Here is a 549898-nt window from a genome sequence, read left to right as displayed (position 1 = left end):
GTATTTGAGCTAATGGGGTAGCACGGTTGTCCCGGCAGGACGGGGGTAACTCCGAAGTGATCCGCGAAGGGAGAGGTGGTCGGTTGCAGTCGCTGAGGGTGGTTAGCGCAGGTCTGGCGGGTGTGTGCCAAAGGTGCTCACACCTGCAAATGCAGGGAATCATGAACGGCCTTAGGGACTGAAAGGTACTGACTGGAGCCTGGGGCTTGGATGCCACTGGGTGAAGTGCGGAAAGAACTTGCTGCTGTGTAAGAACTAGTGTTTCTGCTGTAGAATATGAACACTGTAGTAAAATGAAATACGGAGGCGCTTGGAAATCCTGGCTTTCTCTTTTCCTTCACGCTTGTTTCTCTTTCAAATCAAATGCTGACCGTGCTGTACAAAGATCAGGAGTACTTGTGGCACCTGACTGTGCTGTGTTCTACTCCTAACTTGCATGGCGAGTAATCCTGAGAGAGGAAGGTGCTTTTCGATATGTCTGTGGCAGCCTGATGGTAATAAACGGCTGGAAAGTGTGATAAACTGAGATGGTCTGGAGAGGGTCATTCTCCAAGTGTGGGCTGCACTACTTCAAAATGACTTTTTTTGGAGTCTTGCACTTTATCGAAAGGAGACATGCACTAACACAGTACAACTGAGTGCACTGGTGTACGTGTTTTGCAATACCATAAAGCTTCTCCTTTTTAGGACTCCTACATTCCTAATGAGTTGAGTTCCCCATATGTCGAGGCTATTTTTCATACAGTATCAAATCATATTTTTGTAATCTTTTTGAACTTGGTTTTTAAATTTAAAACAAAATAATTGAAATATAATTGAAGTCTTTCTTTTCCCACCCGAAGTATGAAGAAATTAGATGTTCACAGATGCATTTTATTTATAAAGAAAAATTATACTATAGTAAACATCTGTTTTTTGAACATAGACATTTTTTGTTATAATATACACACAACAGTTGGGAGTAGAATCCAATAGCCCTTATTCCCATTCCAGTTTTAAACTACTAGACTTCACTTCTTCCAAAAATGATCGATATATATATATATATTTTTTTCCCCTCCTCATTTTGGAAAAAATTTTGCTGCATATATTGGCAATGCACCTTAGATGTTTAGATATCTTATTTATAATGTGTTCAGGTACATAAGATTAAATTTTAAATTATATTCCTGAATATATTGGTGCAAATTATGCTTGAAAGAATGGAGTCCAAAGATGATTGATCATGCTTGTACCCCTTTTCTAATGATAAGAGTAGAATACAGTCATTTTTGAAAATATCAGTTACAGCAGTCATGTTATTTACAGTATTAAGTGTACAAACTACATTTCAGTAAACTAACTCTTTATCAACATGTGCTTTTTTGTTTTTAAACAAATATTTAGTTTCTTTTGTTGTTGCCTTTATTTATTTATTTTATTTATTTTTTAAACAGTAAAGACAACATGGTTACAGGATGTAAACATTAACCGTCTGTCTGAATCTACAATAGAGATACTTTCCATCTGTTGTTAACACCACTGCCGCTCCCCACTGGTAGTGAAGTGGGCTGTAGTCCACGAAAGCTTATGCTCTAATAAATTTGTTCGTCTCTAAGGTGCCACAAGTACTCCTGTTCATCCTCCATCATGTTATCTAAACTGTACTGACCGGGTCACTGTTTCTCAAATGCAGCCGCCAGGGCCTTTTCTTGCCACCACAGCCATCTGGGCTGTGATGGGGGGGCGGCGCAAAGCAGTGGCCTTTCTCCTAGGGCTGCCAGCAGCGGTTGGGCCCTGCCCGCCTCCGGAGACACAAATGCTGGAGGTGCAGGCAACTGGTGAATTCCCCACTTTCCCAGGGGTAGGGGAGGCAGGCTTTGGCCACAGGGCTTCAGGCTTCATCCACACAGTGGTAGGCTCTGATTCCAGGCTCCAACCCTATGCTCACCGCCCCCACCATCATCCCTGGACCCCACTGCCTCCCTGTCCACCTCCCCATCCAGGGCTTAATTTGTCCCAGGGCTTGCTGGGGTTGAATAAGTCTTCTGTGAAAAGTGATATTAATATACAAATATCACTTTTCATAGCAGAAGACTTACCAGCTAGCAAGTCTTGGGGGGGCAGGGGGGGAAGCACAACCAAAAAAGCAAAAGCAACAACAACCACAAAAAAGACAAGAACATGCAAAGAACCTTAATTGTGTTTCTATTCTGTTTAGGTCCAGTAAAGAATAGAGACAACTATAAATTATTTTTATTACAGAGTCTGAAAAAACCCTACATAAGTAAATTACTATGATTTGGACATGTAGATGTGCATATTTATTGTTTTTTCCTAAAGTTAATTAAGTATTTTAGGAAAAATTGTTAGTGCGGCCACAGCAAGAGTTGGTGGCCACACTCTGAGGCCACCAAACAGTTTGTTCTGAGAACCCCTGAGCTAGATAGCATGATAGTTAAAACACAGACAGCTAATCCATACTATTGCTTTCACTGTTGCTACCACTGGTGGAGCTGCCACAGTGGGAAATTTTGAAGAAAAATGCTAGTGCAGTCACAGCCTAAAAGTGCACAAGTACATTAGTGACAGTTCTACTTCTCCCTGGAACTCCTTTCTACTCAGCGACTTTATTTCCTTGACTGGATGTGCACAGATCTAATTCCTTACACCAAATCTTACTGCTGCATTACTATAATTTTTATATGGCTTGCATATTTTTTCAGAAACATGATGAACTTTTCTTATTGTTCTAACAAATATAGGCGAGTCTCATCTTACACGCATTTAACATGCGCGAATTCAGCTTTGCGCGGTTGGCAAAAACCAAAAAAAAAAAAGAGAAAAATAACAATTTAAATACTGTACCTGTAGTGCGGGCGATTCCGCCCGCCATTACACTCAATGTAATTTTGACTTTATGTGATTTTCGCTTTACGTGCTGACAGCGGAACGTAACTGCAGCATAAGATGAGACTCGCCTGTACTGCATCATGTCAGCTGAAACTTATCCTTTTGGTCTGATATTTCTTTTAACTGGTACAAATAGCATATTACTTGTTAACTGTTTCTCTCCTACCCTTAGGAGAGACACTTTCATTTTCAGTACTGGATATTTTATGTATTATACACTGACTAGCTGAACAAAACTTTTCTATTGGGAGGGGATGGGGATAAGGAGATGTAAAATTTTGGCAACATGCCCAGAACTTCTGAAGCCTCTTTCCACTAAAACTGAAACTGTAAGATTATCCACCTTGGATTAATTAGAACTTTAGACTTTATCCTCTGTGTGTTGTTTGTTTGTTTGCGTTTTTTTTTTTTTTTTTTTTGCGCAAAAAGGAATAATCTTCCTAATCATTGTCATCCAGGTCTTTAACAACATTTTGCTAATACTTAAAATAGTTAATTGCAATCTGAAGACCTGATGCTAACTATTTCCTTTTAGGATATAGTGTGGAGTCTCATATTTTTCATGATATTTTTTCTTTTTTTAAAATGTTGCATGTTAAATAAATATGAAATGATCATTTTTATCCTGTGAAGACCAATGAGCTAAGACTAAGGCTCCAATCCTACAATCAGATTCAATAGGCCCCAATTCAGTAAGGTGTTTATGCGTGTGCTGAACTTTAAGCATGGGGACTACTTGAATGCTTAATCCTAGGCATGTACTTTGTTGAATCAGAGTCCCAGTGCACTAAACCCTTTCAAGACAGTGGATCTAATTGCATCTTCAGTGTCTAAGGTAGTAATACTTAGAGTTCCAAATGTCTGCCTGAAGGATATATGGACACAATTAATGTTTCAGGTAATTCTCAAGTGGGCAGCTTCAAAACTTTATAATGAAATGGTTGTGGCTCAAGCTACCTTTGAGGAAAATGTTTGTTTATTTTTTGGGCACTACTGAGCACTGGGGCTTCAAAGGACCTAGGTGTCTGAGGCCAATCTATGCTAAAGCTGGCATAGGTTACCATCACTCAGAACTGCTCTAAGCGGGGTAATCTGGCTTTGATTCCCCACCCACAAGTTCTTATAAAGCCTCTGTATTTAGGGATTGATCCAAAGTCCACTGACATCATTGAGGGTATGTATCCTCTGCAATAAAACACCTGCAGCTGGCCTGTGTCAGCTGATTCGGGCTCCAGGACCCTCTCCCTTTGCAGAGACCCAGAGCCCGGGATCCAGCCTGAGCCTGGACCTCTACACTGCAATTTTAAAGCCTTGCAATCCGCACCCCACGAGTCTGAGTCAGTTGACATGGGCCAGCTGCAGGTATTTTATTGTAGTGTGGACATACCCTGAGAGTCTTTCCACTAACTTCAGTGGGCTTTGAATCAGGCCCTTAACTGTAAATATTCTGCTTTCTTTCAAGAAGTTGGGGGTCCCCAGATCTGAATGTCTTTCATACTTACGATGGCTGATGTCAGAAAAGAGGCATGTTTTGAACAAGAGTTGGTCTTTTTAGTGGACTACTGAAAGATTTTTTTTTTTTTTGACACAAACTACAGTCCAGCCTCCTAAATTCACTCTCTCTATGTAGAGAGAGTGCTCGACTCGTACCCTCTTGATTTCAGAACAACCTTGCATCACCCACACACCATTGCTGTGCTGATCTATGCAAGAAGAGTCTCTAGGCACAGTTTAATGGGCACAGACCATGTTATTTACATCTTTTATCTCCAAAGAATATCTTTCAAATACTAATTTATTAGGTATAAGTTTTTATGAAGACAGTGTTATCCCTTTTGCTTAGTCCAACAATTTGCAGTTCCAAGTAAATATCCTTTGGTATCAATATTTGTTTCTTTATTTGCAAATACCTCTCCAAGTTTATTCTAAGAAATGTACTTATCCTTTGAACCCCGTAGGCTGCTGAACCAAAAAAATGGATTCTTTTCTTAGTGGTTATTACACAGTATGAGAGAGAATATAACACAGTTATATTAGCTCACCAATAAATACAATTAATCATGTATGGCTGGGCTATATGTGTATTTGAGGTTTTAAGAGTCACAATTAGAACAGCTTTGGTTGCTACCTATCATATTCTAATACCAAGTATTGTATTCTGAAAAGATAATTTTTTTGTTTCCAAAAGTGCATCTCTTTCAAAATAAAGTGGAGGAATAAAATATTTTTGTTTCTTTTGTGGCACTCATGTTTGAAGGTATTGTTTCGAGTGAGTGTTCTTTTTGCGGATACAGACTAACACGGCTGCTACTCTGAAACCTTAAAAGGAATGAATTATGATAGGTCAGGACCAATAGTGCATTTTGTCCTATATACTGGTCTCTGGACATTGTGCAGTCCTCAGCCAATTTGTAGATTGCCTGAAATCTGTAAAAGGTCCATAGTGAATGTTAGGTGTAACTAAAAACTTCTGTACTTTTGTTTGCAATTTGATTTAAAAAAATATCTCTGGGTGGGGAAAGAGAGGAGTCTGTAATTTTGTAATATAAAAATTGTCATAAATTCAAGCTCTATTTTGGGTGTTATATAAGATAAGTTATTGATTTAACAGTAGTAGCTTATATACAATCTTTGTATATTTTTGTGAAATATAGCAAGTTTTTATTTTTGATATATTGAATGAACAGGCCAATGTGAACTAAAGGACTATAGTTCCATCAAGGAATTCTGGTGATATGAAGAACAGTAAAGTGTAATTTATGTACTCATCAGAACACTCAGAAGAAATGACAATTCCTCTATTAAAAGTATCTATACATGTATTTTACAGATGGGAATGTATGGCCCACAATTTAAATAAATAAATGGAGATATCCCATCTCCTAGAACTGGAAGGGACCCTAAAGGTCATTGAGTCCAGCCCCCTGCCTTCACTAGCAGGACCAAGTACTGATTTTGCCCCAGATCCCTAAGTGGCCTCCTCAAGGATTGGACTCACAACCCTGGGTTTAGCAGGCCAATGCTCAAACCACTGAGCTATCCCCGGGGGGGGGAGGAGGGATGTATGATCTATACAGGTTTCCACAAGAACTGTCCTTTCTCTTTCTTCCTTGTCTCTTCACTAACTTTGCCTCAATCTTTCTCCCACCGAAAGTTCCATAGGGACTGTTCTAGGTGATATCTTCTCCACCTGTTTTTTCTCACCTTTGGGAAGTCCCTTTTGTCTCCTGTTCTCTGGCGATCTCTCTTTTTCCCCCTCCCTCCCCCGCGGCCCTTCAAATTATTCTCTGAACTTTGTAATCCACTAGTGTAACATTACTGTTTATCTCGCTTGTGACCATCCATTATATTATTTTGATCTAGATTACTGTTTGTGTACCATTGTATGTTATCTAAAGTGTGGTCATTCATGATGTACAGTATATTTCACATAAAACTCTTTACAAATGGTGCTTTCAGTTTTTGAAATTAATTTGTGAAGGAAAAAGTGCAGTATTTTTGGCTTTTTTTTTTTTTTTTTTTTTTTTTTTATTACAGAAAAAGGCCCAATCCTGCAGACCTTAATCTAGGGTTACCATACGTCTGGATTTTCCCGGACATGTCCGGCTTTTTGGGCTCCAAATCCCTGTCCGGGGGGAAAGCCCAAAAAGCTGGACATGTCTGGGAAAATCGGGGGGGGGGGGGAGGGGGGACGGGCCGGGGCTTGGGGGCCGGGACGGGCCGGCGGAGCGGGGCCAGACCGGGCCGGGGGCTCTGGGGCCGGCCGGCGGTGCGGTGCCTGGCTCGGGGGCTCCGGCGGGGCCGGGCCAGGGGCTCGGGAACTCTGGTGGGGGCTCGGGGGCTCCGGCGGGGCCGGGCCCGGGGCTCGGGGGCTCCGGCGGGGCCGGGCCCGGGGACTCCGGCGGGGGCTCGGGGGCTCCGGGAACTCCGGCGGGGGCCCGGGGGCTCTGCCGGGGGCTCCGGCGGGGCCGGGCCGGGGGCTCGGGGGCCAGCGGGGCCGGGGGCCGGGCTGGGGACCTGCAGTGCGGTGCTGGGGGCCGGGCCGGGGCCCGCAGTGCTGGGCAGGCCGGGGGTGGTCGGCTGGGGGCTGGGCCCGGGGCCAGCACCCCAGGGCCGGGGCCAGCCTGGGCCGCGCCTCCTCCCCCCACACTCCCCGTTACCTGCTTCAGGCTTCCCGAGACTCAAATGTTCGCGGGAAGCAGGGGAGGGGGCGGAGACTTTGGGGAGGGGGCGGGGGCGGGCCCGTGGAGTGTCCTCCTTTGGGAGGCACAAAATATGGTAACCCTACTTAATCAGGTGAAATACATGTAGCAATGTTATAGTCCAGAAGTTCCCCAACTGTGTCCTGGCTCCTCTGTTAGTCATAGACTCATAGACTCATAGACTTTAAGGTCAGAAGGGACCATTATGATCATCTGGTCTGACCCCCTGCATGCTGCAGGCCGCAAGACCCTTCCCTGGACTCTGCCACTGAAGTCCCCAATCCTGTGTTTTAGTGACTTCAATCGGCTGAGACCCTCCTGCTAGTAATCCCTGCCCCATGCTGCGGAGGAAGGCGAAAAACCTCCAGAGGCTCAGCCAATCTACCCTGGAGGAAAATTCCTTCCCGACCCCAAATATGGCGATCAGTAATACCCCGAGCATATAGGCAAGAGTCTCTAGCCTGACCCTTGTTGGCCATTATGCTATTCACGTATCATTGCTTGGTTTCCTTGGCTACTATGTTTTACCATTAAACCATTCCCTCCATAAACTTATCCAACTTAATCTTAAAACCAGACAGGTCCGTCGCCCCCACCGTTTCCCTCGGAAGGCCGTTCCAATATTTCACCCCATTGACGGTCAGAAACCTTCGTCTAATTTCAAGCCTGAACTTCCCCCCGGCCAGTTTATATCCATTCGTTCTCGTGTCCACATTAGTACTAAGCTGGAATAATTCCTCTCCCTCCCTTGTATTAACCCCTCTGATATATTTGAAGATAGCAATCATATCCCCCCTCAGCCTTCGCTTTGTCAGACTAAACAACCCAAGCTCCTCTAATCTCTTTTCATACGACAGGTTTTCCATTCCTCTGATCATCCTAGTCGCCCTTCTCTGCACCCGTTCCAGTTTGAGTTCATCTTTTTTAAACATGGGAGACCAGAACTGCACACAGTACTCCAAATGAGGTCTCACCAGCGCCTTATACAACGGAAGCAGGACCTCCCTATCCCTACTAGATATACCTCGCCTAATACATCCCAAGACTGCATTGGCTTTTTTCACCGCCACGTCACATTGTCGACTCAGTCATCCTGCGGTCTACAAGGACCCCTAGGTCCTTCTCCTCTTCCGTTACTTCTAACCAATGCGTCCCCATCTTGTAACTAAAATTGTTATTCATCCCTAAGTGCATCACCTTACACTTTTCACTATTAAATTTCATCCTATTTCTGATACTCCAATTCACAAGCTCATTCAAGTCTCCCTGCAGAATATCCCTATCCTCCTCCGAGTTTGCAACTCCTCCCACCTTCGTATCATCCGCAAACTTTATCAGCCCACTCTTGCAATCGGTCCCGAGGTCAGTTATAAATAGATTTAAAAAAATGGGTCCCAAAACCGAACCTTGAGGCACTCCACTAGTAACCTCCCTCCAACCCGACAATTCACCCTTTAATACGACCCGCTGCATTCTCCCCATTAACCAATTCCTTATCCACCTCTGGATTTTCATATTGATCCCCATGTTTTTCATTTTAACCAATAGTTCCTCATGGGGTACTGTATCAAACGCTTTACTGAAATCCAGGTATATTAGGTCCACCGCATTTCCCTTATCTAATAAGTCCGTTACTTTCTCAAAGAAGGAGATCAGATTCGTTTGGCACGATCTGCCCTTCGTAAAACCATGCTGTAATTTATCGCATTTGCCATTAACCTCAAGGTCCTCAACTAGTTTCTCTTTCAGAATCTTCTCCAGCACCTTGCACACTACTGATGTTAAACTAACAGGCCTATAGTTACCCGGGTCACTTTTTTTCCCTTTCTTGAAAATAGGAACCACATTGGCTATTCTCCAGTCTAACGGGACTACCCCCGAGTTTACAGATTCATTAAATATAGTCGCTAATGGGCCTGCTATTTCCCGCGCCAATTCCTTCAATATTCTCGGATGAAGATCGTCCGGTCCACCCGACTTAGTCCCATTAAGGCGTTCTAGTTTTATTTCTACCTCGGATGCGCTAATCCCCCATCCTGTATGCCCCTCTGTAACGGTGCTAGTATCCCTAATACCTTCATTGGCCTCATTAAACACCGATGCAAAATATTCATTGAGATATTGCGCCATGCCTAGATTATCTTTAATCTCCTCTCCGGCTATAGTCTTCAGCGGTCCCACTTCTTCTTTCTTTGCTTTCTTCCTATTTATATGGTCCTTGGAGCACTTCCTGTTGTTGTCCAGTGACTTGGTGCAGTTGGTTCAGGATTCCAGGTGTTAAATTTCATTAAAATACGTTGAATATTTTTCTAATATTACTATTCTATGTAAGCAGCTGCTATAGCTACCATAGAGCTGTATTATGATTATGAATGGAGAGGAATTGTTGAGTGATAACTCCTCTCCCATAGGCTATCCCATAAAAATCTTTTTGTATTAAGATGTTTTCCATGCAGTGGAAAAAGTTTCAGGAGCCATGCTCTGGTCACTTCAATCTCCTCCAGTTTGCTTCTCTGCCCAAATGCTGCCAACTCTGATCTTGCAAATTTTTGTTAATTTCCAGAACAAAAACACCTAATCTAGACTCAGACTGTAGGGCTGCAGTTCCTTCTGATCCCCCATGACATTGAACTAAAATTAAATACAATTACGTATGCATAGTTCTTCCTATAATCTCCGTTTAGATTTCGGTAGTTGCTGACAAATGCAGACAATTATTTCTTGCCAGGTACTCCCTAAGGGTATACTTAGGACTGTGCCCGTTGAGAGATGCTACTCAGAATTTCCATACAACATCTGATGTATGCATCATAATTTTATCTACACATGGTACTGATTTTATCTAATTCTGATTTATAACATTGTATGAACTTGCAAGAAAAGTTTCTACCGAACAACATTTAGTAGTATTAAATGACCTAAGATTTTTCATACACCTTATTTATGTCAACGCTGAAACAAAAATTGAATGTTTTGCATTATTCTTCTGTTTTAGAACTTCTGAACAACTTTTAGTGGCAACTTCTTTTAGTGGAAGGTACTAATGAATACGAAATTGAAGTGACAGTGTGGACAATCTCTTGTGCATTTCTTATTGGGGAGGCTAGATGACTTTCTGAAATAATTGGTAGGGAGGAGACTGGTTTTCAAATTAAGATATATTCAGGATGAGTAAACTGTGCAGGCAGTTGACTTTTTATTTTCTTCTATCTTTGAAAGTAATGTACATTTAAGCTACAAACAAATGTTAGCGGGAACAAAATGCAGCTAATAAACCTGGAAAAGGAAAGATTATTTTATTATTGTATAAGCATGTGGGATAATTTTGGTGATCCTTCTAAAGCAGTGGTTCCCAAAGTGGGGCTTGCGAACCCCTGGGGGTTTGCAGAACATTTCAGGGGGTTCGCAAGAAAAATGTCATTAATGGCGGCCAGAGGACTCTGCTGGGACCCTGTTGCAGGGCAGACAGCCCGAGCCCCAGGGAGAGTGGGGCCGGGCAGTTTGAGCGGGCAGCCCCAGCCCTCCCCTGTCAGCAGGGGAGCCAGCAGCCCTGAACCCCAGCACTCCATGCGGGGTACAGGTGGCAGCTCAGATCCCTGTCCTTGTCAGGCAGGGGAAGTCTGCATCCAGGGTAGTCAGCAGGGGGCTATGCTGAACGAGGGGGGGTGGTCCAAGCTAATTTGTCCCTCCCAGGGCACCTTCCGCGACGGAAGAAAAGCTGTTTGCGAGCCAAACCAGCCAGAAGCACGTTGTAGCCAGTGTAGGAGTGTTAAGGTGTCTCAGTAATTGTCCTTCTCTCTGGAGTGCTGATCCACTTCAGTGAGTGGATCTTCTCAGTTTCTAGTTTGTTGGATGTTAGCAGTCTCTCTCTGGTATTTTTATTAGAACTTTTGTACACCAGTTCAATGGATAAGTGGCTGAAAAAGGAAAGTGTAAAGACGCTGGAATCAGCTAGTGTTTCCTCAAGTCCACACTGTGGAAAATATAAGTCTATTGATCATGATGGTCCTGGAAAGTCACTTACAAAGAAAAGAAAATATGACAATGATTATATAAAATATGGCTTTACATGCATTGGTGATCAAGAACATCCAAAACCACTGTGTGTGATTTGTGGTGATGTTCTAGCAAACAGCAGCCTCAAACCTTCTCTACTTCGGCACCATTTAGAAACTAGGCATCCTGCACAACTCGGCAAGCCTGTTGATTTTTTTCAAGTGAAAATTAGCTGAGAAGAAAAGTGACATTATCAGTATTTTGCTTTCGATATAAAACTGGTAATGAAAATACACTTAAAGCATCATACCACGTGAGCTACCGAGTAGCAAAAGCATCAGAAGCCCATACCATAGCAGAGAGCTTGATTGGTCCATGTATAAAAGATGTAGTTCATTGCATGCTCGGAGAAAAGGCTGCAAAAAAGATTGATATGGTACCTTTGTCCAATAATACGTTGTCACGAAAGAATTAATGACATGTCAAATAATGTAGAGACCACAATTGTACATAGAGTGAAAAATAGTCCATATTATGCTATACAGCTGGCTGAATCAACTGATGTAGCTAATCTAGCTATTTTGCTACTGTTTGTACATTATGTGAATGAAGGTATGGTTGAAGAAGACATGTTGTTTTGCAGACCATTGGAAGAATGTACAACTGGAGAAGATATCTTCAATCTGACTAATGCATATTTTCAAGAAAAGGAAATAGATTGGTCTCGTTGCCTAGGCATTTGCACTGATGGGGCCACATCAATGACGGCGAAGTATACTGGATTTGTAGCTTGAACAAAAAAGGTTGCATCAAAAGTCTCTTGGACTCATTGCAGCATCCATAGACAAGCCCTTGCAACAAAACGCATGCCAGAGGGACTGAAGGAAGTGCTGGACAATGCAGTGAAAATGGTGAATTTCATAAAATCATGGCCAACAAATTCCAGAATATTTCACGTACTTTGTGAAGAAATGGGTAGTATACACGACTGTGTGTTGACTCATACTGAAGTTAGATGGCTCTCAAGGGGTAAAATCCTTGTGTGCTTGTTTGAGGTTAGAACGGAAATCCTAGTTTTTTTTTTTCAACAGCCACTCTTTCCACCTTGCCAGCTGTATGGAAAATAATTTCTGGCTCCAGAGCCTAGCTTATTTAGCAGATATTTTCTCAAGAATTAATGACCTAAATTTGTCTCTTCAAGGCCTCAATATAACAGTTTCAATGTGCAAGAGCGAGTTGAATCCCTGATAAAGAAGTTGCAGTTCTGGGGAAGTTGTTTGGAAAACAATCAAACTGAGTGTTTCAGTAATCTTCATGACTTCCTGGCAGAATATAAACTTCAGTTGAATCAGTGCACTAAAACCAATATAATTGCACACCTAAAAGGACTTTGCATAACTTTCAGGGAATACTTTCCAGCTATGTCAGGTGATAATGACTGAATTCGCAGCTCTTTTGATGATACCACTTTCTCAACACAGATATTAAACACCAAGGAAAAAGAGAAATTGATTGAGATCTCCTGTGATTACGAACTGAAAAGGAGTTTCAGAAATCTATCATTGATCAACTTTTGGCTGAGTTTAAGAAACGAGTACCCCTGGCAGAAAAAGCTTCTGCAGTTTCGTTACCATTTTCAACAATATACTTATGCGAGAAAGCATTTTCCTCGTATGCACATCTGAAAACCAAATACAGAACCAGACTTGATGCAGAACCAGACCTGAGACTTTATCTTTCTCCAGTGGTTCCAGACTTCCAAGAGCTATGCAGAGCAAAGCAAGCGAATCCATCACACTGAGGAAATTTAAACTTAAATCCCTGGAAATATTCATTTTTAGGAGGGAGTTCACGAGATGTCACAATTTAGTGAAAGGGGTTCGCGGGCTGTTAAAGTTTGGGAACCACTGTTCTAAAGGAATCTCTGACTTTGCATGTTTTTTGGCTTAATTAATTTTCCATATTTTCGCCTCTCATTCTATTCCCCCTACTCTTATTAAAGTTCTCAGCTTCTCTTTCTCCTGTCCTTCACCTCTCTGCATCTGTGTTTAATCTAGCTACTACCACCCCTTTGTCCCTCCCTCTCCCCCCCCCCCCCCCCGTCCCCCGCATCCTTTCCTTATCTTGTTCTCATTTCTTTCTGATAACTGAATGCTGCTCTGGGCACTTCAAGGATCACACTCTCTGTTGGTGCAGTTTCCTCAAAACACCTGCTTAGTTTTAAGGTTGAAAATCTGACCTAACACTGTTTTGCTTTAGGGTTGAGGGACAACCTTCCATGCTAAAGAATGGACATAACAAAATTGGAAAATTATAGGTTAGTTTTGGCCTGTCATTTGTTTGCTGAGATGAGTCTGGCCTTCAAACAGAAACAGAAGACTGATATGTTCTTCAGATGTTCAAAACAGTTTGAGATGAAAGTACAATATTTGTTTTTTCTCTTTTTCTCCATCCCATGGAATATTTTTGCGTGGGGGAACAGCTACTCAATTTTTACACTCCTTTACTTGCATCATAAGACACCTTAGGTTTTGAAGACATGATCAATAGCACATGTTGGCTTTTACCACTCCCCAAAATATCATTGATGCCAGTCAGGCCCAGACTGTATAAGAGCCATCCTCATATGAGTGTGCTGAGCTTGTTGGTCTGAGGAGCACAAAAGTCAATCTTTCTCCTTTATGTAATGACCTGGGCTGGCCTAGTAGCAAAATGGCAGATATTTATCTAACAGTAGTTTAAGGCAGGGTTGGTCTGAGTAATCCAAAACTTAATTCCTCCCTCCCCCATCTCCTCCTATATTCTGGAACATCACGTTTGGGCTGCGGTTAAGTTCAAGGAGCAGAGTACATAGTTTGCTTACAGAAGCACTGCCCATCCTGTGCAGAGGATGTTGGCACTACTGCAATTTAATTTTATTTTGGATGATGGGGAAGAGAGAAAAAAATATTCTGACTTTGTAAACTGGTAGTATGAAAAAAGGTGTAGGTTAACTTTTGGACATAATAGCCTTAGTGTCCTCTTTTAAATTATAGCCTCAGAGTACAATAAAACAGTAAATACCTAAATCAAAAGTGAGTCAATTGCTATTTCGCTCTAAGAATCAAAGAAGCAGATAGACTTCTGGAGGAGACTCATTGAATTACAACATATATTAAGAAATCATGGTACTATGGGGAAATGTTAATTAACTTGACAAAACCAGAAACAATAGCAGTGATTTATCATTAACTTTATATATCTCTAGAGCTTCTTCCTGAGTAAATTTGAGAATTTGTTCAGAACTTAAAATTACTTTTTATCTGCCAAACAAGCAAGTGGTTTCATATTTTTCTATATAGGAGAGCTTACTGAGGCTCTTTAGAAACAGGAAAAGTTGGGCATGGCTCTAATTTTTTTTTCTTTTTTCTTTCTTTTTTTTTTTTTTTTTTAATTTAATCATATGCTTTGTGCAAGAGAGATCTCCTGGCTCCTCTCTCCATATGACTATTTCTCTCATGAGGGTATAAGTCTAAATTAAGACAGCATAGTATGGTGGTCCTTTGTTTGTCTACTCATCTGGCCCCTGCAGGTGTAATATCTGAGCACTTCACAAACAGTGAGGTAGGGATATGGCTGCCCTTCTCACAACAAAAGTAATTGAATAAAGGAGGTCAGAGATAGAAGTGTGCCTTAATAACTAGGGTGTTCAGTATATCTGCCACCAACATCATACAGCTACCAATTCCTCAAAAGTACTCAGGGATTTAATCCTTCACCGTTTATTGAAAAAACTGTATAGTTTTAAATAGGAGAGCCTCTCCAAGGTTAATCCTCATTGTCCTTTCTAGTGCAGCAGACAGAAAGTCCTTCTGTATTGGCTATAGGGAAGAGGAAATGGTGTAGCATGTAGGCACAAACCCTGAGAAGTGGGTATGGGTTGCCCCAGTTTCTTCAATAAACCAAGGTAGTCCAGCCTTGCAAGTCTCTGAAAGGAGAGCAAGAAGGCCAGGTAAGCCCCTATGAGCTACTTTCATAACTGAGTGAGAAATTGGAGGCCTGGCGGTCAGTCTCCCAGAGCAAGGCATTCTCAGGGTTCCAACTTTGAGGCCTAATAAACATGACAGGAAAAAGTCCAGTATATTTCTAAAACTGGACCTGCCCTCCCTGTGACTCTTTCCTTGTTTGCCAGTGATGTCATAATACTTCTGTGATGCAACAAATTCCCCATTTTACAGATGGGGAATTGAGGCAAAGGGAGATTGAAACCTCAGTTCTTTGTTCATGTGTATAAAGTTAAACATGTGTATGTTTGCAGGATCAGAGCCTATGTGGCTTGCCCAACATATCTGTGGCAGGGCTGGGAATTGAACATTTCTGAGTCCCAGTCCAGTGCCTCAACCACAAGACCATCTGTTCTCTTATGCATTAGGTCACTTGAGTCTTTCGCCATCCTTATGTTGACTAATTTTGTCATTAATAAACTTTTCCACCTTGCTGTCCACTGTCTTCCAGACAGTTAATAAATGTTGAACTGTACTGTTCTTTGGGACACCCCACTGTGCCTTCTTTCTTAGCTGAGAATTATCCATTTACTCTTCCTTTTCTCCGCCGCCCCATTTGCTAACTAGCATTTAATTCAGTAATTTATCTCTTATTCTTGAGGTTACCAATTTTCTTTAATAGCCTCTTGCTAAGGGCTTGATTGAAAAAGTGTAAATTATAGCCATTGATTCATTCTTCTGTTCAAGGAATGTGATTTTCTTCTGGCAGCCCCTTCTGCTTATCCAGCTAGCAGCCTGTAATCAGGGGAACATCAATTATCCAACCCCTCAATTTCCTTGAAAGTTTTGTGTGTTTCCTGCCATCTTCATAAAATTGTTTGGATTCTGCTGGCTGTTGTCGTCATGACTGCTCCATTTGGGGTTGGTTCTTCAAGCACTTACACACATAACTTTACTCAGGTGAATAAAGTTATGCAAACGTGTCTAACAAATTCCATAGGTTTTAAAGTCAGAAGACATCATTGTGATCATCTAGTCTGATCTCCTTTTGCAGGATGAGGCAGGTTTGGGAGCTTTGTTTCCACTGTGATCAGTGTTTTTGTTTGTTACTCTTACAGCTTCCTGCAGTAGTTAAAAATCCAGGTGTTAGAGCTTACAAGATAAACATTTGAAAGTAGAAGGGTAAATATTGTGCTCTTTGAAGACTAATGTAGTTTTCAGATCTTCATTAACTTTCTGTTTGAAGACTCCAGAGGAAGTGATTTTTGAGAAACAGTTAAATAATGACTGGTAAATTGATTTTTGGTGGTGGTTTTTTAATTTTATTTTTTTAATAGAATGTTTACCGAAAAGAGCAAAATGTGGTTTACAAAGTTTGATTTTTATTATATGGAAAAGTCTGATTAAACATTTGAGTGTCTTTTTAATGTTAAGAGTGTCCATAAGTTTCTAGGAAAGTGCCTTCTTCAATTTTTAACTTTGTCAAATACCATTATAATGACATGGTTATACTATGAAGAACAGATAATATATGTAGTCTACTACTCTAACTAGTTGAATTGTGGCTCAAACTAGTTAAAAAGAAAAAGTCCATACAAGCTATCCATTCAGAATACTTTCCTTGTATGGCCTGTTTTGTTTTTAATGGACTTCTTCATTGCAAAGCTTCATTGTGATCTTATTATTGGTGTAGGTCAAAAGGGGAAGGTTGTTAACATTCCTTCTGCCCCTCTACATCATCATCAGTAGAATATTTCTCCCTCCGCCCCCGTGGATATTATTCCTTTGGTGTTTTGGTTTTGGTGCTGGTGGTGAAACTTTTTCTTGTTTGAAGATGCCTCTGTCCAATAATTTATAAATAAATAATAGAAGAAGAATAAATATCTTTAGCTTTTGATTACCTTGATTTGTAGTTAATAATTTAATTGCCATTGCTGCTTGTTGCAACATGTTCATGTTCTGTTAGACAATGCATTTTAAAATTTTACTCACTCATCTAGGGATTACCACAAGAAGTCATGATAGAGGAGCCACCCAGCCAAATTTCAGGGAATAGCGTTCTGACCTGGTGCACCAGGTTGCAACACTACTCAAATCGGGGATCCAGGGCAAATTGACACTTTCCCTCACCCTCTGCCAATGGTATACACGCTGAGGGTGGGGTGTAGCATGCATATGGCTGAGGGCGCCACTTAGGGTAACCAGATCACTGACAGGAAATATCGGAACGGGGGGGCAAAAAAAAAAGCCGTTTTGCAGGTGCCGGGGGAATTAGCAGGCCCTGGCCGTGCTGCGGCCCCGCCCGCCCTCAGGGCCCTGGGCACATGCGGCATGTCCCACCACCCCGCGGGGAAGGAGCCGCTGGAGCTAGAGGTGCGGGGCTCCGAACCCCGGCAGCGGCGTGGGAGAGCGGCTCAGGGCCGCGCGAGTGGGCACATAAAGTTTATCAGCGGGGGGGGTAAGGGGGCTGCTCCCCCAGGAGGGCGATGGGGGGCTCAGCTGAGGAGCCAGGACAAGGGGGGAGGGGTGGACGCTACCCCCTTACAGGGGCGAGGAGCCGGCCAGGGTCCACCCCGAGCCAATAAACTTTACATGGCCACTCGTGCGGGCCCCGAGCCGCTCTCCCCTGCCGGGGTCCAGAGCCCCCCCCGTCACCCTCCTGGGGGAGCAGCCCCCCTGCCCGCCCGGTGCCCCTACTCACCAGCTCCAGGAACTGGAAGCCAGCCACCACCCCCTCCCTCCAGGCTTGCCGCTATTACAGCAACAAGCCTGAGAGGGAGGAGGAATGCCACGTGCTTAGGTAAGAGGCGGGGCCAGGGCGGGGATTTGGGGAGGGAGCCAATGGGGGAAGGACGGGGTGGAGTCGGGGGCGGGGGGGCGAGAGCCCTCCAGGGAGGGCAAAATTGCTTGTTTGTCCAGTGTCCCGACCGCACGTCGGTCGGGATGTGGGACAGTCCTGATAAAATCGGGACGTCTGGTCACCTAGCGCCACTGCACATGGGCACAGGAATCCATCTGTGCAGATCCTGTTGCAGAATCTGGCTCTTAGGGACTTGAGGAGGGCCTCAGCCTAGCAGCTAGCTCTGTGCGGTCATAGGGGGTCTATCCATTAGCAGGCCAGGGGTCTAGGTGGCCTAATTTTGAGGTGTGCCAGGCACCTAGCAGCTCACATTGAAGTGACTTAATTCCTAAATAGAGGAAATAATTATACTCCAAATAATTAAAAATAGTACTACTACTTTGGATATGATTTTGAAGTTTGTGAGTCAGCATGCAGTCATTAACTGAGAAGTAATAATGACAAATAGAAGAAAAATGAAAATAACCTAATGTTGATAGCGAAGCAGAGAGCCACAAACAGTGACAGGCTTAAAAAATCAATCAATCTGAGACTGACCTAAAAAACTCTTGCATTTAAAAAAAAGAATGACTTTTTATATTGTGAGAGGGTCAGTTACAATAAAATTAATTAGAAGCTTACTGGTGTATATAATCATTTTATACCGGCACATCTCAGAAAGTTCAAAGCACTCATCTTTCCTCCCCACAAAACCCAAAGGCATGCAGTTATCCAGTAAAATTGCACACTTTGTCATGTTTGTTTCATTACATGAATTATCAAGGGCTTTTTGTGCTAATTATGCAAGGTTTTTCAGACTGTATTTTTGGTGGCAGCACTCTTTAGTCTATAACTGCTTCCACCAGGACACCACGCACACAAAATCTGAATTCAAAATGTTTCACATAACACAAGGGGACAGTCTTTGCCAAATATAAGAGGGCAAATCCTATTGAAGTTAGTGGCAAAACTCCCAGTGACATTAGTAGGAGGATTTCACCCAAAGTCTTTAGAATGTTGGAGAATCCAGGTTGCTACCAAGACAGGAAGGATTAATGATATTTACTTTTCCTGTATAGTTAGTGAATTTATATGCTGACAAATTGAATAAATATCTAATTAAGAGGGGTACATATCCCCACGTCAGACTTCTGTGTGCTCTTGCCATTTCCAACTTTGTCCATTCTGTCTCAAGTCTGTTCCCTTATTGCTGCTGCTTCTAAGGGCTTGTCTATGTAGGAGATTTTTCCAGGTGTACTGGCTTAATTATATTGTTATAATTTTTTTATGCAGACACTCTTACTCTGGAATAAGAGTAGCTTCCCCTCCCCCCCCCAAATTAATTTAAATTGCTTCTTAAGTGATATAAGTTACACTGGAAAAGGCCTTGTCTATACTATATAGTTTTGTTGACAAAGTAGTGGAAGTGTACACACTACAATGCTCCTTCCACCAACAAAACTCTCCTGCTATGCCAACAAAATAAAACCACCTTGATGAGTCATAGAGCTTTTTGCAGCAAAGTTACATCAACAAACTCAGTGTAGTCACTGCGCTTGGTTATGCGGTTGTAAATGGCCTTCAGGAGGTGTCCCACAATGCCCATGCTGACTGCTCTGGTCAGCAGTTTGAATTGCCCTGCACCCAGGTATACAGGCATCTGCCCTTCCACTTTTAAAGGCCCAAGAATTTTTGAAATTCCATTTCCTGTTTGCTCGGCGTGGAGAGCTCACATCACATCTTCCCAGCTGACCGTGGGGGATGCATGCAGCAAACATTCTCCAGTTGGAGCACACCTAAGTTGTTGGATCTGCTGGCTCTCTGGCGAGAGGAGGCCGTGCAATCCCCACTCTGCTCCAGCCATAGGAACTTTGATACCTACGGTCTGATTTCTCGTGGCATGTTGGATAAGGGTTACGAACGTTACACGCGTCAGTGCTGTGTGAAGATAAAGGAGTTGAGGCAGGCGTACCAGAAGGCAAGGGAATCAAGCTGTCACTCTGGTGCTGCGCCAAAGACCTGCCACTTCTATAAGGAGCTGGAGGCCATACTCAGCGGCGATCCCACCTCCACCGCCAAGAGCTCTGTAGAAACCTTGGGGGGCTAGAGATAGCAGACTAAGCTCCAAGGATGAGGAGGTCAAGTTGGAGTCTGAGATGCGACAGGTTGTCCAGTACCGCAGCAAGCTAGGATCTCTTCTCAACCTAGGAGGGTTCAAGCCAGTTCCAGCACTCCATCTTTAGAGTGCATGATGCAGGAGAAGGGAGCTCTGGTAAACCATCTTTTTGAGTTGATGCTGCTCGGTTATATGAGGTAGAGTTGTCTTTTGCTTTGTTATATGCTAGAAGTAGGTTAAGGGATAGAAATGTACAAGAGAAGCTGAATCTGCGTATGCTTCACATTGCCCTGTACGGCTATGGAGTGGGACAGAATAGTGTGTTAATGCACACGGGAATCCTCCAGGGAGATCTCTAGGAGACTTTCCTGGAGGTACTCGCCAATCCTCTGCCAAAGGTTCGTTGGCAGAATTGCTTTGCTCCTTTCCCCATTGTAAGATGTTTCCCGCGCCAATCAGCAATCACTTGTGCAGGGGCCAAAGCAGCACACAGCCGAGCAGCATCGGGACCCAGTCTGAAGCTGCATGCATGCAGGAGATGCATCCTTGCTTACCTTCAGGAGTGAGATATCCGCTTCAATGACCCTCGCCTGGGGAGAATGGTGGCAGAATTTACAATTTTGTCCTCAGTTGCTTGCAGCGATTCCCTTTAAAGAAGTGCCTAGACTCTATCCCATTTTGAGCCCCCTCCCTCCCCCCAACTCCACCCTTGGGGAAAGTTTTCACCCTTAGCCTCACAAATATTATGCAGCATACAACAGGCTGCTATGACTATGGGACTATTTTCCTCATTTATGTCTAACCTGCCATAAAGGCAATGCCAGCAAGCTTTTAATCTGCCATACGCACATTAAACGGTCATTCTGCACCTGCTCAGTCAGTTGTTGAAGCGCTGTCCAGGTTTCCTATGTAAGGCTTCATGAGCCATGGGAGTAATGGTACGCTGTGTCTCCTGGGATCAATGTGGGCATTTCAACATCTCCCATGGGACTTTTTGGTCTGGGGAAAAAAAGTCACTGCTTGCAGTTTTCTGTACAGGCCAGTGTTCCTGAGGATGCATGCATCATGCACCGTCCCTGACCACCCCGCATTGATGTCAGTGAAAAGACCAGGATGATCCTCAAGTGCTTGCACTACCATAGAGAAGTACCCCTTTCTATTAATGTACTCTGTCACAAGATGGTCTGGTGCCAAAATTGGGATGTGTGCTATCTTTCGCCCCACCGCAGTTAGGGAATCCTATTGCCACAAAGCCATCCACTATTTCATGTACATTTCCAAGAGTGTCAGTCCTTCCTAGCAGAATGCGATTAGTGGCCCTGCACGTTTGCATTACCACAGCCCTAATGGTGGTTTTCCCAACTCCAAACTTATTTGCAACTGACAGTAGCAGTCTGGAGTGGCCAGCTTCCACACTGCGATTGCCATGCGCTTCTCCACCATGAGGACAGCTCTCATTTTGGTGTCTTTGTACTGCTTCAAGCTCGGCACAGAGTTCCAGAAGGGTGGTGTGATGGGTTGGATCACAGAAACCCCCTTGGGAGCTGCCATCCAATCTGCCAAGACTACCCCTGTTTCTATTTTCCCTGCCAGCTCAGGACTCCAGCACCCTGTCTTGCTGAGCCAGACACTCCTGTCTGCTCCAACACAGACCCAGGGTCTGAATTACTTGCCCCAAAGCTGCAGTTTTACCTGAAAACAGCTCACAGAAGTGTGCTTGTCTTTAGCACTCCGCTGCCCAACTCCCAGTGGGGTCTAAACCCAAGTAAATCTGTTTTACCCTGTATAAAGCTTACACCCGGTAAACTCATAAATTGTTCGTCCTCTATAACACTGATAGAGAGATATGCACAGTTGTTTGCTCCCCCAGGTATTAATACATACTCTTAGTTAATTACTAAGTAGAAAGTGATTTTATTAAATAAAGAAAGTAGGATTTTAAATGGTTCCAAGTAGTAACAGACAGAACAAAGTAAGTCACCAAGCAAAATAAAATAAAATGTGCAAATCTATGTCTAATCAAACTAAATACAGATAAGATCCTCACCAGTTCCAGAATGCTCCCTTTTACAGGCTAATCTCCTTTTAGCCGGGTCCAGCAATCACTCACACCCCCTGTAGTTACTGTCCTTTGTTCCAGTTTCCTTCCAGTATTCTGGGGGTGGAGAGGCTCCTTTAGCCAGCTGAAGACAAAATGGAGGGGTCTCCCACGAGTTTAAATAGACTTTCTCTTGTGGGTGGAGACCCCCCTCCTCACTCCTATACCAAGTCCAACTCCAAGATGGAGTTCTGGAGTCACCTGGGCAAGTCACATGTCCCTGCATGACTCAGTCTTTACAGGCCGAAGCCATTGTTCACATGGTATCTTGTATGTCTCCAGGAAGACTTCTTATGTGGATTGGAGCATTCCAAGATGCATTGTTTCCCCAAGTGCTTCCTGATCAGGTCCTTAACCTTGCAAATTCCTTCCTATAGAAACTGACCAAATGCCTCACAAAGTTTACTTAGAAACCAAGCAAGTATACAGCCCATATTCTTAACCATCAAGAAAATGATATATGTGTACACCCCCCGCCCTGCCATAAAGCCTTATGGGGTACACTGTCACAGGTGGCTTCCCACATCTGAAAGTTCTGCAGCCTCTGCTTGTCATCCCAGACCTGCGTAATGATTTGATCCCACCACTCAGTGCTTGTTTCCCAAGCCCAAAAGCGATGGTCCACCGTGTGCAGCTGCTCCATGAATGCCCAAAGTAATCTGGTATTGTTTCTTTCCATGGCACACAGGAGGTCAGGCACCTCAGATTCCTGTTCAGATTGGGAGCTCATGATATGCTGCAGGACCAGCTATGATATATTCATAACAGTAACAACAACAGTAGAGAGCTGTGCGGGATCCATCCTTTCTGATAGAGATGGCAGGTGAATTGTAAACACGGGCCATTGAAAAATCGTGCAAAATGCAATCAGAAGCCCATGGAATGATGGGACAGGAAAAAACTAAATCGTGGAATGTTGAGCCCACACCCCTGATGCACTGCGATCCAGTCCACCTTCCCACAACTCCTAGCTGCAGAAGGCGTCGAGTAGCACAGTGGGTTTGCTACACACAGTGCACTGCTCTCGCTGTTGATGCTAGAGCACCAGCTGGGGATGCGCTCCACTGACAGAAGGAGCATTGTGTGGACATGCAAAAGTTATGTAATCATACTGTTTTTGGATCATCGCCATAACTTGCGTCGACAAAACTCTGTAGTATAGACAAAGCCTTATACTGGAATTATACAAGTATAACAATAACACTTTAAGGTCACACTCTACTTTATACCACCATAACTCCCCAGGTAGGCAAGCCCTAAGAGTGTATATGACATAAAACGAATGAGAAACTCTTAATTGAATTAGATATTTTTATTATAAACATAGTAATATGTCCCAACAAGTCTGCCACGATTAGCTGGACACCCACATCCCTACCTTCCTAATTAATTCAAAGTAAAGTAAAATATCCTTTTGGCAAAATATGTAGCTGTAACAACTAAGTCAAAATTGTTCAATGATCAAGAGAGGAATCTGTAATCAAAATGAAAGGAAATATTACATGTCATAGCTTGTAGGATGAAAAATAAGCGTGTAAAGATAATTAACTAGAATTGAATAATTTTCCACAGAAAGAGAACTTACTCAATATTGTTCTTGTTTAAATTTAAGCATTATGGAAGAAAAAACGTGGACAATTTGAGTCTGTTCTGTACATCTTCTAGAGATAGAGATTACATTGGCCTGTCAGATTTTTTTAATAGAGCACCTCTTACAAGGACTAACTTTACTCATAACCTTCAAAAGGTTTTATTTTCATATTTATGTAGTTCTGTCACTAATGATTTTTGTGTGTTTTTTGCCGATACCACAGTTCAGGTAACAAACCAGTACATCATAATGGAGACTTCACTCATCTACTGCAGAACAGCAATTTATTTACTTAGCTTTTGTGGTGATTTTTAGGAGCATATTCACAGTTAACTGAACTAAGACTTTCAAGCTATGAGTCAAAACCTAATACAAGTCAGGTGGCTTCCTGGACAGAGAACTAACAGCCCTGGACACCTATAATTTTGTCATCTACTAATTTTTTTTTGTCTCAGTTCAGTAATGCACACTATAGATTAGTTTGGCAATTTAGCAAAATAAGCAGATTGTTTTCTGCATGAGGGACATTAGTGTCTGGGTGGAAAAAAAAATTCCTAACTTATCGCTAGTGTAAATGAATCACTTGAATGTTTTATTTATTTGTTTTGCTATTATGTATGATTATAAAACTCCTTTGTTCATGTTTTTATGGCAGCTGTTGCTGATGTAAGTATAGCAAGTGCAGCTGCACTATTCACTCAAAGCATTGATCAGTTTTTTTTTGTCATAGTAAAATCATGTTCAGTACTTAATCTTTTTGGAATCCACATTTCCTGATTACCAAACTTTAAGAACTTGAGAAACACTGCTAAATTTATATTTGTATGTGCAGATTTAGCTTTCACTTGAATAAATGTCCCTGCATTAGAAGTAGCTTTATACAGAAATCCTGTGTAGCATAATGGGATGGAACAGCTCAGATATAGTGAAAAAAATTATTTATAAGAGCTTGCAATGTCTAAAAAATAACTTAATTACTGTCACTTCAAGCTACTGTATGCTATATTGTCTTTTGCAATGGTTGAATTAAAATGAGAGTTTTTTTTTTTGAATTGATGCCTGTTTCACAGTCTTTATTCAGTGTCATATTTACTGACCTTAGTTGCTACTTTTTTCTTCATGTTAGTGTAGCAGATTTAATGCAGTTAAGATGATAAACTGGTTCCTGTCATGCATCAAAAGCATTGGAAATTGTCTCTCTTTTGTTTAGAGGTGCTGAGCACTCACAGCCCCCTCTTATCAGAGGGGTAGCCGTGTTAGTCTGAATCTGTAAAAAGCAACAGAGGGTCCTGTGGCACCTTTGAGACTAACAGAAGTATTGGGAGCATAAGCTTTCGTGGGTAAGAACCTCACTTCTTCAGATGCAAGTAATGGAAATCTCTAGAGGCAGGTATATATCAGTGTGGAGATAACGAGGTTAGTTCAATCAGGGAGGGTGAGGTGCTCTGCTAGCAGTTGAGGTGTGAACACCAAGGGAGGAGAAACTGTTTCTGTAGTTGGATAGCCATTCACAGTCTTTGTTTAATCCTGATCTGATGGTGTCAAATTTGCAAATGAACTGGAGCTCAGCAGTTTCTCTTTGGAGTCTGGTCCTGAAGTTTTTTTGCTGTAAGATGGCAACCTTTACATCTGCTATTGTGTGGCCAGGGAGGTTGAAGTGTTCTCCTACAGGTTTTTGTATATTGCCATTCCTGATACCTGATATCTAAGCCCCCTCTTAGTACGGTTGGAGTTGGAAGATACTTGGCTTGTTTTGAAAATCGGACAATAAATTTCTATTGCAGAATTTTAGTTTTGGTGATGTATTGATCAGAAATAACCCAGTTTTTCCAGATTCCAGGTGGAGTTTGCAGGGCTGGCATTTAGTGTAAAAACAAAGAGTGAGTCATTGGGACACAAATATGAACCTCCCACCGTGCCATTTTTAAAATAATTTTTTAAGAGTAGAACCTTAAAGCATAGTAAATAATAATAACCCCATAAATTACTAGGCCTGAACTACCATGGAAATACTTTCTGCATATTGGTGCACATGGGTGTCTGATACGGGCTGGCGGGCCCCTTTAACTACCTGTGACTGGCTTCTTTCAGGAGAATGAGTCCATCTGTAAGTAATTAACTGCCTAGGTGACTGGCAGCTAACTGGCTAATGAGCCTCTGCACCTGATAAAAAGACTACCAGAACTCAGTTAAGGAAGGTTTCTCCTAGAGAGAGGATGCTCCTAAGAAGAGGAGCTCCCAGGGAATAAAGCAAGAGAACTCCCAGATAGCTGCAGGATATCCAGCCTCTGAGAAGTGGTGTGGTACCTGAAGAGCTGCCATCCACAGGAAGGAAGGCCCTGGAGGGGCTCTGGATCCAGGGAAGGAATCTAGGTTGAGAGTGCCTCAAGGTAAAAGGGCGTGGATGTGGGACTGCTGGATTTGGGTGGGACTGATTAAACTCAGAGTCTGCCTCCCTCCTAGGAAACCTGGGTGGGTCTTTCTTGTGTGTGTCAGACTTTCCATTAATAACAGAGACTGTCAAAAGAGAAGGGGCATTGTTCAAGACATAAAAGCCTTGCTGAATGTAACAACCCAATTAAATGAAGGCAGGGGGTGCTAGCAATACTGTACAGGGGGGAGCATGGGAATGGCATGTGTCTTTGACAGGTCTCTCAAGGCAGGTAATAAAATGGACAAAAGAGTGCAGAATCTAGTAAGGCCCTTATAAGAGTGGACTGACTCAACCATGTATCCATATGGTCTGAAAATATACGGTAGTGAGGACAAAACCTCTGCCTCTCGTGAGTGGTAGAAATACCTTTCCTGTGATGGAAAGGTATTTGAATTAAAATACAGCTTGTAAGGACAGGCGTGTGGAGGGAAGGTGGAATGAAAGGGAATGTGGGAGAGGGTTGGAGCAGACAGCCAGTCAGCATGGGAGAGAATGGCCAGAGTAAAAGCTCCAGAAAGAAGTCAGTCACTGATAACATTATCAGTGTCCACTGCTGCAACTGCTTGTCTCGGCTCCTGCTGGCATGACCATGGCTGACTTCTCCCAAGAGCTGGAAGAGGTCACGTGGAGCTTGGTGTCTAGTAAATGGCTTTCTCCTGCATAGTTCTGGATGTGAGAAGTTCTGGGGAGGAGAGGGGTAATCCCTCCGACTGGCTCTTCTCTCCTCCGTGCCCCTCCCTATTCCACATGTATCAGCTGTATCTGGGGCAGCTGCATGTTTCTACTGCTGCTGGCTCTTAGTTTCTGTCTGGCTCCATGTGTTCAGTAGTGTTTTTGCAGGTTCAAATCATACATACTATTTCCTTCATGGAAGATTTAATGTTAAGAGTTCACACTCTTATGAAGTGGCCTAATGTTAGTGCTCTTTGCTAAGTATAAACATGTGATGTCCTTTTCTTAAATCAGTTAGAGATTTGCTTTGTAAAGGAAACCTAGAATGTTTTTTAATTTGGACTTTTTACCATGCAATTTTAAAATGCTTCTGGCTCAGGTAATTTATAATCTTGGCTTCTGTGATTATCTGGATTTGAATTATTCTGGGCCAATGAGTAGTGAAACAACGACCATGAGTTTTGAAAGCTCAACATTGCTTTTTAAAAGTAACTTATATTTACTTTATATTATCTGTACTAAACAAGGGCCTGCTCTTAAGCCCACTGAAGTTAATGGAAGTCTTACATTCTAGGTAAGTGACACTACCAGGTGTTGGCTGTGATTTTTGGAGTGACAAGCTATGATGATGACTATTACCTTCAATTGGCTTTGATCAGGCCCATTTCTTTCATGTAGGAGTCATAAGAACAGCCATACTGGGTCAGACCAAAGATTAATCTAGCCCAGTATCCTATCTTCTGACAGTGGCCAATGCCAGATGCCCCAGAGGGAATGAACAGACCAGGTAATCATCAAGTGATCCATCCCCTGTCACTCATTCCCAGCTTCTGGCAAACAGGCTAGGGACACCATCTCTGCCTATCTTGGCTAATAGCCATTGATGGACCTATCCTCCATGAACTTACCTAGTTCTTTTTTTGAACGCTGTTATAGTCTTGGCCTTTACAACATCCTCTGACAAAGAGTTCCACTGAGTGACTGACCTGCGTTGTGTGAAAAAATACTTCCTTTTGTTTTAAATCTGCTGTCTATTAATTTCATTTAATGAACCCTAGTTCTTTTGTTATGAGGAGTAAATAACACTTCCTTATTTACTTTCTCCGCACCAGTCATGATTTTATAGACCTCTATCATATCCCCCCTTAGTCGTCTCCTTTCCAAGCTGAATAGTCCCAGTCTTACTAATTTCTCATCATATGACAGCCATTCCATACCTCTAGTCATTTTTGTTGCCCTTTTCTGAACCTTTTCCAATCCCAATACATCTTTTTTGAGATGGGACAATCACATCTGCACGCAGTATTCAAGATGTGGGTGTACCATGGATTTATATAGAGGCAATATATTTTCTGTCTGATTATCTAGCCCTTTTCTGAATAATTCCCAACGTTCTGTTAGCTTTTTTTGACTGCCACTGCACATTGAGTGGATGTTCAGAGAACTATCCACAATGACTCCAAGATCTCATTCTTGAGTGGTAACAGCTAATTTAGACCCCATCACTAGTCTGTGGGGTTGGGAGTAGAACTTATGTCTCCGAGGTGCAGGATAGCCAACGCCTCCATGCCACTACCCAGCAGCCAAATACGTTGACCCTGTGGAGAGAAGTACCACAGGATGTCCCACTTTGGAATGCTGGACAAACAGCTGCCCTGGCCCCTGCTTGGTCCAGGAGCCTGTTTAAGTGCAGAAGGAGTTCCAGGAAATTTCTATGCAATGAGGTGGACTCCCCCGCCAGCCATAGTGACGGACCTGCCTGCAACTTGCCTCACTATTGGATTCCTGACTCTGGCTTGGAACCTTGGCTTATGCCCTTGGACTTCAACTCTGATCCTAACACCTGGCTCAGCTTTTGACCCTGGCTTCAGTACTTGGGACTCCAACTCCACCTTTTTACCCCGGACTCTGTTCCTGCCTTCTGGCATCAGTAGTAGGGCCCTGGCCCTGGCCCTGGTCCTGGTCCTGCTCTCAGGCTACTACCGTTAGTCTCTGATCTCCGTTCTGACCCTGACCTAGGCCCCTGAACGCTGATGCCAGGCCTGACCAGCAAAGCCCTGGTTGTGACACTTGGTAAGTAGCATTACCATTAATTGCTTGAACGGCTAATGTTTCTCAGTCTTGGCTTGAGTTACTGTAACTCCTGTGGTGATGATGATGATTGATGATGAAGGAAGTAGTTCATAATACTTGTATTACTTGACAATCTTCTGGTCTCTATCTCAGAGCAAAAAATCCACGTTGAAGGGTTTTACATCCAGTAGTAATCAATTCAGTTTGATGTTAATATATAATATATATATAATAAAGCCTGCGGGAGAGGGGCAATCTGTGTTCAGTTATTTTGCTGGAGTTCCTCTTGAAGGAGAGCAAGGTTTATCCCTCCATGAAGTGTGCCACAAGACTGGCCTCTGAACCCAGCAGATTCTCCCTGGAATTGCAGAAGACCAGAGCTGGCAGCATGGAGTTCTCGATTCTTTCTCCGTTAGCACTGTAGAGATTTTCTTGAGTATGAGAGATTTTGGGTTTTTTAAATCTTCTTTGTATTCTAGGATATTGCTACCAGGAAAAAGCCAGAGAGAGTCTGCAGCAGCATCACTACTGCACCTGAAACAGCAATTGTGATCTGAATAGCTGAGATGAAAATATTCTTTCTGTTGTTTGAGATTTGTAATGCTATTGGCTACATTTTTTTTTGAAGTTCATTTATCATTTTCTGCTGTTTTACTAGGTACTTAGTAATCAATTTTTGGTAACTGTAGTCACTTTGAAAAGAACACTGTCATATAATGTCATATTCTGATCTCTTTCTACATTTAGCATCATTCTATACTATATATAAAGGGACAGTGAGAGAGTTTGTGAGTGTTTTGTTTTTCAGTTTGCAGAATCTGGTAGGGGGCAGTGTATTGTGAGAGAAGCTGAGTCTTGATGCTGAGGGGGTGGGGTGGGGGGAATGGGGCTTCCCTAATCAGCAGGCCTATAAAGGCAGCCAAAGGAGCCAGCAAAGAGAGGAGTCTGAGTGGGAGTTTGTGTCTGATGTTCTCTCTTTGTGTGTATGTGTCTGTATGTTTTGGCAGGCATTTAGGAAGGAAGGCTATGGGAACTACAGAGGCAGCAGTGATAGTGACCTGAGGAATGGAAGAGACCGTGAAGATGACTGGATGTGGAAGCTGTGGGATGTACATTATTCTGGAAAGGGTACCTGAAAGGTGCTTCTTTTATATGAAGTGCCGCTTGATATTTTTGAGGGAAGAGAAGGTCCAAGCTTTGGAGATGCATCTAGAAACTATGGCTGAGTTTCTAAGGGAAATTGAGTGAATGATGGAGGGAAGGAGGGCGGAGGCTAAAGGGAAAACTCAACACTTGCAGATGTAAGCTGGACCAGAGAACTGTGGGGGTAGACTGCTGGATGAGGAAAGTGGCCAGTGAAAGTATGTGACTATGAGAAAAAGGAAGTGGAACAGATCAGTTAGTGAAGGAGAAACAGAGAAGAGGAACAGGTTTGCTGAGTTGGAAAATGAAGGGGAAGAGATGGGTAGTAACACATGATGGGACAGCAAGGAAGAGAAGAATGACTAGTCCTATAAGAAGTGTGGAGGTGTCAATGGAGATAGAATTTAGAGCCCCAGGACGACAGAGGATGACTCTCAGAAGACTGTTAAGTGAGAACAGAAGGTAAGATTTGCAGCCAGGAAGAGGAAGGCCAGAGAATTGCGCCAACACCAGGAAGAGGCAGGTCTACATGATTGGGGACTCCTACTAAGGAGAACAGACATGCCTGTCACCAGTGATGTGGAGAACAGAAAGGTGAGTTGTCTTCTAGGAACTAAGATATGGGATGTGGACCTGAGGCTGAAGAGGATCCTAATGGAAGCAGGAAAGAATCCACTGATTGTTCACGCATGAAGGACAAATGATACTGCTAGATTCTCATCGGAACTCATCAAGGAAGACTACACTGGGTTAGTCTTCCTTGATGAAATGGAGGCTCAGGTGATCTTCAGTGGGATTTGAACTATCCCTAGAAGAAGATAGCAAAGACAAGACCGGATTAGATGATCAACAGAGATGGCATGTCAAACAGGTCATTAAGAGAAAGCGGAAAGCCAAGAAGGAACAGATCACCAAAGAAAGTTACCTCTTGGAGGTCAGGAAGTATAGGGAAAAAGTGAGAACTGCCAAAACCCAAGAAGAGTTGAACCTTACAAAAGAAACTTAAAACCAATTAAAAAAAAGATTCTTTAACCATATAAATAAAGAGAAAACAAGGAAAGAAGAAATGGTGTGTATTGAGGATGGGGTGGAGATTAAAGGTAATTGAGGCATGGCCCAATACCAAAATGAATACTTTTGCCTCAGGCTTTAATAAGAGTAATGAGGAGCTTGGGGACAGTGGCAAGATTGTTAATGGGAATGAGAATACAGAAGTAGAAATTATCACTTCTAAAGTGTAAGTCAAACTCAAACAGCTTAATGGGACCAAATCAGGGGGCCCAGGTAATCCCTATTCAAGAATATTAAAGGAAGTGGCACATGAAATTGCAAGACAAATAGCAAATTTTTAATGAACTTGTAATCTTGAAGGTTGGACCCTATAACTGGAGAATTGCAAATACAGAAACTATATTTCAGAAAGGCAAAAAAGTGAGCTGGGAAACTACAGACCCATTTGAACTCAACTGTGTGCAAGATCTTGGAACAAATTTTGAAAGAGAAAGAAGTTAAGGACATAGAGGTAAACAGGTCAGGTTGCCAGATACCCTGGGGAGTTTTCACCTTCTCTTGCAGCATGGGGCAGGAGTCTTGCTGGTTTGAACTAGTGTAAATGGTGGATTCTCTGTAACTAGAAGTCTTTTTAAATCAATATTTGAGGATTTCAGTAACTCAGCCAGAGGTTATGGGCCTATTACAGGGGAGGGAGGATGGGTGAAGTTCTGTGGCCTGCGATGTCCAGGAGGTCATATTAGATGATCATGATGGTCTTGTCTGGCCTTAAAGTCTTTGATCATGCCCTTTCCTCAGCTATTGAATGATTAAGACACTTAGTCTAGACATGGTTGGCGTGATTGTCTGTGTAGATGCAATCGCAATATATATATGTTGCTTAATTATAATTAAATGTGTATATATAGGCTATTTTGTAATAGAAGTGTGACACATGTACGAGTGCTGATAAGCAACTTGTCTCTATTTCCTGGCCCCAGGATACAAATGGTAATACCTATATCACATGGCAAGGGTCATTGTGCATTGACTCCAGCTGAATACTGTTACAGCTTTGTTTTATATTAGTATAAATTCAAATGCGTATAAAACATAAAGACCAAAAGCTGCACTGTATTGATAATCAATTGTATTAAATAGAGCCACTTAGAATGGATCTCGGTGCAGACAATCTGCACTTCCTGACATAAGATTATTTTCCCTCTTCTTGACTATAACTAATACAGCCTTGTGTTCACATGGCTAGTACTTGTCTTCAAAACAATTACTTTTGCTGTGGCCTGTCCACCTGATGAAGTAAACACAGGTGAACAGGCCACAGCGGAAGGAATCATTGTCAGTTTCTGGGTATATGAGCATTATCTGAAGAATTCTGTATGTTTGCAAGAAACCATGTTCTGCATGGTCTTATTTCGATATCTTTTATTCCCCCTGTAGGACTGATCTTCAGAAGAAGCTATGGTGTAAACATTGGTGGAAGTAGAGTTATTACTCTTGGCAGGTTGCCTGCTACTTCTGACTTTCCCACTCACCAATTTGATTGTGCATAGTAAGGGGTAACGGCTGGTATGCTCAAAGTGATATAGCAAGGAGAATTGCTCGAATGAGCTACTGTGAATTGTGGAGCATTATCTGTTAACACATTTGGAATATTCCATGCTGAACAAATAAGGCCTTTTTAATTGTTTAAAGATTTAAAGGTGAATTGACCATGCAACTGTTAATGTTTACATATGTATCCCAATTTGAGACCAGATACAGGCATCTACATTGTATTTAATGACACTTAATTTCACTGCCAGCTACACTTGTTAGAACAAAGAAATTAGGTAGCATTCTAATAAATTCCTTAACCAGCCTTTTTACACACATCTCAACACAGTGGAAGTTTTGTAACTATATGTGAGTTGGGTGACTGGTGTTCCTAATTATTGTTTAATTATTATAGCTTGTGTTTGAATAACTACTGTTAAAACAAAAGAAAGTGTAACTGCTCATAAGAGTCTGATCCTGCTCGAATTGTAGTAAAACTCCATTCGTCCAACTTAGTATCTTTGCACAATTAACTTAAAGTAAGTGTACACCATGCACTTGAATAAAGAATAATCTGCCCAAACTAAGTGATGTAGTTTTTTGTAGTTATGTGATCATGCTTAAATTATTAGCCAAATAGAAAATTGCATGCTTAGCAAAATATAAACTGGAAGAGAGTAAAACTTTAATATGTAGAAGTAGAATGCCTTGGAATGGATAAGTGTGTATTTCATGTCCTATTATTTTTAAACAAAAAGTTTGAATTGGCATTTATATACAGCACAAATAAACATGTGAAGTTAAGAGATTAAGTGTAGGCACAGAGATCTGCACCTCATTCTTGATTCCAGAAACTGATAGCAGTAACTGACTTTAAATTTCTGGACTTCAAACAGCCTGGATCATCTTCTCTTTTTCTCCCACTGCCCTTGATAACAGTGCCATATCTGAACATGAGATTCTCGTGTGGTGGGAGCTTCCCTTCTAGGTTGTTCCAGACTCTTACAACATTTGAGGAGGCAGGAATCTCCTCCCAAGAATCTCTCCAACTGTACAGATGTATCCTAGCACCCTTATTAGCATGTGCAGAACTCCAGTATCATTCCAGAGTAGTCTTTCAGGACTACTACATAAATATCCCAGAAGCCTAAAAGTAACTTTATCTCCATGAGTCACAGCCTTGATGGCCCTTCCCACCTCAGCTCCGTCACAGTTACAGGGATGCTGCACCTTTCTGGTCTCTGAGTGCATTTCCTTTACCTATCTCAGAGTGCAGTTTTGCAGTCCTCCAACTCTTAAAATGGACTCTGGGCTGCAGTATGCCGTGTATCCACTGTTCTTACCCAGTAGGTCAACTGAGTATAGCACCTTTAGTTCTTCCCATTGGAAGCTTGTCACCAGTGGTATCCAGTAATTAGACATCCTTCTTAAAGTGTTTATTTTAGTAATAGTAACAAAGCACTTAGAAAATAATTTTAGAGCAATCTGTATGCATGTCTGTCTCTCCTAAACGTTTATTCTTCCCTGAGCCTAACCTAGGAGGCCTAACTTCTTCAGACATACCCAGCAGGTGCCTTTGTTTCTGCCTGGTTTTTGTGAACAACTACTGCCCTCTTGAATGTTTCTTTTTAAACTTGCCAGGGCTCTTCAGATTTTCTGTGTTCCTGTGCCTTGTCTTGTCCTGTCTTGGTCTCTTAATAACTTTTAATTGTTTGTGGAGAGGTAGCTTATTGTGAGCCATTTTTTTTCTTCCTTGCTTCTTTTTCCTGACAGCTCCATATTAAACTAAATCAATATATTCATCCAGTAAATACCCCAATAACCAGGCTAACATGGAATATTCATAAATTATTACAGAGCAGCTCCTTAGTCCTGTGATGGTATTTGGAGTCCTGGCATCTCCTTCCCTCTGGGCTGTGGCTAATTCTTACATGCATGGGGCGGGATAGATCAGTGGTTTGAGCATTGGCCTGCTAGTGAAGGCAGTGGGCTGGACTCAATGACCTTTCAGGATCCTTTCCAGTTCTATGAAATAGGTATATCTCCATATATTATTATAGAAGGGAGAGTATGCATATAAAATTTGTGGATAACATCAAGCTCTGAGAGGTTGCACACACTTTGGAGGATAGGATTAAAATTCAAACTGACCTTGAAAAAATGGAGAATAGTCTAAAATCAACCAGACAAAACTGAATAAAGTACTACAGTTGGAAAGGAAAAATCAAATGCACAGGTACAAAATGGGGAATAACTGGGAATCAGTAGTACTGCTGAAAAGGATCTCAGGCTTTATGGTGTGTAAAATTTGAATATGAGCCAATAACGTGATGCAGTAGCAAAAAGGCTAATAGTCTGGGGGGTATTAGCAGCGTTATATGTAAGACACAGAAGGTAATTGTCCCACTCTGCTCGGCACTGGAGAGGACTTAGCTGGAGTTCTGTGCCCGCTTCTGGGTGCCATATATCAGGAAAGATGTGGATAAATTGGAGAGAGTCCAGAGGAGAGCAACAAAAACTGTAAAAGGTTTAGAAAACCTGACCTATGATAAAAAGTTTAAAAACAACAACAACAACAAAAAAAGGTGGGCATGTTTAGTCTTGAGACAAGATGACTTGGGGAAGGGGGTGTGACCTGATAAGTCTTCCTCTTTATGAAAGCCCATAACACATTTGTTGCTCAATTGTTCTCCATGTCCACTGAAGGTAGGACAAGAAATAATGGGCTTAATGTGCAGCAAGGGAGAGGTAGGTTAGGGTTGTCCTCTTGCAACCTGTGCAGTCCCTTTTTGATGGGCAATCCTATTCTCCAGTTAGAGGAGAGTTGTCAGCAAGGAGCAGGATTCCTGCCAGATCTCTAGCCAAGAGCTTGGGGGCTGGGGAGGGGGAGAGAGCAATGTCTCTTCTTGCTCATCCCAGTTAGGCCCCTGTGGGGAAGGCTGGTCTTCATAGGATTGCTGTCAATCATGGAGATGGGGTTCCACATTTATCTCTATGAGGAGGAAAGGGGAAATTCAGGAGCGTTTTGCTAGCTGAGATGGGAATTGGTTTGAGTTGTCAGCTCCACGGTGAGGTGTCACCAAAATATGTGCATCTCTGGAGAGCCATGCTTGATTCCACATTGACAATGGCAGCATGTTAATCTTTGTCAATACGCTATTTTCAAATCCCATGATTCCCCCCAGCACCTCAGAAGACCTAATATCTCCAAATATGTAAAAGGAATTTATTTTCCCTAAAGACTGCAACCTGTTATGCACTTATTCATCCCATGTGAGCTGGGAAACAAAGAAAAGTCACTTGAACAATATTAAAATGTTTTTTTCCCCCATTCTTGTATAATTTAAGTTGTCTGGGCAGAATTTAAGTTGTCAGCCTTAAGTGGTACATACTGTAATGCTATAATAGTAGCAAAAGCTTCAAATATGGGTGACTAAAGTTGGGCTCCTGGATTCATATTAAAACACCTAAACCTAGGTGCTTAGAGATGAAAATGTTGTCCATAATCTGTAGTCATTAACAGCATTTCACTCCTGTTGGTCTGTGAGAGTGGTTGTGAGTGTGGGTCTCTCTCTCTCCCTCGAATCCTTGCTTAGGTCTCTGAAGAGGTAATATTGTTTTAATATGTGGCTTGCTCTTTGACCTAAGTTATCTATTGCAATTTAATCCTTCTTTCATGATATATTTAAAATAATAGAGACAAACTAAATTGCACTCAATTATATGAATGTAAATAGAGCCATAGTGTTCAACGCCCAAAAGGGATCACCTGATCATATAGTCTGACCTCTTGTATATCACAGGCCACCAACACCCACACAGTGAACCCAGCAACCAAAATGAGACTAAGGTATTACAGCCCACAGGAGACTAGACTATTAAGTGCCACAGGCAGTGTATAGGAAGGACTGAAGTACACCAAGGCCTAAGGCCCCCGCAATGGCACGGAAGTGAAAAGTGAGATCTACTCACCTATAGGTTGCAAAGGAATGCAAACTCTTTTCCTCCCTGCCTCTCTCCCACCCCCCAACTCACTGCCAGTCTGACCTGAGGGAAAATTCCTTCCCAACCCCATGTATGGCGATCAGCTAGACCCTGAGCGTGTGAGCAAGAATCAGCCAGCCAAGCACCTGAGAGAATGCTTTGTGACACCTCAGAGCCCTGGTCCTCCCTGTACAATGTCTCCTCTCCAGCTGTGGTCATCTCTGGTGCTTCAGAGGAAGGAGGAGACCATAATAAACAAGCACAGAATCCCCAGAATACAGTGGGGGGAATCCCTTCCTGATCCCTGCAGGTGGCCGGCTGAAGCTGTGAGGCATGAACTTTTAGGAACATAAGACATGAACCGCAGGACACCTGAGCCCTGCACCCCACCATTACAAGCAAGTCTGTCATGCAATCCCACTAATAAATTTTGTCTAGCTATCTCAAAACTAATTTTGTTTGCCCCCACAATTCTTATTGGGAGGCTGGTCCAGATCCTTACCTTTCTGATGGTTAGAAAGCTTATTTACAGCCTGAATTTGTTCATGGCCAGTTTTATATCCATTTGTTCCTGTGCCAACATTGCCTTTTAGCTTAAATAGCTCTTCACCCTCCCTGCTGTTTACCCCATGATGTGTTTCCCCTCTCAGACTTCATTATGCTAGACTAGTTAAGCCAAGCTCTTCTATTCTTCTCTCATAAGATAGGCTTCCATTTCCTTGATCATTCTAGTAGCCCTTCTCTGCACCTGTTTCAGATCGAAATCATCTTTCTTGACTAAGTCTTTAGAACACAGAGGAGTTATTTGGATTTATAATGGTGTAACTGAGTAGAACTTGGATAATTCTGTTATCTCTTTGCCTTCCCTCTGCCTCCTGGCAACCCCCGGCAAAGGATACTGATCTGCACTTTTTCCATTGCCTAGCAAGAGCCAAGTGACACTATTGCCACATAGTAATATTGTCATGCTCCTTTTTTTGCCTCTAACCCCGATTCAGGAAGGCACTTAAGAACATTCTTGCCTTCAGTAGGAAAGAAGCACATGCTTAAATGCTCTCCTGAATAAGGATGTTTTCCTGAATCAGGGCCAGTAGGTGGCAACAGCATCACAATTTGTAGTGCTGAATCCCGCAACAGGAGTAAAAAACCTGGCTGTAGAGAATTGGATGGGATTTCCAGGCTGAATATAAGCACCAGAGTCATATGCCAAAAGCACTGACCTAACAAATAAGGGCGTAGTTAGTCCCCCATCACGTGACTATTTGATTTTCCATGTCATTCAATTTGAGGTTTGCATGAATTCAACTCTTTGTGTTCTATTTATTTAGCTATAACATGCCCAAAGCAGAGGATAGAAGCAAGAATCTTGCTGGTTTCAAGGCATTACATGTTCAAGAGGCATTGAGCTGAACAGCTCCAGAGCAAGGACATCGAAAGTTCCTGTGATGCTCTTTTAAGATGAAATTAAGGATGCATAAGGAATACTGCTTCAGGCATATTATGTGTATATTACTGACTCACAGTATTAAAACCTAGCCAGGCAGCTAAATTGTTGTTGAGTTTTTGTCAAGGTTCCTTCCCCACTCTGAACTCTGGGGTACAGATGTGGGGACCTGCATGAAAGACCCCCTGAGCTTATTTTTCCAGCTTAGGTTAAAAACTTTCCCAAGGCACAAATTCCACCTTGCCTGGAACAGTATGCTGCCACCACCAAGTGATTTAGACAAAGAATCAGGGAGAGGACCACTTGGAGTCCTATTCCCCCAAGCCCTGCACCCCCTTTCTTGGGGAAGGCTTGAGAATAATATCCTCATCAATTGGTACAGGTGAACACAGACCCAAACCCTGGGATCTTAAGAAGAATGAAAAATCAATCAGGTTCTTAAAAGAAGAATTTTAATTAAAGAAAAGGTAAAAGAATCACCTCTGTAAAATCAGGATGGTAAGTACCTTACAGAATAACAAAAGATTCAAAAACACAGAGGATTTCCCCTCTAGGCAAAACTTTAAAGTTACAAAAACAGGGATAAACCTCCCTTTTAGCACAGGGAAAATTCACAAGCTAAAACAAAAGATAACCTAATGCATTTCTTTGCTATTATTTACTATTTCTGCAATATTAGATGCTTAGTTTAGATATGGCTTAGGGAGATGTATTTTCCTTGTTGACTCCGGGAGACACAGACAAAAAACCTTCCCTCATGGATTTGAAAGTATCTTCTCCCCTTATTGGTCCTTTTGGTCAGGTGCCACCCAGGTTATCTGAGTTTCTTAACCCTTTACAGGTAAAAGAGGAATTAACCCTTTACAGGGTAAAGAGGGATGTTATGCTACCCTTAACTGTATGTTTATGACAGCTTTGCAGTAGATTCTCTCAGGGAGGTATTGTGGCTGGGAGTTGCATACTTTCATAGTAATTAAATGTTTTTCCTCACCACTTTGAAAACCAGCCCACTGTATCTGTGGTATGCACTTGTCTCTTTAAAATAAATATATTAATAGGAGGATTTAGTTGAGGGAAGTGAGAGAGACTTGTGGCTTATCAGTCCTGAAACAATATATCTGCTTCAATTGAAAATGTAAGAATTCAGTTTCTGTTCAGTTCCCAAATTAAATTCCAGCACAATGTGCTGTGTCAAATCAATGGCATCACTCTTTAAAATTTATTTTATTTTAAAGGGGGGAGGGATAGCTCAGTGGTTTGAGCATTGGCCTGCTAAACCCAGGGTTGTGAGTTCAATCCTTGAGGGGGCCACTTGGGGATCTGGGGCAAAATCAGTACTTGGTCCTGCTAAGGAAGGCAGGGGGCTGGACTCGATGACCTTTCAAGGTCCCTTCCAGTTCTAGGAGATGGGATATCTCCATTATTATTATTTATTATATTGCACCCAAAAGCGTGCTAGTAGACTCTGTCACCAAAAGCATGATGGTAGACTCTAGTGACAGATAAGATAGATATGGTTCTTGCTCCAAAGAGCTTAAAAATCTAACATTTTGAACGGGAAGCAGTAAGTGATAACATGATTGGGTTGGTAGTAGGTGGAGGGGAAGGAAGAGGTCCCAAAATAATATATTTATTTGTTTTATATGTATTGAGAGCTTGTTGTGTGGTGCACTAAATGCTGAACTCTGCAAGGGACTGAATTACACCTCGACCCCTATATAACGCTATCTTCGGGAGCCAAAAAATCTTACCATGTTACAGGTAAAACTGCGTTATATCAAACTTGCTTTGATCCGCCAGAGTGCGTAGCCCCGCCCCTCCGGAGCACTGCTTTACCATGTTATATCCAAATTCGTGTTATATTGGGTTGCGTTATATCAGGGTAGAGGTGTAGTTTGATTTTTGTGAGAGTAGTTTTTTTTTTTTAATTAATAGTGTTGTAATTGCTAAGTGAGTGCATGACACAAACCTTGGCTTAATTTTATCATAGTGATACAGTCAGTCCAGAAAATCTTGATTAAAAGGCTCAAGAACAAGTTTCAGAAACTTGAGTTTCTATGAATCGTAGGTTCACCATCTGCACAAAAGTGCAGGGAGGGGTACAAATTAATGCCAGAGCTGCAACTAAAATACAAACATTTTCTCTTGCTCCCACCAGTCCCCAGTGGCAGGAGTGCAGAGTGGTCAGGGCCCTTCGAAAAGGCACTAGTTGATGGGAAATCTGCAAGGATCCTATACCCAACCTCTCTCCCTTGCAGCTTCTGTCTGCCATCATAGAGCTTGTAGCCATGCCATTCGTTGTCATTGACCCCCAACTCTGCTCTGACTTCAGAGGGGAGAGTCAGAGTGCACAGTGGGAATTAATGGTGTTTTGCAACAATTTTCAGCTTTTGATTTTGGCAGAAACATGCTGCTTCATGCTCTCTACCTCCTGCCTCTTCTTTTAGCTCCAACTGAAGTGAATGAAAAACATGAGCACTCTTTCATTATTTTGGAGATTCAAGGGGGTATTGTATTCTCTTTGGGAAAAATGCTAAAAAGGATCTTGTTTACCACACGCAAGCAGGCAGATGGTTCATAGTGTGGTGACAGGACAAAGAGAAATTGAGAATCAGCAGACATGGACAAGTTTAGTCTTTTAAATGTACTGTGGCCTAAAAAGCCTTCGTAAATCAGTATGAATCATTGACTTCTGGATACTTAGCAGGAACAGGCTGAGAAACTGGCATTGTAATGTCACTCCTGAGAATACCTTGTTCCAGAGGTGATACATCTTACTATGACATCATGACACATAATGACTACTTGGTGTGCCCATGAGAAGGACAGGCATTTTTTAGTGTATTCCTGGGTGACAGGCCAGTGGTTAATCTTCCACAGTCCATTCAAAGTAGAGGGATTGGATTTTTCAGAGAGAAATTATAGAGAAAGCCTTGAGACTTTGCATATTTATGGTTTAGTTTATTGACCATTGTTTAATCATTATTGACCTGGCATGTGAGTCAAGTATTGGAGTTCCTCTAAGTCTGCTGCATATTGTGTGAATACACACAGCAGGCTTATACAGTTTCTCACGTAATCTTTGTTTTCTACCAATAAATGGGCTACTGTGTTCTGAGAATGATGATATGAAGTCTGAGTAGTGTATTCAATGTCTACAGGAATCTAATCACTTAACATTCTATGACTTGCCATTCCCTTAAAAAAAGAAAAATGTAAAGATTGATTTTTCTGTTCTGAAAGCTTAGAGACTAAAATAAGTGACCTATGAATTGAGTTAAATATTTAATATAAATGTGTAATTCATTAGTGCAGGAATGGGAGTTATCCACTGAGCCTCATATTTATTGCCTTGAATTCCCCCCCCCCCCGTTATATAGTATGTGTATTAACAATGAGGTGCACTATTGTAGCATCACAAATGTGTTTATTTTGGATAGGTGGACTTGCTTTGATCTGGTTCTCCCAATATGAACCATGTATGTAAGCCGTAAGTTAAAAAAAAATCAAAACAAAGTACGTATTTATTACATATGTGGAGAGCACTGAACAGAAAGAAAGTGTTCCTCTTGTTAAATGTTTACAGTAGCTTAGCCCTAATAATACTGTGTGTAAAATATTTAAAGTTCTTAATTAAGGCATTGGAAGAGCTAGAAAATGTTAGATCTTTTCTTTATAGCTAATAAAAGAATGATAACAGTGGTGGTTTGGCTAGAGGGGTACATGTTATACATTGTATTTGATTGCTAGGATGAAGAAAGAGTTAGACTTCAAAAAGTGGTCAATAACCAAAGATGTTTTCTTAAAATCAGAAAATTAGTTGGACTATGAAATACACATTTTCAAAAGGAAAGTGAGTTTGGCTTGATTCTTGCCTCTAAAGTTTATAGTCTTGCTGTAATTCAAGAGTAATTTATGGTAGCAATTTCTGCCTGTGGCAGTTTTGATTAAACTAATTTATTCTGCCTTCTCTCTTTATGTGCTTTTAAATTTTAAATGGCTAATTTTGCATGAAACAAGTTTATACTGGATCTCATCTGGTAGATCAAGGTGATACTAAAACTTAGTTACTGCTAAAGTTGCATTGTTAGCCTTAATTTTATATTGAATGTACACAAGTTTAAAACCTATTGGCCAAAATTCTTAAACCTGGTTACCTGAAGTAAGGCTTCTGAATCCATATTTAAACACTTTATTAGAAGAGACCTAACTTTTCAGTGTGAATTGGTTTTGCTCAGCATCTTCTGCTGTTTTTTAGGTCTCTAAATATAGATATAGAAATCTAAATTCTGGCATCCAGGTTTAAATATTTTGTTCCCTGTCTTCAAAATATGCAGTTTCATCCATACATAGCGTGTACTGCACATTAATAATATTTAATTTTATATGTGGTTTGCAGTGTTGTAGCTGTGTTGATCTGAGGATATGAAAGAGACAAGGCGGGTGAGGTAGTCGTTTATTGGACCAATTTCTGCTGGTGAGAGAGAGAGAGAAGCTTTGAACCACCATACAGGTGAAGAAGAGCTCTGTGGAGCTTGAAAGATTCTCTTTCTAGGGTTGCCAGGCATCTGGTTTTGGACCAGAATGCTGGGTCGAAAAGGGACCCTGGTGGCTCTGATTGGCACCGCTGACTGGTCCATTAAAAGTCCAGTTGGCGGCACAGCAGGGCCCCGGGCTAAAGCAGGGTCCCTACCTGCTCTAGCTCCTTGTGGCTCCCAGAAGCGGTTGCCAGGTCCTTTCGGCCCCTAGGCGGTTCCCAACCAATGGGAGCTGCAGGGGTGGTGCCTGCAGGCCCGAGGGCCGTGCGTGGAGCCTCCCTGGCCACCCATGAGCCTAGGGGTCGCAAGGACCTGGTGGATGCTTCTTGGGAGCCACAGTAAACGCCTCTGGGACCCCGCACCCAAGGGCAATCCCCTGCCCCAGACCAGAGTCCCCTCATGCATCCAAACTCCCTCCCAGAGCCCGCATCACGCACTCCCCCAACTCTCCAACCCCCAGCCCTGAGCCCCTTCCTGCACCGCAAACCCTTCATCCCCAACCCCATCCCAGAGCCCACACCCCCAGCTGGAGCCTGCACCCCCTCCCGCATTCCAAATCCCTTGGCCCCAGCCTGGAGTCCTCTCCTGCACCCAAGCCCATCATCTCTGGCCCCACCCCAGAGCCTGCACTCCCAGTCGGAGCCCTCTCCTCTCCTGCACCCCAAACCTCTGCCCCAGCCCGGTGAAAGTTAGCGAATGTGGGGGAGAGCGAGCGACAGAAGGAGGAGGGATGGAGCGAGAAGGGGCCGGGTAGGGGTGTTCAATTTTGTGCCATTAGAAAGTTGGCAACCCTTTCTTTTTCACCAACAGAAGTTGGTCAAGTAAACGACATTACCTCACCTCCCTTGCCTCTTTTTTCATTTTACAAACATTTTATATCTGCTAGCTACTGACAGCATTAAAGTTACTTTTGCCATATGTGCAATCATCATTTGAAAAGCTAAGCAATCATGAACAAAGGAGGGTCATATCTTATTGATACTACTTTTTGCATCAGCTTTTTATTTGAAATAGAAGCTAGATACTGAAATAATATCTGAATAATATGCTGTTTTGGTATAGGTTGTCTAGTGGCACATTCATTTCTGCCGTAATGTGGGCTCATGGGAGGTGAGGGGGAAAGGAATGTTGTATTATCTCAGATAAAATCATAAACCCAAGATCCATTTATTATTCATTTGAAGTTGGTAAAGATCTCATGACATTTTCTGAAAAGAGTAGGGGGAATAGTGGTACTTGGCTAATGTGCCTTCTTTCAGTAAAATAGATATTTTATTAGTTTACTATTTATAAAGTGCTGTGGGTGTGCATGGTGTTTATAAAAAAGTACTTTGATGAGTTCACAGTCTAACACACAATGCATGGCTTCCAACTCAAAGCAACTGGAGTTGTGGGTGATCTGCACTTTTGAAGATTAGGTCCTTAATGATGTCTATAAAACAGGCCAGAAATGTGACATTTGATTTATTTTAATCTCTATGGTTTACACCAAAATTAAATAACTGCAATGAAAAACAAAATTCTGTAATTACATAAAAATCTAAAAATAATCATAAGTGATCCCTCCCACTTGATTTATGTGGTGAAAAATATCTGTAGCATGTCTGTAACATGGCTTCCACACCTGGGGACTGATGATTGTTCTTGTATGTACATGTGTTTTAATTAATTTGTTTTGCTGTTTTTTTTCACCAGAGGTTCCTTTTGTTTCCAGAACATTACTGAGGCAAAACCATTTCCACAACCATTGTAAAACAAAGGGTGTAAAAAAAGCTTATCACTTGTGCCACTGCCAAAGTAGTCTCAGATATATGCCTTTGTCTTAATGCTTTGGAAGAAATTCTTGAGGATTATAGCAAAAGAATAATTTTTCATGTTGTACAGTACATCTTAACCAGATCATTTGAATCATCTTGGATAGAACTGGTAAAAAAACAAACCTGAACATTTTCATCAAAAATCAAATTTTTGTTTTAATTGAAAAAATCAAAATAAGTAAAATTTTGCCCAGCTCTATTCCTAAACTTTTTTTTTTAAATTAGACATTAATTACATGTAGATTTTGTGGGCCCCACAAACACAATATTCTCAAAACATATTGTATTTCTAGTGGAATAGCTCCAAGTTTACAATTTAGTCATTAATTTAGATCGTGAAATAGAGAATGTTAAAATAGTATTGTCTGCACAGTATCTTTTAAAAACTGACACATTCATCTGGTTGACCTTTAAAGCACTAATCTTTATCACTCCATGTTCAAGGAGAATTGTAGGTTAGAATGAAAATTGAAAGAGGTGTGCTGTTGCAGGCCTCTAAGAGACTTGTTTTGTGTAATTTTAGAAAGCATACATGTGAACAGGCTCTGAGACCTTTACTGCACAGGAACACCTTAGCTGAAATATTGGTAGCTGGTTCTAGGAATCATCTGGCATTCTTAGAACCTCTGCCTCTAGCTGTCTCCCAGAGTGCAGGGCACCCCTGCAATAAGAAGCTCTAAGGACATAGAATGACTCTCCCTACACACTTCAAATCTCTGAAGCTCTGGGGCTTTCCCATTAGAAATGTTGCCCTGTTCTCTGGGACTCAACTAACAGAAAGCACAAGAATGACTGGAAAATTTTTAAGTGAATAGCAGCTCAAAATTTAGTAGATTTATCATCTGCCTTGTTGATTTTCAAAGGCAGAGGGAAGGGAACCATGTTGGGAAAGGGTTGGATTTGTGTGAACAAAATAGGTCTAACTAAATGGGTTTATATATTGACACAAGCATAAATACTTTTTTCAGGCAGTCAGCTTTAGTCAGCTGTCTGTTATAGCATGCTCTGACATAGCAATAAACATTATTACACTATAACTGTAAGTGTTATATTTTTAACCTTCACCAAAAGCAGTAATTTAATTCATACTAAGTCAATATTCACTTTATTTTACCTTTTGCACAATAATTTAGGGACACTTTTTTTTTTAAAGTGCTTAAATTAATTTATTTTTAAAAATAATAGATTATACTCTTATTTGTCCTGTACAGTTAAAACCTGTTCATTTTCAGCTGCTTTATGGCCTTTGTGTGCTAAGGGTGTGCTTGAGAGCTCCCTGCCTGCTGTGGAAGGCCTACAAAAAACATATCAAGCTGAACTTTTTAATTCTTATTCTCATTCTTTACTATTGGTGTCGTAAAACACTGGGAGCATAAAAGTACCCGGGACCTGATTGTTTGGCCTGCTAAGGCAGGTTATAGTGGATGGAGAATTTTCTTGAATAGGGGATCTCTCCTCTGATGGAAACTCTGCACAGATGACTGCAATGGCTTTTTGTGCTAGCTGCTCGTCCCATCCCAGCCGTAAGGGCAAGGAAGGGAATGTCAGGGATGTTCTGTGGGCATGGGCAGGATGGAGAAGAGCTCCACTGTACCTGCTTTTCCACTGAGATAAGATCCATTGAAGTCCAGACCTTACACCAGCCATGAAAGTTAGAACAAACCCCTTGTTGCTCTAACTTCCCCCAGAGCTGGCTAGCTGAGGATCAGAGAGCTGCAACTGGCTTTGTGCAGCGGTCACTCTCTCCAGCACATCCAGACTGCACTCTGATGGAGTGGACAATCAGGGACTTCAGGTGTAATTCTGCCCTGAAAAAGTGACTATAAGTGGAATCGTAGGATTCATTGTTAGTGACTTGGTTATTTATTATTGTTTAACATGTTCATTTAAAAAGTTGAGGGCTTTTTTGCTTTTTCTATTATTTTTTTTTTAGTGCTTCCAGAAGTTTTTTTTCAATTACTTTTGAAAGTGGTCAGTATTCAGGTCAGCTTGTGACAGTAGGAAGTAAAAGATTGTTAGGCTTAAATATCTTGAGGGTGGGAAGAGTGGGTGTCATAATTTGAAAATGTAAAGGTATGTTTGGTCACTATGCTACCATGGTATTAGCAGCCAAGATGTTATGTAATGTAACTGTTTCCAAAATGATTTTTCTTACCCTGACATTAATTTCTTGTAAAGATTCAATTTCCCTGTTGTGATTGTTCCATGCACATTTTTCTAAAATGCCGTATAGCAACATGCTCATCCTTTTTGTAATTTTTCTATTCCTTTTTGCCAAACTACTGGGTCTGTTTCTGTAGTACTGCTTCAGATTTTTCTCTGGGGCATGGTCTTGCAGTGATTTTCAGGGATAAAAGGGAAGAAGCAGTTAGTAATAGCTTCTTGCTTTCCTGCACTTTTGCAAGGGGCATCTGCCCCTTCTATCATCCTCCTTTCCTCATGACTGTAAGTGTCTGGTTTTCAGACTTCAGTGGCTCAGGTCAGACATAATGATTGCATAAGGATCACAGAGAACTACAAAATATGCTTGATTAATTTTTATACCATGGGAATGCCCAAGTCTGTATATTTGGTGGGTCACTGACATGAGCAAGTGAAGCAGAAAAATGTTTGGCAGAAGAAAATGAATCTAATGGACTTGATCTCTTCTGTTTATCCAGCCTCACTTAGTAAAATATAGTCAGAGGAAGATGTGGCTTTTTGTTTGGTATCAGAAGTGTAAAATGTTTTAACCGTATTCCATCTTTGTTTCCATAAAAAAAACTTGTATGCTTCCCTACCAGGCTTCAGAACCATATTGTCCCATCCACACTACCAAACAGTAGCATTAGAACACACATGCCCCAAACTGTGTCACACAGTTTTTAGACTAGAATGGTTGCAGATTTGCTATGTGTCATTCATGTCATTCAAGTTTTGTATTTAGAAGTCAGTGAGTACATGCATAGACCTAAAACAAACAAACAAAAAACCCCTGTGTGAGACAGGACATACTACCCAATAAGTAGTATGCCCCATCATACTGTGATTAATTGGAAAATAAGATCCGATATTCAAACATTTTAGGCAAGCCTGGGTAGTCAGCACATCTTCACTAGTGATGAGATAGCAGAGAAATATGAGACTTGCCAGTAGATGGCACTCTAGTCTTATACTTGCAGAGAACTATGTAATGTACTTCATATACTGCAGCAGTTGTCTGTTAAAATGTACGCTGCTCATATTTTTCCACGTTGCTAGACACTTGTATGTTTAGGAGGATTTCTTTGCAACAAGTCTTAGCTGTTTCCTACAATTGGTTACTTTATAAAAAATCAATGTAGTACAATTGTGTTCTGTGGCTTAAACTGTTCTTGTGCTTAAAAACGTAAGTTTATAAATTAAAAAAATTAGACACTTTAATGAATACAAAGAGCTGTCTTTAAATTTCACTCCAATGAGTTAAAAATAGGAAATGCTAGGCATAACTTTTTTTTTTTCCAAAAAATGCTTGTCAAATCACTATAGGGGACATATTTTTGTTTCAGTATGCTATTGGAAAACAGAAATGCACTGCATATCTGGAAATTCCTATTCAGTATGTCTCCAGAGTCACAAAGATTTTGCTGATGTTTGGCCCCAGTTATTCAATGCACTTAAGCATGTGCATAATTTTAAGCATGGGAGTAGACCCAAGACAATGTGGCTACTCCCATGCTTAAAACTATGCACTTCAATGGGACTCCTCGTATGCCACTGCACAATGCAGAATTAATGTTCTGCGCAGAATTTAATTTTATCCCACAAAATTGGCCCTGCAGAGTTGCTGGCTGCCATTAGGGGCTGCTAAACCCAGCAGAGCCCAGCCCGGCATCCCAGCTTTCAGTGTGCCTGCACAGGAGGCAGGGCAGGGTGCAGTTCCTGGCATGCCCTGAATGAAGGAGGTGGGGTGTTGGCTGCCACCACCCCGCAGTGAGTGGAACATCTGGCCAGCTTGTCTTTGTGTCCCCATCCTGTGTGGCAGCTGCTGGAGCTGGCAAGCTGTGAGCTCCGTCCTGTGGGGAGAGGCAGGAGCAACAGCTGGGAGCTACAGGGAGGGGCTGCTGCTTTCTGGGAGGGGAAACTGAGGGGGGGGCATGACTCGAACTGTTCTGGGGGCAGCCAAACCTGTAAATTGTGCTACCCTTCTGTCCTTGGGTATGGGTCATCTCTCCCTGCAGCTCTGTGTGCTCCGGCTTCCGGGCCTGGTCCTCATCGCCCAGGGATGAGAGCAGGCCCAGGAGATCTGGCTGCACCGGCTCTCAGAAACGGTGAGGAAGGATGGGGCCGCACTGTGCCCCCAGTGGGACAGTAATGAAGCGCAGAGTGGAAGATGTTGGGGAGGAAAGAGGGGCGTGGGTGTCTGGGCTGGGGAGCACCCTATGAAGCCCCCTCCCCTCCCAGGACACTTACACCCCTCCAGCAGCCCCTCCCCCTCTCTCCAGCAGTTTCCTCTATTTGGGAACTTGGTAACCCTATTGGGGCAGGGTGAAAAAATGGGAATCGACTGAAAGACTGGAGGGGCAGAGTTTTCCCCCTAGACATGCCCAGCCGGCACATGTGATGCACCCAGACTGGGCGACTGACAAAAGCATAACAGAGAAATAGGAACAGGTTTTGTAGGGGTTTCTTTAACTCTCTAATCCTAGGGGAATCTTTTTTGTTGTCTTTATTGTTACAGACATGCTTGCTGACAGGTATTTTGAAATAAAGTGCCAAAAAAATTGAAACTGGTGTGATTATATTATGTTATTTTGACCAATAAAATATGCAGAATTTTGCAGAATTTTTTGGGACAGACTTCTCTCAGGAGTAGCTTATACACACATACCTTTCTGAATTAGGCCTAGTTAGAGAACTTACCTATCTGTTGCATGATACCTTGCACTACAGTGAACAGCACAATTAACCAATTTTTAAATATATTAACTATAACTGCATATTTAAACATGTTTCCAAAAGTGCATTCTTTAAAACTTTATTCTAAACCTTATCTATTCCTAACTCAAAAAGTGTTGCAGCCAACATGGGGGAATTCTCTATTAGACCTTGTCTTAACAGATAAAGAGGAACTGATCTCAGATTCACAGAGCTGAAAACAATTAGCTAATCATCAGCCAAATAATGTAATCAGAAAAATATGAATAACTGGGAATCATTTAAGACTGTCTTACAAGATGCCCCAAAAGCCACAATCGTACAATTGAGAAAGAAGGCCATACTGGTTTTTAAAAAAGACCTGTTATAGAGGGGAAGTGAAGGCAGCTATAAAAAAAAACAAAAACATAACTAGTGGAAGAAAGGGGCAGTTGATATTAATGAATATAAATCAGAAATTTGGAATTTTAGAAGATTGATAAGGGAAGCAAAGGACACAAGGAGAAATCTGTGACCAGCAAAGTTCTAGATGATGATAATGAGTTTTTTAAATATTTAGAAACAAAAAGAATCCTCACAATGGTATTGGTCCATTACTTGAAGGAAATGGTAAAATTATCAAGAATAGTGCCAAAAATGCTGAAGTGTTCAATAAATATTTCTGTTCTGTATTTGGAGTTGGGGGAAGAGGAAGATGATATAGTCTCTACATATGGTCATAAGATTTTTTCCATTCCACTAGTATCTCTGAAGGGTATTAAACAGAAACAACTAAAGTTAGACACTCTTAGATCAGTAGATCCAGATAACTTGCATCCAAGATCTGACTGAGGAGCTTGCTGAATCATTAATGTTGATTTTTCAGTAAGTTTTGGAACACTGGGGAAGTTCCAGAAGCCTGGAAGAAAGCTAATGTTGTACCAGTTTTTAAAAAGAGTAAATGGGATGACTCTGGTAACTATAAGCCTCTTTGCTTGATCTGGATCATGGGCAAGATAATGGAGAGACTAATACGTGACCAAATTAATAAAGAATTAAAGGAAGGTAATGTAATTAATGCAATCAACATGGGTTTATAGAAAATAGCTCCTGTCAAACTACCTTGATATCTGTGTTTTTATGAGATTACAGGTTTGGTTGATAAAGTGACAGAATATACTTAGACTTCTGTAAGGTTTTTGACTTGGTACCACATGACATTTTGATTAAAAAACCTAGAACCATATAAAATTAACATGGCACACATTAAATGGATTAAAATCTGGATAACCTAATCTGTCTAACCTATAGGTCTCAAAATATAATTCTAAACAGGGAATGGTCATTGAGCGGGTGTGTTTCCTACCATGATCAGTTCTTGGCCCTGTACTATTTACCATTTTTATCAGTGACCTGGAAGAAAACATAAAATCATCACTGATAAAGTTGGCAAATGATACAAAAATTAGGGGAATGGTGATAATGAACTGGTCAGTGATTCAGAGTGATCTGGATCGTGTAGTAAATTGGGCTCAAGTAAGCAATATGCATTTTAATATAGCTAAATGTAAATGTTTACATCTAGGAACAAAAAATGAAGACCATGCTTACAGGATGGGAGACTATATCCTGGGAAGCAGTGACTGAAAAAAAATTGAGGTCATGGTGGATAATCAGCTGAACATGCTCTCCATTTTGACATTGGTCAAAAGACCTAATGTGTTCCTGGGATGAATACTCAGGGGAATCTTGAGTAGAGGCAGAGGGAAATTTTACTCCTATATTTGCAATGGATGTGACCCCTTTGGAATACTGTGTCTGGTTCTGGTGCCTATAATTCAAGAAGGAAGTTGATAAATTGGAGAGAGTTCAAAGAAGAGCCGTAAGAATGATTAAAGGATTAGAAAACCTGCCTTATAGTAATAGACTCCAAGAGCTCAATCTATTTAGCTGAACAAAGAGAAGGTTAAGGGATAACTTGATTACAGTCTCCAAGTACCTACATGGGGAACAAATATTTGATAATGGGCTCTTCAATCTAGCAGAGAAAGGTATACTCTGATCCAATGGCTGGAAGTTGAAGCTAGACAAGTTCAGACTTGGAAATAAGGTGTACATTTTTTAAAGAGTAATTAACAATTGGAACAATTTACTAAGGATTGTGGTGGATTCTCATCACTGAGAGTTTTAAAATCAAGATTGGATATTTTTCTAAAAAATATGCTCTAGGAATTATTGTGGGGAAGTACTAAGGCCTGTGTTATGCAGGAGTTCAGAGTAGATGAACACAATGGTCCCTTTTGGCCTTGGAATCTATGCATCTGTGAAAAACGGCCTTTTTTCCTTAATCTTGTTATTCACTGGAGCAGCATTTGTTGGGGGGCAAATTGTAGACACTGAAGTTTAGTAATTCTGGGAAGTAAATTGTGCAGCCAGGAAGGATTAGAGCTTTGGAATGTTCACAGTGCACTCATGATGTTTTCTACATTTGTTCTAATCTGTATGGAAGGAGGGGAAAAATGCTGAGGAAGGTAGCTCTTTTCTAAAATGCCATCTTTGCTAGTGTGTGTTTTCACACGAGCGAGTTAGCAGCAAGATTTTAGAAGTACATTTGGCAGAGCTGAAGATAATGCCATGCAATGTCCTATAGTTCCTGTGTTCTCTGTACTCCCAAGGTAGAAGCAGCATTGCTAGAAATCGCATCACTCCATGTCTACAGTGTATCAATTTGATGTGAGTACACTTTACAATAATGAACAAGATTTCTATATACTATTGATCACGCTTGGTTCTATCAGAGTGAGCAAGGTGAGCAGGATTTGGCCCTTCTTCTTTCTTTTTGAACTATAACTGTTAAAGATGGATTTCTTCGTTGCTATTTGCACTTTATTGATGTTCCCCCCCCAGCATTTAATAAGTTCTGCAGGCCTCATGCTATATCAGTCACATTTATGATTGATCCCTGAAGTACGCTACTTCGTCAGTGTTTGTAGTGCAGGAGAGGAGAGACCCAGTAAGAACTCATCAAAAATAAAGCACCTCTATTGACCAAGTACAAAACAAGATAAGTAAAAATTTTGAGATCCCCAACAGAAGAATCAAAAGAAGTAGAGGGCTTGTGAGGATTTGAGTCACTTAAATGTTAATGATTTTTAAGAAAACTGAATTAGGCACATGCTAGTGCATATTTTGCCATGGGTCTGAAATTCCTATATCTTCCTCCCTAGGGACTGATCCTTTCAATCACTGCAGTCAGTAGACTTGGGCCAGGTCTACACAACAAACATAACTATGTCGCTCAGGGGTGTGAAAAATCCACTACAGATTTCAGTCCAAAATTGGGTATGATTCCTGTTTCTGCATTTGGCTACTGAAAATTGGAGACTATTCATATCAAATATAAGAGAACTTCTACTTGGGATCAGAATGATGTCCATGTTTTAACACACACAAACACACAAAAATAAATTGGTTATTAGAGCTTATTGTCCTGGAAAAATGGGAAACTTAAGACAGATCCAGAGATCCACCCTTAAGCTTACAGCTTTTGCCAGAACAGCTGTAATTCTTGATTAAAGTATTTTGAGTTAATTATTTGATGGTCCTTGCTTTGGAGAACAGCATTATCAACAAAGAATTTCTTAATTTCAGATTAAAGAAATAAGATGAAGGTGAGATTTGCTGCATATAGAGCATTACAGGAGATTTAGGAGTCCCTCTTTGTATTTGGTAAAGGATGTCAAAAAGCTGTCTATCCTGATTAGTCTTCCCAGTCTAAGGAGTCATATCCAGGTTGGTAGTCAACTGTTTTTTCTCCTAGAATAAGTAAAGGCATCTGTTCTAGTTGCAGATTTCCCTAGGTTCTTCAAGCATCAGTTTTGGCTATGTCACTGGAGGGCTTATTTACTTCCCATGGCTCACCTGCTAAAATTTCCCTTTCATGGTAAAAAGCTTTTCAGTTAATCTCTAGCAAAGGAAATAAAACGTTTGTCTGCCTTGTGAATGAAGGAAGATCCTATTTCCAGCCCCAGATCTGCTAAATTCATTTCCCTACATGGTAGATAATGCACATCTACTAGTAATGACCCTAGTGAAAGCTAAGCATTCAGGCATCAGAATTCAGGAGAGAGGAATAGAACGGCTGAAACATGTCAGCCTGAAAAGGCAAAGTAGTTTGTGGCTGAAAATAGGGGTTAGAATGTAAGCTCAGTCTCTGCCTGAAGCGTGATAGAAACATAACTGCTTGATAGTCATATTAATTACTACAGGTATCTCATCTCTCTTCTGATATTCAGTTCTTATTAGCATGAATGGACATGTACCGACAGGAGAATGGGACACTACATCATCTTTCTTTTTATGATTGTACATCTGCGGAAGTTAAAATAATTAAAGCAAGCATAATTTAAACTCAGTCCTATATGACCAGTTTAAATAAATATGGCAAAATTCTGCACTGAATAATGGTCTGTGCAATTCCAATGAAACTGAGGAGGCCCCATGCACTGAGATTACATGGGATGTGACTGCAGAATTTTTCCTATAAAATGAAGGTTTGTCATGTTGTGTGTTATGATGTTGTGCAAACAAATTTGTAATCCTTTCTGTCATTTTCTCTTCTAATTAAATCTGTATTTATAAATTTAACAACATGTTTTATGTATAAATTATTTGTCAATAAGCTAATGGATTCTAAAATTAAATAGTTTGTGCCCTGGTTCTTGTCTTGTTTTCACTGTGTGCCCAATGTTTATACCAGATCACTCTTATCCATGCCACTTAATCTGTGTATGCAATTCATTAAAAGCTGTACGTTACAGATTCTGAATGTGTACATTACATTGGTCTAATCATATGCATTTACAAACATACAAATTAATTAGAGAAAGGACAAGTCAGCAAGGCTTGGAACCAGGTTAGGTTTAAGGTTAGATTTGCCACAGAGGCTGAATAAAGGCTGCATTTCAGGTTCTATGACTCTGAAATATTGTGAGCTCTTCTGGTGAGATTTCAGCCCTAAACCCTGGAAGTCTTTCAAAATGAGCTGCTCTTATGAGATTCCTGTAGTGTCCAAACTGGAGAATAGCCCCTTTATGGCAAGTTTGTATTCAGGATGTCAAACCTGAACACTCCTCCCCCTCCCCATCATGTACAATTAAAAAATGTTGATACTCGAGCTTCCGTTTGGGCCAGGAAAACTACATTTGGGGAGATTAGATTGGTGAACACAGCTGATACCTCGTCTCTAGACAAAAAAGTGTAACCTCTGTATAACCGCCTCTGCCCACAGGCTTAGTGCTGCCTTGAGTTCAGAGTCAGAGTTGCACTGATCTGCACCTCTAACACTCCTTTTGGCAGCTTCTGCTATGCTTCACCAGCTTGTCTTTGTGTTCACTTAGCCCTCTGGCCAGGATGCTTCTCCAGTCTCATCCCTTTTCAGGGTATCAAAAATGCAAAGTAATAAGCTTCAGTCAGTGGTAAACAAGAAGATCCTTAGCCCCTTCACAGGGCTACATCAAAACTGCCAACTTTACTCTCAGTTCTCCCTGAGGACTCATCTCACAAGAGCCTGTCTACATCTCTATGACTCTCTTCTTACAGCAGAGTCCTGCTTTCTCCTCAGTCTCCACCTACTGAGCTCCCCCAGGCTTCTGATAATGCCCAGGTGTTTAATGGTCCTTACCTAGCTCTGCCCTCTCTGGCTGGAAGGCAATCAGTCAATCACCCAACAGGTGATTGGGCGTGACTCCACTTGGCGTTCTTTCCCTTCTCTAACAGGTGATGGGAGAACCCCACCACACTCAGCTCTAGAGGGCTGTGTCTGGTGTCTGAAGCTACTTGTTTGGGGCTTTACTATTGCATAGCATCAGCTGTCACAGTGACTCTGAGTAATAGGAGACTGATGTCCGAGCAGCTGTAAAACTGTTGTGACATACCCATAACACGAGGCAGATTTTTTTTACCTCCAGTTACCAATTTCATTGTTCTGTTATATGTGAGATATAGTAACTGACTTGTATACATCCAGAGACACTGCAGTGCAAATACATGAATGTCATGGGTCAGATTCTGGATGATCTTGCACTAGTGTGCAAAGGAGAGGAGGAAAAACAAGTATATTTTTTCCCCCCAGGCTGGGGCTATTTAATTTCATGTTTGTGCAACTCCCCATGCAATGAGGTCCCAATCCTGATGTGGATCTCTGGGCCTTACCGTTATACAAATAATAAATAAAAAGCAAACTTCTTCTCTCCCACTGCCATGTGCACCTGCATGGTGGGAGCTGAAATCTTGGTGCTTACACTCCCCAAATGCCTTAAGTAGCCTAAGGCCTTCCTGCCACAGGCCTTTTTTCTTCTTGTGTGATATCGCTGCTGATACAAACAAGGGAGGCTCTCAAGCTTCTGCCTCATTTTAAAAGGGAGGGAGCATTTAACAAAGTCCTTCACTTTGAAACTCTGTGTGAAATAACCTTCAGGGCATTCTGCAAGACTCAAATATTGTCTAGACTAGCATTTGTGGAGGGCTGGCTATCTGGGTTCTGAAGAGGGTGAGGAACTGTTGAGTTGAATGCCTTGGCTGGTTGCTTGTTTGTGTTATGTGTTTTGAGTTGGTTGGCTGGACTGTGGTGGTGGTCATTTCTTATTTTGTTTGGTGTTATTTCATATACTCTTGCAAATTGTGGTCATCACCTTTTATAAATCAAAACAAACCTAAAATAAGCACTAAGGTAATGAGAGTTCAGCCAACAATGCTAGATCTCTCCTCACCCATGCACTGCAAGGAGAAAGGTGAATGCATTGATGACACCCTCTTTCTGCACCAGCTGGCTGCAGCATCTCCAGAATGGGCCTGTAGTTTGATCCACTCTAGCTCCTGTTGAATCGTTCCCCCATTTCTTTCTTTACAGGCAAAATGCCTCTGGGACTGCAGCTGGTGCTGCATTCCTGCTCTCCACCCATAGGAACATGTCAATGTCATAATAATGTGGCTGTAGAAGATAGAACCACAATAGAGCTCTGAAAAACAGGACATCAAATATATCATAGCTAAAAACAATAATAGAAGCATAGTAAACCATAGATCATGGTCAGATGAAAGTTACAATAAATGCAGAAGAATAAATTCCAGGTCTGAAATTAAAATTTCCCCTAAATATTGGCATTTCCTAATCTATGTGAATGCCCTCAGTTATTTATTTTTTTTAAAGTCATAAAGCTTCTCTAAGCTCCTTTTCTTCTCACAACCACATGTGTGGAATGCTTGTTGAACCCTGAGCATATTTATGGTTGATCTAACAGTGTTGAGGGAGAGTTGTGTAGATATGTTTTGTCTTCTTACTCATTAATTTTTTTTTTACACTTTGAATTCAGTTGGATAAAAATGCTAATTCTGGAACCATTGAGAAGAATTTTCCTTTTGGATCTTGCAGACCTCAGTACTGAGTTTCTGTTCAGGAGGTGTTACGTGGAGATTTATTTTAGAGCATCAAAGAAACTAGATGGGTAAAAATTGCAATGGTGATGCAACCAATGAAAACATGTTTATGAAGAAGGAAAAGTCTTGACCTACAATTTTGTTACCGCAAATGCCAGTTAGTATAGAAACTCTCACCTGTAATTACAAAATTTGCTCTTGTATAGAGTAAAGCATTCAATCAAGGATCTAACACCCCCTTACTTCCTTCCCCTCCCACCCCCCCCACAAAAACCCAAGCTTTACAAGGATGAACTAATGAAACATTCTTTTAATGTAAGTAGGTCCCTTGACACCCAAGTCCCATCTTCTCACCACTGGTCAACACTATCTGTCCCTATCAGAATAGTCACACAATGGCAATCTGATACTTGTCAATTGCAATATAGTGGGAAAGAATTGTACCCTTTTCTGTTCCTAGAATTTTGTGTCCCTGCATATTTCATTAGGATTTGATAATAGTCATTTGTAATGCTTTCCATATGTGGAAGACATGAAGAGTTTGGGAACCCTGACTCTAAAATTTCTGACATTTGTGAAATTCAAACACAGCCTTAATATTGCAATAACATAGCTCTCTGCATTTATACAAGTAATGTAGCATTTTACATTTCACAGCAGTGCCGTGGATTATTTTTATTCTATTTTGATGGTTTCAAAAGCCATTGAGATTTTTCTATAGTAAATGTACAAATATATTTATAGCTTTTGTTATAAATGATACATGAAATATTTGATCTCCAGACATCCTCTCTTTAACTTCCCGTTGCCATGGGCACTCATTAGTATTCCATGGAGGTCTGGTTGCCATGGAAAAATATGTAGTTGTTCAGTGTTTCCATGGTGACTTTCCACCATTATGTACCTTCAGTATATCAGCTAGCAAATCTGTTTGAGTAAATCTGAAATATTACAATAACCTCAATGCTATTAGCAATAATGTGCTACTATTCCATGTACAGTAGGTAGATATGCATATTGTAAATATCTTTATCTTGGACCATTTAAGGTCAAAATAGTTCAGTGCAATTTCAGGCTTTCAAGAAAATCTGCTACCCAGCACCAGTATAACTTGACCCCCCGCAAAGGTTAAAATGAAATTGCATTGTTTTGGATGTCTACATATTTCACATGATAACATAAGCATCATATTTTGAAGCATAAATGTTTTTGTGCTTGTACCTGTATTTGGGATGACCTTCAGCAATAACAACTTATCTGTATGTACCGTGTTTGTAAGATGGTTTTGGTCTTTGGGATTCATGTCAGAGAGAGGAAATCACCTGATGAGTCACCATGGCTTTCACAAGGGGAGGGGGGGAAGCAGCGCTGTAAACAGACAGCATTGAATCAGTAAATCCTGCAGCTGAACAAGACCCTCCTATTCATTGTCTGAAAATGTGTTTTGATGTTGCAGACCTTTAGAACTGTGGTAGATAAATTATATCTGTCAGCTCTTTGGTATTGAGCTGCTGTTTACATATCTTCTTAATTTTTGCCAGGATTTTCCATTTTCTCTGTGTAGTAAAACCTATGCAAAATACCCATTTGATGGACTGATGAATATCAGTCGCTTACGAAGGTTTTAAACAAGGTGGAACCAAATAGCATGCAATACATACAAAGTGGGAAATGACTGCCTAGGAAAGGGACTCCCTTTCTGCAGTACTCCCAGAGTACTGCGGAAAGGGATCATAGTGGACCACAAGCTAAATATGAGTCAACAGTGTAATGCTGTTGCAAAAAAAGCAATCATTCTGGGATGTATTAACAGGAGTATTGTAAGCAAGACACGAGAAGTAATTCTTCCGCTGTACTCTGCACTGATTAGGCCTCAACTGGAGTATTGTGTCCTGAAACGTGCAAAGATGTGGACAAATTGGAGGAAGTCCAGAGAAGAGCAACAAAAATGATTAAAGGGCTAGAAAACATGACCTGTGAGGGAAGATTGAAAAAATTGGGTTTGTTTAGTCTGGAGAAGAGAAGACTGAGAGGGGACATAACAGTTTTCAAGTACATAAAAGGTTATTACAAGGAGGAGGGAGAAAAATTGTTCTTCTTAACCTCTGAGCATAGGACAAGAAGCAATGGGCTTAAATTGCAGCAAGGGTGGTTTAGGTTGGACATTAGGAAAACCTTCCTAACTGTCAGGGTGGCTAAGCAATGGAATAAATTGCCTGGGGAGGTTGTGGAATCTCCATCATTGGAGATTTTTAAGAGTAGGTTAGACAAACACTTGTCAGGGATGGTCTAGATTATACTTAGTCCTGCCGTGAGTGCAGGGGACTGGACTAGATGACCTCTCGAGGTCCCTTCCAGTCCTATGATTCTATTATTCTAAATTTTTTACATCAGTATAATTCTTAAAGAAAAAATAATTGTAATTTGAAATTTATTGGCCGTGTCCTAGTCCCACTGAAGACAAAATTTCCTCTGGTTACAGTTGGTATAGTATTTGACAGTACACTTTTGTCTGTTTTGTGATGCCAGTTCCATAATGAGATGGAATCATCATGTTCCCTCCCCTCTCTCCCCCCTCCCCTCCAATCCATGTGAACAGGGGACTCTGTGTTCAGATTCCCCTGCCTTCATGTAAATTTCATAGCACTGGCCTTTCCTGCCTCTCCAGACCCCAGAGATGGAGCTCCAAAGGCCCAGAGTCTGTGCTGGGGTAGAGGGTCAAGTTTGGGAAGACTGGAGACAGAAGTGGACATTGGGAGGTCTGGGGCTGAAACAGACAGACACACTTGTTCCAGTTCCACAGAGATTTCTAGGGAGAGTTATTACAGTCTGGAGTAATATTTTTCTGTCATCCCAGATAGCATGAGCCACTCCAGACAGCATGACATCTGGTATATACAATTTTTGTATATAGAAAGGAGAGGGGAATCGGTTTTTAAAATGTAGCAATGGAAAGGTTAAATGCAGAAAGTTCAACATTTTTCACAATGAACAGCTGAACTAACATGAATAGATCTTGCAGGAGCTCATCTGCATGAGCTTAGAACTGAATACTGAAGAATGATTAGAGACTTTCTGTATAAATTAGCTTCTGTGCATCTCAGTGATTTTCAAACTGGTTCAGATAAACTAAGAATTGTGAATTGAATGTTTTGAGGTTTGATACATTTTTTTTTTTTTTTTTAAATATATGGGACTGAGCCCTCCACTGGTATGTACTGCCATAGCTGTATTGACCTCAGTGGTGACTCTGACCAGCTGAGAAGCTGGCACGTGGTTTGTGGTTTTGTTTTTCTTTTTGAAGACCTCTGCATTCCTTGGTTCCGGGTGGGACCAGAAAAGGTAAAATACTGCATGATAAGCCACTTAGAGTGTGTTCTGATGGGGCTAGAAATACAAAAATCCCACGAGAGAGCCTGTTCCTGTGTAACTTAGTTTCAGTTTTGCAGATTCAGAAGATGAAGAAAAGCACCCAATTTGGGTACTTTTGTGAGGAGACCCTTTAGTGAGTTGCCCATGGCTAGCCTGAATTTGTGAGATGCAACAAGAATACATTCAGGCTCAATTCCACAGAGTTCTTCCTTGAAGAACTTCAATGATCTGGAGGATTAATGATCTGGAGGATGATGTGGACTGCACCCTCAGCAAGTTTGCAGATGACACTAAACTGGGAGGAGTGGTAGATGCACTGGAGAGTAGGGATAGGATACAGAGGGACCAAGACAAATTGGAGGTTCAACAGGGACAAGTACAGAGTCCTGCACTTAGGACGGAAGAATCCCATGTGCTGCTACAGACTAGGGACCAAATGGATAGGCAGCAGTTCTGCAGAAAAGGACCTAGGGGTTACAGTGGATGAGAAGCTGGATATGAGTCGACAGTGTGCCCTTGTTGCCAAGAAGGCTAACGGGATTTTGAGTTGCATAAGTAGGGGCATTGCCAGCAGATCGAGGTACGTGATCATTCCCCTCTATTCGACATTGATGAGGCCTCATCTGGAGTACTGTGTCCAGTTTTGGATCCCACACAACAAGCAGGATGTGGAAAAATTGGAAAGAGTCCAGCGGAGGGCAACAAAAATGATTAGGGGGCTGGAGCACATGACTTATGAGGAGAGTCTGAGGGAACTGGGATTGTTTAGTCTGCAAAAGAGAAGAATGAGGTGGGGATTTGAAAGCTGCTGTCAACTACCTGAAAGGGGGTTCCAAAGAGAATGGATCTAGACTGTTCTCAGTGGTAGCAGATGTCAGAACAAGGAGTAATGGTCTCAAGTTGCAGTGAGGGAGGTTTAGGTTGGATATTAGGAAAAACTTTTTCACTAGGAGGGTGGTGAAGCACTGGAATGGGTTACCTAGGGAGGTGGTGGAATCGCCTTCCTTAGAGGTTTTTAAGATCAGGCTTGACAAAGCCCTGGCTGGGATGATTTAGTTGGGGAATAGTCCTGCTTTGAGCAGGGTGTTGGACTAGATGACCTCCTGAGGTCCCTTACAACCCTGATATTCTATGATTCTAATGCGTCCTTAAATATTGAGTGAAAGGATGGTACCAAAATGCTTGAAAAATAACGCTTGCATATATTCTGTCAATGTGTCCCCTGGTGCCCTGAACATAATGATCCAAACTTACATGCTTTCAAAGGTATTGTCTACAGTCCTGCATGTGGAACTTTGACACAGTCATATAACTAAATATTACTAACAAGAGCAGGCTGAATAATTTAAATAGTGAATTTGGTTTTTCTGTTTGTGAATTGGCTCTCAATAAATCACTTTTTTCTTGAATTATTAATTATTTGAAACTGAAATGATTTCTTCCAGTACTTTTTGGTCTGTAACTTGTTCACAAGCAGTTGATTGTAAGTGCTTGATTTTCAAAGTTTGAACTGTTTTGACTGGACTTGCAGGTTACAAAGTATGTTTCTGTTTCCTGACTGGAGGAGTATTACTCTTAGGTTCCCAATGTGAATATTTAATATTACAAAATCTAAATTCTTTTTCTTACTATTCTACCATACTCACTTAACACTTGTACTGCCAACAAGCTTGTTTGCTAGAATGTTGGTGGAAACCAGCACACAAAGGGTGTGGTAACACTGGGGTGCTGGAACACTTTGCACTGTGGGGGGTGCTGAGAGCTATTGAATCTAACTGTAAACCCTGTATATGATGGAAACCACTTCAAGCCAGGGGATGCGGTAGCACCCATCTGGTAACACAGTCTCTGCAAAATTATTTTAAAAAATCTAAGAAGTTACTCACCCAGTTCTGGTATTAACTTGTATGGTTTTAAAATGATTTGAGTGATGAAGTGTTAACTCAAAAAAGGAAATTTATGGTTGAAATACTAGTATAGCATTTAAATATAGTGACAGTATAGTAGAGATGAACAATAAATGCATATCTAATTAGTTTTTGTGATAGCTGACAAATCAACAGAATCCTAAGCAAATCTGTACAGGTTGCTATAAAGGAGAAGATGATGGCACCATTGCCAAATCTATAATTTTTAAAATAGAATCCTCTTTTTGATACGTATATGGATGTATTTGGGGACTATTTGCAACTAGAGCATTATCCAGATCTTTTGCATTCTGTTGCTTTTTTCAATTTGTTGCCAAACCTCCTCTTCCACTATCGTGAATGAACTTTGATCTTTGCTTCTCTCATATCAAAATGTAGAGATCTGTGCCAACGTGAAAGCAGCTTCTATGACATGAGGCTAGATGAAGTCAAGGTGGATTCACTAAAGTGGTATATAATGCTGGTCTTTTTCTAATAGATTCCACAAATTTTCAGCTTACTGATAACCACCTCAACTGACTATTTTATGTTTTTTCTCATATAAGTACATCTTAAGTTTGAAAAAGTAGTTGTTATTGCTAATAAATATTTTTAAATCCTTGTAATTTCCTGTATCAGGAATAACACAGAAAACCGGAAGTGCAATTTTGATGCTTTTCAGCATTTTATAGCTAAATTATAAGCCCTTCAAATAGACTGAGGAAATCTAAAACACTATTGTTTATATAGTAATGCATTTCCTGATTAGCTGTTAATCGTTTTTTCAGTATAATCCAGTAAGAGTAGAATATTAAATAACCTAGATGGTAGTTGGGCCAACTCAAGGTGTGTAAAACAGTGGAAATGTAGGCTGTTGAGGAGAAGCAACACTCACTGTAAGAATGTAGAGTAGAATAAAAGGCTAATGAAAAATTGTGTGTCCAGCAGCTTGGCCTAATGCTAAAAAAGCAAACACATTCTATTTAGCTGAGCAACTGAATCACAGCCAGTGTCAAGTTCCATTGTGAATGACATCCTTAGATTTAATGCATTAGAATGGAAAGGGAATAAAAAATAACTGGCTACCCCTGAATATGGCTTGAGTATGCTAAACATTATGTAATGATCCTACCCTCTAATAACTGGACACCTGCAAACAATATTATAAGCATTTTTTCTACTTTACATTTATGCTGAATTCTGCTTAAGCCTAAGTGTTGGAGGACAATGAAAGGAATTTGTTCTTTTGGGAATTGAACCCTTGTATCCAAAATTAGTTTAGCAATTAAGCTAAAGGAGAATATCCATTAGCTGTGAGTGATAGTAGCACCTGTATCCTCTTTCCAGGCCTCCAGCTACTAAAAGAACATTAAAAAGCAACAGAGGGTCCTGTGGCACCTTTAAGACTAACAGAAGTATTGGGAGCATAAGCTTTCGTGGGTAAGAACCTCACTTCTTCAGATGCATCTGAAGAAGTGAGGTTCTTACCCACGAAAGCTTATGCTCCCAATACTTCTGTTAGTCTTAAAGGTGCCACAGGACCCTCTGTTGCTTTTTACAGATTCAGACTAACACGGCTACCCCTCTGATAAAAGACCATTAAAATTGTACAAAATCTGTTTTGAAATAAGACATGTATGCTAAGTAGATATTTAGGATTATGTATAGATTTTAAGTGATAATGAGCCATCTAGGAGTTTCTAACACTTCAGCCAAGTACATTGCTACCAATTTACAGGTGTAAATCAAAGAAGTGGGTGGAAAATGACTTTATCACAAGAATAGTTGTGTATGTACTCCAGATTTCTATGCTTTTGGGTAGTATTATTGAGATGTTTAATTGAATGAACCACTGAAATGCGCATGTAAGTTCATCATGGGGACTAGTGCTAGATACAAGAGGAAGCATCTAAATATTTGGAAGTGTCATTAATCTGGAGTAAAAAGAATCCATTGTGAATATTGAGATTTCCTTGATTTATTAGAGAAGGTAAAAGTAACTTTGTAAGGATTTAAGTGTTAAAATAAGTACAGCCTGATAATTTAGAGCCTGAGCATTACTTATTACTTAATGGCTGATACTGTGGAGTTTTTGTCTAGTTCGCTGTTTAAAAAACAAACAAACCAGAAAAGCCCTGAGAAGATTCTCAGTGTACGGTGCACAAGCTTGGATTGAGTCAATAAGTCACTCTATTCTTGTGAGCTTTTTAGGCAGAAGCACCAGTCAAATTTCATCAGTCTTTAGCATCGAGGACTCGGTACTGCCTGAATTTTCTACTCACTCTTTCACTTCTGCCTTTTCATGACGGGGGGAAAAAAGAGCAATAGAACTCATAAATCAAAAGCTGCAGAAGCTAAAGTGGTGCAAGAAGTATTCAGTTTGTGAAGTGGTGCTACAATCCACCTTTGTTGGGTCTATTTGCCTATGTTGCCCTCAGGACTCTAAGCAGTTCGAAAGAAAGATCATCTTGCAAAAAAGTCAAGGGAGTACTTTTTGTGTTGGAGGGGCCCAAAAAGAGTGCCAATGAAGAGCTCTCTGTGAGTGTAAAAACTTGTCTCTCCAACAGAAGTTGGCCCAATAAAAGATATTAACTCACCCACCTTGTCTCTCTCATGTCACTAAAGTAACTTTAGCTTACCTGACTTAAGCCAAATGTGGGAATAGGGTTGCCAACTCTCTTTGGATCTATTCCGGGAGGTTTCATCACATGACACAATGGCATTAATGACTGACCTACTGTATTCATTCACTAGAGAGCCATCATTTTGCCTTCAGTGGAAATAAGGAGTGTCGTATGAATAATAATTGATGCATATTGCCTAAATAAACAATTTTGCAAAATCTCCACTTGTAATGTGAATCATATTTTTAAATAGCAAGATTGGGTTTAGGTTATTTTGCTTGTTAATGCATGTTTAAATGTTTGTGTGCATGTTTGCATTAGTTAATTCCATTGTTTAAAAATACAGAATATAGCATACCATTAAAGGATGACAGATGCAGCAAAAGCTCATTGATTAGACTTAAAATCAAATGTTATTGCATTTACCTTATAGAAGTTAGGTGTCCTGTAGTGGAGTAACCTTTGTTCACAGTTTTTCTTCTTAAATCTGTACTTCAATTGGCCTCTTGCCGCTTTCAGCAATTCTGGGGACTTTTTGATGTATTCATAAAAGTCAGTGCACGACATACTGTAGTTCTGTTACACCTATAACTCTGTTTCTCAACACTTTCACTCAGTCAGTTTCTTTGCTCCAAAGCTGAGTCATTAAACTGAAAACCCTTTCACAGTAGGCATTTGAGTCTGCAATTGAAAGTGTGAAAGACACGAGTTTAAACATTTGGCTGTTTCCACTTTCTGGTATTTGTTTGAAAACTTCTACCCATTTTTGATCTATTTTTTGCTTCTTTGAAATGATTTCTCCTCTTATTTGCTGTAAAACACAGTAATCATCAAACAGCTTGTCAAAATCAATCTCAATGAGAAAAACTTCAGCCAACATCTCAAGATCAGCCCATTTTACTTCATTGTCTCAGGGCATTGTCCCATTGTTTGAAAACAGATGTCTTGAAACCAAGGTATGCAGTGCATTTTGACAATTCCTTATCTGCTTCCTCCTTAAATTTCCTCTTATTAGATAGAGAGACATTGCACAAAATAGTCTCAGCTGATCTGCCATGGAACTTTTCCTCTTTCCATCTCTTTAGTTTAGAAAGAAGACCTTCCATGACACAATCTAATTCTGTACAGCTGGCATTATTGCATTCTAGCTTTGAGTGCTTCATGAAATCCTCCCAACAGGTTATGCAGAAAGTAAATGTAACGAAGAAGGAGAGACTCCTGCTCATCTTCACTGAATGCTTCCCATACAATCTTGACACATTCTTCTTCCCCCTCCGATATGAAATACACCTCTAATGAAGGCCAGCATTGTAGGATTCGTTCTATCGCAGGCAGAAGGGACAGCCACCTCGTTGGTATGTGACGCAGAAGTTCTTTACGCTCAATAGCTATGAATTCGAAGAATGAACTAAGAGAGTGTTTTTTTAGCAGAGGAAGAGAACTCGCTATGTACTTTCAGGACAAGACTTTCAACATCATAACTCAAAGCTTCCATGCCATTTTTAATACAGTTATGAATGATGTAGCATTTGTGTCCAACCTCAATAATTCTGTGATTCAGTTGTTTAAGCTCCTGATAAGCTGACCCATGTTTTCCAAAATAAACAGAGGCATTATCAGCTACATGAGTTGACACAGTTTATACTAGGCTGTTTTCTTTTATAATATTTGAAATGCATGCAGCAATGGCCTCACTTGTCTTGTCGTTATTATGGTAAAAAAATCAAGCAAGTCATGTTTAATCCCTTCTGTCTCGGAAAAATGATGAACAGTTACTGGGGAAAACTTCCTATTTCCCTTATTAGAGGCATCCAATCCAACTGAAAAACACCCTGCTAATTCAAGATCATTAAGCAAAAGTTCTTGCGATTTTGGTGCCAAAACAGTCTCAGTAATGCTAGTTGTTTTTGTCTGTCGACAAGACATTTTTCTTGCAATTTCTGATTTTGGTATAAATCTTAGAAGCATTTTGTTACCACAGTCTTGACTAGCATAACTTAAATGATGAACCATACCATAGTAAATTCCTCCAACTTCTGCTGCCATCACTAGAATTTCTTGAGGTGTGTCCTCTTTACCAAAAAACCAACCCCCCCCCACCCCAAAACAGGATGTAATCTGAGGTGTTTTTCTGATTTTTCACAAATTCCTTATATTTCATACATTCTGCATGGATGTTAACAACCTTTAAAGGAAAATGCTTGATGATACATAATGCATTCTGCTGTAAATTCATCAACCTTGCAAAGCTGGTTTTTGTAATCAGGGTCTTTACACAAGTTGTCACTGTAAAAACAATAGTACTTTCTTTTCTATGGTACTTTTGGAGCTGCTATGTTTTGAAGAACCCTCACCATCATCCATTTCTGTTCTTTTTTTTTTGAAAGTGTGAGGTAGTTGCTGTGTAACATAGTCTAAAGAGACAATGCGAACATTCCGGTGTGCATGTGTATATCAGTTACGGTGCACAGATTTTAGGTCATGACATAAAGTCGCAACCACACAAGGTAAAGAAATGCCCGCACAGTGCAACTGTTGGGTAGGCAAATGCACATTACCATGGCATTTTAAACACCGGCTGGACTACTGTATAAATCTGATTCAAGATTCATTTTCAGAAAACCCTTTGATTTATCTCCTGGGTTGCTCTCAGCAGTCTCCTGGAGCTTTATATTTAATTCTTGGAGATTCAAGGGCAATCCTGGAGGGTTGTCAACCCTGTGTGAGAATCCTATTTGGTTGAATTCTCTCCTCTCCCCTGAATACCTCTGTGTATGGAGAGAGGTGATTCTTCAATGGAAGACTATGTATGTGAAGCCACAATGTGATCCTTTTTGTAATCCTTCACCAGGCATTATTAGACTGGAACATCTTGAGAAATGTGTTTGTGTTTTTTTTTTTTTTTTTTTTAAGCCACAGTGCACTGAGAGCAGTTGTCTCTGAGATTCTTTTCTCAGGCATCACCTCTCTCTCATCAGGGACTAAAGGAGTGTTACAGAGTCTAGATTTTCCAGATAGGTGTACAAGAGAGTGAAGAAATTCACAAACACATAATGTTTTTGCTTCTCCAGAATGCTAATCGGGCCATCCTTCCCTATTGCTGCTGCTATTCTATTTTAATATTAACTTTCAGTTTTGTGTGTAGAACAGTGTAGAACAGTCAGGATAAAACAAACCCACACCTCTCAACTACAGTGCTAGAGAGCAGTTGCAGGGAAATGAGCCGCTGCTTAAGTGCGGAAATCTTGGGGAATGTGGTAGTTGTTTTAATAAGCATGAGCTACAAAGAACTAGAACTAAAATCTGGGGATGAAAGCCTGACTCCACTGAAGTCAATGGCAAACTGCCAGTGATTTCAATGGGGCCTGAGTTGCACCAAAAGATTTGTACCTATTTTCCTGTTCATTGCAAAACTGCATAATTCAGTGTGTGAGTGTGTAGCAAACAGTGTTGTAAACACCGTTTCCATTGGTATTCTAATTCATATATCCGTGTGGGATAGTGAAAGTTTTGCATATGGCTGATCTCTTCAGATACTGATTTGATATTTCAGATTTAGTTAATATTAATATTTAGTTAAATACTAGCACTGTTCAATTCTATTGGGATCCTAGAAGTGGTTATCCCAGATAATATTTTTCATTGGCCTTCTTTCAGATTTTTTTTGTGATATTCAGATTTTATAAAGTTAGAGAGAGCTCGGACTAACTTTAAAATTTGCAGGTTTTTGTACTAATGGGAGTTGTAATGCAGGAAGACAAATTTTTCACTACGGATTAATACAGTTTCTTCGGGTACATTAAGGATGGTTTATTCAGTGCCTCATGTGATGATTTACATAACTTATGAATAACTGGAGACTCAGACTGGAACTGGCAGAACCTATTATTTCTTTAGAATTATAGCAAAATTACTATTAGACTGGAATGTCATTTGACTTTATAGATGCGGGGACTTAATAAGTGATTGACCAATCTAGTTTGCTTTTGGCTTTTCCCACAGATACAAAAAACACTTTAATAATGTTAAAACTAGATGTGGGAATAAGAAATCAGTAGAGATTTATGATGCTGTGTATAGGTCAAAATATTTTACTATCATAGTTTTTATTGTGGTCATTGGCAGGCATGCTTAGATTTTGAAAATAGAATACTTTGGAGTTAACTCCCTACACATCAGATGCAAAGTTAACCGTGTAGCTTCTGTTGTTAGTGCGATATACAGTCTGTATTCCCAGTGTATTAGGCATCTAATGAACATGGTAACAAAATATATTTGGGTTTAAAGTTGCTCACCGTGTTTTAAGCATTTTGGACCAAATTCTCCCATCCTTACTCTCATTGAGCCTTCAAAGGCTTTACAGAAACTCCTCGCTTAATGTTGTAGTTATGTTCCTGAAAAATGCGACTTTAAGCAAAACAATGTTAAGCGAATCCAATTTCCCCATAAGAATTAATGTAAATAGGGCGATTAGGTTCCAGGGAAATTTTTTTCACCAGACAAAAAACTATATATTATAGAGATATACACACAATATACGTTTTAAACAAACAATTTAATACTGTTCAGAGCTATGATGATTGTGAAGCTTGGTTGAAGTGGTGAAGTTAGAGGGTGGAAGAGGGAGGGATATTTCCCAGGGAATGCCTTGCTGCTAAAAGATGAACTAGCACTCGACTGAGCCCTCAAGGGTTAACACGGTGTTAATGTAGCCTCTCACACAAGGCAGTATGAACACGAGGGAGGAGAGACAGCCTAGCAGACAGAGACAGACAGACACACACCTTGTGTGTGTGGGAGAGAGAGAGAGATGCACACTGCCCCTTTAAGTAAGCTGACCCACTCTTAAGTGCATTGTCTTTTTAAGTGGATCAGGAAGTTGAGACAGCAGCTGCTGCCCCAAGTTCTCTGTCTCTCTCCGTCCCTGTCTCCTCCCTGCTCTATATGGAGAAGGGGTAAGCAGAGTGCAGGAGCAGGGGGGAGGGGAACACCTTGACATTAGTCTCACTTCTTTCCCCATTGCACAGCAAGCAGGAGTCTCTGGGAGCAGCTCCAAGGAAGAGGGCAGGAGCAGCACATGGCAATTGTTGGCAATTGATAGCCTGCAATTGACAGCCTGCTGGGTGGCTGCAGCACAGGGAACTTAGGGGAGCGGGAAGCTGATAGGGGAAGCTGATGGGGGGCTGCCAGTCCATCCTGGTTACAAGCCCCCACCAGCTAGCTGAAACGGGCTGCTCTTCCTGCAAGCAGCTGCCAAACGATGTTAGAAGGGAGCATTGCATAACTTTAAATGAGCATGTTCCCTAATTGATCAGCAATGAAACAATGTTAACCAGGACGACTTTAAGTGAGGAGTTACTGTACTTGCATAGTAAGGTTATAATTCAGGGTGAGTAAGGGTGGCAGAATCAAGGCCTCCCTTAGTTATGTTGTTATTTAATCTGGACAAAAATGGGTTATATTTTGATATTGTGAATATATAGTTCAGTGACCATGTTGTCTTTCCAGCCAAAGTAATTAGTTTTGTAACTTTCCAGGCCATGCTTCTACTGCCATTGTAAATAGAATATGCAGATGGAAGGGATGAAGTGAGCCCAATGTAATTATCTTGAAATGACTGTGGAAGTAAAGCATGGTAAAAGTTAAGGCTTTGGGTGAGGGGGAAAAGGGGATGGAAGAAAGAGAGTATGTACCTAGAAGAAAAATGAATGCTTTCTTAGAAGTCAAGATGCTTTGCCTGTCATATCAGCAACTGGGCAGGTAGGCAAAAGTTTAGACTACTTGGAATGATTTCTAAGGTGCCACAAGTACTCCTGTTCTTTTTGCAGATACAGACTAACACGGCTGCTACTCTGAAACCTGTCTTTAGACATTGACATTCTTGCCAATCAACTCCCAGCCTTTCCTGCTTTGGAATTTTTGTTGAGAAGGTTTTGGTAAAGCAGCTCTGATATCATCCATAGCCTATGGAGTTTCAACCCTGTCAATATGGTTCAAGGCCTGAGTGTGTTATGGAGAATGGCCTGACCTTGCTGGTTGATCATCTTCAGCTAGCAGGGAGCAGATCTTCACCACTTTAGTTAATGGAGATATGACATTTTACACCAGCTCAGAATCTTGACTGGCTCTGTTCTTTTCCTCTTAAGATGATGGCATGTATTTTTGACAATCTCTAATCAGCCCTGTGGTGTTCTAGACCCTTGTAGTCTGTCAGTCAGTCTGTTTAATGTCTGTATGAGGCCACTGTGGGAAATAATGAGACTGCAGTACCATTGAGATGCTGCTGCTGATACTTAGCAATATGTCCCATTTTCTTTGAGCTCAAAGGTATGGGATTTGTATTCCCAGGGCCGCACGTGACTTCAGTGGGCTTTGGATTAGTCTATAGTACATGTTGCAATGGTTTATTGTGCCTTCATATATTAATATTATGTTTTTGTATTAACAGCACACATTACTTACAAGTTTTAATTCTTCTCCATTAAATTTCTACTTTTTTTGTTTTTAGGTGAACCACAGATTGTACCCTCCAGGAAGCCCTAGAAAGGTAAAAAGAAAATATACATTAGTTCACTCACACTGATTAATTCCTCTTCTCTTCTTGAAAGTCCACACCATTTTTTTGTTCCAGTTTTATACTTTACAAAGTAATATGCAACTAACATCTGAATAGATAGAAAACGATATACAATGTTTATTCCTGCCTCGCCTCCACTTTTAGAGCTTTGCAAAGTCTTAGTAAGCATCTCATCCTTTGTGAAACACTGAATGTGTGCCTGTTTCTCAATCTCTTAACATTTTGCCTTTATACTTCACCTCTTCTGCTGTTGGAGTCTGTTAATGTGTTAGTATCCATTGGAGTATCTTATTGTTGGTTTGTACTTATTTTTATCTGTTCTACATTGGGCATGTTGTGATTGCCGTGTTCATGACTTCTCCAAAATCTTGTGAAATGCTTTACCCTTTAGATCAGTGGTTCTCAAACTTTTTTTCCGCATACACTTGAAAATTACTGAGGGTCTCGGCGGACCACTTAATATGATCTTTCCAAATGTTGTTTGTACCGTTAGCTAACTTCTGTAAAGCTCTTTGGACAAAATCACTATATAAAAAAACCTTAACAATAATGGTTTTTGTTCTACAAATAAAAGCACACAACTCATATTTTAATATCAGTAGTTTTACCTTTTTAATGCGATGGATGTGCCCTCTCTCCCCTGCCGTGGCAGCCCCCAAGTTGGGGTTGGAGTTTGGTCTCTCCCCCGCCAAAACAACCACAGAGCTGAGGCTGGGAAGGGGGTGGGGGGGTCTCTCCCCGGGAGCTGCAGCCCTGGAGCTGGAGAAAGTCGCCTCGTTCTCTGGCCGCCGCAGCCCTGCACATCCCAAATTCCCCCACCCCCTCTTCTCAGCCCATTGCCCCCTCTCACCTGCCCCTTAGTCCCCATAAGGCCACCACCTGACCTTACATGTGAATCTTCTCCAGGGTCCAGGCACCTAATTAGTGGAGCCACACCTGCGCGGCTCCAGTAATCAGGTGGGTGGACCTTCATTCTCTTGTGTGCGGCTGCCCAGGCACGCACCTTAGAGGGATCTATCTGCGGACCACCTGAATGGAGCTCGCGGACCACAGTTTGAGTACCTCTGCTTAAGATTGTTTCACAGGAATTCAAGTGAATTAAGCCAAACTGAATTAAGGCCGCTGATTCTGAACAACAGCAGCCATACAGGGATTTAATGTGGTTTAACTGATCCACTTTAAATTACCTTTAGTTGATTCAGATTAATTTTCCTGGATATCCTTGTGTAGACAAGCCTTAAGTGTTATAAATCTGTACAGCACTTTCGCATAATTGCCATCGTCGTTAGCCAACGCTTTCTTTGTATATTCCTTTTCCATGTGTAATGAAAGGTTAAAATAAGGTGACAAAACTACCAGGATTGAGTCAGGATGATATCTACTACCTCTTCACTCCCTCCCCCCCCAATCCCTCTTCCCTTCCTCTGGGTTAAGTGTTTGTGCTAGAAGAAGTCACTTGAGAAACAGAGTGTAAGTAGAACTTTGCACAGTGAATGATATGCTTCAGGTAATGTTTCTGTAAATTATTCTTGTATTGAGAATTTTTGCTTGCTTGACTTTAAAAGACAGATTTTTTTTATTTTTTTTAGTGTTCACATTTTTCTGGTATAATTGCAGAAGCAAGTTTAAGCGGTTTGTGGAAGAATACATCAGAGATACTTGTGCTGTTGTGACTGATTAGAGGCCCAAAATGTGATCTCTTTTTCTCACTAGTGATCATTTAATGACTTCTCTGAAAACTCGGCAGACCCTGATTGAATCTTTATTCTTCTTCTCCTTCCTCCTCTCCGTGATTAAACTTTATTTTATAAATAGAGATATCCTATCTCCTAGAACTGGAAGGGACCTTGAAAGGTCATTGAGTCCAGCCCCGTGCATTCACTAGCAGGACCAAGTACTGATTTTTGCCACAGATCCCTAAGTGGCCCCCTCAAGGATTGAACTCACAACCCTGGGTTTAGCAGGCCAATGCTCAAACCATTAGAGCTATCCTCCCCCCTCCTTTAGGAGGTTCTACTTCTCAGACTTACAAAAGGGTTACTTAGTAAAGCAGGTGCCTCTCTTACTTTTCAGAGATGCTCCCTGATCATATATTTCTCTTCTCCACAAGAGCCTTTAGCAGAGCTGCTTCTTCCTCAGAGTTAAGGTTGCTGGGTCTTGTGAAATTTATATAGCCTCTAACAATGGAGAAGAGGACCAAATGGACAAGGCTTTCAGGCAAGAGAAATCTGTCTTTCTGTTGTAATAATTCAGATATGAAACTTCGCCTAACCTGAGAGAGAATGATGAGGTGCAAATTAGCTCCTTCCCGTGTGAGCAATCCCCCATTTGTCTTTAAAAGAACAATGTTTAATATTTTTATGCCTTCCAATTTTCAATAACCTTTTGAAAATATTGGTTATTTAGACGTTCATAACATGCTTCAGATAAGGTAAAAGTAATCCTCCGGTTTTGAGGAAGAAATACACCTCTACCTCGATATAACGCTGTCCCCGGGAGCCAAAAAATCATACCGCGTTACAGGTAAAACTGCGTTATATCGAACTTGCTTTGATCTGCCAGAGTGCGCAGCCCCGCCCCCCGGAACGCTGCTTTACTGCGTTATATCCGAATTCGTGTTATATCGGGTCGCGTTATATCGGGGTAGAGGTGTATACCAATCCTGAAACTGTCACCTCTTTGGTAAGAAACTCAGACATTCTTAGTAGTACTCATTGCTTCATCTTCTGGATGTTTGAATCCAGCTTTCAGAACAACTTGTGCATGGCAACTAAAGACAAGGACAGATTAAAATCTATTGGCCAACTGTCTGCAACTTTCTGAAACTCTTGACTTTAAATAAAGTAACTCCCAAAGGAAACCTGTCCTTGCAGCTGAAAAAGGTGGAAAAAACAGCCACCCTAAACTGTTATTTGGCCAACCCAACCACCTTGAGATACTCTGATTGAGAGCATCCTAAAATGTCCTCGGCTTAACTTTATCCAACTCAAGGAAGAGGCGTTACCCTGGCTTCCAAACTCAGTAGGAATGGGAGACCCAACCAGAGATCCCAGTTAATTCTGTCTCCCTTGGGGGGAAAGTTTAATCTCTGCTGCCAGGACTAACCATCTAAAGCTGTGATCCTGTGAAACAAACATGTGTGAACAATAAATCCAGTCATTATTCAGCAAATAGGTTGTAGGTACACAACAGGAATCCACACAATTACTGCAAATTCAAGATGTACCCATGCAGGCTGATAGGTGGACACAAGACGTTGTGGCTATGGCAGACCCACAACCCTATATATACAGAGGAACATTGAAACTGAACCCTATGCAGCCAATAACTTGAAGGAAAGGGGAAGGAACAGTGGAATTTTCAGGGAAGAGCAGGAATAGATAGACCTGTTTCTTCTTGGTGGTGCCTCTCTCCCTGTTGATCTGTCCAAAATTCATCCCCCCCTAAGAAAGGAGAGGTGCATTGGCCAGCAGGTTGCTATGATGGCCCTCTCCCCCTGGAGATGTGTCCTACATTCCTGGTGTCTACTGCACATTGAAAGGGCCAGCACCCCTTCCTGGTGGCAAATGCTTCTAACTAGTGCCACATCTACATTTTTGTGATGAGTCTGTCCCTGTAAACGTGACACAGATTGATCCTAATATATGTTATGTAACAACAAACATTTAAAAAACTAAATAGAAATATTTTCAGTGAAAATCATTTTTAAAGCTAACAAACCTTGTTTGTTTTAATTTTCCAGGAAGAAAGAAATGCAAAAAGTAAAAAGACAGCATATATGACAAGTGAATTGGAATTTTAAAATTAACTTTATATTTCAAAAATGTGGCTAATTAAGACATTGGGTTTGTTTACAGTTGACAGTCTTCCTTGAAAATATAATCGTGTTCTTTACTGCTTGAGTTTGAGAACATTATTTTTAATGTTGGTTCAAAAAGTTGTTCTTACAGTTCAGTCATGACAAATGAAAGCCGGAAGTAAAAGTTTTGGATTATTTCAAGAGTACTAAACTAGCTGATGTTTGAAACTAAAGTTTTTTTCATTATTTAGATTACATATTTGTGTGGGATGAGAATCAGATGGCAGCATTTTAGAAATATAATTCCCCATTTTAGTCTTTTGTGCCAGTTGTCTGCCTGGTCAGGGCTTTGATATAGAGGTCTCTCAATTGGAGTTGGCATCTATAAGTATTTTTGTTTAAACGAAATTAAGTTAATAGTAATATCCAGAAGTAAGGAATGAAAGAGCTTTCTTTTAAAATTGTGATTCTCTTCCAAATGAAAGATACCAACATTTAAGGAATAATGCACAACAGGGTAGGTGTACAGTTTCCAAGAGAAAAATGTATTCTTGCAGAAATTTATATACAATTCTAAAATACTAGTACTGTATCAATGTTGCATTTTCTGTTCCATAGATAAATTAAAGATGATCCAGCAATATATGAATCCAGTTCTGTAATTTGAGATGTCTAATTAATTTTCACCCTGGAAGTAGTATAGAACATTGAAGTAGTTGAAGACATATCCAAGTCCTGTTGTGTTGGAATTTGAGAGAGGAAAGATGCCTAGTTATTGGGAAAGGAATGCATTAAAAGATTGTGTTCTGGAAAGAACCTTAACCTATCCTCTCTTTTTACAGTATAATGAAATAGTTAGATCTCTAAATGCTAGTGTTTTTGTCCACAATTAATAGCAGGTGCAAATCTGAAAAAGCAGAATCTGCTTTTTAAAATTGTGGCATAAAACTGAAATTAATTTCTACTACCTAAAATACAGCGTTCAAGTTACAACAGGTGCAGTTCTTTTCTATGGTATGGAAAGTGGATGTGTTAAAACACAGGAATAGGATTCTGGAGAGTTGAATTCTTTAGCTGTGCCCCAAACTTCCCATGTGATGGTAAGCAGGACACCTGACCTTTTTGTGCCTGACTTACCTCATCTATAAAATGATAATAGTTATCTCTTTCACAGAAGTGTTGTGACTGTGAGGCTTAATTAAAGTTTAAAAAACCCTTGGATATCAGTTGTTAAGTATTATTGGTTAATAATTGTATTATGATAAGTTCATAGAGTATATCCTTAGACTGAAAAATTTAGCGTGCACTTTAGGAGAGTTCTGATGTGCTTTCAAAAGTGCAATTACCTTCAAAAGACAGCTGAAGCTTTGAAAAATGGCTTCTGTACCATAATATGCAGATGTATTTCTTCCTGATTTCAAATTTGTATTTAGGAGATTAAAAAATGCATCCATTCACATTATACATAGCAAAGTTATTGCTTGTTTATTAATGTGATGCTTTGAAAATATAATTGGAGTGCTTCATATTATTGTAATGTAAAGTTATTTTTTATTAGGATATCATTTTAAGATATATAAATATATACACACACCAAACTGTCATGGAAATGAATACTTTAGATAATTAGTAATTTTATGTTTAATTACTTAATGTGAAAATGCTCTAATATTAGTAACATTTACCTGGTCTAGAATGTTTTTTTACTTACATAGGGTCAGATTTTCAGACCTTCTCAGCACTCATTGAAAATCTGGCCACTGCATTTAGTAAGAGAGTCTCTCTCTCTCTTTTCCTTTTTCTTTTTTGTTGGAGCTGTTCCACTTTGTATAAATAATTAAATATCCACAGGGCCAGGGGGAGAGAGATTGACTCTGTTGCCTGGTGATGTGAATCTGGGCTCTACAGCCCACGTGAGTGCCCTATTCATCAGGCCATTGGCTATTCTCAGGCAAGCCTTCTCACCCCAGGCTTGATGAAATGTCATTTTTTGTTGGAAAAAATGTTTTGTCAAGAACTTTTTGACCAGCTGTAATAAAGGTCTTAGCATGGTCTTATGAGGCAGAGTGCTGCTGAAGCTTTCCATGTGAGCTGCTGGAACTTCAGATAGTTAAGGTTAAGATTCTGTCATAGGTATTTTTAGGAAAAAAGTCAGGGACAGGTTGCAGGCAATAAATAAAAATTCCCAGCAGCCCACGACCCGTCCCAACTTTTACTAAAAGTACCTTGGGGGGGGGGGGGGTGAGACAAACAGAGCACTGCCAGGGGCTTCTGGCTGCACCAGCCTCGCCCTAAAAAGTAAGGGTACAAGGCCTAACCCCCTGAGGGTGTGCAATCAAAGGGGTCAGAGATGCAACTAACCCTGCAACTGTAAAACTGGCCATAGGTGGGGAAAGAAATAGATGGCACCACACACTACTATTTTTTAGAGGGTCCCCCCAAAACCTACTAGTACTCTTGGCTCTAAACTTGGACTGTAATGAAGATTCTCATGTGTCTAAGGTTCAATAACCAGATTTATGTGGAGGAGGGGGAAGCAATTATTTACTCAATATTATCATTATTTTATACATTGATTACCCAGCACCCAAAGGCATGGTAGGCATCTAATTGTTTGTGAAGACAGCACAGTTCCTGTCCTGCAGGTGATGGGAGGTGATGTTAGTCACACTACTTCTTAATTATGTCATGAATATACTCTAAATCTCATTGTACTTCAGTGTTTGTAAGTAATAAATATAGTATCTGCCAATGTAAAATCTATTTGGTACGTTCAGTTCTTTAAAACTGAATAATTGCTATTATTTTTCACTTATTTATCCAGTCTGGGATATACTAATAGGAGTAAGCACTTTTGCTCTTCACTTAGGGGTAGCTATCTTGCTCTCTGGGTTCTAGTTACCTTAGGTGGTGTCATGTACTTCAGCAAAGCCTCTGATACTTCACTAAACTATGATCCTACATATGTTAAGGAGCTGGCTACAATTCTAAATTCAGTTCAATAGGCATTATGTAAAGATGCTAAAGCCAATTTATCATTGCATGACAGAGCCAAGCCAGAGGCTCTTTGCCTTGGTTAAGCACTCTGGTACAGCTAGACATCATGACATTGAACATTTCTTTCCAATTCGATGTTTTTTTCCCCATTCACAAAAAGTAGTGTGTGTTAATAGCAGTGAGCTAAATCAGAAACCAGTTTCCTTTATTTCCGTATTCATATCCTTAAAGTATGTGAATATGAAACATAATCCAGTTGTTCTTATTTGCCCCAATACATTTGTCTCTAAATATATTTATTTAATTTTTGTGTATTGAAGTAGCACTTAGAGACCCCATCTGAGACAAAGGCCTTATTGTGTAGGCACTGTAGACATACAGAGAAATAGACTCAGTATTGCCAGCTCTTATTGAGATTAGCAATATTTAGTGTGGCTTTTCCCCCCACAAATGCCCCACCTCCTGGATTGTGAGATCTTGGCTTACTTTTTGTTAATGAACCTTCACCGTGCACTGCCCTCGCCTATAGGTACCATTCCCGAAGCTCCCATTGGCCGCAGTTCCCTGTTCCTGGCCAATGGAAGCTGCATGCGAGGGCAGCGCATGGAGCTCTCTGCCCTTCTCCTCCCCCTCCCCCGCCCCCACCAGGCGCTGCAGGGATGTCGTGCTGGCCACTTCCAGGAGCGGCGCAGGGCCAGGGCAGGGAGGGAGCCTGCCTTAGCCCCCGGTGTGCCACAGGGCTGGCAATCCCATGGGCCGGATTGAAAGCCCTGATGGGCTGGATCCGGCCCGTAGGCCATAGTTTGCGCTCCCCTGCTTTTGACAGTCCCTGACTTGAAGCACTTACGATCCAGATAGAAAAGTCAGACAAAGTGGGTGAAGTGAAACAGAGAAATTCAAGTGACTTTCCCAAGAGAACGCCACACCTCATTGGTGGAACTGGGAATAGAACCTGTTTTCCTGACTCCCAGTCCAGTGTCCTGTCCACTAAAACACACTGCCTCCACAAAGCAGTAACAGTCACATCCTTGAGTGGGCTCAAATCCTCAACCTTTTGTCTGATATCTGTATGTGATGGCCTATTGTACTCCAGCAATGCATTGCAAGATATAAATTAGAAGATACTGCTCAATTTCCTAATTAGTGGAAGGGCAACCGCCAGGGGAAGAAACCAGGGAGAGTCATCTGCTTCTTTATCATATGAACCAAGGAGAATGGGGGCATAAGAGCCTGGTGACTGATGGAGGTAGCCTATCTGGGCTTTGGGAAGGAATACCTCCAAAGGAGAAATCTTTCTTTGGAGGTTATTTGGCGAGGGGACGACAGCTCCTCTCTCTGGAGTAACGGTTTGGTGCCTCAAATTGAATGGAGCTGATTTTAGAGATTAGGATCGATCTCTCAAATTGGGGGTTAGGAGGCGGGAGCGACTGTCTGCATAAGGTGGGTCTTTAATATGTCAAACTGTGGGAACAGGGACATTCTTTGTTTGTGGAAAGGACCTTCACTAGCCTCTCCATAAAATACCTATTAGGGGTTTCTAGTGTTACTAGTTCAATGATACTGTAGAACACCTTGTAAAAATATTTGCTCTAGTTGTTAGGGGTAGCGATCTTGCTCTCTGTAAACACAACTTTGCCAAAAAGTCTAAATTCAATTTGAAATAAAGACAAATATATGCATGTCTGTATTTTATTGTAAAGTATACTTGAACTTGTTCTTTCAACTTGGACAAAAGTATAAATTGGGAACATGTCAGATGGCAAAGTAATTTCATTGCAGAACATCACATGGTTCAACAGGAGAAATTTTTGCAACTGTGGCTTAAAAAACTCACCAACTCTGATTCAGGGCTTCCAATCTAACTTTTGTCTAACCTAAAAATATGTTTTAGAATTTGCAGCCAGTCGTAGGAAGATATTCCTCTTTCCTCTGTACTACTAACCAGTCAATCAGTAGAGATATTTTTGGCAGTGTAAACATTATTGCAGTTAAATATCGATTACTTCAGTCCTGGTACATTTTCATTAAATGAGAGTCCACAATGATTGTGAATAGGAGAGATTTTCTTTTCTGGATTTAGTTAGGCCTGTTCTAGCTTACCTCAAGAAAATGAGGTCAGTAGAACAAAATAGTAAATAGATTGGAAATAAGAGGCTTCCTACTGACTAACAAACAGTTGTGACTCTTCAATCCATGTTAAAAATCCTCCATATGTGTACCAGTTCAATAACTGCAATACAACTATGAATTTTGGAGAATAATTGTATTTCATTTGATTTTTTAAAAAATCTGTTCTTTGATACTGTGGGATAAATTTTATCATCATAGTATAATCCTATATTTTCCACTAGGCATATTTCAGACTGATTTGTAAAGATTTTTTCTCAGGAAAAAGCCCTTGGCATAAAGCATCTTCTTCAGTTGTGATTTCCTGCATTTACCTCTCATAGTGATTGCAGTTTTTTTCCCCCCACATCTACTTTTATAATTGTTTCTACTCCTTAATGCAGCAGTTTCATATGCAAACTGTCAGGGAGGAGCAGTGAGTTCTAAATGTTATTTTTCCATGACTTCAGTATCAACAGAATAAAATGATGAATCCTGTACAGAAGATGCCAAGACTGCTGGGCTGCTCTCCAATCTTCCATTATGCGATCACTTTGTTATATCTGTACACACCTGTTGGAGGAGGGGTAATAAATGAATCCTTAGTTTAAGCAATAAGAGTTTACAGAAACAGTCATCTGAGGACAAGGGAAATTCCCAGATTTAGGTAAGCCTAGTATCATTAACAACAGTGAGAGACTACTCATGGGCAGGAGGAGATATACAAGTAGAATGTCTAAAGGTTTTAAGATGCTCATCAGGGGGAAGAATTTTTCATTTACTATGTAATTGTGATGGTATTATTGGCACTTCTTGTGGACAGAACCCACAGTCTGTCACCTCACACCTAATCAGTCTCACTGCTTCCTCAGGTCAGAAGATGAGGTAATCTTCTCTATGATCAAGAAGAATAAGTAACAGAGAAGATAATTTGATTTGATTAGGAGGCCAGCAGTGATCTTGATCAGAGCTATTTTGCCATCTGGGTGGTAACCAAGGAGAAATTGGAGGAGGCATGATCAAGGCAGCATGAGTAGATTTTGTGGTCTAGGGTTCTTGAGACAAAGAGGAGAAAACAAAGGGTGACCATGTCACGTTATTGATTTGAACTGGGACCATATAGAACATGGTTGCAACCAAAGTCCTGTAGTGGCACCAAATCTTGTATAAAGGGGGTCAAATGAGGTGTCTAAGACAAGGTTATGGTTTACTGGTTATGATTATGCTGTCTATATATGTGTATCAATTTTGTAGTTGAAGTTGTGAATATTGCCTCTATACTGTCTGTATTTCAAACTTATGCTATGCTTCTGGGTGACATCCCAGACAAGTTGGTGTTAGCTCTGCCTAGCCTGCTTGATGGCCCATTAAGGACAATCAGCTATACAATTGACCCATGGAGAGAAGGCAAATACGCCTTGTAACTCAGCAAAGTATGCAGGAACTTGCCCATGTGACTCCAGACTCCATTTTGCTGTGATTTTCCACAGTAAGAACAAAGAGGTGTTCTTACACCTGGAAAAGACTATAAAAGGCTGATACCTGATCTCCATCTTGTCTTCAGTCCTGCTTCTTACCTCTGGAGGGACTTTGCTACAAACAGAAGCTCTACACAAAGGACTGATGACCCATCCCAGCTGGGGATGTATTCCAGAGACTTGATTTGAACCTGCAGTTTATTCTACTTTTGCTATAAGCCTGAACCAAGAGCTGTGCCATTACTGTATGTAATTGATTCCATTTAACCAATTCTAACTCTCATCTCTATCTTTTTCCTTTTATGAATAAACCTTTAGATTTTAGATTCTAAAGGATTGGCAACAGCGTGATTTGTGGGTAAGATCTGATTTGTATATTGACCTGGGTCTGGGGCATGGTCCTTCGGGATCGAGAGAACCTTTTTTTTCTTTTACTGGGGTATTGGTTTTCATAACCATTTGTCCTCATAACGAGTGGCACTGGTGGTGATACTGGGAAACTGTAGTGTCTAAGGGAATTGCTTGTGTGACTTGTGGTTAGCCAGTGGAGTGAGACCAAAGTCCTCTTAGTCTGACTGGTTCGGTTTGCCTTAGAGGTGGAAAAACCCCAGCCTAGGGCTGTAACTGCCCTGTTTTAAGTGATTTGTCCTGAATTGGCACTCTCAGTTGGGTCCCACCAGAACCAGCATAGTTACAGACCATTAGAAAGATAAAAGGGATTGAGGGGAGGTGTTCAATATGGGGATACAAGAGCATTCTAGAAGACAGAGAAATGATAAGGAAGTGTTGAGGATAGTAGGCAAGAAGGAGGCTAAGCCAAAAGGAGACATGAAAGAATGGGGTCAAGGGAACAGGTTAAGGTACTAGAAAGAGATAGTTGAAAGAGGAGAGGTATGAAGGATGCGGGAAGAACTTGGAGGCAGAAGAGGGGGAGAAAGGAACCAATTAGATAGGCAGGAGGAGAATCTTTGCTGGATTTTGTCTAATTAAACGTCTGCAAAAGTGTGAAATTCTCATCTAAATGGTGAGAAAGGGGGCATGGAAGAGTTAAAAAGACATAATTAAAAAGGGAGAATTGTGCAGGTGTTGGTAGTGTCAGAGTTAATTAGTAGGGAGGAGTAAAGCTCTTCAGAAGGAAATAAGGCAGAGCCGAGAGACATGATGGAAGTGAGCAGAGTCACATGACTTTCTCCAGAGGAGCCTGTGGGTCTGACTGGAGGTAACACATGTTTGGGATGGACGGTATGGGGGGGTGAGAGGAGAGTGATAGAGTCAAGAGTAAAGGAGATGGTAGTTAAAAGGAGAGAGTGTGGTTTTGACCTAACTGAATGAAGGTAGAGGGGGAGAGAGCTGAGAGCAACTGGTAATTGGAGAAACTGGGGATCCCACATGAAGCATGGTAGGATGGATGAACTGTGCTGAAGGAAAGTTGGTCCGAGAGATCTGAATGTTGTTCTGAGAGATCTGAAGTGATGGAGTTGGTCATAAGTTGGAGGCTGAAAGTAGAGGCAAGAAGAAACAGAAGTGTCAATGTAGAAACTGGTTTCAGAGTAGCAGCCGTGTTAGTCTATATCCTCAAAAAGAACAGGAGTACTTGTGGCACCTTAGAGACTAACAAATTTATTTGAGCATAAGCTTTCGTGGGCTACAGCCCACTTCATCGGATGCGTAGACTAGAACTTACAGCAAGAAGATATTTATACATACAAAGAACATGAAAAGTTGGAAGTAACCATACCAACTGTAAGAGGCCAATCAATTGAGATGAGCAGGAGAAAAAAAACCCTTTTGAAGTGATAATCGAGATGACCTATAGAAGGTGTGAGGATACTTAACATGGGGAAATAGATTCAATTAGTGTAATGACCCAACCATTCCCAGTCTCTGTTCAAACCTAAGTTAATTGTATCCAATTTGCATATTAATTCAAGTTCAGCAGTCTCTCTTTGGAGTCTGTTTTTGAAGTTTTTTTGGTTGCAAAATTGCCACCTTATGGACTTGAAGGTGGCAATTTTGCAACTTTGAACTTGAATTAATATGCAAATATGCAAATCATCTCGATTATCACTTCAAAAGTTTTTTTTTTTCTCCTGCTGATGATAGTTGATTGGCCTCTTACAATTGGTATGGCTACTTCCACTCTTTCATGTTCTCTGTATTGTGACAGACCCAGACCAGTGGGGTACAGGAGTCTGGTAGAGGGCAAATATACTGGTCACTGGATGAGTAGTTTTCTGTTCCCTGAGTGACCAAAGCAGGGGCTGCACTAGAGTAATCAGGAAGCTGCTAGAACCAGTTAAGGCAGGCAGGCTAATTAGGACACCTGGAGCCAATTAAGAAGAAGCTACTAGAATCAATTAAGGCTGGCTAATCAGGGCACCTGGGTTTTAAAAGGAGCTCACTTCAGTTTGTGGTGCGAGTGTGAGGAGCTGGGAGCAAGAGGCACAAGGAGCTGAGAGGGAGAGGGTGTGGGTGTGGGTGTGCTGCTGGAGGACTGAGGAGCACAAACATTAACAGACACCAGGAGGAAGGTCCTGTGGTAAGAATAAGGAAGGTGTTTGGAAGAGGCCATGGGGGAGTAGCCCAGGGAGTTGTAGCTGTCATGCAGCTGTTACAGGAGGCACTATAGACAGCTGCAGTCCACAGGGCCCTGGGCTGGGACCCGGAGTAGAGGGCAGGCCCGGGTTCCCCCCAAACCTCCCAATTGACCTGGACTGTGGGTTCTTCCAGAGGGGAAGGTCTCTCAGCTGTTCCCCAACCCACCTAGTGAATCTCTGAGGCAAGAAAATCCGCCAATAAGCGCAGGACCCACCAAGATAGAGGAGGAACTTTGTCACAGTATGTACAAATATCTTCTTGCTGTATGTTCTAGTCTATGCATCCGATGAAGTGTGCTGTAGCCTACGAAAGCTTATGCTCAAATAAATTTGTTAATGTAGAAACTGATCACCTAATATAAGGGTTGGAGATTGTGGAAAGAGGGAAAAGGACACAAATAGAAATCAGGAAAAGGATGAGGAGTTAGGAGTTCAGGTGACACATAACACACAGTTGAAGGGAAACTGGGGAGAAGAATCAGATGGAATTGCCTTCAAAGCGGGAGTGAGGGAAGGAATTGGCCAGTGGGAAAGAGGAACAGACCAACACTGTCACTATGAGCATCAGCCTGTTTGAAGCTAGAGGAGAGGCCTTGGAAGACAAGGATATTGATAGCTCGAAAGTGAGAGAGATTTCTACATACTGTGTTGCATTCTGCCAGTGTTCCAAAGACTATTATTGTATATTCTTAGTTGCGTATTCCAAGTTTAGTCACACGTCCATTAGATGGAAGCTATTAACGTGTTAACACTCCTTTTCTTTAGCAGCTATTTTGTGTGGTCATTGAGTTTAGTTATTTGATTATGTAAATAATTTAAATATTAAAATTTGATATCACAGTCTGTATTAGTCTGTGTCTGGTTATCATGGAAGTTGTCCTCATTATTTTTCTTATTAAATTACTATAATTATATAGCTCCACCCAGTTAGGCATAATGCAGAAATACCTTATTCTTGCACTAGTGTTTTAAAAATGTTGTATACGTGTAACTTACTGCTTGGTTCTCTGCATACGTCTGTGTACATTCCAATTCCTAATCTTTAAACATACATTTGGTGTGCAAAGATAAAATTTTTTGCTCTACATACTTTTTTAATCCATCATGTAGTGAAATAAACAAAAAAGGGAAATTTTAAAACTACTTTGGCTCCAAAAGTTCATGCACCTTTATCTGGTTCCTCCTTTTCTCTTGTGATAATGAATGGGACATGGTAATACAAAATATATAGGAATTTCAGAGTAGGTCACACTGGTGTTGATTGGCACTATATGTGAAAGAAAGCATAGAAGCAAATGCAGTAAAAATATTAAATGAATCAAACTGTACCTTATGGATAGAAATTCAATTCTTGAATAATACGAGTATAGTAGTTGGTATATACTACTGACTATCTTAACAGGCTGGTGAGGGTGAAATGCTCAGAGATTAGAGAGTCTACTAAAAACAACATACTGAATAATAAGAGGGGATTTCAACTATCCCCATTTTGCCTGGGTATATGTCACCTGAGGACGGGATTCAGAGAGAAAATTTCTAGACACCATTCATGACTGCTTCTTAGAGCAGCTAGTCATGGAACCCACAAGGGGAGAGGCAATTCTTGATTTCAGGGATTTGAACTACACCTGAAAACCAGTTCAGAGAGGCTTTTGAGTGAACTGAAACCGAACCCAAACTCTAAAAACCTCTGTTGCATTGGAACTGGAAGCAAACTCAACAACACAAAATCTGGTAACTGGTTCAAAATAACAGGTTCAGTAATCAGGCACTGAGGGGAGGATCTTTTGGGGATGCTGAGGAATAGTCTTTCTCTGCTCCAACCCTAAAGAGAGAGAGGGGCAGAGACTACTCTTCCCGGGAAGCCACTGGAGGAGATGAGAAGAGGGGGAGAAAGGCGTTCTGCGATTGGTAGTTCTCCTGTCTGTTATGCCCAGGTAGAGGACTGCCCATAGAGGGGAACTACATCTCCCAGAACTCTTCCCTCCCATCTCCCTCTGGTCCCTCCTCCCATTTCCTCCTATGCAAGTCAGCACAGAAAGGGCATTTTCTGGGCTGAAATTCATTTTGTCACCTCAGCAGTCAAATATGACAGTCCGAGTTCTGGAGGATGTTGTATTAGTGCATGCAAATACCTTGATTAAAAATAAATAATTTTTCTACAGGAAAAAATATTTATACTTGTATTCTTTTGCTAGGAGCTACAATGCAAGCATAAGAGTGTGTGACATTAATCTTCAGGAAATATATCTGAACTGGTTAAAACAGGTTCAAAGTGGTTGAATTGGTTACAAACCATGATTCTAAGTTAGTGTCTGAACCGGAACTGAAAGTTAGGAAATAATGATGAACCAGAACTGAACCAAAATTCTTAACAATTCAACTTCAGTACCAGGTAAACTGGTTGAAACTATAGTAAAGAACAGAATTATCAGACACATAAATGAACACGATATGTTAGGGAAGAGTCAACACAGCTTTTGTAAAGGGAAATCATGCCTCACTAATCTATTAGAATTCTTTGAGGGTATCAACAAGCATGTTGACAAGAGTGATCCAGTGGATGCAGTGTACTTGGACTTTCAGAAAGCGTTTGACAAGATTCCACACCAAAGGTTCTGAAGCAAAGTAAGGAGTCATGGGATAAGAGGGAAGGTCCTCTTATAGAACAATAACAGGTTAAAAGGTAGGAAAGAAAGAGTAGGAATAAATGGTTAGTTTTCACCGCGGAGCATAAATAGCGAAGTCCCCCACAGATCTGTACTGGGACCAGTTCTGTTCAACATGTTCATAAATGATCTGAAAAAAAGGGTAAACAGTGAGGTACCAAAGTTTGCAGATCAAACTGAATTACTCAAGATAGCTAAGTCCAAAGCTCATTGCAAAGAGTTAAAGGGATCACACAAAACTGGATGACTGCATAACAAAATGGCAGATGAAATTTAATACTGATAAGTGCAAAGCAATGCACGTTGGAAAACATAATCCCATCTCTACACACAAAATGACGGGGTCTAAATTAGTTACCACTCAAGAAAGATCTTGGAGTCATTGTGGCTAGGTCTCTGAAAACATCTGCTCAATGTGAAGCAGCAGCCAAAAAAGCTAACAGAATGTTAGAAGCCATTAGGAAATGGCTAATAAGACAATAAATACCACAGTGCAACTATATAAATCCATGGTACGCCCACACTTTGAATACTGTATGCCGTTCTGGTCGACCTATCTCAACAAAGATATATTAGAATTGGAAAAGGTACAGAGATGGGCAATATTAGGGGTATGGAACAGCTTCCGTATGAGGAAAACTTGAAAAGACTGGGACTTTTCAGCTTATAAAAGAGATGACTAAGGAGAGATATGACAGAATGGTGTGGAGAAAGTGAATAAGGAAGTGTTGTTTACCCCTTCACATAAAACAAGAACCAGAGATCACTCAATGGAATGAATAGGCAGCAGATTTAAAACAAACAAAAAGACTTCACACAGTGGACCGTGAACCTGTGGAACTTGTTGCCGGGGATGTTGCGAAGGCCAAAAGTATAACTGAGTTCAAAAAAGAATTGGACAAGTTAATGGGGGATAGGTTCATCAATGACTATTAGACAACATGTTTAGGGACACAACCCCATTCTCCAGGTGTCCCTAAACCTCCAGCTGCCAGAAACAACAGCAGATGTATCCCTTGATAATTGCCCTGATCTTTTCTTTCTCTCTGAAGCATCAGGCATTGGCCACTGTTGGAAGCAGGATACTGGGCTAGATGGACCATTATTCTGACTTAGTATGGCCATTCTTATGGGTCTTCTGTATGAAGGACAAAGATTTTTTCCCTAAGACAGAATTTTTTCCCTTTATTATCTAAATAGGTTTAAATTCAATCTCAGAAACAGGTAGCTCTAAAAACCTTCACTGTCTTATGAAAAGAACAGTTGACCACTCTGCAAGAGCAGAAAAATAGGTTGGCTGCCATGAGACTAAATGGGTGAATTGTAATAGAATAGGTATCTTAAATGTGAAACTATATATTCAAAATTATTTCTACAGTAATTCCCCTATCCATGCTTGGTGCTTACTGTGAGAAAATTAATCAACAGTTTCACTTACAAGCACCAGTAATAAATAGGGACAATCCCATCATTCATATTAGAATCTGTACAACAGCAACCATCCAAAAATTAATGCACACATAACATTTTTGTAGATTTAAATTGAATGGTAACATGGGTTGGGGCCACCTGACTGAACAATGGTCCTGCCCCGTACAGATACACTAGTGTTGTAATATGTATATGGCAACATAAAACTGGAACTAAACCCAAAGCATGTTTTGAAGTAGCCTTTTTTTAATATATTCAGTTTAGCAATAATGTTGTTGACATGGAACATCTAGTACGTGCCGTAGGGATTAATAATCAACTGGGGTTAATCAGCTCATCCAGTTGGCCATTAATCCCTAGGAAATGCCCTTCTTAATTATACCATTTCTAACTTAATGGTCACTTTCATTTGCTTGCATGCCATGATAATGAAAGTTAAACTGCTTTACTGGCTATCACAATTATATAAACAGAAATTGAAAACTGACATCATTCTGAGAAACAAAGCTGTATACAGTTTTTGAAATGTGAATGTTATTAATGCATCTTATGGAATACCATTCTGCAAATGCCTTCCATTACCGGCACAAGTAATATCATTACTTTTAAAGGACTTTGTGATGATCTCTCTCGCAGCAAGGGAGATGCATTGCAAGGCTTTACATTCTGCCAAGTAAGTAATGTGGAAACTGCACATTGGATAATATGTAAGGATATGCCTTGAGAAAAAGCTAGAAGGCATGATTGCTGAGCTGGAAAGATGTCCATATTAACTGAAATGTTAGTCCATTAGATGCAAGAAAATAGAAAGGAACTGCGAACCTCATATATTTCTTTTCTGACAATAACCCAGGGATCTTAACCAGGATTAAATAAGTAGCCAACTGCAGGATAAATACTAAAATAAATGTTTATATATATATATATATATAATTAATTTTGACTTGAGGTCTAAGTTAAAGTTAATAGTTTGTCTTTATCCTAACCATAACCTTAGTTTAAACAAAATTTTGTTTTAAAAACAGTGTGTTGAAGTTGCTCATTTTTTACCTATCTATACCCTTTTTGGCAAGAACAAAGCTCCTATTTGGGGATAGAATGTCTTTCTCCTTCCCTCTTCCCCTCCCCTGGCCATCCCTCCTTAATATGCAAAGTTAAATTCTAAAGTGAAGATGCTTATAAAACCAATAGCAGTGGATGAATGTGACAGGGCAATTTCCTGCAATGTCCTTGAAAAACTTTACTTAAACTTAATTCAATATCTTTGGAGTCTATTGTATTGAATGCAAAGTTTATGTATTATTATTGGATTGGAAGTAACTTCTCTAGGGGCAGATGTGGCCAATGTAAACTTTGAGAACTGTTATGAGTTTCAAAGGACTATTTTAAACAAGGTGCCAGACAAGAAGGAATTTCTGGGACAAAGAAAAGCTAAGTGGGTTTCCTAGGAAATACTTGGGGGAGGAGGTTCATGCAAACTCCTGCCTCTGGAGCCAACCTTTTGAAGCTATACTCTGAGCAGAGAACCATTGTCTGACGATTATATAATTCCTGGAATCTAAAGATCAAAGGCCCCAGCTGCATAAAGGAGACACTAATTTATTCATGGATATGCTTGTTCTGAGCAGAGACTGTTATGAACTTGTAATCACAGAAAAACTCCTTTGTGGAGTTTGAAGGATCAATCACATACCAGAGTCCTTGCTGGAGTCAGGCTGACCTCTGGTAAGCTTATTACCATGCATGTAGGTTCCATTATTGTTTTAAATGTGTTTTCTCTGTAATGCTTTCACCTAAGAGTAAATGTGGTTGCTTAGAAAAGGCTGTACGATAACTTATAACTGAGCCATTACACTGTAGCCTCTGGAGAGAAAGCAAAGTGCCGACACTGGCTGTTTGGGCTGTCTGGCTTGCTGGGGATATCAATCTAGGCAGGGAATTGTTCAACCTGGAAAAACTACAGTCAGGTGGAAGTGTGTCCTGGGTGTCTACTCAAGAGAGGTGATGGCTGAGGAGCCGGTAGCCTAGAATTAATGTCCTGAAGGGACCACAGAGGGGTTACACTGAATTGTCACAACCAGAATATAAATTTCAATTACAGTAAGATTGGTAGTCCCAAAATGTAATCTTGTTAGTTGTATTTGGTTTGCAAAGTGAATACAGCTTTGTTTTATTCTAAACCAAACACTTCAATGATATTTTTCCTTCAGTGCCTGCCAGTACTATGGCATCCCTGAGTTATTGTTTACTAACAAGTTTGTACATGCAATAGAAGGAAGCAGATTAATTTTGAACTTTAAATTGGGTGTTATAAACACTAAGAACAGATGATGACTTGAAACATTTTGAATACCTTGACAGCGTTTTAGCAATAACTAACGTGACTGCAATGTGATACTTTACATATGGGGTTTTAGAGTCTCTCCAGTGCTATTTTACTTTTGTTTACTTAAAAATCTCCTTAAAGGGAGACCAGTAACTTAGATACACTTTGATCTGAAATATTTTAACCTATTACTATTGCAGGTAACACCTAAGGTGACTATCACTGAAAGAAATCCAAGGAGGGAATTTTTTTCCAGTTTGTGTTGCACATTTGACAGTGCTTGTGTATAATCAGTTTAACTGAACTTGCAGGGGGAAAAAATTAGTCATTTTCCCTTGATTTTGTGTGACTGTCTCTCACAAGAGAGGAGAAAGAAGCAGTTTTTCTTTTAAAGGGAAAATGTGACTGTTATAACCACAAAAATTATTAAGGTGATTCAAGGGCAGGTGGAGTCTCTAAAACAAACAACTCATTTTCTGAAACAGACTAGATTTCAAGTGGATAGTATCTCTTATGCCTACATAATAATTTCACTAGATGCCCTGACGATTTTTCACCCATCTTGCAAACAGGATTTACTCATGCTGGAAGATTTTGGGGCATATTATTTGGATCTCATGTCAGAGCTTCATGAAAGGATCTGTTCATTATCTAAGGGGTCTTCTGATGGATACAGTTAAGATTGTACTGGCCACTGTGGTAGAGGCTGTGTGAGGAGCTCTGCTCCTGAGATAGTGGGGAGATGGAAAGGGCCTTTCAGCTCCCTGCCTGCTCTCCCCATAAGTTTCCTTAAGTTTCGTACCCCAGGCTGGAGCTGCAGGCTCTCTGACCCACTAAATTCCACATTTGTGTCGATGTGTAGACAGGTCCTAAGAGAATTGTTCCCAATTAACGCTATGTGTGGACACCATTATTCCAGAACAAGCGTGATAACACACAGAGTTAATCAGGAACAATTCCATGTGTAGAAAAGCTCAAGTAGTGCCTCAATCTTAAAACAGTAGGTGATGCATATTAGAGGGAACATATGCAGACAATCTTTGTTGCCACTTCTGACTTTCTTCCCAACTGACTCATTTCACAATAACTGGAGAAAAAAGAGTGTTTGTAGTTAGGGTGACCAGACAGCAAGTGTGAAAAATCAGGACGGGGGTAATAGGAACCTATATAAGAAAAAGACCAAAAAATCAGGACGGTCCCTATAAAATCGGGACATCTGGTCACCCTATTTGTAGTAGCCACAATTCATCAGCTACTCCAATATGATTCTGCATGTCTTGAGTGAGCTGCAGGAACAATATTTTATCAAGGCCTCAGTGTTTTACTCCTTTTCCTGGAATAGTCCAATCATGCAGGCATCAGGAAGATAAGCAGATTCTAGATCTTCTGAAGAGGGAAGTGTCCTCTGATTTAAGGGAAACTGTTGAAGGAGGCAACAGCTTGTGATAGTTATTGACAGTCTAAAAGGAGCAATTATAAGCTCAGGAAAGGTGTCTGCAAAGAAATTAGAGTATAACTTTTTTTTCAGATCAAATCATCTTGACTAGTTCCTTTAAGCTTCAAAGATCACATCAGAACGAGGGTAATGATACTGGAGTTGAGCCCAATTACCATATTGACTGAATGAAGAAACAGACTTATCAAAAGAACATCTTTTTTTTGCACAAAGCCAAATGTACACTAATGCATTCTTTTCAGTGAATGCTTGATAAAGGAATATACATGAGTTATGCCTGGGATTGTTAAAAGTGCAGGAGGGAGTTAGGCACCCAGGTCCCATTGATATTCAGTAGGAATTGAGTACTTTAAAAAGCACAAGCTTCAGTACAATAAAGGGTAAAATACAGTTTTATTCCGGTTTGATAGGATCATTGCAACTGATATAGATTGAGAAAGAAAAAGTGCTTCTGAGGGTATGTCTATACAGCAAAGAAAAACCTACTGCTGGTCAGGCCAGCCGACTAGGGCTTGGGCTGAGGGGCTTTCTCATTGCTGTGTAGACTTCTGGGCTCAGGCTGGAGTCTGGGCTCTGGGACCCTGTGAGCAGTCATGCCTAGCGGTTGGAACCTGCATTAGTAGCCAGAAATAAGGTCCAGGGTCAGAGACAGAGGCCAGAGCCAAGGGTCAGAAGTCAAAAATTGGAGCTGAGGGTCAGAACATGGTCAGATGCCAGAGCTGAAGTTGGAACTCAGAGTCAGTGGAACCTAGAGTGAGGCAAGGCAGGAGCAGGGCTGGAACAAGGCAGGGATAAGGCTGGGAATGAGCAGGCACAGAAACTATCACAGCTGTGGGCGAATGCTTTGAGCTGCTGCTGGGCTTAAGAGCTGGTCTGATGACTCTTCCTACCAATCAGACTGTATGGTCAGTCTGGCAGGCTACGACAGTCCAGCTTCGCTCGTTAGGTTACGTGGAGGCTGGCTCTGCTGAAGGCCCTGATTCCCAACAGTACCTGGAAAACTTCGTTTCTATCTACGATACTTTAATGCTGCAGAGCACCCGATATTTTAAAAAATAAATCGTGTCATTTTTCAAGTAGTCCCCCTGTTTAAACTGTTGGATGAAGCCCTCTCAGAGGCACAAGGACACATCCTGCTGTAAGTGACATTCACTTACGTCATTCTGCTCATCAGGGATGAAAATCTTCTGTACAAAATCAACTGGCTCTATCTCTTTCCACTGTCCAAGATCTTGGCAGGACTATTATATTATATTCAGCATTCCTTTCGGTCACCTAGCTCATCTGGAGTCATGGTTGCATTTTTGGCACTTTTGAGATCCTCCTGTAACATCTCATGAACCTGGTTCATGATTACCTAAGAGAAGATCAGTAAATCCTTTTTCCTCCTTCTTACTCCCATCTCAGGGAGGCAGTATCCAAATACTGTGGTTAAACTATAGATCTATATCTTTAAGCTTCAAGGACATAATCTTCTCTTTCACTGTTGCCTTGAATGTCATGATTTTAATAATAAAGGGGTTTTGTTTTGTTTTCCTACCACCTTCCTAATAACCGCAATAATAGTCAGGGAAATATAAAAAAGATCAGATCTTTGGTCATGCTGTTTAAGCCTCTACTGATTTCAGTCTCTCTGTTTTCCCTAGTGAATGTTCAACATCAAACACAGAATCCTTCCAAATATAGTGAGACCTTGGGTTTTCCTCATCTCCAGTATATGAAGCTTCTAACATGTGTTAGACCCTGCATGGGGTGGCTCCTGCATCCCACCTGTAAGTGAATGGGAGTGCTGCTTAGCTCAAAGTTGTTTTATCTGTTTGAGTTAGCATGAGATTCTCTTTTAGCTTTCCCCAGGCCAGGTCAAGAGGGAGTCTTAGATGGAGTCAGAATGACACAATAAAGACAGTCAATAGAGTGGTTGTATTTATTTAATAGAATCATAGAAATATATGACTGGAAGGGACCTCAATTGGTTGTCTACTCCAGTCTACTTCACTTATATTCTAGATTCTACTAGTTGTTCTAGTTCAGGGGTTGGCAACTTACGGCACGCATGCCAAACACGGCACGCAAGCCAATTTTGAGTGGCACGCTGCCGAGGTCCTGGCCCTCAGCCCCACTCAGCCCCCCCACCCACTGCTCTGCCCTGCGGGGGCAGGAGGCAGAAGCTTGGTTCTGCGGCAGCCAAGCTTCCCCCTCCCCCACTTCTTCCCCCAGCGTGGTGCTTTCCTGCCCCTCCTCCTTCCCCTCCCTCTCCCTGCACCGATCAGTTGATCGCCCTTGCGAGGGGGAGTGGGAGGGAGAGCGGAGTGGAGTGGAGCAGAGCCGAGCGGCAGCGTGCTCCCTGCTCCGTAGAGGAGGCAGAGAAGAGGTAGGGGCAGGGCTTGGGGAAGGGGGTGGAACAGGGCATATCCCTTCCAGCCCCCTGCCATGAGCCGCTCAGGGCAGGGATCTGGGAGCACCCCCACGACCTGAGCACCCCAGCCCTCTGCCCTGAACCTCCCCCCCACATAGCCTTCTGCCCTGCAACCCCCCACCCACCAGCCCTCTGCCCTGACCCCAGAATCCCCCCCACACCCAGCCTTCTGCTCTGCACTCCCCACACTCCCATCCCTCTGCCCTGACCCCTGAACCCCACCCCACCCCAGGTCTGGCATCCCGGCTGCCGGCCCCTTGCCAGCCGGCATCCCGGCCGCAGGCCCTGCTCAGTCCACTGCCGGCCTAGGTGAACAGAACCCCAGGCTGGCAGCGGGCTGAGCAGGCTGGCGGCGTAAGATCAGCATTTTAATTTAATTTTAAAAGAAGCTTCATAAACGTTTTGAAAACCTTGTTTACTTTACATACAACAATAGTTTAGTTATATAATATAGACTTAGAGAGAGAGACTTTCTAAAAAACTTTAAAATGTATTACCGGCACACGAAACCTTAAATTAAAGTGAGTAAATGAAGACTCGGCACACCACTTCTGAAAGGTTGCCTACCCCTGTTCTAGTTTTGTGTCTGTCTCAGTTTTGGACGTTTGTGTGGTCAGTTCAATAAACAAATTGGCAATAGGAACTTCAAGGAACTTCAAGAATCTCCTCTTCCATCCCAAATAGCCTCCCTCCTCCTAAATTATCTGCTTTCATTCAGCATGATTGAATAGAAATACTTAAGAATTCTAGCACAGTGGATCTATACAAGAAAACAAACCAAAACAAAATTACATGCAAGAAAACTAATTATGCTTTTTTGTGATAGTTCACGGTAGTGGAAATATTATGGGTTTCCAGAATTTATGTTGGAGTCTGGGTGTGCAGATTCTCAGTTCAGCCCTTTCTTCATATTTTCCATATGATTTTAACAAAGATTGATTTTGATTTGAATGGGAAGAGAAATTTTTGATGCTCATAATTCATATTATGAATTCTGGAAAAAGGCACTTTGAATCCCTTCAGTTATGTTTAGTTTTATTTTGTTTCATGGTAGGTATTGTTTCCAGTTGCTATGGATGCCAATTGTGAGAGTTCATGAATTAGTTATTTGAATTATAAAGTCTTGTATGCCCTTTTTATTAGAAATTGATATTTCTGCTTTTTGAAGAAACTATTCTGATTTAGTATTAATCCAGAGACTGTCTCATCTTTTGCTGTGTTAAAAATCTTACATGAAGAATTCTGCAATATGTAAGCTAGTTTCTTAAGAAAATTTGAATCCATACACACTGTGGATATGACTTAGAATGAGAGTAATTTGCTGATACCCTTTTTTAGGGTGGCCGTCTTGATCTTCAATATTTCTGTTCAGGTTGCTATTCTGATAATTTGCCAGTTTTTGTGGGGTTATTTTTAACTAAGTTTAAAGATTTTTTTATTTTGTTTTTATTGTAATGAACATCACTTTCAATGTAACTTTGTAGAGGAAGAAATGCTTTGCAATGTATACCCCAGGCCTTAAAAACAAGAAATCAAATTCACAGGAATGTGATCTTTTTAATTTATTTTATATTTTTATTTTCTTAAACCTTTCACAGTCAGTTTAGAGATGTGAGGAGATATATTTATATGTATATATATAGTTATAGGCTAGTACACTACAGTGAGTCTTCATGAGCTGTTTGATTCAAATCTGCTAAAATAAATAGATGAAAGACTTGTTGTAGATTAAAGATGTTACCCTTGACTTTTATGTTAGTTGTTTTCATAACTTCAAATAGCAGTCAACATTTCTGCTGGATAGGTGCTAATGCACTGCAACTTAAAAGCAATTCTGGCAGGATTAATTCTTTAATTGTTGTTACACAGGAAGTGCTTGATGGCAGAAACAGTAAATATAGATTCTTTTAAGTGATCTGATGGGGAGAAGATGGAAACTGATAGCACTTTTCATAAAGTGTACCCAACTTTGTAGAATTTTTTCTCCATTTTTAGCAATTCAGCCAAATATTGCTGATTGTTACTTGATTTAAAAATATTTAAATATTCAGTAAAGATACTACTTATCACCCCTCCAGTGCAGCCCATATATTGCCTATTAATTTATTCTCCTTGGTATGTCTTCTCATGAGGAGCAATCTAATTGTGGTCGATGTCTCACTCGAATGTAATAAGATATATCTCATCAATTACTGTGGCCACTTCATAAATTTGTGTATGTCCTAGAGCTGGTCAAAAATGCTAATTGCTTTTTTTGGAGACTTTACAAATAATTTGTTTTTAACATTTCTCATGTTTTTTCCCTTTTTATCTCCTTCCTTTCTCTTCCCCTCCTCTTTTTTAGTTCAGTGTGGGGGGAAAAGAGATTAAAAGAGGGGAGGGTGTCAAAACCGAGGAAAGAATGGTGTTGGTGGGATTGTTTGTTACTTTTTATCATTTTTTTTTTAAAATAAACAATTTTTCCAGGAAAAAAATGTTTTGAAAAAAATCCTGTGTTTTGTGGAACAAGAGTTTCAATATAAAATTTTGATTTTCTCTGTGTGTGTAACTGAAAGAGAGATCCCTTAAATCTGTAGTCTATTTTAGAATCATAGAATATTAGGGTTGGAAGGGACCTCAGGAGATCATCTAGTCCAACCCCCTGCTCAAAACAGGACTACTAATCCCTAACCATTTTTTTTTGCCCCTGATCCCTAAATGGCACTCTCAAGGATTGAACTCACAGCGCTGAGTTTAGCAGGCCAATGCTCAAACCACTGAGCTATCCCTCACAACTTGTTTGTTGAAGTGTTGAGCTGTTTTCTTTGACGATTATGATAATGGTGGTAAATTTATAATCCATGGAAAATTTATTAAAAAATCCAAAATACTCTCCAATGTATTGTTCCCCAGCAAGGAAATTGAGCTAGAAAGAGACGTAAAGTAATATGGGGGAAAATAAGGTGTTTTTTTTTTGTTTTTTTTTTTTACAAAAAAACCCCCTCAAATGTGACTTGTCCACTGAAGGTAGGACAAGAAGTAATGGGCTTAATCTGCAGCAAGAGATATTTAAGTTAGATATTAGGTAAAACTTTCTAACTATAAGAATAGGTAAGCACTGGAATTGGCTTCCAAAGGAGATTGTGGACTCCCCATCATTGGAGGTTTTTAAGAACAGGTTGGACACACCATCAGGGAGGGTCTAGGTTTACTTCCTGTGTCAGCACAGGAAGCTGGACTTGATGATTCCTTGAGGTCCCTTTTAGTAGAGCCCTGCGCAGATGCGAATTTATATCCGTGTATGCGGATATAAATCGGTATCCGTGGAACCGCAGGGCTCTCCTAGGAACTGCATCAGCGAAGGAAGCAGAATGTGGGGTCACTGCTCCCAGGAGCTAGCGCCCTGCGCTAGTAGCTCCTCCAGCATGATTGTACCGTCCCCAACCCTGCCCATTGGGGCAGGCACCAGGCTCACCGGCAGCTGTCCTGCTCGCGCTCTTGTGTTCAAGTGGCGCACACATCCCCAGACAGGAAACGCAGCTGCGTGGAAGGGACGGGGGCAGGGGCAGGGGTGATGGTGAGGCTGGGGGCGGTACAGCTGTGACAGAGTAGCTACCAGTGCAGGGTGCTGGTTCCTGGGAGCAGCGGCCCCACATTCTGCTTCTTTCACCACTGCAGTTCCTGGGAGAACCTGCGGTTCTGCAGATACTGATTTATATCCATGGATATCTGCATCCACGGATATAAATTTGTATCCATGCAGGGCTCTATCTTTTAGCCTTACATTTCTATGAATTTATAAGACATGCACCCAAATAATAGAGTGCACAAAAGACGAAGGCAAAATTCAACTAGGTCTACTCTTAAAACTTTCACCAGTGTAGGAATGTCAGCTAAGGGTTTGATTTATTATTATTATTATTTATTTATTTTATTTATTATTGACACTTTGATGCTGCCAGAAGCCCTATTATAGTGAGTCATACTGCCAAAAAATTCATTTTGCTGACATAGCTTATTTTGATCAAGGAACTAGTATAAATTATACCTTTGCTGGTATAGGCTACATGTTGTCAATATGCTACATAGTGAAAATTGATATCTGTCCCATTCTGCTCCCTTTGCACCCCTCAGTCTCATGCTGGGGATAACCACTGGCAGGCATAGAGCTGGCAAGCAGGCCTCCAAACCCTCCTTGTTCCAGCTACCAGTACTGGGGACACATTGAAGATGGGAAGAGCTGTATTAAGGAATGGGTAGGAGGAGTGGCCAGAGCTTCAGGCAATACCCAGCTGCCATACGGTCCAAAGTAGAATATAGACAGCTGGCACAATTTACAGCACCTCCGAGATTGCTTTAAACTGTAACTAGCTCTCTGCTAGCACCTCCTGGGCATAATGCAGAATCTGGTCCCCAGTATAGTGATTAGCTGAACCATGGAAGTGGGCCAATTGAACCTCCAACCCTTGAAATGGACATTTTCAATTTTATTCTTGCCCTCCTGAATCCCCCACAAACAACACCCCCCCACACACACACTAAAACCCTCGCTGCTGTATATCACTATATATCTCTGGCTTATCCAGTAGTAATGGACCACTGCAAACATATATGTAGAAACATGGTATAATGTAAAAGCATATTAAAACTGAGGTGGACCCTGAAACTGTTCTGGTTGACCACAGACCTGATAACTGTTTGGCCCTGACTCCAGACCTTAACTTCATGATGTTATTCTTCTTATGTATATTTTGCCACTATGGAACTTGTCTGAGGAGAAAAGTGCTCTTTTTAGTTTTAACCCAACACTTTCATTGATAACCATATTTAGATCCTGAATTTGTGTTTTTGAGAAACAGTGCATGCAATCAAATCCACTGTTATCATTTGTCTTTGATTGTAAGCTCTTCAGGGCAGGAGGCATCTTTGTTCTATGTTGGTACACCATTTAGCACAATGGAATCCTGGTAATTTAAAAAAAATAATTCAGTGCATTTGGAACCTAATCCTTCAAGTTGCCGAACATCTCCTGTAAGGTGCTGTACTCCGATAGACTGAATGACTCCCAGGGGACCTGAGGGTGCTCAGCAATTGGGACCTGGAAGTACCAATGAAGTTCAGTTGGTTTAACACCCAAGTAAAATTAATGGAATTGTAAGATGAATGGAGTCTGCTCTCAGAGCTACTTTTTCAGCCTCTATGTCTGCAGACGTAGGAAGTAAGAACACTGAACCTTTTCATATTTGGAAGGTTATTGCAACACCAAAGACTAGACACATTGTTTTTGGACTGTATAAATTCTGTATACATTTTTTCTTTAAGTGGAGTTGGGGAAATTCCCCTTTTTACTCACCCCTTCCCTTGCAATGCCTCAAAGCAAATGCCACCAATGTAATAATTTAAAGTTCAGGGTTAAACATCATAAAAGGGAATAGTACATAAGACGTATGTGGCAGAAATAGCCAATCTACTTGCAAAGTGGACTTTTACAATAAGCACAGAATGTTCTAGGCTTTTTTCAAACTGTGTCTTGGGTGGATTTCAGCCCTCCTGGAAAGCTCCCCTCCCTTTTTTTTTTCTTCCTCTTTGGTCTTTGTCTGGATTTGGGTATTTAGGATATTGTTTTGTTAAAGAAAGTGACTGAATTGCTTCTGGTTTTCTTTCTAAAATACACTATACAAAGTTACAAAATGGATTGCCAATAACATATTGCCTTCTCCTGACTTCTTGCATGCAAGTCATTTTCATTTTATAAATAGAACTGTCCTGATAGACTTAACTTGGCCTATCCTGTTGTCCTCTTATGCGAGTTATTTTTGATTTAAAAATAGAACTGTCCTAGTAGATATGTATCACCGAGTTTGTGAAAGTTCACATCTAGACTATGCTGTAATTAAGCAATAAGTTATGGGAAGAGGTGTGGCTGCTATTGTGATCCAATCACACTCTTGAGATTTCTAAAGCATGACACTACAGCCTCTGATTTCCCAGATCTCAGCAATGCTAAGTATTACACTTTGGTACATTTTTCTTATGCTAGAGTATATCGAAAAACATATAATCCCCTACAAGACATACAAACTTTCACAAGGAAATAAAATACTTTTGTGTGTGTCTATGTCTGTATGTGTGTGTGTGTATATATATTTATAAATAACCCAGTTGGCATAAGCAGGGAATGATGGGTTAACATTGTGGCTGGTTCATACTAGTAACTATTCAGAATGTTTTCTAATCAATCCAAATGCTCCCTTGATGAAAGCAGTATTGCAATGTATTTAAATCCCACTAGAAACTTTCTGAATTGTAATGTTACTTTAGTGGTTTTGAAAGTAATCCTCAGTATGTACTGTAAGAGTACTCTTCATTTTCTTTGAAAAGTTTTTAAAAGCTTTTATTCCTCTCAAATGTTTTCTGTATAAGTATGACATTTTAATCTTCCTGAATTTCCATTATTTTTGCCAGTTACTTGTTTCCTATTTTATGTTTTTTACTAATGGCATTATTTAAATGCCGCTAGTGTGCTTGGCTCATTAAGGCAAAGTTGACTACATGGTGCTGGAGACCTAGTTCTCAGTTACACTATGGCTCTTTTATACCTCTCTGGCAGTCTGAAGGGAGTAGAAGTGGCCCCAAGAACACCTGCCCTGTGCAAGGCACTTCATTAGCATAAGTGCTGTGCATGAACCCTGCTTCCAGCCCCCAGGGTAGGCCAAGGGCATTGTCACATCACGCTTCTACAGCTATTCTGTGCTTCCCGGGAACCATGGGAAGCAGAGTATAAATTAGAGTAGTCTCAAGGCTACTGTAACTTACACTAGGAACTGGGCAGGTCCACAGATTGCACCACTCTATGAGGCATGCACAGGTGGCTTAATGGACCCCCTCACCCCCATTTTACTGCCCAAGCATAAATATGGGGGAAGTGAGAATCAGGACCAGAGTTTCTATGTAAAGGAGCTTACAGCTGAAGGCCCAAATCCGGAAAACCTTTATGCTTACAAAGTAGTCCAAATTGACTTCTTGAGATCAGGCATAGCGGGATAGACTATGCAAAATACTGGCAGATCAAGAGGATAGCACTAACTTAGAGTCTTAAAAATATCTGTGTTACTGATGGATTAGTGTCAACCATTAACTGACAGCAATTTTACTATCAGAGGTTAACATTTGTAGCCTCTGCAGAAGAAGTGAGTTGTAAGGAGCAGGAGGGAGAGACATTTCCTAAGAAATCTTTATTCTTCTTGGATATTTCTAATATTTTTGTTTCTATTACTTACCTCATCCTTCTGTGGTGTTAGTGGTTTTACCTGTAATAAAACAATTTAGCAAATTGTATTAGTAAAAGATCATTGGCTATGCTTCACTGGTATGTGCAGATCAGGGAAAACCCCATTAAAAAAGTCCAAATGTTGATGTCTAAACAGCACCATACCCAATTAAGCTTGAGGAAGCCCATATATTTGATTTCTGTGCAATTGGATCTCCATGGACTGAAGGGCAAAAAGGTAGTTTGGTGGGTGAGGAAAGAGCTAGGGAGAGCTCTCACAAGCATCATTCCCCTCTTAGCCTGTGGTGATTGGCAAATTCTTCTAGCCTTGTCTCATATGTGGACTCCTCCTACGTGCTCTTAAACATCCCTGTGCCTAGAAGGTTTTTAATTCAGGAATGGGTGGGAATGAATGAGAGTAGGGCTCCTGAGTGAGCCATGCTGCCATGGAGCACGTGGAGTGGGGGCTGTGCAGTATCATGAATGTACCGGTCTTCTGTAGATACCTTGGGATCTGCAATTGGGAAGGCCTCAGGAATCCATACCTTTCAGGAGCCCAAAACCCCTACCATCCTGACCAAATGATCTGGATTCATAGGAAACTCTGCAGCCTGAAGGCCACTTAACTTTTGCCTTCCTGCAGGCTTTATCTAAAGAGGGCATGATTTTATGCCCTTGACCTCAATTCAGCAAAACACTTGCACATGCTTTATTCCTTAAGACTAATTACTTGCCCTGGAATGTTATTTTTTTATTCCATAATGAGGGCTGATATTAAGTATTGCAATTTTTAGTTACAGTGACTTCCAACCAATTTTCTTCACAGAGAGCTTGTTATACTGACAATCTGTCACAATTAAATGTCATTTTATTAGTCAAAATTTTACTTTTTCAGTGCTTTATTTCTTTTTTGTAAGAGGATACGCTTGAACCAGTGTCTGTGGGACTGTTAGACAAAGCAAAATAGTTTATTTCCAGAAATGAGTTTTTATAATTTACATATGGAATAGACTATAGCATTATTTTACGTGCTATTTTACGTGCACTGTTTGCCCCCCTACTAACCAGCAGAGAGCACTTCAGTTTATAATGTAACATTTAGGCTAGGTCTACACTACCTGCCTGAATCGGCAGGTAGAAATCGATCTCTCGGGGATCGAATTATCGCGTCTCGTCGGGACGCGACAATCGATCCCCGAATTGACGCTCTTACTCCACCAGCGGAGGAGGGAGTAAGCACCGTCGACAGGGAGCCGCGGAGGTCAATTTTGCCGCCATCCTCACAGCGGGGTAAGTCGGCTCCGATACGTCGAATTCAGCTCCGCTATTCACGTAGCTGAATTTGCGTATCTTAAATCGACCCCTCCTCCCCCGTAGTGAAGACCTGCCCCTACACAAGAACAGGAATTCAGGAAGAGCTGTTTCTCCACAGGAACAGCCATTAAGAAATTAACTGATTTGAAGATGAAATATCACGTTTTGGAAATTTCCAAAAGCTTTTTACATGTTCTATAAAAAATGTATAAATACACCTCTACCCTGATATAACGCGACCCGATATAACACAAATTTGGATATAACGTAGTAAAGCAGTATTCCGGTGGGGCGGGGCTGCGAACTCCAGCGGATCAAAGCAAGTTCGATATAACGCGGTTTCACCTATAACAAGGTAAGATGTTTTGGCTCCCGAGGACAGCGTTATATCGGAGTAGAGGTGTATAACTCTTATCATATGCCAGTGACTTCCAGCATGCAGCCTTGAGGTAAATTTTATCAGGAGGCCTTTGCTTGTGTTTTTAGTTAAGCCCTACAGTGTTTGGGATACTGTTCATAATCAAAATGTCAAAATCCATGTGTTTGGTATCGAGCATTAGTTTCCCAACTTTCATGAAAGTTGAGCTTCAGGTGATGATGGTCTGTTTGCAGTGCAGTCAGATTCTAAGTCTGAGAACATGCTGCCCACAAATAAGAGGGAGCCCACACGTGATGGCATATTAGAAGTAACTATTGTGAACATGCAGAAAAATCATTATTAGACAGACACAGGAGAGAAAACTTTGAGGCAAATAGGGTGTAATCAATCTCCCTCCGAGATAAAAGTATCTTTTGCTTAAGAACATACGAATGGCCATACTGGGTCAGACCAATGGTCCATCTTGCCCAGTATCTTGTCTTCTGAGGGAATGAACAGAAGAGGGCAATTTATCAAGTGATCCATTCCCTCTCATCTAGTCCCAGCTTTCGGCAATCAGATGTTTAGGGACACCCAGAGCCAGAGGTTCTGTCCCTGACCATCTTGGCTAGTAACCAATAGACCTATCCTCCATGAACTTATCTAATTCTTTTTTGAACCCAGTTATACTTTTGTCCTTCACAATATTCAGTGGCAACGAGTTCCACGCAGGGCCAGTTCTACCATTTTTGCTGCCCCAAGCAAAAAAAAAAAAAAAAGCTGCTCGGACTGTGCCGCCCCAAGAATGGACAGAATGCCGCCCCATAGCATGTGCGGCCCCAGGCACGTGCTTCCTCCGCTGGTGCCTGGAGCCAGCCCTGGTTCCATGTGTTGACTGCGTTCTGTGAAAAAGCACTTCCTTATATTTGTTTTAAACCGGCTGCCTATTAATTTCATTGGGTAAGCCCCGGTTCTTGTGTTTATGGGAAGTGGTAAATAACATTTCCTTATTCACATACTCTGCACCATTCATGATTTTATAGACTTCTATCATATCCCCCCTTAGTCATCTCTTTTCTAAGCTGAATAGTCCCAGTCTTTTTAATCTCTTCTCCTACAGAAGCTGTTCTGTACCCCTAATAACTTTGGTTGCCCTTCTCTGTACCTTGTCCAATTCTAATATATCTTTGTTGAGATGGGGTGACCAGAACTGAATGCACTATTCAAGGTGTTTATATAGTGGCATTATGATATTTTCTGTCTTCTTATCTATCCATTTCTTAATGGTTCCTAACATTCTGTTAGCTTTTTTGACTGCCACTGCACATTGGGTAGATGTTTTCAGAGAACTATCCACTATAACTCTTTCTTGAGTGGTAACAGCTAATTTAGACCCCCTCATTTTGTATGTATAGTTGGGATTATGTTTTCCAACATGCATATTTTGCATTTATCAATATTGAATTTCATCTGCACATTTTGTCATCCAGGCACCCAGTTTTGTAAGGTTCCTTTGCAACTCTTTGCAGTCATCTTTGGACTTAACAATCTTGAGTAATTTTGTATTGTCTGCAAACTTTGCCACCTCACTGTTTACCCCTCTTTCCAGGTCATGTATGCATTGTTTATGGTACACAGGATGTTGGTTGTGGGCATTTCCATGCTGCTGAGCTGCTGGAGCAAGAAAAGGAGAGTTGCTAAGGATTTGGATGTTAATGGAAGAAGGAGCATTTGCAGCAATATGCAGGCTGCCTGTCAAAACTCATTGTCACTTGGCACCTCTGATGTGGTCAAAATTCCCATAGAATGTGTGAACTAGCACATTGTCAGCTGAACAAAGGAATATGAATGTGGTAAATAGGCCACCATATAATCTCTGAACATATCTTTTTATGAGAGCAAGAGTCTAAACTGGGAAGTGCTAGACATAATAAAGATACTGCTCATATCAAAAGGTACGTGCCATTTTACATGCAGCAAATGGTATGAATGAATGCTTTCCTGGCCACTTAGTTGTTTATGGGTCATGCAGAACATGACTTCCTGGGCACGGAGAGGAGAGAGGTGGTATAATGAAGTCTCCACCCTTTTTTTGACTCTCCACATAAGATCCATAAAGAACTAGCCAAAATTTTCTTCTGAGTAGGTCAGCAGTGTGTGGAAACATGATCTGAAACCTTCTATAGATTTATGCACACATGAGGCATGAAACATTTCAGTCAAATAGAGATCTACATTAGTAAAATGGTCTTATAATCCAATCATGTGAACAGGCATACAGGGAGGGTGAGCTATTAGAGACAGTAATAGTTATAAATATATATTTTATGGAAATATTGGTGGTGGTTTATGTAATTAATTAATATTATTATACATTTTAATGTTCAGATTGGCAATTTGCAAGTCTCTTTGACTGGGACATGTAGCAGCGAGAAATGTAAACATTTATCTAGCAATTTCTTCAGTAATGTTTTGTGCCTTTTATTGTTTGAATCAGTCTGGGAGTGGCTTGAAGATCCAGTAACCTGAGCTTTTATCACTCTCTTGGCGGCTTCCTTTTCTGGTATGCTCTGATGCATTCAACACATGTGTTGTGTATGCGATTAGCAATAGGAGTAATTTACGCTCAGTTTTTCCTTCTGCAAGAAAGGGCAAATCATCCATTGGTGAAAGCTTCTAAGATTTGTCAGCAGTCTGCAGCTAATTTCTGTGTGTGGCTCATCAACACCATTAGAGGCTGGAAACACTGTGGATGAACAAGCGAAAAAGTCTTGTCAAGATCTTATCTCAGGGGTAATGATTGGTTTAAAATGAGAGAGGAAAATATAGATTTTTTTTTTTTTTTTTTTTTAGAGAAATAATATTTGATGTGAAGAACTCCCAGCTTGTTTTTGAGGAAAACAGAGCAAGGCTGTGAGCAATTCAAGTCTGTGCAGGAGCAGGGGCTGTGTTTAAACAGCAGTTATTCTGTTACTTGTCTGAGAAACGTCAGCAGATGGACTTTGATTTCAATGCTGTGAATATTTGCAGTGGCTTTGGATGTTGGAATATAAGCAGTGATCTTCTTTTCTCCTTCTTGTATTTACCTGCTGAAAAATGAGTGAGGAAGCAAAGGAAAAAAATGCTAAACCAGCTCACAGGAAGAAGAAAGGAAAAAAGGTAACTCCCTATATAAACAGTGTGCTGAAATGTCTTGTTTTCAATGCTTTTACATTGTGAGTATCTTCCTGCTGGGTTTGGAGTGGTTTAGGTTTTGATTTTAAGAAATAAAGAAGATGCTAGAATCAAGATGCTGTTGTTTATGCTGGATGCTGATGGGTGTGTTCTCTGCTAGAAACAGTAATAACATTGAAACTCAGTTGCTTAGCATTATTTAAATATTCTAATGATTAAATATACAGTAGACATAGAATTTCAGTGAATATTTTCAAAGCGATATTCATGCCCAGGACTAAGAAGTAAATACATGCAGTAATTAAGTCTTTTTTAAAAGGCTGCTAATCAACAGTGTGCAGTTGCTAATGAACAGTATTGACAATGTTAAGACTCAAGTAAGTTTCAAAGGCACTCCTATATCCTACACATTGTTTTATTATTGTAAGCCAATTTTCATCAGTTTTAGTTTTATTTATATAATATATATGGGCTGAGCAAATTTGTGATAAAATTTACTTCTGGAATTAAAACCTGGTTTCAGTGGAACTAATTTGTGTAATGTGCTTTTTAACTGCAGACTCATGCAAGAGATTCAAAGATTAATTTGATAGACTGTTATCTGGAGCTTTTTAAGTGATAGACTTATTTACTTTTGCTTTGCTGACATCCATATAGTGTTGTTTGCTCTCTCTTTTTTTTTTTTCAAATAAAGATGGATGTTTTTCATCTGTTCCCATTTACGAATCAGGTTCCCAAGCTAACAGAAGTGGAAATCAACTTCCTAGATACAGGATTTACTATACATAAATAAATATTAGTTCAATGTATTAATTTATAATGTGAATGGCTTAGGATACATCACAGGGGCAAAGAACTAGAAATACTTATGAAAGATAATCATTGTTATAGAAGATATTAAGACCCCCACTCTAATATTTTTCTGAGTATTTGGTTCCTTCCCCCGCCTCGCCACCCCTTCCCCCCCCCCCCCCGCGAGACATACTGACAGCCTCTTTGTTGTTCCATTTATTCTGGTGAATCATTTAATATAGATTAAAAAAAATTGAGAGCAAGTGTATTTTCTATAAGCTAGGGATAAACATCCCATTAAAATGAAATTTAATGGTAAATTATATTGCCTCTGTACGATATGAAATGCTTCTCTCAAGCATAATATATTACATATGTGATAGAGGATAAATCGTCAAATAAAATGTGTTAATAGTTTTAACTTCTGAATGTTTCAATAAAATTTCTACTATGTTATACAAGTGATTTTCACTGTATTTAACTATTCCTCTGCTATTTCTATCGAAGATGTATGTCAAATGTGTTTAAAGTATATAAGTTTTATGACTTATATCCATTAATATATATGCACGTCTTCTAGAGGACCAGCCCAATAGCCTAGAAGATAGAGAAGCACAGGAGACCTAGATTTATGCAAACCTTGACTTCTCACCAATCGCTCCAGCAGTGACTGATATAATTATAAAGGTGATACTCAGCCTCTGGGGTTGAGGGTACAGCTGCAATGTCCACATGCATCCTGTAGTGACTGGTACAGAGTGGTTAGTCGTGGGGAAAACTGTCAACTGCACTCAAATTTGTGAGTTGTTGCCTTGAGCATCGAGAGCCCGTGGCATAATGCTTGTTCAAGGTCTGCCAAGGCACTGGAAACCCACATGTACATGCCTAAATGTACCTTCATGGCACAAATATTGTAATAATGTAATAATGAACTATAGTGCGTGATAAAAAATAATTGGATTTCAGTAGGGAGTCATTCAGATTTTAAAATCTACCAAAAATATCATACCATTGCTTTATTTAATTTCCATATGCTCCTTATTTTGTTGTGGTACTTACATCACTGAAATTGTTGCTTAGAGAGGTGGGCTGGATCAGTCAGAAGCATGTCCACGCTGACCAGTGTACGTCAAGGCTGTTAATTAATCAGTGTTATAGCACAGGCCCACATCTTACAATAAAGATGTAACATGCACCCAGAGGAATCTGCTTTTCCTTTTTATAACAAGAGGCAACCATTTATTTTGGTATCAGCAAAAGTAATTCCCCTCATACCATAATTCACTGGTCAAGGCTTTGTTGATTCTGCTGTTTTGAGCCTTGAGAAGAAGTGTGCATGGATGGCCAACAACTTGACAGGACACTTTGTCTACAAGAAAATTTTGGCAAACAATGGTGTGCTTTGGAAGTGAATTCCTGAGCCGGATTAAGGTTTAACCTGAGCCTTGGATCCCACCCAAGTTGCATTCCCATCCCCCCGAACAAAAGAAGTGTATATCTCCAGACAGGCATGTTCAGCTGTCTGTTCCCTGTTGCCTTCCAGATACTTCCTTTTTCCCAACTGTGATAACCCCCATGTTTATCCTGCCCCACAGCCTACTGCCCCATTTCCTCTCTACGCCTCAGCTTCAGGGATCCTTACTCTGCTCCTTCCCAACTGCTGAGGTCATGGTTGTCATTATCCTCCCCTCTTCTCCAACTCTAGGAGTCTTTCCTGTTCAGGTGTCATTTTTAAAGATGGCAGCAAGAGAGCAGTGGTAGAGAGTGAGCAGGCAGGCAGGACAGCAAGAAGCTTGCACAGCTTACCATGGAACTTATTATTCCGATAGCGCTGTAGGTTTCCACAGAGCTGTGAGATTGGTATGATTTCCCAAACAAACAAGACTATCTGGCATGCACACTCTTAATTCTGACCACAAAATTCATCCACAAAATGTGTGTTCATAAAAACCCATCAACAGTAGAAACCCTCTAAAATGATTTAGAGGTCTAGCTAGGGTTTGGAAGTGGGCAATGTATGTGCATCATTTTGGGGCATTGAGTTTTACTCTTAAGGAAAGGGAAATTAAGGCTGAAAATCAAGACATAATTTTACAATGCAGAAATATGATAGGCTGTGAAATTGTGTTCCAAGGGAAGTGGAGAAAACCCCTTTACTTCTTATATTTAAAAAGAGTGAACAATGCACTTGTAAATCTTGTAGTATAAGGTGATTGACTAGATGACCCAATAGGTCTTTTCCATCTCCGACTTCTGTACTTTTTATTCCTTCTCAGCTGCAGCTCCATTTCATCTTGACTCTTGAAATTTTGAGTCTCCTGCGATCTGCAGAATCAATCTATTAACACCATCAAGTTTAATCACTGGACAGCTTGTCCTGGGAATATTTTATGTGATGGTTTCACCATCTTTAAATTAATCTAGTAATCTTTGTTAAAGAAGAGAGTAGAAAACAGTCCTTGTAAGAGGGGAAAGATTGTCAATAGACTATGCATTCTGGATTTTTTTAATAGAAAAAATATTCTTTTTTCGAATGAAAAAATGGAATGAAATTACCCATGTAATTTATGACTAGTAACTTTGCAGTGCAACCATGAGTGTGTGTTAGGGTAATTCAGAATGTTAAGTAACTGAATTAATTTTCCATTGATTTAATAGGTGTTTGAGGAGTCTGAGGGTACGTCTTCACTTACTGGAGGGTCCGGTGGCAGGCAATCGATGTTCTGGGATTGATTTATCGCGTCTGGTTAAGACGCGATAAATTGATCCCGGATCGATCCCGGAAGTGCTCGCCTTCAACGCCGGTACTCCAGCTCGCTGAGAGGAGTACGCGGCATCGACGGGGGAGCCTTCCTGCCGCGTCTGGACCGCGGTAAGTTCGGACTAAGGTACTTCGAATTCAGCTACGTTATTAACGTAGCTGAATTTGCGTACCTTAGTCCGAAGTGGGGGCTTAGTGGGGACCAGGCCTGACACAGTTTTTGATAATGGGAATTTCAGAGGATTGAAGTTTGGGTCACTGAAGTGTTAGCATAATGGGAATGTATTTTTATGATTTTGGTATCCTTCCCCCTGACCCCAGTGGAGATGAGACAAGGACCGTACAATCAAATATACATTTTCCTCTCTCATTAGTCAGGAATCTCTCATACAAATGAATGAGGCTGTATTCCTGAATTCACACAGGTGAGACTGCATATTGAGCTCAACCTCTGATTCTAGAGTAATCTATGTAGCAAGTTACCCCCTTGCTATATTAATCAATGCACTTTTATGCTAGCTCTTCTTCTCCTTCTCCTTCCTTTATGCTGCTTTTTCCTGGTGACAGTCATGGTGGCAGCATGGAGAATAGGGAGGACCAGACTTCCTTTTCCTCCACAACAGGTTCCACCTCCTCCTGGGGGATTCCCCAGTATTCCCAGGCCAGCCGGGAAATACAATTCCTCCAGTGTGTCCTGGGTCAGCCTCAGGGCCTCCACCTAGTAGGACGTGCCTGGTACAGTTCCAGTGGAAGCCTCCCATGGGGCATCCTTATCAGGTGCACGAACCATCTCAACTGGCTCCTCTCGATCTGGAGGAGTAGTGGCTCTACTTTGAGGATCTCATGAGTAGCTGAACTCCTCACCCTATCTCGAAGTGTAAGCCCAGCCACCCTGCGGAGAAACCTCATTTCCTCTGCTTGTACCCATGATCTCATCCTTTCGTCATTATCCAAAGTTCATGACCATAGGTGAGGATGGGGATGTAGAGTGACCTGTAAACCAAGAGCTTCATCTGAGAACTCAACCCCTGCTTCACCACCATGGATTGATGCAGTGCCCACATCACTGCACCATTGCACCAATCTGCTGGTTGATCTCACGCTCCCGCTTGTCATCACTTGTAAACAAGACCCCTAGATACTTGAACTCGTTCACTAAGAGCAGCTGCTTTCCCCTCACCTGGAGAGAGCAGTCCAGTTTCTTCCAGGAGAGGACCATGGCCTCTGATTGGGAGGTGCTGGTTTTCATCCCAGTCACTTCCCACTCAGCAGCAAAACATTCGAGTGTGCGTCAGAGATCACAGTCTGAAGAAGCAAGAAGGACAACATCATTTGCAAACAGCAGGGGTGTCACCTCCGGATACACTCCATGGATTAGCTGCACCTTGATATCTTGCCCATGAAAATTATGAACAAGAGCGAGGACAGGAAACACCTCTGACGGAGTCCAACACCCATCTTGAACGAACTTGACTTAATGCCAAGAATCTGAATACAACTCTCACTCTGAGAATAGAGAGACCGGATAGCATGCAAAAGCGGCACTGGCATTTCATGCTCCTGCAGCACTTCCCACAAGACATCCTGGGGAATGTGGTCATATACCTTCTCCAGGTCTACAAAACAAACTCTCACGACCCCTCGAGTACTTGCAAGAGAGCAAAGAGCTGATCCATTGTTCCACAGCTGGGACGGAATTCACATTGTTCCTCCTGAATCCAAGTTTCAACTAATGGGGGTAACCTCCTCTCCAGCACCCTGGCATAGACTTTGCCAGGGAGGCTGAGGAGTGTGATCCCCCAATAGTTGGAACACACCCTCTGGTCTCCTTTATTAAAGATTGGCACCACTGACCTGTTTACCAGTCCAGAGGTGCTGCACCTGGCTCCATGCAACATTGAAGAAATGCGTTAACCACAACACCCCAACATTGTCCAGTACTTTCAACATCTCTGTGCGAATCTCATCCACTCCTGCTGCTTTACCACTATGAAGGCACTTTACTGCCGTATCAACCTCAGCATCAGAAATAGATCCGTTCTCACTGGAGGTTTCCGGTGCTGCCTCCTAGAAGGGGGGCATGTCCATTGGGTTGAGGAGTTCCTCAAAGTGCTCCTCCCACCTCTCAATGATCTCCTCAGTTGAGGTCAACATTTCTCCATCCTTCCTGAGTACAGCCTCGGCAACGTCCCGTGACCCCTCCTAAGGCGACAAATGCTAGCTTTTCTCATTGTAATATGTTTTGAGCAGTGTGCTCCATTACTTCAGGTAAAATATAAATATACTAACCAGAGAGAAGTCAGCTACTCATACACCACATCACATGTCTGTGTTTTGGGGTTAGAGCATTTGACCCTGCCTACACTACACCCGGTATTCAGAATAATGCGTCTCCTTTTCTGGAGTGAATATATAGTGGATTCTCTGTTGAGAGGAGCACACTCAGTAGATGAGACAAGGAACTCCTCATCTTGCTCTGTGGTAACCCTTATTGGTGGCTCAAGAGCATCAGTGACAGACTCCAGCATTTTATGCAGCTGGAAATCTGGTTAGAGTCAAGCTGGTGTGAGAAGTTTAAAGGAAAAATTGGGAGATGCTCAAGGTTAGGAGGATCCCTTGGTGGTGGTAAACAGTCTCCCATGCCCCAAAGCATGATGTTAAATGGGAACTGGATTGGACCATTATTAAGTCAATGATTGCAGTGGGAGTTGGATCAGGCCCTAAAGGGGACCAATCCTGCTCCCACTGAAGTGCAAATGACATTGACCTCAATGAGAGCAGGATTGAGCCCAAAGGCCTCTAATCTACAAACATGTATGTTTAACTTTACATACATGAGTAATCCCTTTGCCTACGTGAGAAGTCAATGAAACTACTTGTGGATGTCAGTTAAGCACATGCATAAGGGTCTGCAGGATGGAGTCCGTGTTTGTAAGGGCAAGTTTAGATATGGTGCTTTGTCCTAAGGATTTACAGCCTTGTTAAATCACATCTTGAATGTTTTTTTTTTTTTAATTTTCAGCAACAGTGTAAATTATTTTACTAGTTATAATAAAATACTTTACACTTTCACAACCATATTGATCTACACTCTATTCTTTCTTATATTCACCAGGAGATTATAGAGTCTTCATTGAAGATTATTACAAATGCAGAATAAGTAATTGGTATCTTTGAAAATGTTCATTGTAGGTTTAACTAATTTTCATAAATTCAAGTGACATTTCTTGTTGGTTAAAATTTTCATTTTTAATGTTGATTTACTCTTAACACACTAAGTAATTTAAATCCATAGAGATTTGTGTAATACAAAATGCAAAAACAGCCTAGAAGGAAGCTATTTCTTCTTCTGCCTTGGCAGAATAGGTTTTCATTATTTTGTTAATTCCAAGTCTCCAAGCTGAAATCCTAGTTTTTACAGATTTAAAGCTGAATATATGATGGAGTTCTTATAACCTATCATGTCAGTGCACTCTGTGCTGCATATTTAATCCACTGAATGACAAGATAAACAGAGCTGTTACAGCGTAGCCTGTCAATGTGTACTTACGGAGCTTTAATCTTTGCTTTATTGACCTGATAAACTCTAAGACCTGTCAAATTCAGCATGGGTACTTAAACAAAAATGTAACCTCTGCAAGATATTGCGTATGTGCATGTTAACTATAAATGCACAAAAAGGAATAAAGATTTTTAAAATAATTGTGAAATGAAGTAGACAGGTGCTGTAAACATAATTATCTAACCTCTGTTTAATCCACCTTTTAAGCAACTAACTTGAAAAGTTTATTTTTTACACCGAAGGCCTTTGAGTTTCATGAGGCACTCCCCCAGTCAAAAAGCTTTAGTTTTAAACAAATTTATTTTTCTTTTAAGAAGTACTTCTGTTCTGAGGCCTTGTACCAAACTTCCAATGGTAATAGTATTTGTAACCCATCTGCCAGGTGAAGCCAGCAGCAACCAGGGACGGGTTCAATATCTAGGGGTTCCTTTCCATTGATACAACACAGAACTGGCTCAAGCCCCCACCCAGGAACCTGCGAAAATTACATCCCACCCTTGGGCGCTTCTGAGAGGCAATACTTCCCCACTCACAAGCACAGAGTCTGAGTGTAGAAAAGAAACTTTTAATAAAAGGAGGGACATAACACTGTGTTAATTTAGGAAAACACAGCAAACAGGGTTCATAAACATAAACCATGATCAAAAGACCCACCCCCAAGTAAGCTGGACAGTGTCCTTTTCCCCTCAGGTTCCTAAGTCCAGCAACCCGAAAGTCCCTTTAATGTGCCTTACCCTTCTCTGCACCCCACTCACAGTTGCTGTCCTTGGTCAGTGCAGACCCAGAGGTCAGAAGTGCATCAGCAGAGTTCACCTCCCACCCTGGGTGGAGGGTGTGTGTGTAAAGAGGCACCTTACTCGCTCTGCTGCTCGGGCACTCACTCGGCGCCCTTCTCTGCCAGCCACCCTGCTGACCAATTGCAGTGCCTCTCTGTGGAGCTCTGCTCTGGCCCTCTCTGCCAGCCACCCTGCTGACCGCTCGCTGCGCCTCTCTGCCAGCCACCCTGCTAGCTGCTCGCTGCGTCTCTTTGCCTCACCAGCCACTTTTTCACCGGCCGACTGTCAATCACCTTCTGCTGCCACCTGCCTCTCTACTGCGACCTCTGCACATCAGTCTCTTAGTAATTTTCAGCTCTTTGCAGGATGGGCAGAAATACTGCCCCATCTCAGTGATTTTTAGCTCATAGGAGGCTGGGCAGAAACAATGTCCTACCACAACTGATTTCAGCTCTGATTGAGCATTTAAAATAACAAAGAGGCTTCTAATGAAGCCCATTTAACTCTTTCTTTGAACAGTGTGTGAGTGTGGGGGAACAGGTTAAACCAGTCCAGGGAGGATCCATGGGAGAGGGTCCACACCTCCTGGCTGGGACACCTGTCCCCACCTCTCTTTCTTTCACAGTCCTCTGGCATTCGAGCCCCTGGCTTAATGAGGTCCTTTCATCTGAGGGTGACCCCCTCATTTGGGATAGGTTAACTACAGTTCCGCTCCCCTTTATTCATACAATAATAACAACATTGGTGACAGCATTGCACTACCCCTGCATTCAGTACTAAAGTGATTTGTATCCCAACACCAGCCAAAGTTAGTTACTTTGACCAACACACCACTCTATCTGCTGGATATCTAAGCAGAGCAGGAGCAAACGGTATTTACAAGAACACACCTAAAGTATATCCCCCTCCCAGCTAGCTTTCAGGGAAGAATTCATTTAGACCCTGCTTACATATTTTTATGGCAGAATTGTAAAATCCTGAAAAAAAAATGTGGTTTATAATGGAAATACTTAAATTTTAAAATATAGCTATTCAGAAAAGTGCTGTTTTAATAACCATGACTGTAGTATACCTTAGATAAGGTTTCTGGTTCCGCATATTTTGTTTTACTGACTAAAACAAAATAAGATTGACAGTGGCAGTTTAAATATCTTTTAAAACAGCTGCTTTCAAAAGATCGGTGACTATTTAAGTATTTAAATTTCACTGGCAAAAACATTTTCTTGATGACATTTATCTAGTGCTAGAACTTGTATACTGACTTTCTGAGTGATATTACCTTTGTGGCTGAAATGAAAGCTAATCAGATTGCATTTTTATATTATTCTTGTAGAAAACTATATAGAAGGCTTTTTTGTGATTGCGCTGTAAAACATGACTCATTTTGCAAATAACTATTACAGAAGGTGCAATCAGATTTGAAGAAGTTAGAGTCAATGACAACCCTTCCATTTGTTGTTAAATTAAAAGTCCTACAGCTACAGAACTGAGCTTGCTTCTTTGAGAATAATCTTGATGTAGAGAAACACCAGAGTTTTAAACCAAACTAGTTTTCTGAGAATTATTTTGAGATTATTACTGTTTCCTACTCTTTGATTTTCCTCTTTGGTCTGAGGAACTGAAATTCGTGTTTAGTTTCCCATCTTAACTTTTTAGCAATGTTTGAAACATTTTGTTTGATGTAAGCTGAAAGTCTGTCAGTTATTATACTGTTTGGCATTGTGGTAGTTCTTGGCAGTGATTATTTAGTCTACTCTGGTTCTTATACCACCCTCATCATCATAGTATCCGAGCACCTTCCAGAGGTGCATTAAGTGATGTGGCTAGGTTTTGTCACATATGACACATTCCACCTTTCTCTCTCCAAGGCAGAATCCATGACTGATATCATTGTGACATACTATACCTTGGGGAAGCGTCTTGAAACCTCCATATTCCTCATCAGTATGTAATTGTGATATTGCATATAAACATGCCATGTGAGGTATCAGGGAAAAGGTTATGATCAGCTCAAAGTCACTGTTCTATCTAAATATGTACATCTGCAGTGCATATGAAGTTATGAGATTGTGTTATATGGTTGTCACTAAAACATGCTGTAAGTTGGGGAATTAGCCAGATCAGATCTTAGCTCCCCAGAGACAACAGCAAGGAGAGTAACCAAGGCCCAGGCGAGGTGTCAAACAACTATCAACAGCCATTGTCTAGCAAGGAAGTTACAATTCAATGATTCACCTGCATAAAGTCACACCAGAGGAATTGCTCAACCTTGCCTGGGGACTCAGCAATGCCCACCAGACATGCCTGGACTTGTGTTCTCCAAGCACATCTGACTGAGGGTACAAAACAGAACACAGGGGGCCCATGCTTCTCCTTTCTCCTGCCTGCACCTATGCTGCAAGTAACAAGGACACTGAGAAGACTTAAGACTCCAACAAAGGAGACTGGCCCAGGTTTCAAGGGTGAAATCTGCTTACTATGAACTGCAGTATCCAGTGGGGTGAGAAAAACTGCTTAATCTAGATGTTGCCCAGTCTAATAGGGTTGAGAGTTTAGACTGCGTGCTTATATTTTCTTTTCTTTTGGTAACTAACTCTGACTTTTTGCATATCACTTATGATCATTTAAAATCTATTTTTTGTAGTCAATAAATTTGTTTTACCGTTTATCTTTACCAGTGAGTTTGTATGATGTGTATGGCAAAACTGCGCAGGTTTGCAAAGGCTGGTGTATATCCACTTTCCATTGATGAAGTGATGAACCAATTAATAAATTTGCACTGCCCATCTTGAGCAGTGCAAGTTGGTATATTCATAGGTGCTGGAACTAGGAGTGCTGGGGATGCTGCCACCGCACCCCCTGGCTGGAAGTGCTTTCCATTGTATATAGGGTTTACAGTTTGATTCAATGGCTCTCAGCACCCCCACTATACAAATTGTTCCAGCACGCCTGGGTATATTCCTGAGGTACAGTTCTGGGAGCCAGGGGGATTTGGTTGGTGCCTTTCCCTGTGTGACTCATGAGTGGCTCTGGGAGAATTCATGCAATCTAGCTGGGTGTGGGGCTACACATGCGATTGTGCTGAGTGATAACAGCGCCTGGTGGGGCTTGCGGCATGTCACCAGCAAGGCAGTGAGAGACAGCCCAGGCTGGAGAGTGTTAAGGGGGTACAGCGGTCCCACGGTCCCAGGCTGTAAATGGGGATCCCATCACAATCATGATAGCATTAAGTGGCCTTTACTGCTACACACCTCTGTAGGTGCTAAGATGTTCCAGATCTAAAGTATGCTATATTTTATTTTGATTTATAACAATAAGTAGCCATAACCAGGTTTAGAGCAGCCTGCCAATTATTTAACATTTCAAAAATCAAATATTCAGTTCAATCATCTCATCGCTTCTACCAAGCTCATAATCATATTCTACCCCACCAAGCATGGCAGTGCGTCCTGGGTGGAGAGGTAAACTGTTAGGTAGCCAATCTCAGGCCGTTTAGGGCTTTACAGGTCAAAACCCTAAGTGCACAGGTAATCAGTGCAGATCCCAAAGCATAGGTGTTTAGCTGTCTATAAGATGCTCCAAGCAGATCCAGCTTCCAAATAGATTTAACAGGAGTTCAATGTAGGATGCATTCCAATAGCCTAACCTCCAAGTGTCAAAGACATGGATAATGGTGTAAGATTCACATCTAAAAGACATGGTCATATCTGTCTGGCCAGGCACAATTGGTGAAATGTCATAGTTTGACTATCACTGCGACTTGATCTCTTAAGTGTAGAAGCTGGTCTAACCAAACTACCAAGTTATAGACTCAAGTTACGAACAGAAGTTAAACACCCTCAGGCTTAGGGGCAGACTATAAATTGACATTTCCTGGTTATTCCAACCTGCCAACATCACTTCTTTCTTATTCAGAATGGTCCTCGGCCAGCTCATTCTTATCTATGCTCTTATCCCAACCAGGCTACTAGGTCAGTCTCTGAACTGTCTTCCCTGGATCAATTGAGATAAAGACATAAAGTTGAGGGTCTTCAGCATATTGAAAATAAAATTACTTAAAAAAAAAAATAGCCCAAGCGTCCTCACTAACACCCTTTAACAGCCCAATATACATGTTGAACAAGAGGGGCAATGACTGCATATACGACTATGCCTAAAATATTACAGGTGTGATATTTGTTACTGATATTTCTTTACTATGTAATATTCACCGTCTCTTATTAGGTCTAAATTAAATGCATAGCTAAGTGTATTTAAGACACTTTAAATTAAGTGTTACCATCACAGATGTACTTTCAGCTTCATACTTTTGAGGGACTTGGTGGTTGTTGAGAGATTTCTATAGTGCATTAGCAATTGGTGATATAAACAAGGATTTGGTTGGCTTTTTTTTAAAGAGAACCAGCATTTTGTGAAAGTGGTGCATTAGGAGAATTATAATGCTTCACCATATTTGGTGAACTAAGTTTATGTTACATAGTTTTTTAAAACTACTATTAAATAAGTGTAATTAGTAGCTCCTTTCTAGATGACATTAGTTACATAATTTTGTATGGTTGAATCTTGTCTGTGTGGGTAGTTTTTTAGTTTGATAGTTTAGATCAGTGTCAAAATAAACAGATCACTGCAAGATGTAGCTCTCCTCTTTCCTTTCTTGATGTGTCATTCACAAAACAATCTATAATAAACAGTTTTACCAGTTACTTTCTTAGTTCCATTTAAATGAGGTAATATAAAGAACAAATGTTAAAAAATGAGCACCATTAAAGATGATCTTACTATACTTCCCAAACTCTAATAACTTTCACCAATGAATGGGTCTTTAGTGATGCTAACATATTTTACTTTATGTGCTGAGGCACTACTTAATTTTTATTCTGTTTTCTCTTTCTGATCTACTAATTGATTATTTGACATCTTATGAAGAAATGTGTGTCAAATTTATGATTTGTATTAATTTGAGTGACTTTAAAATGTCATGAAGGATTTTTTTATATGAAATGTGTGTGGAAGAAGTGATATCTTAGCATAGTAGAGAGTGTGCAGATGTTACATTAATGAGATTTTCAAATTAAATCCAAGTAAGTTAGGTACCAACATCTCACTGACCACTGCTACTTGGTCACATTATTCATTTAGACTCCTTTGCAGATTTCAGCCTAAGAGATTAGAATAGCTCAGAAATCATGGAGCTAAAATAAAAAAGGAATGGCAATGGGAAAAGCATAATTTAATTAATCATTTCATAAATGGGACAAGCTCTTCTGAAAAAGGGACTATGGGACAGATTCCACACAGTGTGGAGTGCTTCCCATGATGCTGTGACTTCAGGGGGAGCTGGATAGTCAGTCCTTTGAAGACATGCTCAGAACACGATGGAGAATTGGGAGTATTATGCTTTTTTCCCCATCACAGTTCAGGTTGCTGTATCGGGGCTTGTATTCATAATAATAAAAGGGAATCAGAAATGTTTGGATTGCTGTATTAAATGAGCACAGATAATGCAGAAAAGATCTTTATCTGAAATTTAAAAAGGTAAAACTGTTTTTCTAAAGAGTTTTCATATGTGTTTGTCTGATGTTTAGGACAGGGGAATAAAGTCAGGACTCTCAGGCTTCCTTCCTATCTCTTCCATTGACATGCTGTGTGACTTAGGCCATACCATTTAACTTTTCTATACCTCAGCTTGCCCATCTGTAAAAGGGTAGGGTAACCAGATAGCAAGTGTGAAAAATCGGGACAGGGGTTGGGGGTTAATAGGATTCCATATTAAAAAAAAAAAAAAAAAACCCAAATATCGGAACTGTCCCTATAAAATCAGGACATCTGGTCACCCTATAAAAGGGGGATGAAAATATTTACCTCATAGGCTTTGTTGAGGCTTACTTAATGTTTGCTAAAGTACTTTGAGATCAGGGCCGGCTCCAGCATTTCTGCCGCCCCAAGCAAAAGGGGAAAAAAAAAAAAAAAAAAGCTGCAATCGGCGGCGGCAATTGGGGGGGCGGGGAAAGCTGCGATCGGCGGCTGCAGTTCAGCGGCAGGTCCTTCGCTCCTAGAGGGAGTGAGGGACCTGCCGCCCCCGAATTGCCGCAGCTGCCGCCCCTCTCGCTTGGCCACCCCAAGCACCTGCTTGTTAAGCTGGGGCCTGGAGCCGGCCCTGTTTGAGATGAAAGGTGCCATAAGCAGGGAGGGTGTAATTCTTCCTGACAGAGGGTCAGCTCCGGGCAATGGTTCAGCTGCGTTTGAGGAGGAACACCAGCAGAATACAGAGGCCCCAGGCCAAGTGCCGTAGGATCTGCACTTACACTGATTAAATAGGACTAACACTGTGGTGCAGAGGGCACTATTCAATCCCTGGATCTGGGTTGGGGTGACTGCATCCCCTGGATGGCTGCTGCACTTCATCCCCATAAAGGTTGAATATGTGGGTGGAAGTACCAGTGGTGTTACTTTATTCATTAATTTATATGGACAATACTGTGCCTGAGTAGAGTTATACCATTTTGCTAAGTCTGTAATAGTGTCAGTTCAAATGATTTCATGCTGATAACCTCTATTAAAAGATGGTCTGTGTAAATGTTGCAGCTGGTTATACTCTTACTATATTGAGTCTAAAGGACATATCCCTGAAAGATACTTTGTTATATTGTAATATAAAAATAATGATATTCTAAAAAAAAAAAATGAAATTACTTTAAAAGCCTAAGGATGACAATCCATCTTTAAAACACTTGTCTAGCTATTTCAAACATATGAGCTAAGATCCCTGAAATCCTTAGATGTGATAAATATTGTGTATATTCTCATTTTTCACAGAATTTAGCTTGGATCTGTTCTGAACATTTCAGTATTCTTTGTTCATGTAACCGTATATTCAAGTATTGTTAATTGAATGTGTCAGTGATATAAAGACAAATGACCATGGAAGCAACTAAAATGTTTTCTCTTCAGTACAATCTCTACAGATTTTTCTACAGCACACCTTCTAGCTAGAGCATCCTCAGCTTAACTTGCATACAACTCAGTGTCATTTGCCACCTAGAGATATGGCAGGGAAACATTTTCATATATTAGGAATAGCTGCTAAAGCCATTTGGGTAAGGCAAATATTTTCCAATAATTGAACAATTTAATTAGCAAATGAATGTAGAAGATTTATCTACTGGAGCAGGGAAACTCAGTCTTCTTGATTACTAGTGTCTGAAGAGTGCCCTGGTTATAAATCTTCTGAGACAGGTTTTTATCCCCTAAAATAGAAAATGTTAAATTACTTAATTTGTTTATACAACTTAGACAAGAATTATTGGAAGACTTCCAAGGGTCTTTAAAGAAAGGATAAGAGCAATTGGTTTTTTTTTTTTTTTTTTTTTTTAATGGTCAAGCGGCATAACGGGGATGTTTCAAAAGATGGTTTCCTTATTCGGGGTTCCATATTATACTCAGAACAGCTGTTGAATACTTAGCAAAGGGATGTTACATTAATATGCCATATTTTTAACAGCAGTCTTATAGGTAGTGTTCATGAAAAGAGACTTTTGAAAATACACTAATGGCCTATAATAAACTAATACAGTTTAGACTGAGTCAGAAAAGTCCTTAAACATTGATTACCTTTACACATATGCTTAAGTGCTGTACTAATTAAAAATTCGTTACTGAATTGGGGCCTTAGTTTTTATCCCGATTTTAAATTTGTTGATCATTTAGAATCTACATTTATACTGGCCTAAATGCAAATAAACAGAACCTACTGACCTACAGTATTATCACCGAGTTGTTATTTTTGTCAAAGCCGTGGTTACAGTATTTTGTTTTTTAAATCATATGGATTTCAGGTGTTTCCAGATAAGTCTACCAAGAAAGGTTTTTGTTTTAGAGAAAATCTCCTAAGAACATGAGCCCATTTTACATTGCAATAACAATACTGACAGCAAAACACTACCAGACTTTAGATTGCACAGAGATGCAGATGCAGACTCTTCTTCTGTATTGCCCTCTAGTGTTTGAGCTAACAATAAACAATAACTGAGAAGTCGTCATCACAGCTAGTTGCATTTTTCTCTCATTGAACCAATTCTGTGCACTTATCACTTATCACTGCACAATTTCTATGCCATTTCATTCAGTAGGTAAGATCCCATGGGAAGCAAGTCTAAGGGAAAACTGTTCAGGAGAGTTGGCAGTTTTTTAAAGAGACATTATTACGGGCACAAGAGCAAGCTATGCAGGTGCACCGGAAACTATGGTGAGAGGCCACCCTGGCTTACCCAAGAAATCTTCAATGACCTGAAACTCAAAATAAGAGTCATACAAAAATGGAAATTGTCAGATTACAAAGGATGAATATAAAAAGAAAACAAAGCAAGCAGGTAGGGACAAAATTAGAAAGGCTAAGGCACAAGATGAGATTAAACTAGCTAGAGATATAAAGGGTGAGAAAGCATTTTACAAATACATGAGAATCAAGAGGAAGACCAAGGACAGGATTAGACCCTTTACTCAATGAAGAGAGAAAGATACTAACAGAAAATGCACCAATGGCCTAAGTGTTAAATGCCTTTCCCCCCCTCCACCCGCCAGTCTTCATTAAAAAAGGTAGCAGTGATTGTACGACTAACCTATCGAACATCAGTGTAAATAGAGTATGATCTGAGCTGTATTAGCAGGAGTAGTGTAAGCAAGAAACATGAAGTAATTCTTCCACTCTACTCAGAACTGATAGGCCTTAACTGGAGTATTGTGCCCAGTTCTGGGCACTACACTTCAGAAAAAATGTGGACAAATTGGAGAAAGGAGAGCAACAAAAATGATTAAAGGTCTAGAAAACATCACCTAAGAGGAAAGATTGAAAAAATTGGGTTTGTTTAGTCTGAAGAAGAGAAGACTGGTGTGTGTGCGGGGCATGACATAGTCTTTAAGTATATAAAAGGTTATTATAAAGGGTGTGTATGTGATAAATTGGTCTCCTCAACCACTGAAGGCAGGAAAGGAAGTAATGGGCTCAAATTGCAGCAAGGGAGATTTAGGTTAGACATTAGGAAAGGCTTCTATCTGTAAGAGTAGTTAAGCACTGGAACAAATTACCCAGGGAGGTTGTAGAATATCCATCATTGGAGGTTTTTAAGAACAGGTTAGACAAACAGTGGACAGGGATGGTCTAGTTAGTCCTGCCTCAGTGGAGGGGACTGCACTAGATCACCTATTACGGTCCCTTCCAGACTTACATTTCTATGATTCTATGGTTATTTGAGCAAGCAATTTCATGCTTCTGTTTGCTGATTTTGTTTTCTCTAAGATAGCTGAGTTTTGGAAATTAAACTGTAAAATACAAGTCTGTTATTGAAGTTAAACCTCCTGCCATGTGCTTCATGCAACCTTTGTTACGCCCAGGGCTTAAATGATTAAAATTTAACAAGGGGATTTCTCCTTCCTCTTTATTCTTTTCCTCTGTGTTATACTAATTAATTTACTTTTGCAAGAAGAACAAACTTCCTTCCCATTCCATCTCAATTCTCAACCCTCCTGGCTATCTGAGAAAATCATTCTGATACAGTCCCAGTGAGTAACAATTTAAATGTGCTTGCCTGATGTACTGTGAAAGTTTTTACTCTAATTAACCAAAACTTCTGTTCCTTCAGACTTTTACATTTACTCATGGTCTATTGTTTACATTGTTAAATATTGTTATCTGAAGCCAATGCACATTATTACATCTCTACAATGATATAACACGACCCGATATAACACGAATTCGGATATAACGCGGTAAAGCAGTGCTCCGGGGGGGCGGGGCTGCGCACTCCGGCGGATCAAAGCAAGTTCGATATAACACGATTTCGCCTATAACGCGGTAAGATGTTTTGGCTCCCGAGGACAGTGTTATATTGGGGTAGAGGTGTTATAAACAACTTTATAATAATTAAAATATAGCCTGTCACTTTCAATCCAGGTGTCTTTATTTTTCACTAGTATATGTGTTGTGCCTATATATTTGCAAGGGGAATATAGTGTCATGGCCAGATAGTTTCAGACAGGGGGTCAATCTGAAAAGTGGTTAGGGCTAGTTTGGAGGGGCAGTCAGCACGTCTTTCTGGGAATCTCAGCTGACAGATCTTCTATGGAGCCCTTGATGCAAAACAAAGCTGCTTCCTCTGGTGGAACCTCAAATAATTGGGGGGTGAGGAAGCTGCAGTTGTGCTTACTGCTCCACCCCAGAGGTAAGTGCTTCTGTCAGCCAGAAATGCCTTTGATGACATGGGGATAAAAATTACAATCCCCCCCCTTACCCCTGGTGCCCATGGTTCATTATTTTTCAAGTGTTGTTAAAAATGAGCAGTAGCTGTTTGGAGAAGTTTGGATACCTCTGATTACACACAAGTAAGGAAGATGTTTTACTGAATGGCCACTATCTTCTACCCTCTACCAATAGGTAATTAGAATTACTTTGTTAGCATAATGTCAACTAAAACCAAAACAAGTAGAAGTGAAGGAGGCTACTTATTTCAGTCAGGTTATTTATTTTGAGACAGAGGAAGAAATGCCATTATTAAAAAGACACTCAGTCTTGCTAAATTCCTCCAGCACATGGGGACACATTCACTGCCAGTCCAAGCTTTTGTTGGGTGCACATTGTGGGCTGTAATGAAGTGAGCTATGGCTCCTTTTTTCAGAACCCACCTCCAAGGGGTTGCTCTAATTTGCACTGGCAGGCTATGGTTCTCAAGGGGCCCTGAGCCAGCGCGGCACGGGCTATGGAAAGGGATAGTTAGCAGCTGGATACTCTGTGCCTCTTGGGGACTCCCCTGTGCTAAGAGAATAATCATCTGGCTTGGAATTTAGGGGTAATTTCTGCTTCCTTTTGCTTTAGTGGAACAGGACAGAGAATCATCTGTCCTTTCAACTAGAGATCACACTTCACTATTCTTGTTGTTTCTCCTTACTGCCTCTAGCATATATTTTTTTATGTTATCATATATTGAGTAGCAAAATTTGGAGCAGATGCACAAATCTGTTTTGAGATTAATCTATTCTGAATAGAGAAGTGTCAGCACATTCCTCACAATCACCTTTCCCTTGCTCATTTCATGAACATCGTTGAGCAAGTAACAGAACGCCACTAACGTCACCTACAGTCCCCAACTAAAACCTCTCGAGCACATCATCAAGGATCTACAACCTATCCTGAAGGATGATCTCTCACTCTCACAGACCTTGGGAGGAAGGCCAGTCCTCGCTTACAGACAGCCCCTCAATCTGAAGCAAACCACCACACAGCAAAAACACTAATCCAGGAACCAATCCCTGCAACAAACTCCATTGCCAACCCTCTCCGCATATCTAGTCAAGGGACATCATCATAGGACCTAACCACATCAGCCACACAATCAGGGGCTCGTTCACCTGCATGTCTACCAATGTGATATATGCCATCATGTGCCAGCAATGCCTCTCTGCCACCAGGGCCGGCTCTAGGTTTTTTGCTGCCCCAAACCAAAAAAATTTTGGCTGCCCCTCCCGCCCCCCCACTGCACCCTCCTGCTGCTCAGCCCTGGGTCACTGGTAACTCGCTCCCAGGGCGGGTCATTCAGCAGGAATTTTGGATGTGCACAGAACACAGACAGGATTGGTTCCCATATGGTTACAGAACTGCAGTAAAGTGGAACAATTTTCAGCTTGTGTGATTGAAGGATATCTGGATGCATAGTATAAGACTGTCCTACATAAATGAGGAAAAGTTGAGGTGCCTTTATTATTCTTTTGTTCCATGGGGAATTTGCCAATGCAATATCACTGTCTTCCTTTTAAACAAATAAAACTAAAACTTAATAATAATAAATAATAATTAATAATTTAAAAAAAAAAGCAATGGCTGTTGAAAATAGCAATTCCAGTCGTAATAACCACTGGGAAGCATTTCTTGCTCAATTTATTCTACTTTTTCCTACAGCAAGTTACAGTGGATCAGTATATTTGATTTGGGAGAAATGAAGTAACAGCTGCCCAAACTGAGCTTGAGCACTCCTGTATTTTGAGGGTGTTCAAATCTGGAAGGCAGGTACTAGATTCCCTTTCTGAATATTAGCTAAATCTGGAAAAGAAAAGTCAATTTCTGCTTCCATGGCTCAGAAGTGTGAATCCTCCTACGTGCCTGGTACTGTATCTAAAGCTGCCCAGTCTAGTAGAGCCTCCCCTCCCTTACTTTTCATTTTAAATTCTAGTGGGATCCACGTACCTGCCTTGCTAGGCTTCAGATAGAGAGGTGCAATGTCCATTTAGTCCCCCCAATTCTTTCTTTGGGGGAGAGCCCAGGGCTGGGATGGCAGGAGGTGTGGGTGGGGGCCAGAGCTGGGGCAGCAGGGGGTGTGGGTGCAGGGGGGGGAGAAGAGCCCAGGGCTGGGGTGGCAGGAGGTGCGGGGGGGGGGGAAAGAGCCCAGGACTGGGGTGGCAGGAGGTGCAGGTGGGGGCCAGAGCTGGGGTGGCAGGGAGTGTGGGTGCAGGGGGGGGAGAAGAGCCCAGGGCTGGGGCGGCAGGGGGGTGCAGGTGGGGGCCAGAGCTGGGGCAGCAGGGGGTGTGGGCGGGGGAGAGTCCAGGGCTGGGGCAACACAGGGGTACGGGGTGGCAAAAAACCTAGAGCTGGCTCTGTCCCTACCATTTACAGCAAGCTGCAGCATGAGGTTTCAGTTTTATACTCCTTCCCCCTCCCTTTCCTGTTAAATGCGGCCGAGGGAATGCTGGGAAATGTAGTTCTTTCCCTGCTCCAGGGCTGACTCTATAGGCAGGCAGCTAACCAAGGAACTACAGCTCCCAGGACCCCCTGTTGGTTCTCAGCTCTCATGCTGGATTCTTGTGCCCCTGCAAATTTGCCACCCCAAGCACCTGCTTGCTTTGCTGGTGCCTAGACCTGGCCCTGTCTGCCACGTACATTGGCCAAACCGGACAGTCTCTATGCCAAAGAATAAATGGAGACAAATCAGACCTCAAGAATTGTAACATTCAAAAAGCAGTAGGAGAGCACTTCAGTCTCCCTGGACACTCAATAACAGACTTAAAAGTGGCAATTCTTCAACAAAAAAACTTCAAAAACAGACTCCAACAAGAAAACGCAGAACTGGATTAATTTGGAAACTGGACACCATCAAATTAGGCCTGAATAAACTGAACTGGGAGTGGATGGAAAACTAATTTCCCCCTGCTGATACTCACTCCTTCTTGTCAACTGTTTGAAATGGGCCACCTTGATTACATTGGCCTCATTAGCACTACAAAAGTGATTTTTCCTCCCTTGGTATTCACTTCCACTTCCACCTTAATTGAATTGGCTTGTTAGCACTGACCCCCCACTTGGTAAGGCAGCTCCCATCTTTTCATGTGCCATGTATTTATATCTGCCTACTGTATTTTCCACTCCATGTATCTAATGAAGTGGGTTTTAGCCCATGAAAGTTTATGCCCAAATAAATGTGTTAGTCTCTAAGGTGCCACAAGGACTCCTTGTTGTTTTTGCTGATACAGACTAACACGACTACCACTCTGAATCATTGACTTGGTGGCAACACAGTTGGTTGTAGTGTAGCAGGTTCCGAGTTTCAAAGCTGGCATTATATATTTTTTCACTAGCAGACTATTATTTTTTCACGTTAATCATAAGTCCTAATAGTAACTTCAAATCAATAATTTTGTCAATTGCATCTTTAAAATCTATTCCTCCTTTTTAAATATACTGTGGGTAAATTCAGGAAGAAAAATAAGAAGCAGAGATGCTTCATGCTAAAAGTGTAAAAATTCCCTTTAAAGATTTTAAAACTGAAGGTCCAAATCCTGAGGTTCTTAACTAGTGTCCTTTAATAATTACAACTGGAGTTTTGCTTGACTAGAAAATGCATGGTTCAAACCTAAAACTTTATACTGCAGCCTAATATGCAAGAGTACAATTTAAAATAGCCCCATTGTCCAGAGTAAATTAATTCAGCATTTCTACCTTCTACATTCTTTTAAGGTTCTCAGATGAGGTCATTATTATTTTATGAATTCTGTCTAATAAAATGGTTTTAGATGAAAATGCTCACTATATAAAATGAAATTTTTAGTAGTTTCATATCTGTTTTAAGAATGTAATATTTATAAATCCAACAGCTGTTTAGTAGGGCTGTCAAGCGGTTAAAAAAATTAATTGTGTGATTAATTGCGCTGTTGAACAATAATAGAATACCATTTATATAAATATTTTTGGATGTTTTCTACATTTTGAAATGTATTGATTTCAATTATAACACAGAATACCAAGTGTACAGTGCTCACTTTATATTTATTTTTTATTATAAATATTTGCACTGTAAAAATAAAAGTGTTTTTCAATTCACTTAATAAAAGTACTGTAGTGCAATCTCTTTATGTTGAGAGTTGAACTTACAAATGTAGAGTTATGTACAAAAATAACACCATTCAAAAATAAAACAATATAAAACTTTAGAATCTACAAGTCCACTCAGTCCTACTTCTTGTTCAGCCAGTCGCTCAGATAAACAAGTGTGTTTACATTTCCAGGAGATAATGCTGCCTGCTTCTTGTTTACAATGTCACCTGAAAGTGAGAACAGGCATTCACATGACACCATTGTAGCTGGCGTTGCAAGATATTTACGTGCCAGATGCTCTAAAGATTCATATGTCCCTTTAGGCTTCAACCACCATTCCAGAGGACATGTGTCCATGCTAATGACAGGTTCTGCTCAATAACAGTCCAAAGCAGTGCAGACCAACGCATGTTCATTTTCATCATCTGAGTCAGATTCCACCAGTGGAATGTTGATTTTCTTTTTTGGTGGTTCAGGTTCTGTAGTTTCTGCATCGGTGTGTTGCTCTCTTAAGACTTGTGAAAGCATGCTCCACACCCCATCCCTCTCGGATTTTGGAAGGCACTTCAGATTCTTAAATCTTGGGTGGAGTGATGTAGCAATCTTTAGAAATCTCACATTGGTACCTTCTTTGTGTTTTGTCAAATCTGCAGTGAAAGTGTTCTTAAAATGAACAACATGATGGGTCATCACCAAAGACTGCTATAACATGAAATATATGGCAGAATGCGGCTAAAACACAGAGCAGGAGACATACAATTCTCCCCCAAGGAGTTCAGTCACAAATTTAATTAACACATTATTTTTTTAATGAGCATCATCAGGATGGAACCATGTCCTCTGGAATGGTGACCAACGCATGAAGAGGCATTCGATCGTTTAGCATATCTGGCACGTAAATACCTTGCAGTGCCGGATACAAAAGTGCCATGCGAATGGCTGTTCTCATTTTCAAATGACATTGTAAATAAGCAGCGGGCAGCATTATCTCCTGTAAATGTAAACAAACTTGTCTCTCTTAACGATTGGCTGAACAAGAAGTAGGACTGAATGGACTTGTAGGCTCTAAAGTTTCACATTGTTTTGTTTTTGAGTGCAGTTATGTAACAAAAAAAAAAATCTACATCGGTAAGTTGCACTTTCATGATAAAGAGATTGCACTATGGTACTTCTATGAGGTGAATTGAAAAATACTATTTCTTTTGTTTATCATTTTTACAGTGCAAATATTTGTAATAAAAATAAATATAAAGTGAGCATTGTACACTTTGTATTGGTTGTTGTAATTTAAATCAATATATTTGAAAATGTAGAAAAACATCCAAAATATTTAATAAATTTCAATTGGTATTCCATTGTTTGAGTGTGATTAAAACTGCGATTAATTGGGATTAATTTTTTTAATCGTGATTAATTTTTTTGAATTAATCATTTGAGTTAACTGTGATTAATCGACAGCCCTACTATTTAGTATTTATTTCTTGTTTCTCTTGGTCCAAACACATCTGAGAAAAATCGAGATGCTGACTTTTATTTTTCATATCTATTGTGGTTTGTGATAGGAAAGACGATGTTGTATAAAGTAGAGGAAGACTTTTTTTTTTTTTTAATTTGAGTCTGCTAATTCTTCGGGATTTTAGGATTATTAAACTGTGAGAAAACATTAGGAGGAAGCTATAGAGGAAATAATCTTTGTGCAACATTGGAGTAGTATTTTGAATAGACTTATTTGTTAACCTTCTCAAGTCTTGGCCCACACTTACACAGAATCTCTGCGAGAAAGGGCAAAACTTGATAATGTTTCAAAAGTGGATGTCTTTATTCAAGTCTTACTGTTCATTTTTTCCACTTACAACATTTTTTGCCACCTGGGATAGCAGCAATGATTTCCCACAGCCAAATGCTAATTTCCCTTGTCATCACTGAAACATATTAACTTCTAAATGTCTCCTTTATCAAGATTACTTTTGCAATCAATTGACCAAACTTTTTATTGAAAACAAAGTACGGTAAAATTTATATGGTGCGACCCATTGAGTTGATTGCTTTCAAAAGCTGACTGTAAACACTGTGTGCAACATGTGTTGTGATTTCTGAACTGACTGTTCAGGACTCAGAACATGAAATTTCATTGGTTTCATGACTTAAGGAACAGTCAGTTACCTTACTATGTGCACTTTGTGTAAATCTCATCTACTTGCCAAATAGGTTGACAGAAAGAAGGTGACAATCTTGACATTTTGACTTTCAAGTCTAATTCAGGATTTTAGTGCCAGATACTGATTCCATTGAAAAATAAAGATCCCAGGATTGGCAAGTTATGTTGTTGACTGAACCAATAGCTAATCAGTTACATGTCGTCACCATGTCTTCTTAATTACTTTACTTATTCAGGAGTCCCCATAACTTTGGGAACAAAAATTTATTTTAACTCGCCCATTTAAAAAAAATGTGCATCTCAAGAGGTAAACCTAATGAAAAATAGAACAGAAAAATTAAAACTATGTGGAGGCTAGAGAAAAGAGGATCTGAGTGTGTGTGTATATTATGTCTGGCACATCTGTCTCTCTAATTACAACTCAGAGATTAGACAATAAAAGAGAAAAGATGCTCTTGCTCTCTCTTGCTCATGTGATTGTGAAAATATGGCTTAAGGGTCCTTACGTCGAAGATAGTTAGGGTTCTATCATCTGATCCTTTGTTGCCTCTACCAGAGGCTATATCTGAGCTGGAACACTGGAGTGTATAGGACTCAGGTTCTAAAACAGACAGATAAATTTCAATCCACAAAAGTGCAATATGTCACACAAAAATATCATCTACTGTTTAAGGCCCAGAGCTTGAAGTGCACCTTGTTAGGAGGTAGAGTGTGAAACAAGAATCTGCAGAAAAATCATTCTCTGTTTTTTTTTTAATATTACATTTGCTATATGAGCACAATAAAGGAATCTCACACAAGTAATAAAAACAAATCCCCCCCTTCAAATAACTAGCATAACACCAAGGAGTTGCTGAGACCACTGTGGGGAGGGTAATTATTAAATTTTTAACACTAACAATGAAGGAAAGGATTATAAGTGAATTTAGCATTTAAAGCCAAGATTTTCAAGAATAGGAGTCTAAAGTCAAACTGCTAAATAAGTGCTCAGATTTTCAAGTGTTCAGCATTCACTAATTCCTACTGAAGTCAGTGGGAGCTGTTTTTCTGTTAGTGGCTCAGCACTTTTGACATTGGGCCACTAATTTAGTAGTATAATTTCAGACTCCTATTTTTGAACATCAGAGCCTAAATTCTTTAATTCACTAAAACACACTTCTGCAATGACCCTCCCAATGGCATTACCCTATTTCTTGTCATTCACAGTGATGGTCTTCCTGAAGAATAAACTCTTTCAAGGACATGAGTCCAACAAAATCATTGATGGATTTATAATTGGCGCAAGAAAAAATTATTTGAGACATTTTTGTTTTGTGCCTGTTTCTGAAAATGTTACTTCCTTCTGGAGCACAGCAGTCTCTGTTGAAAAGTCTGACTGAATATTCTGACAAGCATCTTTTCACAGTAGCTTCTCTCTTATTGTTCTAAGAGTAATCCTCCCCTGACACAGCCATGTCAGTGATTTATTTTAATTAACTGAATTGCAGCTGCACTTGGAAGAGTACTCCAGAAAGGCACATACAACATAGGAGAGGCCATGAAATCAATGCTGTGTTAGTTTGTGCTTTCTTTTTAGGACTTCAACAGTAACATTTTCCTTTAGTGCTTCCCCACCAGCAATGATATGCATAATTTAAAATCCCAAGTGTTTACCTTCAGCACTGGTTAATTGGTCTGCAGCTAAGAGAGACTATAACTCTGAGCTGATTTCTCCTCTTAATAAAATATCTAGCTTGAGCTAATGTAATGTAGATATTCTGTCAAATAAACTCAGTATTCAGGCATCAGTGTTGAAACTTTTAGAGCAGTGGTTCTCAAACTTTTTTTTTCCGTAGATCACTTGAAAATTGCCAAGGGTCGCAGTAGACCACTTAATGATCTTTTCAAATGTTTGTACTATTGTAACTTGCTTTGGATAAAAGGGCTATAAAAAAAACCCTTAATAATTAACATTATTTTGTTCTATAAATAAAAGCACACAATTCATATTTTAATATAAGTAGTCTTACCTTTCTAATGCCATGGATGTGCCCTCTCTCCCCCACTGCAGCAGCCCACAAGCTGGGGCTGGGAAGGAGCGGGATCTCTCCCTCTCAATCCCTCTCACTCCCCCACCACAGCAGCCCCCTAGCTGGGGCTGGAAGGGAGAGGGGTCTCTCCCCCGCCACAGCAGCCACAGAGCTGAGGCTGGGAAGGAGGGCCGTCTCTCCCCAGCAGCTGCAGCCCTGGAGCTGGGGAAAGTTGCCTCTTTCTGTGGCCACCGCAGCCCTGCACATCCCAAATTCCCCCCACACCCCCTCCCAACTACGCCCTATTCCCCCCAAGGCCACCACCTCACCTTACATATGGGTCTTCTCCAGGGTCTAGGCACCTAATTAGTGGAGCTACACCTGCATGGCTCCACTAATTAGGTGGGTGGCCCTTTATTCTTTTGTGTGCGGCCGCCCAGGTATGCACCTTAGGGGAAACTATCCACGGACCACTTGAATGGAGCTCGCGGACCACTGGTGGTCCATGGACCACAGTTTGAGAACCTCTGTTTTAGAGCAATATATCATCTCCAGGTTTTTCTTTTTAAACTTCTTTCTTTTGCTTTTTGTAAGCTCAGGCTATGAGTGCCTGGCTTGAGTTTATAATGCCTTGTTGCTACTGAACGTGCTCTTACAGGTTCCACAACATTTGTTACAGAACAGACTTGTCTCAGCATTGTTGTATGCAGTACAGCTGTAGCCATGTTGGTCCCAGGATATTAGAGAGAAACGGTGGGTAAGATAATATCTTTTATTGGACCAACTTCTATTGTGAGAGAGAGACAAGCTTTTGAGCCACACAAAGCTCTTCTTCAGTATTGGGAAAGGAACTCACAGCATCACAGGAAAATACAAGGTGGAACAGATTGCTTAGTATAAATCATAAGTGTGTATTGTAAGGGACCATTCAAGGAAGAGTAGCCTCGTCCAGTAAAACATATTACCTCACCCACCTTGTTCCTATGATTGTTGTTTAATGTTAGTCAAGTGGCAAGTTAAACACTGGTTGAATCAGGGCTCCCCCCCCCCCCATGGCAGAAATTTGAAACAGTTTCTAATAATGAGGTACTTTTATATGCAGATTGTAGGTAATCTATTATTGTACTTGATCAGAATATTTCAGTTCACATTGGCAGAAGTTGGACTGAGTTTTGATACAGAGCCTGATTCATTTTATACTTGGAGCATGAATATCCAGTTGGGATTTTTAAATAACCTTTAGAATTTCTTCCTTAAATTATTGCATATTAATTATATTCTATGGAAGTAGGAATCATGCCATGATTCATACTGTGCAGTACATGGATTTAGTCATTTTAATGATATTAATACGGCAGAGTACACACACACAAAGTATCTAATGTTGTCTTATTTTCTTCATAATTTTATACATTAAAATTAGTTTTTCATTTAGTGGTATTATCAGGCAAATAAACATGTTGCTATGTATTCCTTTATATTTTAATGTACAAAATATTAATGCATTTTTCCTCCAAGTTATTCTTTATCTGTTATGTGCGAGTAACCCACCACATAGAGAACCAGAAATTTTGAAGCTTATCTATAATTGACATTCAACAGGAGTTTGACTTGTTGACCTTTTATATTTTTCATCTGTTAAAGGATTCCAGCTGCTATATGATAGTGTAGCATAGAACCCAATTCTATACCCCTTACTCTCTCACATGTATTATTCATGAAGCCAATGGAACACTACTTGGGAGGTAATGGTTGTGGAATTGGGCCCATATTCTGTACATCAGATTATACGGGTTCTCATAATGATGCAGAATGTTTGTAATGTATCTGGCAAACAAAGGGCCAAATTCTGACTTCAGATGAGTATGTGCAACTCTTATTGATGTTAAGAAAAAAATACATTCCTGCCATACTGAGGGATTGAATTCAATATCACAATTTATAGAATAAGTTTTAAACTACAAATCTTTACCAAGGGTATTTTCATCTGGACCCAGGGGAAGAATTTTCCACAGGAAATATATACACGGAGTAACCAAGACAAAATGTTTTTGTTTTTTTCTCCTCCATCTTAAAATGTTAATCTAAATAACTTCTGGCTCTTGAAGGTGGACAGAACTTGCAAAGATTTCACATTTTGGCCATGTTTTCAAAAACCATCTCTACTTTTGTATCTACAGTTTTGTGATTGCAAACAATTATGAGTGCAATATTGTAAATGTAATCAGTATGAGCAAAAATTATATAATTGGGCATCTACCTGAAAATTGCATAGTTAGCCATATAGGGGCTGATTCTCCATTTGCTTGCCCGTGTGAAGTAATTTATTTATTTGGCATATGCAATCCAGTCAAGCCAAGCTACTGCATTCTTATCAACAAAGTTCAAGGCATGAAGACCTCCAGGAAGCTGTCATTTTACAGTCCTCAGCAATGTGTGAAATGCTTTGTGGCTGCCCACATTGACGGAGTGGACTGCCTCTAAAACATCACCGAAATTCTGCTGAAGTACAAATTCCATGTCTGGTACAAAAGCAATTAAGAAGGCTCAATTGACTTTGTGATGAATCAAACCTGGGTTGATGTTGAGTGGGGTCTGATATGAGATAATTATAGTAGTAATTTATACTTGTGTAAAATGTATTTAAATGGTTTCTGAATAAAAATTTGCCATACGTTTATGCAAGTGGTAACACTTTACCCTGTTTTGAACTCACTCTGAACAGATGTAAATGACTACAATGTGCAAGGCAGAGGAGAATCAAGACTTTGAATTCTACCATTTGTGTCCACGATGACTGAAGGGACAAAACTGTAGGTGTAAAATTAGAGGCTGGGCCCTTTGAAAACCTGGCCTTTTTAGACAAACTCTAGTTACTTCCAATATATAGGTACCTGACTAAGATTATTTCACCACTGCAAATCCATATGACCATATTGGATTGCCAGCTTTCGGTATGCAATATTTGTATGTACAAGATACCTATTACTATTGGTGCGATAGAAATCTTAACATTTACCAAACACTGGGATTTAATTGTATCTTGGTATATGAAATATTCACTACACTTAATCTGGGAAATTCTGCCAATGGAATATTTCAGAGTAACAGCCATGCTAGTCTGTATCCGCAAAAAGAAGAACAGGAGTACTTGTGGCACCTTAGAGACTAACAAATTTATTAGAGCATAAGCTTTCGTGGACTACAGCCCACTTCTTCGGATGCATATAGAATGGAACATATATTGAGGAGATATATATACACACATACAGAGAGCATAAACAGGTGGGAGTTGTCTTACCAACTCTGAGAGGCCAATTAATTAAGAGAAAAAAAACTTTTGAAGTGATAATCAAGCTAGCCCAGTACAGACAGTTTGATAATAAGTGCCAATGGAATAGTAAATTTTAACTGTCAAATGCCATAACATTTAATAGCAACTTCGCACTGTAGTCTGAAAATTGTGATGCTGCCACTATCACTTTTTTAGCCAGGAACAAAATAGTTTATTACAGCCAGAGCCTTTCATGTCCTGTGAACATGATATGAGGATGTATAATAAGAATGATTTTGAACTCAGCTGATGGCTCGTCCGGTGGAGGATTTAAATTTTTGACTTAAATCCAACACTTCCGTTTCTTCAGAGGGGTGAGAGTGTGTATCTAGAGGGAGTACAGACTGCTGGCGAGAGGTAACAACTTCATTGCATAATGTAAAGGAACTCGTACATTATTAGTTGCTATATACCGGGGGTGGTTGAATATATTAACGTATTTTAAATCTTTGATCTTTAGTGGTGTTTAAAATTGTCATACAGACTCATTCTTATTTCAGATGAGAGATAGTTAAGACGTTAAATGTTAAAAAGAGAAGCTCCTGGAGGATTTTGCCTGTGTGTGTGGGATCCTTGTGTAGTGGTAATTGGCGATTTTGGCCACTCATGTAGGGGACTTGGCCAGGCAGAAGGACGTGTGATCAGGTTTGCTTGCATCCTGGCTGCTAAAACAGCCCCTTGTGGTCATTAGCACATGATGGCTGCTCTAACCTGCAGTGGAGAATCAGATGGGTGCAAAGCATCTTCTGGACTTGGGAGTGCAAAAGGAAACATGGCATCCAACTGGTTGTGCTGAGCACTCCTTTGCTGCAGCTAAGGTTCTGGCCCGAAGTTTATAAAAATGTGGAATATGTATGGCTTTTTATAGGATAGCTAAGGAAACACCATGAAAGGCAAATTTTATTTGCATGGATTTTGAAATTCAATGCACCTTTCTTGTTTCTATATGAAGTACTTAGATCTTACTGAATTATATTTCACTACATAATTTACCCCAAAATATGCTGTCAACATTGCCGTTTTCTGCAGCCATGGTAGATTTTCTGTGTTAATGCTTATCCTGGCATTGGCTCAGGCTACTGAACAAATTGGCTTGCTGTAATTATTTGGATTATTTAAATTTAGCAAAGTGTCAATTATCTTATTTTGGTGACAAGATGTATACATTTTCTTGCAAAAATCAAAGTAAAAATTTTCATAGGCAACAGAAATGGCTTCTTTGCTGTATATTTGGCAATTTGGAAACTGTTTAGGTACAACTTTATAGCCGTTTGATATCATGAACTTTCTGTATGTATCTATATGAAACTAAAAACTCAGTTTTGTAATCTGAATACCATTTATTTAAGACTGTTCTGTGCCTTCACCGTGGCTCTTTAGTCTCCATATTGGCTAAACCTCACAGAAAGTGGGAAGAGAAATTCTTGCACCTGGCAACAGGTAAACCATGGAGGGTTATTACTCTTAGTTGGTCTTCTATTCAAATGAAAGTATCTTTGGATAAAGAGCTAGCTTCTACCGAGGGCAAACCAGTTTTTCAAGTGTCGACTCCAGGGACTTGGTGGTCAAGCAACAGATCACCTGATTTGGTGGACTTTAATCGTCTTATGTGGGGATTGAGTTTGACCAGAGGGTCACATACAAAGGAGACTAGAAGTTATAAAAGGACCAGGTCTGCTTGGCATAGTTCTCTCTGGTTGACCAGAACAGGAAGAGAAATGTGTGCTGGTGGAGTGAAGTTCAATGGACGGGACTCTGACCAAATCTCAAAGAACATGCAAGAGTGATGAGGAAACTGAGGCAGGAATTGCATACAACCATTTCTTATTTTGCATAGATCTGTATTTCTCTTGTGCTGTCTACAGTAAAGAGTGATTGCAAAAGGATTTGCAAAATCTATCAAAGTCTGCGTTTGTTTGCCTCAATTATCTTGTGTCCATGAAGTTGTATAATATAAACTAGAGTGGAGCTCTGGGAAAAGGTAAAGCTTAAGGTTCTGGAGGGTCTAGGGGGCTCAAAAGTGGAGTTTAAAAGAACATGGGCCCAGTGTCCAAACATAGCACCCTGGTGTGTGTCCAGCAAAAGGAACTAGAGCAGAGCTGTGACAATATCAATATCCAAGCTTCTAGGGTCTGCAACTCTGCCTTTTAGGGCTTTGCAGGGTTTCCAGGCTCCCTGTCCTGTAGCTGCAAGGTTGGCAACCCTTGAAGTCCTGGGAAGACCTGGTTCAAGCCACCTCTGTGGCAGAGAAATACTGGGGGCTCTTAAGGCTTCCAGTCTCATGGCCACAGAGCTGGCAGCCTGGAGGTGCTAGGATGTGCTTCCAGAGTCTGTGGCTCAGGGGTAGCCCTGCCATCCCCCGCCATGTGGAGTGGCCCAGGGACCCCAGAGCTTCTAGATTCCTAGGCCATTTTTACCAGTTTCACTGCTGCTGTTGCTATTAACAAGAATGTCAGTTTCACTCAGCAGTTGCCTGTCTGTGTCAGTGTTTCTGAAACAATTTATTTTTCAAGATTACCAGTTGCCAAAAAATTTTGAAAAATTTGGTTGTGTTCCATTTTGGACTGAAACCATATTTCAAAATGCTGCAATTTCTCACAAAGTGGAAATCCTACATCTTGGCCAGTTCTGGAAGAAATATTCTCCATTAATTTAAGTTACTCATCATATACAGATATACATAAGACTACACATGTGAGTCTGAAAGAGCAAGGGCTATACATTTTTGATAGCAGCCATTTTGTTTTTTGAAATACTTGTATTATGTTTGTCATTGTAGAACACCTTACAAATATATAAGAGGTGTAGGTCTCTGTATCTCTCTGCTTCTTAATTATGCAGGGTCTTTTTTCCCTTTTGGTTGTTTAGGTATAGTTTTCTCTTAGAATATGAATCCTCAGCCATGTGATAAAATTTCCATTTAAAAAATGTTTGTAAAGTCTGATTAAAAGTATGTGTGCATGGGCAAACAATTACCTTCTTAAACTGTGTGCTTTGTGTGATGGGCCATTCTAGCAACTTTTGTGATCCCAGAAGTGGATGCGTATTACATGTAACCCATCAATCCCTGTGCTGTTTGAGCAGGCTGTTTTAAATTTCACAGTATCATTTACAAGCTGTAATGATAGCAATGAATCTATCTATATCCGCTTTCTACACTTCCATTGCTATACAGTGTAAGCCCCTTAATATAGAATAATGAGGGAAGAGCAGATTTGTTAGTCTTACCCGTTGTTGGTCTGGAGTGCCTCAATTGAATAAGGAGCAGAGCTAACAGAGGAAAGATGATCAAATTGACTGCAGGGGGAGGCAGAACTGATTAGGGAATGTCTACCCTGGGCATGATGCCATTATAGGGTGTGGCTAGGCTGTATCCATCTGTTCAGGGATCCTTGACTGGTAAAGATGGCCTGAGTGGGTTTAAAGAAGGAAGGATATAATCTGAGAATCTGTTTCCTGGGAGGGAAGCCAGATTGGTGAATGGAAAGGAAGGAAAGTGTCCTCCTAAATCAGTCAATCAATCAATAGTTTCTGTATGGAGTTAGCTCTTTGGAAACTGGCGTTTGACTGGATTGTCCCACCAATTTGCATCAATATTTTAATGGCCTCTACTGTATTGTATAAGGAGTTGTCTTAAAGTAATTGGGGCACTGTTCCTCTCTGCTGATGAACCAGTCACATCTTAATCAAATAAAATAGTCATTTTTTGTTGTGTGTGTTAGATGAATAATATTTTGTACTTGTAAGGTTTGTTTTATTCAAGGATCTCAAAACACTTTACCCAGATGAATTAAGCTCACAGCACCTATGTGAGGTAGACAAGTGTTGTTTACCCCAATTTATAGATGTATAAGCAAGATCACATATGCATTCAGTGTCTTTCTTCTATCCACTAGACACTAATACACCAGGGATGATTTTGGCCCTGGTTTCTGACTGGGGTAGCTACTCAGCCATGTGGATGCTAGGGGGAAGAGTACATAGTTCAGTGGATTGAGGTTTTCATTTGACAAGGGAAATATTAAAAGGTGAGAGATCATTTAAGTCTCTGGATTCCACCAATGAAGGATCATGCGATGATATCTTCAAATATGAGGGTATCCTTTTTGTTTTGAGCTAACTTGTAATAATCCTATATTTTATAGGCTTGGAAAGATTTAAAGTAATAATTTTGTAGCACAGTGAGGCAGTTTTTAAGTATGATACTTGGAGACTTAACTGGAGCCTCATCCCCATGTATGTTAATGGAATCACATGGCCAAAACCCCAGACATTGTGTTGACTATTTGTTCCAATCTGATATGCTACAATTTTGCTTTTGTGGATTTAAAACCATTAACATGCCATACCTGGCTGGGACAGGGGAAAGAGAGTTTCTCCTTCATCATCTAGAAATAACATTATATAAAAAGCTGGTCTAGCTCTTCAGTTGTGGTAAATACAAAACAAAAAAATACCCAATCAAGATTTCACTTTATGCTCATGTTTCACAAGATTAATCATCGTCACAATTGCACTGAGTTTTAAAGCTATGATTTCAAACTATTTAGCTTTCTTTCTTTAATCTAATAGCACAAAATTTCTGTGTTCAAAAGATTGTACTTTCAGGTAGAACTGACAAGCCACAGGGAAATGGAAATGTGGCATAGATCCCTCTAGGAAATCCACAGAGTTGTTTAAAGATTAATAGCATGTACTGTAATACAGTGATTTATCTCCCACTAGAATTAATTTCTTTGTATAATTTAAAGGTCTTTGTTTTGCTCTATGAAATACTTATCTAATAACTGTAGTGATTTTATTTCTGTTATTTTCCATATTCAGAATGCCACCCAAATATTTATTTTTTAAAAAACACCCATTATTTAACATTAGTTAGAAAACCCAACCTCTACCTTGTTTTAGAAATTAAAAATAACTTAGGTCTAGCAGTAGGGCAAGGCACCAGAACATGAAGGGACCAAATTCAGGACCAGGCTTGTTAAGGGCTAGTGGAAACTAGATAGTTACAGTGCTCTCAAATTGGAGAGATACGTGTCTTATTGCTCTTGATTATTGACTCACTTTGGCCAACCCCAGATCTCTCTAAATCTCCCACTCCTGCTGTCTTGATTCCTAAATTGTTCTGATTCCTTAACCCCCACACTTTACTGATTGCCTTCTTTCCTCATCTCATTTTGGACTCTTCACCTTCTACTCCTACCTTCCTTTTCTGGATCCCATACACTTTCCTTTCCGCTGCTGTCTGTCCCAGTAAATTCTTCGCTGAAGAATACAAGGTAGCTGCAGTTTGGAGTTAGGTTACTCACCACTTGCTAGTAAAAGGGTGGAACTGCTTCAGTCTGATATACAAATATAAAAGATACTGTTATAGGTATTTATTTGTGTTTTTCATAGTTAACTAAATCATATAGTACCAACTTTAGTGTGTAAATCAGAAGCAGGAAGACTGCCAAACAATCAGTGGACAATGGAGGAGCATTCAAGGAAGACAAGGCTATTGCAGAGAAGCTAAATGAATGCTTTGCACCGGTCTTCATGGCTGAGAATGTGAGGGAGATTCCTACACTTGAGCCATTCTTTTTAGGTGACAGATCTGAGAAACTGTCCCTGACTGAAGTGTCAATAGAGGAGGTTTTGGAACAAACTGATAAATTAAACAGTACTAAGTCACCAGGACCAGATGGCATTCACCCAACAATTCTGAAAGAACGCTAATATGAAATTGCAGAACTACTAACTGTGGTATGTATATTATTGCTTAAATCATCCTCTGTACTGGAGGACTGGTGAACAGCTAATGTAATGCTGATTTTTACAAAAGACTCCAGAGGTGATCCTGGCAATTACAGGTTCAGAAACTTAACTTTCAGTATCAGGCAATTTTGTTGAAACTATAGCAAAGAGCAGAATTATCAGACACAGAGCTGAACACGATATGTTGAGGAAGAGTCAACATGTTTTTGTAAAGGAAAATTATGCCTCACCAATCTATTAGAGTTCTTTGAGGGTATCATCAAACATGTGGACAAGAGTGAGCAAGTGGATATAATGTACTTGGACTTTCAGAAAGCCTTTGACAAAGTCCATCACCAAAGGCTCTTAAGCAAAGTAAGGAGTCATAGGATAAGAATGAAGGTCCTCTCATGAAACAGTAACTGGTTAAAAGATAGGAAACTAAGGGAGGAATAAATGGTTATTTTTTACAGTGGACAGAAGTGAATAGCGGGGTCCCCCAAGGATCTGTACTGGAAACAGTGCTGTTCAAGTTATTCATAAATGATCTGGAAAAGGGGGTGAACAGTGAGATGGCAAAATTTGCAGACAATACAAAATTACTCAAGATAGTTAAGTTGAAAGCAAAGAGTTACAAAGGGATCTCACAAAACTGGGTGACTGGGCAACAAAATGGCAGATGAAATTTAATACAGATAAGTGCAAAGTAATGCCGAAAGCTGGGACTGGACAATAAGAGACAAATCACTTGATAATTTGCCCAGTTTTGTTCATTACCTCTGAAGCATCTGGCATTGGCCATTGTCAGAAGACAGGATACTGGACTAGATGGACGATTGATCTCACCCAGTATGGCCATTCTATGTTCTTAGTATAGTGGACTAAGCAGTAACTGGGACTCGGTTATAATCTCAACTCTTACTCACTAGAATTTTTATTCATGTTAACTACTGCTGTTGTAAGGTCTCATGTAAGTAAGACATAAATATCAGTTAGCCGAGTTTAACTCTACATGACAAGTAACAAATGTTTGTCTCCTGGAGCAAATGTTTTTGACATATCTGCTGTAGCATACCCAACCATATTATTAAACTTCTACCCATGTTTTAACATATTAAATGTAGACCTACCTCATGTTCTTGTCAGCCACTTTTCTGTCTGACTCATTCTACAGTGGAGGGTAATGCTTACTATCACACATCGTAGGTTGTTCTGAGGACTTACCAGTCAATTTATGTATAATTCTTTAAGTGTTGAGAGTTGTTTTATCACTCACATAGGATCTTTTCAGACATGGATCTCAAAGTGCTGTAAAACTACCATTAATTGTGCCGCCCCCTCCATCCCTGTGAAGTAGTTAAGTGTTGTTACACAGGACCTGCATTTCATTTGATTCATTTGTAAGTTATGAGGTTTGACCAAGGCTACATGAGGGGCAGTATGGTCAGGTCACGGGATGGAAAGTCAGGAGATCTGACTTTTATTCCTGATACAGCCTTGACTCACTGTGTGGTCTTGGGAAACTTACTTTGCCTCTCTGTGCTTTGGTTTTCTCATCCATAAAGTTTGAGGGGAAGGTGGGAGGGATGATATTTTCCTTCTCTAGTAAAATATTTTGAGCTCCTTGCATAAAAGTGCTATATTAGTACATACTAGCAGTATTTATTTCTTAGTGAACCGTTAACAGAGCCAAGAATAAAACTCCGGAGTGCTGCCTCCTAGTCTCCCGCTATAGCCTCTAAACCATACTCCCTAATATGTAGTGTGACTATGAACCACCACTAATCATTATTTTCATTAAATGACTCAGGTTTCTGACAGTGTCTGGTATTGTCGAGTGTAGTGGTAATATAAGACATTTCAAACCTCACGTTCACACATATGGGAACATCTTGACACATATGTATGTCAAATGCCATTATATACCGTACTTGCCTCAAAGTAAAGAGACAGAGTGTTAGATTTTATTTTTCCATTCTATTGATATATAACTGAGGTATTTATTACGGCGAGCTAAGATTATATTCTGAGAGGAATTGATTGAGCATGTTCATCGTCTAGAGGGAAAATAATTTTAACAATAGCAACTCCCCCTGTAATTTAACTGTCACCATTTAGACTCTTGCATTTGATTTTATGAAGAAGACTGCGTTTGGTAAGTGGAAGTGTAGTAAAGATCAAAGACAACAATAGTATTTAGTAAGGAGGGAGGGGGACAGGCAGGGAATGGAGTAGAACACAATGGACTACATTTCTGCTCTCATGTATTCTAGTAGATACTGTATTTTAGATTTAAGCTTGTGGAGTGGGATTTTCAGAAATGTTCCACTCTGGCTTAACTTTATTTTACCAGTGTGGAGTGCTTTTGAAAATCATACCCATCACATCTACCTAGCATGAATGGGTTCTCCTCCAGTTTCCAAAGATCAGTGCTCAAACAGGTTGAGAGAATGTTTCTTCTCCTCCCCAACTCACTCCTGCTGTGACTGTGGAATGCTTTGACCAGTACTGCACAGTATGGTCCTTCTCTGTTGTCATCTTCTTGGTTGACTCTCATAGTCTACACCCAGCCTAACTACCATATAAGTGAGGCAGTCATGCTGTTAGGAGTGATTTGGGGCATGTTCAGTTATTTCCTCTTCATTCTCTTCCCCACAAGAAGACTTACTAGTGCAAGAGAGTTGTTGTCTTTTCTAGATCACCAAATGTAAAACATTCATCCCTTTTTTGATTACATGCACCCTTCCCCACCTTGCATTATAGGTTCCTTCCCTTTCAATATAATTTGTATTCAGTGTAATTCATATGTGTGAACAGACTTTAAACTGATCACTTGCATACATTATAATACTTGGCAGTTGTGTTGTGCTTTTATTCTTCAAAGTGCTTTGCAAGCGTTGACTAATTAACAAACATCTCTGTCCAGAGAGGGAATCAGGGTCAGGAGAAGAAGCCAGGACATTCTGGATACATCTATACTGCAATAAACCCCCGCGATACAGATTCTCAAAGCTGGGGTCAGCTGACTCTGACTCACAGGGCTCAGTCTGCAGGGCTAAAAATTGTAGTGAAAATTCAGGCTCTGGTTGAAGCTCAGGCTCTGAGGCTCTGTTGTGGAGTCTCAGAAGCCAGACTCCAGCCCAAGCCCAATATCTGCACTACAATTTTATAGCTTACAAGCCCTGTGAGACTGAGTCAGATGATCTGGGCCAGGTGCAGCCATGCTGTGGGCTTTTTATTGCAGTGTAGACATACCTTTCGTCTCCTAGTCTTGTGCTCAGAATTCTAGATTATGCAGTAACACCATAAAATCAGAAATTGTATTTGAAAGTATTGATAAAAGATGATACTGTTTGCTCTGTCCCCTTCATGACTTGACATTCTATGTCATTGAGATTTATATTAGAAACTGAGTTTAAGTAAAATTGTACCTGATGCTGAACTTGGTTACACTGATATAAATCAGAAGTACTGATTGACTGCTTAGCAGTATTGTTAATAATTACAGCCCATATACTTTTTTCCTTTTGCAATTTTTTACAAAAAAAAATGTATATTTAACTAAAGTTCCTACTATGTAAAAAACCATAGTAAACATTATAACTTATCCTAAAACAAAAGGGTAACCATAATCACTTATAAAAATTGTTCTGGTCTGTCATTCCTTTCTGCTATTCAAAAAGGGTGGCTGACAAAATCAAATCAAATCATACATTAATTCTTATGGGTTATAAATTCTTATGGGTTATTATACAATCCTACTCCTACAAGATGACCTCTCAAGGTCCCTTCCAGTTCTATGTTTCTATGATTCTAATAACTCAACCTCTTCCCCCTCCCAAATCTTACAGAAGCAAATGACCTCTTCTATTTATAGCTGATGATGGGAGTCAGAGTTCATGGATCCCAGTTGGGAAATGGAAGCAGAAACTGTGGGAAATGCTGTCTCCACAGTATGTCCCCTCTTCAGCCCAGTTCTGTGGAGTGCCTCGATTTGGGTTCCATTAATTGAGGGAGGAAAGGTAGGGCTGGCAAAACTTTGCCAGGTTAATTCTACTCATGGGGCAAAGTGATATATATTGCTGGGACTAGAGTGTAAATCCCCTATTCAGCTCGGAAAATCTCAACCCAAGTCTGCAGAAGCTTACTATTGTGTATTGCGTGGCTTACTATTCTGTATTGTGAAGCTACTCCAGGGAAGCTACAGAGGCAACTGGCAGTGGAGCAACCCCATGGGAGCACATCTTCTACAAGTGTTGTGTTGTCGTGGGGGGCACAGCCAATGGGAGTGCAGACAAGGGGGCTCTGCACAGATTTTTCTTGCCTTCATTTGATCCCCTCAGATCTGTGGGCTTGGGCAGTGGAACTCCTGGCCTCTGCTGAGGCTGGGATTGGGTGTGAAGGACAAACTCTGTTCCCTCAAAATAAAATTCCAAGGATAGTCTATTAGAAGAATTTGAAGGAATTTCCATTTTTACTGAGTGGTGATCAGTGGCATAGAGAGAATGGCGCCTTGGGGGTTAAACCCATTTTCTTCAAGGTACTCCTGGTAGAGCGGAAACATAATTCTCCTTACTTGGTCCAGAGTACAGCTTTTGCTGCTCTGGTGAGCTGTATAGATGTGGAACTCCCCGTTCTTCCATTTCCATCATATCCAGGCCAGTGTAGTGGAACATGCACTAAAGAAGCAAAATTCAGTTCAATTTTTTTTTTGTCACCAGTCAAAGCTGAAAACTGTTTAATTTTGGGGGGGAAAAACAAAACAAAAAACCACCTCATATTTCTGGTTTATCACCCAAATTGCTTTTGCATTATGTCAGATGATTTTTAACCCAATTAAAAAATAAAGCGATTTCTTTTTGCTGTGGAGAAGCCATCTTTGAATGTGCTTCAATAAGTAATTAGTCTGGAAGAAAAGGAATCTAATGGTTTAGGGCAAGACAGCTTAGAGCTCCATCAATCTTTCTTCTTTCTTTCTCACTTGCTAGGAAGAGAAGTTGCCTTTTTCGTCACAGGTGGCTTTCACAAAGCCAAACGTTGTTAATTCGTGATCATGGTTATCTCGTACATAAATGCCCTTCACAGGACAACCATGAAAACATATTAAAACAGCATTAATATCAATGCAGGGACAGTTCAAAGGACAGTTTCCATCCTGAGAGGAAAGTTTTGTGTGTTATGATACGGTGACTCAGTTCAGGTTAGGTGGGGAGTTTGGAGAGTAATAACCTAATATTAATATTAAAAGACCCTTTTAAGTAAACAAATCCCTGTGTAGGAAGGCATTATTAATATATTTATTTATTCTGATTTTTTTTTTTTTTTGGTGGTAGCACAGAGAGGCCTTAGTCAGTATGGGGGCCCTGTTGTGCTAGGTGCTGTACAAACAAAGAGACACTCATGGTCTCTGTCGTGAATAACATTGAAATCTAAAAGGGTAAAAGGGGAGGTCAGTAAAATATATAGTCAAAGAGATTAGAGTGAAGATGGGCACATGGCTTGATAGTGCCATGTTCTTTATTTCTTGGTTTATTTATTTATTTTATTTCATGCCAGAGAAGAGGAGTCAGGTGGAATGCTAGGAGGGGATAAATAAATAAGAGTAAGGGAGCGTGAGCAGGGGGGAAGATTGGAGATGACCAGGAGAGGTTGACAGTGGAGAGACAGAGGGACAAGGGAGGCAGCAATTCAGAGCAAACAGTCAACCAGTGGTCAGAAAAGAATGTCTAGATTTCAATTGTTAAAGCAGTCTGTTGGCATCCCTGGTATTGAAGTGCTGTTGATGGTCTGCTGGGGTCAGGAGTCTCTGGTTGGGCTTTCCTTGGTCCTGCTGCTCCTGAGGGCTGGTTCCTGGTCTGCTTCCCCTAGCTGGAGCAGGGGAAGGCTGCTGGGGCCAGGTGTCTTTGTGGGGAGGTGTTTGCAGAGAGACGGGGCTCTTTCTGAGTTTTCCCCTGCCCAATTGCTCTTGCTAAGTGTCTGCTTCTCCTGAGAGTTGACTCCACCCTCAGGAGGTCCTGCTCAGCTTCCCAGAGCCCATGCGGGAGTGGGATGTGGAGGAGATTTTATCTTCCATGCCACAGTTTCAGTCAAGGGGGATAGAAAGCCTCTGCTACTGAAGTAGCATTCACATGATGGTTTTCATATTATTCCTCATCGTTTAGCTGAATAAATCCAGAATTAGTAATTACTAGCAGTAACAAAAAGAACAAGTGATTTTTTCAAGCTGTGATCAATGAACTGATAAATATTAGATGATTGAGAGGGGACAAATTCATAAAACAACAATGCAGATGCGGATTAATGCTTTGGTTTCTTTTCTGATTTTCATGCTCGGTGGTGTGGCTTGTCATCTTATAATGCCCATTCTCACTAAACTGCTGACCTTATTTGTACGCAAGCCTTCTGCCAAGTGTCAACAGCCATAACAAGGGCTGGGTTCAATATACATCACTATACTTCAACACAATGTGGAGTTTCCCAAAGTTGTCTTTGTTTGTAATTTAATAGGCTGGACCCAGGCTCCACTTATAAAGGGGTACTAAAGCAGGCATCCCTAATGAGACCCCTCCCAAAAAGTAACCCTTCTTCTAGATCTCCATATCAGTAACAAGGGTTAAGTTCAATGTGATGTGTGTGGGTCCCTTTTTAAAATGAATAACATGTTTTGCTGAAGTCCCCAGAGCTGTACTCACATTTCTAGTTCTAGAAAAGCAAAATCTAAACACCCTGGTCACTTTTTCTGGTATTTTTACCCCCTTGCAAGCATGCACTAGAGCCCTAGAAACCAGGGAACATGACCAATTGTATTTGCAGGGGCAGGAGCAAACAAACAAGAAACTAGTTGGACAGCTGACTGAGGCCCCCTCAAACTCTGCCTTGAAGCAGAAGCTCCACTCAGGCCTCACCTACCAGTCCAATCTGAGCCCAGTGCTGTTAAGTGAGCACAGGAGCTCACATCAGCTTGTCCCCTCAATTGTGGATGTGTGTCGATCTGCTGATATTGATTCAATCCAAACTATTGCTCCCCAACCAGGTCTTTTTGGGATCACAACTCCTAGCTTGTGTCTGGGTTTACTGTTGCCATTGGTAGCTCCAACCTGCAGCTGACGGTTCCATCTGGTTCACTGGAGAATTCTGAGACCCTTGGTTGTTAGAGGGTCACTTGCCAGAGCCAAGATGGATCTCCAAAAGAAATGTCCCCACACGCTTTCCCCTCTCCACCTTCTTGGACCTGACTGCCCAGTCTGGTCCCTCTGACTTCCTGATAAGGGTGGCTTATCTTCCCCATTGAACAACTCCCATCAGTTCTCGCAAGTTCACACCCTTTCATATGTGTGCAATTGTAGGGCACATTTAACAATGCTCAGGAAGATGGAATGTGGTGAAACTCTGGATGATACAGCTTTGGGCACTTAATGGAACCCCATTGAAACATATGATTATACCTGTCAGAAAGATGAATTTCTTCAGTTTTCCTTGGTTACCCAGAAGAGAAGCCAGAAAGCTGTATATGCAAATTAGCCAGGCAGCAAGATGGAACACACCCTGAATTTTCCCATGTCACATGAAGAGGAAGTCAGGTTTTATGCCCCCCACTCTGAAATCCAACTGAAGTCACTGGGGTTCCACAGAATCACCTTAGAGGATAATTTTGCTCAATATACTTATCAAAGCATTATTGTTCTAAGTTTTGTATTAGATTCTCATGGCAGCCTGTTTCAGTCTAGTGAAGCCTAGATCTGACCACTGCATTCTATGTCTGGCAAACGTGGACAAACTTGTACCACAGAAAACAGATTGGTCTGACAATTTTTGCTTTTGGAAACTATGCTTCTGATTGCTCATCAAACTCATCTCTTTTATTATTTGGCCAAGTACTGTATCTATCTATCTATCTAAACAAGTAATACTCCATTATCCAAATGTAAACAAATCAACAGGGCCAGATAATATGCACCTGATTTTTGTTAAAAAACTGTCAAATAAAACTGTAGCATCACTAATAGTCATATTTAATTGTATTTCAATTTTTGCAATATTCTTTGATATCCGAGGACTAGAGAAGAGCAAATCTGTACTACTGGTCCTAAAACCAGTTTTAAAGGGTACGTCTTCACTTACCGGAGGGTCCGGCGGCAGGCAATCGATGTTCTGGGATCGATTTATCGCGTCTGGTTAAGACGCAATAAATCGATCCCGGAAGTGCTCGCCGTTGACGCCGGTACTCCAGCTCGGCGAGAGGAGTACGCGACATTAACGGGGGAGCCTCCCTGCCGCGTCTGGACCCGCGGTAAGTTCGGACTAAGCTACTTCGAATTCAGCTACGTTATTAACGTAGCTGAATTTGTGTACCTTAGTCCGAAGTGGGGGCTTAGTGGGGACCAGGCCAAAGAGAGAGAGAATCCCTAGTCCTTGAACCTTCCATTAAAATTAGATCTAGAACTGTTTTACCTTTGGTTGTCCTTATTTTCTAGCAAAATTCAAAAACTTCCTTGGTAATCCTGTATTTTGTTGTATCTGTTGCTCTCCACAATTGGCTGTGCAAAGTACCTTTTTAGTGTGATGCCTGTCATTGAGACACCTGTATCTGTTTTGGCTGTTCCCTTCTGATCTGGTAGTCTTTAGTGACCTTTCTTCAGAATCGTCCTTTATTTCTTTTCTCTTGTGTCACAACATAAAACTTCAGTGTTGCCACTCCTTTCATTATCTGTTTGGTTTTGGGTAAATGTTTTGAAGGAAAGCACAATTTTTTATTTTTATCTCCCTTCTGTCACCATCTAAACTATTATCTATATGTATTGTGGTAGCAACTAGAGGCCCATGCCCCATTTGTTATTCACTTTACAAATATATAATAAAAAGATGGTCATTGACCCAAAGAGCTACAAGCTAAATGTAACATGAAGAGACAAAAAGTAGTTACAACCTACAGACTGGTGGGAGGGGACATAAGGGAACAGTGAGATTATATATAAACTTCTAGTCAAATGATTTCTTATTAAATTTCAAAACAAGCTTGTAATTTCCTTAAAGTTCTTCCTCTTAGCTTTGCTAGTACTTGTGCAAAGGCTCCTAAGGGAAATATAGTTCATGTTTCCCTGACAGCTTTTACTTTATCTTGTTTTCTTACTTTTTGACCTGTCCTTTGCATTTTTTCCCTACCTATAATCTTTTTGATGCAATGTGGTCTCCCAAAACCTTTCTTTTTTATAAATCATGCTAAGCAGTCTTACATACAGAAGACTGTTTTCCCTCCATCTTCTCAAATGGAGACTATTTTTTCTGAACAGTCTTATTTGATCACAAATGGAAAATTAGTAGTAAATGTGGTCTCCATGCCATCTTCCAATCTATCAGTTCATTTCCATCATTGTTTCTTTCCTGCTCTTGTTGTTAAATCTTTACAAGCTCTAGCCTTTTGTTTACTCAGCCCAAGTCCCAGAAGTCCTCCTTGACTCAGCCCTTTCTCAAAAGTCATTGCTACCAGTGGTTGAAAGACCTGCATTTTCCAAGATCTTATTCACTTCCTGGCAGATCTTTAATAATGGCACTTGGGAGGTAACATTGCATGTCTGTTTCTTCAGATTGGAATTCACTTGATTGGTATACTCTTCAGAGAACTTTGTGAATTAATTTAGGTGGACAGACCAAAGATGTACTCTCATGCCATTGTACGAATGAGTAATGCAATGAGTACATTTTATTTTTGCTTGATGTGCATCAGATGTAACTTGATTCTCAGTTCACAGGTTTTGTAAGGAACTTGCGGAATGCCTGTGTAACTCAGTTTAATGAGGTGAATGCTGCTTTTTTTGCAGAGTAAGCATCAATAGCAGTGTAAACAATCTATAGCGACTAAGATTATTTAGCAGTCTAATTGGGACTCAAGAGATACAACCATGCTAATGTTATTTATTCTGTGTAAATCAGTAGGAGAACATGAAACTGATACATAGGTACAGGAAATAATAAAGATTCCACAATTATTTACAGGCATATATAGTGTTACGTTAAGGCATAAAATAGAACACTTTTCAAAGACACCATAATAGAGGCCCAACTTAAATGTATACCCCAAATTAAAAAACACAGTAAAAGAACTAAAAAAGAGCCACCATGGCTTAACAACCATGTAAAAGAAGCAGTGAGAGATAAAAAGGCATCTTTTAAAAAGTGGAAGTCAAATCGTAGTGAGGTAAATAGAAAGGAGCATAAACACTGCCAAATTAAGTGTTAAAATGTAATAAGAAAAGCCAAAAAGGAGTTTGAAGAACAGCTAGCCAAAAACTCAAAAAGTAATAACAAAATGTTTTTTAAGTACATCAGAAGCAGGAAGCCTGCTAAACAACCAGTGGGGCTCCTGGACGATCGAGATACAAAAGGAGCACTTAAAGACGATGAAGTCATTGTGGAGAAACTAAATGAATTCTTTGCTTCAGTCTTCATGGCTGAGGATGTTAGGGAGATTCCCAAACCTGAGCCGTCCTTTGTAGATGACAAATCTGTGTCACTAGAGGAGGTTTTGGAATTAATTGATAAACTTAACAGTAACAAGTCACCGGGACCAGATGGCATTCACCCAAGAGTTTTGAAAGAACTCAAATGTGAAATTGTGGAACTATTAACTATGGTTTGTAACCTGTCCTTTAAATCAATTTCTGTGCCCCAATGACTGGAAGATAGCTAATGTAACACCAATATTTAAAAAGGGCTCTAAAGGTGATCCTGGCAATTACAGACCGGTAAGTCTAATGTCAGTACCGGGCAAATTAGTTGAAACAATAGTAAAGAATAAAATTGTCAGTCGCATAGAACATAAATTGTTGGGCAAAAGTCAACATGGTTTCTGTAAAGGGAAATCATGTCTTACTAATCTGGTAGGGTCACTCCCTCTAGGACACCTGGCATTGGCCACTGTCAGTAGACAGGATACTGGGCTGGATGGACCTTTGGTCTGACCGAGTATGGCCATTCTTATGTTCTTAAGTAGTTAGGTTGTTCTCAATAAACAGTTACAAACACGTTGGCTTATTTTTAAAGTTTAACTGTCAAAACAAAGTAGCTACTGATGTACTTCACTTGACAGTGAAAATTATAAATTATTTATCTCTTTCATATTTGCAGTGGCAGTGTGCAGCTTCTTTCTGGGGAAAGAAATGTGAAGTATATGTTGTCATTGATAGTATAGGTCAATTATTGGGGGGGGAGGAACCTTAATTTATTGGGTTTTTTTTACTGTTGCTCCTTTAACAATCCTGCTGTGTGTACGTATAATATCTTTATACAATAAACCCAGCTTTGACACAAGCTCACAGCAAGGATCATAAAATATTTAATTGGCTATTTCCCTACTCAGTCTGCTGGTGTGTCAAAATTTTGTTCATGAATTTAAATAACAATGGTAAAGCATGAGTTATAAATTATTGGGTCCTGTTGTCAGGGTTTAGGACTGTATTATGCTCTCTTTTGTAAGGAATCCATTGAAATTATGAAATCAGCATCCCTTCAGTCTTTAGCTGACTTCCCCATTTTTGGGGAAGATTATCAGCAAAGTTCTCGTTATTCAGCTTTGGCAATGCTGTACCACGATTTCTCAGAATTCTTACACTCATGTTAATCTAGTTTAGACCTGGATATGGTACAGAGATTGCTGGTTGCATTGGTCGATGATCTCCTTCAATCAGCGGCTAAAGATGAAGTGCCTATCCTGATTCTTTTAGATCAGTCAGCAGTGTAATACTAGTGGCCTTTGATCACAGGATACAGCTGATGTTCCTGTGGACTGTCTCATAGGTGGACAGAGTTATTTCTGGGTGGCTCTGATACTGTCCTTTTTGAGTTACATTGGTTTGTTATCTGTTCTGAAGGGCTTTCACAGAGTTTTACTGGTTGAGGAAGAATGTGTCTATATAACCTCCTTCTCCTCCCTTTTAATTGCTTCTGACCCATCTCTAATCTAATTCAAAATTGTTCACTTGATATTTTTTTCTCAATACTCTGTGGGTTCACTCCACTTTTCCATAACCTCGGTCATCTGCTTACTTCCCATCCTCTTTCGCATTATCTGCAGTTAGGGGTTGCTCTTCTAGTTGCTGTTGTTGTTCCATCTGGCTGGATCTCTTTCATTACTTCTTAAATCTGTTTATCATTACTTTGTTTTACACACTGAAACATGTTTTGATGCTATGTATGAAGTAGTACAACATGTAAAAATGAAATCATATGCTGATAAATGTGATTGAGTAGCTGCAAAACCAAAAAATATTGTTTGTAATTACAAATGTAGCATTGCCTTTCAAATCATAATATGAATGTCCAGTGTTAATCCTAGCAAAAATGGAATATCCTATAATGTATTGTAACTACTGTAGGTACATCTTATCTGGCTATTGTGGGCATGCATATTATTATAAACAGTGTCACATACTGTATCATTTTGAAAATGTCTACAGAAAAATACTTACAAGCAGGAACTAAAAAAATCTCAACTATGATTCATTTACACTTTGCTGGCAGAGATGTATTTGACTTTTTTCTGTGGTTTCTGTGGGATAAGTGCCTCAGCCCTTCAGGGTAGGAATGATCTGTTTTGTGGTTTGTTAATACAGCACCAAGCAAATCCCAACTGGGGCCTTTGGGTGCTTCCATAATATACACCCACCTTGGTTCATTACCTGGACAGAATATATTCTTGTGAACTGTAGAATTATATATTAGTATACTAATATGTAAGCAGGATTTCAGTGAATATCTACCATAGTTGTGTTTCAGATAAGGGATGAGTTTCATTTGTGTGTGATTTTTTTGTTAAATGAATTTATATATTCTAAATATATAAGTACCCTTTATTCACTGCACATGGTTGCCAGAAAAAGTTTGGCTTTGTAATATCTCACAGTAATCTATTATGTTACACTTGCTAATGTTTAAAGAGCCCAGATATTAATAAATGACATCCAAAACATCTATATTTATTATCTGAATTTTTATAAAGAAGAAAAAGTTCAGAGGTAACAAATTATATATCCATTCTCTGTAGATAGTAAAAGCTAGCAGCTTGTCATTAGTCCTATACTGTACATTGAGACCCTAAAGCATATGAGAGGGAAGAAATGCAACAAATAACAGAGCAGAATAATACCAAAAATCGCATAATGAGCCTGCCCTTCTGTTCAGCATCAGCAGATTCTGTGCCACATTTATGCAGGTGAGAGCCAGTGTTTCAAGGTCTGGTGCACATCATCTTGCAGATTGCCACGCTACACCGAGTCACAAGTCTTTGCCCAGCTTGCTTATTACTGTAACAAAAGTTTCTCATACCAGACAAATATGACAGATGTGCAGAGACATTAGTCCACCCACGGCTGATAGCATAATCTTCTACACTGTGCGACAGAAAGTTAAACTTGTCAAATCAAAGATTCTTACAGCTTCTAGGGACTAAAACTCAGGCTTAGCCTGCTCTGTCATCTTTCTCCAGCTTACTAGAAGAATAGGAGAGAGGTTCTCGCAATCTGGGGAGCAGCTCTGAATTTAGATGATGAAAGCTATTGGCCCTGTCACCAGCTATGAAATAGGAGTTACAGCTCTTTTCAGAGAGCCACTGATGTGCCTGAAAATAGATCCAAAGCTCTTCCAAAGTGTCCAGAACTGCAGCTGAAACACTGACTTGAGTCTGCAGTTCAGACTAATTACTTACCCAGGAGACAGCAAAACTTTTCAGGAACACCAGCTCCAGCTGTAAAGTTTGAATTCTTCTGTATTGATGGGATCTTATAGAAATAACTGGAGATTCTTTGAGATGTGTGGTCCCTATCTGTATTCCACTACCTGCCTTCCTTCCCCTCTGCTTTGGATCTTCCCTGATTCATGATATAGAAGGAACTGGAGAGATGGTCGGTCCGTCCCACCCTTTATCTCCTCAGAGGGAGGCACGAAGTGAGCCAGGGTGCATGTGCAGACCAACAAATACTACTTTCAAATTCTTCTGCTCCGGGCACATGGTGCACATCCATAATCCAGTGGAATACAGATAGGGGCCACTTATCTCGAAGAACCACCAGTTATAGTGAATAATTTCTCCTTTTCTGTCCATCTGTATTGCAATAAACTTAATTCATGCCATGGCTTCTTCCTGCTTGGTATAATGTAACCTCATTCTTTCCTGCCTTTTTTGACTATTCTCTTCCCCTTAAATCCATCCAACATTCAACAGCCAAAGTAATTTCCCTTTGCAGCTTCTTTGTCCATGTCTCTTCATTGGCTTCATGTCTTTCTGCATAAAGTTCATACTCTTTGTCCTGACTTCTAAGTCTTTTCACAGTTCTGTCTCTGCCTCATTTCCTCTCACTCCCATTTGATTCCCTGAACTCTGTCTACACTCCTGCTTAGCTGCTTTTTTTCCCCTTTTCCCACTCTTGCTGCTGCTAAGGCTGTTCCTTGCAGCTGGAGTGAGTTGAGCAGATTTACTTGCAGTAGTATGAGAATCTACCATTGGTTATGTAGCCTTCGCCCCTTATTTTCTTAACCTTTTCTCGGTATGGTTTAGATTAGGGTCAGCTGACCATTCTGGATCTCTCATCAGCCCTCTCTTCCTCCCACTTTTTGACAGAACATGTTTAGACACATTAATAACTTGGTATTATTTACCACAACACCATTTCCATAGAAAGTCAAGCATCAGTTGTAAGAAAATCAGCTGCACAATTCATGCCTGAAACACCTTTATTTATCTTGTGACAACTGTGCGATGTTAAATCATGCCCTCATGAGCACAATAGTTGATTATTATAATTTCCATTTACTAAGGTTTTCAGCGGGGCTTCTCCAGCTAATGGAGAATGTAGCAGTGTGGCTGCTTGTGGAATTTAACTTCTAGGATATATTATTTATGCCCTCAGTAGACTTGCAAAAGTTGGGGGAACAGGGAGTGAGGTCATTCAAAACCACCAGGAAGCTGGCAAAACTCTTCCCCCTCCATTTTATATCCTCTACTCACACCCAGCCCAGTAAGTTATTGAATCCCCTACCCACTTTCTTAAGATGTCATCTGATGGGGATTGGGGCTTGTTGGAGAGGTCTTGGTGCTTGCTTAGAGGCAAAGGCTGTGGTGTGGAGACATAGGGAGGCCTGGCTATAGCATCTCCCTTCAAAGTCAGAAGTCCAGTGGAACTGCAAATGTCAACTCATTATCAATCCCTGTGAAGCAGTCTGCAATCTGCAGGTCATAAATCCCTTCATGAATTCAACCCCATGCATTTTGCCCAACCTTTGTGACCATCTTTTGGCAGTAATATATCTGTGTTTATATATACAGCATTATATTTCCTCTGACAGGCAGAAATTTGATAGCACACTACACCCTCCCTTCATAATTCTCTTTGTAAAGAGCAAAATACAAGTATTTTCATTTTCTGACTCTGGATGTTAAATCCTGGAAAAGTATTGCACCATAATTTGCTCAAATAGTTGTGGTTCTCTACAAAGCTAAAGACATGCTGCAAAAATTGCCCATGCAAGAGAGAGAACATGCCTTATGGGGAACATTTCTAATTTGTTCTCTGCATTATACTCAGGGTGTGCAAGGTAGAGAGGAGGACTGAGGAAGATTGCCCTCTTCCCCCACATTGTCAAAGCACCAACCACAGTTACAGTCATTGTGCTTTGCTGCACTCTGTGATTCCTTCCTAGCAACCCCTGGGTCATGAGACACCCCAAAAAGGAGAAGGACGAGGTGGGCCTGTGGCTCTTCCCTGTTATTCCTGGCTGGATGCATAGGGAAGCACATGCTTCAACACGTGATGAAGCATAGCACTAATGCACCATACCTCCTAGCAGTGCAGCTCTGCATCAGCTCAGGGCAGTATCTGTATGGCAGAACATGGTCCTATATAAACTGGGCCTCTGAGTTAGTTTTTTCTCAGATTTAGTGTATTTCCTTCACTAAATGAACTTTCAGCAATTGTGTTTGCTGTCATTGTTGCATAGTAGGCAATATACTCCAAGGGGAAGGATGGTCTTGCCTGTTTAGCAGGTTTTGCTCCGTCAATATCATGAATCATCTTGCAGGAATACCTGTGATGATGTTGCCACTTTCACTGGCTGATTTGCGCACACATAGTATATCAATGCCATAGTTTGCAGAATGAACCACAAGAAATTACTTATGAATATGCTGTTAGTAGCAATGTCATGTGGGACAAAATGTTATTGATTTTAGTATTTCACTTTAACTTGACCTCATATTTGCTGTTTACTCTTTTGGTGCTAGTTCTGCAGTATGCTGCACAACTAAAGGTGCCATTCTTTGGATGAGAAGCTGAATTGAGATTCTGGCCCATCTCTGGTGGCTCTCCAAATGAGAATTAAACATCCCATGGCAATTTTGCAAAGGAATAGGGAATGACCCGATGTAGGCAGTGCTGGCAGTTGTCATGCCAAAGAATTTCCTATGTAGATAAAATAGGTTCTAATTCCTAATGTTGTGTGCTAGGAGGGTTATTGTTAAGAGCCTAGTTTTGATTAATTTTTTCACATAGTTATTGTCCAAAGTGTTTAACACTTTATGTCTGAAAGCATTTTGAGATACAATACGTGTGGTAGGTGCTTGATTCTTGGCCTTGTGGCTCAGTGTAGTTTAATTTCACATATGCTGTTTAACTAGAGGCTACGCATCCTAAATCAATAGAGGCTGTACTAGATGATCTAACAAAGGGATGGCCAAACTGTGGCTCACGAGCCACATGTGGCTCTTTTACAGTTAAAGTGCGGCTCGCGACGCTACCCCTCCGCCCCATTCTCCACTTGCCAGACTTGGGGTGGGGGAGCTTGGGACCACTGCCTTGCAACAGGGTGGTAGGGTAGGGGCTTCTGCCCAGTGCGGATGGGGGGTCTTGGGGTTTCAGCCCTGTAGGCCATGCCTTCCATGGCTTGGGGCTTCAGCAGGAGCAGGGCTGAAGCCCCAGGCCCTGGCAGGCACCTCCTGCCAGCTGAAGCTCCGAGCTCCGGCAGGTATGCCCTGGCTCTCAAACTATTAAAGATAGTCGTATGTGGCCTGGAGGATCAGTAAGTTTGGCCACTCCTGATCTAATAGGTCACTTTAACGTCTGATTTCCTTGTCATTTTGTAGAGGAGAGACCTCAGTATTGATGCAAAAATGATATTAATAAAATTATTATGTGTTTTAATTAGGTTGTTACCAACTTGTTTAAGTGTTTCCTGAATATTAAGATATATATAGTTACAAATAGATTATAATAATTTTATTAGTATCATAGCCAGGATGTTTGGAATTATAACAATACATATGTTTAGCTAGTTACATTACAAAGTGTTAAAGCTAATTAAAGAAATTCCAGAAGTCTTCTGCTTCTATCTCCTAAGGACAAGCAAACTCAAGAGGTCAAATATCATAAAACATCAGTGTTTTAGGAAGAAACCTGATTGTGAAAAGAATGTGGAGTGTGTTATCAGAGTTATAAATCTAGGTTGTAAAGTGGCCATAGCAACCACTTCTCTTTTCAAAAAGTAATCTTTGCTTGTGTTCTTAAAATTCCAGGACAAACATGAGTAGTTGGAAATGTTTTAAACTTTTGTTTATTTCTTAAATGTTGAAATGGCAAACTACTTTGTCAAATGCATACCTGCAAATATGTTTACCTAAATGCAAAGCTCCTAATATCATTGCTGTCTAAATGATGAAATGCTTTATGTACTGGCGTGGAATTGAATAGCCTTGGTAAACTAATTACTAATGTAAGAAGCCACTTAAGTATAGAATATTTATATTAATGGGGACTGAATTAATTACTGGCAGTGCACAGACAGTCCTTCACCCAAATCAGGAAGAAAAGAAAAATCATCTTTCCAAAAATTGTCATGTAGAATCAACAACTTAAGATAAAGACTTTCTAAAAGTTATTTAATTTTAAAAGACTGTTTCAAGAACTGAACTTAGATATAAAAGACAGGAGTGTTCAGGCTTTTTGAAAACAGAATTTCATTTGTTGTCAAATTCTAATTTAATTGAAAGAATATATCAGAGAATGAGCTGAATAAAATGAGTTAAAACTAGCTCTGAAAGTATCTGATGCTTTTCTGACACAAGAAAAACAAAGACAATTAAAGAAATGTTGCATATTCACTAATAAATTATAGTCATAAAATGAAGAGGCTCCTAAGGACAACCCAGTAAGGCATGAAGTCAGTGAACTAGCAACCAACTTGAATCTAAACAAGCCTGAAAAGAGGTGTGTGTTCCTATAATTTCATGGAAATAGGAAGGGGAAAGGAATAAAAGACTCTGAAGTGAAACTCCCCACACACACCATGTTACTCTGCTTAGACAGCAAGCACTCTGCAATTCCTCCTGTCTACCTCTACAAGTAAGCTGCCACAGACAGATAAGAAAAACAGAGAAGAATCCAGAAGAAAAGCTCAAGGAAAACCTTCTCAAAACTTCAATGCAGCTTGGTGAGTGAAAGCTAACTAAGGCTATGTCTACACTACCGCGGTAAGTCAACTTTTGCTACGCAACTCCAGCTACGTGAATAACGTAGCTGGAGTCAACGTACCTTAGATTGAGTTACCGCGGGGTCTACACCACGGGGGGTCAATGGGAGAAGATCTCCCGTTGACCTACCTTACTCTTCTCGTTGGGGGTAGAGTACAGGGGTTGACTGGAGAGCGATCTGCAGTCTAGTAAAGACCCACCAAATCGACCGCCGGTGGATCAATCTCAGAGCGTCAATCCTGACTGTAGTGTAGACCTGCCCTAAAACACTGCCAAGGGATTAGATTTACATCCTGGTGATGGTTGTACTGGGATATAAACATGCTGTTGTAACTCAAATTACTAACCATTTCTCCTGTTAATCACCAATGATTAGAACACACATTTCTGGAGAAGAGATAGAGGCTAAACATTGGGAAACAAAGAAATAGTGTGATTTAATTGGATTTAAATTCTTAATATTGCTTAATTGTCCTGTCTCAAGACAGCTCCTTAAATGGCTTCTTAGTAACTAATTTCAATATTTTCTTCAATTTCATAGGATGTAGTTAAGATTCCTTGCTTCCCCCAATTATAAATGGTCTGGTTATTTATTAATAACTAAAAGGACCCACTTGCCCTTAAACAAATTATTTTGCCCATAAATAAACTGTTTAAGTATGTAATAAGATATTCAACTGAATTCACAATAATTTTAGAAACAATATGTTTTGGTCTTAACTTGCAGGAGAAAAGTGCCCCCAGAGGAAGTCCACTCTTAAAGGTGCAATATCTGTTAAAAGCTCTCCACAAAGGGCTTTTCTTCACTACCAGGGAGATTGACAGCGGGGGTCGATTTAGCGGGTCTAGGGAAGACCCACTAAATCGAAGGCAGAGTGCTCTCCGGTCGACTCCGGTACTCCAGCTCCCCGAGAAGAGTAAGGTAAGTCGACGGGAGAGCATGCAGCACAATGAAGACATTGCGGTAAACTCTAGCTATGTTATTCACTTAGCTGGAGTAGCATAACTTAGGTCGACTTACCTCGTAGTATAGACAAGGCCAAAGAGACATACAGGAGAGATTGTAACAGGAGTAACCAATTTATCACTTGTATTCTGTCATTGATGTTGTTTTGTTTATTTTTTTCCCTTTTTTAATAATAACATAGCCATGGTTATTAATTGTGATTATTTTGCTAGGTTTTAATCATGGTGTCTGTTAAGATATGTAATAAAACCTCTGTGACTAAGTAGTGGGAGTTACACCGTTGAGTTGGCAGAAAGAGAAAGAGCAGGCCTGCCACTTCTTGTTTCTAAATAATTTTAGTTTGGTCTCCAACAAACTACCTATTCTACCCCACAACTTGTTGGACCATCTTTCTGTTCAGTTGTAGTCAGATAAGTGTATCGTTCTAATTTCAAAATTAAAAAATCAATACAGTTCATAATTAGAGCTACATTGTTGGCCCATGCAGTTGTGCCAAATTACTGTATGCGATTTGACATTTATTGAAACCACTCAGATATAAGGGGGATCTATATAAAACTATTCAGATTTTTTAATTAACTGGTGTGACCAGACAGCAAGCGTGAAAAAGAGGGAAGGGGGTGGGGGTAATAGGAGCCTATATAAGAAAAAGACTCAAAAATCAGTACTGTCCCTATAAAATTGGGACATCTGGTCACCCTAATTAGAACTGAACAGAAATTAGTGTGCGCACGTGTGTATGTGTATCTATCTATAAAAATAAATGTAATTGTTATAATATATAGTGGTAATCAGGCTAGGGTGAGTAATGTGTTTATAGGTTCCCTTGATGTTTTCAGTACTAAGAAACAGGGTGACTTTAAAATTTTGTTCTTATCTAACATTGAAACCAGTCAGCAGAATCTCACTTCTTTTGTTTTGATTGTGATTAATCAGCTTTATTTAGTTTGTTAGTGAATGTATGCCTTCTGTTGTTTGTGATCTGAACTCTATGGCTATTTATATCAAGTTGTGGAATTTTGTGGAAATTTTATATAAATAAGTTTAGGCTTTTCAAATTGATGTTTAGGCTTTCAAAATTCACAAAACTGGACTCTTAAGTGTTCATATCACTGGACGTTGGACTTGTTATATTGACAGTTATAATGCTGTTGCAATTACTGCATTTAAACTTGAAATATACTTACTGTGAATTAGTACATCATGTCTTTGAGTTTTTAAAGTTATGTTAAGCAATTCATGTATCAAAAATTGTCATGAGTTATAAAGAAAATTAGGAGAAAATAGACTGTTTAATGAGCAAGCATAGATGCTGAATTGTTCATTGTTAGAGGAGGATATATTGAAATAATGTACACTTTGATTATTTATAACAGCTGATAGCAGATAATTCCAAGTATTCCAGGTTTGCACTTGCTATATACCATTGTTATTAGTAAATAAAAATACACGAGGGAAGTCAAATTATGTTAATGAAATGAAATTCAAGGTAACAGTGAAAGCTTAATGGAATAAGTTACCATTTATAATAATTTTACTCAGTCCTTAAAATAAAGTCTTATTTCCTCTTCTTTCCTTGTGACAGATGAGCCCCAATGAACATCTTATATCACTGGATGGACTTAATGTGGAGAGTGCTATTTGTTGTTACTTCAACATTTCTTGTAAAATCTACCAAACTGAAAACAGATTTTTATTTAAACTTTTCTTGCAATTATTAGCACATAAATACGATTGTTACTTCAGAGTTTTATGTTAGGAAATGGAAATAAATGTTTTTATCATGAACATACCTGTGTAGGACATGTGTTGATTGCACAATGAAAATTACAAGTGCAAAATGTTTGAAGATTGAAATTGGGGTTTGCAGCTTCTATTTGTGGCTCCTTTGAGCTGACAGTTGCCTAGGAGATCACTGGCAACATCCCAGCAACTACTTGTACCATATTGAAGAGAGGTAAAGAGAGAGCTGTAACAGATCTCGTGACAATCATTAGATGCTTCCTGAGAAAACACCCTGGAGTTTTTAGGAGGTTTATATTTCCACCACCTGTTTTATTGTCACATTTGCTGTTCAGAAAACAGAACAGGAAATATTTATAATCCCTGTTAAATATTATATTTGTTTCTTTGCCTAGGTTAACCCATCGGTATCTATTAAAAGCCACAAGATTATGTATTTCTTTTCCTTCATCACATAATCCTTCTTTGAGTCTAAGCTAATTAGCAGCCATGTAAAAAGATTAGTTAACCTTTGTGATTAGTGAGCTCAAACCTTGTGCTTTTCCTTTTACAGGTAAGTGAATGTGGCACTGAACATCCCTGTCGTCATTATTATCACTTTCCCTAGCTCTTATTGCCGATGCCGATTTATGGAATAAAAGCAATAAAGGCAATAGGAAAATACTGATATGAAGGTACTGTGGCCACTATTGGAATATATATTCTGAGAAAGATGGTAAGTGCATGTTTTCCATCTCAGCATATATCATGATCCCTAGCATTTTTACTAATTTACAGCCAACATCTAGCAGCAGCATGTTGTCCTCTTGGTAACCAGCTCTGTTTGGCACTGCTGAAAGGATAAAATGAGAACCACTTTGCAAGATTGTTGGGTATTGATTTTCCTGTAGACTCTTTCCCAGACTGCAAGGTTCTTTTGGCAGTGTGCCTTTTGAAACGTCTCAGCGTTTTACTTCAGATTTAAGCAATTTAGTATGGAAACCAGATATATGTTTGAGAAGCTCTAGTGTGGTGTAATTAAGAATGGACTGTCAAGCAAGGCAGAAAAGCATATGCTACAAATGGACTCTGTCAAAATCGGGGAAATGTTCAGTTTAACAGGTATCCAGAAATGTAATATTTTTAGACTTCTAGTAGGCTTTACAATTAAATCTAATTTGAGCAAGATAATTGCATTACTTTTTACATATTGCAGATTAGTCAGTGAGGTTATACACTATTCAATTGTACCTCAGAGGAGGCTTTAATCAGGCCAGAAATACAAATTTTGGGCATTTTTGACTTGCTATTAAAATTAAAAGTAAAAGAATTTGCTTGTTTACTGCAGTGCTCCACCACATGTAGTTGTAAGTTAGTTTGGCATTATATGGGAGTTGCTTGGTAGTGCTACTGTCAGTAAGGGAGAATTTTCGTTGTTGTAACAGCATCTGCTAATAGTGCAATACATAAGTCTTTCAACATTTCCATTTTAATCCTTATAAATAGGGACTGCTAACAGAACTGTACTTAACCCATATTTTAGCTTAAATATCTTTGGAGGCTTTAAGAATAAGATTGGATTGTTTAGAAACATATGGTCCAGCTTAGTTTCTAGGCTTCAGTCAGACATTCTAAACTGTTTTAAAGCCTAAATATTTTGAAAGTAGTCAAGATATTTTTGACCAATTCCTGTCCTTCTCCCTCCTCTCTCCCAACTCCTCTCACAACTGCAGAGGATCCCAAAAGCAAAATTTTCCATAGACTATGCTCGTGGTGCTGGAGCCTGCACAAGAGGGGTGTGTGTGTGTGGTCCCTGTGCGCTATTTGGGTTTGAGGGCAGGAGTGGTGAATCTGTCGCTAACCACATCTTGGGGAGTATGGGTGCAACGGCAGGGACTACTGCAGTATTTCTTCTACCTCCAGTCATTCTGGGGCCTTTTCGTCCAATCTTATGGAAGCCTCCTGGTCCAGATCTGAGTACTTGGGCTTGATTTTGCCTTCTAAATCGTAGGTTCTGAGCATTGTCAATTACTACTTCTCACTCCCCACATTCTCTTTTTTCCAAATGATGAAATGAATGAAGCTCTATTTAAGTATTTTGATCATCAGACAATTCAGTGGGGATTTGCAGTGTCAGAAACATTATGCTAGCTAATTCACTACAATACATTTTCTGATGACACAATTCTTGGTTTGGAGAGAACCAGACTGATTTCCTAACCTCAAAGCACAGAGAGCTTTTATATATACTTCTGAGAATTCTCTGTCTTCTTCCTTGTGAATGAGTCTCATCATTTGTACCATCTTTCCATCAACTTTAACATATAGTCAAATAAGCTGAAGAAATGTTACTAACCTGCTTACAATGCTTCTTGAAATAGTAGTTAAAAAGCTACCTACACAACTTTCATATGAACATCTTTGCACCTTTAACAGAAAGTACCAGGAAATCAAATTAAAATTCAATAGATTATAGGGGGGGGAAGCAACAAACGCTAAAAAATTGAGTTGTTGGCCCCTTGCTATCTTCATGTAACCCTTACTAATGCTATTGAGTGTTACTCCTAGGCATCCAGGGAAACAAAATCCTGGAATGTAAAGACAGAATTTGGTTAGTTACCAGATGATTTTTTCAAAAGACACAAATATATAATGGATTTTGAATTGTCACTTGGACAGTGCATATGAGAAGGCTTTGTGGATTCAGAACCTCTGCGTCACAATCACATAATTCGCACCTGCTGAATCTGTGTATGCTAGGTTAGAAGTACATTGTGGGTGGCCTCTTCTAGTTTGAGACTGTTGAAAATATGCCTGTTTTTACTTATATAAATAATTATCTTACTGCTTACACTATTTCTTGTATTTCCCTAAACCTGAGTGACCTTGATTCTTTTTTAGAGAGAGGTCCCAGAGCATATTGGTCTTCTGCTCCAAGAGGTCTCCTCCTACAAGATACCACAGAGTTCTGTCTTGTCATCATTTATTCAAGATTAGATGACTACAGTACATTCTGGATTGAGCTACGTTTCAGGATCTTTCAGTAGCACGCATTGGTGCATATCACTATGATTCATCACGACCAGCAATGACGATTTTAAACACAGTTTGCCCTGTCTACAATAGATGCAAAGCCCTGTTTAAAATCATGATAGCAAAATGAGTGCACTAACATGTTTTAAAACTCTGGCTCTTTCCCTAGTCTAGACATGGTGTCGTACTAAATGGTGACTAACATAGGGAGCATCTTACAACAGGGCTTTATAGCACTGGATTTTGGTTAGTTTATAGCTGGTGCTCAAGCTTCTGGCTTTGGCTATAAAATCCTGACTAAATTCGGAGGTAGCTTCTTGAGAAATTGTCTCATTTTTCACATTACCGCAATCACAGCTGCAATCAGTACTACTCTAACCAGCAGCTGCTAGAATACCAGGGAGGCAGGTGGTCATAGAGCATTTGCATGAGTGTTCCTCCGCTCTAGAACTCACTACTTGTTCTGCCAGGCCCTGGGTTTTTTTTTCCCTTCAGGACAAATTACAAAGCTCACCTGTTCTCTTGGGCATTTGGTGAGGAGATGACTTGAACGATGTGGGTGTGGGTATTATTCTGGATGAGTTTTATTAAATAGGCTGCCATTTAGTAGCAGTTCATTGTGGTTTTTTTATTTGTATACTTTTTGTATATTCTAAAAGCTCCTAGAGCCATTGGGACTGCTGATTTAAAGAAATACTAATACATTGAAGTTTTCTTGGTCTAGCCTTATTCGGATAGCCTTCACAACTCACTTCTGGTTTTGATAACTGCAAACCACATGTATTCCCCCTCCCCGTTCTTCCCTCCCCCATCACTCTATAGTCACCCTCTAATTTATACAGGTCTGTCTCATCTTACACTGGGGTTGCGTTCCACGGTCAGCGCGTAAAGCGAAAACCGCATATAGTCAAAATTACATTGAGTATAATGGCGGGCAGAATCGCCCGCACTACAGGAACAGTATTTAAACTGTTATTTTTCCTCTTTTATTTTTGTTTTTGCCGACTGGCAAAAGCTGAATGCGCGTAACATGCGACAGACCTGTAATGACTTTTTCACTATAAGGTGTAGATTAAATATGTATTTACTAGTTAAAATCAATAATTGGGAATGTTGACAGAATATTAATAAGGCTAAATAAAACAGTTGCCTAGATTTTTTTAATGCAGCTGTATGTCAAAGGCAAAACTAATACTATATATTGAACAATTATCCTTTGAATAGTGTTTGAAAATTATTCTTTGATACAGATCTGTTTCTAAAAGATCTGGACATTGAAATTTTTACCATGGGAGAAGCTTGTGTCTCCTGTTTGTTGGACTTTCCAAATCCCCTTTAAGTATTGAAAAATAGACCATGAATCAAAGTGATATCTAACTCTTGTTTTTCTGTGAGGTTCTTAAAATGAATTAGAGAGAGAAAGAGAGTGTGTATGTATATGTGTGTAAAACAGGAAGCATTTCCCCTCTGTGGAGACGACCCTGTCATCATTATGTTTATCTTTTTTCTAGTAAAAATACTTCGATACTTCCTAGAAGCTGTAATATGAATGATAGAGCAGTCCTTTTGGGTTTAATTTTTACACATAAAATATTAAATAATTAGTTGAGCCTTTAATTTAATTAAACTAGTTCATGCATAATGGACTCTACCCACACAATTTCACAACAAAAATTTAAATGGACAATCATATTGAGACATCCACCCCCTTATTTTTCATGTAAATAGTTTCATGCTGTGAATGAATGCAAATTTAGGCATACTTGCCAATTGAAAATTAGATACCCGTCTTTCTCTTTGCATCCAGACCTGTTTGTCGATTTATGTGTTCATTTAGCAGTTCTTACATGAGCTTTTGATACATGCATTCCAAAAAAGTAGCCCTACAATTATATACAAGCTGAGGTTCTAACCACTTTTGGTAATTAAAAATCCAATGGAATTTTTTTATAAGAGCAAAAAAGTGCTGTCTTCCTTGATGTTCTGGCCAAATTCAAGTTAAGCTAATTTGCATTCTGTTTGGATACATTTTCATTTCCATACTTACAAGTGTTGGTGCTGAATGGCTGCTATGTATCCCTCTTAGAAGTGGCTGCATTTCAATGGGCTGAGCTGGTTCCAGTTTGCAAAAGCACTTTGGGATCTTTGGGGTTATAGAAGCACAATAGTGCCTGAATATTAAGGTTGGGGTAAATTTTTAATTTAAATTGTTTTTCAACACCTCAGGGTATGTCTACACAGCAAAAACTGTGCATTGGCTAGTCTAGCCAAGCTAACTTGAATCTAGCCAATGAGGATAGCAATGACTGCGAAGACAGCCCAGTGCAAGCTTCAACATGGGTAGCCTTGTACAGACCCTGTGTACATACTTAGCCTGCCCTGAAGCCCATGCTGCCCTGTCCTCACTGCTAATTTGGGTAGACTAGCCTGTGTGCAGTTTTAGCTGTGAAGACTTACCCCTTCCTTTTACATGAATAATATTGCATCTTTCCCAAAGTTACAACGCATAATCTGTGAATAAAGACTGAGTTTTCAGGGGATTTGTAAATAAGTCTGTTACTTAGTCTGAGTTAAAATTAATTAGAAATCATACCTTTCCGAATTTTCTTTGGTTTCTCCCATTTTTTTCAGACTCCTTTTGCTAACAATGGTTAGCTAATTGTTCATCATATTTTCCATTTAATTCAAACTAATTGTAAAATAGTGATGAATGTACATTTGAAAAAATAGGTTGTAATGTAAAATTTATTCAGACGTAATCCATTTTAGATGAAGATGTTATGAAATTATATTAATCTGTAATTCTTTCTTGGTGCTCTACTAACAAAAATGATAAATTATTTGTTTTACTTGCATGGTTTTTGAGCTCATCTGAACCCTAACATGGAAACTAACTATGTGCATGTCGATCTGCATGACTCAGTATATACTAATACTGTACTAAGAGATGCACAATACATTTTATTTATTTACTGTACATATTTAAGATGTAATTATAAAATAAATAAATAAAACTGGAAATAATATATCAGCCCTTATCATTTCCTTCTTCAGATAAACACACAGAAGGGGTAATCTTACTTGGAAGAATACACAAGGTTTGTTCTGCCCCATTTGCCATCCATCCCTTCTTCTGCTAGCTCATGTCACTAGCCCTGCGGAAGGGATGAGAATGAGGCTGGATAGGCTGGGAATCTGTCTGAAATTCAGGGCCAAGTTTCATAATTCCTCAGCCAGACCCTATGAAGCTCAAATACCTCTGCACGGCTCTAGGATGCTCCACCTCAATGTTGCATGACTGCTGTCTCCTAAATCATGCTGTCATTAGCTCCCCCGCTGCAGTGGCGCAAACCTATCCTTCTCTAGGGGGCTGGGGATTAGTGTCATAGTGGGAGAGTTAATGCTACAATTTCTTTCCCTTACCTGAGAAGCATATGGCATAGACTGTGCGTCAAAGCTCTGAGTACCCACAAAGCTACAAATGCACAGTGTTCATACAGAAGGGCTTCTGCAGGCTCTGGAGCAGAGACCATGAGAAGTGAGCTGTAATACTCTCCTTAGAGTGGTTTGGGAAATTTTCTTTTCCTGTTTATGCTCCTTTGGTGCTCTCCAGGCTACAGAAGAGAAGAGGATCATCTGGCTCGTTGTTTTGAATGCAGTCTCCGAAATACTTAATTCTTTGCTTTTGTGGAATTGAGCCTCACCTTTAATGTTTAATTGACACTGTTCTTGTGTTACTACATTATTGCACCTCCATCACCTTGCTTGATTTTTAGCTCATTATAAAACATTTGCAATGCATTGATTTAATTAGCTTGACTACGTGCTGCAACCATTTTTGTTTTTTTGTTTTCTATTTCTTCTTGCTGTAGCTTCTCTATTTCATACTTTCACAACTTCCCACTATGAGAAGAATTCAGTTCCATAATGATGTCATTGGTTTTTACAGTTTTCTCAAAATAAGAGTAAAACTGTCTGTGTAACTCACAGAATAATGTTAATTATACATTATAATCCAGTTGTTTGTTTTTAACTGAAGGTGTATCATATAGTTTCCTATTTTGAAGGGTATCAAATATTGGAGTATTATTTTGACACCCTACTAAATAAGCATTTGCAGCATTATCTGTCTGAGAAATTAGAGCATCGAAAGATCTGTTACTTTAAACCATCATCTCATCCCATTGCTATTTTCAGGACTGTTACTACAAAGTTCCTTCCATGTAACAAGATGTCAGGTTGAGTGATGCTGGGCTCTTTTGTTGACTCACCAATTAGCAAGAGTTAGTATACTTGCAAAAAGCTGGTGAAGGAATGCTCCTGATTCATTGTGGGAGATGTGGCTTGTTAACTCTACTAGAATCTAAAAGAGATGGTTAATCTTCTGGCCAGAAAGAATTAGGTTGTTTGAGTTACCAGGAAAGCCAAACCTATAGAAGGCAGGAAGGAAGCTTAAGTTTATAAAATGTGTATAAACTTTATGTGGAGCAGTGTGGGCATGCCACCTGTTAACAAGCTCACACAAGATTAGAAAGAACTCTATATAGCGTAACTGAGCTAAGTAAAGATGAGTTTGAATCAAGACCTCTAGATCCAAATTTTCTTTCATGTTGGGAAGTGACTGTGAGACACAGAATGCAAATATAGATCTGAATTTTACAAAGTACCCCTATTTGTATAAGGGGCCAAAAGATTAAGAACTCTTAACTTGAGGGTGAGGGTTGGGTGGGTGCAATCAGAATCCAAACCTGTATCTGAATTTTATGGAAGGCCAATGTCTTATAAATGGCTAACCAAAATCTGACATACAAATAGTACTGCCGATGTTCAGAAATTGGATCCATGCTAACTATTATGAAGAGTATGGCTTTGCCCTCAGAGAGAGATAGAGTGCTTTTCATGTCAAGCCTACAAAACGAAGTGGACCACAGTTCACAGCAGAATGCCATAGTAAGGAGAACAATTTTGGAATGTCCCAAAATGAAAGACTCTGGTCTGATGCTAGAAATTAGGCACAATTGTTATTCATAGATTCATATAACAGATTTTTTTGAAGATCAGACGTGACAGTCTGATGTCTTACAGAAAACAGACCATACAATTTCACCCAATGATTGCCACCTCAAGCCCGTAACATCTGTTTAAGTTGGAGCATGTCTTTTAGAAAGGCATCCAAGACTTGATTTAAAGACTTCAAGTGACAAAGAATCCACCACATGCTTTGGTAAACAATTCCAGTGATTAATTAGCCTCACTGTTAAAAATTTGCCCTTCACATTTGAGTGTATGCTCTAAATTCTTATTATTGTGGCATTAGCAGGACTTTTTGATTGACTGAAATTAGACAAAGGCAAAAAAATCTATTGAGAATCCTTGTGATTGCTGCCAGTGAATGTTTCATTACTCTGAATGCAAATAGAAATACTTATGTTAGACATGAAATGCAAAGACTTACTACCTGTATTAAGATGATAAAGCAGCTATTTGAGTAAACTTTGAGCTAAATTATCATAGAATCAGAATCATAGGACTGGAAGGGACTTCGAGAGGTCATCTAGACCAGTCCCATGCAATCAAGGCAGGACTAGGTATTATCTAGACCATCGACTCATATTTAGCTTGTGATCCACTATGACCCCCAGATCCCTTTCTGCAGTACTCCTTCCTAGGCAGTCATTTCCCATTTTGTATGTGTGCAACTGATTGTTGCTTCCTAAGTTGGGTACTTTGCATTTATCCTTATTGAATTTCATCCTATTTACTTCAGACCATTTCTCCTGTTTGTCAAGATCATTTTGAATTTTAATCCTATCCTCCAAAGCACTTGCAACCCTGCTTGGTATCATGCGCAAATTTTTTAAGGGTACTCTCTATGCCATTATTTAAGTAATTGATGAAGATATTGAATGGAACCGGACCCAGAACTGATCCCTGCGGGACCCCGCTCTATATGCCCTTCCAGCTTGAATGTGAACCAATGACAACTACTCCCTGGGAATGGTTTTCCAACAAGTTACGCGCCTACCTTATATTAGAATAATAGACTCATAGAATATCAGGGTTGGAAGGGACCTCAGGAGGTCATCTAGTCCAACCCCCTGCTCAAAGCAGGACTAATTCCCAACTAAATCATCCCAGCCAGGGCTTTGTCAAACCAGGCCTTAAAAACCTCCAAGGAAGGAGATTCCACCACCTGCCTAGGTAACGCATTCCAGTGCTTCACCACCCTCCTAGTGAAATAGTGTATCCTAATATCCAACCTAGACCTCCCCCACTGCAACTTGAGACCATTGCTCCTCGTTCTGTCATCTGCCACCACCGAGAACAGCCGAGCTCCATCCTCTTTGGAACCCCCCTTCGGGTAGTTGAAAGCAGCTATCAAATCCCCCCTCATTCTTCTCTTCTGCAGACTAAACAATCCCAGTTCCCTAAGCCTCTCCTCATAAGTCATGTGCTCCAGACCCCTAATCATTTTTGTTGCCCTCCGCTGGACTCTTCCCAATTTTTCCACATCCTTCTTGTAGTGTGGGGCCCAAAACTGGACACAGTACTCCAGATGAGGCCTCACCAATGTCAAATAAAGGGGAACGATCACGTTCCTCGATCTGCTGGCAATGCCCCTACTTATACAGCCCAAAATGCCATTAGCCTTCTTGGCAACAAGAGCACACTGTTCACTCATATCCAGCCTCTCGTCCACTGTGACCCCTAGGTCCTTTTCTGCAGAACTGCTGCCTAGCCATTCAGTCCCTAGTCTGTAGCAGTGCTTAGGATTCTTCCGTCCTAAGTGCAGGACTCTGCACTTGTCCTTGTTGAACCTTATCAGGTTTCTTTTGGCCCAATCCTCTAATTTGTCTAGGTCCCTCTGTATCCGATCCCTACTCTCCAGTATATCTACCACGCCTCCCAGTTTAGTGTCATATGCAAACTTGCTGAGAGTGCAGTCCACACCGTCCTCCAGATCATTAATAAAGATATTAAACAAACCGGCCCCAGGACCGACCCTTGGGGCACTCCGCTTGAAACCGGTTGCCAACTAGACATGGAGCCATTGATCACTACCCGTTGAGCCCGACGATCTAGCCAGCTTTCTATCCACCTTATAGTCCATTCATCCAGCCCATACTTCTTTAACTTGGCGGCAAGAATACTGTGGGAGACCGTATCAAAAGCTTTGCTAAAGTCAAGGAATAACACATCCACTGCTTTCCCTTATCCACAGAGCCAGTTATCTCATCATAGAAGGCAATTACGTTAGTCAGGCACGACTTCCCCTTGGTGAATCCATGCTGACTGTTCCTGATCACTTTCCTCTCCTCTAAGTGTTTCATAATTGATTCTTTGAGGACCTGCTCCATGATTTTTCCAGGGACTGAGGTGAGGCTGACTGGCCTGTAGTTCCCCGGATCCTCCTTCTTCCCTTTTTTAAAGATGGGCACTACGTTAGCCTTTTTCCAGTCATCCGGGACCTCCCCCTATCGTCATGAGTTTTCAAAAATAATGGCCAATGGCTCTGCAATCTCATCCGCCAACTCCTTTAGCACCCTCGGATGCAGCGCATCCAGCCCCATGGATTTGTGCACGTCCAGTTTTTCTAAATAGTCCCGAACCACTTCTTTCTCCACAGAGGGCTGGTCACTTTCTCCCCATACTGTGCTGCCCAGTGCTGCAGTCTGGGAGCTGACCTTGTTCGTGAAGACAGAGGCAAAAAAATCATTGAGTACATGAGCTTTTTCCACATCCTCGGTCATTAGGTTGCCTCCCTCATTCAGTAAGGGGCCCACACTTTCCTTGACTTTCTTCTTGCTGCTAACATACCTGAAGAAAGCCTTTTTGTTACTCTTAACATCTCTTGCTAGCTGCAACTCCAAGTGTGATTTGGCCTTCCTGATTTCACTCCTGCATGCCTGAGCAATATTTTATACTCCTCCCTGGTCATTTGTCCAATTTTCCACTTCTTGTAAGCTTCTTTTTTGCATTTAAGATCAGCAAGGATTTCACTGTTTAGCCAAGCTGGTTGCCTGCCATATTTACTATTCTTTCTACACATCGGGATGGTTTGTTCCTGCAACCACAATGAGGATTCTTTAAAATACAGCCAGCTCTGCTAGACCCCTTTGCCCTTCATGTTATTCTCCCAGGGGATCCTGCCCATCTGTTCCCTGAGGGAGTCAAAGTCTGCTTTTCTGAAGTCCAGGGTCCGTATTCTGCTGCTCTCCTTTCTTCCTTGTGTCAAGATCCTGAACTCGACCATCTCATGGTCACTGCCTCCTAGGTTCCCATCCACTTTTGCTTCCCTTACTAATTCTTCCCGGTTTGTGAGCAGCAGGTCAAGAAGAGCTCTGCCTCTAGTTGGTTCCTCCAGCACTTGCACCAGGAAATTGTCCCCTACACTTTCCAAAAACTTCCTGGATTGTCTGTGCACCGCTCTATTGCTCTCCCAGCAGATATCAGGGTGATTAAAGTCTCCCATGAGAACCAGGGCCTGCGATCTAGCAACTTCTGTTAGTTGCCGAAAGAAAGCTTCGTCCACCTCATCCCCCTGGTCTGGTGGTCTATAGCAGATTCCGACCACGACATCACCCTTGTTGCTAACACTTCTCAACTTTATCCAGAGACTCTCAGGTTTTTCTGCAGTTTCATACCAGAGCTCTGAGCAGTCATACTCCTCTCTTACATACAACGCAACTCCCCCACCTTTTCTGCCCTGCCTGTCCTTCCTGAACAGTTTATATCCATCCATGACAGTACTCCAGTCATGTGAGTTATCCCACCAAGTCTCTGTTATTCCAATCGCATCATAGTTCCCTAATTGTGCCAGGACTTCCAGTTCTCCCTGCTTGTTTCCCAGGCTTCTTGCATTTGTGTATAGGCGCTTAAGATAACTCATCAATTGTCCCTCTTTCTCAGTATGAGACAGGAGTCCTCACCTCTTGTGCTCTCCTGCTCGTGCTTCCTCCCAGGATCCCATTTCCCCACTTACCTCAGGGCTTTGGTCTTCTTCCCCCGGTGAACCTAGTTTAAAGTCCTCCTCACTATGTTAGCCAGCCTGCTTGCGAAGATGCTCTTCCCTCTCTTCTTTAGGTGGAGCCCATCTTTGCCTAGCACTCCTCCTTCTTGGAACACCATCCCATGGTCGAAGAATCCAAAGCCTTCTCTCCGACACCACCTGCGTAGCCATTCGTTGACTTCCACGATTCGACAGTCTCTACCCAGGCCTTTTCCTTGCACAGGGAGGATGGACGAGAACACCACTTGTGCCTCAAACTCCTTTATCCTTCTTCCCAGAGCCACGTCGTCTGAGTGATCCGCTCAAGATCATTCTTGGCAGTATCATTGGTGCCCATGTAGAGAAGCAGGAAGGGGTAGCAATCCGAGCGCTTGATGAGTCTCGGCAGTCTCTCCATCACATTGTGTATCCTAGCTCCTGGCAAGCAGCAGACCTCTCGGTTTTCCCGGTCAGGGCGGCAGAAGGATGACTCAGTCCCCCTGAGGAGGGAGTCCCTGACCACCACCACCCTCCTCCTCCTCCTCTTGGGAGTGGTGGTTGTGGAACCCTCATCCCTAGGACAGTGCATCTTTTGCGTTCCAGTCAGTGGAGTCTCCTTCTGCTCCCTTCCCTCAGATGTGTCATCTAGTCCACTCTCCGCATTAGTACCTGTAGAGAGAACATGGAAACAATTGCTCACCTGTATCTCCATTGCTGGTACATGGATGCTGCTCTTACTCCTTCTGGAGGTCACATGCTGCCAAACTTCTTCACTATCCTTCTGTCCCTGCTGCGCCTGCTCTGAATTTTTCAGAACGTTGTGGCCGTAGAAGCATCTCCTGACGTCTGTCCAGGAAATCTTCATTTTCCCTTATGCAACGCAGAGTCGATACTTGTTTCTCCAGACCTCGAACCTTCTCTTCCAATATGGAGACCAGCTTGCACTTTGTACAGACAAAGTCGCTTCTGTCCTGAGGAAGAAATATGAACATGGCACAACCTGTGCAGGATACAACAGCTGATTGCTCACCTTCCATATCACCTTCCTCTTAAGAGCTTCCTCAGCTGTTGCAGTAACTACTCAGAGAAAGCCGCAGATGAAAGCCTCAGTGAGTTCTCCCCAGGCGAACTCCCAGGCAAACTCCCTCTGTTAGCCTTTGCTGTTTGCCGCTCAGCTGGATTGCTGCTGACTGCCCTTATATACCATTCAGGCCCGCTCAAGGCCCACCTGGAACAAAGCACTCCCAATTCACACTTTTCAAACAAACAAACAAGCAAGCAATCAAGCACATGGTCAAACTGACAAACTGTCCCAGCAACAGACACTCAGATACCACCAACACAGCCCCCTAGCTCCATCTAGGTTGTAGTTCCCTACTTTGTTTATGAGAAGGTCATGCAAGACACTATCAATAGCCGTACTAAAGTCAAGATACACCACATCTTCTGCTTCTTTCCATCCACAAGGCTTGTTACACTGTCAAAGAAAGCTATTAGGTTGGTCTGACATGATTTATTCTTGGCAAATCCATGCTGACTGTTACTTATCACTTTATTATCTTCTAGGTGTTTGCAAATTGATTGCTTGATTATTTGTTCCATTATTTTTCTGGGTTCTGAATTTAAGATGACTGGTCTGTAATTCCCTGGGTTGTCCTTATTCCCCTTTTTATAGATTGGCACTATATTTGCCCTTTTCCAGTCCTATGGAATCTCACACGTCTTCCATGACTTTTCAAAAATAATCGCTAATGGCTCAGATATCAACTCAGTCAGCTCCTTAAGTATTCTAGGATGTATTTCATCAGGCCCTGGTGACTTGAAAACATCTAGTGCATCTAAGTAATTTTTAACTTGTTCTTTCCCTATTTTAGCCTCTGATCGTACCTCATTTTCACTGGCATTCATTGTTAGATGTTCCATTGCTACTTCCCTGAGAGATTCTGAAGAGGATTCTGATCTAATAGCAAGGGTTAGGGTTTGTTCTGTTAGGAGAATGGAGGTTCTTGGTGACACCTGAATACCATATATTTATTGTTTGGATATATTGTGAGCTATAACCCTGATCCTAACTTTTACAAAATAGAGCATCCTGTCAAGCTTTGTTTTCATAAAGCCAAATTATGTCCTCAGCTACTATGTGCTTCATTGATTGTGGCACAGGTGTTACTGAGAACAGAATTTAGAACATGTTGCCTGCCTTCAATAAAAATGTGCCCTTTTGCATATATTGGCTATTTCATTCCATTCTCATAAGAGCAATTTAGTATTGCACAATGGGCTGGGACCATCACTGGGCAGAGGACCAAACCCCTAGGAGCAGACACACAAAGTGTCTTGTGATGTTCAAGGAAAATGTCTTCTGACTACAGAGAAGTGTCAAAAGGCTCCAAAGGGAGTCTCATTCCATCTTCTTCAGTCAGAAGGATGGTGGTTGTGATCAGGAGCAATTGGTTGTGGTGATAAATGTGCCTTTATGTTCACATTTGACAGTGGAGGGGAGGAAAAATTTTAAATGAATTGCACCAGAAAACCTCAATAAAAATTTCTCACATCCTAATATGTAGCTGACTGACTAAAGGAAGAGGATGCAGATCCAGATCTCATTTACAGTTCTGTAAATATGAGCAACTCCATTGACTTGCGTGAGTTACTGCAGGTTTAGGTTCCTACCTTACCAATGCGAGCGTGCAGGCGGGCAGCTGTGCCTGTGGGGCACTTCACTGACTTCAGTGGGGTTCCAAACAAGGGGCAGCAGTCTGCCTGCCACTTGTCAGTGGCAGGATTAGGACCTTAAATGCATGTAACTCAGATTAGAATTGGGTCTGTTGTTTTTTTTACTGCGGGATTATGGGTGCAGGGGTAGTCATGTGTTTATCCTTCATTTGCAAAGCATTCACAAAGAAAGAAGACAACTTTTTTAAAGTTTTTTTATTTATTTTTTTAACTTTTTCTTAAAAGAAAGACACAATAAAATATTAACATACTGCATTGTATATGACTTATTCAGGATCATGTTAATATTCAAAGGACCTGGCTAAAGATTCTAACTTGCTGGATAAGGAACTCTGCTCCTTTGAGTGTGTGAAAAAGGGTATGTGAATAAACTCTCAAACTGAATGTGGATGGAAAAAGCAAAGTAGCTCACCTGCATACTTCTGTGCTTCACAGTAGATGGAATCTGGCGGGGTGTGTGTGTGGGGGGGAGACTGGCTCTCCTTTTTGTGATATGCAGAGTAGTAGACTCTGAAGAAAATTGTTTGGTGTATCTGGACTGGATCCTGAGCTGGTATAAATCAGTGTATCTGAAGTCAATGGAACTTGGCTGATTTACACCAGCTGAAAATCTGGTCCTATGTGTCACTGTTCACTGTCCTTTTGAATATATGAAAATGTCTCTTAAACCTATTGAACTAACCCTACACACTTGTTTGCACTGGAGACAGATCTAAAGGTATCCACAGGGGGAAAATTTTTTTTTTTCAAGACCAAACTTTTTCACTATACAATAAACAATCCAGAAGTGAATATAAAAGAAAAAACATCCTTCCCCATATCTCAAGTATTTAATTTTAACTAGGGCTGTCAAGTGATTACAAAAATTAATCTTGATTAATCATGCGATTAATTGCACTGTTAAACAATAATCGAATGCCATTTATTTAACTATTTTTGGACGTTTTCTACATTTTCAAATATATTGATTTAGATTATAACACAGAATACAAAGTGTACAGTGCTCACTTTATATTTATTTTGTATTGCAAATACTTGCACTGTAAAAAACAAAAGAAATAGTATTTTTCAATTCACCTAATACAAGTACTGTAGTGCAATCTCTTTATCATGAAAAGAACAGGAGTACTTGTGGCACCTTAGAGACTAACAAATTTATTTGAGCATAAGCTTTCGTGAGCATAAGCTGACGAAGTGGGCTGTAGCCCACGAAAGCTTATGCTCAAATAAATTTGTTAGTCTCTAAGGTGCCACAAGTACTCCGGTTCTTTTTGTGGATACAGACTAACACGGCTGCTACTCTGAAATTTATCATGAAAGTTGAACTTACAAATGTAGATTTTTTTTGTTACATTCATGTGCTGAAAAATAAAACAATGTAAAACATTAGAGCCTACAAGTCCACTCAGTTCTACTTCTTGTTCAGCCAATCACTCAGACAAACAAGTTTGTTTACATTTGCAGGAGATAATGCTGCCCACTTCTTGTTCACAATGTCACCTGAAAGTGAGAACAGATGTTCTCGTTGGCACTGTTGTAGCTGGCGTCGCAAGATACTTACATGGCAGTTGCACTAAAGAGTTGTATGTCCCTTCATGCTTCAACCACCATTTCAGAGACATGCGTCCATGTTAATGACAGGTTCTGCACAATAACAATCCAAAGCAGTGCGGACCGATGCATGTTCATTTTCATCATGAGTCAAATACCACCAACAGAAGGTTGATTTTCTTTTTTCATGGTTTGGGTTCTGTAGTTTCCACATCTGAGAGTTGCTCCTTTAAAACTTCTGAAAGCATGCTCCACACCTCATCCCTCTCAGTTTTTGGAAGGCATTTCAGATACTTAAACCTTGGGTTGAGTGCTGTAGCTATCTTTAGAAATCTCACATTGGTACCTTCTTTGCGTTTTGTCAAATCTGCAGTGAAGGTGTTCTTAAAATGAACAACATGTGCTGAGTTATCTTCTGAGACTACTATAACATGAAATCTATGTCAGAATGCACGGTGGGTAAAATAGAACCAGAGACATACAGTTTTCCCCCAAAGAGTTCAGTCACAAATGTAATTAACTCATTATTTTTTTAACGAGCATCGTCAGCATGGAAGCATGTCCTCTCGAATGGTGGCCAAAGCATGAAGGGGCGTATAAATGTTTAGCATATCTGGTACGTAAGTACCTTGCAATGACAGCTACAAAAGTCCCATGCGAACGCCTGTTCCCACTTTCTGGTGACATTGTAAATAAAAAGTGGGCAGCATTATCTCCCGTAAATGTAAATAAACTTGTTTGTCTTAACGATTGGCTGAATGAGAAGTAGGACCGAGTGGACTTGTAGGCTCTAAAGTTTTGCATTGTTTTGTTTTTGAGTGCAGTTATGTAACAAAAAAGTCTATATTTATAAGTTAGATTTTCACGATAAAGAGATTGCACTACAGTACTTGTATGAGGTGAATTGAAAAACCTTTTGTTTCATTTTTACAGTACAAATATTTGTAATCAAATATATAAAATGAGCAGTGTGTACTTTGTATTCTGTGTTGTAATTGAAATCAATATATTTGAAAATGTAGAAAAACATCCAAAAATATTAAATATATTTCAATTGGTATTCTATTGTTTAACAGTGTCATTAAAACTGCAATTAATCGTGATTAATTTCTTTAATCACAATTAATTTTTTTAGTTAATCATGTGAGTTAACTACAATGAACGGACAGCCCTAATTTTAATATGTATATTTTTCAAATGTTCAGTGCAGAATATTGTTCTGAATAGAATAAGCCATGGTCTTCTCCATCTCTCAGATTTGTATAATTAAACTGCTCATTGTTGGCAAAGGATCAGACAAGCTCATTTGCTGTGAGACAGCAAAAATAAAATACTGTTTCTTCAGCTCTGGTATGCCAGTTGTGAATCTTCTGGTTTTATTGTTGTGGTAGCTAAGTGGGACATGTTTACTTTACAACTTTTGAGACACAGAGAATACACACAGCTTTCTGAATGTCTGTGTCTCTGTCTGGAACCAAAGATGACCAAACATGGTTCTCAACACAGTGTGAGGCTTTATGCTGTTCTTGTCTGCATCTTTCAGCCTAAACAATTGGTTCATCATGACAAGTTAAGTGGGTGGGATGATCCATTCTTAAAATTTACCAACAGGTCAGAGGTCTTGTCCTTAATTTAGACTACAGCACATAACTCCCCATAATGCCATGAGCCTAGTGGCTTAAAAAAGCACCTTATCTGTTGAAGACAGAAAGTCCGGAAGAGAATTAACAGAGTGACAGATGATTGTCCGCTTGTGTTTGGCTCTAACCAACCCTTCCCGCTCCTGCCATAAATCTATAATTTAAGATTGCTGTTTTGTTTTTCTCTAACTCTCCTGGAGTTTGAGGTAGGATAAAATATGTTTAAAGGAATGTATTTTAAAAGATAAGTTGATAGGTATCTAAAATCACATGAAAGAGAACCTCACCATACATAATCATTTGTGCCTGTGTTTTACCCAATTTAGACCTTTGTGCTGCCATTTGTGCATGTTTCCCTACAAAAGCAATAACAATTTACCGCTACCAAACACTGTAGTCAGAATTCTTATCCATGCCGACTGGGGCAAACACAACTCCAATTCCGGCTAGCTGGACTTGGTTGATAATAAAATTCTTTATTGGCTTCAAGGTGTTGCTCTTGATCTGTAAAACCCTTTGTAACATTGGTCCGATTTTGCTCTTCTTTTCTTGTCACCCCTTTCACCACTCATCAATGGGGTCATCTGCTGGTCTCTAGATCTCTTTACCTTCTGGTGGCTGGCACCTGCATTGAGTATTTAATGTCTTCTGTTTGCTTAGGGATGCTGCTTTTCTCTTGTTCTTAAAATAAGAAATGAAGGCTCACTTGTTGTGTCTTGGTTTCTTTCATTAGTTTGTTACCACAGATTGTATACATGATTTATTGTGCTGCTTTTTTAAAGCACTGTAAGATATTATTAAGATGGTTAGAAGTGATATATAATTACATGTGCACAGTGTCCGAACAAGGTTTTTATATATCAGAATGAGAAGTTATCCCAAAAAAAAAAAAATGTCTAAAAGTGTGTCAAGAGAAAACTAGAAATCTGAGTAACAAAACCACTGAATAATTCTTCACTTATGCATACAGGGAAGAAGGAAAATTTCCCCGCTACTTTTCCAGACTAGTGCCTGGAAAATGCAATAATTTATAATAAATTAACTGGTATAGCACCTCTCACTTAAAGCACAGTACAAACTAAATGAAAACCATATATTGCAATGTTATAGGAAGGGCTTGTGGGGTGAACAGGAACTTGGGGGGAGAGCATAGTGGAGGTGGGGTTAAGGGGGGGGGTCTAGGAAGGGGAGAGGGTTAGAGTAGAGTGAAGAGAAACGGGGGTCCAGAGGAGGAAGTGGAGGTGAAGGCAGGGACTTGGAGAGGACTAGGGGGCAAATGGTGTGGATGGAGAAAGCAGGGACCTAGAGGGGAGGAAGTGAGTGAGTAGGGGGCAAAGCAGGGATCCGCAAAGGAATGGGGTGTGGGAAGTGGTGGTTATGAAGCAGGGCTCAGAAGGAGGGAATGGGTGGGTGGATGTGGAAGCAGGGACCAGGAGTGGAGATGGGGAGGGGAGAGTGAAGATCTAGGGATGGGCAGAAGCAGGGCTCTGGAGGATGGGGGCAGGGACCCAGAGGAGGGATATGGAGAAGTGGGGACCTGGTTGGGGGGGGAATAGTGATGGGAATGGGGAGCACACAGAGACCTTGTTGTAGGGGGAAGCAGTGTGGGGACATAGAATGCCAGGCATGTGGCAGAGGTGAGAAGAGGGGAATGGTGTGCTCATAGAGCCCTCGGCAGAGAGGGGATGGGACGAAAAGAGGAATTTGGCTCATACAGAGCCCCTGCCATGGGGGGGGGGGGGGGGGGGACCAGGGTAGGTGGACATAGAGCCCCTGTCATGAGGGGGAGGCTGGTGTGGGGAACTGCAGGGAATCCCTGGAGTAGAAGAGGTTGGGTGGGTGGCACACAGGGAGCGTATGTGGAGGAGAATGGAGGGATGCAAGGAGCCCCTGATGTGTGCACTGAGCTTGGCCTACATGAGCTAGGATGTATGAGACTCCCTAGTGGTACTGGATACCCAAATAACTGATACTCAGCTTTTTTTGTGGGGTTGGTAAGAAGAAGCTGTACCTCTTAAGTTATGCAATTACTTATAAAATTTTTAAAAAACCACCCTTCAACTACCTGACCTTTTAGCTTCTTAGTTAATCAGGCTCTGCTTAGCACAGGCAGCCTTCAGCCTTGGGTAGGGAAGAGAGCCTGCCTGCCTGCAGCTCTGACATCTGACTGACTCACTGCTTGAGTCTCTCCCAGTGTCTCTCCCTTTCCAGTTTCAGAGCTGCTTTTCAACCAAACCAAATCCCTTTGTATCGTCTTTCCCACCTCAAGAATCCCCCTCCCATATCCCAAGCAGAGGGTGTCTGCCAGCTGGGCTGGAGATGGTACTTTACAGTCCCTATCACTTTTATGGTTGGTGAAGTATTGGGTGGTTGAGTTAATTCAGATAATTGTCTCTTTTCCTGATCTCCTGGATGGAGAATTCTGGGCAGAGTTAACCCTTTGACTCCATGTAGCCCACAATACAAAAGTAGGTGGGTAAACTGAGTCATAATCGTATCTCCTACCCTGATTAAACTGCTACTGGCTTCCTTTCTCCATTGGCCTATCTTAATACAACCCTGAGATCAGCTTGCTTGTAGGTTACTCTCCTGCACATCACTGAGTTTTTGTTTTTTTTAACTCCCACCAGTGTTAGTCACTCAGCTCTAGTTCAGATACCGAATTCAGTCAGTCCTAACTCCAGGTCCGGTGCCTTTTTAATAAGAACTTGCTCTGGTTCTCTGTTGCTGTTGGCTTCCTGGCTAGAGATGGAATATTGTGTACAAGATTAGGATCCACTGAAGTTGTATTGTTTTGGATGTAAATTAGGATTTGTTTCCTTACTCTAATTCCTTTCTAAATGACACTCCACTGCTACAAATATTTTAGGATTATTTGCCATTGATCTTCACTGTGGGTCCCAAAACAGTTACAGAGAAGACACCATATTAACCTTGAACAGAGAGGTATCCAGAGCTGCTGTGCTCAAAGGGGTTCATTCTGGGACGTTGTGGGGAGGCAGTGTTTTTATTGCTCCAGTCCCACAAAGCAAGGGATGCTTTAAGTACCATGGGGAGCTCCACAGGATCTTCAGTGAAGGAAGCTGCAGAGAGAGATTGCATCAACTCAGTGTATGCCCTACCTAGTCTGATCTAGCTAAGCCACCTCCCTGGCCAATACCACCTACAATTTGGACAACACTATTTTACATCTGATACTCGGAAGACACAAGCTCAAGAGGTGGGGAGGTTATGGCAAAAATGATGGTTAGGATAGTCTGATTTTAGTCTTTCACCAATGTTCTAGGTCCTATCTTTCCTATTTTGAGACATTGCAGGCAGTAATACTCAGGTGAAGTTGAGGAGAAGATACTTTCAGAGGCATGAAGTGAAAAGCAGAGGCTTTTATCAAGGGGAAAATAATGGCATCTTTGCTGTACTGTTGTAATCTAAAGACAAAAGAAGGCATCAGCATGGAATTGAGCCAACTGGTGTACTACCAGTTGTAGTTCTTTCAGTAAATAAGTGCTGAATGAGCTTTAAATAGAACAGCTTTATTCTCAGCATGATATTTTTTAAAAGCTTAGAAAAATGAAAAGCTTTAGATTCTGCTTTTGAAAATAGCTTTGCAATTATTTTGTGCTTCATGGATCATTGTAAATTGCTTTTTAAATTAAACACAGAAAAATCTGTCTTTAAATATCTAAAATTGCATTGGGGTAGCTGTGTCAGAGGACATACATAGAAAGCAGACAATAAATGAGCAGATGTGGAAAAAAATCAAATGCAGCACCCAAATTTATGCACATTTCTAACATTGTTAGAAAATACAGCTCTTATCTGCAATGAGTAACCATGGCTACCATGTGATTATTATTTTCAATACAGAATTATATATAAGTACAAGAGAGTGGTCCCGTCTCAGCTCATACCATATGTATTTGGCTGATAAGGATTATAGTCAATGAACATGATTATCAGTATGGCACATTTGGCTTTTTAAAATAGGTTCAGATTTACATCTTCATGCCTCTGTTACTGTTATAGAGGGGAAATGTTACTGTATTTACTTAAATACTGTTAAATGAGTCATGGCTGTCTCCTTTTGTGTGTGCTTGTAAATGTGTGCATGCACTCTCTTGCGTCTCATGAGTTGGTACTAACCTAGTTGTTCCCATTTGGCATACTCGACAAAAAACACAAACTTTTGAAAATAAGTATATTATTTTAAAATGACTATAATAGTTGATAGCTACATTTTGATAGTCAAATATTTATTCCATGAAGTTTTATTCTTAAATTAAAAAATTATAGTGTTTGTTTATTCCTTCATTTGGATTTGATTCTTTTTCCACTAAAGTTGCTGGACATTTCCCCCTTGACTTTAATGGGAGCAGGTTATAGACCATGAATTCCTAGCCACTGAAGTATGGGTTTTATAGTTCTCCTGTTGATTAATACCATATATTGATTTCTGTAATCAGGCATATGGAAAGTTGAAAAATGCGGAGGTTCTGAGAAATTAAGAAATTGAATTATGTCTTTTGGATTAAAAACAGTAAATGAAATAAAATAAATAGTTTTTGGAGATTAAAAATCTTTTTTTTTTTTTTTTAAAAAAAGAAACAAATAACCTTTCAAGTTGGGTGACTTTATGTAAACTGGATAATTTTATGGAGATGATACAAATGACGATGCACATACACTAATTTATCTAAAATGCATACATGTTCTATCATGTTGCTAGTGTCCACACAAATTTTAAATAAAAATCTGTGTGGTTCCAGCAGCTCCTCATTGCTTGCAGTGGGGCAGTTCCTTTTATGGGTTTTTTTTGGGTGGGGATGGGGGTGGATGGACAAATTGATGGGGATGTCTGGCGCTCTGGCAGTACCGTTGTTGTCAGTGCAAAGCCTTAATGGCCGATTCAAAGCCTTCCATTTGCAAGCTGGCTAACAACCAACAATAACATTTTGAGCAAATGGACTTCTAATGACCATTGGCACATTAGCAGCAGCAAACAGAGTAGCTATAATGGCTGTTACATTGAGAGAATGGTTAAAACTGAGGTTTGCAGGGTTTAAGCCTAACTTGAAAACTGGGGTTGAAGTGAGAATGGAAATCATGTATGTTTGTAGTTTAATGAATGCAGTCCCCAGTTACAAATGATCACATTTATATGAATATTACTTTTACCTGCTTATGAAATTATCTGAATTTATCATCACTAACCTTTCCATTTATATTCGTTGTATGTGTTCCTTGTAACAATAATAAGTAAAGTACTTTCAGAGAGATGCATAGCTTTTAAGTCACTTGTGTCTTTTAAAAATCTTTTACAATTGCTGTTTGCAGATAATATTCAACTAATGATATATGTTATGTTTTCAATGAACAAATGCCCTGGTAACGTTAGTAAGGCAAACAATAAGATTGTGGAGATTGTAATGGAACCACTGAATGTCAGAGTATAGAAAGTGTGGGAATTGGTTTAATAAGTTCATCTGAACATTTGATGGCTAATTTGGTAATTAAGTGTCCACCACAACTAGATTTTTTTATCTATATATATATTCAGTATTTTTTAGTGTGCAGTCAGCTCATCCCAAGTGTCTCTTTAAAATCCGTGACCAAGAGCTTCCCAGCCTTGGGGGGGCAGCTGTCTCCTCTTCCTTAGCCATTGGGTTCTGCTCTTCACCTCCTGTTGTGATATACAATGGAAAGCATTTGGGGCTCTTTCAGAGTAAAAGGTGCAATTGATAAATAAAGAATTATTTTGAGAAGATAGTTTTTCCCAATAAGGGGCATAATAGTGTAGTAGTATGTCGATGTACAGGGTAACGTCTAGGAACATAGAGAACTCTGCTTTCAGGAACCACTTGATGAGAGAGGACTGTATATGTGGAGGAAGGAATAAAGCCTGAATATTGCACAGCCTTGGCTTTTTCTTCTCATGCTTGAACACTCCTGTTATTCTTTTCTCCTCCTCTGCCTGCCTGCCTTCCAGACCTCCTTTTATTGAAAGAAAAAATATAGATGTTTACTGAAATCTTTTCAAAAATAATTCCTGTATCACTTGTTTATGATCTTGTTTTCTCTCAGTGTACTCCTCAACCAGACCTATCTACATCATAAGGCTCACTTCTCAATCTCTACTTCAAATCTGAGATATCTTACCCCTGTTCCCCTTCCTATACTCTTTAACAGTCCCCAAGCCACCTTCTCTCTCTCTCTCTTTCTCTCTCCCTCCACCCCCCTAGATGCAGGTTTCTAGCCAGCTTTCTTCTTTTCTGATGCAGGCTTTTCTCCAGTTTGCTTTCTTTTACAGGATTAATTTCCCATTCCAGCAGCTCATTGTTTTACATCAGAAGTGTTTTCATGAATGCATGTCATGTTGTTTCTGGCTGATACTGCCTCAGCTTGCCCTTCTTTATTCCCCTTAGTCTGGGGCTTACAAGGTCCAGCCTCTCCATACACCCTTGTTCTCTTTTTCCCCCAGTGATATAAAATATAAAGATGTAACAGTGAGGGGTTATTTCTAGGGGAGGACAAATTCACTTTGCCTAATTTTGAAATTACTCAAACATCATGGGCTTGAAAACTTTACAGGCTTTCACTCTGCAAAGGAGCATCTGTGAAAATAACAGGAGACAGCAAATCCAATAGAAAAATAGGGCAGAGTGAGGAAACAGATTGAGGGGAAATGTGAGACGCAAAACAAAAATCAGCCATGAGCACCAAGGAGGGGAGCAAAATTTTAGTGATAGCTGCCTAGTTTTTATAGGGTGGTTCTTCCAGGTCTAATTTATAGCACAATATTAGCATTATGTTAAAAAATAAAATAAAAATGGAGTCACCCCAGGGGGTAGCAGGGAGAGGACTGTCTTAAATTACTTGGAAAAAATGGTTTTCAAATTGGAACTCTTTTTGGATCTTAAAAAATGGCCTTTGAGGTTCATGAAACCTCAGACTCCTTGTGGCTTGCCTACTTCTAGTAATTTGAATGCTAGATGGTTAAAATTGGGCTTCCTTGCCTCTGTTCACATTCCAGATCCTCCAGTCTTTCTGGGTTCTCTATGTCCTAGTGCACTCTCAACCTTTCCCTAGTGCACCACAATTCAACTCTTGTGTTTATGTTCCTCGCTTGTCCCTCTGGCCACTCATTACAGTACCTACTGTCACAGATAATTATGGTCAATGCTGTCTTTGTGTGCTACTTATTACACCTAAAATTTCCATAATTGCTTCAGGCTGCCCCTTATAGATGATTGTCACTTAGATTCCCTCACCCATCTCAATCAAAGTCAAAGGGATAGCATCAAAATATTTCTTTCCTCTAGGAAATTTCCAAGTCTCTCAAAATGTATTCCTGCCATTCATGCTTGCTCTAAGTCCTGGAAAAAGGCTGTCTGTAAACCAAGTCAAGGCCATATAGTAATTGTCTGGAAGGCAAGCCAATTATAGATATGTTTCAATATCAAGAAAAAATTGTGTTAAATAATGGAAATGTCCCAAATTCTGAAGCTGTTGAAATTGTCTTAGCCTTAATATCTATAAATCCTGAATGTAATAAGCCACCACAATGTTATGAAAGTGTTCTATGGAAGAAAAGTCTGTGGTGGATAATACAGAGCATTCTCCATAAGTTAAGGTCAGTAAAGTTGTTACTATGATCTACAAATGGTTTTTGGCATACGTCTCTTAATATGTAGCTCCTAACTCTCACCAGCAGCTACTGGTAGATGAGAGAGACACATCTGAAAAGAATAATCAGAAAATTATTAAATGATTTACCTGGTTCTGTACATGAGAACACAGATGGTACATAGCAAGATGGACAAATAAGAAATAGGGATATGCATGAAGTGTACAGTTTGAGTTTAAACTACACCTCTCCCTATTACCTGTGACTAGAACCTTCCTGCCCAAGCTATTGTTTCAAAAGTTCCTTCTTTCTTTTCTTTGACTCACTGTCAGTTTGCATCCCTTCCCTGGCACCCTTACTTTTATAATAAGTTATGGGTGAGTGATACTGTGAAATCTTCACATATATGAAAAATTGCTGTGATGTAGTTTTTTGGTTTTTTTTTTTGCTTTGTTTTGTTTTACTGCCGTGGAAAAAGAATGTTTGAAATGAAAACTTCACTTTTTCTTTTTTTTTTGAGAGTCTGCTGACAACACATTTTGTTGTTTTTCAGCTCTGGTTCAGGATTTCGATGCTTCAGTTGTGCTGTTTCAAATTTTATAGCATTAAACTTAATTTATAAATTGCTCAGATGCCATTTTTGTTAACAAACCTAGTCTAAATTTGTGCAACTATGTTTGAAATCTAGTGCTTCAGAAAACATTCTACGGAGTTGGCTTTCAGATGCTTCCTAGCCAATGTTTAGGCCAAAAAAGTCTAAAGCAAAAAATAAATAACACAATATGTTAACTCCTCTGCCAGTTTGCTATTTCAAAACAGCTTTGAAGCAGCTGGGCTATGTAAGTTTAATGAACAGCTTCTGAGCATGCATAGTACTTACTTTCAATAATCATTCTGTTTTAATGTTAATTCTCTGTTAAATATGTTGAATCCTTACAAAGAAATCACTATTGCAACTGGTACAGGTATTGGAAAATAACCTTATCACATCAAAACAAAACAAAATTATGTCACTTTAACCATGTGGACATATTACAATTTGTAAAAAGAAGCAAAATTGAGCTGCTATATGTTAATGTATTTCTGGACTCAAAGCCAACATGTCAAGGCTGTTGAAACATCATGCCACCCAGTCTTGTTTGTACTCAAGAAATATGTGTTTTACTTGGACACAACAGGGTTGTGTGATACAGATCTGAAAAGTTTCAAAGGGTTGGTTCTTAAGTTTATCTGAACCACTAACTTTTGAGCCGCCTATTGGATGAAACTGAGGGGAAGAATCTAGTAGAGAATTTCTGTCACATGGGCCTTAGAAGACTCTGAAAGGTTGCATGGCATTTGGAGGTAGAGCTGGAGATGGACAGTCATTGGCTGGGAGTTGTATATAATTGTGAAGTGAAGGAAGCTGTCTCCAGAAGTGTTTGTTGCCCAGGAGAGTCCTGAAGTGAGCTTCCACCTGGAAGGGGTACTAAGTGTGTCTTGCTAGTTTCTTTTAAGAGCCTCCAAAGCCACAGACTTCTGTTAAACAGAGGGAGAAAGAGGGAATGTTGTGTTTTGGGTGAGCATGGAAATCCTCATGGAAAGAGAGAAGATGCTGTAATGTCTGGTTTAGTAATGTGTTGACTGAGTTTATTAACAAGACGTTAATGAAATCCGGGTAACTTGCTGACAGCAAGAGAGAATGGATGGTGTTGCTGTAGACCTATATGTCTTCTGGTCCCTCAGTGTGTAATCTTAAACTGTGTGGTTCACACTTATGAGTCTGTGAGCTTCCAGTGAACCAACTTCACTTCTGTCAGTGTAATTAATTTTTTAATTATATATTACTAACTCTTACATTTTGTGGCCTTAAGCTTGTGTTTGAATTTCTGCATCCATAAAACCTGTTATCGTTTCTGATTGTCCATTATATACAGATTTTGCGTCCTGAAATTAGGGTTATTACAGCGGAAAAAGGGATTGGTAACTTGGATTGGCTTTAAAACAGTAGTACTTTTAAAAATATAACGGGGATTAATTTCAATTGCCTATAGTTCTGCACTTTGAACACTATACTTAAATCTTACCATTTTACCCCCAAATCCCTCCTTTTTTGAAGATCTAGTGTGAGGCAAGAGAGGATTGGTAGCTGGTTCTAGGACTCTTCTGGCATTCTAGAACCTGTCTTTAGCTGTCTCCCAGAGTGCAGGGCACCCCTCTGATAAGGAAGTCCGGGGACATAGAATGATTCTCCCTACACACTTCAAATCTCTGAAGCTCTGGCACTGTTGCATCAGAAGTGTTTCCATGTTCTCTGAAGCTCAACTAACTGGAAAACACAAGAATGCTGGGAAATTTTTAACTGAATAGCAGCTAAAAAGTTAGTAGATTTATGGTCTGCCATGTTGATTTTTAAAGGTAGAGGGGAGGGAACCATGTTGGGAAAGGGTAGGATTTGTCTGAATGTATTTATTTCAACTAGCATGTTGAGGGTTTCTCCATCAATATCATAGGTATAATATAGTACTACTACATATTGAAGCCTAGTTGTATGACATTGCAGTTGAAGATGACAGGTAATAGAGATTTACATTTCTTCAGCTTCAGTTTGCCAAGGAAGAGAAATTTATAAAGACATCTTGGCAAACACTGGCTACTCAAATGCATTGTGATATCATTGTACCATAATTACATAGATCACTTTAGCTAAATTATTTTTAAAATGTTTCAGTCACAAAATGTTCTTCAAAAAAGGACATGTTGACTTACGAGAATGCCTTTTTAAAAAAAGTAGGGAATTATTATGGCAACAGGACATAGACCAATTGCAGCAGAAGTCTGAGGGTACAGCACATAATTGATGTCTGATTTCTCTGATCATTATAGATATTTTCTGCAGGAGGGTGAAATAATGTGCTTTATATATAAAGTATGTGCGTGCGCGCACACAATTTTTAGCTATAGAAGCTTAAAATGCATTGGAAATTATACATAAACTGTATGAACAAGATATCTACTATATAATGTTGATCAATGACTATTTTTAATAAACTAAAATACTATAGTGACAGTTCTGTTTAATTAAGTGATAGCAATTGTTACAGTGATCATAGTTGTGACACTGTGAAAAACTGAATTTGAGTAACCAATTTGCTACTTCACTTGTCTGGACTATGAACCTTTTTATATTGTGGGAACTCATATTGTATAGTGCAAAACTTCTAATATAATTACAAGTTACATTTTTATATACACCTCTACCTCGATATAACGCTGTCCTCGGGAGCCAAAAAATCTTACTGCGTTATAGGTGAAACCGCATTATATCGAACTTGCTTTGATCCACCGGAGTGTGCAGCCCCGCCCCCCCTCCAGAGCACTGCTTTACCGCGTTATATCCAAATTTGTGTTATATCGGGTTGCGTTATATTGAGGTAGAGGTGTATTTTAAAATACCAATTTGCTGTTTATATAAACTATATATTAAAGTTTACTAGGTACTATACATATTCCAAGGCAATTCCGCTCTTAATAAAGTTAATAAAAAGGTTATGAAGATATTTTCATGTGATGGGCTAAAAACCTCAACTTTTTTTTACCTTGAAAAAATATTTTGAATTACTTGTTACTAATGATCCTAGGTCTGAGTCCTGAAAAGACTTAAGCACCTGCAGAAGTCCCATTGATTCAAGTAGACTTCTTGCGTGCATAAAGTTAAGCACATGCTTAAGTCTTTGAAAGATGAGGGCATCAATTAATACATAGAACTTAATATTAATACAAGGTAAGTGTTTGCATAGAGGGAAGAAATAATCCACAATTCTAGATTTTTTTTTGAGAAGTAACATGGTCTTGGAAAATTAACATTGAACTGGGAGCCAGAAATTCCTGAATGTTAATCTTGGCTGTCACTGACTCAGTGTTTGGCTTTGTGCAAGTCACACAGGGCCCAACGGTTGCAATCCTTATCTACCAGAAACTTCCATTTGACTTCAATCAATGGCATTTAAAGTGCACAAGGAATACAGACACAGGCTCTTAATTTCTTCATCAGTTTCCTACAGCACTGCAGTGTAGTGAGGACTGAGTTATTTTTTTGTACCGGGATTTAAAATTGCAAAGTACTACATTATACAAGTGCCAAGTATTATTGTTACTAATCATTAAAATGGACATTTGATGAAAACAGGATAAGAAAATTTAAATAAGTGGGTTTTCTTTTGTACACAAATATGCTGAAAATAAATATTGCATAATCTAATGAAGCTAATTATAAATAGTGTTCAGATTATTTGTATTCAACTTGACTGGAGAAGTTATTATGAATCAACTTTTTCTAGCCACACTCAAAGAAATGAAGTTGTGAGAAAACATAACTGTTAGATAGTCCTCGGGGGGAAATGATCACATACTTGTTCTAACCAATATTTCCATGCGTGTGTTTTATTGCCTTCAGATATGTTTTTTACTAACCAAAATTGTCAGTGACAGTAATGTAAATTGACAGCATGCTACAGTATACCCTGTAGTTAGTGAGATGATAATGAAGATAATATATCTACATGTTTTCATTGTATAATAAAATAAAATAGTGTATTATTGTTCATGTTTTAATGGTAAATACTGCTTTATAGAATACGTTTAACACCCAATCCAGTGTCCGCAGCTGCCACTGACTTCACTGGGATGCTGTGAGTATGTCTACAGAGCAACTGGCAGTGAGCCTTCCAGCCTGGGTAGCCAGACTTGCACTAGCGGGGTTCAAGCTAGCCTACTAAAAATAGCAGCGTGGACATTGCCGTGCCAGCGGAGGCTCGGGATAGCTACCTGAGCTCAGACCCACCCTACCCTCTGTCTACCCAGGCTACGGACTCACTCCCAGCTGCAGTGTAGAGATACCCTATGGTTTGCAGCATCTTGCAGTATTGGGTCCTTAAAAGAGGGGCCTTTATTTTATTAGCTCTCTTTATTCATACGTTGCATAAATAAGTGGGCCTGATCATGCTCAGTTTTGCCTTGTCCTTGGTCCACCAATGCACTAGCCAGTGTAGCTGCATTGGTGTGCCAGGAACATACATCTCCCTGGTCACAGACCCAGTACAATTTACACACTCTGTAGAGCAGCCGGGAAGCTTTGGATTCACAATTTCCCACCTGATCTGCTCCAGAGGCAGCACAACATTAAATTGCCCCCTTCTTGTGGCTTATCACAAAGCTGTGATTCAGCTCCAGTATAAATTACTGAATGTGAGTACTGCTCTCCAGATGCTAGACCCACAAGAAAGGACCTTGCCAAAAGACCTTGGCAGATCTCTTGGTTACAGTCTGCTTAGCTGCTTTTTACATCTGGGCATTTTAGCAGTTGATGACGCTGTAAGGCACTGAACAGTTCTCACTGTCATAGTCTATGGGAATATAAATAATAATAATAGCCTCTTAAGGGTAATGAAGTGGATTTTGTGTACATGTTTGTTTTTAATATTGTTTTTCCAAAGTTGTGGGTTTGTCTACTCCCCTTCTCCAGGTTAAATAGCCGTTCTGCTGAATGCACCACACTCAGGAGCACAAATTTCATATTCTTGTTTCCATATCGTGTTAAACCAGGCAGGCAGGACTCATACAACCAGAGGAGGAGAAAAGAAGGTAATTGGTTGACAGGTTATTTCCACTTCCGTTCCTGAGGAGGGAAGTATAGTCTTGTAATGAAACATCGTTGGGAATCAGGAGGTTTGGGTTCTACTGTTCTATTCCCAGCTCTCTCTGCCTTCTCCTTTTCAGACACAAATATACACGGATGTATTGTAGCAGTGTTGGTTTAATGAAGCCTTCAGTAAACAGTTTTATTTGCTGAAGCAGTAAAGTACTTTAAAAATTAGGCTGCAAGATAAAGCTGTTAGATATTTACTTGTGAACTTGTAGTACTGAAAGGGAAAAAGGGGAAGACAGAGTAGCAATATGAGAAGTAAAGAGAGCGAGCATTTGACATGGCTTGTTTTGAGAAAAATTAGATAGTGTAATACCAAATTACTAAATGTGAAACAAGAGCCAAGGATGAATTGGAAATGCTGACTTGATGGCACAACGAGACTATACAGTACTAAGAAGAACAGGAGTACTTGTGGCACCTTAGAGACTAACAAATTTATTAGAGCATAAGCTTTCGTGGACTACAGCCCACTTCTTCGGATGCATATAGAATGGAACATATAATGAGGAGATATATATACACACACATGCAGAGAGCATAAACAGGTGGGAGTTGTCTTACCAACTCTGAGAGGCCAATTAATTAAGAGAAAAAAAAACCTTTTGAAGTGATAATCAAGCTAGCCGAGTACAGACAGTGTGATAAGAAGTGTGAGAGTACTTACAAGGGGAGATAGAGTCAATGTTTGTAATGGCTCAGCCATTCCCAGTCCTTATTCAAACCGGAGTTGATTACTCCGGTTTGAATAAGGACTGGGAATGGCTGAGCCATTACAAACATTGACTCTATCTCCCCTTGTAAGTACTCTCACACTTCTTATCACACTGTCTGTACTCGGCTAGCTTGATTATCACTTCAAAAGGTTTTTTTTTTTTCTCTTAATTAATTGGCCTCTCAGAGTTGGTAAGACAACTCCCACCTGTTTATGCTCTCTGCATGTGTGTGTATATATATCTCCTCATTATATGTTCCATTCTATATGCATCCGAAGAAGTGGGCTGTAGTCCACGAAAGCTTATGCTCTAATAAATTTGTTAGTCTCTAAGGTGCCACAAGTACTCCTGTTCTTCTTTTTGCGGATACAGACTAACACGGCTGTTACTCTGAAACTATACAGTACTAGTTTGTTTTATAAATTGTGCTTAGAAATATGCAAGTGAAATATGAGGGAGAAGTTGCATGCAATTACATATTAAAATTTGTTTATGAATATAGATGATTTCCCTTACTGTGACATATCTTTGCCCTCTAGTGGACAGGAAACATGTGGCATGACTTCATGTTCTTGCTCTAATTGAGAAGATGAATTTGTTCCATAATGACTTCTAGATAAATTTGTGAACAAAACCATTTGTTAAAAAGAGACTAAATTAATAAAAACATAAGCTATTTATTCAAACCATTTCTAAATTAGAGACTTCCATGTTCTAATGGTGGTTTAAACTCTATTTAAAATTAGTTGTCTGTATTATTCAGTATTGTATTGAAACATACTGAGCTTAATCTTCAGCTGTGCCCAGTAAACATTAGGCACAGCTGAGGCAGGAAGCTGCAAAGGAACTGTTTGTGGCTTCTTGGTTCTCAGGATGATTCAATGCCACCCCCATCCGCAACCTAGTGTAGAACATCATTGGGACTGCTACAAAATATACCAACTTGTAATGCCCCCAGGAGCTGTTACACCAGATGGGGATCATTGGTACATAGCGTGCTCGGAGGGTGGATTGAGTGGGAGTGGCAGACAGGAAATTTTGTTAGTTGTATGCCAACCAAGGATTTCCCCACATTGAGACAATCCTCAGCTGCCCCTTTTTAACAGCCAGTACAGAAGCATGATTAACAAATCAGTGCAGATGTGTCCACCTGGGGTATCAGCTGTTCATTGTGGTGACCTACAGCACAATCATGTGGCTTTATAACAGAATGGATAAAAATCTCGGATTAAAAAAAATTGATTTTTTAAATTGTAAATTAATTTATAAAAAGCTTTTCTTTTAAAAAATAAACCTGTTTAAAATGAAATCTGAATTTAATACAAAATATCTTAAGGCCTTTATTTATTATAATCTCTTAAAACATTTAAATAAAAAATAAATATGCTGAATACCTGAACCTCTATCACAAACTTTGAGATAAAGGCTACTTTTTTATATACAGATTGAATCAGGGGAGAAAATCTAATTTTTGAGGTCAAGCTTTATAAATATGGCCCAACAGGTCATGTACTGTAATAATAATAATGGAGATATCCTATCTCCTAGAACTGGAAGGGACCTTGAAAGGTCGAGTCCAGCCCCCTGCCTTCACTAGGCAGGACCAAGTACTGATTTTGCCCCAGATCCCTTGGTGGCCCCCTCAAGGATTGAACTCACAACCCTGGGTTTAACAGGCCAATGCTCAAACCACTGAGCAATCCCTATTAAGGTCTTGTTTTGTTTTAATAAAAATCAATGTCATATGCTGTTGTGTGTTTAATTAAATTCCAGTTACCTTCCTAATGCACGTGACACAAGTCATGAGCAAAAAGTAAAGTATCTAGTAAATAAGCAGTATATCATTCATCATTTTCTAACTTATTTAAAATGTATAATTAATAAGAATCTGAAAACATTAAGCTATGTAATTGCTTAAATTAATGTATGTGATTATAGTGTACCCTCCTAGGTAGCAAAAGGATGTACCAAATATAGAGTAAAGGCTCTATTTAGTTTTAAGTCAACATGTTTTAATGTTTATATAGAACAATAAAGAATGCATCTTTCTTTAGAAAATATCTGAAGTACAAATGGCAAAGTTAATTAAAATTTATTTAAATTGAGGCTTTCCACTTGGTGATTTAAATCAGTCCACACTGTTATATAACCTACATTTTATCCCTGCCACCAGCCTACTAACCCACCCTGTTCTTGCATGGCTGGATAACAATCACTGGCTTACACTTAGGGGTGAAAGTTCCCTGGGTTTGCCTTTGCTGAGTGGACACAAATTGGGCCTCTTCTGCTATCCATGACTGTATCAGTACTACTTGTTTGTATTATACCAGTGATGCTATGACTACAGCTTGCCCTTTGTTCCCTCGCAGCTGTCTATTACATGTAGAGGAACATTTTAATGGAAGTTTACACACTAGAAACCAAATCCATCCTATTTATGCTTCTTTAACTACAGGTATATGATAAAAATATGAAAAGGTTTCTTCTTCGAGTGATTGCTCATATCGATGCCAATTAGGTGTGTGCGCGCCACATGCACAGTGTTCGGAAAGTTTTTCCCCTAGCAGCACCCGTCGGGTCCTCTGTGGAGCCCCCTGGAGTGGCGTCTCCATAGCGCTCTATATATGACCCTGCCAACCTGGCGCCTCCTCAGTTCCTTCTTACCACCAGTGACTGCCACTGGAACTGTGGCATCTTGCTTAGCAAGCTCTCCACGTTTCCCTAGCTTCTATCTACTTTAGTGTTTGTTTTCCTTAGTTACTTTAGTTATTAGTATAGTGTAATAGTTCACTGTTGGGAGTGGGGGGTTCCCCTCCAACTCGACCGCACTCTCCCTGGGGACTCAGGGAATGCCTAAGTCCCAGGGGTTCAAACCCTGCAAGTCTTGCAACAAGCCTATGCCAATGGGCGACCCCCATGACGCTTGCCTAAAGTGTCTGGGGGAAACACATTAGGATAAGTGCAGGATTTGCAAAGGGTTTTGACAGAGAATGGAGGAGGAGTGGAACTTTAGACTGAAGCAGCTCCTCATGGAGGCAGCACTTAGACCGCATGACAGCATCGGTGTGGCAGGACCTGGCACTGAGTGCATCAGTGCGTAGTGCTCTGGCAGCAGTGGAGATGGCACCGCGGAACAATTCTGGATGAGACCCATGGCACCGCTGCCAGGGCCGACTCCAGGGTTTTTGCCGCCCCAAGCAGCGCAAAAAAAAAAAAAAAAAAGGCACGATCGCCATCGCGATATTCGGCGGGAGGTCCTTCGCTCCGAGCGGGAGAGAGGGACCGTCCGCCGAATAGCTGGATGTGTCGCCCCTCTCCGGAGCCGCCGCCCCAAGCACCTGCTTGGCAAGCTGGTGCCTGGAGGCGACCCTGACTGCTGCTCTCCTATGCGGAGGATGACTCGGCACCGGTCCCATTCCCCGGGTCAGAAGCGGCACCGGAAACAAGGGAGGAGTGGTTCCCTGACTTCGGGACCCAACCCCGTGGAACCGGCCAATGGGGCGCGTCCCAGGGAGGAGCCCCCAGTTCCGAAAACTTCAGAGCCGGCATTGTCGACTTCGGTCCTGCAAGGGGGGACATTGAGTCCGGTGCAATTGGATTCACCATGTCAGGCGGTGGAGGAGGTACAACTGCCTTCCACCCCAGACACGTTTGAGGCCGAGAGAGACCTCATAGACATGATGGCACCGCAGTCCCTGGCCCTTCGTGCCAAGCCCCCAATGCCCAGCGTGCGGCACCATCCCGTGGAAAGCCTGCAATGCTGCACCCCTCGGTGCCACCTGAGACAAGATACCGCTTGGAGTCCCAGCGCCACTCTGAGTCCCGGCGCCAATCACACTCACAGCACCGATCAGACTCGCAGCGCCAGTTTGACTTGAACCACCACTCCAGGTCCCGCCAGCGCTACTGTTGGTGGCGTTGATCGCCATCGCACAGTAGGTCCCCGTCTCGGCACAGTCCGTCATGGCACCGTTCAGGGTCATTGTGCAGACCCCGGTCCCAGCACTGCTCTAGGTCACAGCACCACTCCCCGGCCCAACAGCGCTTGGCACTGCCCTGGCCCTTGTGGTCTAGGTCAACATCTTCGGGCTTGGAGACGGGGTCTAAAGTTTCAGAGCAGGCCTGATGCAAGGCAGCACGGGGCAAACCAGATGAGTGTGGCACCATAGCCCGCACATTGGCAGGGGCCAGAGCAGTGGCCATTTTGGACCTCTTGGGCATATCACCAGGCCCAGGGCACCGAGTCCAGGGGCTCCCATTCAGTGGCTTCCGAGGTGAGGGCGCTGGAGGCAGCGGCCAGCCGTCCCACCCCAAGGGGTGTGGAGCAGTTACCAGCCCTACCACCTGCCCCAGAACCCACCCCGTTCCTGACCCTGGGGTGGCTGAGCCTGGATTAGAGGCAGGACAGGAGGTACCGGAGGACCAGAAAGGTCAGGAGGACCCACTTCCCCCTCTGGCCTCCTCGTCTTCCTCCCCGGATGAGGCTGTGGCGGGCACCTCCACCTCTGGGCCTCCCACTATAGATAGCCGTTCCCACCAGCAACTCCTACACAGGGTGGCATGAAAAATGAACCTGCAGGCCGAGGAGGTGGTAGAATCCGAGGACCCTATGGTGGATATCCTGGCACCAGAGGGACCATCTAGGGTTGATCTACACTCATCAAAACTATCCAGGCCAATGCAAAGACTATTTATCAGACTCTGGCCTCCATCCCTCCCACTGCCAAGGGGGTGGAGAGAAAATATTTCATCCCCTCTAAAGGGTGCGAATACTTATTCACACACACACCCTGGTGGTCACTGTAGTGAATGAGAAGGAGAGGACAGAAAGCCCCAGTGCCTTAGTCCAAGGATGCCAACCACGTGGATTTATTCGGACGCAAAGTATACTCCACAGGGGGCAATCAGCAGCATTACAACTCAGCATTGCCAATCCTGAGTAGATACAACTTCAACTTCTGGAACTCGATGCTAAAGTTTAAGGAATTCTTACCAGCAGAGTCCAGGGAGGAGTTTGGGGCTATTGTCGAGGAAGGCAAGGCAGTGGCACAGACCTCTTTACAGGCCTCACTGGACGCTCAGACTCGGCGGTGCACGTATTGTCCTCAGGAATCGTCATAAGGCATAGCTCATTGCTGCAGGCCTCGGGGCTTCCTCCCAAGGATCAACAAACCTTGATGGGGTGGGTCTGTTTGCTGAACAGACAGACTCTAAGCTGCATACCCTAAAGGATTCCAGAGCTACAATGAAATCCTTGGGTATGGACACCCCAGTGAAAGCTTTTTAAGCCCCAGCCACAGCAACGGCAGCCATATCCTCGTTGGCTGAGGCAGGATCCCTACAGACGCAGGAACAGAAATGGCAGGCGCAAACCCTCCCATCCTTTGTCGGGCTCAAAGCAGTCATTTTGAAGGTGCACACAAAGACGGTGCACCTGTCTCAGCACCGGATCCTTCCCTGTGTTTTCTGAACCACCTGTCCCTCTTCTACCGTGCTTGATCCCATATAACATCGGATCTCTGGGTTCTTCGCATGGTAGAAGTGGGATATTGTCTCCCAATTCCCACCTACCTTTCCCGTGCCTCTTCAGGGACCCTTCTCATGAGCAACTCCTTGTCCAGGATGTGCAGTTGCTCCTCACAATAGGAGCAGTGGAGGAGGTTCCTCAGGAGTTATGGGGAAAGGGATTCTACTCCTGCTATTTCCTAATCCCCACGGCAAAGGGGGGTCTCCAACCCAGAGACCTGCAAGGACTCAATGAATTCATGGTGACGTTGAAGTTCCGTATGGGCCCCCTGAGCAGGGTTATCCCTTCCCTAGGAGACTGTTACACACCCTCAACATGACGTGTACTTTCACATAGCCATTTGCCCCACACACAGGCGATTTCTAAGGTTTGTGGTCGACCAAAACCACTATCAGTTCACGGTCCTCCTGTTTGGTCTGTCGACAGGCCCCCGAGTTTTCACCAAGTGCATGTCAGTCGTAGCAGCCTTCCTTCGCAAGAGACAGGTGCAGGTATACCCCTATCTCGACGACTGGCTGCTCAGGGGGCGCACCAGGGAGCAGGTGAAATCTCAGGTCCGGTTTGTCAGATCCACTTTCGAGAGACTGGGCCTCCTCCTCATCATGAACAAGTCAACCTTGTCTCCGACCCAGAGAATAGAGTTCATCGGAGCAGTACTGGACTCGATTCAGGCAAGAGTGTTTTTGCCGGAGACACGATTCCAAGCCATGACAGACACCATTCAAGGCCTCAGGCGATTCCCGACCACTACGGCAAGGGATTGCCTATGTCTCCTCAGCCACATGGCAACTTGCACTTATGAGGTCCGGCATGCCAGTCTGAGGCTCAGACCCCTGCAGGTGTGGCTTGCGTTGGCCTATCGCCTGGGACGCGACAACCTGGACTTAGTAGTGACGGTACCAGAGCACATACTCTAGTCCTTCCAATGGTGGCTCAACTCTCGGATGGTGTGCGAAGGAGTCCCCTTCCACAGCTCACAGCCCTCCTTGTCCCTGGTAATGGATGCGTCAGCTCTGGGTTGGGGTGCACATTTGGGACATCTACACGTCTCATCCCTATGGTCTCAGGATGAACTCTCCCTTCATATCAACATCAAGTTGCTCAGGGCGGTATGCCTAGCATGCCAAACTTTTCAGGCCTGGCTGCCAGGCCAGTGCATGGCAGTGTGGACGGACAACATCACTGCCATGTTTTACATCAACAAGCAGGGTGAAGCCTGTTCCTCCCCAAACCCACCCGCCTCCCCTCTGTCGGAGTAGCTGGCAAGAAGGAACTGAGAGGTGCCAGGTCGGCAGGGTCATTTATAGAACGCTATGGAGGTGCCATTCCAGAGGGCTTCACAGTCGACCCGACGGGTGTTGCTAGGAGAAAAACTTTCTGACAACTGTGCACGCGGTGCGCGCACACCTAATTGGAATGGACATAAGCAACACATCTCGAAGAACAACAGTAACGAGAAGGTGAGTAACCGCTCTTTTTTTAGTTCTATAAACTGGAAAACAAAACATCTTTAACAAACATTTTTGTTTTACCAGGGTGTGTTGTTTACTACTTTAATAAAAGTGTACCTCTGGCATTTTGGTTTGCTGAATCATTCCACCTTCTTAGGGCCTCTCCTGAGTTATTTCCCAAGTTGACAAGAGATGGTGGTCTGCAAATTCCATCCAGAGTATGTCTGCTTTTAAGTCCTTCCAAGTATAAATAGTAATTGCAGCTGAGCTGGGAAATGTGCATTTCAGCACCGGAACAAGGGTCTAGATGGCCTAAGGACTTTGTGCTTGAACACAGAGCTATTAGGTCATTGGTTGAAATTCATGCCAAGTCAGTGGCATGAATTTATATGACAGCTGTTTTGTAAGCCACATGAAGTGAGCTGGTTGTCTCAGTACAGATCCTAGTGAACAAGTGTTCACATATATAGGTATATAAAATCAAAGTTTGGCACCCTTGTTGGCAGCTTCAGTAGTGAGGCCAAGGATTTGACTGAGTAGAGAGACTGACTTATTCTTTCATCTTCAGGAGAGTTAAGGACTGAGATTCATTGGCAGGGCAGTGTAGAGAAGTTTGTGCTCCCATTCCTCATGCTGTATGTTCTTCAGTTCAGCACTTTTTTTTTTTTTCAAGACTGCTAAAATTAAAATCCAAACTAAAGTACTGGAACAAAGTGTCTATTTAATTAGAATTGACAGTGCGACTCTTCCGGAGCCAGGAGGTCAAATGTCTTATATTAGAAATAGTCTGCAGAATCTGGAGATGAATGAAAGAATTTGGGAGGAAAAATAATTCTCTGCAAGGATCTTTGCCAGTCTACTGATGTGCTTGACAATTTAAAAAGACAAAAAGGGCACAAATACAGTCGAACTGGGCTTGCTAAAAAAAAAAAAAAAAAACCCACAACTTCTAATGAGTAAAAAGTACAGGAGTACATGTGGCACCTTAGAGACTAACAAATTTATTAGAGCATAAGCTTTCGTGGACTACAGCCCACTTCTTCGGATGCATCCGAAGCTTATGCTTATGCTCTAATAAATTTGTTAGTCTCTAAGGTGCCACATGTACTCCTGTTCTTTTTGCGGATACAGACTAACACGGCTGCTACTCTGAAACTTCTAATGAGTGTTTACTGTATTTGCCCTCATCAAATTACATCAAATTTTAATAAAAGCAACACTCCTTGAGCCATCACAAAGTTTGGCACTGTGAAATCATACATATAAAACTGTCCATTTCCTGACTAATTGAATACATTTAATCAAAAGCTGGATGAATCCTAAATCTTTTACACTGTGCCCCAAATGATGACCAACTGCAGCTCTCAGTGACTCTCAGGAAGAGTAATGCCAGAAGCACAATGGAAAGTGTCTGGATTCTGGTAACAGGCAAAAATATTTCCCCCGTGGGTTTTCCGTGGATGAGAGAGAAGTTGGGGAGGGAGAGGCAGTTTCTCAATTCCCCAGGTTGAAACTTGGCAAAGACGTGGCGGTAATTTGCCCTGGCAAAAAGTGCTGTGCAGTTTTTCTTACTGTCTGCAAGGGTTCGGCAGCTCAATTTTACATCTTGTCTGAAAGTAGGCAACCTCCAGTAACGATGAGTACGGTTTCTTTAAAACTGTAGCAGGAAGCCAGGCAGAGAGGCTGTGGAGGGCCTAGTCAGAAGCTGTACACTAAAGAAGTGAGAGAGTTGCCTTAGGGATAATACTGTTTCTTATTCTAATACAGCCCCATCTTCAGCATTGATTTAAATGTATGTCGAGGGTGCCCTTTTGGAGGGCAGTTTTTTAGACAAACCTTAAATAAGAAGGCTACTTTTTCTGTGATTCCTTCCCCCCACCCTCATTGTCACGTAACACCCTTTAGCGTTTTACTGTGGCAGACTCAGAGGGGAAAGCGTCACCTACTGAGTCACCAACACTTAGATTTTCTTGGATGTTGCCAACTGAAATACTATGCAGGCATGATGTAGCTTGGTTTATTAAACCTAATGAGATTACAACCCAAGGTGGTATAGCAGGAATTGCCACACATTATAGCATTTGGGGGTAAAGTTATTAGGTGTGGTCAAATATAAAGTATGCCCATATAAAATCAAGGGTTGTCAATGTTCCCCTTCTGCTTAGTTTATGCACAACACGTCTTAGATGGCATGTGACCAGGATTCATCCCCAATTTGGTCCGCTGGTTGGATCCTTAGCTGGTACTGACGGGGAGTGTGACATGAATGCTGATCCATGAAGGCCCCCCAAAGTTCCCCTCATGCAGTGGTTAAAACTTGACCTATTACTGTTGTATAACAGTAGCTCTCTCAGTAGCTCATAAACATGAAAAATATCAGTGCTTTTGGCCATTCTCTCCTTTCTGCATTTTCTTTTCACTTCATTCTCATGGGTAATTCAGCCCCATGAAAACAACTGTAAAGCACTGAGTCATACTGTGTGATAGATTCCATTTGTCTTGGGATGATGAGTTGGTGTTAATAGGAATAGAAAATAAAAAAACTGGAGGCCTCTGGGCAATCTACAGATAAAAAGTGAAAAGTTAAGGGAGAAATATGTCACACCAGATTGTACCTACAGTTCAGCTGACTGTACATTGAGTGTGCTTTTTTATTTTTAAGTACATTTTAATTAAGGAAAAAAGGAAGAAATGAAAAGGTAAGATAAGATCCTTAATGACAGTGCAGTGGTTACAAACTCCAGCTGCAATAGCAATTCTATACATAGAAAAATCTTTAGAAGGTGCACATTATATTGTGGATACAGTTCAGGACTGACCAGAAACAAGAATTCCCATTCTGCAAGAAATTCTGAAATTAGAAAAAAAAAAAAAAGTTCCAAATCAGAACAAAAAATGAAATTGTGAAATTTCCCATGGAAATTTTGAAAAAGTGGAAACAACTTTTGTTTGGATCCTTTTTACATTTTTCTGAGGCTCCCTGAACTGCCCTGGGAGCCAAGTAGCTTGGGTTTCCAGGCCGCTGACAAGCTGGGAAACTGGAAGCTCCAGCTGCCAAGAAGACATGAACCTGGGAACTTTCTGGGCTTCCAGGCACCCAGTTCCCCATCAGCCCACCAGTTGGACTGCTGAGGAGCCACAGGACCCTAGAAACCTGGGCTCCCCAGCAGCTTGGCAGGTAGCCTGCTGGAGCTTGGTGGGTGAGCTGGCAGGGAGCCAGGCAAGTTTTGAAACCTGCCTGACAGGCATGGATCTACCAGAAACCTGGCTAGTTTCTGTCAGAATTTCACTGAAATTGAGATATTCCCATGGAATGTTTCATTTAAAAGTATCATCATTTTCTGATGGAAAACATTCCATCGGAAAAATTCCAACCAGCTTTATTGCTGTTGTCCCTACAGGAGGAAGCAAACAAGGCTCTAGTCTGAGGGGAGCCTATGGGTTCCCTAGTCCACAGGCAAGAAGAAAAACATAGAAGTGTTGGACTTATCACTATACATTTCCACCTAAAATGGATTTAAATGTTTAAATTATGCCTAAATCCCTGGATTAATTTTCTCAGATGGTGTCTTCAGTTACCCATGATCAGCTGCATATGTTAATGCTAATGAAAACCCCATAGACAGAATATAAATAATATTTTATATATAACATATCAAAGTGCATTTAAGTATTCACATAAAAATATTCGGCATTGTGAAAATGTTAAAATATATAACGCTGAATAATTGTGGTCCAATCTCTTCACCTCCGAAAATCAGGCACAGCGGTTCTCAAACTGTGGGTTGGGACCCCAAAGTGGGTCGTGACCACGTTTTAATGGGGTCGCCAGGACTGGTGTTAGACTCGCTGGGGTGCAGGGATGAAGCCAAAGCCCAAGCCCCACCCCCCAGAGCCAAACCCAAAGCCTGAGGACTTCAGCCCTGGGCAGCAGGGTTCAGGCTTTGGCTTCAGCTCTGGACGGCAGTTACAGGCCCCTTGCCCAGGGCTGAAGCCCTTGAGCTTTGGCTTTGCGTATCCCCCAACCCAGGACAGTGGGACTCGGGAGGACTCAGGATTTGATCCCCCTTCCTGGGGTCGTGTAGTAATTTTTGTTGTCAGAAGTGGGTCAGGGTGAAATGAAGTTTCAGAACCACTGGGCTATTAGATGCAAATGGTCTGTGTTTCTAGATACTTTGGATTAAAATAGTCGGTTAAGAAATCATGGATAAAATGTTCATAGGAATACCTCATTATGTTTAATCAAGACTGACAGATTTCTGTTTCATTTGTCAAACCTTAGTTGAGGCCATTTTTATTTGTATTCTGCTTTGTTCCACTCCAGACACCCAGGAAGCCCAGCAGTCACTGCAGACCTTCTAGCTACTGTTTTCTGGTTTTAACTTGTGGAGTGAAGATGTGAACAACAGAGACCTTTCAGTATATAATCTAAAGCTTGTGCTGTTGTATGTGGCTAATGTTCATACAACATATGAAAATGGCAGACTTTTGACTCAAATGTAATAGGAATAGTGCCTCCATGACTAGAAATGCAATGATGTCACCACACAGAAGTCTGTCAGCACCTGAAGCTTTTGAAATCCTAATTGCCATAGTTGGGGTCAGAAAGGAATTTTCCCCTGGATTACATTGGCAGAGACCCTGGCTTTTTTTTACCTTCCTCTGCAGCTTGGGGCCTGGGTCACTTGCAGGTTTAAACTAGTGTAAATGGTGGATTCTCTTTAAACCATGATTTGAGGATTTCAGTAACTCAGCCAGAGGTTAGGAGTCTATTTTAGGAGTGTGTGGGTGAGGTTCTGGGGCCTGCAATGTGTAGGAGGTCAGACTAGGGCCTGGTCCCCACTAAGCCCCCACTTCGGACTAAGGTACGCAAATTCAGCTACGTTAATAACGTAGCTGAATTCAAAGTACCTTAGTCCGAACTTACCGTGGGTCCAGACGTGGCAGGGAGGCTCCCCCGTCGATGCCGCGTACTCCTCTCGCCGAGCTGGAGTACCGGCGTCGACGGCGAGCACTTCCGGGATCGATCCGGGATCGATTTATCGTGTCTTAACCAGACGCGATAAATCGATCCCAGAACATCGATTGCCTGCCGCCCGACCCTCCGGTAAGTGAAGACGTACCCTAGATGATCACAATGGTCCCTTCTGACCTTAATATCTATGGGGCTATATCAGCCAGAGGTGAAGATCAATGGTGGCTGTTGGAGAATAAAAGACAGAGCAGCTAGGGGAACTGTGCCTATGTCTAGGCAATAGACATGACCTGGAATGATGGAATGGGTATTAGTTTATGCTTGGGTACCTGCAGCTGAAGATGAACAAAAAATGTTCAGTGGAGACAAAAAAATAGGCTGTTAAAATCACAGAATATATAAAATTTCGTAGAATTGTTCCAGTCTGAATTTTTTAGACAACTTTCTTAGTCTAAATAGTTTTCAACAATTTGCTGCTTATGACTTCTTTTTTAAACTATTAAGGACAATCACAGAATTGTTTGGTTTTCCCCCTTATTCTGAAAAAACGATGGGGAGGGAACCAGTGAAAGTTTTGAGTTTGAAAGAGATGAAATAGATACTACCTTGGTAAGAATATTTATTCTTCAGACATAAAATTATACTCTGTGTCCAAAATGGGAAAACTTTAAATCTATAAGTAAAACATGGACACAATAATTGAGTCCCCAGGCTACTAACTAAATAATTCAACCATGCTTGTGAATCTGCCCTTAGATACCAGTTTTCTTTTACCAGCTTATTTACTTTTTCATTACCTAATCAATAAGGAGATTTTGACCAGACTAATCCAAATGTGCTTAAAACATGTTGGATTCATCATGAGTTGGTTAGGTAGGGTTTCAGGTCTTTATTAAATTGACGATTCTTGATTCAATTGTTCTGTCTTCTAGGAGTGTATAGCCTACACGAAGTACTTCAATTATTTCTTTAAATTGCTAATTTTGTTTTACACTGAAGATGAGATGGTTAGCATAAAAGGAAGTTGCGACTTCCTTATGAAATTCAAGTCTCTGCCTTCCAGTTGTATTTATGGCATAATCTCCAGTGGATCTATACCATTGCTGGGGTGTCAGATGAACAGACACTGCTCCTGAATGAGGCTGATGCTTAAGAACCACCAGAAGCCTCACAGGATCTTAAAATTGTTATTGAGGTTACCCTTAGTTGGCAATAAAGGCATAAAAAATTTCACTTGAGTAATCATCAAACTCAATATTTTGCCCTTCCACTTTAATAGCCACGTTTTCAATCAGTGTCAGATTTGATCTTAAAAAATCTGAAGAAACTTATTTTCCACACTTTGGAGAGGAGCATGAATCCTTTCTGTTTTGCTAAATAGCAACTCATGACTGTATTTACATTTGACTTTGGAAGAATTATGTCTTCATTACTTCAGTCCATTCAGTCTCTTCTTTCCTTCCACTTCTTTGGTCTTGAGGCATGTTGAGTCAGATAAATTCATACACTGCTGATTGGTAATCATTTAACACTAATCACCTATTTGCAGTATTGATCAGTAGCTTTCAGCTTTCACTACAGTTCAGTGGGAAATAACCACCTTGGTTAATTCAACTCTGAACACTAGAAAAGTAAGATAAGCACCAATTTCATATATAACCACATTGCCAAATGTCTGCTTACCTTCCAGAAATTTCTAGTCTATCACCCCTTACAGTGCACAGTTCCCTCTCCTCCCTTCTCTTCAGCATCTAATGACAGCTGATTCCACATAGTAACAATATCCCACTCTTCACTCAGCAATGACTCTACTTATTCCCTCTTCCCCTCTAGGCTTACAAGTTGCTTTATATCTTCCTTTTGGTTTCCTAATACGCCTACTTGGCATAATAAGAACCTTGATGGTCTCATCACTCTCCTTTTTATATTTAATAGTAGTTAGAGTTTTTATTCAGAGACAGAAATTAGTGCATAACACTTCTAGAATAAAGAAAACCCTTTCAGATATGTTATGTTGAAATTAGTTAATGCAGTGACATAAAGGTTCAAAAAATAAAGCGAGAAATTGATTTTTTCACAGCTATGTTCAAAGATTTGCACCATAATCATATCATCAAAAAGCAATGACATTTTCTGGAAAAGACACCCCCGTGTATGATGTGTGCATCATTAACCAAGTATTTACCGTTTAGTCGGGCTTGTCTGATAATCTCAGTGGATTGTCGATTTCCTCAGTGATTTACACAGGCCTTTGTTGCTAAAGTAAATGAACCATTGAACAGTGATGGAAAATGAAAAAGCAGATAACCAAAATGGAGAATCACAATAATTCCCGATACAAAGCAATTGCTTTGAATTCCAAAATGTTCTTATTGTCGGATATTGACATTTAGTTAATCTTTTCCTAAGGATATATAGAAATAAATCTAAAGTGGAGGTTAATTTAATTTCTCTTTTAGATGTAAATTTCATTTGCAGTAGCATGTGTAATTCTGTATAGAGAAGTCCATGTTCCTAATGCTGTTCTTTGGGGAAACACAATGAAGTGCTGAAATCTCATTATTTGTGATAGCACGGCTGTGTGCCCTGGTGCTAGAGACATGTTTATGAAGGCATGAGAGCTGGAAATGGCTGTCTTGCACTAGAACAATATCTCATTTAACGTTCCAAACTGGAGTGGATTGGTGGAGAGTGCTGTGGTTAAATGTAGCAATTTAGTGTGTCTGGAAGTTCAAGGGCTGAAACAAATGCTAATAGGTATGTAAAATTACTGATATGTCATTGTCCTGATCCTAAATAGTAGCAACAAATTGTAGTGTGTTTTTTTAAATTACCTTCTAAATAGTTGAGGAGGCGGCTGCCTTACTACTTATACTATACAATGTCTTATGAATACTTCATAAATGTAAGAAGAAATTAATCTAAATATTTTCTTGGGACTCTTTTTATTTTTCACAATCATATTGTAGTTGCTTATTTTATTTTAGGTCCTATTCAATACAAAGAAGTGTCCGGCATAAAATTTTCAAAACTACCTAAGTCCCAGTGACTTTCATGGACACTACGGTGTTTTTGAAAATTTTATTTCATGGGTCCACAGAAGTTCCATGTGCTGACTTGTGTTTGCAGCATCTTTCTGGAGCCATCATTTAGAGTTTTCCCTCCTTTCTTTCTGTGGAATGCTCTCTGAGTTATTATCCCCCTCTCCTGATAGTCACCAATATAGCCTATATACTGCAAATGGCTGCCTGCCAACAATAACAGACTTATTCTACTGGGGATTACCAAGGAAGGCAGAGATACATTTCTATTATATACATTTCTCCCTGTCTGAGATAAGGAAAAGATCTGCCAGTCAAACACACATGCTCACTCCTACATTCAGCCGTTATACAAGCTCCCTGAACATACCCATTGGAAGTGCCTCTGGTATCAGTGGTAGGTGCTCACAGTGGTACTATATGCAGACAGGTTAGTAACATACCTGGCAGGAAGAATATATCAGAATGGGCTACCATTTGACCCTGCTCTGGCTGGTGGTTTTGCCATAGAATTGCCACAGCCTTCACCCCAAAATGGGCTGTAATAAAGAAATTATTCAATAGAACACTATTCTCTGCATTGTTTTAGCACATTTTCCAACAGATCAGAATTTAGATCTTCCACATGAAGCCTTATGATTTATTTAAATTTACCGTAGTGAATTTTATTGCCACCAATTTGGCTTGTGAAGTTCCATTTATTTTAAAAAGAAAATCACTTTATATTATTTAGATATATAACCACCACACTATTGTACATTACTTGCTAATACTGACTGAATAACGCTTTCAGAACTGGATGGGCACATATGTGGCTAACCTAGTTATTAGATAGGAAGCTTAACCCATCATCATTACTCCCCTTGTGGTATTGGCACTGTGATAGCCAGCCTGCATTATAATCTCAGCATATACACATACCCATCAGCCCCAGACTCTGCCACCAGCCTCTGGCTTCCACTGCAAGGGCAAGCAATGCTTACTGGCTCAGCTCAGGAGCAGTTAAACATGGCTGCTTGGTCCCTGTGCTTAGGAACAGGGATAGGTTAGCTTGTGCAGATGGAGCTGTGATTAGGGGGCACCCTATCCCTTTCTCTTTGGGGAGAGGTTGGACTAGGGGCCTGTCTCCCTCTATGTGGCACAGAGATCTGGTGGCCACATTTACAGGCACCCAGAGTTAGCTCAGTCCTGTGACTGTGGTGCCAATGACGGCCTCTGACGTCTCTACAGATACCTGTGGTACTAGAGTTTGAGAACCGCTGCACTAACAGTCCTGACATCCCTTTGACTGGGAAGACCTGCAGAATTTTAGGTTTGTTGATATTGAGTGGGTGGGAGAGTGTACTTGTGCATTAAAACCAGCAGATTTAAGCACATGCTTAAAGCTGAGCCTGGGATTTAGTATTTTGCTGGATAGGAATGTTTTGCTGAACTGGAGCCAAAGTTCACATTTTAAATCCAGTCAGATGTATCTCAAACAGATGGGCATCTTTTGAAAGATAAACCGATAAAATCTGAGGTTATCACCAGAAATAAAGTTTCACTTAACAGTTTGAAGATGAGCATACAGGCAGCAATGGACAAATGGTTGAGACAAAAATCAGGTCTGATTTTTATGGAGACCCTCTATTAGGATACTTATTTTGTCAATTATTTAAAAAATGTATACAATCAATCATATTGAAATAAGCTTGAGTCTAAACCAAAATATTTTGTTTTGAAACCATATGTTGTTTTCTAGTTATTGAATCAGAAGACTTGAATAAAACTGTAATTCTTCTGAATATGATTAAAGTATGAAATATATATTTGGCTCAACAAAATCATTGAACTTGCTTAATCATAAATAGCATGTATTTTAAAGTACCTAATTTTTAAATATTTTTAACAAACAGAACAACTGCACCCCCTAGTGACTAATCATACATATGCAACAAAAGAAAGATATATTTGAAGTCATGAGGCTTCCTAAAGAGAGAGAGATTCTGTGTTACCGAACAGTCATGCTTTGATGGAAGTAGATTCTTAGTTATTTTAAAAAAAATTATAGATTAAATTCAGAGCTATATATTTTCTTAGAGTCTTGCATGTTCTCATATAAATTTCTTAGCCTGCCACTGTAACTCTGTCAGATATTTGTTGCATAATTGCTATTCACAGTGATAGCATTTCATTAGAAAAGAGCTGTCACATTGCTTGTCAATGTGTCATGTCATACATTTTTATTTTTCTGTTATTGCCACTCAGAAGCTACTTCTAGTTAGGAATATTATTAATAAAATATTGTATGTATGAGTGATGTAATGTGACAGTGTGTCAAATATGCTATAAGTAATATCAACATTGGAGCTAGTGGAACAAGCTAATTTGAATTATGTGAATATATCTGAAACCTTTGGCTTAATCTCAGAGCTTGTCAATATAATCGATAATTTCATCATTATAATATCATTTTACTACTCATTCACACTGAAATAATGGTTATCAGTCAACAGTTAATTAAATCCAACTTTGTCAGGGCTGCACATTGACGGTTAAAAAAATCTCACCTTGTGGAACATGGGAATACCTTTGAAAACCAACCATGCAAACAAACCAAAAGCTGTTGATCAGATTTAAAGCAGTTTTGACTGTGCCAGTTTTCTAGGCTTTTATACAATAATTGGCCCAACCCTTTAGCCATTGGGTTAGAACCCAATGCTTAACATGTCAACACTTGTGAACAATTCCATGGAATCTTTAACAGCCACAAGTGATCATGTCCTAAAAACATTACCTACTTAGCAGCATACTGACATTGCTTCCGTACTGACTTGGGGAAAAAGTACAATCTACTGAATCACCAGCATTACTTCCTGCAGTATCGGCATCATCTCTGGTGGTCTCCCATCCAAGCAACCATACTGCTTAGCATATGATAGCTGTTGAGATCACAACTTGAGGAAGGGTAGCTGCAGGTTAAAAAATTGATTAAAGTTAATGTTAAAAAATTATATAATACACAGGTTGAGAAAAGAGTGTCTGTACATCTGGGTATAGTGCTTAGATTATCCACAAATACAATGTTTGTTTTAAAAGTCATAGGTAATATCACTGAGAGATAACCAATTTAACTCATTGTCTAACTTTGCTGAGATGACAATGTTTATATACCGGTATGTAAAGATAAAATATATTTCTGCAGGAATATATTTTAAATATTAAATACAGAATTTCCAGCTCATTTGACGAAATGGCACTGTAGCATTTCATGTGTTTAACCCAATGAGACTTCAGCTTGCTAACTGTTTTAAAAGTGCATCAAAACTTTCATATTCAAATTGCTCCCATTGTGTACTTTTTGTTTTATGACTATATAACTGGATTTTTTTTAGTTTACTTCAAATTGCTGCTGTTTGATTTAATGAAAATATATTTATCATCTATAACAATATATATATATATATATATGTAACTAAAATATGCAAATATTATGTATAATATGCCTTAAATCACACTTCATTAGAGTGGTGTTCATTATATGGTTACATGATATGAAAAACCTCTTGATTAAATTCTTGAATGGTAACATTTTAAAAAGCACTTCCAAAAGAAAAAATTACAGAAGTATGTCAATTCTCCAGAGCGAATGTCACCCATTTCCACCTCTGTTTGCCAGAGACATGTTTTTAATATATCAAGACACCTTCAGAAAATGAAACATTTGAAAATAGTATTAATAAGTACAGGTGAGGATATCTATGTGACTGATAAACTACCTCAGTACTTTGCAGTTGATCACACTAATTGTGACTTCACATATATATGATGTGTATGTACAGGTATCTGTGTATACATTTTTGTGTGCATCTATTATATGCATGAACCAGATTGAGACCAGTTAGCATGTGAAATCTTCAACTGCTGTTGGCTCTTGTAAATGGCATTCCTTGTATTCACCATTGCAAAGAACATGTAAAGAAAAAATCCCCACTCATATATGTAATGTATTCATAATTAAATTCAACCCTTCCAATAATGCTTAAGAGACAGAAAAAGTCATAAGGCAAAGGTTAGTAGAGAATGGGGATGAGGGAACTGCAATTGTCACTGATAACTTTTAAAAGATGTTTTTAAAGAAACAATACAACTTTTTATTTGTAAAATGTTTTCTTTCTTGTTGAGGAGAATCCAAGGCATCATGCATTAGCTATGGACATCCTTACTCAGTAATACAGGTAGTCACATTGACTTCAGTGGGATTATTTATGTGTAAAGTACTAGTCAGAATGATTAAGGGTATTGCAATCTAGCCCTCTGTTTGATGGCTATAGACACTCTTTTAAAGATAGGTAAATGACTACACAATTAACATTAAATTCATCAAAGGGATATGTGAAAGTACTTTTAAACAGTTGCTAATGTCTGTATTATCAATAAATCAACTTCTATTAATTTCAACCTTTACATTATAGTGCCTATCTATAAAAAGGGAAATAAGGACAACCCAGGGAATTACAGACCAGTCATCTTAACTTCTGTACCCAGAAAGATAACAGAGCAAATAATTAAGCAATCAATTTGCAAACACCTAGAAGATAATAAGGTGATAAATAACAGTCAGCATAGATTTGTCAAGAACAAATTGTGTCAAACCAACCTGATAGTTTTCTTTGACAGAGTAACAAGCCTTGTGGATGAGGGGAAGAAATAGATGTGGTATATCTTAAATTTAGTAAGGCTTTTGATACTGTCTCGCATGACCTTCTCATAAACAAACTAGGGAAATACAACCTAGATGGAGCTACTAGAAGGTGAGTGCATAACTGGTTGGAAAATCGTTCCCAGAGAGTAGATCTCAGTGGTTCACAGTCATGCTGGAAGGGCATAACGAGTGGGGGTCCCACAGGGATAGGTTCTGGGTCCAGTTCCGTTCAATATCTTCATCAATGATTTAGATATGGTGTAGAGAATACACTTATAAAGTTTGTGGACGTTACCAAGCTGGGAGGGGTTGCAAGTGCTTTGGAAGATAGGATTAAAATTCAAAATGATCTGGACAAACTGGAGAAATGGCCTGAAGTAAATAGGATGAAATTCAATAAGGACAAATGCAAAGTACTCCACTTAGGAAGCAACAATCAGTTGCACACATACAAAATGGGAAATGACTGCCTAGGAAGGAGTCATAGTGGATCACAAGCTAAATATGAGCCAACATCATTCTGGGATGTAGTAGCAGGAGTATTGTAAGTAAGACATGAGAAGTAATTCTTCCGCTCTACTCCGCACTAATTAAGCCTCAACAGAGTATTGTGTCCTGAAATGTGGAAAGATGTGGACAAATTGGAGGAAGTCCAGAGAAGAGCAACAAAAATGATTAAAGGTCTAGAAAACATGACCTATGAGGGAAGATTGAAAAAAATGGGTTTGTTTAGTCTTGAAAAGAGAAGACTGAGAGGGGACATGATAACAGTTTTAAAGGACATAAAAGGTTATTACAAGGAGGAGAGAGAAGAATTGTTGTTCTTAACCTCTGAGGATAACAAGAAGCAATGGGCTTAAATTGCAGCAAGGGCAGTTTAGGTTGGACATTAGGAAAAACTTCCTAAATGTCAGGGTGGTTAAGCACTGGAATAAATTGCTTAGGGAGGCAGTAGAATCTCCATCATTGGGGATTTTTAAGAGCAGGTTGGACAAACACCTGTCAGGGATAATACTTAGCCCTGCCTTGAGTGCAGGGGACTGGACTAGATGACCTCTTGAGGTCCCTTCCAGTTCTATGATTCTGTGATTATATAATAAGCAGTTACTTTTTTAAAAGTAAATTTTGTGCTTATGAAAATTACCCACTTGATAGTCCTGGGAGAAAAGTCACTTTTTTTTTTTTATCCAGGGAGCCAGTCTAGCACAGACAATGGCAATGTAGGCTTCCACTCAACAATGTGTTTGAACCCAAAACACTCCAGGGGGCTACTGTATAGCAGGGCCACCCAGAGGATTCAGGGGGTCTGGGGTCTTCGAAGGCGGGTCCCGGGCGGAAGGACCCCCCGCCGCGGGTCTTCAGGGCATTTCGGTCACGGGTCACGGGGCGGAAGGACCCCCCGCCACGGGTCTTCAGGGCACTTCGGTGGCGGGTCCAGGGGCAGAAGGACCCCCCGCCGCCGAATTGCCGCTGAAGATCCGGAGCGGAAGAAGCTCCGGGGGCCCAGGCCCCGCGAGAGTTTTCTGGGGCCCCCGGAGCGAGTGAAGGACCCCGCTCCAGGGGCCCTAAAAAAACTCTCGTGGGGGCCCCTGTGGGGCCTGGGGCAAATTGCCCCACTTCCTCCTCCTCCTCCTCCCCCCCCCCCCCCCGCCGGGTGGCCCTGCTGGATAGTTCACTCTTTATGTCCATTTAATATTTGGCTTTATAGATGAGACGCCAATAAATATGTTATTTGAAATTGGACTGTAGGAAAAGTATATTGACTAGATTACCTAGCAGGCATCTTCATCTCTAACATATGTGATTTTGTGGTGTTTTCTTTTTTATGATATGGACTTTTGTTCACTAAGAACTGGAGTGAGTTCCTACTCATAGACTACTCAACTGCAGACAGATGTTGTTTACTTTTGTTCTCTATTGACCTCTATGTAGCTTGAACCAGTGGTTTAGAAGTCAGACTGTGTATCCCCTTACCAATACCCAAGTATATCTAGTCTCCTTAACAGAGAAAAAAAAGTTGAATTCCTGATGAAGGTCAGGCTCTAATCTTAAATAGGAATTACTTTATGTCTCTAATATGTTCTATTGTGCTTCCCTGCACAAATGCAGGAACGTTTTTTTGAGATACTTTTCAATAAGTTATGCATGTGTGATTTGAATCTGATCCTTAATATATTTGCAAATTAATAAATTTGCAGAATAAATAATAGAAAGCAACATTTATACTTTAGTATTTCTAGTAATGGTCTAATAATCAATGCTGACATCTGTAAATATTTGATAAACTATATGTTACCTTAGAAATCACACTACACATGATAACTCTGAAAAAACTCTACATACCAATGGAAATGTTGCTATGTCCTATATTGATTCTGCATCTGGAATGAAATTATTTGTACTTACCAACTAAGTGTGCTTTCTACCAAAAAGTAAGCTTTTATTTAGGCTTGAAAGGGTTAGATTTTTATCAGTAACTTCAATTTCACTGTGCACACACAAACTGACCAAAAAAAAAATTTCATAGATATGGATCAAATGCTACTTCCTGCCAGTATAGCCCACCCTTGGGGTTACAACCTGTCCAATTAGTGTGGCTGATAAGCATTCTACTTTGTAACTTCCCATCACATTGAAAGCTACAGTCTAAACAGATAAAAATCAGTCATTTCTGATAATATGCTCTCCACTCTGACTGCATAATTTGTCTCTGTGTAGTTCATGCTGCAAAGAGTTAATGGCAACTTGGATGGAGGCAGAGATGTTCAGTCTAATGCCAGGAAGGCTCAGCAGGACAGTCCACAGAAAGATGCAATGCATGCATGTCAAAGTACTCTAAGATGATATTATTAATAATTATCAGCATTTTCAACAAAAGATGCTGTGACTGATGTAGTGAAATGCACTTTGATTTTCATAGGGCTTTGTCTGTCCAATGGAAAGAGATCCTACTGCTACGGTATTTTAAGTATGCTGATGTTAGCACAAGATCAGTATTTTTGTGATGGCAACCATCACAGGATGCATATATTGTGTTGATCTAACATAGTATGTATATATTTTTAATATACATACTCTGCTAACACTATGGAAAAGTACATCCAAGTTTTTTTATATGTAGTAGGTTAATACATACATTTAAATACACAAGTATCCTACTGCATCCTGATGGTTGTGAGATTATGGTGGACTTTAACTTTTTGAATTTTGTTTAATATCTTTATTAATGATCTGGAGGATGGTGTGGACTGCACTCTCAGCAAGTTTGCAGATGACACTAAACTAGGAGGGGTGGTAGATACACTAGAGGGTAGGGATTGGATACAGAGGGACCTAGACAAATTAGAGGATTGGGCCAAAAAAAACCTGATGAGGTTCAACAAGGACAAGTGCAGAGTCCTGAACTTAGGACGGAAGAATCCCATGCACTGCTACAGACTAGGGACCGAATGGCTAGGTAGCAGTTCTGCAGAAAAGGACCGAGGGGTCACAGTGGACGAGAAGCTGGATATGAGTCAACAGTGTGCTCTTGTTGCCAGGAAGGCTAATGGCATTTTGGGCTGTATAAGTAGGGGCATTGCCAGCAGATCGAGGAACGTGATCATTCCCCTTTATTCGACATTGGTGAGGCCTCATCTGGAATATGGTGTCCAGTTTTGGGCCCCACACTACAAGAAGGATGTGGAAAAATTGGAGAGAGTCCAGGGAGGGCAACAAAAATGATTAGGGGTCTCGAGTACATGACTTATGAGGAGAGGCTGAGGGAACTGGGATTGTTTAGTCTCCAGAAGAGAAGAATGAGGGGGGATTTGATAGCAGCCTTCAACTACCTGAAGGGGGGTTCCAAAGAGGATGGAGCTCGGCTGTTCTCAGTGGTGGCAGATGACAGAACAAGGAGCAATGGTCTCAAGTTGCAGTGGGGGAGGTCCAGGTTGGATATTAGGAAACACTATTTCACTACGAGGGTGATGAAGCACTGCGTTACCTAGGGAGGTGGTGGAGTCTCCGTCCTTGAAGATTTTTAAGGCCCAGCTTGACAAAGCCCTGGCTGGGATGATTTAGTTGGGAATTGGTCCTGCTTTGAGCAGGGGGTTGGACTAGATGACCTCTTGAGGTCCCTTCCAACCCTGATATTCTATGATTCTATGATTCTATGACACATATATCATCTTTATAGTATGTTTAAGGTGAACTCAGCAATGCATGGAGTTGAATTCTTTGCAATGCATTAGATTTCAGTAATGTTATCAAGTGTGTAGGAGTATAACAGGGCCTTAGCACATTCATATGTACTTACAAATATTACTTCTACATGCAGAGTCTGTCAGTGATTTGGCATATTAACAATTTGCTCATTTAAAAATATTTTAATAAAAAATGCTCTTTAATTCACTGTTACCCAGCAGGACTGTAGCCAAGGAAGTAAAGGGCTGATGATTGTCTAACTTCTCTGCATAGACCCACTGTCACACAGTTCAACTATCATCAAATCAAACTACTTGATTGCATTGTTTTACATTATTTTAAATTATTTTTCTCTCATTTTTGTTTGTTAAGAAAAATCTTACAAAAATCAGTTATGCAGAAGCAGGGTCGTCTCTGGCTTTTTTGCCGCCCCAGGCAAAAAAGCCTCCCGCCGTCCCCCTCTCCCCGGTGGGGAGAGCAGCAGGGGAGGGTGCCGAGGGCACTGGAGCGCCGGGGGAGGGTGGCCCTGCTCTCCCTGGCCGGCCAGAGTGCCGGGAGAGGGCGGAGAGCCCGGCCGCAGCCCCGCTCTCCCTGACTGGCCGGAGCGCTGGGAGGAGGGCGGCGAGCCTGGCCGCGGCCCTGCTCTTCCCGGCCGGCCAGAGTGCCAGGGGAGGGCGGCGAGCCCGGCCGTGGCCCCTCTCTCCCTGTGTGAGCGCCGTCCCCCTCCAGGTGCCACCTCAAGCACATGCTTGGAGGGCTGGTGCCTGGAGTCGGCCCTGTGCAGAAGAACAGTGGGACAAGTTTACATGGATTTAATTATATTACCGTCAGTGATGGCTAGTGCCCAGAATAATTATTTGGGCTGGAGTTAGATAGCAAGTTTCCCCTACACAACACATCATAAACCTCTCCTCCCCTCTCCACACCAGAAAGTTGATTATACACCTCTACCCCGATATAACGCTGTCCTCAGGAGCCAAAAAATCTTACCGCGTTATAGGTGAAACCACGTTATATTGAACTTTCTTTGATCCGCTGGATTGAGCAGTCCCGCCCCCCCGGAGCTGCTTTATCGCGTTATATCGAAATTCGTGTTATATCAGGGTAGAGGTGTATATAAAAGTGAAAAGCTCAAACTGTGGAATTAGAGGTGTTGCTAGTGAAAGTTTCTAATGGAGTGTAAAAGAGTTAGGTGGAAAAATGAAAAGAAGAGAGGGGCTTCTTCCCTATTGTATTCAGATTTTTACTGTCCCCATGATCATAGTAGGTTTAAACTAGTGTAAATAATGGATTCTCTGTAGCTCGAAGTTTTTAAATTATGATTTGAAGACTTCAGTAACACAGCCAGAGGTTAGGGGTCTATTACTGGAGTGGGTGTGTGAGGTTCTGTGGTCTGCAGTGTGCAGGAGGCGAAACTAGATCATCATGATGGTCCCTTCTGGCCTTAAAGTCTATGAGTCTAGTATCTGAGCACCTTTCAGAAGTGTACTAAGTGAGATAGCTAGCGTCTGTTAAATGTTGTGTTTCCTTTCCACCCCTTTCCCATTTCAGAATGAAAAACTGGCACACATTACAATGAAGATCAGAGTAAAAGAAAATATATATCACTGTCACCCCTTCATAGCTCTCTCCTTGTTCAAGCTTCTCCCCTCCAGTATAGCTCTTACCCTACCGCCACTCGCACTTGCCTGCCACTGTTTCTTATGCTCTCCCACCTTCCCATCCTGCCATTTCTATCAAAAACATTTTAGTTTCTATTTCCAAAGCATCTGATATTTGCATAAAGCCTCTCCACATCCGGACCTAGAAGTCAGGCTCTTTGGAATGGGGATGGGGATGCACTATACATGCTCCATGTACCCCCATTCTCCTAGCAGGGAGCAGGTTTTTCCATGGCTTGCAGTTGGTAACAGAAGGTTCTTAAATAGGTGAGGTGGTCTGAAGACCTCCCCTTTTCTTAGAGCTCCAAAATGCCATTCGGCCTGGGGAAGAAGATTATTCATCAGTAATCAGAGGCAAGGGAAATCTCCACTATCTCAGTAATGTTGGGGTGGTTGTCCTCTCACCACTGATGTGAGGCAAGAGCTCCTCTTCGCCCAATCTAATAGCATTCAGAAATGAGAGATTCTCCTCCCAGAGTCCAAAACTGCATGCAACTCTCTTTTTATGTAAATAGAATCAGGACTATGTTTCCTTCTCTCCTTACTGTGTTGCAGCCTCTCTGTCTCTGTGCTGTGCAAAGGGAGCTAGTGTAGCTCTATAACTTATTAACTTCTTCAGCTTGGGAATAGAATTCTTAGGAGCAGAGGGAATGGGCCCACAATGGGTCTTAGAAGACAGTAACTTTTTACTTAAATGGATCTAAGTGACATCCCCTTTCAAAAAAATCCTGCTGCTCTTACATACGTATAGTGTGACTGCATTCAGTACTGTGTACACATCCGTGAGAACTTGGAAATTCTTTTCAGTTTTCACAATTATACATTGAAAATGAGAAAAATTTCCAGTATGGACGTAGAACACCACCTTAGCAGGGGGAGAAATGGAATTTAATTTATTTCATTTATTAAACCTTTGAATTGCTTCCAAAAAAACTAAAACAAACCAGAGTTGGCTAAGACACATTGTGACCACAATGATCTTGTGATGGCTGCTCAATAGTTTTCTGAATTATCAGTGTGCCTGGCAAGAGAGAAGATCATACTGGCCTGGTATGTAAAATAAGAAGTATTAGCACACGTACAGTGAGGACACTCTGGGCAAGTTATCTATCCCATGAGATCTAATGATAAAATACCAGATTAGTGGCCAGATGAATTCTGTACATGTGCCAGAGATGGAAGGCAAGTAACAAGCATTGAACTGTCAGGGCAAAACATACATGCAGGGGTAAATAAAGGTGAATGAGTATTTTCAAAAGCAAGAAAAGATGAGCTTGGATTGGAAAGATCTTTCAGAGCTGAATATAGCTAATGCCTTGGTACAGAGTTAAGAATTGGATCAGTTTCTGTCATCCCACCCCTTTAGCTGTTTATAAAACATTTGTTATTGTGTCTAATTGGCTTGTATGTGAGTGTTCCCTGTAAGCTGCATGGTTGGGCAGCTGCCCAGGAGAGAGTCAAGTGCTGCCCAGTTGGTTAACAGAGCACGCACATCCGGCAGCGTGTGTTCAGGTGCCCCTCCCCCTGCTGCTTTGCAGCCACGTTGTTCCGTCCTGCAGCTGCTCCAGTGGACCCTCCTGCTGGCTGTGCAGAGAAGGGGGAGAGGGCGTGCTGATGTCAGGGTGTCTCCCTGCCCCTGTGCCCCATCTCTGTAGAGTAGGGGAGAGGGGACAGCCTGGCTCAGGTCTGAGGTCTGAATGGTGAGTGAGTGCCTTTCTTAAAGAGACAGCGCATGGTTTCTAAAACTTCCCCAGCAGCCAGCTCACACAGTCTCTGTGTCTGTCTCTGACACGCACACACAGAGTCTCTGTGTCACACACCTCCCAACATATACTTGTATTATTGTTGTTGTTACTTCTTGGTACTTCCTGCAATGCACATATAGTCTCTGTAATTTTATTCTTTCAAAGTGTGTTATTTTAGTGTTTTGACTGGTCTATGTGTTTCATAATTTTTATTTCTCTTACACTTAATTTAATTCTTTGAGTAGAGAGTTCTAAAATGCCCGACCTGTCCTGGCTGGAGTAATTATCCCTATGGTAACTTTTAAAAAATATAGATTATATCTAGGTTGCTAAATTATCAGAAGTGTTTTTGTACAACATAAGTACTGAACTAGGAAGAAAATTCTAGCACCAATTGATAAGTACGGTGCTCAGTTCTGGCACTGTTTACATAGATTCATTTGTTTTGAAGCAGACTTTTTCTCCTGATGATACTAATGTGTCGTCTGGGAAAGTTCCATTCCTTGTTTTTCCTAAACAGCCCACAAGATGGTAGTGCACTAATCACTCATGTCGCTGGACATGTTGTACAATGTAAAGTTCAGTATTACTCTTTAAGACTTATTTTAGTCATCTGATAATTCAGCAAACAAAAAAAACTACAAATCTAGTCAGATCAAACAATGTATTTCCAAAGTAGATGTGCTGGGAATTTAGTTTAAGACTCCCATTAAGTGGGGTTCTAGCCCACGAAAGCTTATGCCCAAATAAATTTGTTAGTCTCTAAGGTGCCACAAGGACTCCTCATTATTAAGGTCACTGAGAGTCATGGTGCTAAATTACCCACAAATCACATTAAAATGTACACTGCATTTGAGACCAATCTCCCTTCTTTGTGTCATAGGGAAACTCAAATAAGTATTAAACTTTTGAGGCCTTGTGCATTCAGTACTTAGCTGTGCATTTTTCTCAGTTGGGTTGCTTGTGTTAGAACTTTAATTTCTTTTATGTTGTTTAGGTTGACTTTTTTTTAAAAATTGTTGTTTTTTTTTTAATTAATGTACAACAAAAATGGCTGTCAACTTTCTAAAGATAACCGCAAAGCCCCATGACACTGTGCCGGGTTTGGAAGATTTTATAATTTAATTTGGCAATTTCTGACAGCTTTTCCCCTGAAGGGCAGGACTTGCAGTTATTTGTCATTTGATGTGTTTACAGTTTAATTCATCGTAAGCTATTGTGGATGTGTTTTGTTGTAATTATGCCTCTCTGCTTTCCTTCCATCATCTTAAACTTTATTTTGAGTGCTTTCTTCAGCTACTTTGGCTCTTTGCGAATCACCCCTGGTTCTACTGAAGTCAATGGGAGTTTTGCCATCGACTTGAATGGAACCAGGATTTCATCTCCAGACTTTAAATGCCCAGGAATGTGAATATAAAAATTCCCCACAGCCATTCATTTCATAGAATCATAGAATATCAGGATTGGAAGGGACCTCAGGAGGTCATCTAGTCCAAAGCTGGACCAATCCCCAACTAAATCATCCCAGCCAGGGCTTTGTCAAGCCTGACCTTAAAAACTTCTAAGGAAGGAGATTCCACCACTTCCCTAAGTAACCCATTCCAGTGCTTCACCACCCTTCTAGTGTAAAAGTTTTTCCTAATATCCAACCTAAACCTCCCCCACTGCAACTTGAGACCAGTATGTTATCACAGCTCCTTGTTTTAGCTGCTTTGGACAATTGTACTCAAGACTATTATAAAATCACTTAGCATACCAATTTAAATAACTTAGTACACTAGCCCCCACCAAATCTATTAGTTTGTCACCAAGTGACAAATCTATTGCAGATATGTTAGAGGGAAGGACACCTTCACACAGCCAAATCATCTAGCTGATGTTCCTAACAGCAGGGGACATATCTACCCAAGAGTCTAATGCTCATCAAGGATATTCAAGTCCAGTGCACAAGGGGACAGAACTGAAACTCTAGCTGCATCTTTTGGTGGATAGTGTGGAGTTGCCTGAGATGTCAAATGGGATATAACCTAGGGCAGCATATCTCAGTGAGTCTTACTTGGGCAGGGATCAACATGCTCCACCACTGCCATGTCACTGAGGAACTCCCTCCCCTTATAGAATTTCCAAGGGCATAATTGCCATTTATCAAGTTGCATGGGGCAACAAGTAAAAATTGGCAATTACTTGTGTAATTCTACCCTTAGGAATCTGAAGGTGTTGGATGGTGCCACCCAGCCACCTCAGAGGTGGCTTCTTCCCTTTGGGATCTTTTGAAGCATCCCTCCACTGACACCAGGTAACACTGAAGCTGCTGAGGTCTGTGGTCTGGCAGTGCTTCCAGGGCTAGGGTTTAGCTCTTTTTTTTTTTTTTTTTAAAAACCTTTAAAACTACTTATGCTAAAGTTGTTCCCTCCAATACTCTTCTCCCGACAAGCGAAAACCTTGCAGAGCAGGGACTTCTAGAACAAAAATATTATAGGAATACTGACCTCTAGAACTGCCATAGCAAAAATAATGTGCAGGTGGGATAGAGAAAGACAGAAACCTTGACTTGTGTCCCTTTGAACCATCAGTGACTGGATGATAGCTACATTTTTTAAGGGTCTATTTAGAATTGGATGTTCAAGTGTCAGCCTATTCAGAGTTTCTCCTTTCTTATTTACTTTAATAAAGGAGGATATTTTTCAGTTTGACAAATCTATTGAGCTACATTTTGGGTACAATGTTGGCCCGCCAAAACTAGATTTAAAACAGAAACAGGTTTTTGAGCAATTCAAGCATAAAACTGGAGTTTTTAATGGAAATAGCAGCAGACACTTAACTCCATCAGTGCCAGTAGATGTCATAATAATGTGTACCATCAAACTGAAAAGTCATTTTTGCTTAAATGTATCTTGAAATTTATATTGAAAGAAATTAGTTTGTTAGAAACATCATTTACCCTCTATTTATTATGCCTTTTTGAAATCATGTACAGTAGTATTCATTTGACTTACATTATTTTATGATGAGCATGTACTGGCATTTGTGCATGAATTATGCTCTTGAAGAACTTATAAGGAATACATGCCTGGGGGACAGAGTTAATACTGTGGGAATGTCACTGCTGAATTTTTTAGTGTTTCTGTGATTTACAGTATCAGCCTGTAATGTATTAATGTAGATCTTCTGCCAATGTGCATTTAGGGCCAGATTCTGGTTCTCTAATCCCACCCATCCCTCTATCCACCCCAAAACAGACTTGAAACAATGTTGCTTTAGCTTCTGTATTTGGTTGGACCTGGGCTCACAAAAACACCTCACAGTCACCAGTTCAATTTGTTTGTGCCAGAAGCATGAATAATCCAAGAAGGGAGAGAGCAAAGTGCCTGGGGACAGATCCTGTGGGGCAGAGGGCCACGGGAGGTCCATACTAAAACACACAGACAACAGCCCCTAATCCTGACCTTGAAATGCCCTTCTGTGACTCATTTCACACACAGTCCTTGAAGGCTCTGAGGATTTCAGCTTCATGAATTTTGGAGGAGAAAGGATCGGGGTGGGGGGGATATTCATTCCATTCTTTGCCTCATAGGTTTGGATTTGTAGACCAGGAATGTTCAAACTGATCTGTGGAGTTGAGCTGCAGCTGTCACAATGGTGAGATGTCTATTAATCTTCAAGAAGAGATGTTTCCTTCTAACTGTAACCCAGTCCCAAACTTAATCCAGGTGTATTTTCAGAATGCTTATTTTATTGAAGAGTGGCTTTCTTGACCAACTAAACTCAAACAAGCTACTCTTTGCATATTGCGCAGCTGTTTCACATCTGTCTTTTGTATAAACTGAAATCTACAGATGACCTCAAAATTACAAGGATAGCAAATACACAAAAGGACAGATCGAATGCAGTCAACATCAATGAGAACATGATTATACAAGCATGGTGTGTAACCAAGCAACTGAACCCATTTTATTAAAAAGCATTTTCCATCATTTCTCCTTACACTTCTATTACTTTATCACATGCCACAAAGAAGGTGTGGAATCAGGACTTAAATTATTGGGAAGTTTCTATGACAGAAACTGTTTTTAAGAAGAGTTTCAAATAGAAAAGGCTTCGAGAGCTACAGCTGTAGCTATGTTAGCTGAAGGTTTGGTATTGTTTTTAATGAAAAAAAATATTTTGTGGTATTTGAATGAAATCTGATAAATAATCTATGGTTCTGAATATTTTGTTGAGTCCTTACTGGTCCCTTTAATATTGCCCAGGGTATAGGGGAAGGACCCAAAATCACACATCCCTATTCAGAAGCCAGAAAGTTCAGCACAAGGTTAATAGCCTCAGGTTCAGTGCACTTGTTTTGTAGTGGTGCATTGCTATGTAATGAGATTCCAGTAGGCAGATCCTCTCCCGTCTTCAAGGGTCAGAGTGATGTTCTGGTTTTACTAATGACATTTATTTTCTCAAATCCGAGTCAGATTTGTTTTTAATTATGACTGATTTCACCAAATAAATTGCATTTACACAATCAGACTGTTGTTGGCCCTTAAGAAGTGAGATGAATTACCAATTGGAATCCTATTGCCTAGCAGCAATGACACTAACTCCTCTCTCTTCGCTGACTGGTGCATACTTACAGTAAGACGTGCACAGACCCTATGCAAAGTAACTATGGTGCTGAAGCTAGCCTTCTCTTCCTCCCCCCCCCCATCCCTGCCAGCTATATCAAGGCTGATGTTAAAGCCCCCCAACTGGAGAGAATTAAAAGGGAGGTTACCTGGCTTCAGTTTGCTGCCACTCTGACTGTCTTGGTTTGGGGAGTGAACCTAGGGTGTGGGCTGAACAATTGTGAGGTAGGAACCTTCGGAGCAACCGAGCCTGGGGAGAGGGTTTGATCTGAACGTCTTTTAAAATAAATTGTTAATTTCTTTGGTAATAAAGATATACCCCAGCCAAGATGGATGTACGTTTTGATCCTGCATCATGTACAGACAGTGTTTTAGAGCAAGTTGGGAAAGGCAGCTCCTGTTGTGCTATTCTTCCAATATTTCTCTCACTGCTTCTCAAGCTTTTCCCCACTTTTTCCAACCTACGTGTCCACCACTTCCAGCCTTTGTTGGTATCAGTCAGTTCTGATATATGTGGTTCTGAAGAGACAGATTTGAACTTCTTAGAACGAAGCTGGTCAAGATACAGAGTCTCATTAACATAAAACCACAGCAACTAATGAGTCTGTCTTTGGAAGCAATTAAGAATGATTTTATGCTTGATCTCTCAGAAGTCAGATTTATTGCCATGAAGCCCATAGATCTTTTGTGTTGAATAAAGTCCAGAGTTTATCACTTACCTTTGAAATGCTGAACTCTCACTCTTTAGATATGTTTCATCTTGCCAATTCTGGGAAAGCAAACATTTTAAACTAGAGGTTACTCTGCCAATTTGATTCTATTTAAATGATAGCTTTAACAATACAAGCAGGCGCCAACTCCAAATCAGAGTGGCTGGCAAGCTTCTTGAAGGGAGGGTATTTTGATATTCATGCCTGTGCCAGGATGACACCAGCTTCCGTTACTTCATTTACAGAAACTCCAGCTCAGAGTTGTTCTGAAATTAGTGGTCATGCATCTATCTCTTGCCCATCCTCTCTGCTGTGATGTCATTTCCAGAAGTATTATCTCTGGATTCTACAGAGTTTCTGGGAAAAACACTCTGGGCTTGCTTTGGTTAGCCTTGTGCCCGTTATAACTCCATTGACCGACACACACAGCTCTCCCCGCTCTGCAAACAAACACAGGACTTGAAATAATGTACCAGACACCTAATTGTCACAGCACTAAATTAAAATGTGGGGTCCACTTCTCAGGGCCAGCACCTGGATGATTAGCCAAGTCCCTTTCTCCTGTGTGAAAAGGCGGAGTGCTGTGATTCCTCCCAGAGTCCCTGAATACTGCTCACGGGTCTCCATCTTTTGTCATCTCTAGCTAGTAGGTATCTGATTAGTTTGAAGATGCTCCCCAACTTCTCCAAACCTCCTTGGGATGATGGACGTGAATTTTGTGTTTATTCCATCTTCCAGAAACCAAGAACCCCCAAGTAGCTGCAAGGATGGTGGTGACTCTGCTGCTGTATCCCTCCTCCATATTTTTAGTCTTGTTTCCCGATTAGGAGCTCCATCCAGCTCTTGCTTCTGCTTCAGCTTTTACCTTTCTCAAGCTTGATTACAGTGAGACTGACCTAATTCTTGTCAGTTTCTCTGCTGCCTATACTCTGAGTAATACTCTGAGCATGAAGACAACCAACCAGAGCCTTGGCAATCAGTATGCTGCAGCTTTAAAAGTTATGATCAGGAGTAGAGGCATTGCAGCTATTTGCAGACTTGGGAAGACCTCACTGCACCAGTTTAGACTTAATTCACACTTGAAAGGCTGCCTTGACAGACATATGGGCTAGATTATTTTCCTTTCTTTGTTTAAATGAAAGTTTAGTTTTTGCAGTAGTGGATGGCACTTTCCTAGGAAGCTGCTTCCTTACAAAGCACTTTAAATGAGTGTGCAAGTAAATTTTTTCAAGCCCTGATGGGAAGTATTGGTTCAGATAATCATTCAAACTTCTAGATGATTATCGAAAGCTGTAATCCTTTGGAGCCCAAGATAATTACAATAATCATTTTTAAGTACCCTAAAATTCACAAGGTTACATACACCCCTCAGAGGCTGGAATCTTCAATTTAGTTGGAAAATTTCCCTGTTAAGGAGGCTTTTGGATCCCCAATTTAGTTGGAGAATTTCCCTGTAAAGACTTTTAAATGATCACAATTATCAGGGTTAGAAACATAAGCATTTTATCATCGGAAAGGGGAATGCAGAGGAAGGGGATGACACCAGCTTGTTAATGGTGCAAAGCTCCTGTTTCTAGCTCTGATGGGTCATAAGATGAGATATCAGGTACTAAAGCTGTCAGTGTTCCAAGACTGAAATTTGTTCATCCTGGTTCTCCAGTGTAATTTTTGGGGTGGAAATCCACATTTTGGGGGGTGAGAGTGGGGACAAAGATAAAAAGTATTCTGGTAGCACGTGGTTTCTTTTATTTTGTTTTTAACTTGTTTCTTTGAAGGAACATAGTGTAGATGAGGCACACAAGGTTAGATGATAAATACAACTTAGCACATGGATATCATCACCACATTTGTGGTGCCAAACCAGAGTTTGCATGTGTCAGTGGACCAGATCCACCCCTGCCGATGCAATGTGTACTACCCCATGCTGCATATTAAAAGCAGTTGTGTCCAAGATTCATATCAGCACACTGTCCTGACTCCACACTCAAATCCAGCCCTCCACCCATAAATGGGCTTGAAGGCATCTTGCATCATTGCATCCTCCTCTAGACAGACTCTTCACCAGTCAGCGTAGCTCAGAGCTGTAAACAGCCCACTGTCTATAAAACACACCACAGTACAGTTTTTACAGATTCTCATTGCACATTTTTGTATAATGGGGTCTTTTTTCAACACAGATAGTAAATATTACTCATTTTGAATTGTTTCAAAGGTGTCAAAGTGTCTCACACAGAGTTTTCAGAAGTTGCACAGCAGGCTATCTTTATCCACTTCAGTACTTAATTTATCAGAGGGGAAGATCTCTTGTGACTCCTAATTGATAAGCTGTTTGTTCCCTTACCTGGTTTCAGTCTAGCATTTTGCTGAGGTAGTTATTAGGTGACAGCAATACTTTGTACTTATACACATCCTTCCATCCTAGGATCTCAGTGCTGTAGCATGGTAAAAAGTATGTCCCTTGCATGTATGTTGCTGGCAGATTCATCGTACAGTCTACTATTATTGGAGTTTGGGGGTTTTGCCACACTTGAGATTGAGATTGTGCCATATTGAGCCTGTGTGGCTGTTGGTTAAAAACCCTGAATGGGTCTTTTGGGTTCTGCAGCCACAGAAGTTACTTTTTGCTTCAGAATAATTAGTGCACACCGTTTAGTGACCGTAGAATACAATATAGGAGATTCCATGGCTCAGGGAATGACGTTTTTCTATGTGAAAATTGGTCAGCTGGGGAACTGTATTGTAGGAGCTGCAGTCTGAATCACTATATCTTCCCAGACTAACTAATCCATTCTGGAAGTTAGCCAGGGTATGGAGGCATGGCAGGAAAACTAAATTACTCTTTCCCATTTGTGGATCACTCAAGGTAGCTGTAACAAAACCAAGTTCTTGCTGTAGGATAGGCTGGGAGCCATCAGCCCCCTGACTCGGAAATGGACAACCCTGGGCCTGCTGCAACTATGGGTGTATGACCTTGGCTGTGGGGACAGAAGACCCAAGGTCTGGATTTCTGGGATATAATAGTATGAGAGCACATTTGCAAACTCCCTCGGCCAGCTTTTCTTCTGTTTGTTTACTTTTTGCTAAAAATAGCTATAATTTTTCCACTCTGCTCCTCCAAAAATTTTTCTTATTTATATTTTTAAAAGCCATATTATTTGGGAGGTTTAGAACATAAACAAAATGTACATATAAAATACAAATAAATAAAATGTACATCCAAATGTATAAATAATTTATACAGTAATGATTTTTTAAACAGGATGAAAGTGTGTCCTGTTGTCCTTCTTCTCTATTTATATCTTTCAGATACTAGCAGGTATGCCAGCACTCCAGACAGCACCACAACGCACTGCCAGGGAGCTGCTGTACGTTGTTTTAGAGCTTTCATGGTAGCCAACTTTTCCCTTGGTTAGGGCAGCCTTCCAAAGAGCCAGCATCAATGGCCTTCCAGGAATTACACAGCATGCCAAGGCAGTGGATATATTGTCTGGAATGGATTAGGACCTTTGTTTTTACTTTTTACATAAAGTCAGTCAATGAAAAGGAAGTTTGAAAAATAAAGAGATTTTCTTGGAAAATGTTTAGTATATCTAATGCCTAAATTCAGTATGGGCATGCTGTAGGTGAAAGCTCCTGGTCCAGAACCCCAGCTGGAATAAATCAACATAATTTCACTAACACAAATTTGTATCAGTGGAGGATATGGGCTTCCATTTTTAATTTGTTGCAAGTTACAATGTTCACCCATTCAGGCTATCTTTGTATATCACCTAGCTCTACTAGTAAAAATATTGGATACTCTTTTCAAAAAAATATAAAATATAAAATGCTGCATACTAGATAGAGAGATAGATAAACAAACCATATTTAGTAGATGTCATGGAGACAGTTGGCACAATCCCCTTTTAGCATGGGCAGAGCTATGCTATGTGTGGATCTAGTGGCAGGATCTGTACTAACATATCTTTAACTAAGCATTTCTTTGTGCTCTCCCCGCCTATTGATCAATAAAAATGAAGTACCATATTTCTTTCCCCATATGCTTTTTACTATATGCCTGTGTATTACTATTATTGGTTCATGTGGAACAATCAAGACTTTTACATGAGGTTCCACTCAAGGACTCAATCCTCAGATTGTGTAAATTGTCACAGCTCAAATAGTGCAGTTACACTATTTTACACCAAAGCATATGGCTCAAAATTTCCAGTGTGTTAAAAGGAAAATTACGCAGGAGGAAATTAATTATCACAAAGGGGTTGGGAGACCCATTACAAATTATTGAAATTTGTGAACTAACAAGTAGGCTAACAGACATGAATTAAGGAAAATAAAGTTGCATCAGAACTTGTACTTGGTTTATGTGCTTTGAGAAGTGTATGTTAGTCTTAATTGTTTGCTAATTCATAGTATACTGGCAACTCTGCTGTAATATATTTTGTAGTAATAACTATAATAGGAGATCTCACTACAGCATGCAGCTCTTCAGTCAGAGAAGTGGAGGGAATCCACGGTTGTATGCAAACGCTAAAGCATGAAGATTTGCGAGGCTAAATTTTATCTGCATTAATAGTTGAAGGTTTGGGCTGAAGAATATGATTTTCTTCAGTTGTAAAGATTGAGAGTGTCTCCATGTCAGTGTAACACCAGCAGCATTTTGGATCTGTGTAGTGGCAATTGTGAGACAATTATCATAAAGACCATTATCACAATGAGACAATTATCCACCCTGTGCCTTGGAAACCAATGAGAACCTGCTGATTTTAATTAGTACATCTTTGTTACAGAATAGTAGGTAAATTGTTCATTCTGTGCTCATAAGTACACAGTTCTCTTGATATGGTCAAAATGTGGCTTCTGATGCCTTTGTCTACAATCTCTGCTCAAGTACACAAATCGGCAAACTATATGCTTAAGAACATGTGCAAGGCTATGGCTTGGATGCACTTTATGATTTATTAGCCTAGGAATATCCTTGGGACTAAATACTGTTGCTATGGGCACAAAGATGAACATTGAGAACAAGGCTCTTATAGTACAAATTAACCTCCTTTTGTTTTTCCTCTGATTGTTGTAAATAGTGTAATGCACAATTATAGTAACATTTATTAAAAAATTTTTAAATCACTGAACAGCAGTGGTTTTGTCCACTACCTTTAAATTTTCATGCAAATAATGATGTATCTCCAAACTTATATAAAATATCTATTATTTTGAAAATGTTGGTTTTTGTGCAATGGAACAGAACAATATTTTGTCATTCTGCAACAGGGAAAAATGGTGCACAGGAGTCCTACTCGCAAAAGTAATCACAGTGTGATGATAGGATTAGAGATGGAAGAGACCTATTCGATCATCTCATTCATCACCCTGACAGTGCAGTCATCAGTGTTTTGTCTGATTAAGTTTTAATTGTCTCAGGTACTGGGCTTCTACCACATCCCTTGGGATTGGGCTCTGCAATACATTGTATCTCAGTGTTAGAAGTTTTCTTTGATATTCTATCTAAATTTTTCTTTTAATAACTTAATTCTGTTCTTCCTAGTTGTAGTTCCTTTGTGAACCATAATTAATTCCTCCCTCTTTTCAGATATTTGAATATTCCTTCTCAGGCACCATTTGGCTAACGTGTACATGTTTAGCTCTTTAACCTTACGACAATAATGCAGTCTCTCTTGCCCTTTTTTTTTTTTTTTTTTTTTTGACTTGGATAGAACTCGATGTCTTTAACAAATGCTTTTGATAATTTAAAGCTTGTCGAAGATCACAGATTCTATATTAGGAACTGAAAATATATTACTCACACTTCTGTCCTTTTAAAATATGTGAAACTGGAATCAACAGAGTAGGAACAAATCAGGATTTTGTTTCAATTCAGTGAAGTGCTGTAATTGTAATGTTCAATTAAGTACAAACTACTGGAAGATGAAAAGTCTAGTCTCCTTTTGATTCAAGGGGTATTACACATGCAGTGATGTCGTGGATGCAAGGAGGGGAGTTACCCATTTATCAGTTATAAAATAGATTCTGAAATGTTTGTGCTCAGATATTACAGGACTTCAGAGGGGTTGAGAACTTTGTAAGTTGAGAACTTTGTTTGGGTCATATTTTAGACTTTAGCCCTCAAGTTCTGGATTTTGGTTTGTGCCCATCTCTAAGCAGGATGTAAATGATAAACAATGTAAACTGGTACTGTGTGATAGTTCAAAGTTTTAAACCAGTTAAGAGAAAAATAGTGCAAAGTTTAAAAGAGTTTTAAATTTATTCAAATGTTTATTTAAGGCTTTTGGGAATTTATTTGAGACTCAAACAGTATTTCTAGATTTTATGTACACGTATCTTTGTGCAAAGCTTCCATTTTCTAGAAGACAGCAAAGTCCTCTGAACTTGGAGTCTGAACACCTGGTGTAGGCTCATGGTGCTATCACTCACTAATTGTGTAATCTTTTGCATGTTACTTAACTCCTTTGTGCTTCAGTTTCCCTGGCCAAGATTTTCTAAAGTGACTAGTGGGTTTGGGTGCCCAACTTGAGACATTTTAAAAGGACCTTGTTGATCACATGTCCTCTGAAAATTAGGTCACTTAAAGATGTCTCAAATTGGGAAAATATGTTTTTGAATATTTTGGCCCTTAACTCTAAAACAAGGGTAATAATGGTTATTCTGTATTGCAAAGTGCTTTGAAATGTATGGAAGAAAGGTATTGTGGATGTGCTAAGTATTATTATTTTATTATTCTTCCAAAAAAGAACCATAGAAGGATGATCTTCAGTTCATTATCTTCATCATGTCAGATTGTGTACAAAACCAAAGAACTTTGGTTAATAAAATAAAATACAGTTTCTCCATATTTTTCACCATTCCTTATACAAGAACATACCGTCCAGATTTTAATAGTGGCCTCTGAAGTGGGCATGCCCAAAATTACACATCCAAATTTTGTTTGTACAATTTTGTGTGCCTGTATTTTGCAGGCCCGATAATTTGATTTGTCTTTACAAATTACCAGTCTTCAGCTGGATACAGGCGGGTGGACTTTTTCACTTGTACAGGGCCCCAGTAACTTTCATGGGATTCTGCTTGGGATTAAGGGTCTGTCCACACAGATCTGAATGCAAGAGCAGGGTCCAGGAGTGAGATGCTGTGATACACCACTTAGAGGCACAGCATAGAACTCAGAGCCCAGGGGGAGGAGTGGCTACGGTGGATTTGTCACCTTAATAACATCCCACCCTGCACCTGGGCTGCTACAGTGCTCATAGCATAATTTAGACATCTAAGGGAGGCATCTAAGCTATGGCAGCTTGTCCCCAGCTTCCTGTGGGCTGCAGCATCCTGCTGCTGACATGCTCCTCCCCATCCTGTTCCACCTACTGCACCAGAGATTGCAAGGGGGATCTCAGAAAGCTGCCTTATAGCTCCCCTTCAGTTGTTGCACCAGAACAATGTCCCCCTGGCTGGATAGATGGCTTTCAGAGTCCCCTTAAACTGTGTCAGACTTGTAACCCGAGAACCTCACCTTAAGTAGATATTAGAGCAATGAAGATTTTCCCTTTGTTCAAAAAACTCTAGTTTGTTACACTTAATCTACAATACTTTGTGTAGTACTGATTTTATTCAAAATGTTTAAGATCATCAAACATTTTATGTAGCTCTTGGAGTCATCGTAGATAATTCTCTGAAAACATCTGCTCAATGTGCACCAGAGTTAGAAAAACTAACAGAATGTTAGGAACCATTAAGAAAGGGATAGATAATAAGACAGAAAGTATCATAATGCCTCTATATAAATCTATGGTATGCCCACATCTTGAATACTGTATGCAGATCTGGTTGCTCCAGCTCAAAGAAGATATATTGGAATTGGAAAAGGGCAACAAAAATGATTAGGGGTATGGAACAGCTTCAATATGAGGAGAGATTAAAAAGACATCAGGTTTAAAACAAACAAAAGGAAGTACTTCACACCAAGCACAGTCATCCTGTGGAACTCTTTGCCAGAGGATGTTGTGAAGGTCAAAACTATAACAAGGTTCAAAAAAGAGCTAGATAAAGACGACCGGGGGATGGATCACTCAATGATTGCCTGTTCTGTTCATTCCCTCTGAAGCACCTGGCATTGGCCACTGTTGGAAGACAGGATACTGAACAAGATGAACCATTGGTCTGACCAAGTATGGCTGTTCTTATGTTCTTATTATAAGTAGTTTGGGTCAGGGATTGTCTCTTCCGATGTGTTTCTATAGTGCCTAGTATAACGGGGCACTGATCTCAACTGGGGTTTTTATGTGCCAATGCCATAAGAAGAATTAAGCAAGGGAATTTTTTGCATACCTGCTTTTTCTCTCGCTAGGCAAAAATGATAGAATTGGGGCTCCTGTGCAGATTAACTGCTTTTCACAAAGTTCTAGCATAGGCTGCATTTCTGAATTTTTGTAGAGAATTTTAGCTTGTAGCCCCTGACACCGCCTCCCCATAATCACTTCTCTTCATCTGAAAAGCCTTCATTGGTGTTAGTTGTGAAGATATTGTAATGAAGCTTTCATTTTTGTCCAGATAAATAAAACATAAAGACACTTTTGAAGGTAGCCCTGAAAATCCTTGGATGTTTTTGCCAGTTTCACAGATTTGAGATTTTTTGCATACTACTCTACTGAACACAAAGGAACAGATTTGACTCCAGTGGTGAATTTAATTTCGTGGAAAATCAGAGAGAAAACCCATCCGTAAAATATGCCTTCACTGTTAGATTTGATCATTTCTGTACCATGTGCTGTTAAGTCTTAGATATAATTCTACTTGTTTCCCTCCTCCTCTGACCCCCCAGAAGACAAGACACCATTGTATAACCTGTGTAGTGTGTTGGTGCATTGTGTACTAGAAATCTTCTTTGGATAGTATGCTGATTTTGTGATGACTATATATCCTCCTCATTGTGCTAGAAGTCCCATGGGAATGTAATAAAAAGTGGCCACTTGAACACAGAAAGGTATCCAACACAGGAAGGAATAATGAATAAATAAGTAGTCCCATTAAATAATTCCTTTACTCTATAGTCTAAAGAGACTTCTGCTTTTTGTTCATTTTTTATTTAAAGTATTTAAAAAAAATCTTCAGAAATGGCGTTTACATTGTTAGGATTTAGGGCCTTTACTGAGTGACACTTTCTGACTTTGATTTCATGGCTTCCCTGGCAGCAACACTAAGAGGAGAATTTGCCTGTTCTGAAATAGCATGACTACCTAGAATTTTCTCACCCTGTATACCTTGGAGAGCTCAGGTTCAGTATTCAAGTATGGGACAGTAAAATGAAACATTTAGAATTTTTGCTCGAGTCTTCTTCAAACAGTTAATTCCTTAGACATCTAGCCAACACTAACTGATTCTTGCACATCTGATTTCATCTCTGTAGAGAGGGGTGGTTGTAATGGGGTGTTTGGGGGAAGTAAAACTGTCTGGGACAAATTAAAAATGTAAAGCAAGTGAGTGTTCACACAAGTTCAAGAAAACTTTTCTGAATGTCTATGCCTTTTGGAAGCCAGCTGAGTGCGGAGTAAGAATCCTGGGGTTCCCAGAGTTTTACAAGGCTGTACCAATCCCATATCTGGCAGCACAGAATCTGGAAACTCTGAGACCCTCAGCTTCAAGACTCCTAGATAGAGTGACAAGACCTCTTGATTTTGTAGGGGCAGTCCCGATATTCAGAGCTTTTTCTTATATAGCCTAATACTCCCCACCCCGACCTGATTTTGCACACTTGCTGTCTGGTCACCCTATTTCCAGATGTGAAACCAAGGCCAAGCCCTAGTTAGAGCAGGGCCTCCAAGGCTTCCGGGCTCCTCACTTCACTGCATGGTGGGGCTGCCCTGGAGCCACAGACCTGAAAACCCTGGGTGTCCCCAACCCTGAGTCATTCACACAGTGCGGCTGCTCTGGAGCTGTGGACCCTGGTCCCCAGCATCCCACTAGCCATGTCACAAGGTCTGCATAATGTTAGGAATCTTTGTTGATCCTGATACATGATATTGGAAGAGCTGTGGGTAGACCATATCCTGATCTTGCATTGGGATCCACTAGCATAGACTCGTCTGTACAGTCCCATTGAAGACAACAGGACTTCCCAGTCTCTTGGGTTCCATGTTCACATATCCTGAAGCCTGATTGGGGCCCATGTAACTAAGGTGTTAAAATCTATTAACTGTGTGACACTATTGTCTGATTTATTGCCTTCTGTTAGAGAAACATCTCAGTTGCAGTTGTGAGCAGTGAGTTCTTTTATTCAAAACTGAAATGAGTCTACTTATTTTCATATAATTTGTATATTTATAATGTATGCGAGCTTAAAACAATCAAAGTAGGTGCAAGTGTTACATCTGTGTTTGACTTTTGGCCTCCATCCCACTCTTCGTTTGGCAGCTCCATTTACTTTAATGGATTAATTTACTGATACTATGACAGATATGATTCTCCTACACCATTACTGCTTTTTATTTAGCACTTATTATTACTAGGCTGCTAATGTTCCAAAACAGGGAGGGCAGACCTGGACTTGAAGCCAACTAATCTAAAACGCAACAAAGGTATGTACTACTATTACTACTTTTTTTAAATTTTATTTTTTAAGACCAGCATCAAAGAGTGGCTTCCATCTGAGGCGAGCATAAGGCAACTATTATATTGGCCCAGGAGGTTTCCCTGATAGAGATGGTGTTGTGGACTTCAGAGGTCCCAATTTGAGTCTCAGCTGTGATAATGTTGCTAGGTACCCACATATTTCAATCACCGGGTAGGGGGTGTTATGGGTTTGTTAAACCTGCATGGTGTCTGATCCCAAATTAACAGATACAGCAGAGATTATATTACTCACTGGTGGTCAGATTTGTTGTGCTGAATCATAAAGTCCTTGCATTTCTTCTTTCTAAGAATGTTAGATTCTGAAGTCCAGCCAAACTGCACGCAACACAAGTCAGAGGTTATGTGTATGAGTGCAAAGATGGCACAAAACCTTCTTTATCACTGTGTGCTGGGCTGGTTCTCTGGTGTCTTGGCTTAAGTGACAGTGGCTGCTAACAACCTTAGGGGCCAAAACTGTGTCTGAGGATTGGTGCAATGTAACAACATCCTGACTGCTCACCCTTTCTCTTGGCATATCCCCTTCAGCTGGCAGCAGGGAAATGGTAAGGGCACAGGAAAAAATGTTGGGAATTACTATGAATTTTGTGTAGACATGAGGAATTAATGCAAAATTTTGCAATGCCAAAATTTTTGCAAGTACTTTAAAATAGCTCTAGTTAAATCATGTTGTTTCACTAATGGGTACGTAGCACAAGACTTGAGCACAGCTGTGCTCTCAATTGTTGACTGCTTTGAATACTATTCACTAGCATTTCCTAAGAGCTAGTGATCTTTATTAGCATTCCCAAGAGTTACTAATATTGTGTAGTTGAGTCTCATCCCAGTCTTTCATCTGTAATGGGATTTGTACAGAAAATAATATGGGAAAATCATTTCTAAATCTCTCTAAATATGTACAGTTTTTGTGGTTCCTGGTAAACTGAGACGATGACCCAGATTCTTCTCTGAAAAAGCAATTTAGTCTGAGGGTCACTCCTATTTGGTGCAGCTGTCACAGATAAAAGCTGTCTGTTGTGTTAAACTTGGTTTTACCATTGCATATATTGAGACATGAAATGTGAATTAAGAACATGCCTAGGCAGAATTCTTAAAATAAATAGTTTAATGCCCAGACAGAATTACTGAGCTAGAATTTACACTGCAAATGAATATCCATTAATTCAAAACAGCATTAACATGCTGTAGTAATTAAAAAATATTTGAATGTGAAAAAATTCATATTCAAGGTTGTTTTTGGAACATTAACTCTGCCCCACTACACCTTCCATATGCAACCTTTTCACAGCATTGCAAGATCATCTTCCTTTAACCAGTCTGCTCCACATAAGAACAGCCATACTGGGTCAGACCGAGCCCAGTATCCTGTCTTCTGACAGTGGCCAATGCCAGATGCTTCAGAGGGAATGAACAGAACAGAGAATCATCAAGTGATCCATTGGCCTTGTCATCCACTCCCAGCGTCTGGCAATCAGTGGCCAGAGTATGGGGTTGCATCCATGACCATCTTGGCTAATAGTCATTGGTGGACCTATCCTCCATGAACTTTCCTATTTCTTTTTTGAAACCCATTATATTTGTGGCCTTCACAATATACCCTGGCAACGAGTTCCACAGGTTGACTGTGTGTAGATTGTAGGTCTCAGAACTCAGAGTACACCGTTCACCAAACTTGGCAAGTGCCTTACTTACTTGCCATTGAGAAAAGAAGGAAGCTGACATGTATATAGAATGTATTTTATTTTTTATTTGTAGTCAATGATTTGGTTACAGTCTAAAGTTGTAACAGTTATAAGCATACTCTCGGTGTTTGATAAGGAAACTAGGGAAGAATTAAAATTCTTTATGCAACTTGAACTGCAGATGTTCTCAGTATGGTTATTATAACTACACCACCTATGTGTCATTATGAATAAATGTCTATCTACAGCCATAAGTCTGTCTAAAATAGTCCAAATTAGGTCAATTAAAATGTGACTCAAATGGGATTGAGAAACCTCCATTAGCTTCAGCTCTTTATGCTGAATATCTTTAAGAGTAAAGGTAAGAGCAACATTTAGCATAACATTTACTTTAAATTTACCATTTTCTCCACAGATTTCAGATCTCCTGAAGCCATGGCTTGCTCACTGCTCCCTATGTAATGTTGTCCCCCACCCCCCGCCAGAGAATATACTAGTACCATCATGACCAAAACTGAAGTCCACTGGAGTACGTCTGTGGAGGGTGGTGGGAGGTTTAAGTGAATTTTATTCTATTGTGTAAGTTTTCAAAATTTTTAGCTTGCTCCATTCTCTGGAGGAATAGTGTGGTGACACTGCTGGGGGCATTGAATGGTGCAATAACCATTCAATCCTAGTCACAACTTCGGGATACATGAAAAATGAGATAGGGTAAATATAAGTGTAACACATGCTAACTACACCTCTGGGCTTTGCTCTTTGGTACATTGAGCATAATATTCTAAAGTTAATGGAGGTTTCTTAATCTTATTTGTGAGTGTCTTTTGAAGGATTACTTTGAGTTTACAGAGTTTAACACAGCATTATTTTTAAGTCAGGACCTCCATTTCATTTACATAACCTTTTCCAAAGATCCTAAGCAAGTGATAACTTGGAGAATAAATATTCTTCCCTATTTCTATTAATCTTTGTTTCTTCCTTCCTCTTGTTCTCTTCTTTTCACCTCTCTTGTTTTTTGAGGCATTATAAACTATGGCAAATATGGAATGGATTGAAGTAAAATAGACTGCCCCCCCTCCAACCTATTGTCTGGAGTCAGGTAACCAAGAGACTTCAAGGATCAGTAGTGTATCATAACAAGAATAGGATTCCTTTTTCTGTCTCGAGGCTTGATACTCCAATAATTTCCATTTTCTTTCCTCTCTGCTACCTGTGTCTCATATTCTAATGTGGGGAAAATTACAACACATGCTTTGTTTACCAGTGAGAATTTTTGAAAAGATGCCTTAGGGTCTTCCTAGCATCCTGGTTCATCATGACACTTTCTCATCCTTATCTGTTTTCTGTATCTTGAAGGTTATAAATATTACTTGGTGATGTCATGTTCCATCCACCCCAAAGGGACTGCAGCCTTAAAGGAGAAATGTTGTTTCAGTTTTCAGAAATCTATTGTTTTTGCGTGTTCTAGCTAATGAATTCTCTCTGAACCAAATATTTCCACTTCATTTTCTCCTGTTTTTATTTTAGTCAGTGCATCATTATTACAATATTTTTAATATATGTATATGTACCAGCTTTGCTCCTTAATTTGGTGACTGGGGAATTAATTGAACCCAGAAATCAGGTCATACATGTTTCCTTTTTGCTTGTTGTTTTGTTTCATTGTAATAATGGCTGTAGTTGTGCAGGATACAGTTTAATTATTTATGGATTTCTAAGATCTGACCCAGTGATATGTGCTAACATATTTCAGCAATCTGTCTTTAGAATGTAGTATTAACTAGGGCTGTCAAGCGATTAAAAAAATTAACCGCGATTAATCGTGCTATTAAACAACAATAGAATACCAATTATTTTAAATATTTGTGGATGTTTACTACATTTTCAAATATAGTAATTTCAATTACAACACAGAATACAAAATGTATAGGGCTCACTTTATATTTATTTTTATTACAAATATTTGCACTGTAAAAAACAAAAAAATTGTATTTTTCATTTCACCTCATACAAGTACTGTAGTGCAATCTCTTTATTATGAAAGTTGAACTTACAAATGTAGAATTATGTACAAAAAAACTGCATTCAAAAATAAAACAATGTAAAATTGTAGAGCCTACAAGTCCACTCAGTCCTACTTCTTGGTCAGCCAATCACGCAGCCAAACAAGGTTGGTTACAATTTTCAGGAGATAATGCTGCCTTCTTCTTTTTTACAATGTCACCTGAAAGTGAGAACAGTCGTTCACATGGCACTGTTGTAGCTAGTGTTGCAAGATATTTAGGTGCCAGATGCGCTAAGGATTCATATGTCCCTTCATACTTCAACCACCATTCCAGAAAACATGCTTCCATGCTGATGATGGGTTCTGCTTGATAACAATCCAAAGCAGTGCAGACTGACGTATGCTCATTTTCATCGTTTGAGTCAGAAGGTTCATTTTCTTTTTTGGTAGATTGGGTTCTGTAGTTTCCATATCAGAGTGTTGCTCTTTTTAAAACTTCTAAAAGCATGCGCCACACTTCCTCCCTCTCAGATTTTGGACGGCACTTCAAATTCTTAAACCTTGGGTCGAGTGCTGTAGCTATTTTTAGAAATCTTACATCGGTACCTTCTTTGCATTTTGTCAAATCTGCTGTGAAAGTGTTCTTAAAATGAACATGTGCTGGGTCATCATCCTAGACTGCTATAACATGAAATATATGCAGAATGTGGGTAAAACAGAACAGGAAACATACAGTTCTACCCCCAAGGAGTACAGTCACTAATTTAACTGATGCATTATTTTTTTAACGAGCATCATCAGCATGGAAGCATGTCCTCTGAAACGGTGGCAGAAGCATGGAAGGGCCATACGAATGTTTAGCACATCTGGCAGGTAAAATACCTTGCAATGGTGGCTACAAAAGTGCCATGCAAATGCCTCTTCTCACTTTCAGGTGACATTGTAAATAAGAAGCCGGCAGCAGTATCTCCTGTCAATGTAAACAAACTTGTTTGTCTTAGTGACTGGCAGAATAAGATGTAGGACTGAGTGGATTTATAGGCTCTAAAGTTTTACACTGTTTTGTTTTTGAGTGCAGTTATGTAACAAAAATAATCTGCATTTGTAAGTTACACTTTCACAATAAAGAGATTGCACTTTAGTACTTGTATGAGGTGAATTGAAAAATACTATTTATTTTGTTTATCATTTTTACAGTGCATATATTTGTAATCAAAAGTAATATAAAGTGAGTACTGTAAACTTTGTATTCTGTGTTGTAACAAATCAATATTGAAAATGTAGAAAAACATAAAAAAATATTGAATAAATTTCAATTGGCATTCTATTGTTATAAGTGCGATTAATCGCAATCAATTTTTTATCCTTACAATAACTTAAAATGTAAATTTTACATTGTACCTATCTTTATGGTGCTTGTTTATAGTGTATGGTACATTCTGACTAAAATTACCTTTGTCACTTCTTTAATTTTGTCACTGTAGAGAAAATCCAAATAACTTTGTTTTAACAAAACCTTAAGATAAGTATTTAATAAAGTTTACTAGAGTCTGTGCCATTTCTCCCAGAAGCAAACTATGACACGTGGGATGACAATAAGCACACCCAATCCAAATATTAGCCCTCCTATGCCATATCAACTTCAGACAGTTATGCCAACTCACCTACTCTCGAGGATAAATAATAGATAATAAGACAAAGAATATCATATTACTACTATATAAATCCATGGTACGCCCACATCTTGAATACTGCACACAGATCTGGTCATCCCATCTCAAAAAGAGATATTGGATTTGGAAAAAGTTTAGAAAAGGGCGACAACAATGACTGGGGGTATGGAACAGCTGCCATATGAGGAGCGATTAATAAGACTAGGACTTTTCAGCTTGGAAAAGAGATGACTAAGTGGGGATGTGATAGAGGTCTATAAAATTATGACTGGTGTGGAGAAAGTAAAGAAGATAGTGTTATTTACTCCTCATAACACAAGAACTAGGGGTCACCAGCAGGTTTAAAACCAACAAAGGAAGTATTTTTTCACACAGACAACCTGCGGAACTCCTTGCCAGAGGATGTTGTGAAGGCCAGGATTATAACAGGGTTCAAAAAATAACTAGATAAGTTCATGGAAGATAGGTCCATCAATGGCTATAAGCCAGGATGGGCAGGGATGGTGTCCCAAGCCTCTGTTTGCCAGAAGTCGGGAATGGGCGATGGGATGGATCACTTGATGATTATCTATTCTGTTCATTCCCTCTGGGGCACGTGGCATTAGCCATTGTCGAAAGACAGAATAGCCGGCTAGATGGACTTTTGGTCTGATCCAGTGTGGCTGTTCTTATGTTCTTAAGGCAAAGATTTTGGATATATTGTCTATTTTCAGTAACTGTCCAAAAACTTTCACTCATGTCTTTCCCATAACTTCTTCTCCCTTCAATATCACTTCAGGCTGCAGGCTTCACAAAGTCCCTCCAGTATTACTCCAGACTAAAGGGTATAGTTCCCTTTTGACTGTTAGTTCACTAGCTAAGATGCTACTTCTCTGAAATCTTAACTTTAAAAGACACTTTCTCTGAAATTCACTTCAGCAAAGACAGGTTTGGGCTCCACAGTTCATGCAGTGATTGTAATCCACATACTAAAAACAGCCACATGTTTTGCTTGAGTTGGTTAATTAGCTGAAGATATAATCAGGACTAAACTGGCTTGGCTGAGAGGTGAAATCCTCACACTTCTGTATGTATTGGATGAATGGCCAAGGTCATTTATTATCCTCACTTATTAGAGTTATCCTCATTAGTGGAAGCTTGAACTACGTCAGCATGCATGAAATCTAGCCTGTGAATAAGGATTTTTGGTGCTGTTAAATCTTTAACCTTCATAAGCACAAATCTTTCTTTGTGCCAACATGTAAAAATACTGCCTAGTATTTAAAACATACAAAATATAGCAATAAATTGTTTTTATTTCCCTTTAACTAGGTTATTTAGTCATAGATCATGGACCAGTACATTTTAAAAGGCTTAGGAAGCAACACAGATTTTGCTGAAAAATATTAATGGAAAATAATAAGTGACACAGTACTTGTGGTTAAATAAACATTTCAATTTAAGTTTTCAAAGGCAGGAGCTAGTGCACTATTCCAACCCCAAGATGAGGATGGATGAGAAGTAAAAGGGACTTAGGGCTTGTCTACATTTACATTTTATAGTGCGCTAACTTGCTGGTTTGGGGGGGTGAAAAATCACGCCCCTGAGCGCAGCAAGTCTGAGCGCTTTAAAGCGCTAGTGTAGACAGGCTCCGAGCGCTGGGAGCTGTGCTCCCAGTGCTCGGAGCTAATCCCCTCGTGGAAGTGGATTACCGGGAGCGCTCGCGCGTGACCACACTCACACTTTAAAGCACTGCTGCGGGCAGCTTTGACGTTTCCAGTGTAGCCATGTGCTCAATTCTATCTCTGTGTACTCACCTGGCTCCCATTGCTCTGTTATCTCTCTCTCTCAAACCTTGTTTACCCTCTAAGAGATAGGGAAATATCATTAACTTCATTGTACAGGTGAGGAACTGAGGCCCAGAGGTCACACACGAAGTCTGTGGCAGAGCCAGAAATTGAACCCAGGTCACCTGGATGCTAGTCTTGTGCTTTAAACACAAGATTAGCTTCCTTCCTCACCAAAGCTTTTCCCCTCCTCCCCCACCACCAATTTTCTAGATTTTCCTTCTGCAGTACCTTGGACCAACTTTCCTTCCCAGTCCCTCTCCACAGTAGAATCCTTGCTGGACTTCTTAACATTCCCTTGCCAGCCCACCCTGACAGATATTCTTGGTTTCTGATTGACTGAATGCTGCATTGGGTCACATCAGGCCACTGGGCCTGCATTCAGCTATGTTACCTTAATGTGTACTTTTTGCTATTATGTTGCAAATTGTTTTGCATCTATGAATTTTTAATTCACATGTAGTTGCATGACCATATCTGTTGCAGTGAAGATTAGCAACCAAATCTTTAAGGCCAAATTTTGTCCTTGAATGCACATATGTGACTCCCACTGAAGCCAAAGCCAGAATTTGGCCCTCAGTAGTTGTTATTGGTGAAATTCAGTGTGTACAGGCTGGCACCAACAAAACAAATGTCTGCTTAAGGTCACACAAGTCAATAATGGTCTTCATTTTTTTCAGCAAGACAGTGTGCTTATGCACAATTAAAAGTAAACTTGTGTGCTCTTGATCCAAAAGAATCAAATGTAATATCTTAAAAAAAGTTCTGAGAAGAAGCAAAACCCTGCTAGAATACCACATTATCTCCATTAATTTCTTGATCTCAAACATGTTTGATTCCCTAATGCTCCCCCACTTCCAGAGGTGCTGGAACTAGGAGTGCTGGGGGTGGGGTCGCAGCACCCCTTGACTTGAAGTGGTTTCCATCATATACCGGGTTTACAGTTTTGTTCAATGGCTTTCAGCACCTCCTCTATAAAAATTGTTCCAATGCCACTACCCACTTCCCCAGATTTTCGTAACCCTTGCTTGCTGACCATTGGGAAAAAATTCCTTCTCCAGTGAACCTTGTGTCCAGTTCAGGCTTCCATCATTTGCAGTACATAATTTGAATTTAGGAGACAAAGGTATGTCCCGCTTACGGCTATGGAACATTATAATCAGAACCTGTATTTGTGAGGAACCTGCATCCCCAACCCTCTCCCACTTCCTGTTATTTAAATGTTGAAGATAGCCTATGACAGTGAAGGTAGATGGGCTCTGTACAGTCTTAGAATATTTAAAAATAGAAGCAAGTATACTGAAGGTTTATAGCTCATGCTCAAACGGGAAATAGTCACTGTTAGTGCAAAATCAGGTATTTAAAAAATTTCATTCCCCAAGAACAACTTTGTGACTGTTAGCAGTCATTGATGGACAGTCACTGGTATGTACCGATGTGAAGGTGCAATGAGCTTTTGATTGGCTTTTATGGCTTTTTTTTTTACTTTTATGGGTGCAGCTTTTATGGTTTTATTGAATCAGTAAGAAAGGTCCATAATAGGTAGAGAGCTCTCCGTCTCTGAGCATCTCTTCATAAAATCCATTACGGATTTCTACCATGCAACTTTTCTGCTACATTAATGACCACGTACAAGGTAGCCAAGCATAAGTCCACTTGTTGGCTTTTCAGACGATTTTTGAGATTTAAACATTCTAAAAAGATTTACTTTTATCCAAGTGACATAGGAGGTATACCAGATGCATGTCACTCCTTGGAATTCACAACCTGGGCTCCATAGAATAGCTATCTAGTTCCAGAGAGGACGGTACAAGACCTCATATGACACTCTGCCTTGTACACAGCTCTGGAGATCCAATGCGATTTAGCTGATTGCACTGCAAATTCAAATGATTTTTTACTTTTATATAAAATACTATTTTTCTTCTTACAAATAAAATTTCAGTGTCAACTGAAAATCTATTTTTACTTGGTAAGGCAATTTCTACCTTGATTTCTTAGCATTAGACTGATTTTTTTTTAACGTTCATTAGGCATTATATATTCCATTAAAAGGTTAAAATTAGCAACTTCTAGCAAGCTATTTGTTGTTCACATTTGAGTGGAAAAATATGGTTCCTTATTTACTGGGTACCTTGTTCTGTGTACATCTTAGTAAAAGATCCTCCTGCAGGCCTCTAAGGCTGCTGCTATTTTACCTCCCAGAATGAATAGTCAAAAGCTGCAGTCATTGAGGACTCAGGTGTCAAAAATTGTAAGGTGGTTGAAGTGAGCCTTGACATAAAAGCTTAAAACTACAATTCTAAGTACATGGAGATAGTGCTTGTAACACAGATCTCTCTTTTCTTGACCACGTTAAGAGAATGGTGCCAGGAAACCTCCTATGAATTAAATGCCTGTTTCACACACTAGCATGATCACATCTTTCTATCTGTATGATGTGTTGTAATAAGTATGGTTTAAAAAAAAAAAGACAACAGGGCTTTCAGTAATCCTTTCCCACAAAATGCAGTGGGATTGAAAAATCAGCATAAAGGACACACTGTGAAGATATGGCAATGCATGCATTGTTTTCTACATAATGCAGTCAGGGTCTCCATGGTAAAATGAAATTTTTATTTTATTTTTTGTCACCATCAGCAGTTAACCTAAAGTAGGAGCTGCTCCATTTCATTGTAGGTTAAGTGACTTACTATTCAATACTAGCTGGGAAGTATAGATAATGAACTTTCCTTTTTTTGGATAGGTTTTTAAAATAGATTTAAAAATTGGTAAAAAAAAATATAATGCAGCATATGTTGTTGTTCTGTAATTTTTTTTATATAAAACCCTCCTTTTTAGCATTCCCCTTTCAGTGGAATCACTTAGACACTTCCAGCTGGTGGCAGGGGATACAGCCATAATACAGCTTTCTCTGTCCCAGCTGTCTTTTTCATTACGTTAAATGCATTACGATGGCTGCACTGCTTTATAAAGGTTCAGGTACAGAAAGGTATAGAAAGAAAATATGCAAACATGCATTTTTGTAGTGCCTACTAGCTTCTACAAGATCTTTGGATTCTGAATGTGTTCCTGGCTCTGATCTAAGATATCCTTCCAGTCACTGGAACATTTGCTGAAAGGGCTGGTTAAGGTGCCTGAGGATATCACCTTTTACAAGGAATCATTGTTGTAAAGGATTTTTAGTGCATTATGGCTCATGCAGCCTCACAGCTAAAGAAAAACAGGGATTTAGAAATTATTGCTGATGAAGAAAATGAGAAAAAAAGAAAACACAGGAAAAGATCCCGGGATCGGAAGAGAAAGGTATATAGATTTGTACCAAATTCTTACAAGCATTCCTTTGTTTCAGTTTTCTTACATTGCAAATGAGCTATCAGAGATCATTCTTATATGTAACTTGGTAGCTGTCTGAATAATTGGTTAAGATTGTAAAATAACATTGCAAACCAGAACTGTGGGGTTTGCAAAGCAATTGAATTTTTAATCGGCTGTTAGTTGATTGCAGTGATGATGCAGAAGGTGTGCACTCATTTCACGTATAAATCAATCACATTACCATGATATGCAAGCATGGCTATAAGTGACTTTAAAATAGTGTATAACCGTAATGTGAAGGTTACATGTATAACACTGTCATGGGCTTAACTGATAGAATAAATAGTTTAGCCTATGTATACATACTTACTGTGAATGTGTGTGAGGGTAGATTTTTCTTTGTGTTGGGACTATGTCACATGCTTGGCTCTTAAAACATCCATTTTGAGAATAATGTCACAGAATTGAGATGTTTTGTTGTTTTTCCTTTTTCCTAAAGGCAAATTATATGGAAAATCAAACCACAATAATTTGTTGTTAGCAACTTGATTTTGTTAGGTTAAAATGTGATTGTGATCATAGAGCCTTGTTTTTCTCTGCTGTGTAATTATCCTGGATGCAGAAATCTATGGTACACCGAGACCTGAAAAATTCAGTACACTAGGGTGATCATTGTTCAATTAAGATTTGAATCTAATAGTGGTCTATTTTATTTTTATCAAGGTATAAAACAGAATAGTTGAGGCAAGTGGCATGATGATAGATGATGTCCTTATGAGTGCTGTGTGGGTATGTCCTTAAAAATGACACTTTGTGTACTAGTCCATTTAGATAAGGCCCTGTAGTGATTTCTTAGTCATTGGTTGCAATTAGTAAAAATTGCCCAAAAGCCCATGGTCTGAACACAGAAGTGTGGTTATATAGAATTTGTGTGTGTCTTTGTGAAATTCCCTAAGGGATAGATAATCTTAGTGTGCTCTAAGCAGCCATGCATGTGCTTCCGGAAAGGCATGTAGATTTCCTTTAACATATGTGCAGCTTTTGGATGGATAACAGTCAACATTTTCCTGCCTTTTCCCCTTCTTTCTTCTGAAATGGCAGTGTTAAACTTAATGAGAAGCACTAAGAAACCCACTGTCTTCTGTTCTAGTGAACACATTAGAAGGCTGTGTTTAGATGGCTGCAGTGAGTGTACTGCAGCATATTAACTATAGATATCTTTTCCATTTAAATATACATGTAAAGGTCTCCTCAGTATTTTTTCTGGTACAAATGAAAGCACAAAATTAGGATATTGCCTTTGGGGCAGATTTCACATCAAAATTGGTCTGAATATGTAATATTTTTTCCTGTCTGATTTTATGGTTATATGCAGATCCGTAGCATTGTAGCTATCATTTTTCAGCTGAAAATGAACACAACAATGCAAATTTAAGGATCTGGCCTACCACCATGTATTTTCATTTGAGGTGTGAGTTAAAATGTATAGTATCATATTTAACTCTGTTCATGATTGAGAGAGCCAATATTATCTATAATAGGCTTAAGTTTAACAATAGCACACACAACCATATATATGCTGTCTTTGTCTTTGTGCTCATTCATATTTACTTATTGGCAAAATGTGGAAGAGATGTGGCAATAATAGCCTCTTGATTCAGAGATCTGAGACAATTGCTTTGTGGACAAAAATGCTTTACTGTTTATACAACACAATGCTGTAGAAGGGAAATCTCTTAGCAACCAGAGTGGGACCTGGATAAATATCAATCTATTTATTGTAAATGCATGGATTTTCAGTGTCTTGTTTCTTCATAGAATAGAACAAATAGAACATAGAGGTTTCACACCAACAATGTTTTTTTTCCCTATTACGCTGGAGATTGGTGATCAATTTGGAATTCTTTCTTAGCAGTATTTTTAGGACTTGCAGATTCAAGACATACTAAGTTTATTAGGAGAATGAAGAAAAAGTAGTAAGCTTGTCACTGACTATAGAAAGTGGGAAAGAAAATTTGTGCATGTGCAGGTATATTAGTTTACTCACAAAGAGGATCCCATTCTGCCTATCATACATCAGGCATAAACTGTGACATTCTAGTTGTTTGTTGTTTTGTACTTCTTGGGGGGGCGCAGTGAAATATTTAGAATAACCATTATTTCCACTATGAGTTCTGAGTCACTTCTTTGTGTACCTCTGCACCACCCACAAGCAAGCAATACTCAGTTTTTTTTATAGTCACATGATGTTGCACAACACTAACCCTTGAACAATATATGCAAATGTCTAGGGTCTTCAAATTGCATTAAAACACCAGTGAGTGCTAATATCCCTAGATAATTTAGACAGTAAGGAGATTGAGGCATGAGATGGTTTGAAAGTCAGGCCTGTGAGAGCACAAAGTCTCTACAAACTGATGATGCCAACCCCCGTCATACTGATAGTCATTTGTGTGTAATGTTAGGATTGTAATCTGAGGAAGAAATTTCACGGCTTTCTCAATTATTTGGCACTTTACCATGTACTAAAATTTCTGTCACGATTTGCTCTAAAAACATACAGACAAATATCTTGTTAGGTGATATTCAGTCCATTAAGTTGTAGGATCAAATCTTCAAAACTGTGTGTGCGCATTAGCATGTGTCTATGTTAAGCATGCAAATGAAGACATAGTTGATTGCAGTGATGATGCATAAAGTGTGCAATCATTTTACATATAAATTAATCACATTACCACCATATGCAAGCATGGCTAAAGTGAGTTTAAAATTGTGTATAACAATAATGTGAAGGTTATATGTATAACACTATCATGGGTTTAACTGACAGAATGAAGACATTATAAGTGTGCATGCATGTGAATCCTCACTTATACTTGCACATCTAAATTTATAGTATGCACTTATGAATATTCAGCTGTTAATTGTTTCTTATTCATGGCATAGCAAAAGAAAGAAATGGTACCAGAAAATAAGAGAGATGCATCTGTTGACTGATATACAGATTTCGCTGTTTACTCTGTTCAAATGTATTTTAAAATAGGGGCAAGATTCTGACTTTGGATGCATATGAAGTGTCCTTGCTTACTTAAGTGGGTGTAGCCCAAGTACATCAGGGCAAATTTTACTCTTAAATGATAAACTAACAAAAAAGATTGGAACACCTTTTAAGAATAACAGTTGATTTAATTATCTGACTGTTCTGCTTCTGACAAGGTTGCCCTAGGTCATGCACAATTTTGGCTGTGAAAACTAGCAATTGTTTCCCATATGCCAGCATCTAGGAAGGATTTTAATGCTCTCTTCAGTGTCAGCCCTCAATAAAGGCAGAAGTCCCTGGTTTAATTATAATATATTGTAGAAGAAAAATGTAAGTCTAGGTGCATACTGAATATTTTATGTTTTATACAATATTCAGCAAGGTGGAAGTGGTTTCCATTTGTGTATAATATTAGGGAGCTAGTTGGTTCCAGGGGAACTCAGAATAGTGCGTTTACACTGAAGGCCCTAGTGCTGCCATTTGTGATACCTTAAAAACTGATGTTATCCCATCCTGCATGTTGTGGATTCCTGTGTTACCCTGGCAATTTTACCATGAGTCTCATGATATCTGATGTTTACTTAAAGCCCAGCTCCTGGACATAAAGGAATCACAGCTCTCATAAAAATATATATTTTTTAATGGTCTATATGAGAAAGTTGCACTGGTATAACCCAAGGTTGAAATGAATTTAGTTAAACTACTGCAAACCTCTGTGTGGACACTCTTAATTTCAGTGGAAGTGGCTTTTTTTTTTTTTTTGGTTTAGCTTTAATCAGTTGGGAACAGGTTTAAGTAAACCACTCTTAAACTGAAAAGAGTACCCTTACAGGGATTTGCACTGGTTTAATTATATCAGTTTAAAAATCGATTTATGTTAAACTGGTGCAACTTCCCCATGTAGACAAGGCCTAATCGTTGTGAAGAAAAGCTTGAAAAACATCCTAAAGAGACAAAAAATCACAAGGCTAATAAACATAATCAAATTTTTTTTAATCACTTGATTTTAAGATGATCTCATGATTTTCAGGATCTGACTTTTTATTTTTGTATGCTAAACAATCTGTTCCATCCTGTATTTAGCTGTGATATTCTGAGTAAAAAGAACAGGAGTACTTGTGGCACCTTAGAGACTAACAAATTTATTTGAGCATAAGCTTTCGTGGGCTACAGCCCACTTCATCGGATGCATAGAAGGGAACATATAGTAAGGAGATATATATACACACATACAGAGAACATGAAAAGGTGGGAGTTGCCCTACCAACTCTAAGAGGTAATTAATAGAGTTGGTAGGGCAACTCCCACCTTTTCATGTTCTCTGTATGTGTGTATATATATCTCCTTACTATATGTTCCCTTCTATGCATCCGATGAAGTGGGCTGTAGCCCACGAAAGCTTATGCTCAAATACATTTGTTAGTCTCTAAGGTGCCACAAGTACTCCTGTTCTTTTTGCGGATACAGACTAACATGGCTGCTCCTCTGAATTCTGAGTAAGTTTCCCAGACCTGAGGAAGAGTTCTGTGTAAGCTCGAAAGCTTGTCTCTCTCACTAACAGAAGTTGGTCCAATAAAAGATATTACCTCACTCACTTTGTGTCTCATTATTTTTGAACATCTGAGATTGACAATACTGGCATCCTCACATGTCAGGGTAAATAAAATCAATGTTACGGCTCAAAATATGAAGCAGATCTGTGAACATAACCAATTGCCCTGTGGCAAAGAAAAAGTGAATCTAGAGTTTAGAGTCCAATCAAATTCCCATTGAAATCAATGTGTCATTCCATAGACTTCAGTGGTCTTTGGATCATGCCCTTAATTTTGACCTCCACCTGTACACAGGGAAACTGTGTCAGAGGCATATACTGTACAGAACATGAAATAGGCCCTTGGGAGGTAACTAAGAGGGCTACTGGGTTTCTAGGAACAGCTCTGTATTGGAGGTAACTCTGGGAGACTTTGTGCCACCTTTTTAGAGGATACAACAAACACTCCCCTCACTGATTGGTGTAGAGGGGGCTTGACTAGTGTTCATCCCCTTTTGGAGTGGCTAGCAGCACTGTTCTTGCCCAGCCCTTGTGTCCAGGTGAGTGTAAGTTACTCGGTTTTGCCCATCTCCTTCACGGGCCATAAGAGGGAGGCCTCCTGGTGCCTTCTCATTGGGCCCTGCTTAAGCAGTGAGGATTCCTGTTGATTTCGCCAAGACTATTCATGTGCTTAAAGTTATGCAACCACAAAGCTGAGCACAACTGGGCTGTCAAAGGAAAACTTATTTTCATTTGTTTTCTCTTAATGTGGATTTATAAGTAATGCTGAATTCTTATTGTGTGGCTTTTGTTTTGTTTTTTTCCAATTCAGCTTATAAGAACATTTGCTCCACTCACGACAGCCCTTGAAAGAATACACAGTTGCTAGCTGCATTAATTAAGGTTGTCCTAGTCAATTTTAACTTCTACATCCATCTGTTAAACAAAGAAAATGAGTTTGTCCGGCTTTTGCGAGTTTACATTCCTGGGCTCTACAAGTTTAAATCCTCTACTTCTTCCCCTTTCTCTCTTTTGCATCTCAACTCCTAGGCCCAATGCTTGTCTGAGTCACTGTGCACGTGTTGATTGTTATGTAAATAGTGGTCTCAGATTGCACACAGTGTGTTTGCACACATATATTATACATGTTGGCAATAGGGGGAAGTTTATGACCTGTGAAATAAGTGCTCTTCATGTTGTAGAAAGATTGTTAAAATGACACTCTGGGCCAGATCATCAGCTGATGTAAATCAGCCTGTCTTCATTTAAGTCATTGAGACTATACTGATTTGACTCAGATGAGAATTTGTCCCCTTGTCTTTTCGTTTTTTCCCCATGGAGAAATTTCCCCCCCATAAAACTTGGGTAACAAAATATTCTTTTAAGCAAAATTAAAACATGCTATAGTTGAACAAGCATTGAAAACAAATTGAAAATAAGTTTTGTATAACTTTTAAAGTGTCATGCCATGTGCCAAAATGTATGTAAAGTACTGGTATTTTCATAGTATGAAATGGCCTAAGTTTGAAGCTTTTGAGGATAATTGTGTCAAGGTAACGACTCACTGCTGTGGCGCCCCCTGCTGGCTTTCCAGGGAATTATCTTTTTTCAGCCTCCGGAGCGCCCTCTGCAGGCCGGTGTCTCACCTACTGCTGGCCCCCATGTCCTTCCCAGACCCTGGTGCCCTTTGTCCAGGGGTTCTGCCTACTGCGGTACCCCCTCACTCTGGGTCTCCCCTCCCAGGGGAACCCCCAACCCCCTATCCCCACCTTCTCTCAGTGGCTACTGCCAGTCTCTATTTAGTCCCCGCTCACTGGGGCAGACTGCAGTCTGTAAACCACTCATCGGCAAGGGGGGGGGGGGTTAGACCAGCTGCTTCTGCTTATCTCTGGGCTGCCCCTCTGCAGCCCCAGTACCCATGGTGAGCCCTTAACTCAGCCTGCGGCCTGGGGCTTTGCTAGGCTGGAGCTCCCCAGCTCCCTCTGCCCTTCCCCAACCCTAGGTACTCTCCTCAGCTTCCCAGGCATCCAGGTCCTTCTCTCTCTGAAGCTAGAGAGAGCGTCTCTCCTTTTAGCCTCTGGCCCTCAGCCCTCTTATAGGGCCAGCTGTTGCCTGATTGCGGCGTGGCACCAGCTGTGGCTGCTTCCCCCAATCAGCCTGGCTTTTCCCCTGCCACAGCCCTCTCCCAGGGCTGCTTTAAGCCCTTCAGGGCAGGAGCAGGGTGACAACCCCGCTAAAAATATACTTAGTCCTGCCATGAGTGCAGGGCACTGGACTAGATGATCACTCAAGGTTCCTTCCAGTCCTATGATTCTATAAGCCAAATTCCTTTGGTGCAGTTTCCTTCATTCACTAAAGTTTATATTGCTACAACCCTTAGAAATTATTCAATAACAGAACTGATCAAACCTTTGTTAAAGAGTAGCAACTGTGAAATTTACAGATTTTAAAATGAGCTGGAGAGCCAGTTTTACTATTAAGTGGTGATGAATGTGACTTGTGAATGGAGAAAACAATAATAATGACTGTATTCTCTGGGTGGCATAGACTCCAAATTGTTACCTCACTTTCACGATGGGAATGACATGGATGTATTTTAAAATACTTTTGAAATGAACGGTTAATTGCACTGGGTGGGGTGTGAGGATCTGGTACGGTGTCCATGAACCATGCTGTGGTTGCCAAGTAAATAAGGGGTATAAAAGAAAATAGAGAACTAGTTGGGGTGGTTCCTAAGTGCTACAATGATATAAATATATAATAATACAATCAAGTGTGAATTATAAGGTCAGTAGCAAGATTGTGAAGTGCTCTGAGATCTACTGATGAAAAGTGCTTTTTAAAAGCTTGGGTTTTGTAGTGTTTTTTTTTTTTTTTTATTAAACTTAAACCCACACTAGATACATAAGGCCTAATTCTTCCAAATGCAGACACCACATTGATTTAAATGGGAATTCTGATTAAAAAAAGAGCTGGATTCACCATTGCCCTGCACCTGGTATGATCATTTATACCAGTGCAAGGTGTGTGTAAAACACTGTCTTTCTGATTTAGGAGTATAATCCTGGTGTAAATCACTGCACTTTGTCCAGAGTTATGTTGCACTGGTTTAAAAGATCCAGATCAGGCTTAGAATGCCTCCAAGGTTGGTGACCCATTGGATGTTGCAGAAATTCCATAGAATAATGTTTAGTATATAGGCTTAGATGTTTCTGAGTTCTCTTGAGTTGTGAGCAAGACTTTGAGAACAACATGAAGAAATTCTCACTGACACACAATCATATTTGTGGGATTCCAAAATAGTTATCCACTAATTTTTTGGTGTTTGTATAGTTTTTTCTGCAATGTAATTGTTTTAGAGGTCTAAGCTTTGTGCTTGAAATGTCTAGGTTCCCTAGAACCACACACTGAAATCCTGCTTAAAGGTAAGTCAGCATTCCATCCATCCAAGAGAAAGAAATTGAATTAGACCCAGTTTACTGTGTGTTGGTCTTTTGGATGAGACCTTAAAAAAAGAGGGCCTGCTTTTCATAGGTGTTGAGCATCAATAACACCTATTGATGTGTTGTAGCCATGAGTGTTCAATAATCATGAAAATCAGGCCTAGAGTTCTTGCCTGAATATTAAGAATCACATGGCAAATTCTGTAAATCGTTCTAATGCATCAAGCTGCCAATCAGTGTTTTGGAAGGTGGCTAGTTGCTAATCTCCAGGTTGCTCACTACATTTATCCTGTATAGATAGCTTGAAATCACTTTGTGTTTTGAAATGAAATGTGCATAAATGAATGTAAAGAGTAATAATATATTATTTTGGTATTTTATTAATTCAAATGAAAAATAATATCGTCAGGTGAAAAACTCTTTTTGTTGGAAGCTCTTTTTGATACTTAAAGAGAAAATGTTTGCTGGCATGCATTTATAAAAATCCACAGTTTTGCCAAGTAAGATGAAGTTCACCAATTTTGCTTTAGAAACCAGGGTTTGTAACCTCTGTTTACAGCAGAAACTGTAAAATTACACACCAAATAAATTCACATAAAAAAATATCTGGTTCTGCATATTCAAAATATCTGCCAAACATAATTTAATAGTGTCACACATTTCTAGCATGCACTTGTTGCACTCAAGGGGACCCTTGAGTTCATAGAGATGTACATGAGCACCTAAATAATTAATATTCAGTGGCTTGAGTAACTCTTATTTTTGTCCTTGTCATTGTATGAAGATACAGTATATATTGTACCACCTGACACAGTATATTCTATCGTAGACTGAAAGGAATCTTTGGAAATCATTTTGAGAACTATTTCAATAGCATTTTAGTTTTGTCTGTTTTACATTATTTAATATATTTTAGCTATGTGTTGTGCTGTTCTTCCAATACTTTTGTTCAAATATATTTAGGTCATTTGGCTGTAGAGAGATAAAATTGTATTAATTGTTATACCTTAATGGTTATGTATCAAATGTAAATCTTATTTTTAGTATTTCAAATTCTTTTTAATCCTTAATTGAAAATGACCTCATAAGTAAAGAGAGATGGTCGAGGTAGAAAGGATTTGTTTAAAATTGGTACCCAATGCTCATAGATAGTCCCTCAAAGCTAATTTCAACTGCAGTCAAAGCAAGATTCTCTGAGCCAGATTCTGATACCTTAACTCAATGTAGTGTATACCTACTCTGTAGCTATCCCATTGAAACTAATGGAACTACTCACAGAAGAAGGTACGGCTCACTCTGAGTAATGGTATCTGAATCTGGCCCTCTATTATACTTTGTTTAGTCATGAAAACAAAAATGTATCATTTACACTATAGGATCCCTGATTATTTTTAGTACTCTATGGTAAGCATATGAATTGTGATGCCACAGTGGACAAGATAGCTATTGTTTGTGTGAACTGAGTTCTCCATTTTCAAATAGATCTAAAATTAATTTTATATCCCCTGCTCCTGCAAATCTCTTGGTCATTTTGAACTGACCCTTTGAGACAGCAAAAGGGCAGAGGGGAAATGGAAAGGGGAGTGATTATAAATAGGTGTGAAAAAGAGAGAGTATGAAGAGTCCAAAACATGGCTACCATACTGTGGATTTAAAAGCTACATTTAGAGCCTTTGTTTGTGATGCTTCAAAAATGCCACCAGGAACTTGCCAGCAGCCACTCCCAATACAGGCTGCCTATCACCTTGAGCTCATGGAAGACTCTCATTCAGTAGTATTAAGACTTATGTCTTCTCTAAGCCTGCCACTATGGAGACAGGGATGCTCTTATGCAAATCTTATGTTTCATCCAGTAGGGGCCAGTAGTGTGCATAAAGCCTAATATGATAGTCAGAAGACGCGTGTGTCATCCTTTGCATGAAATAAAAACATGAGGGACTCGCAGGTGCCATGTATTAGTCTATTGAAATCCATGAAAAGACACCAATTTACTCATACTGCATGTGATCTTGCTCTTAAACATACAATCCTCTATTTGAGGTTTGTAAATTCTGATAATCCCAGAGGTGATAATTTATGCTGTTTATTGGAAGGAAAACCTCAGGTCAGTAATTCATATTTTAGTCACATATACCACCTTTGTTTATTCTAACATCACTTAAGCATATGTATGTAAATAGAGAATAGGTATAATATATCTATCCTTCATATGCTGTAAGGAAATTCTGAGCACAGTGGAAAGGAAGCACCTTCAGGTTGTGCTTTTAATGAAATGTGTTCTTCCTCTTCTAAGCACTCTGTTTGGATACTGTAAATCCTTTGCTACTGGGAGGTCTTTAGGCCCTCCTCAATGCCCTTCCTATGTGCCCTCCACATTTAACTTAAATTTCATTAGGTATCTGAGCTGAGCTGGAGTGACAGAGTGGAAAGGGGTGTCAGAAATGAGGAGGCATTGTGAATGCTGAATTTTGACTGCAGCCAAAGGATTTCTAGCAGCCGAAGTAGAGGAATTTGCAGAATTATATTTTTAAAATATGCTTACAGTGATCATGCAAATCCCTGCACTCTGATAGGCTGATGGCAACTAGTAACCAATCTTAGTTCAGGGATTTGCATACTTTGCGGAATGATGCACGTTTGTGGGCAATTAAGTGCATGGTATCCCTACCGTTGGATTGACCAAAAGTTCCGTTTTGATATTGTCATCCATAACTTGAAAAAGTAAAGGGTTTATAGACCAGAACATCCATATGCTACAAATTCATGCTTTGCACTTATATAGTAAGATTTTTACTATAGATAAAGGGTCGGGTTTCATGGAGTTGGTTATGACTCCCTGATTGTCTGTCCTGCACAGTTTCAGCTGTGGCCCTGACTTAGGCTGCTCTAACTTTCTCCAGGTAGCAACTGTCTTCAACTCTCTGCTGCGAGTTGGCAGAGTTTATTGGTGTTCCAACCACACACCAGCACACCACCTGTGCCAGGACTGGGATGATAGTATTGTTGGAATTGGCTAGGCTGGCTTTATCTCAATGGACATTGCACTCCCTTTGCCTCCTTGGGAAAGCTGTTGACTAGCCAAATGCAGTTAGTGTCTGGCCCATTTGTGCTGCCAGTGCTGGATCATGAGAAAGAATCTGTCCCCAAAACTTCAGTACTTTCCATTTCATGGATCTCAGTGGGTGGTGGGATTTAGATATACAGAGTGGCTATTTATAGAATAGTCTGTTAATGTCTTTTACGCTGTGATTTTCTCTTTTATTTCTGTCACTGATTGGTTCCTAAAGATATCTTGAATCTGTCTGTTTGTTTTTTAAATCAAAATATGATTTCAAAGAGTATGTCATAAAATAGAACAGATCAAAAAGTTAGATGAGCTTTTTCAAACTTCATCCATTTTCCCCTTTGAAGTTATTTAAATGACAAATAACAAGAACAAAAATTTCTAAGACTGAATTTCATTTTGAGTTCACAAAATCATGAACATCAAAAAACAAGTTACTGCAATTTTTGATGTCAGCCTTACAGTTCAGGTTCAGTCTAGTTTCTCTGCATTGTCTGTATAACAAATGAACTTTCAAGAGTTTTTCTCTTTACAGACAGCATTAAAACTACATTTTACTCTATGTTGCACCCTCTGTTATATTTAACAAACGGCTTACTTTTAATGGACTTTTTGGTGGTTGAAGTGGTGGTGGTTAGAGATTTGGTATATAGAAATTCACTTTATTCAGCATGTTGAATCACTCTGAGACACTTTTTAACCTCAGGACACTGGATAACCCTATGTCACTGACAGGGGCGGCACTAGCTTTCTTGCCGCCCCAAGCATGGCAGTGAGGCTGCCTTTGGTGGCTTGCCTGCGGGTGGTCTGCCGGTCCCGCGGCTTCGGCGTACCTGCTGCCAAATTGCCGCTGAATCCGCGGGACCGGCGGACCTCCTGCAGGCATTGTGCCGAAGGCGGCCTGACTGCCGCCCTCGCAGGGACCGGCAGGGCGCCGCCCGCGGCTTGCTGTCCCAGGCATGCGCTTGGAGCTCTGGTGCCTGGAGCTGCCACTGGTCACTGACCACCTTCAGGTAACAAAAACACTCTCAGTTAACTTGGCAGTCATCCCTCTAATAATGTGTCCCTTTCATTGTACCCAGACTTATCTCATTTTAATGAAGATTTCTGATGCCCCCAGAGAACTTTCTGTAAAACAGAAGCTGTTCTATATGCAGCAGACCCAGTTGTAGTCTTGCTACCGACTGAGGTCAAATTATAATGGCCTAATATCAATGGAGTCCATGGATATCATTGAGTTGATTGTGGCCTATTGTGCATAATTTGTAAGTCATTCATTGATTGTAATACTAAGACCCTTTGAATTATTTTATAGCTTAAGGTATGTTTTATACATAGACATGTTTACCCATCTGTTTTATACCCCACATTGTCTGCCTTTTATTTATTTATAGCCTTATCACCTCTCCTACTGGGCACTAATATGACTATTTCTGAAGCTTTAGTGACATCCCAGTCATCAGTCAGTAAGGTAATGTTTAATGTTTCAGAACATTTGACATGTCCGGCTTCCTGTGCTCTTGATGCCCAGATATAATTAATCTGAGGATTTATGTGGTAATGCAAGTAATCATATATTCATTCCTGGTGTAGAAGGTGACATTTTTCTTCCTAGGTTGTAGGAAAGTTGACGGGGAAAGTATCTAAAACTACATTTCTGCCTAGACCATGCAGCACAGAGAAGTGCCTAAACACTGGAGTGAACCCCATCTATGAGGGGAGGAATACAGGCACCAGCCAGCTTGTGGCTCTCCAAACTGTCTACAATACAGCCCTTACAGTGGAACAGCTATAACACTACAGCTGTGCCACTGTAAGGTCTCCCGTGTAGCCACTCTTTGCTGGCGGGAGAGAGCTCTCCTGCCGGCATAATTAAATTCCCCCCAATGAGTGGCATTAGCTATGTCAGCAGGAGAGCCTCTGTCCACACTACCACTTTCATCGGTGAAACTTATATCGATCAGGGGGTGTTTTTTAACACCCCTGAGCAATGAAAGTTTTACTGACAAAAATGGTCAGGTAGACAAAGCCTAAGATAAGTGTGTGCATGCACATGTGTAAGTAAATACAGTATTTTGCTGTACTACTGAGTAAACATCCCTCAGAATAGCCTTTTTGGCCAGGCTGCGTGGGTAAAGTGTTCTGGAGAACCAGTGTGGGCCATCAAAGGTTGCTCTCTCCTGGACAGGACTCTGAAAAGTTTAAATATCCCTTATTTGGATATTGGCATATGCCTTCAAAATACCAATTAAAGAGAAGTGGGGGGGAAAGACTTCCCTTTATATATTTTACCACCTAAGCAAAGCAAACACCTTCAAGGAGAATCCATGAATGCATTGAAAACCTGAAGTCCTAGTTTTTCCCATCACTTGATTTAATTTGAAACCACCAGCACTTTGAAGCTGTTACACATCAAAATTCTGATAGCTAAAGACTGCTGTTTTTCTACTAGTCTGAAAAGATTAAAAGGATGTTGAGAGGAAAACATCTCTTATGACAGTGGGAACACAATCAAAGAATCTAAGTAGGACACCCTGAAGAGCAACCAGTGCTTTCTATAATTATTAGGAAAGAGTATGTTTTGTTCAAATTCTTAAATATTGTGTTCTTCCTTTTTCTGTCCATATTCTTCTTAGTTCCAAAATGCCTGGTTACAAGAAAAAAGGACATCATAAATGTCTAGCACATTGTGTGCAGTACTGGTATAATAATATGAAAATAGGGAGGACACAATATCTAGCAACAAACTGGGAGTCAGGAGTTCTGTTCTGGACTCTCCACTGGCTTGTTCTTTGGCAAGTTACCTAACCTCTGTTTCTTATCTGTAAAATAGGGATAATACTTGCATACTTTAGGATCCTCTTAAAAAGACAGGAGCAAAGTATTACTTTCTTGTTATATTTGTAAAATATATATTAGGCAGTAAATAGGTTTATGTTCCATTCTTAGTTTTACTATGTATTACTAGAAAAGAAATAATGTACATAATTTATACTTTCTTTCTGTTGTGTAACTATCCAATGCTTCTCTAGTACATTTAGATGTGATCTGTTGACCACATCTACAGAGCTCAGTAACATTTTGCTGGCATGTTGCCATAGTGCAGGTGGAAATAAAGTGGTGTGGTGGTGGTTTTATTTTACGTTTATTTTATTAAACTAAAAGAGCTTGCATGCTATCAACTGTAATTATAGCATTGTGTATTAAGAGTACATACAGTATGCTTTTGTTGAGACTCATTATCTGAGTTTGGTGTAACTAGCCAATGGATAAAAGCTGTTTTGAAGATAGGTGGTCATATTATTTAAACTTCGGAGGAAATCAAATAGGAATATCAGAATTGTAAAAGAGTTTTTAAATTAAATGCTTTACAATTATTTCTATTTATCTAACTTACAAAATATCTGCTATAATTAGTAATATGATCAGATGCCTGGCATCTGAATTGCATGCATTTGACAGCTAAATGCACAACAGTTCATAATAATTTTGTACATATCAAATTGTTGACCTATATGTCTGTTATACTTCTTGAAGCTAAACTCTTGGAATTCTGGTCGAATCTCCCATTTCTTAGGTCCACTTAGAAGAACCACTGAACAGATACAATAAATTCAGCTTGAAAGGCCACATGCACAATCTGCCTTGGGTCAAAAACCCAGAGATGCTGTAACCAAACAAGCTTTGCATTAGAGCTATTCAAATATTACAGTCAACATCAAATAGCCACGTGCTTCCAAAAGAGCTGCTCACCTCTCCCCTTTCATCTTAGAACAAGAAAGCTAAAAGCATAATCAAAGCTGGCAATGTTTTTAAAAAAGCTAATTTTGAAAGAAGATAAGGATGACTGAAGTAAAGTCATCTATTCTATGCATCCAAAGAAGTGTGCTGTAGCCCATGAGAGCTTATACTCAAATAAATTTGTTAGTCTCTAAGGTGCCACAAGTACTCCTGTTCTTTTTGTGGATACAGACTAACAAGTCTGCTACTCTGAAACCTGAAGTAAAGAAAACATTGGAAAGCGGCTAGAAATTGAAATGTGAGCATTGACCAAAGGACAGTTTTCAACATGTATTCATATTAACTGGTCCAAGTATGTTGTTTGTTTACTTGGAACTAGCTGCTGTGAAACTAACTCCAGCTCATGATGGAGTTCTAATACTTTGGGCAGACTCTGCTAGTAGTAATAAGGAGGCAAGAGGAGGGGAAATTGAAACAAAATTGAATATAAAATTCTATATTTGCTAAAGGCCAGATCCAAAATCCCACTGAAGTCACTTTGGAACAATGGGCTTTCGATCAATTCCTAAGAGTCTGGGGTGAAATCCTGTTTCTAGTTGAGGTCAATGGCAAAACTCTCAGTTGGTCAGTATTTCACCCTAGCACTGTGCATATAGCTTTTTTGAAAGACGAAGAGGATACAATGCTATATTGTGGCTAAAGAGGATGGTTTTCTTCTCTTAAAATGTTAGCAGTATTGTTGAGGCAAATTACTATAGAGCTGTTGCTGGGCTTATGATTCTCTGATTGGATTGTTGCTGTGGGATTGCAGTTGTCCTCATTAACTTATCTTCCCTAGGCAGAAGTCCTGGCCCGTAAGGCGAAGGGGCTTAGGCATTATACTGGGGAAAATAAAGTCCTCAAGCTTTATATAGCAAAGCAAGAGGGTTAATTGACTGAAGGACATCCAAGAGATTAAGTCCTGATTAAGTCCTTAAAAAGATGAGACCTTGTATCCATTACCTGATTGCACAAGTTCATATGATCAACATATAACCTATTGCTTTGCTAATGACCGCATACAAGGAGCAAACTATACATCTTCAGATCTCATCACTTAAAAGGTATTTCCGATCTAAGGTTAAACAAAACAATTAAAACATTATTAAAACAATAAAATAAAAATTGCCCTTTGAAGCTGTGTTGTGCTGAGGAATATATATTATTAGTAACTTTAACATTAAAAACATAAAATTCATTTTGTAATCTACATTACTGTATATGTACATTCATATTACATGTACATAGATTGAATATTGTCCAATTACTAAGCAAATACAATATCTCCGTCCTAGTTTTAAAAGAGAAATTTATGAACTCGTATTGTCTTTGTGACCATCCTTCTTCATTTCCTAGAAATAGTCTGCTATCAAAGACAAGGAAAGGTGAGATTACAAAACAGAAGTAAATTAATAAGAAATGTTCATATTCAAACTAAAGGATGTCTAAAGATATAAATACACACTGAAGAAATGTACAAATGGATATAAATAAAGAACAGTGACTCTTAGCCTGCTTGCAAAAGCCAGCTTTTAATGAGAGAGAAACCCTGTTTAAGAGAGTATTTTTAGCTAAGCTTTCAGTCTTTTGACAGGAATATTGAAATATACTCTGTTTTTGACTGGAAATAATTGTGTATGAATTTCCTTTGGGCAAAACTCCTTTTTAAAAATTTCTTACAGAAGCTGCCAGTGATTTTGTTTAGAGTGATATCTGTCATTTTGTGTGTTTTATATTCAGTTTATAATGATACCATTTTTCCTTTGGATAATTTGATCTTTCAAAAGAAAATATTACATATTAAAGCTCATTAAATTGAGGACTAACTTGATGCTTTATCTTGTTTTGTGGGTAGTTAGGTATCATGTCTCCATGCATGTAGTCCAGCTATACTGTATATATTTGGGCAATTGCAGGTTTGAGCTCTAGAGCTGTGGAAGATTAGGCTTAATGGATAACCTACCTTTGAATACCTTCTGCTAGTGAGATGTTAATGGCTACTCAGGAGAAGAACTCCTGGCAGTAGAGGAGAGGGACAGAAATAATACACTGGGATCATATCACCCTCAGAATGACAGAATGGGCTTTACTCACTAATTTTTGCAACTTGCGGAACCGAAAATGTTTAGCTTCTATCTAAATCATAGCAGGCGGATAGGCTGCTTTTTTTCTTTTCAGAATAAGAAAACTACAACTTCTCTTCTTCACAGTTGGATAGATTCTGGCAATCACTCACATTGAATAGCAGCTTCCTCCTCTCAAGTCACTGGGACGACTTCTTGTGGATGAAAGTGCTATTCAGTGTAAAGAGATCAGCATACCGCCCTTTAATTGTAACATACTGCTGATATTTTAGGGGACTTTTTTGTTTGTTTGTTTTTTAAATGGGTAAGTTAATTCAGTTAAAAAAGAAGCTGTGTTTGATTTTAAAACGATTTAAAGAATCATTCCAAATGTATTATAAAAAGGATTGGATAATGGGCCAAATCTGGCTTCCTTACCTGAGTAATCCCATTGAATATAATGAGGCTACTTGTGTGAGTAAAGTGAACTGTATTTGGCTCACTCTGCAGAATAAGAAGAATGCATCTATGCATTCACAAAGAAGAAATTAAATAAATCTTCATAAATAAAGCAAATTCCTTTGTGTTAGTCAAAGGAAATGATGTTCCTTGCTTGCATTTTTAAAATGGCCTTACTACAAAATTGCATTAGTTGCTGCAGTTTACAATGTTTGGAAGGGGGGAGTAGACGGATTGTCACATGTTGAAGATAGAGAGCAGATTCAATGTTTCTAATTTCCATAAAGGGAAATATTTCCACTTTTTTTTTAAGTGAGGTTAATAAATGATAATACCTTGTGTGATAAGAAACCAAAAATGAACAATGTTTAATACAATTTATTGTTTTGAGAATTACTGCTGTTTTAAAATTTGCTTTCAATGACAAAGATAGAAAAATGCACGCTGTTCTTTTTTCTATTATTCACTAAATTGCTAAGCAACCTGCCTAATATCTTTCTCTCTGTTGTCATGGCACTTGATATTACAAAACTGTTAAATACTCTGACCTGATCCTGCAAAACACTTAAGCTTGTGCTTAACTTTAAGCCTGTTTGTACTTCCATTGAACTCAGTAGAAGTACTCATATGCTTAAGGTTGAACATATGCCTCAGTGATTTTCTGAATTGGGGCAATAATGTGCATCACCTTGCAGGACTGATCCCATATGTTGTAGCTAAGAAAAATGCCCCATTTTTAGTTGAGAAGGTCAACAAAAGCACCAGAACTGACCACCATCAACTCCTGGAGCTGTTCAGTGTGAAATGTGTATCTAAAGGTTGCTAATGTCACCTGCCTTTTATATGAGTTAAACCAAAACAACAGATCTGATCACCCTTACTTTTGGGGGTGTCCAAAACTCAATCAGGGTGAAAGTGTCAGGGCTTGAGCCTATCTCTAACATTTGGAGAGCCTCAGCCTAAGGCACTGTTTTTTCTGTGTCTGTTTTATTTGTCAACATTATCAATACACTAAATCATTTGTTGTTGCCAAAACATAACTGAAATTACAAGAGATGTAGGAGGTGAAAACAGTGATAAATCCATGATTTAAGGGTAGCATGCCTTTCCTCTCTAAATATGAACTCATAGTTGCATTTGCATTAACGAGTTACACATGCTTATTAAGGGGAAAATTAATTCATTTGGTGACTTACATTATAGATGCATTGTTCTGCTATACAGACTCACTTAAAACTTGGAATACAGTGTTTCAAGCTAGTGGCATTTTTTTTTTTTTTTTTGCTACAAAATTTGACTAAAGAAATCATCTGATCTCATTATTTTCTTAATATGCCTGTCGTCTTCCCAAGGTGCACTTTTGGCAGCCCTTTTGAAGCCATCAAAGACCTCGCAGCCAAATTTAGCCTTGTGTAAATCAGTGCTTGACTTTAGGCTGAACTTGTCCTGAGAAGTTCCCAGGCATATATTTTAATCTCTTAGTCTGAAGCAACAATTTTAGAGTTTTTATTGTCTATTTGGATCAGTTTGTGAACCTAAATATTTCCAAGTGCAACACTAAGTCCTGTAAACAAAAACAGGAAATACACAAGGAAGAAAGATCAGAGTAAAGTCAAAAACACTACTGGTAATCTTCAAATTATAGTTAGGTACTAAAGTACATGCAGTACCCAGATTCTGCCAGAACAACAGATGCAAAACCTGCTACAATGATCAATTACCCCCCAAAATACACATTTCAAGATCCTTGGATCCTACACATGTATACCTACACATGTCTACATGGAAACTAGGACAGATTACAAAGGATGGATATAGGCAAACAACACAGGAATGCAGGGGCAAGATTAGAAAGGCAAAGGCACAAAATGAGCTCAAACTGGCTATGGGAATAAAGGGAAACAAGAAGACTTTTTATCAGTACATTAGAAGCAAGAGGAAGACCAAGGACAGGGTAGGCCCACTGCTCAGTGAGGAGGGAAATACAGTAACAGGAAACTTGGAAACGGCAGAGATGCTTAATGACTTCTTTGTTTCGGTCTTCACCGAGAAATCTGAAGGAATGACTAACATAGTGAATGCTAATGGGAAGGGGGTAGGTTTAGAAGATAAAATAAAAAAGAACAAGTTAAAAATCACTTAGAAAAGTTAGATGCCTGCAAGTCACCAGGGCCTGATGAAATGCATCCTAGAATACTCAAGGAGCTAATAGAGAAGGTATCTGAGCCTCTAGCTATTATCTTTGGAAAATCATGGGAGACAGGAGAGATTCCAGAAGACTGGAAAAGGGCAAATATAGTGCCCATCTATAAAAAAGGAAATAAAAACAACCCAGGAAACTACAGACCAGTTAGTTTAACTTCTGTGCCAGGGAAGATAATGGAGCAAGTAATTAAGGAAATCATCTGCAAACACTTGGAAGGTGGTAAGGTGATAGGGAATAGCCAGCATGGATTTGTAAAGAACAAATCATGTCAGACCAATCTGATAGCTTTCTTTGATAGGATAATGAGTCTTGTGGATAAGGGAGAAGCAGTGGATGTGGTATAGCTAGACTTTAGTAAGGCATTTAATACGGTCTTGCATGATATTCTTATCGATAAACTAGGCAAATACAACTTAAATGGGGCTACTATAAGGTGGGTGCATAACTGGCTGGATAACCATACTCAGAGAGTAGTTATTAATGGTTCCCAATCCTGCTGGAAAGGTATAACAAGTGGCGTTCCGCAGGGGTCTGTTTTGGGACCGGCTCTGTTCAATATCTTCATCAACAACTTAGATATTGGCATAGAAAGTACGCTTATTAAGTTTTCAAATTATACCAAAGTGGGAGGGATTGCAACTGCTTTGGAGGATAGGGTCATAATTCAAAATGATCTGGACAAATTGGAGAATGGTCTGAGGTAAACAGGATGAAGTTTAACAAAGACAAATGCAAAGTGCTCCACTTAGGAAGGAACAATCAGTTTCACACATACAGAATGGGAAGAGACTGTCTAGGAAGGAGTACGGCAGAAAGGGATCTAGGGGTTATAGTGGACCACAAGCTAAATATAAGTCAACAGTGTGATGCTGTTGCAAAAAAAGCAAACATGATTCTGGGATGCATTAACAGGTGTGTTGTGAGCAAGACACGAGAAGTCATTCTTCCGCTCTACTCTGCTCTGGTTAGGCCTCAACTGGAATATTGTGTCCAATTCTGGGCACCGTATTTCAAGAAAGATGTGGAGAAATTGGAGAGGGCCCAGAGAAGAGCAACAAGAATGATTAAAGGTCTTGAGAACATGACCTATGAAGGAAGGCTGAAAGAATTGCGTTTGTTTAGTTTGGAAAAGAGAAGACTGATAGGGGACATGATAACAGTTTTCAGGTATCTAAAAGGGTGTCATGAGGAGGAGGGAGAAAACTTGTTCACCTTAGCCCCTAAGGATAGAACAAGAAGTAATGGCCTTAAACTGCAGCAAGGGAGGTTTATGCTGGACCTTAGGAAAAAGTTCCTAACTGTCAGGGTGGTTAAACACTGGAATAAGCTGCCTAGGGAGGTTGTGGAATCTCCATCTCTGGAGCTATTTAAGAGTAGGTTAGATAAATGTCTATCTGGGATGGTCTAGACCAGGGGTCAGCAACCTTTCAGAAGTGGTGTGCCGAGTCTTCATTTATTCACTCTAATTTAAGGTTTTGCATGCCAGTAATACATTTTAATGTTTTTAGAAGGTCTTTCTATAAGTCTATAATATAGAACTAAACTATTGTTGTATGTAAAGTAAATAAGGTTTTGTAAATGTTTAAGCAGCTTCATTTAAAATTAAATTAAAACGCAGAGCCCCCCAGACTGGTGGCCAGGACCTGGGCAGTGTGAGTGCCACTGAAAATCAGCTCATGTGCTGCCTTCGGCACCCGTGCCATAGGTTGCCTACCCTTGGTCTAGACAGTATTTAGTCCTGCCATGAGAGCAGGGGACTGGATTCGATGACCTCTCGAGGTCCCTTCCAGTCCTAGAATCTATGAATCTATGAAACATGTGGTGTACCTCATCCAGTGCACTAAATGCCCCAATAGCAACTATGTGAGTGAAATCAGACAGTCAGTACGCTTTCGAATGAATTCACACAGGAAAATGATAAAAGACAAAAACACCCTATCATCTGTGAGTGAACCCTTTTCACAAAGCAATCATTCTATATCTGACCCCTCAGTCCTCATCTACAAAGGATACCCGCACAACACTTAAATTCATTTTTCTGCTAGACACTAAAAATCACGGACTGAACAGAGACACTGGATTTATGGCTTATTACAAAAATCTGTAAATCACTAAGGGCACAGCTATACTAGTGCAGCTGCGCCACTGTAAACTCTTTAACTTAGCTGCTCTAAGCCGACGGGAGAGAGCTCTTCCCTCAGCTTAACTACTCCTGCCCCCACGAGCGGCGGTAGCTATGTTGAAGAGAGAAGCTCTTCCACGACATAGTGCTCTCTGTGTAATTTATGTTGGTTGGGGGAGATGATTTATTTACCCCCGAGTGACATAATTTATGCCGACATAAACTGTAGTGCAGACATAACCTAAGCCCCTTTTTTTGTCCTATGACTGCAGCAGTGTCAACGGGCCTTGAATGGTCCCTTACAATATGTGCTAATTACTTATGCTAAGCAGTCTGTTACACTTTGCATTTTGTTATGATCCTGGGGGTACCTTTCCCTGACCTGAAGAAGAGCTCTGTGTGGCCCGAAAGCTTGTCTCTCTCACCAGCAGAAGTTGGTCCAATTTAAAAAAAAAAATTTACCTCACCCACCCTGTCTCCCTAATATCATGGGACCAGCACGGCTACAATTACACCTCATACATGCAGTAACGTCACACTCAGATCTCAGATTCCATGAAATATCTAGCCACAGTGCTGGGAGTTAAGCAAACATAGTCCGTCTTGACTCATAATTTACTCTGGAGACTCAAGAGTTAATATGTAATTACTGTCGTTTTCAGTTGAGTGTTTTCTTTGTTACGTTGTAACAATGTGTATTGTCTTGTAAAATGAGACATGTAAACCCAGTAGTGTACAGTACTAAAATATAGGTGCAATATATCCATGTGTCCATTGTCTCTAATAGTCGTTTTACACAGTACATTCTTCATTCATTAATATATTTTGCACATGTTTTTGTGCAGTAATAACACTAATTGAAAATGGAATGTCTGTCTGTCTACCTGCCTCTCATCTTTTCAAGAGCTGAATTACCAGCTAAAAGACTCCCTCTGTTTTTTTGAGAGATGTATTACATGCTCAAATATTCCAAGAATTTTCAAACAGTCCTCATTCAGCTCACCCATTAAAATAGATCAATGGGAGTTCCATGTGCAGAGGGCTGTTAGGATCAGGCCCAAAGCTAGTGTTATTATTTAAACAACAAGAGATTCTGTGGGCAGGTAAATTTGCAAATGCATTCCCTATTCTTTTTCAGTTAACTCAGGCTCCATGTTCATAAAAAATTCACCATATAATGTTTTCTGTAAAACAAGAAATACACTATGCATATTATATACTGTATGAACAATTAGTATTTTATATTAAACTTAAAATTAAATGGTGTTTAAACCCATTATGACATTCAAATATTTTTTTCTAATGGTGGATATGTCCATTTTGAAGCCTTTTAAAATTGCATGCAAGCTTAAAATAATTAAGATTTAAAATCACAGTTATTATCTATTTTAATTTCCACTGCTGGAGAGTACCCCCCCCCCCCAAACATTCATCCTGTGTAGGGTATAATCTGTGCACAAATAACATGGTGGAATTAATGAACAATTAACTATGATCATATGTTTTAAACAAGGCTGATTGGAATCCACACAGGCATCTGGATTTCAGAGAGAATCTGTTTGATTCAGTCTAGTACTGCTGAGGTAGTTCTGTTCAGCCCAATTTCTTATTCAGCCTGTATCTCTAACACCATTTCCTCTGAGGTAAGGCTATATCTCTTCGTTTTCATGGCAACCAGAAAAATAATTCTTCTATTCTTCAGCATTGTGTGTCTGTGTCTGTGAGTGTAGTAGTGAGCAGATAGAATTGCCCCTGGTCATTTTCTCTTACTCTGTTAAGCTAATGTGTTCATCTTGAAGACTATGCTTCATGTTGTTCCATATGATGAGTAAATCATGGATAATATAATAAAGCAGGGAGAAAAGGGGAAATATTTGTAACCCATAGATGCCTTGTAGAAATGTAGCTGCTGCTACACTGTACTATATGCAGTATGGAATGAAAGTACTGTGCTATGTAATTTACTGTCTTCATTAAACCAGACAAGCACTAGGTGAACCATAGAAATTCCATCTGTATTCACAATGGGTTCCAGGATACAGGATTTTCCCTTCATTTTGTTTAGTCCTTATATATAAAATGTGTGGGTGTATAAAGGTAAAATCAGCTTTTGATGTTTATTTTTAAAATTCCTTTTAAAATACTCTGATCAAGGTTATGTTTGTTCTTTTAAAAAAATTCTTGTATCATCTTAAAAAGGAAGTAGGCCCTGAGCTATCTTAATGTCATTGGGGACACTAGAGGAGTAGTATCAGAAACTGCAGTGCAGCACCAGGCAATGGCTGGATTTACAGTTTGATAATTTTATATCATATACAACCATTAGCTTCACTCTCTTTGCTTGGAGCTCTGATTGTACTGAAAAGTGAGACTAAAGAAGAAATCTAAAATATACTCACCATCAGTATAGTGGCAGAAACCTCTCTTATTATTTTTTCATGTTACTTAATATCCGTAAGGGCAACACGTTTGAAGCTAGGAAATGGGATTTCTCGGTAGTATAAACCAAAAAAAAAAAAAAAAAAAAATCCTTTTTATAAAGAGATTGGGATTTTTTTTAAATATATGGATAGTTTTGGAAATATATGTGTTTGAGATACATGTGAACTGTAATTCGCAGAAAAGCTCTTAAGTCAGAGAGCATTCTGTTTGAATTTTTTATAAAGGAAAGATAAAAAATTTAAGCTCTGTGAGCTGGAACAGCTCAATCAGATGACACACCTGAATTGGAGGACAGGAGCTATTTGGGTGGACCGTGTGTCCAAGTGATACTTTTAAAATTCCTAGCATGTTTATCAAGTACTCTTTTCCAATAGAGTTCATATTAACTTTGTATACTATTTGATTGTAAAACACTAAATAATATATTTAAGCACTAGCCACTAATCTGCCAAAAACTCCATGAGATTACTCATGTGCATAAAGTTAAGCACATGCTCAAATGTTTTGTTTCCAGGATCGGAACCTAATTCCTGTATGGTGGCTGTAGTTTTTTTTCTTTGTTAGTTTGATTGATTGTTTCTTTTTAAGGCAAAGTTAAATAATTACATTATTATTACATTTAGAAGAAGAATGCAACACTAGGTCAGTAATGCAATCTACTTAATAAGTGATGGCATGGATTACCGAAGAGCCTGATACAGTGTGCCAAGATATAAATGTTTCGATTAGTAGACAAAGCTATGGTTCATATCTCCTTAGGCAGTCAGAGAATAGCTGTAAAAATACTATAAACTACACTATGTTGACTGCTCCAAGCAACAGAGCATGAGGATAGATACAGGATGAAAAACAGTCTAGTGGTTATGAAGATCTGATTTTGGTTCCAGCTCTGCCATAGACTTCCTATGTGATCTTGAGCAAGTTACTTAACTTGTGTGTGCTTCAGTTTCCCATCTGTTAAATAGAAATATTAATACTTTCCAACTTCAGAGCTGAGTCTTAGTTCATGTTGTTTGTGAGCACTCTGATTCCCTGGTGATGGGCACCATACAAATGCTTATCATAGTACATACAAATAAGATATTTTCAAATATGCCTATTGTCTTTGCTCTGTTTAATGCTCTCCCCCACTCTCCATTTATTAAGTTTCTGTGGCAATAAGTAGCAGGTGTTAGTAAATTTAAAAAAAAGTTAATGAAAAATATTGCTTGAAGTGTTAGCTGACAATTGTTTGTTTAATTGGGCATATTAAATACCAGAAGAAGTAAATATACATTTCACCCATTGCAACATAGTTGTCCTCACCTACTGTCGAAAAAGTGTGTGTGTGTGTGTGTGTGTGTGTGTGTAAATACTGTGGCCCCAATCCTGCAAGCAGCACAGCATTGGCAGAACCTCCACTGAATTCAGTGGAGCTTCACTTGCATACAGCTGCTGGCAGGATTGGTGTGTAAGTTGGTCAGGTAGTTACCTTTATTGGTAGGAGGTATCCTTTTTCCTACAGTGGATAGTCATTTTGACTTCTGACTGTTGCTTGATGACTCCTCTACTTAAATTTGTATGTAATAAAAAGGTGGAACTGATTCCCAGTGCTCTCTGGCTCACCTTGCTTAAAAGTACCGGCACATTGTTTTTAGCTTTGAGGATCATTGCTGTTCACTTACAGTACTTCTGCACCATTGAGTACCCAAGAGCAAGACCATTAAAGCCCATGTATCTACACTGCCATAGACTGAACAAAACTTCTTCTTTTTTGTATAGTTTTGAAAGCAATCCGAGGAATGACAGTGAAATAGGCACAGGACACTGAATTTGCAAAATTTGCCTAAATTGCTGTTGAATTTTTTTGAAAAATAAGAGTGATCTTTTTAAATGAACTATTTTAATAGCAATGATATATATGACATTATAAATTACCTTTCTTTTAAAGAGAGACTGGAAAAGGCTGGTTGATAAGGAATGACAAGTTTAGTGTACATACCACATGAGTCAGCACTAGTAAAGTCAAAGCCTCTGCAAGAGTAAATATGAGGTATTTTGGAAAAAGGACAAAGTCAGGTTTAGAAATATGATGACTGAATAGGTGGAAAATTCTGACTACCCTAGATATGAGAGTTCAGGAGAAAGCTACACGTCATTTAGGCACAACTGTTTACTTATCAAGCTGTTACATCATATAAGTAGAACAAAATAGTGCTCGAGTCAGCATAGAAACTTAGAACCTGATTCAGCAGCCTGAAAATGCCAAGTGAACACCACGCTAGATCACCTTCACCAATAATTTCTCCTTTCCTTTTCCCCCACTTCTATCCTGACCATAGGTTTTGGGTCCACTTACTGTACAATATTTGGCCATATCTGGAACGTGACATCTAGGAATGATGTACCATTACACAGAAGGGCTTACAGTAGCAGACTGACAGTTAAACTGAAGCCATGCTGTCTTAGAAGTCCTTCAGTCTGTGTAATTGTTTTAAAATATATTAAAATATGTTTAGAAGGGTTGACTGAGATCTTCTTGACCTTGGCTGAGGAATAGAACCTCCCTTGAAATATCACAGGTAATTCTATGAGATTTTTGCCAGTATAACTACTATCAAAATAACTGTGAAAAAGTAACAAAACTCCATGTGCCTGATTCTCTACATCTTGGAATCTAACATAATTATCTATGCTTGTTCAGAGTGCATGCTGAGCAGGTGTTAAATTATTCTGCTTTGGTAACATTTTACATCCACTTTCATCTAGTTTGCACGGGTGTAAGTGACTACACAAGTTGCAAGGCAATACAGAGTCAGCCCCATATTCATAGTGTTTAATATTTCACAAAGGAAGTAAAGTGCAGAGCTCTCCACTCATTCCCACCAACAACCATACAAATAGAAAGCAGTCTGTTAGCCTAGTTTGGGGAGAAATCAAACAGCTAAACATCAAGATTTCTGTTTGTGTGATTTATTTGGGAAGGTATTTTTCTGCTTGAACACAAAGAACATTTGTTGCCTGGGTAGAATGCCCAGTAACGGGTAATAATGTACAAAATGCCACTTAGAACTTCTTCTAAGACTCAAGACCAAGACTTTCAAAGGTGACAAGTGATTTTTGGGTGCCCAACTTGTGACACCTAAAAGAGGCCTGATTTTCAGAGGGTGAGAGCTCAGTGTTTCTTTAAAGGGACCTGAATTTAAGGAATCTCTAGTTCGGCATCAAAAAAATCACTAGTCACTTTTGAAAATCTTGGCTCATGTGTAATTTTTTGGGAAACATTTCTAAGTGTTGTCATAGCAAATTGATTTTGGAACAAAAATTCTAGACTCAAGGTGCATCATTCTAACAGTTGTTTATTGAGGGCAGGCAACCCAACCCATGCAAGCAATTCTGCACACGCCTCAGGAACATCACTGAAACTTTAAAGTGTATGCATACCATAATGGAAAGAGGTCACGTATATGCTTCTCCATTGGGATTTTCCATCAGCACAGTGTACTCTGGAATCTCTCTGCCCTGGAGTAAGGTACAGGACAAGTGGTGGCAAGCGGACCCAAAGGAACATTTCCAAAATGTCAGTGAATGATGGTAATAGTGATGGTGATCACCATATAATTCTTTGACTGGAGGGAGGTGACGGTGTGCATACACCATTCTATCTGGTTTCATGCTCCTTGGAGGCTAAGAGTAAAGCAGGGAGCCCAGGCCTGTTGGGAGAAAGTTTAGAGGGGAACAGGAATCCAAGTGAGTTGTCATTTTAGAATCAATGTATGGAAACTCCCCAGGTTTCATCTGAGATATGTTTTTGGACAATTCAAAAATAAAAACAAAAATCCACGTATTTCAGTGTCATGTATACCAGGCCTACTGCTGAGGGTCATTGAAACTCTTGTGAAATAAAACTGGTGATTTTTCCAATACACTAGTTCAAGTGATCTATTTGTGGAAAAAAATATTGGTTGTATTTGATCACGATGCTTGAAATTCAGTAGTCCATAGGTCTTCTGCTGACTCTGCAGATGGTGAATTTTACTCAGTGTGAATTAGTACTAAACAAATTAAGATAAAAAGAGAATTTTTAAAAAAACTTTGTCAAAAGTATGATTGTTTTAGTTTTGGGGTTTTTTTTACAGTTTAGAACATGGTTAAAAATTGGAATCTGTTTTTCCAGGTCAGAGGTGGAACTTCAAGATATAGGATATGGGTTTGTTTAAATAATATCTAAATACTAAAATTTATATAGGTCTTCAAGACACTTCTAAGCTCCACTTCTAACAATTCCAGGATCACATTGCCTCTTCATGTAATATTAAGCAGTGTACTAGTTGCAAGTAAAATCCAGAAGTGCAAAATCCATACTGTGAAAGTAATGTTGTTAAACCTTGAAGAAGCAGTACACATTCACAAATAGTTTTATTATTGTTATTTCTATGTTATTCTAAGTGCTTTGAAAATTTTCTGAACAAATATTCATTATCAAAATTTTCAATTTTATTATTAAAAACCATAAACTGAAAGCCAGCTCACCACATGGAAACCAACTACATGTTGCTAAATGGTACTGCTATAGACAATATTGTGTACATGGGATATAAGGCACTGTATTTTATTAATAAAGTAGCATATTGATTCGATGGAGGATGGAGATATTTGTTCAGAAAAACTTGCTCAGTGACCAATGTTAAAATATAAAATTTAAAATGTATTCAAGCAATCTAGAATTAAAGTTCATACAATATGTACAAGGCCACAATATTATTCTCTGGTTAAATTAATTAATGAATTATTTTTACTATTGAAGAATAAAGGTTTAATTTGCAAGCCGTCTCTTAAAGCAGACAATTGTAATAATAATTCACTACAGATTTTTTCATCTCATTAATTCAGTAATTATTTCAATTCTTGTAATGTTTGCTAGCCAACGTTTCCCCCTTATCATTCAAAATCTTTATTAGCAGTTTATATACATGCTTATTATAAAATGCAGAGATATGAGTGCAATGAATCCTTGGCTCTATTTGAAAACAAATAGAAGAATAAGCTTAGTAAAATCTCAACATTTTATAAAAGATGGATTCCTGCTTCGAGTGGGGATCTTAGTTTGTTAAACTGTAGCCAGGGAACAGGAGGGATGGTCTTCTGTGGGGCTGGGAAAGCCATGGGGATCCCAACTACTCAAAAATTAAAGACAGAGCATTGAGCGGAGTGAATACATTGACTTTTCTTCATGCTTGACAAAGGAAGTAACCTTTTTGTCCCATCTAGAAACACAAATAGGAATGTAGGGGAAACATGGGGTGCAAAACACCATTTTCAGACAGGAAGATCTGAGGGATCTGTGCAGGCTAGCAAATGGGCAAATCCTGAAGTCTTAGAAACCAGAAGATGAAGTGCCATCACCAGCTAAGCAGCAGGTACTCAGCTCTGCTTCTGGTCTGTCCCGGAGTAGTCATTGGATTTAACTGAGGGAGAGAGTTTTTGTTTTGTTTCTCCTTTGTTTTGGGAGATGAAACTGAGCAAGAACTAGACCTGGGCAAGGCGGTAGGTCTCAATTACAGATTTAGGGTGGAATCAGGGCGGGCTCCAGGCACCAGCCCACCAAGCATGTGCTTGGGGCGGCGCCTGGAGGGGGGCATCGCGGCGGGGCGCTCGGGCCCGAGAGCGGAGCCGCAGCGGGCTCGCCGCCCTCCCCCCGGCGCTCCGGCCAGTTGGGGAAAGTAGAGAGCTGCGGCGGGCTCGCCGCCCTCCCCCCGGCGCTCTGGCCACCAGGGGCTCTCTGCCCTCCTCCCGGCGCTCTGGCCGCTGGGGAGAGCAGAGAGCCCCGGCCGTGCTCTCTGCCCGTCTCCCGGCTCTCTGGCCGCCAGGGAGAGCGGAGCCGCAGCGGGCTCGCTGCCCTCCCCCCGGCGCTCCAGCCGGTTGGGGATTGCGGGCCCACGGCCAGGCTCGGTACCCTCCCCTGCCGCGCTGTGGGGGTGGCAGGTGGCTTTTTTGCCTAGGGCGGCAAAAAAGCCAGAGCCGGCCCTGGGTGGAATTCAGCACAAGAAGTATGCAGCACTAAGTGCTGAAAACAGAGCTTCAGTAGAACTTAAGTGATGCACAGGACGTTAAAGCTCTCTCCACAGAGTTCAATTTTATCCTTAATGATGACTAGATAGCACAAGGGTAGGCAACCTATGACACGCGTGCCGAAGGCAGCACGCGAGCTGATTTTCAATGGCACTCACACTGCCCGGGTCCTGGCCACCGGTCCAGGGGGCTTTGCATTTTAATTTAATTTTAAATGAAGCTTCTTACACATTTTAAAAACCTTGTTTACTTTAAATACAACAATAGTTTAGTTATATATTATAGACTTATAGACAGAGACCTTCTAAAAACGTTAAAATGTATTACTGGCACATGAAACCTTAAATTAGCGTGAATAAATGAATACTCGGCACACCACTTTTGAAAGGTTGCCGACCCCTGAGATAGCATATTATTGAACAAATGTAACAGTGTTCTATATGTCTAAAATTAGTATACTGGGTGGAATATATGTGTAATACTTAGTTTTCAGTGTCGTGTTATTTAATTCTAGGGCGAAATTACAGAATTACTACTGTCCAAATTTAAAATTTTTTGCAACAATTGTGTGTTTATGTGGAGAATTGTGTAAAATTGTATGAATTTGTGCATGTGACTTAATTTCATTTTTATGTGCATTGGTATATTTTAAAAATCCCATTAAATATATACATTACAACCAGTTATTGTCTTGTAATATTTTTTATTGACTGTAATTACTGAGCAGATGTAACTAGAGCAAAAAAATTACATCGCTGCAATGTTGCTGACTACTGAATATGTTACTAGCATTTCTCCTGCAGTGCTATTTGTCCTTTTAAAAACAAATGGATCATCAGCACCTTGGTAAACATAGACCACAGTCTGCTGCTTTATTTTGCCATCATTAAACAATTCACAATGTATTCAGTATTCTGGTCCAGCTGACCATGAGATAGAGTGTGACTAAAAAGTAGATCATCTAGTAGATGTTCCAGTGTTTGAGATTACACAAAGGGCTCATTTCTATCCTCTAGCACACCCGTGCAGCTCCCATTGAAGTCAATGGGTGTTGTGCATGCGTATTTGAGGCATGTACTATATTGGAGGCACATGTTTGATTTTGTCATGGAGTTTTAAGTGGCAAAAGAGATGTGTAAGCCAAGCACTACTATGTAATGTCTGTTCATATGTATAACTAACTGAAACACCAGATCCGATTGTTGTTATACCTTTACAACAGTTTTCTTTATGCTTGCTTGCCCCAATGGTATGCCTGTTGAAGGAGGAATAATTGTGGCCCACAAACATTCTAGGGTAGAAAACAGCCGACGGCAGCCTCAGAAACAATAACTCCACTCATAAGCTTCTTCATTTTCATTATGGGATGATTCTTCTCTTTTGATTTTAACTTATTTTTTTTTAAAAATCTGTTTTGTAAACACAAATTGCTGTATTTAAATTTAGAGTATGTTAAAGATGTTAGTCTCATTACCCTGCAGATGGAAGTACTCTGTCCACAAATCAGTGCTAGCCTATCTTGGGCTAGGGCTAGGGCTATCTCTAGGGGACAGAAAGTAATACAGTTCCCATGTCCATTCAGTTTTCAGTTAGTTCTAATTCTATGGTGGACATTAGTACAGTGGGAACTGACTGAGACCATCGTTCACTCCACAAAGGCTCTTCAGATACATAATTATGGACCTGAAATGGATTTGAACTTGTGACACAGAGGTGAAACTTTCCATAACCCAGGCAACTTCCCTGCTACCAAAATAATGTTATATTGCTTTAATGATTAAAGTTTTATGTATTTTTCAAATACAATACTGCAATTTGTTGAACCACAGGGGTTAGAGATGGAAAAAACTCAGGTGGTCATCCAGTTCATCTCTCTTTCTGCTAATAAGTGTTGACTGCTACAGTACATTTCCTAGTGTTCGGTTCAGTCTGAGTTTTAATGCATTATGGGATTTCTGTCACTTCCTTTTTGGAGACTTTTCTACAGTCAAATAGATCTCAATGTCAGGATGTTGTTCTGAAACTCAATCTAAGCTTACCCTTTCTTGATTTCATTCCATTACCACTAGTTACACTGCCTTTTGCCGTCCTAAATAATACTGCTCCATCCTTAGTGTTTACATACTACACTGTTATCATTGCCTACCTCTTAACCATCTCTTAGCTAAAGAATACATACATATATTTAGATCTTATCTTTCCTCATACTGATAAGTCAGTCAGCCTCTTCAGTCCCTTCATCAGTTTTATTTCTCCTCTGAATTTTTTCATGTATCTGTATCTGTCTAGTAATTACATGAAGATAATATGCTCAGTTTTGGAATATTCCCTTCTTATTTTTATACTCAGATAACAGAGGTAAACAAGCTGCAGAATTACTGCTGCATGTTTAATGTACTTGTGCATTCCTTGAGTTGCTCAGTTGGAGCTTGATGCAAAGCCCATTAAATTGATGGGAATATTTATTGGCTTTAATGAGCTTTGGTTCAGACCCTTAGTTTTTAGTCTTTGAAGACATTTTAATGGTTTACTCTAACTGTTAAAAATATCATTGAATGCTATATAGGGTACATTACTTGCACAAGCCTTAAAATGATGCCTGTCTTATTAGTTAATGATTTTTCAAATTCTTATGCCAATAGGAGTTGAATGCTTCCTAAACTTAAAAATTACTGGTAAAACTGTTTTTTTTTTTTTTTCCAAATGGAAAATTGGGTTTTCAGCTAAACTAATTTTTTGTGTGAAAAATGTCTGCTTTCCTCAGAAAACTTTGAACTGTAAAAAAAAAAAAAAAAAAAAAAAAATCCAGAAGTAAAAATTGATTCAGAATGCTGCCCTGGTGCCTCATTTTTTCCCTTCTCTTTGAGCTGTGATTCCCTGTCAGACTACATCTGCCATGAAGCACCATATCTATGATATCTAAACCAGGATGGGAGACCATGGTACATCCTAGGGGATGTAATCCAGCCAGAGAGATCAGTCCATAGAGGAGAATGGAGGCAGGCCCCAAGGCAGCATTTCCAATCAAACTTTTTGAAAGTCAGGCAACAGTTTTCAGCTTTTCGAACTTTTACTTACACACATACACACACACACACACAATTCTCAACCAGATCAATTGATCAATCTCTCTCTTGCTGTCTTTTTAAGGGTTGTTCCTGTATGTTCTGCTTTTTCTATGGAGCAGCCTGTGATAGCGCTGAAGTGAATAATTCAATATTTGGCAGTTGTATGTCAATTGCAAATTGTATAAACAAAGCAGATGCACTTCCTGGACAGCTGCCATTAGTGCATCTGGGAACTTATTTACTACTTATTGACAGATTTGGGGGGTAGAGGAAAGAGAGACACTATCCCTTCTTTCTAATTTTCTGTATATTATATCTAAGGTAATGAACAGCATTCCTGGGTCTAATTCTTTATCCCTGCCACGTGACTGGTAGTTCTATAAAACCTCTTTGACATTTCTCAAATAATTAGAGGTTTCAGTAATCTTTCCTGATTCTGCATTGCCCTAACAATATTTATTTGGGCCCTAGTCTATCACCCGATCTGTGGCTATCTTTCTCATACCCACTATATATGTTTAAGTATTCTTATAAGGATTTTCCGATTGAGGATTTGTAAGGTTAAAAATTAGAATGAATTTTTAGTGTTGTTAATAAAAGTTTGAAACACAGAAACTGATAAAGCGTGGGCAATCTCAGTGGGAAAGTCCCCACTTTGCCTCCACCAGTTGTCTCATTCCTCACCTGTAGGGAACACATGAAAGAACAAAAAAGAGGACCAAGTTCCAAGTCTTTTTTGTGGTTCAATCTTTGCCCTCTATACCAAAATTGACAACAATGGTGGTTGTCTCTGTGTTGTGGTTAAAACTGTCCAGTCAACACCAGCTTGGGAGCTCAAGCTCATTTTACATAAGCCACACTAAGTAATGGCCGTCAGCATATTAAAGAATTTTAAGTAGTAACAACCACCATGGGCTGGACACTTGTTATTTTTTTAGCTGGGATGAAGACCTAGATCCTCTTTGTTTTTACAAACCAAAAAACCCCAAACATTTGCAAAGTTTTTTCTTCCATTTTCAGATCTAAACAGGGCCCTGGTAGATATGCCCTGCTTCCTTATCCCTCAAACAGTGGAAGCCATAGCTAACAGCTGGAGAGGAGTTCAAAGTAGCAGAAACTAAAAAGATTCTCATGTATTTATTATGTGGTGTACTCCTTTAGAAGGTTCTCAGTAATTGTTGGACCAGAGACTTTTTGCCCCATGCTTAATTCTCACACATGCTTTGCCTCCATGTTTACTCAAAGGTGTAAATTTTAACATGCCATACAGCCATTGGTTACATGACTGAATATTGTGCATTCTTAGGTATGAAATAGTTTTAATAAGCTCTTTCTTCCTTCAATCCTTTGTTTCTTCATCTCGTATTCTGCTCTTCCTGTTGCCTTTTACCTTCTTTTCTCCTCCACCTCTTTTATGTTATGCCATATTTTTGGGATAGAAAATTTTAGTTTTAATAAGAGAGAGGACTGAAGTGCGAATTTTGAATCTGGATTTCTAATAAACCAAAGTTGAGGAGGGTTAAATCTGTGAATGGGTTCAGTCTATTAATATTACAGTATTATTTTTTTATTTAAGGGTTCATGAGTTTGAAACCCCCTGAAAATATGGATGTATTTGTAGTCAGAGTTTTAATTCAGGCCCATCTCTAATTCTATGGGTGGAGTATGTGTGTAAAAAAAGAACTGTAGGCCCTTATGTAGGCCTGTGCATGTAATTGCTCAAGCATCACTAAAGAATCTCCCATTTCTATGTAGAGACATCAAGTGTACTTAATTGCATTGAATTTTAAAAAAGAGGGTTCATTTTTTGTTGTTGTTTAGTGTGTGTTAGAACTTTTAATTTGCGTGTGAATGTTAGTGCTGTTGAAAATGCAGGACTGGTGTATATACTGGAGCACAGCACCAGCTTCTCCAAACAGCTGTGCCAGTGATGTGGCTTGCAATGATCACTTCAGTGTGATGCCTCCTGTTACATCATTCATGAAAAGTCACTGGAGCATGGAGCTTGCTTATTGGGGAGAGGAAATATCAAGTGTGCACTGCTAAATGAATGCCACTGTTCTACATTTTATATTACAGTTTTATATGTAATTTAACACATTTTGAGGCATAGCATAACAACAATAATAGTTTAAAAAACCATGCAATATTCTCATGAAAAGGCACTTGTTTGTTCCCATAAGCCTATTTCATATGCTGGCTGCTAGGCTTTCATATTTAATACCTCACCCGCACATTGCATATTGTGGCAGGGGCTAGGAACACCTAACTTAAAACTTGAAAGCTATATAAAAATGTTAAACTTACAATGTGTTGAATGCTGCCTGTGAATGCACAATTGTTGGGAGCTTTCAGCATAAATTGCTACCATTTGAAAGAATTTGCTTTTTAAAAAAGATATTTTGACTTCTCTTTATTTTTTTTAAACAATATTAGCATTTCTAATCTCTGTAATTGCCCTGTAAATAGCTTAATTATAAGTATTTATTCCACTAGTCATAACATAGTTTGTCATTTTGAATATGAACTCATTTCCAGACTTAAATGCCCTGGGGCACATTCATCTACAATGTGGAAGCAAATGTCATTTTTTATAATTTTGCACTGCCACGTCCTTACAAGAAGCATCTTAAAATATACACGTTGCCATTAATACTTGGTGTAAGAAGAGCAGAATCAGCAGCTCATAGCTCTTCAGTATATGGGTATTCACACCATTCATGCAAAAAAAGCAGTTTTAGGATGCAACATTTCTATGTGTTCTGAGTTTCCAAAGATGGGCTAATAGCGCCTTGTAAGGTTCTTTTGCAAAGTAAAACAAAGAATACTCTTCCCCTGACAGTTTGCCTGTCTCCTTTGGCATTGTTGGTAGCACTGCCAATATACTGATCAATTCAAAATAACTCTCCGCCTGGTGAGAGTGGAATGAGAATGAATTAGAACTCAGTACAGGATACTAGTCGAGTTTTTGAATAGCATACTGTATATAAAGTAGAGTATGGGCCTCAAGGCATTTTGTAAGGTGTCAGTTTGCTGTTAAGACATGCATGCGCAGGCTGATGGCATTTGTCTTTCTTGAGCTTTTTGCATCTGAGCTGTGACCTTTTACTGAATGAGCAGTTTCAGAAATTCAAACAAACTTAGAGTCCACCCTTGGCCCCAGGGAGCATTTAGTGGTCACTTAAAGTCAGCTATCTCCCTTCTTTCCTTCTGCTGATTCAAGAGAAATACAGTAATTCCTTACATGGAAAAATAATATTTAATGTAATTAGCACAGAGATGGGAGACGAGAGTGTGTACATAGGGGAGATTGTCTCTGTAATAAGATGTTGGACACTCTATGAAGTCTTAAAGAATGACTAAATTGTCTTATAGTACTACACAGTCCACATGGCTGTGCTTAGTAATTAGCATGTGCCCTCTTGTGTACTTGCATATCATTTTTAACATTGCTCAGGCCATAATCCTGATTTTCACTAGGTTCTGTTGCTCCAAAGCCAGAGTTCATTGTGGTGCCTCCTAGTCCTATATAGTCAGTTTTGCTCTTCTCTTTTACTGTGTTGCTTTGCACATGCTATAGGCAGAGTAGAAAGCCAAGCAGCTTTATCCGTAGAGGGGGAAGTGTGGAACTGACAGTATGGAAGGTGTATGGGCACCAAGGGAGTGCATGAGAGACTAAGATAGGAGGTGAGTGACTGAAGGAGGAAAAAATGCAGGATGTGCCGTGTAGTGGGAAGTGAATTCAGGCACACACACTGGGACAGGGTCTAACACTTTTTTATTGCCAGAGCTCTAGTAACCTACTTCAAACCACAACAATTTATGTATTACTGAATTAGCCAGCAGCTAAACTGGGGTTCTCCATTAAGAGCTATAGAATAGTTGGAAAGAACAAATATTGCAGGAGGTCCTGAGGAAGGAAGCGGATAAGACCACAATGAGGGTTTGACAAGGGAAGAGAACTGTGGAAGACAAAGTGGGGATTGATGAAAGAAAGAACTTGCTGAGGTTTGGGAGAGTGCATGACTGAGAGGAATGGGGTGGGGTGATTAAGGAGATTGGAGAGGAGGAGAATGACAGATTGATGAAGGAAAGGGAGAGAGGAGAATACAAATGAGTAGGGAGTTGGGGTATTCCAAACTCATGCTGACAAAACCTTTATACTACACCACTCCTCACGTATATAAATGGTATATTCATGCTCCCGTCTTCAAGTAATAGAAAATAAATGAGAGCACAACTGTGTGACATCCAGGAGAGCAGGTAAGAGATCTCTCTTTATTTCCTGCCTCCAGTGTTACAAATGGGTCAGTGTTACAAAAGGGTTAATATGCCTGTCATATGACAGGGCTCATTCTCCACTGACTCTAGTAGCTACTGTTAAACTGAGAAGCCTACAGACTGTGTGTATCTAGGCCTCTTAAAGTCTGACAGCACTTCATGTTACTGCTCCTGTGCCATTGTCTGCCTTGTAGGGCAGGTTCAGCTGATGATCTCTAGCTCTGCTCTTTTCTGGGAAAATTCCCAGATACACTTGTCTCTTCAGATAGGTTTTCCTGTGTGAGACTTGGGGAAAAGAACGATCTCCCGCTCTCTCACTGTTCGTGGGCTTCCTTATATAGGATCCCAGAATTCGGTAGAAACCATCTTCTGCTCCATAAAGATGTTTCCTCTAGAAATCCAGTCGTGGACCCACAGGTGGTTTCCTTTCATAATTAGGGCTCTCGAGCCATTCTCCCTGCTGAATGCAACAGATGTTATTGATCCACTGCACCTGCACAGTGTAAATCAGGACTTACAAGAATAGATTCCAGTCAGCACATTTTCTAAAAGGACTTGCTCCAAAGCAGCCATTTTAAAGTCACTTGACCCTGTTGACACTTTTGCTGGGCTTGAGCAGCCTCCCTCAGGTCAGGAGGTTCCCAGCTCCAGTTGTGGGTCATTTGGAAGCTGTTCCTTACTGCTGTGTCACAAATGGTAACGCTACTTTAGTAAAATGATTCCCATCAGCAGGAGGTCTGGAATGTCACTTGTGATCTTAGGCCTGGATCATTATGTCCAGATTCACAAAATGGAGGGGACCCTCCATGTACACATGGCCTCCCCCATTGTGGAAGAGGAAGTCAACCATCACTAAAACACTGAACCTGATCCCCCATCCTCCAGACTTTGCAGAGAATGTTCTGGGGGTCAGGGTCCACCCTCGGGAGACAGTAGACTTGAGGCTGGAGTGAACTGGCTGGGGCTGAGGCAATGCATATCATCCCCTTTAAATTCCATAGATCCTCAGGCTATATTATCTTTTAACATACCAGGTTTAAAAAAAAAATCAAGGACAATATTTGAACTTTGCAATTGGTCAGCTTCAATTTGGAAGAGAAATTACACACACACACACACACAAGGTACTTACACCGTGATTGCTTTTATGCACAAAATCTGCACAAGTCCTGTGTCCTTTGAATAAAGATGTCAGAAACAACAGCAGAACCATACGCTAGCATTTCTACTTCTAGAATCCTCAGCTAAGACAACGCCCTGTCCAATGCTATAGACTGAAAAGCAGTTCCTTCAGTGAGTTCATCTAGGCTAGAATGTAACATTGTGTGGACAAGGCACTGCAGATTTTAGGGTGCTAGCTGATTGAGGTGAAGGCTGGGGGGAGCCGAAGTCATAGTTACCCTTTTAAATCCTACTCAAGACAAACCTTCTGACACTGGGTCTCTCTGTTCTGCCCTCAGCACTTTGTGCTCCAGTGTGCCCCACATTCTTATCTGTAAATCTCTTCAGCCCAAAGTTACATGGCCCTCATTGTTTTCATTTTGTCATATTATAGAGCTGTGGAATGTTTATTTGGGTAGTATATATGGATGTGTGAAAGAATTTTTAAAGATATTTATGTAGACTTACAGAACACATGCAAAACGAACACACCCTGTCCAGGGGACCAGGAGACCTTGCCATCAGTTGAATACACTTTAAACAGTAATGAACAACCAAAACCAGCAGCACTTTTTCTCCTCCACATAAAAAGCACTAGGTAACACAACATAATGCAAACTAAGGCCTTAAAGTACCTGCTTAAAGTTAAGTGACAGTGAGACTACACGTTTTTTTTTTTTAAATTGAGCCTGTGTGTGTTTTCAGGATCAGGGCCAAAATCAATCTTCCCTCCTTCAGATTCCCAAAGGAAAGCCCACTGGCAACCTTCACAACTCTCCCTGAACACTTGCTGAAAGAGAAGGATTTTGCAACATTTTGAAGTTCAACAAATCCAGGATCTTTCTGAAAAAGGTGGGGGAAGGCAGGGAGCTGCCAGCAGCTCCCTCTATTCCAGGGGTAGGCAACCTATGGCACACATGCCAAAGGTGGCACATGAGCTGATTTTCAGTGGCACTCACATTGCCCGGGTCCTGGCCACCAGTCCGGGGGGCTTTGCATTTTAATTTAATTTTAAATGAAGCTTCTTAAACATTTTAAAAACCTTATTTACTTTACACTCAACAATAGTTTAGTTATATAGACTTATAGAAAGAGACCTTCAAAAAAGGTTAAAATGTATTACTGGCATGCGAAACCTTAAATTAGAGTAAATAAATGAAGACTCGGCACACCACTTCTGAAAGGTTGCCAACCCCTGCTCTATTCTGTGTCATGGGGAATCTATTCTGTGGCAGGATGGCAGGGGAAGAGAGGCAGGCTCTCAGGTAATGTGATTCTGTACTATTTAGAGCTTTATTGACCAAAACTCACACCTTAAATCCCAGCCAATAGCCACCAGAGCAGAATATGGAGAACTGATATGTTAACAGCAGGATACTCAGCAAATAACCTGCTGCATTTTGCACCAAATTCTTCTTTAAACAAAGGTTAAGGAGTAGCCACCTGAAGAGTACAGACGCCCCCTGACTTACGCAATTGTTCCATTCTGGAAAGCCTTGCGTAACTCGAATTATGCGTAAGTCGGAAACATATACCCGTACGTTACGCAAAAATTCCCACAACTCGAATATCCTATTTCTGGCTTCTGGAACTTTTTCCGTAAGTGCGAATTTGCGTAAGTTGGATCTTGCAGATGCCCAGGGAGCGTCTGTACATTGGCAGAATCCAATCTAGAGGCAATATTAAAGCCACGGATCATGGTGGCAGGGTCCAAATCAAGAGAAAAGGGCACACTCCCCTTCACAAAAATAGATTTAAAAAAAAAAACAGTCTTGACACTCAATATTTGATCATCTAAGCATCTGGGACTCTAAGCAGACCCCCAGGTTGTGCACTTTGAGAACAAATTGTAGCTAAACACCCTCAATTAGGGGGTGAATATAACTGTACCCACACCCTCCAATAGAACTGTTGCTATACATTGTACTTTAAAATAAAATTAGCTTTTTTTAATTACTAGGATGACAGTCTGTAAAATATTCTAAAGCAACAGAATATGTATTGTACTTTAAACATAGCTTGGACAGGTTTTATTTTACATAGGTTTTTGTAGGAAACAGCTTGCAAAGTGTCAGGCAGACACGTGCTCCCAAAGCAAGTCCTTTGACATTGTGCCAAAGATGAATTAACCCATTAATCCATTTAACAGTGAAATATTAATTCCTTCAAATTAGATTGGTAAATTTCATGAGCAGCTTCAAATTGAGGGCTTGAGCTTACTCTATTGCAATGATAGTATTTGGTGCGCCATAAAATGGAGTAACCTACATACCTCCTCACAGACTACAGGGTAAGATTACTACCTAGCACTTGGAAGCATTAGGAAGTGGGACCAGCTGCTGTGTTGGCCTGCACATTGAGGTTCTGCGTTCAGCCACACAGGCCTAATTCATATGAAGGGCACAGTTTCTTCTATGTGCAGCATCAAAGTACTGTGCTGTGCTTCATGGTGTCTCAGTTTTCCTGGTGGAATTGTACCCAGCCAGAAGAATTCACTCAGTGGAGATCTCATGGCTGTGCTGGCCAGGGAAAAATTTTGCTATAAATCATGATGGTCTGAAAATTAGTTCATTCTTCAATATAACAGAAATTTACATCTCTGCAACTGGACTGTTTATAAAGCTGGGTGAGAAACAGTTTTCCTCTCTGATGAGAGTTTCTGAAATTTTTCCCATCCTGAAAAAGGATCTTGAAAATGTTTGTTAACTGATAATCTAAAAGTGTTCCAGATTGGGTCAGCTGAAACAGTTTGTTTAGATAATTTCAAAACATTTCAATTCAATTTGTAAACCTAGGATAAATTCATGGGGAAAAAAATTAAAATTGTTTTTTTGATTAGAAAACCCAAACCTTTTCTTCTAAGCCTAACCTCACCTGCAAACAGTTTCAGTTTCAACAAAATGATACTTTCCAATTAAAAATGTTTTGGTGGAAAATTCCTGCCACATTTAACTGTAAGCTTCTTGTGGCAGTGATTATGTCTTCATTTAGTTTTAAAGGACTTTGTATATAAATAAATAATAAATTTAGGTAAATATGTAAAAGATAAAAAGTCCAAATTTCAGTTATTCACAGCAAAATACACATATGGAAGTTGAGGCTGTTTTACTAAATTGTATTTTATACTGAGGTTCCTGAGGCCTGATTATTAAAACTGAGTCCCAAAAAACAATTTTAGGACCTGACCCTGTTGGGTGCTGCATGCTTGCAGCTTTTATTTATTCACTACATAGATGTAAAAAGTATCTTTCAGAAACTATAAAGTGTATCTTTCCCCACTGCTATAAATCAGAACCACTTAAGATTATTACCCAAATCTACTGTCTAATTATCATACTAAGGCTTAAGCAGGTATAGTTTCTGGTTATGCTCTATCTATGAAATGCATGTTCATAGGGCTTGGTAGCTTGTAAGTTTAATAGTAATTTAAGTCACTAATCAAACTCAAGAGGATTATTTGTGTGACTAAAGGCTACTTCTGAGAGTAAGAGATTGTGGGTTAGAGTCAAGGTTATGTACTTAGAGTATCACTGTGCACTGGTTTATTGCTGGTATGCACCTTGCATTATAATGTTATAATCATTTGATATTTCACTAAATTTTATCATTAATAACTTGTATTTACATAATACCTTTTGTTTTGAAGGATCATAAGAGTGCTTTAGAAACGTAATGAACAGATACACAATATATTGTGTAGCTCCAATATCTTATTTACATGTGTAAAATATCATTTCATTTAACTTTCTGGGATGAAAAATAGCAGCTGTTTAAGAGAACACAACAAATCTGCATAATTGCTGATACCAGGAAGTGAGGAAGAATACCATATCCAACTGACATTGCATAGGGAATTTGGTTAGGGAGAATGTAATTACTCAAATGGGAATTTGGCCAGGACTCCAGAATCTACACCTCTGTATTTGTAAAAATTGCCACTTTAAAAACCACAATTGGCTTGGATCTTGGTTTTGTGCCTCATCCTAAAAAATGTTGTTACTGATGAAACAAAGTAATTGAATATAAAACCATAAGAAAACCTTGTATATAAAGCAACATTTAATCATAAATATTGATGAGTTTGAATATACACTGTATGATAGGTGTATACTGTATCTATGCTTCCAGACAATGTTTCCTTATATCACAATTGCATTCTTTCCATCATTCTGCTAATAAATGATAATTGAAGCCTCAAATTTGCTAATGGTTGAAGACTGGAAGGGATACAATCCTGCTTACATGTGTTATCCTAGTGGACCAATCTCTTTGTGTGTGCTTCAAACATTCTTTCACAGTTCAGTGATTTTTCTGATACAATCACAGCTGATACTATCATAAAGCCTGGATTTGCATGATGGGCTAAATTAAGCAGAATCACAAAAACACCAGAAGCAGCAGCTCCACCATAGCAACATTGTCACAAAAGGCCAAACAGCAGCACATACTATTTGCTTATTATTTTGTGTGCTTTTGAAGAGATTTTTTTCAGCATTAAATGATCAAAACATTAGAAGCAGTTGCTAACAAAAACCTGGAATTGCTGATAATTTTCATTCCATTTATATGTTTAGAAAGAAAATGCTAATAGTGGGAATATTAAAATTCCATGAAATCAACAGTGATTCACCTTTGTTTAGATCTGATCATTTGATTTAGAGATCACAGAGTGGATGTTTAAAAGATGTTTTTACTATAATTGTATCACCACCCTCCATCATTTTGAGAAATACAGTACAGATCATTAAGGATATGTATTTCCATATTGAACCGGTCTGTTTAGAGTTCAAATGAGGTTTGAGTTTATTTGCTATGTATAGATGAGTTTATCCTTATGAAAAAATCCTCTACAGTTTCACACAGAATGCTGTTTTTTCTAAAATATTTTTAAAACAGGGTGGCTTCCCCCTTACAAGCTGGAGAGCTAGGGCTAGCAAACCCTGATTTCCGAATGAGCCACACCAGAGAGAGATTGGTGTGATTGCACTATAAAGAGCAGCAGGAGGCTTCAATGAAAGGGGGAATGCTCAAATTGTAGAGACTGCTAGAAGTGAGTAGGTTTTAGTGGTGTCCTGGGAGTTAGGACTGAGAGTCTGGCCAGGTAGGGTCCTGGTGGTTGTGTCTACACTGCCATAAAAAACCCACCACACTGAGTCTGAGCCCAGGTGAGCTGACTCAGTCTATAGGGCTAAAAATAGCAATGTAGCTCTTTGGGCTCGGGCTGGAGCCTGGACTCAGAGACACCATCCCTGCCTTCTGGTGGTCACAGAGCCCAGGCACCAGCCCAAGTGTCTACACTACAATTTCATAGCTCCACAAGCCCAAGTAAGCTGACCTGGGCCAGGTGCAGCCATGCCGTGGGTCTTTTATTGCAGACATACCCAGAGTGGCCTGCCAAAGCAGGAAAGGCCCAAGGCAGGATGGCCTGGGAGGAGGAAGATAAACTTTGTTGTGTGTGGACTTTTGGATGGACCTGAAAACTTTATTTTGAATGTTTGTTAATTTACTAAATCGTCCGGCCCCGTGACACCAAGCTATTGAATTTTACAGAAGGGATATAGTTGTCTATTAAATTCTGAAAGCCCAGTATAAAAGTTCTGTGGGTGTGATATTCTCTATTAATTTTGTTTAGACTAAGTTAAAGCTGGGTTTCTGAAAACCCTATTGGTCTCATCCCTATTAAATTCTAGGAGATTTTTGCCACAAGGTTAAATGTTACTTGTATGTTGTAAAATTCTGTAGTGTTTTTAGGGACAAATTCTACCCCATGTGCCATGCTATTGAAGTTCGAAAGGAATTCTCTTCTCAGGCTGCAGAGCAGAGGTCATTCTACCCCAATTACAGCATGTCACATGGCAAAGTTTAGCACTGTGTATCCATGATACAGGATCTTCCTACTAAGGCAACATACGTTCTTGACCTTTGTGACAAACAACCACATTTAGGTTGGGGGGAAATAGTTTCCACTGTAAAACAGAAATCTGAATATAAAGTACAAAACAAAATACATGTTTGATGCACGCTTTTCCTTTTATTTTAATTGAGTTTGTACACTTAATTGGCAATCAAGGAATTTGCAGTGGATCACCCAGTCATCACTATGAGATGGTGAGGTTCTATAGCAAAGCAGATCTGGTACTTTGTGTCAAATTTTGCCCTCAAATGTATGCATGGTTCCCTTTGACTACAAGAGGAGCAGTGAATATGCAAATCTAAAAAGAGAATGTCTCCATTAAGAGGAGAGAAGACACATGTTGACAATAGCTCTGGGGCACTGAATGAGGCAGGAGTCCTTTTGGAAAAAATAGTATGTGAATATGTAGTTAAAGACTGTATTGTAACGTATACACACCAGGGGGCTGCATCACGATTGGACAGTGCTTGACTTTGCAACCTGAATAACTTTCTTTTAACATTTTAAATGTAATTTCCTTGGGGTTTTTTTTTTTAAGGTAAAGAGTAAAAAGCAAATTATTTTTTTTCTGCAGCTTTAACAATTTGGCAGTTATGCATCATCATCTGCTTTCAACCTGAACATTCAACACCACAGCACACACTTACACTACTTGAGCTACAGGAGCAAATACATTAGCTGGCAGCAAGAGAAAGGTGGGGACAGGATTGGGGCCAGTTGCTGGGTCAGCAGAGCCTGGTCCAGCTCACTTCCTGCTGCCCTGCCCTGTTCCTGATGGGGGAACTCCTTCTGCTTGTAGTCCCACTTAGCAAGGATGGGTGATGGGAGCCACATACTGGGCTAAGGGGTGGTTGGAGGGAACCCATCCTGACTCTCCCCTGGTAAAGCTGCTTTTGCAGTTCCTAGGCATGATCAGTGCAGTGTGTGCTGCTGCTAACACTTTGGTAGCAGCACAGGGCCCAGATCATTAGAATGTTTGTGTTTGACTATTATTTTGGCAAGGTGCCAACATTTTCCTGGGCTGTGCAAACAAAAGGTGAAAAATGGTGATTTTGAACAGTTGATATATCAGCAAAACCTAAACAGAATGTTATGAGAGAAAGAGAAGACGCTTCAATAGCCCCGGGATTTCCCCCCCCGAGGAATTTCAAATGCCAGTTGCAAATAATAGAGGTATCACAGTTTCTGAAAATAGGTTGCAAAAATCTTTAAGAATGAAGCAGATGTTAGGCACCCTAAATATAGAGGTTGCTATCAGTTCTTCACATAATACAACAGGTGAAGACATAATAAGGGGTTATTTTTTCTTGAAGGTTGAAATAGGTGATATATATTTCAACCTTCAAGAAAAAATAATTCCATATCTCTATATTATGGACATAGACTCATCACTCCACTACTCAGTCACATTTTATCTTTTTTTCACCTGCTCATGTGGCGTACAGCTATGTCAAATTGGCAATCCATTTATTTGCACCAGAAAAACTTGCAGGTTTATAGCTAGTTTTTATTTTTATTTTATGTGAGCTACTGTATTTCATATAATGTCTGCCCAGCATACATGGGCTTTGTAAATGATTTTACAGCAATAAGAACAGGAGTACTTGTGGCACCTTAGAGACTAACAAATTTATTAGAGCGTAAGCTTTCGTGGACTACAGCCCACTTCTCTTGAATATCTATCTATCTATCGATACAATTTGACATAGCTGTACGCCACATGAGCAGGTGAAAAAAAGATAAAACGTGACTGAGTAGTGGAGTGATGAGTCTATGTCCATAATGCATACATCCCAAGATGCACTTGTGCATCTGTTTTTTATTTAGTTTGTCTTCTGCTTTAATTTTTGAGCCATTGAAGCAGGTACCAGAAAGTTCATGGGCCTTTTTGTCTACTGCTTGCACTCTGTATAGCCTTTCACACCTGTGTGAAGTGAGGGCAAAAACATTATCATTCTGACTTGCTAGCATTTTGCTACTTGATGCAAGTGTAAAGTGACTGCCAAATGCAAAGCATGATGCACTGGAGCCAGACAATTTAAAGCTTAACACACACTCACCCCCACAAACAACCCACAAAGTCTCCACCCAGGGCCGGCTCTAGCATTTTTGCCAACCCAAGCAACCAAAAAAAAAAAAAAGCCGCGATCGGCGGCAGCTCTACCGCCGCTTCATTCTACGGCGGCAATTTGGCAGCAGGTCCTTGGCTACGAGAGGGAGTGATGGCCCCGCCGCTGAATTACCGCCAAACAGCCGGACGTGCCGCCCCCCTCTTCATTGGCCGCCCCAGGCACCTGCTTGCTATGCTGGTGCCCGGAGCGGCCCTGTCTCCACCTCTACAATTCCCCCCTATTTCCTATTTTCTACCTCTTGGGGAAAAAACAGCTCTGTATCATACCCTGAAGGCTCTTTCTTCTCCTTTCTTAGCTTTTCATTTAACTATTTCAGATGTGCAGGCAGCTATTGCAGCATCCTAGCTTGTGTAATACACAAAAAGTGGCTTGAAAGCAATAGTAGCACTTCAGGGAGAGCATTTGTACTTCACTGAGCTGCTAGCAACCACAGTGAAGCCTGAGGGACACTTTTATATATCAGTGCTGACAAATTCAAACCCCAGTTGGAGTGTAATTTGTACAGCTGTCCTCTGCCCCCAGCAGCGGGTCAGAAATTATGATCCTTAATGTGTAGAGCATTCTTTATCCATTTTCCACTGGTTCAGGGCACCTCTGCATGATCCAAGTACCGAGGAACATTTAGCCTTTACTGGTAAATATATTATTCTGCTCATCTTGCAGTTCTTGACACTAAAATCTGAATGCTAAGTAGGGTTTAGAGACTACTGATTAAGTGTTCTTCAGAGCCTTTGCATTATGCATTTCTGCTAATATTCAATAACATTTAAGTTAATACAGTTCAGATGCTATTGTCCCATGTAATGTTTTGGCACAATGATGATCATTGTTGTTTCTTGTATTCACTACCCAAAAACGTTAAGACCGAGTTAAGGTTGACTGGCAGTATTTCAGAGCCTTCCAGAACATCAAGTGCACATATACTTAAACCTCTGAAAACCAGGAAATACAGATGAATGTTTACTGTTATTTAGACACTGCTTACTTGTTATAGTAGTTTGTGGGGTAAGGGAGGAATCTCATTTGAGGATTACTATGACTTTTAAAAGGGATACGTGACTAAACTTTCTAGTGTGTGACATCTCTTTTGGATGTGTTTTTCACAAAATCTACACTTTTAGCAGTGAAATTGATAGGTCTGAACCTTCAGTTTGTGTAGACTGAACTATTATAGATAGTTGAAATTCATTTTTGTGTTTTTTAATGATAAATATAAGTTACTGTTCTGAGTGACAGAATATTGGCACCACATTAGTCAACATCAATCTTATGCCAGTTCTTAGAGTAGGCTGTCTTTTAGAGGTGCATTTCCTGATGCTCCCTTTGGTCATGATGAAACTGATGACAGTTGCAGCTACTTCCTTTTATTTTCCTTATATCACACTCAGTTTCATTGTTCAGGATACTGGTTAGGACCATGTGGCATGTGTACATTAACTTTATGCTGCTGCTAACTAGTTTTTAATCTTTCCTCTATTCAATGTTATTTTTCTTTACATTATATCTAAAGTAAAATCTGAGTCTGTGTGTAGGTTTTTGAGCATTTTGAAATATCAATTCTTAAATCAGATACTTTGCTCTCAGGACAAAATCTCCAGAAGGCTGAGAAGAACTAATATGCTGCAAAGGACAGGTCTCAAACTCACTTTCCAGAAGTGTTGCTTGGATTCAGTGGTCTCAACATGTCACCTCAAGCACCCAGTTACTCTGATATCAGGCTGTCTGCAAACATTCTGGCTTGCAACAGTATCCAACTCCTACTGCACATGTTCAAATGACCTTTTCTGGCTTGGCAACTTGGCCTGAGCCACATTATAGATCCAATTTTTTTCTCTGAATAACTTTTAAAGTTCTGCCACAAAGAGGCAGTGGGGACCAGACTCTATAGCGGAGATCAGTGCTGACCAGATGGTGTCTATTGGGGAGAATCAGAGCCATAGTTTGAGCCCAGGTGTGTGCAACAAAAATTATAGAAATGGTAAAATATTAATGCCATAAATTTTAAGGGGTGTTATCTCAAGACCCATTGCTCAAATGAACTCAAACTGGGACCACTAACTACACACGAAATCCCTATTAGACACTATAGTTTTCAAGGAATCCGAGTATGTGGATTTTAGAGCACTTAGAAAACTCAGCTGTTAAATGGTAAGCTAGTCCAATCCTTAACTGTAATGGTCCTATTGCCATACTATTCTATTTATATTGATGTTTTTTATTATTGTGTCTTAACTATAGAATTATAACAATTAATTATGCATCATTATTTTCAGTTTTTGAAATGTCTAATTAATTGCTTGAGCGCCATCCTAGCATGCCCACAGCCATTGCCATTTAACATGGGCCTTTTTCTCCCTAAGGATGTGCTGTAGTGGCAGGACATATAGCATAGATGCTTAGGGTTGTATAATTAATACTTTGATGGATGTAATCTGTATTTCTAGGGGTGGTTAAAGGGTTAATTATAGTTCATGCATGGTTCAGCATCATGGCATACAGTGTACAACATAAGGTCATATGACTGCTTCATTGAATTTACTAGTCATTCAAGGCAGGACACTTAGTGGGTTAATCATAGATAATTCAGAAGTTCTGTTGTTATTTTATCAAATAATGTCCCACATCTTCCATAAAGACAAATTAGTAAGGGACTATAATATAATTACTTAAAGTATAAATATATCATGACCATTCAAGTGGCCCACAAAAGTCAGTTGCTTATAGCTTAGAAAGCTTCGGCTGGAATGTGACATTTTTCAGATAGTTATGACTGGAAACAGGAGGTTATGCTGAATGTAATTTTGCAATCTTAACTGTAGCATTCACTACTGTTCTCACTGTCATGAATATAAGTTTAGCTGTTGAAGTGCTGCCGAGGAAGAAAGTCATAAAAACACTTTCTGATTTAAAAAAAAAAAAGTCTTTGCTGTTCTCGTTTGAATACAAATTTCTGGAACCTTTGAGTTTCACTGATCATAACCTTAGTGATGCACTCATCTTGTGCCAAATCAGGTTGGGACTTGTGACAAGATGCAGAAGTTTATTCCAAATCCAGTTTAGGGGAGTGTAATTCCTTCCGAATATGATGTGCATCCCACACTGGACTAAGTGAAAATGATGATACACCTAATCAGTCTTCCTGATGCTTTGCACTTAATGAAGCCTATGTACTTGTTTTCATTCAGGTTGTTCATAAAGATGCTCCTTGTTACAGACGGAGTGGTTGACAGCAAGATAATTGTGTGTAGATCAAATTGAAAAGCCAAATATTGCAATTGTCTTGTTTAATACTGGATGTGCCCTTCTATCAAAGTGTTTTGATGAAATCTAACACACAAGAATTGGAAACCAATTCTCTTGCTGTATTGCTGTTGGCAACTTACCACATCTCCTGAGTCGTCTTCTGTGTTCCACTGGAGCCCATTATGACACTTTCTTGGGGTGTCCAGAACTTCAGGTCACCTTGTTCCTGCCCCCCACCAGGAGGGGATTTGTTGGTGCTAAACTGAGTGACTGCTCTCTGTCACCCCAGTCTGTTAGCCACCCCTGACAAATTTCTCAGGCCTCTGCCAGTTCATTCTTTCCCTTGCAGAAAGCACTTGGTGCACCCCAATTCCTGAGCACCCTGGAAGAGCATTTCCCTGGAGTATCCAGCCCCTATCTCTGGGCACTCTCAGAAATTACCAAGCTGGTTATTTCTAAAGAGAGAGCGAACACACCAGCTTGTTTAATTCAACTAAGAATTTACATTTTGAATAAACAAAGAAGTTTATTAACGGAGATAGTGATTTAAGTGATATTCAGTAAATATAGTGGTTACAAATAAAACAAATGTATAACATGCTTTTAAGACATGCAACATAACTTTTGCAAGCTACAATCCTTTGGCTAAAAGCAGTTTTCTCACCTTCAAAGTCCTTTTGCAGAGTTTGCTGATTTTCAGACAAATCAGGATCCAGATTTTTCATAAATCACTCCCTTCACTCTTCCTCAGTGAAATGGATAACCAAAATGTCTTTTTGCTTCCCCTTATATTTCCCCAGAACTTACTATCTTTGGTTTTAGAGTCAAGATGAACCCTTGGGGTTCAGATTCTAGTGTCTTCTGTGATGGGGCAAGGCCAGATGGCTATAGGAAAGTAGTGGGAGACAGATATATTAGCCCCAGGCTAAACAAATCACTGTTACCAGGGTAAGCAAATGGCAGTTGCTCCAAGTCAATTAAGACACCTGGGACCAATTAAGATCCTTCCAGAAAGCAGGGAAGACAGCTTGGTTGTTTGGGACTCTGGACAGCTCTAAACTATGTAAAATCATAGGTAGGGTTACCATATTTAACAAATAAAAAAAGAGGACCTTCCTGGCCCCGCCCATTTCCCAGCCCCAACCCCGCCCTAACTCCGCCCCCTCCTTCCTCCCACTCCCAGCCACGCGAAAAGGGCTGCCCAAGTGCTACCGGTTTCACGGTTTGCCGGGCAGCCCCCAGACCCTGCGCCCCCGGCCGGCGCTTCCCCAGCGCAGCTGGAGCCCGGGAGGGGAAGCGCAGGGTCTGGAGGCTGCCTGGCAAACCGTGAAGCCAGTAGCACTTGGGCTTCGGGCAGCCCCTATGCCTCCGGACCCTGCGCCGAGGTGCCCGAGCACTATGGGCTTCAGGCAGCCCCCTTGCCTCCGGACCCCAGCCGCCAGGCGGGCACTTCCCCTCCCGGGCTCCAGCGGCGCAGGGTCCGGAGGCATGGGGGCTGCCCAAAGCCCGTAGCACTCGGCTCTTAAACAGAGCCGAAGAGTCAGGGGAGGAGCAGAGCCGCCGCGGCCGTAGGCTCTGCTCCTCCCCTGACTCTTCGGCTCTGTTTAAGAGCCGAGCTGCCCGAGCGCTACCGGCTTTGGGCAGCCCCCATGCCTCTGGACCCTGTGCCGCCGGAGCCCGGGAGGGGAAGTGCCCGGCCGGCGGCTGGGGTCCGGAGGCAAGGGGGCTGCCTGAAGCCTATAGCGCTCAGGCAGCTCGACTCTTAAACAGAGCCGAAGAGTCGGGGGAGGAGCAGAGCAGCCACGGGAGGGGAAGTGCCCGGCCAGCATTTTCCCGGACATGTTCGGCTTTTTGGCAATTCCCCCCAGACGGGGGTTTGATTGCTGAAAAGCCGGACATGTCCGGGAAAAACCGGACGTATGGTAACCCTAATCATAGGCTTTGTATGAACTTACATGGAGCTAAACTGAAACAAATGGAGCAACTGTCTGTTCAATGTAAGCCTAAAAGATGAATAGCAATGAACCTGCAAGTTTGGAGTGGTTTTTTTCATCAGAGTTAGTGCTTGGCCCACTGCAGCTTTTGGTTGCTTTGGCTTTAGGGTTTTTTCCCATCCTAATCAGCTTTTGATTATGCTGCTTTTTCAAGGATGAGGTAAGTTTGCCCAGATTTTGATCATGTGGAGAGTTCTCAGTTAGTAATGCTGACTTTGTAAAAGGTTCTCCCAGCCTGAAGATTTTGTGCCCCAACTCTTCCTGAAAGGTTTATTGTGGTGATGGTCTTCATAATCTGATGAATAGGGTATCTTCTGGGGAGTACACTGATCATTGTTTTGAATGAAAGAAGCATTTAAAAATCCAAGCATTTTAGTAGTCTCTCACTTTCAATCTGGTTATTCAGATACTCATTCTATCTCGTCATTGTGATAATCTTACCAAGTCACTCTGGTGCGTATGTTCAATGTTTATTTTGACTTTCATTAATCTGCAAGGGATAATTTATGTTGCATTTTTGTTAGCCATTTGATGATGTATTTAAACCCTGATTCTCTTTAGTTCTGTCCTCAAGTGTTTGAAGAAATGAAGAGCGGTAGAGACAGCAGTAAATCGCCATTAACAATGTGATAGCACTGAGCATCATTTCAACCCATCAGCTGATTGTGGGATTTCTAACTATGACCGTATGGCACCAGCTTTGCAAAATCACAATATTCTAGATTCCAACTGACTAGTGAACTCTAAGAGTAATGAATTAATATACAGAGAAGGGGACGATTGGCAAATTCCCATTAAAGGAATCCCATTGGGCAGTGCCTCCTGTAATGTACAAGTCATTTTTGGACAGGAAGCTAAAGAGTTTGGCTTGTCTACTAGTCACTGTTCCCTTTTGTGCCATGTGAGTGGTGCCAGGGAGGCCACTACCAAGAGAGAAGGAAAGACAATTTCATGCTTTTGCTTCAAGACCATTGAAAAACTGAGGGATGAATTGAACTTAGTCATGAAAACTTATAAATAGTGAATAGCAAAATCCTGGCCCTCTTGAAATCTGTGGGAGTTTCAAGGTTATTTGTTAAAGAGAATGGAATTAGGCAGATACATTTGAAAATTTAAGGAACTAATACAAGGTTTTTAAAACTTTGGGTTTGGAGTGTACATGAGAGTTCAGAAACGATGGGCATGGGATGTGCTGGCCATATCTTTCAAATACCCCTCATTTTGAGAGATCTCCATTATTTTAGTCCCAAACTTACCTACATTCCATACAAACTTGACGTCCCCTCACTTTTACTGTTGAAAATTATTTACATCACAAAAAAAATCATGAAACAGAGATAACAGAAAGCGTTACTTACCCAGAAGGAATGAATCCCACAGTGTTTTAAGTTTTTGCATGAATAATTTGGTGTGGGTGTGTGTATGCACATGCATGTGTCTCCCTCATTTTGGATGTTGGTCACGGATTACATTCCATGTTTATGCCTTGGCAGGTTGAGAGGTATGGCATTTGGAAGTATTCTAGGACTTCTCAATGCTATCTTAGATTGGACTTTAAAGGTGGAAATAGTGCTTCGGAGTTTCAGGTCTGGGTCCAGGTACGGGAGAAGCATTCAGGCCGAGGCCACAGACTTACTTCATTTTTGTTCACTGGGAATTTTTTAAAACCAGAGTTTTCAAAAATCAGAGCATATGTTGCGGGATTTATCCTTTTACTCTGCAAAGTTTTGGGTTATTTGGAATGGTAAGGTGTTCATTAAAGTCAAGGAAAATACACTTACGAGACTTGTAGACGTTAACTTACCAGGAACAATAGGCTTCAGAGGTGCTTAAAACTGACCTTTCAGAAGATGGCGTATGGGATGAGTTTTTCTTCATTTGATCAGGTTTGATTGATGACCTTTACATAACAGTGTATATTTTATGGAGGATTTTTTCTTTTTCCCACTCTAAACTTTGTCATACATGTTCAGTTTTATTATTCCATGTGAACTCTAATTCTGTGGGTGTTTTCTAATGGCAAGAGAATTATGTTGGCAGCATTTGGAGGATATTGCAAAAAACTTACATAATATTTGCATTACAATTAGCCTTGTAGTATTTAAACAAATAGCTTGTTCACAAACACATGCAAACTCCTGCTTATTTTGGATGCCAATGATTTCTGGTGTTTTATAATTAGGAGGTATACTTGAAGGGCCTGATTGAAGTTAAAGCAAATCTTTCCATTGATTTCAGTGAGCATTGAATCTGGCCTTTGATGGTTAAGATTCTTCTCTGTTTCCTATAAAACTCAAAGCCATGGGCCTGCATTATCCAGGTGATTATAGATTTTAGATATTTGCAGGAAATCTCTATTGATGCAAATTACCAGCTTTTAGTTCTAAGAAAATGGTACCTAATGTATGACAAAGTTCTTTATCATTTACCTTAGTGGACTTCAGCACAGTCTTTGCATTTCAAGATAGTTTTGAATGCCATTAACAACAGTTTCCAGAAGGATGAAAATTGCCTCTATTGGAAGCTGAGTAGCTAATCATACCCACATCTCTTATGGTTTAAAATGTTTCAGGTTGCCTTTCCTATATCTTCAGCGGATATTTAAACTGTTTGTGTCTCTTGGCAAAATGTTTTTCTTTCTGCTGAACTCCGCCATGTGCTATTTTGTTTCTAAGTTGCTTCCAAGCTAGTAACCATCAGACCTCCATCTGGTTTGGGAGCAGAGCAATGATAATATAAAGGGACAGTTCTACAATTCAGTTTAACAGAATCCTCTGCATAATATCTGCCAATTTCATGAAATTGTAACGTTTTATTTTCATATCTGTTGATTGGGTGACAACATCCATAATCTCTCTTCTTCCCATGCAATGGAAGAATGTAAATATTTAAGCTTGGCAGAATTCAATTTTTATCTTTTTATCATTTCAACTGATAATACCAATATTTATTTTAAGCTTTTTTTCTATTTTTTTTCCATTTAAATTTTCACAGTTGTGGGAAATTATTGGGAAGGGTCGGACAATAAAGGGAGGTCAGACAAATTCAAAAACTTAGTTTTATAAGTGTGAAAACACAAATTGTCAACATATGTCAAAATATACAAAGTAAGTATCCTTAACTCAAATTCTAACAAGTTTTCAAACAGCATTTTTCTTATTTTGCTTTTCCTAAATTTTGATTGTCATCAATGGAAATATTTTTTCATCAGTTTGTGTGTGTGAATAGTGTATATGTTTACTGACATTTACCAATAAAAATCTAATCCCTCCATGCCCATAAATAGATTTTCAAAGGCAGAAAAGAGATTTAGGGACCCAACTCCCATTTGTGTCTTTGAAAATCTCCCTCTTCATTTGTCTTTGTGTCTTTTAAAGCCATGAGGACCCTGATTCAACTAGGTCCTCATGCCAAATTCTAAGCACATGTGCAGTATCGTTGTATTCAGTGGGACTACTCACATGCTTAGAGTGAGGCATGTGTAAGCATCTTGCTGAATTGGGGCCTAAATTACATTACAAAGGGGCATGGTTTACTGTGAGATAATACATCTCAACAATGAGGAAAGTCCAAGTGCCTTCAAAACATTTGAAATACCTGCCACCTTGCAGTAACATAAGGTTTGAAGATGCTTGTTACCATTTTTAAATGGCAATTTCTTTCCTAAAAAAAAAAGTCCTTTTCATGAAAATATTCATTAACACCAGATTTTTCAAAATTGCATTAGAACTGGTATAGAGATATTGAACACTGCAAAGATAGCATGTACCACTAAGGCCACTTAAAAAAACTGATTTGCCACAGTAGCCTAGAGGCAATGGACTGAAACCTGTCTTATGATATATGGGCTCAGCAAGATAACTGTGTTTAAACAGACTTGGCCATATTCCTATAACTGATTTCACCTGGACAGACCCTTGTACACATTCAGATCACCAAGACTTCCGCTGGCAGTGTAGGTTGCAGAATTGGGGTCTTGGTGTGTGTGTAAAATATGTCTATTATATTGCTGCACACATCTGATGTCAATGGGGTTATTTTCATTTACATCTGCTAAGGATGTGGCCCACCATATTTATTAACTGATGTTTTTGGACTGGAAATTTGCAGCTTTTTAAAATTGACAATGTAATTGTAGGTTTTATTTTTATTATGGTAGCACCAGGGGGGTGGGGTGGGTGGGAGGGTTACCATTGTGCTAGGCGTGGTCCAAATGTAATAGAGATAATACCTGTCCTACAAGCTTACAGTCTAGATAAAGAAGATAGACAAAAGGGTAGGAGGGTAGACAGAGACAAGAGAGATAGTGACTTGCTCAAAGTCACACAGCAGGATAGTAGCAGAGTTAGCTCTCCTTATTCCCCATCCAGTGTCCTCTCCACTAACCACACTGCCGCTCACTTTGCATACAAAATTGCAGCTATTCCCTTAAGCCCTGTGATTTCCTTATTTGGCAAGCGGAGATATTATCTGTGTCTTTATGACAAAACTATTACCCCTTTATTTCCCCCTTTAATCCTGTTTCTCTTGTCCTGCACAGGTGCCAGATTGTAGCTGGCATGTCAATCAGCAGCTCTTATTTGTGAGATCAGATGAAAGAGCATTAGAGTGGAGATGAACAGAACAGAGTGAACACTTCTAAATCTAACCCAGATTTAAAATCTTTCTTCGTCAGAGAGTGAAGGGACCGCCTCTCCCCCGAGATCATGAATAAATGCAGGAGAGCACACACAAAACTCCTGGTGTTTTAGATGGCGTTCCATGGCACGGGAAGTGATCTTTGCTAATGGCCAGTCAGAATTTTACTCTGAGAGTTCTAATTGGAACTCTCTAAAGCAATTTTGCTTTGTTGCAACTTTTAACATCTGTAATATAGAAGCTGAAGTATATACCAAATAGCCTTTTAGTTCAGGAAAACAACCCTTAGAACAAACATCATAAATCTTTTATAATTCATCAAAAGTAGAATAAATATAAAATTACCACGGAGTAGGAAGCAGGCATGTGCAGTATTCAAAACACACAGAGTGTAAAACGATGTTATTGCTGCCTTTAGAAATAGTTCAAAGTAGTCTGCATTACAGAGGAAAGAGTTGATAAGCAAAATGACAAAAGCTTGTTTCAGGAGTGATTCCAAGCAACCGTAGTGCTCTAACCAGCTGATTCTACAGCTATTTTTGGTATTCTAGACATCCTGATTACATATACAGGGAATGACTGGAGCCTACAAATATGGTAAGCCAGCCAGGAATCCTGGGGCATGGGCTGTTGCAAGTCTAATAGTCTTACAACACTGACAATCACTTGTCTTCTACTGTTAATATAGTTAAGGGAAGTCAAACAAGTGACCATGCTTAGTTCTTTAATAAAAGCAGATCTGTACTTCCTGCTGGCAGCTATTTTTAGCTGTGATGCAGAGTTCCAAGTGTTAACTAATTGAGTCATCAGGTTTCATATCTGGCCACAGAAAATGGCAGTGGAAGAGGGAGAATGTTTCACAGAACAAGTAAGCCATTGCAGATTCTGAAATGAAAGTAAAATCTGATTATCTATTATTATAATAGTACTTAAAATCTTTAACTATATGAAATAAAAAAGTACAGATGAGGAAATACATTAAGTTTTATTTGTTGTATCTTGTGCCTACATTTGTTTTTTACTATAGACTGATGTGGTATTCAAATGATATCCAGAAATTTGTGTTTTCTCTATTTTATAAGAATATCCTACTCAGGACATTCTGAAGAGGATGCTTAGTACAATTCCAGAAGGAGTTTTGTACTGTTTCATGCTGTACCATAGGCCTAAAATAACCTGGATATATTTACTTCTAACATGCCATCATTTTATTATTTGATGTTTTTCTTCAAGCAATTTGTACAACTAAAAGAAACAAACTCTTGCTTCTATTTTTTCCAAATTTTATTTATTACTACCCCTTTTTGACTGAATTATATTTTGACAGTACAGTTTAGAAAGAGAAGCTGTTAATGATGTACGACTTCATCCTGTAAACCTATACCCACACAAATAACCCTTACTCACACGAATTGTCCCATTGACCTCAGTAGTACTGTTTGCAGGATCAGATCCCTAGGCTACAAATTACTTAGTACAATACTAAGATATTTTTTAAAATATTGTATTTCATGCTACTCTGTTGGAAATTTTAACATAAGAGATTACAGTAAAATTTGGCATCCCATACAAATAGTAAGGAATGTCAGACTAACCTTCAGGTAGCCCTGATAGAATCAAGAGTAAAATATATCTTGAAGGTCAACAATATTTAACGGTCAGCACTTCCAACAATTTATAACTCAGCAGTCACCAGCATATTAGCAAAAATTTCACAAACTGAAAAAAATATTGTATTGAGCTCTTTTAAATGTGTACTTGTTTCTTTAGTCCTGATCAATATCAGAGCAACATGCCCTATGAAAAATCATCTTCATAGAAATTATGGCGATTTTTTGGTTTTCTGTTTGTTCCTTTTATTGATGAAATGTGTACTCAACCTTCACTGCAAATAATAAATACAAAGTAGATTAATAAGAATTTTATTTTGTTAAAGCAGTTTCTTATAGGAAGAGACCTGGTTAGATTAAGATATTTTATCTGTTTATGATGCAATAGTAAACTAATATTTTTAATGTCAGGTATGTAATAAGGTTGAAAGTTTTGTTTACAGTCCTGCCTTTTTAAACACACTAATATAAATCTTTAGAATAAGGAATTTATCTTTTGAAGAAATAAAGTCAAAACCTTGTTCATCCATTTTAATACTGTATGGTCCATTAATATTGTTTTTATGTACACCTCTACCCCGATATAACGCTGTCCTCGGGAGCCAAAAAATCTTACCGCGTTATAGGTGAAACTGTGTTATATCGAACTTGCTTTGATCCGCTGGAGTGCCCTCCCTTCCCCCGAGCGCTGCTTTACTGCGTTATATACAAATTCATGTTATATCGGATTGCGTTACATTGGGGTAGAGGTGTACTAGTAAACCTCTTCGTTCTAGAATGAAACTGCTGCCTGTTAATTGCTCACCTCCCTTTGTTTCCAGTGTGGTTATTCTTATGTTATAATATGGGAAATTCATTTAATTTACTTGGACTAACAGCAGTCAGATTCCCAGCATTTATTTAAATGATCTTAAGTTTTGAAGGAAAGTTAAGAGTTCCCAAGAAGACAGATGCACTGACAAGTCAAGCAATGCTTAGGAACTAATTTTCCAGCATTTGTTTTATAAAGTAAAAAAAAAAAAAAAATCCATGCTCATTTAGCTCAAGTATAGAATCAGAATATATAACTTTTAAGTGCCCTTTGTGAAGGAAACTTACTTCTGTAAGCAAATTCATAATCTTAACTGCTTTTTAAAAACTGTTTCTAATTGCCCTCCTACTTATGGACACTCTTGCTTTACATTTGCTTGTGTTAAGGAGAATCCTAATAGAATACAAATTTTAAAAGTGGAAAAAAAGTGTACGAAACTATAATATTTCACTTCTGCTGCATTAATACTATTTATGCTTAGGAACTCCAACACAGGGTTTAAATGTTAGCAACATACTTCTATGTGAATTACTGATGAAAATGTCTGGCATGTTTCCTAATATGTTCCTAATATGTGTATATTACTACAAATATGTATGTAATCTATACAGAATGCAATTACCAAAATATGCATAAGATTTCAAAAGCAAAAAAAAAAAAGCATATGAAATGTTATTGTGAGGTTTGATAATTACAAAGAGAACACATGTTTAGACCATCTTGTTTCTTTTTTCATAGTACAATGAATCATTGCAAGCACGATATCTAAGCATGGATACTTTAGAAGCTGGTGCATCACTGTGCCCTAGACAGCCCTGGCTTTGGAAGTGTGCTGACCCACTGCATACTGTGCATGATCATTTTCACAATAGAATGGCATTTACTGTTGTTAGCCAATGTTTTGTTAGCAGCTGAGTAGAAACTAGTCTTTCTGTTGGTATGTGGTATGATAGTTTAAACAGAAGACCTAGTTAACTGAGATGGACTGAACTATGGAAAAGATCTGTGCAGAAAGGGTATAGTAATTTGTTTTTCTTAATTCTGCTTCTAGAAATGTTATTCATTATAGGTTCTGATTCTCATTCCCTACATAGCCGAATCTCCCATAGGCTGCAATGGATGTTTTGGTTGTACTAGGAAAATAGGATCTAGTCCATAGCTTTTAGATTTGCTATTCAGAAGTGATGTTTTTGATTATTTTTACTTTATTGCTGACTTGTCCTATACACATCATCAAATGCTAAGGGGAATTACTAAAATATGGATGATAGGTAACATTGTCAGCTATTCACAGCTCACTACTAGAAATGTAGAATAACCTGAACTTCAATCAAACCATTAAACAAAAAATTAGTTTTCCTCTTTGGTGTATTGTGCTAAAACGTAAGTAAAGAAGTTGCACTATTTAGTTTAATTTGATAACATTTTTATTCTCTTAAAAACCAATGATGTTGAGCTATTTGCTTGATATATTTCATTCTAGGATTCAGAAATGCAGTCTAGTATTTTCCAGATAAGAATGAAACAGGTCAAATCAGTGTTGAATCTCCAGATAAGAAACCTGATTAAGGTGGAGTTAAATATGCAAACACTTACGGAAACAAAATAGAGACTAAGATTTTCAAAAGAGCCTCTTAAGGGACTTCCTTAGGGTCTTGTAAAAACCCCATTCTAAATTGTTGTGGTCATATAGTAACCTTTGAAAGCCAGGAAAATTTTAATTTAGTTCTATATTGCAAAATGACTATGTGAAAATGCACCTTTTTGCTCAACATATCGTTGTTAACATTCAGTGATGTTCACTAAAGTGGCAAAAATTAGCTTTTATTGTTTTCCTTCTTTTTCTACTCCTGTGGGAATTCTGCACCACTTCACAATGCAGAATTTGCCTAAAATTAATGTTCTGCACAGAATTTCATTCCCCTCCCACCCCCCGAATTGGCGGTACAGACTGCTGGCCGCCCCAGGAGGCCACTGAACCCAATAGTGCTTCCAGTGCCTGGTGAGCAGATCAGATCCACAGTTTCCATAGCCTTGGCATCTTTCTCTAGTCCTGAGGAGTGAATAAGTTCCATGGCTTCCCCAGCATCAGTCTCTCTCATATAAACTGTGCAGGTTACCCAGGATAGAGGCTCTCTTTGCTGAGGTATGCAGGCATCCCAGGTCAGGTGGAGATCCCTGCCCATGGCAGGGTTTGTAAATTCCCCCTGAGATCCTCATGGAGTATATAAATTCTGTAAGGTTCCTATGCTGTATGATTAAAGATTTTTTTTAAATATAGCGAATAACTTTAAAATTAAACATACAAGTGACTCTCAAATCCTTAACGACATCAGTCTTTTGTGGACATAATTGGATGATAATAATAATAGTGTCTTTATCCGATATAGCACTTTTCATCAGCCTTATTTGTTATTTTTTGGCCTAAGCTGTTTTTGAGACATGATAGTCCAGAAATGTCAAGAAACTCCTACCAAAACAAAACAAAACAAAACAAAAAACAGAAAAACCTAAGTGCCTCTATTTCTTTTTCAGACTCCTATCTCATTAATGCTTTCTCCAATCACCTTCAAATGATCTTAAGCAATTATCTTCTGATAGAAGACCACAAACAAGTATTTTCAGGCAGAATTATTTGTATTGATGAAGTTAGACTTCAGTGAAGGAAGTCAAAATCAGGCATACAATGGAAAATTAGAAACAGCTTTAACACTTTTCAGAGGGGTAGCCATGTTAGTCTGTATCAGTAAATACAACGAGGAGTCCTTGTGGCACCTTAGAAACTAGCAAATTTATTTGGGCATAAGCTTTTGTGGGCTATAACCCACTTCATCAGGTGCATGGAGTGGAAAATACAGCAAGCAGGTATAAATATATAGCACATGAAAAGATGGGAGTTGCCTTCTCAAATGGGGGTCAGTGCTAATGAGGCCAATTCAGTTAGGGTGGATGTGGCCTATCCCAACAGTTGACAAGAAGGGGTGAGTATCAACAGAGAGAGGAAATTATTTTTTGTAGTGACCCAGCCACTCCCAGTCTTTATTCAGGCCTAATTTGATGGTGTCAAGTTTACAAATTAATTCCAGTTTGCAGTTTCTCGTTGAAGTCTGTTTTTGAAGTTTTTTTGTTGAAGAATTGCCACTGTTATTGAGTGTCCAGGGAGATTGAAGTGCTCTCCTACTGGTTTTTGAATGTTACAATTCTTGAGGTCTGATTTGTGTCCATTTATTCTTTCGCGTAGAGACTGTCCGGTTTGGCCAATGTACATGGCAGAAGGGCATTGCTGGCACATGATGGCATATATCACATTGGTAGATGTGCAGGTGAACAAGCCCTTGATGGTGTTGCTGATGTGGTTAGGTCCTATGATGGTGTCCCTTGAATAGATATGCGGACAGAGTTGGCACTGGAGTTTCTTGCAGGGGCTGGTTCCTGGGCTGGTGTTTCTGTTGTGTGGTGTGTAGTTGTTGGAGAGTATTTGCTTCAGGTTGGGGGGCTGTCTGTAAGCGAGGACTGGCCTGTCTCCCAGCATCTGTGAGAGTGAGGGATCGTCCTTCAGGGTAGATTGTAGATCCTTGATGATGTGCTGGAGAGGTTTTAGTTGGAGGCTGTAGGTGAATGCTAGTCAAAAACAGACTTCAACGAGAAACTGCAGAATTGGAATTAATTTGCAAACTTGACACCATCAAATTAAGCCTGAATAAAGACTGGGAGTGGATGGGTCACTACAAAAAATAGTTTCCCCTCTGTTGATACTCACCCACTCTTGTTGGGAATGGGCCACATCCACCCTAATTGAATTGGCCTCGGTAGCACTGACCCCCCACTTGGTAAGGCAACTCTCATCTTTTCATGTGCTGTATATTTATACCTGCTTACTGTATTACTCCATGCATCTGATGAAGTGGGTTATAACCCATGAAAGCTTATGCCTGAATAAATTTGTTAGTCTCTAAGGTGCCACAAGGTTTCCTCATTTGTTTTTAGCTTTAAAACTAGAGTTGCTACCATGGCTTCATAATCTCCTGTATTGTAAACTCTTATATAGTTTGCTTACTGCACTATGTTTAGGGAATTCAGATGTATATTATACTTGCATTTACATTCAGTTCACTGTACTTATTACCTCTTAATTCAGACTGATCTGGAACAAATTTATATATTTGTTTGAAAGTGCTGATTCTGAGTGAATAAAATGTGTCTGTTTAAAAAATACTATGGATTCTTGCTAATATTTTTTATACATCTTCCCCATTCAGTTGGAGTGCTTGTACCTAGTGTTATGAATTATGTGGGGGGAAAAATCCATCCAGGAGTTTTGCTGGCATAAACTTTGAGATTTTTTTCCCCCCTAGAAAATAGACTCTAATTCTTGTTTCTGAAATGAGATGCATACAATAGGGAACGCTGGGAGGGAGATGGAGTAGATGATCAAATTCATGTCTAGATTCTGTGATCTGTAGAATGTGACTTTGACACTGAAATGATGGAATATAACTTGAAGTTTGATCTTGGGCTGCACTGAAATTATCTCTACATTGTATTATTACAGCTTATCAGGTAGTCAGTTTCTGAGAGAAAGACTGCAGGGAATATATCAATACCATCCCCTGGTGTTTAACACATTAGAGAGCGTTGCTATCTTGAGGTGAATATAAACCTCAAAAGAAACACTTCTAAGCAGACCCTTTTTGCCTCTATCTCTTTGTGACTGCTGTAACAGTAATGAAGGCAAGTGATTTATTTTATACTGAGGAGCAAATGATGGAAATATTTTAGCTATACGTAAAAATCATGACAGAGTCAAGACTGTTGTATCAAGAGAATACCCTTCCTGGAGTTTAGAATGAACTTCAGAAATGCCATGTCAACATAGGAATATGAAGCTCAAGTCTATGATCTTCCTTCTGTATCACATCATTTTAATTGATGATATTTTCTATTTTCCTTGACTCAATACATAATAAAGGGCTCAGTTCTGTCACACTTACATTTAATAATAATACCTTATTCCTTGAGTCATCCAACTGATGTCGATGGCATTGTGCAATGTGAATTAGCCCTGAATTAGCTCACTACTGAACCTCGCCGCTTCACACAAAGATCTCTGATAGGATGGTTACGTAAGTTTGCACTACAAATCATCTCTGTACTCCTGTGATTTCTCCTTCCACAAAAAATAACTTTTCTCATTTAGTGGTAATGTACATACAGCAAGTTGTATACTGAATGTTTAAATGCATCAACTTTGTAGTGTTCTGAAATTAGGAATTATTTTAGCTGTTCCCAGCTCAGTACACAACACAATGTTCACAGCTGCAGACATTTTCCCGAACTCCATAACTAACACAACAAACTCTTCTCTGCTTCAGTGCTATCTGTATGCAATCAAATGCAGTTATTTGATAGATCCAGCTGAACTTAGTGGGCGTTGTCAGGTGCCAACCACTGTGAACATTCTTCATTGTGTTGTCAGGTTTTGTCATAACTCCAGTTAAATAACTAATTATTTGATGTTAGTTTCCTAATATCCATTGTAACATGTAAATAACACAGAGATAATAGCTTAGAGCAGTGTTTTTCAAACTTTTTTTTTTTCTGGTGACCCAGCTGAAGAAAATTGTTGATACCTGTGACCCAGCAAAGCTGGGGATGAGGGGTTTGGGGTGCAGGGGTGAGGGCTGAAAGCGGTCAAAGGGAGTGCAGAGCCAGTGCTCAGGGCGGGGGCAGCGTGTGGAGCCCCGTGGCCCCCCAGCCTAGGAGCCAGACCTGCTGCTGGCTGCTTCCAGGGCGCTGCGCAGTGTCAGAACTGGTAGGGACCAGCCTGCCTTAGCCGGGCAGTACCATCAATGGGACTTTTAACGGCCCAGTCTGTGGTGCTGACCGGAGCCACCGCGACCCAGTGCCTTACATTCCGCTACCCAGTACTGTGTCATGACCCGCAGTTTGAAAACCACTGGCCTAGAGGGAGATTTTCAAAGGCAGAAATGGAGGTTAGATGCCAAATTCCCATTGATAGGCAGTGACTTTCAATGTGAGTTAGGTGTCTGACTGCCATTTATACATTTGAAAATCTTCCCTTGGGACAGAGAACTGAAAGAACAGCAACTGTTTTTAATTTCCAACCTGTGTTTCAATTTTTGAGAAAACTTATAATTCAAGCCTTTTATTAGACAAAGGGTCAGAATACTCATAACTCCTGTGACACACTAGGTTTGTATTCTGTTTTAAAAGGACAGCTTTCTAAAACCTCAACAACAGGTGAACCTGAAAAGAATGCACTGTAGCCAGACAAGAGTTTGCAGTGTTAGGTAGAACAGCAAATCATTGTTTTGCTACCTGCTGAAGATGATAAAAGGAGCATTAAGTAGCCTTTGTAACAAGTTTTGAAATTTTCTTGTATTTTCCAGCTATGGCATTTTAGAGTACTTTATAGCCATCTAGTTCTCAAGTCTAACTGGAAAGTACAGAATTTTCAGTGATATCTGTGAGTACACACTGTCAGTATTATGCTGAGGATGTCAAAAATGGACCAAACGGGTAATGGTTTGCCAGTGCCACTGATGTTGACAATGAGATATCCCAAGTCAGTACTTTAGACACTTATTTGCCAGTGTGGCCTAGGGAGGAAGGGGATTTCTGTATGCACTTGGAGGATTCATTTTTGTCAAATTATCATTTTGACAGGATTTTTGGAATTGAGGCGCTGAATCTGAAAGGCTGCAGGAATGTTTCTTTCAAAATTCTCCTCAGTTTATTTAGTTGTAAATTAATGTTATGAGATGTTTTAGTCTTTGAGTTTATAGATTCAGGTAGCACTGACACAAAGGTATGTAAATTTATGATAATGTATTTATCATCTAAGGCAAAAGAGGGCTGCGAGCCAGATGTCAGGGGTGCGATTAAGGATAGATCCAGATGCAATTGCAGAAGAAAAGTATAGTTAAGCTGCAACCAGGAGGGAGAGTCTCCTGGAGTCCCAAGGCAATTTATTTATTTATTTGTGAGCAATGGATCACAGTTATCTAGAATAAAGAAGTTCTGGCAGCCAATAGGGTCGTGTTCATGACAGCATAATATTTTCACCACTTTATCATATGAGCTATAGAGACAAGACCAGTATAGAAAGACCGTGATTGAGTTGTTCAACAGGGAAAAGTCTTAGGGGATTTTTTGGCTCTTGGCAAAACATTTTCCCATGATGCAATCATATTCAACACATCTGTCTTTCCCTACTCAAGCAGGCATATATTAGGAAAGAAAATCTTTTGTTTGTTTTGTTTTTTTGTTACATTTATGGTTTGAATCATGGAAGGAGCTCTCTGAAGAATAGTTAGCAGAAGGACACAAGATAGCTGTTGGCCTCAGGCTATCCTGTTTTTATCAGAAAAACCACAATTCTTATGGATGGTTTATTTCCTGTTGTCCAAGCATGGCTGTTAACTGGCCTGCCTAATTCAATGATTGCAAATTATTGGAAGAAAGCTCCCTCCACCCTGACCAAAGCTTGTAACATGCTTACTGGAAGGAAATTCATAAGTTAACCTGGGGACAAAACATGAGCACTGGTAATTTCCAATTAAGTGAATGGAGCTGTAGACCTTCAGCTTTTCTAAGGTTTTGGCCTATTGTTAAGAAAACTACCTTTTACCGCAATAGGAATACCTTCACCATCAAAACAAGCACAACTGCTGTAATTTGTTTTCACAGATTTCCTCATGTTTCTGCAAGACTGGCTTAGTTAGAAAAGATTTCAAATGAAAGTAACATACATTCATCCATTGAAATTAGGTCATTCTCTCCCTTCTTCCCCAACTCCCAACAAATGTTAGACATGGTCAGCAGCTTTCTCATGGTGACTCAAGACGGAATGTATCCTACTCCAGCCCAATGAGAACCTGCTCATGGTTTCCCTTCACAACAGCCACTGTTAAAGATGGAGTGAAGAACAAAACTCTGCTCTCAAAATGATAAAGACCATATTTTTAATAACAAATACTGTAAATAGAGTAAAAAGCAAACAGAAATGAGCATACTAAAAGTATCAATAATACCAGCGGGAGCCTTAGCACAGTGAACATGTTGGCTTTGCACTTTCAGTCCTTTGTAAATAATAATAATAATAATGATTTTTCAGTTTTCTGGTAAGATCCTCGCCACCTCCAGAACTAGAAGCTGGGTTGACAAATGACCCAATGTTTACTAGCAACCACTTTCAGACAGATTTTGATACCTCATAGAGTTTAAGACCAGAATGGACCAGTAGATCATTTAATCTGACCTCCTATATATCCCAGGCTATGAAATTTCATTCAGTTACCCCTGTATAGAGCTCAATAACTTGGGCTTGACTAAAGCATAACTTGCGTTTGGCTAATATTTCCTCACTTTGAGTAGTATCTTACTTCAGTGCGATGACTTGAGGAGGCAGGCCCACAACCTTTATTTGATATTGCAGTTTGCCTTGTAAGATCAGGACCTAAGATACTGTGAAAGGGAATAAGGTTTTCAGAATCTGTTCTTTTAATACATTTTTTTACTCAAGAAATCTCCCCTACCCTCCACCCCAAAGAAAACAAAAACAAAAGCCCAACAAGTATAATTGGAAATGTAGAATCTCAAAAGGCAAATTTGCTGTATCATACTTTGAAATCATTAACTTTTTAGTATTTAAATGTGTCAAACAGAGCCATTTAGTTTAAGTAGTTCAATGACCTATTACCAATGTGAGTATGGCAGATATATCTTTTGTGTACAGTATGGTGACATATTCTTTTGTCCCATTTATGGACAAAAAATGCAATTGACAATTTTATGCTTCATAGTATAGAACAGTCACAGTCAGTTTGGATTTGTGCCAGTTTTGATGCTATCTTTGCATTAAGATTGCCTGTAGAAAATTATAGAGAAAAGAAGATTTTGAGAAGGCTTATGACCACGTTCCGAGAGAAATCATCTGTTGGTGTGTGAGAATACCCGAAGGCTATATCAGACTCAGCTAGGACATCTAGGAAGGTGCAGATCCCTCAGTCAGAGGGCCGTGTGGAGAAAGGAACAGTTTCTAGTAAAAGTCTGAGTACATCAAGGCTTGTCACTAAGCCCCTTTTTGATCATATTGGTGCTCAATGCACTTACAGAAAACATTAGTTTGAAATCCAGAAGTAGTCCCTTTCCTCTCAAAGATGTATAATATTTTAATTCTGGAAGGGACAGACCTCAGATCTTAAGTATAAAGTGACTAGTAATGGAAAGTCTGTTCAAATGATAATCTATATCTATAAGATTTATGAGTATAATGTTATTTATGTGTGCACAACTACTAACTCTATGGGTATGTCTACTCTGGAATTAGACACCAGTGGCTGGCCCCTGCCAGCTCGGGCTGTTTAACTGCCAGCCTGAGACAAAATGTCTACACCACAATTAAACAACCCAGCACCCCAAGCCCCGGAAATCTGAGTCAGCTGGCACGGGCCAGCCACGGCTTTTTAATTGCAGTGTAGACATACCCTATGTATGGCAAGACCATTTCCAGGATGCTGGTAGCAAAATCTCAATGCAGATGCAGAGATACAATAGTCTGTATAAGAGGGGAACACAACAATATGTATTTTAAATCTTATGGGAGATAGCCCAAAAATAAGGGTTCTGTGCAATAGCACAATGATTACATTCCCAGTGGTCAGCTACACAAGCATCTAGAATGTAGTATGTTTTGATATGTGTCTTAAACCTAATATTCTCTTGACATTTGATAAGACACTGGAAAATCAAAAGTCAATTTTCTTCTTTATTTTCATACTGGAAATAAAATAAAACTGAAAATGGCTATAAATTGATTTCTAGACTCTAGATTACCTTGTAGCAATGTTGAGGCCTGAATAATTAAGGTTTGTAAAGATCTATTAATGATCTTTCAATGAAAGATGCTATGAGGCTGATTTCTGTATGCAGCTACCCCTTCAAATTATTTAGAAACTAATAAATTAGTTTCTAAATTATTAATTTCTAATATGTAATATGTAGCTCCAGCAAAATGTGGAAGTATATACATTAAGCACATTGACCTGGTGAAAGAACATTGCATCTGTGTTCCGGGATGTGCACTGGCTACAAGGTAATTTCCAGGTGAAATTTGTGGTGTGGATTCCGATTTCTAAAACTTTAAATATTTTGAGTCCCGGCTACCTGAGACTGTGACTCTACCCAGGTGATACTGTGCTGACTACAGTCTCCCAAGTTGTTCAAACTAAAAGCTCCCTTTCTCCTTCCATTTCAACAGAATAGAGCTGATGACGGGACATTCTTCATGAGGTGTCCTTGGCATCACTTCCTTCATCTGCAATACATGTGCACTGGAGCTGTTTGAAAATCAGAATTTCCAACCCATGGGAAGTTCTGATATTTCAAAAATATCTGAATTGGGTTGAAAATTTAAAATATCAGTATTTCCTGCAGAACAGGAATCTGTATCCTTCTGTATAGCTTTGATATCTCATGGGAGCTGTAGTTCAGATGCCTCATGGTGGACCCATTCTCCTATATGGTCTGGGTTCCCTTTAGAACTACATCACCTATGATTCACTAGGTGGTTCAACCAGCGATGAGACACCATGGGAGATGTAGTCCAGCCATGAAATGTTGCAATTCTGTTCAACAAAACAATATTTCAATTTGGTTTGACTCAACCCAGGATGAAATATATAATTTGTAATTTCCAAATGGAAAAGTAAAAAAAATTCTGCACATTTAAATTTTTCCTGCGAGAGATTTAGTTTTTGTGGGAAATGAATTTTCTGTTGAAAAAACATTTGGAAAATTCCTGACCAGCACTGTAACACACACACATATCTTGGTCAACGTTTAGTGACCTTAATGACCTGATGCTGCAAGATTAACTTGTTTTCCCTGGTGAGAAGAAAGGGTTAATGGAATGGAGTGTGCTCCAGCTTGAGAAAATTGCTAGGAGGTCCATCTTTTTGTGGCTGATTTAACATATTTTGTATAAAGTATTTTTTGCCTGTTCTGTGCAGAGAATCTCATAGGTGCAACTGAAATAATAGGAAGTATGATGGCTTAAAGTAATTCTAAAATTGTGTGCAGAATGCCTCCACCCACAGATGGGGACAACAATCAAATGTACAAGAGCCAGAGGCATAGTGGAAATAAAGACTAGCTTGTGGCAGTATGCTGGATGGGGGAACTGTCATATGGGAGAGAAATAGAAGTAATATGGGAAAACCTATGCTAAAAAGGGATCCTACCTTAGATTTTTCATTCTCTAAACAAGCCCACGTACCTGAAGTTGGTTTGCTGCCTATGACTGTGGAATGCGGAGACATGGTGTGTTCTTCTTGAGACTGGCACCTGTGGGCTGGACCACATTGTTAGGAGCTCTTCGTTGCTCTATTGTCAAGGGACTCTGTAATTTTTTGTAGGCCTGGTTAAAGAGAAAAGGCCTGTGGGCCTTTGGGAGTAGCAGGGGAGAGAAGTTAGTTGGGTCACTTTGCAAGGTAAAAAAGGGCTCAGTACAATTTTCTGCCCCTCTGTGAGGCATAGGTAATATCTAAATCCCAGTGGCTGGAAGCTGGGAGGTTATTGTTAAAAAAACAGCTCACCTAAAGAGCTGGGAATGGACTTTGATTTTCAAACAGGTTGGGTCTCTTTCCCTCCCCCGCCCATTTTATTTTATTGGTGCCTTCTATTTATAAGTGAGGATGAAATATATGGAGAAAAAGTCAGAAGTCCTGTTGAACTTGCTGCATGACAGTGCAACCCCAAGTAAACAGCCAGTGTCCTGAACTTGAAAATATCCCAGCGAGTCTTTGCTCAAGTGCATTGTGCCCCAAAAGAGATGACTCATAACACAGGCTTGGGACTTGGGAGCATTAGCCAAGGACACCGGGAAACACTTTTGTTGTTCTCATTGCATGCAGTCACATTATTTCTTAGCTGCCAAATATGGCATGTAATTCTGCATGCTAGTTTACATCAGGTAACTTCAGGTAACTGGAATCCATTAAAAAGAAAACTGAAAGTGACAACTCACATACCACATTACAAAGCGCTCATGTTACCTCCCGAGTAGACAGAAGAATATGTGTAATTATTCCTTGATTACACCTCTACCCCGATATAACGCGACCCGATATAACGCGGTAAAGCACCACTCTGGGGGCGCGGGGCTGCGCACTCCGGTGGATCAAAGCAAGTTCGATATAACACGGTTTCACCTATAACATGGTAAGATTTTTTTGGCTCCTGAGGACAGCGTTATATTGAGATAGAGGTGTATGTAGAAGAAAAATGTATATGGGTCCATCTTGATTTAATCTAAACCTCACAGGACAAAATGGTGCTATGAGATTTAACTAATAAAGTCAGATGGAAATGTCTTTTCTCACACCCAATCTTCGGGCAAACAACTCTATAGCAAAATCTGATAAGCAGTTTTTGAGTGGGGAGTTGCTGGGGTGCACATTACATTTCTGCTATATGTTCCAGTAAGCAGTTTGTTTGTATGCATCTCAACAATACCTAGACTAACTTTAGCCAAACAGGATGCATTTTTGTAGATCATCATGTTGTGGGTTCAGCATAAAGGTTTACTTCCCTGACACTTGAGGGTTTCAGTATTTTCAGGAGAGGCCTTTGAAAAGACATATGTCACCCTATCTACATTATACTATTGGGTCAAATGTTAACATATATACCTTTTTTCCCCTTCCCCTCTCCTTCTCTATTCTATTCCTTTTGCCTGAACATTTAAAATGAGTGGGGAACGGTGAAATGAAACATTTTTTTTTAAATGCAATGTTTCTAGTCTGGCTGGAATTAATCCAATTGGCTGGACCTGATTTTGCACACCATGCTTCCCTGAAGGCTCCCCTCCCCCAAGAAGCAGCTGTAAACACCTGATGGTAATTATCATCCACCTGCTGACTATGCCAAATAGACATCCAATTAAACTATGACAAAAAGAGCTCCCGGACTACTAAGTACATCCTCATACCTTTGGTAACTCTGATAAAATGCTGATCTGTTTTTTACCTCAGTGGTGGAGTTGCTAACCACAAAGAATATGACCTGTCTTCTGTAATAATCTGCACTGCACAGCTCAAATGCTCTACTGTGCAGGGGTGGGCCTTGGGGAAGGGGTGGGGCAGGGGCAGGGCAATGGTATTTGGTTTTGTGCAATTAGACAGTTGGCAACCATAACAGAAGGCCTCTCAAGCCAGGGTAGGGCTGACATTAAGGTTCTCTACATTAGCCTTTTCTTAGTCCCCAACATAGAGGGGATATCAGAGCACATTTCACTACAAATGGAGAACAGGCACAGAAAGATGAAGTCTTAGCACAAGGTCTCAGAGGAAGTCTATGGTGGAGTTGGCCATAAAATTCTGGTCTCCCATTCCTCAACCAAAAGACCTTCTCTGTAGCTGTTTCATGCCACAGATAAAAACAGTGACTCTGTTCTATTCAAACTTATCTCAATTGAAACATAAAACTAAGTAGGGAAGCTATATTAAAGCAATAGAGTAGGACGACTGTACTGCACCTATTATTGTTTTGAAATGTTTTGTACTTGTTAAAATAACCTTTACTAAAGATTCCAGATGACTTTCTTGAAACATTTTCAAGTGTAATAAATAAAAGGTGACTTAAAGAAAAATTATGCAGTCTGTAATCAAAATATCAGATTTTAAATACCTATACTCCATGGAACCACAGTTTTGAATTCCAGTAGCCTCAATCCCCCCAAGGTAGATATATCAACTTCCAATGCTGTTTGGATGATGAGGGAAATCTTTCATGTGAGACTTTAATAACCGGTTCGTAAAAGCAGGATGGTTGCCATGGTATCCTAACCCTGAGTCCCAATACTTTTGTTGAGTGTGCTGGGCACCAGATGTCAACTTGGCTACTGTTCTTGCACCACAGGCAGAACTGCCTCATTCTACCAGAATGCGCATGAAATGAACTCTTGCCATCCTTTAGGTAAAATTCCCACTGATATCAACAGATTTTCCCTAAGTAGGGACTGCAAGATTTGGCCCATGTTTGGTAAAGCAGTTTGGGATCCTTTAGTGCCATATGTAAATAATAAATATAAAATGTATTATTTTTATCTCATGAATAGGTTTGATGCCAAGTTAATATATTTCTGTATCTTCTTCTAATGACAAACTACATTTTTCCTTTTTTTCCTCCCACAGTCTGATACAAATGCAAGTTACCTACGAGCTGCTCGAGCTGGCAACCTAGAAAAGGCTCTTGACTACTTAAAAACTGGAGTGGACATCAACATTTGCAATCAGGTGGTAGAATATTTTAATTAAATTTTCCTTCATTCTGTAAACCCTACTTTTGCTTTGTCTAAGTATATATTATCACTTCATATCAGTAATAACTTTCAGTTAATGTTTTGATAACTGAATCTTATTGCATATTTGCATTTCCTATACAACAAAATCCTTTAAGAAGCTATATTTCACTTTCACTGGGATAACATTAAGCTATTCAATTTTATTATGCATTCTATTTGTATTACACTAGTGTTTGTGCTAATGTGTCATATTTAATGCGGCTAAGCCTCTGTAGTCCAGCTGAACACTTATTGCTTCCTATAACCAAGTAGTTAAAATGCTCATTTCAAAATAGTTTCTTCGGAGATAATCAGAATGGAATGTAATCCTTTGGTCTCATGATAGATTGTTTGCTGCACTAAACAACCTGTATCAGTCTTTCCCTTTCCATTTTTTATCAGAATGGGTTGAACGCACTCCATCTTGCTTCCAAAGAAGGTCATGTAGAAGTTGTTTCAGAACTGATAAAGCGAGGTGCCAATGTGGATGCAGCAACAAAGGTCAGTAGTTCCTATCTAGCTGTTATACTGTTTCCACAGATTCCATGTAAGCAAAGTGTCAACCAATTGATTGCAGGCATTATTATAGCAGTTTAAGTAATTAAATATTTTCTCCTGATGATGTGACTCTCAAGAATTTTTCAACACACCTCTCATAGGTTATAATAAATGTCGCAGGTTACTAGTGAGGATGTTAGGTCACAAAAATTATAGAACACTGTCTTACTTTGTTTTGTAGAGATCTTTTAAAATATATTTGACCCTAGAAATATTGTATGAAGAGTAGTTGAAAATATATTTTAGAGTGGGCTATGGGGTCGACATGCTTAATCAGCTTTTCAATTGTAAATTTTTACTAGTTTACTTTTAAACAGTTTTCACATTTCATCCCTCTCTAATTTCAGAAAGGAAACACAGCATTGCACATAGCGTCTCTGGCTGGCCAGACAGAAGTTGTTAAAGTGTTGGTTACAAATAAGGCCAATGTCAATGCACAGTCTCAGGTAAAGTTACTGAACTTTACTAAGAATGTTACTGAACCAAAAAAAAAAAAGTTCATTATGTCAGTGTCTTTCTCCTTTTTTAAACTGTAATGTTATTACGGTGTGTAAGACAGCTTTGTTGGCATTAATGATGGCTCCGGAGAAGTGGAAGATTGATAGAGCAAGTAAAATTAGGAGTGAGCAAAATCATTTGGGTAAAATAAGAGAAGTTATTCCTTTAATCAGCTTCCCCACCCCTAGCTATTGTCTTTTATGGCAGGCAAATGCCTGGATGAACATACCATCTCCTTGGCCCAAGGCTATTCTTGCTGGTGGCTAGCCAAACACACAGAAGATGAGGAAGATGATTTAATGTGCTTTCCAATCTCTGTCTTTTGAGGAAAGCCATTTGGGGAATAGAAGGATGTCTCCTGAATTCTTTGATGGCTTTATTTAGCCTTTTCAATTTTATGTTCAATGTTGGGAAAACCCTATTTTGAAATTAAATTACAGTAATTTTCTATTTCAAGCTGTATGCATTCTGTGCAGATGATCAATGAGAATGAGAAAATCTTGATTGTGAAATCCAGTGTTGTTTATAACTGTGCTTAAAAGTGTCATGTAATATGGAGTACAGCAAAGCACTTCACCCTTCATCTTAAGATCTGCCCTCCAGTAGTGTCCTACTAACTGCATTGTTACCTGGCCAGAATAGATAATGAAAAAAGCAGAGTTGGTAGAGAACTCCTGGTTCTAGGAAAGATATCCTATTTCAAAGTAATCCACTTTTACACCCTGAAAGGGTTACCTCACTTTTTCTGTATAACTTTTATAAGGAAGTACTATTGGAATATGCAGAAATAAAACACTTTTTTGAATTAATGTGAAGGTCAGTTATAGAAAATTGAGAGAAAAGAAAAAGACTGTGTTTGTTAAAGGGATATGTTAAATATCATATATTTTTAAGAAACACATTTCTTTCCCTGTGTTTTTTAGCATATTAAAAATGAAAGAATTTTACAAATCTGCTTTACTTCTCTCCATTGGTGCTGCTTGTTTACCATGTGCAATTCACTCAGCTTGGACAAAAAAAATATTTTCACTTTCTGGTTCTTGTGCATAAGCCAAATGCTGAAGTGTTTGGTTTCTAAACAATGCAGGAGAGTGTTAAATCCAAACAGAACAAAAAAAATTGTTTAAAGAATTTTTCTTTTAAAAAAATAATCTAACGGTTCTTCTGCTGAAGATAGAATGTTACACTGTAAAAACACCCTTTGTGCGTTCAGTCCTGGGAACAATCTAAAGATGCAAGCACCTATCAGAACCTCAAAGGGCTCTACCCTGATGGGCAAAAGAAGGGTGCTTTCTGCAGTTTTCTTAGTTCAATTGAGTTAACTTAACATGACTGAAAAGCCCTCTTAACTCTCATTAATAAGAAAGCTTTAGATCAGGGGTGGGCAAACTTCAGCCCAAGGCCCGTATCTGGCCCTTCAGACGTGTGTGCTGCAGCTCCGCATGCCTCCTGGAAGCAGCGGCATGTCCCCCCTCTGGCTCCTACACTTAGGGACAGCCAGGGGAATCCTTGCACTGCCCCCACCCCAAGCACCATCCCCGCAGCTCCCATTGGCCGGGAACTACGGCCAATGGGAGCTGCACAGGTGGCGCCTGCAGACGGGACAGTGAGCAGAGCTGCCTGGCCACACCTCTGCGTAGGAGCTGCAGGGGGGACATGTCGCTGCTTGAGGTAAGCGCTACCCAGAGCCTACTCCCCGACCCCTTTCTGTGCCCCAACCCCCTACCCCAGCCCTGACCCCCGTCCCGACCTCCTAACCCTTGGTTCCAGCCCAGAGCACCCGCCTGCACCCTCAACCCCTCATCCCCAGCCCACACCCCCAGCCGGAGTCCTCACTCCCTCCTGCACCCTAACCCCCAATTTCGCGAGCATTCATGGCCTGCCATACAATTTCCATATCTAGATGTGGTCCTTGGGCCAAAAAGTTTGCCCACCCCTGCTTTAGATCATTTGAACTGGTCATGCTGTAGTCTAGGCTCCCCCTTAAGTCTTGTCAAGACTAGGATTTAAAGGTGTGATGTTAACGTGTGATAGCTAACACATGCTAACAAACACATTTAAAAAGTGATAGTGTAGGCACTGCGCTTAACATGTGCTAAACATGTCAAGTGCCTTGTTTTCACTAGCAGAAAAATAGTGGTACTCGGGACTTCTAACACACGTTAAATTATGACTGCCTTATCCAGACACACTAGGATTTTACCACATGCTAGTTACCATGTATTAGCTAACACATGGTAAAAAACAAAACAAAGCAAAACTCTTTTTTTCATAGTTTGGATGCACCCGAGAACCTTTGTTGGTGTAAAATGCACACTGATGGGGTGGTGCAAAATTCATCTTACTTTCTCTCGCTCGACAGCCCATTCAATTCCCTCAGCTGAATTGGAAGAGCATCCTCTCTAGTTTTCTGGAGATGCTCTGCCTCCCCGATTTCATCCCCTAGCACCTCAGCTGTCCTCTGTGGTAACCAGGCATTGGGGAGGGAGACTGCGGAAGTCTGCCCTGGGAAGGAAGTTTCGAATAATGGACGTTTAGTTCCTACACAAATACCCAAGAGTGTGGATGACCTGTGGGGATTCAGCTCCTGTGTTTGCTGAGCCCCAATGGTCGTTAGAGCCCCATGCCACAAACTTGCCTCTATCCAATGTCTGATCCTGGGTTTGAGCACCAGTTGTAACACATTCCTTTATGCGGCCTACAACTTGATTTTAGCCTTCGGGCATGAACATTCAAAGATTTGTTTTTCCTAATGCTGACCCTGCTTTTTGTGAGCTTGGCTCTTCCTCCTTCCCTGAAGGCAACAGCTGTCGCCTGCTGACAGAGCCAGCTTTGGGCACACAGGAAAGTAAGGCCTCTGTAAACCAAATCTTCATATTCTTAAAAAAAAAAAAAGAACATTTACTTTTGCTTACTTTTACATTTGTTCACAAGGGGTGTTTATTACCCATGGAAGAGTAGAAGTTAACTTTAGGCTGTGGCCCTAATGGCTGCTTCAGCATCTTAAAGATTTAAAAAAAAAAGATTATGTATTCTCTGTGGCACAATCTGAGAGTTGTGATAAATTGAGGATATGCAGGAGAGTTCTCTTCCACCTTCCAGTGCTGATAGTACTTGGCTCTGCCCAATTTCACCCTTTCATTATTTAACTAAAAAGGAGAACAGGCTTCCGCTTGCACTTTAAATTCATATTTAAAACATTCTAACCCAACAGTGTTCTTGAGTTTCTTAAGGTTGAACTAAATCAATAAATAGTTGTAATATTAAACTTACTGTTTGAAAGGAAAGGAGAAAAATTGGCACACACTCTCTGTGTACTTTGAATTAGACTACCAAATAATAAGTGATAACTTGATATCACTTGCCCTGGTGAATTTTTTCTGGACCTTTTTGTGTCTTTTTGTTAAGTAGAATTAATTGTGTGCTAACTAATTTCTCAGGCTCTGATTCAGGAAAGTACTGAAGCACCTGTTTAACTTTAAGTATTGACTCCAGTAGGATATAAACACCTGCCTAAGTGCTGCCCTTTATAGCGATACTTTCCTGAATTGGATCAAAATACCCAAACATTAACTGACTATGCAGATTGCACTTGCCATGTAAATTTGTGCTTGACCTCAACTTTGTTCTGCTAAATGTCTCATAGATACAAATATTTCTCTTGGGCAAGAGGAACATCCTCAAGTTCAGTTCCATCATCTTTATATCTGTCCTTAACTCCAACCTCCTGTTTGCCTCCATTATCCATGAACTTTGCATCCTGGACAGTGAAGTTTCCTGGCCCTACCACATATTCTTTGTCTGAGCATGCCCCATGTAGGCCACTATCTTTTTTCCACATTGCTCAAAAATCTTCATCCATGCCTGCTGTCTTGTTACCCCGACTATTATAATTCCCTTCTACATGGCTTCCCTTAATCCCAGCCCTTCAGAGTCCAGAATTTTGCTGCCCACTTGCTTACACAAACAAATGTTGACATTACTCTCAATTCCACTGAAAGTCTTCCACTGAGGGTCTTCAGTGTCTTCCTGTATTTGTGAGGTCCAGCTCAAAAATTCCTGAACTTGTTTTTGTCTTCTTGAGAGACTTGTCCTTCTTTGTTCCCTTCCCTGCTCCTTCCTCTCTTCCTGCTCTTTGTGCCTTCATACCGTCTTGCCAGTGCTGATGTCCTCCTGCTAGAGTTCTGACAGGTGGGAGAGCCTTCCTGTACCTCCCCACGTCATTGCTTTACTACTATTTAAAAATGCCAGCTGAAACCTATCTTTTCTATTTTGTCTACATCTCTTAATTTTCCTCTTCCTTGGTTGTTATAATTTATTTTCACTTTATAACTGTTATTAATTAACTCTCCATTTGGCAGTGTGATACAAAAGAAGGGTCTACTTCTAATTGCAAACATCCCATTGAATTCAGTGGAAACAATATCAGGCCTTAACACTGTGTTTATTATATAGCTTCCTCATGTCCCCCATCCCCGAATTAACTCCAAATCTGTTTGTTTCGGACACTTGGTCTGTTCACAGAAATGAATAATAAACACTTGTTAGCACTAGTATCTTGCTATCCAGAATGTTCTTTGGAACCTGACTGCCATTCAGCTTCACATAACATTCAAGTTCTAAAGTTCTAAGTATGTGTGCTCTTCTACTCCCTCTCTCCCTTTCCTGTGCGTTTTCTCCACACCTTCCCCACCCCTACCACCATCATGTGGCCTGGCTTCTAACTCCCTCCCCAGTGACCGACCCTCAAGCTTCCAGCTCCTTTCTGCCCTGTGACTCCTCTGAGGCCTTTAGACCTTCCAATGCCATGACTCCTACACCACTCCTAAAACAGCTTTGATGTCCCAGGAGGGGAAGTATCTTCTCTAGCAATGTGAAAATATGTGGTCTCTGTGGGTCCAGTACCACTCCCTCCAAATTTCTCTCACACTTTGTGTCCTCTGCTTTTTTTTTTTTTTTTAAATTAATGGAGATATCCTATCTCCTAGAATTGGAAGGGAGCTTGAAAGGTCATCAAGTCCAGCCCCCTGCCTTCACTAGCAGGACCCAGTACTGATTTTGCCCCACATCCCTAAGTGGCCCCCTCAAGGATTGAACTCACAACTCTGGGTTTAGCAGGCCAATGCGCAAACCACTGAGCTATCCCTCCCCCTGTACTCCAGAGTACATTAAACACAGTATTTGAATAGAACTACCAAGCTCCAGCGCAAATGCAGAACCTGCACATGTTACCATTGATAGAGATGAGAACCCTCTCGTTGCTTCCACTACTTCTGGTATGTGGGTGTGTAGGGTGGGATGGAGCTTGAAGCCTCAGGGAAGTTCATAGAGAGAGTGGGGACTAAAGAGATTATGGAAGAGAGGAAAGTTTGGAGACAACTATATCCGAAGCACAGATCTTCATTCCCAGTCTGAACAAACGTCCTGGACGTGAGGACCTGTGTGCACCCCTGTTAAATACTAGACAGAGGCTGAGTCAGTATCCAGTTTAAATGCAAATAAAGTTTTGTTTTATTTTAGACTACATGGTGGGAATTCTGAAAAGCCCACTCAAAGTCTCCTTTTTTATTTACTTTGCACTTACTATTAATATTGTTTGTGCTTAGTGGTTGTGGTCCTCTCAAATCTTTCCTGTACTTAGGCTGCCATAGACATTTTTGGCCATCAGAGTTGCTTAAAGTAACTGTAACTCAGCTATAATTTGCCCAAAGAAGAAAAGGAAGGAGGAGTCTTCAGATCCAATAGTCAGTTGAAGAGCTAGAGTGAAATGACACAGATGTGAGCCAGTAGCCTAATAACTTCTATTTATGTAATGTATTTCTGTACTGTCAGTCACTTCTCCCCACCACTTTTGTGGTAGTATATTTTCTGTTGCTGCTTCTGGCTGGCTTCCATTCCCAGTCTCAGATTGAAGTGGTGCAATTGTACATTTAAAGCATCTTGTGAGATGATCCTCTTCACTCTGAGGGCCCAAATCCAGGAACCTGTTTGAGTCAGCATTTTACCAGTAAAGTGCACGATCCTTCCAGATCATTTCGTATTAAAATGAAAACAGTTACAGTAATACAGGGTGAGCTGCGTCATGCCACTTACAAGTCTGGGTAACCTGAGAGGAAATGGGACACACACAATCCACCTGAAGTCATTTCAAAGGACAATGGTCCCAGTGTGAAATATATAAACACATAATAATAGGTCGGAGGAAGGAAAGATTGTTGATCTTATTTATGTTGTTCTGTTTATTTATGCAATAGGAATTCATTTTGCAACCCATGGATAATTGCTTAAAATGCAGGATATGACACTTTTGAGTAACCAGTAGGTAATTTAAAGAGATTAAATCTTTCCCGTTTTGTGGTATAATCAATTGTTTGAAGAGATGAAATCCTAGGAAAATCTGAAGAATTTAGGAGAAAAGGGACGGACACACAGACAATTAAAAACAATGGAAAGGTGATCAAAAATTGCCCTAATTTTCCAAAGGGTCATGGCCCCCGGGATCTTGAAATGTTTATCATATTTTCCTGCTCACTTTGGCATGTCCATATTGTCCACTGCGTCTGTGAGATCTAATAAACCCTCTATCCAGAATGATTTTGCCTGGATACTTTCATTTTAGTCTTGTATGTTCACATTTGAAAGAAAGGGAAAACATTCCCAGCTGGCTGTAAGGAGTTCCCTTAGATGGACCTATCCAGTTGAAAGCTTACATCATGCCCCCTGTCCACAGTATTGTAGCATCTGAGACCTTTGCCTACTGAAGTCAATGGAGGTTTTGCCATTAACTTCTATATGGGCAGAAGCAGAACTATTCTTACCCATTGACCTGAGCGCAGCAGATCTTTGATGTTCAAGGCATATTTGTGGAGGGCATGGGTTATGAATTGTATGTAATAGAATATATTGTTTTAGAACAATACTTATACAATATGTTTTTCTATTTCAGAATGGTTTCACACCATTGTATATGGCAGCCCAAGAAAATCACCTGGAAGTTGTTAAGTTTCTTCTTGACAATGGTGCAAGTCAGAGCCTTGCTACTGAGGTAAAAGATCAAGTTTTGCTTCATATCAACAAAGTTTAATGTACTTCAGAGGATTTTATCACCAGCTTTTACAGATGGAGTTTTGCATCAGTCCTTCGCAGAGAGAATTACAAACTAATAAAATGCTCCATCTAGGAATCTTATTAATGAATTTTGAGCTATTGACTTTTTCATTGTTTTTAATCATTCATAGTACTTAAGGCCCAGATGTTTAAATGTATTTAGGTGTTGCAATGCTAGGTGCAGCAGCAAAACCTAACTATCTTTAAAAATCTGGGCCTTAGTCTTTAACAATAAATATAAATAATCACATTATACTAATGACATTGAATAAAGCATTTTTAATAGATTGATCATTTTAATCTTAGGTAGTGGATAAATGATTAGAGCAGAGGGTTGGTGATCAGGCAACAAGAGTTCTCCACCTCATTTGCTTAACCATGAGCAAGTTCCTAACCGTTCGGTGTCCTTTTTTCTGTCCTTAAAAGGGAGATAATACTAACCGCATTATGAGTACCTGAAAGGAAAGATGCTGTGTAAGTGTAAAATATTCATAGTCATAGCAGCACCAGAAATATTCATATACTTTAAATACAAGTCACTGAAATCCCCTTTACAAACCATTTTTTTTCAAATGTCTCAAATTTAGTTGAGTGCCAATTTGAATGTTTGGTCTCTCTATAATTTCAAAATACATTCTGCTGCTGTTAAATTTTAATTTTATAAAGGAAATTGTTTAAAACAAAAACTATCTAGGTTTTAGAAGACTGTAAAAAACAGTTAAATGTCTTCCATGTAAAACTAGTTTGTTGTACCAGCATGTATTAGAAATGTGTATTAATGTCTATGCTGTATTTAAGTAAAACTTTTCACTTTGTTTCTTCTGAAATCAGCACTACAGAAACCAAAATTAATTGCTAATGGATTGAAATTGTTTCAAAACTCAGTAGCAATTAGTTTATAACTAAAATCCCATTTCAGCAAACTTCCTTTTTACAGAAATTTGTATAAGATTACTAAAACCCCCAAACATTGACATTAAAGCTTTTACATACTGTAAATAGAGCTGATTAAAAGTTGCAATTACTATTTCGTGGAAAGTGTCAAAGTTCTGAGATCCCCCAGGGTTTTCAGGCTCTGGTTTTGCGGATGGATCCTGTATGCCAAGTTGCAATGCCACTCACTGAAATTTGGCCATCAGAAGGCTTGCAGAGCCTCCCTTCCCCCGCAAAAAATCTGATGCCCCAGCAGTGTATAACCACTGTTGTGTGGGGGTAAAGGGGGCTGCACACTGAAGCTTGCCTAGAACGACAAATTGTCTTGACTGGCCTCTACCTAGAAACTTGAGCTCCCCAGCAGCTCAGGAGGCGAGCTGGCAGGACTGAAGGTAGAGTTTCATCAGATGTTCAATGAAACTGATGCGTTTCCACAAAATGCTAAATCAGCATTTTGAAAATATGTCTATAAAATTATACATATATATTCCTTTCTAGCTGTTATGTATCTGCTTGCTTTCTTGACCTTACTATGTGAGTATAGTTTCAAATAGATTTGGGGAAAAATTTATTATATAGTATGATCTAATTTCACCCCAGGAGAAGTTAATGGAATTACACAAGTGATTACTGTAGCCTTAGCACTTGTGTATGTACATCTTTGTTTTTATTAAGGTTTTACTATGTCTGTTTTCTTTTGTCACTTATATTGTTACATTCTTTCGTACCAAATTATCACCACATAACAAATATTAATCAAAAATAAAACCTTTAAACTGTTTTGGTTTTATTTTAAAAAAACTGACAAAGAGACAACTGTTTTCTTTCACTTTTGTTGTTAATGTTAAAGTGTAGCTCCTACTTCCAGAACAGATGACATACAGATAGTTACTTGTAATTGCAGATTATGGGTCACATCTTCAGATGGCACATGGTGGAAATGCATTCTTGTCCATGGTAATATTCTCAATCATAGTTTACTTGTCAGTATTACGCTAATCACTTTTTCTTCAAGTGCTGGTCCCTGTGTGTATTCCACTGAGGGTACGCACGCGCTCCATGTGCCCAGAGCCAGAGAATTTGAAAGCAGTGTCTGTTGGTTCTCAATGTGCCTTGGCTCTCCTTGTGCCTCTAACCGAGGAGATAAAGGGTGGGGCGGACTGACCACCTCTTCAGTTCCTTCTCACTGCTGCATGGTCTGGGCTGGAACCTCGAGTGTCTGAAGGTTCAGCTTGTTTACCTGTGGCAAATATATTTAGATATCTGTAAATAGTTTTTATATTCTAGATTTTTTTAAAGTTTTTATCTGTTAGTTTTACTGTTACATAGTTAGTCTCCCCAACCTGGAGAGCACCCTCACCCACTGTACCCAGTTTGGGTAATGAACTATGCCCAGGATTCCAGGCTTCAAAATTTTGCTTCCTGCCTGCAATCTTTCTTGGTCAGTGATGACCACCAACGCTGTTTGTACTACTTCAAAGAAGCCCACATTGCAGCAAGGTGCAGCATCTCCTGTTTGTTCTCCAGTTGTACCCGGGAAGGGTGGGAACTTTACCTTAGGAAGTACCTGATGGACAGAGAAACAGCATTATGTTCCAACCAAGAGGGCAGAATGGTGGTCTAAGCTGCCGCAAAGAGATCTAGGCAGAAACACAGCAATCTACCTTGGTTAATAAAGATGGCAAGCATCTCGACTTGTTGGGAAGGAACATCTTTTCTTTTCCCAGCTTCCAGTTCAGGATAGCCAATTACCAAGCACTACTGGCTAAGTACAAGTCCCTGAGCTATTCTAAATTTGTGGACTTTATTGACCATCTCTCCCACAGCAGGACAGAGCTCATTTCCAGGCTCTCATTGTTGCCAGGACTGCTTTCCAATCAGCAGTAGATGTGGCTGATACGTCTTCCAGGGCAATGGCTACTGCAGTGGTGATTTGCTGGGAGTTGTGGCTCTATGCTTCAGGGTTTCCCCGGGAGGTCCTTCCCTTTGATGAGACAAATCTGTTTAATCAGAAGATAGATGAGTCCTTACACACTTTAAAGGACTCTAGGGCCATCCTCCACTCACTGGAAATATATATATCTGCCCCAAAGAGAAAATTCCCCCGACAATAATGCAAACATAGACTGATTGCTCAAAAGTTCTTCCACCAGAGACCTTATGAGCCACTGTATAAGAGGCAGAGAGCTCAAAAGGCCCACTTTCCCACACCTTCTGCAGCGAGTTCCTCATGCCAATCCCAGACCTCAGCTGAACATTATTTTTGATGGGAGCTTGAAAGCAGCGAATCACTGAATGCGCAACAGCTCATGACTCCCATGCACCCTGTGGGGATCATCTGTCACTCTTTATCTACATCTGGAGTGCAATAAGAACAGACAAATGAGTGCTCAATATCATCCATTCTGGCTATATGATAGAGTTTGCATCCATATCCCTTCCAAAACCCCTTTACCCACCCCCTCTACATAGCCACTCTCATGACAACATTGTCAAATAAGAAATGCAATCTCTCTTATACTGAGGAGCAATACTGCAGGTTCCTGTTCAATATCAAGGGAAGGGTTTTACTCAACACATTTCCTAATCCCCAAAAGAAAGGTGGTTGGAGAATCATTCTGAACCTCTGCTATCTCAAAATCTTTATTTGCAAACTCAAGATTCGTATGGTCACATTGGCATCTATAATTCCATCCCTTGAAAAAGATGTGCTTTATAGCTCTCAACATGAAGGATGTCTACTTTCATGTGGATATTTATCTCACTCACTGATGCTTTCTAAGATTCATTGTTGGCTCTGACCTCTTTCAGGACAGAGTACTCCCTTTCGGCAATGCTGTCGCCCCCAGGGTCTTTACCAAGGTGTTCTCTGTCATAGCAGCCTATATCAGAGGCTGTGGTTTCATCTTTCCCTATCTCGAGGACTGGCTTCCTGTCATCAGGTTGCACCAAGATGCTCAGGCGTCAACTTGGTTAATGCTACAACTCATGTTCTCTGGGAGTCAGTGTAAACACCAAAAAATCCATTCTCACCCCTACACAGACTTTGCACTTCATTGGGGCAGCCTTAAATTCCATTATGACAAGGGCTTACTTGCTGAGAGAGAGGTTTCAGGCTATGAACTTATCATAACAAACCCCAGAGTGATTGTCAAGACCTCTCTCCCAGGCCATATGGGCTCATTCACTTACATCCTGCTTTTTACAAGATTCCATCTTTGTTTCCTACAAGCATGGCTTCAAACTGTGCACTAGCCAAACTGACAGTCCATGAACACCATAGTGACAGTCTCACCAGAGTTGTATCATGGAGGAAGAATCCCTGTCAGGTTTGCATCGACTTTCCTTTCCTCCGCCTCTGCACCAGACAGGATGATCATTACTGATGCATCCGTGTTGTGTTGGGGGAGCTCACATGGACAACCATACAGCGCAAGGCACCTGAGCATCTTGAGAGCCCAGGATACATATTAATGTTCTAGAGTTATGAGCAGTTCAAAGGACTTGGAAAACTTTTCTCCCATTCATTCAAGGTCACCATGTCCTTGTAACATCAGACAACATTACAACCATCTTTTGCATCAACAAACAGGAGGAGTGAGATCCACCCCCATGTGTGGAGGCAGTCAGTCTATGGAACTGGTGCATCAGCTATCAGATTACCTGGTTGGCAGTCTACCTCCCAGGAAACCAGAATATGCTAGAGGACTCTCTCAGCAGATGCTTTACAGTTGATCATGAGTGGGAGCTTCATGACTCTGTGGTTTAAAAAAAAAAGTGCTTTTTGAGGGACCCCCATCAAGCAGCTGTTTGCCTCCCAAACAAATGGGAAGTACAACATACACTGTTCCAGAGGATCCCTGGGTCGCTACCACAGTGCAACACTCTATTCCTTCTGTGGTCAGCTCCTCTGAACTATGCCTTCCCTCCACTATCACGCCTATCTTGAGTTTTGTGCAAGATACCACAGGACAGGGCATAAGTTACTCCCATTGCCCCCAACTTGCCCAGACAGTTTTGGTTCCCAAGCTGACTACACATGTTGTCTTGGGCAGTTATTCCTGTGTTTCTCAATCTCCTGACTCAGGTGAATGACAAGATCAGGCATCCCAACCCATGACTGTTTCATCTCAAAGCCTGGTTTTTGGATGGGCATTGTCCTTAGAGCAATCATGTTATGAAGCTATACAGACACTCTTTTTAAGGTAGGAAGGATTCCACTAGGAAATGTTACCTAGCTAAGTGTAAACATTTCTCTTATCTGGGTGCATCAACGACCTCCACTGAGCAGTTAATCAGTGCTTAGCATCTGCCTTCATAGGACTACTTGATCTTCACACACCCTCTGACTAGCAGATTCTGCGAAGACCTAATCACAACCTTTCCACCTATTCAAGAAAATCCTACTCCTCAATCGGACTTGAACCTTGTTCTCTCAGTACTCACTAAGCCTCTTTTTGAACCATTAGCTTCTTGCTCCATGTCTCTCCTATCCATGAAGGTCATATTCCTGGTAACCATCACCTCAGCAAAGAGGGTTGGTGAGCTTGGGGCATTGATGGTGAATCCTCCTGATATTCCATAAGGACAAGGTTTCATTATGTTTAGATTCTAAATTCACCCCCAAAGCAGTCTCTGAATCAGTCTATCCACTTATTTGTGTTCATCACAACCTCATGCATCCTCAGAAGAAAGGAGGCTCATTCCCTCGATGTTCAGTGGGTCTTAGCCTTTTATCTGCAGAGAACGAAAACAATCAGGAAATCCCCTAGAATATTTTTCACAGTTGTGGAAGGGGTCAGGCTATATCCGCTCAAAGAATCTTGAAATGGGTCTCAGCCTGTATTTTGCTCTATCAGCTGTCTAATCTTCCCCCTCCTTATGGGGGAGAACTCATTCCACAGTAGTGCAAGCAACATCTCTGGTGCCTCTACTTGATATTCGTAAGGCAGCTACAGGGAGGTCGGTCCCCATGTTTGCTAGACACTGTGCCTTGGTACAGGACCCCTCTGCTGATTCATCTTTTGGAACAGCAGCCCTTAGTCGATCTCTGCAACCTATGACCTCACACTTTCCTGCTATTTGAGTACTGCTTGCCAGTCACTGACAGTGGAATACACATAGGGACCAGCACTTGAAGATGAGGAACTTACTAATCTTATAGTAACTGGAGGTTCTTCCAAATGCTTAGTCCCTATTTGTATTCTACTACCCACTCTCCTCCTCCTCTGCTTCAGATCTTCTCTGACTTGCAGTGGAGAAGGAACTGGAGAGGCAGTTAGTCCACCCTGCTCTTTATCTCTGGTCAGAGGCATGAGGTAAGCCACGGTGCATGTGCAGACCAACGGAGACTGCTTTCAAAATTCTCCAGCTCTGGGCACATGGAGTGCATGTGTACCCATAGTGGAATACTGATAGGGGCCACATATCTCAAAGAACCTCCAGTTGCTATAAGGTAAGTAACTTTCTTATATACAGAACAGATGGGCCATTCCTTTGTAGATTTTCAGAAACTGAGGTTATAGGAAGCTGCTCAAATTGTGCCACCCCCCCCCTTCTATCCCCCTGTGTGCAGAAAGAAGAAAATATATTCTTAGTGACCTTTTTTTTAATTAGCACTTAGAAGCCATTAGAAATTGAAGGAACCATAAACTGCAGGAAAGGCCTGTTCAGAGGAGTTTATGTTGCTAGAGAACGTGCTTTTTTTTGCAGGTGAATCAATTGGCTACTCACGTGGCTGACTATTGAAAACATTAGGTACTCCTCATTTTGACATATGTCACTCTTAGAAAACAATGCTGTCATCAAAAGACATTTGACATCTTATTCCACATTGCCTCTGATCACATGGGGCTTCTCTATTTTTCAGGGGCACTGTACTTACAGGAAAAAGACACAGGAATATAAACAATACAGATACTGGGGTGAAAAATATAATGTAAAGACAAAGGTTGCTTTTCTGTACCTGAATTTCTCACTGTAGAGTTAGGGAGCCCAACTAAATATACCATCACTTGACTGAAAATATTTAGTATGCGACTTACACAGAAATGATTCTAAAGGGGTTCTCAGATAAACCTCTAGCTGCACAATTTGCTTAGAAAATTTGCTATATGCATTAAACCTCATAATGTGCTATTAGGATACCTTGGGAGATCCCATGGATGTGTTCATACAGTAGCTCAAGTTCAAAATGGTAATATTTAGTGTACAAGAAAGAAAAGTTATGAGCCATCACATCGAGGTTCTAGTTACCATGGTGATAGGCTAGAAATCTAGGTAGGTATGTATCTAAATAGATTGGTGTTGACATCACACACAGAAAAATGATGAGATTTCACCATGGCCTGTCTGAGTCCCTCTCACCTTTTTTTTCATCTTCTCTTACCCCTTTTCCTTTTCTCATTCCTTTCCCTTCAATCTGAACCATTTTCTCCTGCCTCAAAAAAAAAAAATTAAAAAATAAAATAAAAATGAATAGGGCTCTCTGTTTTGTACTGACTAAATCCCTCCTTACCAAGAGGTTTAAAAATGTGGAGTGATATAACTTTCTGTACTCCCTAGCTCCATTGCCCTCATGCCATTGCAAGCCATTGCCATTGACACTTAGTACATCTCAAATGTTATATTCTGTGCGCTTGCTGCCCCATCTTCTGAAGATGAATCCTGTCTATATTTTTTAACCAACGTTCTCTTTGAGAAGGGCCAGAACTGAAGTAGCTAACTTGCCTGCCCATGGATATTACACACATGCTCGCTATTCAGAGAGCATTACATTAGTGGGAGGGGCCATTTTTCTACCTTGGCTAGCTCTCCAAATTTTAATGCGTGATCTCAAAACCTTATCTAGAACATATCCAAAACTCTTATGTTTTGCAAACGAGCTGGAAATTTTTCAAGACTTCTGGTATTGCTCAAGTCAGAAATACCCTAAATTGCCTTCCTTTTGACATTGTGGTCCTTGTACTTTCCAATCCAAGAAGTGATTGATGGAAAGCATTTTAAAAAAAAAATCCCCATTGTTAGCATAGTGTCTTCAATCACAGAAATGTTTAGTTTGGTTAAATTTGTATGCAGAGATTAAGGTAACTTCTTGGGTTTTTTTAATTCATTGGGTTGTCCACAATCATAGATTCTGATAATATGCATTGTCAGACAGTGAAATGCGATCCCAGAAATTGCCATGTTTATTCCAGTGTATTTTTTCAATAAAAAGTTTTGTCATCAAAAAATTGGGTTTTGACAAAGGAATTTTTTTGAATTATTTAATGTAAAACAATTAAATAAGAAATTTTAGTGTAAAACAGTTTTGAGTATTTTCAATTTTTTTTATTTCAGAATTGTGGGGAAATGCCTGTTTTCTCTCATTTTTTTTTACTCGTCTCCCTTTTTCTATTGTAAAAGGGGGTGGGGGCTTATGTGGTTTTTTGGTGAAAAAAATGAGAAAAAGTAAGAATTTCACTTTTAAGCATTAGTGTTAAGAATGTTACTTTTGTTTCTAAAAAGTTAACACTTTTTCTCATTTAACACAAAATAACACTAACTTTTTTTAAAGTGGGGAAAAAAAGCAGGAGAAAGTGTTTCCACTACTATCACCACTTTTTCTCACTTTTTTACATACTTTTTTACACTTGTTTACACATTCTCTCTCTTTCTCGCTCTCTCTCCCCCCACTTCCTCTCCCCTAAATTTTTCAGTGGGGGGGAATGAAAGAGAGATTTTTTCCATCAAAATGTAGCAAAAAAATGTTGAAATGCAAAATTTTGAAATTTTCATTAAAAAATTCAGATAAAAAAACCTAAATCTTTTTTGGAAAATTTTCATAGAAGATGAACAGTTTCTGCCCACTTAGTTTTGGGAGTGTCAGCATCAAGATGGTGCTCTCTACTGCCTAAAAGTTTTGTTTGTTTGGTAAAATATCCAAATCAGCCACAAGCATCTAATATTCTCATCTTTCTGCATTTAGAGGTACCCACTGTAAGTTTGTTAAGCCATTGTCTTAATTCTGTTTTTCACCTCTCAAATTCTTCCATTTACCCCATTTTCTTGGTCTACTATTTCTTTTGGTGTTAAAATAACTCCTCTACGGTTGATGAAAGGATGAAATGTTACTTAAGAATTAATGTTCATGAATGGGCAGATGAACTTTGTAGCGGGAATGAAATAATTTACATAGTTGAAGACTTTTTAAATTCCTAGCAAATTTCAGTGGATTTTAAATTCCCCATATTTCAAAAATTAATGCAGTGTATAGAGATGAGCTTAATTTATTCAGAAAAAAATATAATTTATTTCAAACAGCTCTTTAGGGAAGGAAGATACATTGCTACAGGACATAATTAACATTTATAATTCAACATAATTTCAGTTTTTATTCTTGTATATACTTCTGCGTTGGTTCTTTTAGTAACTTGTCTTGTTGTTCTTTCAAGCCTCATACAGTTATTTGTTGTCTCCTTTTATGTTTGTATACAGCCAGTCCTAAGTCACAGATTAATTGAAACTCTTAGGGCCTGATTCACTAACACTTTACTCCAGTTTTATGGCCTTGTATCTCAGTTTGAGTAGACAGGACTCCACATAACAACACCTTACACATTACCTCCGATTTTGAGTTTTATTATTTTTGATATGAATGTTACCAGTTTGATTTTTGTTCTGGTAGTCTTTGAATATCTTTTGAGTGTCATTATTATTTGTTTACAGGATGGTTTCACACCTTTGGCAGTAGCCTTGCAACAAGGCCATGACCAGGTGGTTTCACTGTTGCTTGAAAATGATACAAAGGGAAAAGTCCGTCTTCCTGCTCTCCACATTGCTGCCCGCAAGGATGACACAAAGGCTGCTGCTCTGTTGCTGCAGAATGACCATAATGCAGATGTGGAGTCAAAGGTTAGTTGTAAAAAGAAATAGGCTGAGACAGGCCCAAAGCTATGTACTAACTACATGGATTATACCAGGCGAAGAGTTCCTTTAAGAAAGTGTTTGCTTCAAGGAATTACATTTGTCCCCCCTCTATTTCACATTATAAGTAATACAGTTTGTATTTTTTTCTCCTCTGTTTAAAATCAGGGTTAATATCGTGAGTAGAGATCATGTAAATAGAAAAAAAAAAAAACAAGGAAAATACTATTCAAATGATTGGTTGCATTTGAAATGAAGGCTAGTATCAGTAGTGTGCAGTAGAGAACATGTAATTAATAAAATAGTCATATGATTAAAATTGTGTGTAATCCTATTACTTTAAAACCTCTTAGAGAAGTGTAACAATTAACATTTAAAATAGATGATTATTCAGTTTCCATCTGGTCTAGCTTCCTTTCTGTGCCAATTGTGCTTTCACCATAGCTTCCCTGCCAGACAGCTATCATGAAGCTTTTCGCATCCATGTCACCAGTGGTCAACTAACCGTTCATTTTTCCCCTCTTTGCTTCCCAATGTGTTAACCTAGATGCTGGTGAATAGAACAACGGAGGTATATATAAATATATATATGCATCATCACTCTTTCATAACTTAGTGCTGCTGCATCATTTCTTTCTCCTCCGCTCTGCATTGCCTTTATAGGATAGATACCTGCTTTAGACTAAACAAAGTAGCATGTTCTAGAGAAGACTGTAGTTTAGTTACCAGGGCTTTCTGCAGCTAAAACTAGGGTTCTAAAAATAGGAGTAAGCATTCTTTGGAACTAATTACCATAATAAAAGAGTCATATTGCGTAAAATGAAGGTTTCTGAAGTTCTAATACTGTAGATGTTTATCATCTGTGTGAAGAGCTGCAGACAACCCTGTCACATTTTGCATCGAGGACTGATTCCTTAGGCTTCTGCATGACACTTACCCTTGATGGTGTCAGCAAATAAAATGATCTTAGAGTGGTACTAAATCTGCAAAATTCTCAAGGTGAGGCAGTGAAAGCTAGCATGGCTAAAAGGCTTGCTAACAGTTTAGAAATGCATCTAGTTCCCATAAGATTTCATACTTTGGGAGACTGATTGAATTGCTGCATGTTTTAGCATTTTTTTAAAAGGAAGTAAAGTTACATAAATATGTTAAAAAAAAAAAGTTGCTGAAGTGATGTTATCGACTAGGCATTTTCTAATTAGGCTGACAATTTGTGGTGTCTTAACATAACCCAGTGTGATTGCCCACAGTGGGAGAGTGATCTTTATAGTACTAACCCTTGGGAAAAAAAAAGCCACATTAATCATTTAAAATGGTCTTTGATGTTGTATTAATTAGCATTTCCTTTGAATTTATAAAATCTAGTTAGCAAGTATCATGAAGTGACTTGCTTCTGAACTTCTGCAAAGAATCACTAAGAAAAATTTTACTTGCAAGGCTAAAATAATATAGATAACAAGTAGATATTTCTGGTTAGAAATTAATTTCTCCTCTTAAAAGAAGGATAATTTTTTTTAATTCAAATGTCTTCTAATGTTTATCTGGAATAACTAAAAGTCTTATCCTAGTCCTGTTCTTGTAGAATAATTGTGTTATTTTTTTCCCTCTTTTGCTTAGTAATATGATTTCATGTAACCTACCAGTGAGTGAATACTAGGACAGAATGGAATATTAACTTGCATATTCTGCTTGCTAGTTTTTGTCAGTCTTGTCACACAAATATTGCAGGGACAAGAAGACATTAAAAATATTATTAAATTTCTTTTTTTCCCCCAGAGTGGTTTTACTCCGCTCCACATAGCGGCTCACTATGGAAATATTAATGTCGCTACATTGCTATTAAATCGGAGTGCTGCTGTGGACTTCACTGCAAGGGTAAGAGTAAATCTCACAGCTATGTTCAATTTGCATAAGAAACTTTTTGAAACATTCCCATTCAGAGATAGGGACACATGCATTATTCGTACCATGGCTGTAGACTCTGTCGACCAACTGTTTTGATATAATTGTAAGTCTCAGTATTGTCATAGGAAAGATAGGAAGTATGGCAAGAAACCACCCTGGCTTAACCAGAAGATCTTCAATGATCTGAAACTCAAAAAAGAGTTATACAAAAAGTGGAAACTAGGTCAAATGATGACCTATAAATAAACAACACAGGAATGTAGGGACAAAATTAGAAAGACCAAGGCACAAACAAGATAAAACTAGCTAAGGACATCAAGGCTAACAAGAAAACATTTTATAAATACATTAGAAGCAAGAGGAAGACCAAGCACAGAGTATGTCCATTACAAAATGCGGATGGAAATAACATAAAACGCAGCAATGGCCAAAGTGTTAAATGCCTTTGTTGTTTCAGTTTTCACCAAAAAAGCAGTGATTGGATAACTAGCATAGTGAACATCAATGTAAATGGGATAGCATTTGAGGCTAAAGCCAGGAAAGAACAAGTTAAGAATTACTTAGACAAGTTAAATGTCTTGAAGTCAGCAGAGCCTGACTTAAGGAACTGACTGAAGATATGTCTAAGCCATTAGCGATTATCTTGAGAATTTGGGGAGGATGGGAGGGATCCTAGAGGACTGGGAAAGGGCAAATATATAGTACCTATCTCTAAAAGGGGGAATGGTGACCACCTAGGGAATCATAGACTAGTCAGCTTAACTTTGGTACCCGGTAAGATAATGGAGCAAATAATCAAACAATCAATTTGTAAGCACGTAGAAGATAATAAGGTGATAAGGTGACAAATCATGTCAAACCAGCCTACTATTTTCCTTTGACAGGGTAACAAGCATTGTGAATGGGGAGCATTAGTCAGTGTGATATATCTTGACTTTAGTAAGGCTTTTGTTACTGTCTCACATAACCTTGTCATAAACAAACTAGGGAAATATAGCTTAGATGAACCTACTATAAGGTGGATGCTCAACTGGTTCGAAAACCATACTCTGAGAGTAATTAATTATCAATGTTTCACAGTCAAGCTGGAAGGGCATATTGAGTGGGATCCCGTAGAGACCTCTCCTGAGTCCAGTACTATTCAATATCTTCATAAATTATTTGGATAACGGTGTAGAAAATAAACTTTTAAAGTGTGAGGATGATATCAACCTGGGAGGGGTTGCAAGTGCTTTGGAGGACTGGATTAAAATTCAAAATGTTCTTGACAAAATTGAGAAATGGTATCAATTAAATAGAATGAAATCTAATCAGGACAAATGCAAAGTACTACACTTAGGAATTGCTCAAATACAAAATGGGAAATGACTGCCTAGGAAGTAGTACTGCAGAAAAGGATCTGGGGGGTATAGTGGATCACAAACGAAATATGAGTCAACAATGTAATACTGTTGCAAAAAAAGCAAACCTCATTCTAGGATGTATTAGCAAGAGTGTTTTAAGCAAGACACAAGAAATAATTCTTCCACTCTACTCAGTGCTGATAAGGCCTCAATTGGAGTACTGCATCCAGTTCTGGTGGCCGTTAGGCTGCCCCTATTGAAAATGGCTGCCATCTCCAGTTGTTTCTAATGAACTTGAAACTAATGAACTAGACACAGAGGAATATGAGCGAGATTGACTCCGAGAAATGTAGGTGGGTCAAGAAAATGTAGCAAGGAAGGGAGGGAGAATACAGGGGCAATAGAATGTGAATGGCAAGCAGGGACACAAAGGAATGTGTGTGGTAAGGGAATGAGACTGCAGGAACAGTATAATATGGAGGGTAAGGAGGGAGAATGTAATGGGCAGGAGACTTAAGCATAAGGGACAAAAAATGCGGAGGAAGCAAGAAATTGGGAGAATGATAGTGGGTGAGGAGGCATATGCAGGAGAGTTTTTAATTTTTATTTTTTTATTTTAGTCTTCTGTCATTTACATCAGGATGATTTACTCTTTACAACCAAAAATACTGTATTGCCACTTTGAATGTGTGCACCGTGGGGCATAGAGTAGTAGGTAAAAAGTGTAATATTGTTCTGAGTAGAAATTTCCTTTTAGTTTGATAGGCTGTAAATCTGAAACACATCAATTACCATATTATTAAGTAACAGATTTTTTTTTTGGCAAAAGATTTATTTTATTTTTCATTGGTTTACATTATTTATTATAATTGTGTTTATTTAAAAATAGTTATTTTCTGGCCTAAAGGACTTAACAGAAAGTCAAAAACTGAACACTGAACACTTTAAGATTCTTGGCTTGTACCTCCCTATGTTGCTTGCACATATCTCCCATCATTATCATTAGAAGTTTTTGGGGAGGGTGACAAGACATGAATGGAGGGTTTGAATAGAGTACAGTACTTTCTAATTATGATTTGAGACATCCTTTGATCCATAAGCTATTAGTAGGTATTGAGGTGAAAAGGGTTCACTCAGGTTCTGTTGTTGGCTACAGTGTGTTCACTGCAGTATTATTCAACATTTTACTACATAATTTAAGTTCAATAAGCTGAATGACACTATCTTAGGGCCTGATCCAATGCCTCTTGAAATCAGTGGATGAACTCCCAAGGGGTACTGAGTCAAGCTCATAGTGCAATATTAAATGTGAAAGGTCAACTCTAACACAGGTCATGAATGAACTCAGTAGTCTCTGGCACAACCTAATGACTGTTTTCCACATCACTAGAACATTCCATCATTAACAGTAATTTACAATATCGGCTTAGGAGAGGCCCAAGATTGGAAAACAGGATGTTCACAGGCTAAGATTAAGATGTGTTTGCAAAGGTTTCTTGGAAGCCTGCAAGCTGCTAACCATTTTATCCATGTCTTTCACTAGTAATATTGGTCTCTTATTTTCATGACCACTAAATTTACTAAAATTAACTGCAGTATTAGGAAATTTAAAGCTTTCATGAAGCTGAGTCTCAAATATTTGACAAGTGCTAATTAAAGGGGCAAGGGAAGGAGGGGCCTGAGGTCAACCCTGTCCTACTTCAGAAACCAGGGGAGGGATTAGTGTTACTAACCAGTCTCATACAAGGCCTAATATATTAAAATAATCCTAGATCTTATGCCTCAGCAACTCAGTTTTGGATTAGGGACACTGATCAAGGAGCAGATCAAAAGCAGTAAGAAAAAAACCCTCAGTCTTCTGAAGTTCCATGTTCTCCCCCCATCAGCTGTTGTCATGAGCACAAAAGCAAGCACGCTATTCAATTAACTGAAGAAGTGCTGACACACGGATGTCTGCCTGGAAGAACAGTCAGGCTGACTGGGTGACTCAGAGCCCTGAACTGCTTCATGTGCTTATGAAGCTGGGCAGGAGCATCAGCAGGACACATCTCTAATCACTTTTTTGTGGTTGGTGTCTGGCTGTAAAATCTAGAAAACTTGGCAGTGACAGAAGCAATCCTAGAGTAAATAACAGTGTAGAGTTGAGTTTGCTTTTTTGTACTTTTCATACTGTGGGTAGTGAAAATGCTTTACAGAGAGATGAGGTAGGTATTGGTACAGCAGTGAATTTATAGACAAATGAAGCAACCGTTACATGCGAAGAATACTTTACAGACCTGAGCACTAGGCAATAGTAGCCCTAGCTTGATACTCTGCCTACTACGCGGCCAGACTTCAAGGGGTGACAAAAATGACTTGTACGCACTAGTTGCCCCACTGTTATCTGGGCAATGGGCACCTTTTATTGTTATTTTTATTCAAATAGCACCCATAATATTCTGGGTGCCACACATACAGGAATAAAAGACCCAATCTTGAAGATCTTACAGTCTAAGACAAGCAACATACTAAGGGTGTGGGAGAGGGGTGCAATCAAAATACATGCAAGCTTTTTTATATATCATATGGAGATTTTCAAAGGCAGAAAGAGCAGTTAGATGCCCAATGAGAAGTGGGTGCCTAGATGCCCTTTGTGCCTTTGAAAATCTGCCATTTTATTTACTTCCTTTTTAAAATACATATGCATCAGTTATACTTGGCTGCCCTTCACCCGAGCCATAATTAGTAGTATCTTGTAGGCATTATGGAAGCAGAGAGTTTTGAAGAGGTATTTGGAGGACAGAAGGGGGTGACCTTATGAATCAATTCTCAGAGGTCATTTATGGACAGGGGGCAGTGTGACAGAAGGTGCAGAGACAGATGTGGGAGAAGTGGCTAAATGGGCAGTCAAGGGTAGCTAATATATTTTGTGGCAAGGAAGTGGGAAAAGACTGGACAAAGAAGGGTGGGGAAGAGCTATGAAGGGTCTGGAGGGTGAGGGCAAGAAGCTTGAATCTGAGGTGGTATAAAAGGGAGTGGAGGTCTTTAGGAAGGGGGAGGACATGGCTAGAATAATGGGCAAGAAAGAGGATTTTAGCAGTGGTGTGTTTAATGGGTTGAAGGAGGGCAACGTGCGTGTTAGGGAGGCCAAAGAAGAGAAAGTTGCAAAAATGATGATCGGAGAAAAGGGCCTGACAAGAGTTTTTGTTGTGTGCATAGAAGGCTAACACCTCTGTGCCTATAGCAGTGTTGCTGTACTGTCAGTAGCAGTTTTCCTTGTGAAGCAAGGCAGCAGCTGCTGTCCTCACCCCTTGCCAGCCAACACCTTCCTGCCCCTCAGCTATGCTTCCCACTTTTCTCTGCACTTAAGAAGAATAGGCATAGATCCAGGGCCTCTTATAGGTGTTATAATCCCTGCAGATCTGGGCACCTGTTGGCTCTGAGTGGGCCCTTGAAATTGAGAATTGGACCCGAATCTCCTTCAGTTCCAGACTCTTTAAATCTGATGGTTGATAAGGTGTGACTTTGGACCCTGGACTCCAGCAACTCCCTCATATCTATGTGTTGCCTCAGTCCTGACTGGGGCTCAGGGAGATGGAATTCCATCGGCCACTCTGGGCCAATGGGAGATTTTCTCCAGTACTTTCCAGTACAGTCAGTCCCATATCTCATCTGATTCCTTCTGCCCCTGTTGCAGAGGCTCAGATCTGGGGGTCTCCATACATAGTCTCAATTTAAACTGAGATAATACCAGGGGCTCATTTTGGCAATTCTCAGATCCATGCCAATCTGAGATTAGAAGGGCCCATTCTAGATCTTTTGGCATCTCAGATACAAACTCCCTGGATCACTCTGGGGAGGTATAGTCTTAAGATCTTCAGTAATATCACCAGAAGCTTCTAAGCCTTATGGACATCATGCTCTTTGGCCCATGAAACAACAGCCATCATATGTCCATCCATCTAAGGGCCATTACAAATAAGATATTTGCACACAAGTGCACTGTACTTCACTATTGAGTCCACATCTCCTCAGCCTGCTTCCCTTCAGTGTTTAACTGAAAAGATAATCTAGTGCTGTCTAAAGAAGAGGAAGAGAACTTAGAATATCTTTGAGGGACTCAGAAGTCATCCTCCTTCTTTCTCTTAGCTAGTTAAACATGTGATAGTAATCTCTAGTTCTCTTCCTGTTGATTGTAAACAATTCCCAAGGCCCATTATCTCATTTGGCAGTAGTCTTTGATGTTCCAAATTTGGTAGTGAAACAGAAGTAAAGAATTTGAAGAACCAGCAAAAGATCTGTGGTTCATGTCTGCTTCAGTCCTTCTGTGTGGCTAAGAGAAACGATTATCTTTGTCAAATGCTACATCAGTACAGATTCTTTTTTTTTTTTTTTTTTTTTTTTTTTTTCCAGAAGCCTATTCATCAGCCACTCTGGACCTTTGAATTGCCTGTTTTCAAACACCAATGTCCAGCTAGAGTTTTTATAGCTGATGTATGCTTCTCAGCCTCCTAAGCCATCTCTCTGATGATTAATATGGTGAAATGAAATATATCAAGATGGAGGGCTGGGATGTCTCCAGGCATTCCCATCAAGTGTATCCTACAGCATGCTGGATACCATGACCAAATGTGTGGTAAAACACATTCTCCACTGCTGCTGATGGTTTTGGAGCTCTGGCCCATCACAAAGGGTTCATGCCAGGTGTTTGACCTGCTTTTGAATGAAACTGGACTTTTTAAGCCTGAGGACAGATGGGATTCTCGAGAGAGTCAAGGAGACCACATAACTGCACCATTCTCTTACCTCCTTTAGTCTTTCTTCAGGAAATTTCCTTCAGATAACTGCCTACTCACATTAGGGCAGTCCCTGAGACATCAGGCACCTCAGAAAGGCCTCTCTGGACATCCACAATAAGTGAAACTTCACAGGTGTTGTGAACAATGAGAAAGACCAGTTTCTCTCAATTCTGGCTCCACCTGCAGCATCCAATACCAGGCAACTGTTTTGCTTGACAGTTTGAGAGCCCCGCACCATACTGGATGTAGAATGGAAGGACTATTCCATTCAGTTCCTCTCCATGCCTCCTCCTTTTGCTCCTTTCCCATCCTTTTCAGGGAGAGCTGGGTTTTTATTCCCAGTGCTTCCTAGTCTTAAAGACACAAGGAGATTTCCATGCCGTATTAGACTAAAGAAAGCTAATATTAACTCTTTAGGGCAGGGACTGTGCGCCTTCTTTTATGTTTGTAGAGCACATAGCCCACCTAGATTAAAACTTTATATGGTGATACGGAGAGTCATTATCTGTCATGCCGCCATTGGAGACCTGGTGATAGTGGTTCTCCAACTAAGAGATCAAGCAGTTCATGTTTTCCCGGGTTTCCTGTCTCATCGTGGCTTCCAGTCCATGTTCTTCTTTCCTGGATATAATCTGGCTATTGTTCAGGAGTCTGGGCCTCAGGTTCAACCAGGAAATGTCCACCTTCAACCCGATACAGAAAATGACTTGATGAGAGGCTTTCATATACCAATAGAAAAGTTCCTGGGCTAGCCCTTTAATAAGAGAGCTTTGCCCAACCTTTTCTGAGTTCCTGCATTCATTATTTATGACTTCATTCATCATCCTGAGGATGAGGCCTTTGCAACCTTGTCCAATTTACAGGATGTAGCTCAGGAGGAGACAGCTTGCTAGCATTGCTAGCTGTGCCTCAACAAATTCTATAAGCTCTCATCTGTTTGGCAATATCCTTTGAGGATATTCAGTGATAACCTGAGTAAAACCTGAAATGTTCTAGACAGTTTTGACTCTTGTGGCCTATTGAAGCTCAGGGAATCCAGACATCACTGGAGCTTCAAGCCATACAGCAAATATTGAGAATTTTCCTTTCTTACATAAAAGGCTGAAGGCATCAGAGCCTGCCAAGCCCCAAAATATTACTTAACTGCCAAAGAGAGGAGGCTGGCTTGCTCCCTTCATATATGTAGCCAAGCAGTGGTGGAAGAACAGAATATGGGACCCTGTGCAGGTTTTTATTGTGGGCCCTCTCCCTCAAATTTTAATGAGTGTTCCATTTATTTATAGCACCAAACCTGGCAATTCAACTGTTCAGTACTTGATAACAAGTCTCAAAATGTGAACGGCTGTGAAACAGTATAGTGAAACATATAATACTGACATTTTCTCCTCTCCTATTTGAATCACATTTTGCAAGACTTTCATTCTGTAAACTCATGAACTATCTGCTGTAGGTCCATTTTTCTGGCCTGCTCCCAGGATCTCAGCCCTTGAGGGAGACCCCCTACTATCCCCTCCCAGGAGTCCCTGTCTCACCTGCTCCGATCCTTACCTTAGCCCTCCCTGCTGTCTCAAGGCTTCCTTGGAGGAAGGGATTTAGGGTCCTCCCCTCTGTGCCCCACAGTTACTCCTCCTCCCCATCCCCTCCCTCTATGCTCCATATTCAGACCTGCTCTCCTTCCCCTCCTGGAGACAGTTGCCATTGCAGCCTGGAGTGGGCAGGAGTACACAGCCCAGGTACCTCTGCCTGAGTGGTGGTGGCACAGGCTCCCTGTCCTGCACTGCAGTTCCCTGCCAGGCTGGACCAAAAGAACAGCCAAGCTTCCCCTTCCCCTGGCTCAAGGCTTCGTGGCAGTCCCTGGCCCTGAGAGGAGCTTCTGTGGATTCCATCACGTGGAGTGGGGCTTGGGGATGCCACAGTGCCCTCACCCATGTGAGAAGTGAACATTTAGGCCTGATTTCTGTCAGTATAGTTTCATCCATGGATCCCAGCTAGAACTTCCAGTGCTCCCTGGACCCCCTAAGTTGCATGGGCCCCTGTGCACCTGCCCCGGTGTAGCCATGACAAGTTAATTTTGGCACTGCTTCATAGTTCATCAGATCTTTCACTTTTTGCCATTTGCTTGGCAGAGAGAAACTATCTTTTAGATAACCTGAATTTCAGTCATCAGAGCAAATATCAGTGGCACTTGAAAACTTTGTTGGTGAATGCAATATTCTGGAAGGGGAGCATCACAGGTTCTCAATCTGTTTGCCTCCAGAATGATACCAGATGTCCTTTGTACAATTATTGAGTGGCAGGCTAGTGACAGATGCATTCATCATGGAGTGGAGTGATGTGTACCTTCTAACTGATTCCTCTGTTTCCTGAACTCACCAGAAAGGTGAAGCGTGTATTCATAGATACAACATAGGCTCTCCGGTTTTGATATTCAAATCTCTTAGTCAGTGCATCAGACCATCATTCTTCTTTTCATCATCTGTGGACTTTGTATGTCAGAAGCAGGGTCAGTCTTCATCCAGTCCCAGAACCATCACTCCTAGCAGCCTGAATCTTAGCACCCTGGTAGGTACACATCTTGAATACTTAGACAAACTGCTGCAGGTTTGCTTGGAGTAAAGGAAGACTTCTACAAGTAGAACACGTGCTAAACTAGAGAGTCTTTGTCATATGGGCCGAATGCAGAGAGAGATATTTTATAACTTCTTCAATTCTTTGTATTCTGGACTGTTTGCTCTCTTAAGAAAATAAGGACTTGCTCTGTTACTATTAACATTCACCTTCCATAGCAGTTTCATTCTTTTACCCAATGTCAATGAATTCATGTGAGTATGAAGAGTTTACTTAGGGGACTCATGTCACCACTCCACCTTTCTGGGTCTTACAAGACTCTTACTTTGAGTCCCTGGGGAATGTTTCCTTTAGAACATCTCCCTTGAAGTGATATTCCTCATAGCTCTTTCATAACCTAGGAGGGTGAGTGAAATACAGCTATGTATAGTCCATCCTCCATTCCCAGGCTTCCATTAGTATAAAATCATGTTGAGCCATCACCCTAAGTTCTTCCCTGATGTACTCTCTGAAGTAGTCTTGTTTTAATCAGCAAGCCTCAATAAGCCTCCCTGTCTCCTTCCTGAAACATTAGAGTTTAGAAGGGGAAGGCAGGCTGCATAAGCTGGATATAAATAGGGTACACTGAGTGACAAGTCTCCAAGGTTGTTTGTAGCATTTCGGATACAAGTCCATGGGGGAGTCAGTCTCTGTTTAGGGATTGTGTAAATGGATTAAACTCTGTATTCAGTCCTGTTGTGGCCAAGAAGGTGAGTCTATCCCGTTAGGTCTATGGCAGATTTCCTTATGTGATTGAGGAATGAATGTCTCTACCTCTAACTTCTATAAAGCTGCCTCATGGAACTCAAGTTACACCTTCACTCAACACTCTCAATTTAGGAGATAACTGATTCTTTTTTCAAGAGATCAGCCTTCATTAAACTAAGCATTCCTCAACCCTCCACTAAGGACTATAATTGCTCAGCAGTGTTCTGAGAATAGGGAATCTGCAGAGACAATTCTTGATGACGAAAGAAAAGTTCTTCATCTGAAACTGGAATGTAGTGCATTTGCAGTTTCATACTGTTTCGCTCTCTTTCTCTGCTGTTTCAGTCAGGACTCCAAATAGTGCAAACTATCTAAGGAAAACTGAGGTCCCTTATATGACCTCATAATAAACATTCATATTTTAGTGTTTTTAAGTGGATTATATAGGCAACATGCAATACTGATAACCATACTGCTGAGTAGCAGAATACCATTAACACATTGTGAGGAGCTGGCTGCAAATAAGTGTCAGAAGCATGACAAGAGAACCTGTTATTTTCCTTATTATTTGTTTTTTGTCTTGTATAATTGTCCTTTGCAGTAGCATACTCTCCTTTTCTTCTATAACATTTTTATTTCATGCATCTTGAGACCAGAGAAAAAATTCTTAAATAGGCCAGGTATTACATAAAACTGAGAAAAAAGCTTAAGAATTCTGGGCTACTTTTGAGGCTTCCTGGGGAAGAGGAAAATATATATCATTTTCTCATTTCAGAAAAATCACAGTCTATCTCACTGCAGTCTGTGCATGCATGTCGGGTGCCAGGATTTAGTCCTCTGCAATGACGGTGGTACTGTGGCATCTCAAAATTCTAAACAAAGGAAGATTCCTGGGGTAGTGAATATTGAATTTTCATAGTGGACATTGTACAGTATATATATATATGTAGCCATATAGTTGTATAGATAAATAAAATATTTATATTCACTGGCAGAAAAGATATATTGTGCAGTGTTATGGCTGAGAACATACACAGAAGCTAGAAATTTAGTAATACTTCTCATAGTATCTGTAGTGACAAGGAGAACGGGGATTTCTCCTAGTTCTATAGCAAATTCCTGGCATGACAGTCTGGCAGTCATCAGCTGTTCTTTCATGCATCCCTCCAATGTCAATATTAAACCCTTCTCAGAACCTGCTCTCAATCCGGAAGTAAAAGGAGGGTCTTATTAAAATCAAAACTCATTCTAATATTTTGATAACAAATTGGATTTGAAAAAAAAATTAGGGCTGTCAAGCAATTAAAAAAATTAATTGCAGTTAATCAATAATAGAATACCATTTATTTAAATATTTTTGGATGTTTTCCACATTTTCAAATACATTGATTCTTCTTCGAGTGATTGCTCATATTGATTCCAATTAGATGTGCGCACGCGCTGCGTGCACGGCCATGGGAAAGTTTTTCCCCTAGCTGCATCCATTGGGTCGGCTGTGGAGCCCTTTGGAGTCGCGCCTCCATGGAACTTAATATATGACCCTGCTGACCCGGCACCCCTTCAGTTCCTTCTTACCGCCCATGATGGTCGTTGGAACTGCGGCGTCTTGCTTAGGAAGTTCTCCACTTTCCCTAGCGTGATTCTCATAGTAGTTGTTCTTATTCTTTCTTGTAGTTTTTCTTTTTCTTTTTGTTGTAGTTAGTAGCAGTTGGGTTCGGGGGGGTCTCCCTCCGCCCCGACTGCTTTCCCTTGAGGGGCTCTCATGCCCAAGTCCCCGGGATTCAAAACCTGCAAATCCTGCTCCCAAGCCCATGCCAATGGGTGACTCCCACGACTCTTGTCTGAAGTGTCTGGGGGAGGCTCACCAAGCCAAAAAGTGCAGGATCTGTGAGGGGATCTGCAAGGGGTTTCGTCCTAGGACCAAGAAGGAGCAGGACTTTTGTCTTAAGCAGCTCCTTATGGAGGCAGCACTTGGACCCCAGCCTCCTTCGGCACAGCAGGACTCGGCACCGAGTTCTTCAGTGTGTAGCACCCCAGCGACAGTGGTGGAACCGGCACTGCAGATGGACTTTGGCCAAGACCTGTGGCACCACCGCTCCCCGGCACCGAAACTGGTGGCTTTGGCCCAGCATCGCTCCTACTCCCCAGCACTGAAGCGGCACCAGAAGCAGGGGAAGAGTGACTCTCCTGCGTGGATACCCACCCCCCCTGGAGCGGCCAATCGGGCGCGGTCCAGAGAGGAGTGCCCCGGCACTAAGACTGTGGATACGGCACCGACAACTTCGGCCCCACAAGGGGAACTGTTGAGTCCAGTGCTGTTGGACTCCCCAAACCACAGCATTGTGGAAGTGCAGATGCCATCAACTCTGGACACTTTTGCAGCTGCAAGGGACCTCATCACCAGGACAGCACTGGGGTCTTCTCTGCTCCACGCCAAGCCTCTAGTGCCTCAGCATGTGGCACCATCTTGAGGCAAGCCCGCATTGATCCGACCGTCTGCACCATTGGCATAGTTGGTTGAACCTCGGCACATTCAAGGTCCCAGCATCAGTCCCCATTGTGGCACCGGTCCCACTTGCGGCACCGCTCCCAATCGTGTCATCACTCTTGGTCACGGCGCTGCTCTGTACAACAGTCGCCTTCACAGAGCAGGTCCAGAACTCGGTACCAGTCACAATGCCATTCACCATCTCAGCACAGCTCCAGGTGGCGGTACCGCTCTAGATCCCGGCACCACGCCGTGTCGTGGCACCACTCCCCAGCTTCACGACAATGCTCTCCAGTTTCTCGGCGCTGCTCGCCAGAGCAGGTCTGCACGGCACCACCCTGGCCCTCATAGTCCCGATCCTATTCCTCAGGCTCAGAAACGGGGTCTCAGTATTCGGAGCAGAACTGGGGCTGTTCAGACCCTGGACACCCTGATATGGGGGAAGGGCCATAGCAGGCGCACCCACCAGGACCTTCTGTGCAGGGTCATGCGCAACATGAGCCTGCAGGCCGAGGAGGTGGTGGAATCGGAGGACCCAATGCTAGACATTTTGGCCCCGGAAGATCCGTCGAGGGTAGCCCTGCCCCTCATCAAGACCATTCAAGCCAATGCCAAAACCATCTGGCAGACACCGGCCTCCATTCCCCATACAGCCAAAGGGGTTGAACGCAACTACTTCATGCCCTCGAAGGAGTACGACTATCTCTTCACGCACCTGCAACCCTGCTCGCTGGTGGTTGCGGCTGTGAATGAGAAAGAGAGGCAGGCCCAGCGCCCAAGTCAAAAGAAGCCAAGCGGCTGGACTTGTTTGTCCACAAGGTGTACTCCCCGGGGGGGCTCCAGCTCAGGATTGCTAACCAACAAGCACTCCTGAGCCGTTATAACTTCAACTCCTGGAACTCAATGCTCAAGTTCAAGGAGCTTGTGCCACCTGAGTCCAGGGAGGAGTTCGGGGCCTTTGTTGATGAGGGCAAGACGGTGGCATGGACCTCATTCCAGGTCTCACTGGATGCTGCAGACTCAGCAGCATGTACCCTGTCCTTGGGCAGTTCAGCAGACGCTGCAGGACCTGCCCTTTGACGGGGAGGGCTTGTTCGCGGAACAGACTGACTCTCGGCTGCATAGCCTTAAGTACTCGAGGGTGACTATGAAGTCTCTGGCTATGCATTCCCCAGCAACCCAGCGGAAGCACTTCAAGCTCCAGCAGCCGCAACAACACTCCTAGCTTCCTCGGCCGAGGCAGGACTTCTACAGGCGGAGGGGACGAAATGGCAGAAGGAAGCTTTCTAACCCCCCATCGGGACAAGGCCAGGGCCTGACCAAACCATCGTCGGGCTCCAAACAGGCCTTTTGAAGGGATGCCTGAGGACGGCGTACTGGACTCAACTCCGGATCCTTCCCCGCCTTTTTTGAATCATTTATCCCACTTCCATCATGTGTGGTCCCAAATAACCTCAGACTGCTGAGTCCTTCGCACAGTGGAAATGGGATGCTCTCTCCAATTCCGCTCCTACCATCTTCCCACCCCCCTTCCCCATCCCTCTTCAGGGACCCCTCTCACAAGCAAGTCCTTATTCAGGAGGTTCAGGGGCTCCTTGCCATGGGAGCGGTAGAGGAGGTTCCACAGAAGGCAAGGGGTTCTATTCCCGTTATTTCCTAATCCCCAAGGCTAAAGGGGGCCTCAGCCCATTCTGGAGCTGCGTGGGCTCAACAACTTCATGGTAAAGCTGAAATTCCGCATTGTCTCCTTAGGCACTATTATCCCCTCTCTGGATTTCTAAAGATAGCTACAGCACTCGACCCAAGGTTTAAGAATCTGAAGTGCCTTCCAAAATCTGAGAGGGACGAGGTGTGGAACATGCTTTCAGAAGATTTAAAGGAGCAACACTCCAATGCGGAAACTACAGAACCCAAACCACCAAAAAGAAAATCTATCTTCTGCTGGTGGCATCTGACTCAGATGATGAAAATGAACATACATCGGTCCGCTCTGCTATGGATCATTGACTGTATATGACCAGACTGTGATCAACCCTTGCATGAGAGTGTGGGAGAAGGGGAAGCACAGGAACTGATTACAACAGTAGTTTCTGTGCTCAGTCCTTGCTCTGGGGAGCAAATCACCCTGAAGGGGGCAAAGAGGACATGAAGCCATGGCCTTGCCCCTCCAACACCAGCCCATAGAGCATGGCAAGCATGACAGAGAGAGCAATCTGTGCCATCCAAATGGATAGTGAAGTGCCCACACTCACCAAGCAGCCCCAGGAGAGATTGAGCCTCAGCACAATCACTCTCAATCCTTGTGATCCTGGTGGGGCAGGGCAGCCCCACACTGCCCCCTACACAGGTCTGTGTTTGAAACAATCTAGCCCACCAGCATTGTAGCAATCTGCTTCTTGTTAGAAAGCTACATATAAATCTTTGGTGTGGTAGAAAGAAGATGTGTAAATATTTACCTCCCGTCCTAGCAGCATCCATTTCTCCATATATTTTCAAAGCCATGGGTTCTGTTTGGGCGGGCTGGTGAGAGGATTTTACAGGATGCAGATGATACCAGAAACCAGAAGGAATATTTTACTTTTGAAATATATTGAAATAAAACTAACTAAATTTGCTTTCTGGTGTTTTTAAATTGGCTCCTCATTTGCTGACTGACTTTGTCATTCATGTTATTCATTTGAAACAATAAAGGGTAACCTTAGACTTCTGGCTTGAGCTTTTAAAGAATGGTGGAATGTGTCAACAGGGACCTGATCTCCTTTCAAACAGGAATATTTCTGCTAACAATTTTGGGATTTATATTCAGATAGTTGATGGGCACAGAATACTTAAATGTTTAGGCTATTTTATATATCAATGCCTATAATTCAAAATTCTGGGTACCCATCTGAATAATATAGAAAGGGGCAGCTGGGTGATCTTAGTCCCCTCTTCTGAACACACAAAAATGTGGGAGCACCAAATGCAGTTAAAATGCGGTGCATTTAAAGGTGATTGTAGGAAATTCTCTTCCACACAGTACATGAACAACCTTTGGAACTCACAGCGACAATATATTACTGAAGTATTATATTTTTATTTATGTATTATATTTTTTATAAAAATGGGCCTGTTTACTCTTTGGAAAAGAAGACTGAAGGGGAACCTGATAACAATCTTAAAATATATAAAGGGCTGTTATAAAGAGGTGATCAATTGCTCTCCATGTCCAAAGGACAAGAAGTAATTGACTTAATCTGCTGCAAGGAAGATTTAGGTTAGATATTAGGAAAAACTTTCAAATTATAAGGATAATTAAGCAGTGGAATAGGTTACCAAGGTAGGTTGTGGAATCCCCATCATTGGAAATTTTTACGAATAGGTTGATCAAACACTTGTCATGGGTGGGTCTAGATTGATTTGGTCCTGTGTCAGTGCAAGGGGCTGAACTAGATGACTTATTGAGGTCCCTTCCAGCCCTACGTTTCTCTGATTCTATTACTGGTGTCACCCACAATATGCTACGTGTTGTACAAACACAAAAGAAAGTATGGCCCAATCCCCAAAAGGCTTGCAGTCTGAAACAAACAAGGGATAATTGTAAGGGGTATAAATGGGAATCCACAATTGGTTTAAATAGAAGAAAAATTATTAGGATGTAATATCTTACTTCAAGTTATAGAGCAGTGACTAACTGCATGCCTATAGAAAGTACTTCAAGTCATGAGCTAATGCGGTCACCAAAGGAAAGGCTGTTAAGGGAAATAAGAAGGGGCGTGTATATGTTATATGCTTTTATAGCTGTTTAGCTTATTGTGATATGGTTTTCTGATTGTGATATGTGTATGTTACATCCTGTAAAATATTCTTATAAGACATGGTGACATACTGAGAGCTAGGAATTGCCATAATGAATCAGACCTGTTATTCATATAATCCCAGTATCCTACCTCTGACAATACTTGCTTCAGAGGAAGGTGCAAGGCACCCTGCAGTAGGCACTTTAGAGCAGAGCTGTACCATTTTAGGACATTTTAAAAGGAGTTTTAGATTTTGTACTGAAGCAAATGTCTTCAGTAGTTCCCTGATTTATTATTTTATCTGAAAAACAAAGAGAGAAAGTTATAGAAGATCAAACAAATAAAAATACACTAATAAGATAGCAGCTGATGTGAGTTGACTAAGGAATTCAAAACCTTTCGTTTGGTGTCTGTACTGTTTGCTGATACCAGAGTTTTAGCATTAATAAACTACACCAAAGCTGCACATGTTCTGAGGCTTTATTTTTATCTCGAGATTCTCGTGTCAAGTACAAACAACTCAGGTTTAACTTGCCTAATTATGTATTGTCACTAGAAACCGTAACTGAAAATGTTGCTTGAGCTTTATTCTCTCATCAGTTCATGTTCATAACTGTCATGAATGTATTTTTATTGATGGGAGAAGAGGCCACTAGTATGACACAGCTGGACAGGATTTATTCACTACTGGCCCAGTCCTTCACTGAAGTCAATTGGAGACATTCCATTGACTTCAATGAGCATTGGGTCAGGTCCTAAATTGTTCCTGAAATAGACTGTATTTAAATAACACATTATCCTAAACTATTCAGGAATCAGGACTGAGGCTACTGACAGATAGCAGAGCCTGGAATCCATCTACTCCCCCACAAATAAACAATTCAGATAGCAGAATGGCACTTTTACATTCTAAATGGAAAGATTATATAGCTGCTTTAAATTTTTCCCCAAGGTGAAATCACTGACACTTCGTCAATCTAATTTTTTTAACTTTACCTCCCATCATATCCTCTACACCTGCCTTCTAGCTAAAGAAAGCTAAATATAGCTCCCTACTCTGCATTCATTAATCCAGTTTATGAACTGGCTGAATAGGTCACTAGAGAATGACTCTCAAAGGGGATATGCACACGCTGTCTCTGCAGTTGTACCAGCCCAGGAAAGAGGAACTGAACTTTGATCATTCACAAGCTAGTGCGTTTCACTAGACCACTTAGTTTCCTTAAGTTTTGCTCACCTCACTATCTTGAGTGCAGCTGTGCAACATCATCTTTTTAAAATCGACTATGCTGTTGCTCAGGAATTTGAGTCATTTGACCTAGATGCATTTTTGACCAATAGCATGGTCTTTTTCTATTATTGCAAACAAATGGTATATATGAATAAATATTTCAGAGTGAAAGTAACCTGTGTTATGTCACAGCTCTCATATATGCATTTTATATCTGATCCTGCCCCATTTGAGTCAATAGGAGTTTGGCAAAGATGGTGCAAGATTGGACTCACTGTAACTATATGGTTTATAACAAATATCTTTTAGTGTACTATTGATTTAATATCTGAGACATCCTTATCTTGGGGGCTGTATTCTGCCCTGACAGGTTAATTGACTTGATGCTCTAATGATCTATAATACTGTACAACATGTATAGAACAGCTATGTTTTTGTCTGCTTGCGAAAATGTAATATAGCTGTGTGATAATGTTAATATGATCTTTCTGGTACAAAGTAGCCAAGGTATAGGTTAACAGTGAAGCATTATGTAAGTCAAAGGCATAGCATGCTGATGTAGGTGCTCAACATACTAATCAAGTACAAGTTAGCTTGCCACATTCTGTAAATATTGTTTTTTGTGCTGGTGTTCTAGTCATTCCACTCACCTGCTATTTTGAGAAAACACATACTGAACAGTCTCTTGGCTGGGTTGTACAAATCTATCATACTGTAGCTATTCAATGCATTGAGTGCATCTCTGATGCATAAAGCCATAGGACAGATGCTCTCAGTACAACTTAACTGTTCTTGCTCAGTCATCAGGAAGTTGGTTTTATACAGCCAGCTGTTATTACTATCCCCAGAACAGAAATGATCATATTCTTTAAAATTATATTCATCTTAGTATTGAGGCTACATTTTTTATTTAAATCTCTTTATGTTCACTTGACTGTATATGATTAAGGCTATGATTGTGGCACAGAGATCACAATGTTCACAGTAATTGGGAGTTTAAATACAGTCCATGACCCCCATAGGGGGTCTGGGCTCAGGTCCATACTCCAGGTGTTGTGACCTGGCCCGGTCTCTGTCTATGGAGAAAGTGGGATGCCCCAAATGTGATTGGCACTCTGACTACATGGGCCATTTCACAACACCTGGGACCTGTGAGGTGGAGCTGCCGCTGCAGGTTGAGTGTGAGGCAGGCTTGCTGTCTGACTCCTACCCACTCCCACCTCCTGTCAAACCCCCGCTATCTCTCTTTCCCTGACTTATCATTTTTCCTCGCACCACTGCCATGAAATTTATTAACATGACAAAATCATAGCCCTATATCTGATACATATACACACTATGTGGACTTCATAGACCATGATATAGAGAACCCACCAAAGCACAAAGAAACATCTGAGCTGCATGTAGTTTAAAAGTGTCTGTGAATGAGTTATATAATTGTTCTCCATGCGTAGCAAAGCAGCATACTATTGTGCTGCTGAACATGATTCAGGAACAAAAATTAAAAAGCATACAAATATTTACTTTACAGTCTGACTTGAAGTGTAACTATCACTGTATTTACCAGAGCAGGTTGGTTAGAGGTGATTGCTATTGTGTTGTACCTTGTCGAACCCTAGATGTCTGTAGAATTTACAGGTAATGCTCAGTAATGAATGTTTATGAGCACATTGTTGCTTTTGAAATAGGGCAGATTGCTAGCAATCTGTTTTGTCTTATGATCATTTCTTTGTCAAGTGAAGCTCAGAAAAGCTTTGTGGATTATGGGTCTTTAGTATAGTGGTTCACCTGTGTAGATGAATACATAGTCTTTCTAGTTTTCTAACCTCCTAGGGAAACAAAGCTGTATTTATCTCAGCAGTGGTTGTAAAGTAATCTTAGTCCATTCTATGAATGAATTGCAGTGCTTAACTAATAAAGGAGAATCATCTGAAAGTTTACTTTATATGCTTTATCTCCTACAGAATGATATCACTCCATTACATGTTGCATCGAAGAGAGGAAATGCTAATATGGTCAAACTCTTACTTGATCGAGGAGCTAAAATCGATGCCAAAACAAGGGTAAGATTAAATGTGAATGATCTGGATGGTATTATTTACAGGTTTATCCTTTTGGCATGTATGTTTGTAAACGAATGAAAACATTCACTTACTTGGCAAACTTTGGTGAGAGTACAGAATTATCTTTAGTTTTTATACAGTCATTGCAAGTGGACCCTAGTGTGTTACCTCTCATTCAAATAATATTCTAAACACCTTGTTTATGTTAAAGCTCAGAACTAACTTCCATGCGGGCAAAGCAATGCCTGTCTTATCTCTGGTATCTCATGAAGGCTACTTCTAGGTGGATCATTGGAGGCATGAATAATTACACCTACCAATGAGTGAACCCTGAAAGTGTCGTCTTCTATTCAGTTTATAGATGCACCCCAGAATTTGAGTGGTGGAGGAGCCCCATCTCCTGTAACTTTCCCAGCCCCCATAACTGCAACAGCATAGCTTCTCAGAACTCTTGAGGGAGACTTGTCAGCTCTCTCCTGTTGCCTGCAAAAATCTTTGTTGGGGGTTATAGAAACCTTTTCCCCACACTTTACATAGAAATCTCCCCTCACCCCCATGGGGTGAAATGTGCTCGGTTAACATCCCTCAAGTATGGAATTTTTCTTTTATCCATTGAACATGTAAAGCACAGACACAGTATTGTCGATTTGTCTCACCTCTGCCCCGGAGGGGCTACCTCATAAAAAGAGAGGGTAGTTTGTCTTCATGTCCCATTCGGTGTTTAGCTGCTTTGCTGAAATTGCCAGCAAGGGTGCCAGATGTGGCAGTAGTTTTTGCGAGGTAGACACCTGTCCACCAAGGATATGGACTGATCTAGGAGATCAGAGCATTTAGGTATATACCACTGAACAGTGATCAGATGATAATCGTATTTAAAAACTGATTGAGGCAGGTGCTTGGGTAATTTATTTATTCAACTAGCAAGAAGTAATTTACAGAGTAAACAGAACTGATGCTGCTGCAATCTTGCCTGGCTGTTTTCTCTGCCTCACTCTCTGCAGTTGCTTGTTTGTGTTCATGAGAGAGGATCTCTGAGAGTGAACAGGAAGTGTGGCAACAGTGTGACCTACAAGATGTTTGAAAACTTGACTCTTCCTTGTCCACCATTCCGCTGATTCCTCACTGAAAAAATTCAAACCAGTACAATGATTTAACTTAAGAACATCTTTTATGTAGTTATTACAGTATCAACAGCTTTCAATTAGTTTTTTGTATGTTTTAACAGTCTTACAGATCTACTGCAAAGTGTGTTTAGGCACATTCATGTCTTTAGCTGACTGTTCATTCTCTGTCACATATTCAGAAACAGGATCAATTCATTAAGTTTTGTTCTTCTTGGATATCTGTTTATTTTCTTTCTCAGTTGCATTCTCAGTTACTGTTAGCAGATGTTTGTTATTTCTTTGTAAAATGTTTCCACTTTCTCTGATCAGTGAATATGAATGAGGTGATATTTCTTTAATCAGTGTAGCTTGTTCTGGTTCATGTCCATCTCACCATATTCTACCAGAGTCTTAGTTGTTTTTTTTTTTTTAACTGTAGTAAATGTTATGTGCTTCTGTTATAATTTTGTATCTGTTTTATCTTATCTCTTCGCCCAGGTCACAGGAATTATTTATCATCCTTTGGTTATATCTCATGCCTGATCATTGAATATGTGTGTACATCCGTTTTATAGAAGTTTTGCTGGTGATTTTTCACATGGCAGCTCTGTAGATGTGGGGTGCTAAATATGGATTTTTACTTGCAATGATTACTGTTTTGAGCAAGTTATTTTTATATAGTCTCCACATTCTGTTTATTTGTTAGCTTTTTGGTATATATGAGTCACATGTCATATGTTGAAATTCATGTTTTACCAATGTCCTACAATTCCCTTTTCTTGAGCTGTAGTCCATTGTCACAGTCCTTGGATTCATGACATGCAAACATAGATTTACTGTACCTGGTCGTAATTAGAAATATGATGTCCTCAAGGGTCACCACTGTATGATCAGATGGTCACATTTTCCCAGGGCAAACAAATTCCTTTGGACTTTAGCCCATAGAACTGCGGATTGTTCATTTGGTATTGTAAGTTCTTTCCATTGTGCATCTCAGTACCTCAGACAAATTCTACAGTTACTCACTGTTCAACTATGGCCAAAATACTACTTCTCCAGCACTTCTTTTTTGCTTCATCACAGCAAAGTGCCCATTATGTATTCTTTCCAATATTTCTTCTCGTCACTGTGGAAATTATTATTTTTTAAACTTCATGTACAGTTCAAATAGCTGTTTAAACCTTTTCCAGGTTTCATCAGTTATCCCCATAACTTTTAAGATGGTGAGAGATTAACACTTTGAGGTCACACAGGCTCGTCAGCAGCCACTTTAATCTGACCCTTCTTCCTTGTTGTAGCTACCATCATTTTCATAAAACATTTGAAACCTGGTGGTTGTTTTCCTGGATTCGCCTGTGCTCCATGCCTTTCTCTTCCAGTACTATGTTGTATTTCAGCAATAACTGACAGATTTTTAGGGTCATTTATTTAGTTAACTAACAACCAGGGATGTGATAGTAATTCCCTCTGCCCCTTTCCTTTTTCCTGTTCCTGACCACTCCTGAGTCTCAGGGTATGTCTTCACTGCACAGCTAACCTGAGCTCTTACCTGGGTTTTGGCCCTAACCCCTGTATTATCACACAGAAAAACCCCTGAGTTGGGTTTAGAAGCAGGGGTTGGGCTATATTATCCAGCTGAGATTAGGGGATGGGTATAGCGCATGCTGGAGCCCATCTACTTTGCAGCGAGGATGCAGGCAAAAATTACTTGAATGCTAATAGTCCTCCAGTGCCTTTCCACAATTCCCCCCAAAGGACCCAGTGAATGGAGAAAGAATCCAAAAGCACCTCAGCACAAAGAACTTAGGGACATGCCCCAGACGCACAGCAATGCAGAAACAGCGAGGACATAGTAACGTAGGTAAGGCTTTGCTATGGAAACAATCACACCCAGGCTAGGCTTACCCAGGTGCCAGTCACCAGCTTAACTGTGCGGTAAAGACACACCATCAAAGAGCTACCAAACTGGGTGAAGTTTGGGGACATTTTTCATTTTTGGCTTAACCAGTGCAATTTGCCCATTCCCCAGTACACCCTCGATACTCTTAAAAAGAAAGGAATTAGTAGGATTGGCTTAGCTTATCCTGATCATGCCAGGCTGCTTGAAACACTCCTCATTTCACCGGCAGCCCAATTTCTAGCAATTAGTAATTGAGTGAGCGTTTTGCATCTGGAGATGCTGACTCATCTAGACAAGAACTAACATCTTGTGGTCTGAACAATACATGGCTCTGCAGAGGGGAGCAGTAGACTGAAGATAATTTATGAAATAATTTATTTATGAAAATAATATTTAAATATTTGACAAAAATGGGAGAGATCAGAGAGGCAAAGAATAGAGGTAGATTGGGAAAATATAAAAAGAGAAGAGGCAATAAGAGGAATATATAGTGGGTGGAAGGAAAAACCAGTTCAGAAGCAACATGCCTGCCTAGTTCCCAGGCTGAATAACATCTAATTTTATGGATATAATGCTCTCCCTATTACCCCCTACTACATTGCAAGACAATGTATCTCTGTCATCTTTACAGTTACTTTACTTTTTCCCAGGAGCTACCCTTTGGTAATGTCCTATATTCAGTACAGCCATATAAGTATGTTGGGCAACAAAGACTTCAGTCGTCGTCTTCTTTTGTATAACAATATGCCCAGTATTGGAGGTTGTGTGTTTGAATGGAAAAGGATGGTCAAGACTGTATCAGGTGATTCCTGGCATCACCCATTTATGCAAATGTTTCATGAAGGAGAGAGAATGTAGAATACAGTCACAATTGCATATTATTCATTTAAAAAAAAATTCCTTCTCTCTGGCAGAAATGTTTAAGTAATTGAGGAGGTTTGTGGGTGAAGAGGAGTGAGGCTGCTAGAGAGAGTATCAGACCATAAGAAACCCTCCAAAAAAAATACCAGAAATTTCATAAACACAAGTTACAGTTCTCCAGGAACACTGATAGTTGAGCAGGATTCAGTGCACTTTTTTACTCTGACTCAGTTAAATTTGGCCTTTGCCGTAGTTACCACTGCATCCTATTGTAGCAATGCTTCTTATGAAATACAAAATACCATTTAAAAGGCAAATAACAAGGTTTTTGTTTGTTAAACATATACATAAATATTCGGAAAACGGGCACAAATTCCAGGTCCTTGTTTCCCCTTCAACAGTTTTGTAAGTCAGCTTTGTAGCAGCAGAAGTTAGTGTATATTATTGGCCATATCCTGGTCCCACTGACATCAGTGGGACCAGGCTTTGCTCCTTCATGTTATGTCGGTCAGATTTAGCAATTTGGATGTCATTTTGGGAGCTGTGTGTATAATCCACTGCATATGGCACAGAAAGTGTATATTCCATAGTATCTGCTTTCATGTTTCACAAAACACACTTGTTTTCTAGAGATGTGTGAACAGGTTTAGGTAAAATAAGAACCTTCAGCCACAACGTACGAAGAATTTGAACTAAATCTTTCTTGAGGTTTGAATAAGTTCAGATAACATTGTCCATTCATTATTCATTTCCATGAGTCTTTCATTTGCTGCTATTAGATGGTACTAGAAGCCGCTGTGCTAAAATACTGTAAGAAAGGGCTAAATCCAGATCCCACTGAAGTAATTTTAATTGACTTCAGTGGAACCAGGATTTGGTCATCCTGATCAGAAGTAGGAATTAATGGAACTCCATCAAAACTGCTCCACTATTGAAAACTCAAGAGGGTCACATAATATTTAAGCATGCCGACTTTTGGGTCATTATCCAAAATGAACCTCTGAATGTTTTGAGGTTTTCTCATCATTACCATTATTTCCCTAGTTTGGTTGCTCCAGTTATAATCCTTTTGTTTGTGTTAAATGGTTGCTTTTACTCCCCCCACCTCTTTTGCATAACATGCAGCAGCAGGTTTCTGATTTCTGTGCTGAATTCTCAAGCATCTTTGTCAGTAAATAAGAATTATTGTCATGCTAAGCCCTACCTAGGCACTGCTATGTGAATGCCTATCAAGGGCAACTTTTACAACATAGTTTGTAAATAACATTTTGAATGAAGATTAGTTAATACCTCATGTAACTCATTTATTGAACATTGCCCTAATGATTTCTCCCCCATCTGTCTTCCAGAATAGATTTTAACAAATAAAGCATACTTAGTGAGGTTGATTAAATTAGCTTGACTTACTTTGGCTGTCTGATACTGCATGTGTCAAACTGAATTTGTGTATGTAGCACACAGCAAACACATTTTACCCTGGATTAGCAAAGAAGTACTTGTAATCTTTATTCAACTGATTAGCAGTTAAATCAAAGGCCAGCACGCATATCTACATGAAAACATACTGTACATGCCATTTTAAGATCTATCTGATGATATGTAAGCTGCTGCATAGAACCTGCATAAGAAATAACAGTGTACAGTAACAACATGAATAATGTGTTTGTTATACCATATGTATTTTCAATATATGAGAGGAGCAAATCTTATCATTCTCCCTTCCTTTGCAGCATTGAAGGTGTGGTTTGCAGTAGAGCGCAGTTGTTTGCAATGGGATAAAGAATACAGGATGGTTGGAACAGGCCTAGGGGGCAGTGGATATGCTGCTACATGAATCCACATGCTTAGAGGGGAGTTAGGTAGCCAAGAGGGTTAATACGGCCCTGAAGCTGCAGTGGCTACTACATAGCCGATCCTTTGTGGGGAGGAGTCCTTCTACCCCAATTCCAGTGGAATTCCCCTGTGCACAGCGCATGTACTAAGGTTGTAGGCAGGTTCTAAGATTCATCTCAAAGTGTTTTAAACATGCGCAGAATAATTGTAGAATGCGTACAATACATAATGTTTCAGCTATATAACGTTGAGTGCTAACTGATGGCTGGATCTGAAAAACAAACAAGTAGGCCCAGTCCTTGCATCTGGTCACACTGTGTTTGGTGCAGGACCCGAGTAGGGGTAAAAGTGTCTGTAAGACACCATGATGCCCCCGGTCATGAGGTTAATCGGAGGCTGGTCTGGTCCCCAGTGCAGCTTTCAGGTCTGCTCTAAGATATACCCAGCTGCAGCCCTCAAAGGTTTGTTTTGTAGCCAAGGAGTGTTGGAGTACAGGAGGGTTCTGGCTGTGTCAAGAGGAATTGGAATAAGCAGCTCTGTGCCACTAGAAGATTCTGCTATGCAAGGGGGCTCCTCAGCTGGTCAGTTAGGCTAGCTAAGTCTGCTTTATCTTGTTAGATGCTGGAGAACCTGGCATTGTAGGAGTTCCTCTCCAGGTTCTCTAGAGGGGTAGATAATACAGATGATATGATTTATCATGTCAGTGCATATTTAGACAGTAGACAGTCCTTAATCTGCATATTATTGTCATTATCATTTGTAATGTTTTTTCTGAGCCATTGCAGACTATCATATCAACAGGAGTTTGCATCCTAATACATGTGATATATTTATGCTTCACATATGATATTGAGCATGCACAATAAATAAGAAAACTAGAATCCTTGTGACGTATGCAATACAGCCTTGCTGAGTGTACAACAGACACTTTTTATCACAATATCTCACTTTATCATAAACCCTTAATCTAAACTCCATACATATTAGAAACAGCAGCCTGCACATTTTGTGTTTTTATTCACTTATTCTCTAACGTAGCACTTAAAAAAAAAACGTTCACTCCCAGTCCTTGATGTCTTTTCAGTACAAAACATTTTTGTAGCCAAATTCTCTCTCTGACAAATGGAGTTTCAGTGTACAGTGGGAATTCTGACAAACTCTTCACAATATTTGCATTACTGCAGCAAGCAGTGTAATAGACCCACTGCCTCAAACATGTATCTAAATTCCATCCTAATATAATTTTGTGCTAATGCATGCAATATGGACCAAATCAAGCCCTGGCTGATTCAGCCAGGCTGCCTGCTGCCTTCTTTTCCACAGGAATCCTCTTGGCAAGGGACAGGATTCCACAACTTACTTGGCTGCTTTTCTGGGGCCCAATTCAATATTCATTAAAATCAGTGGAATGAAAATTGTATGCACACCATTATCTGGGGCCCGTATTTTCTGCTGAACCAGCCTGGGGTCTTGACATGTCCCTAGTTCTCAGAACTTGTTCTTCTGGAGACATAATACTGCGTGCTGTAGATGGATCCTACCTGGCCTCATCCATCAGAGGGAGAAAAAGCTCTCTATATTCTTAACTTCTGTGCCTCCTCATCATATGGGATGTTAGCCCTTTCTGGTACACCACAATTTAGGGATGATAGGGAAATCCAGTAGTTATGAAAATTGAGACTGATGGGACAGCTACTGTTTACTACTTGAAAGTATTTCTCAAATGCTGCAATTCTGTAATTGCTGTAGAGTCCATTGAGCAATGCATGACTGTTGTTAAATGCACTTTCTACATTTCATATTGTGAGGCAGTGCCTTTGTTCTCTGCCATTTAATTTCCAGAATTACAAAGTAATCGTGCATGGGTTTTGTTAATATTAGCCCTTCAGATGTGTTTTTCCATTGTGAGTATATATTCAGATGTAGTAGATAACTCCTTATTGTCAATAAAATGTATTTCATACAATTTAAAAAAAATAATGATAGAATTCTCTAAAACCCACTGGATAGTGTATTTCTATCTTCTAGGGATGATCATTATCATGTAGTAAAGTTAATGTGTATTGAGGAATCAGGCCTTGGCTCCAGGAATAAATGTATGCAATATACACATTTCCAGAATAGGAACTAACTTACAGCAACTTAACTTCCTTAAAATATCAACAACATTGCTACTCAGCTTCCATTTCCCTTCCATATTTCTGCCTGATTGACTATGTATACCGCACATACCCCAGATTCCCTCCCTTATACCATTGTGGTTGTATTTGAATGAGTTTTCCAGCTGGTGATGTGTCCTAGAATGCAACAGTGCTCTAGTGGAGTAAGGATCTGGAAGATGTTCCCAACCCCATGAAATAAAAAATGTCTCATTGGTACATTTTGTGCTTAAACTGCTTCGGTGTCCTTTTAAATAGCCTGGCTTGAAATGCCTAGAGAATATGGTGATTGGCACTATATACATACCTAAGACAGCTAGATAAAGTGACAACTAAATTCCATGTTCCTTGGTTCTTGTTTACAGCTATTTAGCTAGCTGGTGTTGGTGAATTTCATTTCCCTTTCACTGTATGTTTTAGGGTGGATGCTACTTTTGTACCATTGGGTACTTGCCTGATTACTTTATACATTATGTTCTATTCCAGTGAAACTGCTGGTATGGTAGGGGTGGTCAATTTCATTTCCCCTTTCACTGTACATTTTAGGGTGGACACTACTTTTGTACTGTTGGTTACTTTACACATGATGTTCTTGCCCAGTGAAACTGCTGGTATGGTAGGGGTGTGATACTTCTGAGCAACATTTTGGTAAAGCTACATTATAAACATTTGCTAGCAGATGATAAAGTTACAGTTTATGGCTATTTAATATCTCTTTCCTATAACCGTGGTTATACATCACAATGCAATACAACTTTATTTTGTATAGCATCTTCCATACAAACTGTGTCCCCAACTGCTTTAGAGAATTAAATAACACAAGAAAGCAGATAGTGTATGGTATAAATTACAGAAATCATGGTAAGCTAAGGATATCTTGAGACAAATCCTGTTGCCTTTACACATGCAAATAGTCCTTTCAATCCTCCTCCAGGCTGTCGGTGACAAATTCTCATTGACTTCATCAGGAACAAAATCAGCTCCATCCATCAACTTAAATGGAAGCACTTGCACAAATAAGGCAAGCAGAGGTTGGAGTAGTATTGTGGAAAAATTGAAGTATTCAAATTTGTTGCCAAATACAAAGGGCCCAGACAGTTAGGGATTGTAAGGCTCTCTGAATTACAGCTAACTCCTGGGCTGCCACTTACTCTGAGCAGATCATAAATTGATTATTTAGCTTAGAGAAATAAATTAAGAAATGTCAAGGAAGAAATTAAATGATTACATGTGAGAAAAAGTTTCAAGCAATAACTACTTACCTTAATGGTTCTAAGATGTGTGAATAGCACAGCACCTTTACATTTGTGTGTTAAATTCTTTGAGGTAATAATCAGTTTTATGAAACTGTTGTAACATATTTTTAGTCAATACAATCTATATGCATTTTGGGATGGTATTTATTAGACGGTGAAAAAACACTCCTTCATTTATTGTACAGTATATAAAATGATAATACTTATTTTTCTGACTTTTTTGATAATTTAATTATATCTTTGTTATAGGAAAAGCTCCACTGAAGTATTTAGTGCATATGCAGTACATATGCTATGCTGCTCCATCTCCTGTTGATTTGTTTTGGTTATATCAAATAAGAAGGTTTGATATGACTGAAAATGCTTTATTTTTCTTTTCTATTTTTCTGGAAGCCATGACATTACTATTTGTAACAGGCGTAATGTCATGTGGCACTGAAAAAGTCAGTGCTGACTTTACTCTGAATTGCTTAAGGCAAATACAGTATGTTCCATCCTAGTATTCAGTGCACAAGACAGATTATTTAAACATTGTAAGCAGGGTACAGGTCAAGGAATAATCAAATCAATTTGTAAAAACCCTGTAAATCTCAGAAGATGTCATCATCTTATTTAAGGAAGGTATTTTTAAATGAAAACAACTAGTGCTGGGCAAATGAGTGTGTGATAGAATTAAAAAAACTGTCCCAAAAAAGGGAACAAGTTTAGACTGACTTGCTCAACCAGTCATATAATCTCAAGGCTCCTATCTACGCTATAAAAGATAGATGATAGTTTAAACCCAATTTTACAACATGAGTTTAAGACATTTTGCTCAGGGAGTGTGGACCAGTCAAAAGCAAATTGAAGCCATTTTATAGTACCATTTTCAACTAAATAATGCGTTTTTCAAAATGGGAATCACACACATTTACCTGGTCCACACTGACCAAATCATGGACCTGATTTTCTAAAATGTGTACATGTCAAAAATCCATGTGCATGGAATGCCTAATTTGTACATGAAATTACCACATTTGGACCCACGTCTTAGGAAGTTGAAGGCTGTTTGTGTATGCCGTCATGGTAAATGCGTGCACAAATTAGGTGTGAAATTGTATGTGCAGTTTTAGAAAATCACACTCAAAGGGTCTTTAGTTTAAACCCGTCATGTGCTGAGCCTATTTTTAAAAATAAGTTCAGCGAACACAGATTTATGTAATATAGCTGAGGTCTGAATTACAAATTGACCATACAGTTCTGCTGTCATCCTAGATGTATACATGCAAGAGCTGGATACATAATGAAAACATAAAGAATATTCTGTTTGAAAATATCATGTCATTTGTGGAATAAATTATTCAAGGAATGTTATTTGATCTGTTGTATTAATTATTCATTACTCTCATATTGTTAACAACACTCAAAAACTCAATGCAATAATGCATACTTAAAATATGAACAATATCTGAAATTAACAGTTTATAATTCTTGTGTTCAATAGGACGGGTTGACACCTCTCCACTGTGGAGCAAGAAGTGGGCATGAACAGGTTGTGAAAATGCTGCTTGATCGTGGGGCCCCCATTCTATCCAAAACCAAGGTAAATGGTATTGTGCACCCATTGGCTAGAATAATCTTTGAAGATTCTCTGGATGTAATTATGTATATCTTAGATAGATTACGTTTCTTGTGATAATGGTCCAGCTTCATAACTACTATTTAAAGTAACTGTGTTGGAGACCCTCAAAACTGAGTGTAGTTTGTAGTGTGCTTATGTGCATGTATCAAACAGTATGTGTTGTTCATAGACATTTAATCGAGATATTTTTGCATACAGGAAAAAGATTCCTTCTCAGCAAAAAGAGCAATATGATATATACTGGTCCTCAGAATTCAGATGACTAGAAAACATTTGCTTCCATGGGACTGTTCTGTACTGCACACATACAGACTATGTCTTTAACTTGTTTCAAAGGTACCACAGGGATAAAAGATAAAAATGTAGTAATGTCTCTTTGCAGAGGCTGCTGTAATTTGCAGAGCTCTTGGTTCATTACCGAGTTCTTCCATTTCCTATCTCTACACTTTGTCAGAGCATAGCAAATACATTGCTATCATTCCATAAGGCTGTGCGTGGAAATTTCAAATCATCTTCATTGGAGTGGGCAGCCTACTTCAAATGCAGGGGTTCCCATTAAAAAGTTAGCATTTGCCAACCCTTGCTATACAGTGGCAATTCAAGCACCAGAGTTCTCTCTGATTTAAAATCAAAGCATAGTAACTGATTTTTTAATGACACCACTGTACGTCTCCTCCTCCCCTCCTCCTTTGGGTGGGAGGAGGAGAGGGGAGGAGAGAGAGAGAGAGACCTTTGTTTCCTCCTTTTAGAGTAGATATACTTGGGTGGAGAAACCTGTCATGAAAAATCCTGATGTACTAGTGCAGCTTGTTGGAGCCCCTCTCACAGGATCCCTTATACACAAACCTTTCTCCCTACATGCCATGCCCCAGCGCATTTACTGCTTCTGTCTTCTCCTAACCTGTCTTATTCTCTCTTCCTCCTCTTTTACTTGCCTCTAGAAGTTTTGGGGTTTGGGGTTTCCTTGATTTTTATTTTTAATAATTTAAGTTTTTCTGGTTGACCTGTTTTGCTTCCCGTGGGATATATCTGGCACATGGCCTGGGCTAGGGTGCCACCTTCTGTCTGCTCCCCGAGACAATTGCACATGTGCTATCATGGCTAATCTGATGTGAGCAGAGGAGAGGTCCTGCACATCCTCTAGATGTGGAATTTTTATTGACTCCCAAAGCCCTAGGCTTCCAGCCCTGTATATAGGAGTCCCTCCCATTGCTAGTTACAGTAGGGTCTGCTGCATGAGTCGGTAGGAACACAGCCAGCTTCAAGGAGCCCTCTGCAGCTTTACCTGGGGAAAGGCCGTGCAGCTTTCCTGACGCACACTTTTCTCCTCTACCGAGTGCCTCTTCTCCTCAGGATTAGTTTGACCCACCTTTCAGGGGCTCTTCCCAATCACTAGTGGCTCTTTGATTTGTTTAATGTAAACAACTTTTATACCCCCATTGCTTTGTTTTTCCATCCTAATAATACAATGACTCTTCTGAGGAATGTTATCACTTTTTTGTGGTGTAAATTGCCAGTTCTTGCCATTATCCTGAAATTGAACTAGCTTTTTGAATACTAGTTCAGTAGTTCTTTAATCTTTTCCTTTTTCCAGGGTGTCCTTCAAACTTGAAGTAGTGGTTTCAAAAGATGAGAACCACAAACCTTCCCTAAACCTCATTATCTTGTATCAGATAGAACATACCAGAAAAATCAGAGGCTGTGTTGCTGGATTTAAAGTAATATAGCTGCATGCTGCAGACACTGGCCTACAAAGTGATTAAATAACTGTATTCAGCAATGTGGCACCTAACACTACAATACTAGGCAAGCCCTAGATTAACTAAACTACATATTAAAAAACAAGTAGCTAAAAGCCCATTCTGTCACACATGTGTAATTCATAAAGTTGTGTGTAAACAAGCCAAAAACAGCTGAGAACTTTAAAACTGAACAGTAATAGGCCATGAATCACAGTCATGATTGAATCTGATGATATTCTAAATAAAAAGAGCTCTTAACCGTGCTTGTAGTTGTTTTCATCACTTCACACTGACTCAACAGACATTCTTGACTTCAGAGTGATATTTGGGGGTTTTGTGTGTGGTGGTAATGTTGTTATTGTGTGAGTGGTTGTGTTGATTTGTGTGTAGGGGGAGTTGTATTGAGAGTTTTCTGTTAATTTGCGTAGGTGGTGAATGACGAGGGTATGCTGGCATGAGGGGCAGTGTGTATTTGGGGTTATTGTGTATGCTGGTTGTGTTATGTGGGTGGTTTTGTTGATTTGTGTCAGGGGGGTTGTGCTGGGAGATTTGTGTTGATTTGTGTGGGTGGCCATTGGGCGCATGTATGTGCTAGTTGGCTCAAATAATCGACCTTATGTGCAGTCTCCCTTATACAAATAATTCAACTGTGACATGGAAATTAGCTGTAGAATAAGGGTGGTGATTTGTTGAGTTACCTCTGATATCACAATAGTCTAGGACTCTTGGTATGGCATAGATATATATATGCCTTACTATAGCTGTATGCCTTACTGTAGCTGTATACCACACGTGTAATTTGTAAAGTCAAAATGGCTGAGGACTTAAAAATTAGAAAGTAACAGACTGTGAAACCATATGATGATTCAATCTGGTGATATTCTTAACAAAAAGAGCTCTCAACCATGCTTGTAGCTGTTTCCATCACTTCACACCAACTCTACAGGCATGCAGTGACAATCCTGAAATCTTATTCTATAGAGGCACATAAGAAAAAGTGAAGAAAAAAACAGAAGTTCTGCTGCTTGGTCTTTCTCTCTGATATGTCAATTTTGACAGAACTTGTGAGGTAAGCTGAGAGGCAGAATACCACTGAATGATATTCAGTTGGCACTGAACTACAGTATTGTCCTCTGGAAAAAATACTTGGCTGAGTTCTCTTCTAATCAAGTAAGAACTTCCTCGAAACAGGACACATCCTTTGGAAAGATTTTTAACTTTTACAGCTTTCAGATGGCTCATAGAATTCTTTCAGAAGAACAAAAAAGCCTTAAGGCCGATCCATGGAAAAAGTTCTTTGTATTTCCTAGTAAAGATTGTTGAGTACACTGTAGGCCCTTTTCACATTATTACATCCTTAGTTTTATTCATATGGGAGGCACAATGGCCTAATGGACAGGACATGGGACTAGAAGTCAAGAGACCTCAAATCAAGTCCTGAGTTTGCTGATGACTTGGTGTGTGAGACAGTGGGCAGGTGACTTCGTCTCTGTATGCCTGTTTCCATGGTTTTTAAAAAAATGAACTTAATGAAACTCCCCCTACCCTTTGTAAAGCAATTTGACAGCTACAGATGAAGGATGAGCTATGTAAGAGCTACATGTCATTATTTTTACTATTCTAAAAGCCATTTGTCTTTGCCACTCAGCGGTTTGCTATAATATTTTGATCTCTCTGGTCTTTTGCTACTTTTCTTCTCAAATATCATATGACCATCAACCTCTTGGTTTCTATTTCCCCTCCCCGATTTCTACTGAACTCCTTGCCTTGTATGTTCTCCTTGGCAGTAGGACCCCAAAGTGCTCTTTACAAACATCAGTGAATTATGTCTTACAATGTGGCTGTGGTAGAGAAGCATTTACAAGTGGAGAGATATGGGCACAGAAATGTTAAATGGCTGGCCTGGGATCACATAGCATATCTATACAGCAATAGAACCAGGAATAAAACATGTTCCCAGTTGTGTGCTTTAACTACAAGATTATCATTTTTACAGATTCAGACTAACACGGCTACCCCTCTGATACACTACAAGATCATCGTTCATCATCCCTCTAGTTGTCTACTGCTGAGATTCTTTATTATCCAGTCCCAACCCCGGTCTGTGCTGTTCCTTCTGGCTATCTGCTGCATTTCTCTGATTCTCAAAGCTTTTCTCCAGATTCCTGCCAACTCTTCCACTTAGATGTGTTTCTTGGCCATCTTTGCTCCTATTTTATAATCCACCCTACTCTCCCTCAGTCTCTGCACCTCATATCTGTTCACTGTATTCTTTCATCTTCTGCTGACCCCTTCCCACATCATTCTGTGTTGTCATGGCCACAGCACTCCCTCCTCTGTAGCTGCCTCTGAGACTTGGAATTCCTTCTGTGTATTCCAAGTCATCCCATCCTATTAAGTTATACAAGGGCAATTTATTCACTCTTCTTGTTAAGATAATAAACTACACTTTTCTCACTTGAAGAAGCTCCTCATTTCACTATTTAACAGAACTGTGTTGAACCCTCTTAGTGACTCTTACTGTAAACAAATAGCTTAGGGGAATTCTTTACACCAGCTGTTCTCAGCTGTGGCCCAGAAAGCTTAATCACGTTGCACTAACTCTACATTAAATATTTTCCAAATACCAATTTTCCATGTAAACAATTCCTGCTGACGTGTGGCATGATACTGGGAGAGGTGCCCACAAAATAGTCTTACTTTTAAGATTTGGTCCAGTCTGAGAACCCCTGCTTTTATAAATTAAATATAGGTTAAAATGATGTCACTCAGCTAGCCTGTTTGCTTTCACCTTCTTCTACGTTGCTTTTAAAAACATGTTTACTTTGCATTTCCTCCTTTATTTATAACTTTTGTCATTCCTATTATTATACGATCATGTTTTTAAAAAAGGGGAAAAAAGCAGTCCTCCGCTTCAGAAAGTCTGTGAACAGCCACTGAGTAGTTACATTGGTGCTTTGCTTATGCTAACCATGGTCACATGAGGGCACCACATCTGTAAAAAAGAGTTTTGATATCTTCATGTTAGTAAGCATGGTGTATTTTAGATCTAAAAATCATATTTCAACCATTTGTATTAGATTATCACCCAACATTACTTTTTATTTTAGTAGCAACTGAACTGGATTCATTTTTTGTAAAACTATAATTGAATACTGATTAAAACTTTACCAAAGATTTTTCACTTTTGATTGATAAATTTAAATCACTAGATAAATCAAAGTGAAGAAGGTAATTTTAGGTACATTATCTGCTTAAGGCGCCATTATGCATTCATCCAAACAACATCTATTTTGTTCCTGTCTATTTGTTCTTGTTTTAATCCTAACACCAGGAAATGGAATCAGTAATTCAGAATTCTATCTGAGTTATTTCTTTGTGTGGTTTGTGCATACAATTTATTTTGTGTATGTATATGTAAAAGTACATTGTTGCTTGAGTTTTGTGAGCAGTATAAAACACATTTTCATCACAACTGTTGTTCATAAAGATGAATGTCCAACAGATTTCTCCTTAGAAAACTTGGCTTTTCAATGCGTTTCATTGGGCCAAATCCTGAGTTTTTACTTAGGGCAGGTCTACACTAGAAACTTTTGCAGTTTTACTAATGACCATTCAGGATGATGGTTTAAGACATTTCTATATTGTTAAAAGCCAAGTGTAGGTACATTTATATATTGCCATAAAAGTGCTTTGACCAATATAATTTATTTCACTGAGGGAACCTGTATAAGCTGCATCTACTCTAAGAGGGGTTGCTGATAGATATTTGCTGGTATAGCTATGTCGGCAAACGTTTTCTAGTGTACACCTGACTTTACTCTTTACTCAGGCAAACTCAAAGTTCCATGGGAATTTTACCTGAGTAAAGACCTCAGAAGTTGACCCAGTGCACTTAGTTTCTGTATAATGCAGTGTGGGATTTCTCATAACAAAGGAGCTTGTAAAGCTCTGTTGCAAAGAAACTTTTCAGTGACAAGCATGCAATTCTATATGTCTGTCCCTTTCAATTTGTTTCTTTTTATTTACAGAATGGTTTGTCTCCATTGCACATGGCGACACAAGGAGATCATTTAAACTGTGTTCAGCTTCTGATTCAGCACAACGTGCCTGTTGATGACGTCACTAATGACTATCTGACTGCACTGCATGTTGCCGCCCACTGTGGCCACTTCAAAGTTGCCAAGGTTCTCTTGGATGAGAAAGCTAATCCTAATGCCAAAGCACTGGTGAGTACGCAGTGGGTTACTAGTCACAGCTAAACGGTTTTCTAAAGTTGCAGTGTCTAATATTTGAAAGTTATTTTCTGTTGGTTGAAAGTTTACAGGGTCTGACATTCAGTGAGGCTAATGCTGTATTTGTAGAGTTCAAGAGAAGTTACTGTAGCTCTAATTTGATATTAACTTTTTTTCTTGTGCAGTCTGTGTAACTGTTGCTTATGGATAGTTAATAGTGATTTATGTAATTTCTAGTGTAACCAGAGCCCCTTTGCATTTTGATATTTATTGTGATTCTCTAATTCTGAGTAGAATGAGTGACTGCAATCTTAACTGCTGCAGTTGTCAGCCTGGGAGAAATTCTGATTTTCTAAACATTTGCAAAGAGGAAATGAATAAGTGACATTTAAAATAAAGAGGATATTTGAGTACACAAAGTTCTGAAATTTGCAAAACAAGAATAAGTAATGTAACAAATATCCAGTATTCTTACTGAGTTGCATCTTTGTACTCACTTCTCTACATTAAAAACAAAACAAACTGCCTTTTCATACAAATAAACTGTTTCCGAATGTGTGTATATATTGTTTTAAGGTATTCTCATGGCTCACTTTGTAAAGAAATATGTCTGTATAAATATACCTTTAATAATCATCCTAAACAAATTTAAATTCTTACAGTAATTGTACTGTACTTTGGTGTTGTACTGGGCTCAGGTCAATGCTGTTAGGCAGTTGATTTCATAAGTACTACATGAGTTCTGTACGGAACTACAAACCTCTACACAATCAGGGTTGGTTTGATTCTTTTTTTTACAATTGACCTGATTTACCAGGTTCATTGCTCTCTCAGCCACTCTCTTCCATATAAACCCCTCATCGTATCTTCATTGCTTTGGGGGAAGGCCATTGTACTATGTCTGTCCCTTTGGTGAGTGCAGAATTCTGCTTGGCTTCTAGTCCTGTAATATTTATTTTGGCTGCATTCTGAAATTACTGAAGTCTCATTAAATATGTCAGCATATCTTGGGCAGGGTTGCTGGATGGCAGCCAATCACTTGTCTGGATCAGATAGCCATAAATCTCCTTATCCCCCAACTCATTCATGCATAGGGTCAGTTTCTCTATTCCGGCTAAGGCACAAGAATTGGGGAGGGAGTAAAAATGATTTTCAATTGTACCTACTGTATTCTGCATCTCAGAGCAACCTCAGAGCTGTTCTAAGTTGTCTTGTCTTATAGCAGCTTCCTAAGGACCATTATACTAATAAAAAATAACCAGAATGCAATGCACTCTGATCAAGTTGCTTCTTCTGTTGATACTTCCATGATGTGCCTTCTTTGCTGAGGACCTCAAAAGACAGGGGGCAACACAGAGCTGTTTTGGTAGTTCTCTGCCACCCAAAGAGCCCCCTTACATCCAGATATTCCTGGTGACCAGTTTTGTCACAATTATGCTTCATTTGGCCCATTTTCCAGTTCTTTAGTACTAGTTTCTCCGGGTCATTATCCTATATTAATGGGCCCAGATAAATGGAGGCTCTGTTTATACTTAAGTGGAACATACACTTGCACTGATTGAATGCTATGAAGGCATGTGTTGTATCTAGTGTTATTGTAGCCATGTTGGACCCAGGGTATTAGAGAGACAAGGTGCATGAGGTAATATCTTTTATTGGACCAACTTCTGTTGATGAGAGAGACAGGAGCTCTGTGTAGCTTGTAAGCTTGTCTCTCCCACCAACAGAAGTTGGTCCAATAAAAGATATGACCTCACTCATCTTGTGTGTCTATGAAAGCATATGGCATTCTATACTACTGTAGCTAATTTAGTTAATTTTCATCAGATTTGAGGCCCAATTCGGTAACCTGTTTTTAAAACTTCTCTGTGGAAGCTCTTTTATATGTATGTATTGAAGATACTATTGTAAGCAGCACATTACCAGTCTTGGATATTCTGGATAGCTTGTTTTCTTGTTTCACTTGGTTTCTTTTCTGTTTTACCATTTAATCACAAATAAGGTGGCAGTTTTAAACGTACACTATACAGGTTGTAGAAATATTTTTCTTTAGAATATATTGTATTAGTAATATATTTCATGTGAGAAAATGATCTTATTAAAATTAAGTTAATTGGCACAAAAATAGTGAAAGAAAAAATAGTGACTAAAATAATTCAGTAAAACAAACTTTAGTAATGGCGTAGGTGGTATATAAAAGTATTTCCTTTCTCATTAACAGAATGGTTTCACACCTCTTCACATTGCCTGCAAGAAGAACAGAATTAAGGTTATGGAACTTCTCCTGAAACATGGTGCATCTATCCAAGCTGTAACTGAGGTAAGAAGCATTGTTTGCATGTATGGCTTGGTTTCTAGTGCCAATGCAACACTCTTCAATTAGACGATACATGTGCATTGCTTAATAAATATACACTATTAAAAGTAAAAAATGATTTTCAACTAGATAGGAACAGATTAACAAATGCAAACAGAAATATACTCGTTACACCATCGGATCAGAACACCTACATAATGAATTTATTTTAAAATACAAAGATGATATCTCATCAGAAGAAATGGGGCAGATTTTTAGAAAGGTTCTCCATATTTCTTCCTGCAGTTTTATACACATGGAGTGAAATTCACTCCCATGTAGAAGGTCAACAAAAACCCTATTTTGAAGGGTTATGCGTAGGGCCCTACCAAATTCATGGTCCATTTTGGTCAATTTCATGGTCATAGGATTTTAAAAATTGTAAATTTCATGATTTCAGCTATTTAAATCTGAAATTTCAGTGTGTTGTAATTGTAGGGGTCCTGACCCAAAGAAGCTGGGGCGGGGGGGAGGCACAAGGTTATTGAAGGGGGGATTGCAGTACTGCTACTCTTACTTCTGTGTTGCTGCTGGTGGCGGCACTGCCATCAGAGCTGGGCAGCTGGAGAGCCAGGGCTGCTAGTTGGTAGCTCTGAAGGCAGAGCCACTGCCAGCAGCAGCGCAGAAGTACGGATGGCACGGTATGATATTGCCACCCTTACTTCTGTGCTGCTGCCTGCAGAGCTGGGCCCTCAGTCAGCAGCCACCACTCTCCGGCCACCCAGTCTGAAGGCAGCGCAGAATTAAGGGTGACAAAGCTGTGACCCCCACTAAAATAACCTTGTGACACCCCCCTGCAACTCCCTTTTGGGTCAGGATCCCCAGTATAAGAAACGTTGGTCTCCTCCCATGAAATCTGTATAGTACAGCGTAAAAACACACAAAAGACCTCATTTCACAGGGGGAGACCAGATTTCACGGTCCGTGACGCGTTTTTCATGGCCATGAATTTGGTAGGCCCCTAGTTATGTGGTTCATAGGCCTTGTGATAGCTCTGCATAGAGATGAAATTCATCTACAGTAATTTGTGATTACAAATCAAATAGACATCAGTCTGCTATTACTTAGGGCTGCATATGATTGTGCACACACAATTGCTGGCAAAAATTTAGAGGCCAAATGAAACTGCACTGGAAATTTGGTCCTATTTGTGTGCAGAGCCCTGTCAAGTTAAGAATAACGGCCACTTGTATAAAGGTGAGATAACTATACAAGGAGTCAAGTTAGAAAAAGGATTAGCTGCTCCATTAAGGAAATTAAACAGGCTACACTTGGGAACAGTTTACCTCTCAGAGCTTTGAAGTATGAATTTGTTTCCATTTTTTAAATTATTCAATGGAAAATCAACCAGTACTTTACCTAAATGACAGGATGATAAATGGAAAACTTTTCTGCATGAGGTTATACTTTCTTGAATAAGTATCAGGGGGTAGCCGTGTTAGTCTGTATCTACAAAAACAACAAGGAGTCTGGTGGCACCTTAAAGACTAACAGATTTATTTGGACATAAGCTTTCGTGGGTAAAAACCTCACTTCTTCAGATGCATAGAGTCTTTCACTCTATGCATCTGAAAAAGTGAGGTTTTTACCCACGAAAGCTTATGCCCAAATAAATCTGTTAGTCTTTAAGGTGCCACCAGACTCCTTGTTGTTTTTCTTGAATAAGGATCTAAGTAGCGTTTCCTTAAGGGAAGCAGACATCTTGGTCTTCCTTAGGGAGGCTTTAAGCAATGGCCCCAACTGGTTTGTACTAGCTAAAGGGGACATGAATCTGACTTTCAGGTCATAGCTTGAAGCCCCATCAGTACATGAATGAGAGGCACAGACTGAAACTTAAGTAAAACAGACACTGTCTTTCTTCTCCTCACTTGTGGCTTTCTAACCGTGAAAATAGGCAGTTTGTAGAGCTGTGTGATTAACTGATTTTTCATTTCACTGGCAGTTCAGAAAAATAGAGAGGGAAATTTGGTTCAGGGCAAACTGTAACCAATTTTTTTATTTATTTTAGGCATAGTAAAAAAAAGAGTAAAAGTTTCATTTTGGGCCAAATAAAACATTTTATTTGGGGATTTTTTTCACCTTTTTAATAAAAGCAAAAGAAACGAAGGCTAGGTACCAAAAAACAACTAAACCAAAAAAAAAAAAAAAAAAGAAAAGAAAAGGAGGAAGTGGTGGTGCTCCTCTTATACCCAGCAGCACAGTGATTAGGGTACTCATTTGAGACGTGGAAGATCCATGTTCAAATCCCCTCTCTGAAACAGGGGCTTGAACCCAGGTGTCCACCTACTTAGGTAAGTGCTCTAACCGCCAGCCTGTGGTGCATTCTAGCATGGGTCTCTCTCAGACTGTGAAGCTGTTCCACTTTGTATAAAATACTTGAATAATTGTTGAGTGAGAGAGAAAGAAAGACTGACTCTGTAGCCTGGTGTTAGGGCACTTACCTTGGAGGAGAAACATCTGGATACTGGTCCTGCTCCAATGACTATTTAATTATTTATACAAAATGGAACAGCTTCGGAAGGGAAGACTGAGAGAAACCTGCCCCAAAATATCGTAGAGCCTGGTGGTAGGACACCTGGTTCAAGTCCCTGCTTCAGAGTGGGGATTGGAACTGGATCTCTCACTCCCAGGTGAGTGTCCTAATATCTGGGCTATTGGATATAAGAAGGGGAGGCATTTGCTGCCTCCTTCTCCTCCTGGGTTTTTTGTGAATGGCACCTAAAATCCCCTTGTGAATGTGGCCTGAAAAATGGAAATGTTTCATTTTCAATGATGTTGAAACAGTTCATTTTGAAACTTCCAAAAATATTTCATTTTTTATTTTAAAACAATTTTCTGAAATTGACATGAATTCAAACAATGTTTGGGTTGATCCAACTATGAATCTTTGGGCCAAAAATGTAGCTCAGCTGTAATTGTCTGAGTCTAGGTGATCTTATCCACAAAGGATTAGAAAATATAACATAAAATGCTCAACTCCATTATCTGGTGAAGACAGCCCAGATTAATAAGGTTATCCACAACCCAGAAACAGTTCTTTCAACAGGAGAATTGCAGGTGTTATGGTGGAAGAATAATTTCTTCATATATTGCACTTGGTCACCACTCCTGCTCTGTCTTCCCTTCCACTTCTATCATTAGCCATTAGTATATCATGGTAACCTGTGATGGTGACGCTGCAGAGGAGGATATTTTGGAGCCACTACATTTGCAGTCATGAACAAAGATGGTTTAATCTCTTATGTGGCTATCAGTACATTGGCCAGACAGCTGCACAGTGTTCTTCACTGGCTGCAGGTTGAGAACCACTATGCCCCCCACCTAACTTCCCCCCCACAAATCCCTATGCTCAGTGCCCTCTGCCAAGAGACCCCTCCACAGAGTGGGGCCAGGAGCTGGAATTGGGGCTGGGACCCTAACCCCAGGCCCTGCTGTGCAGGGGCCACCTACGACTCCGATCCCCCTAGCTGCCCGGACCCTGCTGCGGGGGGCCAGGGGGCAGCCAGCTGTGCAGACCCTGAGCCCCACTGGCTGCCCAGATCCCGAGCCCCACAGCAGGGAGTTGGGGGGCAGCTAGCCGCCCGGACCCCAAGACCCACTGGCACCTGAGCCCCGCAGAGTGGGTAGCCAGGGCCCTGACTCTGGAGCCCACTGTGGGGGAGCAGGCAACAACTGGCTGCCTGAACCCCGATCCCCGCTGAGGGGGCAGCCAGGATTCTCACCCATAGCCTGCTGCAGGGGGGCAGGTGGCAGCCAGCTGCCGAGACCCCAAGCCCTGCTGTACGGGACATCCCAGAGCCCCGACGTATGGCAGGGGAGCTGACAGCCTGGACCCCAGAGCCCTGCGGCAGGGGAGCTGGCAGCCCAGCCAGGCAGCAGGGCAACCCGGAGCCTGCTGGATGGCAGGGAAGTCTGCTGCCCAGACCCCGAGACCCGCCGGGAAGGAGCATCTAGGACCCCCGGCTCCACCAGGTCCATGAGCCCCACTGTGCATGGCCGGATGGCAGCCAGTGCATGGGACATGGGTCCAGCGGTAGCCTGCAGTAGGGCAGACTGGAGCCCTCAGCCTTTCGCACACAACTGAGCTGGGCCACAGCTGTGTGCTAACTGGGCCACATGTGGCCCACAGGCCCTGGGTTGAGAACCGCTGAGTTAGAGCTAGTAACAAACTAGATTCTTTGGGCCACATCCTCTCTCATGCTGGCTTTTCCAGATTAGGAGACAAACTTGCAGTTTCCTATTCACAGTTCTGATGAAATGGGATGAGGGGTTATTTACCAAAATCAAGAGATCTTCTGAGATCCATAGAGATCTGGTACCTCTTTATAAATGATATCCTTCCCCGTGGAGCACAGCTCCATTAGAGAACATACAGACACTTGCTGATTTCCACCGCAGCTGTGCAGCAGCAGCTGTGAAGGGGGCTCTGGGGTTCTAATGCTGCTTGGAGAACTATTAAATATTAATTGGATTTCTGATGGGAAATCCTTGGGGTCAGCAAGGGAGTGTGCCCAGTTGAGTGGCTGATCCCCTGTCTGTCCCCCCAAATCCTGTGGAAGGGCAGCCCCACAGAGTTCTAGTGCTGGAAGTCTGCGTAGTTTCAAGGAGAAAGGAAACGTTCTGTAGAGCTAGCACTCTTCTGCACTCTGCAGTGGTTTTGAATTTGTCTCCTCTCATGGAAGTAGATGGATAACATTGACCAATATGGGCATTTTCATTTACTTGGAAAAAAATTGGAGGTGGTGGGGAGGAACGACCGTAAATCCACCTGCATTAACCCTGTGTTTCAGCAAGTTGCATCTTCATACCAGAAACAATTGTATCCATTTCTTTCCAGTCCAGTATTGATTTGTAATGAAAATTTCTTTATTTCCTTTAAAAAATGTTAAATTTAATATAAAAGCAAAATTTTAAGTGGAAGCAAAATTTCACCTTCCTCCTTAATGTATAGATTTTAGTGAATTGCTGAACTAACTATAATGTTTATTATTTATACCCCTCAATCCTAAGCACATATAAAGCCCCAATTCCACATGTGCTTATAGCTAAATATTTGTGTAAGTCTTTCCAAGATCAAGGCCTTGTTCGGTCATTTGAAAACAGCAAGCACTGGGGTATGTTGATTTTTAAACTATTCAGTGTCTCCATGGTTTGTTCAAAGAAGATAATGTAAAACTAGCAAGTTAATTTTGCTTGTTTGTTTGTTTTTAGTCGGGCCTAACTCCAATCCATGTTGCAGCCTTCATGGGACATGTAAATATTGTGTCACAGCTGATGCATCATGGAGCATCACCCAACACTACCAATGTGGTGAGCAATGACTTTCTTCTCAGTAGCATGGAAAACACATTTTTAATGAACTAGAATCTCTGATATTGGTATTTATTTAAGGGTCCAATACTGTAAGGTGTTGACCATCTCTTGAGAGGTGATCAGCACTCATAGCTCCTCAAGAAGTCAGTGGGAGTTGTGAGAGCCGAGGATCCCTCAAGTGTGTTTACAGGACCCTGGGAAAATTTTGCTTTAGGCCTGATCTACACTTAAAATTTAGATTGACCTTGTTATCACTGCTAAGAGCCATGGGTAAGCTGACCTAACCCTGGTGTAGTGCAGGTAGGGCAACAGAAGAATTCTTCCATCTCCCTAGCTTCCACAGCATGGGGAGATGGATTACCTACATTGACTGACAAACCCTTTCCGTCAGGGTAGGAAGCATCTACATTCTGGCACTACAACAGTATAGCTGTGGCATTGCAGCTGTAGTGCCTTTAGTGTAGATATGGCCTTAGTTTTATCCTGAACTGATTATATTAATCTATTTATTTGCTAACCTAAAGAATGAGAACGCACTCACTATAGCTTAACTTAGCACATCTAATTTTTGAGAAGTGCACTTGACTGCTTGAGCTCTGCTTCCCCAGAACACCAGAGGCCTTACCATTTAAGGCAAGTTCTGTTGTTGTCAACAGATTGCAGCAGATTGTCAGGACATATTGCATGTGTCCATACAGCCGTACAAGTGCACTTTTACTGGCGGAGCGCTGCATGCCCCAGGCTCCCAGGGAAGTGGTGTTTAGGTGTGTACTTGACAAACTACACTCATTGCTTTAGGAAAAAAGAAGGATGTAAATTTGAATCCTTCTTTTATAATTTGGCATGAAAGTATCTCTTCAAAACAGAGAGATGGACACTATCAGAAGAAAGCACTGTATAGATGGTTTGTTCTGTAAACAATATTAAATTATGCACACATGCAGCACCATCTGTAATTTAGGCAACATTTGGATTAAAAGATCCAGCAAAGTACAAAAATCAAGAAAACAATTTCCCTCTTGAAATCATTCTGGTTTCCTTGGATATGCATCTTTTGTTAAGCCTTGGATTTATGTACTTAGTAATGATTTTTTATGTTCACTCAACCGAGTGCTTGTCAGATCACAACAGACATTTGGGTCATGGGGCATAACAGCAGGAATGTAGAGGAAAATCAGCACATCTGAATACATAAAATTTGCAATCATTCTAAATGTTTGACCAACTGAGTGGTCATTTAATTGACATCATTTTAACATTGTAAATGGACTACAAGTGAACAAGATCTTTGTTTTCTTTTCAACAAAAGGAGAGAACACTAATGTACTATCCTATTAGCATACTGATGCTGGAATAAATTACTTTCCAAGGTATAGCTCTAGAGGTCAAATATTGATTTGCTTCCACATCCTGCTCACAAACTACTCCGTAAAAAAAAAAAATCATGTGGTGATTATTTTAAATTGGATCATGAGGTTTCTTTACTGATTAAACATGTTGTTGTTTTTTACTGAATCTTTGACTGTGTTTTGCTTTCACTACTACATGTTAGAGAGGAGAAACAGCACTACATATGGCTGCCAGAGCTGGCCAAGCAGAAGTTGTTCGATACCTAGTACAAAATGGAGCTCAGGTAGAAGCTAAAGCTAAGGTAAGGTGATATTCCACGTATAATAAATAAACAAAGGGTACACTTAGCAAAGCCAGGACGTTTTGCCAATTAAAGTGAAACATTTTCTTCCCAGCCTCTGGGGAGGGAGCAAGGAAGTGAAACCGTGTGTTGGTCTTTATATTGTGGTAATGATCTTTTTTGTTTCTGTTTGGTGCTCAGATACTACGGTGAGGGCACTACAAATGTATAGATAAGGTAGATGGGGTCAAGCTGATACTGATGGTCATTTTTCCCTTCAGTTTTACTGGATGGGGGGGAAATTGTTTTTATTATGTGTAAAACTATCATCCCTGTGCCATAGGCATCTGCTGTCATCTCACAAAGCTTTGTTCTGTATACATTCAAAAAATAAATATACTTTGAAAGAGTGCTTCACACAGGTCTCCAGACAGTGCTAACATCACTGGAACACCTATAAGTCAGATGTAGTAGCCTTGCAGAGAAGAAAGCAGTGATGGTTGGACTGCCATGTCACAGTCAGGCAAAAAATACAGTGGTTTCAAAGCAATAGCAATTTACCTGTAGGAATTTCTCCATAATAGATCAGATATTAAGGAGTGGATGATTGAAGTAGGATGTCTCAATTGGAAAAAGGTGCTGTCACCAAAGAATGGATAATTAAGTACATTTGGGTTATTCCTAGTCTCTTTGTGGGGAGGAACAAGGGGAGGTGGTGTGACATGGTAGGATAGTTTGTTGAAGACAACTGAGATTGCTTGGAACCAAGATCGTGCAATGTGGAAGTGTAGGAAAATGTCAGTACATAATTTACAGAAACAACTAATGAAAGAAGGTGAAATGATCTGGTAGGCCCCTGGTGCAAGGTCACAGACTACACTTAAGTGTCTCAATCTATTTATTTTTCTTCACTGAAAATAATCTGTGAGGCTCTTCTCAGAGCAACTCCTAAGCCTAAGTACAGTGGCATTGCTGTTCTGAAATGAGTCATTGCAATCTCTATAAAAGAACATGGATTTCAGTGCCACATAATTTTTGTAGTATTCTGTTTTTAAAAAAATAATAATTGAACAGAACCAAGTATAACAGGCACCCTTACTTTTTTTTTTTTTTTAACAGATTTGAAACTTTTTACCAGTTTCTCTGGAATTCCCCATTATTGAGACAGAGACTATGAAAGGAATTGCTCACTTCTAAATAAACATAAAAGATGTGTTTTAATACATAAAATAAGGAAATTAAGTGCCAAAGATTCTCACTCCATCCCAAACTCCTTCTGGTGTGATTAGATATTGCAGGAGGTCATAGAACAGGTTAAGATCTTTGGACTAGATTTGTAAAGGTATTTAGATGCATAGTGGGGTTTTCAAAAGCATCTAGGAGCCTAAAATTCATTGATTTCATTGGGTGTTAGGTGCCTAGATGCTTTCGAAAATCCCACTAAGTGCCTAAATACCTCTACAAATCAGGTCAAGGGACAGCTCTAAATCCACTGTAGCTTTGATGAGGTCCTTAGTACAATATGGCCTGCAATATAATTTCATGGTAAAATGATGCAATGCAGGAACAGATTGAGAAACTTGAATACTTTATTTTCTGTTCTTGATCACATTGTGTGTGGGAAACATTTTCTGTAACAAAGCACCTTCGGGCACTTAATCATATGACAGAGAGGAAAAACAGCATGGACTATTCAGTAGTTTTAGCCTTGATAGAATTAATAGTCATTTACAGTTGCATAACAACAACATCTCAGCAAATAATGTCCTTATGCAGACTGTACTGTATTCCTGTCATCTTTATATTTAGGATGACCAAACGCCACTACACATTTCTGCCCGACTGGGAAAAGCTGATATAGTGCAGCAGTTGTTACAGCAAGGAGCATCTCCGAATGCAGCCACTACTTCTGGGTATACACCACTACATCTTGCTGCTCGAGAGGGACATGAAGATGTAGCCTCAGTTCTTTTGGATCATGGTGCATCTTTAGCTATAATTACAAAGGTAAGGGAGTTGTAGAAGTGATCACTCAAATGCTTTAAAAGGTTTTGGATTAGTTGCCAGTGAATTTGGTGCAGGAGTCACATGTGCATACCAAGTGACATAGGAATTAACTACATTCTATTATCCAGGAGGATAAAGATAACATGTTTGCACTTCTATGCTTGATTTATAACATAGCCTAGTGATAAAAACATATTGATTTTTTTTTTAGTGTCACGGCTCAATTGTTCTCATGGATATCTGTAATCTGCTTTGATAGACTTGTCTAATTTTTAAAGACTAAGCTCAGCACATTTGTCTAGCAATGCCTATCGTGTGTGATGAACATTAGCTGGCATAAGTGCAACATGAACTCCAGAGATAGAATACTAATTTCTAGGTTGTTTACCATAAGACAAAAACATTTCTACTCTTCCAAACAACAAAATGTCTGCCCTTTTCCAGGCAAACTATGGGCATGATTGCATTTGGGTGTATATTGATTTCATAGTGAAAGGAGTGCACAGCTGAAATTTTCACCAAGTGGCATAGATATGAGTGCTTCCGGGACCACTGGTGACCAATGAAGCACTTGCTGGTTGTCAGTGGAAAGCTACTCTGATTACATAGTTGGCTGCTGCTCCTTGTTTCCTGCTGCTTCAATGGGTGTCTGGGCTTTTCCCTGCAAGGAACCACCTCAAGGCCCATGAAGGTATCTGGAAACAAAGAAGAGACAGACTAGCTGCACCTACTGTGGTTAACAGCTATGTAAGAGAAGGAAAGGAAACAAGAAGTAACGTGATAGGCCAGAGCCACCTGTGTGACTGGAACTGCCAGACACCTCTGGGAGAGGATTGTCCAAGGCCATCATGTAGCCTTTTTCTCTTACAGAAAGGATTTACTCCTCTGCATGTAGCTGCAAAATATGGAAAAATTGAAGTAGCCAACCTTCTGCTTCAGAAGAATGCATCTCCAGATGCTGCTGGAAAGGTAGGACAGAAAAGGCCACTGCCCACTTTCATGTACATACCCATGTACCATAATACCATAGCAGCTACTTACTATCACACAAGCACTTGCTAATATCCACTACCACAATTTTGGGTTTAATTGAAATCTTCTGTTCATCATCGTATAGCTATATCCCAGTAAGGTCAGCAATCCCATGAGAAATGGATTTTAACATCATTAGGGCAATACTGTCATTTCTTTCATGTGTCCACCCAGGGAAATAAGAAAGTGTAAAGTGCTTCCTGACTCCCCTGCTCAGCCAGAGCACAGGGAAGAGATCGGGGGACAGGACTCTGCTCTCCCGTCCCCCATGCTGGTGAGCAGGGAACTGGAGGAGCCAAGGGTTCACAATGCGGCAGTGCTGAGCCAGCATGAATAGGAAAATGGAATGGATCAATAGTGGTTTACTTACACCCTGGGGCAAAGGGAAATTAGGACAGGAGCTGTGATTCAAAGTGCCAATTCCTTTACTGGTCTGCTCCTGGGGCAGTCAGATATGTTCTTCCCCTTCCCTCTAACCCTGGGCAAAGTCACAATCTTACCCTAAATAAGGATGTGAACAGGGTGTTCACAGACAAGGAACAGCTTTTGTCTCTTCTAATGTGTGTTGTCTCAAAAGTTAATGGAGAGTTTGGAGACAGAAATGAATAATGTCACTGTGTTCTCACCGTATCTAGTTTAACCTAATTCTCTGCACTCCTGTGTTTTCACTGATGGTAGTTATAACAATGCTTGTTTGTTCTGCATGTGTTTTTAGAGTGGTTTAACTCCACTCCACGTAGCTGCACACTACGATAATCAGAAAGTGGCACTTCTGCTCTTGGACCAGGGAGCTTCACCTCACGCATCTGCAAAGGTACAAATGTTGGTCAATGCAAGGGAACAGCAGACATGTTTTTGATATAATTTTTTCTCTGTTCTGTCTCAGCATTTATTCATTATGGCTTCCAGTTACAGTGCACCCTGTTGACCTTGTTCATTAATGTCTTTCATCCATATGGGGATCTGTAGGCTGGTAGAATGACTCAGTGGAGGGGGAAAGAGCGGCAACCAACAAGGTCTTTCCCCCCCAAAGGATAGTGTTTATAACAAGGAAGTAGAATTAGTTAACAGAGTAGAATCCCCACCCACACCAGCTTAGGTTTCAGTCAGGTCCCATGACCACTGAGTATGGAGCCCATCTTGCCTCCCACTACGCATTCTCCCTAACACTGTCTCACATGCAACCACCTTTATGTCCCTTCCCCTTAGCATCTGTGCTAAGGTAGATGGGGGGAAATGAGCTGGGGTTAACTCCCTGTTCAGCAGACACCAAGTAATAGCCCTGCACTTTGTCACAGCATCCTTTTAGGAAAACACGTTAGGATGGGATTTGTCAGTTTGAGCATTAGTATTCTTCATAAGCATTTCTGAAGCACTGCAAATGGATCTCATTACAGTATTTAGAAATAGAAAAACACAGCCACAGCCCTGAACAGATTGCAATTTAATGTAGACAGGACAGGACAAAACAAAACACAGCACAAGAATTCAGGTGTGTGTGGGGGAGGGGGGCGCATGGGAGTGATATAGAGAGAGCAACATCTGCATAAATGAGCCTAAAAATATTGATATATGAATATAAAACTTAAAAAGGGGTGTGGGAAGTCCAATGTTCCTGAATCCATGATGGGCTCTTCTGAATATCCCACAGCATCCCCTGGACTCAGAAAGCCCAGGATAATGCAGTTTTCTACATCTACCATTTATCACCAGTGTGTCAACATCAGTAAATAAAACAGTCCTGAAGCATGCTTGGATACGATGGTGATGGGCATAGTCCTAAACAGCATCCCAAACAACAAATATTGACGATGAAGATTGTGTGCAGAGGCCAAAATCATATATGCACAAACTACACCTCTTGATTGTCTTCCTCTGCGGTGGGACCAAATGCAGACATGACACACAAAGTCTTTCTGCATGGCTAAAGAGGAGACAGATCACAGAGGGAAATGAAGTCTCTTATACATCATATTTCATTGACATTGACTCCCACATGCCCCCTCATAGCCTCAAGGTGGCCCTGCAAGCAGCCCCCTGCCTCAGTTTCACCTTTGAGGGGCTTCTTCAGTAATGCATGCAACAGATCAGTTTCGCAGGCCCTTCAGCCAGGATTCTATTTATTTTCCAAGAAACACAAACCAGAAAGAAAACAACAACATAAAGCAGGTCCCAGATTTCTCTGCTGGAGCCTTGCTTTGTACTCCATTCTGGTCTGTCTGAGCACCAGCACACACACAAACACACTGTCCTCTCTACAGCTTCCTGCTGCCCTCAAGAGGGGAATCAGCTGGTCCCTGCTCAGGAGTTCCTCCTGAGTAACCAGGGTTGGCTGGCCGTCTATCCCTTAAGGGGCAACCCACCTTGTTCAGTCACATAATGTGAAGTGCATGAGGGAAGTGAAGTCAAATAAACAGAGAAACAACGGTAAAGCCAAAAATCAATAACTTTTCTAGAGATGTGCCAACACAATGCCCCAGGAAGCGAACTGGGGTGATCTCTGATTTTTTTCCATCCCAGCACAGTGATTTTAAATGCAGCAGTGAAAGAAACGTCCTTCTGCAGGTGACTAGAAGCTACTGACCTAGTTTTTGCTGAAAGAAACAACTGTCATAGAGCATGGCTCTCCCATATGGTCAAAGACTGTGGCTTCACCAAATGCCAAGAGCTTCTGAAGCCCAAACCAAAATGATAAAATTACAGCATAAAGATAACCAGAGTCTCATATTCTGTCACCTCATTCACACATCTGTAACAAATGGGTTAGCAGCTGCCACTTGTGGTTTTTGGTGCTAGCTGAAAGGCTTCTTAAAACACAACATTTGTTAGTATTTTACAGCAAGTGAACCACAGCAACACACTGAGTTGAGCATAAATACTAACTGAAATTAACAATAGCATGCTATGGCCTTCGGCGATATGCTGTGCAGTCAACTAATAGATGATGTGATCATGGGGCAGATGAACTCCCATTCCTTTTGTAAATTCAGTCTGATAAATAAATGTGTAATGTCGTATAGATCATCATTAGTACCACAATCAGCTTCTTCAACAATTGCTTTTTAGCCCTTGTACCTCTTTAATATTGACCTTTTGACTGGCCCATCAGACTGGCATTACAATATTCACTTCAAAAAGTGAGCTGTGAAAGAGCGAATTAGTTGTAGTCCCAGACCCCTGGTGCAACTGAAAACTGGGATGGACAGTTAATGCTGACATTGCTGCATTTTGCTCTATGCCTATTTCTTTTTACAGTGTTCATCTTGGTCTTAGATAGCAGCAATTAATTTGAGTTCACTATCCATTTTGCAATCCTTGTCCTTAATTCTCTTCTCTAGTTTTCAGTTGCCATCTCTGTCTACCCTTACACGCATCCCTTGTTTTTTCCTGTTACAGTCAGAATAATCAAACACTTCCCCCTGAACATCTCCCATCCCCTGTAAGTCTATTTATTGTGATAGTTGGGTCCTTATCATGAGGAAAAGATGCAGATTGAGAGTGAGCTGAATTTTTACTTGTCTTTTCAGCTCTTTATTTGCGTACTCTTGGCGACTTACAACTTTCAGTTTCACTGAGTAAAATACAGTTATGAACATATGAAAATGCATTTGCAAAAAAGTAAACTCTGCCTTTTTGCAAGATGTACAAAATGCACTGGTTTTCCTTCACATGTTAGAGGGTGGACTTACTTTTGAAGCTACCAGGCACATATCAGAGGTATTTTAAGCTGTTCTATATGTTTCTCCTGTGCTGAAAGTTCTTTTTACTCTTTTAAGAATGTGAACTATTTTTCAAATGAAAATAGAATTTATTAACTCTGTACTTCCTTTTATTTATGTATTGCCTCTGTGTCAGAAGCTTGGCTTCGTAGGGGGCATGTAGCCAATGGCTAGGAATATGCACATGCTTTTGTGCTCAGTTTCATAGCTAGACTTAGAAAGTTCACTTTTATGTTTGGCATCAGACTGAGCTGGATGGCCTTGATGGGGTTGGAGAGAAAGGAAACAGTTCTTGCTCTTTGGTCAGAGGGATTGTAAACTGTACTCAGCCAATATTTGATCTGAAGGCTAGTTGCCTTCAGACAATATTAATAGGGTGTTTCCACTCCCTCCCTGCTCAGTGGCGCTAGCTCACTAAAGTCAGAAAAAGATATTTTTTCACAGACAGTAGTTTTTGGTCCTACAGCTAGGAACCAAGTTAAAGGGCCTGGTTTACATTCAATTTAAACAAGGTCTCAGCTAAACCAGTGTCTAAAACCGTTTCCAACAGCCATTGTGGAAAAGCTAAAACTGGTTAGAACAGTACTGAAAACTTGTAACAGTACTACAAACTTGTGTTCTACCATCGACCCTGTCTGCAATGACTGATCAAACATATTTGAAACAAGTTTAGCTAGAAATGTGGATACATGTGCGTGCATAATACCTCTATATTATAGGTGGGGTTGGTGGCATCACCTATTTATAGGGTTGCCTATATGTCCCATTGTAATCCCCTGTTTTCAGTTGCTTATAACTTTGCTAAACTAAACATTTGAGCTAAAATGTTCCATGAATGGAATGGATTTTATTCCTGCCTTTCCTACAGAGTTTCTATGTGATACTAGACAAGTCATTTAAACCAAACATTTTGCAGGTGGTCACTAATTGTGTTTTCCTCATTTTATGAGTGTCCAACTTGAAACCCTGAGATCTGATTGGCAGAAGTGCAGAGCACTCACAGCTGTAACTGAAGTTAGTGGGACTGTGATTTGAACACACATAGTGCTAAGTGCTCTGAAAAATTAGGGTCTAAGCATCTCAGATAAAGTACCCAACATCAGGTACTTTTGACCTTTAATCTCTCTGTGCTTCAGCTTCCCATCTATAAAATGTGGATAATATCACCCATTCACTTCATAGGAGTGTTGTGAAAATACATTCATTAATGTTTCTGAAGCACTCTGGTAGTATAGTGATGAGCACCATAGAAAAGCCCAGGAGGAAATTAATAATTCTATTTTCAGGGTTTGAATAGTGTAGAACAAATAATGCACTGAGCCCACATATTGAACAGTGAGGATAAAATAAAATATTGAATGGCTGCTAATAGAGTGAGCACCATACATTCTGTTTACTGAATGAGGCAGGTGTCCTGTGGAAAAAATAATGTATGAGCATGTAATTAAAGACTGTATTATACTGCATATGCACAACGGGGACAAATTAAGGTTGCAAAGGCAACCTTTGACTTGACAAGTAATGTTCTTTTAACATAATTTTTCTGTTGGCGTGTATGTGTAGAGGTTCCTAGACCAGTGTACTTCCGTGTTCTGGAAGGGCACAGTCTTACACTGAGAACCATCCAGGCAGACTCTTGTGCTCGTGAGGAGTCTCTTCGACTTCACAAGGGCTCCATGTGGGTACTGTAGTCCATCCATCTAGATCCATTTGCAGGATCTGACCCTTAATGTCACAGATTTCACTACATCCAGAATTAGTGCTGTCTCTTTTCTGGGTTAATGCTAACAAAACACTGGTGTAACCATGCATGCCCCTATTTGTTCCTGCTTGCATCGCCACACCACAGTCAGTACCTTAGTTCCTGTTGAGTACTGCTCAGCTACCCCTCGAGGCACAAGCTCAAAGAGCGGATTCACCTCCAGAGGATATGCAGTTTTCAGTCACAAGAGGACTGACTCTGACCTGCTCATTAGGACAGGCAATCTCATGCGCCTAGGAAGAGCTGAAGCTGTGAAGGGCAAATAAGTGGGATACAGGCAGAAATACAGGAGTTTAAAAATATCTTTTTTTGGTCTTTGTTACCTCAGCAGCACACAGCAGGAAGTGGAGTGGGTTTCATCATGGTGTGGGACCAAGGCATCTTATTTCCATACACAATGGACAGTTTCTGCCTTTGAGTATATCCTTCAATCACTTCCCCCAAGGAAATTATGAGAGATCAGGAGATCTAGTGGGAGTGGGGAAACAAGTCAAGCATGGGTGCCACTGTGTGAGAGGGTAGATTTAGTGAGTTTCTGGCAGTTGTTCTTCCACTGTTTAAGGAGAAAAGGTTCTTCCACTACCTGAAAAGGGGAGTTGGGTCCTATTTTACCTTGGGTTTGTTTCCAAAGCTGTTAGGGGTTCAGGCCCATGTAGTTTGGAATATTCATGGTACTTGCTATATGGTTTCAACCAGCTGGAATCCCACTTCTTTAAAAGCGCTCTCTCTCTCTCTCGCGCACACACACACACACACACACACACACTCTCTCTCTCTTTCTCTCTCTCTCTTTTCCAATGGTTTGAAAATTAAGATTAACACACTATTTCTAGAAGAATAACAGGACCAGATGCAATAAGCATCATAGTCAGTATCCAAAGGCTGGCCATGCCCCTGACTAGTGTGTTGTCCATGGTTCTTAAATCTGTTTAGCTGATTTAGGCTATGTCTACACTACGGACATACAGCTGTATGGTCGCCTGTGTAGCCACTCTATGCCAGCAGGAGAGTTAAAAGATCTCCAAACAACAAGCGGTAGCTATGTCAGCGGGAGACACTCGCTTTTGTCGGTGAAACTTATTCTTGATCAGGGTGTTGACAAAAGTGCTAGTGTAGACAAAGCCTCACACACATTGATTTTAATAAATCTTAAAGAAACTTAGGACTTGTCTTCATGGATAGTTAGTGCATAGCAAGCTGGGGTGTGAAAGTACAGCGCACTAGCCTGTCCCGCACTAGCCTGTCCCACACTAAAGGTATGTCTACACAGCAATTAAACACCACAGCTGACCCATGTCAGCTGACTCAGGCTTGGGCTGTGGGGCTGTTTAATTACTGTGTAGATGCTCTGACTCCAGCCTGAGCCTGAACATCTACACAGCAATTCAACAGCTGTGCAGCCTGAGCCCTGCAAGCCTGAGTCAGCTGACCCAGACAAGCCACAGATGTTTAATTGCTGTGTAGACATACCCTTAATGTCTGCGTGGAGCTTGTTACATTGCACTAAAAGGTAATGTGCCTTGAAACTGCTAAACTTTTAGTACATGGTAGTAGTGTCCACACAGCCACTTAGTGTGCTGTAGAACTAGCCACATAGACAAGCGCTTTGTGTGTAAAACAAATTGCAGGTTTTTTGCTAAATCCTGTCCTTCCTTTTGGATCTCTAAGATTATTCTGTACAGTTGAAATTGAATTTGATACTCAGAAATGAAGTTATTAGAAATACCTGGATGCACAGATTAGAAAGAAGGAAAGAGTTCAGGGATATGAAACCAGAAGTTCATATTGACATATCCTTTTATGGCCCAAAATAGGGTGTCTAAAACTGCCTCCCAACAAGATTAGGACAAACTTTGCAATGAAGTTTGTGTTACAAGAAAGACTGACCCCAATTCTCATATATAATACTCTGGTTCACACCAAGAAATGGAAGAAAACAAACACGAACAGCTCTTCTGAGTGACTAAAGATAAACATATATATAATAGCGAATCCCATCCCTTCTGTACATTACAGAGTTAATATGTACTTAGACCTTTAAGGAAAAGTAGCAAATAACTATGAAAGGTGTCTCAAACAGTTATGAAGTCTTTGTTTGTAGATTGCACTGCTCTATATTGGCTACATTTTTCACATTTAGAAAGTGCCATTCAAATTTCTTTCAATTCTCTTATTTACAGAGATGATTTTAAAATAGTTATTAAAGTTCTAATGTGTCGCTTTTTAATATGGTCAAATTTTAAGCTCATTCATGTCAGGACTGAATTTTTAGAACTGATCATTTAGGATAATAAAATCAAGTTTGTACAGAAAAGTAATTTACTGTGGTATTTCACAGATGAGCCTGTAATCAAATGTTTTATATTGACAGAATGGTTATACACCACTGCACATAGCTGCCAAGAAAAACCAGATGGATATAGCAACTACATTGCTTGAATATGGTGCTGATGCTAACGCTATTACCAGACAGGGTATTGCCCCTGTACATCTTGCATCCCAGGAAGGCCATGTGGACATGGTGTCATTGCTTCTTACTAGAAATGCTAATGTGAATCTTAGCAACAAGGTAAGTTTGCATTTATTTATTTATTTTTACACTCAGGGAAAAAAAAAGGGTAACTAATAAGAAAAGGGGCTAGCAAGTGAATTTTGCGTCATCTGATTCTATGAGATTTGAAATTTACAAGCTTTGACAAGTCAAACCAATCTAAGTACCTTCTTTGATAATGTTAGCAGCCCAGTGGATGGGGGGAACTGTAGATGTGATACATCTTGGTTTTAGTAAGGCTTTTGACACAGTCCCACATGACATTTTCAGAAGCAAACTAGGGAAATATAGTCTAGATGAAATTACAGTAAGGTGGGTACAAAACTGGTTGTCAGACAGTACTCAAAGAGTAATTATCAATAGTTCGTTGTCAAACTGAGGGGATGTATCTAATGGGGTTCAGCATGGGTCTGTCCTGAATCTTGTATTATTCAGTATTTTCATTAGTGACTTAAATAACAGAGTGGAGAACATGCCTATGAAATTTGCGGATGACACCAAGCTGGGAGGGGTTTTGAGGACAGAACAAAACAAATTCAAAAACTGAATTTGATAAACTAGAGAATTGGGCTGTCATCAACGAGATGACATTCAATAAAGTGCATGTGCAAAGTACTACACTTAGGAAGAAAAAATCAAATGCACAACTACAAAATGGGGAATAACTGGTAAGTGGTTTATAGTGGGTCACAAATTGAATATGAGTCAACAATGTGATGCAGTTGCAGAAAAGGCTAATATAATTTTGGGGTGTATTAGCAGGAGTGTCGTATATAAGACATGGAAGGTAATTGTCCCACTCTACTCAGCTCTGGTGAGGCCTCAGCTGGAGTACTGTGTCCAGTTCTGGGCCCCATTCTTTAGGAATTGTGTGGACTAAGTGGCGATTCTAGAGGAGAGCAACAAAAATGACAAAAGGTTTAGAAAAACCAACCTTAAGAGGAAAGATTTAAAAAAACGGGGTATATTTAGTCTTGAGAAAGGAAGATTGAGGGGGGAACTGATAACTGTCTTCAAATATATAAAGGGCTGTTAAAAAGAGGATAGTGAGCAATTGTTCTGCATGTGCACTGAAGGCAGGACAAGGAGCAATTGGCTTAATGTGTTGCAAGGGAGATTTGGGTTAGATATTAGGAAAAACTTTGTAACTATAAGGATGGTTAAGCAGTGGAATAGGTTACCAAGGTAGGTTGCGGAATCCCCACCATTGGAGGTTTTGAAGAATAAGTTGGACAAACACTTGTCATGGGTGGTCTAAATTGACTTGGTCCTGCCTCAGCACAGGGGGCTGGACTATATGACTCGAGGTCCCTTCCAGCCCTACATTTCTAAGATTCTATGTAAAGCACACAGGTGTTTGAATTTGTCATCGTTTCTTCTGGTAGAAAATAGAACATAGTAACGGCCATATTAGATCAGACCAACTGTCCATTTTTCTGGAATCCTGTCTTTGACATTCTCCAGTACCAGATGCTTCATATGAATATGTAAACCCTCCCCTTCTCCCCTGTAATGGACAATTCTGTTGTAACATGCCTATTGGGGAAGTTTCTTCTGAATTCCAGGCTATTTGTGGGCTTGACTCCCGCCATTTTAGCAGATCTATACATGTTCCTTTCATTAAGCAGTGGTAGCCCCTAACTTTGTAAAGAGAAGCTGATTTTTTTTATGGGCTATCAGCAGTATGGTTGTCTGAGATTTTGTTCTTAATGTAAGTGATTCCACTTCCTGGGGCATTCCATTATAGCATTGCAACTTTCCACATGCTTTCTCTTGGGAATTGGAAAGGAGGTGTTTATACATCTGCCAAAGGGTTTATAGGCTGATAAGTCTGCTCAGTGATAATGTCTACAGTAAATGTGCATCCCTAATTCCCTAGATGCCCTCATCTCCATCAGTGTAATTGTATAGTGTGGTTTCTGTATGAATTTATCTGACAAGATTATGAAGGTGAGAGTGAGAAATTTCTCACAAAAATCATTCCTTGCTCTCAGCAGGTGGAATGGCTCAGTGTCCTCTGAGTCTCTGGGTGTGCTTCATATGACACTTGGAAGCCTATGCTTCATTTCTCCTATTCTAACCTTAAAACTATTCATGGTCCTTCATTAGCATCTATGGCTACCCCTAAATGCAGATGCTGGCTTTTATGTGGTGACACACTGTACCTCAAAATAACACCTTGTACCCTCATATTCACCACTTGTATATGGTTATGATATATTTTGTACAAAGTATGCCTTGTGAGGTATCATTTGAAAAGTCATAATCTGTTACATATTACTGTCCTGTTAACGTCTGTACCATCATAATATATGGAGTTATCAGATTTTGCTGTATGTTTGTTACTGAAACATGTGAGTCTGGGGAATGTCCACAGACTAGCTCTTTAGAAATAACAATAACTATAAACAAAGAACTGTCACCTCAAGCTGCACGTATACAGAAGGTGCAAGCAAGAATTTGCAATTCATATGAAGGACTGAGTGCAGAGCACATAGGCAATGGGGCTGCCTGACCCCATGACACAGCAAGGACTTTTCCAATAAAAAGGGTCAAGATATAAAAAGGGGGAACAAAGGCCCCTCTCTTCCCCCACCTGTTCTGAAGGCACCAAGATTGTTTGGAAGACAGAAACATCATTGAACTGGGGGGAGGGATCCTAACTGGAAAACTTTCCAGTTAGCACAGACTGCTGTAAGCTTTTGGGTAAGAGAAACCTTATTGCTTCACATTTGACGTAGCTTGGTAAAGTTTAGGATTTAGACTGCAATTTTATCATTTTATTTCTTTTTGTAACCAATTCTGACCTTTTATGCCTATACCAGTTATAATCAGTAAAAATCTGTCTTTCTGTAGTTAATAAACTTATTTTGATGTTTTATCTAAGCCAGTGTGTTTTTGGCTGAAGGGCTTGGAGAATCTATTCAGGTTAACAAGGGTTGGTGCATATTCATTTTCTTTGCTAAAATGACAGAATTTATGAGCTTGTATTGCTTAATAAGTTACTGAGCAGTTCAAAACAATACATGTCTGGGTTGCAAGGCTGGGACTGGGGATATGCAGGTGTCACCCTGTATGTAATTCAAGAGTGGCTGGACATAGCATTCTGGTATTTGTCTGGGGTGACTTGCATGCTAGGAGCTGGGGTGACTGGGCGGAGTGGCAGCTCACACAGCAAAGCAGGGCCTAGTGCACATGAGGCTGGAGAGTTAAGGAGGCACAACGATCCACCAGTTCAAGTTGTACTCTGGGGCATGTCACATTGGTGCTGCAAGCAGGGTGAAATGCACAGCCTGTTGTACTGAGTGAGATTTGCACTTCATACACTGGTGTAGTGATTTTAAGTGAGACTTTGTGTGGTGGCTGAATACAATCAAGAAAAGATTACACTTTTGTTATTTTCTGTTTGATTATTTTGGGTAAGGGAAATAAGAGCAGAAAAAGCATAAAGATGAGAGAGCGAGCGAAGTAGTTACACAGTTAGAGCTGTACCGATTGCAGGTAGCGGAAAAAGAGAGAGAACATCAGAGAACCTTGGAGCTAAAGCAACTGGAGGTGGAAGCCCATCAATGAGCCCTGAAAGAGAAGGAAATAACAGCTGCCATAGAACAGCACATCAATGTGCCTTGGAACTGAAACAAGAAGAAGCCTACTTACACATTCATTTTCATATATAAGAGAACACTGTAAACAGCAGAATTTAAATCTGAGTGTTGCTCCTAGAAAACTGGCAGGAGTGTAAACAATTGTTTGATGTTTCTTTTAATTTCATTCATATCAGGAGAGTGAAATAGCCAGGAGAAAATAACCTTGAGCTTTTGTGTTAAAAACCTGTAGTATAATATCTGCTCCATATTTAATATTACATAAAATAATGTTCCTTGTATAATTGCTGTACTTTGTATAGGAAACATTAGCTTGCTGTATATTTGATGCTTTTAAATTGTAGTGTCTTGTAATTGAACAAATTTAAACAGTAAACAGATAGATAAATTCTGCCCTCATTTACAAGCTGCAAACTCATTGAGATCAGTACAATTGTATAAGTTACTGAGGAAAGAATTTGGCTCATAATGTTAATATGACTCCTCTGCAAGATGATCATTTGTTGCCCCTAATTTACAGAGTGGACTGACACCACTTCACCTGGCTGCTCAAGAGGACAAAGTCAATGTGGCAGAGGTTCTTGTTAATCAAGGGGCTGGTGTTGATGCACCAACAAAGGTAAGATTAATCAACATTAACTAATGTGTAAATATACCTGAAGAAAAAAATAGAGAAAATACATTATACCCACCTAATGGAAGTGTTTAAAGTCTGTAAGTCTGATTCACCACTACAATACTCCGCGTTTATCCTAGTGTAACTGCAGTAATATCAATGGACTTACATTGGCATGAAACTGAAGTAACAGTGGTGAATCAGCCCCTGTGAATAACTAGTTAGAAAATATACTTTGAACACTTAAGATCATGTATTCAATGTTATCCAACTTTCCTTTACATAGAAAGGACAGTCTGTGGGCAATATGTTTATTTTTGCAATCTTGTCTGATGTTTGGATCAGTTTTGATTTAATTTAATTTAATTAATTAATATAATTTAATTACATTGTTGTGTTTTGACTGAAGAAAGTAAGCATCCAGTAGGATTGGACTGCATTCTTCATTTAAGCAAACTCGCATAAATGCCAGAGCTTCCACTATCTTGTTTTGAACCGGGTAATACAGTCCCTTAGCACCCATTAGTGTTCTTCGGTGTGTACTACACGTACTCACTCCTCTATCCAACAGGCATTTGAAAAAATAACAACAAAATGGTTCTTTAAAGTGTCTTAGGTATCATTGTAAAAGCACTCTTTCAGAAGAGCTATGTTTCAAGCAACATAAACAAAGTAAAAACAAATTAGGCACTCCTGATTATTAGAAATGTTGTGTCCCTTATTATTAGCTCTTGTAAAGAGTAATAGACAGTCACCAATTAAATGGAAGTCTTCCGCTTATCCTGAGCTAAATACTGAATAATGTAACCTTCCATAAACTATTCTTTGAGTGTTACCAACACTGACCTGCTGTAGGATGACCATATGTCTCCTCCCCACCCTGCGCGAGCTCAGGGCACCCGGGCTTTCTCTCCCCCACCATGTTACATGCACGCAGGGGGCAGGGAGCTCTGTCCTCCTGCTGCGCTGGCTCCTCCACGGCATGTTTGGCCAGCCTCCCTGGCAGCCAGGCCTGGGCAGGGAGCGGGACGGAGCTGTTCCTGGTTGCTGCTCTGTGCAGCATAGCCAGCTACCTGGGGGAGAGCTTGGCTGGGAAGGGGTGGCAGCAGCAGCCCGCTCCCTGCCCAGGCTGACTCCAAGCATGCTGTGTGGTGGGGGGAGAGGTGGGAGGAGGGCTCTGTCTCACTTGGCCACTGTCCCCGGAAGCTAAGCCTGGACGGGAGGCAGCCCGATGCTGCAGTCAGGTGTTCTCCCAGGCAGCTGCTGCGCCGCACCAGGCAGCGTTCCAGCAGAGCTGGAAGAGGCTCTGGCCCCGCCCTTTCCGCTCTGGCCCTGGCCCCACCCCTTCCGCTCCCTACCTGGGCGGCTGCTGGGGGGGCACTTGATCCTGCATACCCCCCAACACGTCTCTACAAAATGGTGTCCTCCAGGTGCGTGCAGGAGCCAGTCCTGGGGCATGCAATGCATGTATTGCATACATGGACAACATGTCACTGTCTATAAGATATTCTGGCCAGACATGACCACCACTAGAATAGGGGGAACCTTCCAAGTAAGTAATATATGTATTCTAATATTAATTAATTTTTACAAGAAATATTTATCCATCATGAGTTCATGACTCACTCAGTCTTCAGGCCAGAATTCCGTTCCTCAAATCCCCCAAAGTTCACTTCAAACCTGCTTCTCCAGTCAACTCTATACATCTGATGGGTCCACAACAGACCATCAGTACCATCATCTCCAAATTCTATTGATACATTATTTGGGGGAGGGGAGGAACCAAACCATTATTTCCTATGATTTATGGGCATATAGGCAGATCCTATATGTGATAGTGAAGCAACTGATTATAAGTCATGGCAAAGGGAAACATTTTCAGGCCTGATTCACCACTGTGTTACTTCAATTTTTTATGCTACAGTAACGCCACTGATTTCAGTACAGTAGTTACTCTGGTGTTAAACTGGAGTAAACCCATTGAAATCAGTGAAGTTATTCCATCTTTATATTTGTGCAACACAGTGATAAATCAGGTCCACAGTCTGCAGCCACTACTTCACAGTTATCGATTCAGCTATCTATGAGATGCCCAGCAGCAGCTTCACTTTCCCTGGTCATTCACTGCAGATCCCTCAAGGCTCTCACTTTGTCCTCTTGGAGATGGATCTCACCTGGTATTGAATCTTTCTGTAATCTGAAGTAGCTCAGTAACATTGTAGGACCTGCTGTCTTCACTTAATTAAAAGCAATGTCTAAACTGCACGCTAACCCCTAAACCATACGTATTAATGTGTACATTCCCCCTACCCCCATAGTCCTACAAATAGGAAGTAGTATAAGTAGTGCACTGTCAGTGGGATCCCTGTCTGCCAATTCAATGGCCACTCCAGGAAAGACCTGAATTTCTTAACTGCAGCACTGAAAATGAACCTGGTCAGTAGATAAAATTATCCAAAAGGAAAGAAAACTTAGTATCACATTTACTTATCCTGTTGTCTGTAACAGGTCCATAGCATGTTCAAAGGACTAGTAAATCTCTGAACATTCATCCAGAACAATAACTGTGTTCACTGGTAGTGAATAGGTGATTGTTACACATTCCCTTCTGGGAGACCACATCTCAGTGGTAGAGAAATCCTCAGGTGTGCCCTGGGGCAGGAACTCAATGTTCAATAGCCAAGAGAAGTCCCAGTGCACTGCATTTTATCTTTCTGCATTTTTATCCACGTATCTAAGCAGAACAGTCATTTTTGGAGTAGCATTTCACATACAAGGCTAATTTAAATTATTAATGCTGAGGCCCAATTATCCATAATGAGGAGCATCTTGGACTACTTCGCCTTCCTTCTACCATGTTAAGCCTTACTCTCCACTGCATGGGACCATTTGCCCCTTAGGGAGAACATTTCCACCTATTTTTCTTCCAGCACTTGATCTGAGCTGAATGAGTCAGGTGTGCGTGACACAGTTTCTTAATTGTTACATAAAACAGGGACATGGAGGCCAGATTGCCAGGCTCTGGATAGCAGGCCAGACTCTGGTCATCTGAGGACACCAGTCTGCCAAAAAACACTTGCTGTTGTAGGAAGACGTGTGAGAATCTGTATCCTCTATTTTATCATGGACCACAGTTTCTGGAGAAACCCTGATGATCTGAGTTTATAATGCAAGACCTGACAGACTCTTTACTGCAGTAGGAAACACCCTTCCCCCTTCTGTAATAACTACCTTCTCTTAAACACCCTTCTCTTCGTATTCTATCCAGGTAGCAACTGGGCTATTGACTTACAAAACAGAGTGATACTACTATTATCACTCAATTACAATATTCATTGCAGGAGAAAGAATACTTATTATTTTATCAGTGTCATTTAACTTCATGTGTAGCCACAGGTGAGCTATCATTTTCCTCCTGAGGAATATTATCATCTTTAATCATCATTTATACATCTCTGTAAGCCAACATAGTACTTTACAAACATATATTGCTTGATGCTGCAATCTTTATTCTTGTGAGTACTTCCTACTTATGTACCTGTGCACTTGGACACTGGGACTGTTCAAATCAGTGAGGAGTACTCAGAGGACTACAAAGGAAGGGAAGATTGGGCTGAGACGCGTTTTCTGCTTCAAAGGAATAGTAAGGAAGAATAGTTTTGCCACTGCAGGACTTGCTGAGTGACATTTTCTGGCATTAATTATGTGTCAGAATAATTGATTGTAGTCTGGTCTGATCTAAAATCGTCTCAGAAGTACTATTAGACCTAAATATCATATGCAGTTCAATTATAAGTCTTCAGGGGTTTTTTTTGCTTAGGACTTTTTAATTGTATTTTGGAGGAAAATATTAAAGGAAAAATAGCCACTAGTTTTGCAGGCTGCACGTTGACAGTGTTCTGGGGTTCCTCTTCTGGTTCTGCAGCAATAATTAGCTAAACACATGCTAATCCTAGAGCTCTGATGACTTCACTCAAGGATGCTGGTGAATAAACAAAACTGATTTGGCACAACAAAGCAATAGCGATGTTATTGGAAGCTGGCTTTTTCTGTTTTTTAAGCATAGCTATGTTTACTCAAGCTCCACTGGACAGATGGGGGGGAAAGTATTTACTTAAGTTCCCATAGAATCTCTATGGATAGCAATTCTGTGCTTGAATAATAACAGTATAGCAGTATCAGTATACTTCCAACCACCTAACCAGGGTGGTGATGGTGATTGTGAAATGCTCCAGGAGATTATAGAGACTATAAAAATAGAAAACTCAATAATAATGGGGGATTTCAACTATCTCCATATTGACTGGGTATATATCACCTCAGGATGAGATGCAGAGATAAATTTTCTAGACACCATTAATGACTGCTTCTTGGAACAACTAGTCCTAGAACCCACAAGGGGAGAGGCAATTCTTGATTTAATCCTAAGTGGAGCACAGTATCTGGTCCAAGAAATAAATATAGCTGAAGCTCTTGGTAATAGCGACTATAATGTAATTAAATTTAACATCCTGGTGGGATGGAAAATACCAAAGAGACCCACCACAGTAGCATTTAACTTCAGAAAGCGGAACTGCATAGAAATGAGGAAGCTAGTTAAATGGAAATTAAAAGATACAGTCACAAGAGTGAAATGCATCCAGTGTGCATGGAAACTTTTATAAAACACCATAATAGAGGCTCAAATTAAATGTATGCTCTAAATAAATAAAAATAGTAAGAGGACCAAAAAAGTTCCACCATGGCTAAATAACAGAGTAAAAGAAGTGGCTAGAGGCAAAAAGACATCCTTTAAAAATTGGAAATAAGATCCTACTGAGAAAAATAGAAAGAAGTATAAACTCTGGAAGTCAAGTATAGAAGTATAATTAGGAAGGCCAAAAAAGAAATTGAAGAGTAAAGACACAGAAACTAATAGCAACATTTTTTAAAAGTAAATTAGATACAGGAAGCCTGCCAAACAATCAGTGGGGCCACTGGATGATTGAGGTGCTAAAGGAGCACTCAAGGAAGACAAGGCCATTTGCAGAGAAGCTATATTAATTCTTTGCATCGGTCTTCATTGCAGAGGGTGTGAGGGAGATTCCCACACCTGAGCTAGTCTTTTTAGGTGACAAATCTGAGGAACTGTCCCAGATTGAGATGACAGTAGAGGAGGGTTTGGAACAAATTGATAAACAGTAACACGTCACCAAAACCAGGTGGTATTCACCCAAGAATTCTGAAGGAACTCAAATATGAAATTGCAGAACTACTAACTGTGGTCTGTAGTCTTTCATTTAAATGAGCTTCTGTACCAGATAGCTGGAGGATAGCTAATGTGATGCCAGTTTTTAAGAAAGGGTCCAGAAATGATCCTGGCAATTACAAGCCAGTAAGCCTAACTTCAGTACCAGGCAAATTAGTTGAAACTATAGTAAAGAACAGAATTATCAGACATATAGTTGAACATGATTAGTTAGGGAAGAGTCAACACAGCTTTTGTAAAGGGAAATCATGCCTCACCAATCTACTAGAATTCTTTGAGGGAGGTCAACAAACATGTGGACAAGGGTCATCTGATGGATATAATGTACTTGGACTTTCAGAAAGCCTTTTACAAGATCCCTCAACAAAGGCTCTTAAGCAAAGTAGGAAGTCATGGGATAAGAGGGAAGGTCCTCTCATGGATCAGTAACTCATTACAAGATAGGAAACAAAGGGTAGTAATAAATGGTCAGTTTTCAGAATGGTCAGAGGTAAATAGTGATGTCCCCCAAGGGTCTATACTGGGGACCAGTGCAGTTCAACATATTCATAAATGATCCGGAAAAATAGGTAAAATTTGCAGATGATATGAAATTACTCAAGATAGTTAATTCCAAAGCAGACTGTGAAGAGTTACAAAGAGATTTCACAAAACTAGGTGACTGGGCAACAAAATGGCAGATGAAATTCAATGGTGATAAATGCAAAGTAATGCACATTGGAAAACATAATCCCAACTATACATATAAAATGATGGGGTCTAAATTAGCTGTTACGACATAAGGAAGTGTCATTGGAGTCATTGTGGATAGTTCTCTGAAAACATCCGCTCAAATGTGCAGCAGTAATCAAAAAAGCTAACAGAATGTTAGGAACCATTAGGAAAGGGATAGATAATAAGACAGTAAATATCATAATGCCATTATATAAATCTATAGTACACCCACATCTTGAATACTGAGTGCAGTTCTTGTCAGCCCATCTCTAAAAAAAGATATATTCGAATTGGAAAAGGTACTCAGAATGGCAACAAAAATAATTAGGGGTATGGAGAAGCTTTCATATGAGGAGAGGGAAAAAAACACTGGAACTTTTCTGCTTGGAAAAGAGATGATTAAGGAGGGATATGATAGAGGGCTATAGAATCATGAATGGTATGGAGAAAGTTAATCAAGAAGTGTTATTTACCCCTTCACATAATACAAGAACCAGGAGTCATCCAATGAAATAACTAGGCAGCAGGTTTAAAACAAACAAAAGGAAGTACTGCTTGACACAGCGCACGGTCAACCTGCGGGGCTCATTGCCAGGAGATGTTGTGAAGGCCAAAACTCCAATGGATTCACAAAAGAATTGGATAAGTTCATTGGGGTTAGATCCTGCAACGGCTATTAGCCAGGATGGTCAGGGATGCAAGCCCATATCCTGGGTGTGCTAAGCTTCTAATGTCCAGAAGCTGGGAGTGGATGTCAGGGGATCAATCACTCAATAATTGCCCTGTTCTGTTCATTCCCTCTGAAGCCTCTGGCATTGGCCACTGTCAGAAGACAGGATAGTGGGTTATATAGACCACTGTTCTGACCCATTATGGCCATTCTTTTGTTATTATGTTCTTTAAAAGGTAATGCAATGTAAAAATGGAATACCGGTAAAGCACACATTTCAAAATACCCTTCAGAACATGAGGTTCCTTTAATAGTATATAAAAAAACCAAAATGTGCTTGTTTAGACTATTTTCACCCCCACCTCCTTTGTCTTGTTTTTCTTCACTCTTCTTTCTGTATCTGGAGCTGGGTGGAGATTTCTAGCTTGAATAGACATACCTGCTACACTAGCGCTAAAATTAGAAGTGTAGGTGCAGCAATGCAAATAGTGAGAGGGGCTAGCCACCCCGGGTACAATCCCAAATGAAACCCTCGGTACATATTCAGGTGTTTAGCCACTCCTGCTGCTCACACCACTGTGTCTGCACTTATGTTTTTAGGTTCAATCAAAGCTAGCACAGGTATGTCTGTATGAGCTGCAAATAACATCTCCAGGTCTAATGTAGACATACCCTAAAACTTCTTCAAAACCTTGGATCTGTGTAGTTCACAGCCACCAGTGTACATTAGGAGTGATTCTTTAGAAGGCAGTGGAGTAAAACTAGTCTCTCTCTCTCTCTCTCTCTCTCTCTCTCTCTCTCTCTCTCTCTTCATGTCATCTGCTCCAGACCCTGCCACAGTTAAAGCTTTAAAATGCAACTCACCATTCACAAAGGACAACTTTGGAATTCCACAGCAAAAGCAGAATTTTTGTCATTTCCAGTCCCAGCAGCTTTTCTTTTCTGTGATTGAATTGCTGGGAATGTAGGCCCTGAAACAGTAAGGTACCTGTGCCTGACTTTAATAGTCACTGAAGTCAATTGAACCACTCCTGCTTATAGTTAGGTATATGGTTAAGAACCTTGCTGGATCAGGACCTTAAATCTAGACTTAGTGCTTGACAGTTTTTCCTTCAGTACTTACATTTCCAGATATATAATAACTGTGTTGATTACATATATATATTATCTTGTTTTCCTAGTACAGCCATAATGCTGAACACTGACAAGAAGGTGAATGCCCTTTTGAAGTTCATTATTATTTGGCTGTTGCACAGTGGCTAGTGTTGTTTTCATATATAATTTACAGAGCTAGCTTGAGAAAATAAAACCAGATACTGGATTGCCCAAGGGATTGGTAATGGGATTCAGAGCTTTTCTCTCAGTGTTGCCTGGATGAAGCTAGCACAGATCATTAGTTATTGAAAATTGTTACTGTGTGCTGGCTATTGGGCCCATGTGACAAAAATTGATTGTCTCAATCTAGTTCCTGATTGGAAAGTATCCGGATAATAAAGCCAACACTAAAGTGGCAGCTATTTGTACCCTTGGTAGTATTCTTATCAAGGATTGGGAAATGATGGTGATCAACTACTCTCTTACTCCCTGAATTGGACCTTCCAGGTCAGGGCTGAGGCAAGACAGTGTGGGAAAAGTTGTACTGCCAATATACCTCTTTTGTTGCTAACTAAAAGTGTTCAGTACCTTTCACAAGCACAAAGACAAAAAAATCACAATTTTATTTTTAATTAAAATAATAAGCGATTTTAGTATTAGAAGGAAAACGGAACAGAGATATAGTGGGATGTTGGAAAGAATGCTTGAAATACTTAATCACGGTTATTTAAATGTATCTTTGTTGCATATTATCTATCATATTATCAATTATTACCACAGTTTTTAGATGCATGTTAAACTGTCTAGTGGCCATTGCACTAGAAATTTCCAAACCCCCGCTACCCCGCCGCCCTCCAATAACATTAATAGTGGGCCTTTGCAAGATACTTTATGCAGTTAAACTTTGATTTAGTAAAGCACTTAAACATTCTTAAACTTAAAGATGTGCTTGTGTGCTTTGCTGAATCAAGGTCTCATTGGATTTGTGGTGTCTTGATCTAGAGGAGTTGTCAGCCTAATCAAAGACATCAGTGAAACTCTATTCAATTGTTCTGTGTTCATTTCTTAGCTCTCACTCTATCTTCAGTGTCTGACAGCAGCAGCAGAAAAAAACAGAGCAGCTTGAGAGTCAGCATGAAGAGAGAGATGCAATAATTCAAGCTGTTAGGATTTATGGTTACTACCAGGGCAAATGAAGGATATTGAAAAGATACCCACTACATGGGGCTTTTAATACTTTTCTCCTCCCAAAAAGGAGTGGGAATACATGTATGTTTCAATACAGGGCCGCCCAGAGGATTCAGGGGGCCTGGGGCAAAGCAATTTTGGGGGCCCCTTCCATAAAAAAAAGTTGCAGTACCATAGAATACTATATTCTTGTGTGGGGCCCGGGGTCTGGGGCAAATTACCCCACTTGCCCCACCACCCCCGGGCGGCCCTGTTTCAATACCATAATATAAAATTGAAAGTCCAATATTTCTGGGTTAATTTTTGGCATGTATTCTTGCTGCTTTTGAGAAGCACTCCCCATCTGTTAGCCCCCATGTTGCTGTCCATTCTTAAACTGACTAGAAGCAATGTAATTAATTGATTACCATGAGGTGACAAAATTAGAAGCTGCATTAAAAAAATCCTGATTTTCTGGAATAAAATATTATTTACTGGTAAGTCTGCTAAGTTCCAGGAAGCTTATGCCAGTAAATATTGGTTTAACTGTAAAATCAAGACACATCTTCATATGATGTGTCTATAGTTTAAAAATTGTTAACAAAATATGTTTAGCCGCCTGTTTATTCATCTACAATGTTCTGAGAACCCAGAATGGGGAATCCAGGTAGCAGTGAGAATTGCTTTCTTGTTCTCTACCCTTGTTTGGCAGTGTAAGCACAGAATCTGCCAGTTGGCATGATTCAGAAATCTTAACAGGATATTCATCTGCAATGAGGAAGTCAAGAAATAAATATAAATTTAGATGCCTGCCGAACTGAAAGCCATTTGTTACTGGAGTCCATTCTGTAGCTGGGAAACAAAGGATATTCAATTTGGGTCTCAGATTTAAGTAGGCATCTCGGTAGTTAGTTTTAATTTTGTGTTTTGACCCAACATGATTATTGTGGATATTGTTGCCTATTGCTATGAAAAATGCTTGCTAATGGAAAGAAACTTCATTCTAAAATGTCCAATGTATTCATTTGTGTTCCATGTTGTCTTGTCACATCATCCTATCTTTGCTGATGGCAGCATTACGTTGTATAGCACATGGAGCATGATTAGACATGACACAATATGACCACAAGGTACTGGAAACTTAAGAGAAAATCTTCCAGGGTAGCCCAGTGGTCTAATGGTGGCACAATATGCTGCCACATAGGGATCAGAGTACAGATGCAGAGTTCAGTGTTTTCCTCCCAGGCTGGCAGGTGCTGAGATTGCCACCAAGGCAGCATGCTGAACCCCAGAGGGGAGGGAGGGAGTGCCTCATGTCACTCTGCAGTGAACCCACCTCCCTTCCCCAGGCTGGATAGGAAAAGCAACATTAATGGCTTTAGTGAGAGCTGTACTTGGCCGTCATTTCTGGGACACAAGATAGCTGTGCTTTGAGGCCTCCAAGAGGAAAATAGTAGAAAGGAAATAAATGGGGGTGGAGGTCATTCGGAGTTCAAAAACTTCCCTCCGTTCTCTCCCCTACCCCACACATTTCAAAAGGGACAAAAAGAAAACCTTCCAGAGTTAGCACTGTACCTGGTCTCTCATTCAAATTGCTAGCTAGTCAACAATGAGAAAAGAGCCAGCGAGAAAGCAGTAGTGTAGGTAATTGTTCTCCTAGCAGCTTACGGAGGTACAGTAGTAGGTGCCATTAAAATCTTGACATTTACATTTGCAGTGGGTAAATTTAAAGTAGTACTTAATTAAATAGTCTACTTTGTAGTTAGACTTAGTGGTTTCTTTACATGTTACCTGATTTATGATTCACTGAAGTAAAGGCATGTAAATACATACACCGTATTTTACAGTAATTGGCACATTCCCTCAACATGTTTTAAGATAGGGCCATTGGGCACCTTTTGTTTAAAATGGACATGTTGGAGTCTAATTTAAATTGATATGAAGAAAATCCTGAATCCAAATGCGGCAACCACTGAAACATACGTTTTGTGTAAACCATGCAGAACCATTCACATCTGTATTTTCCTTTTTCTTAAGAGTCATGGCTCAGTGGTCTGAACATAAGATAGGGAGCAGGAGCTCCTGAATTCCAATCCTGACTTTGGCATTCCCTTCCTAATGCATCTGGGCAAGTCACTGAACCTCCGTGCCTCAGTTTCCTCCTTTGTAATATAGAGAGAATAATCCTCACCTATCCAACAGCCAACTGGGTTAATCTTTATAAAGTACTTCGAAAAAGTGTTCTTTTTAGTTGCCCCTCTTCTGAACTGTCCTTCATTGCAGCCCCAGTCTGATTATAATAAAGTAAGCATATTTATTAAGGAAGAAGAGATAATGTCTTGATGCAGGCAGATAAGAAAGGAGGAGATAATTGCTTTAGGAGGTATAATCTGATCATTTCTATCACTTTGTAAGAATCTCAAGCTCTTTCAGATCAACTAACAATATTCGCATTATAGTAAAAGGAAAAAAAAAGAGTGAAGAGATGGGGCGGGGGTGAGGGGCAGCAGCTTTGGTTCTCTCTGATTTGTTCCATTTTATAGTATAACTTCACTATTTATGTAAGTATTTGTTACAATTCTTTACATGTTTCAACACGTCATTTAAATTATTTAAAATTTGAATGGTTTCTAAAGTGAGCAGCAAACAGATTGAACACTCTGATTCCCTGTTGCTACATTTAAGTGAGGTTTTTAAGTAGTATTTAGAATTCTGTTTCTGAGCAGTATATTTATAGAGACAGGCTTATGTTTTAGTTCTTAATTAGAACTCATGCCAAAAAATGTACATGCTTAGCTATGTTCAATTTTATAAGGTGTTTTGGACATGAATCCGGTTTCCCTTATTTGTTTAAGCATCTCATGCCCTGACAGCTCCTGGATTTTGCTGCAGCTCTGGTGGGCATTTCTGAACTGTACATTAATAATGAAAGTCAGGTAGGAAAATAACAAGGAGAAAAATCCATATATTCATCAGTGCAAAAGTTTGCCAGGGTGTTCTGCTAACAAAACACCAGCTTCCACTGGTCTCTGAAACATAAGGCCCAGAACACATTAGGTATGGTCTACATGGCAACAAAACACCTGTGGCTGGCCTGTGTCAGCTACCCAGGTGTAACCCACATAACTTCTGGGTGTGGTCTTCTGTCCCATCTAGTGGCACCGAGACCACTTAAAGAGAGAGAGATACAATGAGTCTGCTCTACAGCCTTAGCTAACAGTTGGTTGGCTTTTAGCTCATGTGGTAGAGGCTCATGCACTAAGCTCCAGAGGTCCTTGGCTCGATCCTGCCTGCCGACAACTGGGATCTGTCAGCGTTACACAGGCTCGGGCTACAAGGTGATAAAATTGCGGTATAGCCATTTGGTCCTGGGCTCTGGGACTCTCCTCCCTGCAATTTTATAGCCCCACAGCCCAAGCTCAGCAAGCCCAAGTCAGTTGACATTAGGGTTACCATATGTCCGGATTTTCCCGGACATGTCCGGCTTTTGGGGGTTCAAATCCCCGTCCGGGGGGAAATCCCCAAAAGCCGGGCATGTCCGGGAAAATCAGGAGGGAGGGAGGGCTCGGCGGGGCCTCTTTGGCCGGGGCCGGTGCCGGGCCGGTCCGGGGTCGCGGGGCCGGGGCCGCGGGCCGGTCCGGGGTAGCGGGGGGGTGCGCCGGGCCGCGGGCCGGTCCGGGGTAGCGGGGGGGAGGTGCGCCGGGCCGCGGGGCCGCGGGCCGGTCCGGGGTAGCGGGGGGGAGGTGCGCCGGGCCGCGGGGCCGCGGGCCGGTCCGGGGTAGCGGGGGGGAGGTGCGCCGGGCCGCCGGGCCGCGGGCCGGGGTAGCGGGGGGGGAGGTGCGCCGGGCCGCGGAGCCGGTCCGGGGTAGCGGGGGGGAGGTGCGCCGGGCCGCGGGCCGGGCCGGGGTAGCGGGGGGGAGGTGTGCCGGGCCGCGGAGCCGGTCCGGGGTAGCGGGGGGGAGGTGCGCCGGGCCGCGGGCCGGGCCGGGGTAGCGGGGGGGAGGTGCGCCGGGCCGCGGAGCCGGTCCGGGGTAGCGGGAGGAAGGTGCGCCGGGCCGCGGAGCCGGTCCGGGGTAGCGGGAGGAAGGTGCGCCGGGCCGCGGGCCGGGCCGGGGTAGCGGGGGGGAGGTGCGCCGGGCCGCGGGGCCGCGGGCCGGTCCGGGGTAGCGGGGGGGAGGTGCGCCGGGCCACGGGGCCGCGGGCCGGGCCGGGGTAGCGGGGGGGAGGTGCGCCGGGCCGCGGGGCCGCGGGCCGGGGTAGCGGGGGGGAGGTGCGCCGGGCCGCGGGGCCGCGGGCCGGGGTAGCGGGGGGGGAGGTGTGCCGGGCCGCGGGCCGGTCCGGGGTAGCGGGGGGGAGGTGCGCCGGGCCATGGAGCCGGTCCGGGGTAGCGGGGGGGAGGTGCGCCGGGCCGCGGAGCCGGTCCGGGGTAGCGGGGGGGAGGTGCGCCGGGCCGCGGAGCCGGTCCGGGGTAGCGGGGGGGAGGTGCGCCGGGCCGCGGAGCCGGTCCGGGGTAGCGGGGGGGAGGTGCGCCGGGCTGGGGTAGCGGGGGTGCGCCGGGCCGCGGGGCCGGGAGCCAGTCCGGGATAGCTGGGGGCTGCTCTGGGCCGCCGGGGGCCGGCAGTGCTGGGCGGGCCGGGGCCGGCACCCCAGGGCCCGAGCCGACCCAGGCTGGAGCCGCCGGGGGCCAGCCTGGGCCGCGCCTCCTCCCCCCCACATCCCCGTTACCTGCTTCAGGCTTCCCGCGAATCAAATGTTCGCGGGAAGCAGGGGAGGGGGCGGAGACTTTGGGGAGGGGGCGGAGTTGGGGCGGGGGCATGGGCGGGGCGGGGGGCGGGGCCGGGGCCCCGTGGAGTGTCCTCCATTTGGAGGCACAAAATATGGTAACCCTAGTTGACATGAGCCAACCATCGGTGTTTTATTGGAGTGTAAACACACCCTTAAAAAACTAGACTTCATGCCTGAGAACTTTACATTCACCAGCAGGCATTCTGCCTCCCGTAGGACTACTTTGTGCTGCTGGAGTCCACTCAGATCCTAGGCTGCACTTTGGCTCTTCTGGTCAGGATGGAGTTGGCAGTATATTCCATCCATTTTAATTGTTTGTTTGTATTGCAGTAGTGCCTAGAGGACCCAGTCAGGAATCACCGTACACACACACACACACACTCACTCACTCACTCACTGTAAAAGGATAGTCACTGCCCCAAAGAACTTGCAGTCTAAGCATAAGAGAAAACTCTGTGAAATCAGCAAGAAATATGCTCAACTTCACAAGAAATGCAAGGCAGCTTCCAGCTTCCCCTTATAGGTTCATTTTGGATAGGGAAGGGAAAAGGTGTGTTCTGTGGGGAAGGAAGGATAAGAAGAGGATGGAGCACATACCTGTCAAGAGATTTTTTTTTTCCGGATGTTTTTCCACATGTTCCCAGAAGGAAAAAAAAAAAAAAAAAACCCACTACCTGGGGCTTTGCAGTTTTATATTCAGTTTATTGTCAGTAAATGGTAATTGCTTATGTTCATATATTTCTTCTTTTTAAAAAACATTCCAGATGGGATACACTCCATTACATGTTGGCTGCCACTATGGAAACATAAAGATTGTTAATTTCCTTCTGCAACACTTTGCTAAAGTTAATGCCAAAACAAAGGTGAGGTTTTCTTTTCCCTTCACTTGTTTTATTTTGTTTAAAAAAACAAAATGCTCTCCTCAGAACACTGCAAACTCTTCTGTTTTTCTATCCTTGGCAGAATGGGTACACCCCTCTACACCAGGCTGCTCAGCAGGGACACACCCATATCATTAACGTCTTGCTCCAGAATGGCGCATCGCCCAATGAACTCACTGTGGTAAGGGACAAGAGAAAAACACATTGTTTGTGGCTTCTTTTCTAGCATGTCAATGCTTTCCCTACAGTAAAAAGTGCTGTGCCACTACATCTCAACAATGGAAATGTAGAAGAATAGGGGGAGGGGAGAGAGCGTGAATCAAACAGCACAGCCAGCCTGTTATCTCAGCTATGAGACATAGCTACCTTAGTGCTCTACTTTTCCTGAAATAGCAACGACTTTAAAATGCATTCATAAGAGAATATAGTGAGGCTTGTCAGAATTCAATTTTTATTTCGACGGATAATATACAAGTTTATTATTGAGCATTTTCCCCTATTTTAATCAATTTAAATTTTCATAGTTACAAGAAATTATGGGGGTTGCAGCCATGAAAATTATTTAATGACAGTAAACGTTGAGATTCAAAATGTTAAAGCTTTATAACCATTAAAATACAAATTGTCAGCATCACATGTCAAAATATACAAAGTAAATATCCTTAAATTGAAGTCTACAAAGTCCTCAGGCAGCATTTTTCTTACTTTGTCTCTCTTTAAATTTCATTATTATTGATGGAAATTGTTTTTCATCTGTTTGTGTCTGTGTGGTGAAATCGATGTTTTCCAACATTTACTGATAAAAATTTAATCCTTCCATCCTACTGGTTATTTCTCTCCTTGCCATTTATGTAAACAGTTAAATGCCTAACATTACATGTCCTGCTGCCAGAACTTTTTATTGTGTTGACTTATAAACGTTTTCTGAAGTCAATTTTTATTGAATTTATTACTTGTTCTTATAGTTAAGCATTGTTAATGAATTTCCATTTTTATAAATATTTCAATTCTCAGAATGGGAACACTGCCCTGGCCATTGCTAAACGACTTGGCTACATTTCAGTTGTTGACACATTGAAGATAGTGACAGAAGAGACCATGACTACAATTGTAAGTATAGTATATTTCAATAATGAGCGTCAGACTCTTTCTTAATCTACAAAGTTCTACAAACTTGACATTTAGCTTTGTTGATAGATACCTGCTGAGACTGCAATCTGATTGTTAAAGGTGGCTATACATACTGTTAGCAATATAACATCCATATGCACTCAAATATAAAAAAGAATATCATATTTACAGCAAATTTATGAAAAAAGTGTTAAAATTCAGGTAATAAATATCAACAGAATGTATTGCAAAAACCAAACTGAAATTACGCAGTATAAATAACCAGGGGCCCAATCCTTCAACTAGATCTGCATGGGTGAACTGTCCTTCCTGTGGCGATCTAATTGCAAGCTTGGGGCCTCGGTGAGGTAACTTTCCTCATACTGCTTTGTAAATGAGCAGAAACTAACATAGATCCCCTCTCTTCTTAAGAGACCCAGTTCTGAATACCTGCAGTGATTCACTCTCACCCACTAGTACCTTCAAGTAGTAGCACATAAAATATACTGTTATAGGGGCTTGCAAATGTCATAATTGTATTTAGTTTAAAAGCAGTTCTTCCAAACTGACAAAATTGGCTGGAACACCACTAGAAGTGTTTTTACTGTAATTATGGGCTGCGTCTTGAAGGCAATTACAAGATTAAGTCCCAGTATTATCTGTTAGATGTTAAAGGGACATCATCAATTTAAAAATCTCATCTTACTGTTGTTTCAGGTAACAGTGCCAGTGACCATAACTGAAAAAGATTAGAGTGAAACATACTGCTCAGTTGTTTTCAGCTCAGTTACATTTGACAGCACTTCATCTTTAATCGGGCTCTCTGTTTCTCTTTTAGTCAGTTAGTTAGTTTCTCCTGTTGTTTGTGTGGGTCTTTTGTACAGCAACAGGAGAGAGACACAAATATTTTTAATAAGAGGAAAGTTTGATTGTAAAGGCATAAAAATTGGCAAGGGATTCAGCGGCAGGCATAAAAATGACATTGAGCTCATATTTTGAAACTGACTACATTTCAGGTTGATGGTGTCCCCTTGAAAAGAAGACATCTAGGCCCTGGTCCTGCAAACATGCATCTGCATAACTTTACTCATGTCAGTATTCCTACTGAAGTAAATGGGTATAGTCACATGAGTGAAGTTACACACATGGACAAGTGTTTGCAGAGTCAAAGTCTTGCCATATTAATTTTATAACAAACCACAAAATGTTTGAAATAGATACTTAAGGCTCACTCTATGAACAGGCCCAGTGCTGCCATTGTCTGATTTATTATCACATGCTACATTCTCTCTCAAGCAAGCCATTTCAGATTAAGCCAGTTTGAATGCCTTTGAATTTAGAAACACTTTTGACTCAGCAACAGGTGATCACTTGTTTGACAACTTTAATCCAGTTAAATTTACAACTTTCCAGATTTAGCACTGACTACAAATAGTTATTAAATTCATGTTGTAAATTAAGGGAAGCTGAAATTTACTTATATGTAAGGAACATTTTTAAAATGCTTACGCACACCAGCCTCAAAAGGAGGAGATATCTAAATTTGGCAGTATAAGTAAGGTGAACCCATTAGAAATAACGCTAATGCCTCAAATATATTTTGTCTAACAGGAAACCTGTTTTTCACCTTTGCTGGTGACCTGTTCTTAGACCCAGACCTTATAATTTAGAGTGTATGTACATAACTCCTTGCACGACATCCATACATGCATTCTGCAATAATAGTGATGACCAATGTGACACCGGCTGTTGTTTGAGAGCTCACATGGCATTCTTTGGTGAACTTGAATGCACGTACCAGACACAGGAGATTCCTGTACCTTCTCTGCACTCCCTTTTTGCCCCTTGCCAGTTGGCACTAAGAGGTTCCTGGGTCACAGGCATCCTGATCTTGCTCACTGCTTAATGGTGTGATGACAATATCTTACAACAGTGGTCACCAACCCGTCGATCGCGATTGACTGGTTGATCCTGGTGACTCTCCCAGGTGATCATGATCTCTGGTGGTGTAGTGGGGCTGCCGCTAAGGCAGGCTCCTTGCCTGCTGTGGCCCCACGCTGCTCCCAGAAGCAGCCAGCACGCTCCCGTGGCCCCATAGGGGAGGGGTCTTCGTGTGCTGTTCCTGCCTGCAAGCACCACCCCACAGCTCCCATTGGCTGGGAACAGGGAACTGTGGCCAATGGGAGCTTTGGGAGTGGTGCGTGCAGAGAGGGGCAGCGCGCAGAGCCACGTACCTCCTGACCCCCTCCCAGGGGCCGCACTGCTGCGTTGGCCCCTTCCAGGGATAAGTGCCACCCGGCAGGAGGCCACATCCCAGCCCTGAGCCCCCTCCAAGAGCCAGCATCCCATACCGCCTCCTGCACCCCGAACCCCCTTCTGCACCCCAAGTCCCTGCCCCAGCCCTCCCTCCCAGAGCCAGCACTCGGCACCCCCTCCTGCACCCCAACACTCTGCTCCAGCCCAGAGCCCCCTACTGCACCCAAACACCCTCCCAGAGCTTGCATCCCTCACTCCCTCCCACACCCCAACCCTGCCCCAGGCTCAGCCCAGAGCCTCCTCCCACACTGCGAACCCTTTGGCCCCAGTCCAGAGCCTGCACCCCCTCCTGAACCCCAACCCTCTGTCCCAACCCAGTGAAAGTGAGTGAGGGTGGGGAAGAGCGAGCAATGGAAAGGGGAGGGATGGAGTGAGCGGGGTGGGGCTTTGGGGAAGGGGCATGGGTTGCCCTTAAATTCAAAACGTGATCTTGGGCATAAAAAGGTTGGAGACCACTGTCTTACGATGTCACTGACCCTTGTTAACCAATCTTCTCTTATTGTCTTTTGGCTATGGATCCATACCCACATAAATTGATATTGCTGGGATGATAAACACCAACATTCATTTGTACCTCCTATTTTTGTCTTAGTAAAGGAAGTGGATAATTGTTCCCATATTTTTTTTTCTTTTTCAACTGATGGCTGCTGAACAAAGTTATCAAAAGAACCGATACTGAGACATCTTGTGCAGATATTTGTTGAAACGCAAGCAGCACAAGATGTTTTGAATTATCACATAAATCCTCTTCGTAGCTACAAAGGGTCAGATCGTGAGATAATGATCTGCCTTGGTAAGGGGGAGTGTGTAGTTGCACTGTCCCTGGAGCCCAGAAGGGAGATTGTGACTCTGCTCATCCAGAGAGTGAGTAATCTGCTCTGGGTACTTACCTGGCACAGTTATGCCACCCAGCATGTGGGAAGATGGAGCCAAAACTTTGCCCAGTCCCCACTCTGTTCTGGCTACCCCCACCTCTTTCTCTCACAGGGAGGAGAATGTAGTGGCTTGTGCAGATCGCGCCCATGCTGCTATTCATGACATGGGGAGCCAGTAAGCCACCATGCTAGCTGGGCACAGTCTGCACCAAAGAAAAACCATTTAACACAAGTGAATATTGGTTCCAAAAACCTGGCTAATTTCTTTCTTGATTTTTTTTCTAAAACTACTGTTTAAAGCAAAACAGAGTAGGAAATAAACATCTTCCTTGTTTTTTGAGCACACTGCAGACAGAAAACTGTTCATATTCACCTCTCAGAATTGTGGTGTCATCAGATTACTTGTGAGTAGCCTGTTAGCAAGGCTGTTGGTTGATATATAGAAGACATTCAGGATCAAAAGCTGGCTTTTATCTTTGTTACTTCATGTGCGCTTTCCCTCTTGTCACTTCCATAGCTGTGTTCTATAATTCATTAGCTTATATAAAACCTATATTGCTCTGTCTTAAAATGTGCTAACAAGATAAACTTCAAAACAAAGAAATACTGTTAGTTATGCTGGATAATAAGCACCAATCTCCACTGCTTCTAGATCTTTTTGGCACCTCTCTTCATACCTTCTCTAAAAGTTACTTATCTCTAGGGAGATTCTAAAATATTTTTCTGCAACGGGAACAAGGCTTATTGAACAGCTGACACCATAAAAAAGAGTTGTAGGAGAGCAGCATAAACAGGAATTTGTTATCCCAAGCTCAGGCTTGTAGAGATCTAGATAATTGTAGGTCAAGTATATTCACTGTTGCACACTGAGAACTCTAAATACAGGAGGCTTATTCTTAGCCTGTACAACTAATGAATTAGTTGGGTTCATGTCACATAGGTAGGAAGGTATATTATTTAATATGTGCTATAAGTAGAGAAAAGTTGCATTACATCTTATTGTGAATTAGACTACAAGAAATGTGAGGTACAAAAAGGACTGTACAGCCCAAAATGCCTTCTAGGTTAGACACAGCTCTAGTCACAGAAGCCCAGAAAATAGTTTTCATTAAAATCAAGATGTTGGTAATCAGTCACCAACATGGTATGGTGCATTTTAGACTCTTGGCACTTTGAGATGGAATCTGAATTACTGAGGGCATTATATTCTCATGTCAAGTAGTCATCTAATTTAAAGATCTTTTGAGGATATTCAGCCAAATCTATCCCATCTGTTATTCAATTTAAGGTGATACAAAGGGTGAATATGGGTTACTGTATTGTGATTTTTACACATACTGTAATAAAACTCTAATAATGACTGAACAAATTCTGGGTGTGATCTTTGATCTATTCAATTCAGTCTGTATAGACATGGCTGAGGTAAAATCTTTGAACATGCATTGGCAGAACCTTCTAAAGCTGGTAGTTTAACTAAAAGGTGCTAGAAATTCTTACACTCGTTTTGTTCTGTGGGAATTATTTAAGGTAAGTAATAAGTTCTGAGCTGCCATGCTCATGAAGGAATGCTTCCATTATATCAAATGAGGACAGGAGCCAAACAGACGTAAACTTGCCACAGAATTATTTATGAAGCCAGACAAAAATAAAGTATATAAAGGTAGATGTGGAATGACAAGCTTAAAAGTTTGGATCAAAGACCACAACCAGAATCTTTTCAGTCATTTTTCCTCCTAAAACTTTGTTAATCATTTTTTAACTTTGTGTCTGATGACGGGGAAATAACAGTAGTAGAATAAGAGGAAACACAAATGTGGGCATATATTTGAATACCACTGATCATCCTGGCTTGGATTCAGCTATACCAAACCTGTACAGATTTTTCTGTAGGATCCAAAACATCATTAGTGCTTGACTGCTGTCTTACTTCAAAGTTTGTGGTTCCTTTTGGGTTTCAATATCCCCTTTTTTTATTAAACCAGCAGGTCAGCTCTGAGGTATCTTGTCATATCTAGCTACTTTCAATGAAGATTTCAGGCATGCAAACTCAGTTTCCCCCAAATCTAAGTCTTCTTATACTGCTCCCTGAACCTGAATGAGAATAAATGACAGAAGTAAAAATCAACCATCTGAATGCATTCTGTGCAAAATTTTCTGATGTGTATCATAGATAACCATAATATTATTGCAGTTGTCACTATGGAAAATATAGGCAGTTCAAGATAAGGTATGTATTTAAAAATATTGCAGAGAAAATTAGTTCCAAAATCACAAAATACTTCCAATGCAGGAAGAAGGAAACTTCACGCAGCAGAAAGGAACTTAATAGTTTAGGGCTAGACTGTGCTACTCTTGCTCCCATTAAAGTCAATGGGTCTGTAGACAGAGTAAGGTACTACTTTAGGCTCCTGTTTTTTAAAAATCTTGGCCTTAAATTCTTTCAGTGTACTTGTTTCTTTTAGGTGATACGATCATCTTTTGGGTCCTCAGAGCATCCTATCTGCTGTATGAGCTTGAATATAGTTACATATGTTGATATAATATTAGGTAGTTTTATTATTTGAATATACTGTACTTCATAATTATATGCAGCTACATGTTGAAACTGCAGAAAATAAAATAAAGGCTTTTTCTGCTAATTTTAGATCATAAATGTGGCCCGTCATGTATTTTTACTTATAAATGTAACAATAAATTTTACATGTTTATATAAATGTTTTTCTGATGAAAATGTCTGGACTTTGAAATGATCTTATTGTTTAACAGACTGTAACAGAAAAGCATAAAATGAATGTACCAGAAACTATGAATGAAGTTCTTGACATGTCTGATGATGAAGGTATGCAAAAAAGGAAATTTTTATTTACTTTTAACATTCTATTTGTTGTATCATAGATTGTTTGTTTGTTAAATTATTCCCCCCGCCCCACTGGATAATTGTTGTTGCAAAAAACATTTATTAGTTATGACATTACATTGTTTTGTTGACATATTGATGTTCTACATATTTACTTATATTGTTTACTTAAATCATGCAGTTCGTAAAGCCTACACCCCTGAAATTCTCAGTGATGGTGAATATATGTCAGATGTTGAAGAAGGTATTTGTGCATTTTTGTATTGCAGTGATATTTAACTTCAACATTTTCATTTTATTTTCTAACTTTAGAAATAATCTCTTTTTTTCCCACTAACTTTTCTTATTACCCTACTAGCAAGAATCAGTACGTTAGACCCGAGTACTTCAGAAAATTGTTTGATTTACTGCTAACATGCTAATTTGCTCCGATCTTTTGCTTCGCTATTTTAAAATCAAATTGCCACTAATTCCCTGGAATATTCTTTCTGCTGCTGCTGCTTCATAAATAGAGTGTTGTTTTAGTATTTTATTTTAAAAACTAAATATTTGCCAAAGAGATAAATATACACATTCTTGGGAAGAAACAACTGACAATAGGAGATAACTTCTGAAAGGATAGAGTATAAATTTTACATTTCTAATATCTACCCTCCACTATAAAGTGAATTCTGGGATTATTCATTTGCTAGTGAGGACCTACCCTGATCAAAGGAGAGTTCAGAGTAAAAATCCCAATCATCATTTAGTGTAATGTCACATAAGTGCAAGTTCTATTTGCACTGAATAAGATACTGTATTGTACTTAAAAGAAGACGACTCCCATTTTGGTAGGACCACAGCAAGTGCAGTAATTGGGAATGGTGAGCATTACTGCCAATACAGTGCTAGACTCAGACACATAGCTGTGCCACCCTGAGAAGAGCCCTGAGAAGGAACTGTGGCTCAGAGAAGGCCTAATTAATCAGGCTTTCTGTAGTGAACTCTATAGGGGCTGGAATAGAGCCCATTGGTCTTCAACACCATCTATGTGGGGATTTTGAGCCACTGAGCCATTCCAGTGGTTTGTGGTCCCGATCACCCCCTCTATTCTGGCCTGTTCATGGCTAGCAGAGAGACATCTTCCACAGTACCCAGATTATTTTCTTGGAGGGTTAATAGAATGCAACCAGAAGGGACCAAAACAATGCCATTCCTGAAAGTCTGTTGTTGATGGGGGTTTTGGTTTTTAAATGTTCCGAACTGAAGGAAGCTGTCTAGCTCCGTGAGCCTTGTAGTTTTACAGCTGGGTAAAGTTTCAGGAGTTTGATTATTCACACTTGTGTGAAGCCAGATCTTTGGATAGAAATAAGAATATTCTTCTCTGTTCAGAACACCACCTGGAGGCTTCTTCACCTGCTTTCTCACTCCATCTGTACAGCCACAGAGTTTAACAGGTGCAGAGAGTCTTGCTCTTTGTGCTTGGATGAATTTCTTCATCAAGCTGCAAATACCATAGCACCACAGAGAGACCATAATCAAAAATCAAACAGAGTTTCTGAAATTATGAAGAAAGAAATGACAGTATTTTATACGCTTCCCATTAACTTGCATGATAGCTATAACTTCTCCCAATGTAGTAGTAGCTACTATAGCAGTGGTCTCAATTTTCCTCTCAGACTCTTCATTTAGACTTTTCTGATTCCATGTGTTGTGATGTTTATTTTTACTTTCTTTTATAGTATTTTAAACTTTAGAAAATAAGGACATTTTAGCCAGTAACCATGTTGAAATAATGTTAATTTATGTGCTGAGGCTTTTTTTTTTTTAATTTCCACCAAGATGTTCCCATTATTATAACTCCAAGTGGATAACAATGTTGTTATCCATTTGTGGTTAAAAATAAAAGTTTTAGACTATCATTTAGATTTGTACTCTTCACATTCCAATGCAAAATTAGTGTAGCTGACCTGAAGATCAGTATTACTCAAGAAAGAAATAATATTTTGTTGTATTACTGTGCTAGAATAAAGACTGATGCAGTATTTGAGAAATGTTCAGATATGAAATGATACTCAGAATTTGACTGAAAATGTTGCTTTTATTAATGTGTTGCAGCATCTGCAAAGACAAGATGCAAAGTTTGAACAGACTCACAGTAATAGCCTTGAGGTCTGTGGAAAGCTGAAAAGTTTACTAACAATTATTTTTAAAAGGCCAATTTAAAAATTATAAATTATATTATGAATGCCTCTAATAGTAAACAGATTATGAAACAATTTAGATAGAGGAAGCAATCAGTTTGATATATAATGAACCCCAGACATATAGTTTTCAGACTTTATCTCTGTGAATAGGATTTCAGGTTAATAAATAGGTATTTTATTAACCCATAATGATGCATTCAAAGGTGCAGAGTGTGTGTGTGTGAGAGAGAGAGAGAAAGAGAGAGAGATTATGATGGATTCTAGACATCTTTTTTTCTTTTAGATTGCAGACTCTTCAGGAGAGGAGCTGTCTTTATTTTGTGTCTTGTTCAGCATCAAGCACACCTTTGGTGGTTAACAAATAAATAAATTAATAATAATAATAATTAATAATAAATTATGGGTCCTCCCTCCATAAATCTTCAGTGCTGGCCAAGTATGTAGATGCAAAACACCCATTTAAACTCATGAGAATCAATACATACAGCGTAACAAAGATGAACTGCTACGAAGAACTTGGAATGGCCAGGTAAATAATGGCTATTGTAAACAGTCTAGTGCGACAGTTGAGAAGTGCCCTAGCCTTACCTCCTGGGACCTGGTTTCAAACTGAATAAATTAAAGCAGAGAGTAGCACAAACTAATACTGCAGATCCAAACAATCCCTAACTTAATTAAAGTTTGGATCATGAACCAAGATGCAACTCAGACCCATATCTAGTTACAGATGACAATGAGTTTTGGAATCTCTTACTCCCAGAGCACAATGTGCAAATACTCACATTGCAACACCCATCTTCCTAACTGGTAGTCTCCATGTTAGAGAAACAAAAGACTTTGATGCACTAGGCATGTCTTCTGGGGGCAGGACTAAAGTGCATTGACAAATGTGTGGGGAAACTGTCACTTTGTTTGCCCAAATTATGTCTTGTTTCCAGTAAATGAATATTTACATGGCAGACATGTAATTCATTTTCTCCACTGAGGGCAGATTGGTTTAGGAGCAACCCAGACCACAAGGAAGATTCTCGCTCTTCTTTTTTTTCCCTTCCAAAGCTGGAAATGTTCCAAACTTGAGTCATACTGCTTACTTTAGAAACTGTACCCAACATGGATTAAATGCTTGTAAGCAGCTATGGTACAAAAAAAGAAGCCACCATAGTCATAAACACCTGGGTATGTCTTAATGGAAAAATTAACACTAAGCTGCTTCCCCAGATGGTAAGTATTTTACTTAAATGTAGGGAGATTCTATTCTAAGTGAAAACTAAACTTTAATGTTACTTTTAAAGAAATTTCAGATACTGTACAAGTGAAACCTGAATGTATAAGAACTAGATTTTCCCCTGAGTGCTATTGTTTGCTTCTGTGAAGGCTTTCTGTCATCTCCATATGTAGGCTTGTGATTCAAGCTCCATGAAGTTGCTTGGAGAACTAGGTTAGGATCCTGTAGCTGGTAGAGGTCAACAATGGACTTGACTAAAATTCCCAGGCAGTCATTGATGTTGAAGGACAACCTGTTATCTGCCTCAGGGCTCTAGGTAACTCCTGCCTGAGCAAGCACATCCAACAGATTGAATGCATCCTTCATGGCACATGTCAGGATTTTAACCTTGTGGAGTAAACTAGAAGCCCTGCTGCTGCTGACATATCAAGGCTAACTGATGAGCAGGCAAGGAAAGTTGATGCAAGGGAAGTGAGCTAAAGCTGCAGCAGGGAGGAGGAAGCAAGTGGAGTAGGGTTACCATTCGTCCAGATTTACCCGGACATGTCCTCCTTTTGTGTGCTAAAAATAGCGTCCGGGGGGAATTTGTAAAGCACTCACAATGTCCGGGATTTCCCCCTCCCCTGGCAGAGCAGAGCGAGCGGCTGGGAGGGCTGCAGGAAAGTCCCGGGCTGGACTCCGGAGCAGCTTCCTCCTCCCACCCCCCCCTCCCTGCATTCTGAGCCGGCCGGCAGCTCCTCCTCCTGCAGCCCGCTCCGGCAGCCCTGTGCAGGGCCAGGGACCGGGTTTTGTGTTGTGCTGGGGAGCTCAGCCATGTGTCCGGCTGGCACAGAGCCCAACACCCTGTTCTGAGCAGCAGGGTAAGGGGGGGCAGGAGAAGGGACAGGGAGGTTCTGGATGGGGCAGTCAAGAAACGGGTGGGGGCTTTTGGAGGGGAGTGGAGAAAGTTTTGGGCAGTCAGGGTACAGGTAGGGGGTAGGGTCCTGGGGGGCAGTTGGGGGGGGGTCTTAGGAGGGGGCAGTTAGGGAACAAGGAACAGGGAGTCTTAGGTAGGGGGTGGGGTTCTGGAGGGCAGTTAGGAGCAGGGGTCCCAGGAGGGGGCAGTCAGGGGACAAGGAGCGGGGGGTAGGGGGTTGGGAGTTCTGGGGGGGAGCTGTCAGGGGGCAGGAGTGGGGAGAGGGATTGGAGCAGTCAGGGGACAGGGAGCAGAGGGGTTTAGATGGGTTGGGAGTTCTGGGGGGGCTGTCAGGGGGCAGGAGTGTGGAGAAGGATCGGAGCAGTCAGGGGACAGGGAGCAGAGGGGTTTAGATGGGTTGGGCGTTCTGGGGGGGGCTGTCAGGGGGCAGGAGTGTGGAGAGGGAGCGGAGCAGTCAGGGGACAGGGAGCAGAGGGGTTTAGATGGGTTGGGCGTTCTGGGGGGGGCTGTCAGGGGGTGGGGAGTGGTTGGATGGGGCGTGGGAGTCCCAGGGGTCTGTCTGGGGGTGGGGGTGTGGATAAGGGTTGGGGCAGTCAGGGGACAAGAGGCAAGGAGGCTTAGATAGGGAGTGGAGTCCCGGGGGGCAGTTAGGGGCAGGGGTCCCAGGAGGGGGCAGTCAGGGGACAAGGAACGGGGGGAGGGTTGGGGGTTCTGGGGGGGCGGGAAGTGGGAGGGGCAGGGGCGGGGCTAGGGCGGGGCTCCTCCCGTCCTCTTTTTTGCTTGTTGAAATATGGTAACCCTAAAGTGGAGGGTATGCTGAGATGCAGTATCAGTACTTGCATGAAGCTCTTTCTTTATGTTGGCCCTTGGAGTTTCATTTTCTTTTTGGACTTGGGTAGGTGAAGACAAACTTTTCAATCTAAACAACAATTAAACTCCCAAAAAGGTGATCTAACCCATATGGTGAAGATTCCTATCTTGATGTGACTAGATGTCGCACAGATCAGCCCATCATACATTAGACCAGGAGTGGGCAAACTTTTTGGCCCGAGGGCCACATCTGGGTATAGAAATTGTATGGTGGGCCATGAATGCTCACAAAATTGAGGTTGGGGGGTGGGAGGAGGTATGGGCTCTGGGCTAGGCATGCAGGTTCCAGAAATGAGGAATTCCAGGTGTGGGCTCCAGGCTGGGGCAGGGCATATGGGGTGTGGGGTGTGTGTGTGTGAGGGCCCCAGCTGGGGGTGCAAGCTCTGGGTGGGGCTAAGGATGAGAGGTTTGGGGTGCAGGAGGGTGCTATGGGCTGGGACCAAGGGCTTTGGAGGGTGGGAGGGGTATCAGGGCTGGGGCAGGAGGTTGGGGCACAGGGGGTGGCTCAGGGGTGCAAGCTCCAGGCGGCACTTACCTCAAGCGGCTTCCGGAAGCAGCGGCATGTCCCTGCTCCAGCTGCAGGGACGGCACTTGGGACGGGGACAGCGTGCGAAGCGGAGCCCCCTGGCTACTCCTATGCATAGAAGCAGGAGGGGGGACATGCTGCTGCTTCCAGGAGCCGTGCGTAGCAGCCCCTGCCCCTGCCCTTCATCTGGAGCGCTGGAGTGGGGCAAGCCCCAGACCCCACTCCCCAGCAGGAGCTCGAGTGTCGGATTAAAACGGCTGGTGGGCCGGATGTGGCCTATGGGGCATAGTTTGCCCACCTCTGCATTAGACAGACACCCTTCTAAGACATCAGAGTATATTGTTGGGCCCCCGGGGCCCACGGGAGGATCTGGAGGATAACAGGATGCAACTAGGAAAGACCAAAACATTACCATTCTTGAAAGTCTGTTGTTGATGGGGTTTTTTGTTTTTAAATGTTAAGAACTGAAGGAAGCTGTCTAGCTCCATACGCAATGTAGTTTTACAGCTGGGTAAAGTTTGAGGAGTTGGATATTCATATTTATTCATATTTGTGTGAAACCAGGTCTTTGAATAGAAAAGAATATGCTCCTCTGTCCTTTGTCACCTGTCCTTTTTCCGATGGAGCTGGACTGATTTTGATGGGAAAAATATATAACAAACTGGCTACTATCTGTAGTATCAAATGACCTCTAAATAATGTTTGTACCTATGTTTATCCAGGGATAATAAAGATGACATTTTCTTTCTTCATAAAACACAGTGTCAGTCTGTAGTGTAGTAGGAAAGAAGAGATGAAGGCAGGGCCGGCTCCAGGGTTTGGGCCGCCCCAAGCAGCCAAAACAAAACAAAACAAAAAGCCGTGATCGCGATCTGCAGCGGTAATTCGGCGGAAGGTGCTTCACTCCCAGGCGGAGTGAGGGACCGTCCGCCGAATTGCCGCCGAATACCTGGACGTGCCGCCCCTCTCCAGAGCGGCCGCCCCAAGCACCTGCTTGAGAAGCTGGTGTCTGGAGCTGGCCCTGGATGAAGGATACCAAGTTGTAACACAACACAGAGATATTCAGTCTTCAGACTAGTTTTCACTAGATACTTCATCTCTTAGTGCTACTTCACCTAGTATAACTTTGTCTGAAATGTATTTTATCCTCAGTATTTCTTCTGAGTTCATATTCCTTTCAAACACAGTATTCTTGCCATCTGAGCCAGAAAGGATTAGGTTTCAGCATCTCAACCTAGTTTTATTATACACAGCCAGATTGAGTTTATTTCATCCATTTTACTTGAGTCTCCCACAGAATTAAAAGAAAGTGTGTAAAATTCTTTGGAATGACCATGTCCAACGTGTAATATTTTTTTTATTCTACTGGATGTAAAAATGCTTATACAGCCTGATGGAAGTATTCTATCAAGGTAATCCAGCTCACAATTAGATTAGCAATGATACAGGATAATCTCTGAAGTACAGTTTCTGCAGCTCAGCCAGAAGAACCATTTCAACATTCCCAGCTGTAAATCCCCTTGCCATTAACATGCAACTCCTGCAAATGGTGTCTTGAATCTCGGCATTCTTGTCCATCTGTTGAAGAGGCAGGGTGCCTTCTCTTCACTTCTTTTCTGAAGGGCATATATACAGACAATTGTAGGTTTAGCTGGCCGATCTGGCAAACACAATGTCTTCTGCAGGAAGTCCTTTCCCTGTGCCAGTACTACTGCATATCTGTTTACAGTGTACCATATCCATTCATATTTAGATACATTGAACACTGAAACAAAGCCTTTATTCTGGTTCCATTTTCCCAATTTCCTTTTCCAGTTGTCATTCTTGTTTGTTGAGTGATCTGTCCACCCTGTCGTCTTCAAGTTTGTCAAAAGCACCTATCAGATTAGTATCTGAGAGTAATACTTTGCCTTCAGTGTTTACATCTAGAAAAGCACAAGGAGAAGGTGAGGTCTTGTCCCCATGTTTCCTGCATATTGGCTTGTGAAGTGGAACTGTCATTCGGGTGGGGAGCAATGCGTGTTATCCTTATGCATGGGGTACATGCACATCCCCTGGGTGCACAAAGCCACCTGGGAGAGATTGTGCTTTCTGAGGTAGAGTTTATTCCTAATGCTTTCCAAGGTGTAATGCAGCTCCATACTCTATACATGGCTTTGTGCAAATCACAGTCCGACTCTAATGATATAACTCTGTATGTCCCAAGCACAAAATGTTTGTATCAATTATTAGTCCTCAGGAAAAAGTTTCCAAGTCTAAAGTACAAGATTTGGACCAAAAGATCTCTTCTCTACTTACTGGGGAAAATAAACCTTTAGTGATATGAACTATGTTTTCTCCATTATGGTTTGTGTAGTTAAAGTGTAACTGTCTCTTTTTTGTATATTTTTATAAGTATAAAGCTCTTTTTGTAGTTTAAACACAAATTAGAATGGACAGAAGTTAAACTATTTCATGTCCCTTGCCCCGGATGTAGGTCAACTGTATTCTTGATCCCTCTGCTCCAGTACCCTACCAGGAGTCTGAATTCCTGATTGATTTTCCTCAAACATATCTCAAATGTCTAGTAGAACCTGAAACAAGGTATTTACACAAATGGATACATATTTAAGAATTTAAACAGAGATCATGTAGATCCATATGGGAAGATCTTACAACATAATGCATTGATAGGAGAATATTGCTATTTTTCCCATTATATCTAGTAGAGAAAAAAAATACTAGAGAAAGGAAAGTAATTTTTATTTAGGATATAGCTTGAAGCCATGAAAATAGTCATCCCGTTGTTATTAATCTGGCTCACTGGATTTACGTAAACTCAGGCTTGTTTGCACCTGTTGCATCTTTTCATTAGCAAAGATTTTTACTACATCAGAGGATCTGAGGATCAAAATTTGTCTTCCAAATAATACTCTGCATCACAGGATGGTACAGTAAAAAATATTTAATGCCCAGTACTTGCTGTTGAAGTTTGACCTCAGCAAATGTTTGTTTTATAATCAGAGTTGGGAAATAGTCTTGGAATATTCCCACATGATTTCCTTTAGAGCAGGAATTAGTCAGAGCTCTTGACCACCTTCAAAATCCTATCCCTTACTGCAGAGGCGGATTTACAGTAAAACACCGAGTGCCTGGCATGGGGCCCCTAACGACAGGGGGGCCCAGGGCTGGGCAGCTGTGGGGGCAGAAGCTTGGTTCTGCTGGCTCCTGGGGCTCCTGCTGCAGGCTCCCACCAGCAGCCAAGCTCCCCCTCCCCCATCTCCTCCCCCGAGCCTGCTGCATTCCTGCTCTTCCCCCTCCCAGTGCTGTCCCCGCTGCCAAACAGGGAGGGGAGGAGCAGGGCCGCAGCACGCTCAGGGGAGGAGGCGGAGAAGAGGCAGGGGTGGGGCCTTGGGGAAGGGAGTGGAATTGGGGCAGGGCAGAGCAAAGGCGGGGTCCCTGCATTCCCCCTACACATACCCCCCCCTGCCGTGAGCTGCTCAGGGCAGGGGGCTTGGGTGGGGCAGGGAGCGCCCCCACAACCCCAGCCCACATCCTCCAGCCCTGACTTCTGCACCCCCCTCACACACTCCCTGCCCTCCCTGACTCATGCACCCCGCACACATACCCAGCTCCCCCACACCCCATGCCCTGACTTCTGCACCCCCCATATCACCACCTCCACCCTGAGCACCAAACAGGAGCTCCTGAACCCCCTCCCCATTCCCACCTGCACCCCTTGCACCAAATGGAAGCTGCCCCAGGTAAGCACTCCACACCCCAACCTCTTGCCCCAACTCTGAGCCCCCTCCTGCATCCTAACTCTTGGCCAGACCCTGCACCCCAACCCCCAGCCTGCTCCTGCACCCTAAGTCTCTCCCAGACCCTGCACTCTGCACCCCCAGCCCTGACTCCTGCAGCCCTTCACACACTCCAAGCCCTGACTCCTGAATCCTTCTCACACACCTCCAGCCCCCTGCCCACCTCCTCCCCGGAGCGTGCCGTGTCCCTGTTCCTCCCCCCCCCCCCCAGTGCTTGCCACCACCAAACAGCTGTAGTAAGCTCTGGGAGGGGCAGGGAGGAGCAGGAACATGGCATGCTCAGGGGAGGAGGCGGGGCCGGGGCCGGGATTTGGGGAAGGAGTTGATTAGGGGCAGGGAGGGGGTGGAGTTGGGGCGGGGACTTTGGGGAAGGGGTTGGAATGGGGGCAGGAAGGGGGCAGGGCAGGGATGGAGTTGGGACGTGGCCGGAGGCAGAGGGGGGTCGAGCATCCACCGGCGCCATTAGAAGTCAGCGCCTATGCCCCAACCCCCAGCCTGCTCCTGCACCATAACTTCCTCCCAAACCCTGCACCTCCAGCCCTGAGCCCCCTCCCGCAACCTAAGTCCTGGCCAGACACCACACCCCAATATTTGTTTACTTTTTTTTTTATAAAGCACTCTTATCCAAAGCGCTTTACAATAGGTAGCTAATAGTACAGACAATATTTGGAAAGATCATTAAGTGGTCCACCGAGACCCCCACCGATTTTCAAGTGGGAAAATAAGTTAGACTACAAAAACAATCAAGGTACCTCACTTTATTTTCATTTACTTCCTATTACTTATAGGAGGAGGATGAAGAAAAAAAAAGAATGAAAAATGGGGGCAGTAGGGAGATAAGAGAGAATGTTCTTTTTCTTGGCTGGGTCCCAAGGAGGGGCCCAAAACATGAAGCTGAGCACAGGGCATCACTAACTCTAAATCCGCCACTGCCTTACTGGTAGATTCTCCAGTGGTGAGAAGTGTGCTTGGATGGCAGCTGATTTTTCCTGAAATGGCTCTGATGATTCTGAGGATCCTAGTAATGAAATGAGCCTATTTGTTTGCTTTGTGGTGCTGGGTTTTTACTGTATAATGTGACCAGACTATGATCTAGAATCTTTGTGTGGGAGTTGTGGATTTTAGATGTTGGCTTTTTTTCTACAAATAATCAATTTTATAATTATAGACCCTCCTAATAACAAAGCAGAAGTAAAGCTCTGCTTATAAACTAGAGAGTAAGGGTAGGCTGCCCAGTCATCCTGTTTTTAAAGGGACATTCCCGTATTTAAGCCTTCCTGCAGGCTTCCCGACTTTTTCTTAAAAATGGGCAAATTGTCCCATATTTTCTGTCTTCCTCCACCCCCATCAGTACCAGTGAGCCCTGCTGCTGGCTGGATCCCTGCCCACCAGCAGTGAGTGCGGGGGGTAGATCCAGTGGCTGATGACGGGGGTGGGTGTGCAAGGCTGGTGGTGGGGCAAAGATGCAGCGCGGGGCCATCTGCTCCCCCTGCCGGTCTGTCAGCGCAGTCCCTGCTGCATGCTGGCTCTCAGCCAGCAGGGACATGCCCCCGTCCTGTTTCTGGCTGGCGCTGGCTGCACGCTGTGAGCTGCAGTAGCTGGTGTGTGTGGGCAGGCGCCAGGTGGTGGCTGGTTACGTGTCGCCTCTGTTGCACATGTATCACCCCTTTACAAGCTCCCCCTCCAGCTGTCCTCTCCCTGCTTTGCCCCTTCACCTCCCTCTCCCACTCCACTGTTCCTCCATATCCCCTCTGTGGGGAGCGACCTGCTCCCAGCGCTGTGTGGAGAACCAGTCCCTGGTTGGAGCGCTCAGCTCACCAACAACCTGGCCGACAGGCTCCTTCCTTCCCCCGCTACCAAGACCTGCATGTGCCAAAGCCCTGCACAGCGCTGACAGGAGGAAGCCTCTCCGCCCCTCAGCTAAATCAGCTAAGCTCTGGAGTGGCGGTGGGGGGAAAGTGATTTCCAGCCTGTTCATGCTCTGAACCTGCAGGCTCCACAGCAGCCCCCAGGGCAGGGGCTTAGCACCCTCTTCACCCTCCTCCCCCCATCCGGGTCCTACCCACAGGGAGCGCAGGGCTGCTCTATCTCCTAGGCACCCTTCCCTGCTGAGCCACCTCTTCGGCAGGATTCGCTAAAGCCCCTGTAGTCAGGTTCCCTGGGCCCAGGGCCAGTGCAACCACTAGGCGAACTAGTCGGTCGCCTAGGGTGCCAACTGGCTGGGGGCACCAAAAAGCGGTGCCCTGGCTCTGCAGGGAGGAGCCACCTTCTGGAGGCACCGGAGAACCAGAGCATCAGCCATGGAGGACCCGGCGCGGCGCAGGGAGGATCAGCAGCCCTGCAAAGGCGGCAGCGCCGCTAGCAGGAAACAGCCGCACCCCCCGCCCCTCCTGCCCAGGCTGTGGCCCGGCACCCCCCCCCCGGGGGGGGGCTCCTGCAGGCTGCAGCGGATGCATGCAGGCAGCGGCCCCTGTGCACCACCCGGGTCTTCCCTCGCCACACTCGGGCTCTGTGGCTCCCGGGAGTGTGAGCCGCTGCCACCGCTGCCCCTCCCGGAGCAGGCTTAGGGTCCCGCGCCCTGGTGGTGGCTCACATGCCCAGGAGCCACAGAGCCCGAGCGCGGCGAGGGGATAGCTGGGGGGTGCACGGGGGCTGGCGCCCGCATGCATCCGCTGCAGCCTGCAGGAGCCCTGGTGGAGGGGTGTGCTGGGCCGCAGCCTGGGAAGGATGGGTGGTGGGCCCCGCTAGCAGTGCCGCCGCCTTTGCAGGGCTGCTGCCCCCCTTCACTGCGCCAGCTCCTCCATGGCTGGGGTTCGCCGCCGCCGCAAGCTCTGGCTCTCCGGTGCCTCCAAAAGGCGGCTCCTCCCTGCCAAGCTGCTGCAGCGGCCCAAGCCCGGCAAAGCCAGTGAGTAGACTCTGAGCGGGGGCTGCCAGGGTGGAGTGGGGAGGGGAGTGCTTGGGGGAGGGCTGTGCATCCTCCAGGGGAGTTCAGGGGGCAGGGAGGGGGAACCTGGTCTGGGGAGCAGCCCCTGGGCATGGCTGGCCCCTGGGGTCTATAAAGGCACATTGGGATTTGCCCCTCAATGAACCGATGTGCCGGGGTGGGGGTGATGCAAGGTGGACGTTTTGCCTAGGGCACAAAATATCCTTGCACGGGCCCTGGTGCACAATGAATCCTTAGGGCTTAACCCCTTCCTGCCCATGCTGTATGGGCAGGAAGAGACAAGCTGCTTCCAGGTCGGGGGGAGAGGAGAGGAGAGATGAGAGCTGCAAAGACAGGGACCAGGTCATCCCTCCCCTCCTGAAGCAGCTCCCATCATGTCCCTCCCACACACTGCTGAAAGGCTGCTGCTGGTCACATTCCGGTGTGAACCTGACAGAAATCTGGGGTGGGTGGAGGGAAATGTGACCCTGCATGCCCCCCCTCCCCGCCGTGTGTTGCTTCAGGAAGATGTGGCGCCAGGTACCAGGAGAGGCGGGTCCGTCCCAGGGGCCCAGCCAGGCAGGGGGGGTTGGGTCGGTCGGTCGGTCAATCCTGCTATGTGAGGGGGGTGTACGTGTGTGTGTCACCTCTCCCTTTGTGTGTGTGTGTGGGGGGAGAGAGCAGGTGTGTATGTGTTACCCCTCCCCATGTAAACCTAAAGCCTTAAAGATAAGAAGATAAATAAAAAGAATCCAACAAGGCAGTATTTCTTTTTAACAGGGGCTCAGTCAACTTGATAATATGAATGTTTGTACTGCATAGTTTTGATTGATTGCCATTGAACTCACTTGAATATCAGTAATTTTACTAGGTGTAAATATGGTCACCCCAAGTAAGGGCCTCTCCCACTTTCCTGCTGGTCAGCTCTCCCCACTCTCCCAGCAATCAGCCACTCCCCTGAACCAGCTCTGACTCCTTATCTTCCAGAGCTGCCTCTCTTGCCTCCTACCTTCTCCTCACGGTCAGCTATTTTTTCCCCCAGGTGTGTATTTCAGTTTTCTCTCTGATCATTCTCAGCTGAATCCTTCTGATAGGAAATGGGGCTCTGGATCTGAGCACCCTTGAATTTGGGAAAAATTCAGATCTGGATCCAAACTTTGTGGCTATGCCTATCTATCTCTATAGTGGGGTTGAACCAAACTATGGGTTCCAAACCCCCCATCAGTGTAGGAAAGTTTAGTACCTGCTCGGGATCCAGATTCGAACTCCTTTGCTTGGGGCCATCTCTCTTCTCAGTAAGTGAGTTTATACATGAGCACATGGCCAGGGCAGACTTTTTAGTGCTTGACAGTCTGGATGGCTTTGCCAGACCCGAAAAGTTGATCTGTGGCTGGGGAAGTGTTTGTAGCTATCTGGTTATACGCTGAGGATTAGCCGCAACTGATGAAGCCCTTTGAAGGCTCTGTAACTAGCACTGCAAGGCATCGCATTTTGATAAGAGTGGAGCCTTCGGGATCTAACCCTTCATGTTTGATTTTCGCCTGCAATGCGCCTGTCTCCTTCTGCTGCCAACAAGACTGCGGCTGCAGCTCAGAGCCCCCCCCAATGTTGTCTCGCCCCACTCAGGCTGCTGCGCTGTGCTCCTCTGCTCCGGGTGTGCTCGCAGCGCAGAGAAAGGGATTAAAGCGCCCACGCAGAGGCCTTTGGAGATCACCATGTTGCTCCCTTTCACACCGCTGCATAGGCACCCCGAGTGGTGCAGCAAAGCAGCACAACACACACTGTGGATTGGGAGGAGGGGAAGGGGGAAGAGACGGGGAAAATTTTCCAGCTGACCCAGAGATTCCACTCCCAGCCACCCACCCATCTCCTGTTTCCTGCGGCTCTCTCGTGGTGGCAGAATGACATTCCCCCTCCTTTCTCCCCACCCACCAGAGACGAGAGGGCTGTGTTGCAGACAACCAGGACCTCGGCCATCGCTGGCTACTACTTGTCTTGTTGCTCCCTGACAGGGGCTGAAAGATTGCACTGCAAGGTTCCGGTTAGTGCTGGAGCCAGATTTTCCTCCAAGCCCTCGAGTCCGCTTCAGAACTCAAAGGCAACCCCTTCTGCCCCTTCACCTGAGAATAGCCATAAAGAAGCGTCTGTCGTATCTGTTGCCTGCTTAGCCGAGATCTAAAAAATCAGCTCAGTGGCACTCCCTGGTCCAACCAACACTGTAGTGTATGTACCTTTGTCTCTTAGCCCTGTGTTTGTAATGTCGCATTAATACTAGTTCAGCTGGAATCTCCGGCCAACGGAGTACTGTGCCTAACTCCGTTTTCCTTGATTTTAGGCAGCCCCAGTCAGTACTGTGTTACATGTTTAGCCTCTGAGCCTTCCCTTGGTGTCAAGTTACAGAAAAGCTACACCCTAGCAGTACCCCTATTTACATACAAATAACTCAAGTGCTTGCATTTATGTCGCCATTCAAGAGGCTTGCCAAAGAAGTTTTAATCCAATCAGAAGAAGCTTTAAAAGGATGTCTATAGAGTGATTAAAAAGGATCTTAACTTCAAATAAGTTGTCATTATTTTTCACTTTGTTTCATATTTGCAAAGATTTTTTTTATCTGAGTTGAGAGGACAAAGATACATATTTCTTAAAATACGTACGAAGAGATCAAGGTGTTAAGAAGATCTCAGTTGTGTGGAAAGTGAATATGACCCACAGGGATTAGTTTGCTTGTGCTGGTTTGGAGATTAACTCCTAATCACTGCTTAAAGACTAATAGGACTAATAGGAATTCTTGGAAACATCAGGAAAAAAAACTTATAGACCAGACTGGTGAAAATGGCTTTCCAAAACAGTAAGACTTTTAAAGTTAAATTTAGTATTTAATGTTTTTTCAGAATTTTATGCTCTATGATATATTACAAACATTTTAGCCTTTAAATTGTTACTTAAAATAATCTCTGTTGCTGCGCTGCAGTAGAAAGTTGATCTGTTTATTTTGTCGTTTGCAAACAGTAGCTGAAAGGGTATTTTTAGAATTGATTGGTAGTTTAAAAACAGAGCTCAGTCTGTGGTTTCCTGAATTAAGTGAATGGAAAGTCTAAACTCTACTGAATGAAGAAATTGGAAAAATATAGCTGAGGTTTATGAATCAGTCACCTTTGTGAATGCAACGTGAACTCTTTTCTCTTTTGTGAACTTTTATGTACTCAAAAACGTGTTCAACAAGCAAAGGGATAGAGTTTGAATTTATAAATGTAATAAATTTAGCTACAGTGCTCTGTACTCTGTATTATAGAGAGGACAGGAAAGAAAATCCTAAAACCACAAGGGGCATATTTTAGACCTGCTCTGTCACTGCTGGAATGTAGTTTTCAGTATGATGTAATGGTGTTCAGATGCACTTAGTAAAAGCAAGTTAGTTAGTTAACCCTTTCTAACAGTACTGTGTTCTTTTTAAAGAGCAGCTTTTATTACTTTCAGTTTTCCTTTTTACACATTTACCAGGTTTTTACTTCACAATTAATATCTAGTCAGCTGTTAGTTCATATATATCTAGCATTGTTGAAATTAGCACAGTCATTGGGGTGAATTTTACACTTCAAATTCTTAGTAATTCAAGAATAATTTAGATATATGTTTTGGTCTAATCTATTCTAGTATTAGTCATGATGTCACTCCCCCATCATATACAGTAATGAACATTCTTGACAAATGATTTACTTTATCTTAATAAAATGATCATACTGCTAGGAACCTCAGCATATATTAATGTAAAAAGCATTAAGAAAAATCTAATACTAATTCAAGTTTGTAAAACATTTGGGAGAAAATCAAAAGAAGAGGTGGGCCTGGCCTTCCATTCAGTGTCCATTCAAACATTGCTTCACTCTTCAGTGTGAGTCTGCAAACAGATAATGACTAAAAACTGCTATTCAAGATTATAGAATGACCTGCCTTTCATTCATCTTCATGTCTTTTTTTGTAAGGAAGGGGCAAAGACGTTATGCGGTGTTAAACCCATAGAGAGAGGCTTAGGTTGCAAGAATAATTGGCTAACTTCATTCCTGGTATAACTCTTGAATCAGTGGATTTATAGTATCAAGAACTTTGGCCCCTTATACTAACCACTTGTATAGAATTTTTTTCAAACCTATGCAGATGGTAGATAATTGACATTCTACTATGGAAAAAAACCTCTGGGGATGTGATGTGATTGATCACTTGTTGGAAAGCAGTGGAAGGATATTATGAATTACTGAACACATGAACATTTATGATACATGTAACTTCTGATTTCAGTTTGCTTTTATACTGGCAGGTGAGGATGCAATGACAGGTGATACAGACAAATATCTTGGGCCGCAGGATCTAAAAGAGTTGGGAGATGATTCCCTGCCTGCTGAAGGATACATGGGCTTTAGTCTAGGAGCCCGCTCTGCCAGGTATTGTATTTAATTTTTATACTTCATCACAAGTACACTCTGTTTCAAATCCAGTGCATTTTTTCACACATTACCAAAATCAATTTTAAATAAAAAATGGTGGATGCACGTTTCAGCAATCTGATAATCCCTTATGTTTAAAATATACATTCATTGCTGTTTGGTTTTGTATTGTTAATTCATGTTGGCTTCATTGTGGCAATGATACAGAAAATTAATTGTTCATTTTTTCTAGTATCCACACTCATGCTCTAGAAATATAAAAAGTGCTTCTTTTCAAACAGCTGGTAACCTACATAGAGCATCTGTCTAAAAGCTAATACAGACCATCTAGCAAAAACAAGCTTCTTTCAGTCATTAGCACATGTTTATATATTCCCTACTGTGCCTGCTTTATCAGATGAATGTAAACACCATAGACTAAAACTGGAAAAAATGAATGATATTCATTTGGCTATATCAATACATTTGTTTCTTTAAAAGTGCAAATTAAGAATCAAATAGAAACATTCAATATAAAAATATTCCAAAAATAAATTAAATTTTTACACTTTTATTGTTAACCCAAATCCATTACCCTATTTCATTTGCTAGGGAATAAACAGATTTCTCGTTAAGGAAAATAGGTCAATATTTCAAAACATATATTACAGAACACTGTTGATTTCAACCCTTGTGTTTCTAGCACAGATGTTTGGATTGTTGAAAATTTTTGCTAAAACTTATTGCATTGTACAATTTGCTTGAAACAAACAAAGCTGTATGCGCAGAGATTACTTCCACAGTTGTGGACTAGCAGGGTGTTTACTGATAGTTGAATTATTTTGAAGCTAATAATTAAACCTCACAAGCCAGAGCCCTGAGGACTTTTTCCTATAGTTTAATGATCTGTTGTAAAAAGTTATTTCATTGTCTAACAGTGAATGGCATCTCCCATAAGGTAAAGCTTGATGTTTATTTTTCACTCGTTTGTTGTGGCTGCATTAGATATTGAAGCATGCACTTTGACTTTGCTCATTTAGTAATGCTCTGTATTCTTTTGTTTTGCTTATAATCCTCAGGTAATGTAATAAATGTTATATTATAATACATCTAGAAGGGATCTTAAAGTACTCTTTAAAATAGTATGTGTGTTAGTTAGAAGATAAGCAAAATGACTTTTACAGGAAAATCTAATAGTTTTATAAGGTTAAATAACATCGTTAACAATCTTAATTTTAAAATATAAGTTATATTATGGACAAAGCCCATCAATACGCTGTAGTTTCAGTATGTGGTAAATGTTCAAGTACATAAGTGGGGGCGAAGAGAATGCAGGTAATGCACAAAATTCTACTCTAAGATCTCCATGATAAATGTCAACTGTTACTCTGCTCTCCCCACCTGTGTAACTTCCATGCAGGTGAGTGGAAAAGCAGAATATCCAAGGTGAGATCTATCATCTATATCTAAGAATGGAATTGTACCTCCTTTTTTTTTCGCTTGAGAGAATTCTAAGGCTTTCATACTTCTGATTTTAACAGCACCATTATTCTTTGTTTCTGTGTAACTCATTTTTACATCTGCATACGTATATGTTATGCTCAGAGGAGACAAATATATAGTGCCTTTTCATGTAATTTATTACATTTAGCAAAAAGCACACTGACTTTATCCTATTATTGATTCTGAGTGTAACATTAAGAAAAAAATACATTAAATATGTCATCCAGCCATAGCATTTTGCTTTTTCCAGTCTGATTCCTCGCTTTCTATTTCTCCTGTTTCTTTTCCCCTATAAATTTCTTTAAATAGTCCTAAAATCAGGTAAGAAGGCATGACACCCTCATGATTTTTCTCTGCTATTGCCATTGCTCATTTTCATTTTACTCAGCATTGTGAAGTGGCATGCCTTTTTGTGTTTAATATTAGAAAATATTCTTTTTTTATGGTGACATAACAAATATGACATGATTTCTTTACAGCCTTTATAATTTAAAAAGTTTGATTAATGTATGCTTATAATAATAAAGGTTCCAATTCTGATTCCATTAAAATTAGCAGGGTGCAGTGTAATGAGAAATTTAGTGAATATTTTGAGGAACTTAGAAAAGTTCTAGTAACAAGTACAAGGTGCATGTAGTAAATTGTAGAGCTTTACATTGAAAAAAGATACTTGTTTAAAATCATATTCATCTTTCTAGATGCTGTTTTTTTGTTTGAATTTGTTTTTAGTCACCTAGCAAGCATGTCTGAACTTGTAGCATGTTTTCTAACACATACTATATGTATCTTCCAGGGCTAAATGTAATATGCGCACACATTTATTTTCTTTAGTCACAGCATATTCGGATTTGTCATTCTTAATTTCCAAAGTGTATAACATTCGCAAAATAACACCAAAAACTAATATATTTCCTCACTCTTTAATTGTGAACAAGGAACCTTTTTTACAAATTACTATATTTTTAATTAATGGAAAAATGAATAAATAGGGTTTTCATAATAAAGTTAAAAGTAGCTCAGCCCCAAAAAGCTGAGACAAACTCTGAAAATGGAACCAGCTTAAGACCCTGATCCTGCAGTTTGATCCGTGTGAGCAGAGCCTGCACATACACAGAACCCCAGTGAGGTCAGGATCCACCCGCATGGATTCAATTGCAGGATCAGGGCCTGAAAGTGTTTTGGACATTTTTCAGAGCTAGCATAAATATCTGAATATATTTTTGCATAGATTTAATCTCAATCTGAACAGCAAAGCAATAAGCAAGCATTCCTTAGGACTATTGGTTATGAGTATGATAGAAAAGAAAATAATATTGTAAAAAGTGTAATATTCAATTTTTTTAGTGTCTCATTTATTCTTCTTCAGAGATTATGTATATTTTATCATCTTTTGCATTTCCCTGGAAGTTGCATGTATTAATTTGTTTTTGTTCATCCCATTGTCATCTACATGTTCTATGGTAAATTGTAAATACAACAGCCTCCGCTCCTTCAGTTCGGATAGGTCCTACACTCTGAACCGAAGTTCCTATGCACGAGACAGCATGATGATTGAAGAATTGCTGGTACCGTCAAAGGATCCGGTATGTGCTTTGTACCACCTCGCTAGTGTTTATGTTTTATCTATATAAGGCCGCATTCTTCAGTCTTTTTACAATGCTTACTGAGACCGCTACCATGTCCATTAACCTGAATGGGGGAAGAAAGGGGTTGAAATAAGGACTGAAGGATTTGCTCCATTGTGGGCTTGAGCTTGCAAGAAGCTGAGCACTCTGGTCCTGATCCAGCAAAGCATGTAAGCACATAATTAACGGTGAGCATGTGAGTAGTCCCACTGAAGTCAATGAAACTACTTGTGTAGTTAGGCATGCCCTTAAATGTTTTGTAGGATTAGGGCCAAAGTACTCAGCATCTCTCAGGATTAATCCCTATGTCCACATGTGTTATTGCAGCCTTTTTATGCAGTAATACAAACCCTGGACAAAGTTCTGCCCATTTGTGCACTTGTGGGATGCCCTTGATGTCCCTCACATGCATCCAAAGGGAAGAATTTGGCCTTGTGTTTATGATGAAGCTATTTTCACTAACTTTTAACATAGTTTAAAAGTTTGTATAATGATTAATTCAACAAAAGTTGAATCTAGAGCTGCTTACGGTGTGGGAAAGAACTTATTAAAGTTAACAGAGGTTATAACTAAATGCTGTTTGTTTTATGAGTTCTCAGAATTTGCTAGACAGACTTTTTAAAAATTTAAAATCTGACTGATTTATTCTAGTAAATTAACAGAAAAGTTATAGATTTGTTCAGAAGTTGAATAAAAAATTTCATGTCAGTTTTGGGGTAAAAAGATAGCATAGCTGTATTGTGAATTATCTTCATAATACTTGAGGTCTGATCCAGCAGATTTTTATTCACGCACTTAAGGTGAAATTGACCCTGGTTCAGAAGACTAGCACATACCACTTAAGTCCCACTTTTGATTGTTAAACAAGTATTAAAGGAGGTTGTTGTGCTCCATAAACCTACTGTGTGTTACAAAGGAGAACTAGAAAATGAAGCATAACTTATCAGTAATTGTGTCGTAGATCTGTTGTGAAGAATATTGGGTAGCTGTACTTTTGAGGCAAACTCTGTTCTGCATATGCTGTCACAGACTCTACTTTCTCTAGAGGATCTCACACAGGATTTAGTTCTTGGATTAAACAACAGCAAATCTGGAGCTCTCATTAATGCTGATACTGAGCAATACTGTAAAGCATTGGTCTCCAAGCTTTTACACCCAAGATCACTTTTTTAATTTAAGGGCAACCCAGGATCTACCTCGCCCCTTCCCTGAGGCCCTGCATCTTCCCCAAAGCCTCACCCTGCTCACTCCATCCCCCCTCGCCCTCCATCACTCACTCTCCCCTACCCTCACTCACTTGCACTGGGCTGGGTTTGAGGTTTGGGAGGGGGTGCAGGCTCTGGGCTGGGGCCGAGGGGTTCGCAGTGTGGGAGGGGGCTCTGGGCTGAGCCTGGGGCAGAGGGTTGGGGTGCAGGAGTGGGTGAGGGGTGCAAGCTCTGGGAGGGAGTTTGGGTGCAGGAGGAGGCTCCAGGCTGGGGCAGAATGTTGGGGTGCAGGGGAGGTGTGGGCTCTGTGTGGGAGTTTGGAGGCAGGAGCTGGCCGTTTCCCGGAGCGGTGTGGGGCCGGGACAGGCAGGGAGCCTGCCTTAGTGGCAGCCCCGCTGCGCCACTGGAGATCATGATCGACTGGGAGATCGCGATCAACCGGTTGGTGACCACTGCTCTAAAGGCTGTTTTTCATGTCTAACCTTCATTTTTATTATTTCAATTTTGTAATAGCGAATACAATTCACTGCAAGTAGAATTTTATGCCCTCTAAGATAGAGGCCAGGCTGGGGTCTTCCTGAAAATCTAATATGGAATGTTATTTTAATTTAAATTTAATTGCTCTTAGGACTTTTGTTATGACCAGGAAAGGATCCAGAGTTTGATTATTATTGTAAGTTTGGGAAGGATGAGAATCACTTTGATGATAATCAGACATTTGATTCCAACTGCACATCTATCTATTTCAATTACAACATAAAAAGAATGTCCATTCCAGGTTCTTTGCACCATTGACAGGTGATTAAAAGTATGATCCTGTCATGATGAAAACAACAGTAACAAACCAACATTTTTCTGTATAAAAGAAGTCACTCCAACAAAATCAGAATTTCCCATCATGGTTTCTGCAAAACTCTAGTCCTGAAATGCAAATCCTCACATTCACCTGACTCCCCTCAAACCTCACTCCGCCTCAACATCTGCCAAAATCAATGGGCTTAGGTCAACATATTTGGGCTATTTTGGCTGCCGTGGAAGGAAGTTATTCTGAGGGCAAGGGGCCCACAAAAAGAACATCCTACTAGCAGTTGGCATACCAGTGGAGTTCCAGATAATCTCTGCTGCAGCAGAAAAACGGTTTTTGTGTCTCAGGAATACAAGCTACAAAGAGCTTTATAGGTCCAAACTTACACCTTAAACTCCATCTAGAAACCAACAGAAAGGCAGTGCAGAGTCTGAAGTATTCGTGCTGTGTGCATATGCTGAGATACAGCACTTAGCAAAGAGCCACATTCTTCTGCAGCATCTTGCTGTTTAAGTGCATGTAAAGGGTAGTCCTATGCAAAGCTCATTACCATATTATAATTTTGCAGTGAAAAAGACATGAATTACTGCCAAGGTCTGTACTTGACAGAGAGGGTCACGGCCTCTTGGATGGATGCAAATGGAGAAAAACCACCATAGTCAGTTCTTCCTAAGATCATCTAGGAGCAGATGAAAATCAAGAGCCATCCCAGATATGGAAGTTTAAAAATCAGTATGTAGCAGCCCTGATTCTCGGCATTGAGTGGTGGTTTCTTGAGAGAAGTTTCTGAAGTCCTCTAAGACCAGTTGGACCTTCTCAATAGTGGCCTTGACAATCTCCACTAACATTGGGCCCAATACTTCCCTGTTAGTCTTCATCAACTATGAAAGACATGGGTCCAAAGCACCATGTGCAACACCATCCTAATACAAGGAGAGAGTTCAAGTCTCTCTTCCTTCAGGGTCCTGTTGTGCTACCACAGATGTAGACAGGTCGATCGGAATTGGAATGATTTTCTCTTCAGAATTATTTACTTCACAATGGCAGGCACTCAAATCAGCCTCTGGAGAAGACAGCCTAAATTAACCAGTATATCCACTATGTAGGACTTCACAGTTGGTTACTGAATCTCTCCTGTTTGGGTAAGCTCTCCTGGGAGAAAGGGTCACAATTTGCTGCACCTCTCATATCACACAGCAAGGCCATGCAGTCACGCAACTAGCAGGATTACTGCCTTTAGGAGCAATCAGTGAAATTTTGGCAATGCACCTTTGAAACCCTGCTGCTGATAAGGTCACCCAATACAAGATGAAGAGAAGCAAAAATTCTGAATAGTGTTGGAGACAGGATTACAGCAAAACACAAGCGGTTATGAACACTAACATGTTTCCAGTGTAGTGGGCCATGAAGCTCCTAGGGATGCTGTATGTACAGTTTGTCAGAATTGTGGGAAGCAAAGATACTTAGAAAAGGACTCTAGAGCCCAGGTGGGCAGGCAATCCAGACAGATTTCACTCGATGGGAAGATGATGACCAGTGGTGGTTAACAACATATGTCTGTATTGGAACCAGCACTATTTAAACTGCAGACAGGAAGCCTGTTAGCTCCACCCTGTGTAGGATAACCTTGTGTGTCAATCGGGAGCTACTCAGGATTTAAATTGATATGGGAGCAGTACTTTGAACTATATTGCTTATTCCACAGAAAGTTTCTGGGAGGTCAGTTAATGAAACAGATATGGTACTAACATCTTCCCAGATAAGAGACTGCAGCTAAGGGGACATTATGGTGTCAGTGCAGTTCCATGACGAGTGAGTTGTACTCCCTTATTACTGAGGCTAGAAACCTAGCTTTTTGAGGAAGGGATCGCCTGGCGAGATGAAGATCTTTGTCTGTATGTGGGGAATGGGAAAAGATTTTTTTTAGGGGTTAAAGGCATGTGATTGTTCTTTGTATCAGGGAAGGGTCAATTGAAAAGGGTAAGAGCCAGGTTACAACTGCAAAAAGGTACACAGTGCAAATCCAGTACCAGCTGGGTGAATTGTAGACACTGCAAATGAAGTAACCTCATCTGTATTGTTCACTATTTTGTGTCCATGGTGCAGAGGGTTCTATTTGCCTTTGTGGACATTTCAAATTTTTGATGACCCACCAGAGTTCGATCAACAGATGCGTGCTGCCTAAGACCTGTGTGTCCAGCTAACAGAAGGGACAGCATACCAATCTGATCCTCTCTCAAAGTTATCTGCAGGCAGACCTGGCTGCAGGATCTAAAATATGGTGGCTGTAAATACTTCCAAGAGATCTGTTTTGAGTGAATCAGATTATCTACTGTAGGTGTCTGCAGTTTTTCATAAAATAATGGACCAGATAGTAGAGATCCTTTCCCTGGAGTTTGTTATTTGGAGAATATTCTGATTACTGGACAAAGCACTAGGAAACACTATTTGCAAGCAGTCTTACAGCAGCTCTGATGGGCAGGCTTGCATCTCCATCCAGGGCAATGTGCTATTTTGGGGACAGATTTTACTTAGGGCATAGGGCAATGGGAAAAAAAGTGGCAGTGTGTGTAGCTCCTTTCTTCACAAGTATGATGGAATTGTGGCATTTTCTCATCTGCTAGTTTACTATGGCAAATTTTTATGCCGGACCTATCTTCCAAGGTATATGCTGTAATGGAGGATAGAGCTCCATGACACTGGTCCCCTGAGTGCCTGCAAGTATTTAAGCTAACAATGGGGTAATTGCTAACTGCCCCTTTTTTGACGCACTTGTCATCAAATCTTGGCTTTCTCCCTATTTTTGGCCTGCTATGTTTCACCAGTGGGAGTTGGTCCATGATTTTTTTGGGATGGGACAGTAATTTCACACCATTTCCCCCAAAACAGTGGAAAAAATCCTTGTTCCTGTTGCCTCCCACACATTACGTTAAATACACAAATGTTGGGCTATTTCAGTTTGCATAACTTTGAAATAATAATCTGTCAGATTGGGGTTAGCTAAATTTTGTAACTAAACCTCAAACCAGACCATGAACCTTTTGGGATTTACCTTAATTTAGCTTTTATACCTGTACAACCATATGATAAATCATTATGTGGTTGCTTTTTTTTAAGTCACATAAATCTAGGGTAATAGAAATTGATGGGATTGGCATTTCCACATGAACTTGAAAGTCAAGGCATCCTGATGCAAATTTATCCTCTCCGTGGAATATGGAAGAATTACTAATGCTCTGTTGAAAAGGATTAGAGAAACTGCCTGCATTAAAAGTTAATTTGTCATTCTTGTACAATGGCCTGGCTGGCATATTGTAGGTATTCAACACTTGCCATACTTTAGCATGCTACATGCCCATAATTATTGTTGTCTGCTTACTTGAATCATTGCACCTGGTTGTCTGAAGTAAGTGTTTTACAGAAAAAACAGGCCCTAATAAAAGAGCTAATCCAAAGAAGAGAAAATCAAAAACTATGTCTGATGTACAGTTGGACAGATGACAGAGCAAAGTTGTACCCTGAAGATTTTGAAACATGCTGTGAGGATATTGACTTTCTTGAAAACAAAGCCAAAATTCAAGAAACATTTAAAGAAAAAAACATTGAAAATGAGTAAAACGAGGGATGCAGGTTCTAGCCTAAAACAAACACTTACTGGTGGTTTATCTTGTGAAACCTTCTCAGTGGAGGACTTTCATATGTCTGTGCTGGTATTTGTTGGATTTATGACTAGAACTGATATTCCCATTTAAAAGGATTCGTTTTTAAATTACCTTTAATGCCAGTATATAAAGGTGGAACCAATGCATTATTCCCAGTGCAGAAATGTTTACCATCTCAGTTTAGATTTGAGTAATTTGTATTCAAAGCAGTTCATGAGATTAAGGTCTAAAAAATGTAAGATAAAAGATCAGATTTGTGTGGTCAGAGAGTATTTGCTATCTTTATTCATGTTTTGGGTACAACCAAAAATACCTTATTTACAAGAAGCACTAAAATTTTGAGAAGAGTGATCTACCCAACCTAGACAGGCTTTTGGTACTGAGTGACAAGCACATTGACTTAGAGTGTTCTCTTGGAGTGATGTCTGACAGTGCTTCCTGCATGTTTTAGTGGCATTCACATCACTTGCATTCCTCTCAGGAAATATCCCCATGCAGTATTTGATTATTTAAACAGTATAACTGGTTTAAAAAAAAAAGTTCAGCCGTGATGCACTTCACCAACACAATCCAAAAGAATCTATGGAACCATGGCATGGCATTGTCCCCAAAATGCCTCTATATGGGATGGTGAAAACTGAAATGAGTTACTCCCCTGAAGAGAAAGTTCTTTTTAGTTCTACTTAATTCCTGCAAAAAGGACAATTTCTCTCTGTGTTGCAGTAATACTTTAGGGGCCTAGCTGAAAGTCTGTCAGTATTATTCTAGTGTGATTGACTTATCAATATTTGAAATTCAATTATGACTAGGGCTTCGTATTTGTCACGGAAGTCATGGTTTCCGTGACTTCTGCAGCAGCCGGTGCAACTGGCCTGGGAGCCACCTGATCAGCTTGGGCAGCCCCTGGGCCAGTCGTACCGGCTGTTGCTGGGGCAGTTTCGCCCCATCCCCCAGCAACAGGAGTTTGGTTGTGGGGGGGCTCAGGGCTGGGGGTTGGGGTGCGGGACTCCCCAGAAGAGCAACAGGAACTCCCCTCCCTCAGCTCCTAGCGCCACGTGCTGTCTCTGCCCGCAGGCATCACCCCCGCAGCTCCCATTGGCCGCAGTTCCGGGGCTTAGGGCAGAGTGGAGGCAGCACATGGAGGTCAGGAGCCAGGTAGGGAGCTTGCCCCAGCCCCGCAGTGCCCCCAGACTGCGCCCCCCTCCCAGCACCTACGGCACCCCCCGGGCCATGCTCCCCCAGCACTTGCAGCGAACCCCCTCCTCCCCCGAGCACCCACACACACCCTGAGCACCTGCGGCACCCCCTGGGCCGCGCACCCCCCAGCCATCTCTCCCCCCCAAGTTTCAATCAGAGGCATATAGTAAAAGTCATGGACAGGTCAGGGGCCGTGAATTTTTGTTTAGTGCCCTATCCATGATTTTTATTAAAAATACTCGTGACTAAAACATAGCCTTAATTATGACAGTAGGGGGCTAATACTGTGCAGAGTTAAACAGTGTTTAAGTATGTGAGTAGGGGGAACAGCCTTCCATAAAAAATTCCCAGGATAACTCAAGCGATACAGAAAGCAAATACCACATCCCGCCATAGGTTGACACACTGACGGCCTGATTCTGCAGTTCCAACGCAAGCTAAACATCCAATTAAGTCAATAGGAGCTTTGCACGAGTAAGGATTAGAAGCAGAGTCGTCCCTTGGGTACGGCAAATCAGAGTGACCGCTCCGGGCCCCGCGCTTTGGGGGGCCCCGTGCTTCGATAACATCGTGATGAGGCGGGTGGGCTGAGGAGGCGAACGGGAAAGCGAGAGGCAGGCTGGTGGAGGAGGAGAGGAAGAGCCCCCCTACCAGAACTTCCTTCTCCACCCAGCGCCCTCCTGCCCGCCAGTGGCCCTGCCGATCAGCACCTCCCACTCCCTTCTGCGGTCAGATGTTTCATGGCTTCAGGAGGCGCTGGGGGGGGGGGAGAGAAACCTGGGGTGGGGGGGACAGAACTGGGTGGGGAAGGGGTGGGGGTGGGAAGAAGCAGGGTGGGGCCTTGGGGGAAGGGGTGGAGTGGGGGTGGGGTCTGGGCCTTAGAAACTCAGCGCCTATGTTCTGGGGCCTGCACCCCCCCCCAGGGTTGGCCCTGGTTACAAGACAACCCTAGGTGGATTTCCCGGGAATTTTCTGCACAAACAAACAATTTTCCATAGCTTTTTCTTGACCTCACATGTAAATACAAATTGGACAAAAATGTGCGAGAGAGAGCTGTAATTAGGGATGCAGCAAAGCAGAAAAAGAGGAAACTGAAAGTGCTGTAGGATTCATTTAACCTGCTTTGAGAATTCTATGTTTCCTAGGTCAGTAATTTGCAGCTGCTAGAGCAGAGAAGTGTCAGTAGGAGTGTGTGCAGAGGAAGTAATTCTAACTGTAAAATGACAGAGTTGAGATGTGCTGTGCAGAAATGTTTGACTTTTTCATGTTGATTTTAAATATCTGTTTATCTTTTTGAAGCACCTGACATTTCCAAGGGAATTTGATTCTGATTCTCTCAGACATTATAGCTGGGCTGCAGACACCTTGGACAATGTTAACCTTGTCTCAAGTCCCATCCATTCTGGGTAGGTCATTTAACAGATTTCCTTTTTCATTAAGTGTGAATCTGTACTGTTATGTGGACATTATAACCTACTGAAATTGCTGGTAATGGTTCCAGTCCTACACCAGTTAAAGCCAACGGCAAAACTCTTGTTGACTTCAATGAGAACAGGGTCAGGTTTAAAGGAAATCAAGAATTACATAGAAAGAAAGAACTTGTATTTCAGCCTTCCACAAGGTTTCATCTGAGAAGTGGGCATGAATTTCTGAGACAGGCAGGGATTTAATCAAAGGCCTCTCAATAGTGTTAATAGGAGTTGTGAGCTCAAGTGTTGCATCTCATCATGAAAATTTTCCTTCATGGTTAATTTCCTAGGTACAAGGAAAAGCTGAAATCCCACAGGGAACTTCCTGTAATAAGCTTGTTTTGCCTTTTCTGTTGCTTATGCTTTGCTTTTAAATGTCTTAGGATGATTTTAGTTATGTTGTATTAAATTGTTCAAAATATGAAATTAGAGATACAATGTTATGCTTCACTTGCTATTCACTTTTCCATAAAAAATGAGAGCTCATAATTTAATCTTTTCGTTTATTTGCACCAACCCTTCCCTTTTCCCACCCCACCCCCCCAAAAAAAATTTCTTTTGACGTTAATTATACAATTCACTACCAATAAAGCATCACTATTATTGCAGTGTTTCTCAATGGTACCACAAGTAATTGAGATATGGGTGATGTTTGAAATGCATATTGTAGAATTTTCTAGTTAAAAAGTGTAAATAACCAAAGGGAATTCTGTGTCACACATGAGCTTACCTAATATCAATATTTGTAGTAAAATTTTCAACAAGAACAGGAAACAAAATTCTGTATTCCTTTTCACTGATTTCTGCTCCCTCCGTCCTCACACACATACATTTTATGACTAGCTTCACTTATTATAATGTAAAGGGTGCATTTTAAACCAACAAGCTCCAAGAGATTCAGAGTTAAGGGTAAGGTCCCAGTTCAGCCAAGCACTTAAGAATGTACCTAAGCAGAGTACAAATATAAAAGATGAGGACTAACAGAATTTTAGGTCCCGATCCAACAAAGTACCTGAGCATGTGCTTAACATTGAAGTCAGAGCTTCAAGGAGATTCAGCTCTAAGACTAAAAATTTACCCATTAGTATTGTTATTTTAGCTGAAATTGCCTTCCTGCGCAGACCCTAACAATCATGGACAATTTTGCATGGGCTTGATCCTGCATTCCTTGCATATCTAAAATTCCCAGCCATATCTTAGAGTGTCCCTCTACAACTCCATCTGCAGAGCACTTGCCAACTTTGTGCTCCCAGATTAGGGAGAACAAGGCACAATCATCACCCGCTTGGCTATCCCTTTTCCCCATGTTCACATATTCAGAAGAAATGATCTAAAATTTGTCCCATGTTCTTAGTTCACCAAAAAAAAGGGGTGGGTGGGAGATTTTCGTGCGCAAGGATGGAAGATCTAGCCCCAAATCACCGAACATTCGCAAAGGAGGGAATTATGGCATTAATTTAGCATCTTCTGGCTTTTCTCATTTTAAGCCAAGGTATTTTTTTCATGTTGTTCTTTGAGTTTAGGTAAGTCTTTCTATCAGTGTGTGCTTTGCATCTTTCCCTTAATAGGCATTACACTGCTCAGAAATCTGCTAAGAAACCTGCAACCTACAGATAGGTAAAACACAAATTTGCTGGAGTAAACAACATAGGTTCTTATGACATACATTTTTCAGGTGTATCCCTGTATACCCACTTCTCCCCATGTCTGCATGTTGCATCTTTTGAACCCTTGGTTTCCTTAGCTCAGTGAAAGAATTAGTACACCAACATTGACATTATTTTAATAAGAAACACAGAAGACCTGGATCCTAGGCTGTAACTATACCATACGTCAGATTAAGCACAGTGCATTCCTGTATCTATAAACTTTCAAAATTCAATTTGAAGAGAAATTTAATGAATGGCTTATGGGAATTACATCTTTTTCAAATGCTTAGCTATATATATCTTCATATACTGTACTTTGGAAAATAAACTGCTGTATGCAAGCACAATGGTTGATTTTCCAAGATACACAGTGAAGCATGCTTGTGGGTATGACATAAATTCAAAGAAACCATGTATCATCGAATTCTGTGTTGATCTATGATAGGCACAAAAGCGTATGTAGTCTTTTCAGTTCTCCAAGCACTCATGCAACTCCCAGAAATGCTAATGGAAGTTATACGCCAATACTGGGAGGAGACATGACCCTTAAATTAATGCTACATTTAGGAAATATTTTTTTAGTGTACAGCATATTGTGTATTACAAAACGTGATATATATAAAATGGAAGCCAAATCATTTTTAAAGTTGGCCCTCAAATGCATTGCTTTCATTATTTTTCTGATGATTACTTTTCTTTGGCTAATTATTGACATTTTCTGTTGCTTGCTTCTAATTATCTTATATTAATTTTTCCCATTTGCTTTCTAAATTATTTTGCAGCTATTCCTCTCCACTTCCCCAGTATGATTCAAGGTGATAACTATGTCCTTTCTGTGAATCCTCATTTAGTTTTATTTATGTCAACTCTCTGTCCACAGTTGAAGTGTGTGTAGATGTTTTTGTAGTGCATCCTCTTATATCCTCCGTCTTTTGTTTATTTTAAAGTAGAAATATTCACTCTTTAGCTTTTAGCTTTGTATTTTAGAGATCATACTTTAGCTGACCTTATTAGACAGGCCTTAAATTAGGTAAACATCAGCTACTAATCCTTTCAATAGAAACAGTGCATGAAGTATTATTTGAAAATATTATTCACAAGAATTATGTTTTTAAAAGAAAAAATTACCACTCTGAAAATTAAATGAGTAAAATGTTATTGGCAATAAATACATTTTTCATATAGCCAGCAATGTGTAAAGATTGGACTGTTTAGGCTTAGTATTTTGGTAACTGCTTTTAGCCTGGGCTCTTTCTGATCCTGCTTGGGTTTGCCACGAATGCACTGTTCAAGTATAGCATATTAACCAGGTGAATAACATTGCCTTTTATATGTGATTGTTTGATTACATTAATATCTTTTATTATATTAATTAAGAATTGGGCTAAAATATGCAAGTATCTGCATACATGATGGACAGTTTTCCTATCTGTGGGGCAACATACTAGGGCAGGAATAACCTGTATGAGATATGAAGCAACCAAGCCAGGGACCACCCTTGCCAAAACTCACAGGCAAATCCCCTTGAAACTCCAACCCTGTTGCAGTATGCCCTTCCTCAGCTCCCTCAGCGGAATATTCACAAAGTGTACCTCTCTCAGGTTATGGGTGAACAGCGACAACGGTTGTGTTCCACTTGGCTGCCTCTTTTTCCTATGTACACATATTTAATCTGAATTAGCCCCATATTTTTAGGTGGCAAAAATCAGGGAAACCTAAAAAGGCAAACAAAGCAAAACCGTAAAAGAGTCCACTTAATATTTCCCTCTCTGTGACCAAGGTCTGTGTGCCCTTGCTTAATACTTTACTTTGTTTTGTAAATTTTAATGGCAAAACTCCCTGAAATCTTTTAACAGCTTGTCAGCAGCTGGCTTACTGCCCATTAGATTTGAAGATTATGCCATGAACATTTCCTTGAGTGTGCTCTGTGAAATCTTACTGATATCAGTAGTGTTGGCCATCTACCAGATAGAGCAATCTTAAGAAGTAAGAGCAACATAAACATGTAGGGCAGGACATGGGATATTTATGATAAATCACAGTTGGAAAATATAAGTGTTCTATGACCAAAGGCAGGTGTTAAGGAAAGCTTCTAGCACCTTCAGAGCTTGTTGGTTAGAGCCTGATGTTAGCATACATAGTATTCTGCTATTGACTTCAACCTCACAAAGTCAAATAAGTTTAAAGCCAATAGATGAATAGTTAACTCACTGACCCAAAAGTCTAATTTCATTGTAATTTTTCATTAGTTAGTTGATACTGTCAAAAATAGTAGGTAAAGAAAAAAATAGATAAAGAAATATTGTAGAGAGAAAATATAGGATCTAAAGATAAAACATGTTTGTTATAATTATATATTGGAATCACAAATAGGAACTGATTAATAGGTGGATCCATTGAAATGTACTCTAGTGCATTTAAGTATGCAGATTTTGATATAAAGAGAGTTTTTCACCCAAAACATTATAAAAGTGGTAAATGAATTTAAATTGTCAATATTAAGGATTATCACAAATTACATATCAGATATTTTAAACCTACTTTTATTGACATGCAGATCTAAAACGTATAGAAAATGTTTGATCAACTATTTTATGAAGACTTTTCCCTCTCAGATATATTTATCTCCCATTCCATGCAAACAAACGTTGACTGCTTTTACAGTAGGTAGGGATAAGCCCACTTGCAAAGTTCTGATCCAGACCTCAAGTCCCACATAGTTATGGGGTTCTGATCTGATATGGAGGTTTGAGCCTATATCTACTTATATGAAAAGCATGTAAAATAAGGTGAATCAGTATTCCACACTTTGCTTCTGTATTAAAGTCCTCAAACCTCATGAAACAATAAGTAAAATGGTAATGTGAACCTATGGAAAGTTCATCACCTTCCCATCCTATGTAATCCTTTTTACTTCAGCATGAAGAAAACAAGGTGATTGATTTACCTATAACACAACATGACAGTTTCATTTTTCTACTCCACATGTTTGCTTCTTCCTTGCCCGTCAACTTACATCCTATAAATCAAGAAATACAAGGGCCTGATTGTTCACCCATTTTGTGGAGACTTGTCCCACTGAAATTACTAAGAATTCTGAGTATGGAGTATTTTCAGGATTGGGCTGTACAGTTTAGCTGTTACTTTTGATATTTTGTCTGTAATCAAAAGGAAATATCAGTATCATACAGAAGCTATCATCTGTAGTTCCCAGTGCTCTGTGTGACCTTTCCCAGTGAACAACCGTCTCCATGGCTTCAAGAGGCTCTTGTCCTTCTATGGAATAAATTTATAGCTCTTGTTCTCACTAGAAGAAAGCTGAATTGCCAGAAATACAAAGCTGAATGGATTAATCTGTTAATTATTTTAAGGTTTAATCCTTAAGTGCAGGAAGTATTAGCAACAGCATGGAGAAAGCTGGAATCATTAAATGAAATTAATAGCTACTTCAGGTTTGCACATCACACACCAGGAAACAAACAAAATGTTATTTGTATGAAGAGTTAGTTTATAAACCATGCACCAGAGATGTAGATCCACTACTGCAAGTTCTGTTTAAAGATAGAGTTGTAATCAAGAAATTGCATTGCATTGTATTTGGAGAGGTGGGATGGTATTGCAGAGCCACTGAAGGGATTTGGGCTCCCAATTTCTGTTAATTTCTAATTGAACTTGGATAGCCAATAATTATTATTATTATATTTATAATATGCAGATGTGGGGTTTTTTATAAATAAAATAATAATTGGAGTCCTGAACAACAATAATAAAAACAAAATCGCTTAGCTGACTTTGAAAAACCTACTTATGGAACTTAGTAGGAGGTCAGGGTCTGCTGTCTGCTCTGGGACTAGCATCTACTTCTTGTGTTTTTTGTCATTTGTGTCAAGGGCATTTAGAGATTTAGGATTAATAAATTTAATATTTTATAAAATGGAATAAATAATACATTTAGAGTTTGTGTTTAATGTTAAAATAAATTGTCTTTTAATATCTCCCATTTTAAAAAAGTTTTAATTTTTTTTTATATTGCAGTTTCTGATATATATAACTGATTTCCTTTTAATTATATAAAAAGCTACAGAAACCTGGGGGGAAAAAACACAAGCGACAAGGGTTTAGAGAGACAAAACACGATATTCCCTGTAGCTTAACCTGTTTACAACAGACATCCATGTCAATATGAAGAGTGGTGGAATAATTGATTTTAGAGCGGTCTAAATGTATAGAAAATTGTATGCTTGATGTTCTGATTCATACATATTCACCAGAACCATTTAATAACCTTGTTCATCACTCCCACAGTGTCAGTGTTCACCTGGCAAAGTGTGCTTTTAAATGGGTTTATCCAAAGGCTTTTGAAAGACTGACATCCAAATATAAAAACATGGATTTCTGTTGTCCTTACCCCGTACTGACTGGTTGTCTTGTGCATGTGGGACTCACTACTTTGAATTATAGCGTGTAGCAGAACATTTAGTAATAAAGAACCATTTTAATGCACTAATAATACACTAATATTTAAGTAGCTGTATACATACTCTATTTAACCCTAGTTTATTTTTCCTAAATATTCAGTAGTACTTGAATCTTCCATCATTATGCTACTAGACCATTAGAAATGTGTGAGTTTTGTTGATTATTGTTTAAATTTAATTATAAATTTAAAGAATCCTGCTAACAGTTATGGCATAGGGGGCGTTTGTTTCTTAACTATCATGTTAGCTGATGCTTTCATCATAATATTTTATTTTATTAGACTCTTCCTGATTTACATAAAGTTTTCCTTGTTTGATTTCTGACCATTTTAATGACATGTTCTCCCTTTCTCTACAGTTTTCTGGTTAGTTTTATGGTTGATGCACGTGGGGGCTCAATGAGGGGTAGTCGCCATCATGGAATGAGAATTATTATTCCACCACGCAAATGTACAGCACCCACCCGCATCACCTGCCGTTTGGTAAAGAGGCATAAACTGGCCACCCCACCACCAATGGTTGAAGGAGAAGGATTAGCCAGTAGACTGGTAGAAATGGGGCCTGCAGGTGCACAGTTTTTAGGGTGAGTTGTTCTATGAATCCCACTGTTAACATTCCATATTGCATCTTTCATTTCCTTCATTTTGTGGATGTAAGTAATTAAATATAGAAACTACTTAATTTGAACATTTAATGTAGGCCTCTGTACTGTATACAGACTCAATTCTGACATTCTTACCTAGGAAAAAGATCTCTGATTTAAAGGGAGTTTTGTCTGTTTAAAAACTGGAGGTTGTGCAAAAAGTAAATAAAGCTATGAACAGGCCAAATTCTGCACTCAACTACGCATGCCTAACTCCCTCTGAAGTCAGTCAGAGTCATGTATATGTATCCAAGGTCAGAATTTAGCTTTCATTCTGTGTGATGAGTAGAATACCAGGTAAATATGACTTTCATAAGAAGGTTCACTATAATTATGTACCATTTTCCAAATGTAGAACAGTATCCTCTCTCAGTGTGTGTGCATAGCCCCCTCCAACACTAATGGGAGTTGCACACCTACATCCAGTAGGGAAAGGACCACTGTGCATGATTCCAGATAACTTAATATAGAACATTATTTAGTACAAATGCTAGTAACTGACATTTTTCAAAGCTAAAATTAGGAGAAACAATCCACTATGATGTGGTTTTTTTTTTAATTATCAATTTTGTTCATTACCATAAGTGGCACCCTGGTGAAAACTGCCGGTTCTGTCGTGAATGACAGTTTGTTCCTAATTTCCCCTTCTTGTTTCTCTTCCTGCTGCATGGATGTTATTCAGTAAACTGCATCTTCCTACCAATCCTCCCCCTCTAAATGAGGGTGAGAGCATGGTTAGCCGAATCCTGCAGCTTGGGCCTCAAGGAACAAAATTTATTGGGTAGGATGCTTATAGAAAAAATACAGAATGTCTACAATTTTTTTTTTCTTTCTTTTGTTTTGTTTTTGTTTCCGATTTTTTGTCATTCCCATTTTTTTTTCTAGTTTCTAAAGCTTTCAGTTGATTTATGTCACTGAAAGAAAATCATAGTGGCTTGATTTATTATAGCTCTGCTACTGTAACTATCTTGTGCTTTAGGCATGTGACATTCACTGCAAGCATTTTGCTTTCATAACTTGTTGTGCTTTTGTAATTTTTTTAAATTTGAACTGTTTCAACTGCATCAAATACACAATGACAGCCCTTTAATTTCAACCTTGTGGTAGAGAAGGTATTTACAGGGTTTGAGTCGGTCTATTTCAGGAATAACTCTGTCAAATGTGGATACATATGTTGTACTTATTTGTAAAATATGAGCATGTACAGAAAAAAATATAATTGAATAAATGATTTCATTTAATAAGGATGGAGAAATGATAACCTTTTAAAACTGAAGTAGGCATCAGGTTGAAAAAAATAAAGATTAATTTTGGTACATTTTGGGAAAACAAGTACAATAGCCAAACAAGTTGCAATGTTTATTCTAAAAAAAAGTTAGAAAATATCCTCATTGTTTGCATTAGAACATTATTGTGAAATTTATTGTATTATGTTTTTAAAATATTGCTTAGACTGTATTGCTTAGAATACCTGTTTAATACCTTCTCACTGAGTATTCTTGTTAAACTTCATGCACAAAATTGTGTGGTTCCTAAATATTTACAGAGACAGTATCTGCTATATTAACCTGCAAAGATTGTATTAAAAAGTTTGTTAGTTCTTTTTAACTTGAGAAGCCTGTGTATACAGTATTTTAGGAAAATAAATACCTTAAGAAACAATGTAATTGAATTTTTGGCATTCATCTACTGTAGGTGGTGGGATAAACCCTCTGCATTTCTATCAGCAATCAAAGGCATAAGATCAGAATAACAGACTTTGGGTATTTTTAAAAGCATCTAAGAACTTGTTAAATAATCTGCCTTTTTCCCTATTTTTATTAAAATTGCTATTGTCTAATTCCTACTCCTTTGGTATTTAATGTAAAGAGATGGACTTAAAACTATTTCATATTTTTATTAATATCAGTTGTATCTATGATTTCCATAGTTAGATTATTAATTGATTTGTTAATGTTTGCACATCACTTTGAAGATATAAAGTGCTATCTAAGTGCCAAGTATTATTTTTTCCCATCTTCTAATGTTACTTTTAATGGAGTTATTATGAGAAGGTGAGGCTCTTTACAATCTCTGTAGGAAGACAACGATACTGTCTATTTAAATGTCTTAAAGCTGCATAATCCATAGTGGTTCACCTATTGTATGATTGCAGTCAGTTTATTTTAACATATTTTAAAATGCTTATCTTGTCTATAAAATGTTTAGCTAAAATGTCTATCTTGTTAAGGAATAGCACATGAAATGAGTAGCAGTTTCTGTTGATTATTCACAGTAATCATTTAATTACGCACTTGAAGTCCTACGTGTAAGGCACACTGTCAGGTAATTTAGGTGTAGTATTTAAAAAAGTTGTTTCATGGTTGCTAATATCACTATATTTTTCATTTTATTTAACGCAAAGAAAGCCATTTTGAAAGAATTTAAGCAATCTCCTGTAGTGTTTGCAGCACCGACATTGTAAATTTGGGCTAATACATGAGAAAAGTGAAACAGACTAGAAACAACCCATCTAGGATTACTAATCTGAGTGAACAAAGAACACTAAGTAATTGGTGAAAAACAAATAGGATTTTTAAAATTTTCAGATTTTAGTACTTACAGGACTATGAAGTTGTTTTGTCATTTGTTTGATTTAATGCCCATATACACACACAACTTCAGTCTTAGTCAACAGCAGGTATATGTGTATACCAGGACAGCAGAATTGTGTTTGAGCCTGACTGTGTTCCTTTAAACACTTGGTCAAATATGCCAACGCATCTCCCACTAAAGTCCATGGAGTTGTCTGTGCATATCTGAGGACCAAGTTATACCACCTATATGACAGGATAAATAAACACGGAAAATCATTTTTACCTTAGTTTCTGTCCATTTTTGTCATATAAACAACGGTTTTGAAACCCTTGCTTATGTTCATAATGGTATGTGATCTGATTCATAAGCTATATATTAATAATACTTTACAGTTTCGTAGCAAAGGATTCTGCAGCTTTGGCAGTTTTAAAATCATTTTTACTATAATGATACTTATTATTGTCAAATGAACATCATTTTAGTAAGGATTTAATACGTACAGGAAAATCAAGATCAATGGGGAAAACATATGTGATAAAAAGTAATATGGATTCCTTTTTTGTCTAGCCCTGTCATAGTGGAAATCCCACATTTTGGATCAATGCGAGGAAAAGAAAGAGAACTGATTGTCCTTCGCAGTGAAAATGGTGAAACATGGAAGGAACACCAGTATGACAGCAAACATGAAGACTTAAATGAAATTCTCAATGGAATGGATGAAGGTAAACATATTTCATCAAAGCTTTAACTGGGTTAACGTCAACAGGCAGAAAGCAGCGCTCGGGCAGCCTGTCTCTTAAGCAGAGCCGAAGAGTCAGGGAGGAGCAGAGCCGCCATTTTCCCGGACATGTTCGGCTTTTTGGCAATTCCCCCCGGACGGGGGTTTGACTGCTGAAAAGCTGGACATGTCCGGGAAAAAGAGGACGTATGGTAACCCTACCACATAACATCTCAGGAAGCGGGAGGAAGTTCTTACACCGGGTGCTGCCTTCATTCAATTCCAGTGCATTTCGTACACATGCTGTATAGTGCTGGGACTGCATTCATTATTTTGTCGGCTTCACTGAGTTTAAGTACGTTTATATTATGAAATATGTTACATTTTTGGATTCCAAACCTATTGGCACAGTATTTGCAGTGCCTTTGCCACAATGCCTCATAAATTCTGATACACTTATTTAAAAATAAACAGTCACAGGAATTATCTGCATAACACATGGCTCTTTGCTGCTGTTCATTTTCAAATACTTTTGCACCCGGTGCACTTTCAAAGCAGAAACTCATTTGGCTATTCCCCATCCCCAGTATCCAGGAAACCAGTCAAAATACGCATCTCCCTTACATCCAAACATCCAGGAAACCAACCACAACACTGTCACATTTTTCTCCTTAATTTCTGCTTTCTTTTTTACTCAAATTCACCTACTCAATAAAGAAAAGCCTTTATTGAAGCAGAGGCTTCATACAGGTTACATTTGCTGCTGCTCTCTACAATCTGCTACTACAATCTCTACAATTATTGTACAACCTGATACTAATGACTTTAAGATTTCACCTAACTACAACTGTGCCCAAACAGATTGTGATTTTCTATAAAAAAATTTAAGCCTAAAATACACAGAATCATGGGATACTTTATGCATGTTCAGATATGAAAAGCTGTAGCAGCGGAATATCAGCAAAAGATATATAAAAGATTTGATAATATGAAAAGTATAGTTAAAAACCTTACTATGCCCCAGGAAATACTTGAAAATGATTTAAGAAGCTTCCTCCTACAGCAAAATTGAGATTGATTAATATTTGGATGTTAAACAGAAATCTCTATCACAATTAGAGACAATAGCATTAGCAATGCCTGAAAAGGTCCACAAAACTCATGCTTTTTGGTGTCATAAACATATTCAAAACTGAAATGTATGAAAAGAAAATTTGTTGAAAGCCTTTCCTATCTCTATTGCCACGGAGCCATTCTGTGCTCTTCCCACAAATTCCTGAATGAAGGAAGTTTTAATTTATTTGTTTTAGATGCTTTTAAGAAAAGAATAACCTAGTCAAAGGATTGCATATCTACTCTTTAAGAGTGGACATGTGGATATATCATTGAAGTCTTACGGATATATTTGGTGTCACACAGAATATAGTGTTATGAGGGTGGTTTGCCTGAGTAGAGAAAAATAATACTTAGTGTTCTTTTTCTAACAGAACATGCATTTGGAAATGATTTAAGGGGAAATAATTAAAAACAAAGTACAGCAGTACGTGATGACATACTGAACTACAGACATTTCATTTTTATGTAGATCTGGGTGAATAATTTGTAGTAAATAATTTAGTCATCAAATACAGTGTTTTTCTGTTAAAATTATCTGTCCATCAGTTTAAGATTTTCACTAACTTTTCACTTTTCAGAATTTATTTGTTGAAGACTTCCAGTGAATAATTCTTGGTCTGTAGATTAGTTGTGAGTAGTTCCTTGAAAGTATTCAAGCCCTGAAAGCAGGGGGAGAAGCTGGGTAATGATATCTTCCTGCAGAAACCAGGAAGTCCAGCCCACAGACCAACCTCAGGTAACCCAGTGGCATACCTTTATGGGGCCAGGAGGAAATGGGTTACTAAGTTTAAAACCTAATGAATTTTGAGGTTTCAGGCCTTGTGGGTTCCAGCTGTGTAAATACCTGCACATATTGAAAGGACATTGCATAGATACACGGCTGGATTAAGGCACAGGCATAACAGGCAAATACCCAGAGCCCTGCTCTTGGTGTCACATGACAACTTAAGTATCTGAGCTTTCCTTTTTAAAAAAGTGTGTTTCTAGTCCTCATGATTGTAAGGAGCACCTGACATGGGTGATGTTTGCTTGAAGCTGCAAACATTTGAAACAAGTGTTCTGCGGGGTGTGAACTACCTCTTTTCTTTCAATGGGTTAACTCTGCTACCAGCTTCTCGAGAGCCCCACCACCACGTCAGCTGGGGACTCTGGGTGGGTGGGTCCTCATTGCCACCACCCCATCATGGCTCTGCTGGAGTTGTGTTAGCAGGGGGCCCTTCAAACAGAGTCCTCTGCTGAATTAGGCGCAGGCCGAGTCTTCTTTTCCTCAGGAATGACCACTGCCCCCAGCCGGGAAGTGCCCGGCTGGGGGCGCAGGGTCCGGAGGCATAGGGGCTGCCCAAAGCCCGAGCGCTACCGGCTTCACGGTTTGCCGGGCAGCCTCCAGACCCTGCGCCCCCGGCTGGGCGCTTCCCCTCCCGGGCTCCAGCTGCGCTGGGGAAGCGCCGGCTGGGGGCGCAGGGTCTGGGGGCTGCCTGGCAAACCCTGAAGCCGGTAGCACTGGGGCAGCCCTTTCCCCCTGGCTGGGAGTGGGAGGGAGGAGGGGGCGGAGTTAGGGTGGGGAAGGGGCGGAGTTGGGGTGGGGCTAGGGGTGGGGAAATGGGTGGGGCCAGGGCCCGTGGAGGGTCCTCTTTTTTTATTTATGAGATATGGTAACCCTATTATGTGGTATATAATGATTCACCATTTAGCAGCAGAAGCTCTGTTGTTCTCTTTTGCATTGTGTTTCTCTGTTCTTAATAGTTAGGTAGGAAGTCCAGAGAAAATGTATTGATCAGCAGCTTGATTCTGCATTCTTTGCCCTTCCCACGTTCCCACTGACTTCATTTGGAGTGTTGGGTGTAGAAGAAAAGTAAGATTGGGTGCAAAATGCATCTATAATACTCCAAATTGCACCATTTATAGTATTTACAAAAATTCTTCTCAAAGTGCATGATGTTACAAATTGATGTGTTGCAGGGAGCAGAGAGAATTTCTGCATAAATTATAACCCTCTATGAGGATTTGGGACTACAGCCCTAATTCCTTAGCTCGAAAAACATAAGCTCCTACAGTTGGAGCCAAGGAAGAATCTTTCTTAGTTGTTAGTGATTGCAGTACTCTTTCCCTTTCTGGGATTCAGCCACTAGAGGGTCACACACATATGCATGGCATTACAGAGCGTACAATGAATGCAGTGTTATTCCTTTGGAGTGAAAATTTTGCCACCTCAAATCCCAAGCCACAGAAAAAATGACATTTAATTTAAAAATCAAGTCATTCAGTTTTGAGATAGAGGGGGAAAAAATACTGAAGACATTTCCCCCAGAGTCTTGATTTGTTGTTGCTGTTTTGTTCATGCTAGCTTAATTCTTCTCCATTCAGAAGTTAACACTGGGTTTGTTACAGTTGAATGATCCCTCATCTGTGATATAAAAGCTCTTCCATAAAGTGGTATGAAAAGTGATGATTTCATTTATATTAACATTTTACTGGTTAATAACAAAAACACACCTCCGAATTAGAGATCTGTCTGAAACAAACCCCTGAATCTCAACACCCCTACCCTTGGAGGATGTTTGGATCCAGGTGTGAACTCTGAGACTAGAGCCCATTTCTAATCAAAATAGAAAGTAAATGATAAAGAAATTAGTGTCAGTGAAGTGATCTGTCACTTCCAGAAGGTCAGTATAATCTTTACAAAGAAGTTTTGCAACCATCTCAAAAGACAGATACTCTCTGGAATTGTTCATGTTTCTGTTAATCATGTAACTGGATAGTGTGTGTCCTCCCCCATTCACTTGTTCCTTCTGACCTGTGTAATAAAGACTGAAAAGTCACATTATATGCCTAACTCCATAATATACTGTCTTTTCAAAGATACAGTCTATTTATCTTTTTGCTGTTAACCTAATCAGGATTGATAGAAATCTTCCATCATTATCTCACCATTGCTAATGCTGTGAATGGAAATGTGCTCAATTATTTACTGGAAATAGCACCATCTACTGGGGAACCTAGCTATCAGGCTCAAAATAATTTAGAACCAGTAGATAATACTTGGAGGTATTAAACATATAGTTGAATAATAATAATCAGTACATTGCTTTTGGTTTTGTGGGTGGTCAAAGAAACTTAATAGAAACAGGTCAGATTTCATCTTTATGCCACAAGTGTTACTTTCTCTTAATTTCTCTGCTGAAGTTGCGATAGCTAATTTTTTCAGCTGGGCTATTTTTTGTGGGTGCAATTTGTACCCATATTTGTTGCACTTACAAAATTTTTGTGTCTGTAAACAAATTGTGGGTACAACTAATCTTGTTTAGGTAGCTAATTAACTGATGTGCACTTGTACATCAGATAATGAGCACACAGATGTTAATACTTGTGTCTACAATGTAATTGCACATTTAAATTATACTTTGAAAAGGGAGGCCAGTTTATTGCTGGGGTTTTTTGTTTGTTTTGTTTTGTTTCATATGTAGGTCTATGAAACTACTGATCAAACCAATGTGAACCCAGTTCCTTACCTAAAATACCACCACGGCTCATGTTGCAGTGATTTTTCCATTGTTTCCTGGAAATCAAATGAAAACATCTAAATATAATACAGTTTTTGTACATAGAGATATCAAACTCTTTTTTTGTGCATGATGATGAAAGACATTCTGCATATGCATAAACAACAAAACCATAACAAAGCCTGTTGATTTTCAAGATGACATTTCCCAGTTACTTGTATCACTTTGAGTGGGTCAGAATCTGTAAATGATTGAAATTAGGAGCAGTGGTCAGTATTTTTTCATCTTTGACTCCCCTGTATTTCCACCATGATGGCTTTTGCACATTTGCTGGTCCTCTATATTGGACAAATAGAGATGCAAAACCTGAAAGCTGTTCAATTTGTGAATGGCCAGCTGCAGTACAGATCCCATTAAGGCATGACATTGGGCAATGGGGAGGTAAATCGGGTACTGGAACACATAAAAAGCCCTTGAAACTGGGGACAGTAACCATTAGGATGATGATTTATTTTTTCTGATCCTAATTTTAGTTAGAGGAAACTCATGTAAACATAAATAAAGGAGTTAGACCAAGGATTAATTTGATCCACAATATCTTAGTGCTATTATTCACATGTGCAAAACTAGATATGATCTCCCTCTCTGACTCTGAACCAGTCAATCTGAGCTCTTTTTCTACCTTGGGAGAAGTGATTTGGGCCTCCCCTATCACATAATACTCCAATGGCAGCCCTGATTCTGGGAGGGATTTTCCTGGGAGGTTTTGCATCGTTTTTCCCCTCCATCTTTGTCTTGTTTCTCACTCCCATTATCCTCTCCCCACTTTTGTATTTAGCTATTGCCATCACTCTCTCGCTCCACTTCCCGTAATGTTTCCTTTTTCTTATCTCTTCTTTTTCTCCCTTCTTCCCTTCCTCACACTTGGCCCTTTCTTCCTCACGTAGATTTTTTTTTTTTTTAAACTAAAACATTTAGTACTCAGGGCTGCCCCTTTAGCCCAGTGAAAGAAGCTCTTGCTTGGGCCTTGCATTCCAAGCATGCTCTGTAGGCTGGGCCTATCTCCTTCACTTGCACTGGGACCAGACAGGGAGGAAACTCCCCAGTCCCCTTGGCAGCAGGAGTGACAACCTTACCTCACAGATCTTGGGGCCCAGAAGGCTTGCGCTGTTAGTACCCCTTCTAATACTATAGGAACGCTACTAATGGTTTCTCATTTCCACTGTGGCCAGTGCTGATCCCCAATTCCTGCCTTCCCCTCCCAGCATATCTCCCCCAGCCCCCCACTCCATGCATATAGTATAGCAGGGAGACAAACACTGATCACAGAGAAAAGTGCATTACTAGATAGAGCACTGTGATGGACAAGTGCAATGCTGTCATTCATGTCACAATGAGAGAAGAGCGATAAGAGACTTCTCTGAAAAAAATTGCTTTATAAGCTCTGTCCTTAGCATAACCTAATAATGACTATGATGAGGAAAGAGAGGTTGACCTAGTTTTCAGTGCTGATGACCTACCCTAGAACCTTTCTGTGTAGAAAAGCAGATGTTGTAAAGGCAAAGCAGTTTGCCAGTGGAGAAATGATGGAAACAGGTCACCTGTGTTTAGACCGGGCTTATGATTCAGAGATCAAATGGAGAATACTTAAAGTCAATGTGCCAAAATGTATCTCTGAGTCAATATTATTTGTTCCTATCTGCTTTTCCCAGAGCAAGGCAGACAGATAACTGCAATAGGTATGTGCTGTATATTTAGAAAATTTGCATGAAAGAAGATACACAGATTTACTCACATCTGTATCTTAAGGAAGATTGACAGCAATAGGAGATACTTAGGTGTAGTGGTTAATGGAAAAGTTTGGGAGTCAAGGACCCCTGGATTCTGTTCCCAGTTCTACCACTGACTTGCTGTGTGACCAAAGGAAAATTACTTAACCTCTCTCTGTTTCGCTTCGTTTCCCTTCTCTTCTGTAAAATGGGGATAATACTCTCCTTTTTAGTAAAGTGTTTTGAGATCTTTGAATGAAGGGTATTAAATAAGTGAAAAGGAATTAAATTAAATTAATTAATTAAGGAAAATGGTACTATTTCTAGATGTGCAGCACAAATGTGATGGTGATCTTAACATTCAAAATTCATGATCAAGGTGTGTTTAGGAAATGTGACCTCTCCGAGGACTAATTTCCCCTACTTCATTAAATCTCTTTTGCCTGATCTACATTTTTATGTGATTGGTTTATGAGTCAGAGGTGGCTTAGGGTTGTGTGTGTGTGTGTGTGCGCGCCAGAAGCAGCATCCGGGACAGGCTTCCAATGTATTATCCAAAGCATAATCCTGCCCTCTCATGCTTCAGTTCCTCTGCAAGGCTTCATTGCCACTCTGTTATATGAGTTTTCCAATCTTCTGATGCCTCGAGGCAGGAATTCCTGGCAACCTCAAAGGATTTTAAAATATACTTGCAGAAAACATCAACTTTTCTACTTCAGCATAATTAAATTCTCCTTCTTCTGTCTTGGTCCAGTATTTGGAGTTTAATTTCTTAGAATGAAAGGTTTCCCTTATAGGAGAGTGTGTATGATTGACAATGAGAACAAACTGCTGATTATGAACTTGAGGGCCCGGATTGTCCCTCCACCCTACTCAAGCCATTAACTCCCAGAAGCTGCAGGCCGAAAGCTTGTTTCATTAGAGGACTCCAGATATAATCTCTGAGTCAGCATTAATGGAAGCTGGCATAGTGGCAACAAAAGCTATCCTTGCCTGTTAGCCTGGCATACTCTAGAGCAATGCAAAGTGCAGTTTATCCAGATTATCACATAAATCTTTGAAAAGGAATAACATCATTTTTAGCATTTAGATTTTAATTATTTTGGAATTATAGTCACTCTTACAGGTACAAAAAAGGAACATAGCTCCTTATAAACTACCCTATATAAGCCCCCTACCAGTGGTGTAAGGCTTTTATTGCACCTTAAACCTGCCTTTGATTCAGAACTGAATAATTTCTGTCCTGCCACTAAGCCCAAAGCAATTTTTGGTGGAAATTCTACATTTTGGGGGAAAGCAAGAAATACTGTATATGGTAACTTGTTTTTCTTTTGAAATATGTTAACTGTTCTGATTGATTAGTGGTCAGAGTGCAGGTAACATGGTAAAAGATGCCTGATAAATACAATTTATCACATGACTCTGCAACTTACCACAGAGATTTCACCAGCACACATGATAGGTATTATAGGCCAAATCCTTTTCCTGATGAGGCTGCTTTGCACTACTCTGGCAATACAATGCAGCCTTAAAATTGACCAAAGTGACCAATAAGTGATTCTACTGATTCTCTTCCCAGCATAAGAGCATGTTGGGAGCCTGGCCAGAGAGTGCCCAGACACATGCATCTGGCAGCATATATGTATACTATTGACAATGTGATTTAAATTGCACTAATTTCTAAGTTCATAAGTTTACTACTCATTTGTTAGATGGCCAATGCAGGAACCCTTCTCCTTTCCCTCCTCCTCCCCACGTTATGTTAAAATGTGTGTGTGTTGGATTTGGGTTAAGTTGGGACTAGTTTTAATGTGGCAATCACTCCATAGCACTGCAGAGTCTCTGCATGAGCTGATAAAGTTCCTCATCTTGTCACTGGAGGCACTAAGGGCTTGTCTACACTTACCGGAGGCCATTGATGCATCGGCAGTCGATTTAGCGGGTCTAGTGAAGACCCGCTAAATCGACCGCTGATCATTCCTCCATGAGTCCTGTACTCCACCGTAAGGGGAGTCGATGGGAGAGCATCTCCTGTCGATATCGCGTAGTGTGGACCCCAGGGTAAGTAGATCTAAGCTTCATCCATTTGAGTTATGCTATTCATGTAACTCAAATTGCGTAGCTTCGATCAACTTTTCCCTTTAGCGTAGACAAGGCCTGAGACTGGCAGTCAGTGCAGAGTGACTTCAGTGCCTATGTGGATAACAAGTGTCAGAATTAGCTCAGGATTTATTTGCTGCTATGACAACCGTGAGACTATCCCAGGTGGTTACTGTCTCAAATTACATAGCTAGTCACTCTCTAGAGCTGTTTGGGCAGGAATTGGAAGTTAGACAATTGGAAATTAGGCCAGTGTTATGGACTAACACTGATGACTTTTTGCATTTTTGATGTTGGGGCACACCTATGCTGTCAGGGCAAGGGGATGCATTTTGATGGCCTGGCCCGAAAGACCCTGAGCTTTTCCTCACCTGAGTGACAAGTGAAAAAGAGTTTGAAGATCTCATTGTCAGGAACATCAAATTCACACAAATGTTAAAAATAAAACAATCAAAACCCGTTTGTTCTTCTATTTAAAAAAGCCTTCTTGGACTTTTGAGTCTGGTGTGGAATTCAGCTTTTCCACAATACAGAATAAAGCTGTGCACTCTTAAATATATATGTACAGTATTTGCAGATAGATTATATGTGAATATTTTAATGTATTTTTTCCCACAGAGCTGGATAGCACTGAGGAACTAGAGAAGAAGCGTATCTGTAGAATCATCACAAAGGATTTTCCTCAGTACTTTGCAGTGGTTTCACGAATTAAGCAGGAAAGTAACCAAATTGGTCCTGAGGGAGGTGTTTTGAGCAGTACAACTGTGCCTCATGTCCAAGCATCCTTCCCAGAGGGTGCTCTAACCAAAAGAATTCGAGTTGGCCTCCAGGTAATAAACCACACCTACAATAATCATTTTAATATGCAAAATCTAGAGCTGCAATTTTTAATCTGTGGGGTGCAACTCAAAAATGAGTCACAAGGATATGTCTAGTAGGTGAAACCGCTGACTGAGAGCTGGTAAAGCCTGTGGTGACTAGGACACAGGGCTCTTAAACCCCACACACAGGGCTCCTGCACCCCACCTCCTACTGGGCTAGGGCTGCTACCTGCCCTGCTTCTATCTTACCACCTAGTCTGGGAGCTGCTCCACCACCCACACAGTGCTCAGCATTATGGCAGAGGAAGTGGCTCCCATGTTCTGTTTATCTGTCTTCATAGCACCAGCCGCCTACCCCCATGCCAGTAGCACCAGCATCCATCCTTCCTACCCTTTTGTGTGTTAATACAGCTAAATGTACATGTATACATCTAGGAACAACGAATGTAGGCCATATTTACACGATGAGGGATTCTGTCCTGAAAGCAATGACTCTGAAAAAGATGTGGGGGTATTGGTGAATATTCACTGAACATGAGCTTCCAGTGCAATGCTGTGGCCAACAGGACTAAAGTGATCCTTGAATGCATAAAGGGGAATCTCAAGTAAGAGTAGAGAGGTTATTTTATCTCTATATTTGGCATTGGTGCAACCACTTCCGAAATACTGTGTCCAGTTCTGATGCCCACAATTCAAGAAGGATATTGATAAATTGGAGAGCCTTTGGAGAAGAGCCACGAGAATGATTAAGGGGTTAGAAAACATGTTTTATAGTGATAGACTCAAGGAGCTCAATCTATTTAGGTGAACAAAGAAGGTTAAGGAGTGACCTGATCATGGTCTATAAGTATCTACATGGGGAATCAATATTTGATCATGGGCTTTTCAGTCTAACAGAGAAAGACAAATTCAAACTGGAAATAAGGTGTAAATTTTTAACAGTGAGCATAATTAACTAGTGGAACATTTTACCAAGCATTGTGATGGATTCTCCATCACTGACAATTTTAAAATTTTGGGTCAGTTCTATGGCCTGTGTTATACAGGAAGTTAGACTAGATGATCACAATGGTCCCTTCTGGCCTTGGAATCTATTAATCTAAATCCTTGTAGCACCAACTCTCCACCCCAGCCAGGAGCTCTTCATGTAAGTTGTAAGGAAGCTGCAGTGGGCCCAGAGAGAATTTCTGTAGCAGAAGAACAACCTATGGCTAGTATACATAGCACTATGCTTTCCCCTATAGCACAGGGCTATGCTTGGGGATGGGAGTGGCTGTAGTGCTTAAGACTATGTCTACTCTGGGCTGCAGAACATCCCATATGCATCTGTGAGATGATTTAAAGCTTCCTTAAATGAAGCACAGAATATAGAGAAACCTTCCTTCTTTCTGGTTTCTGCTAATTATCATTTATTGGGGGGTTTTGGCATTTTTCACAACAAAATTATTTGTCCAGTGGATTTGGTGGATTCATTAAATAGGAGCTTAATTTTAGATTGCTTTGCTTGGAACTTGTGCTGGTGAAACGTTTTAACCATCATCTTTGCAGATCACCATATAGTGCAGTTGGATAATGGAACAGGTGACAAATCGGTGCCCTGTTGTCCAGTGAGAAACTTTCAGGAAAAGTAATGAAACAATTTGATTCATAAAAGCATCCAAAATGTCTGATTTAAAATTTATCCTAACGTATTTGTTCTAGAAATTAGACTTGAAATTGAATAAGAACAGATTTCTTATGAGATTTCTGTTATTTTTTGGTTGAACTTTAGTTCAGAAGTGATGCAAGAATTGTGATGCTTTTCTCACTATAATTTGGTACATTCATGATTACTGTGTAGATAGAGCCCCAGGAAAGGCCAAGGAAGAAGTAAAACAGGACAAACAGAAAATAAAAAGAATTGAGTTCTCATCTCCTGTTCTTCATTCTGGAAGGATTCTGCTGGGCTAACATAGATTTTTATCTCAAGATATGAAATTATTTCTCTATGTTGACAGGCTCAACCAGTTCCAGATGAGATTGTCAAAAAAATCCTCGGAAACAAAGCAACTTTCAGCCCTATTGTCACTGTGGAACCAAGAAGAAGAAAATTTCATAAACCTATAACAATGACAATTCCTGTGCCACCCCCTTCAGGAGAAGGTGTGACCAATGGATACAAAGGAGACACCACACCTAGCCTTCGACTTTTATGTAGCATTACAGGTTAGGCAAGAATCTACTCTTTGCAAAGGTTACTATAACAATAATGCATCCACATTCATTTGTTATGCATTTCAAATGTAGCTTTCCAATGAGGAAAGCCATTGATAGTTTCAAGTATTGAAACCAGTAGGATTAAAAATAGTACTCAAGTGCCTGATGCAAAGCCCATGGAAGTCGTTGGAAAGACTGCCACTGAGTCTTTCCATTGACAACTGCATACATATAGATAAAAATCCAATATGGATGCAGTCCTGATCCTATTGATTGCAGTGAGAGTCTAGCCACTAAATTCAGTTGGGCCAGGATGTTATCTAGAATGTGTATCTTTCTACATTAGAATCAGTTTCAGATATGTATGTATTATATTACTATTCAGATGTATGAGAGCAATAGTAACTTCTGTTTACATGTGAAGCAAAAGAACTCAGTGTGGAAGTGTTCTTCTGCAATCCATTAAAAAAAAGCTTGAAGATTCATAGTTCATGTTTGGTTTTAAAGTAAAATTGTTTATGATTTACGTGTGACTTATTTTCATAGGAGGGACTTCACCTGCTCAGTGGGAAGATATCACAGGAACCACTCCACTGACATTTATAAATGACTGTGTTTCTTTCACGACCAACGTTTCAGCCAGGTATGGGAATGCAAAATACCAAACAGACCCAATTATTTGTTTCCTTACTTAGGAAAAATAGGGTTTTTCCCCACAGCTTTCCATGGTTCTTAAATAAAGTTTATAAAGAAATAAAAGGTCAGATTCTTAGCTGGTGAAAATTGGAGTAGCTCTATTGACTGTATTGATTTATACCAGCTGATGATTTGGCCCAATAACTTGCTGTACTATTTTTAATAGCAAAAATAGCTTAGTATCACTGTCTTTTATTGGTAGTTCACAGGCTTAGCAAACTGTTGGAGTTTGTACATAATTCTTCAAAAAAGAAAAGCTGTTTTGATAGGACATTAATATTGCACAGCTAAGCATTCCATGTTTAGGAAACGCCATGGTTCAGACTGCACGTGAAACCTTAGCTCTGCTCCTTTGTATGCATTACGAAACAGTCTTGAATGGCAGTTTTCACATACTGTTTCTCTAAAATTACAATACAATACCATACAGGCTTTTTGTATAACATTTACAAAGTACATAACTGCTCTTCCAAACACTCCTTCATACCTTTAGTACATTTCTCATTATACTGCTATGTTTAGCTACATCCAGAAACCAAGCCTGGAAAACTTTGGCCAAAATGTGAATGGTTTTGAAAGTTACGAGCAACTGAACTCAGGAGAACTGGAAACTGTTATGCATCCTCACTACAGCAGTCACTGCCACACTTGTTATAATAAATAATGTTTCTGCACATCCTTTCTTGCTCTCTGGGAAAGCATGAACTATGCCCTGGGAAATTTCCCACACAAATAATCTGTCAGGAAAGGAAAAAAATCCCTCTTTCTCTGTGCCAGTTTTGAACATTTACGTGACAGTGGTTCACAAGTTCCTGGACCACTGAGCTGCACTCAACCTTTGGATGGCCAGCAAACAGCAAATACAAACCAAAGACTGCAAACCAAGTTTATATAAAATTGTTTGGTTTGAGGGGTCATTACATACATAACAAGCTCTTTTGTACTGTGGAAGAATGTCTTCCTCTGCCCCCCTAACGTCCCTAACTTGTGGGTGTACTAATTGTCAACATGCTCCGAAACTTAATCAGAGAAGGAGACAATATAATATCTGTCCTGTAGCAAGGCCTCCTTTCTTGCATATGCAATTTATGTACCATGAGTTTTCTATACTGTAGACCATGGATTTGGCTGTACATTATTCAGTATGGCCTCCCATCTCACTCTGAGTGCGGCTGATCATTTATTTTAATGAAGATTAGATATGGGTACTGGTGGACCTCACAGAAGTACAATGCAAGATACAATTTAGATGGCACTTAGCCACAAAAATCACACCATCTACCCAGGTTTGGCCTGAAGGGTACTCAGAATGAGCAGTTACAGGAGACACCAACAAAGGGTCACCCAAAGATGCAGATTCCACCAACGCAGACCACCTCACTTTCACTCATCTAAAGCACTGTAAGGAAATCTTTGCCTTTGCCAATGGGAAATTTGCAGAAACTGCATTCATCCAAAATGGCTGGGGAGTCATGGAAGCCAACGAACACAACGGTTTCTCTTTGCCTTCCCTGAAAAGTAATTTCCATTCTGCCCCGTCACCATTAGCAGAGACCACAGTTGTTCTTTGCTGATGCAACAGAGTTTCTTTATAAAGTTTTGGCCAGTGGTTTGTGAAACAAACTCCTGTTGTCTTTTCTCTTTCAGATTTTGGCTTGCAGACTGCCATCAGGTACTAGAAACTGTCGGCCTCGCCACACAACTTTATAGGGAATTAATATGTGTTCCTTATATGGCCAAGTTTGTGATATTTGCCAAAATGAATGACCCCGTGGAATCTAATTTGCGTTGCTTCTGCATGACTGATGATAAAGTGGACAAAACTTTGGAGCAACAAGAGAATTTTGAAGAAGTTGCAAGAAGTAAAGATATCGAGGTATATTCCATATTAGCAGCAGCTCAGATTATTCCCTTCCTTCAGGGGTGTAGAGAATCTATGCTCTGGTTCCACTCTACAAGAGCACGCAGGGTGCCAGGATCTCACAAAAGAGGTCTACAACCACTATAAACCAGCTACAGGAAGGCTCACAGTGAGCAGGGGTGAAAGTAACTTAAGGGACTTAAAAGCAGCAGAGTCCTGTGGCACCTTATAGACTAACAAACGTATAGGAGCATGAGCTTTCGTGGGTGAATACCCACTTCTTCGGATGCATGCAGTGGAAATTTCCAGGGGCAGGTATAAATATGCAAGCAAGAGTGAGTAGGGCTAGAGATAACGAAGTTAGTTCAATCAGGGAGGACGAGGCCCTCTTCTAGCAGTTGAGGTGTGAACACCAAGGCAGGAGAAACTGCTTTTGTAGTTGGCTAGCCATTCACAGTCTTTGTTTAATCCTGAGCTGATGGTGTCAAATTTGCAGATGAACTGAAGCTCAGCAGTTTCTCTTTGAAGTCTGGTCCTGAAGTTTTTTTGCTGCAGGATGGCTACCTTTAAATCTGCTATTTGTGTGTCCAGAGAGGTTGAAGTGTTCTCCTACAGGTTTTTGTATATTGCCATTCCTAATATCTGATTTGTGTCCATTTATCCTTTCCCTATGTAAAATCATCCTCCCTGATTGAACTAACTTCGTTATCTCTAGCCCTACTCACTCTTGCTTGCATATTTATACCTGCCCCTGGAAATTTCCACTACATGCTCCACATGAAGAAGTGGGTATTCATCCACGAAAACTCATGCTCCTATACGTTTGTTAGTCTATAAGGTGCCACAGGACTCTTTGCTGCTTTTACAGATCCAGACTAACATGGCTACCCCTTTGATACTTAAGGGACTTACTGCAGGGCCAGGGTCCTGAGCGGGCAGCAGGGGTCCCTTGGATGGAAGGGGTGGGGCCTTTAAATCCCTGGGCCATTTAAAACGGAGATTTAAAGATCCCTGGGCACCAGCTGTAGTAGCAGTGGCTGAGAGCCCCGGGACCTTTAAGTCACCGCCGGAGCCCCATGGCAGCGGTAGCTGTGGCGGCGGCTGGGAGCCCCAGGGCTCTGGCAGCGATTTCAAGGGCCCGGGACTCCCAGTTGCTGCCACAGCTACCACTACCATGGGGCTTCAGCAGCAGGGCTCTGGCAGCGATTTAAAGGGCCCGGGGCTTCCAGCTGCTGCCACTACCCGGGGCTCCGATGGCGATTTCAAGGGCCCAGGGCTGTAGTAGTGGCAGCTGGGAGCCCCAGGACCTTGAAATCACTGCTGGAGCCCCATGGTAGCTGTAGCTGTGGCAGCGGCTGGGAGCCCCAGGGCTCTGGTGGTGATTTAAAGGGTCCGGGGCTCCAGCCGCTGCTGGGAGCCCAGGGCCCTTTTAAACTGCCCGCTTGGGGAAGCAGCCCCCTGCAGGTACAGTCGGCTGTGTACTGGCTCTTGTCAGTATGCCATACCAGACTGGACCAGCTTACTTTCACCTCTGACAGTGAGGCTGTGTGAAGAAACTCTTTGGAAGTGTGCTAAGCAGGATAAAGAGACAGGACTTGAGAAACCATCTTTACATGAGTCCTCCAGTCCTTCTGCCTATTGGGAGTGGAGAGATAATGCAAAGGACTCTGGAGTAGCTGCTGTAGAGCAGCTGCCAGGGATGCTGGAACAATTTTTATAGTGGGGGTGCTGAGAGCCATTGAACCAAACTGTAAACACTGTATATACTAGAAACCACTTCAAGTCAGGGGGTGTTGCAGCACGCTGTCCCCCCACTCGCACCCGTAGTTCCTATGGCAGCTGCACTCCTGCTTCATAGCTTGGTGGGTTAGATCTCCTTGTCCACAAAGAGATCTCCAGCACACAAGTGAGTTACTCAGGCTGGTTTGTTTGGGATTTTTGAGGCCAAAGGGCATGTCTTGTGAAAAATCATGTAATATACACTTTTCCCTCAGAGAATCCTATGCTGTAGCTAATTATAAAGATATCCATATATATTGAATGGAGCTATATTTTTAAAAACTAATGTTAGCAATTAGAATATTTAAAAAATAGTTTTAATTAATCAGCTGCACTTATAATGTCATATTATAAGTACCACAGTACTGTTGAATTAGATCAGTGTTGAACATGTGTTAAGTCGATGCATTCCTAGCTAAATGCGGAGTTACGATGTTGGAAGAAATGGTGGTATATGTTTGTGCATGTATCATATACCATTAAAATGGATTTTACTCACTTTCAATTTCTGTCTTGTTGCTTTGATAGGTTCTGGAAGGAAAACCCATTTATGTTGATTGCTATGGAAATCTGGCCCCTTTGACAAAAGGAGGACAACAGCTTGTTTTTAATTTTTATGCTTTCAAGGAAAATAGACTGCCATTCTCTATTAAGGTAAAAATAAACCCCACAGAGTTCTTAGTTGAGGAAATGTTTTCCTCATGTAGTAATATTGGCTCTGTCTAATATGAATAGTCTGCCCCTGAGAAGTAAGTATTATTATAATTTAGCAGGTAGGTAATTTGGAACAGAGTTTATAAGTGATTTGCATGAAACCATAGCAGGAATCACTTTCAGAGCTGGGATCAGAATACATGCTATTCTGATTCACAGTCCTTTGCCAGAACCATGCCTCAGATTAGACCTGTTCTCTTAGGCCTCCTAGCTGCAAGATACATTATTTCAAGGGGTAGATCATCTACCCAAATGACAAGAGTGAGATAATACGTGATCCAGATTTTCAGCCCTAGCCTCTTGTTTTTACATGTGCAGTTGATAGTGCTTCCAAAAAGAGAGTGCACACACATATGTAATCACCTGTTTTGTGGGTGCAAATGAAAGTCATGGTCACTTTTGTGAGTTCAAGTCGTTGCATATACAAAACTGGGCAGAGAAATGCAGGTGGTTGAAAACTCAATCCAGTTTACCTACAGGAGTATTTCTCCTGGAATGATGCCACTCAGCACGGTGCCTTGCACCGGTGCTGGAAACCGTTTTGGAAACTTGTTTGCAGTGGAACAAAAACCTGAGGCTGGCCAAATAGTCTAATTGTAGTTACAACTTTCTATCCTATGAAAAGCTGCAAGTTGGGTTCTGGCTGAGTTCCTTTGGTCTTCAATTGATGTGGTTACTAAATAGCTTCTGATGGAAGGGAACACCACCTGTTACTCTGCAACAGCTTTCTCTAGCTGTCCAAATTAATTCTGATGGTCTCCAGTGGGAGCCACACTCAACACTCTTTTTGCGAGAAGAGGTCTCCTCAGGGACTTTGACTTCTCACATGTTCTTTGTAGGGGAAACAGACCATGTTAAATGTAATGCAAAAACACACATTTCAAATAGGGTGACCAGATGTCCCGATTTTATAGGGACAGTCATGATATTTGGGGCTTTTTCTTATATAGGCTCCTATTACTCTCCACCCTCATCCAGATTTTTCAACTTGCTGTCTGGTTACCCTAATTTCAAACAATTAAGTCAAACTATTGTGTGATAAATTTTTCTAGATTAGAGACACCAGCCAAGAGCCTTGTGGTCGTTTATCATTTTTGAAAGAACCAAAGACTACAAAAGGACTGCCACAAACAGCTGTTTGCAACTTAAATATTACTCTTCCAGCACACAAAAAGGTATTTCTGCCAGCACTCTGTTTTGTTTTGTTTAACTTTTAGTTTAACTTTTTTTGCTAATAAAGAAATCCTGTGAAATGCTAGTAATGGGAATGCTTTGTAATATGATTAAGGCTGTTATAAATTTATGTTGTATTAGTTTTTTGTACATAGAAAGCTTTTAAAGTCTCTTGTTACTGTGGTGTCAAGTTCCAATTATTTTTATGATTGGGTCCTCTGTTTACAGCTCATGCTTCAGCTTACAGTTCATAGATTTTATGCATTCAGTAATGTCGTGTTGATTTGCACTTGATGTAAGATTTTTTTTCTTTTATGTTGACATTTTGGGTTTGCTTTGGCTTATAAATCAGCTTGCATTTTGTGCTCCCAACTTGGTCCTTTTCATATCCTGATATTCTTTTCCCTGCTGTCCATTATAATATTCCTTGTCTCTGCAATGCACCTTGGAACCAAAAGGAAACAGAGTCAGATCAAGATGATGAGGTAATATAAACACTCTCTTCTGTTTTTATTTTCTTCAGAATTAGTGCAGAAAGATAAATATGTTCAAGAAAAGTGTTACAGTATCTTTTAATTATAGCAGTGAATATTAACAATATATACTAAACATCTACGTTCTGTTGTCAAGAAATAAAAGTGCAGGCATGTGATGAAATAAGATTATATGTTATAAATTTAAGTGCAGTATATGCTAATATTCTGAACTTCAGCTCACTTTATGCTTAGAATGTAAATTATGTAATTTATAACATATAAGCTAAATTCATCCTTCAGATAGCTGATGTCAGTGGCATTACATACACCAGGGATGAATTAGGCCTCTTATCTTAATAAACATTCAGTATTTCCCTAAACTGTATCTCTGTATACCCTTTAAACATTGGCCTATTGTATTTTCATTCCTAAAAATAACCCCTATTTTTTTCAAAAAAGGCAAAATAACCAGGAGTAATTTCTAACTATTTTTAGTGTATCTATTTTCAAACAAGCTCCAGTTCTCCACAGCTTTTAAAATCCACACCTTGTCACAGGTTTTAACAGAAAATATCTCTCTTTAGTAATCTTAATGAAGTTGTCTCAGGTCAGGAGATGAAATTTATTTTATGCACTAAGGGATACAGTGAGTTTTAAGACACTAGAAATAGAAAACCTGGTACAGAAACATCAGATACATATCCATTTTATCAGAAGAAGAGTTCCTTGTGTGTAGCCCTCTGTTTCTGACTGCTAATAAATAACATTAATCACCAGCTGACTAAAATCTAGTAAGAGTCAATACATCAAGAATATAACCATATCATTTGGTTTTCATTTGACTTGTGCCTGGTGAGTTATTTTATAGGTATCTCAATAGTTTTCTTTCCAAACAAACTATATTTTTGGAGACATCAAATGAACTGATTTCTGTGAATGACTTTTAATAATAATAAATAGAGCTGCAAAAATACCACAGTAACTGCTATGCCATTAGACACAGTAACTTAAGATGCAACTTACTAGTTAGCAATTGTATTCTGCTTTCTAATATACATCTCTGCATTTTGTGCATATTAAAAAAAACAAACCCTTTCATGCCTTTTTTGTCCTTAATGTACTCACTTTAAAGCAAGTGTACATTGTGGTTTATGTGCTTTCAAGACAGATTAATGTTGGGAGAGGTATTTGATCAGCCTAAATTATACTCTTATTAATGTTTTATGTCTGTATCTGTAGTCTTTTATGTTGATGCTTCTGTTTCTAGCCAAAATACAGAAAAATAAATCATGCCATTTTAAGTAGTAATGGAATAGATTACCAAAAGATAATGGGATTTTACAGTATTTAGGTAATATGGGGCTAGACTGTGACTTTAGACAGTGCCCTGAACTAAATGTATTGTGTTCATAGCACCACCTCAGAAGTATACCTGGGAGATGACATATCCCTCAGACTTACAATTCCTTCCCTTCTTTCCTGCCTCCTGTAGAGGGTTAGTAATTTACTGCTGGTTTATATTACCAGCTAATTATTACCCCTCTTCCCAAAAATGGCTAAGCTGCACTGGCCAGCGAGCAGGAATGGAGCCAAGCGTTTGCCCATTGCCTACCATCTACTATGTAGGGGGAAATGCAACCATATAGCCCTGCTTCCTCCTGTGCACCCTTGTCAAGCTGTAAGAATGGATTCTTATTCCCTTGTGTAGACGTGTAGTTCAAGTATGATCTAGCCCACTATACTGAGACACCATAATCAAGCTGTTCACAATATTTGAAAGGTACCAAGTGGAAATGTGTTTTGTTGCAGACGGAGAAAACAGACCGGCGTCAAAGCTTTGTCTCTCTTGCTTTACGTAAGCGCTACAGCTATCTGACTGAGCCTGGAATGAGTGAGTTCCATAACAAATCTACTAATACCATATATACCCTACTTTAATAAGAAGAGACATTTTTTCTATGAATGTTGCATTTAGTGTCATTTGAAAAAAATTAATAGAAAAATTTTCTATAGCTAAACTTTTGGATGGTCTGTGATCCTCTGCATTGTGAGAGCTTGGAGACTCCTTACTGGCCAGCAGCGTGCTCCAGTTAAAGTAAATAAAAAATAATCATAAAAAAGCCACATAATTTATTGGCTGGAGCAAGGGCAACTGAATTGAAAAGTATTTTCCAAAAGACAGTCTGTGCCTCCTCCCTTCAAAACGTTAATTAATGAAATCTAGCAGTATCACAGTGATGCATTAGATATAGGAATGGGCAAAACTCAGTGGGGTTGGAAGGTTCCTTTCAGATAAAATGTTTGACTTTTTATTCAGTTTATTTGAGCTCCTTCCTATTTTATATCTTCTTCCTCTCTCTCCCCATTTTTTCCCATATTCCATAAAGCCTTTCCTTCTACTCAATCAGAGCTTTCTCATCTATCCCCATCTCTTTGACCTGACCCATGGCTCTGCTTCCTTTTCTCTCTTTAAGTACAGTAATGTCTCTGTCAACCTTTGCTTCCCTCCCCAGTCAGAAAGTGGTCATTCTTGTGTTTTTCTCTTCTCCTCCAGCAGCCAGCCAAACTTCTCATTCCCTGAACTCCAATGGCCCTTTGATATAACTTCATAAAATCCATTTACAAATCTCATCAGGTCTGGTAATTCCTGCTGGTAGCTGCTATTTAAAGATCTTGTGAGCTCTGTGGGGTTTTGAGGTGCTCCAGAATGCATTGTGCTTATCAGACACTGGAGAAGACCTGAAGTATATAAGATCTGATGACAGCACCTGGCCTTACAAGACTACCAGACTAGCTGAGACCTCATAGTGGACTCTGAGATATCATCAAAGATTTGTTGGGAATTAAGAGAGATAGAGGGAAAGGTTTGGCTATGGTGTCTGGAATGAGTTTGGAGCTTGTATATATCTTTTTCAGCTGGCTCCCCATGCGAAATTAAAAGAAATCTTATATTGATTTACCAAAAGTAAAGTCATAGTTGCTAAAAGAGGTGGGGGAAAAAACCTTAAATGAAGTTGTAATCCAGGAATGGAGGAAGGGTTTAATCAAGGTATAAAAGTCTCTCTTCATTCTTTTAATATTCCATTACCTATTGATTTGTAGAATGGTAGATGATCTGCTCCAGACTTTTAACTTAAGTATGTTTTCCCAAAAGTTTGGAAAGAAAAAAGTTGTTTTTATTTTACTTTCTTTTCACTTTTTCATTTTCACCTCCAAAGAACATGTCTTAACTCAAAAATCAAGACTGCTCAGCAGACAGAAATCCATAGGGCCACATAACCAGAGGAGACAAAACCTACTAGCTAGACACTGATATTTAAGATTAAAAACTCCCAGAGGGCACCAAGGAAAACAGACCCAGCACACTAAACCTTGCCACCATCCATTGTGGCTTCTAGAGGGTGTTTAAAGTGGCTTCCCACCAAAGTGTTGTCCTTGGGTGGGTCATTTTCATATTGTCTTTGGGATGTTCTCCCTCCCTTTTACTCCTCCCCACATCTGCTCAGATATGGGGAGCACCAGTTTCTCCTTTCCTCACCTCTCTCTGACTGCTGAAAAAAAGAGAAGATACTCAGTCTGGACCTGCACCTACTTTCAGTGAAGCTGACAGCTTCACTGATTTCAGTGGACTTTTTTTCTCTCCCCCGCTGCCACAGTCTGTGTGATAGGGACAATGGTATTTCACTGCTAAGGTGTTCTACTAATATTTAAAGCAGGGAGGAAGAAGAGCACTGATCTAAGGGACTCTGCTCTGCCCTATACAGATGTGTCAGGCAGAATAGGAAGCACTCCTGTGAACTAGAATCTGGTCTCTAGCCTGGCTATACACTTCAAGTAAATTATGAATAGAGCATCATTCTGTTGGGCAGACTTACATATGCTCAATCACCATTTTCATTCACCATTAGCAAATGAGGAAGTGGGAATAACACACTATAGGATATGCAGTCTCCACATGTCATGTGCATAGTGGGGTGTGAGGCTAAGGGACAAATTCATTCAGTACCCAGGAAGTGCAGGTATGTAAAACAACTGCTGTCTCTGAAATATGCTATTCCACTTAGAAAATTACATAACTGAGTTTTTTATTTTTTTAAAAATCAGTAATAAAGCCATATTTTTTTCTAGCCCACACAGTTATCTCATAACCGTTAACTTCATCAGTGAGGTTGCTTCCTTGGCCCAGTCCTTTTTCTCAAGTGTAATGTGAAGTATAGACAAGGCGTTTTTAAAATATCTGAATACATGATGTAATGGAGAAAAGAATATTTGCAATTAGGAGAGACTGCTATTGGATTTATTGTCTCATTAAATTGTAGTGGTAAGACTGTCGTGATACAACATACCAAGAGTCTAGTGGCATTTACAGATACTTTAAGTGTAGAGCAAATTATTTTTATTTCATAACTGCCCTTCACTATTGTGTTGGCTTATTATTTTTTGGATTTGTGACTGCTTTTGAATCTTGGCAGCTACTCCTAATAAATCACTGTGGTAGCATTTATTTAATGAAGTTTTTCAGAGAGGGGAAATGATAGAGTAAGGAGTGGTCAGACTTTAGTTTTAAAATGATTTATACTAGTATGCTTTCAATGGCTGTCTTTTGGAATAGACTGTGCCAGTATGCCCAGTATTCAAGCTCTCTTCAACCTAAATGTTCTAATACTACAATAGCATTACCTAGTAAAAGCATCTATACATCTTTGCTTCATATTTGTAGGCCCACCACATTTTCTCATTCTGGGATATGGGCCTATGGTGTACTGAACATCTTTTTTAGATAAGCTTGTGTGACATAACTTTAGTAACTTAATGTGAGTCTTATTTTGTTTCTTTCATGGTGAATTTTTGCCTAGCTATAAGACAGACCAAACAGCTTTGATAAATTGTCAATATAACTTCAAACAAAGGTGTGTAGAATAGGTAGTTGGAATATTTTAGCTCCGTTACTAACACCAAATAAAGAAATTGTGCCTAAAAGTTATTTTACTTATTTGTGGAAAAACTCTCTGAATGTCATTGCTGTGTCAGAGGATATGGAAGCTGTAATGTCATTCCCAGAAATACTGCCTTCTGGATTAGTACCTGCCTCCAGTGACTTCAAAATCTGACGTTGGGCCTTTTTGGGGATGCTCATAGTTAACAGATTTGTCTTGGCCAGATCATATCTACTTACTATATTGTTCTTCAAGTACTTACCTAATGTTACCTTTTGAGAAATGTAAAGTTGAACAGGTCTTTCTTTGAGCTGATACAAGAAATCTCCTCAAAAGGAGTAAAACACTACATCTTGTAGAAAAAGTGTACTCTTCTTTTAAATGCCTCTTATGAAAATATTTATTTACATGTTGTGCATAATACAGCATATAAAATGTATTACTTCATTTGCTTGTTTTGACGTGGTATACTATGCATGAGTAAAGTGTTTGAGTGGCTTTGCTTGCTCACGTTTATCATAAATCATATTTTCCATTTTTCATGTATGACAAATGCTTCTTAAAATCATTTCATTTAAAGTTTTACTTTAGTTTGACCAAACAAAAGGAATATCGCATGAAAAAAATGCAAAAGGTTCCTTTTTATTTTTTTATTTTTTTAACTCTTGACTCAGAAAAGTTCTTGCTCTTATTGGCTTTGTGAGCGTGAAGCATATACGAATTGTGCATGGATAGATAAAGATTTGAATTTATTCCAGTTGCTTCACAGTTTGCACATCAATTGCCTGTCACTTAAAGGTATTTTGGGTTCTGCATGAAATAGTTTTGAGTGGTTTTCAAAAAGGATTTTAGCTATTTAATGTCATTCTACACAAGTTTATATTGTTTTATATAGGTACAATATATGTTGTTTAATGATACTGCTAAGGATAGAACAATAGAAATTACTAAAAGGATAATTGTAATAGTTGCACAAAGCTAAGACGTACCTATACAGGCAAAATGGAACTGAGATTAATATTTCAAAACTAGCACATCAGAAAGTCAATAAGGAAGTAAGAGAAGAATTTTGGTTGTGGTTATTATTTTTACCATTATGGATTCCTCCTTTTGTGTTTTCTGTTTTCCATTGTATGCGGACTTGGTTGCAATGTGCTTAGTGTCTTTCATTTCATGTTGCTTTTTATTTTGGATCAGTCATAATTATATGACTCATTCCTCTTTTTTTTCCTTTTTAATTATTCTTTTTGCCTATTTCATTCTGATTCATAAAAAAAATGTACTTACTCTTTGTAATATTACAACGTTTACTGACCAATTTTCTTCTCTGGTCTCTCTGTTTTTCAATCATTTTTGTTGATTTTACGTTTGATTTTGATTTAAAACTTTAAGAAACAGTTGAACGGAGTGCAGGAGCAACAAGATCCCTACCTGCTACTTATTCATACAAGCCATTCTTTTCAACAAGACCATATCAGTCATGGACAACAGCTCCAATTACAGTGCCTGGGCAAACCAAATCAGGCTTCACTTCCCTATCAAGCTCTTCCTCCAATACTCCTACAGCTTCCCCATTGAAATCAATATGGTCTGTTTCTTCTGCTTCTCCAATCAAATCCACATTAGGAGCTTCTACTACCTCTTCAATTAAATCTGTTAATGATGTAGCATCTCCAATTAGATCATTTCGGACAATCTCTTCACCAATAAAAACCGTTGTATCACAGCCTCCATATAATATCCAAGTTTCTTCTGGTTCTTTCATCAGAGCTCCTGCAGTAACAGAAGCCAGTAATTTAAAAGGGATGGCATCCACTTCAACATTTCCTTCTCGGACATCTCCAGTGACTACAGCAGGGTCTCTTTTGGAGAGATCATCCATCACTATGACACCTCCAGCATCCCCCAAATCGAACATTAACATGTATTCTTCAAGTTTACCATTTAAGTCTATCATCACATCAGCATCACCACTTTTAACTTCACCTTTAAAGTCAGTGGTGTCTCCTGCTAAGTCAGAAGTTGATGCTGTTTCATCGTCTAAAGTCATGATGACTTCATCTCTCTCATCACCTGTGAAACATATACCTGGACCTACAGATGTAGCATTGGTTAATGGATCTATGTCACCTCTGAAATATCCATCTTCTGCCAGTGTAATAACTGGATCCAAACCTGCAGCTACGTTTCAAGACAAGATCTCTGCAGCTACAAATTCTGCAAGTTGTGCTGCTAATGCAGCCACTGATACAGTTGAGAAAGTGTTTCCGACCACTACTACAATGCCACTTTCTCCACTCAGGGCATTTGTGTCTTCAACACCATCTGCTTTTCAGTCAATAAGAACTCCTTCTGCAGGTGCACTATATACATCTTTTGGGTCAATATCTGCAACTACCTCATCAGTAACTTCATCAACAATAACAGTGCCAGTATATTCTCTAGTCAATATTTTATCTGAACCAGCATTAAAGAAGCTTCCAGAGTGTTCACTTACAAAATCGGGAGCTGCATTACTATCACCTAGTAAAACATTGACTACAGAGACACGTACACAACCTCACTTTAGTCGAACTTCATCTCCTATAAAATCATCCTTGTTTTTAGCACCCTCTGCTCTTAAATTGTCTACACCATCTTCTTTATCCTCCAGCCAGGAGATATTGAAAGATGTTGCTGAAATGAAAGAGGACCTAATCAGGATGACTGCGATATTGCAGACAGATGTAACGGAGGACAAGCCATTCCAACCTGAACTAACAAAAGAGGGTAGAATTGATGATGAAGAGCCCTTTAAAATTGTTGAGAAAGTAAAAGAAGACTTGGTAAAAGTTAGTGAGATACTGAAAAAAGATGTGTGTTTAGAAAATAAAGGGTCGACCAGAGGGTCAAAAAGTGATAAAGGACACTTATCTGAAGATGAATGGGTAGAGTTCAGTCCAGAGGATATTGATGAAGCAAGACAGCAGGCTATAACGTGCCATCCTGTTCCAGAAAAAGTGCACATTAAAGCTAAAGCCGCATCTGAAAAGGATTACAATTTGACAAAAGTCATTGATTATTTAACAAATGATATTGGTAGTAGTTCATTGGCAACCATAAAGTACAAGTTTGAAGAGGGGAAAAAAGATGAAGAGAGACAAAAACGCATTTTAAAACCAGTGATTGCTTTACAGGAACATAAACTTAAAATGCCTCCAGCCTCCATGAGGCCTTCTACTTCAGAAAAAGAATTATGTAAAATTGCAGATTCCTTTTTTGGAACAGATACTATTTTAGAATCTCCAGATGATTTTTCTCTACATGACCAAGATAAAAGTCCTTTGTCTGACAGTGGCTTTGAAACAAGAAGTGAAAAAACACCTTCAGCCCCACAAAGTGCTGAAAGCACAGGGCCAAAACCACTTTTCCATGATGTACCCATCCCTCCTGTTATTACAGAAACAAGAACTGAAGTAGTTCATGTTATCCGTAGCTATGAACCATCATCAGAAGAGATTCCAGAGCAGCAAACAGAGGAGCTACCTTCATTGAAACCTGCACTTGCTTTAATGGAGTTGGAACAAAAACCCACTGGGTCTATTAAAGACAAGGTTAAAGCATTTCAAATGAAAAGCAGCAGCAGTGAAGAAGATGACCACAAGTGTGTTCTTAGCAAAGGTGTCCGGGTGAAAGAAGAAACTCACATCACTACTACAACTAGAATGGTTTATCATAAACCTCCGTGCACCGAAAGTACCTCGGAAAGAATTGAGGAAACAATGTCTGTTCATGACATAATGAAAGCCTTTCAATCAGGACGTGACCCTTCCAAAGAACTGGCAGGTCTGTTTGAACATAAATCATCAGTAACATCAGATGTTAGCAAGTCTGCTGAAACTTCACCACACCATGCTGAGAAGGACAGCAAAATGAAACCCAAACTGGAGCGTATAATAGAGGTCCATATTGAAAAAGGTAATCAGGCTGAACCTACTGAAGTCATTATTAGACAAACAAAAAAGCATCCAGAAAAAGAAATGTATGTATATCAGAAAGACTTACCTCGGGGAGATATTAACTTAAAAGGTTTGGAAAAACATGATACTTTTCCTTGTTCTGATGAACAAGGTCAGCAAGAAGAAGAAGAGCTAACAGCTGAAGAGTCACTTCCTTCTTATCTGGAATCTTCTAGAGTAAATACTCCTGTGTCCCAGGAAGAAGACAGTCGCCCTAGTTCTGCTCAACTCATGTCTGATGACTCTTACAAAACGCTGAAGCTTTTGAGTCAACACTCAATAGAATACCATGATGATGAGTTGTCAGAATTAAGAGGGGAGTCTTACAGGTTTGCTGAGAAAATGCTTCTTTCAGAAAAGCTAGATGTGTCTCATTCTGATACTGAGGAGTCAGTTACTGACCATGCTCTACCCCTTAGTTCAGAGTTACAGGGGTCTGATAAACGATGCAGAGAAAAAGTAGCCACTGCCCCCAAAAAAGAAATTATCTCCAAAATCTATAAAGATGTGTCTGAAAATGGTGTAGGTAAAATGTCTAAAGATGATCATTATGATAAAGTGACAGTGTTACACTACACTGGAGATGTTAGTAGTCCAAAACATGCCATGTGGATGCGCTTTACTGAGGACAGATTAGACAGAGGTAGAGAAAAGATGATGTATGAAGACAGGGTGGACAGGACTGTTAAGGAGGCAGAAGAAAAACTGACTGAAGTATCACAGTTTTTTCGGGACAAAACAGAAAAGTTGAATGATGAGCTACAATCTCCAGAGAAAAAGCAACATAAAAAAAATGGCAAAGAAATGCATTCTAGTCATAGCTCAGCCAGCAGCAGCCCTGAAAAAGTACTGCTCACTGAAATAGTGACATTGAGTGATGACTGGAGTAAAGTGCGGCAGTATGGGCATGATGGAAAGTGTTCTCCAAAAGCCGATGAAAGAAAAGCAGCAAGTTTGCCCAGCAGTCCTGAAAGAAGGATTCTTGCTCAACAAACAGGGGACTGTAAACAAACTATGGAACACAAAGGAAATGCTCTGCAGAGTAAAACAACTGAAGCTTCACAGACTGGATTTCAGCTAAAACAATCCAAGCTTAATTCCATTAGACTTAAATTTGAACAAAGTATAAGTCCAAGGACTAAAGATCTATCTCAAGAAGAAAAAAAGCAAGATAGTCAATCCAAAATTCCAGTAAAGAAATTACAAGAAAGCAAACTACCAGTGTATCAGTTTTATGCAAGAGAAAAGCACCCAAAGCAAGTAGATCTGACAGAAGGAAATACATCATTGCAAAAAGAATTTACTACTATGAAATTGAAAGAAGATAATGTCCAAGGTAAAGGAAAAGTTATAGAAGACATTTGTGCTTCAGAAGTACAGAAACAGAGCACTGAAACATCAAGTAAAAGTCTGCTAGAATATACTTCTGAACAGCAAGCTAAAGACTTGGCATATAGCTCAGACTTACCAGCTAAGGGACATTGGGACAAAAAAATCTATCGAACATGGGAAAGTCCTGGAGCTTCTAACCATAAAACACAAAAAGAAAAACTTTCCCATGTACTTGTTCAAGATATGGTGAAAGAAAAACATGTTGACCATGCTGAGACTAAAACTAACAAAAAGAGTGAATTTATCACTGTGACAGAGAGTGAACACAAATTGTCAACACATGGATCTCATTCAAAGGAGGTGAAGGAAACGACTGTAAAATCTCCATCAAAAAAGGTTCTGTACAGAGAATTTGTTGTCAGAGAAGGAGAACACACCAATGAAATGACAGATAAAACTTCAAAAAGAAAGGAATCGTCTGTGTCCCACATTCCAGTCAGAATTTCTGAGGAGAAAAGAATGTCGTCTCCTACCATTCTTGATAGTGTTTATGATCAGTCAAAAAAATCAGTATATGAACTGTCAGCTAAAGTGTCCCAGTCAACTATGATTAAGGAGCAAGTTCAGAGAGAATTTGATTATGTAGAAGATGAAAAAATAAAACATTCAAAAGTCACTAAAGTTACCAAGCAACAAGGTTCCATAGTGTTAAGTCCTCCAGTGGAGGAAACTGAAATATCCCCTAGCAAATCACCTGATTCTTTAGACTTTAGTCCTGGAAAGGAATCTCCTTCAAGTGAGGTATTTGACCCTAGTCCCATTGATTACTTGGATAAAGTTGCACCTTTAGTAAATAGTGAGGGAGTGAAAGATATAAAGACTTTGCCAGTTTATGTCAGTTTTGTTCAAGTAGGAAAGCAGTATGAAAAGGAGGTGCAACAAGGAAATGTAAAAAAAATTGTAAGTCAGGAAAGTAAGACGGTACAAGAGACTAGGGGGACATTTTATACAGCTAGACAGCAAAAACAACCTCCTTCTCCACAAGGTAGTCCAGAAGATGACACACTAGAACAAGTATCCTTTATAGATAGCTCTGGGAAAAGCCCTTTAACACCAGAAACACCCAGCTCAGAGGAAGTGAGTTATGAGTTTACCTCTAAAACACCCGACTCACTAATAGCTTATATACCAGGCAAGCCCAGTCCCATACCTGAGGTTTCTGAGGAATCAGAAGAGGAAGCAGAGGCTAAGTCAACCTCTGTAAAACACACAGCAGTGGAAGCACCAAAAATTGACAAAATATTGCCTAATAATATAAACAAAGACTCTAACAAAAGACCCAAAAGTAACAGAGTTGCCTACATTGAATTCCCACCTCCTCCACCATTAGATGCAGATCAAGCTGAGTCAGAAAAGAATCATCGTTATTCCCCTGAGAGTGAAATGGAGATGATAGAAGTAAATCTGCAAGATGAACACGACAAATGTCAACTGGCTGAACCAGTCATAAGAGTACAGCCACCTTCCCCCGTGCCACCGGGAGCAGATGTCAGTGACTCTAGTGATGATGAATCGCTCTATCAACCAGTTCCATTAAAAAAGTATACTTTTAAATTAAAAGAAGTTGAAGATGACCAGAAAGAAGCCTCAAAACCCAAAGTTTCTGACAAGAGTCAGAACCAGAAAGAGTTAGAGTATCCCAGTTCTGGAAAACCTAATGAGTTTGACATTGGTCTTGAGTCACCCCAGAATGACATAGCACAAAATGGGACTAATGACCAGTCTATCACCGAGTGTTCCATAGCAACCACTGCAGAATTCTCTCATGATACAGATGCAACTGAAATTGACTCTCTTGATGGTTATGATTTACAAGATGAAGACGATGGTTTAACTGAGAGTGATTCTAAACTTGCAGGTCCAGCAGTAGAAACCAAAAAGGATATATGGACTACAGAGGGCATTTTAAAACAGACTGATCGTTGCTTTAGCCAAAGTAAACTGGAAGTTATTGAGGAGGAAGGAAAGGTAGGCGCTGAAGAAGACAAGCCACTTTCAAAAGGTACAGGTTCTGAAAAGACCGAGCAGAAGTCAGGTGCACAGTTTTTCACCTTGGAAGGCAGACACCCCGACAGAACTGTGTTTCCTGATTCATATTTCAGTTACAAAGTAGATGAAGAATTTGCAACACCTTTTAAAACAGTAGCTACCAAAAGTCTGGATTTTGATCCATGGTCCAATAATCGAGGAGATGATGAAGTGTTTGATACTAAATCAAGGGATGATGAGGCTAAGCCATTTGGTCTGGCAGTAGAAGACAGATCGCAAGCAACAACACCTGATACAACTCCAGCCAGAACTCCAACAGATGAAAGTACTCCAACTAGTGAGCCCAACCCCTTCCCATTTCATGAAGGGAAGATGTTTGAGATGACTCGCAGTGGTGCAATTGACATGAGCAAGAGGGATTTTGTTGAAGAAAGACTCCAATTTTTTCAGATTGGTGAGCATACTTCTGAAGGGAAGTCAGGGGACAAGGGGGAAGGGGATAAAAGTACAGTCACTGCCATCACACAGCCACAGTCAGGGGACAGCATTGTAGAAACAAACTTAGAGAGACAAGTAGAAACAACAGCAGTTGAACATAAGCCCATCATCCAGGCCAGTGGAGATTGTATGGAAGCCACACTTGGTAGTAACTCTCTGGAGAAATCATCGACAACTGTTAACACTTCTAAAGTTGATCCCAAATTGCGCACACCTATTAAAATGGGAATTTCTGCTTCCACGATGACTCTGAAGAAAGATGGCCCTGGAGAAGTGACAGATAAGATAGAAGCTGCGATGCCCAGTGGTCAGGGATTAGAAAATGAAACTGTAGCAGTGATTACAAGTTCAGCTACTAGCCAGACAAGCTGTAGGCAAAAAGAAAAACTTGATTTTCAAAAAGATAATTTTAATAACAACAACAATTTGGATTCATCTGGTAGCCATACAAATAATATTACCTGTAATGTAGAGCTAAAAGAACATTGTGAACCCAAGTGTTCCATACAGAAAGCTAACCAAATGAAAAGCACTTCAGGAAGAGGGACAGGGGCAACACAAGGACACAGAATAACAGATAAGCAAAAAGTACAAGGACAGCAGCAAAGGTCAAGAGAGTTGGTAGGGAGTAGAGCAAAATCAAAACTTCCCATAAAGGCCAGTTCAGTAAAAGAAGTCATCCCACAAAATAATGTCCAAAAAAGTGTAGCGAGTAAAGTGAGACAGGCTAGTAAACCCAACAAAATAAAACAAAATAATTCTTCTCCATGTCTAGAAGTAAGATCTAAGATTCCAATAAAAAATGCCAGGAAAAATCTAGCTATATCTAGAAAAACACCAACAATGCAAAAGCAAGAGCAGTTAGAGAAAGGAAAAATCAAACAGCTTCCTTCCAAATTACCAGTAAAGGTAAGATCTACCTCCATCACAATGACAACAGTTAAAGTAAGGAAAAATCAGCTTAGGGAGGTATGTAAACATTCTATTGAATATTTTAAGGGAATTAGTGGTGAGACATTAAAGCTTGTGGATCGTCTATCTGATGAAGAGAAAAAGATGCAGTCAGAAGTGTCTGATGATGAAGAAGACAGTTCATCAAGAAATACATCATTATCAGAAGCTACTCAAGTTTACCAGCCTTCCATTACATCGAAGTCTGCTAGAGATATGAGAACAGAGGCAGCATCCTTAAAATCAAAGATTGAAAAGGTCGACAGTGAGAGGAGGAGAAGTAAGAGGACTGGTGAGAATGAAGGCAGTCAGGTTTCTGGAGCTCTCATGGCTCACCTCGTGGAGATCAAGCCTAGTTTGTAAAACTTTCAACTTGTTGATCCTAGTGCATGAACTGTTGTGATTGCCTGTGGAGTGACTTACTGTAGTTCTCATTCTGTCATTGTCATCTGTATGTGCTGTCTTATACTCTTCTTTCTTCCTTTAAACAAATTCTATATTGTAGACAGCTAGTGAAGCATGCCAAAGACATTGATGTAACTCAGGTCTTTTAAAGATTTATTTTGTGACAGCAAATTTCTTTCTGTCAAAGTAGAAAAAATGGATGTTAATCCCACCCTGGTGTTTTTCACCAATAATAGAACAATTTGTGTATAGTCCAATAGCTAGACTGTCAGCATGTTTGGTCTCATTATACTACAACATCATGTAGTTTGACATTTGGCTTTAGACAGGTGAAAATAGAAAAGCTGTGACAAAGAAATTATTTTGTAGGTTATTAAGACACAATCATTTTAGTATACAATCTGAACACCAGCAACTTGGTAAAATTAAAATATTAAAAACTATTGTCCAGTAGAGCAGGTTTCTTTACAAAATCTTTTAATCAAGAAATTGTAAACCACAGGTCCACAGAGTCCATGTGAACGAACAGACATAAGGATGGCAATTGTAGCTGATCATCTGGGACTTAGCTGGACAGGTACGTTTTTATGCTGTCAAACTGAAATTGAATTTAGCAATTATTTTTGCAGATCATCTTTTATAGTAAGGTACAACAAGTTCTTTATGGACTTGACCATATTCAGTTCCCATAGAAGTCACTCAGAATTGAGGGTTCTGTGCATGTTGTCGGCGGTGTTCTCCATCTCCCAAAAGTGGAGTCCATAAACATTTCAATAGATTTTCAGTTAAAAGAAGAAACTTCCCAGGAAATGCTAATGGCTGAATTGTCTTGCCATTGATCAGTAAATAAACAAACACTTCTATTGAAAATGGTGAAAGAATTGTATTCTCCTTAACTGTTTGTGCCAACTGTTCTGGGAATAGTTGGCACAAATGGGTTGAGAGGGTTGGGAACTTGCTGGCTGGACACTCATCTGGGGTAGTATGACTTTTCCCATTGTCCAGTGTCCTGATTTTCCGAAGCATTGAGCACCACAAGCTCCCAATGGCTTCAGCAACAGTTACAGGTGTTCACCACCTCTGAGAATCAGGCCCATAACAATAATTGTAGTAGTCCTGCAGTTCTATACTGTACAGCAATGCAAATCAACTCCTCTCATAAACTCAGCTCATTGTACTGTGTCACCATGTATCAGTGATTATAGTGTAGATGAAGAGAGATATGTAGTAATCTTGATATCAAGTATTACAGCATACAAGATTTTAAAAATCAACAGCAATAAGGTAACCTCTGCAGAGATTTTGATCACAATTTTTACCTTACAGCAGTGTGTGTACTTGACGTAGGTATGATAATACCTACCAGGGATATGATTACAAGATATGGCATGATGTCTTTCTGGGAAGTTTTAATACCCTGGTTGTAATTATCTCATAAATTAATTATAAACTATGTGTCAGATATTTTTTTACATTAATTCATCTGTGTGACCTAATAAAGCTGTTACTTTTACAGAATTGACAAGATAAGACTGACATGATGATAATGGTATATTTTTTCTTGCTTTATAGAACTGGCAAGAGAACTGAATTTTTCTGTGGATGAAATTAATCAAATCCGTGTAGAAAACCCCAATTCTCTGATTGCTCAAAGTTTCATGTTATTAAAAAAATGGGTTACCAGAGATGGGAAAAATGCTACAAGTAAGTTCAGAGCAATTGTTGTTGATTATCAATTATACACAACTTCATATGTTGCCATATTCTAAATAGTGTAGCTCCCATCATCTTGATTATTTGAACATGAATATGAAAACATAATAAAGCTTTTCTAAGTAGCACTCATGAAATAACAATTCCTGCTCTAGCTATTTTTACCAGAGTTCAAGAAATTATAATATGTATTCAATTGGTAATTACCGTATCTATTCATGTAGTTACTTCATTTGAATTGTTGCATACTGGAAGAGAGATGCTAAACCTTCAGTTCTTGGCCTTCATAGTGGGACAGTAGTGTCTTCTGCCATCTTCCAATCCATACAATCCTGCTTTAGCTCAGTTAAATCTCCTTCCTAGCTGTCCCGATCAGCTCCAACATGTGTCACTGGCCTGATCCATCTTCTGAATGCCTATTATTCTCCAGGCATATGAAAAGGAATGAGGATAATTTTTCTTCGAGTTTTCAAGTGTCCTTTTTCACTAGTTTTGTCAGTAAAACCACTGAAGAATGTGTACAGTTTATAAGTACTCAGCCTGTACCTTGGGGTGGGCCGCATGTGTTAGTGGGACAGAATCCCCAATAAGAGGTTGCAGAGTGGATGCTGAACCATCCTGTTGCCATTATTGCAGCCATTATACACGCTGAGCCCTCCCCCTCCCCCATGATGTTTGGGTTTGGCCAGTGAGTCTGGAGAGTTGTGATTCCACCAGCCACCCCCTAGCTCCCTGCAAAAGCTGCAGATGAACTGTATGGACTTCCCCACCAGTCCTATCCCTGTTTCAGCTGAGCTGCACTGATTTTACTTTGTTCAGATCCTTTTCTGCCATGGGATGGGGGAGGACCCTTTCTGTCCCTAGATCTTTAGGGGACATGCCTTATAATTTAACAAAAATAAAAGTCTGAAATGTAAGGGTGAATGTGAAAGGGATCCACCCTTAGGGTCATTTGCAGAAATACCATCTGCGCAACAAGATTTCTCCACATCTAAATACCATCACATTTATTAGAGAGACAGGGTGGGTGAGGTAATATCTTTTATTGGACCAATTTCTGTTGGTGAGAGAGAGAAGCTTTTGAGCTACCCAGAGTTCTTCCAAAAGCTTCTCTCTCTCACCAACAGAAGTTGGTCTAAATAAAAGATATGATTACCTCACCCAACTTGTCTCTCTAATGCCCTGGGACTGACATGGCTACGACAAAACCGCACATCGCATTTATTGATCATTAGCCCTATGTTCAGTCACCTGTTGTTCCAAAGTCTACAATGACATCCTTAGTGGAAGGATATTTTGTTGTAGTAGCAAGGAAATATATTCTTTAGGAACCCTCTGGTCTCAGTCATGTTGCTTCTAATGATGGCATCAAAAACAATGTAATTACCTTGTGAAGGAGAATCATACTAGACATTATATGCCTCATATAAGTGTACCACAGAATGATTTTTAGACAAGCTAGTAAATATAACTTTCCAGAACCAAACAAAAGCACTGAGGTGAAACATATGTCTCAGCATCTTCTAATTAATCCAGTATGATTGAGACTGAGAGAAACAATTACATAGCTCAAAGATGACTGAATTTTTTTCTGACATGTTACTTATTATATTTTCCAGCTGATGCCTTAACCTCTGTATTGACAAAAATTAACCGAATAGATATTGTGACCCTGTTGGAAGGACCAATATTTGATTATGGAAACATTTCAGGCACCAGAAGTTTTGCAGATGAAAATAACGTTTTTCATGATCCCGTTGATGGTAATTGAATTCTGTGCACATGTTTATTTCAATAATATGTCCAATAATACAGAAAAATATTATAAACAGACCTTTTCTCAAAACACAGTAAATTGTGAAGGACTAATTAATTTCTTTTCATTTTAAAGTTTTTTTCCTCTCTTCAAAATCACAATTATGATATTTAGAATCACTTTCATAAATGCAATATGAAATGCAAAACTCTAATATACATTTGTATAGTATTTTCAACTTTCATTTTATGTCAGCTTGTGTCTCAAAAGCTAAGGGTCCAATCCTGAAAATATACACATGAATAAAGTTGTTCCCACTAATTTCAGTGCAGATTGATCAGGCACTTGAGTTTTTCAATTTCAATTGTCAAATGAAAAATCATATACTTAGACAGTTGTTCATGCATTAAAAAATATTTGTAATGTAGATGGTGGTATACTGTCCCCTACACTACCAGGAAAAAAGATATCCTTCAGTCTCATCTCCAAACACTAGGCATTAGGAAATCTTCTCCTAAAAAGAAATGAGTGTTTAGTAATGGCATGTACACTAAAAGAATTTGCAATTTACTAATGTGCAGCTTTGAGAAAAATGAATTTATTCATAATTTATACTTGAAACCTTTCAGAAACTAAACCATAATTTTCCAAATATAAAATGGCAATATAAACCCGAGTGTTTAATTTTTGAATGAGAAAATATCAATTTTACATAAGTGGAAACTTGTAATAGTTTACAACTATACAAGATAATTACAGAGTAATTTGGGTTAATTTTGAGCCAGATATTGTAAGTCAAGAATTGCAGGACAAATGGTGTTCTAATTATACAACAGAATGGCAATAAGCAAACGTATATTTTATATTGGTCCTGTGGAGCCACTAATTACTGCTATTTCTTTTTTGAAATTATCTTTAAAATACACTGGTGGCACTGGTCACCTCAGCTCTGATTTAAAACCCTGCCAATCTTAAAATCTTATATACAATTCAAGTCTTATGTACAAAACAGCCTCTTTTGTATATATTTTCTTCAAATATGTATTGATGTCTTAATCTTTTTCCTGCATTATATTGGGATTTTCTGATTATTAGACTATATAAGTTTAATGTGCTCTATTATTAAGCAGCAGCATTGGTCATTGAATCATTGCATTGCAGAAATAATTTTCTGTTGACATTTTAAGAAAGTTCCTCTTGAAATGTTGCTTGCACCTTTTAATCGTAGCAGCAGTGAAAATGTGCTTCTCCACAGTTACTTTCTGTCTCTCCTCTTCTCTTCTCCTCACCTTCCTCAAATTTCCTTTCCTCACCAAGACCAGACCACTCTTTACCTTTCTCTCAGCTGATTCAGAAAAAATCCTGTTGATACACCTCCTTCAACAGGCACCACAATGTCAACTTAACCCCCAAACATGTCTTCCTTTCCTAGGATATTCAGCCTAATATTTGTTTACTGGAGCGTAAATTTTATATTTCATTGTCATTCATTTGTGTGTATTCAGTCTAATCCTTGAGAATGATTTTTCCCATGTTTTCATTACTTATCTTTTCTTTTCTCTCTTTATTTGATCAGTGTTTCTGATTGTACCCATGTCACCAAGATCTCCTCAGTCTCCAAGATCACCAAGATCTCCTTACTCACTACAGTCCTCTCATCTATATAACTTTACTGTACCAGAAATTTTTATATAGATTCTTCCCCTGTGGTGTTTGTGTTCTGTAATCCTTTTGCTGACACCTTTTTATTTTTAGATTTTATTCTGCTGTATTTTAAAATCTACTCTTCTTTCCCAGCCACACTGAGATTCATTTCTACTCTTTGTTCCTTAATGATTATATTTTTGTGGCACAATGATTAAATTGGAGTATACTAGTGCATAGTATTGTAAATATTGTGTAAATTTTAAAACTAGGATATTAAAAATGTGGACCTATTTTAGACATAGATATTTGTAACAACAACAAAAATACCCCCGCCCACCCACCCCACACACATACACGCCACACAACACAACCTGGCTGTCCAGCATTATGATCAGATTCTTCCTTTAGATTATGTTCATCAAGTTTGCACGAACCAAAACAAAGAGAGAGAGTGTTACATAATTTGGCCACAAAATACAATGTTAGATATAAAGGACCACCAACTCTATACATATTTATTCCATTTGCTTGCTCATGAGTCAGTGTGCTGTAGCTATAAAAATCTTAAAGTGGCTTCAAAACCATTCATTAGAACCTTTACAGAGTGTTGATTTCTGAAGAAGTCAAAAGCAGTAGCTGCCACCATTTTAGAAACTAGCCATTTTAGCTACTCTAATTTGTGTTGCATCCATTTGGGTAAACCAATAAATCTATCAAATTTACATTCACACTTAAATGGCTACAACATCTCATTTTCATATTTTCATATTTTCTGTAATTCATCAATCATTTTACATGTTTACTTATGTATTGCTCCATACTTCATTCCAGTCAGTCCAAATGTACTGTCTTCCTTAGGTTATCCCACCATTCAAGTGGAACTGGAAACTCCCACTGGGTTGCGCTTCGTGCCAACCACCCCTTTCCATCAAGATGATTTCTTTAGTGATATCTCTAGTATAGAGTCACCCCTTAGAACTCCTAGTAGACTGAGTGATGCATTAGTGACTTCACAGGGAAATATAGACGGTACAGCAGGAGGACCTCCAGTGGTGATTGAAGAAGATACTTCACTGGAAGACAGCAAACCTGATTTCCCAGTACCTAAAGAAAGAACACCTAAAGATATGTCTGTAGGCCAAAGCCATTTGGAGGAAGTGGACCTGAATGATTATCCTCGGTATCTTGGTAGTTATGGTGGGATATCAAAAGATGCTAAGTACTCAAAACAAATACAGAGTGAAGAGACTAGTCAAACAGGAGTGAGAACTGAACAGCATGAGAGAGAAAAGTCTGGTACTGATGAGGAGATGACAGAAGAAAAGCTTAAATCTCTGTTTGAGGACATTCATCTTGAAGAAGGAGTTGAGTCTGAGGAGATGACGGAAGAAAAAGTGTGGTCTATTCTTAAAGATGTTCAGCAAGCAGAACAGGAAATGTCTTCAATTACAGGTTGGCAGAGTGAGGCATCAAGTATCCATGTTGAACCACCAACGCCTGGGCGCAGAATAAGTGGTGAACTACTAGATCGGCTAGATGATAGGTAAGGATCTGGAATATAGACGTTTGTCTTCAAACAAATCATTTTCAATGTTATTTTCACCTCCAGATGTTAGATTTCTAAAAAAAGCCTTCTGAAGTTATTCAAGTTCATAGCATGGTTTTAATGTATTTGCATTTGTTACACAAATCTGGAACACTATCAGCAAGGTCCAAGAAAATATATATATTTTTAAATACCTATCATCATATGGGTCAGATAACTATGCTTTATCTTCTGTTAGATGTAGATTACGTTTTCTGTAAAGGTCTGATCCAAAGCCCATTGAAGCCAGTGGAAACACTCCAAAAGTAATTTAGGTCAACTGATTAGGCCCTTAATACATATCTTGCAACTATGCTTCTCTCCCACTGACAGCTTTAGAATTAGGATAACTTAAAAAAAACATTTCTGACAACTAAATATCTAAAGCCAACATTTAAATAATTTGTAAAATATTATAACTGTCTTAAATGATGCATACAACAGGCTTAGGCATCCTCACAGCAAGCAAGAACTTCACTAGTTGTTTAAAAGACAGTGAAAATAAAAAGTTAAAAATCAATATTCACTAAACTATGCTGTTTAAGAATAGACTGTCTTTTAAATGCTATGTCTGCGGGTAGGTCTACACTTACCTCCGGGTCCGGCGGTAAGCAATCGGTCTTCTGGGATCGATCCCAGAAGTGCTCACCGTTTACGCCGGTACTCCAGCTCGGCGAAAGGAGTACGCGGCATCGACGGGGGAGCCTGCCTGCCGCGTCTGGACCCGCGGTAAATTCGAACTAAGGTACTTCGAATTCAGCTACGTTATTAACATAGCTGAATTTGCGTACCTTAGTTCGAAGTGGGGAGTTAGTGTGGACCAGGCCTATGTCACCACAACACTGAAAAAAAGTAATTAATAGAGGTTATGTCTATGTTGGAGCTGGAGGTGTAATTTCCAGTTTGGGTAGACATACTTGTACTAGCACTGATCAAGCCAGTGTGCTAAAAATGTCCGTTTGGCATGGTAACACAAGTAGCAGGATTGGTTAACCGCCCTAGTATGTACCTATGTTTCAGACAGGATCATACTCGGCTGATTAGCCCACTCCACTGCTATTTTAGCACACTGCCTTGATCACAGCTAACACAGGTGTGTTTACCCACACTGGAAATTACACCTCCAGCTCCAGTGTAGACATACTCTAAGTATGGTTAGCTTATTGTTTATTTATTAATGCCCCCTACTCAGTGTTCCCTTCCACATCCACAAATGAATTGGTGTCTGTGCCCTGCTCTCATGGGTTCTCTTCTACAACCCAGTTAAGCCAGAAGTAAATTGTGCTGCTTTCCTCTCCATAATGTGGAACTAGGCCAACAGTGTTAGTATCCCTGGGTAGCTGTGCAAAGGAAAGGAGCCTCTATGTGGATGTCTCCTGCCTGCTTCAGATCTCCAAAGCCAGGCAGATTTTGAGGAATGGGAGGGCAACCCCCCCTGCCATTTATGCAGAAATACCGTAGAAGGAAACACCACATTCATGGCATTTCCACTCCCATACAGAAAGAGTCAAGCACAAATAATAATCAAGCCTGCAATAATATACTTCAGAGTACAATCCCAGTAAAATGTATTCATTCGACCATGTGCATGAACTACTCTAGTACTTAAATGATCATCTGTAGTTCATTTTCTGAACAAAAGTGTAAAGCTCACTAGCTATCATGCAACAAGTGCACTTTCTGGAGTCTCCCTTCAACCAGTCTTCACTTCCTGTTTGTCATTTTCTTTGCTGCATTGTCATAATTTGTAGGAACATGGCTATGCTGCATCCCTTTTAAACAATTTTTCTTCACAAGAAATCTTAGATAGTAAGCTCTTTGGGATGGGGACAGTGCCTAACACATTGTGGATACTACCAGAATATGAATAAAGAAATATAATAATAATAATTAATAATTAATAACAACAGTAATAAGTAGCTTTGAAATAATGTATCAGGATTGGTAGTTAATGTGTCTGTTTCAGAGCTAGGTGTTTCCAGTGTTGTTGATGATATTTCTTTTCCATTTTTTAAAAGTAAATGTCTTTTTATTTAAAATCAATTAAACAGATTTATGCAGAAGAAGAATATGAACTATGGACAAACAATAAATAAACACTTTATAAAAGCAGAGTCCTGTACTGCTCCACTTCCATTCCCACACCACTCCCTAAATCTCTGTTCCCTTTGCTTGCATATCTTTGTTTTGCCACAAGTAAGAGGTTAATTTTTGCCATATCCCAAATTCTTCAGGATTGTAATTAATTTTATAAATAAGATGTTTATATGAAATAATTTCTGTCACATCAGCCTACCACACCTTTTTAAAAGTGGGCAGAGGAGATTGTCTGCTTTCCAATGGTCAATTGCTTTGCAGGATCAAGGGCATTCATAGTCTATTTCTTGAAAGACTTTGTAGTCCCATGCCTTTCATATGTGGTGAAGGGGTGGAAGGCACTACTGTAGCTGTTGCCCATTGTATCTGCCAAGCCCCTCAACTTAATATTTAGGCTGGATTCTTGGTTCTTGGTTCTTGATTTGCACCTTTCATGAGTGAAATCAATTTAAGGGGTAAAATCCACAGCTGGTATAAATCAGCAGAGCTCCATTGCCTTCAGTGGAGCAACACCAATTTATACCACCTCAGGATCTGGCTTAAAACATTTTGAGATACTTATTAAGGGCTAGATCCTCTCTCATTGAATTCATTGGGAGTTTTGCCATTGACTTCAGTGGCTGTAGGATTTAAGTGATGAGAAATTCAATACTGCAATGTGAATGATCTAATATTGGTATGATTTATCCAGAGATAAATTGGGTTAATTGAGAAATATACCTAATTCAAGAGATATTGTACCTGATTAAATGAATTACAGACAGAATACTTAAATGTGTAATTATGTCTTGTTAGCAGGATGTTTATTCTATTTCATTAGCAATTCGATATGGTTTATTTACCAACTTTGTAGTTTTCTCAGAAAAGAGCTAATTATGTGAGCATCAGTGATAAATTGAGGTATACGACCAAATGCAGTCAGAAACTTCAGGGTAGTAAGTAGCAATCAACCAGTAGTGTCAGGTGAGTATATATCTCATATGTTCATAAGGCCACGTTGGTGGACCTGGTTTGTTCCTCTTTTTTTTTTTCTTTTTTCCCCCTAACTGGAAAGGGCTTAGAATAAAAACATGTGACCTGATTTTCAGTGTTCAGTAGGAACTATAAATTCTCAATGCCATTGCAAGTGAGACCACCCAGGCAGAAATTACTGTACCTAATACGGGAATATTAAATAGCTTGATGTTCAAATATTACATTTAAATCTTTGCTTCTTTGTTTTTAAAAAGTACAAACTGAGAATACATGCATCTTGACAGCAAGCTAATTGTTAAGCATTTCTGAAATCATTGTGTAATTGTCTGTTGTTTATCTTTTGTAGCCCGGACCAATGTAGGGATTCTATTACCTCATATCTGAAAGGAGAAACTGGGAAAGTTGAAGCCAATGGAAGCCGCACAGAAACTACAACAGAAGTAAAGACTAAATCTTATGTTCAAGAGTCCGTAAACAAAGCGGGAAAACAGAGTGACAAGGAAACTCTGAAACCAAAAACACGAAGTTCTGTCCATACTGAAGAGCAAACATTATTAACATCATATCAGAAATCTTTAGAAGAGACCAGCAAGCCAACAGCAGAAGAGCCTAAAACCTCTGTGCCTGTCAGCATGAAGAAGATGAGCTGGAAAACTCCTGAAGATAGCAAGCCAAGAGCAAACATCCAGGAAGAGGCGGGAGCAGCAACGTCTGAACAAAAGGTATGGTCCTGCAATTATTAATCTTCTAGTTGAATACGTATTAATCGACAAAGTTTTGTAAACTTACAGTGAAATTTATTTTGTTAACTCATTTTTCTCCCTTTTAACACCAATTTCGTATGATTAATTTAATAAATTACAATAATGGAAATTAATGGTTCAACCACCGAGTTTTGACATATAAGTGGCAAGGGTGAAATAGTGTTGAGGGGCATCAAGGAAACAATTCTCCGTAATTCTCTGTATGGTACCCAGCCTTGCCCTCTTGGCTGCTCTGAGCTGTATCAGCTAGCAACAGTCACCATGGAGCATGTCTCCTTCCCATCCCTGACATGCCTACTATGCTGGTAGCTGTGTCAAGGGTGGTGCCAGGAACTGGCTTCCGTGGTTTTATTCCTACAGGAGAGATGCAGATGGTTTCCGTTCTTTGTGCCATCAAAACAAGCAGAGCGGGGCAGAGAATCTTCCCCGCCTGTTTTTTCACTACATTCATTTTCAGGAAAATACTTTATCTAGCTGGTGAAATTTAACCTAATATTTGTGCTTTGTTCCCCTGACACACTCATCCACACTGAAAATGCACAAGGCCAAGCTGTGTGGTCTTTCACAGGTCTACAGAGAATTACCAGTGTACAAAGCACTTCTCTAGCAGAGGACATGCTCTTCCATCTAGTGATCGGTGTGGTCTACTGCCTCCCCTTCAGTTTACATTGCCTACTTTGCATGTCCCTAAATACTTACTGGGCATGTGCGTGTTCCACCCACAGCATCCTTCCAGCCAGTTGTCTGCTCAAGATGGAATTTTAGTGCAACTCTCAACAGCTGATTTCCTTCCCGCAGCCTAATTAAGTTTGTTCAAATAATTGTTTACAGCACGACAATTCTGTTTTATGAAGCCCGACAGCTGGAAGGTTACCATTGGATAAACAATAAGGCCACCAGGGAGCTAATGATCTATAAAATAGCTAAGAAAAATCTCAGGGCAGATGGGTTGGAGTTCCTTCCATCTCCCTTTGTCCTCTATTTTACTGAGGGCAATAAATTAAGGAATTATAAATATTAAGTGATCCATGTAAATATATCTTGGAATTTGTTTGCAATGTAACTTTTTCATTTGTAGTATGTACTAAATTTTTTCATAACATGATACAGTAAATTAGTTTAAATTTAAGTTCATTTTAAAGTGCTCCCTAATTGTTTCACCCCGCGTCCCTTTATACCCGGTAACATAATCATTCTTAGCAATTATGTACTGTACTATTGTATTTCATTCTTATTTATTAGTTTGTGACACATCTAAGCTGTAAAGTCCTTTACAGGTATTAATTAATTCTCTCAACACCCCTGTAAAGTAAAGACCTGATCCAAAGCTAGTTGAATCAATGCGTTGATTCCTACTTACTTCAATGGACTTCACATCAGAACTTATGAATGTATTGTTGTCCTCATTTTTAAAAAATGGGAATACTGAGGCAGGCAGCATAAGTGACTTAACCAAGGCCACAAATTGAATCAGTTGCATTACAGGCACCAGAATTCAGGAGTCTTGACTCCCAGATTCATGCTTAGTGCACTAGACCCAAATGATTCTCCTTACTTTTAAAATTTTTTAAACAAAAATATTGTAAAAGCCCTTCATTCTACTTGTGTTTCCACCAGGTAGTTACCCAAGTGTCAGAAAACAGGCAGTTGGCCACTTTTTATTCTCTGGCTCTTTTCACTTTTGAAGATTCTATGCTGGAATGTGGAAAATAAATGTGTGCATAGTTTCAAGACTGCTTTCAGCACTTCTCTTGTAGCATCCAGGAGAGGGTGATAGTTCGTTCTCTCTCTCTCTCTCCCCCTCTCTTCCCCCAAATAACAAGTAAGTCACCTTAATGACACAACCTTTGAATAAGCTGGATACTGCAGAGCTATGTGATTTCTGAGTCTCTCTCAAACCTTGTAAGACTACCAGACAGTTTGCTAGAATTGACTAGTGACTCTACTGTTATGGTACATCAGTGAAGACATGGGTTCTTTTGGTTTTTCTAATCTCTTTGATCTGAATGATTTGTAATCAGTAGTTAAATGAGCTATCACATATACTCACTTGAAAAGACAAGGAGAATTTCCACTATAATATATCTGTGAGGTATTCTTCAGAAGTGATCTATAAAGAAAAAAAGAAATCATAGTCTGAGTTGGAAAATAGATGGACTTCAGGAAAAAATTACTGCACAATTTCAATTACTGCACAAAACAAGTCATTTGGCATTGAGGATGGAAAGGGACATTAAGAAGGAGCTCGGGAGTTGGCAATGGGATATGGGCTTTCATCGTTAGGCCACCGTTTCAAATTTTGACCCAGAGTATTATGGATGTAAATCAAACCATTACTGTTGGGTAGCTGTTTGCTTGCTTGTGTGAAATGAGTTGGTGGCCTAGTTCCTAATGAACAGGTTCCACATTATAGAAACCATCACTACCGTTTCATTAACTGTCACCTTTATAGCTGGCAAAGATTCTTCAGAGAACCTACTAAAAAATGGTTTTGAGACATACTGGCATGGTTAGGGAATCTCTTCTGCCACTGCCCCAGCTGTACTATGTTCAAAGAATAGATGCTCTGGCTGCACCTTTCACAAGCATCAGGTTCACATGAATTTTATCTTAAATAAAAGGCGCAGAACTATTAAACATTATTCCTGTTGGAGTGCTGTAATAGTGTCATGGCCGCTACAAATGCAATGGTGGCAAAATTCCATCGTAACTAAAAGAAGATACTTTAACCCCTTAATTAATGGCACTCTTTCTCCAACATCTTTGTGATTATTGGGAATCCATTTTTGTTTCCTATCACTTTTTATTATCCTAATTAAATTAAACTAATTTTATTTATTAATTTGGATAGCAGAAGTAGTGTGGTTAGCACATTACAGATAGGTTTGTATTGTCTTGAGATGTTTACCTATCTGCATTCCTTTCCTCTGAATATTCCTTTTCTGTTCCCCCCTCCCCCCCCCCTCTCTCTCATGCTTGCTTTCTTTGCTTTATAGATCATTTCTGAGAAATACTCTTTAGTTTTACATGCTGGGCTGGATAGACAAAAAGGGAAGAGGTTTAATATATTTAGTTAGCAGAATTTTAATAGGTAATGTTGTTCCTTTTCTCTCTCAACTTTAGAGTCATAGTGAATAATTGTAGAGATAATTACCATATTTCTAGATTCATAAAAAATGTGGCTGATACCTGGCCAAGTTTTCAGACTGGTCTCTACCACTGCATTGTGCCTGTAGCATGTGCACACTTTAGTGTATGCAGAGAACAGGCAGTGTATGCATCCCAGTGTATGCAAAGAACAGACACATGCACATGCTCAGATTTTTGTGATCACAAGTGGGCATTGGGGTCTGAATACTCATCTTACTGTACCAAGACAATGTCACAATTTAATCTTTCTAAATTACTTTATTAGTTTTTTAAAATAAATACAGACTGTAATTAGCCCTGGAATTATTTGATACAATTTGAAATCAGATAAATTTTGAGTGGGAAAGCCATTTACTCAATAAAATTCTACAAATGAAAAATACCTATTTATTATCTCCCTGGATCTTGACTGGTGTTTACTGTTTAATCATTCAGGAGGTAACTGACTTGTTACACTCATGGATCCAGTACAGTTTCATCCCTTTCTCCTCACCCGCTCCCATTTCTAAGATTCCATTTCCTATTTAGGGTCTTACCCAGTGCTCATGGAAGTCAATGGAAAGATATCAGTGGGCATTGGTCATGCTCATAGTTCAGAAACCATGAACTGCTTTTTTTCCTCGGGCAGGAAATGGAACAATCTCTAACAGAACATTATGGGCCAAGATTTCTAGCATTGGTTTTGTTCAAACTGCTAATTCTTGAGCATAATTTTGCAAAAAGTTGTAACTTGTGGCTTGTTTGTTTTTTCTCACATCTATATTTTGTAAAAGTAAGATACTTGAGATTCATTTGTTCAAATGCATTTTGGGATTTCATTATTTGCCCCGTATTTAAAAAAAAAGCTTTAAAAGCATTTAAGATACTTCATAAATGGAATATTTATCAAACTACAGCACAGCAAAGAGCAAAAAAGACCCCACAATAAACTAATGGGCAAGATTACAGACACCGCATACATGGTAGATACAGGATGAATTAACATCTATGATAACCTTTTCTTTCTCCTGGGTGTTCCTGCTCAGAATGTTTTGTCTTTTAAATGTGCTGTTAAAATATACTAAAACTGCCTTTATCAGGAATTTAGTGACAGTGACATTGAGATTCAGAGTGAGTCGAGCTCAGATGAGGAACAGAGAATCACTACAAGAGTTTATCGCCGGCGTGTGATTCTGAAGGTATTCTGTGATTTTAGTTCTAGAGGTACCTCTGGCATGGATTTGGTCTTGACTGCTGTGCTAATGTTCAGTGTTGGTCATATCAGATTCCCTCTTGTAATGTGCTTTCCATTTCTGGTATGTATTTACAACTAAAATATTAGGTAGTCTTTCTTTGCCTAATCTCTAGCCTTATGGTTGTCTTCTGGTGGAAAACAACCACACAGCATTGCATTTTTGTCTCTCATAATGCCATTGTGTTCTGCATGGCATCATTAACACAGTCACTATATATAGTGAGATATAATGGTATATGGACATAGGTTGATATAATGAACTCTACAGGGTTGATAACCACTTTCCAAGCATGTCTGGTAAGGAACAGAATGTATGCACACAAGGCATGTGTGATATAAAGTATTTTGGTTTATCTTTTTTTCAATTGCCTAAATCACAAGTAAAACACATTCCGTAACTCCTAAGGGTAGGATTTAGAAACATAAGACATATTGATGTTCCATGGGACTTGTGTTCTTAAATTCCTTAGGTGCTTTAGAATATCTTTCCCATAACGATATTTGGGCCTGATCCAAAACATATTGAAGTCAGTGAGAGTCTTGAGTGGGTTTTGGATTAATCCTTGTTTGATGTTTTTTACAATAACATGTTGATGGAATGTATTCTCAGATATAATAATAATTAATAATGTGGTGACATGTAAATAAATACATTTGTTGTGTATATTTTCTTATAAACTCAAATAGTTTGCTCTTACTTGCCCTAGAATAGTGGTGTTCAACCTGTGGTCCATGGACTACTGGGTGTCCGTAGACTGTGTAAGGGGGCCGCAAAAGGTTATCGTTACTATAGAACAGTGGTTTTCAACCTATAGTCCGCGGACCCCTGGAGGTCTGCAAACTATGTCTAAGATTTCCAAGGGGGTGTGTACCTCCATTTCAAATTCTGTAGGGGCCTGCAAATGAAAAAAGGTTGAAAACCACTGCCCTAGAACATTTACATAGTCAAAGGTTATGTCAACACTATCAACTAGGGCTGTGATTCCCATGCTGGCATACAAATACAGATATGTATTTGGCACGGCTAAGCCATGCTTCCGCTGCTGCTACCCGTGTTACCACGACTACACTGCTATTTATACTTGTGCTAGCTTGATGAGAGCTAGCACCAGTATTTGTATGCGAGTAGGGGAATCACACCCCTAGCTTGTAATGTAGACATAGCCAAAAAATTCTGTATCTAAAACATGAATTTTAATACTCATTTATAGGATTTTCTTATAAGTTTTTATTGAAAAACAGTGATGAGGCCAGAAAGACAGAGCTGCTGTCATGCTCATATAGCACTTATGCTATAGTGATGGAATTTACCTGAGATATAATAGTTCATAGAATCATAGAATATCAAGGTTGAAAGGGACCTCAGGAGGTCATCTAGTACAACCCCCTGCTCAAAGCAGGATCAATCCCCAACTAAATCATCCCAGCCAGGGCTTTGTCAAGCCTGACCTTAAAAACCTCTAAGGAAGGAGATTCCACCACCTCCCTAGGTAACCCATTCCAGTGCTTCACCACCCTCCTAGTGAAAAAGTTTTTCCTAATATCCAACCTAAACCTCCCTCACTGCAACTTGAGACCATTACTCCTTGTTCTGTCATCTGATACCACTGAGAACAGTCTAGATCCATCCTCTTTGGAACCCCCTTTCAGGTAGTCGAAAGCAGCTATCAAATCCCCCCTCGTTCTTCTCTTCTGCAGACTAAATAATCCCAGTTCCCTCAGCCTCTCCTCATAAATCATGTGCTCCTAGGGTGACCAGATGACAGAAGTGAAAAATCGGGATACGGGGGGTGGGGGGGCAAAAAAAACAACAAGCCCCTCTCCCCCCCGCGCCAGAGGGTGCGCTCAGGCCACGTCCCCCAGCCCCCTCCCTCAGCCCGCTCTCGGTCAACTGCCACTCGTCCCCTCCTGCTCCGCTCGGAATGTACCAATGCTGCAGGTGGGGCTGGGGAGCCGATGGCCAAACACACGCCTCCCCTCACACCCCGCACTGGGGCTGGACCGGGACGTGTGGGAGAACCCGCCCGACGGGATGCTGGGCTACTGGCCCTTTAAAGGGATGGAGAAGCGTCTGGTTCACGACCGGATCGCAGTTCCCACAAGTGCGGCCCCATGGCCCTGCCCGAGGGCCGGCCCTGAGAGCACTGCCTCCACCCCGGCCTCCCCATGGGTCTCCTGTCCCTGCAGCATCATCACCCCATGCCGCACGGGCTACCCAGAGCGGCATCGGACCCCCCCCCGTCCTCCCTCCCAGAGCCTGCCGGGCACAGTCCTCCCCCCCCCCCGCCCCGCAGTGCTAGCCTCAGGATCCAGCAGGCTGGTCCCGTCCGGGGACCCCAGCACCTCGCACCCACTTACTGCTGCACTCTGGGTCGGTGCAGCGCTTGCACTCAGCGAAGCACCGGTCCAGGTGCTTGGCGGCCAAGCAGAGAGGCCACTGTGCGGGCAGGAGCAGGGCAACTAGGGCGAGGAGCAGGAGGGAGAAGCGCGGCCGTGCTGCAGCCATGTTCGCAGGGCTGGCAGTGGGGGGAGGAGGGAGCGTCCCTCTGGCTCCTGTCCGCGTAGCTCGCGCACGGGTCAGGTTGAAGGGGGCAGGGGCGGGGGGGGGCTCGCTGCTGGTGCCTACAAGCCCCACCCCTGCCTCTGTGCGTTCCTGGGGAGTGGGGCTGCAGCACTCTGCAGGCGCCTGCTGGCTGGCAGGAACTCAGCTGCACTGCCCCAGGGCCCGGAAGAAGAATTGAGCAGTGACGGCTTCCCGCGGTCCCCCCCAATATCGGGACAAAGTGCGTCCCGACCAATGTAAGGTCGGGATGCGGGACTGTCCCGATAAAATCGGGACGTCTGGTCACCGTATGTGCTCCAGCCCCCTAATCATTTTTGTTGCCCTCCGCTGGACTCTTTCCAATTTTTCCAGGTCCTTCTTGTAGTGTGGGGCCCAAAACTTGACACAGTACTCCAGTTGCAGCCTCACCTTTAGTAGCATAAATTCCAGCTATTCATGGCACTTCAAATCTGCCTTTTTAGATTAATATTTGTATGTTTATGGAAAAGGGGAATCATGCTTCCTTCTTTAAAATCCAATGGAGGCTTGCCGGGGGGATGGCTGGATATAGCCCAATGGGAGTAAAATCTTTCTGTCATCTTTATGGGAGAAGCCTGTTGCCATCTTTCAAAATCTCTAAACTGTTCAGTACCTCTCTACAATACAGCAGTAATTGTAATCTGAAGTATTCGATGCAGCCAGAGATGAATAAGAATGTTGTTTCTGTTTTCACACTGGTCTGTTGTTGTGAGGGCATCATAGGTCAGTGTAAGCTGCATTGCACAAAGATTCTCCCCTGGCAAGATCCTGAGCTCTTAACGGCTCTTTTACACTGCTGCAGTAGCTTGAAAGGCTATAGTACAGGAAAGAATTCCTCCCTCCCTCCCTCCTTCCTTTCCTTTGTGTTCTGGTCAATACTTCTCACTGTTAGTTGTTTTAGAGGCCATAGGTAGAAATAGGAGACTGGGGCAATATTTTTTTTTAAGTACCAAAAATTCAAGCTCTAGAATTGAACTGCCCCAGAGAGGCCAATGTTCTCTTTTCCAATTAAATCATGCTGCCTCAGACTACTTGCCTGGCCCATTGTACTGCTGATCCTATATATTATGGTTTGGAGCAAGCAGTGCATTATCTTCAAATAGGGACACCCTTGACATGCTTGTTCACTTTTCACTCCATTGAAGTCATTAGACGTTTTTCCTGAGTCAGAGCTGGGTAAGGATTTCAGGATTTGGCTCTTAGTGTTGGGTCCATATCTTGATTCAGTCCTATTTATCCATATCAATAATAGTAAATGAAAGCAGGTGATTACAGGCTTGGCTGCTCCACGACGGAATAGCTGCTGTGCAGAGGGTTGCACATGTGACATTTTTTTATTGTAGTTTATATTGATTACTGTCTCATTGCTACATAAAAAGCAATAGAGGTTCCTATATGTCCCATGGGGTGAAATTTGATCACCTCTGGACTAAGGATAAATTCAGTCTTGTGGAAAAAGAATTCACTGGATGATTCCACAGGTAATGTTAGGACTAAATTACTTTATTGACTTTCTCATTTCTTTATTTCTGTTTTGTTCCTTTATATGTTGTTGTTATTGCTATGATTTATTATTTGCTATGTACAGTTATTGTGCTGTGCTGTGTTCAAAACATGGAGAAAGTCATTTCCCTATCCCAATGATAGTACGATTGAAGGGCACAATCTCGTGAAGTGCTGAGTATTCTCAAACTCAACTCCCATTGGTATGTAGTACTTTACAGGATTGGACCATACATTTAGACAAAATATGTAAGACACATCTCCCCATATTACCAGATCATGAGCTAATCTCAAAATGGTAGAGAATTTTTTTCCTCTCCCTTTCCCTTTCCCTGTTTATCATTTGGTGACTAGGACTCACAAAAGAGGTGCAGGAGTACGGGCAATTAACACACAAGAAGAAAATAGGAGCTTCGGCCGTAAAATATACAAATATATAACATTTATAATATAATATAATGTAATGTATAAAATTTAAAGGCAGATCCAAACTCCAATGAATTCAATAATTACAATAATTGGTGACTCATTTTTATGCTTTTTAACAATTCTAAAGAAACAAAATTATTGAATTAGTTTCTTGCAGAAAGTCATGTGAAAGATTTGCCTTTCACTTCACAACCATTTTGTAATGAAAAAAAATCCTAATTTCTGTACAAGATATTCAAATTTAACATCATTTTGCAAGTTTTATTCCCTTTACTTCTTGACACTGTTGTGGATGTTCTATGTTTTCTTCCAAAAATATTCAGAAACCAGGGCTCTTTTCCTTCCATTCTTTTTGATAGTGAAGTGAGAAAACAGGTAGTTGGTTCTAAGGGGTGTTTATCTTTGTCTTCAATAATGCAGCAGGGCAGAAGGATCTGAGCAGCGGTTTATTACAAACCAGCAACTCTTGTAATCTTATTACTCAAGGGAGACTTATTTATGGAAAGTGAAAATATAACCAAGCTAAAGGTGGCAAGATTTACGGGTGAATTTCACCCAGTGCACATGGCCCTGTGCTCCACATCAACCCATGCATCAAGGGCTTACATTGTGCATTCAGCCATGAGAGGGCCCTCTCTACTGGGGTGACTTTCACCCAATATGAATAAGACAGTAACTGTGTGCTCTAAATTTCCCCCACCACAACCTCATCCATGATGTGACAGTGTCAGTGTTTTGGAAACTATTGAAGTTACTGGTTTATTTTAACAAGTCAGAACAGAAAAGTAAAAGCATAACCCTTAGGACAAACTGCTTATTATCATTATAATCACATTGTATGTAGATAGAGCTTTTTCTGCATCACCAAGTTCTCAATCTCAAACCACTTTCTGCTGCCCCAACAGAGGCATTTCTTCTTTTTAGCTCTGCACTTAAGTTTACTAGGTCGCTTTCCTATAGCTTTAGCAGTACATCTGTGAGCAGTTGTAAGAGTCAGCATAGCTGACAGACTTGCAGAATCTGATTAAAGAAGCCTTCCCAAGTAGGCCGAATCCACCAATGAAAATGACCTTAATGAGGTATTTGTTTCTTGCGATACAGCCACATAAACTTGAGACCACAAGATACAGTTGCTGCTTAAGAACTGCAAGAATGTGAATCTTCAAAAAAGAACTAGATATGTTCATAGAGGACAGGTCCATCAATGGCTATTAGCCAGGATGGACAGGGATGGTGTCCCTAGCCTCTGTTTGCCAGAAGCTGGGAATGGGCAACGGGATGGATCACTTGATGATTACCTGTTCTGTTCATTCCCTCTGGGGCACCTGGCATTGGCCATTGTCGGTAGACAGGATACTGGGCTAGATGGACCTTTGGTCTGACCCAGTATGGCCGTTCTTATGTTCTTAATCTTGAGACTGGTCGGATTAGGTGTTGATGATGGGTTTGGTTAGTGGGAGAACAGGACTCAGGGCATCTTAGAGCTGCTGCTGCTGCTGCTACTATGCAGTCATCTGCCCCAGCCTTTTGCAAAAATTTAATATGTGAAGGATCTTTTTACTTCATCTATTTCCTTCTGCTTTTAAAAGCAAACATAAAAGAAAATCAGAGCTCTCCAGAACCAAGTGTAACCTTAGGCACATTACTGCAGCATTGACTGTATAACCCCGTTTAGTTGGAGATCCCTGAGAACACACACAATCTGTAAATAAAAGTTCAGAAAATCAATAGGGCTGTTGGAAGATTTAAAAAGAAAGCAAAATGCTGCTCCCTGGAGAGCAGCAAAGAGGATGCCAACTGCACTCCAGCTAGTATGGTAACAAAGATCTGGTTGCAAAGCCAGCCAGCCATAGGCATGTGCAGCACATTTCATTAGCGTGTGCACCCAGGGAGCCCCGCCCCCACCCTGCCCCTATCCAATCCCCCCTACTTCCCACCCTCTGACTGCCCCCCCTCAGAACTCCCAACCCCCCTTGCTCCTTGTCCCCTGACTACCCCCCTCCTGGAACCCCTGCTCCTAACTGACCCCCCAGGATCCCACCCCCTATCTAAGCCTCCCTGCTCCTTGTCCCCAGACTGCCCCCTAGGACCCTACCCCCTACCTGTTCCCTGACTGCCCCGACCCTTATCCACACCCCCGCCCCCAGACAGACCCCCGGGACTCCCACGCCTATCCAACCGCTCCCCGCCCCCTGACAGGACCCCCAGAACTCCTGACCCATACAACCCCCCCTGCTCCCTGCCTGCCCCAACCCCTCTCCATACCCCTGCCTCCTGATAGGCCCCCCCCCAGAACTCCCGACTCATCCAATCTCCCCCCAGTTCCTTGTCCCCTGACCACCCCCTCTGGAGTTGGAGCACATGAATCATAGCTTTGTTCACTACAATCCCCGGGATATAACTGAGCTTCCATTAATCATGAATGTACTATATGAAGTTTTTCTTCCTGCTTTTCTAAAGCTCTCCATGTTGTGACAGTGATTTAAAATGGTCATGGGTAAAATAAAGCTTTATACAAACATGTTGCAGCAGGAAGAATCTACTCTTCACTTCTGCTGTGGATGCACCGGTTCTGTATTTTCAAGGCAAAAAGCAGCAATTGTGGTGGGATTATCTAATGTGCTTTTCTAACCCAACACCACTTTATGTTCATGACAAAAGCAAGTAAAACCGCCAGTGGGCAAGTTTTTCTAGTAAATGTCCTTCTTAATATCTACATCGGGTTAGAAAATACAGTGCAATCCGATCTATCTCCCTATCTACTGTGAACCCTACTGTAATTTATTTTAACTACCCACAAACAAGAAAAATCTTCCAATTTACTGATATGTTGTGTTTCAAAGTTGATCACAGTAGGTGTCACTCATTTATGTAAAAGTATCTAAATATACAGACAAAATTGCCACCTGTTTATGCAGTAAGAAAGGAAACAAGTATAAAAGCAAACTGAGAGCAGCTGGGCATGCGCATGGCATCGTGTGTTGGTTACCTTTCCTATGAGCCATACTTTTTATGATGGCGGTTATGGTGATGTTATTATTCATTATTTATATTACAGTACTGCCTACAGGCCCTAGTTGAGATCAGGACCCCATTGAACTCAGCACTGTACACACACACAGCCCCCAGCAGCAAAATGCTTACAGTCTAACTAGAGAGACACGGTGGGTAAGGTAATATCTTTTATTGGACCAAGTACGGTTGATGAGAGAGACAAGCTTTCTTCTTCGGATGAGAGCTGTGTAAGCTCGTCTCTCTCACCAATGGTCCAATAAAAGATATTACCTCACCCCCTTTGTGTCGCTAGTATCCTGGGACCGACACAGCTACATTAACACTGCATACAGTCTAAAAAAGCAGACAAAGGATTGGGGAAGGGGAGGAAACAGAGGGTCAGAAAAATGAAGTGACTTGCCCAAGGTCATATAGCAAGTGACCAGGAGCGCCATTTCAGATTTTGGTGTGTGTGGGGGGCAACTTTAACTGTTATTCCTGGGGCTACTTAGGAGCCCTGTATCTAATTCCTTTATAAAAGCAAGAAAATTAAATAAATATTAGACCCACTCAGCTCTAATAACAACATGTTGTGACATCTCATGGCAAGTCACTTAAGGGATACTGATTAGGTTTAAAATTTTAATGTATATTCTTACTTTATTACTAACTCCATGGAGAGAAAGACCCTGTCAGGACTCCTGGGTTCTATCCTAGCTCTGGGAGGAGAGCGGGGTCTAGTGGGTTATAGTGGGGAGCAGATACATCTGGGTTCTATATAAGAACATCAGAATGGCCCCCAATGGCCCATCTAGGCCAGTATCCTGTCTTTCAACAGTGGCCAATGCCAGGTGCTTCAGAGGGAATGAACAGAACAGGCAATCATCAAGTTGCCCTATTGCCCACTCCCAGCTTCTGGCAAACAGAGGCAACGGACAGGCAGAACATGGTGTTGGATCCCTGCCCACCCTGGCTAATAGCCATTGCTGGACCTATCCTCCATGAGCTTATCTAATTCTTATTGGAACCCTGTAATAGTTTTGGTCTTCACAACATCCCCTGGCAAAGGGTTCTACATGTTGACTGTGAAGAAATACTTTTTTTGTTTTGTTTTAAATCTGCTGCCTATTAATTTCATTTGGTGACCCCTAGTTCTTGTGTTATGTGAAAGAGTAAATAACAATTCCTGATTCAATTTTCCCACACCAGTCATGATTTTAGAGACCTCTGTCATATACTCGCTTAGTCATCTCTTTTCCAAGCTAAAAAGTCCCAGTCTTTTTAATACCTCCTCATACAGAAGGTGCTGTATATCCCTAATCATTTCTGTTGCCCTTCTCTGTACCTTTTTCAAATCCAATATATCTTTTTTGAGATGGGGTGACTGAATCTGCAAGCACTATTCAATATGTTGGCATACCGTGGATTTATATAGAGGCAATATGATATTTTTCTCTTATTATCTATTCCTTTCCTAATGAGTCCCAATTTTCTGTTAGCTTTTTAAATTGCCACTGCACATTGAGCAGATGTTTTCAGAGAACTATCCACAATGACTCCAAGCTCTCTTTATTGACAGGTTCTGCTAATTTAGTATGTATAGTTGGGATTATATTTTGTATGTATAGTTGGGATTATATTTTGCCAAGTGCATTACTTTGCATTTATCAACACTGAGTTTCTTCTGCTATTGTGATGCCCAGTCACCCAGTTTTGTGAGATCCCTTCGTAACTATTCGCAGTCTGCTTTGGATTTAACTATCTTGAGTAATTTTGTATCATCTGCAAATTTTATCACCTCACTGTGTACCCCTTTTTCCAGATCATTTATGAATATGTTGAATAGGACTGGTCCCGGTACAGACCCCTGAGGGACACCACTATTTACCTCTCTCCATTCTCACCTTTTATTCCTACCCTTTGTTTCCATGTCTAATGATCCTTAATCTTAATCACCCTGCCTCTGTTTATAAACAAACTCCGTGCCCCAAAGGTTGTGCTGCTCCCAGCTTTAGTACTCATCACATATCATACTCAAGCTGTTGCACTTAAGAGCTCTGTCTCGGGCTAGGGTGAGTAGACCTCCCCTAGGAAACTTGGGCAGGGGAAGGGGGCTAGAGCCCTTCCCTGTCCCCCCCCCCCCAATGGCACCCCTGCAAGTGACCACTAGAGCTGAAAGGACAGGAGTACTTGTGGCACCTTAGAGACTAACAAATTTATTAGAGCATAAGCTTTCATGGGCTACTGCCCACTTCGAAAGCTTATGCTCTAATAAATTTGTTAGTCTCTAAGGTGCCACAAGTACTCCTGGTTTTTTTGCGGATACAGACTAACACGGCTGCTACTCTGAAACCTGTCACTAGAGCTGAGAATACATCTTAGGTCTCCTAAGTCTCTACTTCCCTGTCACTGGGCCACATTGTTGTTGTTATGGATTTTAATTACATTATATTGGAACGGATGGCACGGTTTTAAAAAATAAAATGTATTGGTCTAAATGACAGTTGCAAAAGTGCCCAGCATAATAGATCCTACCATCAGTTCCCAGCCAGCTTCATCTCTGAAACTTAAGGGTATTGTTGTCCCTGTATTTCACACAACGGCTGGAAAACACACCACAAATTTCAGTTCATAAAGTATTTGTCAAACCATTTGCCACCTCCCAGCCCCATGGCCACCAACACAGCAGGCAACAGTTCCTTGCTATGGGCATATCCTGCTTAAAAAGTCATCTTGCCTTCGAGAAGGGCAGGGGAAGAAAGATAACCAAAGCAAATGAAAGACCCACCAAGGTGGGTACTTGCCTTCTTGAGAATGCCACAGGGGCCCATTTTGTCATTCCTCACTTCAATGTGCAGTTTGTAATCAATGCCTAAGCCAGTTTTTTGATTTCTTCTTTCTCATTAGAGCTTCACCACAGTCACATTGAGACTGGATTACTGTAGTGCGCTCTGCATGGAGCTCCACCAGCAGCCCATCTGAGAATTTCCGCCAGTGCAGAAAATGACTGCTTAGTTATTTAGCCAAGCTATGTGTAGGGAATATATTAGGTTCCGACACCTGCACTAGCTTCTAGTTCATGTCCACATGCAATTCAAGATGTTGGTTTGGCCCTATAAATCCCTAAATGGGTTGTGTCCTGCACACCTTAGAGATGGCCCTTCTCTTTATGTGAAGATACTATAGCAGTTGAGATCAGCTGAGGTGCTAGAATTAACAGCTCATCAGTTTTAATCAGTGAGAAAGGGCTAGTGTGACAGGGTGAGTAGCCTTTGCTTTGGAACACAGGTGTGCCCCTTGGGCTGGCAGAGTCCAAGTTTGCTGACCTTCAGAGCATCACTCAAGGTTTATGTTTTTCCCCTAGCCTTCTGAGGAGTATGTGTGAGAGGAAGGAAAAAGTTCTTGGTCCCATGGGGCTGGCTTGTGGGACAATGTTGGTACTAATTTTAGTGCAGTCTGTATTTTCAGGCAGAGTTTGTTTGTTTTTAGTCATTGTTCATATTGGACCAGGAGTTAGGAGTTGCTGCATGTTAGAAATGTAAATTGTATAGATAAACTGTGCACATGAGTACCATTTTTTATGCTCACTTACCCATTTTGCACAAGTAAAATGTGCATTTATTTATTTCAGGAACTCAAGTGTGGGTACTTAGGCACTTTTGAAAATGTTATCCTGAAAGGCCAAGTTTTCTAATGTGGATGCCAAAGTCAGAGACTTAGACTGCTGAGTCACTTAGGTGATACTGAAAATTTACCCATAATCATTGCAGTGATGTTAAGCTAGTATTAAAACAGGACCGAAAACTGTTTTTAACAGTCACTTACATTGGTCTTCTATATTGCTGGTTTCACAGGCAATGTGCTTGATCAAAAGTCCAATAAAGTCAATGGAAGGAGTTCCATTGACTTCAGAGAGCTATGAACCAGATCTATGTCATTTGTCAACAAGCTGGCAGATGCTTCCATTTCAACAAGATTTCTTTTCAAATACTTCTATACATTCTATAAATAGAGAGAAATGTTTCTTCTCATGTGAACTTTTAGGCTGTTTGATTGGGTGAGCTGGGTGCATTTTTCTTTTAAAATCCAAATTTTACCCTCTGTACTTGGATTTTAGAATTCCTGTACATAAATGGTTGGCATTTATAGCTTAATGGATGTCTGTTTAGAGACTACACCATTGTGAACTGCTGCTTCCATTGAACTATGAATTAGACAACAGCGCTCTAACGTTACAGAAAAAGTACTTGTTGCTCAAGGAGTTTGATTCATGATTTAGTGCTTAAAAGAAACAAGTTAGAAACTCAGTAAATGCTTTAAGGACACCTTTCATGGACTAAAATACAGCTATTAGCACGTTTATAAGAAAGCTTTTCACCTTATCCAGGTGAGATAAACCCATTTGAACATATTTTGTTACTTAAAATCCAACCTAGCATGTGTTTGTTGCTTGGAGTGGTGTGAAAACAAATGTGTGGGCATTGCAAAAATATAGGTTCTATTGCTAATCATATAACACATTCTTTAGGGTGAGGAAGCAAAAAATATTCCTGGTGAATCAGTAACAGAAGAACAGTTTACCGATGAAGAAGGCAACATCATCACAAGAAAAGTAATCATGAATTGCAATTTCACTGTTCTGAGTCTTTGTATTCAATTAACTACTCTTACCATGCTTTCTCCTTTTAGAATCAGGAAAGAAAATCGATACTTTTCATGTGTTGCTTCCTACAGGTCACCCGGAAAGTAATAAGACGTGTTGTTATCCCACATGAGAGAAAAGTTGGTGAAATGGTAATGGAGGGGGGCTACAAAGAAATAACAGTTGAGGAGGGTTGTGCTGACTATCTATAAAGTGCTACTAAAGGGCTGGAGGTTTGCAATTTAACATCAAGTCTTGGCAAAGAGAAGTGCTTGCATTGTTGACAAGCTGTGCATCTGGATGAAGGGCAAAGTTTTACAATTGTAATGTTTACTGATAGGGTTCACTTTCAAAAAGGTATATTTGCATTGTGCTAGCAGCAAAAATCTTTTTCACACTAAGATATGGGGGTTTGTTTGTATAAAACAGTCAGTGGTTTTGGTTTTAAATTTAGGACTGTGTCTGAATTCTCATCTTTGACCCCCCTCTCCCTCCCCAAAAATAAGTAGTTTCATATGTTTATTTTGGTTGTCTTTTAGCATTTTTAACCTGGACCTGATATGTGTTTTGTATCATTCCTTCACAAACAGAAAAAAGATTTACCTGTAGTGAAGAGGAGACCTGATCCTGCAACCCCTTACTAACCTGAGTAATCCTTCAGTGGCACATCTCATGTGATTAAGTGGTTTCAGAATTCAGCCTGCCATGAACATGTTTGGATTTTGGCAGTGTGGAGAAGAGAACATCAGGCCAAATCCCGAAATCCTTACTCAGCGCCAGCCTCTCTGGAGAATAGAAGGGAAATAGGGGTGCAAGTAGCTTCTGTCTTCCCATACAACCCCATGCAGGAGCCAGTTCCAACTTCACTTCTTGTATGCCCTGAAGCATAAGAACTGCTCTTTCTGTGTGACCTGTAGGGTGCAAGTCATCCCAAAGTGGCTAGGGTATTTATTTTTAAATAAATATTGGGTTATTTTTAATTAATGTAGAATAGCTTCAGTTCTAGGTCTTGTTAGGGCTGTGATTTGATTATCAGTTGACAAGACCTCAGAAAACTTGGCTCAATCAGTTTATTAAACATAGATAAATCAACCCAAACAGAGAGGATACCAACTCTGGGGAACAGGCTTGCAATAACCGCAGCTTCAATTTTTCATGTGTGTTTATCCTAAAGTAAGAACTTAATTTGACTTAATATAGTCTCCTTGTTTACAGCAAGTAGAAGATTCACACCTTAACTCCCCTTTTCTTATCTAACTTCATACCTGTTTTTCAGGATACAAAGACATCAGTCCAAATCCTTCCTAACATATTGTATCCAGCACACAATAACATTCTGGATGTCAATATTCTGGATAGACCATAGAGCCATGAACTGTTTTCTACTAATGGCACCCAACACAGAATCCATATATAACATTCCTTAACAGAACATACATCTGACAGATTCTGCACATACAAAGAACAAAGGCTGGAACAGTGTAACTATTAGTAGATTTCCACAAAAAGGTTAGCATAGGTACAAAGAATTCTGCTCATGGTTCTACAACTTAACCTAAACACAATGCATTTTGGAAATATATGTGACATTGGCTAATAGTCTGCTGCATTAAAAGGCAAGAATCTGTGACTAACGCTACAGCTCTGTCATGGAAGTCACAGATTCCGTGATTTCAAGAGATGTCTGCGAGTTCTTTGGCTTATTCTTCAGTCCCTCTCGGGCTTGGGCTTCAGCCCTGGGCAGTGGGCTCAGGCTTGGGCTTCAGGCCCAGGTGGCAGGGCTAGGGTGACCAGATAGCAAGTGTGAAAAATCGGGACACCTTTTTTTCCCCACAGGGTGGGAGAAGTATAGTTGCATATATAAGACAAAGCCCCTAATAATGGGATGTCTGATCACCCTAAGTGGGGCTCCGGCTTTGGCTTCGGCTTCAGCCCTGTGCGGTGGGGGTCTGGCTTCAGTCCAAGTTTACTAGGCAATTTAAAAGCTTCTCTACCGATGCAGTGAAAACTGCATTAACCTGTGTGTATATTTCTGTGATTAAATTGTCTATTGCCCATGTCCTGTCCGTGACTTTTAATAAAAATACCCTTGACAAAATCGTAGCCTTATTTATGACACATGCACTGCTTGTCAGTGTCCTTGGCTGTATTTCTGCTGCTCTGCTTTGGTGAATTTTTTTGTTTGGCTATTTTTCTTCCTTTACTAACCTATTCACTTTAAAGCACAGTTGTTATGAGACATCATAATAACTATGGTTTAAATTTTCAAAAGTGGCCACTAATTTTGAGTGCCCAACTAGGATGCCTATGGGTTTGATTTTTCCAGAAACGCTGAGCACCCACAAATCTAACGAAAGTCAATGGGAAGCTCAACCCTAGGTATTTCAAGTTTGGTACCAACAACGGAGGCATCCAAAATTAGTGTCTATTTTTGAAAATTTAAGCCTGTGATTTCTACTTTTAGATGATATTTCCAGCCTGTTTTTGCAACTCAGCAGAGTGGTTAACTCTGAATTGTGTGTAACTTTGAAATGAAGTGTTGATGTGATTTAACTGCTTTTTACTTATCCTATTATAGCTACATGGGACCTGTTTGGAAAAGTTTTATAATTCCAAATGCTTTCTGCATATGTGTTAATGTGTGTACCTTTTCTTTAAAGCAGGGAGAAGGTTATAAGGTTAAGACAAAGAGAGAAGTCAGACATGTGGAGAAGAAGAGTTATTCATAACAGCAGAACACTGAACGGTCAGTTTGATAAATATTATTCCATTGTTTAGGCCTAGAGCAAATACAGTACTAGTGCACCAATTAGCACATTGTATAAACAATGAACTCTCTTCTACCGCTACATCTGTTTTAAACTGGGAAGTCCAATATCAGGCCTGCATGCTGCAAATATGAACAAAATATGTGTATGTTATTTTAAAAAACTATTTGTAGGAGTAGAGTTCTAGGGCACATACAGTTCACAATTAACAAAATTTCTGTTAATAAAATCAGACTTCAATGTGAGAAGTAACTGACTTGCATACAGTGTATGTATACACTTGTAATGTAAACAGTATATCTTGAGTGAAGCACTTCTTTCAGTCAGACACATGATCTGAGTGTTATGAAAGTCAATGTCCTTGTAAAATTCATTAAAAAGTCTAAATATACATCAACAAATAATCCTTACTAAATGTTTCCTATGAATTTTATGGATCCGCCCTTTACAATTATAACAAAACAGCTGATGATTTGTAGATGCTGCTGAAATAAAACCTATGCCAAATTTAAATGGTCATTATTGCAATTCCTCTGTATCACTTTGCTAATTATGAAACCGGCAGGATTATTTTGTCTAGAAATGTAGCAAACTTGATTATAAATGAAGAAAAGGACATTCTGTATGGTGCTTTGTTTTGCATCAAATGGATGATCTTAGTCACAGCTTAATTCAATCAGGCCTTCCATTTTATGCATATACAGTACGAGGGTATTTTTATCCCTGAATTTTCCTTAGCTTTGTTTTTAATCCTTAAACCTACATCCCACAAGCAGTCTCTTTCCCTACACAGCCTGATACAGGATTGACTGTAGGGATACAGAATAGAATAAATAGCATCCATAAAACTAATCCCAATGTCATTCTGAAGATACGTTAGAGGAAGAATGAAGTCATCTCCAGATGGCCAGTGGTTCTCTGCAATGATTATAATGTACCCAACCTGAGGTTCACTAGCTCTGGGGCTTGTTCCTGTGAGGTCCTGGACAATCTGGCTTCAGTTCAGAGAGGCATGTGCTGAATTTTTAAGAATGTGAATAGTTTCATTGATTTCAACAGGACTATACACATACTTAAAGTTCATCATGTACTTAAGTGCTGGATCAGGGCCAGAGCACTCAGGACTTCACAGGATCCAGCCTCTGAAGAGCAAGCATCTCAAACCTGACTACAGTAGAACCTCAGAGTTATGAACACCTCGGGAGTGGAAGTTGTTCGTAACGCTGAACAGAACGTTATGGTTGTTCTTTCAAAAGTTTACAACTGAACATTGACTTAATACATCTTTGAAACTTTACTATGAAGAAGAAAAATGCAGCTTTGCCTTTATTTTTGTTGTTGTTTATGTTTAACACAGTGCTGTACTGTATTTGCTTTTGGGGGGGGGAGGCGGAGGTTCTCTGCTGCTGTCTGATTGTGTACTTCCAGGTCCAAATGAGGTGTGTAGATGACTGGCCAGTTCATAATGCTGAGGTTCTACTGTACTCACTTTCTCTTGGCAGCCTAATAACCTGCTGCCAGCCTCCCAGGTCAGCCTAACACCATTTCTGAATTGAGGTGTTTATTTTGAAACATCCAAAGTATGGTAACAGAACTAATACCACTTCACAGTGTGTCTGCAGAATGTATTCATACAATATTTAGGTACAAAGAAAATGAATGTTCTTAATGAAACCCTTTCTCACTTGTGGAGTTTTGGCTAACTTACCACTCTGTAGAAAGCAAGCCAAAGAGAAGGACTTGATTGTAGGAAAATGTGCCCCAGCTAAAAGGTCTGCTCCTATATACCTATCTAGGATTTAGGATTTTCCTGTATCTGTCATCCCTATCAACAGGCAGATTAGATCTGCATGACAGTTGTCCTTATACACCTAAAAAACCATGCCCTTGCCCCTGTTGAAACCAGTGGGAATATCAGGTTTAGAAGGAATGCAGGATCAAGCCCAATATTTCTTAAGCGGTATGGGATGCAGCAAGAACCCTTTAGTGTGTAAGTGTGATGCAATGCCATTGCCATAGGATGAATACATAGCATGGTGGGGGTATTCAATTTTAAATAAAATATTACCCTATAAAGCAACTCTTGCCTAATCCATCCTGACCTTCTTAGTGAGCTCTTCAGAAAACAAATCCACTCACATTTCCTGTGAACTGTTATAGCTTTCCCACATGATTTCCAGTATGTAGTTGTTCCTAGCTAGAACCTGGCCACAAATTCAGAAAAAAATGAAAACGCTCTCTACACAGAGGTTAATTATGGATGTGATCTGTGCCCTGTGTTGATGTTCCATAATTAAAAGCTTGCAACTAGATTAAGCAAAATAAAATGTTAAGATTGAAAATTCAATCGTTTAAATATTTTATTCTGAACTCAAACTAGGTTCATTTTCACAGATGGTACGTTACCAGGGAATTTGGATCTGTCTTTGAGCAAAAACAAATGAAGAAAGGGACTGGTTTTGAGCAAAGATGGCTTTCACATAGAAAATATGCAAAAATGTATATTGTTTGCAAGTTTTTGAGGCAAAATGGCTTTTTCAACATTGAAAATAAAGCAAAATTTGAATTATGCATAGACATTAAATGCTGAAAATTTTCATGTGAAATTCTGTGAAATTAAATTTGTGACTTTCACTGAGATCTGCTTGTACCAGCAAGACTTAGACCCTGGGCTTTCAGAGCAAGGGGTAGATTTATGTAGGCAACATACATGGGTAAGGACACATTGTTTTACCATAAAAGGACAAAGAGAGTGCTCTCCTTTGGAATGTGCATGGACCTGTGACCTGATTTAATAAACAGGCATGTACATGCTAGTCTCTGAATCCCACAGTCAGTGTTTAAACAGAGCTTAGAAAGACAAACAAGCTTTTCTACATTAAGTTGCTAGGAAGAATGGTTGGCTTCTTTCAGTTCATGATGTGTTAGCATGTTTTTATTGCATTTTTATCTGTCATTAATATGGGATTACAGCACTGTCATCAGCTGTGATGCACTTCCATTGCTCTTGTATGACAGATTTAACAAACTTCTTAGGTAGATGATAGTTACTATCACTATATGCAGAACTTTATGACCATTTTCAAATAGGCAAGAGAACATGAATTGCATTTCTTTCATATCCATACTATTCTTATCCACCAAATTAAGCCACATGGTGATATGTCCATTTAATTCCTAGTCTAATCACACTTCCATTGCATGTAGCCTCATAAAGTCTGATTCTATGTGCCTTTTTCTCCTAGTCAGTGGGAGTTCTGAATGTGCAATGAGTGCGGGATCTGGGACATAATGTGGATGATTGCCACACACAGAAAAGTGATGATATTGGAGTTGTACTGTCATTCTGGAAATGTCGCTATCTCTGCTAGCATATATTACTCAGACATTTTTGAAAAGCTGTTAACTTCTTCATTGTAATTAAATGTAATGTGTTCCAAACATTTTGTAACCCACTTCATCAGGAGCATACCATATGTTGACAGACTTATACCTTCATACTGGAAATTCAACTAACTTCATTAAAAACTGCCTTATTTAACTTTTTTTTACAGCATACCATAAGATTCATTAGACTTTTTTTGTATTGCAAAAATGTAGGGAAATGATTCTGAAGAGATATTCTGAAACCATTTTGTGCTGTCTTTTTTTCACAGGATTGTGTGCTTTTACTGCCAGTATTCTAGACAGACACTATGGAAGAAAAATCAACAGGAATTAAACATTCACTGATACAAGTGTGCGTGTGTTTGCTGCTTCCACACATTAACCGCATGGTTTTTATGCAAAAAAAAAAAAACAATAAAAATTTAATTTAGCATGAGCCAATTTACAGAGCATGGAAATTCACTTTCATTCACAGGATTGGAGAGTGTGCAATTAACAGTGCAGTGTATATACAAGATTGCCATGCTGTTAACAGCTTTATTTCAAGCAATTTGATGTCATCATAAAAGAAATAAATTCCTGTGGTCAGAGGGACATAAGAAGATGAAATGGTTAAAACATGGAAAGACACTAAAATTACTAAATCCACAACAGCTCGCCTTATTTTTCTTGGACCCAAACTGTCAGGGTATAAAACACTATTTGTTTCTTTTTTAAACATCAATAGTTTTGCTGTAAATAAATAACACTGTATAAATTCTAACAGAAAATAGAATAAATGTTGATAAGGCACTGCCTCTTAGATCACAAACAGAATATTGCAAATGCATCAAACAGAATAGGTGTCTCAAATGGCTACACCTACAAGGATATTCTGGGTGTATCTTCACAGATTCTTGTATATTAGCAATTATAATGTTTGTATATGCAAAAATGCTAGCTTGATTTTAAAAAAATCTTTAAAATCTGCTGCAAATTTAAATGATTCCCAAAATGAGGAATTCTGTAGTTCTGTGAAAACTTTTCTTCAGAGTACTAATATTTTGATGCATGTGTTTCACCTTATTTTGATTAAATCTTTTCCAGTTTTGCAAACACTATACTGCAACATGATAAATAGGATTTTATCTGTAAACACAAAGCCCTTCATCTAATATTTGTTGCTGTTGCCAATTTTTCAATGAAATGACCTAACAACATACCATATACAGTAGTTGCATTATGGGGAGGGGGGTGCTATCTGTTCTCGCTTTATAATGGGGGTAATGCTTGCAGCTTTAGAACTGGGTTGGTGCTCTTATAAAGCACAAGTTTGGGATATTTTAAAATGAACCGAAGAGAAATTATTAGCTAATAGACTGGCAGCACGCTGTAAAATTATTACTGTATTGTGTACTGGCTATAAGATGTAGAATCTTTCAGTAAGCCAATCATCTGTAATCATTCTAGCAGTGTAATATTAGGTTGTTAAGGCTGCTGTGTTTTAAAGGGCATTTTTATTTGGGTTTTGGTGAAATACTTTAATTTGTTGATTATATTCATATGAAAACAACATTCATTGATAATAGCTCTAATTACGTATGTATGAAAACAACATACACTGGATGATCTAGCTGATTATTTAAGCATAAAATAAATTGTGTTAAAACTCTTCAATAATGTGTATTTTGCAGTATTATTATACCTTTTAAAATCATGTCTTCAGAATTCCAACCATTAATTATCCCAGCCCTTTTCACTTCTGTCCCACTCAGTTTGCTTTGTATGACAGCAGTGAGCCCGGCCATCACTTGGCATGCTTTGCCCAAGTGGGCCACAGAGGGGCAATGTATCATGCATCACATCCTCAACTAAATTAGGCAAAGCCCTGCTACCCACACCCGTTGGATTATTCCATTTATAAAACACAAATAGCACTAGGGAAAGGACTGTGTTAAAACAGGTGTTACTTGACCAATGTCACAAATTAAAGACAGTCTCCTCTCAAACATAACTCTGGTACTCTCTTTTACTCTATTTCACATAATCAAGACCCAATAAAAATACTACTAACAAACCAGTTTCATTCCCAACACATCCATAATCACACTGATCCCCTGTAGATCATACACACACCTCCTGTACATTCTATATCATGGATCACCATAATAGTGCCAGCATGATGGCATAAACCACCATGAATCTACAATCACTGCCCAATACTGGGTCCATCCTTTTGGACACTGTGTTACATGCCATCAATCAACTGACTCTATTGTTTGTGACATTCTTAATTATTTTACAATAAATAGCTGACCTATTTACAATATTCACATACTCCTTTTTACCTGGTGTAGCAGTATTAAAAATGAGATATTTGTCACTTTGGCCTGGTCCCCACTAAGCCCCCACTTCGGACTAAGGTACGCAAATTCAGCTACGTTAATAACGTAGCTGAATTCGAAGTACCTTAGTCCGAACTTATCGCGGGTTCAGACGTGGCAGGGAGGCTCCCCTGTCGATGCCGCGTACTCCTCTCGCCGAGCTGGGGTACCGGCATCGACGGCGAGCACTTCCGGGATCGATCCCAGAACATCGATTGCCTGCCGCCGGACCCTCCAGTAAGTGAAGACATACCCTAACTTGCATTACTGGTGTTTCATGCATTATACCATTTTCTTCATCCTTCCAAATTCTGGGCCAGATCCTGACTTGGAATAAATAAGGATAGTTCAATTGACTTCAGTGGAGTTCTGCCAGTTTACACCAGCCAAGGATCTGTTCTTACGCGTTTATAATATGTTAATGTTAGCACATCAACTTATCTTTGTCAATATTTTAAGGTTATGGCTGGAAATTTTGGAAGCTGTGGCAATAAATGAAAGGTTCTTTATAATTCTTAGACATTATGTGTTGCAGTACATATTTTACCCCAATCATGACATTTACTGCTGCCATATTCAGATGCCTCTGCTCATCACCCCAGTGAATTTGAAGGGTAACTATCACCTCCATCACTTACTCTGTTGAAGCACAAGCAGTTATTATTAAGGTCCAAGTTCTGTGTGACTCTGTGATATTCCAATATTATCATCTTCACTAGTCGGTAGCAATCTATTCACTAGAGCAAGGATTCTCAGACCTTTTCATAATGTAGATAGACCATAGAATATCAGGGTTGGAAGGGACCTCAGGAGGTCATCTAGTCCAACCCCCTGCTGAAAGCAGGACCAATCCTGCACTAAATCCCCAAATGGCCCCCTCAAGGATTGAACTCATAACCCTGGGTTTAGCAGGCCAATGCTCAAACCACTGAGCTATCCCTCCCCCCCAAATAAATTAATGGAGATATCCTATCTCCTAGAACTGGAAGGAACCTTGACAGGTCATTGAGTCCAGCCCCCTGACTTCACTAGCAGGACCAAGTACTAATTTTGAATTGATTGAACTCAGAACGCTGGGTTTAAGCAGGCCAATGCTCAAACCACTGAGCTATTGCTCCCCTCAACCATATCTGCCTTGTAAAGGGAGTGTCTTGTAGACACTCCCACTCCCTTTCAGACTCATGCAGACTACTTGCCCGCCCATCCATGATCATATGACATCCCTGAAACAACTACAATCATTGTTTTCTTGGAAAAATATGTATTTTATGCATTCTAGCTATCTTTTAATGCAATTTACAAGATGGAAACCAAGAAGAGAGGAGCACATGACAGCCATGCCAATCACCAGCAATCATGAATCTGAGAACCACTGCACTACAGTCTTGAGTTCCTCTTTATTTCTCTTATGATAGCTAAGAGAACTAATGGCAATCAGGATTTTGTTTCATCCATGTCTTCTCTGCAGAGGCCCCTTTCAGAGTTCCTATTTGACAGACTTTAGTTATATTTGGTGGACAGAAGTTCTGTTTCCTGAGACAGATAATTATACGAAAATATACATGTGAACCTAGCTGGGCCTCAGACCAACAACAGAGAAGCTGGAAACAACATCAAAGTTAAGAAGAAGCCAGATTGACAAGAAGGCTAGAACTGGAGCAGGAGTTTACCAGAGACCTCAGCCCTGTTTCTCTGCTGTCCTCCACCTTGCGCAATCATTTACACCAGGGCACAGTGAGTGGAAAATGCTGCCATTCTGATTTCTACAAAAGATGCAAGACTGTGGAAAATCAGAGCTCCATTTTGGGACAGCAACTGGGTGAAACTGTCACAGGTTCAATAGGTTTCTGGGCTGTATATGCAGAAAGGAAAGATGTGTGTGTGTGTGTGTGTGTGCGCGCGCAATGAAAAGATTTTAGAAGAGAACTGTCAACCTGCCAACTCTGAGGCGTTTCTAGCATCTGTTGGCTCACAATGCCTTTCAAGCCCAGTTCCATTCTCTAATCTGGGTCTCTACAATGAGAGAACAGGCTGATCTGACCTGTCACGTTATCAGCTCATTCACAAAGAAATATACTGTTCAACTGTATTAAAGTGCAGTACAGCCAATCAGGAAGTGATCCACAGTTCTACATGAAAACAAGCCTTATATTGTTTTATCTTTATACTCCAAATTTAGAGATGATGTAAACAGCAAACTTCAATTTCTCACCATAGATAAATCAGCGTATAATTGAGGGGAGCCGAAGGGTGGAGTTGTGGGAAAAAAAGCAATAAATTAGAGCTTTGTTGTTTTAAGTTTAGCTGAACCATATCATCTTCTTTGAGGGCGCTGGGACAACTCTGTTGAAGAGGAGCTACCTGAAGAGGGGAGGAGGATTTCTCCTTTGAAGAACAAAGCTAGGAAGGCACAAGAATCAGATCCAAGTAGGGAAGGCGCTGTGGGCATTTGGGATACACTTTGAATTAGTGCCTAACCATCTCAATGCTTACATGAAGCTAGTGAAGTTTACCTATCACTAGAGAAAAGAGTCAGAGGAACCTTAACAAAACTAACCTGAAACTTAAAAAACAAAAACAAAAAAACCTCTGTAGCTGAAACGTTCTTATTTAACCAAACAGGATTGTCCTTCCTCAGATAAAGCATTCTGTAAAGGCTACAGCAGAGCAGAAAAAAGCTCATTCCGCTTTTGCAAAGGACTTTGATATTTTGAAATTTGGTTTCATTCCAATTTGGACCAAAAACCAAATATTTTCAAATTCTTTGTGGAAAGGGAATGGAGCCCCTGCTTCAGGGTACTGCAGCTGGAAGCCCAGGAGTAACTATTGTCAGGGAAGTCCACCGGAAGGAAAGCCGGCAGGAAACCAGACAAGTTTATCTCAGAACTTTGGTGAAATTGAACCATTTCAGCGAAAAATGTTCTATCCCAATGTTTTCAACCAATGTGAGATAGGACAAAGAAAGCGCAGCTCTGGCTATTGATTCCTGACTACATAGATTTCAACCGCCAAAATTGCCTTTTTCAACTTTCTGAGCTGCAATTGCAGCTTTGCTGATGCTCTGTGATGCCAGGAATGATCTAGTTATTATTTAGTCCTGCCTTGAGTGCGGGGACTGAACTAGATGATCTACTGAGGTCCTTTCCAGTCCTACACTTGTATAATTCTACGCCCCTGGGGCTGGGAAAGATTCTGTTCCCCTCCCTACTTCGTGGACAGCTATCCTCTGCAAGGCCCGTCGTCTCAACTATGCCTAGAGATCCTAAATTTGGCCCTGAATGTTGCTCCAAAACAATTCATTTGCCCCCTGAATTTGCAAAAAATAAATAATATATTCAATCTGCTCTGTCCAAAGGACAGGACTATGCTATAGTGAAATATACCTTTAGAGCAGTGGTGGCCAAACTTACTGATCCTGCGAGTTGCATACAATAATCTTCAGAAGTTTGAGAGGTGGGCATGCCTGCCGGGGATCAGGGCGGGGAAGAAGCCCCAAGCCCTGGAAGGCACACCCCACGGGGATGAAGCCCCACCATCGCACTGCAGGGAAGAAGCACCAAGCTCCCGCTCCCTCCCCCAGTCTGGTTGGTGGAGAATCAGGGGAGAGATGTGGGGGGCTCCACAAGCCACACTTTAAATTTAAAAGAGCTGCATGCAATTGGCCGCCCCTGCTCTAGAGTCATGAAGTGCAATATTAGAGAGTGCAAATGGGATTTTTCTTTCACAATTGTTGGCAGGTTGGAGACTTGGAGATCTTTTGTATTTTTCAGGAGAAACCACTATGGTCTTTCCTCATGCTAAAATCCATTCATTATTTCAGCAGCTTTTAGTTTCAAGGGTAAAATCCTGGCCCCCTCTGAAGTCAATACAAGTTTTGCTATTTACTTCAATGGGGCCAAGATTTCACCCTGATTTTAAACCCTGAAAGGAGATCGAATTCAGTGTTTAAATTCCCACAACAGTCTTAATTCTAACCCTGCTTGCACACATGCATTATGCGGAGTCCTGGAGAACTCCTAGTGACCTGAATGAGAACGTCACACAGAGAAGGGCTGACGTGCCGGGCCCAAGTTAGCTGGGTATTGCATTTCATGATTAGTTAAAACTGGGTACTGATCTGCTCTAGGCACCAAAGGTGAAATGCTGGCCTTAGTGAAGTCAATGATAAAACTTCTGACTTTAATGAGGAATTCATCCTAAATATTTATTATACAGCTCTGGGATAACTAACGTATGGAAGGGGAGGACATACTCTGACTGGTTCTACCAAAGTGTGTAGCTTTATTAAGCAACAACAACAACACTTAAATGCTGATAAACTGTCACATTTTCTGGTAAAAATTGAACACCAATAAACTGTACAATGCTGTTTCTATTCAGTTCTTAGTGTGTGATGCACTTGCACTGGCATTGATCTCACTGTGTGCAGGGGTATACATTTTAACAGTGCACAGAAGGCGTTATTTCCTAATGACAAATAATAGGAACCTTCTGATAAAGGCGAATATGCTTTTGTGGGCAAAACCCTGCCCTGAGGAGATGAACTGTGTGGTGGGAATGGGAGGGACGATAAGAACTAGTATCATCTCTGTGTTTGGCACTAGAGCCATTCTGCTGGGCAAAGGAGATGATCTGCCAGGTGCAAAGAGGAGCAATGTGTGTCTCCAGGTAGGATGTGCTTCTAGCTGAAGGCATGATCATATCCGTAGGCAAGAGACCACACTCTTGGCAGGCTGTGGACCTGCTAGCACTCTCTTGAGTACTATGTAGGAATCCTGCACTGCTTCTGTGAGGGTGCGCCTGGGGAAGAAGAGCTGGGGTCTGAAATCTGTACTGCCACACAGGAAACCCATATTAGTGAAATAAACATTTACCATGTCTTGGTGCCTGGTGATTTGTGATGGTATCAAGACAGACTCTTAGTGCACACCTCTTGCCTGCCCCTCCACAAAGGGCCATGACTCAGTGGACTGGGGCAGAATGGGGGAGGGCCTGACTTCAGACCATGCTAAGGTTATGTGCCCGCAGAGGATTCTAGTTCCCAAGAACGCAAAGAGTGTTTGAGGAGCGGGGCAGGCAGGTGGTGCTGTGAATGCAGATACCCTGGCAATTCACCTATGAGGCTGCAGCAGTGGCTGCAGAGGCACATATAATGCCATAGTGAAGCCTGATTCCTTCCTCCAAGCCACCGCCAAAATCCCTAGTGTGCAGCTTTCCAGAATTTAGCCCATAATGTATTTGTACAAGGGGACAGAATTAAGATTCACAGGGGAATCTTAATTCTAAAATTCCTGAGTTTAAAACTGCAAGCACATTAAATATTGTGTGGACACAGTTGTTTGTATTGAATGTATTCAAGCAAAGCAGTAGCTCAGGGTGCACAGGGATAGCAGGATTAAGACATGTTTTTATTTATTTATTTAGAAGGAGAATATGGGCTGGAAATTTGCTAAATCCTAGTGAAACACAAATCTCTCCAGTAACAGCAAAGGAAATGCAAACAGCCCTGGCTTGATCATTTTCTTTTAGTATAATTTTCTCTTTTTTCCCCAGTTTTTCTCCAGTGCAACATTAGCCTTACAGGCAAGATTGAAAGTCATAGGAATATGCTCCTATTCAAATTAATGGTATTGCAAATTGCTGTATTCTTTGGTTGTGTGTGTTTAATGCTGTTTTGGCTGTTTGTTTAATATTCTACATCAATTGTTCAATTTCTGCAAAAATCTATACTATATTTCATTTGTAATTGGATGTTATAAATTACTATAGTCTCTGAAGTAGAAGATATATTAGTGAGATAAACTACAGTTGTTTGCAGGAGTTCTGCACCACCATCCTTATTAGTGCTAACTGAAGAGGTTTCCTGGAGGTCTGACACCTGCATCTGGCTGGGGTGCTTTTGTGCAATACAGCTTCACAGGAAATAGAGTCACTCTAGACAGTCATTTTAAGGTAATTACATGGAAATATACTGTAGAAAACTAAAAAATAAATCCCAGAATTCTTGCCATTAGTGCTTAAAAGGAAAAATGATGAATTACAGTTATTTTAGTTATTTACAACTATTTAGAATGAGTACAATTATACAAAGACATTATTAAGTAACTCGGTCTATGCTGAGATTTAGTACTTAGACTTTTTTATGATGGATTGGCCATGGACACATGATTGGCAGCAGTGGCTCTCCAATTAAACAAAGGACAAGTACATAGGACCCAATTTGTGCGTTAATGCAGTGGAGTGGTAATGATTTTACCTGGCAGTGAAGTATTTTAATATTCATCTCTCTATTCAATATCTTCAAGTACTTGGTACATGTTTTTGTATTTAATGTGTTCTCATTTGTTTTGGAGTGTATGGATCGTAATTGGGTTTATAAGTTGTCTTTTTTTTAAAGAGTCAAATTCTCTGCTGCTGTAACTCCATTGAGTTCAGTGGAGTTACACCAACAGAGATTTGGCCACACAACTCCGTGATAAAGAAACAATCTAATGAAAAGAGACTGCACAGATACTTACCAAAAAATGCCATTCACTTCAATGAACAGACCCTGCAAAACAGAATGAACAAAATAAGCATTTTCTTTTCATCCCAATACCCCAGATATTTGCAGCCACACATTAACCTCTCTTAGAACATAATTCTGTAAAATTTGTGAGGGGTAAGGACACCCAACATCCCGAGGAGGAACTCAGCGCCTCACAGGATCAAGTACTTCATTTGATCTATATATTCAATCTTGCAGGCCAGACAGACAGAGGCTCGCATAGGCCACTATTTGCTGCAGAATCCACCCCTTGGCAGATTTGTTCTCCAGACTCAGAGTTTTCATCTAAAAAAAAAAAAAAAAATTGTTCACAGCTTGTATGTTTGCAAAGAAAACCTTAAAAACATGCACCAAATATAAACCAGTGTTTTACTGAATCTGCAGGCAGATGGGGACATACACAACCTTCCGAGCTACTTTTCCCATTAATTTCAATGGATCATCGACTCTGAAACTCAAAGCAGACAATTTGAGTATCAATATTGTCAGTTTTTACACGGTTGAACATTTTAGCAGATCGTCCAGTTAATATGCATATCCCACAATACCCAGATGCATTCTATGTCCTGACTGCTAAAAATGAATTCTTTTAATATTGCTATAAATAACAGTGAGTTTATTGTACTGATATATTATTCAAGTTCATATTTTGTTTAGAACAAATCTCTAATTTTAAATTTAAAGGAAACTGTTGTACAATTTCCAGTCTGTCAAACCAGAGTGCTGCAGAAATTGGCATAGAGGGAGGGGATACAGAATGTAGGTCCAGTCTGCTGCACAGTACACAGGGCCTTGCATAAAGGGTCATCTATTATTGCATGGAAAAGGAATTAGTAATGGGGGGACCAAAGTGCACTGTTCAGAAAAATGTACACGCCACACTTTTCCTAATTGCTGGTACTGAAAACAGCATGCTAATTGTACATGGCTTTATTTATTTGATCCTAAATCCAGGAGCAAGGTAAAAATGTATAATAAAGTTTACTGGTACTTTTCCCATCATGCTAATGTTGAACTATTGAGAAGCCATTTGACCTATAAAACAGAAATGCACAGCACTCCTTGGAAAGCTTCCAGAAGCTATAGATTATTATAGCACAACAGCTAGAACAACAAAGCAAACCTACTACAAATGATGAAAAAATTCTTTTGGGAAATGACAAAGAAAGAAAAAAACAAGAGCTAACTATCTCATAGGGTGTACATTTATTGCTCCATGTCACATCATAATTAATTATACTGTCCTCCACAGATATTTCTCTTAATATAATCCTCTGCTAGGACTGGTGGTAAGAAAGAAACTCTGTATTTCTCACCTGGTTTTATCATAGGCCCATAGCTTCATTTTCTAAGTATTGTATCATGCATTACTGAAGGCAATGGACCTTTAGTTGTTGATTTCAATGACAGCAGGATTAGGCCCTAAATTTTAAGCCTAATACTAGTGAATTGGTTTCCCTCTGTTCTTAATACTGTTTTTCAAATGAAACTTTTGCCCATGTAGTAGCTATTACCCTAATGGTAGAAAGATCTATGTATGCGATAGATATTCCCATTGTAATGCTTTATTGCGAGGTAATTCCATTTGGCTCTACATTTTTTTTTAAATGTTGTTTGTTTATTTCTCAGATACGATTTTTTCCATTAATTGCATTTTAATATGCATTGTATAATATAATTGTAATGATATCGTAGTTCTTACAAATGACTAACGGCCCTCTGTATTATATTCAAGATTTTATTAAACCCTCAAGCATACCTATTCTAACCACCATAACTGGCAATATATTTTATAAAATATTGCTGTCAATTATGCGAATTTATGAAATTGTGTTCTAATTGCCCATTACCTCCTGTAATGATAGTTACTGTCAAGAAATACATTCCTTTTTATTGCTTCCTTTTTTATGTGAACTTGTGCTCTATCATTACATAGTACTGGATGACATTTTAAGATTCTTTGATTGGATAGGAACATTTTTGTATATATTGTTATAAATAAACATTTTTTTTTAAAAAGATGGTACTATATCTTTTGTATTTCCTGATGCTGAGAGAAGATATTTAAAAGCCTTTGCAGGCCAGCCAAACAAAATATTTAAGCTAATTGTGCAGCTGATCATATGTTTGTTTTGATTAGTATTCATGCAGATCAAAATTAAATAGTGGAGTTGCTCATTATGAACAAACCTTTTTCTCCTCTTTCTAAGTACAGCTCTCTTAACACAGTACAAGCTGGTCCTTTTAGAGGGCTGAGAGAGAGCTGGCCCTGTTTTCCCAAATCCTGGGAGCACAATTTGAAAACCTGTAAGTACAAAGAAAATAAGCCCATTTGTTTGGTTTTCAGGCATTACCAATATATACTCAATCCTGTCTGTCTTTTACTCACATATGTATTTTATTTAGTGCAGTGGTTCTCAACCCGTAGCCTGCGGGCCACTTGTGACCCAATCAGCACACAGCTGCGGCCCATGTGACATCCTCAAGGCCATACAGCTAGTACATATATTGTCTGGATGTGGCCCAAGTAATACAGAGAGAGCTGCATATGCGGCCCACAATGGTAAACAGGTTGAGAACCACGGATCTAGTGGCTCCAGTGCAAGTCAGAAAGACAGGATTCCTGGATTCTCTTGCCAGCTCTGCAAATGACTAGTGTGTGTGATGTTGAACACAGCTCGTAATTTTGATGCCTCTGTTCAGGGCTGGCTTTAGGACCTGCGGGGCCCGATTCCACGGTCCGGGTCTTCGGTGGCATTTCGGCGGCGGGGGGTCTGTTCCGCGTCTTCTGCAGCACTGAAGGACCCCCTGCCGCCAAAGACAACCGGAGTGGACCCCCCCCCCCCCGCTGAAATGCCGCCGGACCGGACCACCGCCGGGTGAGCCTAAGCCGCGGGGCCCTCTTAGGCATGGATGCGGGGCCCTCTTACCCACGGGGCCTGATTCCAGGGAATTGGGGGAATCGGCCTAAAGCCGGTCCTGCCTCTATTTACCCATCTGTAGAATGGATATAATAATACCTGTTTCACACAGGTGCTATGAAATTCAGGGGCAGGTTCTGCACTGTGGTCAGGCCTCTTTGCACTATACTGCTGAAGTTCAACAGCCCCAAGCGCATGTTGCTTGCCATTGCAGGTAGTTCTGACGTGCTAGGAAACTGGACCAGTGCATAGCCACCCTAGCATAGGGAAACACAAAAAGATGACTTACAGTCACATTTGCACAGATGCCCTCCAGGGCTGCACTGAATGCTGCCTGCCATGGGTAGGTGGGCATTTCTGGGGAGGTATTGCTGACAGAGGTGTGATGGGGGCAAGAGGGAGGAAAGAGGGGACTCTCAGCTGGCAAGCTCAGAATGTTGGTGGGAGCAAAATGTTGGCTCTGAAAGCCAAAGGATGATGAATGACAGGTGTCAGAGTTGACAGTGCACCAATTGCAGCTGCACCCATGATGGCACACATTCAGTTGAGTGTGAATGGATTCAGGCTTATCCCAGATACCACTATACAATTTTGGAGTAAATTAGGCCTTGTCTACACAGGGATTTGGCCCCATTTACTGCCACAAGTGGCTAGTTTAGATAGGAAAAGCCCTCTAAGTTGTGTTTTGCAGCTTACCAAGTTTCTGTAGTTTAGACCAGTAACTCCTGCGGAGGGGCTCATGGCAGCTACAGATCAAGGGGAATAATATACTGTGCAGCCATCTTTCCCTTCTGTGCAGCCCCATGACACATTTTCCACTGTTTTTTCATGGTTCTGCTGCCCTCCACCCCCTGCAACATAAGAGAACATATAATCTCTTATTTTACTACCCCTCAGCTTCACAGGCAGGATACCTGTAGGATACCAGAGTATTTAAATTCACTACTTGAAGACAGCTGGCTCATGTCTATAAAAAGGAGTTTTGTTAATTATACTTTTATCACATACTTGTGCTTTTTCATTGATCTGGTTAATATTTCACTGATGTGCCAAGCACAACATTTCATTGTCTTCAGTGCTAATTAGAATAGCATTTTCTCTCACAATGTATTTATTTGGAATATTCAGATATAAATTATAATTACATTTATGTACATTATTTTCCAATTTACTGTGCAAAGGGAGAGAGTGTGGTCTCAAGCCCAAGCATCAGGTACCCCTGAGTGTTAATCCTGCCTTTCACCTGACTCATGCTATGTCACTGGGTAAGCTATATCACCATTCTACTTCAGTTACCTCATCTGAAATGTAAAGTGAGGCTAATACTTTCTTGCTTCACAGGGCAGTGGTGAGGATTAATTAGATAATGTTGCAGCACTGCTTGGACCTTGGAAGTGTTATAGACATGCCAAGTTATCATTCATTATTATGCACACAGGCTAAAAAATTGAGGAGAGTGCATATGATGCAGCTCCAACCGAGGGAGAAGGCGGTAAAGCAACAAAGCTGGACTTGGTGGGAAAATTCTTAAATCAATTCCATATTATTTTTTCTTTGTACCTGCAGTTCGATAGCCTATTCTACAGAGATTCTACCTAGCTGCTAAGGCATTTCTAAAATACCTATCATTTCAATAGTTAAGATGCCAATCTTGCTATCAAATTTCCACGACTAGACCTCACGCCTTCATGGGACCCCGTTGATTTCAACAAAGCTCCACACAAGCAAAAGGGTTTACTTCTACAGATTCAATTGCATAACTGGGACCTTAGTGTATATTCTGTCTAATCTAGCTGTCATTTATGCCACACATATTGTGGTGATATATATATGGATAAATTGCATGTAGCTCATCCCTTTGGCTATATCACCTGCACTCTGCCCACTAATCTATCTCAACCTGGGCTACCTGAAGAAGAGCTTTCTTGTAAGCTCGACAGCTTGTCTCTTTCACCAGCAGACGTTGGGCCAATAACAGATATTACCTCACCCACCTTGTCTGGACTGTTTCTAACATTCCAAATCTCTAAGCAGCTTCAAATAGCTGCCATTACACCGTCAGCAAATGTTTCCTTCACTCCATGCCCTCCCCCCCCCAAAACATGTCAATGGGGAACATGGGAATCCTCCTTTGCACAGGGATACAGCACTAGTTTCAAGCACAGGCGGTTCTGGAGGTATCAGACCTTAAAATCACAGCATTTGATGTATAGAAAGGCTATTTTCAGCCAATTTCCTACACATACATTTTCTAAAAGCTATTTGATATGGGCTGGGATTTTCAAAGGAGTTTAAGAGAGGTAGGTGCCACCTCCTATTGAATTTCAACAGGAGTTCAGTGCCTAGCTCATCTAGGCGCCTTTGACATCCAAGTTATAATTTTTATCTCCCTCTGAGGCCTTACAGTTAGACACAGGGTAATTAGTCAATCTGACTTGACACACAAATGGATATAAAAACACAGCACCAATACAAATGTTAATACTCTGTCAAACATTTCTAAAATAGGGTTTGGAGTATCTTTTGGAAAATATATGACAAAGCCAATTCTATGAGATGGAGTGATGATATATCAAGATTTTATTGGCATTGAAGTGAGGTAAAGTGGCATCCCTCTAAGCCTGGTCCTGATCGACCACTACACTCTCCCTGGTGGGCTTAGCCAAATCAGCCCCGCCCCTCCCAGAAGTGCAGGGGCAGGACAGGAAGTATAAGGAGAGGGCCTTACAGCTCAGTTGGGGCTGAGCCAGGGAAGGAGGCAGATGTCTCAAGCCCTCTGTGGGACTCTGGACCAGACCCCTTAGCCATCCATGCCCTGCCACCAGAGGTAACCGAGGACAAAGAGACCTTATTGGGACTACCATCGGCCGTCTACCCAGAAGTTACTAAGGACAAGTGGAACTGTGCCAATGGATGGCAGTTAGGGTTGCCAACTCTGTAATCTCACAAAATCTAACACCCTAGCCCCACCCTTCCCCAAGGCCCTGCCCCCCCCACTCACTACATTCCTCCTCCCTCAGTGGCGCACTCTCCCCGCCCTCACTCACTTTCACTGGGCTGGGGGAGGGGGTTGGAGAGTGGGAGAGGGTAAGGGCTCTAACTGTGGGTGCAGGCTCTGGGATGGGGCCGGAAATGAGGGGTTCAGGGTGCAGGAGAGGGATCTGGGCTGGAGCAGGGAGTTGAGATGCAGGAGGGGGGTGAGGGCTCCAGCTGGGGGTGTGGGCTCTGAGGTGCGGGTGGGGATGAGGAGTTTGGGGTGCACAAGAGGGTTCCAGACTGGGGGGTGGGGACCAAGGGATTCGGAATGTGGAAGGGGGCTGTGGGTTGAGGCAGGGGGGTTGGGGTGTGGGAGGGAGCATGGTTTCTGGGCTGGGGGTGCAAGTTCTGGAATGGGGGCCAGGAATGAGGGGTTTGGGATGTGGAGGGGGCTCTGGGTTTGGGGGGAGGGGCTCAGGGCTGGGGCAGGGGGATGGGGCTTGGGGTTGGGGGCACGGACTTACCTCGGGCAGCTCCCGATCAGTGGTGCAGCGGGGGGCTAAGGCAGGTTCCCTGCCTGTCCTGGCTCTGTGCTGCGACCCAGAAGCGGCCAACAGGCCCAGGCTACTAGGTGGCGGGAGCCAGGAGACTCTGCGTGCTGCTCTCGCCCGCAGGCACCCAGCTCCCATTGGCCAGGACCTATGGCCAATGGGAGTGCGGAGCCAGTGCTCAGGACAGGGGCAGCACGTGGAGCCCCATGTCCACCCCCCACCCACCTAGGACCCGAGCCTGCTAGCGACTTCCAGGGTGCAGCATGGTGCCAGGACAGGTAGGGACTAGTCTGCCTTAGAGCCGCAGCACCCCTGACCGAACTTTTAAAGGCCCGGTCGGCAGTGCTGACCAGAGCCGCCATGGTCCCTTTTTGACCGTGTGTTCCAGTTGAAAACCAGACACCTGGCAACCCTAACTGCAGTAGGGAGTAACCTGGGGAATCAGACATTAGTCTGGCTGTGCTGCTGGAAAGCAAGTCAGTGTGTTTCGGTGGGATCTCCACTGACTCAGTGTTGGGACCACCCGCCACTGTTAGACCTGGTAGAGTAAGGTGGGCCTGGGTCCTCTTACCCCCCCATTACCAACCTCGCCCCTGGGGTGGAAGCCTACTCATCCTAGGCCTGAAGGTCTCTTCCTTGTTGTGGCCTGCCCCAGCCTTGTTGTGGGCCCCTTGTCTGTGATTACTATCTGTTCCAGCCTGAAGGTTGAAGTTAAAGACTGCTTGCTGCTCTGCCCCGCTCAGAGGGCCAGAACTATAGACTGAGTTGCTGTCTTCCCGAGCCAGGAAGCTTTTGGGCTATGGGCTGTGTGTTGCTCGGCCCTGCCCAGATGGCCAGGGCCTCTAGACTGCCAATTGGCTGTTGTTTGCTCTCTTACTCATTAAGGCAGAGTGGCCTCCTTCCAAGCCTGACTGTGAGGGACCACTAAAGGCACTCATTTAGGCTAAATGCATAACTAATTTATAGCTCATTTGTAGCCAACAAGAGTCGCTGGGGCTTCGTGACAGCCCTTTGTGCAGCTGTGGTGCACATTGTCGCTTACTAGGTTCAGCGGTGGCCTAGAAGAACTGCATCACGCCATTGAAGATGCCATTGCTTGGCTAGACAACTGTGCACATGCTAAATATGTGTATAGCTGTACCATGCATGTGCGATGTGGCCATCACAAATGAGTCCCAGCAAATCTTTATACCATGCCACACCACTGTATATTTGTGTCTCTATTCATGCACATTTGTGCAAGTCTACATGTGTGCCTCTTTCTGTCTCATATACTATATATAATGTATGAGAAAAAAGCTGCACAGCAAGGATTAATAGATTGTGGAGCAGGTTAAATAAATGGAGTGGGGGAATATTTTTTCTCCTTTTTTTAACAAAATGCAGAAATGTTTTGACCAGGTCTAATGGAGAGAGAAGCTAATAGAGAGAGAAAGAAAGTAATGAAAGGAAACTAAAAATTATTTGTTCACATAATAAATTAGAACACCCATCGACTATTCATAAACCCAGTAGGGTTTCCTAACATCGCTGTGAAAGGGCCTGGTGACTAGGGCTGGCAGGAAAATAAGAATTCTGTTTTGAAAAAAAAAAAAATTCAAGGTTTAGAAAAAAATTTTTATTTCACAGCTGAATGAAGTTTTTTGTGAAAAAACATGAGAGAGAGATACCTGTTCCTGAACAATCAGTAGCTCGGTGGTTAGGACACTCACCTGGAATGTGGGAGATCATGCTGAAGTCCCTGCTCTGCATGATTCAGAGGGGAGACTTGAACATGGGGCTCTCACACCTAGGGTAACCAGACAGCAAGTGTGAAAAATCGGGACAGAGGGTTTGGGGTAACAAAAGCCTATATAAGAAAAAGCCCCAAATATCAGGGCTGTCCCTACCCACACCCCAGCCTGGCCCCCAGGGGTTGGAGGGGATGACAAAGGGGCAATTTGAAAGAGGGCCAGTGAAACTATATGATGGCAGGAGGACGGCTCGAACAAATTTGAGTGAATTTCATTGTGGCCTGGTGCACCAGGTCACTGTGCCACTGTAGCTAGAGTGGCCTCTATGGGTAGCATGCTGCACCCTCACATGCCAGTTGCTAAAACCACAGTAGCGCCTTTCAGCTCTGGGCACTGGCCAGAAAGCAGGACGGACCCGTTACCTGGGGTCAAGGCTCTCCGGCAGGGAAGGGCAAGGTAAGGAGTGGATGGGGAGGCATGGGCTTCTGGGAGAGGATGGTAGAAACGACTTGCTTAAAGGCTGAGGCTAATAGGCCAAGGGGGCAGAGCTTTTTGGAAGGGTAGGAAGGCCTCAGTTTCAGATTTTCGCATCCTCTCCAGTTGGTATTGGCTATTCTGGGATGGAAATTCCATCCTCGCCATGAGAACTTTCCAACTCAATTTGCATCAAAACCTACGTGTTTCCCCAAAACATTTCAGTTTCAACTTTTATTTAGTTGAAAAAATACCATTTGGTGAAATTTCTTTTGACTACAGTAGAATCTTAGAGTTATGAACACATCGGGAATGGAGGTTGTTCCTCACTCTGAAATGTTCATAACTCTGAACAAAATGTCCTGGGTGTTCTTTCAAAACTTGACAACTGAACATTGACTTAACACAGCTTCTAAACTTTACTATGAAGAAGAAAAATGCTGCTTTCCCCCCTTTTAGTAGTTTATGTTTAACAAAGTACTGTACTGCATTTGCTTTTTTTGTCTCTGCTGCTGCTTGATTGTGTACTTCCGGTTCCAAATGAGGTGTGTGGTTGACTGGTCAGTTCATAACTTTGGTGTTCGTAACTCTGAGGTTCTACTGTAGTTCTACTGCTATTGGCATGATTTTGAAAGACAGTCTCTTCTAGTTTTAACACAGCTCTCAGTTACGATAATGTGCTACAATTCATTTCCCATCTGCAGAGATTGTCTCATCAAATTATTGCTATTATTTTGTTGCTGTTGCTATAATTATTTTAATATTAATATTACCACAGCATGCCCCAAGCATAGTTGAGATACTGTTGTGCAGAAGCACTGTACAAATATACCAAGAGACAGTCCTCATCCGAAAGGATGAGTGGGGGGTTGTGAACTGGGCTTCCTAGAAAAGTGGAGCAAGGCCAAAAGATAGGGCATCCTCCAAATTTCTGGTATTTACTTATCCTTTTAAATTGAGTAAAGAAGCAATTGGTAAAATATTTTAAATGCAATCTAGAGGTGACCCAGACTGCCTCTGATTCTGATCACAGAGAGTAGAGAAGGAAAGACCTATTATGTAATCTGTTCCAGATGCTTTCTGCCAGTGCAGGACTGTTCCCTACGGTACATTTCCTAGTATGTTGTCCAGTCTAGCTTTAATGTCCCAAGTGATATGGGGGCTTCTGCCATTTCCCTTGGAGACTATGGCCCCCAATTCAGCAAAGCACTTAAGACTGTGCTTAATGTTGAAGTCAACGTGATGTAAGCACAGTTTAAAGTTAAACACACTACATGGTTTGTTGAATAGGGACAGATTTAAGCAGATATTTACATGCTTTGCTGAATCAGGGTTTCAGTGCATGTGAGCCAGCAAGGAACTTAGGCACATGAGTAGTCCTATTGAAACCAATTGAAATACCAGCTGAATCGAGCACATAGAGCTTTATGAAGAGAGAACACTGCTTTCATTTGCAAATTAAATTTTGAAGAAATAAGTTTCCTTTGGAAGGAAAAGAATGAGGCAGCTAACGAACTATCATGTCAAGGACTGATATCTTCCAGATTCCCAGAAATATTTCATATTCTGTCTTCTCTGTGGCAACAACTCTGCTAGAGATAATGATCAAAATGAAATCTCTTGTTCTTTTAGGAAGGACAAAACAATTTTCACATGAAGATAATACATCGTTACAATACAATGTCTGTTTTCAACTCGAAGAACACACTAACTCCTCAAATTAAAGTAGATATTTTCTATTGAACTGTTAAGGAAAGGATTCAATTTCTGTCCAGTATTACATCAAGGGAGATATCCAAATTATTTCATGGGGTAGTTCGCATTTTAAGAGTTTTACATTATACCCCAATAATTCATCAAAACTATTGATTCCTAAATATTTTTTTCAGTTGCTAAAAACCTCTAAAAACAAGTCAGGCATGAATTTGTTAAAGCAAATTCCTTTTCTCGGGTCACAGCTTCAGTTTCTGTTATATGTGCTATAGAGCAATAAAAATGATAAGGTTTAATGAGAAGAACCATTTTTAGAGGCTCATATAGTAACTGTTTTTCTGGGCATCACTTTAATACCAAAAGTATACCCTTAAAACATAGATACAGGACAGAGTGTTAACCTGGAAGGTTGGAGAAACTTGCCACTAAATAAACAATGGTCCCCTAATGACTGAAAACTTGGTTGATTTGTTCAGCACTATTGTACAATAGAAAATCCATTTTGACATTTAGTGTAATGCAGAAGAGCTCTCATTAGGTTGTTCATGGACTTTAGTTAACTAGCAGGGCTGACCCTAGACCAAATGGCACCCCAGGCAAGGAGCATCTTTGGCACTCCCTCCCTCCATTTGTTAAACTTTTGAATACCTTACAATACCCTGAGCCCGGTGCCCCACAAGCCCAGCACCCCAGGCAGTCGCCTGCCCCTAAATCTGGCCCTGTTAACTAGTCTCCATGTAGTTCAGAAAGACTATAATACAGCTCACAAAGGTTCCAGTGCTTCAATCTTCATATTTCAATGAGAGTTTAGTGTGTCTGAAGATTGTAGGGTCAGAGTCATAAGCCTCTTTTTATTACATCAATCTATTCCAATTCAAATAACCTATTCCATTACAGACGGCACAACATCAGTATTATGGCCCAGATCCTCAGGTAAGGTCGAGGAAATGCACCACACTATCCAGGGAAAGGGATGCAAAAGTGGCTTTAAGTCACCTTTATGCTTACCAGATCATGAACCTTGCCAGAGTATAACCTGCGCTGCTCTAACTTAAGGAAGCTGCCAGCGTCCCCAAGGAACTAGTACAGCAGCTGATAGTGAATAGTGGCTCTAAAGTAGTGAGTTCACTGTATGATCAAGCAGGAGAAAAACATGGTCTCTGAGTCCTTATTTAAAAATACAAGTGTGAAAGAGTGTACTATCCTACAAGGGACAGCCTGGGGTGTAATCAAGGAGTTCCTGCCCGTCCCCAGGGCTGGGCTATTTAAACAGGAAACTGGGCAAAGGAAAGGAAAGTAGAAGTCATGAAGACTGCAGCAGGTGGTGGTTATTTTTCTTTTAGGCTCTAATACATCAGCCTAACCAGAGTTTATGGACTTGAAATTGGGAGCTCTGAACTAGGGTCCTGAGGTGAGGGCCTTATGAACTCTTTCTTGTAATTGTTCCATCTCCTGTTGTCTTCAGATGAAGGCTGGATGCCTTTCTAGAGGAAATGTTTTCATCAAACACAGTTTATTGGGCTCAGTACAGGGGTAACTGGATGACTTGTTTTGACTCTATGGCTTGTTTTATACAGGTTAAACAAGTTGATCTAATGGTTCTTTCTGGCCTTAAAATCTACAAGTCTGTGAAAACCCACTGCGAAGAAATTATGCCTGAGTAGCCCAATAGAACCTGCATTACCATATTTTGGACAACTGCACAATTTACTGTGAGTGGCATCTAATTTTGGTTTTGGTTTGTGGCTGGAGGTAGGGAGAGTATGACCATTTCCCCTGCAACTTGAGCCCTGTTCACATGGCAACATGAAGCTCTTCTGTCGTACTACCAAATTTAAGGTCAACTTCAATTAATCTTTCTAAGAAAATCACATTACTTGTTCTCTGAAATGGAGGGAACACACCTTATTGTCATTGCTTGTGATTTATAAACTAAAAATAAAATAATTAAATATCTAGCCCCACAAAGACAAAGAGAATAAATACATTACAGCAGATACAATTCCTTTCTATATTATAACCCATTAAATAAGAATAAAATCTGAAATTCACTGTGGAAGAGAACCAAAAAGTATTACATTAAAAGATATTAAGGATTTAATTAACTCAAAACAATGTTGCCAATGTACAAATGACTTTGTTAAAAGACTAAAACCCACTTCATAAATAATTGAATAGCCAATTACACAGGCTTTGTGAATGGTTTATTCAGAAATAATGTTGATGACATTATTCCATATATTTAACAGTACAGTGTACAAAACATTTTAATTTCACTCAAACCCACTGCCTTTTTTCAACTGCAACTTTAAAACAATATAACATTAATGTATACAGTTATAATGAAATATCGTAGCCAAAATGAGATATGTGTATTAATA

At 40.4% G+C, this 549898-nt stretch overlaps 1 protein-coding gene across 4 annotated transcripts; it reads left to right on the top strand.

The window, feature by feature from the left end:
- The first annotated feature begins 248780 nt into the window (after positions 1-248780).
- ANK3 (ankyrin 3) lies at positions 248781-529184 on the top strand. Of its 4 annotated transcripts, XM_054035312.1 has the most exons (45): positions 248781-248894; positions 322176-322277; positions 322727-322825; positions 323230-323328; positions 330327-330425; positions 340127-340312; positions 342101-342199; positions 361128-361226; positions 371822-371920; positions 377733-377930; positions 380158-380256; positions 385504-385602; positions 387158-387256; positions 389045-389242; positions 390113-390211; positions 390990-391088; positions 398127-398324; positions 402432-402530; positions 416971-417069; positions 417170-417268; positions 418102-418197; positions 424155-424227; positions 424427-424489; positions 441007-441130; positions 444096-444198; positions 452409-452515; positions 459064-459288; positions 462493-462647; positions 471747-471958; positions 473947-474154; positions 474692-474788; positions 476489-476717; positions 479010-479135; positions 480248-480370; positions 482654-482735; positions 495517-495591; positions 496587-496718; positions 498347-498490; positions 500989-501673; positions 505134-505509; positions 509781-509879; positions 521971-522054; positions 522177-522236; positions 524745-524830; positions 528509-529184. In XM_054035312.1, exons 1-44 carry the CDS (start codon positions 248781-248783, stop codon positions 524811-524813), a joined length of 6129 nt encoding a protein of 2042 aa, XP_053891287.1. In that variant the 3' UTR covers positions 524814-524830; positions 528509-529184. The 4 variants fall into 4 exon arrangements, with proteins under 4 accessions (XP_053891287.1, XP_053891288.1, XP_053891289.1 ...); XM_054035313.1 differs by lacking the exon at positions 424427-424489; XM_054035314.1 differs by lacking the exons at positions 509781-509879; positions 521971-522054; positions 522177-522236 and adding exons at positions 480827-480853; positions 487180-494901 and having other exon boundaries at positions 501583-501673.
- Positions 529185-549898: the final 20714 nt, after the last annotated feature.

The sequence above is a fragment of the Malaclemys terrapin genome, chromosome 7, assembly GCF_027887155.1.
Source record: "Malaclemys terrapin pileata isolate rMalTer1 chromosome 7, rMalTer1.hap1, whole genome shotgun sequence".
NCBI classification, from domain to species: domain Eukaryota; kingdom Metazoa; phylum Chordata; order Testudines; family Emydidae; genus Malaclemys; species Malaclemys terrapin.
This window is presented reverse-complemented; position numbering and strand designations above follow the sequence as displayed.

Bases quoted from the DNA above. Each gene is read 5' to 3' on its own strand.
- ANK3 (XM_054035314.1), top strand. From the start codon at position 248,781: ATGGCTCATGCAGCCTCACAGCTAAAGAAAAACAGGGATTTAGAAATT. The intron at 459,289-462,492 runs GTGAGTTGTTCT...TTTTTTGTCTAG, and splicing joins GCAGGTGCACAGTTTTTAGG to CCCTGTCATAGTGGAAATCC. The intron at 501,674-505,133 runs GTAAGGATCTGG...TATCTTTTGTAG, and splicing joins CTAGATCGGCTAGATGATAG to CCCGGACCAATGTAGGGATT.